Genomic DNA, 433,616 nt, shown 5'->3' with positions numbered 1-433,616 from the left:
ATGAGATAACCAAAAGAGAGGTTCCACAGATAATGATTTTTATAAAGGAGGGTAACGAAATCAATTACCCATTCTATCATCTTGTTCAACAGTCAAAAGCTCCTGACTGTACACCAAGAGTCTCCAATAACATCTTAGTATTTATATTTTACTCTTAAAATTACTGGAAGAATTTTACTTCCTCTCATTTACAAGTGTCTGATATGAGACCCATCATTCTGCATAACCAATTAGAAAAGGATAAAATGTGGGGAACAAGACACAGAAAAGAACTATGGTTCATGAAAAGAGAAACACAAATTAAATGAGTTCTAAAATTGTATCAGAGTTCTAGAGGTAATTTCCCCACTAAAACAAAGGAGGGAAAAACTGAGTAAAGCCAATGACTTCACTGAGATGAGAAAAATTAACAAATCAGAGAGATCAAAATGGACAGGATTTGTAAGGCAGGGAATCATACCAAAAAAAGAGCTCCAGAAATATAACTGGGGTTCTTTGACTGAATTCAATTTTAGGCACATGCTAAGCAGAACTCTAAACAGGGCAGGTAAAGTAAAACAACAGGAAAGCTCAACAGTTCCTAGAGTTTAAAAAAAAAATCTACAAATACACAGGTTAGGAGATACTGGAATTCCTAACAGTCAGAAAGGGGAGAGACTGTTAATCTCACAGGGCATTCAATATACACACAAGAAAAGTTATTTAGTATTAGGGCTAAATAGTTCTAGATTAAAGGCTACAGCACACCCTTCAAACAAAAACTGAAGACAAATTTTTAAAAGATAAAGCTGACCCTCAAGTAACTTAATTATCTACTGAAACAAACTTCAAACTCTTTAAAGGAAGAAAACAAAATTTATACCTTAGCAACATAAAAAGAGCAATGTTCAGCATCTAGAAAAAAATTTCTAGAAATTCAAAAACACAGAACTATTTGATCCATACCAAAGGGTGGAGGGCAATAAACAGATCCTGAAATGCCAGGGACTGTGGAATTATCAGATAAAGACCCTAAAGCAAGTATTATAATTATGCTCAAGAATTTAAAGAAAAAAAATTAGGCATTTAAAAAATAATAAGTGGAAATCATAGCATTAGAAAATGCAATGCCTGAAATAAACAATTCACAGAAATTATATATCAGAAGACTAGAATTTGCAAGAGAAAAATTCATTGAACTTTAACACACAGAAAGAGAAATTATGCAAACCAATGCACGAAATGAAGACTAAAACATGAATGGGCTAATGAACTAAGGCAACATCACACAGTCTAACGTATATGTATTTGGAACAGCAGAAGAGATAATAGAGTAAGAAAAAAACATTTAAATACATCATTGCTAGAATTCAGAATTTGATTCAAATTCTGAACCCACAGATGTGAAAAGCTCAGTAAACTGAAACTAAGCATGTTAATGGAAGTCCTTCAGGCTGAAAGAATTTCCAGCTAGAAATTGGTGCCTACCCAAAGGAATAAAGGGCCTCAGAAATAGTGCAAATATATATAAGATGGTAGATTGTTTGTTTGGATTTTAAATATAGAAGATTTTTTGGCCTTAGAAATTTCTTTAAATAATAACAAAGTAATGTGTCCATATTAAGAGAGGGGATACAGATGGAGAAAGAAATGGAAGTATACTTTTAAAATATTCCTGTGGTATATGTGAAGTGATATAACATTAGAAAGTAGACTGTGATGAATTAATGGTGCATATTGTAAACACTGGAATAAAAACTTAAAAAGTAACAATATGAATCAATAGAATAGAAAAAGTAGAATACTAAAAAATACTCAATCCAAAATAATTAGAAAAAAAGCACAAAGATCAAAATAAGACAAACATAAAAGAAATGACTAAATAGTAGAAATAAATCCAATGATATTTAATGTCAGATTAAATTTTAAAACAGCAAGACACAGTTACATGCTATCTACAAGAAATGCAACAAAATACAAAGACAAACGTAGGTTAAAAGTAAGTAGATGAGAAATTATATTCCAAACAAATATCATAAAACAGATGGAGTGGTTATAGTAGCATTCGACAATGCATACTTCACGAAACAGAATATTAACATATTTCTAAAAGGATATTTTATAATGATAAGATGATCAATTTATCAATAATCTTAGCAAACTTAAATGTGAATATACCTAAAAACAGTTTTAAAACACATAAAGTCAAGCTGATAAAACTAAAAGAAGAAATAGAAAAGTAAACAATTGTAGTTGGACAGTTAAACACTACTCTCTGAGTAACTGGTGTAACAGTTAAACAGAAAATCTGTAATAATATAGATAACTCAGTGCTACAATATAACTTTACATAATTCACATGTACTGAACACTATATTCATCTACCACCTAATATTTTTTCAGGAATTAAGGAAAATCACTAAGATAGATTATATGCCAGGACATAAAATGAATCTGTATAAATTAGCAATGTATATTCCAGGAAAACAGTAGGATTAAGCTGAAAATCAATAGCAAAAATATATCTTGAAAATTATTTGGCCATAAAAGATCTCATTTCTATATGTGCACAGATCGAGAAAATACTATAAAAAATGTTGAGAAATATTTTGAATAAAATTATAAGTAAAACAGTAAAAGGACTCTTAAAGGGAAGTATACAGATTTAAAAGTTTATATTTGATAAGATCTAAAACCAATATACTTACCTTCCAACTTAATTTAGAAATGAAAAGCAATTTAAGTCCAAAATAAGTAGAAAGAAATGAAGAAAACTAAAATGTAATTTTATAAGATAGGTAAAGAAAAACAATAGAAAGATTTGATGAAATTTAAAAATTCTTTCTGTGTTGGTTAAGCTTAATTATCAGCTTGATTGGCTTGGGAGGCACCTAAGGGATTAATAAAGCACACTTCTGGATGTTATTGTTAATATTCAAAGATTAAATATGGCTCATGGAGTTGTGTTTGGGTGTTAAATTGACAAGGGGTGGAATGTAATGATTAAGCTTAATTGTCAACTTGACTCACTTCAGATCCATCACCTAGGGATTAACAAAGCACACTTCTGGGTATGTTGAAGATGGACATAAAGGTGTGACCTTAGGTCTATATTTTGTCCCTGGTGCCTTCTTTTCTTGCCCTGTTCTCCTGTGCTCTGTTTCCCAGGGGCCATGAATTAAGCAGCTTCGTTTCCCCACACCCTGCCACCATGACAGTTGTGCCTTAGAATAGCCAGTCATAGACTGAATCCTCTGAAACCATGAGCCAAATAAACCTCTCTCCCTTTAAGTTGTTGGTGTCAGGTATTTGTTCCAGCAACAGGAAAGCTTACATACTTTGAGATTATGAATAAAATAGATAACACATTCGCTAAGTGATAAGGTAGTTAAAATATTTTATTGTTTTGGTTCATAATTCTGAAATTATTAGGGAGTTGAGCATCTTTAACATATTTATGGCATTTGTTTCCCTCCATGAACTGCTGGTTGGTTCTTTTCCTTATTGATTTATAGAAGCTCTTTTCATTTTCTGGATAATAGGTTTTATTTCATATTTATGTTGCACTTATTTCTTCCCTATATGTCTTTTGTCCCTATATATTAATTTTACTCTGTAGAAGTTTAAAAATTTTTAGTCAAATCTAAGTTTACTTCTGAGTTTTGAATTGCTGCTGTGGACCATTACCACACAAAAATTATTTTTTAAAATTCTTATTGAAGAATGGATTTGACTTTTATATTTTGCTGTAAATGAATTAAAAACTTACCTTTGTAGAGTATGAGATATGAATTGATTTTTATTTATTTCCATGTACATACAGTTGTATCAAAAATATTTATTAAATATAGCATTACATATTTTACACTAATACAAAATGTCAAATATATTATAAACTAAATTTCCATGTATTTAGTTTATTTCTGAACTATATTTTGCTCTATCCAGGTATGTACTTCTATGTCAGTACTACCTAATTTTAATTACTGTTTGGTACATATTTTCTATACCAAGTAGAAAAAATTTCTTCTTATTGACCTTTTTCAAAACAAGTTGTTATGGCTGTGTCTGGATGTCCCCAAAAGCCTCATGCCGTCATAGATGGGGCTTTTGGGAAGTGGCTGGATCTAGGGTGTGTGCTGGGATTAAGGATGTGAGTGCCACTCACCCTAAGGGTGGGTAGCCTGGATAAGATATAATGGACAGAAAGGGGCTTATCACCTATTTCTCGCTGGTTTTCTGCTTGCTGCCTTCTGTCTGCCTGCTCTGCAGTGCCCCTCTGTCATGCCTGCCTTGGACCCACCTAATTATGAAATGAAACCTCTACAGACTGTAAGATAAATAAAGCCGCTCTTCTTTGAGTTTGGGTATTTTGTCTCAGCAACACACTTCTTATTGCCAAATATTATTATTTTTAGTCTCTTTCTCTTCTTTTCTCTTTCCCCCCATTTACAAATTGATAATCCCTATTATCATGTGCAGTCATACTGCAAGCCTATTTGCCTGTACTATTTATCTTTTGAAAGCCATAGAATCCATTCAAAATTTGGTTGAAGTTATATAATTGTTTCATGAATACCATGTATGTATATCCCTTTCCTTGGAAGCTCAAATGTACCAAGAGTTACTAATAATGATTCATTAATTTTCTTTTAGTGTACATTTTTCTAAAACTCTAAATTTCTTAATATGCTTATTCTAAAAATGTGTTGATATGGGGAGAGGGTGACATTAATAAGATGCTGACCAGAGGTGCTTGGCACACTATCCTCTACCACAGGCCCAAACAAGGGGAAAACCAGCTATTTCACTGCAGTGTTTGAGGCAGCACATCAGAATGTAATGCGAATGTCATAGAGACACAGCAGAGCCTGGAGATACATGATGGCCTTCCAAACAAGAGAATTAAATCTACAGGACTCTCATGCTACCTTTTAATATCAACCCTGAACCAAGAGGGACACTGATAGTGAGGAAAAGAGAAGAAGTTCTTGCTAGTCCCTGCTCATGCAAAAGATAATTAAGGCATTTATTGTTAAAGAACCCTGTGCCCCTTGGTATCCTTGAGCCAATTTGGAGAGCTGGTAAGTTACCACCCCTTTACATTGCCCTGGAGAAAGAATCCAGTCCACTTTGTGGACTCCCAAGATCTTGCTGCACAAAGCCATCTTAAGATCTTTTCCACTTGGGATCTTATGAGGATGAGCTGCCCCTCATCTGCAGACACCTATGAACCAGACAAAGGCCCTGCTCAGACTTTGTACTGTCCCCAAAATACCTAGGGTACCCTACCCACCCACCCACCTTTGGCTCACTGAAGCGGCCAGGTGTCTCTGCTCATGTTCTGTCAGCCCATGGAGACTCCAGGAGTCAGAGAAATGGTCATACTCACCCACCGTGAGCCTTGGAAGTAACCAGTCGTTAATCATTAATCATTCTCCTGTGGCCCCAGAAGTAGTTGGATAGCCCAATTTTTGAAGCTGAACCCACTGAGGCTGTGAGGAATAGACACTTAGTCATTCCTACCCAACAAGGATGCACCTGAGGCATACTTCTCTGAGCTGCTCAAATCCCGAAGCCCCCTCCTGGCCTCTTAGTGTAATCCATGCAGCTTCTGGACACTGATGGTCACCTCATGCTATCAAACACACAGTGCTGCACACACTTGGGTTAAAGGCTGTGTCTCCACATTCACATGACCCACAGAAACCAGAGAATGGTCCATACCTGCAGCCAGGCACACCACTAACAATATATTCAAAATACTACCAACAACTGGGGCATGCCTGTAATCATGTGGGACTCTGTGGCAGGACAACTGCAAGTCTGAGTGCAGCTTGGGCCTCCTAGAGACTTAGTGAGACCCTGTCTCAAGGTAAAAATTAATTTAAAAATGAGGCTGGAAACATGGCTTAGTGTGAAGGCCTTTAGTTCAATCCCCAGTATTCCCCCCCTCCACCACCAAAAAAAGATTTCAAATTGTAGGAGACATCCCTGCCCAGTACTAGCAGGCTGTGAGTGGCACATGCTTCTTGCCTTCCATAATTCAACTATATTGTTTTATATTAGGAGTCAGACCAAAGCTCTATGTGACTCAAATGGGCACGTCAGATGGTGGACTGGGCAAGTATAGGCCCTCCCTCAATGGCTGCCACAGAAACCTAGGCCCTGGTCTGTGAAGGGGCAGGGCTCTGCTGAATTACACACAGCTGAGGTCAGCGTGACCACAACTGAAACCCTTTACCCTGAATTATGGCTTCTCAGTGAACTGATGGGTCGTGTGCTAAATGCACCCAGTCCCAGTACCGGTTTGTTCTGTCCAAGCAAGATAAGCAGTGCCGACTCCCTAACAGCCCTGCCTGGCGCCATCATGCCAGGTGTTTGGCAGTATTTCACTAGATGCCTTCAAAGCACACCTCGCTCCCTATTCCTTCTCAAGACTGTATTCAATAAATACTGGATGTGCTTGGGGGGCCTTGTCTTTGCCCCCATCAGCAGCACTGACCAGGACCCAAGACTCAGCTTCTCCATTCTAAGTCTCATTTCTGTCTGTCCTTGAATTTGCCTTGTCCTGTGGTGTCTCATAGGCCTGGACCCACGGCAGAGGTCCTGGTAATGTCCACTTCCCCATTCCCTACATCAAATAAACAACCAAATGATGCAACTGAAGAAACCAGAGAAGTGAGAACAAACCACATCCAAAATTAGTAGAAGGAAAGGAAGAGAAAATAGCAGAACAGAAATAAATGAGACAAAAATTACAAGTATCAAAAAAGTTGTTTTTTTAAAAGATAAAATTGACAAATTTGTAGCTAAACTAACATAAAAAGGGCGGGGGGAGACCTAAATAAAATCAGAGTTGCAAAGGGAGATGTTACAATTGAGCTCATAGACATGAAAAGGATCATAAGGGCCTTTTATGAGAAAATATATGCCAATAAATTGGAAAACTTAGAAGAAATGGATATATTTCTGGACACATATAACCTACCAAAATTGAAACATGAACATATATAAAACCTGAACTGACCAATAACAAGTAACTACATTCAATAAGTAAGAGTCTCCCACCAAAGAAGTCTAGTACTGGATGGTTTCACTTCTGAATTTTACCTAACTCTCAGAAAGTAATGTAAATTCTTCTCAAAGAAACCGAAAGTATTGAAAGGGAGGAAACCATTGCAAACTCATTCTACAGGTCAACATTACCCTGATACCTGAACCAGATGAAGATATAACAACAACAACAACAGAAATCATAGACTGATATTCCTTTTGAAAATAGGTTTAAAAATTAGAGCAAAACACTATCAAATTGAATCCATGATCACATGAAAATAAATTGTACACTAAAATCAAGTGCTATTTATCTCTTCCATCATGATGTTTCTGCCTTGGAAGGAGCCAACCATGAACAGAATCCTGTGAAACTGTGAGGCAAATTAAACTTCTCTTTTTTTTTAACTGTGGGTGTTGGAGCGTTGTGTCTCAGAATAGGAAAGCTGACTAATACACAAAAGTATTCACATGAAAAGGATTCATTTCCAGAATACACAAGGAATTCAAATAACTTACCCACAAAACCCCAAATAATCTAACTAAAAATGAGTGCATGACCCGAGTAGGCATTTCTCAGAGAGGATACAGAAACAGCCAACAAGTATAAGAAAAAATGCTCAGCATCATTAATCATCAAGGAAGTGCATCAAAACCACAATGAGATATAAGTAAGAACAAAGAAAGTGAAATACTGTCAAGGAGGCAGAGAAAGGGGAACTCTCAAACACTGTTAATGGGAACATAAATTAGTACAGTCATTATGGAAAATAGGATGAAGACTCCAGAAACAAGTACAAAATAGTAACATTATATGATCTAGTAATTGCACTACTGTGTATGTATCCAAAGAAATTGAAATTAGACTCTCAAAGAGTGATCTCCACTCCCTTATTCACTGCAGCACTTTAACAACAGCCAAGATATGGAACCAAGCAGGTGTTCATTGAAGGATGAATGGATAAAGAAAATGTGTTCTACACACACAATGGAATATTCTTTAGCTATGAGAAATGATGAAATTTTGTTATTTGCAGAAACATGGATGTAACTGAAGGATGGTTATATTACGTGAGGTAATTCACACACAGAAAGACCAATACCACATGTTCTCACATATATTGAGGCTAAAAAGTTAAATGTAGAGAATAAAATAGTGGAAATCAAAGCCTGGGAAGGGTGTGGGGGAAATATGGATGCAGAAAAGAGGGTACAGGGGTACAGTTGAATAGGAGGAATAAATTTTAATGTTCTATAGCACAGTATGCTAACTATGGTTAACAACAATCGAGTATTTCAAAATAGCTGGTAGAGAGGATTAATTTCCTAAATATGGAACAATGATATATGTATGCTAATTACCCCGATCTGATCATTAAACACTATGTAGATGAATAGTTGTACTGTACTCCACAAATATGTGTAATTACCGTGCCAATTAAAAACAAAAATACGTCTAAAATATGTGTTAACAGCAAGATACAAAAGTATAAGATAAAAAGTATTATTTTCTTCAACATCTTGCATACTACTTCATTCCTTTTGCTCAGAAGTTGGACACTTTTAACAACTCATTTCCTAATGATATTCCAATACATTTAAAATTATAAATGGAGGGCTGGGCAAGGGTGAAAAATAAGAACCAAGAGAGATTATGTAAAGGAGCAAATTTCCAATGATGAATGTCATTATACTGTATACCTAAAATGTACCAATGATTAGAATGAATAATCGATAATGCAAAATAGGAAGAAAAGGTCCAAAGGGGTAGGGGTAGTGGGAGGGGCAGGGGAAAGAAGGGAAAGGAAAAATGATGAGAAATAGAAAAAATGGAAATAAAGTCTTTGTAAGTAGGGAAGGGTGGAGGGGGTGAAGGGAGGGCTAGGAATGGGGAAAAAAATAAGAACCAAGATGCATCATGTAAAGGTACAAGTTCCCAACGAGAAATGTGAATGTGTTGTATACCTAAAAGGTACCAATAAAAGAATTTAAGTAATTAAAAATATAAAACAAAATATCTTTTAGCTCTTAAAAAAATTATAAATGGTATTATTTTGCCATTTGCATTTATAAATTTTACTTTGGTGCTGAAATTTTTCCACTTGAAAGCATATTGATTTATCATATTCTTTTCAACAATTGCTAGTGTGATATATCATAATTTCCATTTTATCTCATCATGTATTAATGTGTGATGTACACTGTCGGGAGCAATTCTCCATTAATTTTAGGGAAAAATCATTTCACAATTATAATTAGGCCTAGTTCTCCTGCCTATAGGTGGGCTATGGCAATTGAGATATAACTCCAGTTTGACCTCCGGTCACAGCTGAAACTTCAATAGTCCAGTGATGCTGTGATGCTTGAGGGCAAGATTACATCAGCCAAAAACATCTTAGGAGGAACAAAATCTTTATCTCCACAGTTCCTCATTGTTCTAGGATTTTCACAGCCTCTGCCCTGAGTCACTTTTTACATTTGTTCCTCTCCTGGACTTTCTTCCCTGAGACACCTGTTACATTTGCTTCTCCCGATGTACTGAATAAAGGTGTGGCAAGCTCAGGGGCTTTCATCATTGCTGACCAGAGTAGCATTGATCAGGCCCAAAGCTCAGCTTTTTCTCTGTTTCATTTTTTTCTATCTAATAAATTAATTGGCCTTGTGCGGTCGTGGCTCACAGAACAGTAGGACTTACTGCAGAGGTTCTAGCAACGTCCCGTTTCTCTGTTCCCTACAATACACGATGTTGCAAATGTTTACTGAATCTGTATTCTGGCTAAAGCATACTTTTTAGCTAGAGAAATAGGAATGAATAACACATATATGGTTGGTACCTTATGATGTGGAAAGTGCTGCCAAACATTACTTGGAATGAATAATTACTGTAGAATATCTGTCTATGAACTGTATGTCAGTTTAAAATAACAATATAGCAGAAATATGCTGTCTTTGTGTGAGCTATCGCAAATCCGTCTGTGTCAACTTGCCCCAGTTTTAAAAAACACCAGGTGGGCCTTTTCCTTAGATGGGGCAGCCTGTTCCCGGAGAGATAAGGAAACAGCCTTGAAATTGTTTATGTAAGCCCCCAACCTTGAAGCTATAGAAAGCCCCTTGCTGTTTTGCCACGCAGCTGTGTGACCACTACTTGAACTTCTTACTCTGTAAAAGGTATATAAAGGAGAAACTTTCTTAACTCGTGGTCAGTCTACAAGGACTCGTTTCCTGGGATTGGCCATTGCCTGGCAATAAACTTCTTTCTTATTTTACCTAACTCTCCTGGTCTCTGTAAGATCATTTCGACTCCCAGATTTGCCACAACAATTATGGACCTAGTGATCTAATAGGGGGTGGTAAATCAAAGGAGAAGGAAAATGAGAGACTGTGATCATAGGTATGTGGGAAATCAATCCTAGGTGAGGTAAAGTATGTGTGTGGGGTTAGTTTTGTGGTGATACTTGATGGGCCAGCTGTGAGAAAAATCCCAGAAGTAGCATTCTAGGTCATTGCCATCTATTTCAGTATAAGCATTCAATAAATACTCACTGATTGCTTTCTCTTTATAACCAGCAGCTGTGTTACAGTGTGATGATCCAAGGGTAAACAATCAAATTATGGTCCTTGTTCTCTTAGAGTATACATTTTAGGTAAACAAAAACACAAAAACTCTCAACAGTTACTGGAACATAGTAATTGCCCAATAAATGTATATTTTTCTTATTGAATGACTTCTTAAAAATATTGTTCGCCATCTGGCAGATAAATTTATCTCATTCATCTGGAAGTCATGTGTATTTGCCATGTGAATATCTTCTATTATTTGTATATTTATACTGTATTCTGGGTCATCAGTTTATCTTTTACTGATACATGGACTTTAGTTATGCGTTGCAGATATAGCAACCAACTGTATGTTACATATACTAATATTTTCCCTGTACCCCAAAATAGTCTTTTAGTCTCAAATGCATCCGTAAATGTAGATTTTTGAAATTCATTGTAGTATCAATCCATACTCATTTAGGTTCGTGGCTTCTTTGGTCAATTTCGTCAAGGAACTTTGACATCTCAGGTTCAGCTAACGCCCAGCCGAAGCTGGAGGAACCTCCACAACATAGGCCAGAAGGAGGTGGCAGCTGAGGGCCCTTCTGCCTCCTGGAAAAGCCGGCTAGTGTGCGGATCTGGCTTGCTGGGAGTTGGACAAGGCTGCGCAGCAACAAAGTGACTCTTCTCAGGAGTCCTCGAGCAGCTCCACAGTCGTTTGTTCTTTTCAAAGCGCACAGGGTGTGGTTTCCACAAAGGGCAGGAAGCAATGACTTTGAAGAAGGGGAGTTTTAGGAAGGACGCCTACGGGTAGCTGCAGATCAGAGAATGTGGACCCACCTGGTTGTGGAAAAGTGGGAGTTTGCTAGCCTCCAAAGCCCCGTGCAAGAGGAATTGCTAGTTAAAGGCGCTGCTGGGTCAGGTGGGGAGGGAGACTGCCGCGCTAACGACTTCCGGAGCGGGCGGAGCTTCTGGGGCCTTAAATCCTGGAGCGAGGGCCGCGCGCCCAGGCTTTTCAGCGGATCGTCGAGCAGTCAAGCGCTCCCCTTTAGCAGCCCGGGCCGCCGCCGCCACTCGGGGCTCCATCTTCCTGAGTAAGTGCGGCTGCGGCGCTGCGCGGGAGGGGGAGCGGGGGCAGTGGGGCGCCCTTGCCTCCCTCGGCGCGCCAGTGGCCGGATGGAGACGGCGCGCAGGAAAACCGGGCTCTCAGTCTGGTTGGCCCGGGGTGCGGGGACTCAGCGCCCCGGGCGGGGCTTCCTCGTGGCGCTTAATTAGATCTCCGAATTCTAACTTTCCTCTCTTTCGTTTTTTAATGCAGAGGTCTCTAACCCGCCATGGAGCGTGAGTTTACCCCGCTGGAGCCCCTGCTGCCCGCTGGTACTGTATTTGTCCCCACGCTGTCCAGCGTCTTCACGTGCCCTCCCCAGAGACCCCAGGAGGCCACCAGGCCTGTCCACAGGCCTAGAAGGTCGCAGTCTGCTGCCTGGTTTCTGGTTTTTTATCTCTGTGCCCCTAGGGGGACTCAGCCTCTCCTGCCTCAGTTTCCTTGTCTGCACCTAGTCATTAATAGGAATCCTGACCATATAGAGACCCAAGACTGGAGTAGTGTGTGTCTTCCACCTGGAGCCTATTAAATATGCCTCAAGTTTTAGTTGGTAACCACTTTAACACAGCGTGAACACATCCACAACAGAGCAGAAATTAGAAGGCCTAAAGGAAAGTTACTGCACCTGTCCGCGATGCCTTTATACACTGACAGTGCCTCACTTTACCCAGTAAAAGATCAGTAAGTGGTTGTATTCAACCATTTAAAGGTATAACACATTTTAAACTTTCAAATTATTCTGTCACATGGATGGAGAAAATGAGTTTTATTAGTAGCATTCTTATGTGTAGTAATTGACTTTTAGATGATAATTCTGTAAGGTTAGATGTTCATTTACTGATTAATTTTTGTATTTCCATGGCTTAGAATTCATAATTCATCGGTTTCATAGAAAGCATCATTTTTAGAGTTTACATTTGTTTTTTGTAAACATGAATTCATGGGTGTCATTTAGGGTATTGAACGTTATTTGAGCTTGTTGATTTCACATACTGCGAGTAGTGACGTAGGTGACATTGACTCCCAACTCTAGGCATTCACCATGCTGAATTCTTTACATGTACAACTGTGCATGTCTTAGGGATGGGGAGCATTCTGACAAATGTGTTAGGTGATTTCCTCCTTGTGTAAACATTAGAGTGACCTTAGGTAGCTCGATGTCACTAGGCTGTTTAATCTGCAGGACCACATGGGGCCTTTTGCTGATGAAAATGTCATTACACAGCACATAACTACATATATATGATATTTCACACATGAAGGAAAACAGTGACAAGGAGAGTCTGAACACATTTTTTTCTTGCTTAGGAGATGCAGTGTTTAATTATTACTGTCAACAGTGTTAAAAGGTTTATAAAAGTCTCAACAAATAACATTTTGTGGGTTAAATCTCATAGTTGCCAGTTAGTCAATAGTAATAGTGGAATCAACAGCATTTCCAAAGCTACACGTTTGTTTCAGGTGGACTGTTGGCTTTCAGATTTATTAACACCTGAGAGCTTTATTGTCTGAAGATTGCTTATGTTTTCTGGGTTTGAAAGTATATCGTAATGATGGTGAGTGTTGCAGAATAAAGATTATATTTGGTCCGGGGATTTAGCTCAGTGGTTTCGCTGCCTGCTATGCAAGCTCAAGGACCGGAGTTCGATCTCCGGTACCCCCCCCCCCCCCAAAAAAAGATTATATTGAGGAATTTCTAGATTTGAATCCTAGGTTTGCCCGATCGTAGTTGTTGGACTTTGTGTTTCAGTTTCTTCATCTGTAAAATAGAAATGTGTCACAAGGTTATTGGAAGTATAAATGAGTTAATACATGTAAAGCCCTACACTTTGATAGGTGTGAACTATTCAGCAGTGAGGCGGAAAAGGAAATCAAAAAAGTACTTGGATCTCAGGGTCAGTGCTGAGGTGGAAAAGGTTTGGAGTAACTTACAAGGAAAGACAGCTCTTCTGGTTTTATCAGAAGCTTATAGGAGAAGGCCTTGACTCCTTAAGTCACATTTCTTTTTTCAGATGCTTATTTTTGTTAGTAGGAGTTTGCAGTACCTAATGAATACATTCATTGAGAGGATCTTAATTTTTTTTATGGTCCCTTCCCTCCCCTCCCTCCCCAGCAAGGCCTTAGGGAGCAGATATTCTGGGTCAGGTGTAGATCCACGGAGACAGAGGCCAATGTGCCCTGTGGTCATTGTCTGCGTTTCTTGTTGTCTCTATTGGTGAAAGTGTAGAAATTTGTTTCATTTCTAGCTTTGACCATAAAACAAGGGCCCCAGGCATGTTTATATTGAGTGTACATTATGTTTAAAATATTTAAAAATGGAACAGCTGCTATGAGGGAGTAATGCAATTCCTGGCCCTTTATAGTAATTCCGTAAATATTTGAGTTTCACTTTTTCGGTAGAGGAATTCTCTTCATCAAGCAGACATTTAAATCTTCTGGAAGAGAAGTGGTTTTTGTATTTATAAATTCTGTGAATTTAATTTGTTGGCATAATTTATTTCTACTACCTGCTTAGATTTAGTATAGTGGGCAATCCATTAATAAAACTGGTTCTCCACAGTTTTAAGAAGTTGCTAGTACTGATTTTTTGGGTTGATCACAATCTTAGAGAAAGATGACACATACTTTTTAAAGCTTCTTTGTTCTTTTGTAACTAAAAAAAGTGTTTACCCGTTTTTAAACAATTGTATAAGCTAGACTGAATGTATCCTATATTCTTTCCAAAAAAAAAAAAAAATCATTACTTGGGCCAGGATTTAGCTCAGTGGTGCCATGCCTGCCTCACAAACAGGAGGTCCTGAGTTCAATCCCTGATACCAAAAAAAAATCATTACATATTTCAAACAATTATATTATAGTTTATATTATTGTTTTGTAAATGACTATTGGGGCATTCGTCAAAATATGTAAATATTTTTTACCTCAGATGTTCTGTGTGCCTTTTTTTCCCCAAACAAAATAGCGTTTCTAAAGTAAAAAGCCCATTGTACTTATTAGAGATTATCATCCTAAAATTCATGTGATGGCTGAGGCTGTACTTCAGTGGTACAGTATGTGCCTAGCATACGTGAGGCCCTGGGTTCAATTCCTAGCAAGAAGAAAAATCAAAACACAAAACAAATCAACAGTAACAACAAAACCCACCAGCAAAACTAAAACCCCCTTAGTGTTGTTCTAAATTATGTGTATGTATGTATGTATAATTAAAATTTAAAAATAAGATCCAATTTGTAACTTTTCTGCAACTCTTCACTGAGTACTTGTGGACCACAGGCAGATATCTCAACTTTTGTGTTTTCTTTTAATGGGCAACATAGACTAGTCTTTCTTAATAGACATTTATTTTATTTCTAAGTTTTTATTCTTACATTCAGTAACATTTGATAGTGTTTATGTGAGTTATATAAGTAGGATAAAGTTCTAAAAATGGAATTGCTGGGTGAAGGGGTATATTTGGATTTCTAGTATCAAGAGCTTTAACCTAACATACACATCCTTGGCAGTGGGTGCTGTGAACTGTACAAAAAATGGAAAGTATGATGCCTTTTATCCAGGAGTACATGGTCTCATTGGACAGTCAGGAACAAAACAAGATGGGTTCCAATTAGATGCATTATGTATTGTAGAGCCCCCAAAGGAACCACAGTGTCTTGAGAGAAGCTAGAACAGGGCAGAGTTAGCAAACAAATCGTGGTTTGAGGAAGTATCAACTGGACCTTCAAAAGAGCACTGGGTTTAATTTGAGAGCAGCACAGGGGACTCAAGAGCGTTGCAGATGACAGGCCATCCTTGAGAGAGCTCAGAGCTGCCTCTGGACATGATGGTGTTCATGTGCTGGCAGTGTGTATAGACAGTCTTATTAGGCTGAAGAGTCTCGATGGAGATTTTGGAATAATTGAGCACTAGGATAAAATTAGAATGTAGAGGATAGGGAAATTTATTGCAAGGGAGAAGAGGAAGTTTTTGAAAATATATTTGTCTTCCTTTGGAATAGTCTGTAAAAATTAGCCTTTTCTTTACCTTAAAAGTCAATTAAAATTATGTCATCCATGTCATGTTTCTGCTTTGCTTAACCTAATATCCAAGGAGTCAATGGTTTGCATAATGACAGATCTCACTTAAGAATGTAGTCCTGATTTTAAAAGAACTGTAAAGTTCCCATTGCCTAGTATTTTATAGTATCTTTTTTGTGTTTAGATATGTTTCAACACACAAATACCATTGTGTTACAGTTGCCTATAGCATTTGGTGCAGTGACAAGCTGCCCAAGTTTGTCACCTAGGAGCAACAGGTGGTGTCACCTCAGTTTGTGTGAGTGTGCTCTGTGCTGTCCACAAAATGATGAAATTGTCTAACAGTGTGTTTCCAAATTCCAAGTCCTTATATTAGCCTGGTAGGCTTTCCAGTATTTTTTCTAACTACCTCTCCAAACTTTTTTTTTTCATTCACTTCTTTGTTACCAGGCAAAGTGGAACTACTCAGTATTTATTTATATGAACACCTGCCCTAACTTTGGTAGTCTTCCTTTAGATCATGGTAAATTTTTTACCTGGAATTCTGTGTACTAGTCCTTGTTATTAAATTTTAGTTCTGATGGGTATGTAGAGGTGTCTGTGTGATTTTAATTTGCCTTTGCTTTATGACGGGTTGCTTATCATATCACATACTTATTGGTCTTTCTGCATATCTTAGGAAGTGTGTCTCATCCATTTTTCTATTCGGGTTGTATTAACACTTTAAAAACAATTATAGGAGTTCTTTCTATATTCTGGGTACAGTTCTTTAACTCTATTTTTTTTCCATCAATAAAACAAGGAGAATGATACTTTCTGAATAGGGTTGTTGTAAAGATTAAGGAAATTTGTAAAGAATTTAACACTGATATATAGTAAGGACTGAAAACATTTTAGCTGTTTTTCTCATTGCCTTTTAAATTTATTTAAAGATTTTTTTTTAAATAGAGTATATACTTGGAGGACATACTATTGCTATTTTAAATTTTATAAATACAGGTGTCTTCATTTAATTCTTACGAATGTCTACTTTTTACCTTGTTCAATGCCTGTGATTATATTTATCATAGAGCTTTATAGACAGAACTGTTTGAAACTTTAAAAAGTGAAAAATTAATTTAAGTACTTAGCTGTCAAAGGTAGAGTCACATCTTCAGGGACATTACTTTCATATGTTCTTCACAAACTCTTAAAACACTCAGCAGTTACAGAGCTTCTTGTCACTGCAACAAAAACCCGACACCAGCTTCTTATAACAAAAGATAGTTCATTGAATGTAATTTTGGAGTTTCAGAGTCCAAGGTTGGGCAGCTCCATTGGTTTGGCCGCCAGTGAAGGCAGAGGATGGCAACACATGGCAGGGCTGCAGGTGGGCTCAAGTAGTCAATCTGGATCAAGAGGCAGAAAGGGTCCCGCCACCCCTGCCTGCTGTCCCTGCTGAGGCACAGTGCAGTGATCCACACCACCTCCCAGTAGATCTACCCTGTGGGCCAAACCTTTGATCACAGTGGACCCTTGTGGGAAACTCAAACCATAGCGCACACATTATCAAAGGTTATCTTTTTATTATCAAACTGTCTCTAGTGCAGACCATCTATGCATTTCAGTCTTTTAAATTCCAGCATTGTTGCTTCTCACATTTGTGATCCCTCTTGACCTTGTTGATATTTTAAATAAAGCCCATGCATCACTCTTAAATGGATCTGATGGAATAAAATAGACGGCAGTTTGATATGTAATATCACTTACTTTAGATATATGATAATTTCTGAGTTAAAAATTCCATTTTCTCCATATAACTTGATCTTCATAAATAAATTTTATGTTGGTGAGACTTATTGATCACTCATTATTTTGTAAAAAGATTATATTCATACATTTAAAATTTTAAAACATTCCTGTGACCATGATGCTCTTGAGAGTTCATCTGAATTGAATTAGTCTTATTGAGGTTTTTTACCATTTTAAGTATTTGTGCACACTTGATCAAGTCAACACAATATTTCACAATTACTATATTGTAATAACTAATATAGCACATGGAACTTTGTACTGGGCATAGTTCTAATGCTTCAACAGGGCATTGGAAACCTTCGGAACTAGAAGACTGACTCAGGTTTTGAGTTTCTCAGTTCTGTTATCTTGGCATGTCTCTTAATTTCTTAGCACCTTAGTAAAATATGAATATATAAGTACTTGGGCAACTTTAAGATATTCAGTATAAAAAGCAAGTTTAAGAAATACAGGCTTTGAGCTGGGTGCAGTGGCTCATGCCTGTAATCCCAGCAGTCAGGAGGCTGAGGCAGAAGGATCCCTAGGAGTTTGAGGCCAGCCTGGACTACATAGCGAGTGAGACCCTGTTGCAATGCGCCCACCCCAGCAAAAAAAAAAAGCTTATTCAAATGTGGTTTAATTAGAGATTTATAAAAGATAAACTATGATATATTAATTATTGAATTCTGAAATCCCTATATTGTTTTTCTGATTTTCAAGGGAAATGTTTTTTACTTGTGTAAATTTTCTTCGTCCAGTTAGGTGAAAGAGTATTTAGATTTAGGTAACAGAACTTTTATTAATCAAATTCTGTATTTTTTCATGCATGCTGAACTTTATTATTTGCAGATGCATGAAATTTTCTTTTTTTTTTCTTTTATTGGTACATTTTAGGTGTACAGTATAATGGCATTCAACATTGGAGATATGCACCTTTACATACTCTCTTGGTTCTTATTTTTTGCCCCTTCCCCTGCCCTCCAACCCCTCCATCCCTCCCTATTTACAAAGACTTTGTTTCCATTTTTTCATTTTCTCCTATTAATTCCATTTCCTTCTTTCCTTTCCCCTACCCCTCCCACTTCCCTCTCCCCTTTGCCCCTTTTCTTCCTATTTCACATTACCTATTATACCTTTTAGCCCTTATTTACACTTTCACTTTCTCACAGTAGAGAAACTCTTTGGTATTTACAAATGTGTGTCCTATTTATTTTGCTTAAGAGTATTGCCTCAATGTGCATTCAATTAGCTATAAATGTCTCTAATTTCTCACTTTTTATGGCTGAGTAGTACTCCATTTTATTAAAAAACCACATTTTCTTTATCCAGTCTCCAGTTGATGGGCATTTGGGCCACTTCCAAGTTTTAGCTATTACAAACTGTGCTGCTATGAACATGGATGCACATATATCACTATGGTATGAGTCTTTTAATTCTTTGGGGAAGATCCCCAGCAGTGGAATAGAAGGGTCAAATGGGACTTCCAGTCCTAGTTCTTTGAGGTATCTCCATACTGATTTCCACAGTGGTTGCACGAGTCTACACTCCCACCAGCAGTGGAGCAGGGTTCCTCTTTCCCCACGGCCCCGCCAGCATTTGTTATTGGTTGATTTCATGATAGCAGCCATTCTTTCTGGAGTGAAGTCGAATCTCAGCATTGTTTTCATTTGCATCTCTCAAATGACCAGTGATGTTGAACATTTTTTCATGTATTTATTTGCTATTTCTACTTCTTTATCTGAGAAATGTCTGTTCATTTCAGCTGCCCATTTTTGGATTGGGTCTTTAAATTTGGGAGGTCTGATCTTTTGAAGTTCTTTATAGATTCGAGATAGTAGACATTTGTCTGAGAAAGAGCAGGTGAAGATTTTTTCCCACATTGTGGGTTGTCTCTTCACACTGCTGGTGGTTTCTCTTGCTGTGCAGAAGCCTTTTAATAAGAAGAGATCCCACTTGTTGATGGTTTGTGCTAGTTCACGGGCAACTGAGGTTTTGTTCATAAAATCTTTTCCTACACCAATGTCTTCAAGGGTTCTACCTAACCTCTGTTCCAACTGGTTCAGAGTTTCTATTTTAATATTTAGATCTTTAATCCATTTGGATTTTAGTTTAGTGCATGGTGAGAGATATAGGTCTAGTTTTCATCTTTGGCAAGGTAAAGCCCAATTTTTCCAGCACCATTAAAGAGGCTATCTTTCCTCCAGTGAGGGTGTTTGGCTCCTTTATCAAAGATGAGATGGCTGAATGTGTCTGGCATTGTTTCTGCATCTTCTAATCTGTTGCACTGGTCCTCAAGTCTGTTTCTTTGCCAGTACCATGCTGTTTTAATCACAGTAGCTTTGTAGTATAGTTTCAAGTTGGGGGTTGTAATACCCCTGGCATGGCTCTGTTACCTAGATTGCTTTTGCTATTCTGGGTCTCTTCTTGTTACAAATGAATTTTCGTATTGTTTTCTCAAGGTCTATGAAGTATGCTGCTAGGATTTCAATTGGGATTGCATTGAATCTATATAGCAATTTTGGAAGTATAGCCATTTTCACTATGTTGATCCTTCCTTCCCAGGAGCAAGTCTCTCCATTTTCTGATAGCCCTTGCAATATCTTTTTTCAAAGTGCTATAGTTTTCAGAGAACAGGTCTTTGATTTCTTTTGTTAGGTTGATTCCTAGGTATTTCAGTTTTTTGGGTGCTATTGTGAAAGGAATTATTTGCCCTATTTCTCTCTCAGTGAGTCTGTTGTTCATGTAGAGGAAAGTTATTGATTTTTGTGTGTTGACCTTGTATCCAGCTACGTTATTGAATTTGGTTGTTAGGTCTAGAAGACTTTTGGTGGAGTTTTTGGGGTCTTCTATATGGAGTATCATGTCATCTGCAAATAATGATGATTTGACTTCTTCATTTCCTATCTTTATTCCTTTTACTTCTTTCTCTTGTCTAATTGCTGTGGCTAATGTTTCCAAAACTATATTGCACAGGACATCCTTGTCTTGTTCCTGATTTTAGTGTGAAGGATTTCAGTTTTTGATCATTTAGTATGATATTGGCTGTTGGTTTGCATAGATGGCTTTTATCAGATTGAGGTAGAGATCGTCTATTCCATTTTTTTGTAGGGTTTTTATCATAAATGCACATTGGATTTTGTCAAATGCTTTTTCTGCATCTATTGAGATGATCATACGTTTTTTTTGTCCCTGGCTCTATTGATATATTGTATTACATTGATTGATTTGCATATGTTGAACCATCCCTGCATCCCTGGGATGAATCCCACTTGGTCAGGTGTATGAACATCTTGATGATCTTCTGCATTCTGTTTGCCAGTATCTTATTAAGGATTTTTTGCATCTATGTTCATTAGTGAGATTGGCCTATAGTTCTCTTTTTTGGTTGGGTCTTTCTCTGCTTTGGGAATCAAGGTGATCCTTGCTTCCAGGAATGAATTTGGGAGTATTGCTTCCCTTTCAATTTCATTGATGAGTTTAAAACAGTAGTGGCAGTAGCTCCTCTCTAAATGTCTCGTAGAATTCAACAGTGAAGCCATCAGGACCTGGGCTTTTCTTGGTTGGTAAGTTTTTAATTACATTTTCAATTTCATTGGTTGATATTGGGTTGCTTAGAATTTTTAGGTCTTCTTCATTCAACTTTGGTAATTCATGTGTGTCTAGCAATCTGTCCATTCTGTGTTTTCCATCTTATTGGCATATAAGTTCTGGAAGTGTAGGTATTGATGATTCTCTGGATTTCTGCTGGGTCTGTTGTAATTTCACCCTTTTCATTCCTAATTGCATGGATTTGGGCCTTTTCTTTCCTTTTTCTGATAAGGTTGGCTAGAGGTTTGTCAATTTTGTTGATTCTTTTGAAGAACCAACTCTTGGCTTCATTGATTTTTTTGTATCATTCTCTTAGTATCCATTGCATTGATTTCTCCTCTGATCTTCATAATTTCCTCCCTTGTATGACCTTTGGGGTTGTCCTGCTCTTTGTAGAAGCTTGAGGTTCAGCATCAGGTTGTTTAATTAGGCTCGCTCTGTTTTCCTAGTATGAGTATTCACTGCTATGAATTTCCCCCATAAGACTGCTTTCATTATGTTTCATAGATTCCGATATGTTGTGTTGTCATTATCATTTAATTGAAGGAATTGTCTGATTTCTTCTTTAATTTCCTCTGTGACCCATTGGTTATTCAGAAGTGTGTTGTTCAATTTCCCTGTGTTTATTAAGTTTTTGCAGTTTCTTTTGCTGTTGATCTCAAATTTCATCACACTGGTCTGATAATATACAGGAGATAACTTCAATTCCTTTGCACTTACTTAAACATGTTCTATGTGTGAGTATGTGGTCTCTTTTGGAGAATGACCTATGTGCAGCTGAAAAGAATGTGTATTCTGATTTTGTGGGGTGAAACACTCTGTAAATATCTGTTATGTTCATTTGTTCAAGAGTTTGATTGAGTTCTAGTATTTCATTGCTTGGTTTTTGTGTAGTTGATCTATCTATTTGTGACAATGTAGGGTATTGAGGTTCCCCACTACTATTATATTAGTGCTTGTAAGGTTTTTCATGTCCATTAGTATTTGTTTTATATAGTTGGGTGCACTAGTGTTTGGTGCATAGATATTTATGATTGTCATCTCTTCCTCTTGGATTGTTCCCTTACAAGTATATAGTTTGTCTGTCTTAATCAGTGTGGGTTTGAAATCCACTTGGTCTGCAAAGAGGATGGCTACTCCTGCTTATTTTCGGGTTCCTGTTGCATGGGGTATTGTTTTCCACCCCTTAACTTGAAGTCTGTGAGTTTCTTTTTTAACTAAATGTGTTTCTTGTATGCAGCATATTGTTGGATTGTGCTTCTTGACCCATTCTGCCAGTCTATTTCTTCTGATTGGTGAGTTGAGACCATTAACATTGATGGTTATAACTGAAATGTATTGACTTATCATTGCCATGACTTTTTCTCTTTGTTTGATCCTCCCCCTTTGCTTTTAATTTCTTGTGCCCGGTGGATTCATTCTGCTGGGTTTCCTGGTGTTGCGATCCTCATTGTCTTCCTAGTATTTTGTCTAAAATTTTTTGGAGTGCTGATTTGGTATTCACGAAGTTTCTAAGGTGCTCTTTGTCATGAAAGTATCTTCTTTCACCATCAATTTTGAAAGAGTTTTGCAGGGTACATCAGTCTGGGTTGGAGGTTGTTTTCCTTTAGGGCTTGAAATACATCACTCCAAGCTCCTCTTGTCTTGAGGGTTTGCATTGAGAAGTCTGCTGTGATTCTGATGGGCTTTCCTTTTTATGTGATTTGTTTCTTTTCTCTAATTACTTGTAGAATTTTGTTCTTCTGTTGGGTTTCTGGAATTTTAACAATTGTATGCCTATGTGTGGATTTTTTTTGATCAAGGCTAGTTGAGTCCTATATGCCTCCCTTATCTATCTGTATGTCAAATTCTTTTCCCCTGTTTGGGAAGTTTTCTGCCATCACTTCTGTAAACAGTTTTTTATGTCATCTGCACTCTCTCCTGTTTCTTCATTGAGCCCAATCAGTCTTACATTATTTTTCTTTGCATCATCTAGCAGCTGCTGGATTGATTTTTTGTGATCCTTTACAATTTTAAAGAATTTTTTCTTTTCCTGGTCACTAATTGCAATCTTATCTTCTATATCTGAAATTCTGTCCTCACATTGGCTCATTCTGCTGCATAGACTTTCAATGGAGTTTTTAATCTCCTGGAAATCTGTTTTATGGATTCAATTTGTTTTCTATGTTGGGATTCTATCATGTTCCTCAGCTCCTCTTTTTTTATCTGTATCCTCTCTAGATTTATTAATCATGTCTTGCACTGTGGGCACAATCTTTGCTGCTATGTGAGAAATCATTTCTGATTTCATTTTTTCCAGATCCTTTTTCATTGCTAGTTCAGGGAGTCCAGGTGGTTGAGTATCAGAGTGTTCCATCTCATTTCCCTTTGGTGTTGCTGTAGGTGATCTGGAAGTCTGGTTCTGAGGCTTGTTTACCTGTCGTCTTATTTTGCTGGAGGTGGGGGAGATGTTCCTGGCGTCCACTCGGCTCACCTCCTCTGTGCTGGAAGCTGCAGCACACCCACCTGGAAGTGTCCTCTAAGCTGGGAGCCATGGTACTCCTACCCAGAATCATCCTCCTGGCTGGAAGCCATGGTGTGCCGACCCCATGAAATTTTTAATTGTAGGTACAATACACTTTTTTGGTGCCTCTTTGTGAAGTGGTAATGAATCTCTCAGTATTGCATAGCAGTGATTCTGTTACTTATATTTCTAGACATTTAATTTCCATTGAAGATTCCTGATTAAAGCTGGATGGTGCACTCATGATACAGAGGCAAGAGGATTATGGATTTGAGGCCAGCCTCATGACGAACAAAATGCATAATAAAACTGAGAATGGGTACTGACCTCCCCCAGTTACCAGTGTTAACTTGGAAAGCTTTAAATAATCTGTTCCTAGAGGTCTGACTCCTTCAAATGGTAACCATGTACCTTTATCTGTTACCTACATGTGTTCTCTGATTTTGTGGCAACAGGACTCTCAAGGACTGTTGGTAATGTTTTTTCATGTGTGAAGACACAGTCTAAACTGTTCTCAGGAAATCGTAGTATGGTGTAAGAGTAGATTTGAGTCCAGTGCATGTGCATTTTTAAAGATTTGTAATGACTCATATGTAGAACTGTATCTCTTGTTCATCTCTCAACTGAGGACATTTGTTAGAAATTTCTGGCTTTTCATTGTCTGGATTTGTGCTGTCCACTAGGTATATATGGCTATTGAACATCTAAGATAAAGCCAGTGTGACTGAGGGATTGAATTTGTAGTTTAATGTAATTTAAGTATAAAGACAAAAATTACATCTTGTTGGAAAGTTTTTAAGCATTTGGAGCAAGGTGTATTAGGTTACTAGGGCTGTCATAATAGTACTACGGACTGTTGCCTTCATCAACAAAACTTTTTTCTTAATTCTGGATGCCGAAAGTCCAAGACCAAGGTGTTTAGATTTGTCTTCTGCCTTTTCCCTGCATCCTCATATTGTTACCCCTTGGTCCATCTGCTTCTCAATCTCCTGTTCTTAAGAGAACACCAGTCATACTGGCTTAGGACCTCATTCTGCTTTACTTTTTTAAAGACCTTACTGCCCAATATAACCACATTCTGAAGTATTGTTGGGAATTACTTTAACATGTGTAATTGTGGGGAACAGAATTCAGCCATACTTCAGAATTTGAATTTTGATCTTTCCTGGGCTAATGATCTGTATGATAACTCTCAACGCTGTGTTCTAGCAGTCAGCAGCAAGTCCCAGTCAGGCACATGATCATGGGATTAAACAGCTGATCCTCTAGTGCATGGAGATCCCATGCTGAGCTATGATTAGTAGGTTAGGTGTATTAAATGCATTTTTGACATGATATTTATAACTTAAATGTTTGTCAGGACATAATCCCATTGCATGTTGAGCACCTTTATTTGCATGATTACCAAATAAAGGAGTTTTTAATGTCATTTCCATAGAATATAGCTGGTATGTGAATAAGTCAGTTTTGGTCTTTAGGTATTATTTTATACTTACCTATAAAGTTTTGTTTGTTCACTCCACACTTCTTGAATATCCACTGGTAAAGAAATTATTCAGTGATCTTAGTCAGAACACGGTAAGGAAGACTCTGTTGGGATGATGGAGGGTAGGTAAAGGGACCACTGCGACCAGGTCTGGCAGTCAGGGTGCCAGATTGAACTCAACTCTGAGTACAACTTGGACAGGTGGGAATTTGTAACAAAGGAACGGGATCCGTGTTGAAAAATTACTAAGAAGAAACATCAGGAGTAAAGGAGATTTTGCCTAACCCTAGTTAAGATGATTCTTGCTGAAAACAGGACATGATGAGCAGACATCAACTAAGGGGCAAGGGGATAGTGGAAGATGAAGAAACTGGTCAGTTACCAAAGGTGATCACATTTAATATGGAGGGTCCTGGCTAAACTAAGTTTAGACCTCTTTTGCCAAAATTGGATTTCATAAGAAAGTGTACAGATGGGCCTGGGAAAAGGTTAAGACTGTGAACAAACTTTAACCAAATAGAATCTTTGACACTATGTGGCCCATGCTTTGGTAAACGTTGTAAGAAAATGAAAAAGGATTGATAGCTTCCTGTATCGTCAGTTGGGTTTCTGTCTCTGATAAGATATTGAAACAATCAAAAGGAGAAAAGATTTATTTTAGCTTACTGTTTCAGAGATTTCAGCCCATGGTTGCTTGGCCCTGTGGCAGGGCAGTACATCTTGGTGAGGATCATATGGTAGAGAGGCTGCTTACCTTATGGAAGCTGGGAAATGGAGGGAGGGAGTGGGTCTCAATATTCCCTTCCCAGGCACATCCCCAAAAACCTAACTGGTTCTACTGAAAGTTCTGCCGCCTCTTAGTCCTGCCACAGGTCAGTAGCCTATCTTTTAGCATATGGGCCTTTGAGAGACATGTAAGAGCCAAACACCATTGAAGAGCACAGTTACAGCAGGGTGTTCAATACAACACAAGAGAACGGTAATTTTATGTGTAATTTAGTATTTTCCAGTATGCTTATTGAGTTTAATTCCACGTTCTATTTAACTGGCTAGATCTAAAATGTTATTTTTGACTTAGTCATTCTAAACAATTACTAATATTATAGTTTACAGGGGTTTTTTTGGTACCAAATCCTCAACTTCAGTGTGTGGTTTACATTTCCAGCACATCTGAAGTTAGATGTAAATTTCTCATTAGACACACTTGATGTATACTTAGTTTGTGATATAATTTGTTAAATTTTTTCAGAAATTTATGTCAGCAAGGGGCAACTGATAGTCTCATAATTTCAGGATGAACTTTGAGATAAAGAAATGAATATTCCTTCTCCAAGAATAGCCCTAGGACAGGCTACTAAAGATAGAACTCTGAATAACACCCGGGTTTTCTGATTATGGATTTCATCTAATATCAACATAGCTTTTTCATTGTTGTTTAAATTGAAAACATATGCCTGCTTTGAAATTTAGGAAACTTGTAGTTTTGGTGCTGACTTTTAAAGAAACTTTCATCTCTTCTTTCATCTCTGTATAAAGCTTCTGCCTAAAGGTTGTGATATTTTTGTTATCAAGGACTAAAATAATCTAAGACAAAGCAGAGGATTTTAAAGTTTGAAGGATTAATCCTATTTTAATCTCTTATCCAATTGGAAATCCATCTGAGGTGGCCTTTAAGTCTCTTGAATGTCCCTGGGAAATTTGCTGTTCTGACTGTCGGTGCATAACTTTTAATTGTTAGGGTTCTTTCCTTTTGTCCCCCTTAAATTTACTTATAATTTGCTAAGCCTTCTATAACTGCCCTTTATTGTATGTGTGTGGTGTGGTTTAACTTTTCCCTGAGTTTTATTTTATTTTTGTATTTGCCTTAGTTTTTGTTGTACTTTTAGTTTCATTATATTTGAGGAGAGCATTTTTGGTTCATCTTCATTGTTAATGGCCAAACTGTTTCCTTTACCTTAAGTAATATCTCATTAACTTTATAAGCCATCTTTTCCACATCATCTAGAGAATCAATTTCCTGTGCTTTAGTGGTATTTAGTCTGTGGCACCCCTGCCCCATCTTTCCATATTAACGTTCTGATAGCTGCATGCCTTTAGAAACTGAAGCTTCTAAAGTGAGTTTAAATATAATATTAAATTTTCTTTAAAAATCTTGTAAATTGATCCTTTGTATTATTATTGGAAAGAATGGTTTTCATTTAGATGAGATAATTGAACATATTAAGTGAATTTATGGGGGTAGTTTTAATATTCATAATGCTAAAATAGGTCTTGATCACACCAAAATAAATAAAAAGCAAAAAAATTATAGTGTATGATACATTAAAACCAGAATTTTTTTGAGGTTTTCTAAGAAATTGAGGTGTGTTTGTACATTATCTTCCCATCAAATGAATTTTATTATCTTTCTTTTTCTTGGTTAGTAACAGAAAGAATTATTCTTTGTAGGTGGCAAACAGATGCTCAAACAATTGGATTTTACTGTGAGTGTTTCCTGTGTCTTTATCAAAGCCTTGCTTTTGAAGGTGCTCATTTTTCATACTGGAAATTGTTTTGTTTTCATGACTTCTAGCAAATTAAGCTTTTGATTTACTCTTAGGCTGTGTGTAGGATTGTGGCTTCTGGACCAAATTGCTGCTGCAAGAATTTCATTTTTCAGCTTAGGAAAACTGGTTTTGGGGTTTCTTCTGTGGCTAAGTACAGATGCTCTGAGTAGAGAAGCCTGTGGATTAGTAGGAGACCTTGGAAGGTCTTACTGGGCCTAGTGTATGTCTTTCTTAGTGTTCCTTGGAGGTGGCTGGCTGGTTGTTCTGCTTCATGTTCAGGTAGTTCAGGTAGTTCTTTTTGAGAAAATATACACCATTGTTGGCAGACAAATGTTTATTAAAAATACGTATTAAAAATAAGATGATATTTACCTTTAGATCTCTTATTTTCCAACTTAGATAGCTTAAAAGTCTTTTGCTTATTTTCTGTTTATGTGTCCTCCAAATATTGAAAATCTTTAACCAGATTTTTTTCATTTTCCAGACTAAGTTTTGTAGTATTCATTGAGTGATTATTTGACTGCCTCTCTGCCATGTACCAGGAACTGTTCTAGGCATTGGAAGAAAATTTTTCTTGGCTTTTAGACTTTCCAGATTCACTATCCCAGTCCAGGCACCAGTAACCTGCTCTTGGAAAATAAGGTGTACTTCTCAGGAATGCTTTCTGGGAACCTAGCTTTCATTATTTTAAGTTGTGGAATCTATAAACTATTGAGAATCTGAAACAGGGTTTTGATTAAACATCAGGGAAATAGTCATTGTTTATGATTGAAGAAAAAACCAATAATAACAAAACCCAGGAAATGGAACTTTGCATGTCTTTTTTTACATTTATAAATTTGTTTGCATGTACTCTGAAAGCTTGTTACTCAACTCTTAAGTCCTGGGTACTTGTAAGAAGACTATCAAGCCCCACCTCTGACTGCCCGAATGCTTCTTAAAATTTAAGAAGCACAGGCCTAGGAGGTACACCAGGTTCTTCTTTTAAAATAATGAAAACAACACTAAAATAAACTCATTATATTTAATGATAGTATTTATCTTTATCCAGAACTTTTCCGCTAGCAGTCCCCAGTGGTTTTCCTTGAGTTTTATTGTTTTCTGTGGAAAAGCACAGCGTGTTGATGCATTTAGAACAAGTACACTGTGGCAGAGGACAGATCGCCTAGTCAGGCCTTTCCCTGTACCAGAGGCATCTCAGGGAATGCCTCCTTTGTTGGTATTTGGTGTGCTTCTCAGGATACAGTAGAACGTATCTCAGTTCATGAATGGTGCTATTCGCGAACAATTCGGTTGGCAAACAGGCGTTTATCAAAATTTTGGTTCCATTGGTGAACTCTGTATTGAATGACAGACACGACTGCAGCCATATTCCCCAGAATCAGGGAACAAATTTAAATTTGTGAACTGTATCTGCAGGTATCTATATTTGCGAGTAATCTTGGTATTCTGTCAGTGTAGTTGGTGGGACTATAACATAGCTTTTCAGATAATTTTGATCTGCAATTAGTTGTATTGAGTTTTAGATAAACAAAGATAATTTTTTTTTAATCTAGTCACTAGTCCAGATATGTTGCATTGTGAGATGCATACACTCTATAAAGTTTGAGGACTAAAGTCAAGAGTAATTCTTTTTGGGAAAATACTAACCAGAGAGAGATTCTGCGTTATTTCAGTTTCTGAATGCTGCTTTACAAAGGAGACGTCTGCGAAAGAGTACCTTTTTCTAGGTGTGGTTCAAAGTCAAAATAGTCACATCACAGTCTTTGCTCTGGAAGACATCATTTTATTGAGTGAACCTTTGGTTTTAATTTTGGGGAGTGTTAGTTGAAGAGTTCTGAACTTTGAAATCAGTGCAACTCTCTGATTTCACTTTATTTCATATGCAGTGAATCAAGAGTCTGAACTGTTACTGTAAGTCAGAATAGATAAAACCATTTAAAAATGGATTCAAAAATTGCCACTTTCTGAAAAATACTTATTAATACTGTATTTGTGATCAGTTTTATTTTTATAGAATATGAGTTTCAGCTGCAAAACATTTTATTAATTGAACCAGTATTTAGAGACCAATTTGCATGTGGTATCATACTAAATTCTTGTTACTGAAATGTGTCATCCAGTCCTTCACATATACTGTAAACTAACAGAGCAAATGAATAGCCAATCAGGAATTACAGTACATTGTGTTAAGAGACATCATAAGAAAACTCTGAATCTCACAGAAAGGAGTTGGGAGCTTATTGAAAGTTTCCAGAAAGAATTATTAAAGTTGGAAAATCTAAATTACTTAAAATATTTTTCAAATCAACACTGCATGATATTTATATATTTTAGTCTGTATCTTGTTATATACTAGTGTATATGTTTGGGAGTTGAATTGAGAAATAAACATATGAGTGTCTTGGGTTTCTAGACCATGTTGCTAGGTGGCTTTCCAGAAAGGCTGAACCAGGTTGTCTGTCCAAGAGCAGAATTGCTAGAGTGTCCCTTTCAATAAGCCCTAGCTGGCAATGGATGCCCTGCAATCTAATCTACCTCTGCTTCCCAATTCCTATCTCATATGACTTTGGCTTTTTTTCAGTTAGTATAGCCATAATCTAAATTGGAAACATTGTCCAGAACTTGAACCTTAGAGATTGCGAAGTATTCTTTCAGTGGAATGAGGGGTTTGTTTTGGAGGACCCTGAAGTGATATATGTGTATATACAAGTGGTACACCTTTTTCTTTCTTTTTTTTTCCTTTTTTTTTTTTTTGGTACCAGCGATTGAACTTCGGGACCTTGTGCTTGTGAGGCAGGTGGCAGAACCACTGAGCTAAATCCCCAGCCCCACTTTTTTCCTTTTTTATTTTTTATTTTGAGAGAGCGTCTGACTAAATTTCCCAGGCTGGGCTCAAACTTGTGGTCTTCTTGACTCATCCTCTGAGTGCTGGCATTACAGATGTGTGCCACCACACATCGAGCTACTTACTGTTTTCTTTTGATTAGACTGTTTTATAACTCTGTTGTAGAAGTTAATAGTCATGCAAATGATTCTTATGCATAATATTGCAAACAAATTTTGTTCAGTGGGGATGATTGATTTCTACCCTGAAGAAGTCTATTCCAAGATACACTTCATTGCATTATAGAAGAGATTATGAAATATTTAGCTTATGGTACTTTAAGTATTTGAGTAATTTTTTTCATATTGACTCTAGGACCAAAAGACAAAAAATAAAAACCCCAAATGAAACAACGAATCCTAAAAATTTATTTCATTAAGCAACTAGGTCCAAACAACATAGTAGTAGTTTGTACAGTGTTCTTGTTAGCGTACTGAGGGTTGAGTACCAATTATGTATCTATTAGCAAATAGTTTGGTAATGCTGGTTGCCTACAAACACACACACAGAAGTTTGTACTCATAACCTCCTTAGTTGATAGATTGAATAAAATCTTACATGTGTCCATTTTATATTTGCATGAAAGCATGCTTTTAACATTTTTTAAAATGACATTTCAGCACCAGGTAAACTCTGCTGATTTTGTTTTTCATTTAAAAGATGAGTATACAAGTTATTTTAAATTCCTTTGAAATCCAAATACATTGAAAAGCATAGCATCATGCTATATAAAGCTTTCATCCTGAGGTACAAAGAAGGCTGGATACATGTGCCTCGTGCTACTTGATACAGCTCTTGATACTGTTTATAGTGTTTACTGAGGAAAATCGCACAGGGAAATAGATAGCATAAGGCTTATGATAAGCTGAGTGTGGTGGTGCCCAGCACTTTGGGAGGCTGAAACAGGACAGTTACAAATTAGGGCTCAGCCTGAGCAATTTAGCCAGACCCTGTCTCAAAATAGAATATAAAAGGAAAACTGGGAATCTAGTTCAGTGTGAAAGTCCTGGGTTCTGTCTCCAGTACTGCAAAATAAAAAGAATAATAAAAAAGGCATGTGATTCTTCAGGTTCTTGTCCCAAGTGGGCACAGTTGCCTGGCATGGTGTCCCCGGAAGTGGCTCCAGAAGGAATCTTGGCCCCACAGTACCTCACAGGTTTGCAGGAGTGTCCAAGTGACCAAGGAACACCTGGAACTTCAGGTTGCTAGATTGAGTACCTGTGTTCCTCAGCAGCAAATCTCAGCCTCTTACTTTGTTAACTCTGACCTGCCGAGCGAGTTCCTGGGAAAGGGCCAGAAATGGAAGCAGGGGAGAAGGTGGAATGAACCTCCAGAGCCCCTTCCCATTTGGACTTGGATTTCCTCCCCTGTTTCCTAAGGCAGTGAAATGGATACAGTAATCAACAATGTCCCATTTAGGCAACAATTTTAGGGTTTTATGCTTTTTAATTTCTCCATGTGCTAAGATTCTTCTAATTATAGAAATGACTTTCCCCTCCATGTCTAGTGAGTGTTGCAGTTAACTCTTACAATTTTTTTCCATTTCCTAAAATTTGAAACTTTAACATTGTCATTGAAATGTGAAAATAGGATGAAATGCTTTTGGGGTTGATGAGGTATTAGAGGAATAGAGATTAGAAGTTAACATAGGTGGAACTGGAAAGCTAGGAACACTGACAGAAACATCAGGTATAGAGGAGGACAAGAAAACGATGATAATGGCAATTTCCAGGTGCCTGATGCTCAAGGGCCTAAAGTCGTTTTCAAAACCCGAGTAATTTGGCCATGGGAAGCCTGATACAAACTGTACAGTTTTTGCTTAAATCTATAAAACAGTTTACTTCTTTAACTTCTGCTATCTCTTTCCAAATTACTATTATCATAGGAACAACTGGTTTCTGAAAGTTCTCTCTTGCCTGTTATCAACTCACCCTAGTTAGTGTTGAGTTTCAGTGGGTCTGTTAGTATATGCCTGTAATAATTACTGTTCATTAAAAGAACTCAATGAAGGGAACCTATGTGCACACTTGTTCATACTAATAACATGAAGAGAAACTAGGGGTCCTGTTGAAGTGTGAATTAAACTGTGACATTAGAAAACTATGAAAGGATTATGCATATAGTAGTAGTATGTACTTGAAGCCTATCATAAATTTAACCTTCTTATTTCTGATAGGCTATGAGTTATTGTTTCCGCTTGCCATGTGAGAACAATAATTGAGGTAAAACTTGACATTATGCTTTTGCCCTTCCACTCTTTCGTAAAGTGCAAATGGCTTATGTTTAGTTAATCTTTTTGTGAAATGGAATCATTTTTATGGCATGTAAGAGTTAGAGCTGCATCACAGACACAGAAGCATTATTCAGTTAAGACAAGAACACTTTAGAGATGGCTGAATTCTGTAGCTTACCAGATGCATGAGGCCCTGAGTTTGACCTTCAGCACTTGAAAATAGCTTTGCTGATTTTTTAATGTTTTATTTTATAGATACAAGAAAGCTTTTTTCGGGGGGAGAATATGCCTTACAGTAATTTGGAAATGAACACATTTTCCCCCCTTTGGTACTGGAGATTCAACCCAGGGCCTTTGCACTGAACAACATTCCCAGCCCCTTTTAAACATTTTTTAAAAATTTTGACACAGGATCTCACTAAATTGCTAAGTTGTGTAGTCCAGGCTTGAATTTATTATCCTCTTGTCTCCTTCTTCCAGAGTGTTGGGATTACAGCCATGTTTCAGACACTAAACTTGATAAAGAATACTTGTAAATAAAATTAAACTACATGTTTACTTTTCTCTCTACTTGATCATCTCTCCAAGATTTTAAAACTATCAATGAATAATCTTATGGTAATATAATTATTTCCTTGGATTCAATAGGAATCTGTTCTTCTTGGGCTAGGGAGTGTAGCTTGGGGGCAGAGGGCATGTGCATGCTTAGCATGAATGAGATGGGTTCACCCCCAGTAAACACCCTACACACAGAAAAGAACATAATTACCAGTATTTACTAAATGCCTACTGTATTCAAAGAGCTATGCTAAGAGTTTTCTATGTATTAACTTGCCTTTTCTCAGTCTTCAGAGGAATGTATTACTCCTATTTTAGAAATGAGAATACTGAGGTACAGAGAAATTGACTGTCTTGCTCAAGGTCACACATCTTAAATGACAGAGTAAAGACTTACACCTATGCATTCTGGCTGTGGAGCCTGATGGGTCCCTGCCATACAATCCTGATTTTTATATGTGTATGTGTGCTGTGGCCAATGTAGTTTTATTTCTCTTCTTTGAAAATCTTTTCCCCAGATCTGCCTCTCTTCCCTCTGATACCACTTTTAGCTCATTTTCATCCTGGTCAGTGAGATCGCTATTGTGTTTAGTTGGGCATATTATATTTGGGAATATATTTGGGGGTAAGATAGAAAAACTCATCTCATAGTAGGTTAAACAATTAGTTTTTTTTTCTAAAATGGTAAGTTTGATAGTGATAGTTAAGAGCTGGTTTAGCTGCTGAATAGGGACAAGGCCTGTTTTTGTGCTCTTATCTTTTTTGTGTTGGTTGTTAGATTTATATTTGTGGTCTCATGGTGGCACAGTGGTTACTGCAATTCTAGGCATCAAGGATGTATCCCAGGCAGTAAAAAGGAATAGAGGGATTTTTAAATGGCCATGCTGGCCTGGTTCATCTGTTTGTATCAGAGAGAAAGATTTTTTAAAAAGCATAAGATCTGTGTAGTTGGCAGTTGTTTCATATGATATTGGCCAGAACAAAATCACATGGACATTTTTAGAGACCAATCACTTGGAGTCATGTTATCATGACTGGTTTGGACCAGTAAAAGTTCATTTCCTGGGACTGGGATAGGGCAAACTATTACCCAGATAAATTGAACTTGTGTTAACAGGAAGTCAGATGGGATGGATATTTTAGAGATAGTGGGTAAAATTGGCCACAGGATGACTTTTAAGAACTCTAGCCCAATATCCAAACTCTGGAATCCCTGTAATCGTCCTTGTAGTCAAGACCTGAGTGCTCTAATCCAGAGGAAAGTTTTTTAGGATATTCTTGCCATCTTTGATCTCAGATGAAGAGGCTCAGTTATTTCTTGTCTTTGAAGCCTCTCCCAACTTTTTGCCATACTCCCAGGAGGCTAATTTCTCTGGATCTGGGAGTTCACCTCACGCTTTGCTTTCTTTCCACTCCAGTGCCTCTCAAATATGAGAGCTATGCTCCTGATCCCAGCTAATGACTGAAGACATGATGCTTCTTGTCAGATTTCTCTGATGCTGTCTTTTGTCCCAAAGTATAATATACTTATTTTTTTTATTCTCTTGCCTGAGCTGCTTAATCTATATTAAACTTTTCCTAATGCAACCACTTTGTTCTTTGTGTTCCTGTCATTGGTCAGGGACTATAATAGACTTGGGGAGCCTGGTTATGTGCTAAAGCATGTAAAAACCTCATCGTGCCTCCACAGCTTTGATAATAGCAGACACATACTTGATCAATGAATTCTCAGGTCGACTGAGAGCAACAGGACTGAGAAATTTGTATTTTTTTTTCCTAAGAGCAGAGACACTATCATTTTATTGGTTAGTATTACCAGTTTTGGCAAATAACATTTAGCAGATGTTGTCTGGAGCATATTTATATGGATACTTATTTGTTACTTAACTGGAATTCAAGTGAAAATGGGTATCTGGACATTTGCATTAAATATTTGGCAAGCATGAGTTGACTTACCAAGGTGATGAGATACATTGTAAATACCTAGAATATAGTTGCAGTGATTTAGAACATGGTATTATTTTTATTTCTCCTATTGATAGGGTTCTTGTTTGTTTGTTTTGATACCCCTACATTCATTATATCTAAGAGAAAGGATTGTCTAATTATAAAGTTTATGAGCAGTAAGAGTCAAAAAAAGACCGTAGATTGTAAATTATAAGAGTATCATTTCCCAAGTGGTACTCTGATGACCTGTATAATGGCAATCTTGGAGGGCAACAGCATGAATTCTTATCCATGTTTATGTCCTGTGCTAAGTGTTCTACTTCATATAAAGAAGGAGGTAGATTGTTTACTGTTGACTTGTGGACTCTGTCCTTGCATTGGCATCAGTAAATTGATTGGTTAAAGCAATCATAAGCCCAAGCTTGGAGCTAGATGTGGAAGGTCTTGGCTGTTAGGGCTATGGTTTATTGGGGATCACCAATGTAATAAAGTGGTTTGCCACTTTACCTGCACATTACTTATAATTTCATGTGATCGATCTTGTGGAGTGGGTTCATTTTATTCCATTTTGTTCACAGTGAATTTTGCTATTAAATATCTTCCTTTTTAAAAAATCGCAACCATGTTTTCAAATTTTTTATTTTGACAGAACATTAGATTTAACAATAGTTGCAAAAATATGATAGTAGGAGGTCCCTTATACTTAACACCTTACTTTTACTATTATTAACTTATTGCGTAATCATTATGTAAAATTAACTTTAGTGAAATACTGCTTATTGAACTATAAGCTTAATTCAATTTTCACCTATTTTCCACTATCATACCTATTTTCAGTTGCAGGATTAATCCAGGATCTGACACTACATTTTGTTATTAATGTCTCCTTAATCTTTACAAGTCCTTTGTGTCTGGAATACTTTTGAAGAGTAGTATCCTGTTAAAGAATGCCCCTCAATTTGAGGTTGTCTGATATTTTCTCATGACTGAAACTAAGTAATGCATTTTTGGGAAAGAATACCACAGAAATGATGGTAGCCCCAGTCCTGGAATTAACCGGTTCAAAGACCATTGGGCCCTAGTGTTGGAGAACAGTATATTGCTGCTGTGTTGTCAGATGCTTCAGTGTCCTCTCAGTGGCTAGAATCAGGAAACAGATCTGTATTTTGGGTATATGACATAATTTCATACCAATGTCTTGAACTACATCCAATACTACAGAGTTTATTTTCATCTTCCCAGTTTCCTTATGTTACTTTCTCTGAATGAGAAACCTAGTTTTCATTATCTATAATATGTTTATTTTTTCAATACTAGTAGCATGAAGTTCAGAATACCATAGAATTCCACAGAATTCCCACAGCTAGTATCTCTGTAAGAGTTACTAACTGCAGTACAAATTTTGTATACAGTTCTTTCTGTCTTTTGTTTTATAGGATTTAGTCAACATACTGCTTTCCATGGTTACTTTTAATATTATTTGACAAACTAGTTGTTATAATTGTGTCAAAAATTGGGAAAAATGAAGGAAAATAGGATAAATAAGTAGTAAGTGAAGGCACTAGAACTATTTTTTAAATTAAGTTTACTGTACATTTTAGTTATACATAATGATCACATTCATCATAGGGAATTTGTACCTGTATATGATATATCTTGATTCTTTTTTTTTTCCATTTCCCTATCCTCCCTTCAAACCCTCTTCTCTTCATTTACAAAAGCTTGTTTCCATTTTTTCCTCCTTTTCTTGATTTTTTTTTTCTTTCCTTTTCCTCTCCCCATTCCCTAGTTCCTCTTCTCATTTGAACATTTTCTTCAAATTTCCCAATATCTATTATAGATTTTGGCCCTTATTTACCTTTTCAGTTTCTCACACCAGAGAATGCAATATTTACACGTGTGTCTTTTTATTTCACTTAAGAGTATTATCTCAAGATGTATCCATTTACCTAGAAATGTCTCAACTTTATCCTTTATGGCAGGATAATACTCCATTGTATATATAAAAAAAAACTTCTTTATCCATTCATGCCAGTAACAGGCATTTGGGCTGTCTCTAAGCTTTAGCTATTACACATTGTGCCATTGTGCCACTATAAACATGGGTGTGCATATCTCGCTATGGTACGATGCTTTTAATTCTTTTGGGAAGATACTAAGAAGGGGAATAGCTGGGTCAAATGGGAAGTAAATACGGAATAATTCATGAATTTGCATGTCATCCTTGCACAGGGGCCATGCTCATCTTCTCTGTATCGTTCCAATTATGGTATATGTGCTGCCAAAGTGAGCATAGGACTTTTTTTTTTTGTTGAGGAAATTATGTGGATGTGTCTTAATTCCTGTGCCTTTGACTTTTGTTACACAGAAATGCTGTAGACACTTTGTTCAACTCTCAGTTCACCAAAGAGGTGAGATAGTATATAACAGTATTAACATTTCTGTAATAATATATATGTATTACTAATGCATTATTAAATAACATTAAAATGTAACAACTAAATTTTTCTTTTGATGTACATACATAAAATTTAGTATTATGGATGAGAATGTACATTGTGTTTTCAGCTGGTGATCCTTGCACTAATCATGAGAAAACATCAGACTACCACAAGTTGAAGAATGTTCTGTAAAACAACAGCACTCTTCAAGATTATCCAGGGCATGAAGACTTGCTAAGATTAAGACTCAGAAAAGAGCACCTCTGGCACTGCTTCAGAATGTGGCAGGAATGATGGGATTAGTGTGTTTGAAGCAAGAGGGAGTATTTTTGAGGGTTTGAGGGCAATGTGCATTTTACTGTTAAGTTTTTCAAAAATTTAAACTGCATATTTATCATACTGTATATATCTTAACTATATCTATTACGCTCTCAAAGTCAGTTCTTAGACAAATTTCTTGTTGTCTAACCCATTAGCTATTTTTTACCCCACCTCATCACAGAATCTAATGAATAGTTTTTTCAAGTACATATAGAAGCTTTTCATTACTTATGCCAGTGTTTCCTCAGTTTTTAACAAAACGAGATGGAGAAAATATAGAAAGCATCCCCAAACCAATCATCATAAAGTCTCCATATAGGGTTGCATAATAATTATGTCATAAATGCTTAATTCTCCCATATAAGAGCAAGAACTGCGGATCACAAGAATTTCTAAGTGGTTCAAAGCAGTTATTGTGAATTTTAAGTCATTTTTTTTGTTTCTGTGGTTAGTTATGATAATTGCTTGTTTTAACAACAACAATAATAATAATAATGCAAAAACAGTTATTGGTGAGTTGTTGAGCCTGGATAGTGTTGAATTAACCTTAGTAAAAGATATATTAGCTGTGCTGATTAGCTCTGATTAGCATTAAGTTTAAATTTGTGTAGAAACCTTTACCCAAAGGCTGTGCATATTTTTTGTGTGTGTGTGCGCAGAGTTTTAATATTAGAGGATATTTTCTAAAGGAAATGAAGTTACAGTGTTGGTTCAGGTCTCAGACAAGCCCATAAAAAACCCGCTTTAATGGATAATGTAGTAGAATTATAATCTTTTCACAAATCAGGGATTGTTCTAAACTTCTGAACTTTTGGCAGGAAGTGTAAGATTTGAACTCTAGATATGCAGTGGTAGCAGGAGGAAGCATTCACAGCTTTGTTGGGCAACATGAGCAGTAGTGGTTTTGGGCCGAGAGTGTAGCTTGGTGATAGAACACTTGAGTACTGCACATATGATGCTGCATTCCATCCTCAGCTTTGCACAAAGAAGAAAAAATGCTGGCCTTTTACTTATATGGGTTCTAAATCCTATTGATTGCCTGTTAAATATTTCAGCTCATTTTTCTTCTTTGGGCTTCATTTTATGTGTTAAATTTCCACTTGCCCAATAAATTATAGGCTGCATTATAATATTTTAAGTTTTTTCCCACTTCACTTAGTCATTCTGCATGAGCAATTGAAACTTTCGATTGTAAAAGCTAATTATAATGTGAAACTGAAATCAAGTGTTCTTGAAGTAGCTTGGAATATATTGTCAGTTTTTTCTTTGAAAATTACTTTAATTTCTTTTATCTTTGTTCAGTACCTTAACGTAAGCTTTTAAAATAAGATCTAATTTTCAGAAGAGCTGTTCTTCTTTTCCATAATGTCAGAATCCCACATAGTGATAGCAAGCTAAATTTTCACTGAAGGATGAAAAGTAATTCTCCTGTTATTAATGGCAACACTGTCAAATCCACAGTAGAATGATGCAAATAATTCTTGTGTGCTGTAACCATTAGTAGCCTACACATGTAGTTTGAGGTGTATGTAATCTTTATGTAAGCTTGTTTTCTAGGCAGCTGATCTGGTATTTTGCATATGCCAAAATTTTAAAGTTATTATATTTTTATTGAAAGTTTCTATGTATACAGTTAGTTTTCTAAAAAATAGAATGTTTTATGTTTTAAAATGTGAATTCCTGCAGAACTGAATTCTGTTCTCTTAAATACCTGTATACTCTTCATAAAATGGTAAAGTTCCTAAGGGATGACAAAATAGGCTGAGTTACTTCAAAATTAAAGGTTTTGATGTTTTCTATCTCTGAGAAGTTTTCTCCTATTCAAAAGAATGGTGGTGAAGAGTTCCTTCAAAGCTATTACCTTCAAATTCCCTTTACCTTTCCCTCCAAATTTTCCTCTGTGTAAGGCTATTTTGATAATGCTGTAGTCAGCTCTTGCGAGCATGATCTTTTCTTGCTATAATGAAAATAATCATCTTGGGATGGGAGTGCTATTTAAAGGAAGCTTTAGTGGAATCTGAAAGTGATTAGAGAGCTACAGTGGTATCTGGTTTATTCTGACTATAACTTTGGCCTGTGTTCTGGATCACATAATATTAGTTTCAGATCATAAGGGTCATCTACATTGGAATTTGGATTCTCTAGACTTTGCTCTGCATATCTTTGTCCTTATAGCAGGGACATTCTTCTGTTGTTGTTCTCCATTTTTATAATTTCTCTATTCTTTAAGCCCAGTCTTCATGTCCTCTTTGAGAGAAACCACGGAGTTGAAATGCATGGGTGGTTGTGTTCGATTATATTGACTTCCAACCCAGGAGCCTGGCTTGTCCCTGCGTGTTGGTACAAAGGGAAGAAACTATGTGCATGTTAGTGAGGTACATAATACTCTTCTGGTAGTGGGAGGCAGTTTAGGGATTCTGGAGAGCTTGGCTGGGGGTTATGAAAATATCAGATTTTTTTCTTCTGATACAGAGCAATGAAGATGAGAACTATGATATAAATTACAGTGTATCATAGTGATTGTTACATAAGGAATTCAAACTTAATCTGAATTGATTATACATCACACAAGCCTTCTGCTATAAGAAGTAGCCAACCTGTTGAAGAAAGTATTTTTTAGTAACAGTGGTGAGCATTTCATTTAACATAATTATAGATGTAGAAGAATATCTTGGCTTTTATCATGGAACCTTTGAATAAGCTTCTTGAACAGTAAGAGAATGTGAAAAGTGACAAAATCTTTGAAATACCATACTAAAAAAGCCATCAAACTCTGAAATTGTATGCAGAGATGTATTATTAAAGGAGAAAACTTAACAGAAGTTGCATGTAGGGCTAGAGATCTTCAGTGATTCAGGATTCAAAGTAAGGTCTTATTTTATAATGTGAAACTTTATGGTAATATACAAGAAGGAGAAGTACTTTTGTACTACTACTGCAGGCTAAATATAGAGGAATTAATGTAATTTGCTTTGAAAATATTTTTATTTGGAACCTCCAGTGAGTATTTGTATATATTTATATATATTTGTGTGGAATCCAGTTTATATTTTGTTACATACTTAACTAAGCAACATAGAAATAAAACTTAAATTGCAAGAGGATAGATTATTTTAATAGAGTGCCATAACCACAAGGGTAAATATCAGCTTACCATTTATCTTTTATAGTCAGAATTTTCATTAGTATAAAATGTCACTTAAAAAAAGAGCATTGCATAAATCTAATTGGCTGTTTATTTAAAAACAAATCCAGAAGCATGAACTTGCATAACTTATAGAGGATATAAAATTTGGGCAGTTACCTATTTCTTGAATTTTATGATGTTAATTTAGGAAAATTATACTGATATTCAAAATATATACTACACATAGTTTCAGAATTACTTTGGAAATATTTTCTTTTTATTATATTAAAATGGAATAATCTTGTTCTTAAAAATGAAGTTTTAAAATTAAAGTCTTTTTCTTTAAATTTTTATTAGAATAGAGGTTTTATGCTGTGCTGTGTTGCAATTTACATAATGCTGATTGGTAGGAGTTGGAGGTAAAAATGTAAATTGGATTTTGCAATCAAAAAGACTGGTATAACTCAGTGCCTTCCCCCCTGAACTTACAAAGATACCATGACCTGTGAAAATTGTGGAAGATGAAAAATATATTAATTTAAGAAAACTGGGATACAACAAGAATAGCATTTTTAAGTACCCTGTAACGTAATATAGTGATTTTCAAATACTATAATTTTGCAGTAATTGTGAAATTAATACAGTAACCAGTGGTATTTTGCAGAGGAGATAATATTTGTGGATACATACTAAACTAAGTAAATTTGGTATCTTTCCTGAAAGATAATGAAAAGGTGATGAAGTTAGCTGTAAGTAGTTCCAGGTAGCTTTAATACTGACAGCAGGAAATTAGCTGTTTGTGAAAAGAGCGTGAAATACAATTCAGAGCAGCTGTCAAGTTTATCAGCCAGAACAAAAACTGCTCATGTTTTAAAGTATACTAATGTTTGCTCAAAACTGGAGGAAAAGTTTGCCACTTCTTAAAAAAAGCAAGCCAAATAAACCTCTTATTTTTCTTTATTCTGTATTTTAGGATTAGTATCCACTTAAAATTTTTAAAATACCCTGAGGCATAATAACTAGAAAGGTGTTTAGCCCAATGGATTTTCACGAATTAAATGAACCCTTTGTGCTAAGCAGCCACATCATTTAAGTGTTTATAGTAAGCTGTGGGCTAGGGAGACCTCCATCCAATATCAACATTGAGTGAAGATGAGATCCCTAGGTGGATTGTCTAAGTCTAGACCTTCTAGTCTGTTCAGTAGCTCATTTATTTGCCAATATATATTGTAAGATACATATTACTGAAGATTCTTGATATAGGGAATCTCACTGTAGCTTAAACACCAACTATTTCTTTTCTAGTGATAATGGAGTGTTGGTAGAATTTGATTATAGTTCTTTGGTTCTTTCTGGATGCTCCCAGGAATTCAGTTTAAACAAATGCCTTTTTTTTTTTTTTAACTCTCTTAACTTTGTACCAGGTGCTATGCTGAGTATTGGATGATTCAGTAATGAATGGACATCTAGCTCTTTCTAATGCAGGGGACAGTAGTCAGTCATTATGATAATTTCTGTAATTTGTTTATGTTATGGAGTATTTTTCAGACACATGTAATAAAAACACTGTTTTCTGCCCCAAATGAGAATTGGTGGGTGGCAACTCTAAACACAGAACAATGAAATGCACTCAAAAATGTTGTAGAAACATGTAGAAACAGGCTTCTGAGTTTTATCTTTATTGTTTTTTGAAATATTGAGTTATTATTTGAAGGACTGGTTGATTTTTACAGAAAATTCCCTGAGAACCAAGGACAGATCTGGGATGCTCTTAGATTAAGACTGGGGAGGAGAGGAGGAACCAGCAAGAGATTGTGAAGGACTCACCAGGGAGAAAGAAGGAAGGTGAAGGAAATGTCAAGTTTTGGGTCCAAATAAAGAAAATGCTTTCGAGGAGAAAGGGGGATGAGAGTCAAATCCTGTTGGTGGGTTAAATGAGATAAGATCTAAAAATCAACCTGCAGTTAGCAATGTGGAGTTACTGGTGATCACTGGATGGGAAACAAAGACTGATTGTGGTAAGTTTACAGTGTGGTGTTAGTGTTTGAGGGAAAAAAAATGAGAATAATTCACAAAAGATTTTTTTGAGGCACTTTTGCTATAATGTACAGCAGAGAAATAGTGAAAAACCCTGCCGGATTAGAAAGCTTGCGTGTGTGTATGCATGCGGATGTGTTTTAAGACATGAAGATTTAACAGCATTATGTGTGCTGATAGGAATGATCCAGCAGAAAGGGAAACAGTTATAGAGGAGAAAAGAGAATGAACTACAGAAATGATGGGGGATAGAGAGGCAATTTAGTGCAAGAGGGGGTCAGATCCAGGCCACAAGAGTATGGCTGGAGCTTAGGAGTATGTTTATATGTGGAGGAAGGAAAGCACAGAATATGAAAGGGATGAAGATATGTGGGTGTGTTTGTATGAATTTGGGGATGTTTTCTGATTGGTTTAATTTTCTCTCTGAAGAAGGATGTAAATTTTAAGGTGATTATAAGGTCACATTGAAAATAGGTTTGAGGGAAAGGAGACAAAATTTAATAAATGCCTTAAAGAGAGCGGGAACGTTCAGACTCTGCTTGGACCTCTGTGTCACTTGATTCAGATTTGGGCATCTCTCTGTCCCTGAGATGTACATCAGTAATTTTTAAATATTTTTCATTTGGTCTGAGCTGGTTATTTCCCTGAATCTATAATTTGGGTATATAATTCACATGTAAAGTATCCCTGACCTCTATAACTTTGCTGTTGTCAAAATTGGAAAAGCGATCTTTCAGTCCACTTCCTCCAAAGGGTTGGGTCTAAGTAATCTGGGTAGGCTGGGCCCAGCTCCATTCTTCCTGTGCTGAAAAGTATGGTGGCCTTTGGTACAGGCTTCTTCCTGTGGTCAGGGGATGCTTATGTGACACACAGACTTCCTGGATGTTTCTTCATGGTGTGTAATCAAATTGGCCGAACATTAAGAACTGTCTAAAGTAGAACTGGCATGAGAGTATGTTTCTCTGGGTAATAATTAAAACACTTCATGAAAGATCTTTCGCTTTTGAGATAAGGCAACAACCAAAAAGGATAGTCTATGTGTTTACTTAAACTGGAACTTCTAAAGTGATGACTTATTCATTTTTAAAGACTTAAAAAGAAGCTATGTGTACTGAGGAAGTATGACCATTTGGGATGTTCATTTATTATTAAAATGTGTTTGATATGCTAGCACCCTAGACAAATTCCAAGATACTAAAGAATTAAAACTGTAATATGTGACGAATCTTCTGCTTTATCGAGAAGAGGAGAGATTTTTTTGGCCTGTTAAAATGATACATTTTTGTAAAGTAGTTCATAATTGAGTTTCAGTGAACCATGAGGCCATGACATGGGAGCTAATAGAAATCTTTTATGAAAGTGATATAGTCATGGAATATTGTGGCCTGATTCTTGGCTGTTTTACTTAACAGGCACTTAACTTATTCATCAGCTGCTGAATACAGAGCCCTGTCTTAGGTGCTGGGAGAGAGGTAGAAACGATGTATGAGACTAGGTTTCTGTCCTTAAAGTGTAGGCTTGAGATGGCATAAAAAACTTTACCAGAGTTGAATTTAGTCTGTTTTCTCCATTTTTAAATCCATGGGGTCAGAGTACACAAATTTAGCATTTTACTTTCTAGTGATTATTAAATGATGCTGTGAATTGTCATTGGATAGAGGGGATTAGAGACAGACATTCGCAGCTCCACGTAACTGCTTATAAAATCACTGTGCTTAACCAGTGTTTAACTGAATGATTACCCAGTAATTACTACACAATTATATTTTCAAGTTACAGAACATTTCATCAGTTGAAAATTTTTATTTTGTGGAGGAGATGTGGTCAATTCAGAAAACGCCATTTACCACCAAGTAGGTTTCAATTTTTTGAGGATTATTCTCCAATTGATACTCATATATATTTTGTGAGTTCTGGAGAGTTTCTTAGTCCCTGTTCTTAAAGTAATATTAGTCATCCTTTTTAGAGCTGCGTTTTTAAAGACTATAATTCCATTCTTGACAAGAACATAAAATTGCAAGTGTTGAATTTTGTGTTTTATACTTATTTGTAAATGAATTTTATTGCTGTAAGAAAATCGATGAGTACTTGAATCAAGATAATGTGTACTTAAAGAATAAATGTGATCTTCTGTAAAATTCCCTTTAGAATGGTATCCTGAATGTATCATCATTTAGTGTGATGAAATGTTGAAATAAGAAATCTTTAGTAACATTTTAATGCTTCATGAAAATGAGTGTAAAATTACTAATGTAGAATATTAATTATATCTGATGTAATGATTATTCAGACTAGTGACTGATGATAATTATAGGATAACAGTGATAGAATATTTAACTATTTTTTGGGAAGACTGATCCTAATAGAAAAAAGTAGCTGGTATGCAGAAAGGCATCATCAAGTTTTAGGGAATTATTAAATATAATGGTTTTAATAATTTTTGTGTCAGATCATCTTTTAAATGAACATTTTTGTTTAAGAATAAAATACGGACTGCTTATGTTTTGAAGGAGAGAGAGATGCTGTATCTGTCTTTGCTTTGGAGCTCAGTGATAAATGTTTAAGCAAGCTGACCCAACATAGCCATCACCTAGAGGTTTGTGTTGTTGGGAAATTCTAGGAGTGCTCCCCATCCATCCATCAGCTACCAGTATTCAAGCACTGAATATTGGTCCCACACCCTAGGAGGCATTGTAAGTTTTATGAAATGTCATGACTACCTGTTATTGGGATATATTTTTTATAATACCCTCTTTTGAAGGATGGTGCCAAGCTGACAAAAGTACATCCTGAAATGAGTCACTTTAACAAGCTAGTTGTGCCGAGGTTATTAATTTAATTGTGTTAACTATCAGTTGGCTAGTATTTTCCTAGACATATATCTTTCTATTTTTATGCTTTCAGACTGTCTGGGTCCTTAACATTGTAGTTATAAGCAGCTAGTAATATTGAGCTGAATTTTAATCTTATATCCATTTGGATAATCCTTATTAATATGTATGTTTTTGTCACTACCATCATATTCAAGATACAGAATTGGGCTCCTCGTGTTACCCCTTCATGGACACATCTACTTTCCTCCTTTTCCTCTCCATCATTTAACTCCTGATGTCCACTCATTTGACCTTTACCTATATAATTCTCTTCTAGGAATTAGATGGAACAAGACCATATAGCATATAAACTTTTGAGATTGTCTTTAGTCTCTCAGCAAGGTGTGGAGTGTGCCATTAGTTCTTTCCTTTTATTGCTGGTTAGTGTTTCTTGATAACAGTGTACCAGTTTATTTAACCAGTCACCCCGTAAAGGACATTCCAGTTTTGGGGCTACTACAAATAAAGCAGCTCTAAAGAGTTATATATTTATGTAAACGTGTCTTCATTTCTCTGGGATAAGTGCCTAAGAATGCAGTTGATGCATGTTTAGTTTATAAAGAAACCACCATACTACAGATTCCCAAAGTGGCTCTTCTCAGTGATATATGAATGATCCAGTTTCTCTGTACCTTCCCAATCATTTGGCATCGCTACTATTTTTATTTTAACCATTATGACAGGTGTGTAATACTAATACATTGTTTTAATTTTCATTTCCTGAATAGCTAATGATAAATATCTTAAGTGCATTCTTGTTATCCATATCCTCTGGTGAAATGTCTGTTCATTTTTTTTTCTATTTTCTAATTAGACTTTTTTCTTTTAACCTGTCAAATTTTGAAAGTTTTTGTCTATATTCTAGATACCAGGCCTTTATCGGGTATGCAGTTTTTAAATATTTTCTTCCATTCTGTTGCTTGCCTATTCACGTTTTTAAACAGGTTCTTTCATAGAGCAAAACATTTAATTTTGACAAGGTTCATTTTACCAAATTATCCTGCTATGTAAAGTGCTTTTGATTTTTTTAAATGTGATTTTTTTTAAACCTCTTTTTTTTATCTCTTTAGGCACTTTGTTGTTGTTATATTTCATTTGTTGCTTTCTTCATTTTATTCCTCTTTACCATGTGGGAAGTTCTATATCTCATATGTATTGTTTTCATACAGTTTCTTAAGTTGTTTTATTAATACAAACTTACAGTACATAATGATTGCATTCATTGTGGGGAGCTGGTGCATGTACATACATGCCTAAATTCTCTTTCCTTCCCCTTTGCCTCTCCTCTCTCCTCCCTCCATCTCTTGGTCTCCTTTCCATTTACTAAAGATCTAAAGATCTATCCTTCTTTCCTACTATCAGCCTTTTATTTTGCTCTTTAAATTATTTATACTTTGGGTTTCTCATATTAAAAAAAAACATGATATTTAAACTTGTGTGTCTGATTTACTTCCATTAACATTATGATCTCAAAATGCACCCATTTTCCTACAGATGGCTCACATTTACCCTTCTTTATGTCATTGTGTGTAAATAACATATTTATCCATTCATCTCTTGATGGACATATGAACCACTTCCAAGATTTTGTGATGAGTTGTACTACTGTAAACGTGGGTGTGTATGTATCGTGTAATGTGTTTTTCACTCTTTGAGGAAGATGCCTGCAAGGGGAATAGCTGGGTCGAATGAAATTCCGAGTTTTATTTTTTTGAGGAATCTTTATACTGATTGCCATAATGGTAGTACTAGTTTACATTCTCATATAATTTCTTTTTATATATATATATATATATATATATATATATTTGGGTTGAAGTATAGTTAATTATTACATGTGTTATATTTATCACTGTAGCAGAATACCTGAAATGATCAACTTCTAGAGAGGAAAGTTTTATTTCAACTCACAGATTTGGAGGATTCAGTTCATGGTTTGGTTATTCCCATGGCCTTAGGACCTGTGATGAGACAGCACATCTTGGTGTGAGCATATGACAGGGCAGGCTGCTCACCTGATGATGGCTGGAGAGAGTGAGAAGAGGAGTCAATGTCCTGATACCACCTTCAGAGCCCAGCCTCCATATGCTGGAAGACTTCCAACCAGGCTCTTTCTCCTGAAGGCTCTACTTCTTCCCAGTAGCACCCGGGGTTGGGGACCAAGCCTTTAACACAACGGCCTTTGGGGATACTTACTGGACCATAGAAATCTATGAAGCATGCTTTTAAAATAAGTGTCCTTTGTGAGTTTGTTCATGAAAAAAACAAAAACCTTTACTCAATGTTGTTCATAATCTTCATGCTATTCATTCTCCTGGATACTGAAGTGTGGATACTATAGTATTCTACTAACATCTGGCTTCCTATGTTGCTGCTGAGAGTCTACTGTCAGTCTGATTGTTATTTCTTATTACATCATCTTTTCTATCTAGATAAAAAAGGAAAAAGCTAGTAGATATGGAAAGAGAACTGGTATTCTTTACGAAGTGTTTATCTGCTATTCTTGTACAAACTAAATATCAAGATAGTTAATCGGTGTGGGGAAGTTTTTCTTTACAGAAAAATTCCAGGTAGAGCTTGGGGTGTAGCTCAGTATCACTTTAGGGCCTGTTTACAAGGCCCTTGATTTAATTTAAGCACCAAAAAGAAAAAATTCCAAATGAATGATGATAAAATTAAAATAGCAACAGAAACAGAACTTTAACTCCTGACAGAAAATTGGGTGTAGGTGGTGAGAATCACAAAAGGAAGATAAACCTGAGTTAGGAAGAAATACTGAGTCTGATTAAGCCTCTACCTTCAACTATGTATTTGTCATGGTTCATATAAAGGATAGAAACAATATAGAGAGTTTAAAATAGGTTTTATCTGAAAAATTATTACTAATTTAAATGGAACAGAATGGACTAGATGATGAATGGAATAGATGGATTGGTTAATAATAGGCCATGAAAATGGAGCAGCCACCACCACCAGGACAAAGTGTCCAAGGAAGGTGCCACCTACTCCCAAGGCTGAGATCCAGACTGTATTGGAGGTTGTGCATCTGTGGTATTACAAGACAAACATTAGAGATTAAATATAGCAGTTTATTTGAGCAAAGAAATGATTCATGAATCAGGTGGCACCCTGAACCACTAGTGGGTCAGAGAACTCCACCCAGGAATAATGGGCAGACACTATTTCTAGATATAAAAAGACAGAAATAGTGGTACACAGAAATCCCCTTGGAGACAGCTCTGTGGATGACGTTTTGGATGTGAGTTAGCAGTTTGCAGCCTGTAATTGCCTGAAGCTCAGATTCTGTGAGTGACCCAGACTCTGCTACTTGTTGCAAGAATATACTGTATTCTCAAGTTAGGTTGCAGTTTATTTGCATATTAAACTTATAGATTCCTACTTACAGAAGCAACTTTAGGCCAAATTTAATCTAACAGGAAGTTGGCTGAGATGCTGTATTGTCTGGAAATGTACATTGTATTCTGACGTGCTGACAGAGAGAGCCACAGCAAGGTGCCATGAGATGGAATTTACTGCAAGCCACCTACTGTTTAGGAGGGTAACATATTTGTCTAATGGAGGTGACTGCTTGGTGGTGCTCTGATTTACACTTGATGATGGAGTGTCAGTGAAAAGCCACTTAGAAGCTCCTGTTCCCTTGTTTTCTGCTGCAGAGCCTCCTGAAATGGGTGTGTTGGTGTGCCCTGTTATGGGCACTCATCTTTGAAGCTCTTAAGAGGGAGGTTTTGGGAGAAACCATCCATGGAGGGTGCTAGTTGCTGCTGGTCTTTAATTTGGCTGGAAAAAACTAAATCCTATGCCTGATCCCAGAGAACAAGTACAGCAGACCCTTTCCTTTGGTAGTGCCCCTGTCTTAGTTACTTTTCTTGTTGCTGAGACTAAATACCTGACAGGAGGAAAGGTTTATTTTGGCTCACAGTTTGTAGAGGTTTCAGGTCATAATTGGCTGCTTCCAAGGCAGGGTGAGATGGCAGAGGGGCATTGCAGAGCAGGCAGGAGGAGTAGAAGACAAGCAGCAAACAAAAAGCGACCCCACCAGGCTGCATGTTCTTAGGACAGGTAGTATTCACCACCCAGGGTTGGGCACCCTTAAATCTTACCTGGAACTCTAGAACTCTGTCAAAAAAATCAGTGGAATAATCTAGTAATCACACACCCTTGATCCTGCATCACATACTTAATCCCAGTATCACATACTGTAGATACAGCCACTTCTGAAAAGCCCCACCTATAACCACATGAGTCTGGGGGGACATCTAGACACAGGGCATACCAACCATTCCACCACCACCTCCTGACAGAAGCTATGACTGGGGCAGCTCTACAGGCAGAAATATTCACTGAGTGCAGTTTCAGTTTCTTTGAGCAGGAAAGGAACAGATTTTACTGGAACCAAAAAACTTGATAACCACCACAAACTGCTACCAGCTTCTAAGAAATTCAGTAGTAGAAGAATATACCAAATGTCACCATTAGATACAATCAGTAAAATGCAGAATATAGGGTAAAGTAGTTTCTTCAACAGATGAATTGCAAGAAAAACAATAAAAAGAAATGAAAGGTAAAGTTGGATCAAAAGAGATTAGAGAGTTGTGTGGGCTTTGTTTGGATTCTTATTTAAAACAGACAAAGAATTTTTTGTAAAATTAGAGAAAATTTGAAAACCGTATTTGTTATTAAGCAATCATTGTTCATTTTTTGCATGTGGTCATATTGTGTTATGTATGAATATATTTTAAAGAACGCGTCTTTTGAGATGTATGCTTAAATGCTTATAGATGAAATGAAACAATAGCTGAGGTTTATTTCAGTAATTCTCACTGCTTGTGTGCTGGAAAAAACAAAGAATGTGAACTTTTTTTGAGTACTAAAGTCATTACTGTGCAATTGTTCCATACCCTCACTGTGTACAGAAGTTACCAGTATGAACAGTGACCTATCTTTAAAATAATGTAATTTCAAGCCTTGTTCCTGTGTTTTGTTTATAATGAGCTGTTAGAAATTTATGATGATGATAACTGGCATTTCCTGAGACATATTCTATGGCAACAATCATATGCACATATTTTGACTTGGTAGTTTATGATGTGAACAGAAGTGTCTTGTGCTTTATGGGGCAGTTGATAGTGTCTTACAGAAGGAAAGAAAATCAGCTGTCATTTTCAGCATTCTTGTTGACATAGACATACATTTTCTGCCCACAAGCCTGAATATGTATTCTCTTGACATGTTTACAGTTTCTATAAACCATGGTATTCTTAAACATTTCAGAAATGTGACGTCTATAGTATTTATCTTCTGGTGCTATATTATTTATAGCATAAACTAGAGTTGTAAATCCTGAGGAAAAAAACCATGTTAAAATACTGTACATTTTCAAGAGAAAATAGTTGAGATATCAGTATTTTTATTAATTTCTAAAATTATTTGAAATAAAATCTTTTATAGCTAATTTTCCAGTGGTCTTAAACTCTGTATGATTTTACTCTAGATAACTTCATAGCTGAAAATAACATTAAAAATTTATAAAGTTCAAATGGCATGACACAGGTCATAAAATTGGATATTTACAAGTATTGACGATACGTGTGGGTGCAGAGAAGGGCTGAACAGAGGCTGAGTGGGGTGCATTCTTTATGTAAGTTAACATTTTTTCTTCACTCTTGTAGAAGTTTCCCTAACTGATTATATGCAGCTCATGCATCTGCCTAAAAGTTTGGGTGGGGTGGGGTGTGTGTTTTGCTATAACTATCAGGAAGTGTGAGCAACCTTAGATCATATTCCCCTTGCACACTAGTGAGTTAGCTGGCCACAGTTTTGGGGACACTTATAGAAGACATGAAACTTCTGAGTCAGACAGGAAGGACATTTTAACACGAAAGTAACAGTAGGCAGAAGATTGCATTTAGGGGGCGCTTTCCTAATGACATTAGGAGGAATGACATTAAAGAGGTCAGATGACATCTGTGGGTTGCATGAAAGAAATCTAGAGCTTATGAATCTCAGTTTTTTCTAAATAATAAGTAAATACTCTGGAATGTAGTACTGTCTTCAGTAAGTTTTTTTGCCTCTCTGTCTTACAAACTATCTTTAAGAAAAGGGTCTGGAATGAAAACTCAGTACCTCAGAAGACCTGTAGAAATAGCACCTCACTTACAGGACATGCAAAAACTTGAGAAACTCATGGAAAATTACCTTCTAATGACCTCTGCACTTGCTTCTGTGCTCTGGTGGCTCCTGATGAAATTTAACTTGAACACCTCAGTCTGATTAATCAGATGGACAGACTCAGAGTTAATCTGTTCAGTTTGTCTTACATGCATTTCATAAACGACATTGTAAGTGATACTCCAGGCAGCAAGATGAGGCTAACCTGAGATAGGACATTGGTAAAAGTCAGAAAATAAAGGCCATCAGGGCAAATACTGGGAGCTATGAATGTGAAGTTTGCCTGCTGAGCAGAAATATCAGGTACATTTCACTTTTACATAGTGCATGAATCTGAGTGGCTAAAGCAGTCCACTGAACATCTGCTTTCAGGTTAACTAAACCCAGCAGTGAACCAGACCCCAATAATCAAGGTGCAGTTCTACAAACTGAGGGCTGTGTGAGCCATTGACTTTTCTTTAGGTGCCAGAGGAGGGATGAAGTTTCCCCCACAGGGAGAGCTGCCACTTTTCATATAAAACAGATTGAGATGCCCCAGGTTTTCAGGCCCACTGGTCTTTGAATGTATTATTTCTATTTGACAAGTTGGCCTATCAGGCTTTTCTTATTGACCAACTCCTCAAAGGAAATATCAGGCCAAAGGGTCACAAGGAAAGTAGTTTCAAGAGCCCCCAAACAAGCTCATAGCTGCTTTTCTTTTTTGGTACCGGGGATCAAACTTGGGACCTTGTGCTTGCCAGGCAGGCTGAGGCGGAAACACTGAGCTAAATCCCAGGCCCACATAGCTGGGTTTTAAAAGGGGTATACCTTATAGCCACATCAGGGAGGTGGCGAGTCCAAAACCCCATTATGCTTCTGGTTGGAGACTACCACCCTTTCAGTGCTCCAGCTGACAGCAGAGATCGTTAGGGTGTGAACCCCAGAGGTTGAGAGAGTGTCACAGCTTGTTGGGTAGTTTCCAGCCAGGTCTCTGTGGGCTGTACTGGAAGGAGACTGGTTTGTAGGTTAACCAACAATAAACTACTGAATAGAAAGCTAAAGTGAGGCACAGGCTGCATCCTGCACTTGAGTCCAGTAAGATCCTGGGCCTCTTTCTCGGTACTTAAGAGACAGCAGATTTCCACTCGATCTAGAGCTGCTGAGCACAGATCTTTCCTAATAGTCCTGTGAACTGTGGCTTGGGAAAGCCATGTAGATTATGAGGGTTTATTGGCCTCCTCTGTAGGCACAGGTGTGGTAACCAGGACTGTTGAGAATAAAGTTTTTGACTTGGGAACCAGTAGCATCTCATCCATGGTGGTGACTTTCAATGTCAGAGGGCTCAAAACCCTGACCTTCTGTGGTAGCACATAGCTTCAGAGACTGTTATGTTCCCCTGTGGGGTTACCTGGAGGCTTTGAACATAAATTGAATTGATTCTGGTCCTCGGGTGCCTGTGGACCGGAAATGAAGGTATTGGTAATGCCAAAGACAGCTCACCAAGGCACCTCAGTCTGTGCAGTGGGCTTAGTCGTAGTCACTGTAGTTGGAGTAGCTGTGGCTCTAGAAGCAGCAATTGAATTCAGTAAAGGATGATTCATTGTAAACCTCTAAATCCTGTTATTTCCTCTGGTCACAGGTGACTTTTGGTTTGTGCTGCTGTTTGTTTCTCTTTAAATTTCTATTAGTGCATGTTTGCAGTACATAATTATTACATTCACTGTGGGGAGTTGGTATATGTAGCCTAACACATCTTGATTCTTTATGTCCCTTTCCCTTTCCCTCCTGCCATCTCTTTGTCCCCTTCCCATTTGTGAAAGATACATATCCCTGGCGCCTTCAGGTCCTGAATCGAGGCTGTGGTTTTCCTTCTGGGATCCTATTTTGTTTCTGCTGAAACATGGGCAGGGAGAAGAATTGGGAAACAATTTACATTTGACTAGTATTTTACATGTATTCTTCCTACACTGGGTAATCCACTCTCAGCAACGGAAGTATGAACACTTCACAGTTAATTCCCACTGCACATTCAGATGTTTCTCCAACTATCACAGTATTAAGAAAAAGTCTCCCAGCATGGTCAACTGCTACTTTGGAAGAACAGTTTTCTTCCAAGTCTCTTTAGTATTCATAGATCTTGAAAAAATAGTTCCAAACAAAGGCAGTCAGTTCCTTCTGCACAAAATGGACAGAAATGGAAGAGATTCATGGAGAATTGTTTCCCAACAATGAATATGCAGATATTCTGTAGTCTTCTGAGGCACTTGTAATTTGTCTTTTTTATCTCTGTTGTATGTTTTATTATGAATACGATTACGTCTGTTTTTATGTCAAGTTTGCCAAAGCCTTAATTCACTAATGCTATTTTCCTTTAAGTGTTCACATGTCAGTATCTGTGCCTCAGGAGATTCCGTAAGAAGCAAGGCAGTTTCATGTGCTCAGCCTGCTGGATGCATCTCAGTTTTCTTCTCCTTTGGCTTTGAGGACTTTCTTGTTTTTTGGTTTGCTTTTTACTCATGATCACTTTTTGATCTTTTTGATCTTCTCTAACTCCTTTTAATTTCTCTTATTATAATTCTAATTTCTGGCTATGGGCTTAAAGCTATTTATTAATTTATCAAATATAATTGAACATGAGGGCTGGGGATTCAGCTCAGTGGTTTCACGGCCTGCTGCGCAAGCAGCACAGAAAATCCACCCCACTCCAACCCATTGAAAAAAAGTCTTTTATCACTAAATATAAACTCAGTGAAGGTCTACAGACACTGAAAGATAAATAAACAGTGAAAAAAAAATTTTATATGAACTAATGGGTATAAAAATACAGATTTTTTTATGGATTCATGTTCTAAGGCTGTGTTCAAAGAACAAAACTAAATCCTCTTTGTTCTAAGATCCTGTAGACACTATAGGTTTCAGTCTCAAGTGCAGTTGTTTAATAAACTTTGGACAAAGTGTAAGTAGAATATAAAAGCAAATTAGGAGCCACATAGTTGTCTGCGAAATAAAACTGGACATAATAACTTGATAATTGAATATATTTGCTTTCAAAAGAGAGATTTTCTGTGTGATTGAATGGGCTTAAATATCCATACAGATTCTTTGCTGAAAGAAATTTTCTCAAATAGTGGCCTTATGATTAGAATGAACACATTTTACAGAAGCTCAATTTTTATTGCTAACAGTCTGATATTTGTGAAGATCCTTTTCTGTTTTTGCACTTTATTAAATTCTTTTATTGGTACATTGTAGGTATACAACACAATTACATTTCTCATTGGGAATTGTACCTTTACATAATGCATCTTGGTTCTTATTTTTTTCCCATTCCTAGCCCTCCTTTCACGCCCTCCACCCTCCCCTATTTACAAAGACTTTATTTCCATTTTTTCCATTTCTCAGCATTTTTCCTTTCCTTTCTTTCCTTTCCCCTGTCCCTCCCACTACCCCTACCCCTTTGGACCTTTTCTTCCTATTTTGCCTTATCTATTATTCATTCCAATCATTGGTACATTTTAGGTATACAATATAATGACATTCATCATTGGGAATTTGCACCTTTACATAATCTCTCTTGGTTCTTATTTTTCACCCTTGCCCAGCCCCTCCTTCAACCCCTCCATTCCTCCCTGCTTACAAAGATTTTGTTCCTATTTTTCCATTTTCTCATATTAATCCCATTCCCTTCTAGCCTTTCCCCTAGCCCTCCCACTTCCTTCCCCTTTGCCCCTTTTCTTCCTATTTCACATTACCTATTATATATTTTAGTCCTTATTTACACTTTCAGTTTCTCACACCAGAGAAACTATTCGGTATTTATACATGTGTGTCCTATTTATTTCACTTAAGAGTATGGCCTCAATGTGCATCCACTTAGCTATAAATGTCTCTAATTTCTCGTTTTTTATGACTGAGTAGTACTCCATTTTATTAAAAAACCACATTTTCTTTATCCAGTCTCCAGTTGATGGGCATTTGGGCTGTTTCCAAGTTTTAGCTATTACAAACTGTGCTGCTATGAACATGGGTGCACATATATCACTGTGGTATGAGTCTTTTAATTCTTTGGGGAAGATCCCCAGCAGTGGAATAGTGGGGTCAAATGGGACTTCCAGTCCTAGTTCTTTGAGGTATCTCCATACTGATTTCCACAGTGCTTGCACCAGTCTACACTCCCACCAGGAGTGGAGCAGGGTTCCTCTTTCCCCACAGCCCCACCAACATTTGTTATTAGTTGATTTCATGATAGCAGCCATTGTTTCTGGAGTGAAGTGGAATCTCAGCGTTGTTTTCATTTGCATCTCTTGAATGACCAGTGATGTTGAACATATTTTCATGTATTTGCTATTTCTACTTCTTTGTCTGAGAAATGTCTTTTCATTTCAGATGGCCATTTTTGGATTGGGTCTTTAAATTTGGGAGGTCTGATCTTTTGAAATTCTTTATAGATTCGAGATAGTAGACTTTTGTCTGAGGAAGAGCAGGTGAAGATTTTTTTCCCACATTGTGGGTTGTCTCTTCACACTGCTGGTGGTTTCTCTTGCTGTGGAGAAGCCTTTTAATAAGAAGAGATCCCACTTGTTGATGGTTTGTGCTAGTTCACGGGCAACTGAGGTTTTGTTCATAAAATCTTTTCCTACACCGATGTCTTCAGGGTTCTACCTAACCTCTGTTCCAACTGGTTCAGAGTTTCTATTTTAATATTTAGATCTTTAATCCATTTTGATTTTAGTTTAGTGCATGGTGAGAGATATAGGACTAGTTTTCATCTTTGGCAAGTTGAAGCCCAATTTTTCCAGCACCATTTATTAAAGAGGCTATCTTTCCTCCAGTGAGGGTGTTTGGCTCCTTTGTCGAAGATGAGATGGCTGAGTGTGTCTGGCATTGTTTCTGCATCTTCTAATCTGTTCCACTGGTCCTCAGGTCTGTTTCTTTGCCAGTACCATGCTGTTTTAATCACAGTAGCTTTGTAGTATAGCTGCAGGTTGGGGATTGTGATACCCCCTGCCATGTCTCTGTTACCTAGAATTGCTTTTGCTGTTCTGGGTCTCTTTTTCCAAATGAATTTTTGGATTGTTTTCTCAAGGTCCATGAAGTATGCTGCTGGGATCTCAATTGGAATTGCATTAAATCTATATAGCAGTTTTGGAAGTATGGCCATTTTCACTATATTAATCCTTCCTACCCAGGAACAGGGGATGTCTGTCCATTTTCTGATATCATCTTCAATCTCTCTTTTTAGAGTGCCATAGTTTTCAGAGAAGAGGTCTTTGATTTCTTTCGTTGGGTTGATTCCTAGGTATTTCAGTGTTTTGGATGCTATTGTGAAAGGAATTATTTGCCCTATTTCTCAGTGAGTCTGTCATTTGTGTAGAGGAAAGCTATTGATTTTTGTGTGTTAACCTTGTAACCAGCTACTTGACTGAATTTGGTTATTAAATCTAGAAGACTTTTGGTGGAGTTCTTGGGGTCTTCTATATAAAGTATCATGTCATCTGCAAATAATGACAATTTGACTTCTTCATTACCTCTCTTTATTCCTTTTATTTCTTTCTCTTGTCTAATTGCCATGGCTAATATTTCCAAAACTATATTGAACAAGAGTGGTGATAGTGGACATCCTTGTCTTGTTCCTGATTTGAGTGTGAAGGGTTTCAGTTTTTGACCATTTAGTATGCTATTGTCTGTTGGTTTTTCATAGATGGCTTCTATCAGTTTGAGACAGAGACCATCTATTCCAATTTTTTGTAGGGTTTTTATCATAAATTCATGTTAGATTTTGTCAAATGCTTTTTCTGTGTCTATGGAGATAATCATATGGTTTTTGTCCCTGGCTCTATTGATATAGTGTATTACATTGATTGATTTGCATATGTTGGACCATCCCTGCATCCCTGGGATGAATCCCACTTGATCAGGGTGTATGATCTTCTTGATGATCTTCTGCATTCTGCTTGCCAGTATCTTATTAAGGACTTTTGCATCTATGTTCATTAGTGAGATTGGCCTATAGTTCTCCTTTTCAGTTGGGTCTTTCTCTGTTTTGGGGATCAAGGTGATGCTTGCTTTCAGGAATGAATTTGGGAGTATTGCTTCCCTTTCAATTTCATTGAAGAGTTTAAACAGTAGTGGCAGCAGTTCCTCTCTAAATGTCTCATAGAATTCAGCAGTGAAGCCATCAGGGCCTGGGCTTTTATTAGTTGATAAGTTTTTAATTACATTTTCAATTTCATTAGTTGATACTGAGTTGTTTAGAATTTTTAGATCTTCTTCATTCAACTTTGGTAATTCATATGTATCTAGGAATCTGTCCATTTCTTCTGTGTTGTCCATCTTATTGGCGTATAGTTTCTGGAAGTAGGTATTGTTGATCCTCTGGATTTCTGCTGGGTCTGTTGTCATTTCACCCTTTTCATTCCTAATTTCATGGATTTGGGCCTATTTTTTCCTTTTTCTGATAAGGTTGGCTAAGGGTTTGTCAATTTTGTTTATTCTTTTGAAGAACCAACTCTTGGCTTCATTGATTTTTTTGTATCATTCTCTTAGTCTCCATTGCATTGATTTCTCCTCTGATCTTTATAATTTCCTCCCTTGTATGAGCTCTGGGGTTGTCCTGTTCTTCTTTTTATAGAAGCTTGAGGTGCAGCATCAGGTTGTTTAATTGGGCTCATTCTGTTTTCCTAATATGAGTATTTACTGCTATGAATTTCCCTCATAAGACTGCTTTCATTGTGTCCCATAGATTCCAATATGTTGTATTGTCATTGTCATTTAATTGAAGGAATGGTCTGATTTCTTCTTTAATTTCCTCTGTGACCCATTGGTTATTCAGAAGTGTGTTGTTCAATTTCCACATGTTTATGAAATTTTTTGAGTTTCTTTTGTTATGGATCTCCAATTTCATTGCACTATGGTCTGATAATGTACAGGGGATGACTTCAATTCTTCTGCACTTAAACATGTTCTGTGTGTGAGTATCTGTCTATTTTGGAGAATGACCCATGTGCAGCTGAGAAGAATGTGTATTGTGATTTTGTGGGGTGGAAGACTCTGTAAACATCTGTTAAGTTCATTTGTTCAAGAGTTTGATTGAGTTCTAGTATTTCATTACTTATTTTTTGTCTGGTTGATCTATCTGTGACAGTGGGGTGTTGAGGTCCCCCACTTCATTTGTATTAGTGCATATATGACTTTTCATGTCCATTAGTATTTGTTTTATATAGTTGGGTGCACTAGTGTTTGGTTCATAGATATTTATAATTGTCATCTCTTCCTCTTGGATTGTTCCCTTTACAAGGATGTAGTGTCCTTCTTCATCTCTCTTAATCAGTTGTAGTTTGAAATCTACTTGATCTGCAAAGAGGATAGTTACTCCTGCTTTTTTTCGGGTTCCTGTCACATGGAGTATTGTTTTCCACCCTTTAACTTTCAGTCTATGAGTTTCCTTTTGAATTAATTGTGTTTCTTGTATGCAGCATATTGTTAGATTTTGCTTCTTGACCCATTCTGCCAGTCTGTTTCTTTTGATTGGTGAATTGAGACCATTAACATTGATGGTTATAACTGAAACATATTGACTTGTCATTGCCATGACTTTTTCTTTTTGTTGGGTTCTCCCCCTTTATATTTAATTTCTTGTCATGCCAGATGGGTTCATTCTGCTTTGCTTCCTGGGGTTGTGATCCTCAATGTCTGTTCCTAGGGTATTGTGTAAAATTCTTTGGAGGGCTGGTTTGGTATTCACAAAGTTCCTAAGGTGCTCTTTGTCATGAAAGTATCTTATTTCTCCATCCATTTTGAAAGCTAGTTTTGCAGGGTACATCAATCTGGGTTGGAGGCTGTTTTCTTTTAGGTCTTGGAATATGTCACTCCAAGCTCTTCTTGCCTTGATGGTTTGTGTTGAGAAGTCTGCTGTGATTCTGATGGGCTTTCCTTTGTATGTGATTTGTTTCTTTACTCTAACTGCTTGTAGAACTTTGTTCTTCTGTTGTGTTTCTGGAATCTTAACTATTATATGCCTATGTGTAGATTTCTTTTGATCAAGGCTATTTGGAGTCCTATATCCCTCACTTATCTATATGTCAAGCTGTTTCCCCTGCTTGGGAAGTTTTCTGCCATTTTTTCTGTGAAGAGATTTTTTATGTCATCTGCACTGTCTCCTGTTTCTTTATTGACTCCAATCAGTCTTATGTTATTCTTCTTTGCATCTTCTAGCTGGATTGATTTCTCATGTTCCCTTATAATTTTGAAGCAATTTTTCTTTTCCTGGTCACTAATTGCAATCTTATCTTCTATATCAGAAGTTCTCTCCTCACATTGGCTCATTCTGCTGCGTAGACTTTGAGTGGAGTTTTTCATATCCTGGAAATCTATTTGCATCTGTCTTATGGATTCCATTTGTTTCTTATGTTAGAATTCCATCATGTTCCTGAGCTCCTCTCTAGATTTATTAATCATGTCTTGCACTAGGAGCACAATTTCTCCTGTTATCTGAACAATTATTTCTGATTTCATTTTTTCCAGATCCCCTTTTGTTGCAAGTTCATTGGGTCCAGGTGGTTGAGTATCAGAGTGTTCTATCTCATTTCCCTTTTGAGTTGCTGTAGGTGATCTGGAAGTCTGGTTTTGAGACTTATTTATGTGTTTTCTCATTTTGACTGGGGGTGGGTGGGGTGTTGGTGCCTGCACAGATTACCTCCTCTGAGCTGGGAGAGGTGGGACAGGGCCCAGGAGCAGTGGTAGGGATGGTGGCCCAAAAGCCCTTTCCTGTTGGCTGGGAGCAGCAGGAGGCATGGTGGCCGGGAAGCCCCTTGCTCTGGACCAGGAGCAGTTGGAATTGAGGCTCAGAAGCCCCTCCCTGTGGGCCGGGAGGGGTGGGAGGGATGGTGGCCGGGAAGCCCCTTCCTCTGGACCAGGAGCAGTGGGATGGCGGCTCAGAAGCCCCTACCTCTGGGCTGGGAGCATCGGGACTCAGTACCGTGGTCTGGTGGTCCAGTGTCCTCTGCGTCTTTGTAGTGTGGAACCAGGTGGCTGTATAGAGGAGCAGGGTGTGGGGGTGTCCAGTGGATTGCTGCCGGAGTGCGGGCATGAAGATCCTTCTTAACAAGAGTCTTGTATATGATTCAAGTACATGGCTATGGCTCTTTTGTTACTTTTCTTTTTCTTTTTTCTTTTAATTTTTTGAGACAGGGTGTCGTTATGTAGTTCAGGCTGCCCTTGAATTCATTGTGCAGTCCAGGCAGGCCTCAAATGCATGGCACTCCTGCCTCAGCCCCCCAAGTGCTAGGATTATAGGCGTGTACCATTATGCCTCCTTTTTTCCTAATCCTTTTTGAGTAATACTTGCATGAAACAATTTTATAATTAGTTATATTCAGATACAGTTTCTAATTTATTCAGGACATTTGGTGGTAGTTATACATTAAGAAATAACTAGGAGTAATTTAAATCATTAGGTTAATATCAATTTTGATGAAAAATTTAAATGTAGACTTGGATAAAGGAATTAGTTTGGCCCTGAAGTCATGGAGGCTTTCTGTTTGTTCTTATAACTTTATGTATTTCTCTCATAAAACTTAATGTTAATGGTCTGTCTCCCACCTGACTCTGAGCTGTCATAGGGCAGACACAGTATTCCTAATTTCAGGGCTCTTATGCCAAACTCATGAAAATGTCAAGCATGATTAAGCAAGGTAGATACACAGGTGGGTGAGAAATTCAAGGACCAGAAAATGACTTTTAAGAAACTGCAGATACATGCTGTTTATTTGTTGAGAGCAACAGCTTTTACAGAGCCAGGGTTCAACTAATTATGGTAGAACTGGAGCTCGATCTAGTTTCATATCTATCTCCATTTCTCTTTTCTCTTCAAAGGGGAGGTAATGAGAAAGTGCAGGTGAGATGAAATAAGGAAACTATTGTGTCAGTTTTCAGTTGGACACCGTTTGTTTGTCCCTTGAGACTTTATTTGGTGGTCTTCCCCAACTTTATTCAAACCTACTTAAGGTTGTGTTTTATAGAATTTTGTCAAAATGTTTTATAGACATTCTCCATTTTTTTCTGTCAAAATTATCTTCCTGAAATTTTTGACCACAAACTTTTGTTTTCGCATTCTTAAATGTGCTATTCTTTTTCTTCTCCTTGTATAAAAGTTGTATAGAAAAGTGAAGTCTTTGCATGTCTAACCAGATACTATATCAAGATTTTCATTTTTTTGCTTGTGCTTAATTTGATCCAGAGATCACTGTTACATCGTTTGTTTTGACAATTGAAAGTTTTTATAGCTCCACTTTATTTTCGTTTGATGAAAAAATACATCCTGTATGTATCTGTATCTATGTGTGTGTATATACATGTACACACACACACTTGAAGAAAACCAGCTTTGACATCAAGCTTGATATCGATGTGTTGTGTTCACTGCTGATTTTAGATTGATACAGTGTGCATTTAGATTAGTTTTATCATGTATGTGCTATAGAACAGAACACATATTAACTATAATAGGCCTATTCATCGTTACAGTAATTAGAATTATTTGCAGATAAGTGTCTATTCCATAGTCTATGGAAGTAAACAATTTTTTTCTTCAAATTTCAGCATTTGTCAGAGTCCCCATATACTGTGTTTTATCTTTGTGTGAATATTGCCCATGATTTTTCTGTTTTATTTTTTTAAAAATCTAAACATGACATGCAGTCTCATGAAATGTCAGTATACTCAAGTGTTTAAAAATTACCCATTTTCCTATTTATCTGGTCCTTTGTTGTTTAAAAAATGTTTTGATATAAAATTCTGTCAAACTTTACCTGAGATACTATTATATATTGATATTTTAAAATGAAGCCTTGTACATGCATGAAATTTTAAAACCACTAATTGTTCCATTTGTTTTCATTTAGTATTTAGTGAGATTCTTTGTGCTCCATTATGTGTATGATTCTTAGAATCAAATGGGCCTTTGTTCTTGAGACATGTTTTTGTTCTGTCTTTTTTTCATGATTCTTAGAGACATAATTTTTGTCACATTTTAATTTTCCCAAAATTGCGATGGTGCCTTGCAATCACTTCCACCCAACTGACAGTTATGACCCAGTTGTGTGAATTTCATTCTTTGAGATGTTCTGGTAAACCGTTTTAGATTTATTGAATACAGTATTTTGAAAAATCAAAAGATGTATGTATTACATATAATTTGGACATGAATTTAAAAGATTAATACAAGTTAAAGAATAGTGTAAAATGAAACATATTAGTAATCAGGGAAATTTAAGTCACTCCAATGATGGACCTTTAAACACCAAATTCTCCACCAATATTGTCCTTTATCTCTAAAGTTTGTAGGGGACCAAAAAAAAAAATCCTTCTTTCTTAGTTCTTAGTTGGAACCCTTGTAACAAAAGACAGATTAACAAGAGAGAAAAGCAAACAGTGTGTATTGACTTGTATGTACCTATCACATGGGAGGAAATGCAAGGAAAGTACCTCGTGCTAGATTTTTTATAGCATCTTTCACAAAGAACAATAAACTTAGAGAAGCAGCAAGACCTTAGGAAAGGGCTTTCAAGTCAATTTCTTGGGGTGAAAATTGTGAGAAGGCCAATCAAGGGGAAAATTACAGTAGGTAAAGGCTGGCTCTAGTTAGTGAGACTTGTTAGGAGATTACTTAGATTTCCTCTCAAGGACTGTAATGGTCTGAAGCCATCTCTGGTATTAATATATTGGTCCTTCTTCATAGAGAAGGAAGGAAGACATCTTCATAAAGTTATGTCCTGCTTTCAGAGAAGTAGGAGAACAGAGACCTTCCTTGAATCTCTTCAGTGGCTCAAACAATCCTTAAACCAAACTGGCCGATTTTGTAGTTCATATTCTGCTACTTCAGGTTCACTTAATTTTCTCATCTATTTTCTCTTCTTCAGAGGCTTGCAGGCAGCATGTTATTCTTCTGGACACTCAATGTTTGCTTATAATTTACTAAGAATATTTCACTTAGCCTTTCCTGATGCTAAGTGAAGTAAATCAGACACAGAAAGTTAAATATCTCATGGTTTCTCTTATTTTCAGAACCTAAACACATAAATAATTTAAAGTATGAAATAAAAGATAGGTGATAGGGGTACAAGGAGATAAACTTGTAGAATCCAAGGAGGATCCAGAGGATACCAAAGGAAGGGAGAGGGTGAAATAAAAAGGATCAAGTTTTGATGTATATGTACCAATTCCCTAAGGTGAATATGTATTGTGTATCCAAAACATATGCTAATAAAAAAAAGAATAAAGAAAACAATGCATGAAGTTAAATTACACATTTTATACAATCCCTATAAAAATACCAATACTTTTTTCAAAAACCACAGACATGGTGGGATTTGCATTAAATGTATTCATAAACAGGGAACCCATACAGATATGGAAGGGAAGTCATCTAGAGTTTTTAAGGACAGAGATTTCAGACTGAAAGAATGGGTTTGTTCTGCAAATTGATAATAGAACCTCAGGGAAGGTACTTTGCTTCTCAAGGCTTGACTTTTCCTTGTGCAGAATGGACAAAGTAGTAAGATTTCCCTTATAGTTTGTTGAAGTTAAATGAAAAAGTACATATACATAGTTTGATTTCTTTTCCTTTTCTTGCATTCACTGTTTACTAATAAGCATCTCCCCGTTCCAAGTACTAGCCATATATAGACAAGCATTCTTTCCCTATCAAGCTTCCTTGTTTATGGGGGGAAATCTTAGGACTTGATAAATAGAAATGCATAAGAAGTTATTCTATAATAGTTTATGTAACAGTGGAACTTACTGTTTAATATAGCTGTAATACTTTATTATTCTCTTAGGGTTGCCAGTACCTGGGGAAATGGGAATTCTAATTATTTCTTCATATTTCCTTACCTATGGCTCTGTTTCATCAGTGCTCAAAGGAAGAAACCGCCAAGAGTTTCAGATGTCAGCTTGCTGTGTTGGCACTTATTATTCAGATGATAATGGAATAAATTTTTTGGCTTTTTTATTCAGCAGATTTAACCTGTCTTCTTCAGATTTCATTAATAATCCTATTCACAAACTCTTTTTAGTTTGTCTGAGGAGTCTGTAATTTTAGAAGCCCTAATGGCTGATTCATAACATGGAGCAACATGAATTGATTAATTGGAAAAAGTTAAGAATGATTTCATTTTAACTCTAGTGTGTCAAATCTAAAGAAGACATTTATAACCTTACAGCTATGTGGAACACCTTGACATTGCTCTGAGCAATAAGACCAGTTATATCCATATCAAAATGGAGATTTGAAACAAAATCAATTATATGAGGCTCTCAACTGACATCAGGGAGGAGAGGAGTCTGGTGATTATTACTTAAAATGAACCAAAGTATATTTCCGAATATGGTTATCACCTTTCTCACTATGTTTTGCTACTGCCATCCCACATTCTCAGCATTGGTCTTTTTGGGTATGTGTGTGACCCTTTGCATATGATGGGTTTTTTTTCTCCTCAGAGTGCTCTAGCCTCTCCACCTGGACATTCACCCATCAAATCTGCTAGAATGAGTCTTCTGTGATACCTACCACCATCTTCCCAGGGAGGCTTATGATTTTCCTTCTGAGTCATCTCACTGTATTTGACACATTGGATACTTTGTTCACTATGTTCTTCCCATGATGTGTTTTGGAGTGTGTATTCTTTATTGGATCCAAACCAAAAGTGGTCACTTTATATTGACATTACAAGGAAATGATGGCTTTTATATTATTAGTATTAGTTTCTGTTTAAAAAGCTGAGAGCATGATTTATCCTGGCATTTTTATTCCACATTGACTTATTTATGCGTTTACAACTCAAAGTATGATTTTGGTATAAAATAATAAGAAATATAGCTTTACATAATGGTTTTAATTGAATTCTCGATGTCACTAATGAATAGATGGACCTTTATTTTATGTGCCATCAAGAAAAAATACTCATTGCCAACTAAATTCCTGCACAGTGCTAAGATACTATTCTCCATTGACTCTAAAATACATTTCAGATGCATCCTACAGAGCATTTTAGAGATGTTTCAAAGTGCAAGAAACGAGTTGGTGTGATGGCACATGCTTGTAATCAAAGCACTGGGGAGGCTGAGGTAGAATCACTATGAGTTAGAGGCTAGCCTGAGCTACATAGCACGATCCTCTCTCAAAATAAAAAAAAAAAAGTTAAAAAATGGGAGAACAATTTCTGGTTTAAAATCTAAGAAATGTAATGTTACGCTTTCTAAAAAAGATATAACAGAAAGAAGCATTCATTTATATTTGTCTTCCTTTTGACTTTTGGTAGTTGTATTAATGAATTAGGAATGTCCTCATATACTGGATAGCAGGGAGATAGAGGACTCCACAGAGGATTTGAATTTGCGGAAAATAACTGCAAATAAAGCAAGAGGATTGTAAGTAGAGAATTAGTCATTATTATTCATAAAAATTGTGGATTAGTGTCTGTCTCATCATGTTCGGAAAACTATTATCTTTGTATGTTCCTTCCCTTTGGCATGGATCATTTGTGTATGTACGTGGTGGATTGGGTTGTATGACACAGTGTAAATGGAAAGGTAGGCATTTGCAATTACAGAATTTTTTATTATTAACTGACCCTAAAGGTTTTAGAGTACTTTATTTCCCTTCTTAAGATAATGTATTTGACTTTATATGAATGTCATGAAAGACAAAATTCAGCTGTTGGTGGATGCAGAATTGGGCTGCATGCTTCATTAAGTGACGGATGCCTGTATGGAACCTCCTCCACCACTATCTGTCTAAGATTGTATTTCCGTTCATCCAGAGCATAACTTCATTAAGACATAAAATTTTACAGGTTAATTGAAAAGGTAAGAGCACTCTAAATGTATGAGAGTTTATTTTGTGTGCACACGTACATGTTTAGTTTTAGTGGTATAGGAAACGGCACCATGAATGGCCTTTTGAGTTCATATTAGAAACAGTTCATTTCACAACTTCTTTTCAGCAGGTCCTAGGCTAAATTTTGCAGATAATAGGAAAAGCCAAATCACATTTTCTACATACTTAATGTTTATAAACTGTTAAATGAAAAGTATATCACTATTATTAATACAAGAATTTAAAATTATTACTCATTAAGGAAAGGGTGGTAAAATGTTTTTTTCCCTAGGTTTTGAAAGATAACTAGACTATTGCTAGGGGCAGAAAATTACAGTTTTTGAAAATTTATTTTGTGCCAGGCACCATAAAGATACTTGTATTAGCTCATTGAATGTTTTACAGTAATCCACACTTTTGCAGCCTCAGAGATGTTAAACACATTTTTTAAGTATCTCAAATTCATGTAGCTAAAAAGTAATAAATCTGGGATTTGAACTACATTTGTCTGATTCCAGGACCCTTATTTTCAATCAGTGTATTGTACGTAAGGGTACTCAGAATAGAGGGAAAACCATGAGAACTACACAAGTGCCTGATGTACTCACAGACAGGTAAGCCTGAAAACCTAGAATCTGACACAGGCCCTGTCAAATAGGATAAGCTCTTCAGCATTTATTTGTTCTTTGATCAATATTATTGAACATCTGTTGTGTGCCAGGCAGGTTGCTTGGTCTGGGGATTCAGAAACAAGCACATCCCCTTGTCTTATAAACTATATATCTAGTAATAATACTAATGTTTTTAGTTATGATTGCTTGCTTTACACATTTGCCTAGGAGACACTTTTTCACTCAGTCTTTACATAAGCTTCTATACTTTTTGACAATCTTCTGGTTTCATAGCTGTATTTAAGTACATACACCCAGGTCTGTATGTAGTTGTTAAAATCTGTGTATTGTAAACCTTATCCCCAGGGTGGTAGTGTTGCGTTGGGAGCTGGGCCCTCTGGGAAGTGTTCAGGTCCTCATGGCTGGGTTAATGCCATTAAAAGGGATTGCAAGAGTGAACTTGCCCTTTTCCGCTACATGAGGACACTGCGATTGTCCCATGTCACCATTTTGCTTTTTGCTGTGTGAGAATGTAGTAGTAAGGTCCTCACCAGATACCAGATGCTGATGTCTTAATCTTGGTCTTTGCAGTTCCACATTCCAATATAAACACTTACTTGATACAAAGGCAAATACAAAAGAAATCAATCATCTCCATTCTTTCTTTTCATTCTCATTGTCCCAACTTACCATTTTAACAAGCTCCACCTATTTAGTGTTCATTGCTGGTAACTCTTGATGAAGAGAAATGTTCTATGTAAAGAGTCATAAAAATGTTAATAGCACTAGGAATTGGAACATGAGTAAATTATTAACTGAAATACTTTTGTAAGAATCTTACCCAGTGCTTTGAGGAACAAGTGTTTTCTGAGTTCTGTACAACACATTGTGTTGGAGAAAACCCTGATAATCTTGTTTTCTAGAGTAGAGTCCTATCTTTTTGTACAATCCAAAGTATTGGTGGCTGTAAGTCACTTTCCCGTCTCTTAAAAATTTAAAATGTACTCACTCTAATTAGCATAAGTTACTTTACAGCTTTTTGTAAGAATTGTAGCTAGTAACTGACAAATTATCTGCTTATAATTTTTACTCTAAAACTCAAATACTCTTATTTTAGCAATCTATTATATTCTGATGTGGTATTAAAGGATTGTTAGACAGTGAAAATTTCTTAGGATTATTGCCTAGGAAATTTTTCTTCCTTTACCATCAACAGAAACTCTTTTATTTTACTTATTTCTAAATTTATATATGTATTATGTAATCAATGTCCATTAAACAAAGCAGCTGAAGATAACTTGTTTTACTTTGTAACTTGAAATAATTATCATTTATTTTCTCTTCTCAAGCCATAGGTCTTCAGGAACATTAGTTTCTTGCTTCAATATGTCCATTAGTTTAATTTGATTATAAATATTGGGATGACATTATAAATATTTGGTCAGAAACTTTAAGGAATATTTAAAAACGAAAATATCTCCATATTCTTGATGGTACTATATGTGAGGTTCTTGAAGCTTGAAAGTCCACCTACCTCTCAAATGGGTTTCACCACACCTAACACAAGTAGCAGCCTAGAAGTGCATTGGAAAGGAGTGTTTACTGTAGTGCTAAATCTGTTTGTCCTTCCTTCTGTTGCTGTTATGAGGGGATTCTGTGCTTTCTGCTGTGGTTAGAAATAGGCTGAAGTTACAAGAGTAGCCTAAGGGTAAAAGTTAGGTACACTCTTTGTTTTAGAAGCATGTTTCAAACATATAGATTCTGCCTTCAGGGCATATTTTGAACTGACTTTTCAAGTGTGAAAACTATTGTGGACCCAGCTGTCAACACATCAAAACTGCAGCCAATGGACTATAATTATTTTAGTACCGTATGACAAACCCTTAGGGTTGTGGTATTGCATCCACAGTTTGCAAGGCAGTGATTGATTTTCTTGATTGACGGGGAAAGCAGTGTATTGTGGGCCAGGTCAGTAGGGCAAGGGACAGTTGATGGAGTGGCTTTGAATTCTGTCAGCAACTCCAGAGTGTTGGTGTACTAAGACAAAGAACTTGGCTTCCTTCGCATGGGTAATAGAATGTGTTCACTGAGAACAAGAATATGGCTAACTTTTGCAAGGGTGAGAAAGAAAATATTTCTTGGTATAGCGTGCTACTTTCTTTTTTTTTGTAATTTAAAGTTTATTCCAGCTATAACACAGGTTATTCTGGTTTTAAGGTAGCATCACATGGCATCCTTCTGAGTCCATTCTCGAGATACTCTGTTGTACTTGTCTCTGTTTTATAGATCCATGCAATCTCTGGCACTAGGGGGTCATCTGGTTTTGGATCACATAGCAGTGAACAAATGGATAAAAGAACTTTAGAATTAGTTAAAGCAGGAGACCACTGTGATCTTAGGATATCGAGACAAATGCTCCCATTACTGTTAATATTTGGGTGATAAATTCTTGTAAATGCAACCTTAGGTGATTTGAAGGAGTAGTCTGTAGGAAAATGAATTGTCAAGAATATACCACCTTGATATGGGCTGGCTGTCATTAGGTCCCATCCATGATTGTGGCTTGCCAATGGAACATGTCATCCCCAATTGGGCCTGCAGAACATTGTGCTGGAGGGTCGTGGGCCAGATCACTAAATTCCTTATTAATCCGCTTCAGCGCTATGGTGTGTGCTGTCCAGGCCCTCGGTGTGCGCGTGTGCTCTGTCCCACTGCATCTGGATGGTTCTTGACTCTTAGCGGCTTAGATTTGGCTCTTCCACTATGCTGGCCTGAGGTCGAGAGGGGCGGGCAGGGGTGCAAGGGTGGGTCATGGGCTGAGGGAGGTTGGCAGCGGAAGCCCAGACTCAGAGAAGTATTGAGAACCAGGAGACCCCAGGAGGAAGGGCCTGGAAGCCGCAGCTGTGCAGAGGCGCCCCACACCCCTCTAGCCATCTACTTTTATGTCAGGAAAGATTCAGGATTTAAAGTCCCCTTCCTCCTTTCCTTGCTTCCTGTACCATAGATGCTAAGTAGTTGTAAAATACAAAGTGTTCCTTTGTCAATTAACATACATTTCTAGCATATGTGGATTCTTGTGAACATTTATTAGGTCATTTTGTTTATAATGCCACAGATTGTGTAGTATCAGGATTATTAAATTCGGACAGTCCCATACTCTGATTTCTCTTCAGATCATATAAATCTTTTGCCCTTTACTAAATTTGGACAGTCCAATTACATTTGCATTATGGGAGGTAATGCTCTCAGATGGAAATTGATTTAGACCATTCAGAATCTGTTTTACACTTTAAATCTGAAAAGTTGAATAATAATAACTAGACACATGCTCAGGTTTATAGGACTCACAGGATATTACATGGATTTCTTTCTTCCCTAAATAGGTCCTAAAGACATTCATTTAGCTTGGAAAGACTTAACCTTCTCTCAAGGAAAATAGCTCCAAGCTCTTTAGAGAGGTTATTGTTCTTCTCTGGGCCATCTCCAGTTTCATTAGATATTTCTTGAGCCATAGTGGTAAAAACAGTATTTAGCTTGTTGTTGCTGTGTTTTTTAGTATCCTTTCTGGAACATTGTATGTGGTAAGATTAGTACTTTAGGGCTCGGGATCTAGAAATGACCATAGGGTTTTAGGATGAAATGATTGCAAGGAATCGTATTGAACAAAGAACCAAGGTGTCTTTACTTATTGCTGAGACAACATGCCCAACACCCATATGTTGATGGAGAAAAGGTTTATTTTGGCTTACAGTTAGTAGAGGTTTCAGTCCGTAGTTGGCTGGCTCCAAAGCAAGGTGACATGGCAGAGGGGCGTTGCAGAAGAGAGACAGTCCATGGCAGGGTAGGCAGGAAGCAGCAAGTCTGCTTCTTTCTGTTCCTTTATATTCCATCCATTCTATAAGCCTATTGATTGGTGCCACCCACACTCGAGGTAAGGCTCCATTATTTGCACCCACAACTATGCTACATCAATTTAGTTATCACACACTCTTAATCTCAGTATCACACCCCCTAAATCCAGTATCACTCATGATCCAGCCACCTCCCAAAAGCCTCACCTATGAGCATGTGATGCTTTGGGTGGTTGGGGGGGGGGTGTCCAGATACAATCTATAACACGATAAGGAAGGTAGATAAAATGAGGGGAGTTGTCAAATAGAGAAAGTAGCTGGAACCAATTCATTATAAATAGACATAAAGTCAGCATTGGAAAAGCTTCTGAACAGATATTTGAGTGGTTTCTGTGTATGTGGCACTGCAGGAGGTAATGGATCCATGAGTTTATGTTCTAGTGCAGGGAGAAAGGCATTAGAAAAAACAGTGAATGGATAAACTGGTGATAAATGTATTAGAAATAAGTCAGATTCAAAGTGTGTAGAAGCATGCAGTATTACTGTCTTCCATGCATTGATCAAAGAAGCTCTTTGGTCTTTTATGTTTTAGGGAGACCCAAGGGATTAGTGTGAAAGACAGAATGGGATACTCACTGACGAATGGCTATCTACAGTAAAGTGTGGATGGTGAAGTTGTATTTAGTATGTTTGAGCAGCAGCAAGGAGGCCAGTGTAGCAAGGAAAGAAAGTGTAGGAAGGAGGGTTACCAGGACTTGAAGGTAAGAAGAGAATATAAGTCAGCCTATATATCAGCTTTTGACTGATTTGTTAGAAATTTGTATTTTATTGTGAAAGAAAGTCAGTAGAGGTTTTCGAACAGGGAAATGACTTTATTTGGCTATGTTGTCACACAAGAATATAAAGGAGGCAAATGTATACCAAGGGAGTCGAGATAAAAAGGGGGCCAAGTTTAAAGAAGAAAAATATTCACATGTAGTAGGCCATTCATGGTAGAGGTGGTCATGGGATGAGCAGCACTGTGTAGATGTTTGATGGAAAGCATAGTTGGGAGTTAGATTTTGGACATGTGAAGTCTGAGATACATGTTAGGTATTCAAGCAGAGTCGTGGAATAAGGAGTTAGAGTTCTAGAGTTTAAGGGAAAATCTCCAGGTTGGAGATGTGAATATTGAAGCCACTTTTGTGAATGATATTTGAAGCTATGAGACTGGAAGGGGATGACTTAGAGAGCGGATGTAGTTGGAGAAAATGCCCAAGGATTGACAACTGACGCACTCCTATGTGGAGGAACTGGGACCAAGGCAACAACATTCAGTGAATATGCACTTATTCAGTGCTTCCTATGCAGATAAGGAGGAAGTAATGAGGCTGAGAAGCAAGAGAGAGGAGGGGAACCAGTACAGTGCTTTCCAAGAAGTCAGGGAGAGGGAGAGCCTGATTCAAGAAGAAAGCATTTATGGAATGATTTTCTCTATCATGATACTGAGATGTGTTGAGCAAGGAAGGTGAAAACAGAATAATTAGCCGTTATATTTTATATAGCAAAGAAGGAGCCACTGATGGTCCGGACAAGCATTTTCCCCCCCAGGATATATTGAGATAAATGCCTTATTGAACTGAGTTTTGCTCGACTGAAACAGAGAGATGGGGTAGGAGCTGAAGTTGATGTAGGGTGGAGAGACAGATAGATAATTTATTATCCCAACCAGGACTCTGGGAATGGAAGAGAACATGCTTTATTATGATGCTGATACAACTAGGGTAAACCATATAGATGCTCTGGGGGTTAGGTAGGAAAGATTTCTCAAGGAAGCACCTGCTTGCTTCCATGCTTGGTTTACTTTCTTTGAAGCAATTTCTTATATATGACTTACCTATTCTTTTTAGTGCATTGGTAATTCAATTATTTTAATAGACTGGTATGCAATATTTGTTCAGAGCTTTTTAATACTTTTGCTTTGTTCATGAACAATTTGTTTCCTTAAAGAGCAAATTGACTTGACAGTCTTGATTTCCCTGTGCACAGTTAAAAACAATTCTGTGCTTAAATATAGAAGTTCATGTAATAGGAATATGGAACTTTGTGCCCTAGAGTTTTCATTGTTTAATTGAAATACTTTTTAAGGATGGAAAGTTCATAATAATGGCTTTTGTTCCTTTGACAAAATACCTACTATATTTATGTAATGACTGGCATGTGTTTTTGGATAATATTGATTTCCTCTATCATTTTTTAAACAATGGAGTGTATATAGAATCCCTCGATAACTTATCAGTGCATTTGAATCATATTTTTTCTATTATAAATTGTGTTTTATTTTAATGTATGTTTATTTAGAATATTGGTCTCTAATATTTTAAATACCATATCAGTTTTTAAAATGGTAATTTATTTATAAAGAATTACAAATAATTTATTATTTGCTATTTTTCCATTCAAGAATTTCATTCCTTATTACCTTCTTTTTTGTTAATTATTGCATATTCATTTTGCAGAAAGCATCATCTAAGAAGGGTGAGATAAAGGTAAAATGAACAGTATTATAAAACACTTGCTATTTATTCGGGCAGGAGACTGCCATTGCCTAATATCTTTAAGCACTGTGCCGGTAGTTCTCAACTTGGTTACCCGCTAGACAATCTCATGGTGCTTGGAAATAACTATGGTACCCAGGTCCTACATTAGGCACGATGAATCAGTATTTCTAGGGGTCAACACTGGCTTTTGTTTTTCTTGTTTTAAGTCTGTGATCCTCATATACAGAGAAATTGAGGCCGGCTTTACCTAAGTATACTTAAGGGTGAAGTTATTGTTTGTGATAATTAATATAAACCCAATGCTTGTGTCTACATCCCCTTCTTCTTCCCTTTCCCGCTAGTTTATGTTAGATTCTATTTGAATCTTTTGAAGTGCTAGTTTGCAGAGGTGGAAGTGATCAGTTCTGCCATTTATTTGTATGATTATGCTTTTGCAGAATTTGTGTTATCTTTGGTATGAGTTGAATATTTCTGAGTTCCTCATTTTGTGAAGGTTGTTTTATGTAAAGTAAATGATATGTGCATTTACTTTGGCAGGTGAATTGCAAGTCTTCTCGTGCACGGCAGCAAAAGTGAGTGAAGTAGCTGCTGTACCTTGTGTGGTGGAGCTCACAGTTTTTCTTAAATCTCATTCATGATACAAAAACTATGACCATCTTCTATAAGGACAGTGAGACCTTCATGTTGGTATACATATTAAATATCATTTCTTTATATTAAAAACTATATAAGCCTTTTTGTCCCAAGTTGCCTGAATGCATTTTTAGGTAATCGATTTAGAGATGAGTAACATCTACCTCTATATATAATTCAAATAATTTTCATTCTCAGAGATCTGAAATAGAAATTGATTTTCTTGAGATCTGCTGTTCTATTGTGCTTTTTTACATTTTTAATTAAAAGAAACTTGATATAATTATGGTTTTCTAGAAATTGAATAGAGTTTTTTTTTCCATGTGGCATAAAGGGATTTTTCCTAGCTTTATTCTTAAAGTCCAGGCATACTTTTGGGCTTTTCTTGTAAGGGTAAACCCACTAAATGAATACCTTATGGAATAGTTTTCATTTTGGTATAATTTGTTCTTGCGTCAAGCCTTTAAAAAACCTAATACACTTAAAATTTTTTAAATAGTTGTAGGTTTTCATAAAAATTGAGAGGGTAGGATAGAGTTCTTAAGTACGTTTTTCACCTACATTAACATCCCATTTCACAGCACATTTGTTATCATTAATGAGCCAATAGTGACACAGTATTATTGGTTCCACAGTTTATTCATATTGCCTCAGTTTTACCTGATTGTTTTTTCTGTCCCAGGATATCCCATTCAGGATACCACTGTACATTTAGTTGTCAGGTTCTTTTAGGTGCCTCTCATGTGTTGCAATTTCTCAGACTTCCTTTGTGTTTGATGACCTTGGCAGTTTTGACGAATATTGGTAAAGCACATAATAAGATGCTCATCTACTGAAATGTACCTGATGTTTTTCCCCAGGCTGAACTACAGTTTGGGCTTGAGGAGGGAGAACTACAAAGATACAGTGGCTATTTAATCATGCCAAATGGGACTACATACTACAATCTTTATGACTGTTGGTGTTGCCCTTCCTCACTATGCTTAAGTACTATGTATCAGATTTCTCCACTGAATTTTCCCCCCTTTTTTAGTGCACTCTTTGGAATAAAGTTACCATGGGTGGTCTATAGCTGTGCACCCTTCTTTAGGGTTGAACATTACCTAATTCACTTGGAATTCTTGTGTCTTGGATGTTTGTTTCTTCTGCTTATCTATTAATTTCAATGTTTTTTGCTATCAGTATGGATTCATGAATACTTATTTTTAATACTTGCATTTCTAATATAATACTGCTTTATTTTTCGGCTTACATTAGTCCAGTATTGATCCTTCAGCCACAGAGAGTTCTTTCAGTTGGCTGTTGTGTTGACATACTTCTGTCAATGGGTGTGTTTTGTTGGTTTTGGGGAACCTTTTTCTCTCTGGCATTTCCTGATGATCTAGCTAGGCTCATCTTGTATATTTCTTTCTTACTCATAGAGCCAGCCATTTCTCCAAAGTGGTTGGATGTTTTTCTTTTCTTTTTCTCTTTTTCATACAGGCAATGGAAGTGGTGAGATACCTACATACAGTAAGGATAGCTGAGTTGCCTCTCTCCCTTTCTTAACATCTGAACTTGCTGGATTTCAGCTAGTCCTTAAACTTCAAAGACTTCCAGTCTTAGTCCAAGGCTGATGATTTGACTTCATTTTTATTTTCATCTCATAAACATGGGTTTTTGTACTTAATTTAGAATTTCCATGTAATTTGAGACATTTTGATTTTCATCATCTGTAATTGAAGCCCCTTTGAGAAAGGAATTCAGGAATTTGTGACTTGATTGAAAAATTAAGAGTAATCTATATTTTTGTTTTTTAAGATAGAATTCATTGTACCTTTTTATCAATAATAAAAAAGTTCTGTTGCCGTTAAACTTGAACTCCTGCCATCTGTGCCTGTATTTGTCTTTGCAGTTGCCTTAGGGGACTTGATTTAAAAATTTCTAGTCTTTATAACATGAGGAAGCACTTCATAGTCTTTTCCTTAAAATTTTTGCACGTCTCGAGAACAGTATCAGTGTAACAACTTGAGAAATGCTTGAAATATGACAATTAATTTCCTTCTTTCCATGGATAGTGCCTCTTTTAAACTTCTTGAATATTTAGAATCAGAAGAATTGTTCCATAATTCGGTATCTGAGAGTAATATGGAGCTACACTGTGGTGAAATGCCTACACTGATATGCCCATACACTGTTTGGGCACCATAGTATTTCCAGACACTATTTTTTTGTGCAATCTGTTATATATTAATGATCATGAGGGCCTTGAGTATCAAAAACATGCCATACTGACTTCATCTAGTTATGATTTCAAAGGAGACTAGATTAGAAAAGTCTATCAGATCCTGTTAGACAACTAAACTAGATTTAAAAAGAAGAGGCTATCAGGTCCTACTACTGAAATAACTTTATGTGTAATAATAGCTTTATGTGAATGTTTTATATATGTATAATATATATTAGGTGAAGTAAATTCTTTATTAGTAAAGTAGTGAAGTAAAGTAGTTAAGTAGTAAAGTAGTCAAGAAGTGAAATAAATTATTTATTATTTATAATGATGTTACTATTAATTACATCACTAGTATATCATAACATTTTATACAGCTTGATTCTTTTCAAAAATGAAGTGTTTTCATGGGCATTGCCCTAATGAAAGTATTGCCTTAGGAGAGCAGTAATGTGGATAATGTTTTCCCACTCCTATCAGATTTCTCTTTGAGCCACAAAAATACCAAGTTGACATATCAGAAAATCAGTAACAGAAAACAGTTTCATTCATTCATTTAAATGGAAATGCCATATTGCTGAATGCCTCTGTTACTGGTATACAACTTGTCAAAGAGAAAAAGACCATTGGTTTATTCAAATGCAGCTTTTTATCTTAAAGTAAGAATGTGGAAACTCAAAATTACATTTAGTTAAATGAAATAGAAGCATGTTTTTATTTCTCCAGCACCTAATTCAGAACTTGACATGTATTCTCTGAAAGAATAAATGAATTGATTCTCAAAATTATGCAACCTGGCACCCCAGTGAGGTGTCCATTTTAAGCCTGGAAAGGCTTAGGATGTCCTATGGAGTTCTGCATCTTTTGAAGTCCTTTGGAGCTTAAAAAAGGAAAAAAACAAAACGAACAACAACAACAAAAACCAAATGTTCACAGACCACCTTGTCAGAGTAATCTGTGAAATACAGATTCGGACTTCTCATGCCCAGAGACACTGTTGATAGGTCTAGGATAAAGGCCACAAATTTTCACATCTCACCGTGTTCCATAATGAATTTGAGAATCACTTTTAAGGAAAGGAAGGTAAGAAAAGGAGAGCAAGAAGCTGATAGTTTCTTGACTTTCTTTTTTTCAGCTTTTTAGAGTATATATTTGCAGTACAAAATGACTACATTTCTTGAGGAGAGTTGGTATGTGAACATAACACATCTTAATTATTTTTCATCCTCTTCCCCTTCATTTTCTTCCTTCACCCTCCATCTCTTGGTCTTGTTACCTTTTTTAAAAGATGTATCATCTCCCCATTTCCTATTATCTATCCTTTATTTTGGTATTTATTTATGCTTTGAGTTTCTCATATATGAGAAATCATACAATATTTAAGCATATGTGTCTGATTTATTTCATTTAACAATATGGTCTCAAAGTATATCCATTTTCCTACAGTGACTCAAGTTTGTCCAACTCAAGTTTGTTCTTCTTTATGGCAGAGTAGTACTCCATTGTATATGAATACCACACTTTCTTTATCCATTCACCTCTTGTTGGACATACAAGCTTTGACATTCTACAAACGCTCATGCTTCCAGGGAACTTGTCAGAATTAAGGGTCAGATTAGGTAAGGGCTTGAAAATTCGATTTTTCCCCACGTGAAAGGAGCCTGGAGGCAGGCAGAAAAGTGCCCAAGTAGAGAGTTTAGGAAGTCATTAGCGATCCTGGATCCTGTTCCTGTGATCCAAGGTGGCTGCTAAACATTCATTCAGTGAATCCATCAGTGCTGGCTCCTCGATGGCTGGAAGGAAGAAGGAAAGGAGCAGAGATAAAAAAGCTTGCATTTTCAACAAAATCCCTAGAAATAACATATAGAGATTCTGTATTATTCTGGCAGTCCTTAGTCCTATGACCATATTTTGCTGCAAGGATCTCTAGAATGTTTTTTTTTTTAACTGAACAGTGATGTGCTCAGTGAAACAAAAACAGAGAACAGAAAAAAGCAAAGAAAACTCAAGATTTTTTTTACTAAGAAGAGACTATCATAAGGCAATTGGTGGTCTCTGTCACAATCATTCATGCTAAAGCTACCCAAACAAATCCCCGAGTTTCTCTTACCTTTTGACAATTAATTAGCCAATTTTCAAGGCTGTCATCACCACCCTGCTTGTTTACACGCAGTCCTACTTCTGCTCCCCAGAATTGGTGCAGAAAAGTCCTAAACTTACAGACAGAGCCAGTGCCATATACCTGTTAGCCCCTGTTGAATTTGTATCTTGAAAATGATGCATTGTGAACTTCTAATATGTTTATTCAAAAGGAGTTTTCACATACCAGTCTAATTGCATACTTTCTCCTCTTTGTTTTTACTTTATTAGAAATAAATCTGCTTTGGTTGCCTCCATGGCATGTTTTCATGTGCCTGAACCGCATCCCCTCTAGTTTTCAGTAGTGGTTGTGCCTCACGTGGGGACTGTGTCTGTTTCTTGCTGGGGGCAGTCTCTGAAAAAGAGAGTTTGTCAGGAGAAGAAATAGACTAATTTCCCTTTTTCTCTTACTTGTGCTTACACAGAATATCTCCATATTTTTATATTTTAAGAAGAGGTGTCTATGCTTCCTTTTTATGTGCTGATTGTTTAGTAACTACAGATAGTTTGGGTTCTACTATCTTGAATTTCTGTCTGAATTTGCAGATTTTACTCCTGGAGTTGGCTTCTCATGGTTCAGTCTCCTAGACTTTTCATTAGCATTATGTGTTTTAGATAGCATATTCTTAGAAATACTACTTTAATTCTTTCACCTTTCTTTTCCTTCCGCAGTGACTTTCTGTTCTGAAATGGTGAGCAAGCCTGTGGTTCTGCCTTCATTTTCAGTTTTTCTCTCTGCCCTTTTTTTTGTGAAATCTCGGCAGCCAGTCTACTCTTACTTTCAACTATTATCTCTGTATGGATGCTTCCGAGGTATCCACAAAGCATATTCACTAGTCATTCCTACATCATTCGGAAGTACGTCCTGAGTGCCTTAACTTAAATTCCTTTGTCATCTTAAAGACTATGTCTAAAACCTGTGATTTTAGTGTGGAAGTCCTCGATTTGTGTCCTTAGAGTCTTCTTAAAGACTCTATGTGGTACTAAACCACATGGGTAAGGATAGCAGTTCCAGTGAGCTGTTTTCTTTGTCTGGAAAACCCCTTTCTTCATTCTTTCCAGTTTCTTTCATCTACCATCAGGTTCAGAAATCTACATTTCATAAAGGTTTCTAGCATGATAGCACACCTTATTGACTTCTGAGACATGGAACTCCTATTGTTCTCATTGACCTGTTATCTTGCCCTCCTTACATACTCATAGAATAAATCATCTTTATTATAAATGCCTCATCTTACATATAGACAATAATCTTTTTGTACTCCCAGGGCCTGGTATATAATTGATAAAATATTGTATTCTATGGATTATGGCTTATCCTTTTCATTTCTTTATCTTGCTTCATTTCTAATACTGAGATTGCTTTTAAAACAATTAAAATGTTTCTTATCACCAAACATTTATTTTCCATAAAAGAAATGAAGAGTTCTTGGCAAGCTGAAGGACAGATTTTCAGTGGCCTGATTACATATTTTCTTTGTACTATTTATTTAAATTTCATTACAAAAGGCATGGAGTAGTTGTTGGAAACACAACATTTCTCCATGTCACTTAGTGTTTGGAGTGTTGTTTAAAAACCTGGAATAGGAAAGTGTTTTAAAAATCTAGTAGGATTTTGTGAAAATGTATAGTGTTTTACATTGGAGAGTTCGAGACCAGGGTAGGGATGGAGGGAGAGACAGCGATACTATCAATGAAGAAGAATGTGTGTGAAAATACAACCAGACCCACACCATTTGATAAATAATGTTAGGATGATATTGAACGAGCCAGATAGAAGGGTGGGTAGTAAGTGTATCAAACTGGTGGGAAAAGAAGTAGACCCAATTGTTTTTATGAGGACTTTTTTCTGGTACTGGAGATTAAACTCAGCCCTTTCTATTTTTATTTTTTTAAATTTTGGGACAGGGTATTGCTAAGTCACTAAATTGCCCAATCTGGACATGACTGTATGATCCTCCTGCCCCAGCCTTCCAGAGTGCTGGGATTATAGGCATGTACAACCATGTCCTGTTCATCAATATTTTTTTTGATAATGGGGATCGAACTCTGAACCTTGTGCTTGGTAGGCAGGCAGCAGAACCACTGAGCTAAGTCCCCAGTCCTAATCAATATTTTTTATAATAAATTCCTTAGCGGCATAGGAGTGTGACAGATCTACCGAGTGAAATAGGTCTTGTTAATGTTTGACATGTTTAAAACATGTTTGACATATAAAAAGGTATAAGAAAGTATCTGTGATTGAAATATAGGCCTGTATGTACTGAAAATATGGACTGGTAGAGTAAAATTCTAGATTTGAATAAGGAGGATAAAAGACTCCGTTCATTTACTTATTTTACCTTTTCTTTTCCAATAGGAAATTTGAAGTACTGCCTTGTGATTCTTAATCAGCCTCTGGACAAGTGTTATCGTCATCTTTGGAAAAAAGGTGATCTTAGCATTCATACTTCTTTGCTTTTTATTCTATTTGAGACTAAATAACATGGGCTTAATGTAACCCAGAACTAAAAGAAGCACCAAACAGTGGAGTTCATAATAAGACAACTCAGTTATTGAGTTATCAGCGGAATTTCATACTACTTCTCTATTAGTCTGTTAATATATGTGATTTTTCACATTATGAACCTTCAAGGACAGAATCATGTATTTCACAACTAGCATGTGGGTATTTATCTCAAATAATCAAGTCCTTGTTCAAGTGTTAATATTTTTAGCATCAGTAATGGCAGAAAGGCCTTCATGTACCTTAATTGTCCTAGCATCTACTAATAGAGTATCTGTATGATGATCACATTAGCAAAATTAAAAATAAGGCATGTTGCAAATATATTAATGTCACTACACATGTTGAAAAACATAGTTACAAATGAAGTAGTTTGACAGAATTAACACTTCTAGGAGGTTTCATGTGAGAAACAGACATTATTAACTATTCATATTTGACTTTATAGGATTAATTATATGTTGGAAAATAACATTAAGTATCACTTGCTGTTTTTAGTCACTACTGTTTCTTCTTCCATGAAATACGGAGGGATTTTTTTCCCCAAGAAATACTTTGCATACTTATCAGTGTTTTTCACTAAAATAGATGGGCAGAACTTGATTCTTGGCTAGATTGATGTATATTTCTGGTGCTGTTCTTGATCTTTTATCATTGCGGCACTTTTTAATATTCTCCACATTAAGGTTATGTACCATGAAATGCAATCCTAATGTGTTAATAAGATCATATCTGTAGACATGTAGTTGTAATACTAGAAGGAATAAATTATTGCAAGTGATGTTATATATTTATTGTCCAGTATGATTGTGAAGAAAAATCTTGATTTTCTACATGTAGCTCTCTTTAAGTTAGCCCACTTACAATTTAACATTATAATTGTACTAACATTGTGCTCAGGGTTTGAAAATTATTTAATAGTCAACTTTCTTAGTACTTACTAATAATTAGATAATTGTTATAGCATAAGGTGGGCCTTAAAGTCTTTTTCTTTTCTTTCTCTTTTTGTCACTTTTTCTCTAGTGCCTAGTCCAGTGTGTGGTACATATTAGTGCTTAGTAATTACAGTAAATTAGTCAATTTAATATTGTCATATTGCCAGCAAATACTAATGAACCAATTAGGCCCACCCTTTCCTTTTTAGCTACCTTATTATAACAGATTTTATTATAGTATTGTTAGAACAGGTGAGAGACTTATTGGAAATACTAGAAATGGACAAAATGATCATTGATACAAACTTTTGGAAGCCTTGCAGGATCTCTATGTGGGGATTAAAGGCCTTATTTTATATGTAGGCTAAATGATACAGATTTTTGAGCCAAAGTTCCCCATTTGATTTTTTTTTTTTTGCAATGACTTAGATTTGAAAATGTCTCATGCCCAATGACATCAGTCATTTGATTTGCATAAAAGTGAAGCTTGTTCAGTCTGTAAATAGCGGACTAAAACTGAAGTGGCAGGTGTCTTGACGTGATTACTTAATTGTCATAACTGAGATAAGTTTTTTTTAGTTTTTAAAATGTTAAGTCCTTTGATATGTATACTTCTAGGGTGATTCTTGTCTTTCTGGAGTCATTAACCATTGTAAGAAGCAAGTATGTTAATATATTTTAGAGAAAGATGGACCAGGATTTTTGAATCTCATAACAAAAGCTATGGTTTTTTCATTTGAGGTGTTCCCTCTTGTGTTCTTTTCTGCAAGTAAAGGCCATAAAATAGGAAAACTCTGAAAAGCTTGAGCTGATGATTTTAATATGTGAGAAAGAAAGCTTAAGAAAAGCACTGAGAGTTGGGAGGGGAAATAGTATCTAGCTTGGGATACCAGGCAGTAAGTAAAGGCCCCAGGCGCTGTCCCTGTTCCCGTTAGCCCATATGCCCAGCATTTTTTGTAACTTCTGTTCCATGATTGCTAAGATTTTTTGAAGTACAAACATGTAGGGATGGAAATTGGGGTGTTAAACTAAAAATTTAAACAGGAAAATTCAAAAGCTGTTTTGTATAAGTCATAAAATTAAAAATTTATCTTTATCCTATGTGTATGATTTGAACTAGATTTTTTCTGAGATTCAGGTGAAAGACTACCTTACTTTGAAGGTTTATTTTTTTAGTTTACTCTTGAAATATTTAGTTGACATTAGTTATGAAATTTGGTTTAAATGCTTAAGGAAAGGGCTCAAGGGCGATTAAAATTTTAGAGGTTTTAAATGTATTTTCCATTTTATATATCATGAAATTTTGATGGTTTTCTTGGTTAGAGGTCTTAGAATATATCTCACCATGTTCCAGCATTTTGTAGATTATATTTAATTTGTACATTATAAAGTACTTAAGTAGACAAGTAGAGGGATGAAGAGCAGTATAATGAGCATCTACCTTTTCTGTAAATAGCAGAGGTTTTTGAATTTTGTAATGGATGTTACTCTCATATTTCTTAAGCATTTTCCAATTAGATTTTCCATTATAGTAAATGTCTATCACTGAGAAAAAAAATGTAATGCATGAAAATCATAGGAATGCTGTGTTTGAAGCACTCTGTTTATTTATTCTTGGAGGTCAGTTATTTTCAATTGGTGTTACCATGGTACAAAGGTTCTCAAAATTAGTGGTAGATGTTTCTGACCTACATAAATTTAAAACTCAGAAAACAAATAGACCCAACAAATGTACATTAATCTGGAATTAAGTTTATATGGATCAACTGTATTTCAAGTTTTTGAGAGTTTGGCATCTTAAAACATATCTTCCATTTTAGCATGAGGTCACAACTATTCTGTCCTTTTTCCATGCCATCCACAGAAGAGTAGTGATCATGTTGTAAAATGATGATGAGGATTTGTTAACATCAAGTGCTTTTCCCTCTAATAGGAGATTATTTTTCTTACCTTGATTTTTTTCTTTTCAGTTCTTTGGTAATCATCCTTAAGATCATTCCAGGGTGTGGACCGCCTGCTTTAATTAATTTTTGTTGTATGAAGTCATTAAATACTTGACTAAGCAGGCATACCTTATAGATAAAAGCAATTACAATTGGCATCTATGAAATGTAAGCAAGATCTTTGGTTTTATGCCATCAATTTGGGGAGAAAAAAGATAGTAAGAGGGTATAACATGCTCTTCACCACTTCACTGGGGGAGGAGATGTTTGATTACAATCTGGTCTCCACTCACTCTATGGTTTGAGTTTGCTTCTGATGTTTGGAACAGACTGAATGGAGGGGACATGAGAAAAAGCAAAGATAGAAACACTTGTTAAAGATGGCAGGAGAGGAGCTAGCAAGGAAGGAAATGGTCTGTGTTTCAACCATGTTCAAGAACTGACCAGTATGAAGTCCTTGACAGAATCTATGGAGGTGCAACAGTGACACCTTCAAATAGGGTGTCATTGTTACCTAAGCATTTGTCATGAGTGTGGCTTTTAGTAATCTGCTAGCTGTGACTATGTGGATAGGTAGAGTATCACTGGAACTTCAGTCATTTAAATGGATTCTGGGAAATACTCAGCAAGTCACTTCAGGTAGGCAATATGAGACTTTAGGATAGCATAGCAGAATTTCAAGTAGGATGATCCAGGAGACATCTGTTCCAGTAATGATCACCTTGGTGTTACAATTAAGAATTCTATAGTAGTTAGGCTTATCATGGTTTTATTGAGCTATGAAATTGACACTATTGTGTCCCCTTCTGTGTTTAGTGTTTCACAGAACTTATCCTTTGAGCACATTTTAGTGAGCATTGAGCCAGAAATCTGATGAGCACTTTGCATACTTGGTTCAGGTCCATTGAACAAAGCAGTTATGTAAAGTCTGTGCTTTCTGTAAATAAGGCTGGCAGACAAGATCTGCCTCGGGCTCACAGAAATGTTCAGGGGACTACAAGAAAGATTTTAATGCAATAATGGTGTAGAGCCCAAGATTTATTCTTTTTTTTTTTTTTTGGTATCAGGGATCGAACTTCAGGGCCTTGCGTTTGCAAGGTAGGCAGCGGCCCTACTGAGCTAAATCCCCAGCCCAGATTTATTCTTTAATAGGTTAGATACATTCTGTTTTTCTCACCAACTCATGATCATCTCATCAAGATGATAGTTCATTTCTGCGAATTAGATCTTTAATCATTTTGGGTATGATAATAAAAATATTGTGAATTTTTTAGAAGTGCTGTGTTATTTCCAAGGATCAACTGAGATGAAGAATGACATAATTTTTGTGTCATTTCTGCTCATGTTCCTTTATCACAATTAAGTAGTAATTCTCCTTTTAAGTGTATTTCATCCACAAATTTCTTCCATTAACTACCACTGTATGCTTTCAATATGTTGTGAACTTAGAATTCTCTTTCAAATAAATGTATTAATTCTTTTAGTCAGCATTTATCACTTAAAGAACAACTGTGGTGCACCTGCTAAATATACCAGCAGCCAACACGTGGACAGTGTTTACCATGTGTACCTACTCTATTCCCATCCAGACATGATTAAGCTGAGATACTGAAAGTTTCAGTGACCTATTCAAGTTCACAATTCTAGTAAAAAGACAAGTTAGGAATTTATACTTGAGTAAGTGATCCAAATAGTCTATCTATGTAGGCTGTGCTGGGTATATATGTTCGGTGACTTTAGCACCTGTGCTAAGACTGATATTGTGAATGTAAGTGGTACATTGATAAGGGGTGGACAGACTTTTCCTGTGAAGGCCAGATAGTTATTTTTGGCTTTTTGGGCCACATGATCTCTGTCACAACTCTTCAGCTTTGCTGTTGTGTAAAGACAGTAATAGAAAATACATTAAAGAGTTGATGTGACTGCATTCCCAAAATACTGAATTTTCAAAATAAATAGAGGATTGGATTTGGACCATAGTAGGTAATTTGCTGACTTTTTTCTCGCTAATCTATTTTAGTTACCGGCTAGTCCTTCCTACTTTGGACTTTCATCTCTTGAAAAACTGTCCCATCTCTAGTGTTCCAAGATTATATGCTCCCTTGTTTAGCTGTTGGGTTTCTTATTATCAGCCTTCACTGATTCTTTTTACTTCTGCCAGTGCATTCAGATATTTTAGCCTGAACCAGTTTTCTTTTTTTATATACATTTAAAAATTTTAATTAAGTTATTTTAAAATTTTATCAGTATATTTTAGATATATATATATAATGATCACATTCATCATAGGGAACTTGTACCTTTACACGATATATTTGGAGTCTTCTTTTTTCCCCAATCCCCTCCCATTGCTTCAATTTCTCTTCCCCTCTTTATTTACAAAATTTTTTTTCCATTTTTTCCCTTTTATTTGCTCTTTCTTTTCTCTTCCTTCCTTTCTCCCCTCTCTCCTCTCTTGTTCCCCTTCCCATTTGAATATTTTCTGCCTATTTCCCAATGTCTATTATAAATTTTGGCCCTTATTTACCCTTTTGTTTTCTCACACCAGAGAAACAATGAGATATTTAATCATGTGTGTCTGATTCATTTCAATTAAGAGTATGGTCTCAAGATGCATTCATTTACCTAGAAATGTCTGAAGTTTATCCTCCCTTATGGTAGAGTAGTACACCATTGTGTAAAAAAACAAAACAAAACATCTTCTTCATCTATTCATCCATTCATGGGCATTTGATGTTTCTAATATTTAGTTATTAAAAACTGTGCTGCTATAAACGTGGTTGTGCATATAATGCTGTGGTATGATGCTTTTAAATCTTTGGGGAAGATACCAGGAAGGGGAATAGCTGGGTCAAATGGAACCTCTAGTTTTGGTTTTTTGAGGAATCTCCATACTGATTGCACCAGTCTACACCCCCATCAATAGTGGAAAAGCACTACTTTTTCCCCATAGCCTTGCCACCACTTGTTATTGGTTGATTTCTTGATAACATCCATTCTTTCTGAAGTGAGATTCCATCTCACTGTTGTTTTAATTTGCATCTCTGGAATGAGAAACCAGTGATGTTGAACATTTTTTCATGTATTTATTTGTTGTTTATATTTCTTTTTTTTCCTTAAATTCTTTTATTGGTACATTTTAGGTATGCAATACATTTACATTTATCATTGGGTAGTTGTACCTGTACATGATGTACCTTGGTTCTTATTTTTTCCCCATTCCCTGTCTCCCTTCACCCCCTCCACCCTTCCCTATTTACAAAGACTTTGTTTCCATTTTTTCCTTTTCTCATAATTTTTCTTTTCCCTTCTTTCCTTCATTTCAGATGCCCATTTTCAGACTGGGTCTTTAAATTTGGGGGGGCTGATTTTTTCAGTTCTTTTATATTCTAGATATTAGTCCTTTGAGGAAAAGCTGGCAATAATTTTTCCCACTCTGTTAGTGCTTTCTTTTGCTGTGCAAAAGCTTTTTAATAAGATGAAATCCCAGTTTTTGATTCTTTGTAATGTTTCCTGTACAATTGGGGTTTTGTTCATAAAGTCTTTGCCTACGCATATGTCTTCAAGAGTTCTACCTACTCTGTATTTCAGCAGATGTAGTGTTTCTGTCTTAATATTTAGATCTTTGATCCATCTCAATTTTAGTTTAATCCACAGAGATATGGGTCTAAGTTTAATCTCCAGCATGTGGAAAGCCAATTTTTCCAGCATCATTTATTAAAGAGGCTTTCTTCCAGTGAAGGTGTTTGATAACTTTTGTTAAAGATAAGGTGGCTGCATGTGTTTGGATTCAATTTGGCATCTTCTAATCTGTTCCGTTGATCCTCAGGTCTTTTTTTTTTTTTCCACTACCATGCTGTTTTTATCACTGTAGATTTGTAATATAATTTCAAGTCAAGGATTGTGATTCCACCTGCCTTGCCTTTGTTGCCCAGAATTGCTTTTGCTATCTCAATCTCTCCTGGTTCCAAATGAATTTTAGTATTGTTTTGTCTAATTCTGTGAAGTATTCTATTGGTATTTTGACTGGGATTGCATTAAATCTGTATAACAATTTTGGAAGTATGGTTATTTTCACTATAACAGGTTCTTCCTTCTCAAAAACGGAATATTTTTCCCTTTCCCTGTTATTGTCTTCAATCTGCTTTTTCAGAGTACTATAATTTTCAATGTAAAGATTTTTTTTACTTCCTTCAGTAGATTGATTCCTAAGGTTTTTTTGTTTTTTTGTGTGTGTGCCTGTCTGGTTTTTTTTTATGCTATTTTGAAAGGTGGTGTTTCCCTAATTTCTTTCTCAGTGAGTTTGTTATTTGTGAACAGGAATGTTAATTTGATTTTTGTTTGTTGATGTATCCAGCTACTCTACTGAATTTGATTATTAAACCTAGAAGTCATTTGATGGAATTTTTGGGGTCTTCTATGTAGAGTATAATGTCATCTACAAGTAATGATAATGTAACTTCTTACTTTCCTGTCCCTGCCCTCTTTCTTCTCTATCTTTTCTAGCATCTGATTAATCTGCCTGAATTATCTCTTCACATTCCTGTCCTCTCTCATTCATAAACAGGGTTATCCCTGCCCTCTATGGTGCCATCTGAGGGTGTTATTTGTTTAATACTTCATGGCAGTTACACCGTCACTGTTACATCATAATTGGTGTCTCTGTTGCTCACTTTTCATAGCAACTGTAATTAGGGTGGACTTGCCTGGTCTGTTTGAAAAAAATCAAGTGTTTTGTTACTGTACAGACTTCCCAAATGTGTGTCTTGCTTTAATGTCTCTAAAGCTGCCTGACATTGCTATTTCACTAAGAGCAGCAGTCAGAGCTTTTCTCCTCATCTGGAAATACCGATCATACTCATTTCATTTTCAGATCTTTTCCTATTTTACCCAACTTCTGCTTCAGTGTGTTCTCTTTCTTCCTTCCTTTCTTTCCTATTCTTTGTCTTCTTCTTGCTTCTGTTTTTATCTTCTTTCCTTCACTTTTTCCTCTGGCAGTAACTATTGACACATACTCTCACATACATGCAAATATTATCATTTGTTCTAGTATTTTTCTTAATTGATATGATTGCATGTTTTTTGACTATTATAAAAATTATCTAAATTGTTCAAGGCTTGTTATCTTTGTTTCTACAAGTATTAATAATTTGTAGCTATTCTAATATACATATTAGTAATAATTTCATTTACATAGCACTCAATAGCCATTCTTGATTTGTTCATAAGTTGAAATGAGTAACAAGATATATATATATATATGATTGCGAAATCACAATTCAGAAATATATGTAAAATGACATCATTAGTTACAGTTATTAATGTAAATATTGCATACTTCTTATGAAATAAGAATTTCTTGCCTCTGTTTTTTAGTTACAGGTATCTATTAACGAATCATGAAACCAGTTTAATGGATTACAGCTAATATCCTCCAACAAGAAGGAAATCAAAGAGCAAAGAGCAATGTTATGCACAGTTAGGATAAATATTATTTTTTGAAACACATGCGCACTTGTGTGTGATGAAAATGTATTTCTGTAGGGCAACATTAATCACATTAATAATGACAGTAGTCATTGTTATATATTGAGTATTTACTACTCTGAAGAAGTTCTCTACATGTCAGTTTGACTTAGCTACTACGAGAGTCCAATGGGATAAGTATTATAACAATGATTCTTATTTTCTAAGTAAGACATCAAGGCACAGACATAACTGAAGCCAGAGCTGTATGCTTCAGAGGTTCAGTTGTTTCTTACCAAGATCCTCTTCACCTCTTCACAGAGGTAAGCGGCTCCCCTAGAACCTGGGAAGCCAAATATGTCCTCATCTGTGTTCTGTTTGGGTCCTCGGTGGATATTTGTTTCAGCAATAACTTTTTAATTAGCTTCAGACTTATTTGTTAAGTAATATTGCAAGGGTTCTAAATCTCTTTTCAATTAAATATTTTGTCATAAGAAATATAAAACCAATATTTGAAAGTATAGTGGTAAAAACATCTGAATGGAAATATTCTTAGCCTCTTATTTCAGCGTAAGTGCAGTGAAAGAATCTTAAATTGGCTGACATTGAACTATCATTTTTCATAGTTGCATATTATATGTATATAAAATCTTTCTTATGAAAATTTATAATCTTATACCTGTCTCTTCAGTAACTACAGTGTCAAAGCACAGTTAAGGAATTTATGCCAAAAATCTCAGGAACTTTACATTTGAAATCCATTTATAAATTATATACATATATATAATATGTGTGTGTATATATATATTTCTTAATTCCTTTATATTTTGTCTGAACTGTTTCACTTGGTGTTCTAAAAATGAAGTCCTTTTTAAATATGTCTGAAGTTTTCCAGAATTACAATTTTTAATATGCTTGCTGCTATTTTTTTCTCAACAATATTGGGGCATCTGCTGTATTAAGCAGGGTCCGCAGTCTGGAGGCAGCTCAGGGAGGAAGGCACAGGCCTTGTTTAAAGGGCTTATAATCCAGTGATTGGACTTGCAGAATCCCACCGTAAACATCACAATGTTCTCTCCAAATCCAAGTATAGCAGCTGCAGCTCATCTACTGTGTTCTCTAGGAAAGAGCATGTTTTCAAAGAGTCATCATTAAGAGTGGTGTAAGGTTTTCTCATAGGCAGTCTCCATCTTGGTACTTTGTAGCTCCAACTAATTACTGGTAGACAGAACTTTCCTTTAGAATCATGTTATAACTTGCAATTGATATTGGTTCTTCTTTGTTTACAAAATATTTCTTTGACTTCAAATGACAGTGGAAATACCTCATACCTTAAACATTAATTTGATAAAATTAGAATTTAGGTAATCAATTTGGAAACCTAAAACAGATATAGAAGCAATAAAGACTAGAGATAAAAGTACACATTTCAATAATTCAACCATCTATAGTTATTTTGTCCATGAATCTGTTATTATTTATATAGATAAGAATTTGCTTCTCTTATGATACACCAAGTAGAAAGATTCATTAAATTATTTTGGTACCATCATGAATTTAGGTCACTTACACTGTTAAGTCTTTTCACAAACGTCACCTCGAATGTGGCCACTTTGCAGTATTCTTGCCAATCCCATTGTTCCAGGTTTGTTCACAGAATGGTAAATAAGATATTAACAAAGGCCATGCTATGATCTCAGTGAAACTGTTCACCCACTAGAGAAAAGGGGTATGTTTTAGATGTGGGAACAGTAGGCTTTACACAGAATTATATGACTTTCTAAATAAAGACTGGTCCTATGCAAGCTATTTTCATAGTTTTTAGTGTTGGGGGGTAGGTATATTATTCCTTAATAAAAATCATTACTTTCTTTTGAATATTTTCATTTGAAAAATAGCTTACCTCCCCCACCCCCAACTCATTCCATGTTACTGAAATATATATATATATATACACACACACATACATATATATATATATATATATATATGTATGTATATATACACACACAAAATACCATGGAATTAAATACATGGATGAGTTTTATGACATGAGTAGACTCATTATTTAATCCCTGGTGGAAATTTAAAAAAAAATTGCCAGCTCAGGTGTGCATGGAGTGGGAGGGCTCTCCTCACAATAGCATCCAAGAAACTGAACTACCTAGAAATCAACCTAACAAAAGAAATCAAAGACCTCTTCTCTGAAAACTATAGCACTCTGAAAAGAGAGATTGGAGATGATATCAGAAAATGGAAAGACCTCCCTTGCTCCTGGATCAACATAGTGAAAATGGCCATACTTCCAAAACTGCTATATAGATTCAGTGCAATCCCAATTGAAATTCTAGCAGCATACTTGACAGACCTTGAGAAAACAATCCAAAAATTCATTTGGAACAAGAAGAGACCCAGAATAGCAAAAGCAATTCTAGGTGACAGAGACATGGCAGAGGGTATCACAATCCTCAACCTGCAACTATACTACAAAGCTACTGTGATAAAAACAGCATGGTACTGGCAAAGAAACAGACCTGAGGACCAGTGGAACAGATTAGAAGATGCAGAGACAACTCCAGGAACACTCAGCCACTTCATCTTCGATAAAGGAGCCAAACACCCTCACTGGAGGAAAGACAGCCTCTTTAATAAATGGTGCTGGAAAAATTGGGTTTCAACTTGCCAAAGATGAAAACTAAACCTATATCTCTCACCATGCACTAAACTAAAATCAAAATGGATTAATGATCTAAGTATTAAAACAGAAAAACTGAGCCATCTGGAGCAGAGGTTAGGTAGAACTGTTGAAGATATTGGTGTAGGAAAAGATTTTATGAACAAAACCTCAGTTGCCCATGAACTAGCACAAACAATCAACAAGTGGGATCTCTTCTTATTAAAAAGCTTCTGCACAGCAAGAGAAATTACCAACAGTGTGAAAAGACAACCCATAATGTGGGAAAAAATCTTCACCTGCATTTCCTCAGACAAAGGTCTACTATCTAGGATCTATAAAGAACTTCAAAAGAATCAGAATTCCCAAATTTAAAGACCCAATCCAAAAATGGGCATCTGAAATGAACAGCCATCTCTCACACAAAGAAGTAGACATGGCAAATAAACATATGAAAAAATGTTCAACATCACTGGTCATTGGAGAGATGCAAATGAAAATAATGCTGAGATTCCACCTCACCCCAGAAAGAATGGCTGCTATCATGAAATCAACCAACAACAAATGCTCGTGGGGCTGTGGGGAAAGAGGAGCCCTGCTCCACTGCTGTTGGGAGTATTGACTGGTGCAACCACTGTGGAAATCAGTATGGAGATAATTCAAAGAACTAGGACTGGAAGTCCCATTTGACCCAACTATTCCCCTGCTGGGTACCTTCCCCAAAGAATTAAAAGAATCAAAAGAATCATACCACAGTGATATATGTGCTCCCATGTTCATAGCAGCACAATTTTTAATAGCTAACACTTGGAAGCAGCCCAATTGCCCATCAACTGGAGACTGGATAAAGAAAATGGTTTTTTAAATAAAATGGAGTACTACTCAGCCATAAAAAATGAGAAATTAGAGACATTTATAGCTAAATGGATGCCCATTGAGGTGATACTCAAGTGAAATAAATTGGACACACGTGTAAATTGGAGACTGGATAAAGAAAATGTGGTTTTTTAATAAAATGAAGTACTACTGAGCCATAAAAAGTGAGAAACTAGAGACATTTATAGCTAAATGGATGTGCATTGAGGCAATACTCTTAAGTGAAATAAATCAGACACACATGTAAATACTGAATAGTTTCTCATGTGAGAAACTGAAAGTGTAAATAAGAACTAAAAGGTATAATAGATAATGTGGAATAGGAAGAAAAGGGGCAAAGGGGAATGGGAAGGGTAGGGGAAAGGATAGAAGGGAATGGAATTAATATAAGAAATTGAAAAAATGGAAGCAATCTTTGTAAATAGGGATGGAGGGGTTGAAAGGGAATGTGGAATGGGGAAAAAATAACCAAGAGAGATTATGTAGAGGTGCAGATTTCCAATGATGAATGTCATTATATTGTATACCTAAAATGTACCAATAAAACTAATAAATTGCCAGACTATTCAAGGATTGTAAATGAAGTGGATCAGTGAAATCTGCGAAGGTATTCTTGCCAAACCTCTTATCTTTTTTTTTCTTTTCTTTTTTTCTTTTTTGATACTGGGGATTGAACTTAGGACCTTGCACTTATGAGGCAGGCGCAGTGCCACTGAGCTAAAACCCTGGCCCTGAACCTTGTATCTCTTTAAAGATATGCTTTCTCGCTCTCTCTCCTTCACTGTGTCTTCGCATACAATTGAGACAGCGAAAAGAGAGTAAATATCAATGGTAATTGTTAGTTCCTCCTCAAGAAGACATTAATTAAAGTTTTTGATCCTAAATTATTTAACAGTAAGACATTAAATTGAATATATCTGTATTAAAGTCTGTGTATTAAAGATCAGTGTATAAAACACATTTCAAGGTTATAGTAACAGAATCATTCAGAAGATTAGTTTTTGAAATTGCGATTCTGCTGCTAAACAGAATTATTTTGTTATTTTTCATTAAAACTCTTTTTCCAAAATGTACCTTCTCCTGTTCTCCTTTTAAGAGAACAAGTGTGTTTTGATTTACTCACCAGTATCATATGCCTTCAAGATGCTTGTGGGAGTTCAAAAGAGGATACAGTAAAGAAAAAAAAAGATATGGGTGTTTAATTGCCAACAACATTTGGTTAAAAAAAGGTGTTTATTACAAGTACTGATATACACAAAACTTTCTCCAAAATAGAAACTGTCTTAGATTATAAAGTGTGCTTACATAAATACAAAATAATTGACATATTTTCATCATATTAATCATAGTGGAAAGACACCAGAAATGAACAGCAAAAGAAACAAAAATATGCACAAGCACATGGAGATTAATCACCCTTAAAAACATAAAATATAAGCAATTTAAAGAGAGATGGTAGAAAACAGGGAGGTAGATTGTGGAAATGGGCAAGGGACCAGGGAAGGGAGGATAAATGGTCTGTGAGGAAGAGGAAGTAAAAATGATGAAGATGTGATATATGCCAGTTCCCTAAGGTGACTATAACATCACAGCGATATACCTACAATAAAAAGAAAAAATGGACAATGTTATATTTACAATATGTTTATTATCAGTCTGGCCCATGCATTAGACAAATATTTATTCATTATATCACAAAACTAGTTACAAGCCCAAGGAATTCTTTTTTATGAGGATTCCTTTATACATATTGTTTATAATGACACATTTAGTAATTTCACTCATTTTCCGTGGTTTTAATGGCAGTTCATCAGGACTCACCACGTTGTGGATTATTCACAATCAGTAGTGTAGAATACTGTGGGAAAAGCAGCAGGGGCATCATCTTGGTACTGCTTGGAAATAGGCTGGATTTTTCATCTTAGAGGAAATAAATGTAACCTGAAATTCAAAGAAGTAAGGATGCGAGTGTTCATCAAAGGCAAATTTAGGATCTGTAAAAATATAAATATGCCAACTTAAAGTCCTTTAATACATTTGGCTTGTTTCATACCCCTATGGTTTATCCATGCCACAGGCTTAATTTGTCAGCTTCTCCTTATCTTTAATTACATAAAGGTACTGTTCATTTTTGATTTGTATTTTGACTATTCGCCATTATTGCTGAAGTCAAGTACTTTGTGTGTAAATGTACGTTCAAGATCAAGGCATTCCATAAAAGCCTCTCAGCCGGGGATTTAGCTCGGTGGTTCTGGCACCTGCCTTGCAAGTCCAAGGTCCCGAGTTTGATCCCCGGTACCAAAACAAAACAAAGGCCTCTGAGTACTACATTCAAAAACTCTTGCTGGTTGCATAAAATATCATTTCCAATTGTTGGAAAGACAATAAGAATCCTTTATAATATCAGAAATGCTGTTTCTAATTTTTATGGGAAATATTAAGCAAACACATTCAAAATAACTTCCCCATGTGAGTGCCCTTTTATATTTTGTATTGCAGAAAAAAGCAAAAAATTAACCCACTAATACCAAAGATTAATATGAAGCTAATATTCCTCCCCCTAATCATAGCAGAATCCTATGAATGTTTTAATAGCTTCCTAACATATTCTTGGAGTGGTGAATTATTAAACGTCTCAAAATATAAAGTCGAATCTAGTTATCTCTTTTTTTTCTCCAGTTTTAAAGAAGCAACAGTTCTTTCCTCCATGGGAAAAAATAAATGGAAAGCATATGTGAATTTTTTAGAAAGTAATCTGTTTCATTCGTCACATAATTAAAGCCTTTGGACACATTACCCTACATATGTTAGGTGAGGCATAGAAGTGGTTTTGAGGTGTTCTCCCTGTAGAAAATGATCGTGTGTGGGCATCTGTTATGTTTCCATAGGGATGCAACTATGATCAGATATGCTACTGAGCTACTTTGCAGCAAAGTAGAATATTAAAGTTTTTCACAGTAATTAGAAGCATTTTCTCTTTTTCTCATTCAATTTAGCAAAAAATTGAGGTCATGATATGAATCTTTGTATTTTTTTCTTTGTTAGGCACACCTGGTGTTTAAATGTCTTATTCCCATGGAAGGAAGACTAGGCTTATACCTGTCTTCCTAGTTATGAGGAGTACTGATTAACTGTGTATCTGCAAAGTAGAATTTTTTCTCCTCACCTTGCTTTTAGAAGTTATAAATCATAAATGTCAAATTCCCAATCGGTTAAGAAACCAAACAAAACTTGGCCAAGAATGAGTACATTCTTTTATATTTATTCTATCTTTTCACTAGTGGGACTTCTTATTCTAAGTGTTTCAAAGCTTTTGCTGATAAGGAGTCTTTTACCTTTATTTTGTATATAAAGATTGTTAGACTCACTATTTTATGAAAATTTTGATACATTTTAAACACTTAAAGTACCTGAAAGTAGTCTTACATTACTTAATATTTGTGTTTCAGTATAGTATCAGAATAACTTAATTATTGAGTAAAATTTACTTTCCTGTTGAGTATTTTGTGGCTGTTTTGAACAATGTTATTATCATAACTGTAGATGATAATTTTCCCTTTTTCTTAGCATTGAAATAATTGTAATCTTACACCTTCATTTCAATTTTTAATTAAAATTAAAGATAGTTGTTAATTGTAATTCATGAATATTGTCACTTTCATAAAATTTTAAATGCCTATCTCAAAAGCTAAAATCATGGTTACTTGAGCTTCTTTCTGTTTAATGAATACTTACATATTCCTATAGTGTAATGAGTGATACCTACATAAGTTCTATTTATACTTATTTTACTTTATTTTATGCTGTTTATACTTTATTTTACTTATACTTATTTTAAGGCAAATTTAGAATAAATATGTTAGCAGAATGAATGAGGAAAATTATAAGGATAAATGGCAAGTTATTTGCTACTACCAACTTAAAATATACTACAAAGCGACTGTGATAAAAACAGCATGATACTGGCAAAAAAACAGAACCAGGGATCAGTGGGGGAGATTAGAAGATGCAAAAACAACTCTAGAAACACTCAGCCACCTCATTTTTGACAAAGGAGCCAAACACCCTTGCTGGAAGAAAGATAGCCTCTTTAATGAATGCTGCTGGAAAAACTGGATTTCAACATGCCAAAGATTAAAACTAGATCCATATCTTTGACCATGCACCAAACTAAAATCAAAATGGATCAAAGATCTAAATATTAAAACAAGTACTAAACTTGTTGGAAAAGAGGTTAGGTAGAACTCTTGAAGACATTAGCATAGGAAAAGACTTTATGAACAAAACCCCAGTAGCACGGAAATTAGCACAAAGAATCAACAACTGGGATCTGATCTTATTAAAAAACTTCTGCACAACAAGAGAAACCACCAACAGAGCTAGGAGACAACCTACGAAGTGGGAAAAAATTTTTACCAGCTGTTCCTCATACAAAGGACTATTATCTAGAATATATAAAGAACATTAAAAAAAACCCAGATTTAAAGACCCGATTAAAAATGGGCATCTGAAATTAACATACATTTCTCAGATGAAGAAGTAGAGCCAGCAAATAAACATATGAAAAATGTTCAACATCACTGGTCATTCGAGAGATGCAGTTGAAAACAGCACTAAGATATTCCATCTTACTTGAAAAAGAATGGCTGCTATCAAGAAATCAACCAATAGCAAATGCTGGTGGGGTTGTTGGTAAAAAGGAGCCCTTCTCCATTGTTGGTTAGGAGTGCAGACTGGTGCAACCTCTGGGGAAATCAGTGTGGAGATACCTCAAAGAACTAGGACTAGAGGTCCCATTTGACCCAGCTATTCCCCTGCTGGGTATCTTCCCAAAAGAATTAAAAGAATCATACCACAGTGATATATGTGCACCCATGTTCATAGCACAGTTTGTAATAGCTAAAACTTGGAAACAGCCCAGATGCCCATCAACTGGAGACTGGATCAAGAAAATGTGCTTTTTAATAAAATGGAGTACTACTCAGCCATAAAGAATGAGAAACTAGAGACATTTATAGATAAGTGGATGCACATTGAGGCCATACTCTTAAGGGAAATAAATGGGATACACATGTGTAAGTACCAGATAGTTTCTTTGGTGTGAAAAACTAAAAATATAAGGATCAAAATGTATAATTGGTATTGTGAAATAGGAAGAAAAGGTCTAAAGGAGTAGGGGAAGTGGGAGGGGTAGGGGAAAGGAAAAGGGAAAATAAAAAATATGAGAAAAGGAAAAAAATGGATACAAATTATTTGTGAATAAGGAAGGCTGGAGGGGGTGAATGGAGGGCTGGAGAATGGGGAAAAAATAACCAAGATACATCATGTAAAGGTAAAAGATCCCAATGATGAATGTAACTATATACCTAAAATGTACCAATACATATACTTCTGCATATGAATTTTTATTAAGTTTATCACTGAACTTTTTGTAATTGCTATGCTCTTTTCTAGTTTTGAATCACAGTTTTTGAAGTGTTTGCAGTGATAGTATTACAGCATATATGCTTATAATGTTCTCACTCATGGAAAAGAGTGTTACACATTTTGACATTTCCCAATAACAGACATTAATATTTCCCTGAGATGTTGGGGAAACACTTTGATGTTTTCAAGAATAGCCATTAGTTTTGATTAAACTTTCCTCATCTGATATGAGAGAAGTGCTCTCAGTTTTACCTTGTGGTTTATTAGAAAACCAATTTCTGATCAAATCAAACTTTACTCTTAGAAGAGTGCTATATGGTTGATACTTTGCTCTGAGTAGCTTGTGACTCTTTAGACACGATAGGTGATCAATGGGGATAAAAGATTCCAGCTGAATTCTGCAAATGTTTATGGATTCAGGGTGTATATTTTTCTTTTTCCATGTGTACTAAGCAAGCTCTATTCATTTCTTTCTCCAGGCAAAATTACACCTGTCTTATGTTACCACATAAACACCCTCCTCCCAAGGGTGGCTGGTACCTTAATTTTATTAAAATGGTCTTAAGATGACACCTGCTTTATATATTGTTGCAGAAGACAAGGTGGCTATTAGATTTGAGTGATTAATTGGGTGCTGTCATTTCATTTGACCCTTCCAAATAGGATCCTTTTTTTTGAGCTGTAGCACTATAGAAAAACTGAGAGAAAATGTTTCTCCATAGTAAGATAATACATATTTACCATGTATTTTCATTTTTATTAAACAAGTATACTATTTTAAATTTATGGAGTGGATTGTTTTTGATTAGTTTCTTCAAAGTTGGCTTGATTGTCCCCTGTTTTATCTACTGGCATTGTTGGACAATTAAGATCTTATTTTGGCAACATAGATGATTAAGTGGATGACGATGGCACTTTTAATTATTAAAGTAGGTATTGGAAACTTTTACATAAAAGAAATAATAAAATAATAACTTACGTTAACACTGACAAAAATTAAAGAATTGGAAAGTTTGCTTTCTTCATGAATATAGAGTATGTTTTTAAGTCTCTAGATATTATAGAAAAAATAGAAATATTTCTCATTATGCCAAAACAACAACATAAACAGAATTTCTTCATTTGGATGGGTTAAGGACAATTTCCTAATTTTTAGAAAAACTTAATTTCTTTTTATTTTCTTGGAGAAATATGATTTTTTCCTTTTTCATCTTATAAAGATTAATCTGATAATGTTCTTTTTGAGCTTTTGGAGATAAGCATTAAATACAGGCAAACAAAATGAAGATTTATATTTCATGAGATTTAAATTCATTAGCACTGTAACAACAGATCATAAACACCGAGGTTTTTAAGTGGGCAAATTTATGTGAGAGGTGGATGCTATATTTTCCCATACAGTTTTTGTCTGTAATACATAGTAGAGATTTTTAATTCTATATCCTCTCTTCCTCACACATCCCTCCAAGTCTACCCACTATTTGCTTTATAACTGTGCTTGGAGAACAGTGATAAATAATTTTAATTAAATGCTATAGAAGTTTTTCATAGGGAACTACATTTTATAGAATGTTTTAGCTGTTTACTTTCAAAACTGAATATTTGGTTGTTTTCAAATTGCTAAACTAATGCCAGCTTTAATATTCTTGGTCTGAAATATGCTCTCTCCATTGGATATTTCTGTGTAATTCTTTAGCCAACACATTTGAGACCATCTTGTCTGTCTCTCAAAATCAGAACTTTGATGGAGTTATCTCCTTTGTAATTCAGTAAGGCTCACTCTTTGGAGCCATGCTTCACCCATTATTTCATTTTTTTGTTTTCCACCTTGTAGGTGTGACAGACTATTGTCAATTTTTCTTTATGGTGTTTGCGTAGTGTTCTTATCCATTTTTCTTTCTTACCTCAAGTGCTCTTTTCTTGGTACTAATCCTGCCTGACTCTCCTGCAGTTGTTCTTTGAATTATCTGTACACCTTTGCTCATTTTCCATGTCTCTTTGTACTGCATACCATCTTTACGGTACTTTATGTGGTTTCTTAGAAGGTTTTCTAGAGGGCGAAGTCCAGATTCCTTAAGCTTTAAGGTGCTTTACAATTGATGGATAATATTTCTTTTCCAACCATGCTGTTATAAATTACCTTTATATCCAGATGCTTAACTTCCTGAAGGTAAGAGCTTTCTTTGGCTTCTCTATCAGGACTTTATATAGCATCTTGTGTGTTGTAGAGACTCAGATTTGTTTTTGAAGGAGAGAATCTGTTTCTTGTCACTTCTGGTTTTCTGCTTTCTTGCCTTTCTGCCAGTTGGCCTACCTGTCTACTTCTGTTTATACCTATTTGTTTACTGTTATATAATACCCTACATGGCCCATTTGAGGAAAATTAGTCTGATGGATGCTGGCTGGGCCCTTTTATTGGTGGACATAATAAATTTCATTATTAACTTTTTTTTAAAGTTTCTATTTGTGTTCTAGAACTCCTAAAGTTTCCATCATTAGTTTTTTCTTTCATGGAGCATCACTACTTTTAATCCTTGCAAGCATGAGAGTGCTGCATATTGTAGCTCAAGGAAAAATATCTTGTAGAGTATACAATATTTTAAAGAATTTTAGTGGAAGGCAGATGAATTCTTCATTTTGTATAATGCCGTATTTCTGATTTCCACCCTTGGAATGGAATTAGTGAATATAAATGATAGCAAGGTATGACCAAACCATTGTTTTCTTTTCATTCAAGTGGCTTATTCCAAATGTTGTGTTGCAGTTAACTGCTACCAAGTGGTGGTCGTATGCCATACCCAACAGCAGGAGCAGCATGTTTCCTTATCAAGTCACAAGTTTCATCTCCTAATATTTGGTATCTTAAACATTATTTAAAACTGATAGTTTTCAGGGAACATTTAAAAATAAATCTTTTGTGCTTCAAAGTGTGCTACCAAGAATGTAAATATTTTCCATAAAATGGGAAGAAACATTTACTAATTATGTATTTGGCAACTGTTTGTATCTAGAGCATATAAAGAACTTATACTACTGTATAAGAAAATGACCAATTGAAAAATCAGCAAGGGACCTGAGTTTGTATTTTCTGAGAAAATTATAAATATAACCACATGTCCATGAAAGGGTGCTCAGTGTCATTAGTCATTAGGGAAAGATGATTCAAAACCACAATGAGACACCACTTTATGCCCATTAAAATAACTGGAGCCAAAAATCAGATAAGAATGAGAATTGCAGAGGGTATGGAAAAAGCAGAACTCTCACACATTGCTGGTGGGAATATGAAGTGGGAGAGTAACATTGGAAACCGTCTGGCAGTTTCTCAGGTAGTTAAATATGGAAGTCACTATGTGATCTATTTCCACTCCTAGGCATATAAACGAGAGAAACCAAAGTATATGTGCACACAAAAATTTGAACACAAATTTCACAGTGGTATTACTCATATAGTCAAATGGTGGAAAAAGCCCAAATGAATAGTAATGGATGAAAAGGTAAAGTAAATGTGGTATATCTACACAGGGAAAACTATTGAGTCATGAAAGAATGAAGGACTAATATATGCTGCCATTTATGAACTTTAAAAATGCTAAGCTAAATGAAAAACTTTAGGCACAAAAGACTGGGTATTATGATGTGACTCACAATAAATGTCCAGAATAGGGAAATCTACAAAGGTAGAAAAATACATTAATGGATTCATAGGGATGGGGAGAGCAACTAAGAGTTACTAAGGGGAGGGATTTTTTATAATGATGGAAGTATTTGAATATTGATTGTAATGATAATTACAAAACTCTAAGTTTATTAAAGGCATGGCACTTTGTATTAATTTTATACATCACTTATATTTTAATGTCATAAAAATACACATTAAGTCCTAATTTAATATCTTTTCATTTTTATTATCCTGTCAATTTAATTTTGTCTTAAGCTGTTTACTTTTCTTAAGAGATTTAACTTCTGTCCACATTTGAATATTCTGTCTTCTCTTCTGGATATATTCATGTAGTGAAGGTCAGTGATTCTTAAATTTTGCATGTACCAGAATTAACTGCCAGACTTTAGCCTACCATTTTATTTTAATCAGGACTCAAGAAGTCACATTTCTAATGGTTTTGTTTTTCGATCAGGAATACCTCTGGCCTTGCTTGACAAATGTGGTTTAGGTCTTAGAGCATTATTTAAAAAGTAAAAACATAAAAAAATAATAGTAGACTTTTATTAGCTTCTGAAATAATGGTCTGGAAGATTTAGATTTTGGCTGTACAGAAATCTCATATAGTCCCTTTTGCCAGTGAGAGCATAGGTTTTTAATATTATGTTTGATATATTGTTTTATTTTATGAACAATTCCCTACCCCTTTGTGCATCCTGAACTTGATGTTTATAAAGTTTTTATTCATCGTCCAACTTTTTAATTACTTTTCTTTAACAATTATAGCAAGTACTTCTTTGCATTTCTGCCTTAGAATACTTAGAAACAGTATGTCTACAGAAAATATTTTTGAACAGAAAAAGAAGACGGCTGGTTTCTTTACAAAGTAATACATTTAGAAAGCTAGGCAGAAAAGTCAGTTGTTACCAAAATTTGATGTACTTCAGTGTTCCTAGTATCTGTCATTTTAATTCCTGGATCAAAGTGTGAGTTTAGTTTATTTTAATTAGAATATTCTTGTTTAAAATACTTTTCTTCAGGATAAGCCTTTTGTGGAAGAATGTGACAGGCATACATTATGAGAATTAAATTCTTAACAAAACTGCTTTCTGAGGAAATTTATCTTCTTGATTTAAAACAAGCAAGAAAAATGTTTTATGGAAAGGAAATATCCTTAGGACCCTGTCAGGATAAAGTCCTTAAGCCTTTTGTTCAATGTTGTGAATTAGTGTTGGTTCAAAATGCTTATTAAATTACTAAATGAGCCACGAGCTAAGGATCTTGTAGATTACTGGGATTGAGGAAGTGCTGGGACAAAACTGTTTCCTGAAGGGATTTATAATCACCTGTGAGGATTAGCAAAACACCTGAGACTTTAATGGTGCACTAGGCAGAAGGCTTGAATGGAGTTTCAAAGGGAGGCAGGAAGTCCTCTGCCTGTGAAAGTTTTGATTCTGTACAGAAAATGAGACACACCATGAGAAGTAACCCCTGTGTGCAAGTAGTACGTTGTGTATAGTCTCTACACACACTGTCAGAATTCAAAAAGGGGCTTTGGGCATTGGGCTGGATATCTGAGTGGATACATTGTACATCAGGAGCTCATTAAAAGCTACTGCAGGCACAGATGCCATCTCTGACAACAAATTGCAAGAGGATCAAAAGTGATGTTTCAAAAAGAAAAGGGTGGAGAATTCTTTAGTTTATTATGCTGATGTGGAAGAGGCAGCTGTTAGCTATCAAACTTAGGAATCCTGGCTGATGCCAGCCCATTTAGTACCCCTCTCTTCTCTGCTACTTTATAGAGGACATTCCTGTTGGACTTTGGCTGGCACCATGGAGTTTGGAGACCCATTTAGAAGAGTGAAAAGGGGCCAGGGATTTAGCTCAGTGGTTTCGCCGCCTGCTGCGCAAGTGCAAGGACCCAACCCGAGTTCGAGTTTGATCCCCAGTACCAAAAAAAAAAAATGGTTCAACTAGAAGAGTGAAAAATCTAAAAGCAACCCCCCCCAAAAAAAAACTCAGCTGGTTTATACTTATGCTTTTTACAGTATTGAAGTAAGTATGTCAATAGGATTAAGAATTCTACTTTGTAAAGAGAGGCAGAAATACAATAAAAATATGTAATATAGAGAATATTAGAAGCAACTACTACCTTGGACTTGCACTCACCTGCCACGTTTGAGGGATAGAATAACCTTGGGTCATAATAACCTTGGCAAATTCCTTTTGAAATATCTGTTCTGAGCCAAAAATTGGATGGTCTTTCCTTTTTAAAACAGTAACAAGAACATAGGAAGATGTGTGTGGAGTATGCTGTTTAGCACAGCTGCTATTATCTGCTGAAAACTCTTCGGATTTAACTTAAAATGTCCATATGCAGTATATGCATTGAGTTGCAGTCAAATGTTTGAGATTACTTTATTCTGTTAACAGGATGGGTGTTGCTTGAAGTTTTTGACTTCATTCATGAGGAGAAGCTTCTTCAGTTTAAGGAGAGATGTTAAAGTGAGTTTATTAATAGTTTGTCAATATAATTTCCACTTTTAACCTCATTTCAAAAATGATTTAATTAGGGAACTTTAATCAAACTTAACTAATTTTCTAACATTGCTGATTTAAAAGCATACAAAAATATTTTCTTTATTTTTAAAGACTTTACATAATATGAACTCTACTATCATGTGTGGAACTATTTCCAAGTGATAAAATACTGAAGTGTTAAAAATAAAAGTCATAAAACTCCTCAAAGACAAAATGTCCATGAATGTAGGATTAGAGAAGACCCTGTCTTCGAGGGTTGAAAACCTGCAAGTTTAAAAGGAAGACAGAAATATTTGTAGAGGACACACAATGTTAACAGAAAGAAAATAGATATGGAATAGTAACTGTAAACAGAGAAAAGGTTATTATCTATGATATAAATATAGATTATTGTGGTTATATAAGAAAAAGCCAAATTCATACACAATTAAACATAGCTGAGGATATAAATAAACATTTTGGAAAATAATTCCAATAAACCCAAATTTATGCTCAATTTCAGTGTTGTCCAAATGCATATTTAACAAACAAATGTTATTTTCCAGCTAACAGACTGACATATATGTGTGTATATATCACACACATTTCTATATATGTACAGACACGCACACACACATATATACCTACACACATTTATTGTAACATTACTAATAGAGGCAGAAAGTTGGAAAAGTAAATGCTTATCCATTATTGAATCATATTATGGCATATTTGTTTCATAGAATAGTGTATCACTTTGGAAAAGGAATTAGAGCTATACCCTTTGCCTTGAAGTTTTGTTATTGAGGGAAAAAAACGTCAGGATGCAACAAAGTTCCAGTTATATGATACATTTTTAAAAATATAAAAATGTTGATATGTACATATTTTAGTACGTATCTGAAAATTTCTATGTCTGCATATAAACAGGCAGAAGCATACATCCTTGTATGTTTGTTGGACAGGGTTTAGGAGAAAGGAATAAAGCATTATTTCAGTGACTCCAAAAGGAATAAAGCATTATTTCAGTGACTCCAAAAGGAATAAAGCATTATTTCAGCATCTCTACATGATGATTGCTTTTTTCTGGAGTGTGTAATACAAGAGACTGAGAAAGATTCTGCAATGCCTTTAATGACCTAGTTTCAGACGTCATATACTGCACCATTTTTTCTACCATCATATTTGTCAGAAGCAAGTCACTAGGCCCACTTTCAAGGGATGAGAAAGGTAGAGAAATCATCTACCTTTAGACACATCAGAGAAGGAACACCGAAGAATGTGTGGGCATATTTGAAACCACAACATCTGGAATCTATAATTGAACCAAATGGTTAATTTTTTTTCCTAAAATTTAGATTCATTATCCTGTTCTCAGTCACTTTGCAGAAGAGTTGATGTTTGTGATATGTTCATGTTTTCCTTCATGATACTGTCTTCTTTGGCTTTGATATTATTGCTGATGAAACATTTCTAAAAAGAGTGAGCCTGACTCCCAGATCATTTTTCAAGTGACTGTCATCAAAAATGCAAGCTTTAGCGCTAGTGGTTTCTTGGTCTTAGCATCAGGTGTCAATGGTGAACATACAGTGAACTACAGTATCAGGTTTTGTTTTCCTTCATAGATACTTCTCAAATGGCTTATTGGTTGAAATAGTAAAGGTTTGTTATCAAGAGGAGCAAACCAAGTTTTTCCATACATAAATAATGCAATTAGATATATTTCAATCTAAGATTGTTGTAAAAAAGATCATGCATTTTATTCAGTGATGTAAATATTGTTCTTTTTATCTTTCATTTATTAGTAAATATTTATGATACATAATAATTACCTACATCTTGGAGAATTGGTACATGTATATGTATATCATCTTTTTTTTTGGTACTGGGAATCGAACTCGGGTCCTTGTGCTTGCGAGGCAGGCAGCAGAACCACTGAGCTAAATCTCCGGCCCTATGTATATCATCTTAATCATTTTTACTTCCTGTTTCCCTTTGGCTACTGGAGCTTGAACCCAGGGCCCCATAAGTGCTAGGCAATTAGTCTACCACTGAGAACTTTTCATTCTATTTTGAAATAAGTTCTCACTAAACCTCACAGGCTGGGCTCTAATTTACAATCTTCCTGCCTTAATCACTGTGCCTGGGTGCTAGTCTTCTTGTTGCCTCCTCCACCCCTGATTTTTGTTATTGTAGTTCTTTTCTTTTGTCACCAGCACTTCACTTTAACTACTTAAATCTGGTGGAAGCTGCCAGTCATCTTACCTTGGCCACTGACTGCAGTGGTGAATCTGCCAAGCTAAGCATGTCCAGGTGGGCAGCACCCTGGTTACTGTGATTGATTCAGGGATGGATACATGACTTGGTCCAATCGGCATTCTTGGCTTATCTTTAAACCAGAGGTATCCAGTCACCCATTTTTCACCATTGTATCCAAGTAGGAAAGACCACAGGGACTTTGGTGTTTTCTTGCTGTGATGTCTTCTTGCTTGGGGTGTCAGGGGCAGAACCTGAAGCAGAAAGCCATAGAGCTAATGAGGAAGTTTGTAAATAAATCTGCCTGTATTGCTCAAGGTATTTCCAGTTGCAATTCTGTTCTGGTGCATTAAAGTTTAAAATACTATAATTTCATCCTCTATCTTTGGTGTTTTATTTTTACAGTGGAACTTAAAAATCACATCAACAATAAAGGCTGATAGGATTTTGTCTTGTAAATTTGATTCTAACCAACTCTTTTTTTCTTTAGCATTTCAGTTTCTTAACTGAAGATTTCCTTTAATGCAGCAGTTTTCAGGAACATTGCACTTTTTGTAGAGAAATAACCTGTTAGATCCATGATAAATGGGTGTTTTGATGCACAGTTGATAAAAAGGGAGATAATTATGAAATTGTAAGTTATCTGAAATTAGTCTACAAGAAAATAATTGAGACTTTAGGGATTGCCTAGCAGTTCATGTCATTTACTTTTAGATTTGACCAAACTTACTTGACTGGAATAAGAAAAATTGAAGCCTGAGAGATACCAGAAATATGAATTAATGAATAATTCAATTTATGTACAGGATATTTGTCATACCAGGCTTTAACTCACGAAAAAAGTTATGTTGCTTAGGGGAATAAGTGGTCAATTTAGATGAAAATTTGAATAGCAGTATTTATAGAAAGTTTAAATTAGATGTTAATTTAAAAGGAGAATTGCATTTTATTTTGTTTTATTTCATCACCATTTTGTAATTTTTACTATATATATCTATACATGTATTTTTTTAGTGTTTGCCTATTTCTTTCTTTGAAATGAATTTAAATGATACTGTGTTTTAGACTGTTTTCCAGACATTTGTTGTTAGCATGTATATATGTGACTGATTTGTGTGTGGGCATGAAGAGCTCCTAATTTGAAAGTTGGCACTATTTGAGCCATAGCTAGTAGAAAACTATACAAAATACTATTCATTAGGTAGTCTTCAATTTGCTTTTGATAGTTTTTTTCTAGGTTTTACATAATGTTCACATACACAAAAATCTTTTAAATATAACTTAAAAAATTTAAGCAAGAAATATATTCATCCAGAGAAAATAATTTCCTAAGGAAATTAGTGGTCCGTGACATATAATGATTTAGGAATTCATTGATAGTATAATGTATGCAGAAGGCATTACTTAAGTTAATTTTTCTCTGCTATTTGTTTAGACAAAATTTGTTTGATTATCTTGCTTGTTTCCAAAAGTCAGCTTGATTAGTTTTGCCTTTAAAAAGTTACTCAGTGTTTCTACTTCTAAGTAGACACATATTTAAGAGAATGATTTGGACATCTAGTTAATGACACTTAAATGAATTATACATATTGATATTGCTTATCTAGTCTTTTCTTTAAAATATATGTGATGTAAATTCAGTAATCAGCATACACAGATTTATATCTGAAATCTTAGAATGTGTATTTTCTCAATAATCTATAATTTTTTATTAATAACCAATAACTTTGTTATTCTCTGATTAAACCTACCTTTATTAGTTACTGTTGACTTTGCTGCTTTCACATAATATTCACGACCACTTCTTACGGGTTGTAGAGTTATGGCTGCCATAAATAAAGCATGAAGATAAGTTAGAGGTAGAATAGACCATTTATTTTCATGTGTTTTTGGCTATCATCTAAATCACAGTTGTCAGAGAAAAGTGGAATTTAATGGTCATTCTTAACAGGATTAGGGAGAAATGTGCATTTTTACTTCCTCCATGTTGTGTTTGGTGGTTGTACCACATTTGGCTCAGAATAATGATGATTCAATAATGACATTTTATTATTCAGCCTTGATGAATTGGACTGGGAAGAGTTATTTGTTTTATCCTTCCAATTCAGTTGTAACTAACAGCTTAACAAGAGAGAGAAACACTGACTGATTCTGTACAGAGACCGTGTTTAATATTTTTTAATGAAGTGCTGCAGTTAAAGTGGAAGCATCTCTAGTTTAATTCAGACCCTGGCAGGTAAGGCTTATAGCTTTCTGTATGTTTACTGGTGCTCTGGCTAGCTTCATTTCACATGGATGTATTGAGGCTGAGAAGTGCAAATGCGTAGGAATGTGAATATATATATATATATCTTTAATAATCTTTTATAGTCCTTTAGTTTTGTTTTATATGCAAAGTTCTCTTCTTCAAGGAAGTGATATGTGAGAAATCCAGGAATTCTGGGACTGATGTGGATAAAGATGGGCGTCTTGCATGGCTCTGGCTACCAGGCCTCCCATCTGCTGAGGCACATCCCCCCACTGACCTGTTGAAACGATGTATATAAGTAGCAAGGATGCTTGCTAATTCCTCCCTTGCTTACACTTATTTGTTTTACATGTAGTGGATAAATCAATGCATATCGTTTAACTATAAAGGTATTTGAAAGTGCTTCAGTGATCTATTTTAACTTGTTTGGTTGCAATAAGTCCATAGCTGCCTCATTTTAATTCATGGACCGATAACCCTGTGGGGGTAGATGACCATTTAGACAGGAAGGGTATTTTTAAAGAAGTGAAAATTTTAACATATTGTAGAAATGTGTCTTTGGAGAAGTGAAAGTTTTAGCTTCCAGTGGAATCTATCTAAAATAAATATACAGAATTCTGTTATGCTTACTGCATTAGTATTTGTTAATCAATTGCCCTATGTTGCTTGTGTAGATAAGGTGAAAAGGAAAATGTTAAATGCTTAACTTAAATTATACTATGAATTTAACAATGTATTGGACACCACTGGGCTAATGACTTTGAAAGGAAATCAAAAGATTGTAAGAATCAAAAATGCAGCACAACCAGAAATACTTTCTTTCAATTACATGAGGGGTGAACCAATATTCTAACATAAAGGTTTTTATATGGATACAATTAAGATTGTAATGATTTGTTCTTTGAAAATTGAAGTAACATGTTTGGCCATTGCAATGGCATACTAATGTTGCATGTCTGTTGGCCAAGGTAGAATATAATCTTCCTTGCTTCAACAAAATGGATAGTTCTGTTGGACTATACAGCTGACTAGTCCAACTGGATTAGTCATCTTTCTGATGAGGCCACTCACAGCATTCTTGGAGCGTGTTCACAGGCAGTGATTTTGATATGTAATTTTAAACCATTTGAAAAAAAATTTTATTCTAGGATCACAAGACTTCTTGCTATCTGTTTAAGTGTTCTGATGTAGAAAATTTAACCATCACTACCCTAATCAAAGTGGAATTTCTAGACACAAATAGTGTGTAACTTGGTTTAAAATTAGTTTATGATGGCAATAAATATACATTAATAGTTGTTCCTCAGAATGTGTGGGATTAGTTCCAGGACCCTTCCTTTCCATGGAATAAAATTTGCAGGAAAGATGCTGAAGTTCTTCATGTAAAATAACACAGTATTTGCATATAACCTATGCATCCTGTCATAAGCTTTAAATAATCTCTGGATTATATATGATACAAGGAGTGATCAAATTGTATGATAAATGTTTAAATTAAAATTATTATAGCAAAATACACATTGCCATTAATCCTCCTCAAAACACTCTCTTTGAACACAGTTATCCCATATTATTGCCACTTTCTAAAGCATTTCTGGAAGTCTTCTTTTGTGAGTGTCTTTGGTTACACTGTTATGGCTTCCTTGATGTCTGAATCAATTCAAAACATTAACCTTTTATGGTCATTTTGATTTTGGAAAGGAGCTAAAAGTCACATGGTACCAGATCTAGTTGAGACGCTGTGATGTTTTTACAAACGTGTCTTTTCTTCAGATGGCTCTCAGGAGTATTCACCATACTTGCAATCACAGCTCTTAAACTGCCTCATGAAAGAGGATTTTTGCAGCTACTTCAGAAAGTGGTAAGAACTGTGGAATAAATGTGTTTAAAGTGAGAGACGGTATTTTGAGGGGGATGAATGTCAGCGTGTCTTCTACTGTAATAAATTTTTAAAAATTTAAACATTCACTGTACATTTTGATTGCTGCTGATAGTTGTTATAATGACAAGAAAAAAAGTTTGGACTTGTTCAGTACAGAGGTAGTAGATTTTTCCAAATATTTTCTGAGGTTCGTTGAACCTGTTGATGTAGAACTGGTAGATAACAAGGGCTGACTATATTGGCAAAGCAGTTAAAAGCTGAAGACGCTAAATAGTAATGAGAGTTTTTGTAATAAAAATTTCAGATGTTTAAAAGGTGGGGTAACATTTACACCAAAAGCATATGGAGTGAATGAGTGTGTTGTTTGTGTTTGAAGCTGCCAGTTGTTTAAGCGGAGTCTTTATATTTCCTTGTGTTATAAATAGAAATAATAAAAGCTAACTTATTAGGTTACTGTGAGAATGAAGTGAGGTTATGTCTAAGTTGGAAGGCAGCCCTCCTTACCAAGCCAATATTCATATTGATACAGATGCCGTCTACAAATTTAGACAAAGCCCAAAAAATCAAGGACAATAATTATATTTACAGTGCTACTTTCCAGAAGTTTTCCTTGTTTCCCTGTGGAGTATTTTTAATTTTGTCTGGGTATGTGATTATATTTACCAAAATAGGATTCATGTTATAAATCTAGTTTAGTTTCCTTTAGAAATATTTGTGATTCTTACTTTCATGCCATGTAATATTCCTTGAAAACTAATTCTCTGCTTTAGTAATAAGCCAGAATTAATTTAACCAGTTCTGTATTGCACTGTTCTGCAGTATCAGTAGGAAGTTACAGGGGTTTTTTTCCCATTTTGTGTCTAATAGAAGCATCACTTTATCAGAGCAGCCATTGCTCAATATCTGCTTCTCTTTTTATCTCTCCTTTGCACTGATTTTTCTTCAAGTTAAGTTTATTAATAGGTTCTGGCTCTGAATTTAGCACACAGAGATATTCAAAGATCATAAGTCTTAATTTCTGCAAGGACAAATTTGACATCTTAAGATGTTGAATCTGAAAATATGTATAAGTAAAAATTGCTTCATGGAATTTAAAAGAAATAGCTGTAAGTATGGCTAGCATGTAGCATCCTTTAACTCATGTGCATTGAAAAGGTTGGGGCAATAAACTTCAACATAAAAGTATTTATAAACATGTAGGTGGATGCTGCTGTGCATGAACCAATTATCTAAACCTCAGGATACACTAATACAAGATGTAATTGAAGCACATGGTGAATATTTAAAGCAAAAAAAATGATTACACTAACGGGCACATTGCCATTAATCCTCTTCAGGATCCTCCCCCTCACTTTGAGCACACTTATTCCATTGTTCTTGCCACATTCTGAAGCAACTTTGGAAGTCTTCATTCATGATGAGTATGTTTAGTTGTGCTGATGTGGTTGTTTTAATGTCCTGAATTAATTCAAAATATTTACTTTTCATGGTCATTTTTACTTTGGGGAAGTGTCAGTCATTGTATGGTGCCAGATCTGATAAATAAGGTAGAGGGAACAGCAGAATATTTTTTTACAAGCCTGCCTGTTCTTTGGATGGCACCAGTATTAATTATGTTTGTGTTCAGGTCTCATACAGTCATGAAAGAGGACTTCCAGAAATGCTTCAGAAAGTGGCAAAATTGATGGTATACATGTAATTGAGGCAAGGAATATTTTGAGGGGATTAATGGCATTGTGTCTTTTACTATAATACTTTAAAAATTGAAACATTCACTATTTTGATCACACTTTGTAGATAAGACATGGTCTGTGCTCTGATGAAACTCACTATTTACTAATGGAGGAGTTAAGACAGGTTAGAAAAAGTAAATAAAAGAACTGAAAGAGCATATTGGGTTGCTGTATAATCAGATCACAAGATAATAAGGAGGTCAGGAAATGTTCTCTAAAGAGGTCACATTTAAGTTGCAAGTTATACCTAAGAGGAAACTACCCAGCTCAGCCCAGAAGGCAAAAGTATTCCTAACATGAGAACAGCAGGTGCAAAGGTCCTGAAAAGGGTGTAACGTTCATGTGCTTGAGACAGAAAGAAAAATGTAGGGTAATGAATGATGGGGATGTGCAATTTTTCCATAAAGCTACAGAAACAAAAATTCTTTGCAAGTTGTTTATTTACTAAAACATTACATAGATTTTGGAAACTTCCCTAGAAATTACATGTATGCACAGTTACTCCTTCAACAAGAACACCAAACCTGAGCTCCTATGCTTTTTAGGGTGTACTCTAGCTGTATTGCATGACTGTTTTCATTGATCAGGGTCAACAAGTATTTTGTGTCCAAAATTCCAGAATTTCCATTATTAAGACTAAAATTTGCAAGAACGCAAATTGCATGTATGCAGGTGATGGCAGTAGTAGTTCAGATGCTCAGTGATGATAGGGGTGGTGCTCATGGCAGCAGTGAGAATAACTAATGACTGCTCATGATTGCCTTGGCCGGTCACTGTTCTGAGACCTTTTCCAAGACTGGCTCATTTAACTCTCAGCCTGAGAAGAAGGTCCTGATCCCCCTCCTGTGGTGGATGAGGAAGTGGGACTCAGATTAAATTACTTGCTCAGCATCACATAGCAAAGCACACTTATTCTAGGTTATACTGAAAATGGCCCATCTGGGACTCGGTCTCTAATTTATATGAATGTGCTCAAAATAAAGCTTTCTGTCAAGTTATTAGCGATTTATTTCCTCTAAGTACATGAAAATTAATGATTACGATGTATAGGAAAGGCTAGTAACTTAGTTGTTGTTGTTTTTTTAATATCCTTCTAAGGTTCTTAGGACATAAATCCTGGTTTCAGACATGTAATAAAGTTTGCTAGGGAAAAAAAGTGAGACTGTACATTTTTGTCTAATTGTTCATTTTAATGTGATAAAATATTTTTTAGACTTTACAATCTTTAGATTCTGTGTTTAAATTTGCAGTGCTTGCAGTCCAACAATTCAGCTTAAATGTCATTCTGTACATTTAAAAACAATTATATAAAGGGAAATGCGTCAAGGATTTATTGTTTCATACTGTGTCAAATTCTCATTTATCCTTATTATGAATAATTTCCTGAATTCATACTACAGTAGCAGATGAATATTTAATACATGATGGTTGTATAATCAATTATGTGCTTCACTAGGAGGATAAAAGCAAATATTTATATCAGTTAATATCTAGAGATATGTTTATGGGTACTCCACCAGTAAACATTGCAAATACATTTTATCCAAAGTACTGTAAAGTACGTGTAGTGTTTGGCTACAACACCAATCTTTACTTTTTATGTGTCCTGTTGATATTAACCTAGACATATTTGAAAACATTAGCTTTTAAATATTTTTTTCTCTTTATTCATTATCAGCTGAAGTTCACATTATAAGAAGATATTATAGAATAAGGCACGATTTTTCAGTTTGTTTTTTGATTTTTTTTATATTCGGCAGTGGTTCTAATGTATTGGCTCTCTATTTAAACTTTATATTGTCAGATTTTATGCTCTTTAGAAGGGAGTGCTCAGCAAACGATTACGTTCATGTAAACAGGTGAAAGTAGTGAGGAGGTATTTATTCTTAAATGGAGAGAGTAATTTATCTTCAACAATTACTAATTCATGGCCACTTTTGCCCCATTTTGACTCTTTCTTACTCAATTATGTAAATGCAAATATGAGATGCCACACCGCTTTTTCATAAACAAGGACCTGTTAAAAATATTTGTAGTCCTTCGTATTTGCAGTTGCACTTGATATTAGCATAGTACACTTAAGCTTTTTCCTTTGAAAGATGCTAGGGAGCCTCATCTGGCATGTGTGAATTAAGCCAGATGCCCAGGAAAGATGTGAAAACAGACTTTTTATGTGTTTTAGATGTCATGATCAAAACGTGGAACCAATCTTTCATTCTGCTTTTCTGGATGGAAACATTGTGTCATCTTTGAAGCTTCTATTTCCTCCTCCTTTTTTCTGATGTCTTCAAACACTATTGATTTTTTTATACTTAAAATCTCTTTTATTCCCCCTTTATCTCTGTGTATCTGCTACTGCCACCTTACTTCAGTGATTATTCTAAGTCTTATAATCTGTTTTCTCTGATTACGTTTTCCTTTCTGTTCAATTCATCTCTTAGACTGCCTTTCTAACTTGCCGTATCTCTTTGCAGTATCTACAGCACCCAGTCCCTCACATTTAAATTTCTTTTTCTGATGCTGTTTTTCCCACAAGCCAACCCTGTCATCATCTCATCTTCTGTTTATCAATAAAAACCTTTCAGCTGCTTTCCTGAACACCCTTCTTGTGTGGTCCGCCGAGCTTGTTCGTGCCCTCTGTTTTGACTTACTCTTTGGCTCAGTTTTTAAATCTGTCCTCCGTTTCTTTGATGTATAGTCCACCTTTCCATCAAAGTCTAGTTTCTTCTTTTCCTCTTCTATCAAGTCATCTTTGATGACTCCAGGCCAACTCTCCTCAGAATTTTCAGAAGTGTGAGTAGTTGATGCTCTGAATGGAGGTCTTTCATCCTGTTTCATTTGTATTATTTTTCTGGATGCCTTACGAACTTTTGTCTCTCAACTGGGTAAACATCTTGGGTATAGAGACTTGCAGACAATGAACATATATTATGTGCTGTACATATATCTGTTGATTCTAATTCTTGGATATGATATTACTTGGACTGTTCTATATCAACCATCTAGGCTAGATTATAACTCACTTTCTTTTCTTCTTTTTTAAAGGACCATTTCCTTCTCCCTGTTATATTTGCTTCTGGTCATCCTGTCAGTTCACAGGCCTTTGGCCTCTCATAAAGGTCAGCCGAGAAGGAGAAGCCACACAACTGCTCACTGCTGTGGTCAGTGTCCTTGTCTTGGTTGTCCTGATCATCGTTGCCACTGTGCCTGCCTGTTGATAAGTGACTGTTTATGATTATTAGTGTTTTAGTAATTAGCTGTCCTTTGAACCTTCACATCCAACTCTCTTCAAAAGCAAGGGAAAAAAAGTTCTGGGATTAATTAAACTCCTCTCAGAATACTTTAAAATACTAAGCTCATTAAATGAAGAAACAAGCTGTAGATATTCCTCCACATGAAAATGTGTCACATTATAAGAGAATGAGAAAGGGAGGAAATGAAAAATGAGACTAGTTCTATAAAGAACCAAGTGAGAAAAAAAGAAACATGAGTATATGAAAATCAGTGCAAAGTGAATATAGGAGTGTTAAGACCAGCTTTAACTAGATAGGCAAAGGCTGAGAGAGTGAAAGATATGAAAAAAAAAATGTGAAAATTTAAAAAGAAAAACAAAAGTAAGAAAGCCCTGAAATTGAAAAGCCAAAGAATGTAACTATTCTTGTTGTTAGCAATGGGTATAATGTTTTAGATGTATTTATAACTTTATTATTTAAAAGAAGGTAATATTAGAAGGGAAAAACCTAATGAAAACCTGAAAAAGATGGTCTCCAGAAGTAATTCTTACAAATTACAAAGAAAAGAACAGAAGAAAGGCTATGGTATTAAATACCTTAAGCTTTTTGGTAGTGGTATTGATTTTTATTTATTTTGCATCAGTTGTTGGCCATGCTATCTAACATATAATTCAGCCCAGTGACATCTCAAAATTAACAATGACCAAAAAACATCTTTTGAATGTGTGACTGCTTCATCTGGAACTTTATTGTGTGGAATATGGTAGCTGCTAGCTGCATTATCCATTTAAGTTTAAATTACTTAAATAAATTTTGAAATTCATTTTCTTAGTTTTCTCAGCCACTTTTTAAGTACTCATTTGCCATATCTTGAGAGAGACACTCATTTTGGACAGCACAAGATAGTGAACACTTACAACACCAAATCTAGAATATGACATATTTTTAAACTTAAGTAGAACAGTTTATAGATTTTCATTTTATTTACTAATACCTTTTGTGATACAAAATGACTACTTTCATGGTATTTGGAACATGTATATTTTATATATGATACTAATGGGGCAAATGTTTTTCTTTCATAATGAATATAAAATGTTCATATTTTAAGCATAAAATTTGTTTTACAATTGAGAAAGACAATGATTTATGATACATGCCAGTTGCAAGAAGTTTGTTGGCCCCTGTGTATGAAATTGTTTTCTTTCTTCCTGTTTTAAGATTTTTTTGTTTTTCTGGCCAGATAGCTTAGGTTCCTCAGAATTATTTAATGGAACCTGAATATTCCTAGAAATCCTCAGGCCTCCTTTGTTTTGGTTTATAACAAAATTTCCGGCATAAGAGATAAAATCCACATTTTATTTTTTAATGAATTTGAAAGCTCTTTTTTGTAACCTTCATAATTAGTGAAATGCTTTCTGAAAGAATATACTTTGAGATTTTTATGTGTTCTACTGTATTGTCTCCTAATTTGTCTACTGATAAGATTCACCTGTGGCATATGATTCGAGGGTTCTCATGCAGTACAATGCATCACCTCCAGGGCCAGCACTGGGAGTTGTCCTTTTTAACTAGTACCCCAGGTGATTCTCACCAGGCAAGTTTGCTGAATCTCCACTCTGACGACTGGTTTACTAAAGATTAACTTTGGCAGGAAAGTGATTACTGACAGACATTACATTTGCTTCACTGAAGTAAACCTCAGTGCTCATCTGACAGTACAATGTGTTTACACTCTTGAAATAGCTTGAATTCTGGCATTATTTTATAATTTAAATGGAGGAAAATATTATTGAACTAGGAATGAAGCAGTATTTTTCTATCTACACATTATCAAGCATTATTAAATCACAAGAAATGTTCTTGACAAATGAAAGTGTTTGGTCATCAGTAGCATTTTTCCTTTTATAAAACTGCAGAACAAGCATATGTAAGCTCTTTTTAAGCATGGAGAAACATAATTGAGACTCTTCGCAAGATTGATGTTGGAAGGGAATTGCCTCCAATATAATAACTTAAGAATTATAAAAATTGTGCTTGTATTTGTGGAGGAAATATTTATTCTTCAGAGAATGACTGACTACAATTCTATATTGTTTTTCAAAGTCTCATCCAATTTGTTTTACTCTCTCATTTGATTAAGGAATATGAGCAATATATAGAAAAATTAGTTTAGAAGACCTTTAAGTATGACAACTTCTTAGTGAAAATAAAACTTATAGTTTAATTACTAGAGCTTTTTCTTTCTCATTGGTGCATATCACAAGGTTTCTTTCTGTTATATTAGCCTAATTGAAGTATTTTTAAAAGTTAATTTTATTGGTACATTTTAGGTATGCAATATAATGACATTCATCATTGAAAATTTATACCTTTACATAATGTATCTTGGTTCTTTTTTTCCCCCCATTCCCCTGCCCTTCAACCCCTCTATGCTTCCCTATTTACAAAGACTTTCTTTCCATTTTTTCATTTTCTCTTATTCCATTTCCTTATATTTGAGCTCAGTAACTTTAGCTGACCATATGAAGAATGTATAATAGATAAACAGAGCCCAGTGGATGCAGTGAGATGTCATGAGGTTTCAATCCCAGCTCTGCTATATCTTAAGTATGTTACACATAGAAAAGTCAGTTTTTTTGAGCTGAAAACATTAGCTGCTATTTTGGTAGGAACTCCAAGTGATTCTTAACTAGAAATGAATATTATCTTGGCCTAGTAAAATTTCTAAACTAAAACCATGCACACTGTACTCTTAAAAATTCTGTGCATTGTGGTTTTAAATTACTTTGTTTTTAAAATGGAGGTAAAATTTCCATATATTGTATTGACATAGTAAGTGTGCAATTTGATGAGTGTTTATAACTTGTATGCACACAACTATCCCCATTCATGTTAAGATAGATATTTTCATCAAACCAGAGAGCGCCCCCTGCTGCTCTTTTTCAGTCAGTTTCATTCCACTCCTGTGATTCCCATTTCCATTGGTTGATTCTGCTGTTTTTGAACTGCTTGTATGTGAATCAGGTAGAATGGACTCCTTTAATTGTGGCTCCTTTTGTTCAACAAAAGGGTTTTGAACCATATCCATGTTACTGCATATATCAGAAGTCTATCTGCTCCCCCTTTAATTTTTCCTTATTCTTGAATAATAGTCCATTAATTGAATATATCACAATTTTTATCTATCCTTCTATTGGAGGGTTGTAGTTGGTGTTTTCAGCTTTTACTTTTATGAATACGCTGATGTAACATTCTCGTAAAAATAATTTTTAGAAAAACTGCACTGATGGATGTATTAGCTTGCTTGAGATAATGATTTCACAGTACATACATATATCAAAGCATCATGTTGCACCTCTTAAACACACACAAATATAAATCAGTAAAGCTGATTTCTTATAGAAATATGTTTTCATTTATATTGGTTAAATTTCATAGAGTAAGTGTGCATTTAACATTATAAGAATTTGTAACAGATTTACTAAATGGTTGAACCATTTTACATTTCTACCGGCCATGTATGAGCTTTCAGTTTCTTCAAACCTTCTCTTAGCGTTTGGTTTTGCTCTTCTTAATTTTAGACATTCTTGTGAAATAAGCACCACTGTGGCTTTAATTTGCATTTCCAGATACAGTATTGTTGAACATCTTCTCATTTGTTTATTTAGCCATTATATATCTTTCTATATGAATTGTTTAAGTCTTTCACTTAATTTTTTATTATGCCCGAAGTCTTTATTATTGATTTGTAGATATTGTGTTATTTGAGATACAAGTTTTTACCACATTGAAAATATAATCTTATCTAGCTCTTTTTGATGAACAAATGTTTTGAATAATTTCAAATTCATTAACATACGGTTTATTAATTTTTAAAATGTTTAAGGCTGCTTGTGTCCTAAGACCATGAAACCTTGCCTTGTCTTGCCTTCCCCAAGACTAATTTCTTCTGTGTTTTCTGTTTTAGAAGCTTTATCATTTTAGATTTTTCCTTTTGTGAGTGGTTTGTAAGAGAGATCTAGTTTTTTTTTCCTCCATTTGTGGAGTTTTACCAGCAACATTTGATGAAAAGACTTTGCTTGTTCTATTTTCACAGTATTCTGTTTTTCTTTATACTTGCATCTTCATCCCAAATATTTATGGGTATATTTGTTTTCCATGCACACCCCCTCTCATTCCATACATACATACCATGTGTATTCTAACCTGTTTCTCAGTGTTCTCTGTGGAGCCTTACTTTTTTATTAATCTGTATTTCTGTCTTTTCTCTGGTTTCTACATTCAGGTTGTCCTTGATTGTGTTTTTATACTGCAAATGAAAAGAATGTGGGGCTGTTTGTATATGGACAGGTTTTTGAACTGGCAGTTTTCATTTACAGGTGAGGGACAGTAGTGTAGGAGCTTAGGTTTTCCCGTGGGTCCCAGAGGTATCCTTTAGATTAATTCATTTTCCTTGGAAAACTGCCTTACAGTTTCCCATTTGGGAGAATTCTTGGCTGCCCTTATTAGACACAAGCCAAGAATTAGGGTGCTACAGCCAGGTTGTTTTTGGTTTTTTTTTCCTTCGGGCATTTTATTTTGTTCTGTTCAGCACTGCATCCTTTAAATGCCTCCTTTTCATGTTCCTGACAGGTGAAGAGCACCCTCCACCCCATAATCTGTTCATTTAATTAGAAGCCCTCTAGTTCATGTTTCTTTCCCTTTTGCCATATGGAATGAAAATTTCCCAGCTGTTGTTATTTGTTTTATAATTAATTCAGTTTTTATTGCATTGTGATCATAGAATACTATCTGGCCCATTTTTTCTATTTGGAATTTGTATGATCTTTTGTGATCTGGATAAACAGATTTTATGACTTTTCAGTACACACTGGAAAAGATGTGTTTTCAGAGTGCAGCATTTGATATGCTTTACTTACTCTTACCTCATGAGTTACTTTTCTTTGTCCTTTATTTTCTTGAATTGAGAAAAGGAAATAAGGTTCTACCCCTAGTAGTATAATGCTCCCTTCTTTGTGTTTTCAGGTACATGTAGGTATATCTTTGTCCACTTTGTACCTTTTATTTCAAGGATATCATTATAGCCTATAATACTTAGATATTTTATTAGAAATACAGAGGAGATACAAGTCCAGAGAAGTGACATCAGAACAGATTTTAAGGAAAATCTGATGCCTGAGTGACGTTCCTATGGAAGATGAGGGAGGAAGTTTTAGAGGGGAAGGAAGGGGCCCAAAATGGCCCTGAGGGAGAGATGAGGTGAGGGGAGAGTGTGGGTGTTAATGAGGTGTGGGGGTGAGAAGGGAGGGAGGTAATGGAGGCGTGGTAGGGGCGGTACTGGGTGCAAAGGAGAGAGGAAGCTCTGGGAAGCCAGAAATGGGGCTTCAGGCGGACGTGGCAGCAAAACCTTTGAAGACAGAGGCAGCCAGTCATAATTTCCATGTTTTTGAGTATTGAGTTTTTTCTTCTGGGAAACTTTGAGTGAAACTCTATGGCAATGAAAATTTGTGGTTTTTAAAAATATACATTTGTTTCTTTTTAAGCTTGGATAAGAGTTTGACTAGATATGCTATCATTTCCTAAGATTCTAAGGAAGGTTTTTAATTCCTTAAACATAATGTGCCTGTGGAGAAGTCCAAGGTTAGCTTGATTGTTTCCTGGTACAGAACACTTCTGGGAGTTCAGTTTGAAGGATCGGTGATGTTAATCCAACATGACTCAGGGTATTCATTCTGTGTCCTGATGTGTGTGACCTCTAAGTCTGTAAGTTCAGATTTACTGCCTGTCCTGAAAACTTTACATTTAATTCTGTGGTGTTCTTAGTAAATCAGTTATATCCATATAATTTAAAGTAAAATTATCATTTCCTTTCGATCTTTTAAAATTCATTTTAATTTCCATTTCTCTTTGTTCATTCATCTTTGCCTTCGATGGCCTTTACTAGATTTTCAGAAATGCTTATTCTGCTTTGAGCAACTTCTTGTACACATTTAATGTCTTTAATGAATTCTGCAAGCTTGGAATTCATCATCTGTGATTTGCTGTATCTTTCAAGAGCTCTTACATCTCTTCTTTAAATGATTTTAATTTTTCATGAAGTTCTTTGAGATTTAGTGACACTTGTAGTCATGGTTTCCATACTCAGTGGCAAAGGTTTTGTGGTCCTTTTTTCATGTTTTTCCTCTTTGCTTTGTGCTATCCTTTCTTCTTGTTTCTCCCCTTTTCTTTTGCTCTTTTCTTTCTCTTTTTCCTTTAGCATCCTGGTTTATTCTAAGTCCTGGGCTAGTACCTTTGTATTGATCTGGGAGTGAATTGAACCCCCCTGGACCACTGGTTTAGAACAGGCTTTTGAGGAGACTGGAAAAGCAGGGGGAACAGGTGTTCTTCCCTGAGACGAAGGGCTGTACACTGGGGAGGATTGGTCTTTGCTGCATACTGCCAGTGGCAGTCCTGTCTCAAATTTCCTACCACTCTGTGGCAGCTGTGTTTCCTGAGTTGATTTTCTATCTGCATCCACACCAAAGACCTCTCTTGGGATCATCTTATATGCTAGTTAAGTTTCATTGCTTTGGCAGCTCTTTCACAAATATTGAGTTTTGCTTAGTTTTATCTAAGATGGAATTTCCTTTTTTTTTGTTTTGTTTTTCATGCAGTTGTTTGGGGTAGAGACAGGACAGAATATTTTCTATACTGTATTAAAATAAGAGTTTTGCTTTCTTTAAATCTCCAGTAAATGTGAACCAGCTAACAAAAAGCATTCTTCAGACTGATATTTAGGATTTGACTGCTTGGTTTTTCCATCCTTTCTGTTTTTATTTGGTAATTTTTCTTCTGATTGTTTTTTAACTTGACTGAATTTCACTATCTATGGTTTGATGAACTAGATGGACTAACTATGAATAAGTATGGCATTGCTGTGCTGTGAGAATTGTTTGTTTGTAGGGCACACATTATTAATGCATTTATTTTTAAAAATTGTAGGGATCAATATTTCCATCTCATTTCATTTCGCTGGGCTATATTGCACTTCTTTGTGCATTTTATGAGGCTGTATATTTTATAAATTATTAATACCAGCTTGAATGCATCTTTAAAAAAGAATAGGAATAAGTTTTACTTACCTGCTATTCCTTCTGGAGACATTGATTTTCTTGTATTACTGAATTGTTAGGATTAGCAACTTATTGTTTATAAGTTCTAAGGTTCAAATATGTGATTAAAAAGTGCATAGTTCTATGGTTTAATAGGGGAGAAAACATCTACTTTTCTTTCAAGGGTCTCTAGACTCTTCTAAAAAAGAAATAAAAGAAAAAAGAAAAACCACTCAGCCTATAAGTGAAAAGGACTAAAATAAGCAGTACTTATAATAGTTTCAAATTTACAAATGCAGCAATTCAAGACACTGTATATAATAAAATATTTTTATCCATCATGAATGCAAGCTGCTTTCCATTCATCTTATTTACAAGCCACAGTGACATTTCTTTAACACGAACCAAGTAAAATTTCCAGCTGCTGAAACTGTTTTTTAAGTCTTAATAAAAACTATATCATCTTTGACAAGTTGAAACTCAATTTTTCCAGCACCATTTATTAAAGAGGCTATCTTTCCTCCAGTGAGGGTGTTTGGCTCCTTTATCGAAGATGAGATGGCTGAGTGTATCTGGAGTTATTTCAGCATCTTCTAATCTGTTCCACTGGTCCTCTGGTCTGTTTCTTTGCCAGTACCGTGCTGTTTTTATCACAGTAGCTTTGTAACATAGTTTCAAGTTGGGGTTTGTGATACACCCTGCCATGTATCTGTTACTTAGAATTACTTTTGCTATTCTGGATCTCTTCTTGTTCCAAATGAATTTTCAGATTGTTTTCTCAAGATCCATGAAGTATGCTGCTGGGATTTCAATTGGAATTGCATTGAATCTATATAGCAGTTTTGGAAGTATGGCCATTTTCATTATGTTGATCCTTCCTACCCGGATGTCTTTCCATTTTCTGATATCATCTTCAATCTCTCTTCAGAGTCCTATAGTTTTCAGGGAAAGGGTCTTTGATTTCTTTCATTAGGTTGATTCCTAGGTATTTCAGTTTTTTGGGTGCTATTGTGAAAGGAATTATTTGCCCTATTTCTCTCTCAGTGAGTCTGTTGTTCATGTAGAGGAAAGCTATTGATTTTTGTGTGTTGACATTGTATCCAGCTACTCTACTGAATTTGGTTATTAAGTCTAGAAGACTTTTGGTGGAGTTCTTGGGGTCTTCTATATAGAGTATCTTGTCATCTGCAAATAATGACCCTTTGACTTCTTCATTTCCTATCTTTATTCCTTTTATTTCTTTCTCTTGTCTAATTGCTGTGGCTAATGTTTCCAAAACTATATTGAACAAGAGTGGTGATAATGGGCATCCTTGTCTTGTTCCTGATTTTAGTGTGAAGGATTTCAGTTTTTGACCATTTAGTATGATACTGGCTGTTGTTTTTTCATAGATGGCTTTTATCAGATTGAGGTAGAGACCGTCTGTTCCAATTTTTTGTAGGGTTTTTTATCATAAATACATGTTGGATTTTGTCACATGCTTTTTCTGCGTCTATGGAGATAATCATATGGTTTTTGTCCTTGACTCTATTGATATAATGTATTACATTGATTGATTTGCGTATGTTGAACGATCCCTGCATCCCTGGGATGAATCCCACTTGGTCAGGGTTTTATGATCTTCTTGATGATCTTCTGCACTAAACTAAAATTGAAGTGGATTAAAGATCTAAATATTAAAATAGAAACACTGAATTGGCTGGAACAGAGGTTAGGTGTAGAACTCTTGAAGACATTGGTATAGGAAAAGATTTTATGAACAAAACCTCAGTTGCCCATGAACTAGCACAAACAATAAACAATTGGTATCCCTTCTTATTAAAAAGCTTCTGCACAGCTAGGGAAACCACCAGCAATGTGAAGAGACAACCCACAATGTGGGAAAAAATCTTCACCTGCTGTTCCTCAGACAAAGGTCTACTATTTCAAATCTATAAAGAACTTAAAAAGATCAGACCTCCCAGATTGAAAGACCCAATCTGAAAATAGGCATTTGAAATGAACAAACATTTCTCAGACAAAGAAGTAGAAATGGCAAGTAAACATATGAAAAAGTGTTAAACACCACTGGTCATTCGAGAGATGCAAATGAAAACAAGGCTGAGATTCCACCTCACCCCAGAAAGAATGGCTGCTATCATGAAATCAACCAGTAACAAATGCTGGCGGGGCTGTGGGGAAAGAGGAACCCTGCTCCACTGCTGGTGGGAGTGTAGACTGGTGCAACCACTGTGGAAATCAGTGTGGAGATACCTCAAAGAACTAGGAGTGAAAGTCCCATTTTACCCAGCTGTTCCCCTGCTGGGTATCTTCCCCAGAGAATTAAAAGACTCATACCACAGTGATATATGTGCACCCATGTTCATTGCAGCCCAGTTTGTAATAGCTAAAACTTGGAAGTGGCCCAAATGCCCATCAACTGGAGACTGGATAAAGAAAATGTGCTTTTCTTTTTAAAATGGAGTACTACTCATTCATAAAAATAAGAAATTTGAGACATTTATTGCTAAATGGATGCACATTGAGGCGATACTCTTAAATAAACAGGACACACACGTGTAAATACCGAATAGTTTCTCTGGTGTGAGAAACTGAAAGTGTAAATAAGGACTAAAAGGTATAATAGATAATGTGAAATAGGAAGAAAAGGGGTGAAGGGGAAGTGGGAGGTGCAGGGGAAAGGAAAGAAGGGAATGGAATTAATATGAGAAAATGAAAAAATGTAAAAGTCTTTGTAAATAGGGATGGAGGGGTTGAAGGGAGGGCTGGGCAAGGGTGAAAAACAAGAACCAAGAGAGATTATGTAAAGGTGCACATTTCCAATGATGAATGTCATTATATTGTATACCTAAAATGTACCAGTGATTAAAATGAATAACTGATAATGCAAAATAGGAAGAAAAGGTCCAAAGAGGTAGGGGAAGCGGGAGGGGTAGGGGAAAGGAAAGAAGGGAAAGGAAAAATTATGAGAAATGCAAAAAAAGGAAACAAAGTCTTTATAAATGGGGAAAGGTGGGCAGGAAATGGGGAAAAAATAACCAAGATACATCATGTAAAGATACAAGTTCCCAATGATAAATGTAAATGTATACCCAAAATGTACCAATAACAGAGTTTAAGGGGGGAAAAAAACTATATCATCTAACAACAAATCCCAGTGATGTCCTTTTTGCTCTTTTACACTGACTCTTGATTTCATTTACCTTCATGAATGCAAGTAACTTTCACTGAGGTTTAGTGCTTGAGGTAGGATTAGAATAAATTAAAGGAATTATCTTTGCATCATTTACTGTACCACACACAAGGTGTTGGTTAAAATTATAATCTTGCATTCTTTAAATTTCACAATTAAAACAAGTCAAAAAGGCTTTGAGCTCTGGAACAGAAAGTCTAGCTCAATGTTACGTCCACTTTTTAAATAAAAATTGAAGATTCCACTATTGTAGATTTGAGTTAAAACTTGTGCAAAAGCCTGGAGAATTTTTAAATACCCATTCAACTTCTTCCTTGGAGTGACAGTACTTGCTGTATACAGTGTCTGCTTTTGTGCAACTGTTTATCTTTTAGCTTTGTTGATTCTGATAATATAGTAAAAAATAGTAAATAGATAAATGGTAATAAATTTCTGCATGTTTGATGTTTTGTTTCAGTTTTGTTTTGTTTAAAGTTTGTTTCTTTAGCAAAGAAATAATACCAAATGATAATTATTGTTATTTTCCCAGGCTTACCAACAGTATTGTGACGAATCTATCCTAGTTTCAGCAAATCTAGCTAGGTTTTGCTGTTATTTATTATTTTTATTTCTGGGCTTCCCCTGGAATAATTTAATTTGTTTTTCTCATCTATCTAATTCATGCTTTTAAAATAATCAAAATAATGTTACTTTTTTATTATTTGTGACCTCCATTTTTTTGGTTCACTTTCTTTTGTGACCCAGCTGAATCTGCTTTTTCCTTTCTGTATGCCCCCTTGGAACTGTTCTTAAAATAAATTTTAATGTGTATATCCAAGGCATATAACATGCTATAGGATTCATTTATAGCATAAAAAGCTTATTTATAGTCAAGCAAATTAACATATCTGTTGGCTCACATAATTACTCATTTTTGTGTGTTTTTGTTTTTGTGGAAATAACAGTGAAAAATCCACTGATTAAGCATGAATTGCAAATACAATGCAATTTGATTATGTATATTGTAGGCCTCATATTGGTACATTAGCTTTCTAGACTTGTTCCATAGAGATTTGAGTGAACTCCACATTAGGAATCATTGTGTGGTATTATTACACATCTCTCATACTGTAGTGGCCACGGTTGCTTAATAAAATATAAGGTGATTTAAATATATATATATTTATATCTTATCTCCATATTTTAGAAAAGTAAAAGACAAAGGAAAATTAATGTTTATCTTGTTCTTTGTTTGTTAAAGTATTTTAAATTCAATTTACAAGCTATATTTTATACATTCAGAAATTTCCTTTGGGGTCTGTATTATGTATATTTGAAAGTAAGTATATGTAAGATTCAAAACACTAGGGATATTTTTCCTTATCAGTTACACTTCATACAAATTATTTCAGTCTTTGCTGATAAAGCATGCACAGATGGAGGTACATCCTTTTGATATACACAGCACAAAAGTACATTTTATAGTTGAATTTACTTTGTATTTCTGGCTAGAATTTTAAACCGATCCTTATGGGAAAATGCCTAATAAACTCATAGTCCCACAGGGCCTTTTGTACTTTCGTGAGTTAAGACAAAAAGTATTTTTTAAAATCTGGAATGGCTCGATCCTTTCAGAGGCATTTAGGCTTGGTGTCTTTTGGTTTAGTTCAACAGGTGCTTTTAGAAGGGTACAAATGTATGCAGAGTGTCCCTTTTAGGCCAGCTGGATCATACCCTCATTCCAACTGCGTACTTCTGCTCCTGCCCTTTCTGGTACTACTGTGTACTTTATTATTTTGTTCATCCATAAAGTATCTGCTGCATCTCATTGCTTACCATCACTTTTGTTCTTACATTATGAGGTGAAGCAATCAGACAGAAGTTGCCACTTCACGCTGTCTGTCTGTGATATCTGGGGGTGGGGGTACTGTCATCCACATGGGAGATGACAGGAACTATCCAGTAGATTCCAGAGGGCAGTCAGAAGGACTTAACTGGACTCTCATCACCAGTGGCAATAATTTAGTAGTAGAGTCCTAAAGAAATAGGAGACAGGAGTAGCAATGTCATGGGATCTTGATAAAAGAGGGACCCAGAATGTCACAATTGTCTAATAGATAGATTGAGTGTTCAGTAAGTCTGAAATTGAAGATGAGTTGATTTGTGTGCATCTGGGATAAACATGAAGGCAATTTAACTAGGATATCAGTTACTTTATTAATTTACTTGAATTTAGTGGGTAGGTCTAATATAGTTTTGGGGTGATGGTCTTGCTTTTAAAATGCAACATTCAGCCAGGCATGGTGCTGCATGCCTGTAATGCCAGCTTTTGAGAGGCTGAGGCAGGAGGATTTCTGTGAGTTCAAGGCCAGTCTGGACTACATAGTGAGACCCTGTCTCGGAAAAAAATTATAAATAAATAAATAAATAAATAAATGTAAAATGTAACATTCAGAGAATAGTAATGAGCAGTCAGCCTTCCAACTAGCTGTTATAGGACTCTGGCAGCCTACTTCCAACTAGCTGTTATAGGATTCTGGCAGCCTACTGAGGAATAAATAGTCTTCCGTTTTGAGTACCAGATCTCAGTTGGGAGAGATTTTGCCTAAAAGGGCACTTTTGTCATTTGCAGATATGTTTGATTGTCACAGATGGGAAATGCTATTGACATGTAATGAGACCGCGCTAAATATCCTAAAATGCTCCAGCCAGCTGCCTATAACAAAGACCCCAAATGTGAACTGTGCCTAAGTTGAAAAATTCTGAATTATAGCAACAAATGTCTCGTTCTCTTTTCTTTTTTAGTGGTGTGAAATACTCATCCCTTTTATGAAAAACTTTTTAAATTTCATAACAAAATAGAGTAAGAATAGTTAATAGACTGTGTATCATAATCTTTAAAAATGGCCAAATTTTACTCAGGTGTAGAAATCATAGATAAAAAAGACCCTGTCTTACAAAGAAGAAACAGATAAAAGCACAAAACTTTCTCTGAACTAAGAGTAAATAGTAGCATAAATGAAAAAAACCATGTATACTAAAATATTTTTGAAACTGTATAAATAATTTTGGGAATTATTTGGACTTCTTTCTACTCGCCCTTTGTCTATCTTCTATTTTGATATACATAATTTGGGGGGAGATTTTCTCATATATGAGAAGCTAGGCAATATTTAAGCTTGTGGCTCTGACTTATTTCATTTAACATTATGTTCTCAAGTTGCATCCATTTGCCTACAAATGCCTCGAGTTTATCTTCCTTTATGACAGAGTAGTACTGTACTCCATTGTGTATGAATGCCACATTTTTCTTATCCATTCATCTGTTGACAGATATACCATATCTGCTCTTTCCAAGATTTAGTTGTTATAAATTTGTGTTGCTACAAATGTGGGAATGCATTTAAGCCTGTAATATGATGACTAACTCTCTGGGGAAGATACCTAGAAGGGAGAAAGCTGGGTTAAGTGGAACTTCCAGTTTTAGTTTTTTGAGGAATCTCCCCACTAATTTTCACAGTGGTTGTACTAGTTAAAATCGTTTATACATTTTTCATTCACTGTAAATTTAGTTGGTTTGTTTGCCACCTCTTCCCTAAAGAATGACCGATCTTTAGTAATGATCAAGAATGTGTGAAAGCCACCTGGACATGGTAGCTCACACCCATAATCCCAGCTACTTGGAAAGCTGAGGCAGGATGATCACAAGTGTGAGGTCATCCTGGGCAGTTTAGCAAGACTCTGTCTCAAAATAACATTAAAAAAATTTTTTTTAAGGGATGAGGAGGTAGCTCAGTGGTAGAATGCTTGTTTAATATTCAAGAGGTCCTAGGTTCAATCTTTAGTTACAATATCATTAAAAAAAGGAAACAGCAACCTTCATTGTTCCTAAGAATCCACTTTTGGAGAAACACTCCTATATCAGCTTCACATAAACAGGACCACTTCTATTTTTCTGTGCTACTTAGCAGTTTTTATATATTATGAGCTTTACCCATCTTTTAGAAAAGTTTCTCTGTATCACATAAGGATGAAAATTTGATATTTTGCTATTTCCTTAAAATTTCTTTGTAATGATTTATTTCATTTCACTGAGTTGTAAAGTATCTGATTGCACTTTATAAATAGGATCAAGGATGACTAAATGTCATACTTTATCTGTACCTTGCATTAGTAGAGGAGGAGGATATGGAAGGTGGCAGAAAGGGTAATAGAACTTAAACAGCAATATTTGCTAAAAGGCAATAAACATTTTCATTACATAGCATGAACCAAATCATTAGGGTTAGCGTAGCATTAAGCATGTACACACTCAGTATAAATATCGCTTGATTTTTATTTGAAATAAGAATACTTCTGTGCTACTGGCTTGATTTAAATTTAGAGAGTCTTTCACCCATTATTTGTGTAATAGTACAAATAATGTGAGCTTTCTTAATAATTGTGCATAAATATACTATAAATAAAATCTTCAATCTAAAACTCAAAGAGTTCTCTAAACAGCAGTTAATTTTATGTGCATTTCAGTATTCCTCTGAGCACAGTAAATTATTTTATCTCTTGAGGAGAACATATATTTCCAAGAAATGCCTTGAATAAAAGTTTTCCATGTAAAATAAAGTCTTGAAAGAGAAAGCTTTCTAATTCATCTCTGTTAATCATGTCCATGAACTAACTGATTTGGAGCATAATCAAGTCTTTACTAGTGATCGTATATACCAATAACAGGCAAGATGTCTCTTCTTAAGGGCTTGCTCTGACTTAGATTTGTGGATTCAATGTATTTAAAGTAGACGTTAGTATTTAGACAAATTAGGGCTCCTTGTTTCTTCAAGTGATAAAACCCAACTCATACTGAGGCCAGAAAGTTTATTAGCTCATATAATTGAAAAGGCTAGTGCCTGGCTTTGTATTCTCTCGTCTTCTAGGTTTATTTTCACTATATCGCCTTCATTCTCAGAACCAACATGATAGCCCATCATAGATCTAAGCTTTCACTCTCACAAGCTGTGTGACAGGAGAGGAAACCTGAAGAGTCTCTTTAGGTCTCATTAAGTCCCAGAATGTCTCACATCTGTCTCTGACTTAGTCACGCTGGCAAGACATTGTAATTACATGGATTGAGCCATATGCTAAACCTGGATTTGATTGTGGTTTAATGCCAATTAGGGGCTTGAGAGTGCAGGGGGAGAGTTGTCTCAAAAATTAACTTATGTACAAAATCACTTTTGCACAAATTTGTCCCTTTTCCAGACATACCACAGTAACCAACTTCTTACACTTATAAAAATATAAATACAAAACATGCCTTATTATAATTAATCATGACCATCTTATATATGTTTTCTCCCTTGCTTTTATCATTGATCAGAATATTTGGCATCTTCCACTTAAGATCTCCAAGGGAGATTCTATAACTTATTTTTAAATAACAGAAATATCCTAGTCATTCTGTTATCAAGTGCTTAGAAAGTACCAACAGTGAACACCCAAATGTTCTTGAGGATATTTCATGAAATGAAGCCTTCCATTAATCTTTATGTAAAATATATTTGCTATTTGTTTTCACTGTATTTGTGGGTTTTTGACATGGGCAGAAAATACCTGTAGGTAACTTATATAAATACTTCTTAAAGACTACATTGTTGATTTTGTCTATTATACTAAAAAAATAAAAAAATGTGGATGAGAAAAAAAATACATAGTTTTAGAGCTTAATTTAAGCATAGAACATGGCTTTGTACCTATATTGTCCCTAGTGATGAAAATTGATTAGACATGTATTTTCAATAAAAAAATAGATTGAAGGCTTACTAAGACATGAAACTCATAAAAAATTGGGGAAGAGCTTTGTTACTTTAGTCTTGACGGTGATTTCAAAAATATCACCTCAAATACAGAGGTAGTAAAAGTAGAAATACAAAAATGGGACCTCGTGAAGTTTAAAAGCTTTTGCGTAGCAAAAGGAGTATCAGTATAAAGGCAGCCTATGGAATGGGAAAAATATTTGTAAGCCATACATCTGATCGAGGGTCATTTTTTAAAACATATAGGGGATTTCTACAACTTAGCTACAGAAAAGTAATAATCCAGTTTCAAAACTGATAAAGGATATTTTATTGTATAAATTTAAGATGTATGCATAGTAGTTTGATGTACCTATAAATTGTAAATGACTACAGATAAGCAGTTTAACATGTTCATCATTTCAGATAGTTAGCCCTTCTTTGATGAGAGAATCTAAAGTCCGTTCTCTTCAAAAGTGGGTAAGGAACTCTAATAGAAATTGAAGAGACATTCCTTCAAAAAAAGACAGGGAAGTGGCTAACTGGAACATTAAAAGATGCTCAGTGCCACAAGACATGAAAGAAATGCAAATCAAAATCGCACTAAGATATCACTACATGTCTTTTTTTTCCCCAAAAGTATATTGTGTATGTATGTGCGTGTGTGTGTGTGTGTGTGTACATATAGCTATTAAGGATTTGAAGAGATTGAAATCCTTGTATACTGTGCAGAGAATGAAAAATTTTAGAGTTGCTATGTATAACAGTATGGAAGTTCCTCAAAACATTAAAAACAGAGCTAGCATCTGATACTGTAACCCCACATTTGGATGTTTATCCAGAAGTATTGAATTCAGGATCATGAGAATGCAGTAGCATTCCCGTTTGCTGCAGCATTGTACAAAATAGCTGAGAGGTGGAAATGACCTAAATGACCTAAATGTCAATCAGCCTATGAGAGAAGAAAATGTGGAATGAATATATGTGTATGTATACACACATATCTATGTGATGAATGTAATTATGCCTTAGAGAAAGAAATCCTGTAATTTGTGACAATGTGGATGAACCTAGAGAATATTTTGCTACGTGAAATAAGCTAGTCCAAGAAAGACAGATACTGCATTCTTCCACTTAGATGACATTTCTCAAATAGCCGCACTCATAGCAATGGAGAATTGAATTGTGTTTGCCTATGCTGTGTTAGGGAGAACAGGGAATTGCTGTTTCAGTGGGTATAAAGCTTCAGTTATGTTGGAAGGGTAAGTTCAAGAGATCTTCCATACTGTGTGACATTGTGATTGTAAGAACAATGCTGTATTGTACACTTGATGTCTTAGAGTAAGTCTGATCTTGTGTTCTTACCACAATAAAAGGTTAAAGACAAGTTCAGGTGATCTGTTGTATAACACGGTGATGATATAGCTAATGATAATATATTGTGTTCTTAAAAGTGCAAAAATTGAATGGTAAGTGTTTTTACCACAAGAATAACTACGTGAAATAATGCATATGTTAATTAACTAGATTTGACCATTTAACAGCATAAGCATATATATATATATATATATATATCCATATATATTTAAAAAGATGTTGTACGTAGTAAATACATACAAGTTGATCTGTTAATTTAAAAGTCTGGTGTATGTGCTGCTGAAGTGAGCACAAATTTAAAATATAAAAAAAAACCAAAAAGTTATCTTCCATAGTGTCTAACAGTGAACCTTCCACTGCCCACTGTGTAGATGTGGATGGACTCACATCTTTAAAACAAGATTATTGCTTCCTTATTAACCTGTAATTATTAGTGGACTGTTCCTGAGGCTCATCAGGGATACAGTGCTTTGCCTACAGTTAGACTAATGTTGGTGCTAGAAGTGGCTAAAGCGTAGAATTTGTAGAGTATATGACTTAATAGTTTTTCTTAGACGTGGTAGAGAATCCTAGCTCTACCTTTGATTACTGAGATACTAGATTTTTTTCCAGAGACTTAAAGATTAGTTAACTCTTGCCCACACTAGAGGAGTGGGACTGTGTTAAGAATAAACCATATTTGAGTAACTGGAGTTATTTAGCTCTTTGGGGCTTCGGTTAGACATCTTTTCAATCAGATTGTGCCCCTTCTGTTCTCCCCATTAACTGTAGGTAACTTTGACTTAATCCTGACCAAGCCTGACAAAATATTTGATTTGTTCCCAAAAATGGTGTTGGGAATTTTCTTGTTAACTTAAGTATATATCTATTTTAGTTATTTCTTTTGGTTGTAAAATTAAACTTATGTCATATTCCTTGTAAAAATATTTTTAAAGAGTGATGAAATGTCTTTTCCAACTGGTGGTGCATACCTTTAATCCTAGAGTTCTGTGAGCCTGAGGCAGGAGGACCACAATTTCGAGCCCAGTCCTGGCAACTTAGTGACTTGGTATGACCATATCTCAAAATAAAAAATAGAACTGGGAATGTAGCTCAGTGTGAAGGCCCTGGGTTCAATCTCCTGTTGTCCTCCCCCCGCCCCGGCCAAATGTTTTCCATGATCCTATCTCTATTTCTTATAAATGATCACTGTTGAATAGTTCCATGTGTGCAAAACAAACACTGGGCCTGTGTTTGAACTACTGAACTGACAAGGCGTGGGTCTTATTCAACACGAAGTTTACTTAGCTTTCAGGGAAGGCTACAAGACAGGTATTCAAGCTTAAATGATGACAAAAATAATGAGGTCTAGTCATCTCCCAGGTGTGGCTTTGAAATGTCTCAGTCACTGCACATTAGCTATGCATATTGCCATGTGAGCCATTGATTCTCAAATGTCTTTAGCATTTATGTCTCAGTAGTTGTCCAAGAGTTCCCTTAGGGTTGTGAGAGTTGTCCTTAGTTCTCAGTGCAGGTGCATCTTATCAATGCTGATTACTTGATCTACAATCTTGGCACAAAAATCTTTCCCTGATTCTTAGTTTTCTTAGATTTGGTTTCCTTCTATACTTTCCCTGAGTTGCTGTTGAAAGAATACCTGACCAAGGGAAATGGAAAATTATTGAATAACAATATCTTACATGATAACAAACTAATACATAAGATCTATTTTATTTTGATGGTCGCATATTAGAATTGTAAGCTAGTGATCAGTATTTACCTGGTGGCCATACAAGTTTGCTCTTATTTTTCATGATTACACATAATGTACATATTCTCTAGTAAACTTGGACAAATATTTATGTAAACTTTGTAGTACTTTTGCATGGAAGAATATATGCATATAAATTTTTTATAAATCTTCCAAACTGTCGTTCAAATTTATAGTCTCATCAAAAACATGAGAATTTCTTTATACATTCCTTCTGTTATCTGTGTTACCTTTATTTAATCATTGAACATTTTTTGTCAGCTTAGTGGACTGTACATAATAATCTTGACTTTTGCCTTAAAGTACTTATGATTGGCTAAAGGTCATAGGACTAACAAATAGCAGACTGAGATTAGAATCAAAATCTACCACTGTTTTCCTTTTAGGCAACTTTTTAGTTTTTCTTGAACCTAAGTACTTGGAACTAATATAACCATCTACTTTTCAGGAAGTCAGATTCTTTCTGTTCAGGTTTATTCAACAGAAATCTTTGAGATAGCTAAGTAACTTGAAATTGTGAATGGAGTTCTTCATTATTTGTCAGTATCATTAAAATTACATTATGCCAAATTGAAAAAATCTTCTTGTTTAAGATATATTTAACATACACTTAAAATATAAAGTTGCTGTAGAGTTTTTTAATATATTTAATCTTCAGCTGTTACATAGTAACTTTTTAACTATTGAAATTACACTATTTGACAAATCTACAAAAACTTTGCTATGTTAGCCAATGGAAATATTACATTAAAAGATAATTTGTGTAGTTAAGCTTGGGATAGTTTAAACAGTGGCAAAGTGAACATATGTTTGAGGCAAATTCATTGGGATTTATCAAACATATACCATTTTAGTGGGCCCTCTTCTTCCAGTACCTTTAGTTGGTCAGATTCATTAACAGTGATATCTGTTTATCTGTTTTTCAAATTGTTATCTGTGAATACAGGCCAGCATTATTACTATATGCTTGAAAGACATTTTTGCAAATTCAGTTTTATTTGTATATGTGGAAAATACTTAAACTTGGTTAAAACAGTTTTATTACTTTAAAATGGGTAAAAAAATGTAATGGGTAGAATACATTTTTCATGATACTTTTTGATAATAAGGTGTAAGCTCAAACTTGTGTTTTCTTTCACATGCATTGAACCCTTACTTTCCTCCTGGATATAATTAGAGAATATAAATTTCATAATGATTTCATCTGTCTTTGCCATTTAAAACAGGAATAAATGGACGAATTCAGTTCCTTTCATTTAGATATTTGTCTTTTCATAAACTGCTCTAAAACTATCAATTTAAATGTAGGGAATAAAAACAATAGGCATCAGCACATTTTTTAATTGCAGTAGTAACAGAGATCTTAAAATGATTTTATTAATAATGTTTACATATGTGTCTATTGAAATTCATCTCTCCTTTTTTTCTCATGGTATTTTGATGCCGTTATTCTAGCACTCATCATAGCACTGTATATTGCATATATTTGCTTCTCTTTCCAGTTTTTCCACTGTAATGTGAGCCTGGAGAGCTGAATCTACTTGTTATTCATCTTTCTTTGTCATTTACAGCCTGAGACATAATAAGCTATAAATGTTATTTGTTTAATGCAATGCTGGGGATCAAACTCAGAGCCTTATGCATGCTGAGCAGGCTGTCTACTACTGAGCTACACCCCCACCCCCAGCCCGCAATAGATTAAAAATGAATTCAGTCTTTGGGAAGTAATGTAGTGAGAAAAATTGACAAGTCTTTCTATTCATCTTTAGCCACTAAAATCTATTTCTTAGATGTTTATATTACTTTAGTGAATCAGTTTTTACATAAAAAAGATTCCATATACTTGTTAATTTTGTTTATAGAGTTGTTTTATATACTCTGAGGATAATTACTGATAGTTTACCATCTGTTTCTATTAATCAGTCTTTTCAATCTCCCTAATCAGTTGTTTTATGCTACAGTTTATATGGGAAATAATCTCTCCCTTTTGCCTTTTTATGGTTTTGATATGTAGGGAATGTATAATACATTCTGTGATCTTCTACAAGTTATGTTTGTGGCATAATTTTGACCTTGAGTATCACTTCTTATAAAGTATTGTAAGTGGTAAAGTGAGATACCCTTGATGGTTGTTTTTATAAAAAGTCTTGGTTTGCACTGTCTGTGAGGCCCTCCACTCCTAACAACACAGATATTTTAATATTTTATTTTCATTCTAATAAAAATGGAAAATTAGTCTTTGTTAAATGCTTATTGTGTTCTAGTATTGTGTTGACCACTATTGTTTATACCTCGAAATTTGGAGATTATAAATACTCTTAAATGTATAACTAGCAAAAAGGTAGGATGTTTTTATAAAATAAAGAAGTTTCTCATCAAAAATGTAGCTTGTTTCTTCTGAAACTGAGTGCCCCTGGCATTTGCTCATTTTTGTGACTTAGGGCTTTGATTTTAACAGCTGTGTGGGGGCAGGAGCAAGGCTTTGGTCTGTTAAATGTAAGGAAATCCCCTAAATATCCCATTAACTCTCCTACTCCATAGGATAAAAAATAATGTTTGATCTGAAAGTAGTCTGATTTTTTGAAAATGCAATTAATATTATAAACATTAGCAAGAAGTCATTAGAAAAGTCTTTTGGATTAAAAAAAGATATAAAACTTCTTTAAAAAGAATGAATAAGACTAAACTTTTCAGAGGTCGGGATTTAGCTCAGTGTTGCTGCCACCTGCCTCGCAAGCCCAAGGCCCTGAGTTCAATCCCTGGTGCCAAAAAAAACAAAAACAAAAAACTAAACTTTTCAAACAGGTGACCAGGTGTCATTGAAGAGAGACTTTATAAACTGAGATATTTAAAGAAATTATCTACACTAACAAAAAGAGATGAAAGAAATTAAACCATTTAAAAAAGTATAAAAGACAGAATGAGACTGTCCAGAAATATGTTTAGTGGAATGCCCAGAAATATATAGAATGAAAGATAGGAAATAATTGAATTAAAATGACAAAAATTATCCAGAACTGAAGAAAGATCCTCAGATTTAGGGTGTCCAGTTAATTCCAAATAAGATATATGGTAATGAAATTTAAAACACCAAAGACAGAAGGAAGATCTTAAAAATAGCCACAAAGAGAAGACAAGTTAGACAACATTAAGAACAGACAGCAACTTTCTAAAAGGATCAGTGTCCCACTGCAAGTCAGAAACTAACGTATTAATGTAGTGAAAGTTACAACCAGTGTACATATAGTATTGTACTCCACTAATCAGTCATTCAAAGGTAAGGTGGTAGTGAGTACCTTTGTAGCCATCTAGAGAAATTTCCTGAGTACTTTAAACTGGCATGGGGATATAGGTGTACAATTTCAAGAAATGGTTAGGTAACTTAATTAGAACTGAGACAGTTTCATTCTTTTTCAAGTACTTAAATATCTCACCCTGGAATGTGGAAAAATTGGGATAAACTTTTTACTGTGGAAATTATGGATTTTCTTCACTGGTTTATATCTTAGTTACTTTTTTCTTTGCTGAGACAAAAGACACAACACACAAAGTTAAAGGAGGAAAGGTTTATTTAGCTCACAGTTTGTAGAGGTTTCAGCCCATAATCAGCTAGCTTCAAGGCAGGGTGGCAGGGCAGAGAACAATTCATGGTGGGCAGAGGGTAGCAAAGCAACTAGGCAAAGGATCAGATAAGCCTCCTTCTGTCCCTTATATCATATCCAAGCTCCTGGGATTAGGGTGGTGCCAACGCCCATCAGTGGACTGACTTAGTAATCACCTACCCTTAATCCTAGTACCTTTAATTGTAGCAGTGCACCATGAATCAGTCACACACTCTAGATCAACCACCTCTGAAAAAGCCCCTCCTATGACTGCATGAAACTGTAGGGGAACATGTAGACAAAAGCCATAATAGTTTATTATTAGCTTGTATAATTTTATCCTTGTAGAACAAAACACATGTCATTAACCTTTTATTTAGTTGTTCTAGTTATCTGAACTATTTTACATTTCAGCCAAGGAATACACAGTACATAAGGGAAAGTGACCATTTCTTTTCTTCTTTCCCAATTTCAGTTCCACATATCATTAATTTTAATTTCACAAAAAGGTAGTTTCTTAGTTCATAAGTTGGATTTTAACTGTCAGATCCTTTAATCAAAGGCTCCAGCCTTTTTTTTTTTGGTACTGATCTGAAGACCCTGTCACATTGTCTTAATAACTTCAGCCAAGTACCTTTTGGTTTGATGGTTTGTAATGTTCACTCTGAAATGTTGCTAAGATTCTTTGTATTTCTGTGAAAAAAAAAAATGAGAGAAATAGTACCAGCATCAAAGGTAGCATTTCAGAAGCCGAAAAATCTTCAAGAAGTCATCATTCATCAGCAGCATCAAATCCCAGAGCAGTAGCAAGAAAGAGAGAAAAGCCTGAGTAGAGAGGAAGCTGGCTTTACTTGATTATTTTAACATTTCTCAAATTTCAATTTGTACCACTTTCACACCTTTTACATTAGTCCCATATTGTCTGGATTGTTTATATTTTAAAATAATCATAGTAATTCTTTATATTTATTTTTATTAGTATATGCTTGCAGTACATAATTATTATATTCATTGTGGTTGATGCATGTATATAACATACCTTTATTCTTTTTACATCTCCTTCCCTTCCTCTCTCTTCCTCTCCAACCCTGTTCCATTTCTTGGTTCCCTTCCTATTTGCAAAAGATCCATCTCCCTTATGATTTATTTTTTTATTTTATGTTTTCATTAAATTGATACATTCTAGCTATACAGTATGATGACATTCATCATTGGGAATTTGTACCTTAGGATTTCTTTTTTAAAGAAAATATTTTCATCAGAATAATGAAATTTCATAATGCCCGGCAAAAAGAAAGTATTTGTAAAAATCTATAAAAAAGGAAAACACAATAGCTGTATCCTATATCCTGTCATTGAGCCCAGGACTACCTTCTCTTACAAAGAAGGAAAAACAAGTGTCAAGAAATATTGCAAACATGCAGGCACCATCTGGAGGCTCCTCTTGTATTGAAACAGAGAGATTGAGGAAGATGCACAAAGGTAATAAACTTGATCTGTAGGTGATTCTATCTTCCTTGTCTTGTGCTATGTAGCATGACTTTTGTTCCAGCAGTGTTACAGATGACTATGAAATGATCCAGGTAGGTTAGAGTGACTATATATGTTTCTGAGTCTCTATCTTCCAGTGTTTATTATTTGGAAGATATTGCTCTTTATTTCCTATATTGAAATGGTTTTAATTTTTTTTATTTGAAGCTCTTTTTAGAGCCTGTGCTGATGGAGGTGCCAACCGTTTATATGATATCACCGAAGGACACAGAGAGAGGTATGCTTTCAGCTAGTGCCCATACATTACTAACTTCTGCTCATCTTTGTTTTATTATCTACTTAGTAAATGGATACTAGTAATTTTCTTTCAGTGTCTTTTACAGAAAAGATCTCAGTGAGAGTGAGTTGCTTAACCATGTTGTATTTCTTTAAATGGAATTTCTTAGGCCCATCTATTCTTTTTAAAAACCCTCCTACTTCAAAGCCTCATTAAGTAGCATTATCAAATATTGGTATTTGTGAGGCTTTTGAACATTGGCTAAAATAAAGCTTCATCTAGCAATTTGAGTTTTATTCAAATACATTAAATGAATACAAACTGATCTCATATAAAAGAAATATATTCTATTATAGATTATGTGAGATTTTATATTAATGTAGGGTAGGGCCCACAATGAGTCACTCTAACTTAATTACTTCTGAGTTATGCTCACATATATATTTAAGGGATAATGTGCTTTATTTCTTAATGATTTGCCATCTGCACTGTCTGCTTTTCTTGATGTGCATGGTGAGCTATTTTTAGCTGAGAATATGTTTAATAGAAACAGATTTTAAATCTTGCACACTGCAAACATGTTTGTAGTCCAACCCCTTGGCAAACCCAAGGATTTATAATGTGCATATAAGTAGACTAGCTATGAAATGTTGTTCCACCTCTGTCATGTGTTATTAAATATATTGAAAGGTTTATAGTTTCCAGAGTCATCTACTTGCTGCAGAAAACAAAATAAAAATATTATGATGCAACGTACCCTAGGTGTGCATTAAATATATATATTTTAAAATGATATTTTTTTCTTTATGGCATCAAAATGTTTGCCTTCAAGTTTCTAATACTAGAACTGCCTTTTGCAAGCAGCTGGTTTCTCACCAGGAGGAAAGGCATGTTTCTTTAGAAATCAGACACGCTAATGCAAATGCCTGGGTGCTGGACATTATCGAAAAAATACTGTAATGGTGACAGACTTAGAGACTTTAAATTCATAACATTTTTTTGCTCCTTTGTTTTGTAATTTTGTAAATTCATATGACAGTATTCTCTAAGACCTGATATGGACAGTGTGTGAAAGAATTCTTTTAAAATGTTATAAAATGTGTTTTAGTCAGTTTAAGCAAGTGCATAATGCTCATGAAGCTTAGGTTATGAGTTGGATATTGTTTACTCCACACCTCTACCCTGCTTACTGGTAAACAGTCTAGTGCTGAGAACTAGTTCCCTAATGGTAGGTGTAGCTTGTCAACATAATTATAGCCAGAACTGTGAAAGAATATTAACCCAGTATTTTCCTTTTACTTGATCATAAGAATCATCTAGAATATTTGTGGAAAAATACAGTTTTTATATTCATTATTTTTATTGGACTGGACCAGACATTAATAGGGACGATAACAGGGAACATGTTTATTCACATTTGAAAGGAAAACAGATTACCACATTGGGAGGACAAGTACCTTTATCTTTGCCATTATCAATTTCACAATGATTATGTTTAACATCTCTCAATGTATTTATAAATAATCTTATAGAAGTCTTCCAAGAAGATTAATGTAATTTTTCCAACAACTGTTTGCCTATGAAGATGTTTAATAAAACAGTGTGGTTTGCATTGATTTTCTTCTTGTTATGATGTGCTTGCAATGATTCATATTCTGATGCCTTGGGACATAGCGGGCCTGGGTAATGGTAGAGTCTTTAATAGGGAGATGAGTGAAACTAACTGCCTCAAGTGGGAATTAAATCTTTGGAATAAATCTCATTAAATCTAAGCCCTAACCAGTTATACTAATTGGATACAGGTGACTAAACATAATTCCACTTAATTGTATTTTTAACAAAAGCCTTCACAATAGAAGAGAAAAGATATTCATGTGTGTCTTAAAGAGGCAATATGTAGTTTCCAGACTGCTTTTCTGTTCTCATTTGTTTATTATTTAACATCCATATATGCATGCATACAAGGCATACATTTTTAAAGAGCTAACCCCATTTGAAGACAAAATGAAATATTTATGCATTTGGAATGAAAGAAAGACTGGTATAGATAGGAGCACAGGTATTGGCTATAGGGCTAGAGCCTAGGGAGTTGTTAGTAATAGACTGGTCTTCCCTCTACTTAGGCTGAGGAAGGGCAAGCCTGAGATACCACGCCTTTCGTCACTCTGCCCGTGGATGCCACTGGACATTCAGGGTTAGGTCTGTTCCTCTTGGAGCTAGGACCTGGTAGAGCTTGAGTAGGACCGAGTAGGTGTGTTCCAAGCCCTGGCTTTGTCTCCCAGCTGCCTCTACTTCTTGACAGACTGAGCAGGAAAGAGAAGGTTGAAATATAACAGGTCATGTGGGACAGAACCCACAGGGAGTGTGGGAAGATCCAGGACTGTATAGCCACAGGAAGAGCACCCCAAACACTGGGACTGTGGGTCAGGCAGAGGAAACTGGAAAAGGTGTCTAAGGATTGAAGGAAAAGAGTTTTCCCGAGAGTGGAGTGCTCACCTGGGTTAGATACCACTGAAAAGCCTTGTGAAGACTAAAGAAGGTATTGGATGTGGCTCTTATCAGTATAAATATAGCACTTACTTTTTATGAAGCCCAAAAAGTCTTAAGAACAGGCCCTTAGAAATATAGTGCCCTAGTCTAAGAACAGGCCCTAAAAAATACAGTTTGAAAAGGAGAAGGGATTAACGTTCTTTTATTACCCACTTTGCACATAATGAATTAGTGGCCCAAAAGCTTCAAAGTTAAATAATTTCTTTAGACTCAAACTCTTGGCTTATACATATTAGATGAGTTTTGCAGATTGCAGGTGTTACTCTTTTTTAATGTTGAAATCATTCCATCTTTGGCCAATGTAAATTAAGTTAGATCCTATGTCCCTTTTCAAAAGTCATACACAATTATAAAGCATGTAAGTTGCAGATATTAGTAACATGCAAGGAAAATGTGTGCATCGTGTATATTTAGACATATTGTTGTTTTATCGTGTTGTTTCAGACATATGTATGATCTCTTACCTACATTCCAAACTAGAGAAACAATATTTCACTAATTCTAGAAAAATCATTCATACTCACTTCCAGACAATTTCTTACCCTCATACAACAATTTTCTTTTCTTACTGTGAAAATAATAACAGTTGAGTATATATTAGTGAACAGGGAGAAATAAAAAGAAAATGAAAATTATGTATTTTTTATTTCTTTGTAAGTAGCAAAGAGCTACATTAATCCTTACTATTGATGCTGTCCTTTGGGACAATAGAAAAAATGACTCCCCTTTCTGTAGTTACTCATTCACGCTCCCCCTTTTTTTTAGAAAATTGTCTGGGAAAATTATATTACAAATATTTACTAATAAATGGTTATATGATTATTCCATTCTCTTAAGGTTTTGAATGACTTTGGTAGATGACCTTCACATTTTAATAGTTTACCTCTGCTCTGAGAGTGACTAGGTCTGTCTTGGGGGTATGTTTGGTTTTTACATTGAGCTAGGGTAGATTGAAGACCCAGTCAGGAAAATACAGAATGGACATTTCCAAGAATACTTCGATCTTCACTTTGAATCTGGACTGAAAAAAAGGAAGAATGAGAAATTTTAGGAGACATCAGTCTTAACCCTTTTCTACACTCGTAATTTACTGTTTTCCCACCAGTGCATGGGAACAGCAAGGTTGAGCATTTTAACAATGTGGAGTAATAAGGTGGAGTATCAGGTATATGAGCTAGCACCTTTTATTCTACAGCTCCAGCTTGAAGCTGACCAAAGTCTCATGTTCACTCTGTGCTAGTCTGATTAGAAAGGCCTCCTCCTGCCTTCTCGCAAGTGTATAAAACCCACCATTGGCCATGGCCAGGAAGGGAAAACAGGTACCCTGCCCTGTTGATTGGAATAACCACAGGTCACAGAGATGAAATACCTACCACAGGAGGGAAGCAGGTGGGTCTTCTGGGGGGATTAATGCGGTGTACTAGGAAAGAGAATATTGCATATAATAAAGGATAAAACATGAAATGAGAATTCTAGTTCGATAAGATAGGCCTTATGATAAAGCAGACATGGAGGAGGACAGACAATTAAACCAGAATTGTGGTATTAGAAAATATTCTGAAGATCTTAATGGTGTTGGAAGGTTAGGACCACAGTGTGTGTGGAGTGTAGACATGTTTGTATGTGTATTCCTGTGTAGTCACTAGTGGTGAGGGAGGGAAATGTTGCTTTGTCTACTGGATAAAATTTAAACTCATTATCTTGAGATAAAAGGTTACTTTTTCAGGCATGTCAAGTTTGTTTGTCTCCCTTGTTTGTCTTCTAGTCACACAATCTGCTCCTGTTCTAAATGCATCACACCATTTATCCTCTGTCATTGCTCAGGCTCTTTTTCATGACTGACCTTGTACACTTGGGTACTGCTTCTCATCCATTCCGATTAGCTGGCCATTCTGATTAATCAGTGCTTATAGATCCTGCCCAGTCTCAATTTGCAGATGGTTTTAAAGGCATACAGGCATTTCTTGCAGCAATACTCTCTATGCATCTGTGCTTAGCTAACATTCTCAAGGTTCCATGAGGTCATCCCTCTACTTCCAGCCTGATATGGCTTGACATCCTTTACACTGAAATAATATTCTTAAATCAAAATGTTACATTCACATTCTACCTTGATTTAAAGGAAAGACTAGCTTTATAACATTAAAGCTTTAAAGACTAGATTATAAATTTCGAGTGATCCATGGCCCTTTAACTTTGCATAATACTTTGTAATTATTTACTTTCTCATTTTATCTTGTGATTTAACTATGTGAGGATATATCTTATATCCTTCACTAGGTGGTGAACTCCTGGAAGGAGGCAATCATAATTAATCATTTTTATATGTCTCATAATATCTAGTACACTAATGAGCATGTGAAAATTTATAGAATTAATGATTTTTCATTGATATGTTAGCAGAGAAGTCATTAAAGCTAAGCTTTATTTCACCCAGGAATTTCTGAGATATATATCAGAAATATCTATTGAAATATCTTGATAATAAAGAAATTTTAGATAATTATGTATCTTGTTAATATGTATAAACCAGAAGTGTTTTATATTTTTTAAAATTATGCATTTTTCCTAAAATCCCTGGTAATTTATGCTCCACTGATTTCCAGAATGTCCTATATTACATTGCATTTTAATGTCTCTCTAAATGAGTCTTTTGTCCTGAAACTAAAGTTCTTGTCTTTGAATTCAGTGGTATTTTGAGAACAACACCTACTATGAACAATGTGTACTATGAGTGCTAAATATGAGATGTTTATCTTTGTTACTTTACTGGAATTAGTGATTCCTAGACTCATTAGCAAAATAGTCTTAAATAGTTAGAAATTTTGGAATTGCATTGGATAATTGAAGTGTGCGAAAGATTGTTTTTAAGTTGTCACAGAATAACTGTTGAATATAGAAACCTGAAGAGGAATTTTCCAGGTTATTTTATATAAACATTGATTTAGATTAGCTCTGATGTTTAGGAATTTATTTTCTGTTTGATTTAAAATATGAAAGTGCCAAAAAGTCCCTGCATTTGTACAAATGATCAGTTAAATATGCATTTAAAATGGTGAGATAAGACCCATTTAAAAAGAAAGGCAAAATGCATTGCAGATCTCTTATTCCTTTCACTGCATTAATTTTCTCAGAGGTAAGACTTCAGACATTCAACTTTATATAGCTGTGCAACTTTTTCATCACTGGATCATATCATTTTTCATTGTGATCAAATGAGAATAGAGGATGCCAGTGGTAACTCCACCTGTAAAATTACCGTGCCCCAGGTTCAATAACTGAATAATGTGGGTAGCTGTCTCTTAAAAATTAGATTCTAAAACTTTTATCAGTATTATTAATCCAGGCATCTGATAGCAAATATCTGAGACACCCTTGAAGGAATTGGTGGCATATCATGAGCAACTTTGAACAGTTTTGTTCTCAGTCTATTTTATCCCAAGTAGCCGCGGTTTTCAGGTTAGGAATTTAGTACTGAGAGAGTTGTTAGGGTTCAAAAGTCAGATTGTGCCACTCTATTACTATGGCACTTTTAGCAAGTATTTTAACTTCCGTAGTCTATAGTTTATCTGACATTTTGTAAGAAGATTGCTGTATTTGGAGTATTCAGAGAAATATTGAGGTAGAAACATATTGGTTTGGCTAATTATAAAAGATTTGGATAAGCAAGAAGATGCAGGATGGCCCTACAGTGCTATGGTGTGATGAATTTTTTTAAGTCCTTGAATGTGCCCCTGATGTATTTTCAGGCAACAGTGTAAATATCCGTATCACAGTTATTCTTATGCCTGTGATAGTTGTACTGCTTTTAGAAAGGTTGTAAGCATTTTTCACATCATGGTTAGAATGAAGGAATATATAGTGTTTGGCTCCTGATTCTTTTATTGTTTTTAATTAGCTTTGTTTAAGTATAATTTCATGCCATAAAATCCATCCATTTTAAGCAGGCAGTCAAATTATTTTTGAAATAGTATACACTTGTGTACTCAGGACCATAGTCAATATTAAAACATATGCATCATTGTCAAAAGTTGCAGTTATTCCCCTCTTCATATATCCTGGCCCCAGAGCCTTCTAGAAAGCTATAGTGGAATTGTGTACTTTGTTGTCTTATGAGTAATTTCTTTCACTAAGCAAATGTTTGAGATTCATGCATGTTATTGTGTGTTACTGTGTTATTCAAACTGAGTAGTATTTTAGTACCTGAGTACACCACAGTTTTATATATTCATTCATCACATTGGATGATCCTTATTCCTAAAACTTGTCTCTCAGTTGGAACTTATTGCCATTTTTTGAAGTGTTTGAGAGGTACTGTATGTTAGTTCTTTTAGTTAAACCCCCCAAAAAAACTTCTTAAAGTTTTCAATAAAACCCTAGATTTTTGATAAGAGTAGAGACGCACAGGTACACATATGACCTACATTCACTGTATCTTAGTGAAAATTCTGAAAAAAAAAGCCTTGTTCAATACTGTTGGGATTTTTATGATTTAAGACAATAAACATATATTTGTTATGGAATAAGTTAGTGTCAGCTGTCTGAGCATAAATTGTTATCTTTATATCCTCAAATATATGTGACAACTAATTTCATTATTTCTGTAATTACAGTTTCTCAGTGGTTGTGATTCAGTTAAACTTTTTAGGGGGAATTCACAACATAATCAAATTATAATTTTACTGTGCTTTAACACACAGGAAGGAAATATGTGCGAGCTTTGCTTAGGGGAAACCAAATGTCCTTGGTTCAACTTCTCATAAACCCAGTCTTAGCAATGATTAGTCATTTGCTTCAGCAAGTTTCTATTAAAAAGTATTTATGCAGTCAAATTACTAAGCTCTGTAAGCATTTCAACATTATTGGATCTTTGAATCAAAATGATGGAAGATAAAAATGATTAGCACATTTAAAAGAATTTACCACAGAAGTCTTGGTATTAAAGAACCTTACACAACAAACTGTGAAGGCATATTTTTCTTGAATTATTGATTAGGTTAGTTTAGTAATATATTTTAGTCTGTTGGTTATCAAAGGCAGTAAATCCGAGATCTCAGAGTTATCCATGCATAGCTATGAATCATTTTGGGGTATTCAAGGAAGGAGGAATGTGTATGCAAAGGTGCTATGTTTGTCAGATCATGCATGAACTCAAAGTAAATTTTCAGAGTGAGATAATTTTTAGCTGCTGCAGGAAGTCGGTTTACGACTAAATTTAATCAAAGGCATTGTTCTTTATGGCTATTCTATTTCATAAAGTATGTTCCTGACAGAACCCTTTTCCCTTCCTGCTCTAGATGGAGTCTTCAGAAATAAATTTTCTCCTGGTGATTTTTCAGAGAAACTGGTATCATTTGTCAAGAGTTTTGAGTAACATGTAGCCTTTTAATTTTACTTTTTTAAAAAAGAATACTGAATCCTCTTAATGTTTGTTAATACATTGTAACCTTATTTTTCAATAGATTTTTAAATCCCTGAACTAGGAAATGATGGCTGAGAATAATCACTTAATACCATGTGGACAAAATTGTTTTTAAAACATTGTAGAATAGTCCCTGCCTGTTTTTTTTCTGTACTTGTGAGTGCTTTTGCACAATGCACACTTAACACTTCCTGGATAGTTTTCTGCTTTTAAAATTGTGAATTTGGACTATTAGACTAAGAGCCAGCAGACTAGCTGGCTTTAACATTTGTTAACACATCATTATAGGACATGAAATTTAAAGTGATGATTGAATTGCACCTGAGGCACCATGATTCCCACTGTTAGGAAATAGAAAGGTGACAGCTGGAATTCTATGTAAGCAAGCCTTGTTAATAAATTTCATGGACAGATGTCCAAGTGGCAGTTACACCAGCATGTTCCCTAGACTGTTGCTTACATCCCAGGGTTATAGATGTGAGAACTTGAGCTATAGTCTTTGAAGACTTCAATTTTGCGTCTATAGCCTTAAAAGTCAAGACTGTGCTGAAGGATTGCAGAAAGGGTATTTAAAATACAACAAAAATGTATTATAGTGCTAAAGAGAAAGATACTGTGTGTTTGTGTGACAGATACCAGAATACAGCTAGATAGGAATAGGAGGAAAAAGTTCTGTAATGTTCTATAATGCAACAGTGACTATAGATTTTAATAATTCAGTATAGATCTCAAAATAACCAGAAGTCAGGAACTCGAAGGTTTCCAGCACAAATAAATGCTGATTACCCTAATTTGATCATTATACAATACATAACTATCCTGAAGTATCACACTGTACCTCTACAATCATGTACAGTTATGTGTCAGTTGAAAATGTTTTTTAAATGTTAAATTACTCTTTCAAGTATGTGACTTTGAATTGCTATGAACACTTTTGTTGGATGAGATTAAAAGTGATTTTGCTTGAACAATAGGAAAGGTAATGTTGTCTTCCTTTACAGGGCTCAGAGTGATGAACAACTTAGTTTTGACCTTCGATATGAGGTTTGATTTCTGCTGGATTTCATGCAGGGTCCTTGACCCCTAGGGTCTGTTATTTGAGGCTAGAGGAGTCAGGAAGAGAGAGGAGGCCTAAACATTAGAGATGCTTATTTTAAAGTCTTACACAATACAAACATTGATTTCCTACTTAGCCTGTTATTTTCAAACCATTAGATTGCACCTTGCGACATCAAGGAACCTGTTTTAGCATTAGAAGGAGATACTTGTTTACAGCACAGCGTTTTATTTCTAAAATCTCTGCCTTCTTCCATTTGTTATACACCGTAGCCTTGTCTTTCAAATCTTGGTTCATGTGTTGTGTCTCCCCAGAAGTCTTTCCTGGCAACTACCAATTTCTGTAACTCAAGTTAGGAAAAAATTATCTTTTTTTTTTTTTTTTTTTTACACAATTACATTTCTCAATAGGAACTTGTACCTTTACATGATGCATCTTGGTTCTTACTTTTTCCCCTCTCCTAGCCCTCCCTTCACCCCCTCCACCCTTCCCTATTTACAAAGACTTTATTTCCATTTTTTCCATTTCTCAGCATTTTTCCTTTCCCTTCTTTCCTTTCCCCTGCCCCTCCCACTACCCCTACCCCTTTGGACCTTTTCTTCGTATTTTACATTATCGATTATTCATTCTAATCATTGGTACATTTTAGATATTACAATATAATGACATTCATCATTGGAAATTTGCACCTTTACATAGTCTCTCTTGGTTCTTATTTTTCGCCCTTGCCCAGCCCTCCCTTCAACCCCTCTAGTCCTCCCTATTTACAAAGATTTTGTTCCTATTTTTCCATTTTCTCATATTAATCCCATTCCCTTCTATCCTTTCCCCTAGCCCTCCCACTTCCTTCCCCTTTGCCCCCTTTCTTCCTATTTCACATTACCTATTATACATTTTAGTCCTTATTTACACTTTCAGTTTCTCACATCAGAGAAACTATTCAGTATTTATACATGTGTGTCCTATTTATTTCACTTAGGAGTATCACCTCAATGTGCATCCACTTAGCTATAAATGTCTCTAATTTCTCATTTTTATGGCTGAGTAGTACTCCATTTTATAAAACCACATTTTCTTTATCCAGTCTCCAGTTGATGGGCATTTGGGCTGTTTCCAAGTTTTAGCTATCACAAACTGTGCTGCTATGAACATGGGCGCACATATATCACTGTGGTATGATTCTTTTAATTCTTTGGGGAAGATCCCCAGCAGTGGAATAGCAGGGTCAAATGGGATTTCCAGTCCTAGTTCTTTGAGGTCTCTCCATACTGATTTCCACAGTGGTTGCACCAGTCTACACTCCCACCAGCAGTGGAGAAGGGTTCCTCTTTCCCCACAGCCCCACCAGCATTTATTATTGGTTGATTTCTTCATAGCAGCCATTCTTTCTGGTGTGAGGTGGAATCTCAGCGTTGTTTTCATTTGCATCTCTCGAATGACCAGTGATGTTGAACATTTTTTCATGTATTTATTTGCTATTTCTACTTCCTTGTTTGAGAAATGTGTGTGCATTTCAGATGCCCATTTTCAGATTGGGTCTTTAAATTTGGGAGGTCTGATCTTTTTAAGTTCTTTATAGATTCGAGATAGTAGACCTTTGTCTGAGGAAGAGCAGGTGAAGATTTTTTCCCACATTGTGGGTTGTCTCTTCACACTGCTGGTGGTTTCTCTTGCTGTGCAGAAGCTTTTTAATAAGAGATCCCACTTGTTGATGGTTTGTGCTAGTTCATGGGCAACTGAGGTTTTGTTCATAAAATCTTTTCCTACACCGATGTCTTGCAAGAGTTGTACCTAACCTCTGTTCCAACTGGTTGAGAGTTTCTATTTTAATATTTAGATCTTTAATCCATTTGGATTTTAGTTTAGTGCATGGTGAGAGATATAAGTCTAGTTTTCATCTTTGGCAAGTTGAAGCCCAATTTTTCCAGCACCATTTATTAAAGAGGCTATCTTTCCTCCAGTGAGGGTGTTTGGCTCCTTTATCAAAGATGAGATGGTTGAGTGTGTCTGGCATTGTTTCTGCATCTTCTAATCTGTTCCACTGGTCCTCAGATCTGTTTTTTTGCCAGTACCATGCTGTTTTTACCACAGAAGCTTTGTAGTAGAGTTGCAGGTTGGGTATTGTGATACCCCCTGCCATGTCTCTGTTACCTAGAATTGCTTTTGCTATTCTGGGTCTCTTCTTGTTCCAGATGAATTTTTGGATTGTTTTCTCAAGGTCCGTGAAGTATGCTGCTCAGATCTCAATTGGAATTGGGTTGAATCTATATAGCAGTTTTGGAAGTATGGCCATTTTCACTATAGTATTCCTTCCTACCCAGGAACAGGGAATGTCTATCCATTTTCTGATATCATCTTCAATCTCTCTTTTCAGAGTGCCATAGTTTTCAGAGAAGAGTTCTTTGATTTCTTTCATTAGGTTGATTCCTAGGCATTTCAGTTTTTTGGATGCTATTGTGAAAGGAATTATGTGCCCTATTTCTCTCTCAGTGAGTCTGTCGTTTGTGTATAGGAAAGCTATTGATTTTTGTATGTTGACTGTATAACCAGCTACTTGACTGAATTTGGTTATTAAGTCTAGAAGACTTTTGGTGAAGTTCTTGGGGTCTTCTATATAGAGTATCTTGTCATCTGCAAATAATGACAATTTGACTTCATTTCCTATCTTTATTCCATTTATTTCTTTCTCTTGTCTAACAGCTGTGGCTAATGTTTCTAAAACTATATTGAACAAGAGTGGTGATAGTGGACATCCTTGTCTTGTTCCTGATTTTAGTGTGAAGGATTTCAGTTTTTGACCATTTAGTATGATATTGGCTGTTGGTTTTTCATAGATGGCTTTTCTAAGTTTGAGGTAGAGACCATCTATTCCAATTTTTTGTAGGGTTTTTTTTTATCATAAATGCATGTTGGATTTTGTCAAATGTTTTTTCTGCATCTATGGAGATAATCATATGATTTTTGTCCTTGGCTCTATTGATATAGTGTATTACATTGATTGATTTGTGTATGTTGAACCATCCCTGCATCCCTGGGATGAATCCCATTTGATCAGGGTGTATGATCTTCTTGATGATCTTCTGCATTCTACTTGCCATTATCTTATTAAGGATTTTTGCATCTATGTTCATTAATGAGATTGGCCTATAGTTCTCCTTTTCCGTTGGGTCTTTCTCTGCTTTGGGGATCAATGTGACACTTGCTTCCAGGAATGAATTTGGGAGTATTGCTTCCCTTTCAATTTCATTGAAGAGTTTAACCAGTAGTGGCAGTAGTTCCTCTCTAAATATCTTGTAGAATTCAGTAATGAAGCCATCAAGGCCCGGTTTTTTCTTAGTTGTTAAGTTTTTAGTTACATTTTCAGTTTTGTTGGTTGATATTGGGTTGTTTAGAATTTTTAGGTCTTCTTCGTTTAACTTTGGTAATTCATATGTATCTAGGAATCTGTCCGTTTCTTCTGTGCTGTCCATCATATTGGCGTATAGGTTCTGGAAGTAGGTATTGATGATCTTCTGGATTTCTGCTGGGTCTGTTGTAATTTCACCCTTTTCATTCCTAATTTCATGGATTTGGGCCTTTTGTTTCCTTTTTCTGGTAAGGTTGGCTAAGGGTTTGTCAATTTTGTTGATTCTTTTGAAGAACCAACTCTGGCTTCATTGATTTTTTTGTATTGTTCTCTTAGTCTCCATTGCATTGATTTCTCCTCTGATCTTTGTAATTTCCTCCCTTGTATGAGTTCTGGGGTTGTCCTCTTCTTTTTCTAGAAGCTTGAGGTTCAATATCAGGTTGTTTAATTGTGCTCGTTCTGTTTTCCTAATATGCGTATTCACTGCTATGAATTTCCCTCATAAGACTGCTTTCATTGTGTCCCATAGATTCTGATATATTGTATTGTCATTGTCATTTAATTGAAGGAACTGTCTGATTTCTTCTTAAATTTCCTCTGTGACCCATTGGTTATTCAGAAGTGTGTTGTTCAATTTCCATGTGTTTATGAAATTTTTTGAGTTTCTTTTGCTATGGATCTCCAATTTCATTGCATTATGGTCTGATAATATACAGGGGATAACTTCACTTCCTTTGCGCTTACATAAACATGTTCTGTGTGTATGTTGTCTCTTTTGGACAATGACCCATGTGCAGCTAAGAAGAATGTGTATTCTGATTTTGTGGAATGGAAGACTCAGTAAACATCTGTTAAGTTCATTTGTTCAAGTTCTAGTATTTTATTACTTATTTTTAGTCTAGTTGATCTATCTATTTGTGACAGTGGGGTGTTGAGGTCCCCCACTACAATTGTATTAGTGCATATATGATTTTTCATGTCCGTATTTGTTTTATATAGTTGCACACACTAGTGTTTGGTGCATAGATATTTATGATTGTCATCTCTTCCTCTTGGATTGTTCCCTTTACAAGGATGTAGTGTCCCTCTTCGTCTCTCTTAATCAGTGTTGGTTTGAAATCTACTTGATCTGCAAAGAGGATAGCTACTCCTGCTTTTTTTCAGGTTCCTGTCACATGCAGTATTGTTTTCCACCCTTTAACTTTCAGTCTATGAGTTTCCTTTTGAATTAAGTGTGTTTCTTGTATGCAGCATATTGTTGGATTTTGCTTCTTGACCCATTCTGCCAGTCTATTTCTTTTGATTGGTGAATTGAGACCATTAACATTGATGGTTTTAACTGAAACATATTGACTTGTCATTGCCATGACTTTTTCTTTTTGTTGGGTTCTCCCCCTTTCCATTTAATTTCTTTTCATGCCAGATGGGTTCATTCTGCTTTGCTTCCTGGGGTTGTGATCCTCAATATCTGTTCCTAGGCTATTGTGTAAAATTCTTTGGAGTGCTGGTTTGGTATTCATGAAGTTCCTAAGGTGCTCTTTGTCATGAAAGTATCTTATTTCTCCATCCATTTTGAAAGATAGCTTTGCAGGGTATATCAATCTGGGTTGGAGGTTGTTTTCTTTTAGGTCTTGGTATATGTCACTCCAAGCTGTTCTTGCCTTGATGGTTTGTGTTGAGAAGTCTGCTGTGATTCTGATGGGCTTTTCTTTGTATGTGATTTGTTTCTTTTCTCTGACTTCTTGTAGAACTTTGTTCTTCTGTTGAGTTTCTGGAATCTTAACAATTATATGCCTATGTGTGGATTTTTTTTTTTTTGATCAAGGCTATTTGGAGTCCTATATGCCTCACTTATCTGTATGTCAAGCTCTTTTCCCCTGCTTGGGAAGTTTTCTGCCATTATTTCTGTGAAGAGATTTTTTATGTCATCTCCACTCTCTCCTGTTTCTTCATTGAGCCCAATCAGTCTTATGTTATTGTTCTTTGCATCATCTAGCCGCTGGTGGATTGATTTCTCATGTTCCCTTATAATTTTGAAGCAATCTTTCTTTTCCTTGTCACTAATTGCAATCTTATCTTCTATATCTGAAATTCTGTCCTCACATTGGCTCATTCTGCTGTGTAGACTTTCAATGGAGTTTTTCATGTCCTGGAAATCTATTTGCATCTGTTTTATGGATTCCATTTGTTTCCTATGTTGGGATTCCATCATGTTCCTGAGCTCCTCTCTAGATTTATTAATCATGTCTTGCACTAGGAGCACAATTTCTCCTATTATCTGAGAAATTATTTCTGATTTCATTTTTTCCAGATCCCCTTTTGTTGCCAGTTCAGTGGGTCCAGGTGGTTGAGTATCAGAGTGTTCCATCTCATTTCCCTTTGGAGTTGCTGTAGGTGATCTGGAAGTCTGGTTTTGAGACTTATTTACGTTTTTTCTCATTTTGACGGCGGGGGGGGTGGGGTGGGGGGGTGGGGGGGGCGGCAGGGTGCTGCTGTTGACGTCCTCGCGACTCACCTCCTCTGAGCTGGGAGAGCCGGACCAAGCGCCAGGAATGGCGGTAGGGATGGTGGCCCGAAAGCCCTTTCCTCTGGGCCGGGAGCAGTGGGACGTTTGGTGGCCTGGAAGCCCCTTCCTCTGGACCAGGAGCAGTGGGACAGTGGCTCAGAAGCCCCTACCTCTGGGCTGGGAGTGGCAGGATGGACGGTAGCCTAAAAACCCTTTCCTCTGGACTGGGAGCGATGGGAGGGATGGTGGCCCGGCAGCCATTTCCTCTGGACCAGGAGCAGTGGGATGGCAGCTCAGAAGCTCCTACCTCTGGCCAGGAATTCTTTAAATGCTGAGAACTTGATTAGCTCCGGTACAGTGGTCTGGTGGTCCGGTGTCCTTTGCGTCTTTGTAGTGTGTAATCAGGTGGCTGTACAGAAAAGAGGCCAAAGGAGCGGGGGGGGGGGGGGTGCATTGGATTGCTATAGGCGCGTGGGCTGATTTGGTGTTTTCATCGCAACGGGTGACCTCAGGACCACATCTGCAGACCTGCCTGTCTGCAGTGGGCTGATTCCGTGTTTTCAGCGCAACTCAAAAAAATTATCTTAATCAACTCTTTACCTTAATGCCATATAATGTTGAAATTATCTATGAGTGCTTCTAGTTCACTGCACAAAATTCCTTTTTAATATTTTATTCATCTTTGCAAATAATCCTAGCAGCTACAACCAGATTTGATAATTGATAAGTGATAAATAAATCATTTTAACTAAGCAATATCACTCCCCTTAGATAGTTCTCCCAGAAAATAATAATTGCCCACAGATTGATTTAAGCCAGTAGACAACAAATCCTAGATGACCTAAGGGTATTTGGTTGCTGGATTTTTTATCTTATCAGGTCTTATGGTTTAGATCTGGGGTGTCCCCCAAAGGCTTATGGACTTTGAAGATGAGTGGATCATGGGGCCCTATTCTTGTCTCTTGAAGAGTTCACTGTTAGAAGAGGGCCCTGGGTCAAGGTGGTCACTGGAGGTGTGATCTGGAAAAGCATTTCTGCCTCCCTGGCTCCTTCCTTCACTCTCTTCTTCCTGGCTGGGATTTGATGAACAGCTTTCTTTTCCCAGGCCCTCCCACCATGCCTTTCCTACTTTGGAGCCAGCTGACTCTGAACTGAATCCTGTAAAATCTTTAAGTTGCAGGCTTCAGGTGTTGTGTGTCAGTGACCAGGAAAGTGACTAAGACACCAGACTGTGATTCATTATTGTCAGGTCTCCTTTGGTTGTTACACAAGTGCTTTTTCCATGTGTTCTCTTATCTGGCACTTCCAGTATTGGAACATCTATCAAAACACCTTGGAATCACCTGTTGGCCTGTTCCTAGCAGCCTGTAAGCTGAATGATGGCTTCCATGTCTCTGATATTTACGTATCACCTCTCCACCAAGTACTCATCCCCACCAAGTAGTTCTCTATGTGCTGAATAGTTATTAAAAATGATTAGGGATAGTCTTAAGTATTCTGCTACCACAGATTGAAAGAGTTTTTCTGACTCGGTAAAGGAACAATTCTCAAGATTGTTTTTACTCAAGAGGAGAATCACAAACCAAAAGCTCTTCTGTTAAATGTTGTTAGGACATTTTATTTAGTGTTTTTTGTATCAGGGTGCACGCTTAGTTGTAAAGAAGAAGGAAAACTCTGGACAGTTTAGTCTACTGAGAGTAGTACAATTATCAATAAGTAGGAAAACTTGAGAATAATAGGCCTGATAAATATGCAAGACTCGAAGCTGGAAGCCAGATCTACAGCCTCATTTACATCCAAAGAATAAGAGAGAAAGGCTTATACTTAGCCCTCCTGAGCTGGCCACTGGGTACAGCAGATGAATTCCCAGCTGTCTCTCCTGTCTCCTGTACAGTTCAGGTGATTCTGAGGGAATATCTACCAATTTTCTTTCTAGGAGCAGTGTTTGTTTCTGGAGAGAGGTATGCACCCCCTTCAAGACTCACCCATTTCTGCACACATAGATAGGGACTGCCAAATGCACATAGAAGCCAAACCTGATACCCTTCCACAACATTTGTATGACTGCCATTGAAGTCTTTCTGCCCTGGGACAGTACAATGGGCTTTACTAACCTTTTATTTTCCTCTCCACCTGCACCTCCCTGCTCCCTGGCTTAATGCAGTACTGTACTTACTGTGATATAAAATACTGTAGGAAAAGTTTCTAATTTCTCACTGTTTTAATAACAAAAGCAATTAAACAGTCACCTGTCATGCACATAACTGATAAAAATACTCATGCATTCTAAGAATGTAATAACATTACTCCCCGTTTTTTAAAAACTATGTTAGATATATATTCTCTTATTCGTACAAAGATTTATTGTTAATCAGAATGCTCTGCAAATTTTCCCTGGCAACATTATTTCATATTTTTCTAAGTAAATGAGTCTCGAATTCTGCTCTTACTATGCATAATTTTCCTAGTGGTTTGCAGATTCTTTTGGATATCTTTTATTTTTCAGAACATTTTTCTCTCAGTAAAATATTACCAAGACAAACTTCTATTGTACAGTGTAATGATTTCTTAACTTGATCTGGAGACAAAGTTAAGAGAATAATCCCATTTAACAGAGTTGTAAAATATTAAAAGGTATCATGACTTTAAGGCAAAGCTTTGCTTTAAAAACCCAATAATTACAAATTTTTATAAATTTTTTAATTTGTCAAGTCGAAAATTTTCAATATTTAGTCCTTTTATTCCAAATCATTAAGGTGAATTCATAGACAAAATAAAAATTTTCTGACTTGTAGCATAATGATTAAAAAGGCAGCTGAAGGTTAGAAGCTTAGAAAGCAGTTTTCTTTGCAGGAGCTATCATCATTTTTTACTTCATGCAAAATTCACTTATTTATCACCAGTGGCCTCTAGTGTGTATTCAATTTTTTCCTGCTTGGCTGTATATTAGTTGGTTATTAGTGACTGGAGAGCAGTTCCACGTGTTAGGAGCAAGAAAAACAACTACAGTTTCTGTCATCTTAGTATTTTGTCAGTCAGTGGAAGGAACATTTTCACATAACAGTGTGGTCTTAAGATTCCTCTTAGCAGTAATGGGGCTTTCCTGGTGAATTTCTTCCACATGGCAGTTGCTGTCCAAAGCTGACTTCTTGTACCATAAGAGAAGTGAGTAGGTGAGTGGCCATCATTAGGCTGATGCCGTCAAAACCTTTTAATAGAATGGAATCAAGTGAGGGTACAAGAGATAAAGATTACCAAAACACGATTTCAGGTAAATCACAGTGACCTAAGTCAGAACTAAACTGTTTTTAAGTATTCAAGTAATTTTAATGCAAATAAAATAATACAAAGATAAATTAGTTTAAATGAATCAAATCTGTATTCATATTTAGTTTTTTAAAAACACTTTAAAATTTATTATAAAGAATACAGGAAAAATAAGAAAATACAAAGATTAAAGGAAATTTGAAATTCTACTAGAAATAACGACTTAATATTTTTACATGAAATTTTTTTAAATTTTGTATTTTTGTGATTCTTTATTGCTGAATATGTACATGTGTTCATATTTAATAAAATAGTAATTTTAATGTATATATTGTTTTTTTACATCATACCTGTTTTCTTAATATTATATTTGAGTATATTACTATTTCATCATATATACCTTTTTTACATTTTTTATCTATTTACCACTTTGTATACATCAGAAATGGATTAGTTTGACGTAAAACTTTGATAAATACAATTTTATAAGTAAGGCTGTAAATTTCATAAATAAGGCTAGGGGTGTGTCTCAGTGGTAGAGTGCTTGCCTAGTATGTTCAAGGCCCTAGGTTTGATTCCTAGCATTGAAAGAAAACATTTTATTGATCAAACTGTGTCTCCAGCACTTAGGGAAATTTCTTAAGAATAAAGATATGGGTCAAAATTTACTGAATTTAAAGATTTTTTTTTCCAGTTTGAGAGCTTACTTTTCAGAATATTTTGCATTCCTCTTTAGTTTCATCAACAGTATAATATACTCTACCATTCATTTCATTGTTGTCCACTTTATTAGTATAATTTTATTGCTAAATCATGTAGAAAATTATATTCCATTGTTATCTTGGCCTACTTTAGATTATGCATATTTTAGATCATTCTATATGACAGCTATTGTTGTAGGCATTTGGGATGCAGCTGGGAAAAATACGCTTGACTTCATTGACCTTTCATAGAGATAAATAAGTTTCAAAATTAAAATGTAAAATGTGTTACTGGGGAAGGGATCAAATGAAGGCACAGCAGGGGTAACACAGTTCATTCTAGATCGGTAGCTATCAGAGGGAGCAGATGCCTCCCCAAGACAGTGAGGTCTGGCAGAGGCAGTGCTGTACCTTAGCTTTTACTGGACAGCAAACTATCCCAGAGTTTAGTGGCTTTAAACAATGACTTGTTTATTTTTTTTTTACAAGTCTGAGAGTCAGCAGGACAGATCTTCTGAGCTTACCATGTGTCAGTCACGTTGTTGATATGGAGCACTATTTGCCTGCTCACCATACTTTCAACAAGGTATGGGCTTTCTACACTAAACAATCCTCCAGTTCTCTGCAGACTTCCAAAAAGGTGTCCTACAATTTAAATAAATTGGATCCTCGCTGCCTGGTGTAAGTACTGAATCCATAGGTTAAGGGCTCCATCCCACAAGAATGCCCCTGTTTTAGATAATCACAGTTGATGAACCCCAAGTTATTCATGCTTCTTTCTGACTTAGCGACAAATTATCTGAATTAGCTCCTCATGTTTGGTAATTTTTTTAAAGGCTCACAGAAGTCAAGGAAGCACTTTATTTCCATTCACCGTTTATCATAACGGATACTATAAAGAATGCAAATGAATAGACTGAGGAAGAGGTACACAGGGAAAGGTCTGGAAAGTTCCCTAATGTGGAACTTCTGCCCTCATAAGTATAGGGGTCACTACCTTCTTGGTAGGAAGATGTGTTCTCCAGCCTGGAAACTCTGAACCCAGCTGTTTACAGTTTCAGAGACGGTCCATTATATGGCCATGATTGATTAAATCACTGTCCACTGCCAGTTATTAACTCAATCTCTATCCTCCATTTTTTGTGGGGGGCTTGGTGTGTAGAGCTGAAAGTTCCAAACCTCTAATCATGTCTTGGTCATTTTGGTGACCAGCCTCCAACCTGAAGCTATCCTGGGGGCCCCCAGCCACCAATCATCTCATTAGCAAAGAGAGAGTCCTCAGACTGGAGATTCCAGAGACAAAGAACAAATACGTGTTACTTATTATATCACAATACCCCCTTGGGTAGACAGTTTAGTGTGTAGAAGGGACTTTCTTACAAGTTTGTCGGTCAACTGACTATACCTGGGCACCTGACTTTTGGTTCTTGTCACTCATCCTCCATCTTTCACACTTTCTAGGCTGTTCTCAGGATGAAAGGGAGGGTTCCATGGGAACAAAAGGGTAGCTGAAACTCCACTTGAGGCCTTGCTTAATTATTTCCACTCCATTTAATTGTTCAAAGCCTGTCCCACGTAGATAGATGCAGATTCCAGTGGTAGGGAAATAGAATCACATTAGTACTCATTGATAGAAGACTCTGGAAAGTCGCATTATAAAAGGGTTAATTGGAGAAGGAAAAATAATTATAACTTTGCAAATGATCTACTGTAAATGGAGAGAATGAGGAGGAACTTACTAGGAAGGAGGATGTTTGGAGAGGTCCCTGAGAGTAGATCTTAAAAGGCCTTTGTAGGTAATATTAATGATTCTGTGTGAGATGGGAGGCCACAGAGTTCTGGGCAGTGGGGTAGCATCAGCTGACTTATCAGAGTTGTAAAATGGAAGGTGGTAAGAAAGAGCCAAATTGGGAGTAGATTTTGAAAGGAGAGCCTGTAGAACTTGCTGACACGTCTGGTATGAAGTTGAGCGAGGGAGAGTCATTGGCAACTGCAAGGAGTTTGGACCCAACAACTGGAAACCATGTGATTTTTCATTCAGTAAGATTGGGAAGACTGTAAGAGGAGCACTTTTGGTGGAGGCAAGAGCAGAGATTCAGTTATACATGTGTGGAGGTTAGTTACTTCTTCGCATAACTTTGAGTAAGTTGCTGGATATGTGAGTCTTGAGGTGAGGGTAGACACGTGGTTCTGAGTTATCAGTATATAAAGGCCACAGAATGCCAGGTGACTTGGTAGGATCACCTAGTAAATGAAAGAAAAAAGAATTCCAGGGCTCAGCTGTGGTGTATTCCAGTGTTTAAAAAAATCAGAGAATTTGAAGATCTAAATAATTATAGATAACTTTGCAAGTAATCTATTATAAGTGGAGAGAAAGAGAGAGAACTTACCAGGAGCACAAGTAACCAGCATATTAGGGGAAGAAAATGTGAAAGTATATTCTTGTCTTTAAATAATACACAGCCATCAATTGTTTTTATTTATCTGATAAGTAAAGTAATATGGAAAAATTGACCATTAGATTTAGTAATATAGAAGTTTTTAGAGGTTTAAAATGCAATATGTATATAAAAGATGTATATATGTAGAAAATGGATTATATTCATATTAGATATTTAAATTTCATGTTCTTGGTGTCTTTTGTGTCCAATTTTTTTTGTATTTGATTTTATTTCAATTTAGGATGTCGAGTATACTTGAATGAGGATATTCACCTTTTGTATTTTGTATATTTAAAAATATTTTCCTGAATATCTCTCAACTTTATTAATCATATTTATCATACAATAATTCTGTGATTTAGAGGAGTCCTGCACCTAAACCACTATCTGATTGAATTCTTTGGGATTCCCATAATACGTAGATCTTTGTTTAGTTCTGTAGAGCACTACATAAGCTCTGATTTCTGTCAATAAGGATCATGGCCCACACATCCATACTGGAAGCGCCAAGATAAAAACAAACTGTTAGTGTTAGAAAATATTTACATTAGCAGAGCAGGACATTCCTTAAGAATTTATTTTCTTAGATCAAGCTTTAGTTCCTGCCATGGAGGAAGCTGTGGGAAAGAAGGGAGAATCAAAATTTAAAGCATTCTAATAGAAGCTATAGTGGGGCAGCTTGTTATGCTTGGATTTAGAAGAATTGGGAGGAGCAGACAACCTATTAGTGACTCTAATGGCATTTATCACTAGCTGTATTTATTGAATTGCATGAATTATGTCTCAGCTGCATCACAGGGAGAAAGCATAAAGCAAATTACACAAAATAATTCATATCAGTGAGCTAGTTTTTTATATTTGTTAAGGTGAAGAATTGACATTAAACTATATATATATATATATATATATATGCTTTGATGTTTATAAATACAATGAGATCTTCCACACTGCACTATATTGAGCTTACTCTGACTTTTCTAAATACACAAGGCATTCTCTGGCACTATCCTGCCCATCTCCACCTCCCCTTCCTTCTAGAAAAATAACCCTGTATCTTACTTTCCCTTCCAATAGCCATTCTCATCCCTTTCCCCACCCCTTCTAGACTCTTTTATGAAACAAATAATTTGGGGAAGTAAAGAAGGGGAAGATATTAAAGAATAAATACTTGTGCACTTTTACTAAGTATAGTATGCAAAATTCTGCTGTGGATCTAAGAGTTGCAAAATAACTCTGACTTTAAACATTGTAATATATAAATAGTGAATGAGAAATCAATTTTATCTTAATCTATTTTGGGCTGTTATTAAAAAAACAACCTGAACAAGGTATCTTATGAACAACAGAAATTTCTCATTTTATTGAATGAGAATGGGAAGTGGAAAACCTAAACTCCAGTAGATTTACATATCTGAGGGATATTTTCTGATTCATAGGACATGTTCTTCTCAAATAGAGGAGCAAACAAACTCCACATTGGTGAGGCTGTGCATATATGATTTAATCACCTCTCAGAGGCCCCTCATACCAAGGCCATCACTTCAGGGGTTAGTTTTCAATTTAGGAATTATGAAAGAGTGTAAATATTCAGACCATAACAAGCTGTTCCCTAAGAAAGTAATAAGTGGCTTTGGCTGAGGTGTAGCACAGTATTTGAGTGCTTGTCTAGCACATGAAAAGCCCTGGGTTCATTGCCAAGCAAAACACACACACACACACACACACACACACACACACACACACACACACAGAGTGGCCTTCGGAGTGGCCTGTTCTTCCTTCATTTCCTATTGTTTCTTTTGTTTCCTGTTTTTCTACTTTTCATTGCTTGAATACAGGTATTTTTAAAATCTCTAATCATTCTGTGACCTCATTTACTTAAACTTCTCACGCACTATTTTAACTTTTCATGATATATCAATTTACGAAGCCATTTTCCTTTTCTCTTAGTAGTTCCCTCAAGCCTAGCTGTTGGCTTTTGTTGCTCTACAGCTTTCTGTAGTTACGGGGTCATTTTTGGAATGGTCTCATTAGTTGTGTACATTCACTATTATACTTCAAATCTTTGGGACTGTGATAACTTGGCACATATATATTAAATAATGATAACGTGATTTTGATATCACAAGTATTTGGTATCCCAAATACACTAGTGTATCATTTTAGCTCTAACCTCCTCACTGCTCTTTCTACATTTTTAATTTTAGCTGTATTTGGCCATTGAAATTCTATAACCTCAAGTTCAGATGTTTAAAATCTGTTATTATTTTAACAGTACTAAGATGAAGTCAATCCATAAGATTTAAGGTCTTGGAGTGTAACTTGCATGTAGGAGACCCTGGGTTTGATAACCAGCACTGGAGGGAAAATAGATGACTTAAGTATTGATCTTAGTCTTGTGAAATTAAGATTACATACTGTTTTTAGAAAACGTTGAGAATACTAGGAAGACTGACTGAACCAATTTATAGAGTATTTTAATGACCAATCTATCTCATGGAACTAGATGGTAGAAATTAGAGAATTTTGCATTAAACCTTTGTACATACCATGAGTGTGGATGAGCAGCAGTAAGCCTTCTTTTTCATACCTACATTTTCAATAAAACTCATTCACATTTAGAAAGCTGACAGTGCTTTTTTAAAAGGGTAGTATCTTGCTGTAATGTTGAAAGAGAATAAAATGACTATAATCTAGGTGTTAAAGTGTAATTTATATTATAAAATTTGTTTTCTGGAAATATACTGTGTGACTCATGTGACAATAAAATCTGTCTTCACACAAACTTTTATTTAAGTTTTAACACATTAACTCAGACAGCTTGCTACTTTGTGTGACATGTAAGAATTTGTTAAATTCATCATTTAAAATATCTGTTATATATTATAGTTTAATATGTACAACTCTCTTTGGTTTCCATATTTGTAATATACATATTCTACAGATATTATTTTTGTTGTCCTATTTTCTTAGCATTTAAAATTATTTCATTCTTTCTAGAACAAAGGAAATAGTATATTATGAGTAAAGAGTTTGATAGTAAATTTTGAAATTGTTTTCTTCTAAGACGTTTTTACCTTAGGTTTTGTGGATGAATTAATGCTTTTTTCTTTATATATCATTCTTTCAAAAAACTACTGGTCATTGTGCAGAGTTGTCTGAGCATTGAAATTCTAGTAAAGCCAGAGGCAGATTCAACATTTCCCTTCAGATATGGAAAATCCAAGCTTGGGTCACAAAGGTCACTGAGAATATATTCCACCACCTGCATGTATAGTAGTAACCTGCCAGCACAGAATCGACATTAATACATTTCTAATGGAGCAGAGTATGATTGCATCTTATCAGATGTTACAATGAATATTAAAATGATTTGATTAAATATGTATTTATAAAATTAATGTTAGATATTTTGAAAGAATAATGTCTTATGTAACATTCTTGGTACCTATTCATATTTGGTATTACAATGTCCACCGTGAGACAGTGATTTTCTAAAGTATATCTATTTTTAAAAGTTTTGATGTACCTGAACTATGAAGTATTTCAAAATTAAATTAGCTATATACAATATTAGGTTAAATAACACAAATAAATATTAAATATAACATAATTAAACTATAATCTAGAGGGGCAATTTAAGTTAGTATATATGACAAATAGATATTTGTAGAAAATTGAAATTCTTAACCTTTAATGATATGGTTGGTTTTTACTAATGTCAATTTGTTAGTTATATAAATGTAAATTTTAAAGTTTCGACTACTTTGCTATCTTTGTAGTCATAGACCAGTGGTGGGGAACCTATGAAAGACATGTTCTTTGTATTTCTTTTAAGGAAAAAGATGTTAATATATGAATTGTTTTTTCTAAACAAAAACCTCAGTGTTCAGGTTTAATTGCAGTGTTGGCACTTTGTGATAAATAAATGGATTTTGGGTTGCAGTTTGGGCACTCATCTCTAAAAGGTTCATCTTCATTGTACCATTCCAAGGAATAAATATTACAATTGCTTATTTTGAAAAATAGAGAAAAGGAAGAAAATATATTATAGAACATGCTCGGTATGATTTTAGTCCTGTCTAATCCACTGAGTCTTACAGCCTAGAACAACGGTTGGCAAACTGTAACATGCAGGCCAGCTGCCTTTGAATAGTTTTATTGGAATGCAACCATGCTCATTATTTTCTCATTTTCTTCTGTTGCTTACTGCTACCATCACAGAGTTGTAGTTGTGACAAAGACCATATAGCCTACAGAGCCTAAAATATTGACTCTCTTACTTTTAAGCAAAATGTTGCTGATCCCTATCCTATATATGATCTATGTTAAGGCTTTTTCTATATGTAATTGAAAAAACACATGTATATCTGCTTCTGGTGGCTGGGGTGATCTATAAATATTAAATATCAGATTTATATCAAATAACAGATGCAGCTTTTCTGATATTTTTGCAATCCTCTCCTTTTAATGACTTGAGGTTTATATTCCTTACCATTTACCCATTTAAGTGTATAATCTTAGAAATGTACACATATGTGCACTTTTCAGTAGTTGTGAGGACATGGAGCAATAACTTTTATTCATTGCTGTCAATTGCAAAACATTTTTATCACCTCAAAAAGAAACTCTACCTCTACCAATGATTCACCCCCATTTCCAACAACCACTAATCTGCTTTTACTCTCTATGAATTTTTATTTTTATAGTTTATTTTTAAGTAGTACATAGTGATTCCATTCGTTGTGGGGATTTGGTACATGTCAATAACACATCTTAATTCTTTTAGTGTCCCTATCCATTTCTATCTCTAGAACTGCTGGTCACATGGTAACTCTGTTTTATCATTTACTTCTTTATTCAGATCCTTTCCCCCCTTTTCAAGAGACTTTACTTTTTAAGAACAGTTTTAGATTCACAGCAAAACTCAGAGGAGCACACAGTGTCATCCAAGATACTCATTGCCTCACGCAGGCTTAGCGTCCATGTTATCAATGTTCCCCACCAGAGGGGTGCATTTGGTAGAAAAGATGAACCTACTGTGACACATCCTTATCTCCTAAATTCCATGGTTTACACTAGAGCTTTGGAGTTGTGGATTCTATGGGTTTGAACCATTGTATAATGGCGTGTGCCCATCGTTATAGAATCAAGCATCACTCACTGCTGTATCCTATTGTGTGAATGCCATTGTTTCATTTATTTTGTCTGGCTTTCTAAGAGAAGATATTTCCCGTGACATGGGAGGAAATAAGTCTGTATAGTTTAATTTCCTACTGATCCATAAAATGTACAATGCTGATGTTGACTGCTCAGTTACAGAATTGAATATTCATTTTTTGTTTATTAGCTAGAATGAAATATATGCTTTCAACAAGCTTCATGTGGTTTTTGCGATTGTACTTCTCTTCCCCACCTCTCCATTCATTAAAATAAACAAACCAAGAGCCTGTGTGGGTAGAGCATGACTAGGGAGTGGTTGTTGATGATGTGGAGTGACTGCATGGTACTCACACTACTGCTTCATAACCATGCAACTCTGGATGGGCATACAGGGGAGAGGTTTCAAATAAGGGCCGGGTTTTTGGAAAAAGTGAAATTTCATTGTGTGAGGGAGATGTACCAAGATTTCTCTATTCCAGTCACTAGCATTTGTTGGTCAATACACGAACAGGAGGAAAAAAATGTTTGAATCTGTGACATTTTTGCAAGTGGCTTTGTATCTCACAGCCTTGGGTTTCTACCATAAAATTAGGGCAAAAAAGTTAACCTCAGAGAAGAGTTAGAGAAATTCACTGAACTTAAACATTAATAAACATAAAATGGATAAATGTTCAAGAAATGTCTTCTGAACAGTTTCCTCCAGGGTGCGAGTCCTTAGTTGGCCTCGTTTTGCAATTTCTTTTGATTTACTTCTATGTCTAAATAAATAGGTGTTATATATATACAAATATATATTTCTTTATTATTGCTCCCTCCTTACTCTCCCCCCAGTCATTTTAACTGTGTGATATGGAGGTGCTGTCTATATTTCCTTTGGTCTAGTTTTGTTACTGATATTTCCTCTTAAGGTTCATTAGCATATAAAGAGATCATTAAATAATTATTTAGGAAACAAAGTTATTTTCTGCCTTGTGGTTTCCTTGTGGTATTGATTTCTTGGCTACTGAGTATGAGACAGTGTCAGGTATCTTAAGAGATGAAAGATTGTCATACACAAATGATTTGACTAGAATCAGTTATTAGAACATTCTGGGCTCTCAAGAACCACTTAGGGTTCTTATAATTAGAGACTGACTTTCCAGTTAATTTTCTCCTCACTTTTTCATTTGCTCTGGCAAGCATCATGTTAATTTATGCTTGTGTATTAATTTATACTTGTGTGTGTTTGTTGTGCTGGTGAATTCTAGCCCAGGGCCTTGTGCATGCTAAGCAAATATGCTACCATTGAGCTACAGTCCCAATCCCCAAGATAAGCTTTATAAATTTTTTCGAAGTCTAATATCATCCCTTGAGCTAATTAGTGTGAACAGCTTGATTCATTTACTTCCATAATTATCTTTGTGCTTATACAAATATTTAGAAATATATTTACAGATATTTTTGTTTCTTTTTATTTTAAACCCATACAGACAAGATAATGGTATGTAGATTTTTCTAGAACTTACCTTTGGCAATAATAAACATGTGGACATTTTATATAATTTTATTTTTGAAATATATCAGCCTCCCCTGTTTGATCATTAAAAGTGATGTATCATCAGCTCATTGACCTTAGACCTTTTTGGTATTTTATTTTGTCAATAAGGATGGCAAGAGTTAAAAAATAATATCAAAGAAGTGTTTGTGGGCCATTTGTGTAGTGTTTGGGACACCATTTAGTACTAATGAGTTGCTTCCCATAGAAAAAATATTTTTAAAAGAGATATATCAGTGTGAATTCTGTCATCAGTGGGAAGAAATGGACAAGTGGCTATACAGGTCCATAAAGCCAGAATGAGTCGCTATATGTAGTTATTTCCAAAGAAGTCTAAAAATAATCTTTGTATAAACTGTCATTTATATCATAACATGGCTCATCCACGTCTGTGAAGTGTCATCCCCAGTAAGTGCCTCCTCAGAATGCCCAGATACCATGGCAACAGGCACCTCACAGAAAGTGAGATGGGCTTTTAATTGCAGCCTCAAAAAGTACATTTCAGGAAGTTTCAAAAACTACTGCATTGTATGAAGAAAAGTTATTATTATTTTAGTCATCGCAGCATGCATACCAGGTATATTTTTGTCATGGTTCTTAGAAGCGTCATGGTTTAATTTGAATGTATGTTACATTGGAGAAAATTATACTAAAAATTAACCAAAGTTATCATTTATCCATATAATTTTATATGGAAACATAAGGGAATTTAGATGATTGCTTTCTTTCATTATTCACAATGTAAGTAAAAAGCAGATTTAATTTGGTATAAGATTTATCCTAAGGGGACAGATGCTTAGCTACCTATGAGTGTATCAATTTTCCTTCTCATTTTTATTTGTTGTCAAAATCAATATACTATTCAGAAACAGCCAAATCGTTTCTAGATAACTGAGGAGCTAAGATTTGTGGAGAAATACAAATGCAATCTTACTAGAAAATTACTTGAACTAAGCTGCATAAAAAAGAGCCCTAAGATGAAATGGGTCTTTTTCATGGTTAGTTTGGATGCTGGCCATACAGACAAATTCACTTGACATCTTTGATCTCAGTCCTTTACAAAGGGTAATGAGAATGTGGGAGGGATGATTCTTTTTATCCCTTCCAGAGCTAATACTCAAGTGATTCAGAAAAAGTATTTACGTGTGGTTAAATGGTATTGTATGGAAGCATTTTAAAGAACCTTTGAAAATGAGTGTATTTAACAAGACAAAAATCAGGAAAAATTAAACAATTTTCATTCCTCAATTTTCATTCCTCATACTAGAAAACTGTGTAATCAAAAATGTGATAAACTTTTAAATAAAAATAGTTATCATAGTAAAAGATACATTGCCATTGTTCCTCAAAATACTCCTCCTCTCTTTGGACACACTTATTTTTCTTGTCACTTTCTAAAGCAGTGTATGTTTATAGCAAATTCTATCAACTAAAAACAGGTGTTTCCTCACATACTTTAGTCACTGGATCTGACATTGCATGACTTCTGGGTTTTCGCCAATGGCAAAATACCAATGAAAGGTGACATTTTGACTAGATTGAGGACATCCAGAGAGCCACAGTAGTGCACCTGAAGAATCTCATGAAAGAGGACCTTCACATCTGCTTCAGAAAGTGGCAAGAATAGCGGGATAAGTATATTCAAAGCAAGGAAGAGTATTTTGAGGGGATATAATGACAATATGTCTTTTACTGTAAGAAATGTCTTTCAGAATTTAAACATTCACTGTATTTGTTGATCACACTTCATATACGGTATAAATAACTATGAAATGAAGTTAAAAATAATAGAATGCTTGGGAAAAAATTTATAGTAAGATGTTGAAATCTGAGAAGTTATCTTAAAAACCTTGGTACTTCTGTTTCCTTCCCAATTCTGCCTTACTTCAAAGTAAATTAAAGTCTTTTCCACATAGTTGTTGTTCACTTAATAGTTGGGGAATGAATAGGTTAGTGAAAAATTAGAGGCCAACTCACCCCAGCAAAGCAGTTTAAGCAGAACACATGTTTGTGGTAGAACTTTCTCTTACTCTGTAGGCCCAGAAAGATGTGTAGCTTAAAGAAGAGTTGGCCAAACAGAGATCAGTCAGATTAGGTTTTATGAAAGAAATATTTCCAAGTGAGAGCCATAAAAAGATGTTGTAAAAACAGGTTATGGTTAGTTTTTTTCATATTTCTCTATCTTAACTTCATCCTAAATGTACACACATGTTGTTCTGATTTCTTCCTGCATCTGTTCTTTGCCTTGGTTTTTACCCCTTGGCTGGTGTGCTGTCAGCCAGATCATTTTCCCTCCGGTGGTAGTTGCACACCCATGGGTGAAAGAGTAGGAAATTTGAGTTTTTTTACAGTTTATTGAATTGATGGTGGCTGTCTTTATTCCTCCCTGTTGGGAAGGTTCACTAGGTAATTTTTTGGACTTTAATCCTCACTATAACCCTTTTGTGGGTTACTAGAATTTCACAGGAGCCAAATAGCTTCCTGTCTTGGCTTTTATGGCCCAGAGTTGTCTCTGAGTTTGCCTCTGTGACATGCACTCTTAACAGCGAAAAGGCCCCAGTCTCCCTTTAACTAGGGACCTACTTCTTTAGATGACAGCTTAGCTCTCTCAAAAAGAGACGATAGAAGTGTTGTTATTCTTTGGAATAAAAGCAATTAATGGCAACTGATCTAACTCGGATGTTACCTTATGAGGGGAACGTTTTGCTGAAAGCAAAAATGAACATTTCTTCTTTATATTACACACGTTTGTCAGGCTCAGAAAGCCAAAGTGTTTTTTGGAGGAATACTGAGAAATCTAGGAATGTTTTATTTCTTTACATTTTAAATGTTTTAAGTGGGCAGAAATAATAACTGATAATTTACAGATTATGGAGTAAAGTAGTTTCTCGAAAATGAGTTGTGAAAAATATACAGCAGGGAAGAGAAATAAGGTCATTGTAATCGTAATATCATGAGAACCACACATATTTGAGAATCCCTTTTATCCTTAGTACCTGGGACTCAGAGTATCTCAAAGCAATCTAGAAGATGTGATTTGAGAACTATATCAGTGTGATATTTAGGATATTTATTTGATTTGATGAGTCACACTTGGCATTGAATACTGCATTCTCATGACCATTTTAAAAATTCTAAACTTGAGGGTAAAATAATGTAAAGTTTGTATATATGCAGATGCTGATAGGCAAAAAGGATGAATGTTGGTGTTAAAATTTTTTCATTGAGGTCTTTTTAAAAAACAATAATATTTAATTATTTACTTGTTTGAAATACAAATATTGACTAACAGTGTTTGAGTTGAAGAATGGGATGGGTATCTGAAGTTTGCCTTAATCGTACTGTATTGAAATCAGGAGTATGTGTTGTGATACCCTGTTCAGTCTGAAAATATTTAATTTCCTTTCTGGTTTGAGCCTTGAGTTTTCTCTCTGATCCTTATAATCACAATTTTAAAGTTTAAAAAATAAATAGACCATTCTATATGACTTACATGGAACTGTTTCTTTCAGCTTTTTGCCTGAATTCATCAATGGGGACTTTGATTCTATTAGGCCTGAAGTCAGAGAGTACTACACTCTTAAGGTAAACTGTAAACACTTACATTCAAGATTTTGCTCATATCATTGCTTTTCTTGTGTCATTCCTGATTTTCTCAGTCCTTAGGTGGGGACCAAGAAAATCTTTGTTTGGTTACTTTTACTTTATTTGTCTTAGAAATTATGCATGCAAATTGGAAATTTTATAATGACATATTGGCATGTAGTCATGGAGAAATTCTATCACCATCAGGTAAACATTATTCAATTCATTAAGTATATGTAGTTTACATAAATTCTTTTTTTTTTTTTTTTTTTTGGTACCGGGGATCAAACTTGGGTCCTTGCGCTTGTGCAGCAGGCGGCGAAACCACTGAGCTAAATCCCTGGCCCCATAAATTCTTTTAATAATATTCTATTCTTGACTATATTATACATTTATACATTACACATTTTTCACAAATAATAAATTTAATGAGTGTGCATAATTGTACTTAACCAATTCCTAATTAATGTACATTTATTTATTTATTTTTTGGCCTTGTAAACTGTGCTAAAAGCATCTTTCTAAGTAAATTTTTCTAGCAGTGCATAATTGTGTGTTCCTAGAATTTTAGAGCCAAAGTTTTTTTTTTCTATAGCAGTTAATTTTCTTGAAACTCTCATTACTCTGTTCTGAATAAAACTATTCATTACAAGGTAAGATTAATAAGAGCCTCCAGCTTATTAAGGTATTCATTGTGTCACTATTGTTGTGCAAATCTTCCAGAGATCCTTGCTTCCTAAAAACATAAAAATGATCTAATTGGGGATTATAGAATCACATAGGAGTGAATTAAAGTAATTAATAATTCAGGGTTTCACTAGTTTTAGAAGACAAAGCAGAGTTTTTAAAGGAAAATTATAGCATTTGTAATTCTTCCAGCCACAACACCATCATCTGTATTATTCTAAATGGCACTGGCAATTCACACATTTTTAAAGCAACAGCAGGTATTGAAATCATAAAACTTTAAATTATTTATAAGCCTGTGGGAGAAATGAGAGATTCAAAAAGAGGAGAAGGAAAATCTTTTTAGAAAAAAAGTTCAGGAGGAAATAAAGAAGGAAAAGGAAAGAAAATAAGAAAGAGAAAGACTGAAGAAAGGAAAACGTTATCCTAAGTGGGAAACGGGTGCCCAGGTTATAAAGCGTAGGCTTTTGTGATGTGCAGATTCTGGCTTTGGCAGCAAATGCAGATCTGTGCACATCCCATCTGCCCACCAGCTGATCAGACTTTCCTTCAGCAAATGAAGACTGTTCCCAAGTCAGTGTTTGATATTCATGCTCAATTACTTTAACATTGGCACGTTCCTGTTCATTCCCCACAGTCTCACTTCTCATTAACTCCATACCTCAACCTCATTGGGATGGAGAGCTTCAGCCTTGCTTACAGTGCAGAGTTTCGCAAATGCATAGATATTAATCATATTTCAGGGAGCTGAAGAAACAGAAGGAGAGGCAGTTATAAGAATACTCATAAACAAGTTGAAGATCTGGCCAGATGTGACTTATCTTCCTGTCTCTTCATGCTGCTGGCTTGCCAAAATTGAGAGTGCCAATCTGATATTCCTGTTGAGGATGAAGAAAGGAGGTGTGAGGCTGTTTGCTTTTTCCTGGATGCAGTAAAATGGGGGTCAGAGGTAAAGCAAAATTTCAAGTTAATACCTCTTGATGAATTTTTCTTATACATACTTTCTATTTTGTTTTTAATCTTAATAACTATATTTACTTGTTAAGGATTAGTGTTTTTTTATTAGTACATGTTTGCAGTACAACCTGTTCACATTCCTTGTGAGGAGTAGGTACATGTACATAACAGATCTTAACTCTTCTGATTCCCTTTTCCAACCCCTCCATCCATCTCTTGATCGTACCCCCCCTTTTTTATTAGTCCGTGTTTCCATTCCTGCGGGGAGTCGGTGCAGGTGCACAACACATCTTCGTTCCTTTTTTCATCCCCTTTATCTCTCCTCCTATCTCTTGATCTCCTTTCCCTTTGAGAAAGCTCTATCTCCCAACTTTCTATTACCTACTTTTTATTTTGCTCTTTATTTATACTTTAGGTTTCACAAATATGAGAAAGCATGTGATATTTAAGCTTGTATGTCTGATTTATTAGTTTTTAAAGTAATATTTAGCCAAATCTTCTAATTTTTAAACTGCAGAGGAACCTGTAGTTTGGTAGAATGTAATTCATGTTTTACAAGTGTCAATGAGTGTTGAACTCAGTGCTCTTGCTCTTTTAGGGCACTTTCCTGAGGGCACAGTGACACCTTTTATATAGTTAATGTGACCTATAGTGTGCTTGCTGAGTGTTTGGCTGTAGTTTCCATAATGATAAGTACAAGTTAATGCAACATTACACACGATTCATATATGCCATTATCTCCAAGTTCAGCAGTCTTTAAGCTTCCCTTTCTCAAATGAAACAAAGTTATCTCTACTTTCAGATACACCCTTCACATGGTCTCTGTTTCTAGGGAAGCTAAAACTAGGGGTCTGGCAGTCTAGTGATGAAAGTAAAGAAGTTCCAAATGGTTAAAGTTTGTTAAAATCATGAAGTGGACTATACATTGAGCAATTAATGATACACAGTGGTGAATTTTGCAACTAGCATACAAACCTTGATTTACTAGAAAAATGCCTTTTCAGCTAGCTGTAAAATTTTTGTGTTCTCTTTTTCACCTATTTATCTTCATTCTTCACTGCCTGGTTCACTAACATTAATTCAGAATGAAGAATATCTCCTATAGATGTTCCCCTTGGTATTTTATTATATTTTTCTCATTTTTCTGGGTCATTCAGTCTTTCTTTGATTCAAGGCTAAAATCATCTATTTCCATCTTTGTAATGATTTCATCCATTATGCCCACATACATTTTAGTTTCCTGAAAATCTTAGGAGAAACTATACTATCCTAATGTTCTAATATCATAATATTCTTTCTTTGCTTGATAGTCTGTGGAATCTTCACTAGATACAGGAAAAGAATTTTTATAGCATGCTTCCTGTGCTGGAGGGGGAGCTGTACACTAGAATACTTTCTTGACACTCACAAGGGTCTGGGTTTGACACTTAGGACTGCAGAAAACAACACAAAACTAAACCAGAACCTCAAAGACTTCACCATGCTTCCTGAGTGTTTAGGAGGTTGAAGAACTCGTTGTGATAAAGTTACAAAATGTCACAAATTTTTCATATGTAGCCATTTAGGATAGGATATAAAAAAATATGTGGTGAGCATAATAAAACATAAGATTCTAAAACTTTACAAAAATTAAATAGTACTTTTAGGACAGTTTTATGCTGGGATCCCAGAAAACTGAAGTGACCAGAACCAAATGGCAGAGCTGTTGGAGACAGCACTGCCATTGTCGTCCATGTTCTCTGTCAAAAAAATTTTGCTGAAACGTGGACTCAGTTGCTACTACTACTTCTCAATAGACAGCATCTTTGGCTTTTGGGGAAAACAGTTGTTCCTCATGCATGATGAGTAGCATCTCTAAGAATGAATGCCAGTATCTTCCAACAACATGGTAAGAATCAGGGTGGTGACCATAAACTCTGCCTTCATGTTTCCAACCTGCTCTTCACCGCCCCTCATTTCTGGGGCAAGAGTAAAGATACAAGAGTTGGGACAGGCCACAAGTGACAAAAACTATGAAACTGATAAACTATTACTTAAAAGCTATTTGTACAGTATAAGCTTGACCGACACAGATCATCAAAGAAGGAAGTTGATTTGCTAATAGGAAATTAGCCAGATTATGGGTGATCATTAAATATGAGAATGTGTTCCTTTATGCTATAAGGGAGTGTTTTTGCTTTTTGGAAAGCTTTATGATCAACACAAGTTTATTTTCTAGACAGTGTGGTAAAACTACATTATATAGTTAAAAGTCAAATAAGACTATATATCTAAACTGTAATTTTTTTCTTCTGTTAATCCTGCCAGTCTGGGAAGAGCATTATATCATATTAAATCAGTGGTCAGGAATACCAGGGCACCCTAAACCCAGGTTGAACTGCAGGTTACAAAGGCCGTATTACCAAGATTACAACAAACCCCAGGATAAATAGTGAATAAGACTGCTAGAACTGTTGATACTGAACCATCAGTTTTCAACTACAGATATAACAATATGGTTGCAGCCCTATAAACTTAGGGAGCAGAAAGAGATTCAATTAGATCTTGTCTCCTTTCATTGTCTCTTTCTCTGAACTGGGAAAGATAAGGGTTTTTTTTAAAGCAAATTACATGAATTGAAGAATATCTTTTATTAAGATACTGTTTCTTAATGCTATTTTCTCATTGTCATTTCATAGTGTTAAAGGCCTTATCCACATTAAAGCCTTTTCTCAATGGACAAAATAAAACAACTTAACTTTTTAAACCAATGTTCTCTTTTGTACATATAAAATGCTAGAAAGAGTATATGTGAAAAAAAGAAGTGGCTCATCATTTTTGTCTCATTACAACAGCTGATCTGTATTTTAGTTACATTGTAGGAAACTGGAGATTTGGGTTTCAGTGTATCTTTTCTCAGAAAAATAATCAAACATTGGCTTCTAAACATTTAACTGGGATGATTTATTTCATAAGTAGACTACTGTTACACAGAGAATGCTTATATTGTAATTCCAATTTAAAGATAGAAACTGATTCTCAGATGGTGAGGATGGGGAATGCAGTTGGATAAAAAAGAATTTGTCAAATAACTAATAACAATCTCGGCTATTAATAGTGTATGTCAAATAACTAATACTTAATCTCATCTATTAATAGTGTACATTTAGTTTTTAGTTTTATGTAAGCAGTGCAGTGGTTTTTCTTGAACTAACTGCATTTGTTTTTTGACTTGTTACTTTACCTATATGGAAGCCTTACTACTACAGTGAAAATAAATCATGTTTTATAGCCTTGACTTTTCTTATCCTTGTTGTTTTACAGCCTTGACTTCTCTTAAATGATCAAACAGTGATATATATGTAGAAGCATTCAAGAAATGCTAACTGGTGTTTTAAGTTGGTAATGTTTTGTTTTACTTTCTAAATGTATTTATGAGCTTTGTAATATCTATTGTTTCTTATTAAATTTACATTTTAAAAATATTTTAATCAGTCTATTTACATAAGTATATAATTTATGAGTGTAACTAAATTCATAATCAGGATCATTTATTCTTTTGAATTGGATAAAGCTTTGTATTCTATTTAAATGTCACAGAATGTCTGCAGTCAAAAACATCTGCATTTTTCTGCCTAATCTCATGAATCTTATTATTTTCGGTTCTTAGCAGTCTTTCTTTCCAGTTGGTCCCAGCCACATGCCAACAACTTTCAGATATGGTAAAATAAATTAATTTAGAGACAATGACACACTGAACTGGTAGAAATTATTTAAAATTAGCAAATTGAACTATTATGCCAACAGAAAAAATTACAAATATAGAAAGTTCAACTCCACTTATTTATATATGTCTTAAAAAACATAAAACAAAAAACTGACTATAATAAATCTTTAGGCTTAAGCATAAAGACTAATTAACCTATGCTGAGGTGTAAAGCTGTTGTTGAGGGAATTATAGACAAGCAGTTTCCACTGACAACTGAGTGACGGATTCTTCACATTATATTCTTCAAACTAGCTGTCTAACCTTTATTAGCATCTCACCAAGGGAATTATGAGACTGCCAGGGGAACATCGTATGAAACTATCTCTTGAATATACCTTAATTCTTACGCTCACCTCAATCATAGCCCTTTCATGTTGACTTGATTACCATCTGCAACTTTTGAAGACTGCGTTGTTTGAATTTATTTAACCTATTTAAGGCATTTAGAAAGGGAGAACCTTTGCCCTTTACATGTGAGAACTCCCATGTGAGGCACACATGTCTCCATGGTGCCTGGATCACCTGGGCTGTGTTATACTCTCTTCTCTGGGGCCTCTGGGTCTCTCTTTCCTCATTCACCGCCACCCCCCGACCATGGGACCCCCTCATCAGTCCTGCCTGTCACAGTGCCCCATCTGAAGGTATTAAATATTTCTTCCTTTGTACTTTTTTTGGAGAGATTTTTGAAAATAATTCTGCCAGTAATTTTCTGTTTATCCCTGTTAACATGTAATCTTCTGGAACCTCTAGACCGTAGCCATTCATCCTGGTATCCTTAGTCCTTAGCAGGTTCTCTCTATGGTTTATATGAAGCAGCATCTAATCCTTTTTTTTTAGAACTAGAGCAGAAAAGCACCAGTCTTTCATGATTCTTCACATAAAAAAGATTTCTGTTATTAAATGAGTTTTTGAAATTCGATATTCCATGTGTCCTTTTTGGAAACCCACTGTGTGTAGTATCAGTTTAAGTCAACCAAAAATAGAATTTACTTTAGTATTTCTAATTTTGCCTAGGAGAGAAAAATAACACACCTTTGAAAATTATTTTTTTAAAAAAGATTGATTTTTTTTGGGGGGGGAACAAGGTCTCGCTATGTAGTTTATGCTGGCCTTAAATTCACTGTGTAGCCCAGTATGTCTTCCTACTCGTGGCAGTCCTCCTGCCTCATCTTCTGGAATGCTGGAATTAATCATAGCACTAAAATATATTATTAAAAGGAGTTTTAGAGCAATGAAAATGCATTGTGTGATGTTATCATAACACATGATTGACGATGTTATGTATTTGTCCAAGCCCACAGAATGTACACTATCCAGAGTGAACCATAGTATAAACTATGAACTTTGATAATGTGTCACCTTGGGTTCATTGGTGATGACAACTGTATCCCTCTAGTGGAGGATACTGAGGCTAAACATGTGGGTGTGGTGAGGATAAGGGATATCTCTCCTTTTTGCTGCAAACATAAAACTGCCCCCAAATGAATAGTCTTAAAAATAATAGATTGAATTGCTCAAGATAATAAATTGATAATTATAACCTTACAAAAAGACAACCACTTTTAAGAGCTTACAAATGGCAGTTTTACGTGTACCTATGTTCATTAATTCAGTTAGTTCTTGCAAGAAATTTTTATTAGATACATCTTACAATTAAATAGAGGTCCAAAGACATTGAGTGACTTGCCCAAGGTTACCCAGCTAGTTTGAAGTGGAATGCCATTTACCCCAGAATCCATATTGTTTCTTAACCATGATACTATGATCCTCTCATGTGATCCAGGGGATTTCTCAAAGATCAGAATTACATGTTCAAGATGTCTTGTGGTTTCTTTTTATCAGTGCACATATGTAACTTTTTATTTCTTAGTTCTTTTTTGATATTACTTAGTTCTAGATAACTGAGTAATAATAATAATACCCACTAACACTACCTTCAGTAGTCTGCCTCCTATCCCACCTTCATTCTAGGCCTTCTTGGCAGACTTAGCAGAGAGCCTTGTTGGGAACTAATTCTGTCCCAGCCATATTGATGGTGGTTTCAAAGGATCAGTATCCATATCAACAGGAATATTATGTAATAGCTTATTGATGCATCCTCTGTGGAAAAAAATTTATCTTCCTCTTTGTTTTGAGGATCTTGTAAACTGCCCCAGGATCAGAGCACTCAGCCTGTAGCAGTATTCATGACTAACTACAACAACAAAAAAGCAAAACATGCACACAAAGTAAAATCAGCAAAGGGAAAGAGTATTATTTGGCTCATGAACTGGAGAAAGCCAATAACTAACTCCAAGAGTCCTCTCTCGGTAGGGTCACAGAGGACCTGCTTAATCAAACTGAGACAGCAATTACGAAGTACTTTCTTCAGGAAGCTCATTGAAGACTCAGTGCCAGAATTTTACCAGAGGCTGGTCAGGTTGACATCAGGATCCTTTCGATAGATTGTTCCCAATATCTGCATTACCAGAAGAAAAGAAAGCGTGTGCTCAACCTGAACCACATTACTTGTAAATTGTAGGCACAGTGAGCCACCATTATTATTCAGGGAAATTTTTATCTGTGTAGGAAGCTTTGCACCATAATGGGGCACCAGATGAGAATCAAGGGCCAGTCATGCATTCAGAACATTTCAGCAAATTTTTGGAAAGGTGCATTATGACAAGTGTATAACACCCATATTTATTTTTTAGAAGTATTTCTATTAATTATTTTAATTTTATAAGTTTTTTACATTAAACAATGTGTAACAGGAAAATAAAATATCAATAAGAAAATATTGAATTTTTAACATACGAGTGTTTAGAATAAACAATATTTTCAACAGCGACTACCTGCTCACAAGATCTAAATAACAGCAGAAATAAATTCCAGTGTGAACCACAATGAAAATACAAACAAAACTCTACCACAGAAATAATCCTAAATGATCACAATCATTATCACAATCATTCTGACAATTAGAATGGTAAAATCCTGCTATGAAAACCTTTAGTTCAGATAGGGTCATGATAAATATATTTTTGAGGATTATAATTGGTGGGGTATAGAATGCTTTGCTTGCATTTCATTATTAGTATATTTCAAGCATCTTGTAGCATATTGTCCTTACAAAAAATTTCCAGCATTGAATCACAGTGCTGGCATTCTGTCCAGTAGGTTTCACCCCTGGCAAGAACCTGATTACATTATCTGACCTAGATCTAATATTGGAATGTTCAGGTAGATGTGACCATTTTGTAGCATTTTGACTAGTTAAATATTTATTTACATTACTGTTTGCTTCCTCATCTGAAACAGTCTTCATTCTGTACATCTTTATCTGTCATATCTTGCTAACTTCTTTGGCTTACATGATCCACGTCATCATTGGTAGCTGAATCAACTGATGACTCACTTTCAGCCTCCTTCCCAAGTTGTAAAATTGGATTTTCATGAGGTATTGTACTAACTGGGCTAAGTCTACAAGAATAATCAAAATAAAACATTTAATAAAAAATTGCAGGGGCTGGGGATTTAGGTCAGTGGCACTGTGCCTGCCTTGCAAACACAAGGTCCTGAGTTCGATCCCTGGTACTGGAAAAAAAAGAAATTATAAATACACAAAAATGTAACCTGGTACATAATGTTGGTAAAACTCACCTGTGCACACTGACACATGTGCATACACCTTGCTGTTCATTATACCAAGTGGGTGAACACAAAGATCACTTCCTGTATTCCCTCAGCACAGCTACTGAGACACACAACTGGTTACCATTATGCTAAAGTACATATTTTCATTAGAAAAATATGGTATGGACATCTGCAACCCTGAGTGAGGAACAGAGATGATAAAGGATAGTGGTCTCAGGCCTTCTGTGTTAACTTTTTATGTAACCTCATCCACTCAGAGCTCAGGCTCAGCTAAAAGAAAAGAAGCCATCATTTAAAACCCTAGCTTTGGGCTGGGGATTTAGCTCAGTGGTGCTGCTGCCTGCTTCTAAAGTGCAAGGTCTGAAGTTCGATCCCTGGTACCAAAAACCAAAAAACCCTAGGGTCTTCTAAGACACTTGATTTTCTGTTAACAGAGAGATGACTTTCTTGTTTGAAATGCTTCAAGTTTTGTCTCCCATCCAAGTAGTAACCAAGCCCGACCCTGCTTAGCTTCCAAGATCAGATGAGATCAGGTGTGTTCAGGGTGGTATGGCTGTAGACTGCTTCAACTTTTGTTCATTGCTTTGTTGAAAGGAAAAATCATCTTGCAACACATAGGCTGGTTAAGATTATATTAGAAGAGAATGTGTTTTATATTTGGGATCCAGTACAAAGTTGCTACAGGGTTAAATTGTATTTCTTTTCTATTAAACACCATTTAGAAAACTGTAAAGTAAATGGTAGATTATTAGATAATTATAACTTATATTTGTTAAGAATGTATCTTGTGACATTCTTGCTGAAGAAATCATATTCGTAGGCTGATGTGGAGCTTTAAAAAGAAAAAGACCAAGACCTTTTGGTTTTTAAAAAGATTTTTATCTAAATGTAATACAAGTAGATATCAATAAAGAAAATATAGTGCTCACTTCGGCAGCACATATACTAAAATAATAAAGAAAATATAAAATGCTTTTATCCTATTAAAATATAAAGCAAAAATTCAGGATGAAACAATTAGAATAACTGCTTACTATACCGTTTATCTTGGTTAATATATGCTGCATCAGTGTTGCTCAGAGTAAAAGTAGAAATGTTTGTATCAGGCTGGTAATTAAAATTAAATGAGAACACAAAGAAGGAGGCTTCTGGGCTGCCATAGCACCCCTCCCAGCACAGAGGAGGTGAGCCATGGGTGCCAGCAGCAGCACACCCTCCTGTTGAAATGAGAAGATGTGTAAACAAGCCTCAAAAACACACTTCCAGATCACTTAAAGCAACGTCAAAGGGAAAAGAGATGGAACACTCTGATACTCAATCACCTGTACTCCCTAAACTGGCAACAAAAGAGGGTATGAAAAAAATGAAACCAGAAATAATTTCACAGATAACAGCAGAGATTGTGCCCATAGTGCAAGACATGAATAATCTAGAAAAGACACAGATAAAAAAAATAGAGGAGCTGAGGAACATAATGGAATCGCAACATAGGAAACAAATGGAATCCATAAAACAGATGGAAACAGATTTCCAGGAGAGTAAAAACTCCATTGAAAGTCTACGCAGCAGAATGAGCCAGCCAATGTGAGGAAAAAATTTGAGATATAGAAGATAATATTGCAATTAGTGACCAGGAAAAAAAATTTCTTTGAAATTCTTGTAAGGGACCACGAGAAATCAATTCAGCAGCTGCTAGACAATGCAAAGAAGAATAACATAAGGCTGATTAGAGTCAGTGAAGAAACGGGAGAATGCAGACAACATGAAAAAAACTGTTCACAGAAGTGATGGCAGAAAACTTCACAAGCAGGGAAAAAGAACTTAACGTACAGATAAGTGAGGCATATAAGACTCCAACTAACCTTGATCAAAAGAAATCTACACATAGGTATATAATAGTTAAGATTCCAGAAACCCAACAGAAGAGAAAAATTCTACAAGCAGTTAAAGAAACAAATCACATACAAAGGAAAGCCTATTAGAATCACAGCAGACTTCTCAACGCAAACCCTCAAGGCAGGAAAAGCTTGGAGTGATGTTTTCCAAGCCCTAAAGAAAAACAGCCTCCAACCCAGACTGATTTACCCTGGAAAACTATCTTTCAAAATGGATGGAGAAATAAGATACTTTCATGATAAAGAGCACCTTAGGAACTACATGAATACCAAACCAGCACTCCAAAAGATTTTAGACAATATCCTAGGAAAAGAAAATGAGGATCACAACCTCAGGAAGCCCAGCAGAATGAATCCATCATGCATGACAAGAAATTAAACCTAAAGAGGGAGAATCCAACAAAGAAAAAGTCATGACAGTGATAAGTCAATACATATCAGTTGTAACCATCAATGTTAATGGGCTCAATTCACCAGTCAAAAGAAATAGACTGGCAGAATGGGTCAAGAAGCAAGATCCAATAATATGCTGCATACAAGAAACACTTAATTCAAAAAGAAACTCATACACTGAAAGTTAAAGGGTGGAAAACAATACTCAATGCAACAGGAACCCGAAAAAGCAGTAGTAGCTATCCTCTTTGCAGATGAAGTGGATTTGAAACCAACCCTGATTGCGACAAAGAAGGACACTACATCCTTGTAAAGGGAAGAATCCAAGAGGAAGAGATGACAGTCATAAATATCTATGCACCAAACACTAGTGCACCCAACTATATAAAACAAATACTAATGGACATGAAAAATCATATAAGCAATAGTAGTGGGGGACTTCAATACCACACTGTCACAAATAGATCAACTAGACAAAAAATAAGCAACAAAATACTAGAACTCAAACTCTTGAACAAATGAACATAACGTGTATACAGAGTGTTCACACCACACACACAAAAAATACACATTCTCTTCAGCTGCACATGGGTCATTCACCAAAGTAGACCACATACTCCCTCATAGAACACATTGAATTACAAAGGATTTGAAGTTAGCCTCTGTATATTATCAGACCAGAGTGCGATGAAATTGGAGATCAAAAGCAAAAGAAACCACATAAATTTCAGAAACGCATGGAAATTGAACAACACACTTCTGAATAACCAATGGGTCACAGAGGAAATTAAAGAAATCAGTTCCTTCAATTAAATGACAATGACAGTACAACATATTGGAACCTATGGAACACAATGAAAGTCTTAAGAGGGAAATTCATAGCAGTGAATACACATATTAGGAAAACAGAGCGAGCCCAATTAAACTGATGCTGAACCTCAAGCTTCTAGAAAAAGAAGAGTAGGACAACCCCAAAGCTCATACAAGGGAGGAAATTACAAAGATCAGACCAAAAAAACACTGAAGCCAAGAGTTGGTTCTTTGAAAGAATAAACAAAATTGACAGACCCTTAGCAAATCTGATCAGGAAAAGGAAAGAAAAGGCCCAAATCTATGCAATTAGGAATGAAAAGCATGAAATTACAATAGACCCAGCAGAAATCCAGAGGATCATCAATACCTACTTCAAGAAAATATGAGCCAATAAGATGGAAAACAGAAGAAATGGACAGATTCCTAGATATGTATGAATTACCAAAGTTGAACAAAGAAGATGTAAAAATTCTAAACAACCAAATATCATCAATACGATTGAAAATTTAATTAAAAACTTACCTATCAAGAAAAGCCCGGGTCCTGATGGTTTCACCACGGAATTCTACAAGACATTTAGGAACTACTGCCACTACTGTTTGAACTCTTCAATGAAATTGAAAGGGAAGCAATACTCCCGAATTCATTCCTGGAAGCAAGCATCACCTTGATCCCCAAAACAGAGAAAGACCCGAAAAAAAAAACTATAGGCCAATCTCACTAATGAACATAGATGCGAAAATCCTTAATAAGATACTGGCAAATAGAATGCAGAAGATTATACATCCTGACCAAGTAGGATTCATCCCAGGGATGCAGGGATGTTTCAACATACACAAATCAATAAATATAATACACTATATCAGTATAGCCAAGGACAAAAACAATATGGTCATCTCAATAGATGCAGAAAAAACATTTATGATAGCCCTATAAAAAATTGGAATAGACAGTCTCTACCTCAATCTGATGAAAGCCATCTATGAAAACCGACAGCCAATATCGTACTAAATGGCCAAAAACTGAAATCCTTCACACTAAAATTAGGAGCAAAACAAGCATGTCCACTATCACCACTCCTGTTTAACTGAGACAGAAATAGGGCAAACAATTCCTTTCACAATAGCATTCAAAAAACTGAAATACCTAGGAATCAACCTGAAAAAAGAAATCAAAGACCTCTTTGAAAACTATAGCCCTCTGGAAAGAGAGATTGAAGATGATATCAGAAAATGGAAAGACATCCTTTGCTCCTGGGTGGGAATGATCAACATAGTGAAAATGGCCATACTTCCAAAATTACTATATAGATTCAGTGCAATTCCAAATGAAGTCCCAGCACCATACATCATGGACCTTGAGAAAACAATCCAAAAATTCATTTGGAACAAGAAGAGACCCAGAATAACGAAAGCTATTCTAGATAACAGAGACGTGGCAGGGAGTATCACAACCCCCAACTTGAAACTATACTACAAAGCGAATGTGAAAAAAACAGCATGGTACTGTCAAAGAAACAAACCTAAGGAGCAGTGGAACAGATTAGATGGTGCAGAAAAAGTTCCAGACACACTCAGCCGTCTCATCTTTGATGAAGGAGCCAAATACCCTCACTGGAGGAAAGATAGCCCCTTTAATAAATGGTGCTGGAAAAATTGGGTTTCAACTTGCCAAAGATTAAAATTAGACCTATATCTCTCTCCATGCACTAAACTAAAATCAAAATGGGTAAAAGATCTAAATATTAAAACAAACACTGAACTGGCTGGAACAGAGGTTAGGTAGAACTCTTGAAGACATTGGTGTAGGAAAAAATTTTATGAACAAAACCTCAGTTGCCCATGAACTAGCACAATCAACAAGTGGGACCTCTTATTAAAGAGCTTATGCACAGGAAGAGAAACCTTCACACCAACAGTGTGAAGAGACAACCCACAATGTGGGAAAAAATCTTCACCTCTTCCTCAGACAAAGGTCTACTATCTGGAATCTATAAAGAACTTAAAAAAATCAGACCTACCAAATTTAAAGACCCAGTCCAAAAGTGGGCATCTGAAATGAACAGACATTTCTCAGACAAAAAATTGGAAATAGCAAAAAAAATTATGAAATGTTAAACATCACATGTCATTTGAGAGATGCAAATGAAAACAACATTGAGATTCCAACTTAGCCAGAAAGAATGGCTGCTATCATGAAATCAACCAATAACAAATCCTGGCAGGGCTGTGGGGAAAGAGGAACCCTGCTCCACTGCTGGTGGGAGTGTAGACTGGTGCAACCACTGTGGAAACCAGTATGGGGATACCTCAAAGAAGTAGGACTGGAAGTCCCATTTGACCCAGCTATTCCCCTGCTGAGTATCTTCCCCAAAGAATTAAAAGAATCATACCACAGAGATATATGTACACCCATACTCATAGCAGTACAGTTTCTAATAGCTAAAACTTGGAATCAGCCCATCAACTGGAGACTGGATAAAGAAAATGTGGGTTTTTTATAAAACAGAGTACTACTTAGCCATTAAAAATGAGAAATTAGAGATATTTATAGCTAAATGGATGCACATTGAGGTGATACTCTTAAGTGAAATAAATAGTACACACATGTGTAAATACCAAATAGTATCTCTACTGTGAGAAAGTAAAAGTATAAATAAGGACTAAAAGGTATGATAGATAATGTGAAATCGGAAGAAAATGTGCAAAGGGGAAGGGGAAGTGGGAGGGATAGGGGAAAGGAAAGAAGGGAATGGAATGAATAGGAGAAAATGAAGAAATGGAAACAAAGTCTTTGTAATTAGGGATGGAGGGGTTGAAGGGAGGGCAGGGGAAGGGGGAAAAAATAGGAACCAAAAGAGATTATGTAATGGTGCAAATTTCCAATGAGGAATGTCATTATATTGTGTACCTAAAATGTACCAATAAAGTTAAATTTTAAAAAAATTAAATGAGCACTCTAACATGTTATGCTTAATACAGTAGAAAAGAAAGAAATTTGTTTTCTTTATATAAGTAGAATATTTTCATATCTGTATGCAGGAACAAAGATTATATTACAAATGAATTTTATCTAATTAGTCCCATTCTTAGCAAATTTGAGGACAACTTTGGGCTATGTAGGTATTTTTGAATATCCAGAATATCTATCATTATGCTGTGCCTTTAATCTGGCAGACTTTCTAATTGCAGAATTCAGGGCAGTTTAACTTACTGAGTTATTATGGAACCTCATTATTAAATATTGAATATATCCAATTTTTCAGAGTCTTGAAAATATCCTCACCCCAAATATTTTAAGAGTTTGTGTTGCATATACATATGCAGAAAGGCAAATTTGGCAATGAATAGAAAAAAATTAAAGTGTTAGAGTATGAACTTTCAAGCTCATTGGATTCTTATTATTGTTTATTTGTTTAAAAATTCTCATCCCTATTCTAATATGAAAGAATAGGAAGTTATGTTTCATGTTTTCTGACCCAGCATTGAAGATGATCATTGATACTGTCTTGGCTCCTCCTCTTTATCTTGCAGATTGAAAATTATTTTTTTTCTCAAGAAGTGTCTGTTTCTTTTATACTGTCCTTTGGCCATTTAGTCAGTAAATTACTTCCAATCTCATCCTTGCCTCATGCTTCAAGATTGTTAACTTTCTCTTTCCTTCCTTTCTGAAGTCATCTTTCCCTTAATGAAATAATTGCTGTTAAGAAACAAGTAAATCAACTAAATTCACAATAAGAATTTCATGATGAATTTGTTTTTTCTGTAGTTACTTTTATCTTAACCTCTTCACCCTTATGTACTTCTAATAGGAATAACATTCTTATGACTTTCCTTTAACAAAGCATTCTGGCACACATTTTGGGGATCTTCAAAGTATTCTTATCATTTTCCTATTTCATTTCTAGAATTTCATTCTAAAAGAAAAAACAATTTTTTTGCATAGGGATGCTGATCATAATGGTATACTTAATAGCAAAAAAATAAAATCACAAGCCAAGAAATGGAAACAACTTCTATGTCCATCACATGATGAATGGATAAGGAAAATGTGGTACACTTAGACAATGAAATTCAGCCATAAAAAACAAAACAGTCTTTTGTGACAGCGTTGATGGAACTTGAGATCATTATTTCAAGTGAAATAAGCCAAATACAGAAAAACAAGTGCTGCATGGGTTCACTCGTACGTTGAATCTAAAAATCTTGGTCCCATCGAAATTTAGAGTAGAAGGGTGGTTTGCCAAAAGCTGAGGACAGTGGAGGTAGGGAGGGCTGGAGAGAGGCTGATCCGTGGTACTGAGTTATAGTTACATAGACACAAAGAGTTTTAAGTTATACAGCACAATGATGATGGCTCACCATAGTATAGCACACATTTCAAACTGCTTTAAGGAAGAATTCTGAAAAGGTTTTACCTTAAGGAAGTGATAAACTAGACATAGTGGTGCATCCTTGTAATCCCAGCACTCTGAGAGGCTGAGATGTTAGGATCACAAGTTCAGGCCCAGCCCGGGCAATTTAGCGACTTAGCGAGACCCTATCTCAAAATTTGTTTTAAAAGAAAGGGTTGGGAATGTAGCTTAGTGCAAAGGTTCAATCCTCATTCCTGTCCCCCTGTAAGAAGGAAAGGGAAGAAAATATCTGAGGAGATCAGTCTGCTTAACTTCATTTCAGCATTTTTCAGTGTGTGCATTGTGGAACATCATGTGTTACTCCATTAATATGTAAAATCTGTCTTTATGTATTAGTTAAAAATAAATAAAAATATGTATGATGATAAACATAATGAGTTAGAAAGCAGAGAGAGCTGTGGATGTAGCTCAGTGGTGCTGTGCCTGCCTGGCAAGCGTAAGGTCCTGAGTTCAATTCCTAGTTCTGGGAAAAAAAGAGAAACTGAGGCAGGGTCATCTAAGCATTCACCATTCACCTTCGTATGGCCACAAGACCCATGGGGGTTCTAAGCTGTTAGTTACATGGAATCAGCTGGGATCAGTCATTTCTGCCCAATGCCTAAAGCATGTTCAGGCGTTTAAAGTGTAGGATCGGGGATTTAGCTCAGTGGTTCTGCTGCCTGCCCCTCAAGTACAAGGTCCCAAGTTCGATCCCTGGTACCAGAAATAAAGTATAAATTATAAAGCATTTATTTTCTGTTTCATCCTGCCAACATACACAAAGTTTAGGTAAGCAGGGTTGAATACAAAGCAGGGCAGGTTGGAAGTATGGACTTCAGTTCATTTCATGTCCTTATCAGCTTTATGAACTTGGGCAAGTTTTTTCATCTCTGTAAACTTCTATGTCTGTGTGACTTGAACTGTGATAATCACATTTACCTTGTAAAGTTATTGTGGAGCTTCAAAAACAATTCATGTTATAATTAATCTCATAACAAGGTGTACTCAGATGTTCTTAATGTTAATTTAGTGATGAAAACAATGATTAGGGTCAGTTTTAAGATTAGATACCTTTTAGATTATCAAACTTTTCAGAGAGAATGTATTTCATTGAAAAATCTTATTTTTATTGAGAAATGTGGATTTAATTAACTACATGCACTTTGTAGTTAGTTACATTAGGTTGGAGGTGATTTACAGGTTACTAGATTTGATCCCTGGTACCAAAAAATAAAAGTTACTAGAAAAATTTTTCAAAGTGAGTGTGCATGGTACCTAAGAGGAAATAGCAGTTCTGAATCTTTAGCCTTATAAACTTAGTTCATAAATGTAAAGTATGTCTTGGTGCCCATAAAATGTTTCCAGGATAAATTGCACAAATTTTTTTTTTTTCGTCCTGGGTAGATGAGTACGTAAGCAATGAGTTGACTTAAAATGAATAAGAACATAGTGATCCTAAGGGTGTTTTCACGAGACTTAACTCATTGCCTCATGTTTGATGAGACCAAGTTTCATTTTTGATACAGTGCACAAAGGAACAATTTTATATGTGTTTTCAAAGGGCCTGCTTCATTTCCAATTAAAGAGTTTTCCTGGAGTCGGCATAGTCTAACCTGATAGGGTCTATGTGTGCAAGATATAAAAACTCATTAACTACATCAGTTAAATTATTGACAAACAGTAAATTAAGTAACTGAGGATGACAATATAATGACTTTTGCATTGGTATTTTGAACTTAGGTTGATTATTGACACTCATTGCATTGTAACTTTGGTTGTCATTAAAATAAAATATTTTTGTACACATACAGTTCTGTGGAGAATATTAACAATGTCTTGGGCATGCTGGAAAACTTTCACGTGTGAAACATTTTATGTTTATACAGATTCTTCCCTGACTCAGATCAGTATTTGCTATGTGTTCATCACTGTGTGTTATCTCATATAGCTTCAACAGAAAAATATTTTGCATATTGCTTTCATTACAGAAGGAACTGTGAGTTTCAGAGAGATTTTCAAAAGGTCGAATCCATTTCCTATTAAATTCCTTGTACATATGTAGGATTTAGTTGTATAATCATAGTAACTAATTGTAGGTCTAGAATGGGTGTCAGTTGGCAAACTGCAACTGACAGGCCAAATCAAGCCTGCTGTTTCTGCACTGCTGGCAAAATAAGAATGGTTTTGACATTTTTTTATTTGTTGAAAAAAACAAAAAGAAGAATATTTTATAACACATAAATTTTATGAAATTCAAATTTCAGTTTTATTGGAGCACAGACATTTCCTTTCATTTATTGTCTGTGGACACTTGAGTGCTACTGTGGCAGAGTCAGATATTTAGGACAGCGGCCTGATGATCTGCAAAGCCTAATAAAATTAATATCTGGCCTTTTACAGAAGAAGTCTGTTGATTCCGAGCCTAGGGGGACAATTAATCTCATGTGTTATGCCTTCACAAGTGACTTTGTTCATTGTTGAATGCTTCCTACCTGCTCCACAGTGTGTTGAGTTTTTGCATTAGACATGCAGAACAAAGTGAACAAACAGAGACAGTGGGTAACTTCATGGAGTTTATAGCTTACAGCTACTATTTTAATTCATATTTAATAATCATAAAGTTACATATATGTGTATATATATCTAGTCCTAGTTCTTTGAGGTCCCATTTTTTGTGTGTGTGTGTGGAAATGAGGATCGAACTCAGGACCTTGTGCTTGCCAGGCAGGTGCTGGTGCCGCTGAGGTAAACCTCCCACCCTTTGTACATTGAGGCCATACTTTTCTTTCAGATAGGGAGAAAAGGTCCAAAGGGGTAGGGGAAGTGAAAAGGAAAGAAGGGAAAGGAGAAATTATGAGAAAAAAAAAATGGAAACAAAGTCTTTGTAAATAGGGAAGGGAGCACAGGGAATGGGATAAAAATGAGAACCAAGATACATCATGTACAGGTCCAAGCACCCAATGATAAATGTAAACATATTGTATACCTAAAATGTACCGATAAAAGAATTTAAGCAAAAAAAAAAAAAAAAAAAAAAAAGGCCGGGGATTTAGTTCAGTGGTTCCACCACCTGCCTAGCAAGCCAAAGGTCCCGAGTTTGATCCTCAGTACCAAAAACAAAACAAAAAAAACACTATGATGCATCTGTCTCCTTGACCCTGCTCAAAGTACTTGGTTTATTTTTTGGCTTGGTCATCTTTTCAGCTACCATACCTTCTTTGGCTCCAAGTATACACTTGGTTGCTTTTGGCCAAAACAAGTTTTTCAAAATTTTCAGGTCTTTTTGTACCCAATTCTCACTATAAATATGGCTGAAAGCAGACAGAAAGACCCATGTCACAGCCTAAATATTGAGCTGCCTTGGAATTTCCTTGGCCAGATCACCTAGTCCACTACCCTTAATCTCGTTCTGCTGCAAAGTCTCAGAAAACGGGAAAAATGTAGACAAATGTTTTGCCGCAGCGCAACACACATTGCCTCTAGACGAGTTGCGAGTGAAATCTGTTCTCCACTGAACCTTCCTGAGCGTGGCCTTTACTGGCTATGTTCCTATCAGCATTCTGGTCTTCTGAGCCTGGGCAGAATCACTGATTAGGGTCAGCTTATAGCATTACAGGATTTCTCAAATGCATGTCTGCAAAAATTTTCCAAACTCCTCAACAAACTAGTTCTAAAGGCTTCTGAAACAATGATGAGGTACAGTCATAGCAACATCCGGAATACTTCCATGGTTTAAATTTTCTGTGTTGGCAGGTCATTCTCCAAAATAGATCACATGCTAGCTCATAGGCTATGTCTAAGTAAATGTAAAACAATTGAAGTTGCCCCCGTATATTTTTTTTGCTTAAATTTTTATTGGTACATTTTAGGTATACAATACATTTACATTTATCATTGGGTGCTTGTACCTGTACATGATGTATCTTGGTTTTCATTTTTTTCACCCCATTACTTGTGTGCCCCTCTCCCCCTTCCCTATTTACGTAGACTTTGTTTCCATTTTTTTTAATTTTCTCATAATTTTTCCTTTCCTTTCTTTCATTTCCCCATCCTCTCCCACAACCCCTACCCATTTGGACCTTTTCCTATTTCAAAGAATCAATTATTCATTATTAATCCTTTTAATCCTCATTTATACCTCCATTTTCTCACACTAGAGAAACTATTCAGTATTTACACATATGTGTCCTATTTATTTCACTTAAGAGTATGGCCTCAATATGCATCCATTTAGCTATAAATGATTCTAGTTTCTCATTCTTTATGGCTGAGTAGTACTCCATTTTCTAAAAAATCCCCACATCTTCTTTATCCAGTTTCCAGTTGATAGGCACTTGGGCTGTTTCCAAGCTTTAGCTATTGCAAACTATGCTGCTATAAATATGGGTGCACATATATCTCTGTGGTATGATTCTTTTAATTCTTTTGGGAAGATCCTCAACAGGGGAATAGCTGGGTGAAATAGGACCTCTAGCACTAGTTCTGTGAGGTATCTCCACACTGATTTCCATAGTGGTCTCAGCAGCCTACACTCCCACCAACAAAGGAGAAGGGTTCCTTTCTTCCCACACCCCCACCAACATTTGTTATTGGTTGATTTCTTGATAGCAGCCATTCTTTCTGGGGTGTGGTGGAATCTCAGTGTTGTTTTCATCTGCATCTCTCGAATTACCAGTGATGTTTAACATTTCTTCATATGTTTATTTGCTGCTTTTACTTCTTTGTCTGAGAAATGTCTGTTCATTTCAGATGCCCATTTTTGAAATGGGTCTTTGAATTTGGGGAGTCTGATTTTTTTCAGTTCTTTATATATTCTAGATAGTAGTCCTTTTTCGAGGTACAGCTGCTAAAATTTTTTTCCCACATTGTAGGTTGTTTCTTAGCTCTGTTGGTGGTTTCTTTTGCAGTGCAGAAGCTTTTTAATAAGATGAAATCCCAGTTGTTGATTTTTTCTCCTAGTTCCCGTGCTACTGAGGTTTTGTTCATAAAGTCTTTTCCTATGCCAATGTCTTCAACAGTTCTACCTAACTATACCTACTTAATTTTCACTAAATTGGTTCTTCCTATCCAGGAACAAGGGATGTCTTTCCATTTTCTAATATCCTCCTTGATCTCCTTTTTCAGGGTGCTGTAGTTTTCAGTATAGAGGTCTTCTGCTTCCTTTGTTAGATTGACTCCTAGATATTTTTTTTTTTTGGATACTATTGTAAAAGGAATTGTTTCCCTAATTTCTGTCAGTGAATCTGCTATTTGTGTATAAGAAGTCTGTTGTTTTTTGAGTGTTGATCTTATATCCAGCTACTCTACTGAATCTGTCAATTAAGTCCAGAAATCTTTTGGCTGAGTTTTTTGGGTCTTCTATGTAAAGTATCATATCATCAGCAAATAATGACAGTTTAACTTCTTCCTTTCCTGTCTTTATTCCTTTTATTTCTTTCTCTTGTCTAATTGCTGTGGCTAATGTTTCCAGAACTATATTGAACAGGAGTGGTGATAGTGGGCATCCCCTTGTCTTGTTCCTGATTTAGCATGAAAGTTTTGAGTTTTTGACCATTTAGTATGATGTTGGCTGTTGGTTTTTCATAGATAGCCTTAATCAGATTGACATAAACACCTTCCATGCCAATTTTCTGTAGGATTTTTATCATGAATGGGTGTTGGGTTTTGTCGAATGCCTTTTCTGAATCTATTGAGATGATCATATGGTTTTTTTCCTTGACTCTGTTAATATAGTGTATTCCATTTATTGATTTATGAATATTGATCCATCCTTGCATCCCTGGGATAAATCTGACTAGGTCAGGGTGTATGATCTTCTTGATGACCCTCCATATTCTGTTTGCCCGTATCTTGTTGAGGATTTTTGCATCTATGTTCATTAGGGAGATTGGCCTGTACTCTTTTTGGGTTGGGTCTTTCCCTGGTTTTGGAATCAAAGTAACACTTACTTCCAGGAATGAATTTGGAAGCCTTGTTTCCCTTTCAATTTCCTTGATGAGTTTAAAGAGTAATGGAGATAGTTCTTCTTTAAATATCTTGTAGAATTCAGCAGTGAAGCCATGGGGACCTGGGCTTTTCTTTGTTGGTAAATATTTTATTGCGTTTTCAATTTCACTCATTGTAATTGTACCCCCTGTATATTATCAGACCATAATGCAATAAAATCAGAGATCAATAACATAAGAAACCACGAAACTCCCACAAACACATGAAAACTGAATAACACCCTCCTGAACAACCAACGGGTAACAGAGGAAATTAAAGAAGAAGTTAGACAGTTTCTACAAGTAAATGATAATGCCAGTACAACATACAGGAATCTATGGGACACAATGAAAGTACTTCTACTCAGGAAATTCATAGCAGTGAATGCCCATATTAGGAAAACAGAGGGAACTCAGATAAATAAACTAATGCACAACCTCAAGCTCCTAGAAAAAGAAGAGCACAACAAACCCAAAGCACATAGAAGAGAGGAAATTATAAGGATCAGAGCAGAAATCAATGCAATGGAGACTAAGAGAATGATACAGAAAATTAATGAATCAGAGTTTTTTAAAAGAATAAATAAAATCAAAAACCTTTAGCCACCCTTATCAAGAAAAAGGTCAAATCCATGCAATGAAGAATGAAAAAGGTGAAGTCACAACAGACCCAGCAGAAATCCAGAGGATCAATACCTACTTCGAGAGCTTGTACTCTAATAAAATGGAAAATACAGAAGAAATGGACAGATTCCTAGATACATATGAATTGCCAAAGTTAAATGAAGAAGATACAGAAATTCTAAACAAATTACAATGAGTGAAATTGAAAATATAATAAAAAATAGAAAAGCCCAGGACCTGATGTCTTCACTGCTGAATTCTACAAGACATTTAAAGAAGAGCTATCACCATTACTCTTTAAAATCATCAAGGAAATTGAAAGGGAAGCAAGGCTTCCAAATTCATTCCTGGAAGCAAGTGTTACTTTGATTCCAAAACCAGGGAAAGACCCAACCCAAAAAGAGAACTACAGGCCAATCTCCCTAATGAACATAGATGCAGAAATCCTCAATGAGATACTGGCCAACAGAATATGGAGGGTCATCAAGAAGATCATACACCCTGACCAAGTTGGATTTATCCCAGGGATGCAAGGATAGTTCAACATTCGTAAATCAATAAATGTAATACACTATATTAACAGAGTGAAGGACAAAAACCATATGATCATCTCAATAGATTCAGAAAAGGCATTGGACAAAATCCAACACCCATTCATGATAAAAACCCTACAGAAAATTGGCATGGAAGGTGTTTATGTCAATCTGATTAAGGCTATCTATGAAAAACCAACAGCCAATATCATACTAAATGGTCAGAAACTCAAAACTTTCATGCTAAAATCAGGAACAAGACAAGGATGCCTACTATCACCACTCCTGTTCAATATAGTTCTGGAAACATTAGCCACAGCAATTAGACAAGAGAAAGAAATAAAAGGAATAAAGATAGGAAAGGAAGAAGTTAAACTGTCATTATTTGCTGATGATATGATACTTTACATAGAAGACCCAAAAAACTGCGCCAAAAGATGTGTACACCTATTTGACAGATTTAATAGAGTAACTGGATATAATGTCAACACTCAAAAAACAATAGCCTTCTTATACACAAATAGACTCACTGAGAGTTAAATTAGGTAATTCCTTTTACAAAAGCATCCAAAAAAATGAAATAACTAGGACACAGTCTAACAAAGGAAGCAAAATATCTCTACATTGAAAACTACAACACTCTAAAAGAGATCGAGGAGGATATTAGAAAATGGAAAGACATCCCTTGTTCCCAGGTAGGAAGAACCAATTTAGTGAAAAAGGCCATACTTCCAAAACTACTATACAGATTCAATTTACTGCCAATTGAAATTCCAACAATATTCTTCACAGAGCTAGAGAAAACAATCCAAAAATTCATTTGGAACCAGAAGAAACCTAGACTAGCAAAAGAAATTCTAGGCAACAGAAACATGGCTGGGGTATCACAATCTCCAACTTGAAACTATACTACAAAGCTACTGTGATAAAAACAGCATGCTACTGGCAAAGAAACAGACCTGATTATCAGTGTAATAGATTAGAAGATGCAGAAACAACTGCAGACATACTCAGCCACCTCATCTTTGACAAAGGAGCCAAACACCCTCATTGGAGGAAAGATAGCCTGTTTAATAAATGGTGTTTGAAAAACTGGATTTCAACCTGCCAAAGATTAAAACTAGACCCATACCTATCACCATGCACTAAACTAAGATCAAAGTGGATTAAAGCTGTAAATATTAAGACAGAAGCACTAAACTTGCTGGAAGATAAGTTAGGTAGAACTGTCGAAGACATTGGCATAGGAAAAGATTTTATGAACAAAACCTCAGTAGCATGGGAACTAGCAGAAGGAATCAACAACTGGGATCTCATCTTATTTAAAAGCTTCTGCAGTGCAAGAGAAACCACCAACAGAGCTAAGAAACAACCTACAATGTGGGAAAAAAATTTTAGTAGCTGTAACTTAGACAAAGGACTACTATCTAGACTATATAAAGAACTGAAAAAAAATCAGACCCCTCCAAATTCAAAGACCCAATTCAAAAATGAGCATCTAGGGCCAAGGATTTAGCTCAGCGGTTCTGTTGCCTGCCTTGCAAGTTTAAGGACCCGAGTTTGATCTCCGGTGCCAAAAAAAAAAAAAAAAAAATGGGCATCTGAAATGAACAGATATTTCTCAAAGAAGTAAAAGCAGCAAATAAACATATGAAGAAATGTTAAACATCACTGGTCATTTGAGAGATACAGATGAAAACAACACTGAGCTTCTACCTCACCCCAGAAAGAATGGCTGCTATTAAGAAATCAACCAATAATATGCTGGCGGGGGTGTGGGAAGAAAGGAACCCTTCTCCTTTGTTGGTGGGAGTGCAGACTGGGGTGACCACCTTGAAAATCAGTGTGGAGAGACCTCAAAGAACTAAAGCTAGAGGTCCCATTTAACCCAGCTATTCCCCTGCTGAGGATCTTCCCAAAAGAATTAAAAGAATCATACCACAGAGATATATGTGCACCCGTGTTTATAGCAGCACAGTTTGTAATAGCTAAAGCTTGGAAACAGCCCAAGTGCCTATCAACTAGAAACTGGATAAAGAAAATGTGTGGTTTTTTTAATAAAATGGAGTACTATTCAGCCATAAAGAATGAGAAACTAGAGTCATTTATAGCTAAATGGATGCATATTGAGGCCATACTCATAAGTGAAATGGATAGGACACACATATGTAAATACGGAATAGGTTCTCTAGTGTGAGAAACTGAAAGTGTAAATAAGGATTAAAATGATTAAAATGAATAATTGATAATTTGAAATAGAAAAGTTCCAAAGGGGTAGGGGTGATGGGAGGGGAACAGTAAAGGAAAGGAGGGAAAGGAAAAATTATGAGAAAAGAAAAAAAATGGAAACAAAGTCTATGTATTAGGGAAGGGTGGAGTGGGTGAAGGGTGCACAGGTAATGGGGAAAAAACCAAGATACATCATGTACAGATACAAGCACGCAATGATAAATATATATGTATTGTTTACCTGAAATGTACCAATAAAAGAATTTAAGGAAAAAAAATTTGCTGTGTTGGTAGCTTTCCCATTGCTGAGCCACAATAACCGACAACTTATAGGAGGGAACGTTTAATTTGGCTCACATTTTAAGGAGATTCATTCCTTTGTTGGCTGGCTCCGTGGCAGAAACATGGTGGGAGTGCATTACAGAGAAAAGATGCTTAGTTCACGGTGGCCAGGAGCCCAGCAGAGAAACAGTGCCAGAGAGGAAAGGGAAAGGGACCAGATGTAGATCCCAAATTCATGACCTGCTCAGAAACACACAGAAGTGTGGTTTACTAATCTACTGGGTAGCTCCCAGGCCAATTTTGTTGACAATTAAGCTTAACCATCTGTGTGTGTATGTATGCAAAACATGCAAATTTAGTCCCCATTTGTTTAGTTTTTACTTGTTTCTACATAACTTCAATCAACTATGCTCTAGGATCTTTTGGGTAACACAATGGATAAAACCCTAAAACGTTAATATTCTATGCTTTATGATACAGTTCCATGTATTATAAGTTCCCGTCTGTGCTTAAATGGCTGAATGAGGTTGACTGCTATTATAACTATAGTATTTTTAAAAAATTATTGTGCTGGGGGTACAACCCAGGGCTTCCTGCATGCTAGGCAGACACATACCACTGAGCCACACCCTTAATGCTATAATCACAATACTTGATTAGTGCAAATTTATTATCCCAATAATAAAAGTTTTGCTAATACCAGGCCAACATATCATGTCTTTAGGGACCCTTTACCTTTTTATTCTGTACCTGTACACTCTAACCAATGTTTATCTTCCCCTGTTCTCCCAATGTATATAATTTATAAATCTTGTATTTTAAATTCCTATATACTGACATATGCATGGTCGATAGAAACCTAAATATTAACCCACCTAGCTCTCATTTCATTTCTAAATGCAGATAAAATATTGAAATGAAGGAATAAGTCATTTTCTAGGTGTCTTATGCTTAAGCCATATAAATTAATATTTTCTCCATCTGTAGGAAGACTGGTGATAAGGATTCTTTATATTGAGAGCAACAGAAAAGAACTGGCTGAAAAACACAAAATAATGCAAAAGGTTATTTATTGTATCCCGTAACTGCAAAGTGCAATGGTGGATTCAGCTTCTGTTGACACTCATTTGGGCTGCTGAACCCCTCTTCATGGGCTTTTTCTAGTCCTTACTCTTCCATCTACTGTGTCAACTTCAGCCTCAGGCACTGCACTGTGGGCCTCTGGCAGTCCAGGCTGCCTTCTCCTTTTGTGGAGTGACTGCATCCTAGCATATTGTTCCGCTAAAGAGCAGACATTTCTTCTCATGGTTCATGAACATAGAAGTTTTTGTGCCTCCTTTGGCCAAAATTGTGGCATATGTTCATCTCTGAACCATCTGCAGTGGTCAGTGAAATAAACTGTGTTGATTGTCTCCTACCACTTCTGGCACTTTTTAGGTATCAAATGGTATATCTGACAAATACAGAGGTAATAGCCAAAGAACAAACAAGTTTTAGTATCTAATAATGGAACTGAAGGTGAGGATGAAATATTTCTTTTAACTAAACCGGCTGTATAGAAGTATTTTGTGCTTACAGAATATGGAAGAAATAAAAAGACCAATATCTTCATATTATTAGGACAAATCATATAATTCAAGGTTTGTTTTTTTTTTTTTGGTACCAGGGATGGAACTTGGGTCCTTGCATTTGTATAAAAATGGCTTGTAGTTGGGTGTGTCATTAGAGTAGGGAAGGTCACTGATCAATTCTAGTAGTCACAGTTTTGCATACAAAAGAATGAAAACACTCAAACAGTACAATGTTAAATATGACCTACTTGATTTTAGATTCAGATTTTTCATTTTGTTGGTTAGTTTTAATCTGTTGCAAAAATATTAAACTGAAAGGCTTATTTAGCTTTCTTTTGAATTAGGAAAACTTCTAATGACTGATTTTTGCTTGTAAAGAGATTGAGATACCGTTCTGAATGAAAATCTTCAACTACCAACTCTGCATCCTTCTGCACATCATAACTTAAGGTCAGCAACATAATTTTAGGAAAGAACAGAATATTTTTATCTTTAGTAGCATTTTCCTGCCTAGTTATAGCATGAGAAATACGCAATGCTGCTTAGATATGAAGAGCTAGACACTGTACCTAAGTTTCCATGTGCATACTGCAGGCTGCTTGGATGGATGCCATGGACAAAACATGTGCATTTCAGCAAAGGTGCCCAGTGTTTACCTCGTGTTGTTCAAGGTGCTTAGGGTACAACTGTGAACACTGGTAAGGTACCTCTCCCATCACAGAACGTACATCCTGGTAAGAAGGGACCAAAATAATGAGTCACGTGTTAGATGATGGTATGTTCTGAGGAGAAAACAGAAGAATTTGAGTAGAATAAGAACAGTCTGGAATGCCAAGATCAAGGCTGCCAGAATGGGTAGAAGGAAGCACATGACAGCACAGTATTGCGCGAAGGGCAGTGTGCACCACATTAAGGTGAAATTTTACCTAAGATTCAAGGAAGGTGATGTAAAGAATTTCCATGCACATGCCTTATTTTACTCCCACAACAAGTTTTTGATTATCAGTGGTTTCTTCAGTGTATTTCATATAATGGTCTTTAGAAGCAATCCAGTATAAAATGAGAGTTGAAAGTTATCTGGTTAGTTTAGACTTTGGAAACAAACATAAAAATAAGTGATAGCTGTCTGATGGGCATATCTGAATACCTAAGAGCTACATTTTCTGTTTAGTGTGTGGCATGTTCAGGAGTGCTCCTGGCAGCTGGGGGGTCTGAGGTTTCTAGGAGGGAGGAGCATCAACAGTTGACTTTGTCTGCAGAGAAGGCACACACAGCATGTACAGGGCAACTCATATACTTTTTTATCCTCCGTGGTGGTGGTGTTGGTGTTCAGGGAGTGGTTATGAGGTGGAAAGCCCCTAAGCATCTCTTAGTTTGTTCTTCTTTAGGCAACTGTTTGATTGTATCAGCAACAAATGCTTTTTCCCCATGTTCTTCCAGTTACTCTTAGCCTGTATTTTAATTTTCATATTTTTGTCATATACTTAGCAACTTATTAATTCAACAGATGTTAGATACTGTACTTGTTCTTAGTATCATTGGAATTTTTTACATTTAATACCTCATAGCATATAGGTATGCAAATATATAATTTTGTGTGAATAATCTCCTTTGACTGTAAAAACCTTCATGAAATATTTATAATCATTTTTGTTGCCATTTTTCTCTTATTGTTTCTCTCTGAATTCCAGTGCATCTCAATCTACAGTTTTCATAGCATGATTTATACATTTCCTAAAACTTCATTACTTCTTTGTAGTATACCATGCACATGAGTATCTTTGAATGTTTCCATATATGATTCTTATGTCACAGTTTTGAGAGCAACTACTTTATTGATGGAACTAGGGCCAATGTGATTTGAATAAAAAATGCAGGAAAATAGTTGTATTTGTAAGTACTTCATCATTTTGACATAAATCATCTTGAGGAATTATTTTCTTATTGCAGAACTCATACTCTTTTATTTGAAACCATTTATAATATATAATGCTTTATGACATTTGCTTAATAAAATGTCTTCCTTTTGCCAAATGTTATTTTCTTTAGATATATGTTCATTTTATCTGTTTTTTTGTTGAGAATGTGCCTGGTGTGTATAGTAGTTCTCTTATCTGTGGTTTCATTTTCCATAGTTTTAGTTACCTAAATTCAATTGTTATTCAAAAATATGACAGAAAATTCCAAAAATAAACAGTTCATAAGTTTTAAACTGGGCCCATTCTTTTTTTATTGAGTTTATTGATACATTTTAGGTATACCTTATGATCACATTCATCACTGAGAATTTGTACCTATGCAATGTACATCTTGATTCTTATTTTTTTCCCATTCCCCTGCCCTCCCTTCAACCTCTCCACCTCTCCCTATGTACATAAGCTTTATTTCCATTTTTTCCTTCTTTAGTGTTTTTTGCTTTCTTCTTTCCTTTCCCCTGTCCTCCCTCTTTAGTTCCCCTTCCCTTTGAGCATTTTCTTCCTATTTTATAATATTTAGTATACATTTTAGTCCTCATTGACACCTTCAGTTTCTCATACCAAAGAAACAATTCAGTATTTACACATATGTGTCCTGCTTATTTCACTTAAAAATATGGCCTCAAGGTGCATCCATTTAGCTATAAATGTCTCGTTTATCTTCTTTATGGCTGAGTAGTGCTCTATTTTATTTTTAAAAACACCCATATCTTCTTTATCCACTCCCCATAAACTGGGCCCATTCTTAGTAGTATATGGACATCTTTTGCCATTGCTCTCTGACCTGTCTAGACGTGATCATCTTTTTGTCCATTATATCCATGTTACATGCATTACCTGCCTGGCCACTTTGTTGTTTTCTCATATTTCAGGTCAGCTGTTGAGGGTTCAGCTAACCTTCATCTGGCGGTATAATGCTACATCACAATGCTTACAACATTTTCCTCACTTTATATTATTATGTAGGTATTGTGACATCTCATTGTCACAAGAAAAGTGACTATAGTACAATAAGATAAAGACCACATTCAAATAAGTTTTGTCCCAGTACATTATTATAGTCTGTTTTATTACTGGTTATTGTTTTTAATCTCTTATCATGCTTAATTTATAAGTTAGGTATATAGAGTAGGAGCAGTGCATATATTGGGTCTCATGTTGTCTTTGATTTCAGGAATCCTCTGGGGGACTTGGAAAAGGGAGAGAGGCTTCAGATATTCTGGACTGAGGGAATGGCTTACTTTATGGTAAAGGGCTCTGGGCTCCCCTGTTCAAGTTAGTGTTGTCCTGAGATGTGGAACACCTGGAAAACACAGCTTTTCATATCTATTGCATGTCGCCTGAAGCTTAGAGGGATACTTCATATTACCTGGTGTGGGTCTGGATCTGTAGAATGGATATGAGAAAATAACATGATAAATATTGGTATTTAAAAGAAATATAAGACATTTTCTATATCTTCCCAGAGAGTACAATTAAGACTGTTATAAGACAATAAAAGGAGATACACTTCAACTTGATATAAAATTTGATAGAATTTTAATAGAATTATTAAGATGTCAAATGAGGTAGTTATAAATTTCCTGTCACTATAGGTTTGTATCAGCTTAGTAGGAAAGGTAGAGAAGGGAATCCATTTGATCATGAACCAAATTTTAATGGATACTTTTAACATTTTCTTGATAGAAGGGTTAAAAAAATGAATTGCCACTATCTCCACTTCTTGATAGCAAGTTGTAGTTGATTTGTTTTTTCAAAATGGTATGAAATATTTAAGATGCACATTGTAAAATAATTATAAAACAAATATTTTATTTCTTTTTTGCCATCTTGGGGATTAAACACAGGCCCTTGTGCATGGTAGGCAAGCCCAGCCCCCACCACTGTGCTACATCCCCACCCAGAACAACTATTTATGTAATTGCCCCTTAGATTAGAAAGTATTACCTGTGCAGTTCTAGATGGCCTGTCTTGAGCCAGGCGTGATGGCACATGCCTGTAATCCCAGCACTTGGGAGGCTGAAGCAGGATGATCACTGTAAGTTTGAGGCCAGTCTGGGCTACATAATGAGTTCAAGACCAGCCTGAACTACATAGTGAGACCCTGTCTTAAAAAAAAAAAACCCTGTCTTAAGTCTGAATATGAAAAATTTTACTGTATTCCCTTTATACTTTAACACAAGCTTTACTGAGTCACATTTAGAGGCAATTAACATGTTTTTAACATTTTATACATGCAGTTGGCTGAGGTATGCACAGGTACCACATCCTAAGATTCAGTCAACCATGGATCAACAACAATTTAGGAAAATTGTAGCGATATTGGACATATATAGAATTTTTTCCTTGGCATTGTTTTTGCCACACAATATAGTATAACTGTTATGTACATGGAATTTACATTGTATTCGGTATCATAAGTAATATAGAGATGATTTCAAGCACATGGAAGTGTAGGGAAAGATTAGACATAAAAGCCCAGGGCAAAACACAGATACTAACATTGTATAATGATCACATGCTTATCTGTGATGGAGGATTATAAAGTTTATCTGTGCCTGACAATTGTAAGATCATTATGTACCCTATTATGTCCTTTATGAAAGTGTTACCCACATTTACTTATGCTGACCTTGCCCTGTTCCCAGAAACAAAGACTAAGACCCTGATTGGCCTAGTCCACACCAATCCACAAAACAGTTTGCCCCTGTAAGTATGGACTCATCTCACACTCACCAGGCCATTCCCAGCAGGATGCACCCTGTCTTGCAGCACCACTCTGCTAAGGTTGCTCTTCTTCTGCCTTCTCTGTATTTGCCACACTTTAAAAAAAAAATCCTTGGTTTCACACTACATTAGTTGTGACTCTCCCAATTTTTGCTAAGAGGCCCACTCCTTCATTCTTTGCTGAAGTGACAGAAAGGACCTGAAGAGAGGCAGAGGCTCACTCAGAGACCCCCCCTGCCCAACGCAACAGGGCAACAGGAAGATAAACATAAGCTGCTTACTAATACCACCACATTTTTTTTTTTGGTACCGGGGATCGAACTCGGGCCCTTGCGCTTGTGCAGCAGGTGGTGAAACCACTGAGCTAAATCCCCGGCCCTAACCACATTTTATCAAGGAGGCTAAAGCATGTATAGATTTTCATATCTTCAGAGGCCCTGGAACCAGTATCTGGGACTCTGTGCCATCATACTACTGGTATGATTTTGTAACTCATGAAGGAACATATCATACATCTATACTGCTTACATGTTTTACTTCTTTATTGATTTTTCTCTGTCAGAATGCTCCAGAGGTTGAGTAGGCCATCATTTTTGTGTTAATGTGAGGTATGTAAAATACATTATCAAGGTAGTTTTTAATTTCCATTTTTTCTGATTACTAGTAAAGAACATTTTTTGTGTTTGTTGGCTTTTTCAGGCTTACTCTTTTTATAGCTTGACTATTCAAATATTGTGTCCTTTTTCATCCACTTGTTTATTCTTTACAGATTCCTAGAAGTTCTTTATGTGTTCTGGGTAGTAATCATTATTAGTTACGTGCAGGAAAGATACCTCCTTCCATTTTGCAGCTCCTTTTTTACTTTATTCATGTTGGTTTTGGTGAATAAAAGTTCTTCATCAAAGAAAGTGAATTTGTCAATTTTTTCAACTTATTTAAAAAAATTACCTGTTCCAAGTTCTGAACATCTTCTACTCTATTTTGTTGTAAATGTTTTTAGACCTTGGCATTGCATTTTCAGATATTCATGCATGTAGGTCTGTTTCTGTCTTTGCAGTTCCGTGCAGCTTTTTATTCAGTGGACATACGTGGAGGCTTTCTGCATGCCAGTCACTGTCTGATCCCTACAAGCCAGATGTGTATCACACAGGCATTTCTGCCTTTGTGGTGCTCATTTTCCAGTGCTGTATTTTGCCAGGATCCTACTTGTTAATTACTGTAACTCTATAAATCTGAATACCCAGAAGAGCAAGTTCAATCGCATTGTTCTTTTCCCGAATTATCAATACTTTTCTTGGTCCTTTATATTTTCACGTATTTTTATGATCTCCTTTTCAAATTTCATGAACGATATTGCTGATAGATGATATTTATTACCTTTCTACCCCCATAAGTTTTTGCTACTATGTATATGTGTAAAATTATATTTTAAGACAAATTAATAGCTAAAAATTAATAACAGGCTCTTTACTGATTTTTGTATGAATTTTAATTATATATGTATGTGAATGAAATATAAAAGTATGATTAAGCCAGAGATGCTTTTCAACAATTTTTTTTCGGAACGCTCTTTGACTTTCTGATCAAGTGATAACCTCTCCCCCTTAGCAGTCTTATACTTGAACACACCTTATGGACAGAACAAGTTTGATAGAATCAAGTCAAGAATTCACTGAGGTTTACTTATTCTCAAGGACAGGGCTTCCTGCTAGATCTCTACTTCAGAAAATAGAGCTTAATCCCAAAGTGCAGAGAGAATTTCAAATGTCCACACTAACCAACAAAAGGAAATAATCTTTTAGTTTAAAACTAAATTAGAATAAGTTTTACATTGACTTATACTGAAAATTTTGACATTAAATCTTTCCAATTCCTTATAAGCTAAGATTAAGAAAATGTAATATTAAGAAATAATAATCCAGCTTGAAAAAGGTATTTTCTTCAAAGCAACTTGTTAAGAATTATTTAAATATATGTATGTAGACAAAAATACATACAAAAAGGTATACTATAAAGAGGTATCTGCTGGTTCACAAAACAAGTGTTTGTATTTAACAAAAACCTCATTTCATTCAACTAACAAAATTCAAAGATTGCAGTAGTTAAAAATTTACACTCAAACCTTGACCTCTTAAGACTATTTTAAAGAGTTTTGCCATTTATGTTTTAGGAAGATTTCTCCATTATTTAAGATAACATGTGAGCCGTTCTGTTAGGAGACTATTATTGTCAACTGATTATTAGAAAGTCTTATACTGTTATCTTCTAGATCCTCAACTACAGAGTATGAAGGATTTCTAGTTTTTGTTATAAAGAAAACATCAAGTCACTGAAAATTTTCAGTGGTTCAGTGAAATTAGGTTTTATTCCACATAAAAAATAATTATAAATATTAATATACAAGATTCAGGTCAGCATTTCATGATACCTTGTAGCATTTCTACACTATTCCTGTAGGACCTTGGTATTTCTCATCTTTAGCTTTCTATTTCTCCTCTCTCAGATCTTGGTATGTTGACATGTGCTGCAGCAGTCAGGGAAACCACCCTGATCAAAGGTCTGTTATATCCTTTTGCCTAGTACTTCACTTTGTACATCTCCTTCTTAAATGCTAAAAAATTTGGAGAGTTGTAAGAGTTTTCCATTTTCATTGAATTCATTCTTAATCTGTGATTAAAATCATTTAAATTTCCTGAGAATTCCAAGAAGCTGTGAATAGCTGTTACATACTTCACCTAGAGTTTGTAGAAGTAGTTAGTTTAGGTATCTGAGTCTGTATCCATCCTGACCTAGATTTTTCTGTGTCAATTTTAAATCATGAAGTAAAGAAAGATACTCTACTCTTGCTCATGTTTTTCTTTTTAATATTCTCTTTTCTTTTTAATGTCATTTTCTTTTTCATATCATTATCTTTTTATTTTCATATCATTCTCAGTGAACCAATTCTAAAGATTTCAGAAGACATTGTTCTATCACATCCTTAAGAATGTGTTCCTACTTCATGGGAGTAAAGCATGTAAGGCTTACAGTCATGGCATTGCTGCTAATTACTGCCTAGCTAGTGAATTGTCAATAAGTCAGTTTTTGTCTCTTGTTTTTAATCAACACAATTTTCCACTGGTATGGATTATTTCTTGTGTTCTGTTCCTCTGTCATTTTCCGTGTGTTTTTGAGTTGATACTGTGAAGACAGACAATGATCTATTAATCATCTATGGTGTTGCTATTTCTATTTGCCTGTCAAGTCTAATTTCCTTTTGTGTGATTGTTTCTATTGTCAGTATTTTAAAACGAAAGACTATTTTCTATGGTTATATCTGTTATCTTTAGCAATAGGATGCTCCACTGTCCTAGCCCAGTGATGGTGAATCTTTTAGAGCTTTCAATGATAACAAAGAGCCAGCAGCAGTATGCATGCCATATGTTTACACCACTGTCCCAGGCCTTTATCAGTATACACTTCCATAAAGATCCATAAATTTTTATATTCAATAAAATACACTTCCATTTCCCAAGAATATTATTTAAATAGGTATTGAACACTATAAGGCAGACTCCTGCCAGGCACTGGAAATAATAATAAATAAAAGAGTTCCTGCCCTCAAGGAACTTACAATATAATGATTTTTGGTTTGGTGACAGTGTTCCAGTCCTGATAATATTTCTATATGATATGGCATATGCTCAGATCTTCTTTCTTGCACATGTTAGCCTGAAGCAAGTCACTTCTTTATGCCCTTGCTTAGTGATTATGTAGTAAATTTCAATCCTCTTTAGGATCAAGAAAGTGTATGTCGACAATCTTGAAAAAATGAGATATATTTCTTTTAGAGCATAATATTTTTCTGAATGATGAGAAGTTAATTTTTCCATTGGTCACTACTACATCATAGGACAGCCATAAATGAATGAAGCACAGGTTGAGCTTGACACAGTTAAAAAGACCTTGAGGTAAAAGAGCCTTTAAATCTACTGAGAATGGTTCTTAGAATAATTTAAGAGGTAGTATGGGTGTTTTGTATCCTTGAAAACTCTTTGAATGGCAACTTTATATAGTAGATTATATTTAACTTTCCCTTACTCAGCTGTTTGTCAGAGTCCAAGAATTGTTTTATTCCTGAATTAAGAAGTCTGAAGTCCCATCATGGTCTGGTTATACGTACCTTTGCCTCTGTATGACATTGGAAGAGAAAGTGTCATTTCAAAAATACAGCTCCCCTAGGCATCTAAGTTCACTGGTGCCAACAAGCTGGCATTTTTGTGGCTTTGTATTTATAAATATGTTTCAGTGTTTTTCAGTAGGTAGGCTATCTTTTGTAGAAAAGATAAAGAACTTATAGATTCTCTTCATGTCAGAAAAATAATATGAGATATTCATGCATGCATAGCTCTGAACTGCTTTTCACATGAGAAGAGGTTATAAGGAAATTTCATAGGACAGCTAGCTTGATTTTACATAAAATGTAAAATTTTATCATTAATTCAATATCAACATTAGCTTTTCTATCCATGTAAGAGAAGTTTGCTTAAGGAACTTAATGTTTTTTAGAAATACTTTCATTGTGATTTCAGATAATTCCATGGTGAATATAATTTATTATAGTCGTACAAGGTCCTTATGTTTATCTTTAATGTCATCACATCAGTGTTTTTTAAACACCATTAATGTATAATCTATATTTCCTTTGGGAAAATGATCGCCATAATCAGCCCATTATTATAATATTCTAACATTGTTCATTAAATGTCCAGTTATGTGAAATAAAAAGACAATGATAATTCTAATGATAGCAGAATCACACAAGCTTAATAAGATATATCTGTTGATAATTTGCCTTTCTTTATATAGCTCTTGATCATGTTCATAAGACTGAAATCTTTATTCGTACTGTTTCTTTTTCTTCAACACATAGGGGTGTGAGCTTATTTCAACTCCTGATCAGGACCACACTGACTTTACCAAGTGCCTTCAAGTGCTTCAGAAAAAGATAGAAGAAAAAGGCCTACAGGTAAGCTATACATTTATTTGGTAGCTAAGGGTCTTTTTACCAAGGTTGTAAAATAGCCTGTTTAAAACTTTGACTTATCTGAAATGTTTATTAATTTTGTAATGTTCCTTTTGGATTTATGTTGTGTTTTTCTATATATGAAATAAAGTTGTATTGGGCTGCTAAAACATTAACAGGTACATGTAAATCGAAGGTCACAAATATAAATATCTTAGGGTGACAAGGTATAAAGTGGGTGAACTGGACCGTGCATGAGATCATCAGAATCAAGAGGTCGTTGTTGTTCATCTCTAGTTTGTTGTTGCTGTGCAGAGGCATATGTGCTTTCTTAATATATCTGTTTAAATATTGTGTTCACACAGCTGTAGAATTTAGTCCAATACTTTTTCTCCAACTACTGACAGGATCATATGGCTTTTTCCTTTCTCTGTTAAAATGATGACTTTTGGGGGTGGATCTTCCAATGCTGAACCAACACTGCCATCCCTATAACAAAACCACTTTCTACATACTGCCAGATCTGACTTCTAATTGTTTTGTTAGACAAATTTCTATCTATGTTCATACTTTTTCTTCTATTATCTTTATCCAGTTTTAGGATTAGCACAGTGTTGATTTCCTAAAATGAGGGGAGAAGTGTTCCTTCTTTTTTCTGCTTTAAATGTTTGATATAATTTGTCAGTTAAAATGTATATGAGCCTATTGTTGTCTTATAGGTAGGTTTTCAAGGTAGGAATATACTTTCTTTAATAGGCACTATTCAAATTTTATATTTCCTCCAGAGTTAGTTTCATTAATTTGTCTTCCAAGTTACTTCTTAGAAGTTGTCAAATTTATCTCAGAAAAGATTTTTGTAATATGCTTTCTATATCCTTTTAAATTCTGTAAAATCTGGGGTAATGCCCTCTAAATTTTGATATTGTAATTAAAACAATGTATAATTGATATTGTGTAATAGGAAGAAAAGGTCTAAAGGAGTAGGGGAAGTAGGAGGGGTAGGGGAAAGGAAATAAGGGAAAAGAAAAAATATGAGAAAAGGAAAAAAATGGAAACAAAGTCTTTGCAAATAGGGAAGGGCGGAGGGGATGAAGGGAGAGCAGGGGAAGGGGAAAAAATAAGAACCAAGATACTCATGTAATGGTACAAGATCCCAATGATGAACGTAACTGTATTTTATACCTAAAATGTACCAATAAACTTAATGGGGAAAAAGTAAAATAAAAAGTAAATATTGTGTTCACAAATCAAATAGACAAATATACCATTTACTTGGCCCATTTTCCATCATTGAAAACTCTTATGGAAATCATAAAATATCACCTTCATTTTTTTAAGTGGGAGAAGAATCTACTACTTTTCATTTGTGTATTCTTTAAGGTATCTAGTAATGATTTTTCATCTATCATCCAAATGTTTAATCACATTCATTAATCAATAACTAAGCATACATATAAATTTTTTTATTACTATTGAAATGATACATGAAATATTTTAGGTTCTTTTTTTTTAATGTGAAGCGAAGAGGTTTATCTTGGTTCATAGTTTCAGTTCATGGTCATCTAGCTTCAAGACATCATGGCAGAAGGGTGTGCTGGAGGAAAGCTGCTCAGCTCACACCACCCAAGAAATACCAGGGGAAGAACACTAAAGACAAAGAGAGCACAGAGAGCCTCCAATATCATTCCCCTATGACTTTTCCAGACATAGCCAAAAGTGTCTTTTGTTAATCTCTGAAGTCAATCAAAATTAACCATCACATCTACCCACGGTCTACTTGACATCCAAACACATCTTCTTAAACTATACATAATCTCGAAATGAAGACAAGGTCATAATTTTACCTAACATTATTCAATTATACTGCCATATAATTATACAACCAGAAATGCTCTATTTCCTTTCCCAAAGTTTCAGTAGTCACAGTAGTGCTCAAAATCCCAAGTTCAGTCTCCTCTGAGATTCACAGCAAACCTTTACCTGTGAACTCCTGTAAAATTCAAAAAACAAGTTATGTAATTCCAAGACACAATGCACCATTGAACCATTAAACATTTCCCTTCCAAAAAAGATTTACAGGAGAACAGAAAGTAATAGGACCAACTCAAGACAGAAAACCAACAGGCAAACATTAAGTCCTGTAGTTCCATGACCAGCATTCAGGGAATGTGGCAACATGATGTGATCTCTACAGGTTATGCCAGCCTCACTCCTATGGCCTTGCTGGTTGCCACTCATATGGCCTCTCTCTTGGGCTGGCTCTGCTCACTACCTACAGCTTTCCTTGGCTCATGTTCCACATCCCTAAAATCTTGACATTCTTGTGATTTCCAGTGCTTTTGCCTCACACCCACAGTGTCACAGATGGCTCTTTCAGGGACACCTGGCAGGGACTTCCACCCTATCACACATTGTTTGGACTTCCAGGCCTTCCTTTAAAATCTCAGTGGAAGGTTCCATGACCCTTTCTGTAATTCTTGCATTCTACATCCCTGCAAAATCAGCATCAGGTGGATGACAACAGTCTGCTGCCAGTTTGAGCAGTAGCCAGGTCCCCTTGGACTATGGTTGCAGTGGCTTCTGAGTACTTGGTTGATTGATCATGAAGAAACACATCCATAGGTAACTCTTGAGTAAGCAGGATCCTGAGGCCTCTCTTCTCAAAGCAAAGGCTTTCAAAAGACTTCACATTTTTAACACTTAGGCCTGTGATACATGGGATCTTGCTGATTCCTGAGACACCTCCAAAGCGTCTTTCTTTTTGTACTGGTGCAAAGTACTTGATTTCTTTTTAATGGCACTAATATCTTAAGCAACCACATATTTTTTGTCCTCAACTTTGCTTGTGCTTCTTTTCTGGCAAAACTGCAAGTTTTTCAAGTTTTTCAGAAGCTCTCTTTTTTGCTTCTGATTCTCATTATAAGTATGGGATTCCATTCCAAGCCTTTAAAGCCTTCTTTCCAATGGATCATCTACCCTGTGCTGCCCCCTCTCTTCAAGGTTCCTTCTTCATGAATAGAAAATTAGAAACAGTTAACACTTAGTTGAGGTAGCTGAAGATCCCTTAACATCTGAGGACACTGCTCATCCAGGCCGGACTCAACTAGGTTCGCTTAGATGCTCTTTGATTCCCATTGGAGCTTCAGCTCCAAGGCTTCTGGCTCCAAGGAGACTAAGGTTGGGATTTCATTGTTGAGTTTGATGAAGTCTTGTCCATCAGAGGTATTGTTCCAGAGTTTGACCCTGTGCAGTTTGTATTTTTCTCTTAGACCTCTCAACCCTACTGTGTTCAGTCAGCTTTTTGTCACTGTGGCAAAATACCTGAAAAAAAAAAAACAATTTAAAGGAGGAAAGATTCATTTTGGCTCATGGCTCATACTTACCTGGTTCCTAAGCAGAAACATCTTGGTAGAAGGGCAAGGTGGAGAAGGCCATTCCCCTTGTGGCAGCCAGGAGGGAGTGAGAAAGAGAGGGAGAGGGAAAAAAGAGAAGAAAGGGCCAGGGTTAGCATATAACTTTCAAAGCCAAGTACCTACACAGTGACTTGAAATTTCTTAAGGTTGTTAAGAAACAACTATAAAAGTAAACAGGAAGCATTGAATGGCAGTTTTTCATAGGAGAAATAAGCTGAAATGCATTATCAGTTGTGTAATTTTATACCAAGAAAACTAGAAAAAAAAGCATTGTATAATAGAATGCATTTGATAACACCAATAACAGGCATGGATTTCAACTTGGCCTCAATAATCCAGTAAAAGAGAGAGGCCTCAGGCACAGCTCATTGGATCTCATGATGTTTCCTTAATCTATTTTATCCCTGCTGTATGGGCTTTGTCTTCTGACTGATTTTTCTGACTGCCTCTAACTCTTACTGGCAGCAACTTTTTACCCTTCACAGTAGAGGGATAAGCATGAGAGAGAAGGGATGTTTGCATCACTTCTGACCATCATTAAATTTAACTCCCAAGATCTCCCTGTTAAGGCACTCCTGGAGTTGGCAAAGGAGGGTGAGAGTATCCTGATTGTCTTAGACTTGACAGAGGGATGGAATCAGTCCGGATGGCTCACATATTCAACCTCCATGGCTAATACATATTTTCCTAGGAGAGGTAGGTGTCAGGGAGGCAACTTCAACAAACACTCACTTCCTAGCAATAAAGTTTATCAGAAATTTACTCTAGCATTTATCTTAGAGGTAGTAAATCTTTTCCACCTTTGGAGAAACACCTTGTTAACTATTATAATTGGCAAGTATAGCCCAATTTGCAAACTCAGCAAAAGTAATTAAGTGAATATTTCTCACTTCTGTTATAGCTTTGCTGAACTGCAGTTAATGTATCATACTATTTCTAGTAATAAATTTTCATAATTAATATTTGCTTAATAACAGAAAATAACCAGTTGTGATTTACCTAATTTATCCAAATATAGCCAGATCTGAGTTACTTAGAAAAAAATTATAAATCTTCACAAGTATGTTTTTATTTCTGCAGCACTTTCACTGAAATTATTAGAAACTAGGAGAGAAGTTATGTGCATCTCATTTGTTATCTCCAATTGATAGTCTCTGTAATACAGTGTGCAGTTACCAAGTCTGAAATAATAGTATCTCAGACTCAATAAGACTGGAGTCCAGAAAGAGCTTCAGACAGAAAGAACAGGGTATGATCGAAAACAAAATCTGAGGGAGATATGGCTGATCCATTGATGGTCCTCAATAAGGGTACCTGATAGACTCACATTGGAAAGAAATAGGACCAACCCTCTAATTCAACTAATTAGTCATAGAGTAAAAGCTGCTCAGGAGGAATGTGAATAAAGCTCACAAGTTATCGTGGGCTTTGTGGCATGAAGTGCTGCACCCTGCAGAATTTGCAGCTGGGTAGTGGCAGCTCACTGCCCTCTCCTTAACCTAATGGTGAGCTCTTGATGGAGAGAAATGTGTTATTGCCCAGCCGTAGTGGGCCCAATCCATTCTCAGGTGTTATCCAGTATTAGTCGTTCTCCTTGTTCCTGAAATATGTGGTATCCCCTGCCCTCTCTTACATCTAGGTGTTTTTCCATGTTTGCCTTTCTTCCTTGTTTTTTCTTCTCTTTCCCTAGACCATATGGGGCAGTATTTGTCTGATTTCCCTTAACTATCACTCACTATCTTCCGCTAGTCCATATTTTTATGCTCCCCTTTGTTTTTCCTTTAGAGCACTCTGAACACTTAGTCATTGTGTTAATTATTTTTGTTTTCTTGGAGTTTTTGTTCCCAGCCTGACTGTGCAGCCCATGAGCTGGGGCCAGGTCTGCTCTTTGGAAATGTAATGGTGGTACTTTGTATAGAAGAGGTGATCTGTGAGTACTTGGCATGTTTTATGCTCTGAAAGGGCACAGAGGAGAGCATAGGATTTCAGAGAAGCTGAAACATAATAAATTGGAGTTTGGCGGCAAGGAGAGAAGAGTGTTACAGGAGGGTCCACAGTGCACAGTGTGAACTGATAGCCTTTGTAGGGGCAGAAGAACTCCTCTTCTGTCTTTGCAGTCTCACCTGAGCCTGAGAATTAAATTGACATAAGACAGATCAATAGGACCAAGGCATATACATTTATTTCATACAAATTTTACATGGCACGGGAGCCATCATAAATGAAGCCCCAAAGAGCACTTAGAATCCGTTACTTATACACTGGGTTGGGTAGAGAATATTGAATTGTGAAGAAGCAACTAAATCATGTGGAGAAGCTTAACAGATAAGCTATTTTAACAGATAAGTTATTTTAAGGAAAGTCAGACAAATACCAGCTCTGTACAAAATTCTTTTGGTCGTGATTTCTCATGCTTGAGGATAAGGGTATTGCCTCTTCCACAGGAGAAATTTATCTCCTCCTCTTGAGAAACAGTATGATAGAGTGATTTTTTTTATACCTGCTGTTTAAGTGCTCTTAACTTAAATATTCAATATGTTACAGTGGTGTGTTTGGTGATGGTGGATTCTGAACTCCCTTAACTACAGGGAGCTGACAGATGATAGTTTGAAGAGATTTATGACGAAAATTATGAGGATTAGTTTGGTGTTTAAAAAGGCACAGCATGAAGGCTACATTACACAATTAAAGCTTTCCAACACAGCTCTCAGTCAGACAAACAAGTGGATATAGTGATTTTTCCCTTATCTATAGTTTCATTTTCTGCAGTTTCAGTTATCTGTGGTGAGCTGCAGATGAAAATATTAAACAGAGAATTCCAGAAATAAACAATTTGCATATTTTAAATTTTGTGCCATTCTGAGTAGCATGTTGAAATTTCACACTGCCCTTCTTGTACTTCTGGAGTATCTGGAATATTTGTCATCCATACATATATGTGTACACACACACACACAAACCAGTGGGACCTCAGTTCACAAACTTAATTTGTTCCCCTATTCTGGGAAAGACGACGGCCGCATTCATGTTGGTGCAGGGAAGATGGCCATGGTCATATTTGTCACCTGAAGCGAAGTACGTGAAAGGAAGTAAAGTTTTGCAGAACACTTCTTTTTTTGTGAACCAAATTATTTGTGAACAGATCTAGTAATTGTCTAGTAATCTAGTAATCTTCATTAATAGATTAACTGTCACATTATCACAAGGCTTGTATTGCAGTAACAGCTTAATGCTCACTATGTCACAGTTACTACATCATTTATTTTTAGCATTGGGTTATTTTACATCCCAAGAAGTAAAAGTATTATTTGATACAATAAGAGAAAGCAGAGTCACATGACTTTTATTCTAGCATATTGTTGTAGTTGCTCTATTTTATTATTATTATTAATCTCTTACTGTAACTAACATAAATTAAACTTTATTATAGGAATGTATGGGGGGGAAATCATAGTATGAATAGGGGTTGATATGATCCATGACTTCCAGCATCCAGCGGAAGCCTTGGAACATATCTCCAAGAATAAGGAAAATAATACTCCAAGAATAATACTATCTATTAAATCTGAAGAAACAGAGTTTCTCTGAGCTCCCATCTGATTTTACGTTTATTCTAGAAATTTAATATTATATTTGATTTCATGTTACAACAAGAGAAACGGGATTATCACATAATGCAAAATTCCCCTCTGTACCTTCTCCTATCTCAATACTAGATCATAAAAATTTTAAATTTCTTCCTGAAATACATAAAAACACTATCAAATAATCTTTATGCTTCTAATAAATCCTATCAAATTATCATATATTTCTGGCTTCCTCCTTACTAAGTTATAAATATGAATTTGTAATGAGAGTGTAATCCAAAAGAAATGATCTTACTATGAAATGAAATTCTGATTATAATATATAAATGGAATGCCAAGCAGTGTTTAATATGCTGAGGTCCTGTTCTGTGATATCATATTAGAACTTCATAGAGGTCAGATTATGTTTTCTCCTTATCATAAAGGAATTTACTATCTAGAACATGAGATTAATTAAAGAAATATTCTCACAAATTATTTCTGTTTATTTATCCATTTTAAACCTAATTTCGCCAACTTTTCTGCAGAAGGGTTCTCTGACCCATGTGACTTTGCAATGCTTTGCTTTCATATTGTTGAATTGTGTATCTGTAACTAAATCTTGAATAATACATTAACAGGGTGCCATTTGATATCAAATTTTCAAAAAATGGATACATTTTCTAATGTATAGAATACAGTTGAGATCTAAACCACCAGATCCAGTGGAAAGCATTCAAAGCTCTTTCTCCAAACATATGAAAATGAAAAGTGCACATTCTTTAGGCTGAAGCAGAAATCTAAGATTATAAGGCTCTAAGAATAAGAAGATCGGGCTCTTCAAGATCTTTAGTAGTATTATATGGTGATAGAATCAGTTACTTAAACTGCTGCTGTTTTAAACTATTTTATTAGACCTAATTTGGGAAGAGATGTTGCCACTAATTTCTGACTACATATTTAGAAATTTAAACTCATACTAGTTTGATTTACTGTAACTCCAATACGTTTTAGCCCCTTATACCATATTGATTTTTAAACACTTTTTAAACCAGATGATGCATAATATCAAACAGTAGAAATGAAAGCAAACTCCTAAATTTTTCTACATACATGTACTAATGACTACATATTAAATACTACATAAATAACATATGTTCATTACTTATACAGTATTTTAAAACTCATTTTAAGCTTTTAATAACTTAGGTAAATATTGCAATATGATTTATGTGTATTAGGATAGTTTCCGTGTTATTTAAGTATTTAGAGTTCTCAACTCTTGATCATGAGGACCTTATTTAAAAATCATACATAGTCTCACTGTTTAATTCCTATATGGCATTTCTCAGGTAGATCCATTACCTTTGCACATCAGCAAATTGCTTGAGTATCAGATTAGTTGAACATTATTTTTTGTAATGCTGTAATGGATTTATGTACATTCTGAAAAATCTGTTTTTTGTCACTTGAAAATTGATTGTAAGAATGACTGTATCTGGGTGCACTAGATGCTCATCAATACAAGAAGAGCTGTCACATAGGGTTGCATGAGGAACCATGGTAGGTCCCCAAGAGATATCTTCTGAGTTGTGCCAGTGTCTCAGCATGGCTTGTTTTCATGAACCAGTTTCTTTGGGGAGATCTAAAGCAAAATGGTGTGTGTGTGTGTGTGTGTGTAAAATAGTATTCTGAAATTGGAATACTATTAGTATGACAAAAGAGAAACTGAAGATAACCGTCTTAGTCAAGTGATCAAAATTAACATCACCATAATAATTCATGTAATAGCATATACCCTGTATACAGATATAGAATGAGAAGAATGGTTGTACAGTCATTTCCTAGAATCCAGAATTCCAGCTTGTTCTTTAAAAAATTCTGAGAACCTCAAATTGAAGGGTATTTTGTAAGTTAATCTGACCAGTGTTTTCAAGGTCATGGCAAAAATTGGTAAATTGTCACAGGTGGTAGGAAAAAAGAAGATGTGCCAACTCAGTCAATGAAGTATTTCAATTCTTATCCTGAAATGGAAAAAGTGCATGGTTGAGCACTGGTGTAATGTGAGTAAATTCTTGTGTGGTAACCAGTATCAATGTTAGTTGTGATCAATGTACCGTGGTTATAAAGATGTTAAAATTGAGATACTAGGTGAAAGGAAAACTCTATACTCTCTTTGAAACTTTTTAGTAAATCTGAAATTATTCTAGAATAAAATTGAACTAGTTTAGTATTTTTATGACAAGACTCATTCATCAATAATAAAGGCAAGTGTGAATCAGCAGTGCCTTTTGTGGACCTTCTAACTCTAAGAAGATGGCTTCAAAAGGTTTCAGATGGTGAGTCTGCTGCATGTTTAGGTGACTGTTTTACATGAAAACCATGCATGCTAGAAAATCTTAGTGACTTGATGGCATTTAAAATGCAGGATGGACTGGGTCCTCTAAACCTTGCCTTTGTCTCTAGGGATAAGTGGCACAATGTGGTAGGACTCAGAGAAAGACAGAGCTGCCCTCAGGAGGTCTTCATCAGAGTGGACTCCAGAAGGTGCAGCTTTCTGCATCTCTGCACTCTCTCCTTTACTAGGAAACTCTTTCACTTCCTCCATCTTCTCTTTGTCTTGTTTTCCTCAGCTTCTGTTACACTTCTCTGCCATTAACTAATTCTTTTTTCATTTTTAATTTTATTGGTACAATTTAGATTTACATAATGATTATGTTCATTATAGGAAATTTGTATATTTACCTGATGTGTCTTGATTCCTTTCTTTCTCATTCCCCTCCTCTCCCTTCAGCCCCTTTTCCTCTTCCATATTTACCAAGGCCCTGTTTCCATTTTTTCTTCTTTTCTCATTTTTTTTTCTTTTTCCTTCCTCCCTTTCCTCCTTCCCTCTCTCTAGTTCCCCCTTCCTTTTGAACAATTTTTTTTCTTATTTCACATTGTCTGTTATACATTTTGGTCCCTATTTACATTTTCAGTTTCTTATACTAGAGAGACAGTGTGATATTTACATATGTGTGTCTGATTTATTTCACTTAGGAGAATAGCTTTAAGGTGCATCCATTTATCTATAAATGCCTCAAGTTTATCCTTCTTTATGGCTGGGTAGTACTCCACATATAGAAAAACCACATCTTCTTTATCCGTTCATCAGTTGAGGGACAATTTGGGTTGTTTCCAAGATTTAGGTACTACACACTGTCACTATAAACATGGTATGGTATATATCGGTGTGGTATGATGCTTTTGATTTTTTGGGGAAGATACCCAGAAGAGGAATAGCTGAGTCTTGTCTTCCTTAGCCTCTGTTACACTTCTGTGCCATTAACTGTCTAATTTTTACCCCTAATCCTAGATTCCAAAGCCAAATTTCTTCCCTCTAAGAAGGCCAGAGGAACATCATTTTAGTGTCCGAAACAAAATTCATCATTTATCTCACAAGATTTTCTTTTTCTTTTTTTTTTTTAAATTTCTGTCTCACTCAGTGACAATTCCATCCATCCACCTGGTAGAAACTTACATTCTACTCTACCAACCTCCACAATGATTCCTCACACAGTTCCTTTAAATCCTGTGCACCTCCCTTTCTTGTGCCCTTTTTCTTTGCAGTCTTACTGCTACTACATTAGTTCATATATTTACCATTTCTTACCTGGCTTATTTTATTACCTTCTCTTTGCTTCCTTCAATCCATCCTCTTAATAAAACTCAGATACTATTTCTTAAAGTTGTATCTCCTTTGAATCTTTCATCTCATTGTTATTTATTCAGTAAATATTTGTTCAGTGAATAAAGGGATTTACAGTAACATCAGTACAAATACCAGAGGACGTTTTGGCAAAACTCAGCAAAAATGTGGAGCTTTCTGTGCCCCTTGTTGGTTAGCATTCATGATTACTGCTCATTGCCAGACAGTCTAGCATTCTCAGCTCTACCAGTTGTGATGATGAACATAGATACTTTTGAAAATAACAATCCTATCTTAAATTTTTCTAAAGTACTACTCTTTAGAGCACTGTAGAAGTCAGGTGTCTAAGTGCTTGGGATAAGTCTGACACTTTTTCTAGCTGTATGAGAAAGTTATTTACCTTAAGTCTCAGTTTCCTCACCTACAGTGTAAGAATACTAACCTCATGATAGTAGAGTTAGGAGATAAAGTACTTACTTCAGTGTCCTATACTGAGTCCCTATTTTAAAAAAGAACTGTAACAGTGGCAGTGGTGGTAACAATTATGTAGTTGTGTACCTTGTAGTGTGATCTTTTGCCATAATAGGTTTCATGGAATAATAAGAGTTTAGAATTAGACTGTTTTATTAGAAATCTCTTAAGCTAGTTATAGTTTATCGAAGAGATTCATTGACTCACTGGAAAATTGCTTCTTTAGAAGCATTCTAATTTTACAAGAATGCTCTCAATATCAAAGACTTGAGTTAAACAGCAAACTCTTCACAGGGTCACATGTTTCCTAAGGACGATCTGAAACTTGTCTTGGTCTCATCAAAGTGGTGAAAATGGTAACTATATTTAACAATGGAATCCAACTGGGATGTAAGTTGTACAAGCCTGCTATCATTTTTTTCTTCATACCTTGCCTCAGCAGGAAGAGAAAATGAGAGATGTGTTCTCCCTTCTCTAATCACCGAGCAGACCTCTTGGCTTCATCTGTTACTCCATGTTAGACAAGAGTTCACTTCAGAGATCCACAGGCACTTTTCCTCCCCTCAGACATGCTGTGGAGGCTACTAGAGATCTTCCAATCAGTCCAGCAGATCTCTGTGTGGAAAGGAACTAATAGAGGAGGCATATATACAGATAACCATGAAACAATTCAGATTATAATTAATGCTATACCTTGCCTTCATAATACATCCAGATTTTCTTTTTGGTCGATTGCTCAGCCACTATTTATTATAACCCTTTTCTGTTTCATAGTTTAGCTTTTCATTTGAGAAAATGGAATATAATTTTTTTCTAACTACATTATAGTTCATACTGGTAAAGGTTCTGTAATCCCCCTAGTGCAGAGACATCCCTCACTTCACCTCTCCAGTCCCGTGGCTCAGTTATTCTTATTTCTTTCCCTGCCTAATTTTCTTCACAGCACTCATCATTACCTGACATACCATGTATTTAGGGTATTTGTGTCTATTACATATTCATACAGGAGAATGCAAGCCTCATGTGGCCAGGGGATTGTGCACATTTGCCCTCTGTTATGTCCCCAGGACCTTAAACAATACCTGAAATATATAGGCACTCTACAGATATTTATTAAATGAATGATTGTGTGCAAATATGAAGACTCTTGTTCTAGCATACTCTTTTTATCAAATGTTAGTACACATTATCTGCTTTAGCTTGCCAAGTCTTATTTCATTGCCTCAGATCTTGTCCTATTATAAATTAAAATATTTCTATAAATAAATGAAAGTATTTCTATTTTAGCAGTACATGAACATATCTGCTAGTATACCCTCTATTATATGAGTATATGATTATATATTATATATTCAATAATTATTATTTGATCATATATAACTAGTTGTGTGTAATTAAAAACTGCAGACTTCATATAGTACCCTCTTTTCATTTTCTTAATTATTGTGTTATAACTTCTGGGAACTGCTGCTTTTAATCTAAGTTACCTGGAAAAGTTAAGAAGTAAAACATGAGAATACAGAGGGATTGTCTCGTAAGCCATCACCATTGCGAACTTGAAAAAAATAAATCTTGCTGACCTCCTTGAAGAAATAATGAAAGGAACACTGTACAATTCCAACATAGGGTCAATAACTGGAGCATGATAAGTCTTTTATGACAAGTTTCACTACCTTTTTGCCTGTGCCTCTGTATCTCAAAAGAATGTTGCAAGCTTAAATATATAATTTTTGTAGAATTCTAGAAAGTAACAAGATACACATATAACATATATACACACATCCAGGTAAGCATAAATATATATACACTATGCCTTTTAGTACATCATTCTCTTTGCCAGGTGCCACTAAATACTTATACATTCAGGTTTTGGAACACATTGTGGGGGCTCAGGATCACCCAAGGAAGCAAGGAGAAGAAAAAGATTTTGGGCACCCAGCATTAGCGGATTGTTTCCTAAATCATTTTGCAGAAGCCTTGAAAAGGAGAAATTCACAACTCTGTTTCTGCTCCTTCTTAGAGACCAGCAATCTTTTTTATAGTGCTGTGCAACAAGAGAAAATAGATAAACCCAGTGCTTTGAAGTGACTCAGGAGATGTTACTATGGTAGTAAAAAGTTTTCTACCTTAGAGGCTGTGGCAGCCTAATCCATCCCTGCCAGAGGAGAAGCATGCTTTTATAGGTCCCAGGACAAGGGTTAAGTTTATCTGGTTACTGGAATCTCAGTTTGATGACTCACTTACCAGACAAAATTTCCTGTTAATGCAGAGAGTTACAGATTTGGTTGGTGTGGGTCTTCGCTGCAGATGACAATGATCTTATGTGAAAAGAATTTTAGCTTCAATTACAATATTGTGATGATGCAGAAACTTCAAGTGGGAAAGAAATTATATCTTGAATACTTTTGTAAAAATTTTGCACATGCACTACAAAATCCTGAAATTTTCTTAGTACATTATAAAATTTCTCTTTCTTATTGTGTTCCCCTTAATAAGACATGTACGTGTGATAATGCCTACATCTGTTGATTTTTATTTTTAATAAAAGTCTCTCTTGAAGGAGACCTGGAACCCCAGAAAGCACTGACTTTTAAAGAAAGAAAAGGAGACAGCCTAGGGGAAGAACAGCAGTTTAATTCCTCTGGCAATATTCCACAATCACAAAGGAAAGAAGCAAAGCTTTTATACATGTAGGAAAGCAGCTTAGTTATTCTGGCTATTGTCTTTCTGATTTTCACCTCTGATGATTACCAGTGACTTTAAATGACTCATAAAAGCTACAGGAGAATTCACAAGTCCCCTGTTTCCATTCAACAATCCTGTACATCAAAGAGCACACCGCAGCCCTCTTCTTATCAGATAGTATCAAGAGAACAGGAAGACTTTAGCTAAAAATCAAGCCCACCAGCCCACCATAAACATCACAGATGTGCATAGTGAGTCTTATCTCTCTTGCCACCCATAGAGTCATTGGGTCGCAGTCCTCTGATCCCGGAAAATGGTAAATAAAACTAGGAAAACCTGTTTTTCTCCTGTGAGACTTTTACAAGGTCTCAAAGTTTTCTGGCATTCTTTTAACAAACAGACTTGTGGAATTTCCCAGAAACGACTTAATTCTCTTAGTTAACAAACTTCTTGTGATCTATTCTTACAACTAGATAGCTGAATTCTACCATTTCCCACATACATCCATAATTATGATCATCTACAATGATAATAGAATCTATAGCTAAGTCATGACTGAAAAAAAAATCTTTAATGGTGTTATTACATAACCTAGAGATATACATATCAGATCGATATACTTTCAGTGGTGATTAATTAGGTAATCAGAAGACTCATATTTCTATGTTTACCTAAGTACATTCTTCTTTGTGTTATGATGAGCCTCAATGTCTCAGAAATTTCCTTTTAAATTCAAAAGGAAGATGAATCCTGTGATATTGACTTTCTAACCTTCTCTTTTAGGAACTGGAAGTAGATGATGTTTGTCTGCTTCTGTAACCCTCTGCTTTCCCAGTAGCAGTTCTACTTACCATTCCTGGTCAATGTGCTGTCCCGTGACATCAAGTGGCATGCTGAATCTACATGCGTGGAGTACAAATCAGACAGTGCCAGCTTCACCCCTGACCCTTTGTACCTTATTCTCTGAATGTACATGTGAATGTGCATGATTCCCAACATGACCAGCTATATCAAGATATTTTGAAATGCATTTGGAAATAAGAATATCTCAATTCAAAATTCATTAATTACATTTTAATTCTATTTCCTTATCCATTTCTACTAGAGATTTTAGATACCTATAAAGTTGTCCTAAGCGATTCTGATTTTTTAAAGCATTCATGTAAACTATTTTGAAAAGGGAGTTATTACTGAACAAATATTTTATCCCAATAACACTTTCATTTGGCATTATAAAATGGTTTAATGCATATGTAGAAAGCAAAGTGTTAATGACCAAATGCAAAATTTGCAATCAGAATATTCTCTATTCCCCTAGAAGATGGAAAGGGGATAATTAACATAAACTATTTTTATTGAAGCAGATTGCAAAACCTAATGATTGTGCTACAGCCAATATGATAGCTACCTATTATAAACTGGACAATAAAAAGTGAAGAGAGTTTTATACTAGGAAACGTTGAGAAAATAATGTACCCAAAAATCTACATATAACCCAATCTAATTGACCTGGACGTGAAAACAAAGACATTCATGTATTGTGTTAGACAAGAATATGCAGCTAAGTGTTATTTTATGACTGAAAAAACCCAAAAAGCAATTGTTGGATAAAAATGAGTCATCATGATATGAGATAGAATAATTGCTATTAAAAACTGATCACGAGTGCACAAATTCTGATCTTCTGGGATCAAGGCATCTCTTTACTGAAGTCAGTGCTTTTGCAAAGTGTTTTGAACAAGTATCTGCCTTTTCTCCACTTGCTCAGAGGTAGAAGTGATGGAAAGAAAAAGCAGGCACTGGTTCCACTTTCTGGGACCTAATATACCAGTTTCCACAAAAGAGAAAGAGTAACTAATATCCTTTCAGATGCTCAACTTAATAGGGCAGCATGTATTTTACAGAATTTTTAACCAGAGTAAACAACACCTTGTACTTTTTGAGTAGGATTTCAACAATGCATTTTTGAATTTTAAAGATATTACTTTTCCCCTCAGATAATTTTCAGCAAAGATAAATTGAATATAATTATGTTTAAAAAAACTGATAACCATGTGTTTTACTTTCTTTTCACCTCCCCTTGCCACTCGCTTCCGGAGAAACCTAAGTACATGCAAGATTTGCTCCTGTTTTTCCGTGGTGTGTTTCCTCAGGCCAAAAAAATAACACATTTCTATTGTTCTGGTTTGTGTATAAAAATATCCCATCTTTAAGGATCTCACTCTATGGATGAGAACTTACAATCTGATTAATCAAATAAATTTTAGTATTCAAGACACTTTTGTGGAAAGGCCAGCATTATTACTACAACCAGACTTTATGTTTAACCAAACATTCAAAGCCTTCCCCAGAGTTAATTTAAAAAACCACTTCACTATTCTGGTAGTGAACTCAGTGCTTATCTTGTACACTGTCACAACCAGCACCTCTGAAATGAATGGTTTTCACAGATGCTTCCAGGCAGTCTGAGGGTAAGCAAACAAAGCATGTTATCGTCTAAACTGTGTGCAAGATGCAATTATAGGAGAAGGGAGGGGTCACAGCAGACCTTTGGATTAGGTCACATGGCGAATCTTTAATCTCTAGCTAAGGGATGTGAATGCTAATCTACATACAATAATCCATTACAGCATGTGGAAAAGAAAAATCACAAGATAATATAGAAAAATAATGTAATAGTTCTCAAACTGAATTGAAGGTTGGAAATTCTAATGGCAGTAATAAAAGAACCAATTATAATATTCTTTGAAGAATAATAATAATGCATTAGTCACTTTCTCCATCAGGAATTGGAGAAAGAAATAAGGATCTTAAAAAGTAGCCTTAAAATGTATAGGTGCCGGTTATTTTTTTTTTTTATAAAGTCAAAGGTTCTGCATTAACTATTTAGCTAATAAACATCTATTTTGTAAGTGCACCCTTTTTGCTAAGTATCGTTGAGAAATACAGAGTGAATGAGATCCAGGTTCTGACTCTTAAGATGTCTTCTAGGGTTTCTCCCCTTTTATTCATATTATTCTGATAATGTGGTGGTGTTTTTTTTCTGTGGTTTTTTTGGTACCCGGGGTCGAACTTGGTTGGCAAGGCAGGCGGCGGAACCACTGAGCTAAATCTCCGGCCCGTATTCTGATAATGTTGTTACTAGTTTTTCAGTAGAAGTCTGAGATGGTGGCCAAGAATCCAATTGGAAGTAGGTAGACCTTCCCCAATCTATAACATTCAAAGCCTCTCTCCTAACGGAAGTGATGACTCAGCTGAGTCCTGAAGATTTGATGAGGCCTATCTAAAATGAGGCAAGTATTTTTCCTGAGTAATAAAAGTTAAATGTAAAACCCTTAGGTTTGGGATGTTTAAGAGTAGGTCATAGTGAATGGAAGTTCTAATCACACATATACCCTTGGTCAGTGCAATGCTAACATTTGGTTTTCTCAACGTGCTAGCAGAGAATGAATTAGAGAGGGGACTGCACACACACCCTTATTGGGATCTACCAATCGCTCCTAGTGTTGTTCGCTGCTGCCTTCTACCCAGTGAGTCAGAGACCTCTGCCAGCGATCTTTCTTCCAATCTGAGCAAAAAGATTAGAGTCCCCTTAGGTGAGCTTTCCAGAGAGGAGCGGGGACATCAGTGCTAGAGGGGTGTGGCAGTTCGGGTGGTGGCTTAACTTGCCTGGCTTTGGGATCCCCATCAGGAGTTGATGGGACATACTTCTGAGTGTGTCTGGGTGAATGGATAATGGAGGCCTGGCCTGAGGATCTAGTCTAGTCTCTAGCCCTTTCCTCTCTCGCACTGTTTCCATGATGTGCTTCCCACTCACAGCCACCATGAACTAAGCATTTTTCCTCTGTCTTGTCCTTCCACCATGATGTTTCTGCCTTGGAGCCAGGCAAGGACTAAATCCTGTGAAACAAGAGCCAAATTAACACATTCATGACTGGGCCCTAATTAGTTTGTCTCATTGCTGAGTGGCTTGAATCATGAGTGGTACATGTATGACTATACTACTTCTACCCATGGTACAAGCCACTTAGTAAGACATTCATGAATGTACCACCTGTGGTTCAAGTCGGCAGGAACTGGTTAAACCCCTCCTCCTTTAACTGCTGGGTATTATATCCAGTAACATGAAAACTGACCAATATAGGGATAATGAGGATTTAGTGTGCCTGAGCTATTACGCTGAAACTGTCACCAGGGGAGTCTGGTTTATAGCAAACAAAAATCTTAGCATAGATCCTTATCATTGTTTCCATAATTGTTCAACTACAGACAAGCTAATGTACACTGCTTTATATCCTCCAATCCTGCTTTAAAAAAAAACAAAACTTTTTTTGAAATACTCTGTTCAGAAAAAAGTTTTGCATAAGCATGTGTTATGAAGTGCACAGTTATTTACCCTGCAAAACTCATGTTGAACTACTGACTTCTGATATGGTATTAGGAGGTGGGGGAATTTGGAAGGTAGACAGGTCATGAGAATGGCTCTTTTCCTTACATTCCTTTCATTATAACAAATACCTTAAGTTAATCAGTTTATAAAGAGGAGATTTATTTTGGCTGCTGTTTTAGAGGTTTTAGTCTGATGGGTTGGCCCTTGTTACTTTGGGTGAGGAAAAACATGACTGCAGAAACATGTGGCAGAGTGGAACCATTCTCCTGCTGTCTGACAAGAAAAAGAGAGAAGGGGGAAGATACCAGGGTCCCACAATCTCATTCAAGGATTTTGGTCTCTCTACTTTCTGCCATGTGAGGATACAATGAATGGATTCGCAAAATCAGAAGTGGGTTCTCAGCAGAACTGACTCAGCTAGCATCTTAATCTTGGATGGCCTTCCCTTCCTGACCTGTGTGAAATAATGTTATTGAAGCTCCCCTGTCTAGGTAAATTGTTATAGCAGCTTGAGCTAAGATAATATGTTTATGACCCTTCTTAATTACTGTGTTCCTAATTTGACAAAATAAGTTGAAAACATTCTGTGCAAACAGGTTCTCTTTTTCTTTTTAGGAAATAGAGAAATGCATCCTTTGGAAATAAATTTAATTGCAGGATTTACAAGGAAAGAAAGGGAAATGGCATAGTCCAAGTACTGAGGTTTGAAATGCTGTGATGTTTTTCTGAGAACTACAGAATTTCTAGAATGTAAATGTAGTGCAGGACTTGAGGATGTAATTTATGCGGTAACATTGGAGAAGACTGATCTGTTTTCTTGTAGATCCTAGAAAGCCAGTGCTTAATTTTAAGTAGAACATTGGCAAGATAGAATTTGAGGTATAGAAAACTTGCTGTCTTTACCTTGTCAAAGATTGCTTGGTTGTTATAGAGACAAAGGTATAGGTAAAAAGCTCCAGGCAGGGAGGAGGGCAGGATTACCCAGGGGAAAATGAAACGCATCAATTAAAGTTGGGACAGGGAGGATGCAGTAAGTATAATTTGAAAAAAATTTTGACTTTTCCTGGATTTCTTATCCATGGATGGAAGCCTCATCATCTTGCCACAATAAAAGCTGTTACTTATTCCTCAGCCAAACATGTAATTTAAACTGAGACTTATGGTAAAATATGGCCTGGTAGAAATTGAAATGGGATACTTATAGTATTGTTTCTACAGGTGCCTGATATTCTGTTTGTCCATGTAGCATAGCCTTATGTCATAAAATCTGAAGTCATTAATTTCTTGATTTCTCATTGAATTTCATATCAATTGCTAGCATTATTTTATTGGTTTAGTAAAATATGTTTTGATGTTGTTGGAGAGGTTTTTACTTTTTACTTTTAAGAATTTTTTTTTTTTTTTACACTGGGGATTGAACTCAGGACCTTGCTCTTGCAAGGCAAGTGGCAGAACCACTGAGTTAAATTCAGCCCACTTTTAAGAATTTTTAATGATATTTTTCTTAATTACCATGTAGTAATTAAACATTGCTGGTTTCTTGTCAATTTATCAGTTTTTGCTCTGACTTGATCTGACTCTGTCCTCCATAATCTGCACTGCATCTTCCTTCTTCAGATTAAGACAGCAAATATAATTGGGCCATAATTATCTTTTTATTTTACTGAAGTCTCTTATTTTACCATAGTATAGTACATTTCTTAAGGATTTAAATCAAGCTTGATACGTGTCATGTCTAATTTGTTTAGAACCTACTGTTTAATTATGTTAACTTGCTACGTTAATATTAATGCTAAGGTTAATTGTAACTTCCCAACACTAGGAAAAATATGTGTCTGGAAAAATATATGCCTGCATTCTTGATATCATTATTTATAATGTTCCCTTTTCATTCCAAAAGTGTTTCACTTTGAACAGTAATTGTATGATCACCCTATCTAACAGGGAAAGCCACAAAGAAATTCTCCCCAGAATTCAATTTATGGAAAGTAAATATAATTAAAATATGCTGACAGCCAGTGTCCCTATTGTAGACCTCATGAATGTTGTATCTAAGTCCTTTTGAGGACAGATAGTGAAAAACTTGTCATTTGGTTGCTGAAAGGTTTTCATTACTTTAATATAAAAATAAATTGGCTTCTTTTGCTGTTATATAGTCCTCAGCTAGTCTTGTCACTATTCTATTAAACTGAATAATGCAAAGCCAAGTTTTTCACTTACTATCCAAACAAAATAGGTGGTTTTTCACTTATTATCCAAACAAAATTATGATGGAAACCAGAAAGCTTTCTGGGTGAAAGGAGTTTTGAAAAATATGTCAGTGAATTTTAGTCCATCCTTTAATTATGAGACTTCTACAGAAGGTCATTACTTGCATGTGGTTACATGGCTGTTTGTAGTACACAGTGCTATATTCAGATCTCCAATGTCTTTATCCAGAACGTTAAGATTGTTTTTTTTTTTTTTGCTAAGTGTGATGGTATAGGAAAGAACAAAATCAACTGTTATTCCCAACCCACTCCCTGCTAACAATGACAGTGGAATATTATGCAGCTGTTAAAAATATGAATCTTCCCAGCACCCAGAAGGAAGCTCCCCCACTGCCATCCCAGGCTCCTAGGGCCAAGGTGAGCCGGTCCCAGCACCTGGAAGGAAGCTCCCCGCCTCCATCGAGGCTCCTAGGGCAGTGAAGCTCAGCCAGTTCCAGCACCTGGAAGGAAGTTCCCCTGCTGCCATCCCAGGGTCCTAGGGCAGAGAAGCTCAGCTGGTCCCAGCACCTGGAAGGAAGCTCCCCGCCTCCATCCCAGGCTCCTAGGGCAGAGAAGGTGAGCCAGTCCCAGCACCCAGAAGGAAGCTCCCTGCCTCCATCCCAGACTCCTAGGGCAGAGAAGCTCAATTGGTCCCAGCACCCTGAAGGAAGCTCTCTGCCTCCATCCCAGGCTCCTAGGGCAGAGAAGGTGAGCTGGTCCCAGCACCCAGAAGGAAGCTCCCCTGCTGCCATCCCAAGCTCCTAGGGCACAGAAGGTGAGCCGCATGGGTGCCAGAAGCACACCGCCCCCATGGAAATGAGAAGACACATAAACAAGCCTCAAAAACAGACTTCCAGATCACCTACAGCAACCCCAAAGGGAAATGAGATGGAACACTCTGATAACCACCTGGACTCTCTGAACTGGCAACAAAAGAGGATCTGGGAAAAATGAAATCACAAATAATTACTCAGAAAACAGCAAAGATTTTGTTCATGGTGTAAGACATGATTAATAAATCTAGAGAGGACACAGATAAAAAAAATAGAGGATCTGAGGAACATGATGGAATCCCAACATAGGAAACAAATGGAATCCAGAAAACAGATACAAACAGATTTCCAAGAGATTAAAAACTCCATCAAAAGTCTGTGCAGCAGAATGAACCAATGTGAGAATAGACTTTCACGTATAGAAGGTAAGATTGCAATTAGTGAGGAGGAAAAGAAAAATTGCTTTAAAATTGTAAGGGAACATGAGAAATCAATCCAGCAGCTGCTTGATGATGCAAAGAAGAATAACATAAGACTGATTGGAGTCAATGAAGAAAGAAGAGAGAGTACAGATGACATAAAAAAACTCTTCACAGAAGTGATGGCAGAAATCTTCCCAAGGAGGGGAAAAGAATTTGACATACAAATAAGTGAGGCATATAGGACTCCAGCTAGCCTTAATAAAAAAAAAATCTACACATAGGCATATAATAGTTAGGACTCCAGAAACCCAACAGAAGAATAAAATTCTACAAGCAGTGAGAGAAAAGAAACAAATCACATACAAAGGAAAGCCCATCAGAATCACAGCAGACTTCTCAATGCAAACCCTCAAGGCAAGAAGAGCTTGGAGTGATGTATTTCAAGCCCTAAAGGAAAACAGCCTCCAACCCAGATTGATGTACCCTGCAAAACTATCTTTCAAAATTGATGGAGAAATAAGATACTTTCATGATAAAGAGCACCTCAGGAACTTCATGAATATCAAACCGGCACTCCAAAAAATTTTAGACAATACTCTAGGAAAACACAGTGAGGATCACAACCCCAGGAAACCCAGCAGAATGAATCCACTGGGCGTGACAAATTAAATGCAAAGGGGGAGAATCCAACAAAAAGAAAAAGTCAAGGCTTTCAAAACTTTGGACTTCATCTCCCTAATGAGTGTATAATTCAATCTTGCTTTTGTACTGATTAGCATTTTTCTGATTCTAGAGTTGGACACCATTCCTTGTGCTGTACTGGCTGTTTATCATCTTCTTATGTCTACATTTTAATTGGGTTGTCTATTAATGAGCTCTAAGAATTCTTTATATATTCTGGTCATAGGTTGTATGCATTGTAAATATGGCCTGTTTAAGGACTACTTTTCATTTTAATGATGTCATTTCAAGTTCTAAATTTTGATGGAATCTCATTTATCAATTTTTTTTCTTTTACACATCATGTTTTTTGTATCCTAGGTAGTTCTTGCCTACCCTGAATTCACAAATATTTTCCCTTATAATTTCTTCTTAAAGTTTTATACTTTTAGGCTTTCTTATTTAGGTTCATAGATCCCTTCAAGTTATTTTCATGTATGGAAATAAAGGGATGAGGTTAATTTTTTATATAGGGATACCAGGTGTTCTAGTGCCATTTGCTGAAGACACTATCTCTTCCTTGGCTCTTGAGTCGAGTTTATATTCTACAAAATGCTAATGTTAAATAATCTTTCAAAACTCAGTGGATCATATATGTGTGGTTCTATTTCTAGATTCTCTGTTTTATTCAAATGATCTATATGTCTTTCCTTACACCAACACTGCCTTGATTACTGTAGCTTTAGAAGAAGTCTTAAAATTAGGTACTAAATGTCTTCCAACACTGTTTTTGTTTTTGTTTTTGGCTTTTCTGGGTCCTTCGTACTCCTACATAACTTTTAAATTTCAATATCCAATTCTTCATTTATAGCAAGTATACACAGACCTGAATTTTTATATATACCTTGTGTTTTCTAATCCTGCTAAATTCAAGTACAAGTTCTAGGGGCTCCTAGAGATTTCTTAGTGTTTTCTCTGTAGATGATCATTTCATCTACATATAAAGATTTTGCTTCTGCCATGCCACTCCTATCCTAGTTGTGTCATTTTATTGCCAGACTATTTTGGTTTAGACCTATGTTTCAAAGTCTAACGGACAGATGAAGAGTAGGCATATATGCCCTTGTTCTCCACTTTAGGGAGAAAGCATTGTACCACCTCCATTCATAGAAGGAGTTTTTGTTGGAAGTATGGAGTACATGTCTTTGATCTGTTGAGAAAGTTCTGTTCTACTTCTAGTCTCCTGATAGCTTTTACCATGAACAGCTGTAGAATTTAGTCCAATACTCTTTCTCCAACTAGTGATAGGATCATATGGCTTTTTCCTTTCCTCTGTTAAAATGATGACTTTTGGGGGTGGATCTTCCAGTGCTGAACCAACAGTGCCATCCCTATAACAAAACCACTTTCTACATCCTGTCAGATCTGACTTCTAAGAGTTTGTTTTGTTAAACAAATTTCTATCTATGTTCATACTTTTTTCTTCTATTATCTTTATCCAGTTTTAGGATTAGCACAATGTTGAGTTCCTAAAATGAGGGGAGAAGTGTTCCTTCTTTTTTCTGCTTTAAATGTTTGCTATAACTTATCAGTTAAAATGTACATGAGCCTGCTGTTGTCATATAGGTAGGTTTTCAAGCTAGGAATATACTTTCTTTAATAGGAGCTATTCAAATTTTATATTTCCTCCAGAGTTAGTTTCATTAATTTGTCTTCTAAATTCTTAGAAGTTGTCAAATTTTTTTCAAAAAAGATTTTTGTGATATGCTTTCTATATCCTTTTAAATTCTGTAAAATCTGTGGTAATGTCTCCTAGATCTTAATATTGTAATTTAAAAAATGTATAACTGATATTGTGTAACAGGAAGAAAAGTTCTAAAAGAGCAGGGGAATTGGGAGGAGTCAGGGAAGGGGAAAAAGGGAAAGGAAAAAATATGAGAAGAGGAAAAAAATGGAAACAAGGTCTTTGCAAATAGGGAAGGGTGGAGGGGGTGAAGGGAGGGCAAGGGAAGGGGAAAAAAAATAAGAACCAAGAGACTCATGTAATGGTACAAGATCCCAATGATGAATGTAACTGTATTTTATACCTAAAATGTACCAATAAAGTTAATGGGAAAAAAATATATGAATCTTGTTATTTACAAAAACACAGATGAACCTAGATGATGGTTTGTTAAGCGAAATAAACTAGGCACAGAAAGACAAATAGTGCAGAATCTTGCTAAATGTAGACTCTTAAAAAAATTGAACTCATAGAAACAGAGAGTAGAATAATGTTTACCAGATGCTGAGGGTAAGGAGACTGGGGGGGACATAAATCAAAGGACCCAAAATTTTAGTTAGGAGTAATAAATTCAGGAGATCTACTGGTAACTGTAGTTAGAAACAACATACTGTATACTTGAAAATGACCGAGAATAGATTTTAAGTGTTCTTAGTACAAAATAGTGTGTGAAGTAAAGCATGTGCAAAATAAATTGATTTAACCATTCCTCTCCCATCCCAGTATATGTGTATATATCATGTTGAACAGCATACATATATAAAAATTTTACTTGTCAATTAAAACAAGTATATTAAAATATACATGTTAGGATAATAGAATTTTAATGATGCTTTTTAAAATTAGAAACAGTTAATCCTTGATCTGTCAACAACCAATAATAAACATGTTGGTCTCTGAGAATAGCTTATATTCTTTAGAGAGTGGTAGGAATATTCTAAACTTGCCCTAGAATATATAACCTCTCATTTAGTGACCTTTGAAATTCATGGTCCACTGTCACCAAAATCTTTATTCCCAATGTCACCAATTTTCTCTTCAGCTGAATATGGGCCCTCACCTAAGGACAGTAATGCTCTGCAGCTGTAGTGGTGCTGGTGTGTGTGTGTGTGTGTGTGTGTGCTCCACTATTTTTTTTAACTTGAGCCCTGGAAGCAGGGGTAGGAGTCTTCACTACCCTTTGCATTTTCTAGACCTGCACTGTTCAAAATGCTAGTAATCAACCAGCTGGGCAGTTAACATGTAGCTAGGCCAAATGGAGATGTGCTTTCATGTAAACTGCACTGAGGATTTTGAAGACCACATGAATAAGCAAGACTGTATTATATTTCAACTTTTAAATACAGATTACATTTTAAAATTATGATGTTAGATATACTGCATTAAAATATATGAAATTAATTTCACCTCTTTCCTATTTCTTCTTTAAATGTAATTATTAGAAAATTTAATATTCCATTTATGACTCTCATTTTATTTCATTTAGACAGTACTCTTTTATTCCATTCTTCATCCCTAAGAATTCCCAGTTCTGAATCTCATGTCATCTGATCATTTCTCTCTTCTTGATTATTGCTATAGTTTTCATTGTTAGTCTTGGCCATTTCCCTTCATAACTTAAAGCAGTTAACTTCTAAGTTACATTTTTTTTTCAACAATATTGTCTTAATTCATGGTCGATTGTGTGAACATTCAAATGTACCTCCCAGTACACCCACTTTTGGTTTCCTTGAACTAATTTCTATTTATTGTCTTGTTTTCATAGCTACCTCAGTTACTTAAATTTATGCATACATCTTAAGCTTGTCTATAAAAAGTTACAAAGCCTTTTTAATCTCACTTATCTGTCTGCCCTGCTCTCATTCACCCTGACTCTGGCAATTCTTCATCTTTCCCAATACTTAGATGTATTGGCCATGATCTGTTTCTGTCCAGCCTTTGTTTCATTCATTAATTTGTTCAAGAGATATGCTCTAGTCTCCTAGCTCCATCCTAAGGACTAGAGATGGGAAATCTCTGTCTCTGTGTAATTTACTAACTAAGCACTGTGACTAATAATAACATGCTAAATAAGTCATTAGTATGGTATTAGATTATGAGAGATGCTAGGGAGAGCATTTAAGGCTGGAAAAGGGAATATGAAGTGTCAGCATGGAAGAGGGGAAGGTTTTTGACAGGTAATCAGTGAAGCAGGAAAAGAAGCCAGCCAAGTGGTTATCATAAAACACAGTCTTTCAAATAGGAAGAACTGGCATATTCAAGAAGTAGGAGATAAACTTTTTACTATAAATGAAAAAAATTAGCATATATATTGAAATATTTTTAAAACAACAGAATATGTAATTTGGGGAAGTATTTGAATTTCTCCCTACTTCCTATTTATCTCTTCTATTTTGCTTTTTGTGTGTATGCATTCATATGTATTTCTTTATTTCACTTTTCATATAAGAGAAACCATGTGATATTTGAGCTTGTGTGTCTGACTTATTTCACTTAGCATTATGTTCTCCATTTACATCCATTTACCTATGAATGGCTCAAGTTTATCTTTATTTATGGCAGCATAGTTCATTGAAAAGAAAGTTTGTGTTACTGTATCTTTTTTGTAAGCAGTTGGACACATGAGCCTGGTGTTCAGGACAGAACTATATGAATCTAGCACTTCCATGGTACTGAGTTTTTATACTGCTCCTACTGATTTCTAATTCACCTTTAGCACTAGCCTCCTACAGCTCTTTGAAAATGCCTGGGGTTGGTAATTTGTATGACTTTGCTCCAGGCTGCTCTCTGAAACAGCCCCCACCAACTTCTGCTGGGGCTTTGGTGTGTGTGGCTTACTCCCTCCACCTCTGTTAGATCTTTGCTGTTTCTCCCTTACTTTCCCAGTGCAGCCTATGGTAACTACCTTATTTAAAGATGAAGCCTGCTCCCAACTATCATGTTTGATCTGCTTTCTCTATTATGTTCTTTTAGCATTAACTGCCTTTTCCACATTCTAGCTAATGTATAGAACTGAAGTTTTATCTAGTGTATGTTATCCTCCATTAGGACATCAGCCCAGTGTAGGAAGAGACATTTGCTTTCTTCAGTGATATATCTTAAATGTTTATAATATTTCCTAGTGCATTATAGATGATCAATAAATATTTATTGATTTGTTGATATTGGTCATTGAGTTAAAAATGAAAGTTATAAATTTTTCAAATGCATATTTGAGATAATAAATGTGATGTTCACTTTTTCTAAATGTGGTAACTTTTGAAACCCTTGCCAAATGAGGAAGTACTATTTTGTAGAAATTAGTTGATGTTATCTCAGTCTAATAATCAGCTTCTTGCCCCTCTGGTTATTATCTTCAGTTTTTATCCTCAGTTTTTATATGCTTAGGGAAAGCTCAGTAAATGCTTGTCTATCTACTCTGTTACGGACACTGCTGGTATCTGTGATTCATGAGCTTCCTTTGGAAGGAAATACACTCAGGCATATCAAAGGTTATAGCAAAGCATGACTAGGTGCACAGGGCTTTGGCTTCACATAGAGAAGTCACTTTGCAGCCCACATATGTTCTGCTTTGCTTGAACACCCTGTCCCAATGAATTACTGTCTCAAAGACAGAACCCTAGCCTTGTAGATCCACGAAGGAGTAACTTCTAATACTTTCATCTCTGAATACCATGTGATAATCACAGCTAAATTGGAGTACTGCAGAAATGACTGGAATCCCATCCTTCACCTACCCCACCTGCAGCTTGAATTCATCTGCTAATATTTTTAATCAGTCTTGCTAAATACTTCCTGTAGGGAAAATGAGTAGTGATGAAAAGTAATCTTGCCATTTCTTTCTTCTGAAAAATTCAGTGACTGATTTCCAGATACTGCTTATTCATCATGGTAACCCATTGTAGAAGATGGGAATTAAATTACAGTCTTAAAGGTTATGAGATCCCTCAAGGCCCAGAATGTAGTAATGAAAAATTGAAAATCTGAAAAAAAAAAATGATTCCAAAATCTGCATAGTGAATAAACTTCTATCAGGTCTTGCTTCTGATGTGAATTAGGATTATGTCAATAGGAATATCTTAATATTCTTTTCACTAGAATCCTAAAATTGTCTCTCTATCTCAAACACAACTTGTTTTATTGTATTTCTCCCCAATTTAAAGCAAATTTTCTTTTTTTTCCTAAAGCCATTTATCCTCTCTAGACCTTTCCCAATTGTAATGGAGTAGGCATCCCAAAGATTTCCTAACACAAACAAGCTATTTACCTAACTTAATACCCCAAATGGAAGCCATCTCTTTGGCAAGTCTAATTGCTTACAAGTTGCCGCTTTCCTCCAAAGAGTAGCAGATGTTTCTGTCTTTACCTATAATTCAGAGTACTATGTGCTTCCTAGGGCAGTAGGTCATTATGGTCTTCAAATCTAAATCTTGGAAGTATCTTATTAAAAGTAAAAATTCTCATTCTCCCTTATATTCTAGTAAGATCAAAAATAGAAAACATTCTCAATTTCTTATTCTTCTGTATAATTTCTTTTTAATGTTTTCATAAAGCCCATTTTGATTTATATATTCCCACAGCATGGCAGTGAATCTGTTAGGCTAATGAGTCTTGCAACATCTTCATGTATTCATTCATAGAACTCTTGAGCATTTATATGTGTTGGGCACTATTCAAAGAAACAGCTGTAACCATTAACCAAAAATTGAAAAGTGAAAACAACCTTTGGATTTTTGAGCTAACACTGCTTCTTTTTACTCTAGGAATTGAATAGGTTCTGTTGGTGGTCATGTAACAGGTTGTTCTAAAATCATGCCATCTTTATGGACATGTTATCTAAGCTTTTTTAATGTGCTTTTTAAATCCTAAAAGTGAAATATTGTCTATTGTTAAACAAGTATACCAAATAGCACAGTTATTACTGTCATTCTTTATATGTATAAGATGTTCTTACAAAGTTAATTTAAGTGTATTCTCCCACCTTCCTCTTTCATCATCAATATACTAGCTTTAGGTGGAAGGTGTAGTTCATTGGTAGAACTAGCATGTGCAAGGCTCTGGGTTCACTCTGAAAAAAAGTGTGTCTGTGTACATACATACCAGCTTTGACTATGAGGAAACATCATACATTAGAGAAGACATCCACGCAAAAGGAACACCTAATGAGTAAAAGGCTGTTTAGAGGGAGAGTTAGCTAGTTTTCTATGTAAATAGGCAAATGGGAAAGACTGAATTTCATCACTAAAGAGTTGATCTTGACACCTCACTCTACTTATATGAATTTGAACTTGAACAGTTATTTAATTTCTACACCCAATCAACAGAAATGGTATCTGTTTTGCTCTTAATCAAATAGAATATAAGATCGGAACCTCTTTTTAGGGGTTTGGTGCTGTTTAGTTAATATAAAATTCTTTAAATGTGTGACTCTCTCGGTTCTACCTGCCTTGCTTAGGTTGATGTAATCGTGACACTGGGAGGCCTGACTGGGCGTTTTGACCAGATCATGGCATCTGTGAATACCCTGTACCAAGCCATTCACATCGTTCCCATGCCAACTATAATAATCCAAGAGGAATCTCTCATCTACCTTCTCCAACCAGTAAGTTAAAAGTAAATATAATTAGCACTTTGCTTCCACAAAACTTCAAGCATTCAAGTAGGTGAGGAGAAAGCATCATCAGCCAGCCTTTCCAGTGTCTTTTGAGTGCGGATGACCATGGTTGCCCACTTACCAGCTTTCATCATCTGTTGCCCCGAGTTGCTGAACAACACAAATGTAGGGAAGCTTCCGAGTTTTCATTTCATTTGCAGCCAGAAGAAAAAGAAAATTTTGTAACTTCTAATTAAATTGACTAAGAATTAAGCCTTTTGCATTTTGAGCACCAGAATGTGAATGACACTTGAGAGAAACTTCAAAAGGGAAACACAAGGGTAGGAAATACTTCGTTGGAATTTTCATGTGTTTGGAGTGTCGCCAGCATAATTGGAAACTGGATTTGATTTTGTTAAGCACCTAAAGGGAAATCTTTAGCTTTTACTATTCATAAGTTGCTTGATTATTAAATTTTACTCCCTCAAGTAAATTTCTAATGATGATGTCATTCATTTCCAATAATAAGCACCAAAGAAAATTCCTACTAATGCAGTGCATAGAATACAATTCTTATTAAATAAACAAATTGTATATGGTCGATTTGTTTATTTCAATTTCAAATAATCATTTGGTAACATTTTTGTAAAGATAGTAGACAATTATTTGCCTTTTTGCCTCATGTTTTACTGTACTACTTACAGTTTTCATCTGTTTCATCTGTTATTTGCCATCTTTACCATCTCATTACTAAAAATTGTTGTTTGGTTAATATTATGGATCTCATGTATGCTCATCACTGTTCAGGAAGTTTGGCATTTTTTCCTGGGTCTTTGCATTGCCTAGCTTTGTGGCTTCCTAGAGTAAATGTAGAAGGGAAGCAGAATTTAGATTTCCAATCCCATGCAATCACTTTACTTAGTAAACAGACAGGTTAACCTCAGGCACTGCATAACTGTTTGCTAAGTAAAGTGATAGAAGCTAAGGATAAAAAGAGGTAGTCCATTTGATCCTTGCTTTCCAGTTCATGTCCAATGAAGGGGACATATGTAAAACTGTAATCCTAATGTGATATTAAAAGATTAGTGCATAAAGATGATCAGAGAGTAAATAATTTGGGTATTGTGCAGTAAGGAAAGTACCTTTACAGATGCACTCACATTTTATTCATTCAGTTCAATACATATTTGTTGAATGTTAGGGTGGTTTCCAGAGATAAAACAGTCTGGAAAGCACACACAAAGTCTTGCTTTCATGGAGCATGCATTTTAATGAGCATGCATTTCAACAGAACCTTCATGGGTGAATAGATGTTTTCTCTGGGAGATGATGAGAAAGTCCAAGCAGCCAGTAAAGGAATAGGGAACTGCAGGATATGTTGTAGGAGGTACTTGTGTACAGCTGGATTATGGCTCGCAGGAGGGAAAAATGCCAGAAGACTCAAAAGATATTTTGGATGCTGACTGAAAAGCATTGAATTCCACACAGTGGAGTGTGAACTTTTGTTAGACGTTGTGGAAAGTCATTAAATGATTTCACTTATTAGAGTGACTTGCACAGACATGTTTTACAGAATTTTTCTTGAATTATGTCTGTTAAATTCCCTTGTTCCCCTACTGTGGTAGTGCATTCCAGTTAGTTTTAGTTGAGCCAGTGTGATAGTGCATGCTTATAATCCCAGCACTAGGCATAGGCAGGAGGTTCACAAGTTCAAGCCCACATTGGGCAATTTAGCAATTTAGCAAGATGCCCTGTCAAAACAAAAACAAAAACAAAAAAGCACAATAAATAAATAATGAATGAATGAATGTCTAAATATTTAGCTCAGTGTGAAGGCCCTGGGTTCAGTCCCCCACATTGCCAAAAATAAATGGATGGATGAACGGATGGGTGGATTGATGAATAGATGGATTGCAAGCAATCACTGGCAGGAGTACAGTTAATTGCCCCCAACCCACTGTAGTGCCACCTAGGGCAGGAAGGCTGTTAGCCAGGAAGACAGGATGCAGTGTGAGTTCAAAGCACTGTCCCTGTCTCAACCACCAGAAACTGACATATGGAACGAAATTCTGGAATCATGGTCCACATAATGTAAAGGGATGCAGGGTTAAGTATTTTATAGCATGGGGCCAGAAGTCATGGAAGACCACGTTCTCTGTTGCTGTCAGGGCAGTCAGTGGCTGGGCACTCGCCTCCACCCATGGGTCAGTAAATTAGCAGTGTAGCTTTGTTCCTTGCCACCCTGGTCTCAGGACATCTCAGTCCTCTGCTGCTCTACCACTTTTCCTAAGAGAATGCAAGACATTCCTAATACAAATGCAAAAGCTAGAGTGATTGTATTTTGGGGTTAATATATGAATAGATCTTATGTAGTCTATCGTATGTTTAAGAAACATGCAAAATGTGATTAATAGTAAAAACCAGTTTAAGGCTATACTAAAATTATTTCACAGAAGCATTCCTCATCTGATACATGGGACTTGTACCAATAGACTGAACTGGCTCTGTCAGGTGTTCTTCATGTGATGTCATATAGCATGTCTTATATGTTAGATACAAATTAGACTGTACATTGCATAGATACTATGCATATTTTGAGGGCCCATATTCAGAATGATGGTTCACAGATTACTGTTAATTGTTACTAAGGATCAGGCTGGGCAGAAAAAACATTATAGATTCAAATTGAAAGCATTTGCAAATATCTTAAGAAGTAGGCTAAAGACAGTCTGTCTCATTTAGCAATAAATAAATAATTTTTAAAAAGATTTTTAAAACATTAACATCTCACTGTTGAGTAGCAAAATAATAATGGTTTTACAAGAATGTTCTTATTTGTGCTCACGATAGTACTGTGAGAAAAGTAGGACAGATAATATAGTCACACATGAAGGGTTTTGACTCAGTACTTTTTCCATTACACTGTATTCCCTCTTTGATGGGGTTAATGCACTAAGGTACAGATGACAAGATCTTAAAACAAGTCATAGCCCATTATCTCATAATTATTCATAATTATTCATGCATAGTATATAACTGAGTGGCCAGTGGGAAGAGATATATATATCTCTATATATCTCTCTATATATCTATATATATATCTCCTCCACAGTATCATTTTCAAATAATATCAATCTTGAGTGCAGTTTAAATATATTCCCAAATAATAAGTGACTTAATTTTTTAAAAACTATAGTAAAATCTAACCATAATAATCATCTTTTCTATATAAGATTATTAAATGTGATTACTATTCAGCTATGCTAAGGTACATTAAAAGTGGTATATTCAATATAAATGTTAAATATGAGATTTAAGCCTAAGAATAATGTCTTTTAGAATTTTTTATACTTATAGATTATACGAAATAAAAGATATTAGCAAGAGGAGTAAGTTCTTTTTGTATTAAATTCTTTTAATGGTACATTGTAGGTATACAACATAATTACATTTATCATTGGGAATTGTACCTTTACATAATGCATCTTGGTTCTTATTTTTTCCCCATTCTTATCCCTCCCTTCATGCCCTCCACCCTTCCCTATTTACAAAGACTTTATTTCCATTTTCTCCATTTCTCATCATTTTTCCTTTCCCATGCCCCTCCCACTACCCCTACCCCTTTGGACCTTTTCTTCCTATTTTGCATTATCGAATATTCATTCTAATCATTGGTACATTTTAGGTATACAATATAATGACATTCATCATTGGAAATTTGCACCTTTACATAATCTCTCTTGGTTCTTATTTCTCACCCTTGCCCAGCCCTCTCTTCAACCCCTCCAGTCCTCCCTATTTACAAAGATTTTGTTCCTATTTTTCCATTTTCTCATATTAATCCCATTCCCTTCTATCCTTTCCCCTAGCCCTCCCACTTCCTTCCCCTTTGCCCCTTTTCTTCCTATTTCACATTACCTATTATACATTTAGTCCTCATTTACACTTTCAGTTTCTCACACTAGAGGAACTATTCAGTATTTACACATTTGTGTCCTATTTATTTCACTTAAGAGTATCGCCTCAATGTGCATCCACTTAGCTATAAATGTCTCTAATTTCTCATTTTTTATGGCTGAGTAGTACTCCATTTTATAAAAAACCCACATTTTCTTTCTCTAGTCTCCAGTTGATGGGCATTGGGGCTGTTTCCAAGTTTTAGCTATTACAAACTGCACTGCTATGAACCTGGGTGCACATATATCACTGTGGTATGATTCTTTTAATTCTTTGGGGAAGATCCCCAGCAGTGGAATAGCGGGGTCAAATGGGACTTCCAGTCCTAGTTCTTTGAGGTACCTCCATACTGATTTCCACAGTGGTTGCACCAGTCTACACTCCCACCAGCAGTGGAGCAGGGTTCCTCTTTCCCCACAGCCCCACCAGCATTTCTTATTGGTTGATTTCATGATAGCAGCCATTCTTTCTGGAGTGAAGTGGAATCTCAGCGTTGTTTTCATTTGCATCTCTCGAATGACTAGTGATGTTGAACATTTTTTCATGTATTTATTTGCTATTTCTACTTCTTTGTCTGAGAAATGTCTTTTCATTTCAGATGGCCATTTTTGGATTGGGTCTTTAAATTTGGGAGGTCTGATCTTTTTAAGTTCTTTATAGATTTGAGATAGTAGACCTTTGTCTTAGGAAGAGCAAATGAAGATTTTTTCCCATATTGTGGGTTGTCTCTTCACACTGCTGGGGGTTTCTCTGGCTGTGCAGAACTCTTTTAATAAGAAAAGATCCCACTTGTTGATTGTTTGTGCTAGTTCACAGGCAACTGAGGTTTTGTTCATAAAATCTTTTCCTACACCAATGTCTTCAAGGGTTCTACCTAACCTCTTTTCCAACTGGTTCAGAGTTTCTACTTTAATATTTAGATCTTTAATCCATTTTGATTTTAGTTTAGTGCATGGTGAGAGATACAGGTCTAGTTTTAATCGTTGGCAAGTTGAAGTCCAATTTTTCCAGCACCATTTATTAAAGAGGCTATCTTTCCTCCAGTGAGGGTATTTGGCTCCTTTGTCGAAGATGAGATGGCTGAGTGTGTCTGGCATTGTTTCTGCATCTTCTAATCTGTTCCACTGGTCTTCAAGTCTGTTTGTTTGTCAGTACCATGCTGTTTTTATCACAGTAGCTTTGTAGTATAGCTGCAGGTTGGGGATTGTGATACCCCTGCCATGTCTCTGTTACCTAGAATTGCTTTTGCTATTCTGGGTCTCTTCTTATTCCAAGTGAATTTTTGGATTGTTTTCTCGAGGTCTATGAAGTATGCTGCTGGGATCTCAATTGGAATTGCATGAAATCTATATAGCAGTTTTGGAAGTATGGCCATTTTCACTATATTAATCCTTCCTACCCAGGAGCAGGGGATGTCTGTCCATTTTCTGATATCATCTTCAATCTCTCTTTTCACAGTGCCATAGTTTTCAGAGAAGAGGTCTTTGATTTCTTTCGTTAGGATGATTCCTAGGTATTTCAGTGTTTTGGATGCTATTGTGAAAGGAATTATTTGCCCTATTTCTCTCTCAGTGAGTCTGTCATTTGTGTAGAGGAAAGCTATTGATTTTTGTGTGTTGACCTTGTAACCAGCTACTTGACTGAATTTGGTTATTAAGTCTAGAAGACTTTTGGTGGAGTTTTTGGGGTCTTCTATATAGAGTATCATGTCATCTGCAAATAATGACAATTTGACTTCTTCATTTCCTATCTTTATTCCTTTTATTTCTTTCTCTTGTCTGATAGCTGTGGCTAATGTTTCCAAAACTATATTGAACAAGAGTGGTGATAGTGGACATCCTTGTCTTGTTCCTGATTTTAGTGTGAAGGATTTCAGTTTTGGACCATTTAGTATGATATTGGCTGTTGGTTTTTCATAGATGGCTTTTCTCAGTTTGAGGTAGAAACCATCTATTCCAATTTTTTGTAGGGTTTTTATCATAAATGCATGTTGGATTTTGTCAGATGCTTTTTCTGCATCTATGGAGATAATCATATGGTTTTTGTCCTTGGCTCCATTGATATAGTGTATTACACCTATTGATTTTCGTATATTGAACCATGCCTGCATCCCTGGGATGAATCCCACTTGATCAGGGTGTATGATCTTCTTGATGATCTTCTGCATTCTGTTTGCCAGTATCTTATTAAGGATTTTTGCATCTAAGTTCATTAGTGAGATTGGCCTATAGTTCTCCTTTTCCGTTCGGTCTTTCTCTGCTTTGGGGATCAAGGTGATGCTTGCTTCCAGGAATGAATTTGGGAGTATTACTTCCCTTTCAATTTCACTGAAGTGTTTAAACAGTAGTGGCAGCAGTTCCTCTCTAAATGTCTTGTAGAATTCAGCAGTGAAGCCCTCAGGGCCCGGGCTTTTCTTAGTTGATAAGTTTTTAATTATGTTTTCAATTTCATTGGTTGATATTGGGTTGTTCAGAATTTTTAGGTCTTCTTCGTTCAACTTTGGTAATTCATATGTATCTAGGAATCTGTCCATTTCTTCTGTGTTGTCCATCTTATTGGCCTATAGGTTCTGGAAGTAGGTATTGATGATCCTCTGGATTTCTGCTGGGTCTGTTGTAATTTCACCCTTTTCATTCCTAATTTCATGGATTTGGGCCTTTTCTTTCCATTTTCTGACAAGGTTGGCTAAAGGTTTGTCAATTTTGTTGATTCTTTTGAAGAACCAACTCTTGGTTTTTTGTATCATTCTCTTAGTCTCCATTGCATTGATTTCTCCTCTGATCTTTATAATTTCCTCCTTTGTATGAGCTTTGGGGTTGTCCTGCTCTTCTTTTTCTAGAAGCTTGAGGTTCAGCATCAGGTTGTTTCATTGGGCTTGTTCTGTTTTCCTAATATGCGTATTCACTGCTGTGAATTTCCCTAGTAAGACTGATTTCATTGTGTCGCATAGATTCTGATATGTTGTATTGTCATTGTCATTTAATTGAAGGAACTGTCTGATTTCTTCTTTAATTTCCTTTGTGACCCATTGGTTATTCAGAAGTGTGTTGTTCAATTTCCACGTGTTTATGAAATTTTTTGAGTTTCTTTTGCTATGGATCCCCAATTTCATTGCACTATGGCCTGATAATATACAGGGGATAACTTCAATTCCTTTGCACTTACTTAAACATGTTCTATGTGTGGGTATGTGGTCTCTTTTGGAGAATGACCCATGTGCAGCTGAGAAGAATGTATATTCTGACTTTGTGGGGTGGAAGACTCTGTAAACATCTGTTAAGTTCATTTGTTCACAAGTTTGATTGTGTTCTAGTGTTTCATTGCTTATTTTTAGTCTAGTTGATCTATCTATTTGTGACAGTGGGGTGTTGAGGTCCCAACTCCAATTGTATTAGTGCATATATGACTTTTCATGTCCGTTAGTATTTGTTTTATATAGTTGGGTGCACTAGTGTTTGGTGCATACATATTTATGATTGTCATCTCTTCCTCTTGGATTGTTCCCTTTACAAGGGTGTAGTGTCCTTCTTCATCTCTCTTAATCAGTGTTGGTTTGAAATCTACTTGATCTGCCAAGAGGATAGCTACTCCTGCTTTTTTTCAGGTTCCTGTCACATGCAGTATTGTTTTCCACCCTTTAACTTTCAGTCTATGAGTTTCCTTTTGAATTAAGTGTGTTTCTTGTATGCAGCATATTGTTGGATTTTGCTTCTTGACCCATTCTGCCAATCTATTTCTTTTGCTTAGTGAATTGAGACCATTAACATTGATGGTTATAACTGAAACATATTGACTTGTCAGTGCCATGACTTTTTCTTTTTGTTGGGTTCTCCCCCTTTACATTTAATTTCTTGTCATGCCAGATGGGTTCATTCCGCTTTGCTTCCTGGGGTTGTAATCCTCAATGTCTGTTCCTAGGCTATTGTGTAAAATTCTTTGGAGTGCTGGTTTGGTATTCACGAAATTCCTAAGGTGCTCTTTGTCATGAAAGTATCTTATTTCTCCATCAATTTTGAATGATAGTTTTTCAGGGTACCTCAATCTGGGTTGGAGGCTGTTTTCTTTTAGGTCTTGGAATATGTCACTCCAAGCTGTTCTTGCCTTGATGGTTTGTGTTGAGAAATCTGCTGTGATTCTGATGGGATTTCCTTTGTATGTGATTTGTTTCTTTTCTCTGACTGCTTGGAGAACTTTGTTCTTCTGTTGTGTTTCTGGAATCTTAACAATTATATGCCTATGTGTAGATTTTTTTTTTTGATCAAGGCTATTTGGAGTCCTATATGCCTCACTTATCTGTATGTCAAGCTCTTTTTCCCTGCTTGGGAAGTTTTCTGCCATTTTTTCTGTGAAGAGATTTTTTATGTCATCTCCACTCTCTCCTGTTTCTTCATTGAGTCCAGTTAGTCTAATTTTATTCTTCTTTGCATCATCTAGCAGCTGCTGGATTGGTTTCTCATGTTCCCTTATAATTTTGAAGCAATTTTTCTTTTCCTGGTCATCAATTGCAATCTTATCTTCTATATCTGAAATTCTGTCCTCACATTGGCTCATTCTGCTGTGTAGACTTTCAATGGAGTTTTTCATGTCCTGGAAATCTATTTGCATCTATTTTATGGATTCCATTTGTTTCCTATGTTGAGATTCCATCATGTTCCTGAGCTCCTCTCTAGATTTATTTATCATGTCTTGCACTAGGGGCAGTATTTCTCCTATTATCTGAGAAATTATTTCTGATTTCATTTTTTCCAGATCCCCTTTTGTTGCCAGTTCAGTGGGTCCAGGTGGTTGAGTATCAGAGTGTTCCATCTCATTTCCCTTTGGGGTTGCTGTAGGTGATCTGGAAGTCTGGTTTTGAGACTTATTTATGTGTTTTCTCATTTCGACTGGGGCGAGGGCTGTTAGCTCCTGCATGGATTACCTCCTCTGAGCTGGGTGAGGTGGGACAGGGGCCGGGAGCAGGGGTAGGGATGGTGACCTAAAAGCCCTTTCCTGTGGGCTGGGAGCAGCGGGAGGGATAGTGGCCGGGAAGCCCCTTCCTCTGGACCAGGAGCAGTGGGATGGTGGCTCAGAAGCCCCTCCCTCTGGGCCGGGAGCGGTAGGAGGGATGGTGGCCTGGAAACCCCTTCCTCTGGGCCAGGAGCAGCGGAACAGAAGGTGGCCCAAAAGCCCTTTCCTCTGGGCGGGGGCAGCGGGAGGTATGGTGACCGGGAAGCCCCTTCCTCTGGACTAGGAGCAGTGGGACGATGGCTCAGAAGCCCCTACCTCTGGGCCTAGAACAGCGGGACTCAGTACCTTGGTCTGGTGGTCTGGTGTCCTCTGCATCTTTGTAGTGTGGAACCAGGTGGCTGCCTGTCTGCAGCGGGGTGATTAGCTGTCTTCCGCGTGACTCAGGACCTCTGTAGGGCGTGCACAGACCTTCCTGTGTGCAGCGGGCTGATTCGGTGTATTCTGCACAACTGGGGACATGGGTAGGGTGTGGGCAGACCTTCCTGTCTGCAGTGGGGTGATTGGGTGTCTTCCATGCAATGGAGTAAGTCTTCTTAATCTTACAGGGTCTATTTGGTAAATTGTTTTGTGCTGTAATGTTTAAGAGTTTAAGAGAACTTATACTGCACCTACAATATGGATGTTGATTGGCCACAACAGTCCTAGACAATGGAACTAAAATGTTATTCTCTTGATCTTTAAAAACAAAGTTCCTACCCTTAATGGTCTTAATGTTTCTGTGACATTTTGTGTTTCTTTTGGAGACTATGCATGTGCCACTCTCATGTGACTAGGTTACATAAATAACTAATCTTTCATTGATTAGTATTATATTACTTATGCAACTCACTTAAAATCACTTAGTGTGTTCCAGTCTAACATTTACATTCTCTTTTCAGTCCCCTTCCTGTCATTTATTTTCGTTAATTATAAATTACATTATAAAACCAAGATACAATAGTGTAATTCCAGGCTATATGAATATGATTGAGCTTTTAGCATATAAGTGTTTTGTATTGTATCTTGGCATATTTCAGTTGCTGTAGGTCAAAATGTCATTATGAATTAAAACCTCAGTAGGTAGTACTTTGGAAGGAAATAGTCAATCTTCCATTTAAAAATGGTTAAATTAAAAATAGTATGCATAGTGACTCCTCCCTAAAAAGTAAACACTCCTCTTTTACTTCCACAAAAGTGTTCTTGTTAAGATATGATTACCTCGCATAAGCAGGAGCCTTTATTTAACAGAGGTGAGACTTTGTGGACACAAAGTGTCACTGATGTCCCTGGCTAGCTGAGCTGTGCTCCTTCTGGGAACGTCTGCTCTCAGGGCTGTGTTTAGCATGCCACCCATGCTGGCTGTGAATGGCTCCAGGTTCCACATACACATTTTCTCATTTTCTGGTCCTGTGCTTCTCAGGAGTGCAGAAACATTAGCTTCTGCACACTGAGCATAAATTATCTTTTATCTCCAAGTTTGATGGCAGTTTGTAATACAAGTTAATAGGATTTATGACCAAGAAATGAGATGTCCAGGATTTAATAAGGCGTGCCTTTTACATTTTCCTAATCCTTGATCAGTGATTCCTACTGAGGATTCCAGTATCGATGTAGGAGACTGGTGTTTCAGGGCAGACTTCTGTCATTTCTAGTCTCACTTGAACACACTTCTAAATGCATTGTACATACGTCTTCCGTGTGATGTTAGTGATGTTTTACTGCTGCCTGTTTTTTCAGCCTAAATTAGATTATTTACTGGATAATTTCTGACATTTTATATATTCTACATTTGTAGTGCTAGTTGTCAATATGATAAAGTATGTCAATAGTCTGATAGAGACAAGCTGAATATTCATAATGTAAATTTGACATGGATGATGCTTTCTGCGGAGACCTGAATTTGGCTCTGTGCATGCATGTGCACACATGTCCAGCACAATCTCATCAGTGACAAAACCAAAACTGAATATCAGCATGGTTGTGTGTAGGGGACATGGAGCTCTCAATTCTAGGCAGCTCTGAAATCTATCTCCTACTTTTTCTTCCTCTCCTTAAAATAATCATTATTGTATTCATCTTCTCAGTCTTCTTGCCATATAAATTTTGTTGTTGCCTGGCCTTTTAAAATCTCTAGTATAAATTATAGAATAATGTAGATCCAGTAGTGTAAATGGTGTTAAATCCTTACAGATCATTTTATAGATGACCAATTGCTGAGTTATTTACATGATTTTCCCAAAATTATTTACAATATTTGTTTGAAAGAATATTTATGCTGATTTCAAAAAGATACACATGTGAATATATTTGTTGCACTATTCACAATAACTAAGATAGGGAATCAGTCTAAATGCCCATCAATCAAAAAGATAAAGAAGAAAATATATATATATGTACATACATATGTATATATACAATAGAATATTATTCTGCCATAAAAAAGAATTATATCCTGATGGATGGGTTTGAAGACATTATGTTAAGTGAAAGAAGCCAGACATAGAAACCCAAATACCATGCCTTCCTTCTCATGTGAATGTTAAAAAAAATCTATCAGAATGTATAATAGTGGGTTTGGGAAGGATTGGGGTATGAGAAAGGATGGCTGGAGGTTAGATAACAGAGATTCAAGCACTTAGATAGAGGTAATAAGTCCTAGCATTTACAGTAAGGAGATACAGTTAACCTATTAATATTATATATATAATATTTTAAATGTAAAATAACCTAAAATTATTACCTATTATATATGTTTCTGAATAACTAAAGAGATGAGCTCAAAGGTCCAAACACAAAGGAATGATAAGGAGATGGAAATGTTAATGGCTTCGGTTAGATCCATATGTATTTTCTACATATATTGTATCATAGTGTATTCAGTAACTATGTACAGTTATTTTATGTTAAAAGTTTGAGACAAAGATGTTAACTTCTGTGACTTGATCATGCACACTGTATACATATATCAGTTTGTCACACTATTATTTGTACAATTAAAATAATTACTTTCTAAAAAAGTAAATTGATGTTGAAAATGAAGTACATCTCATATGATAACACGCTAATAGATTTTTTGGTGTATGATTTATCTATATTTCAACCAGTTTCCCTCAACTGAGAATTGAACTACATGCTCATAAAGTATTTATTTTGTAGGTATTGTTTTGCTTTGATGATTTATAGCATAAAATATTTAAAACACAGACATCCTTTAAACACTGTTATGTTATAGACATTGCTATGGGTATTGAGAATACAAAATTAAGAGACATACCTTTATTCTCCTGCTTACAGCTCAGTGGAAGAGGCAGAAGAGTAATATAAAATCTCAGAAATATGCTATAAGAAAAAAACAGATACTCTTGTGATGGCTTGCAAAATGTCTGTGACTCAAGTTTGGCACAGGTTTGGTAGTGATTCATCGACAGGTTCTCAGGGAACATAGTACCTGACCTCAAGTCCAGCATGGAGTTAGGTTAAGAAAGGAATAAAGACAGTTCATGTGAAAGGAATATAATGTGCCACATCAGTGTGACCTTAGAAAATGGCACATTTGGGGAACAGCAAACTGCATGATCTTGGAAAGTGGAAGAGCATGCAGCTAGAGGCCGGTGTTAGCATGGCCCGGACTCATTTGCTTTCCCAGTGTAATAGTCTTTATACTGAGCTCAAAGGCCAGGTTATAGGCATTTTATCAGAAGATACCATTTTAGATAGTTTATTTTGGTAGCAGTGGAGAATAGAATAATGAGCAAAAAGATGGAGGCTAGTTGACTTCTAGAAATCCAAGAAAGAAATGGTGAATAACTAAACTCTAGAAGAAAATATAATCATAAAGAAGAAATGATGGAGTTATATGGGCCATGTGTTAGAAAGTCTTCATTGTGGTAGGGAAGAGTCAGTATAATGCAGTGTTGGTGAACTTTTTAGAGATGAGTGCCCAAACTGCAACCCAAAATCTACTTATTTATCACAAAGTGCCAACACTGCAATTAATACTGAGGTTTTTGTTTAGAAAAAACAACTCCTATAACTCGTGACATCATCACAGAGAGGGCTCTGTATGCCCACTGTGGCAGCTGTGCCATAGGTTCACCACCACTGGCATAATGCCTAGGCTGTGGATTAGGTTACTGGGTCCTGTTCTTTAAGATAGAGAATGTGAGAACAGATAAGAATTGGAAGATGCCCAGTTGGGTCAAATGTAAAGAACTTGATATCTCCTTGGAACTGAATAGAATTGCCTAAAAGAATATATGATGTGACCTGGAGCTATGCGTTGAGATTCATGTGCTGCACCCTCCTGCATGTGTGTGCACACACATGGTACTTACAACCTACAGAGAGGGCACCTCACTGATATTTCCAAAGTATAGAGTGAAAAAACCAATGGCAGATTGTTGAACCTAGGGAATTTCTTAGGGAGAAATTAGAAATAGAGCTGAAAAAAGAGTAAGATCACTGAAATCAGTGGTTTAGAGTTTTCAAGAAGCAAGGAAATGATTGGTTAGGGTGTTAAGAATAAAAATTATAAATGTTTTGGCACCTGGGATAAAACTTGATAAGGCACAGTTCATGGCACGATTTACTATGAGTTGAATATTAAATGGGAAGGGCTGTGGAAATACATTTTTCTTGTATTATTTCATTGCCTCCTAATAGCGCTCTATTTTTGAAGCTAACCTGGGAACAAATGATGGCTTAGGAAATTACGTTGGTGAGACAATTTAAAACAAACAAAACCACAAGGTATGTGATTGGCATGATGCCTTTATTTCTTCTCAGCATGGCCAGGTGTAGAGCTGCTGTGCTATCATTTTGTAAAATGGCTTGCATATTTATGGAGGCTGATTGTATAGAGAAGTACTTTTCAGACTATTTTTAGTCCATAATTTCTTCCAAAAAAAGACTCTCCTGGCCCACTCCATGCGCCGCAATTCTTAAAGGCCTTCTGCCTGAGCCTGCCTGGCTAGGGATAAACCATGGACCTCAGAGTCAGAGCTTTGAAACTCCCTTTCAGGACTGTATCTCTTGTTTTCCAAAATGACTACCACTGTTCTTTTCTCTGCATGTGTGACTTCACTGTTCTCTAAGTCACTCTTTTAAAACCCTACTTAAATTTTTAGCTGTCTATTCAGCTTTTAAAAACAAACCCCTTGGGGCCAGGGATTTAGCTCAGTGGTTCTGCAGCCTGCCTCGCAAGTGCAAGGACCCAAGTTCAATCCCTGGTACCAAAAAAATTAAAAAAATAAAAATAAAAAACCCCTTGAAAATTCCTCTATCTATATCAGTTTCATTCCTTTTTGGCTAGTTCATTTGAGATAGTATATCAAAATACCATACACTGTATGGCTTATAAACAACAGGAATTTATTTCTTACAGGTTCAAAGGCTGGAGAGTAGAGCACAAGATCAAGGTGCCACCAGATTCAGTTTCTGGGGAGGGCCCATTTCCTGGTAGCTGATAGCTAAGTTTTATGTATGAATTTTGAAGAGGAAAATACTTTCAGAACAAGCACTTTTTAAAGTCTTTTTCTCTACTATGAGTCTCGGTGTAACTATACAACAAAATTTATCAAGTTATAACTTTTCTCATATTCTAAACCTTAAGAAACATACGTTTTTGATCAAAGATAACTAAGAGTTACTGCAGTTCACCTATTTCTTCCCAAAACTAAATAGTAAGTTTTAGATAATCTAGGTGTATTACTCCTATTATCAAAATGTTCATTTTGCCTTATAAAATGATGACTGTTTGGGCACCCCAGGTTGGGAATTAGCCTGTACTTTCTCTATACTTGCTTTTCATTTGACATTTGCTTTCTTCCTAGTTTTTTTTTTTTTTTCGAAGCTCATTTAGGATAGAAGTTGTTCTTTTCAGCAGTTGGAAGTGTGTTGCTACTGAGTAAATACATGCAGATGATGGTGATAATTGTGGTAGGTTTTTAAGCCACCTGGGTCCAAGAATGTCCCAAGGGGAAAAGAGTGAAACACCACCCCGGTGCCTGCCACTCACCCAAGAATATGAGTTTTTTGACCTTAAGTCTTTTACCAAGGGAGGTTTATAAAAAGATGGCCATCAGCAAAAACCTATGGAGATCCCTCAATGATTGCAAAGCAGTAAAGGAGGAAATATAAAATTCGATCTCCATGGAAACTGTTTGAAAACTTATTTGAACATTGGCCTTTCATTTTCAACCATGAGTGACAGAGAAATGGTTTTGGAGACTTGACACAATCCATAAGAATGCATTGTGCAGGTAAAACAATAGAAAAGATGGCATCAGCATTCGTCTGGACTCTGTCATCATAATTGGTCATAATCAAATTCTAGGTAAAGTGATGGAATATTGGATATGGGATGTCATTTTTTTTCCTTTATACTCCCCCTCCCGTAGTCCTTGGCAAGGACACAAGTACACTGTGTCATGTATACTTAGTTCAATTGAGCATTGCTTCAGCATCTCCCTTTGATTGAAAACAAAAGGTTGCCAATGCAGTACCAATGAACTGTGAAGTGATTTGAGTGTTACCAGCAGTGAAGTGAAATGAGCCCCTGGCAGGAAGATTGGCATAAGTGAAAGTTTCCATATAAAGAGCTCCATACAGCTCCAGCTGAGTAGTGCTACTTCTTGGCCAATTAAGAGTTTCTCACCCTGAATTTGGAAGTATTTTGGTTTTATTTGTTCTAAAAATAATCAAAACTAAAAGTAAGGAAAATGTGGAAATGTTTTACAGATAAAGCTAAGCTGAAGTGCATAGGAGGTTGAAGGTATTTATTTAGTCTATACATTTACCTTGCGTATATACAAGCTCTTCCAAGAAATGGTAAAGTGTGCCCTGCCATGCACACACATGTAAGATACGAGTAGACCCCACACACGAGAATCTCAGGTCTTAGAATCCTGGAAAGGGAAAGTAAGTATTCTGGGTCTCAGGTCTATTAGGGGAGGATATTTCTTTTGAAAACTACTATCCTGTATGTCTTTTTAAAGCTCCACATAGTTCTTCATAATTTTTCATATGTGAATTATGATATTTGATGAGATGTATGGGATATGAAATTTTACAAATGAAATTTTTAAAAATGCTTTTGAGTCAGGAAACAAGTTTCAAGGTATAACTCAAGATGATAGACATGTGCACATCTGCAGAAACAAAAGGAAGAAAGAAATATGCTTTGATGTAGAATAAGATTACAGGTGTCCGTACTTCCATATTATTTTCTGAAGCAGTCACAGAACTGCTAATACAATATTAAGGAGACAGGATGGTCTAAATGTTGTACACAGGCTGAATTTAATATAGTACTAAGAGTTCTTGACTGGCAGACAGGATTTATAAAGTGGCCTCTGGATCTAAAAATCTGGAAAATTACCAAAACTAATATTGTTCTTTAGAGTTACAAACCCATTTTAATGTATAAATTTTCTTCATCATTATCTCACTTGATTTTCCTAGCAGCACTTTTAAGCAGGCTCAGTATACACATTTGTCCTAGTCCTTAGATGATAAGACTCTGAGTACAGCAACAGTGTGAGTGCACAGTAAATCTGTCCACAGTGAATGTTGAGAATCCTAGCCCTCTACCCTTTGCTGTGTGGCTATGCATACAAAGGCATGGCTACTCTGTTAAGCTTGACTAGTTAAGAAAAAGTAGCCAGTTTTAAGTATCTTTTATGCACCAAATAGTTCAACTTGGAGTACGCATTGAAATCTCCTGTATAATCACCTATAACCTTTCTAATGAAAAATTACTATATAGGCAGAGAATTCAAAAGAATAGTACAAGGAACAATATCTTCCAAGTGAATGCTTTTAATTTTTAAAAATATTTTATCTCATACAGGTGCTTTTGACCAATAGTCAAGGGGATTAGACTTACAGTAACCCCATTGTAAATTCTTTGAGAATACCTAAGATACTGAGCTCCATAGCTTAGCAACATAGTACAGTTGAATACCGACCATTTGACCTCTTCGTCTCTTGCCTAGTGGGGATCTGGAACCTTGTGCTTCTGACCAGAATTATGAGATAACACCATGCTGGGAACCTGAGAAAAGATAAAATTTATTTTTAACATTCATTTAACATAAGTTTCAGGCATCACATTCCATTATCTTAAATACCACAACATATGGAATGATGTTTAGATCCCAAGATGCCAGCAGTGTGTTCATTTCTAATGTAGTAGCATTGTTTCTAAACTTTCAGTGAATAGAGGTAAAAGAAAACTGTGTGTTTTTGTTCTTTCTTGGCTGTGATATTAATTAAATGTTAGAATCATTTGTTGTGGTTAAAGCTCTAAAGTTTTAATTTTCAATTAATAAAGTAATTACGTAATTGAAAAGGCAAAGCTTGATTTGAAAGATATTTTACAATGGCCTCCTTTCATTCCTATACATATTGGTACCATCTTCTTTGAGAATCTTCCATATTCTTTAAAAACCTATGAACAAGCTAGGCATGGTGCAACATACCGGTACTCTCAGCCCTCTAGTAGGCTGAGGCAGGATGATTGCTACTTAGTGAGACCCTGTCTCAAAGTAAAAATGAAAATATGGCTGTGGATGTAGCTAGTATGATGGCCTTGCATTCAATCCAAGGTACTGCAACAAATAAAATAATAATCATAATCATAATATATACTCATTCCCCCCCTCTTATATAAAATTTAGCATTCTGCCAGGCTTGGTGGTGCTGCTTGTATCCCAATTACTGGGGAGAATAAGGCAAGAGAGCCATAATTTCAGTATTGAGGCCAGCCTGGGCAAATTAGTGAGACCCTGTCTCAAAATTAAAGAAAAAATGTGCTGGGATTGTAGCATGCTTGGGGCCCTGAATTTGATCCCCAGCATCACAACAAATGAAACTTTTACAAATTTATATTAGTATTCTATAATTGTCTGTACTTTCTTTTTTGGAGATCACTCAGTAAGAAAGAGAGCATCCTGAGTTTTAATTATGGCTGCTTAGTAGTCCATAGTATAGAGGTAACTCAACAAACCATAAGTTATCCATGTGTAGCTTTTTGAAATAAACTGGAAGTTTAGACAGGGTAATACTTCAGGTTCTGCATATGCATGCTTTGAAAATGTTTTTCCAGATGAATTTTTATACATTCCTATTACAGAACTATTTTGCTCTCAAAGCAGCCTTAAAAGATGGAGATGATAAGATAATTTTTAAAATGAACAAACCGCATCCTAAAATGGTGAAGTAACTTGCTAAGGATTATTCTGTCAGGAAATCATAAAGGCACACTTCAAAATGTCAAGTTGCCTTTAACTCTCTCCATTCCACCATTCTGACACCAATGGCATAATTCATGAGCTCAATGTGATGCCATTCATTGTGGAAGAAACAACTTAGAAAAATAAGTGAATTAAGCACATACCATCTATAGAGACCAGGAAGTCTTCCGTAAAAGAATTAGTTTCCTTGCTATCTTTGGTAGCATGAAAGTAAGTTTTTAAGTAGAAGAAAATAAATGGATATAATAAATTTTATTATCAAGGAGGAAGAATATTTTACTCTTGCTCATACTATAGTAATAATGAATCAGATTTTGTTCTGGTAAAAGGCATATGGTGATAGAGGAGCCAAATTGATTCATTGCATACACATTGGCTTTTCCAATTGTCTTATGATAGGAAGCCAATTTTAGCCCTACTAGGAGCCCTCAAGGTAAAAGATTCAGAGTATAGTACATTGGTCTTATTTTGCCAGGCAAGATTAATGTAGAAAAATGTTGCTCAAGGGATGGTAGAGAAGGATTGATTTTTCTCCTGAGTGATGCTACCTATTAACAAGTGGGCAGTCATTGAAATTTTGATAATAGTAATTGAAAAGCTATAAATAGAGTTTTATACATTTTTCTGAGCATATTTCACACTGTACAGTATTTCAGGAGCAGAGAAATCTTTATGAAAAAACAGATTTTGAATAATTTTTTCATGTATTCATTCAGTGGACACATTATTAAGGCATTAATATTGTAACAGGCATTTTGCTAAATTGAAGATGGATAAGTGGTACTGAAAGAGCTAACAATCACTTCATTAAATAGATCAATGTTACAGAATAAGATAAAAATAAATTTAGTACTTACAAATATATATAGAATATTTGGGGATTCCAGAGAACCAGCATGTAACATAACACAGAAAGGCATAGGAAGGACTCTTGAAGGGATTGTTCCTGTACAGGGCATTACGGCTTGCATCTAGAAATCCCCTCCAAGCCTTATGAGCTCATAGGAGGGGCTTTTTGGAGGTGGCTGGATCAAGGGTGTGTGATTCAGGGTGTGAAAATTGGATTAGTCCACTCATGGGCTTAGCATGGCTCTGGGTGTGGGTAATGAGAAGCCCCACCCTGGATGTGGTGGCACCAATGAATAGGCTTGTAGACTGGATGGAATACAAAGGAGCAGAAAGAAAGCTGCTTGTTGCTTTCTGCTTGCCCTGCTATGGACTATTTCTCCTCTGCCATGCCACCGTGCCTTGGAGGTTTGAGACCTCTGTGAATTGTGAGCCAAAATAATCCTTTTTCTCTTAACTTGTGGGTATCAAGTATTTTGTCCCAGGCAGAGAGAAAGCAAGACACTGGGCCCCAAAAGTAGGTAGATGAGTGGAAGCTGCTGAGAGTGAAGAGGTCAAAAACAGATTCACAGAGGGGACAGCATTAGTGGAAGTATGGAATAATGCAACAGCTTGATTTTTCTGGGAGAACTGTACAGACCTTGATGTTTCTAGGAGAGAAAAGAACTATACCATCATAGGTGAAGGTAAAGAAAGAAGACAGGGAAGCAAGGAAATATCATCTAGGCCATGAGGAAGTTTAAATTTTTTCTCTATTGGAAGTTAGATGAGAGACCTTTAACTGTTTGAGCGTCATGAGCCTGTTTGAGAATCTGATGGAAATTACTAACATTGTCTCCAAGAAAATGTACATTTTTATATAAACTAAAAATTTGAACTATAATGAGTTTATAGAAGCTCTGAGTGTTATCCATGGACTTCCACTTAGGAACTGGCTCTTTCAGACAAATGATTATTATGTACCTCATAAAGTTTGCATGGAAATAGTTTAGTTATATGCCTAGATACACACTTCATATTGAGTTTTTAATAAAAATTAACAAATAGGGAGGACAGCCAAGTTCTTTAATAATAATGAAAATGATGATGGTGCCTAATGCTAAGTCTCACCATGTACCAGGCACCTTGCTGAGTGATTTGACGTATTAACTTTTTTCTTTGTGTTTTTAAGTTGTATAACAAGTTCATCACAGCTCTGTAAAGTAGATAATCATTACCCCTCCTTCTCAGGTGAGAAAACTGAAGTCCAAGATTATTTATAGCTAGTAAGATGTAGAGTTGAGATTCATCAGTTATCATGGCTGCACGTGTACTGCGCTGTCCTCTTATTACCACATTATCCCCTCTCCCAATAGAACAGAACTGGTTGAAGGTATTTTCAGGGGCAGAAGCCCAACTGATTGGCTAAACACACAACTCAGTGTGAAGATTTTATGTTCTGTTCATTGAACTGACATCTTAGATTAAAAGATTTCTACTCTTCAAAGCACTAGTTCATTGCAACCTTATTCATAATACTGTTTTGAACAGTGTTAAATATACCTAAAGAGTTATTAGCAACAGCACAAAATACTTCCTATCATCTGGTAGGCTGCCATCAAGAATTTCATTTCTATATCCAAGGAATTCATAATTCTTTAAAAATTATCTTATCCTTAATGTACACTTCATTTGAAACAGTTTTGTGAGCCAAATTCTAACTTAGTGCTTGATAAAAATGTTGATGGGGGGCCGGGGATTTAGCTCAATGGTTTCGCTGCCTGCTGCGCAAGTGCAAGGACCCGAGTTAGATCCCCGATACCAAAAAAAAAAAATGTTGATGTACAACATTAAAAATATTAATTCAACAAATTTCCTTTCTTCCTTTTATCAACTTTGGTTTTCACCTAGAAAAGTTGCATTCTTTTCTCAAAGCCACATGAGCTTCTCAACTGATGGAGAAAAAATACTTGTCAAAATTCAACTTTATTCATGTTATAAAGCAAAATGAAATAATCATCAAAGCAAAAAAGTTTTTTGCAATAGGTGCATTGGAAAATAATTACAATCAAAGGACAGAAAAAATTCAGAACTACTAGAGAGGAAATGAGAAGGATGCTATATATCATAGTTAATGACTGCATGGATATTTAATAAGTATGTAGAGAAGGAATGAGATGCTTCTAGTCCTGTAGTTTGTTAGATTTTTAATTTTTTAATTCTTTAGTACAAATGTAGATGCAGCCTTGGCTCTTAATGGGGGGAGGGGGCTTCTGGCTCTCAATGGGAATTTTGATTATTGACCCTGTCTCGATTTCTTCATCTGTAAGCATTGAACTGGTGATGATGCAGATGACTGATACTCCTGAAAATAAAATGAGGTCCCATATATGAAAATATATGTTTATTGTTTTGTTTTTGTTTATTGTTTTGTTTTTGTTTTTTGTTTATTGTTTTATTGTTTTGTTTTTATACTTCTTTATATTAGGCTTAAGTGGAAAGGGTTGAGCTATCCTTTGTATGTACTTTGCAAAGTGTGCATTGGTTTGTGGAGTTTTAAAAGTACTGCATTTTTGTGCCTACATTTAAAGAAAGGGACACTTAAAAACTATAACCACAGCACCATTATCATACCTGAAGTTAAAACTGAGTCCTTAATATAACAAAATATCATGTTATCTCCTGTTTTAAGATGTCTTTTTTCCTGTTTTAAAATGCATTTATATGTAGTTTGTTACTTGAACAAGTATGTAAATAAGGTCTGTGCCTTACAATTGGCTGGTAATTATTTTTTGCCCCATTTAATCTCTTAAATTTCTTTCTTTTCTGTCTCTCTTTTTTCTCTTCTTCTTCTCTGTTGTATTCCTCTTTTCCTCACCATTTTTATTACAGAAACTTTGTGATTTCTTCTGTGGAATTTTCCTCAGCCTAAGCTCTATCCATGGCATCTCTGGGTCACTTAATTTCCATTGCCTTTTTGTTTTTATAAGTTGCAGTTAATTCTAGGGCTGTGATCAGGACAACTAAAAACTTTTGTTTGAGTTGGGGGACTTGTGAGATAGGCAGTGCTTCTTCATGAGATTCATCTTTTCTACTGGGATGTTACTGCCATTGATGATCATCATTCATTTCCATTAACCTGTTAGTGCTGCTCACTGGTAATACGAAAACCATACCAATTCTGTTTCATCCATTGTCTGAACTACATCCATGAGCAAGTGTTTCTCCCCCAGCATATACCCGGTTATCCTAATGAATACTTTATAAAGGAAGGCAGGATATATGCCTAATTTTTATTTTTTCATTTTTTTACTTTTCAGAATATTGGGTTGGTTTCTTTAGCGTATTTCAACATCAATTTTTTTTTAATCTCATGGTTCTAAGCATATTTGATATATATAACCAATTTATTCTTTTCATTGTTGGTCAGACTGCTCCATCTTTGACCAAAGGGGGCATACTTAATGTGGCTCTTGAGACCTTTTAACAGTAACCCTGTGGTCTTGGCTAATTTTCTTCCTTTCTATTTCTGTAAGATGTTCACTGCTTATCTTGTACATTTCCTAGCTCAAGCTTGGAATTTCTCCACGGGGCCTTCTTAGTAAGAAATAGTATTTAGAGCCCATAATCTAAACGATAAGGGAGGTTTTGTTGATACTAACTTGATTTAATATAAAAAACTAGGTTATCTATCTCTTCTACTATGCTTATGATTTTGGTATTATAGCTCAGTGATCTTTATCTAATACAAGGTTACAAAGGCTTCCTCTTATGTTTTCTTTTCAGAGTTTTATACTTATAATTTCTATTCTTTATGTCTGTGATTTGTGATTTTGAGTTAAGTTTTAAAATCCATGTGAGGTATGGATTGGTCATTGATTTTCATGTGTATATGGATGTATTTTATCATTTTTTGAAAAGTATTCTTTCTGTATTGTGTTACTTTTGCAGCCTTGTCAAAAATTATTTATCCAAAAACATGTAGATCTATTTCTGTTCTTCCTAATATATGCTATTGATGACTTAGTCTGTCTTTAAGCCACAGCCATGTGATTACTACTCCAACTGCAAGGAATAGTCTTTTGCATTGTCTTTCTGTATCTTTGCCATGTAATGCACTGATGTGGTTTCCGTAGTTGTAATAGGAATTTGCTCTCAACTCTAGAAGTGTGATTACTTACTTAAAGTTACCACTTCCAGATGCTACTCTACAGGTTTGCACAGTGCAATGACAGTGGAACCTGTTTGTCCTTAGCTTTCCCAGTCTAATAAGTACATGATATCCCAGTGTATCTTTAATTTATATGTCTCCTTATAAATGATATTAAGCATATTTGTGTATTCCTAAAAGCCATGTGGACTTCATTTTCTCTAAACTGTTAGTCTTTTGTATAAAATAGTTGGCCTTCATTCTTCTATATTGTTAGAAGCTCTTTATATATTCTGCTATAATCCCTTTATCTGTAATGTAAGTTGATGTCTTAGGCACTTTCCTAGTCACTGTGACAAAACACATGATACCTGCCACTTAAAGGAGGAGAGTTCTAGGTGACATTTTTGGAGGTTTCAGTCTATAGTCACCTGGCAACAAGGCTAGGTAGAAGGGCCTGGAAGAGGTAAGCTGCTCATGGCATGGTGCCCGGGAAGCAGAAAGAAAAGAGAGGCGCCAGGGAGCTAGATACACCCTTCCAGGTCATGGCCCAATGGAGCCAACTCTAAACAGGCCCCACCTCCTGAGACCAAGCCCACTATAGTGTCCCCAGGATTAATCACCTTCCGAGAGCCCCACCTCTGAGCACATGAGGCTCTCAGGGGATGTTGTTGATCTAAACTATAACAATTGTACATACTTTTACTTGTTTTTATTATTTTCGTTTGTGGGTTGTATATATTCTTTGTATAAAGGATACGGTTTTGTCTTTTCACATTTTCTTGTGTAATTGTATTTTGTTTTGACTAACAGGCTTATTTATAGAGCATTCTCATATATACACAATATATAACATAATATATAACATATATTCCCCATGACCCTACACATAGTTCCTCTATTTTGATTAACACCATACATTAATATGCATTTAACATTAATGAATCAATATTGATTCATCATTATTAACTGAAACTCATAGTTTATTCCTTTTTTAACCTCATCTCCTTTTTATATTCAAAGATCCCATTGAAAATCTCATGTGGCATTTAGTTATTAAGTCTCCTCAGGCTTCTCATAGCTCTGACATCTTAGGCTTTTCATATTTTTTATTTATTTTGACAATTTTGAGAAGTACTGGTTAGATGTGTTGTGTGATGTTCCTTCATTATAATTCATCTGATGTTTTTCTTACGATGAGACCAGAGTTATGGATTTTGGAGAGGGAATTTCTAGAGTTAAAATGTCACTTTTATCACATTATACCGTTAAAATGAGTGGTGATTGTTTTTCCTGAAATTGATCTCTTAGCCCTAAGTTTATTTGTCAGTTTTCTTCATTATAAAGTTCTGTCTCTTCTGTCTTTCCACACTGTACTCTTTGGAAGGAAGTCACTTTGTGCATCTCACTCTTAAGAGATGAGGAGTTACACTGTGCCTCAAAGGATGGAGTTGTTACATACTTTATCCGGGATTCTTCTGCATGGGAATTTATCTGTTTTCCTCATCTAAATATTTAGTCACATATCAGATTGGATGTTGAGATAATCATTTTATACTTTGATTTGTAATCCAATATTACTTTATTTGGTTGTTCAAATTGTTCCAGCTTTTCTCATTGGAATTTCTTCTACATGGTTCCTGAGCCCCATTAACATACCCCACAAGTAAGTCATATATGTGTGTCTCCCTCCGTGTTTGAATGGTTCCTTACATTCTATTACAGGATGTCCAAGATTATCTCATGGATTTCCTGCCCTAGTCTTAGAATCAATCTTTTCTCCATAGAGCTCTGCTGCTTTTTTCCCCCCTTTTGAGAATGATACTAGAAACCAAGTATAGGTATGTTTATTAGGCCCATTCAGAAAAGAAATGCAGATGTGTATACTAGTATGTTTATATACACCTATATAAATATTTCTGTATCAGCCATCTGCCTCTATACTAAGTTAAACTTGACTTTTTATACATCTCCATTTTTTTTTTTTTTGTTACTGGGGATCAAACTCAGGACCTTGCACTTACAAGGCAGTCGCGGTGCCACTGAGCTAAATCCCTGGCCCTACGTCTCGATTGTTATATAGATCATTCTAGCTTGCTGCCCTTTCTTGTCGGTAAGCTCCTACTCCAACAGGGAGAAACTGGGCTTCTACCATCTGCCATCCAATTACTTTATTCCAGTATATATGCATGAGAGTATTAGAACTTTTAACTCAACTCGTGCCTCTTTAGGAAACAATTTTATCAGCTAGAATAAAAACTTACATGCAAATTCTTTCATCTTTAGTTTCTTTTTCTCATTAAGTTTATTGGTACATTTTAGGTATACAGTACAGTTACATTCATCATTGGGATCTTGTACCTTTACATAATGTATCTTGGTTCTTATTTTTTCCCCATTCCCCTGCCCTCCCTTCACCCCCTCCACCCTTCGCTATTTACAAAGACTTTGTTTCCACTTTTTTCCTTTTCTCATATTTTTTTCTTTTCCCTTCTTTCCTTTCCCCTATCCCTCCCACTTCCCCTACTCATTGAGGCCATACTCTTAAGTGAAATAAATAAGACATACATGTGTAAATACCAAATAGATTCTCTGGTGTGAAAAACTAAAAGTGTAAATAAGGATCGAAATGTATAATTGATATTGTGAAATAGGAAGAAAGGGTCTTTTGTCTTTAGTTTTACAGACTTCATTTTCAAAATTAGGTCAGCACCTTTGTTCTTGCCTTTGTCATTGAAGTTTTTCCATGTATTTATAATGCAGTTAGATTGTCTTGCTACAGTCTACTTTCTTCCCGGCAAACCCTTGACTTTCTAACTACTCTTTTACATTTTGTACAATAATATTCATTCTTTGTGTTATAAAATTCTGTAGCTTCTGACAAACCTATACTGTTATGTATCTACATGATGTCATATAATGTAGTTTGAAGAAATCCCTGAAAATCCTGTGAGCTTCACTTATTGATTCATCCCACCTTCTCCCATTTACCAGGACATATAGATCATTCTGTGGTTCCTATACTTTGCCTGTACTTTAAAATACCATATAATAAAAACCATCCAGTATATGGCTTTTTCAGATTGGCTTATTTCATTTAGGAATGTTCACTGAAGCTTCTTCCATTTCTTCTCTGATTTTCTTTTTTACTCAGCATTGTATTTTTAAGATCTATATATGTGGCATCTATTCTACCTAATATGAATATGCATCTTTCTGTTTAACTCTTTCAGACCACTGTGTATCAATGTGTACTACATTTTCCCATCCACTCTCTGATGGACTCTATATTGCTTCCGACCTTGTATTGCTAATGCACTCACCTCTACCATCCAAAATAGCATTGCAATGAACAGCCTCACATATTTATCCTTATGAATTTATATGAGTTTTTTCTTGGACTGTATATATCTAGGAAAAAGCATATAGCTAGGAAAAGAACTGCTAGATCATGGGGTATATGTTTAGTTTATCTGACTAGTGCTGAATTATTCTTTGCAATGGTTTTACCAAGGTAGCAGTATATAAGGGCTGGCTTGCCTTTCTTTGGTCCTTTGAATTATGGTTTTTAAATGATACCTATCTCCTAATGTGTCACATTATACAAAATTCTGCATGTAAATACAGTACTGTACACTATAAGGAAACGTGATATCTAGTTTGTATTTCTGTAATTACTAAAGAGTCAGAACTTCTTATGCTTGTTGGTCTTCATTCATTTTTCTATTGTGGATGAGTTCTTTTTAAGAAATAACTGATTTGTGGATCTTCCCTATATATTTTGAATGTCAGTTCTCTGTCAGTTTTGAAGATTAAAAAATATCTCGTCTCATTCTGTCATCTGTCAGTTACTATTGTTCATGATCCCTTTATAATTTAATCTTTGGCTTGTTGGGTTGTTTACCATTGACAGGGGGTGGATAGGATAGGTGGAAATGGGAATCAGGAGTTTTATTTGACTGTGAATTATATTCGCTTTGGTTCTTGAAAAGACACTTAGATTTTAAACCCTAGAATAAACATTAAGTTTTGTTAATTTTAACTTTTCAAAATTGTTTTTGCTCTTTCATAAAGGTTTTTTGATTTTTTTTAACCTGTAATATTATTGTTTAAAATTGCTGACAAAATTTTTATTTAAGAAATTGAAATCAAAATTACTTTGAATTATATAATATTGGAGTTTTTGTTGCATATGTAATTTTTAATAATTTTTTCTTATTCCCAAATTTTAATCTATATATGGTCATGTTTATCCAAGGAAATTTGAAGTTCATGCCCTACTTGTCCTCCTGTTTTATTCCCTCAGGTTGTTTCAAGGACTTTTTGAGTATACCTCATATGACATTTTACTGTTCCCATTGTACGTGATGATCTTTCTCCGCTTTATGTTTAGAGTCTAAGAAAAAAGGTGACTTACACATTTAAGTTGAATTAAAAATAGAGTTTTGATGCAAATCCATATGTTAATGGATTAAGTTTTCAAGTACTGAATATTAGAGCTCAGAATCATCTTCCTTGAGAAGAAAATGCCCATGGGCATGTAAATGTGTATTCTTTTCAACATGAAAAATATTTGTGCCTTGTGATTATTAATAAAAGTAAACCTTTAATAACTGAGTTTCTTAAATAGAATAAGTCACCTGTATACAGTGTTTCTCAAGTTAATGATATCAGATGTTTATCTTGACAGTGGGGCTTGTAAACAACAGAGAAAATATCCAAATGAAACATTAATATTAATATACATTATCTGTTTTCATTGTTTAAGGCTCACAAAAGATCATTAATTCTTTGTTATTCCCAAGCTGTTCTTACAAGGTTTATTTTCTATTTTCATGCAAATGAAAGATTTATTCATATTATACACAATTGTATGTCCATCTGAAATTTGCCTTTTATAAATGATACACAGTTCATTATCACACAAATATATCCAGTAAGTATAGGTATACTTACTTTTGGGTATTGTAAATGATAATAAATTGCTAATTAGCATATGGTTTTTATCTTAAACTGTTTTGTATTATATAAGAAGACAATGTGATAGCTATTACATTTATAGAGGTGACTTTTCCTATAATAGAAATGATAATCTCAGAGAAGATGAAATGGAAGACAATTTTTCTTTTAGGTATAGAAAAATAAAACCAACTGTCATGCAGAGAACCCAGCACCGCCCCTGGCACCCCAGTGCCTGGCACCATCACATGGAGGGCTGCACCCCAGACCACTCCACTAGCCACGCCAGTATCTGGATCCGCACTACAGAGGTGCCCAAGTCCATAAAGGCCATGGTTATGAGTTCCAGAAGATAGAGCAGAAGTGAACAACAGAGAGGGGGCCTCTGTGAGGTTCCTTGATGAAAATTGAAGCCCACAGGGAAAGTGAAGAAAATCTCAGCAATAAAGGCACACTGGACCACCAGCATTGGTAAGTTGGTGGGATCAGTGCCTCCCATTGGAACCTGGACTCGCTTCAGGGAAGCACAGCTGAAACCTGCAGTAGAACCTTGGAGAGTTCAATCCCACAAGAGGTCAGGGACCTCAACTTGAGCCTTGCAGCCAGAAATCAGCCTGAATCTCAGCAGACTACAGCTGGCTTGGTGAGACTAATTGACTTAGATTTGCACACTGCTGCCCACATTGTCTTGCACAACAGCAGAGACATATACTGAGGAAGAAGGCCCTTTTTTTTTCATCTTTTTCTCCCTCTCTCCCTTCTTGTTCTTCACTTGTCTCCCTTTTTGGTCTTCTTTCTATCCTGTTTTGGATTTTTATTCTCTCTCTTTCCTTCTCTTGATTGTAATTAGGATGAATACAGCTTCTAGATTTCCTATGGCTATTAGTTTGTTCTGTTCTTAACTTTGTTCCTTCACTCTGTCTTTTGTCTTCAACAGTTTCCCAAAGTTTGCATGATCTTCCTGTGTCCTCTAGCCTCACTTCTAACCTTTCCCTCACCTTCTACCTCTCTATCCTTCCCTCCCAACTCCTACATCCTCATGCTGAAGGGTAAATTTGCTATATTGAAGCTTTTATTTACTACAAACATATTTTGGGCTGGTACTCTATTTTGATCAGGTTTACTTGGTTAAAGATGAAAGATTAATAGCTACCACAAATTGTCATTTTCTAAGCTGTATTTGATGCTATTGTTGATGCTCATTGTATCACTTGAGCTAAGGTGTTGTGATTGATCTAACCAATTGTCCTTCCTGGTATACTGAAAATGAGATTGCCTAAGAGTTATTAGTGACTCAAAACCTAAAGACCAGCTTTACCTGGAAGACACTTCTGAGAAGCAATCATTCCATAAGGGTTCTAAATACAAGCAATAAATACAATGAGCAATATTGAAGTATCAACCCAGGAATTAAACCAAAAACAATACCAACAACAAAAATAGGAATGAGAAGACACCTACACAAGGTGCAAGCCCAGAATTCCAGCTCACCAAAGGCAAATTCTGGGGGCATCAAGGTGGAAAAATCTGATAATCGACCACCTGGACACCCTGAACTGATACCATGGGAAGTAACAAAACAGATGAATTAGGCCCTAGAAAAATTCAAAACAGAAATAATTTCCTAGATAACTACAGAGATTATGAAAGATATGATTAGAGACTCTAGAGCAGAAACACATAAAAAATAGATGAGTGCAGGAGCATGATGGAAGCCATGTATGCATAGCATAGGAAAAAAATGGAAACCGTGAATACTCAACATAAGAAAGAAATGGAATCCATGAAACAGATCTGAACAGATATCCAGAAGATTAAACACTGTTGAAAGTATTTACAGCAGAATGAGCCAAAGTGAAGACAGAATATCAGATCTAGAAGACAGGATTGCAGTTAGTGACCATGAAAAGAGAGATTTAAAAAAAAAAAATAGGGACAATGAGAAATTGATCCAGCAGCTGCTAGATGATGCAAAGAAAAATAACATAAGACTTATAGGAGTCCAAGAAAAATCAAGAGAAAGTACAAATGACATAAATACTTCACAGAAGTAATGACAGAAAACTTCCCAACCAGAAGAAAAGAATTTGACGTACAGATAAGTAAGGCATATAGGACTCCAACTAGCCATGATCAAAAAAAAAATCTACACCTAGACATATAATAGTCAAGATCCCAGAAACCCAACTGAAGAACAAAATACTACAAGCAGTTAGAGAAAAGAAACAAATCACATACAAAGGAAACTCCATCAGAGTCACAGCAGATTTCTCAACACAAACCCTTAAGTCAAAGAGAACCTGCAGTGAAGTATTTCAAACCCAACAAGAAAACAACTTCCAACTTAGATTGATGTACCCTGCAAAACTATCTTTCAAAAATGATGGAGAAATAAGATACTTCCATGAAAAAGGACACCTGAGAAACTTCATGAATACCAAACCAGCATTATTCTAAACAATTCCAAAAATATCCTAGAAAAAAACAATGAGGGTCACAACTCCATGAGACCCAACAGAGCAAAGCCATCAGCCAAGGCAAGAAATTAAAAGGAGAGGGAGAAAAATAAAAAATAAAAGAACCAACAACAGGAAAATAACATGACAAGGATAAGTCAGTACATATCACTTATAGTCATCAATGTTAATGGCCTTAATTTACCAATCAAAAGAAATAGACTGATAGAATGGATAAAAAAGCAAAATGCAACAATATACTGTATATTAATCCCAAAAGAAATTCATACACAGAAAGTCAAAGGATAGAAAACAGTTCTCCATGTGATAGGAACCCAGAAAAAAGCAGGGGTAGCTATCTTATTTGCAGACAAAGTATATTTCAAACAAAAACTAAGAGAGACAAAGAAGGTCACTACATCCTTCTAAAGGGAACAATCCAAGAGGAAGAGATGATAGTCATAAATACATAGGAACCAAATATTAGTGCACCCAACTATATAAAAATATTAATGGACATGAAAAACCAAATAATCACCAATACAATTGTAGCAGGGGACCTCAATACACCACTGTCACAAATAGATCATCTAGATGGAAAATCAACAGCAAAGTACTAGAACTGAACCAAACTTTTGAATAAATGGACTTAATAGATGTCTATAAAGTATTCCACCCCACAAAATCAGAATAAATATTCTCTTCAGCTGCACATGGGTCATTCTTGAAAATAAACCACATACTAGCTCATAGAACTTGTTTAAGTAAATGCAAAGGAATTGAAGTTATCCCCTGTGTATTATCAGACCATTGTGCAATTAAATTGGAGATCAATAGCAAAAGAAACCAGAAGAACTTCACAAACACATGGAAATTGAAAAACATTCTCCTAAACAACCAGTGGGTCACAGAGGAAATTAAAGAAGAAATTAGACAATTTCTACAATTAAATGATAATGCAAGTACAACCTACAGGAATTTATGGGGCACAATGAAAGCAGTTCTACAAGGGAAATTCATTGCAGTGAATGCTCATACTAGAAAAACAGGATGAGCACAAATAACCTAATGCTAAACCTCAAGCTCCTACAAAAAGAAGAGCAAGACAATCCCAAGCTTGTACAAGGGAAGAAATTATAAAGATCAGAGCAGAAATCAATGCAGAAACTAAGAGAACAATACAAAAAATCAGTGAATCAAAGAGTTGATTCTTCAAAAGAATAAATAAAATTGTCAAACCTGTAGCCAACCTAATCAAGAAAAGGAAAGAAAAGGCTCAAATCCATGCAATTAGGAACAAAAAGGGTGAAATCCCAACAGATCCAGCAGAAATCCAGGGGATCATCAATACCTGCTTTGATAAGCTGTACTCCAATAAAATGGAAAACACAGAAGAAAGGGACAGATTCCTAGATACATATAAATTACCGAAGTTGAAAGAAGATATAAAAAAATTCTAAACACCCCAATTTCAATCAGTGAAATTGAAAATGCAATTAAAAACTTACCAACAAAGAAAAGCCCAGGTCCTGATGGCTTCACTGCTGAATTCTACAAGACATTTAGGGAAGGCCTAATGCCATTACTTCTCAGTCTGTTTAATGAAATTGAAAGGGAAGCAATACTCCCAAATTCATTCTTATAAGCAAGCATTACTTTCATTCCAAAAGCAGAGAAAAACTCAACCAGAAAAGAGAACTATAGGCCAATCTCCCTAATGAAATTGATGCAGAAATCCTCAATAAGATACTGGCAAACAGAATGCAGAAGATCATAAAAAAGATCATACACCCTGACCAAGAGGGATTCATCACAGGGATGCAAGGATGGTTCAATAAATGTAATACACTATATTAACAGAGTAAAGGATGAAAACCATATGATCATCTCAATAGATGCAGAAAAAGCATTCAACAAACTCCAACACCCATTCATGATAAAAACTCTACAGAAAATTGGAATACATGGTCTTTATTCCAACCTTATAAAGGCTATTAAAAGCCAACAGTCAACATCATCCTAAATGGTCAGAAACTAAAACCTTTCACACTAAAATCAGGAACAAGACAATGATGTTCACTATCACCACTTCTGTACAATATAGTTCTGGAAGCCTTAGCCACAACAATTAGACAAGAGAAAATAATAAAAGGAATAAAGATAGGAAAAGAAACTGTTAAACTGTCATTATTTGCTGAAGACAAGATACTCTATATAGAAGCCAAAAAAACTCTGCTAAAATACTTTTAGATGTAAGTGACAGATTCAGCAAAGTAGCTGGTTACAAGGTCAACACTCAAAAATCAATAGCCTTCTTGTACACAAATAACAGACTCACTGAGAGAGAAGTTGGGGAAACAATTCCTTTCACAATAGCATCCAAAAAAATGAAATATCTAAAAATCAATCTAACAAAGAAAGTAAAAGACCTCTGCCTTGAAAACTGCAGCACTCTGAACAAAAGAGATCAAAGAGGATATAAGAAAATAGAAAGACATCCCTTGCTCCTGGGTGGGAAGAACCAATATAGTAAAAATGGCCATATTTTCAAAATTGCTATATAGATTCAATGCAATCCCAGTTGAAATCCCTACAATATATTTCACAGAACTAGAGAAAACAATCCAAAAATTCATTTGGAACCAGAAGAGACCTAGAATAGCAAAAGCAGTCATAGGCAACGGAGACATGACAGGGGGTATCACAATCCCCAGCTTGAAACTATACTACAAAGCTACTGTGATAAAAACAGCATGCTACTGGCAAAGAAACAGACCTGAGGATCAGTGGAATTGATTAGAAGATGCAGAAACAACTCCAGACATACTCTCAGCCACCTCATCTTTGACAAAGGAGCCAAACACCCTCACTGGAGGAAAGATAGCCTTTTTAATAAATGGTGCTGGAAAAACTGGATTTCAACTTGCCAGTGATTAAAACTAGGCCCTTATCGTTCACCATGCACTACACTAAAACTGATGAGGATCAAAGATCTAAATAGTAAAACAGAAACACTAAACTTGCTGGAAGATATGTTAAGTAGAACTCTTGAAGACATTGGAATAGGAAAATACTTTATGAACAAAACCTCTGTACCATGGGAACTAGCACAAAGAACAACTGAGATCTCATCTTTTTAAAAAGCTTCTGCACTGCAAGAGAAACCACCAACAGAGCTAAGAGACACCCTACAGTGTGGGAAAAAATTTTTGCCAGCTGCTCCTTAGACAAAGGATTAAAATCTAGAATATACAAAAAATTTTTAAAAATCAGGCCCCGAAAATTTAAAGACCCAATTCAAAAATGGGCATCTGAAATGAACAGACATTTCTCAGACAGAGAAGTAAAAGCAGCACATAAACATATGAAAAAATGTTCAACATCACTGGTCGTTCGAGAAATGTGGATGAAAACAACACTGAGATTCCACCTCCAGAAAGAATGGCTACTATCAAGATATCTACCAATAACAATTGCTGGCAGGGTTGTGGAGAGAAAGGAACCTTTCTCTATTGTTGGTGGCAATGCAGACTGTTGCAACCACTGTGGAAATCAACATGGAGATACCTCAAATAAACTAGGATTAGAGGTCCCATTTGACCCAGTTATTCCCCTGTGGAGTATCCTCCCAAAAGAATTAAAAGCATCATACCACAGCAATATATGCACGCCCATGTTTATAGTGGCACAGTTTGTAATAGCTAACACTTGGAAACAGCCCAATTGCCCATCAACTGGAGACTGGATAAAGAAGATGTGTGGTTTTTTTTATAAAATGGAGTACTACTCAGCCATAAAGAATGAGAAACTAGAGACATTTATAGCTAAATGGATGTACATTGAGGCCATACTCTTAAGTGAAATAAATAGGACACATACGTGTCAATATCATATAGTTTCTTTGGTGTGAGAAACTGAAAGTGTAAATAAGGATAAAAAATGTATAATAGATAATGTGAAGTAGGAAGAAAAGGTCTAAAGAGGAAGTGGAAAGGGGTAGTGGGAAAGAAAGGGAAAGGAATATGAGAAAAGGAAAAAATGGAAACAAAGTCTTTGTAAAGAGGGAGGAGTTGGGGAGGTGACTGGAGGGTAGGGGAATGGGGAAAAAAAACCAAGATACGTCATGTGAAGGTACAAATTCCCAATGATGAATGTCATCATAACATATACCTAAAATGTACTAATAAACTTAATGAAAAAAAAATAAAGAAACCACAATGACAACAAACAAGAAGAGCCTTACAATGCTTTGCTGAGGATTCATAAAAATGACTGGTGGTGCTTTTGAGGGTCTTTCATTGGGCTTGCATTTTAGAGGGGGGAAAATCTCATTATCCACTCCATACCCATGTAAGTATAATAGCTTAGAAGACTTATCATAACCTAGACTCAAGCTCTGAAATGATATATCTTGACACATCTCAATTTCAGCAGCTCATCTTGGCACTAGTACTGTGAGTTCTTCTAAGTACAAGTGCTTTGTGTGCTATCCTGCCCTAATTCTTTCAGATTTACCCCATCACTCAGTACTTTGTAATGCTGTGCACTTTTCCACTTTCCTTTATTTTAAAACCAGATTAGTCTATAAGTTTGTTTCTCAGTGAGAAATGCCAGCTGAACTTATAGAGCATGATACACATGCATGAACACAGGAAATATAAGTTGATATACTTTATTGTAATTAATCTGAAGAAATAGATTCCTGTGAAGTCATAAAGCATATTTATCTTGATTTTCTACTCTTTCATACTGCTCTTTGCCATGTCATGCTAATTTCACCTGCAGCAAAAATTCTTTGAATTTTTTAATGTAATCTGTTAGGCTTTAGAACTTTAGGCTAAGGGAGACAGGAGAAAGAGAAAGGAAGAGAGAAAAGGAGAGGGGAGAGTAAGGGATGGGGAGGGGAGAGGAGAGGAGAAGAGAGGGATGAGAGAGAATGAACATGTATACACATGTGCAGGAAGGAATAAGCTGATGGATCAGCATCTAGGGGAAGCTCTGCAGAAACTATGGCTAGCTCTGTGCAGCTATGGCTAGTAGGCAAGGGCTCCAAGGATTGAGGAGGCTACACAGAACTGGTCTCCTTGACGGGAAGTGGGTTAATAGCATCCTAACCTACCAAGTCCATACCAAAAGACAAGGCAAAGAAGTGTCCATAGCACAGTACATATAAAAGCCAGCAAATTTATGGTTGTATCCACTGATACCTGAACTAAAAAATCCTTTCGAAATTGTTACTAATATCCAGTGTTCCTAGGGGTAAGATGAATACATTGCAACAAGTGTATTGCTTCATTTATACAATAAAAAAATCAAATAGAATTTCAATCTCTTGCCCAAGTTCTGCCCAAAACCCAGTTCTTAAACCTGGAAACCAATGCCTGAGAAGAGTCCCCAGGAGAAAGACTTCCACCCTTCCCCAAGTATATAAATCTCTATTCCATCTCAAAAAAATACCTACGGTGTTTACCACAACAATCACAGGAAACCTCTTGGGGAAAGGAGAATATCCAAACATTGCATGGATAGGAACAAGGCCCTGACTGACGTTAATAAGACCAGATACCTGAGGCATCACCTTGGTTCATTGTCAGAAGGTGTGGAGTGGGAGCAAATAGTAAGTGGAGTCTTAGGCCTCATCCAGATTGAGACAGGTCCATGAACCATCTGGTACTGGACAATAGAATTAGAGTGCACCTACTCAATATTTGACAAGATTCCCATATTAGATACTTGACTATGATGTAAAACCTATTATAGTGGGGAAGGCCCATAAAAGTATCTAGAACTGCTACTTCCCTGCTAAGATAGAAATTCAAAACCAATGTTAAATCCATGGAAGAATGGAAGAGATTAGAGTTATTAGAGTTATTCTTAAGGACTCCCTCATATCTACATTTGATTCTTTACCCTGATCCCTACAGAAATCAGGTTTGAAAGAATGAGCGTGAACTACCACAAATGCAACCAATTAGCTCCAATTGTGGCTAATGTGAGAGATGTGATACCTACTAGAAAAGATTAATACAGTCCCCTGATAAAGGAGGCTGATATACATTTCCTGGACTCTCCACCTGTGGCTTATAGTAGCCAGTGGGAAATATGATATATCCAGCACTGCTTCTAGGCCTTCCATGTACTGCCTTCATCTGTCTTTCAGTTTATTTGAACTGGTGACACAGAGGGGATCCCTGGGCAACCTTGGAAACTTTAGGTTGAAAATAGTAGTCTGAAATAGTTTGGGCACCTGAAATAATGTGTGGACAAAAGCTATTCTACAGATTGGTTCAATAATCCAGGCTTGTTCTGTGAAAAAAAAATAAGCTTCTCTGAAACTTTAACAAGCAAAAGAGAGACTTATAAAAATATGCTTCTAGAGAATACAGGGATTACAACATGTTCTACAGAAAAAAAGGTGAAGTTTGGTACTAATCAGTTGCTGAGGGTTGACAATACTGTTTTAATTGCATTCGTTTGACTTGTAACTGTGCAAAGCAGTTGTGACATATGGCCGTGAACCTTTGATGTATTTAATACTTTTGTATGCACCAGTATTTTTAGCTTCTAAAAAGGAAAACAATATGCTTTTTAAAAAATCATGTATTTTCAAAAAAGTAATTATTTTGTGTCGAAGGGGCATGTGTACACACAAGGGCATTGAGACCAGGTTCTAAGCTGCACATTAAGACTTGGAAAACTGTCATATGTGTTACTGTACATTATAAATCAATTTACAGTGATTCTGTATCTTGTCGTAAAAAAGTAACTTTTGTTAAATCTATCTGCTGAGGGGACCAAAGGGTTTTCCACACTATTGAAAGATTTGATTCAAGTTCCAAAGATTGTTTATTTGTAAATTTGAGACCAGAATATGATTTTAGTACAGAAATTATTTTGTAAATCCTAATACTATAACTGTTTCTTATAGGAAGAGAGTTTTAGCCAGAATAAATCCATGTATTGTGATATCGCTCCCCTAATTCTGAATAACCCAACATTTAGAAAAGGACTGCAGAATTCTTGAAAGAGACAAAACTGTATTTCCTCCTTTTAAAGCATATTTTCATGTAGAACAAATAACTTTACAGTGTAAAGCAGAGTCTCAAAACAGATTGATTTTTTTAAAGTTAATGTTACTGAAAAAAATGGAGCTGGTCATCTATGAATATAACTATAAGATTGTAGAATACTAAACTCACACTACAATCATCATTGAACCTTTATTCTCATGTTCTAATCAAAATGCCTTATTGGTAGATCTACCTCAGAGCAAAATAGATTGGAAATGAATAAACAAATTTATTGAGGTAAAGAAAAAACATTAAATACATCATCAATTGCTCTCTAATTATTTTTGTCACATTTTGTGAACTTGTGCTCTGAATATGGTAAAATCATTTGTATAGCCCTTAATGTAACTTATGTTCATATTACATGCAGAAAATAGACAAAACAAAGTCAGTGTCCTCATTGCTGAATTAAAGTATTTAATGAGAGAAACCTAAAGAGCGATATAAATTGAAATGGGTAGAATAATTCTATAATTACCCTGCACAGAAACCTAAGTATGAAAGACATTTGTCAGCTCTTTCTCCCACACCCCATTGGTCACTAAAAACACAATTTGGGGCAGCAAATGGGACTTTCTGTAGCTCTGACTTCAAGTATTTTAACCACTTTAACAAAGTCAGCCTTCTGTGGAGAAGGATAAAAGGTGTGGTAGACAGAAGACCCCATCTGTAAGCACTCCTACCCATGTGCCAGATTGTCCTGGGACAAGAATGAGAGCACCAGTTTATCCTAAAATTCTGTAGGACATTAGTTCCATTTCTCCCCCATCATTCTAATTTCTGCTCAACCATAAGCCTGAATTTATTTGGCTTCTAATATGGTCAGTTTCTTGAAGGAAGAGGGTTAAAAAGAACATTGATTATATGGATGCCTTATTTTCTTGTTGCTGTGACAATTGTGTTCTCATAAACTCCCAAAGCAGCAGGGAGAGGTAGGACTGCACACGATTCCCATTACTACCACAGACATAGTTCTCCTTATAAGGAGTGAAATTAGTTCTATAGGTTTACAGTTTTAGACAGGTACGTTAAAGGAAAAGAGCTTTGTTGTCTTTCATTATTTTCTAATTTTGTTGTATAAGCCCTGGAAAAAATAAGCAGAAGGCAGAGTCAGTGCAGTGCTTTCATACCAAAGACATGAATGGAACCTCATCTCACATTCCCCTGGGCAGCCTCACCCCCATCCCGCACCACTTCGCGCTTGAGTTCCGTCACTTTCCCCAAATTGCAAGATTGTTGGGGAGAGAGATACCAAATAAATATGTAACCTGTATGAAAAAGAATAAGCAAAAAAAAAAAAAAAAACGAGAAAAAGAATAAGCAGAACATCCCACTGTATTGCTCTTTGTCTAAAAATCACCACATTTTGTGGGTGGCGGTGTAGCTCCATGGTAGAGGACTTGCATGACATGTACGAGGCTCTTGGTTTGACTCCTAGCCTCCCCATCCCCACCAAAAAAAAACCTGTGTTATTTTAACTCTTAGCATCTCCATAAATGTCACAATTTATACTGTTGCTGTATTGGGACATTTTGTTCAAGTAGCAGTCAAAAGTTGAATCCTTCTGACTCAATGATATCATAGCTTATATAAGAAGTTATAAAGAAATGTAATTTTGTGATGATTATAAATCCTCAGTAAACTATTTTAAATACTACTCATTTAAAACTTAACCGTTCTGGGCCAGGGATTTAGCTCAGTGGCACTGCACCTGCCTCGCAAGCGCAAGGTCCTGAGTTCAATCTCTGGTATCAAAACAATAAAAAATAAATAAAACTTAGCTGTTCAGTGTTTTTTGTAGGCACTCAACATTGTTAAAACAAGAGCTAAATTGCCAAGTACATGCAGTAGAGTTAAATTAGCATTTATGCTATAGTGACTGGCTTAACCGAGATTTTTTCATTTCCTTAAAATAGTACATCATATTAGAGAGTAAAATGGGATATTTAAAAGAGGCAGTTTTTCCTCCATGTTTTTATTTGTATTTTTTTTTCTAAGAGCTGAAGGATGAAGCCTTATGAGTGTGAGTATTAATAAAGTGCCTCACTCAAGCTTTCTAAAGTAACTTGTGAAAAAAATGCATTCTGAAAGGAAAGCTAAATAATATATATGGTATCTGTGCTTTTAAGGATAGTAGGTAATTTTCATCCACTTTTCAAATATTTATAGTCTCCATAAAAAACTGATGGCCTTTGGTTTTAGGCAGCACATCTACTCACGCAGTTTCTGAGCCTTTGGGTCACTCATAGCTTCGTCGTTTGCCATGGAAATTCTAAAAAATGTAAATTTCATTGACTGGGAGCCATCACGTTTTTGTAAAGTTCCAAGAGCCAATCAGGTAGCTTTTTGTGCCACTTTCTGTGGAAGCTTCACCGAGATGGGACACACTATGTCATGCTAACGTTCTCCAGAGTCTGGGAACTCATATTAGACTCCATCTGTTCTGACCTAGCACCTTTGAGGGCCTGTTGTTTCCATAGACCCGTGGCCCCTGTGGTTACCCGTTGTCTAGGTCCTGCAGCGCCACTGGGATGTGGCCCCTTTATTTCCTCAGCGCTGCTGGCCCTTTGAGGCTGAGATATGATGGACCTTCATTCTTGTTTGTGAACTGTTGGCCAGGAGGGGAGAATAGTGGTAAATGAGACAACATGTTTCCTTACATGGGAGGCTTTAAATAGCCTCAAGGATAGTAAGTGCTTAGCCTTTAACAGGGAAGAAAGAGGCACTTCTGAATGCCTGGATGCTTAAGGTGAATCTAGCTATGCAGAGCGTTTGAGTTTCTTGGCTCAAATGCTTCTATTCTATTTTTTCTGGTTGCTACTCTTTTCAAACAGAACCCAAAGTTAAAGCAGCACACATGTGAGTAGGAGCAAGGCGAAAATCCAGCCTTCATTAGAGCTTTGCTGGATGCTTATAATTAAGATCTGGGACTGATTCTCAGATTTTTCCACCCTCCAGGGGATGGGATCCTTCACGGACTTTTAAGAAGGTCCACTATGATGCTACTATTCATATAGGTTCACTGGGGTACATTACCCTTATAATGGCACTTAAACACTGTTGTATAATGAACCTTCATGCATATGGTATATGACAGCGTTAGCCATGTGACCTGACAGTGTGTTGTTCACATATGAAATCCATTGCTGCCGTGTTTTATTAGGACAAAATAGTGATTATAAAATTGCTAAGATTTATTGGAAATTGTATGAAGTTTCATCTATATAATCACTTCAACAACTCTGTAATGTTATATAATATCACAACTTCCATTTCAAAAATGAGAGAATTGAGAAACAGATTCATTTAATTATCCAAAGTTACACAGCCAATAAGCAACAGAACAGCATTTATTCCCAGGTAGCCAGATACCAGTCACTCTAGCCCTGCTGGTTTTCTTGGTACAGTTTGATAGATAAATAGAAGCTTAAATATATCAACTGTGAAATTGAATCCCAATTGTCTATTATAAAACACTCCTCATAATGATAGTTAATATGATCATACTAATTTGTATTAAACAGCTAAATGGAAAGGCAACATTTAATTCTTCTCACAAATAATATAGAAACATTATGGATTGAAAAACATTGCTTCAGTTTAAATATTCCTTTTTTAAAAAACTTTTTTCACATGGTATAGCTATCACATCATTCCACAGGTGCATTAATATGTCACAGAAGAACTATACAACCACCATGACTGAGATACTAAGTGTGAAATATTTTTACATAATATTACTAATAGCATAAACACTTCCTTGACCTATTTCTTTATGGCCTTTGCAACAAAGAATTACTGACATAGGAAAAACTTCAAAAGACTTTGTCCTTTTAAAATAATTTTTCTCTTTAATTTTATTCATTCTTTGTGAAGTCGTTTGTATCTGTTTCATTTGCCACTATGTCATTGTTTTGTGTCATAGTGTGCTGAAATTATGCACATTTTGCTCATTTTAAGGATGAAACAACTGTGTCATGATAGGACTAATACTAGTAATAAACAGTCACTAAGTATATGATGGTATTACATTTGGCTTTAGGGAATCACAGAGGTTATTAAAGTGCAAGTGATGTTCAAGAGCAAGACCTTTATTTTTTTCTATAATCCCAAAGATTGCTTTTTTTACAGATGACTAGAAATTAAACCCTAAGAACATCCTGGTGCATTGGTTTTTCTAAGTGCCAGCTTCCAACAATGAAAATGCAATGCCTTTCTTGTCCAGGTCTGGAGGAAGAAAAGTGCTATCAGTTATTTAGAATCTGATTTATACCTTAAGAGAGTGGCTGCCACTCTCTGTGATTTCAGGGAAGCTAGGTATCAAGGAGCAATTTTCAAAGAATTGAAAGCTGCTGCAGAGTTATGAATAAACTCTGAGAAGCTCTGACCTTCCCTGTCAAGTGATAAGGCCATAAATATGTTGGTAATTCTGCTTTGTTGTGAGTACCTGTTCTTTTCCATCATAGTCGAATTTCTAGGATACCAAAAATTGGTAGCAGCAAAACTAAAACAAAATTTATTGTATAAAAAAATTAGCAAATACATGGTAGAGAACCCAGGAATCAGGCTCATATGTGTTCACTGTGAAATATGTTTGGAATTAGGGTATCCAATTTTGAAAACTATATAATATCCAAATCAAATTTGAAATAATAAGGTCATATTTTATCATTTATTTAAGACAGCTGAAGTAACTCTTGGATTGAAAGTAAGATAGTTAATAAATATATAGTTAATGTTTTTTCCCACTGTACCAAATTCATTATGAAATATGGCCCATTCTTGCTTTGACATACTTTTATTTTTTTACTAATTACATACAGTATAGTGAGTTTGAGCACTTCTAGTGGTGCTAAGCATCAAATGTTCTGTTTTAATGATTATGTCGTCTATCTTAATTTCATAACTGTTAGGGAATATTTTTCTCTCACTTCATCATTATCTTTCCCAGGTTCATAGCTTAGAAAGAAATTAAAAAGAAAAAAAAAGGAGAGAAAAATCAGTTTAGATAACCTCTAGAGATGAGGAGAAAAATAGTGGTAGTTTGTTTTGTTTTTTCTCTTTAGAAACAACAAATAAAATCTTGTCAGTCTTCCACTTTTTAAAAAGCATCCACATGTTCTTTGAACAAAAGTGTTTTTTTTTTTTTTTTAAGACCTGTTCTTTTCTGTTTTATGGACACCTGAAAAGGCAGAAAGGACATAGAGACTGAGAACAGAGGCAGCAGTGGGGACACAGAGAGGAAAGCATGCAGGGGACACCTGGAGAGGCACCATAGCCCGGAGGGTACGTTGGTTGTCTCCGTGAAGCATTCAGACACCTGGCACTTTAAAGCGACAACCATCGTGTTCCTCTCTCAGAGTCTTTGAATTTTGGATGTGGCTGGACACTTGGAGCAGAGGGCTCAAAAGTCATGTGTTGGCCTGGGGCCTCTGAGTGCTGTGGCCACCCCAGACCTGTCCTGTTGCTGCTGGCTCTTGACAGAGGCAGAAGCCGAAGTGAGCTGGGCCCTGCTCCTCTCACTGTGGGTCTCCTGGGGGCTGCATGGTGTCCCGTGACACTGTGACTGGGTGTTCTGTGACAGAGTGAAGGCTGTTTTCTGTATATCAGCTGTGACTTCTAACTCAGTGCATATCTACTGTGTTTAATTATGCATTCATTACAGCACTCTGCTGACAGGATAGAAATGGAAGCTAAGGCATATTTCACTTCAAAATCTTAACCAAAAATTTTCCCCAAGGTGGCAAAAACTGTATACTCCCCTCCATCACCGCCAAAAAAAAAAAAGCCCCTCCACTAAATACTATAACATGTTTGTGTTTCTCATATCACAGGCTCTTACTTTATCTAGAAGAGGTATGAAATTAAAACTACAATACCAAGATTGTGATGTACCTAACTTGAAAGTTGGGCTTATTCTAACATTTGGCCCAGACACAATAGACCATAATCTATGAAGTGCTCCTTCTCAGAATGTTTTCGAAAGACCCCCTCATCCCTACATTCTTGACTTCAAATATGAGACAGGTGATTTGACTTTTGAAAATGAAAAGTACTCATTATTGTGCTCCCTCCCGCATTAATTATTCACATGATCAGTAATAACACCAAATGCTTATTGCACATCTTCTCTGTGGTGGGCTCCATTCTTAGTGCCTCATTTATGTAACATCATTTCAGCCCCGCAGTAACCCTTTTATCCTGTTTAATAGATAAGATGAAACTCAAACATGGTACAAAGGGGCTCAGATGCATAAGCCTCCCCAGGACCCATGCTCTTAACCACCCAGCTGTACATACACTGACTCAGAGCCGTTCAGAGCAAGGTCAAGAAGAGACAGATTTTCTCTGTTCTGGGCATTTAGGGAAATGGAAAACTCTTAAGAGTTGCATTTCGAATATGGTACAGAGATGAGACCTTGGAAGTTTTTAGAACTCTTCTAAACATGCTAAACAAAGTAAAGGAAATGTGCTCCTACAAAAAATTAATTTGTTAAGTAATAGACCTTCTGTATCACAGAGATGCAGTACTTCTTAAGCTGTCTTAATGTGCATGAAAATGTAGCACAAAATGTTCAGATAACATTTTTTTTCTTTTTCTCTAAACTAATATTTCATGTTACTCTTATAGAAGGATAATTATACATATTTAAGAATAACTGAGACAAAGTAAGTAGGTTTTTAAAAATAGAAAAAATGGGTTAAAAGTAGAACTGTGGTTGACTGAAACCTGACAAAAAGAAAAAGATAGGTAAATTAACATAATATAAAGCCCTATATACTTTGTCATTTAGTCCTGCAAATAATTTAATTAGGTAGTATTATAATTTACATTTTACATAAAAACAAGGGGGAATAAGCATATAAAATTTTAAGTGCATATCAAATTGCATTGTGGGGGTATTTATAAATATTAGTTGGTGTGCAGTTTTGTCCCATTGTAAAATTCAGCAAGCATTATCCAGACAAAAAATATTGGATCTCAGTCATGAGTATTTTCAGCCTGGACCCTCTCTCACCTCAAATTTTTTTTCAAAAAGTTTTTGCAAAGCATACTGACACCACCTTATCAATACTTTCTCCATTCAATTAGATATTTCTTAGACACAGAATGTGTTCTTTCTACTGTGCTATAAATCCAACAAGAAAAAATGCAAGTACTTACCCTGCAAAGAAATTTTATCATTTTTAGAGCTATAGTATGAACCCATCTGGGAGATGCATTACAGTAGCAAAATGCTACATTTTGTAGCACAAATAATTAAAGACTAGCAGTTAGAAGGAAGTCATCTATGCTAGGTGGAGTAAATAGGGAAGTATCGTAATAAAGTAGGTCTTTCCCTATGCCTGATGTTTGTTTAGATTAAAGGTAAAGATGTGGCGGAAGAACAGGCAGAAGAATGTGGGCATCCTGATGTTATGCTATATATACCAAGTGGAAGAGCATTTGTCTGAAGTCCTTTGAAAATTCTGAGATCAATTGTTGACTCAAAAATATATCTTTCAATGTAACCTGTCTGCTGCTAGAAATGCTTGCTTCTGGGATAAATATTGTCTTTAGAAGTCATTGTTCAATAGGTCAGTATCTTTGAAGGGGCTAAGAATAAGTTTTTGACAATTAGAAAAATACCAGCAGATTATTTTCTCTGAGTAGAATAAAAGGAAAACATAAAGATAGGGTAGGACACATGTACACAGTATAAATACAGAGGTGATAAAGGGCAGAGGAGACATTGATTTTATAACTTTTATTAAGAAATAGTCCAGAAAATGCCAAATCAGCCTGCTGCCGACAGGCAGGTCTGCGCACACCCTTCCAAGGTGACGAGTCACAGGGAACACGCCGAATCAGCCCACGCCCTGGCAACAATCCACTGGACACCCCCACCCCCACCCCCCCGCTCCTCTGTACAGCTACCTGGTTCCACACTACAAAGACACGGAGAACACCAGACCATGGTACTGAGTCCCGCCACTCCCGGCCCAGAGGTAGGAGCTTCTGAGCCGCTGTCCCACTGCTCCTGGTCCAGAGGAAGGGGCTTCCAGGCCACCATCCCTCCCACCACTCCCAGCCCAGAGGGAGGGGCTTCTGAGCCACCATCCCACTGCTCCTGGTCCAGAGAAAGGGGCTTCCAGGCCACCATCCCTCCCGCTGCTCCCAGCCCACAGGAAAGAGCTTTTGGGCAACCATCCCTACTGCTGCTGCTGGCCCCTGTCTCACCTCTCCCAGCTCAGAGGAGGTAATCCGTGCAGGCGCCAACATCCACCACCGCCCCCCCCCAGTAAAAATGAGAAAACACATAAATGAGTATCAAAACCAGACTTCCAGATCACCTACAGCAACCCCAAAGAGAAATGAGATGGAACACTCTGATACTCAACCACCTGGACCCACTGAACTGGCAACAAAAGGGGATCTGGAAAAAATGAACTCAAATAATTTCTCAGATAAAAGGAGAAATTGTGCTCCTAGTGCAAGACATGATTAATAAATCTAGAGAGGAGCTCAGGAACGTGATGGAATCCCAACATAGGAAACAAATGGAACCCATAAAACAGATGAAAATAGATTTCCACGAGATGAAAAACTCCATTGTTGAAAGTCTACACAGCAGAATGAGCCAATGTGAGGACAGAATTTCAGATATAGAAGATAAGATTGCAGTTAGTGACCAGGAAAAGAAAAACTGCTTCAAAATTATAAGGGAACATGAGAAATCAATCCAGCAGCTGCTAGATGATGCAAAGAAGACTAACATAAGACTAATTGGAGGTAATGAAGAATCAGAAGACAGTGCAGATGACATAAAAAAAATCTCTTCACAGAAATAATGGCAGAAAACTTCCCAAGCAGGGGAAAAGAGCTTGACATACAGATAAGTGAGGCATATAGGACTCCAAATAGCCTTGATCAAAAAAAATCTACACATAGGCATATAATTATTAAGATTCCAGAAACTCAACAGAAGAACAAAGTTCTACAGTCAGAGAAAAGAAAGAAAACACATACAAAGGAAAGCCCATCAGAATCACAGCAGACTTCTCAACACAAACCATCAAGGCAAGAAGAGCTTGGAGTGACATATTCCAAGACCTAAAAGAAAACAGCCTCCAACCCAGATTGATGTACCCTGCAAAACTATCTTTCAAAATGGATGGAGAAATAAGATACTTTCATGACAAAGAGCACCTTAGGAACTTCGTGAATACCAAACCAGCACTCCAAAGGGTTTTACACAATATCCTAGGAACAGACATTGAGGATCACAACCCCAGGAAGCAAAGCAGAATGAACCCATCTGGCATGACAAGAAATTAAATGTAAAAGGGAAGAACCCAACAAAAAGAAAAAGTCATGGCAATGACAAGTCAATACATTTCAGTTATAACCATCAACACTAATGGTCTCAATTCACCAATCAAAAGAAATAGACTGGCAGAATGGGTCAAGAAGCAAAACCCAACAATATGCTGCATGCAAGAAACACACTTAATTCAAAAGGAAACTCATAGACTGAAAGTTAAAAGGCGGAAAACAATACTGCATGTGACAGGAACCCGAAAAAAAGCAGGAGTAGCTATCCTCTTTGCAGATCAAGTAGATTTCAAACCACTACTGATTAAGAGAGACAAAGAAGGACACTACATCCTTGTAAAGGGAAGAATCCAAGAGGAAGAGATGACAATCATAAATATCTATGCACCAAACACTAGTGCACCCAACTATATAAAACAAATACTAACAGACATGAAAAGTCATATATGCACTAATACAATTGGAGTTGGGACCTCAACACCCCACTGTCACAAATAGATATATCAACTAGACTAAAAATAAGCAATGAAATACTAGAACTCAATCGAACTTGTGAACGAATGAACTTAACAGATGTTTACAGAGTCTTCCACCCCACAAAATCAGAATACACATTCTTCTCAGCTGCACATGGGTCATTCTCCAAAATAGACCACATACTCACACATAGAACATGTTTAAGTAAGTGCAAAGGAATTGAAGTTATCCCTTGTATATTATCAGGCCATAGTGTGATGAAATTGGAGATCCATAGCAAAAGAAACTCAAAAAATTTCATAAACACGTGGAAATTGAACAACACACTTCTGAATAACCAATGGGTCACAGAGGAAATTAAAGAAATCAGACAGTTCCTTCAATTAAATAACAATGACAATACAACATATCAGAATCTATGGGACACAATGAAAGTCTTACCAGGGAAATTCATAGCAGTGAATATGCATATTAGGAAAACAGAATGAGCCCAATTAAACAACCTGATATTGAACCTCAAGCTTCTAGAAAAAGGAGAGCAGGACAACCCCAGAGCTCATACAGGGGAGGAAATTATAAAGATCAGAGGAGAAATCAATGCAATGGAGACTAAGAGAATGATACAAAAAATCAATGAAGCCAAGAGTTGGTTCTTTGAAAGAATCAACAAAATTGACAAACCCTTAGCCAACCTTGTCAGAAAAAGGAAAGAAAAGGCCCAAATCCATGCAATTAGGAATGAAAAGGGTGAAATTACAACAGACCCAGGAGAAATCCAGATGATCATCAATACCTACTTCCAGAACCTGTACGCGAATAAGATGGACAACACAGAAGAAATGGACAGATTCCTAGATACATATGAATTAGCAAAGTTGAACAAAGAAGACCTAAAAATTCTGAACAACCCAATATCAACCAATGAAATTGAAAATGTAATTAAAAACTTATCAACTAAGAAAAGCCTGGGCCCTGATGGCTTCACTGCTGAATTCTACAAGACATTTAGAAAGGAACTGCTGCCACTACTGTTGAAACTCTTCAATGAAATTGAAAGGGAAGCAATTACTCCCAAATTCATTCCTGGAAGCAAGCATCACCTTGATCCCCAAAGCAAAGAAAAACCCAACGGAAAAGGAGAACTATAGGCCAATCTCACTAATGAACATAGATGCAAAAATCCTTAATAGGATACTGGCAAATAGAATGCAGAAGATCATCAAGAAGATCATACATCCTGATCAAGTGGGATTCATCCCAGGGATGCAGGGATGGTTCAATATATGCAAATCAATAGATGTAATACACTATATCAATAGAGCCAAGGACAAAAAATGTATGATTATCTCCATAGATACAGAAAAAGCATTTGACAAAATCCAACATGCATTTATGATAAAAACCCTACAAAAAATTGGAATAGATGGTCTCTACTTCAAACTGATAAAAGCCATCTATGAAAAAGCAACAGCCAATATCATATTAAATGGTCAAAAACTGAAATCCTTCACACTAAAATCAGGAACAAGACAAGGATGTCCACTATCACCACTCTTGTTCAATATACTTCTGGAAACATTAGCCATGGCAATTAGACAAGAGAAAGAAATAAAAGTAATAAAGATAGGAAATGAAGAAGTCAAATTGTCATTTTTTGCAGATGACATAATACTGTATGTAGAAGACCCCAAGAACTCCACCAAAAGTCTTCTAGACTTAATAAACAAATTCAGTAAAGTAGCTAGTTACAAGGTCAACACACAAAAATCAATAGCTTTCCTCTACATGAATGACAGACTCACTGAGAGAGAAATAGGGCAAATAATTCCTTTCACAATAGCATCGAAAAAATTGAAATACTTAGGAATAAACCTAATGAAAGAAATCAAAGAGCTCTTCTCTGAAAACTATAGCACTCTGAAAACAGAGATTGAAGATGATATCAGAAAATGGACAGACATCCCCTGCTCCTGGGTAGGAAGGATTAATATAGTGAAAATGGCCATACTTCCAAAACTGCTATATAGATTTAATGCAATTCCAATTGAGATCCCAGCAGCATACTTCAAGGACCTTGAGAAAACAATCCACAAATTCATTTGGAACAAGAAGAGACCCAGAATAGCAAAAGCAATTCTAGGTAACAGAGACATGGCAGGGGGTATCACAATCCCCAACCTGCAACTCTACTACAAAGCTACTGTGATAAAAACAGCGTGGTACTGGCAAAGAAAAAGATCTGAGGACCAGTGGAACAGATTAGAAGATGCAGAAACAATGCCAGACACACTGAGCCATCTCATCTTCGATAAAGGAGCCAAACACCCTCACTGGAGGAAAGATAGCCTCTTTAATAAATGGTACTGGAAAAATCGGGCTTCACCTTGCCAAAGATTAAAACTAGACCTGTATCTCTCACCATGCACTAAACTAAAATCAAAATGGATGAAAGATCTAAATATTAAAATAGAAACTCTGAACCAGTTGGAACAGAGGTTAGGTAAAACTCTTGCAAGACATTGGTGTAGGAAAAGATTTTATGAACAAAACCTCAGTTGCCCGTGAACTAGCACAAACAATCAACAAGTGGGATCTCTTCTTATTAAAAGGCTTCTCCACAGCAAGAGAAACCCCCAGCAGTGTGAAGAGACAACCCACAATGTGGGAAAAAAATCTTCACTTGCTCTTCCTCAGACAAAGGTCTACTATCTCGAATCTCTAAAGAACTTAAAAAGATCAGACCTCCCCAATTTAAAGACCCAATCCAAAAATGGGCCTCTGAAATGAACAGACATTTCTCAGACAAAGAAGTAGAAATAGCAAATACATGAAAAAATGTTCAACATCGCTGGTCATTTGAGAGATGCAAATGAAAACAAAGCTGAGATTCCACTTCACTCCAGAAAGAATGGCTGCTATCATGAAATCAACCAATAACAAATGCTGGTGGGGCTGTGGGGAAAGAGGAACCCTGCTCCACTGCTGGTGGGAGCGTAAACTGGTGCAAGCACTGTGGAAATCAGTATGGAGATACCTCAAAGAACTAGGACTGGAAGTCCCATTTGACCCCGCTATTCCACTGCTGGGGATCTTCCCCAAAGAATTAAAAGAATCATACCACAGTGATATATGTGCACCCAGGTTCATAGCAGTGCAGTTGGTAATAGCTAAAACTTGGAAACAGCCCAAATGCCCATCAACTGGAGACTGGAGAAAGAAAATGTGGTTTTTTTTTTAAATGGAGTACTACTCAACTATAAAAAATGAGAAATTAGAGACATTTATAGCTAAGTGGCTGCATATTGAGGTGATACTCTTAAGTAAAATAAATAGGACACACATGTATAAACACTGAATAGTTTCTCTGGTGTGAGAAACTGAAAGTGTAAATAAGGACTAAAATGTATAACAGGTAATGTGAAATAGGAAGAAAAGGGGCAAAGGGGAAGGAAGTGGGAAGGCTAGGGGAAAGGATAGATGGGAATGGGATTAATATGAGAAAATGGAAAAATAGGAACAAAATCTTTGTAAATAGGGAGGACTGGAGGGGTTGAAGGGAGGGCTGTGGTATGATTCTTTTAGGAACAATATTCTCACTACTTTATAAAAATAACCACAATGAATTAGTATTTGTGTAATATTTACTCCATCTTCTCATTTCCAGAAACTGTGACAAGCTATAAAGGTATTTCAGTGTTGGTAAGGATATCTTGATTGCTGGTGGTGGAAGTATTAACAGTTTCTATCCCTGAAACAGAACCTTGTTGAATATTTGCAAGGATAAGTGTTGTTCCTCCCGCAATAATCAAAGTATCATCTCACCCAGCTTCCACGGATGTTATCACTGCACTGCTAGAGTGAATAACTTTTTTATTTTGATGTGTTTTAATATGTTTGGCAAGATGGTCACTTCTCATAAAGCGTTTTGAACATTCTGGACAAATTTCTTCTCACCTGTATGTGTTCTTCTGTGCCTCTGTAAGTCATCGCTTCTAGTAAATCTTTTACCACAAAACATCCAGTTCCCAATAAAAGGGCGTTCTCCAGAATGCCAATGCAGATGTGCTGTCAGATGTGAGGTCTTCCCATAGACTTTACTACATCCTGGTATATGACAAATGTGTTGTTTCTTTTTCCCAAGATTGGTACCTCTCCCACCACCTTCTTTACAATTGGGACAGGTGCAAGCTACCCTCTGAAGTCTTTTTCCTTCTTGATGTTGTTGGTCCCCTTCTTCATCTACCATCTGTACACTTAAGTGTGTTAGGTCATTGGTATTCAATGTAGAATCACCACTGAGCTGCCACTCTTCAGGATCAGGTTCTTCTTCCTTGATCCGAATATCTGCAGGACTGTCAGTATTCTCTCCTGGATGTAGCTGTATACCAGCAGAATCTACAGAGTTTACAGTAACTGTCTGTAGATTTGGCAACTGACCAGTGCTTAGACTAACTGGAGTTGGAAGTCAAGGTTCCACCTGCTGCAACTTGACCAAGCGTGAGTGTCTGAACAGGCCTCAAAGTTATTTGTTGGGCAGCAGTGTTCTGTATTTGCAAATTCTGCAAGTTCTGAACCCCTTGTACTTGAAACGTTTGCTTAGTTATCTGTCCAGAAGGGGTCACTGTCTGTGCCTGAATTAAAAAGGTTCCAGGATTCAGCTGCAACTGAAGATTTTGCAAAGCCTGTTGTGATATATTTTGACCACTAGCTTGCACACCATGGATTGTCTGTGGTGTAATACCTTGCACAATTTGGGCTTGACTAGTTGGCTGCTGAGATTCTTGAAGCTGTAGATGGTGTACAACAGGCTGTGCTGTAGAAACCTGAATATTCTGAGCCTGTGTCTCTTCAGAAACAAGCGACTGGATATAATTTCCCTGAAGATCTGAAGAATGAACTTGCCCACTAGAAGTAGTCAAGCTATTTGTCTTTTGTTGGAGTACACCTGTACTACCTATTGTAACAGGCAACTGTGATGACAAGGATGTTGGCACAAATCAATCTGTGTCAGTATTAGTTTCATTAATATCAGGAGAAACCCGCTCACCAGTCCTTTCGGGATTGTCTGAACTATCCATAGCTTGTCCTGTGTTTATCAAATGTCCATCCACATTAATGCCTGCAGTCGTTGTCTGAGAACTGCCCGAAAGTCCCAAAGAATCTAGATCGACACTATTGATTGGTACAAAGATAATATTTCCTGGCAGACCAAGAGGCACATTAGCAACTACCTGGGTTTGGCCAGGAAAAGATGAACCACCAATTGCAACTCCCTGAACCTGAACTTGACCAGTCTGTGGCATGAGATTCTGGCTATTAGCAGGAGGTGTTCCAGAGGCAAGTAAAGTTTGATTAGAGCCAGGAATAATCTGAATTTGACTGCTTTCTTGATTTAAACCCCCATTATCTGAAGAGCCTGTAAAACCAATCTGAACGTGCTGATCATCTGTTGACTGAATTTGTGGTATTACTTGATATTGAATATTGGACACTGTACCATTTGATGAATCTGATCCTGGAGCAACTGAAAATATTTGTTGATTCTGCAAATTCTGAAGGGGAAGGATTTACTGCCCACTCGAAGTAGCAGCACTTGGAATCTGTACTAGATTACCAGCTTCGTCTTTTATAGTTGTAGGTGTGGCTGGCAAAACCTCCTAACTTTGCAGAAGCCAAATCACCTGTCACTCCGGCGGTGGCAGCGCCGGCGGGGGCCCCTGTGGCGGCGGCCGCCTCCTTGTCGTCCTCGCCCGGCGCTGGCGGCCCTATCTTGCTGCAGGTAGCGGCCAGCAGAGGGAGCGGTGACGGCTGGGCTGTGTCCTGGGCCTCCGCGCCGTTTCCGTGCGGCTGCTGCTGCTGCTGCAGATACTCCCCGTGGCCGCCGCCGCTGTCCGTGTCCAAGGCAGCCATTTCCTCCTGCTTCACGGGCTTTTCGGGAGCTGCGGGCACAGCGCGGGGGTGGGGAGGCCGGCAGGTGGGCAGAGGGAGGGGCCTTATTTCTTGCTGCTAGGCTACCTAGAACAGGGAACATGCTGGTGTGCGTTGTTCCTATTGTCAAGAGCATAATCCCAGAAACAATTTTTCTAATCTTACTGGACCTTTTGTGTAGTATTCTGTGGAAAGCACTTTGACAAATGATCTAATGTGATCTGAAACTCTAAAAGCTACATATATATATGTATATTTATATATGTATATACAAACATATATATGTAACATATATATAAAATGGATTCAGTACATCTTTTAAATATATCGCAATACACTACATACTCATGTAATGTTTTATATAGCATTGAGTCATTACATGTATTACAGTACATTAGATATCTGTGTAATATAGATATCTCTGACTCAGTACAAGCTATCACAAATAAACTTTCCATACTTCAATTTGAATTCTATATGTATGGAAGGGAATCAAAATATACAAATCTGTAGCTTTGAGGTTTTACAACTACAGGTTTGCTGGGCAGACAATTTCTCTTGTGACTACTTTCTGTCATGTGAACAATCACAGTTATGAAAATATCCCAGCACAAGTGTGTGTGTGAGAAGTAGTCTCTTCTCCCGGTAAATGTCTCCTGTTAGGTCTTTCTGTCTACTTCTTCGCTTTTCTTCTTACAGGCTATTTAATGTCTTGTAGTATTTGTTGATGAATTTTTAAATACCCAAAGAAATTAACAAAAGACAAGCTACCGGAGGTTAGCCTTGTGTTTATCAGTCTGCAGCTATGCTCCATTTTTACTGGTTCTAACTATGATGTCACTGGCCATGGAGTAAGTTAAACATGAATAGCAATGTGTCGCATGGTGGTCTACTTTTTAAACTATCATTAGCACCTGTTCCTTGAATCTTTCACATAAGCAGAAAGTGCCCTCATGCTTTTCCTGTGTTCACTGCATCATGAATGACTTTATTAATTTCCTGTATACTTTGTGAGATCCACACTAAGATATCTCAGCACAAATGTTAGCATCATTATTTCACTGAAGGATACAGAGATGTTAATCAAATGAAATAAAATGCCTATATGTTTGGAAATTTTCAAAGGCAAAATATAGGATATGCTTTAATCTTTCAGTCATGTCATTGTCTTTGTAAAGAAAAGGAATAACACAAATTAAAGCGACAGTGAATTCTTATACTTTCATAGGTATCTGTTTATATTAATTTTGTTCTAGTTGGGAATTATAGTGTAGGGAAAGTAATCCGTGATGCTGTGATTATCATGACCTTAAGCACAGTATCCAGTATATGTGTGATACAACATTTTTATTACCTTTTACTAAATTATAAGCCCATACTTTATTAAGGTTATTAGATATGATCAAATAACCACAGCCAGAGAAGCAACTGTATGTGACTGATTTTTGTTCCTCCTACTGTATAGAGCTGCCTTTGACTTCAAAGAATTACCTTAGCTCCAGAGGACAAAGCAGGAAGGTGGGCAATGATTCATGAGAGGATATGGAAGTAAATGATTAGTTCATGTGCCTCTAGTCTTCAGTAATGGCATAAATCCTTAGGGAAGTTTTTTAATGTCAGGCTGTATGCCTGCCTGTGTCAAACCACATATAGACTAGGATATATTATAAATTGAGAAATCTAGGGAATGAACAAAACTTCCTCCGCACAGTTCATTTTTTAAAGATGTCATAGAGACTTGAAGATACAAGAGGAAAACATAATGCTACCCTTTTTAACAATAGAAGCTAAATCTGCATATTTATAAACACAAAGGCCATTCGCATATGGCAAAACACCTTTGCCAAACAAGAGAAGAAATGTTAATTGATTGTAAGCTAAGACCTATCTGTGACTTCTGAAGCTCACAAACCAATTTATTCCCAGATTGAAAATTTTAAAGTCTGTTGATTCTTAAAATAATGAGGAAGGCAATGAATACATAGTGAGGCTAGATAAGAAAGCTAACTACTATGCCTTTTAAATCAGTGATTTTGTAACAGCCTTTCCTCTCCCTGGGATAATAAAAGTTTACACATATATGTGCTATTTCCTTTGCATTATATAAGTTGAAAAATCTCTCGGAGAGTTAATATCCACCAGTTGAAAAATAATTTCTCTTTTTCCTCATCATTCTTTACTACAGTTAGCAGGAACACCAAATATGCCAAGCCGTGACTCCCTTTTGCCCTGTGCTTTTGGCCAGCTAGTGCTCAGGAAGTTACAGGTTAATGGGAGGAAGCCCTTCCGATAATCTGGTATTTTCTGATGGGGGCTCTAGGCATACAGCATTCCAACAGGAAACTGGTCCAGGAGCCCCTTCATAGCCAGTCATCCCCAGTGGTTATTGCTTTGCTGATGAAATCGAAATTAACTGTAAGAAAAATCAATTTCTGCAACTCCTCTTCCTCAACTTCTTTAATTACCTAGGAGGCTTCCAGAATTTCAGAATTATTTGAAGTGTCCTATCTTTGGTCATTTGTATTATATGTAGTATTTCTATCTGTAGAGATCATTATTTCTATGGTGGAGAATAGTAAGGAGACACAAAACTCAAGTTTCTGCGGCAGGCTATTCCATCTAAATCGGTTTAGGGGAAAGCTTTATAGAAAGTAATAAAGGCAGCTCATGCTTTAAAATAAAAACTTTTCAGAGGCAATGACAGAATAGGTGTAATGGTTTCTGAGAAGCAGCTCCACGTTCTCCTGGCGTGGCACCATTCGCCTAGTGCAGGCTTCAAACCCACTAGCTCACTGCGGGCAGCCCCACAGACGCATCAGAAAATGAACAATCGCTCTGAGACACATTTCAAATTAATAGACTTTCTTTAGAGCAGTTTGGGGATTATGGAAAATTGAGCATATTAGACAGTTCCTACACCTACCCCCTCCTTACAGTTTGTCCCATTAGCTTGCCTTGATATGGTTCATTTGTTACAGATGATGAACTAATATTGATACATTATTATTAACTAATTTTTATACTGACATTAGGGTTCACTGTCAGTGTTGTGCATTCAGTGGGTTTTGACAAATGCATCGTGTCAGATATTCATCATTTCAGTGCCACAAGGAACAGTTTCACTGCCATAAAAATGCTCTTTATTCCACACATAGATCCCTATCTACTTTGCCCATAAATGGATATCTGATACCACCTAGCATCTCACTGATGGACTGAGGCATAGGCTCCCTTGGCCTGCAGACCCCTCCTTCCTCGTTTCTTCTCAGAGTTGAAGTTTGTTCATCCTCCCATTCCCAGCACAATCTTTGCTCTTCAGGGAGCACCTTGCTCACCCCCTGCCCCAGTTTCCAGCTGTGATGAGGTCTCTGGTGTAGTCTTTCAACTTGTCTTTGCCTTCCATGCACAGATCAGTTTTATGAGTATAGTTGTGTCTCTGACACTAGCATGAAGCTCCATGAATGAGCAAATCATGGTTGGGTGAAAAGAAGGGCTGTTTCACATCTCATTCCACAGCTGCTTATATATATTGTCCCTCTTACAGTCCTTCATGCTTTTAATCCACCAGATTTCTCTGTGTGCATCTAGTCCACTGCTTCACGGATCTGTACCTGTTTCCTGGCTTCTATCCCAAAGATGGCCACCAAGTTCTAAATGTATTTTATATTTTCTTTAAAAATCCCCTGGTATTGATTTGTATTTAGACCCTTTTAATTGAGTACATGACCTTCTGATTAATTGTTCAATTGAAAACATATCCTGTGACTGTGTATGAATTGTATAGTTGGTAAGAATCTGAATGTGTGTTAAAATTCAAGGACTGATACACAGTGCAGAGAATTATTTTCTTAGTAATAAAAGCAATTCTTTGACAAAAGACAAAGCAAGTCCACTTCTATTCTGAGGCTCTATATAGAGCAAAATAAACATGCATGGGAAACTATAACACAGAATACAGAAATAAAATAGAAACAATAAAGTGACTACCAGAGGAGACCTAGTTACTTCATTCTGGTTATATATCATATTTTGAATAGATAAGGTACTATGAATTAAGAAAAACACCTTTCTTCCATTGTTGCATGAATACATGTCTTGGCATTTTCCCATAGAACTTGAGTTATCTTTCTATAAAGTCTATATTCTCCAATAATAATGGAAAGAATAGATAGATGTTCATTACTTCGAGGAAACAAGAGGGTATCCAAATATCTTATTTTAAAAGCAAACATTGTCACCTTGATTGAGTATTCCATTAAGTTTTAACATTCCCATAATCTGAAAAATTGAAAACATAATAAATTTTGTGTTTTTATGATCAGAATGGAAGAAACATACCATTTCTCATGGAACATAAAACTATTTCCTGGTAAAGGTACATTTTTCCTGAACCTTCCTTATGGAGGAAGGGTTGATTTTGAACTCTGAAGTCTAGAAACCCAGTGTTTAGATAAGCGGAAGTTTTCACTTGGGAAACCGCTTTACATGCACTCGGACAAATATTTAAGACCCTAGACTGCTGTGTCACATAGTGGTACATCTTTGCCGTGGATTTGGCAGGTATAAGAATGACTATTCTCTATCTGTGTAGGCCTGGACATGGTTAATGTTTGAAAGCTTCAGTTTTCTCATATGTAAAATTAATAATGAACAGTAGCTACCATGAAACATTATTGTGAGGATCAAGTCAAATGAAAGCTTATAGGATTATCCATCATATACTGAATAAATGTGTTGTTAAGATTAAATGTGATACACTACATGAAGGCCCTAGGCTAGCACTCAGTACACATTACCAAGTGTTCCAGGCACGTTACCATCCTTTCCGTTCTTAATGACATTCCTTCTCCACTTCAGGGAAAGCACAAACTGCACGTAGACACTGGATTGGAAGGAAATTGGTGTGGCCTGGTTCCTGTTGGACAGCCTTGCAATCAGGTTACAACGACAGGCCTGAAGTGGAACCTCAGTGAGTAGACCCTGCCACGAAGGGAGGTTTTTTGTCTTTTCTTTTCTTTTCTTTTTTTCTTTTCTTTTCTTTTCTTTTCTTTTTTAATGTCTCTTTGGCTTATAGTAGAAATGGAGTCACTGGATCATGTGGTAGTACATGTTTCACCTGTGGAAAGAGCTGCCAGACTATTTTCTATGGTGCCTGCACCATTTTACAATCCCACCAGTAATATGAATATCACAGTTTCTCTATAACCTCGCCAGCACTTTTCAATGTTTTGTTTTGTTTTCCTTGTAGCCATCGTAGTGGGTATGAAGGTGGTCTGTGATTTTGATTTGTGTTCTCCTTTTAACTAATGATGTTCTTGTGGAAATTTGTGTATCTTTGTTAAAGAAATTTTTATTTGGGTCTTTTGTTTATGTACTAATTAGCTTATCCTCTTTTTGCACTGAGTTGTAACAGTCCTTCAAATGTTCTAGATGTATATACTTTATCAGATATGACTTGCAAATTTTCTCAGTTCTCAATTTAATTTTAATTTTCTGAAATTAAGTTAACTAAATGAGTTCATTTTAATGAAGCTCACTTTTGGTATCATATCTAGGAACTCTGCCTAACTTTTTCATGACTTTGTATACCTGAAACCTGCATTACATTTTAGAAGTAGAAGTTCTAACTGATGGTATTATTTTCATAGTCAAACCCTTGAGATATCATAGATAAGCTAACCTTATTAAATTTTAAAATGTTTTCCAACAATTACGCATTATATTAGACTTTAGTTTTACAAAAAAACATCTGATTAGAAAAGATCAAAAAGTGAGAGAGATCTGTTTATGAATTAAATACTCATCAAAAAAGAAAAAGAAAACCACCTGGCATTGCAGGTTACTCTAAGAATAACACTAGCTTAATCAAGAAGCTCTGATTGAATGCCAAAGGATTGCGCTCTGATTAATCAGTACCTCTAAGGTTGTATGAATGAAATGTGAAACCATATCATTCTTTTTTCACATGTAAAACTCTTAAATTTCCACAAGAAAAATAAATATATTAAAGATAAAAAGATTATTGAAGTCATTTCTGTGAGCTACTGCTTAAACAATTAGGAAAAACTGCAGCTATTTTGAAGCACATCTACAGAGCTCATCAGAACTTGAAAGGACAGAGAGAGCAGATTTTCTCCAGTGCACTAAAATACGTGAAAGGCTTTGAAGCTGTTGGCTGAAACTGACATGAGCTTCCATTAGAAGCTTTCTGAAAACATTTCAGCCCAAACGGTTTTACTTTCAGAATCCCCTTTATTTCCAAGGACCCAGTCTAGACAGTGGTGGACTTGCTCTTGATAGGATGGTGACCACCCATTCAGAGCTGCTCCAGGACAGCAAGAGCTTGAACAAGGAGCATGGGTGGCTGCTGCACCATCTCATCTTACAGTGACAGGCTGGAAACCATTCCTCTGGGCTCTTCTGGAGGAACAGCATCCTTGCATCCTCTGTTACCACAGTAATATGCACATGCTAATTCTGGTCAGGGAATGTTTCCCTGAAAAAGGGCTTTGGCATGATATGAACAGGGCTCTTAACTTTCCTACCCCAGTAATGTTTTGATCCAGCCTAAATGGAATATGATATCATCCACTTGTACATTACTGATTGCTTTGACTTTTGAAATAATCAATTTTCTCTATATCTTTATGAAAACAAGTAAAAAGCAACTTCATGTGATCAAAAAATATGATGGTTTCTTTTGTTTTATTACAGCAAAAGACAGTGCCATTAATCCCCCTCAAAATACTTCCTCTCACTTAGAACACATTTATCTCATGGTTCTTGATATTTTCTGAAAGAGATCTGGAAGTCCTCTTTCTTTGTGGCTGCATGGATGTTGTGAACTGATTTAGGATGTTTGCCTTTCATGCTGATTTTGACTTTTTGGAAGACCCAAAAGTCTCATGGAGCCAGATCTAGTGAATAAGGTAGATGAGGACACACTGATGTTGTTACAAGCTTGACTTGTCATTGGATGGCACTTGGCAGCAGCATTCACCATACTAATCACATCTAATAAAGATGCTCACAAAAGAGGAATTTCAGAACTGCTTCTTCAATGGACAAAACAATGGGATAAGTGTGTTTAGAACAAGGGGCGGGTATTTTGAAGGAAATTAATGGCAATATCTTTTAAGATAATACTTTTTAAAAAATACTTAAATGTTTATTGTATATTTTGACATACCTGGTATGTCTCATCTCTCAGAAGTGAAGCATTCCATATATGATTGAAGCCACTTATATTTTCAGTACTTTATTGCCTAGTAATATGCTATGAGCATTCATTGATTTGTGTCTTATTCAAGCGGTTCATTAGGATAAAAACACTTGGGAGCTAGTTGCTGCCTCATGCATAACGACATCTTCATCTTTACTAAATATGTCATATTAACATGCACACAGGTATGCCAAGGTACCCTCAGGCATGATGACACCAGGGTTCCCCTGCTCCATATCCTGATCTATTCTTGACGTATTCATTTGTGCGGTCTGAGGGTAAATGATATTTCTCTGTGATCTTTGTCATTTTCTAGTTCTTGTCCATGGCAAGCTCCACTTCTATGGATTGCTCCTTTCTATCTTCTGTCTTTACCTTGGGCTACTGAATCTTAGAAATTCTTTAGACCTTGATTACGTTTTGCCAGGCAATACTTTGTTGATAGCTTTCAATTTCTTTATAATGTTTTTATATGAACAAAGGTTACTGGGTTTTAAACTGAGCCAAATGAGTCAGTATTGTTCTTTTAAAATTTGTAACTTTTATGTCTTAAATCATCCTTCTATCCCTCATGGTCATAAAGATATTCTTTCTCACTTCGGCTTCAGGTTTCATTTTTAGGTCTTTTATTTTCACCCAAAATTTGTTTTTATGTCTGCATGAGAAAGCTTATTTTGTTTATGATGTCCATTTCTTCATTTTTGATAATTTCCTGAGAATCACTTATCATTCCTTTTCCAGTGATTTGCAGTTCACCAACAGGTTTTATACACAAGTATCTTTCTGAGACCACCATTCTGTTCCCTGAGTTTGCATACTTCCTACCTTAACTACCATAGCTTTATAATAAATAGTGAAATTCAGCAAGATGACTCCTCCAATTTTGTTCTTCACATTTTCCATATCCCTGGCTTCTTGTTATTCTTCATAAATTTTAGCATCAACTTAAGTGTCACACACAATTCCATCAAAATTTTTATTGGAGTTATATATAACTTGTTAAACTGCTGAACAGTTTCAGTATTTGTAAAAATACTACTACAGATTCATTTGGATTTCTACACAGAATCATATTTCTGTTAATGTCAAATTTTCTTCTGCATACTGTAACAAGTCGAAGTGACTGAAACAGTAGCTTTAACAAAGCATTCCTAATTTGCTTCTACATGTAAGAAAGTGCAGAAGCAAGCAGTTACAGGGCAAGGTTTCTGATATCCTCCACCTTTGTCTCATAAGATATCTGTTTCTCTTCATCAAATGTAATGTTCATTATCTTTTAAAGAAAAATTAGGATTGCAAAACCTGAGAGTGAATACATTGAGTCTTAAAACACAGAATCAGTAAGTGTTGTAAATACTGAAAGACATTTTGAATGTTCTTCCTCTTGTTACTAATTCATAAAAAAAGGGGGTGACTAACTGATGCATTCAGATTTCACTATTCAGCACTGTATATATCACCCTGTGAGATGGGGCCCCTCGCCTTTCTCTTTTTCTATTATGTCCAATTCTGAAACTGATTGAGTTATGAAAATAACTTTCATGATTTAAAAAAAAATGCCTGTTGCAAATCCTACCATTGTATCCCCAGAGAGCATCTGGAGGCAGAAAAGGGAAGAGAAGAAGTTGGAGGTAGAGCGCTCCATAGAACAGGAATATAAGCCATCACTTTCCCAATATCTCTGGCAATCCCCTGAATATCTTTCAAATATTAGAAGTTAAGATATGTTATGCTTTAGATCTGAAATGTAAGTCTCATGTGGACAGAAGAAGGGGCTTTTTGAAAGTTATTGAATCATGAGGGCTCTCTTCTCATCAGTGGATTAATCCATGCATGGGTTCATATTTGCATGTGCTGTTGGGAAGCGGTGCATGGCTGGAAAAGGTAGATCCCTGGAGGCGTGACTTAAGAGTGTACTAACTACCCCAGCTGCTTTCTGTCTCTCTGGTTCCTGGCTCCATTGGTTGAGCAGCTTTCCCCTGTCTGACCCTTCTGCAGTGCCATTTCTGCTTGGAGTCAGCCAACCATGAACTGAATTGGTAGGATTCTTTCTTAGAAATTGTAGAATTTGCTTATGCTGTAATAAATAATATCTTCTGGTTAGTAGAAGATGATGTGGTGTTTATCTCACTACTGTATTCTAGTTTCTTTGTGTCTTGTGAGCTGCTATTTTTAGGATTTTCTTCTAACTCATGATAGCACTTTTTTTCCTTTGTTTTTTATATTTGATTGTCTTTTGATATTTTGGTTTTTATCTGGAAAAACATTTAGAAGGCTAGGATGAAGGGCCAGGGATTTAGCTCAGTGGCTCCTCGCCTGCCTTGCAAGCACAAGGTCCTGAGTTTGATCTCTGGTACCGAAAAAAAAAAAAAAAGGTTAGGATGAAGATGTCCTTGTAGATCAAGTTTTAAGTTGGCTTCTGCTAAATTCTCTGAGACATAGCAATCCTGGGATACTTTACTGTGTAGGTATTAAGGTTTCCTTGAAGATACTTCCAGTATAAATTCAAACCACAAAGAATTTAAGTATCTTCTTTTGTTGTTGCATCTACCAAAGCCCAGGCAAAGACAGGTAAATTTTCTTAGTCTGAAACTTTCCTGCCCAACTAGTTATTTCCTATTTGCTGTATTCTGAATGTTTGTGTCCTCCAAATTTATCTGCTGAAACATAATCACCACTCACCTCATAGAATTGAGAGGTGGTGCCTTTTGGAATCGATTAGATTTTGAGGACAGAGACTTCATGACTGGGATTAGTGTTCTTATAAATAAGGCCTGAGAGAGACTGAGGAGATGCCATTTGTGAGTCAAAAAATGAGACCTTGGGCGGGGGATTTAGCTCAGTGGTTCCACTGCCTACCTCGCAAGAGCAAGGTCTCAAGTTCAATCCCCAGTGCCAAAAACAAACAAAAAAAATACACAGATCTCTCGTTGGGACCCGGAATGTGGCTCAGTGGCACCGTGCCTGCCTTGCAAGCACAAGGTCTTGAGTTCAATCCCTGGTACAAAAAAAAAAGGGACCTCACCAGACACCAAAACTGCCAGCAAATTGATCTTGGACTTCCCCATCTCCAGAACTTTAGGAAATAAGTTTCTGTTGTATATAAGCTTCCTAGTATATGGGATTGCATTATTGCATCCTTACCAGACTAACACACAGGTCTACCCTTTTTTTTAAGATGTAGCACTGAATTTATGCAAATATTCAGTCTGAACTCTTGCCTTATAGAGGCCCAGTGCCTTGATTTTTCTTCTACTTTATCTGAAAACAAAGAAGCTAACATACTCTATGGTGCTGTCTTGTTTTCCAAATGTTTCTTCACTCTTTGACCACTGAAGCATTTATTTTGTTGTGAGTCTACCATATTAGCTACAGGATATTTGTGATACTTTATCTATAGTGTCTATAAATATTCAGCATCTTCTTAGGTTTTCTAAGTTCAATGAGTAAGACAAGTGTGGCTATAGGATCCCACTTAGTGGGGAAAGCTAACAGCAAATCTATGATGACGTTTTTTATAAGTTACAATTACATTCTAAATTGATTCTAATCAAACTTGGACTCCTAGAAACATAAGTAGAAATTATCTTATTGCAAATATCCCTAAATTCATATTTTCAGTTTTGGAGAGATCTGAAATTCAGATTTATTTATGAAGTTCAAATAAAGACACTACGTATCATGACCATGGGCCCTAGAAGCCTTTCTTGCTTCTTTTAGAAGCAACACATGGGCTTCTGTCTCCTTGCAACTTCCTTAACCCCACCCTATCCAGCCATGTTCTCTGCTACACACATTTCTAAGACATGGATTCTTTTAAGATGTACTAAAACTACCTTTAAAATCTCTTCTCTGCTGCTTTTTTGATTTATGAATTTGTGTTAATGGGTATTAATAACTTAATGTTGGATTTTCTTCATGAATTTAGCACGGGTATACAGGTTGATACTTCAAGTAATTTCTATACAGTTGAGTTTTCTTTTCATGTAAAACGTAATACAAATATTTTTGACTTGTAGACTCAATCCATCATAAGTGGCAAAGTGTTCTAGATCTGTGATATTTCCAGAAGTTCTTGACTTTTGAAAAAGGAACAATTGTAATATTACCGTTCCTATAACATTTTATTTTTGTAAATTCCTTTAAATTTTATAGTAGGTCTGTGAGACAGTCTGGGTTTTCTGCATTTTTCAGATTAAAAAATAATAGTTCATAGATCTAAATTAATAATTTGCCCTAATTTCAACAAGTAGAGATTGAAGTACTAGAAGCTTGAAGTTAAGTATTCAATACAGTTCATCCTTGCTTCCTGTTTGTAAATGAAAGATATTCATGTAAAATGAGTTGATGTTAAAAAAATTTTTTGCTAAAGTTAATTTGAAACAAAGGGAGATGAAAACAAGAAGATAATAATTATTCATAGGAAATAGAAGGCAACCAGAAAGAGGAGATGATGATAAGACAGTGATTAAGAAGAAATAAAATTCTCTGGGGCACATCACTTAAATTTTCTATAGTTTTTCTTTTTTTTTCCTAAATTCTTTCAGGTATACAATACATTTACATTTATCATTGGGTGCTTGTACCTGAACATGATGTACCTTGGTTCTTATTTTTCCCCATTACCTGTGCGCCCTTCACCCCCTCCAACCTTCCCTATATGCATAGACTTCATTTCTATTTTTTTTCTTTTCTCATCATTTTTCCTTTCCCTTCTTTCCTTTCCCCTTCCCCTCCCACCACCCCTACCCCTTCAGACCTTTTCTTCCTATTTCAAATTATCAATTATTCATTTCAATAATTTTAATCCTTATTTACACTTTCAGTTTCTGACATTGGAGAAACTATTCATTATTTACATATGTGTGTCCTATTTATTTCACCTAAGAGTATGGCCTCTATATGCATCCATTTAGCTGTAAGTGTCTCTAGTTTCTCATTCTTTATGGCTGAGTAGTACTTCATTTTATTAAAAAAAAAAAACCCACATCTTCTTTATCCAGTTTCCAGTTGATGGGCACTTGGACTCTTTCCAAGCTTCAGCTATTACAAACTGTGCTGCTATAAACATGGGTGCACATATATCGCTGTGGTATGATTCTTTTAATTCTTTTGGTAAGATACCCAGCAGGGGAATAGCTGGGTCAAATGGGACCTCTAGCCTTAGTTATTTGAGGTATTCATACTGATTTAAACAATGATTGCACCAGTCTGCACTCCCACCAACAATGGAGAAGGGTTCCTTTCTCCTCACACCCCCAACAGCATTTGTTATTGGATGATTTCTTGATAGCAGAAAAGGGTGAGATGGAATCTCAGTGTTGTTTTCATCTGCAACTCTTGAATGACCAATGATGTTGAACATTTTTTCATATATTTATTTGCTGCTTTTACTTCTTTGTCTGAGAAATGTCTGTTCATTTCAGATGCCCATTTTTGAATTGAGTTTTTGACTTTGGGGTGTCTGATTTATTTCAGTTCTTTATATATTCTAGATAGTAGTCCTTTGTCCGAGGTTCAGCTGCTAAAAATTTTTTACCACATTGTCAGTTGTCTGTGAGCTCTGTTGGTGGTTTCTCAAACACTGCAGAAGCTTTTTAATAAGATGAGATCCCAGTTGTTGATTCTTTGTGCTAGTTCCTATGCTACTGAGGTTTTGTTCATAAAGTCTTTCCCTATGCCAATGTCTTTAAGAGTTCTACCAAACTTATCCTCCAGCAAGTTTAGTGTTTCTGTCATAATATTTACATTTTTAATCCACTTCAGTCTTAGTTTAGTGCATGGTGATAGCTATGGGTCTAGTTTTAATCTGTGGCAGGTTAAAATCCAGTTTTTCCAACACCATTTATTAAATAGGCTATCTTTCTTCCAATGAGGGTATTTGGCGCCTTTGTCAAAGATGAGGTGGCCGAGCATATCTGCAGTTGTTTCTGCATCTACTAATCTATTCCACTGATCCTCGGATCTGTTTCTTTGCCAGTACCATGCTGATTTTATCACAGTAGCTTTGTAGTATAGTTTCAAGTTGGGGATTGTAATACCCCCAGTCATGTCTCTGTTGCCTAGAATTTCTTTTGCTATTCTAGATCTCTTCTGGTTCCGAATAAATTTTAGGATTGTTTTCTCTAGTTCTGTGAAGTAAATTGGTGGAGTTTCAATCAGCATTGCATTAAATCTATATAGTAGTTTTGGAAGTATGGTCATTTTCATTGTATTAGTTCTTCCTAACCAGGAACAAGGGATGTCTTTGCATTTTGTTATATCCTCCTCGACCTCCTTTTTCAGAGTGCTGTAGTTTGCAGTGTAGAGGTCTTTTGCTTCCTTTGTTAGATTGATTGCTAGATATTTCTTTTTTAAGATGGTACTGTAAAAGGAACTCTTTCCCTAATTTCTCTCTCAGTGAGTCTGTGATTTCTGTATAAGAAGGCTATTGCTTTTTGAGTGTTGACCTTATATCCAGCTACTCTACTGAATCTGTCAATTAAGTCTAGAAGTCTTTAGGCTGAGTTTTTTGGGATCTTCTATGTAAAGTATCATATCATCAGCAAATAATGACAGTTTAACTTCTTCCTTTCCTATCTTTATTCCTTTTATTTGCTTCTCTTTTCTAATTGCTGTGGCTAATGTTTCCAGAACAATATTGAACAGGAGTGGTGATAGAAGACATCCTTTTCTTGTTCCTGATTTTAGCGTGAAAGTTTTCAGTTTTTGACCATTTAGTATGATCTTGGCTATTGGTTTTTCATAGATAGCTTTAATCAGGTTGAGATAAAGACCTCCTATTCCAATTTTCTGTAGGGTTTTTATCATGAATGGGTGTTGGATTTTGCCCAATGCTTTTTCTGCATCTATTGAGATGATCATATGGATATGGTTTTTGTCCTTGACTCTGTTAATATAGTATATTACATTTTTTGATTTAGGAACGTTGAACCATCCTTGCATCGCTGGGATAAATCCGACTAGGTCAGGGTGTATGATCTTCTTGATGACCCTCCATATTCTGTTTGCCAGTATCTTGTTGAGGAGTTTTGCATCTATGTTCATTAGGAAGATTGGCCTGTAGTTCTGTTTTGGGGTTGGGTCTTTCCCTGGTTTTGGAAGCAAGATAACACTTGCTTCCAGGAATGGATTTGGAAGCCTTGCTTCCCTTTCAATTTCCCTGATGAGTTTAAAGAGTAATGGCAATAGTTCTTCTTTAAATGTCTTGTAGAATTCAGCAGTGAAGCCATCAGGACCTAGGCTTTCCTTTGTTGGTAAATTTTTTATTACATTTTTTATTTCACTCATTGTAATTGGGGTGTTTAGAATTTCTATATCTTCTTCATTTAGCTTTGGCAATTCGTATGTATCTAGGAATCTGTCCATTTCATCTGTTTTTTCCATTTTATTAGAGTACAGGTTCTCAAAGTAGGTATAGATGATGCTCTGGATTTCTGGTGGGTCTGTTGTGACTTCACTTTTCTCATTGTTAATTGCATGGATTTGAGCCTTTTCTTTCCTTTTTTTCATAAGGTCGGCTAAGGGTTTATCGATTTCATTTATTCTTTCAAAAAACCAACTCTTTGATGGACTGATTTTTTGTATCGATCTCTTAGTCTCCATTGCATTGATTTCTGCTCTGATCTTTATAATTTCCTTTCTTGTACGAGCTTTGGGTTGGTTATTCTCTTCTTTTTCTAGGAGTTTGAGGTTCTGCATTAGGTTATTTAACTGAGTTCTCTCTGTTTTCCTAATATGGACATTCACTGCTATGAATTTCCCACGTAGAACTTCTTTCATTGTGTCCCATAGATTCCTGTGTGTTGTACTGGCATTATCATTTACTTGTAGAAACTGTCTAATTTCTTCCTTAATTTCCTCTGTGACACATTGGTTGTTAAAGAGAGTGTTATTCAATTTCCATGTGTTTGTGGGAGTTTTGTGGTTTCTTATGTTATTAACCTCCAATTTTATTGCACTATGGTCTGATAATATACAGGGGGTAACTTCAATTCTTTTACATTTACTTAGACATGTCCTGTGAGCTAGCATGTGGTCTGTTTTGGAGAATGACCTGTGTGCAGCTGAAAAGAATGTGCATTCTGATTTTGTGGGGTGGAACACTCTGTAAATATCTATTAAGTCCATTTGTTCAATAGCTTGGTTCAGTTCTAGAATTTCGTTCTTAATATTTTGTCTAGATGATCTGTCTATTTGTGATACTGGGATATTGAGGTCCCCCACTACAATTGTATTAGTGCTTATTTGGTTTTACATGTCCATTAATATTTGCTTTGTACAGTTGGGGGCTTTCATATTTCATGTATATATATTTATGATTGTCAGCTCTTCCTCTTGGATTGTTCCCTTCACAAGGATGTAGTGACCATCTTTATCTCTATTAACTAGTTTTGGTTTGAAATCTACTTTGTCTACAAAAAAGATTGCTACCCCTGCTTTTTTCTGGGTTCCTGTCACATAGAGAACTGTTTTCCATCCTTTTACTTTCAGTCTATGAATTTCTTTTTGAGTTATATGTGTTTCTTGTATACAGCATAGTGCTGGATTTTGCTTCTTAATGCATCTTGTCAGTCTATTTCTTTTGATTGGTGAATTGAGAGCATTAACATTGATACTTATAATTGATAGATATTGACTCATCCTTGTCATAATATTTTACTGTTGTTGGCTCTTTTCTTTCTTTTTTTTCCCCTCCTTTCCCTTTAGTTTGTTACCTTTCCTGGTGGCTTCCCTCTGTTGAGCCTCACGGAGTTGTGACTTTCATTGTCTTCTTCTAGGATATTTTTTAGAATTCTTTGGAGTGCTGGTTTGGTGTTCATGAAATTTCTCGGGTGTTCTTTGTCATGGAAGTATCTAATTTCCCCATCGATTTTGAAAGATAATTTTGCAGGATACAACAGTCTAAGTTGGAACTTATTTTCTTTTAGGGCTTGAAATACTTCACTCCAGGCTCTCCATGATTTGAGGGTTTGTGTTGAGACATCTGCCATGATTCTGATGGGCTTTCCTTTGTAGGTGATTTGTTTCTTTTCTCTAACTGCCTGTAGGATTTTGTTCTTCTGTTGGGTTTCTGGGATCTTGACAATTATATGTCTAGGTGTAGATTTTTTTTGATCATGCCAGTTGGAGTTCTATATGCCTCACTTATCTGTATGTCCAATTCTCTACCTCCGGGAAGTTTTCCAGTATTACTTCTGTGAACAGTTTTTTATGTCAGTTGTACTTTCTCCTATTTTTTTGTGGAGTCCTATCAGTATTACGTTGTTCTTCTTTGCATCATCTAGCAGCTGCTGGATTGATTTCTCATGGTCCCTTACTATTTTTAAGAAATCTCTGTTTTCATGGTCCTTAACTGCAATCCTGTCTTCTTTATCTGATATTCTATCTTCACATTCCCTTAATCTGCTCTGCATGCTTTCAATGGAGTTTTTCATCTCTTGAATATCTGTTTGAATCTGTTTCATGGATTCCATTTCTTTCTTATGTTGGGTGATCATGGTTTCCATTTCTTTCTTATGTTGGGCATTCATGGCTTCCAGCATATTTCTAAGCTCATCTATTTTTTTATCTGTTTCTGTTCTAGAGCCTCTAATCATGTATTTCACTCTGTTCACCATCTCTATAGTTATCTTGGAGATTATTCCTGTTTTTAATTTTTCTAAAGCCTCATTCATCTGTTTTGCTTCTTCTGATCAGTTTGTTACTATCAGTTCAGGGTGTCCAGGTGGTTGATTATCAGACTTTTCCACCTCATTTCCACCAGAATTTCCCTTTAAGGGGTGGAAGTCTGAGTTTGTGCCTTGCTTAAATGTCTTCTCTTTTTTATTTTTGGTACTGTCCTTGGTTTAGTTCCTGGGTTGATACTTTGAATTTGCTTATTGTAGGTAACTTTGTTGATGTATTAGAACCCTTATGGAATAATTGCTTCTCAGAGGTGTCTTCCAGATATAGCTGGTCTTTAGGTTTTGAGTCTAATGGCTCTGAGGCTATCTCATTTTCATTATACCAGGAAGAACAATGGATTAGATCAGTCACAACACCTTAGCCCAAGTTATACAATCAGCAACACAATAGCTTCTAGTACCTCTTAGAAAATGACAATTTGTGGTAGTTATTAATCTATCACCTTTAACTGTGTGAATTAAATCAAAATCAAGGACCAACCCGTAGTGAATACTGAAGAGTGAATAAACTCTTCAATATAGCAACTTTACCCTTCAGGATGGGGAATTAGAAGGAGTTGGGGAGGGAAGGATAGGTAGGCAGAAGGATATGTGAAGGTTAGCAGTGAGTCCAGAGGACATAGGCGAAAGAAGGAAAGAGAAGAAAAGAAAAATAAAGAAGAAATACAAATTAGGACCAGAACAGGAACATAAATGGAGATGAAGAACATTGTGTGACAGCAAGGGAGTGAGGGAGAGAGAGAGAGAAAAGAAAGAAAAAAGAGAAAAATAAAAATTTTAAAAGAGTAGAAAAAGAAGAAAAAAATTAAAAATAAGAGCAAAAAAATAGTGGTAATTTTTAAAATAACAAATAAAAGATAAAAATGAAGGGCCTCCATCAGGGTATGTCTCTGCTGTCACAATAGACAACATGGGCAGCAGTATGCAGTTATAAGTCAGTGAGTCTTAGTGAGCCAGTCACAGACCTCTGAGATTCAGGCAGATTTCTGGCTGCTAGTCCCAAGTCGAGCTCCCTGACCTCCTGCAGGGTTGAACTCTGTGAGGTTCTACTGCAGGTTCCAACTGCCTTTCCACTGAAGATAGTCCAGGTTCTGATGGGAGGTGATAATCCCTCCAACTTACCAAGTACGGTGGCCTGGTGTGCCTTTATTGCAGAGATTCTCTTTACTTTCCTGTGGGCTTCAGTTTTCATCTGGGAGCCTGAGAGAGGCCCTCTCTCTGTTGTTCACTTCTGCAGCTCAGGTCAATGGCCTTTATGTCCCGCTGTGGCTCTGTAGTGTCAAACCAGGTGGCTGCACAGCCAAGAGGCCAGAGGCTGGGGAGGAGGATGCTGTTGCAGGTGCCCATGCTGGTATGCTGGCAGCTGGTGGGTGTGCCCAGGGGGGTCCTTACCATCTGCTGGTCACAAGTGGGCATGGCGAGCCAGACGGAGTGGGGCTCAGTTGGCCTGGGACTGTTCTGCCTGTGCTGGTACACTGTCGGCTGGTGGGTGTGCCTGGGGAGGTCCTCCTAGTTTTTCTTAAGTGAAGTGTTAAACAGAGTTCCTTTCCACTTTCTCAAGCCATTTATTTATTTATTGTTATTCATTAAAGTTTATTGGTACATTTTAGATATACAATACAGTTACATTCATCATTGGGAGATAGAAATAAATTACAGGAGGAAATAATTTCTTACATTGACTAGTTGAACTCTTGTAAAAAAAATTTTGAAAGAAAACATTATTTAAAACTTTGAAAAGATTTTTCACCTTTCTGAAAAATAAAAATATAGTATGTACTACAGAGACTATGGGTTTCTGCAGTTCTATATGAAAACTTTTAAGTGTCAATTGAAAAAGGGACCATTTCATGCATCTATGAAATTACACTTGCTAATCATGCATTTTCAGTGAGAAATGCTCATAATACCCCATATAACTCACAGAATGATTGTATTTCAGTTGTCATAGTTCAAATGTAGCCATTCACTCATAGGTTGTGACCTCTTGTGAGCTTGTGCCACAAATGTGTGAGTTGCTTTATATTTTCAGAGGTCTTTGCTATTATTTTAATTATTGATTTTCCAGTCCTGTTCTTTAAAAAAAGAAAAACACTTTGAAACTGTGATATCCATGTTTCATACTGATTCAAAGACATTGTCTTTTATTTCTCAAGTCTTCACTAATAAGTGATTCATTCTGAATTGAATTAAAATGGTTGTAAAATTTTTACATAAGTGGATGCTTTAGAGGTCAAAGGTGATCATCTCTGTCCTTCCTAAGGTAAACATTAGCTGAGGTTGTCTATCCCCAAAACCATTCTGAGTTGGCGAGTTGGTGAAATGATTTCATTGCCTCTAAATGCCAGTGATTAAACAACTCATCATTACCTTATTCACACTAAAAATACTACTAAATATAATTTAAGAAATGTAGGGAACTAATAAAATTTGGTAGATCAAGTAATAGAGAAACTTAAATTATCAAACTTATAGGCATAGACATAATCTTCTAACCTATCATGAAAACTTGTAAGTCTTTAAAGTGACCAAGGAATTTCTGAATATCTTTTGATTGATTATTAGGTATGGTCTAGAAAACCTTCCAGAGTTATCTGAATCTATAGGAAATGGAGCCTTTTCATGTCTTTGCTTAATTTGCAACTCTGTGTAGTTTGAAGGTAACTTACTGATCATAAGGTAAATGATTCCTGTTCATGTAAGACAAATCAACTTTTGCTGTGTGGATATACAGATGGATTGTCATCTTATAGAAATGGCCAGGTTTAAGTCCATTTACCAATTTATCCCAGCCTTGCACATATTTGTAGATGTGTCTGTCCTTTGCCATCTTCTTTGAACTAGTTCTTTTACTTATTAATTTTGTCATTAATTAATGGCTTAAATAAAATATTTGACATGTTCTTTTTAGATTTATATGAGTCATTACCCTTTAAAATTATTTTTTAACAAACCATAATGTAATCACCTATGATATTTAAGGATCACAAGTTGTTGCGATCTTTTAAAAAAAAATGTACTGTATTTTATTGTTAAAAAATACCCCTGTTCTTTCAGTTGTATAAAGTAGGTCAGAGGCAGCTCTGAGAACAAAGTTCTGCTGATCTCTCTTCTATATCTTTACACTGGGAAAAGTCTTACAAAGATTGCTTTCTATTGTGTGCTATCTTAAAAAAAAAAACCCATCATGGCCATGACTGTGAGCCATGTTAAGCTAAAGGAATCTGGCCAGTATACTCTTCTCACACTGGCAAACTAAGCTAGAAGGAAAAAGCATTTTCTGACAGTTTTACTGAGATATAATTCAAACAACATAAATTCATTTAAAATGAAAAATTCAGTGATATTTAGTGTGTTCACTAAAAATATGTGCAACTATTATCAGTATAATTTAGAACACAATGATCAATTTAAAAGGAAAGTACATAACTTTTTATAATCACCCTCCTATCACTTCATCCTATCCCCTTCTCCTTCAACTCCAGGTAATTGTTTCTCTAATTTCTCTCTATACATTTTCCTATCCTGTACTTTCAGATGAATGAAACTATAAAATACATGGATTTTTGTGATTGATTTCTTTCACTCAGCATGATTTCAAGGTTCGTCAATTCAGATTTTGTTAGTATTTTTCCTGTATTGTAGCCAAATAATATTCTGCTATATGTCTTGTTCTTTTGTACATTAATGGACATTCAGATTGTCTCTACCTTTTTCTATTTATACAATCCACCATAAACATTTATGTACAGGTTATATGCAGATATATGTTTTCATTTCTTTGGAGTATAAATCTAGGAGTGGAGTTGCTGAGTCATATATTTAATTATTGAAGAACTTCCAGTTTTCTAAAGGTCTTGTACCATTTTATATTCCCATCAGCACCTTGAAAGTTCCAACTTCTCAATGTCCTTGCAAACACTTACATTTATTTGATTTTTTTAATTCTAGCCATTCAAATGTATGTGAAGCAGTATCTCATTGTAGTTTTCATTTATATTTCCCTGATGACTAACAATGTGCATCTTCTTTTTAAATACTTATCGGTGCTTTGTCTCTTTTATGGAGAAGATTCTTTGGCCATTTTTAAATTGGATTATTTGTCTTTTTATTATTGAATGTATATTTGTATATTCTAAACCCAAATCCCTTATCAGATATGAGTTGCAAATATTTTTCCCATTCTGTGAGCTCGTTTTTCTCTTTCTAAATATTATTTTTTGAAGCAAAAAAATTTAATTTTGATGAAGCTGAGATCAACTGTTTTTTATTTTGTCACTTATGCTTTTGGTGTTATATATAAGATTTCTTTGCCAAATCTAGTATCATAAAGATTTACTTTATATTTTTATGAATTTATAATTTTGCTTTTACATTTAGATTTGAGATTTAGTTTTAGTTTTGTATGTGTAATGAGTTAGTGGTCTGCAACCAGTTTATTTCTACACTGAAATCAGCTGCAATTTTTATAGGGATTGTGTGGATTCTGCAGATCATTTTGGATAGTCTAGCCATATGCTTGCATGTTTTATTTCGTGTCCACTTCAGAGTTACCATTCCCAGTCCCTCTGCTTTCTTTTCACCATTGTCCATCTCAGGTTTAGCCAGATGTATATTGCTTGGGAACCGTAAAGGAAATCAAGAGGTTTGTGTAGACTAGACTGAAAGCTTCATTCACCTGTCAGTTGTAACCATTCTCTTAGTCATATTTCTTTTTTCTAACCTTTTTATATTTCATCTTTTTTAGCCTTTAAGGCTATACTTACATGAGAGATTGGTACTTTCTGCCTGTAACAGGCAGCAGTCTGATGTATGATTAAAATACTAAAAAAAAATGAAAGTAGAAAGTTTGACTCTTGCTTGTTGCTTCTATAGCCACATATTATTAGATTTTCAGAAATCAGGTCCTTCAAGTTCAATTTAATGCTCAACAATTACATTACTAAATACATATAAACTATCAAATTATGCCCCTTTCACTTTTACTTCTAGCCCTTCTACATATGCATATATTTGCACTGTGATAGGACATACATTTAGATTTCTCTGTTATGAATAGAGATTTGGTTGTTCAGTGGTTATAGACCACAGTACTGCCCTTCTGATAAATTCTGAATATGAGCACCAAGCAATGATTTTACACATTGATAATCTAGGACCCAAGTTTTTTGAAGTAGACAAAGTTTGGGGGAACTAGGGTTGATAAGCAGTAGCTATCATTTCTCTGGGGAAAAATACAGGAAGAACAATATTATTTCTTAGGTTATGTCATCCTGAAAGATTTCCTAATATTCTTTTTGTAAGCAAATGTTACACTTCCAGGCATCTAAGACTAATGGTATACAAGTGCCTACAAACTTGGATTGAATATATATTTCATTAACTCAACTCCAGTTCTGTTTTCTGTGTTTTAGAATTTGAACCACACATGAATGATTTTTTTCTCTCAAGTCCTTGCCCTTTTGTGATTCTGCTGAGAGCACAAGGAACCAACAATAATTTACTTTATGTCATAGGCATCCTGTTTTGTTTTTAGAAAACTCCCAACAATCTGACAATGTGCATTTGTTATGGTTGGTTCTCAGCATTTAAATATGAGAACAATTAATGTTCATTTGTAGAGAATATGACAAATGAGAGTTTGTGTGCCAGCCAATTTTTCACTGACCTGCATTCTGGAGCACTATTATAATGCAGGCTTGCCTCCCAAGTTGTTTAAATGAGTTGATTTCCCACTATTTGTGTGGGCACATTGACTGATGAGAATGACTTCAGTAGAAGCTCAAGAGTCCCTTTCTATTTTGACTCCTCCAGGTTTCATTTTTGTGCTGATTCAGATGTGGGCTCTGTGCACTCAGCCATCCACTTAATATACCAAAATGACAAAGCAGTCACTTTGTGATGACGTGAATCGTGCAGGAAGATCAGGGTGTTGTGAATAAACTTTTACTGTGAGGACAGCACATGAGATACAATTTTCTTCTGAATCCAGATAATAATTCTTTGTATTTTAAATATCTCTTTCATGTATCCCACAATCCATTGATGGGAAAACTTTTAGAGAACAAGAGATAAGCTATAACCAAAATCCATTTATTTATCTCAACATGCCAACAGCATAATTAAACCTGAATATTGAGATTTTAGTTTAGAAAAGACAACTCTACATTAACATCCTTTGTCATATAAACACAGGAACACATGTGCAATAGGTTCACCATCTCTACCATACCCTGTCTTGTCTCTATTTCCATTCTTATTCATATGACATCAGGCTTTTTATTATGTAGAGTGAGTACTTTGTCCCCATTCTATAGGTAAGAAAACAAGAGACACAAGATACTAAATGAACTGACCAAGTTCCTATTTCCTAATTTAACTCTCTGTATATATAAAATGGACTAATTACTGGTCATTGACATCTATCTCATGGTTCTTTTACACACTGAACTCTTCCCCGAATTGGGCAGGCCAAAATAAAGGAGATAGAGAATAAACACCTTAGCAGTTGCAATCATGTTGTGAGCACCACCTAAGATACTGCTTTGCACTATCTGAACTACAAATGCACAAGCCAGCATCAGTGCAGTTTGTAGAATGTGTACTTTAAGTATGACTTGGGCTCACTGTGATAGCCCATTTCTGGGGTGATTATAAACCAACTGGTTACTCACCATGTTTCTAAAGGAAGTTATGGCACAAATTCAAGAGGGGAAAAGATATATTTAACATTCGTGATGGGGAATAAATGGTTCAAACAGGGTTTTTGAGTACCCAGAGGTTTTAGGGTGAAAAAGAAAAACAGTAATAGAACTGGGATGGTTTGGTTGCAGAGGTTTAAATTATGTGCAGGGTTCTCAGTGGTGAACCAGCACACTGTCCTCTAGGTCAGACTGCAAAAAAAGCTGAAAATATCAAAAAACACTAGGTTTAATTAAAAAAAGAGATCAGACTGGGGAAATGCCTAGTATGCCAACCAATACACAAGTGTCTGCACCAATGATCAATCAGTATCTGGGTACCCCAAATGCAGTTTTTAATGAGTGTGTACACGTCCCCCAAATGAAATGTGTTGTGGAGCATCTATTTGCATACTAACAAAATATATTTTGTTATAATTCAAGAGAAAATCAAGATGCAGATAAACTAGCAAGAAAGGGAAAAGATGCCTGACATGGAGATAACACAGGCAAAAAGAACAAAACACTTCTTTAAACCCCTTGAGAAAATAAATCTCTAGAAATTATTGTATAACATAATTTCTTTCTGTATATGCAATTTCTACTTTGAGTTGTCCTTTAAATGTAGGAGAAGAAAACATGCAGCTGTTTGCTTTAGTTAATGACATGGTGAAAGATGACTACATGGCTTGTTTTCTCTGTAACCACATCATATGGTCCAAGGAAGCCACACGGATTCTCATCCATACAAAGAGATTAGCAGGTGATGTTCAAGGTTTCCTTCCATTTTGAAACTGGCTGCTGAAGACACCAAGAAGTGGATGGATCTGGACTGTAAATCCAAGCAGCTTGGTTTTCTAAGGAGACATCCCTGTCCTCTTTAATTTTCTGTGGTGGCAATGAAAAGCCTCCAAAAGAAACAAACAGTAAGAGGATGAGAACCAGGGCACCTTTTTGCAAGCTGCGTCAGGGCTTGGTGCTGCACTGTGCTCCCCATTCTCTTATGCATTTCACATGTGTAGTTCACTTTGTAACAGTGGCTTTGAATACAGTAGAGGAAAAAAGCTGAAAATACTTTTGTGAAAAAGCTGAAAATACTTGGAGAATACTAGGTCCAAATGAAATGAAAGGGAAATGAGACTGGGAAACTGGACATTATGCAAAGCAAAACAGAGCCCTGCATACTAAAGATCACCTTTTATGTGTATCTCTGTACCCCAGATCAAGTTTGTAGGGAAGTAAGTAAATATTTGCATAATAACATTAAAATATATTTTGTTACATTTCAAGGGAAAATAGACATCGAGATTACATAAAAAGCAGTAATTCTCAAGCTAAGGGACTAGAGCGGAGAATGCAGTGATGTCCACTTCATCACTGTCATCACCTGCCAAAGGCTTGCATTCATCAGAAGTTCTCAGCGTTGCTAGGATTGGGAGATTGGCATTATGACTCACTGACCTCAGGACACAGCAGGGTTGCTGGCTGGAGTCTGTGAGACACCTTGGTGATCCATTAGCAGTGTCAGGTTCCCCACTGTCTCCAGTGACCACATCACACATTGGTCGTCTTCTCAATTTAATCTCAAGGTTCCACTTTTAGGGAGTCACATTGACCTTTTATACTCATGTACTTTCTGAACCACATTTAATTGCTTAACAGCTTGTCTCAACTCTCCCTAAATCTGGTTTTTCTCTTGTGTGTACTTACGTCTTTAAAAACATGCTTAGAAAAATACTATCAAAGAAGGATGTTTTTCCACCAGCTACAACTGATAAACAATTTTTATTTTTAGCCATTTAGAAAGTTACTTATGTGCAGTATACAAGTGGCAATTCTTCCATGAAACAAAAATTACTGTGGGCATTTTAAATTTGACATATAATTAATAAAAGTACAAATTGAAACCTCAGGTGTTTTGATTGACTTGAAGTTACCAAAGGCTGATCTTTCGTAAATAAAAACAAAATAAGTTTTATTTCCTACTCCCTTGCATTATACATGCAAATAACCATGGGCATTAAATAAATGAGGATCACCCCAATAGATAGGTACAGTGCTTGGGCACAGGGTGGGGTGTTGCTTTGAGGTTATAGAGCAGAGTAACTAAGGACAGATGGTGCTGGCAGCTTTCTCATCCTGATTCGCTGCTCCTGCAATTATGGATATAAATATGAATGCAGTTCTTACCTGTCTTAACACTCAGTTCTCTCTCTGTAAAATGAGTGACTTTGAACTAAATTTTTCAAAATCTTTTTCATCTCCTGCATTAGTTTTTCTTCATTCCTAATAGTAGAGTTGTACTAATTTGTTCTATCTCCCTAAGAGCCTGTTAAAAGCATTTGAGATCAAACATACATGCCACTTCCCCCTAACAAAAGATCCCAGTCCTATAATATAGGATATGTTCTCCTGTAAAATACTCCCCTCGCCCCTGCCTCACTGGCCATTTCAAATTGCTCCCTTCATGAAACTTTCCTAACTAAACACCACTTCTCCTTTGCTTCAAGTATACCATGCAACTCTTAGATAGATAGATAGACAATAGATTAATAGATAGAAAAAATATATATGTTAGTATTCTTCATGTATATTTCTTATTCTCTTTGTTATAATGCATTTGTCTTCAGGATTTGACATTTCTCATCTGTGGCTCCTACTACTTGTATAGAATAATATAGTATCTTTTATATATGGAACAATGTTTTTAAATGAGCAAGTACGTTTTACCCACATAAATTCTGGAATGGGACAGAGTCAGCTGCACTATGGTGTAAAAGATAATAAAGCAAGAGCTCTAGCACTAACCTTAAGTAATTAGAATAATGAAGGAAAAGTTGAATTTTAAAAGTAGAAATATTTCCACACCCTGCTGAAGGTTGATATGATTTAATATGATGTGATGTATAATGTGAATATTGTAAGTGTGTGAGTGTGTGTGTGTGCGCGCGTGTGTGTGACTGTGTGTGACTGTGTGTAGACCGGGGCCATGATTGGAGTTTCAAATGAATCCTCTGCTCCCTCAAATGCCTTTTTCTGACTCATTTCTTTATGGCTCAGAACATGAGTCAAACAAAATCTGAAGCATTTCGTTTAGTTTCCCCTTGTCAATGTTGAAAATGGTAACAAAAACATAAAAATCCTCTCCTTTGAGGACATATAAAAACAAAGGCAAATGCAATTTGTTCTCATTAGTGTATCTTTGTTCATGAAACTTGTAATATTTGCTTTTCAAAAAGAAAACAGAAATTTTTCAGTTCAGCTTACAGTTTCCTATGGAGCATTTTTAGCAGTATTATATAAGGGCAAAAAGTGGGTTTATGCTTATTCCAGGCATTTTGTAAATATGTTTTATTTACTTAACTAGGTTGCACACTTGGTTTATGGACCCTTTAGGTTTTGATCCCCTTCCTAATTATCAAAATCCTTAATACTATATGTATAATTGACATTGATTAATAATAGAACTCTTTAATAAAGTTGTTCCTTCCTTTTAGACCTTCTCATTATTTTCAACTAAAGAAAGTGGCTTCTTAGCTTTGAGAAATAGGTCTATTTCTTAGCTTTGAGAAATAGGTCTAGTAGATCCTATAAAAAGGGCAAAGATTGGGCAGAATGTGGGGGAGGAAAGGATTGCACAGGTTTTCCAAGAAGAAAGTCACCACTTCAAAGGGGATTTGTGAGTTGGATCAGATACAGAATTGGGTAAGATGGTTAGATTTTATTGACAAAATATTTTGATCACTCTTGCAAATACAGAAAACCAATAGCACAGTAAGCACAGAAGCCAAATTTCCATTCTTCAAGGTGGTTAAAAGGAATTACGTGGATGTTTAGAGTACAATGACAATGCATTTATTAAGCTTTTAAGGGGAAGTTTGTCAGTGATCCAGGAAGATACATTGATAGGGATGTCTCATTATCAAGGAGGCCCCTATGCCCCAGATAAAAGAAGTCTATTTATTTGGAAAGATCAAAAGGCGCCAAGAAACTCCGGAGACCAGGAGATAGATGGAAAGAATGGGGACAGTCAGGGTAAAATGAGTGTGGGAAGAGGTGCTCCAAGGAGAGGCTGCAAGAGGGGATTCAGAGGGCAGAGGCTGCTTTAAAGGCAGGTGTGCTTAGCTCTACTTTGAAACTGGAAGTCATGAGTGAAATGAGTGATGCCAGGTTAGTTATTAAGGTGAGGACATCTATAGAAGATGGCACTCATGATACATGACCTGTGTCTTTCTCTGTACTCAGATCCCAGCAGCAGTGGATGTGACACTGGGTTAAGAAAGCTTAAAATGCTTATCAAGGGAAGTGGGTTTATAAAGAAGAAAACTTTTGTGTAGATTTTGAACTACAACAAGGACTAATAGTTGAACAAAAAGGATTCTTCGGTTCCACATTTCAACCTGACCACCAAATATGGGCAGGAGGAGCCCCAGTAACAGCTCTCAAGTGCCACAGCCTGACTTAGGTGTAGTAATCTCTAACCAAGTAAAGTACTAATGATTTGGGGATTTTTTTTTAATTCATGAAGGCAGATGGAATTTCACTGTTAAAATAATGTCTCTTTGGGTTGGAAGGAAGCTGTAGGATGAGAGCCAGGATGTTGGAATTCTCACTTCTCATCTATGGGTGGCTTGTTATATATGTGGCCACTGTTTTGATTTGCTCTTAGTTGTTACAGCCATCACAAGTTATTCAATTTTGTAGTCCAAAATATATAGCTAACTGGATTTTCTGTTTAATTTTACCCATGAAGAAATTTTTAATAAGGAAGGAATGAATGGAGAAAGGAAAAGAGAGTAGTTCATTAACAAGGTTAGTGCACTTGCACCTCAACAAGTTCAAAATCAGAAGAGGGGAGGGGAGGTCACTTTGCCATGGTTAGTCAGCAATCTCAAATTTAAGACAGGTCTGTAACCTAGAAATCAATCAATATATTGTGCCTACATCATTTCTCAGTAAGAAAATGTCCTTCTTTATAGGGTAATGGGGTGTGGATATGATCCAAAGATGTTATAATTATGTATGAATACTACATTGAAACCCAATATTTTGTCAAATTAATACATAGTATGAAAATTATATTTTAAAAAACTATTAAAATGAATAACCTTGGTTCAACCTAGTGCTAAATGCCCATGCCAGCAGTCTGGCAGGCTGAGTCAGAAGGATTGCAATTTCTAGCCCAGCCTGGGCAATTTAAGGTATTAGCAAGACCCTGTCTCAAAAAATTAAAATGGCCTGGGTATTTTCTTCACACATCTCAGTGTGAAGACTCTAGGGTCAGTACCCAGTGATGCAAAGGTAATACTAATAGCTGGGTGTGGTGGGCACACCTATAATCCCAGCACTGGGGAGGCTGAGGCAGGAGGATTGCTGTAAGTTTGAGGCTAGTCTAGGCTACGTAGTGAATTTAAGGCCAGGCTGAACTACATAGTGAGATCCTGTCTCACAATATAAAACAATAATGATGATGATGATGATGATGATGATGATGATGAGTTCAAGGCCAGGCTGAACTATGTAGTGAGATCCTGTCTCACAATATAAAACGATGATGATGATGATAATGATAAAACAATAATGATGATGATGATGATGACAATGACGATGACAATGTTGATGATGATGATATAAAAAAAAATGCCCTTTTGCTTGGCCTGTCCTGGACCCCTTTGTTACTTTTACTTGTGAGCTCTGCCAAAATGTTCTTTTTCTTCATTCATGCATATTAACTCTACAGAATAATGGTTTTCCTATATGTGTATAATATCCTTTGATCATTTGATTGTATCAAGACCTGTAACTTTAAGTACATCTAAAGGTCATTGCTGAGAGAACCTGAGCCAGTCCCAGCACCCGGAAGGAAGCTCCACCACTGCCATCCCAAGCTCCTAGGGCAGAGAAGGTGAGCTGCATGGGTGCCAGAAGCACCGCCCCTCCCGTGGAAATAAGAAGACACGTAAACAAGTCTCAAAAACAGACTTCTGGATCACCTAGAGCAACCCCAAAGGGAAACGAGGTGGAACAATCTGATACTCAACCACCTGGACTCTCTGAACTGGCAACAAAAGAGGATCTGGGGAAAATGAAATCAGAAATAATTACTCAGATAACAGCAAAGATTGTGCTCATGGTGCAAGACATGATTAATAAATCTAGAGAGGACACAGATAAAAAAAAATAGAGGATCTGAGGAACATGATGGAATCCCAACATAGGAAACAAATGGAATCCATAAAACAGATGCAAGCAGATTTCCAGGGGATTAAAAACTCCATCGAAACTCTGTGCAGCAGAATGAACCAATGTGAGGACAGAATTTCACATATAGAAGATAAGATTGCAATTAGTGACCAGGAAAAGAAAAATTGCTTTAAAATTGTAAGGAAACACGAGAAATCAATCCAGCAGCTGCTATGCAATGCAAAGAAGAATAACATAAGACTGATTGGAGTCAATGAAGAAAGAGGAGAGAGTGCAGATGATGAAAAAAAACTGTTCACAGAGGTGATGGCAGAAAACTTCCCAAGGAGGGGAAAAGAACTTGACATGCAGTTAAGTGAGGCATATAGGACTCCAGCTAGCCTTGATCAAAAAAAATCTACACATAGGCATATAATAGGATTCCAAAAACCCAACAGAAGAACAAAATTCTACAAGCAGTTAGAGAAAAGAAACAAATCATCACACACAAAGGAAAGCCCATCAGAATCACAGCAGACTTCTCAATGCAAACCCTCAAGGCAAGAAGAGCTTGGAGTGATGTATTTCAAGCCCTAAAGGAAAACAGCCTCCAACCCAGATTGATGTACCCTGCAAAACTATCTTTCAAAATTGATGGGAGAAATAAGATACTTTCATGATAAAGAGCACCTCAGGAACTTCATGAATACCAAACTGGCACTCCAAAAAATTTTAGACAATACCCTAGGAAAAGACAATGAGGATCACAACTCCAGGAAACCCAGCAGAATGAATCCATTGGGCGTGACAAATTAAACGCAAAGGGGGAGAATCCAACAAAAAGAATAAGTCATGACAAGGCTTTTAAAACTTTTAACTTCATCTCCCTAATGAGTGTATAATTCAATCTTGTTATTGTACTGATTAGTATTTTTCTGATTCTAGAGTTGCACACCTTTCCTTGTGCTATACTGGCTATCTTCTTCTGTCTGCTTTTTAATTGGATTGTCTATTAATGAACTCTAAGAATTCTTTATATATTCTGGTTATAGGTTGTATGCATTGTAAATATGGTCTGTTTAAGGACTATGATGTCATTTAAAGTTCTAAATTTTGATGGAATCTCATTTATCAATTTTTTTCTTTTATACATCATGTCTTTTGTATCCTAGGTAGTTCTTGCCCACCCTGAATTCATAAACATTTTCCCTTATAATTTCTTCTTAAAGTTTTATACTTTTTAAGGCTTTCATATTTAGGTTCATAGACCCCTTCAAGTTATTTTCATGTATGGAAATAAAGGGATGAGGTTAATTTTTCATATATGGATACCAGGTGTTCTAGTGCCATTTGCTGAAAACACTATCTCTTCCTTGGCTCTTGAATTGAATTTATATTCTATAAAATGCTAATGTTAAATAATCTTTCAAAACTCAGTGGACCATATATGTGTGGTTCTATTTCTAGATTCTCTGTTTTATTCAAATGATCTATATGTCTTTCCGTACACCAGCACTGCCTTGATTACTATAGCTTTAGAAGAAGTCTTAAAATTAGGTACTTAATGTCTTCCAACACAGTTGGGGTTTTTTTTGTTTTTGTTTTGTTTTTTTAACTTTTCTAGGTCCTTTGTACTCCTACATAACTTTTAAATTTCAATATCCAATTCATTTATAGCAAGTATACACAGACCTGAATTTTTATATATACCTTGTGTTTTCTAATCCTGCTAAATTCAAATACAAGTTCTAGGGGCTCCTAGAGATTTCTTACTGTTTTCTCTGTAGATGATCATTTCATCTACATATAAAGATTTTGCTTCTACCTTGCAAATCCTATCCTAATTGTGTCATTTTATTGCCAGACTATTTTGGTGGGGCCTAGGTTTCAAAGTTTAATGGACAGATAAAGAGTAGGATATCTGCCCTTGTTCCCCACCTTAAGGAGAAAGCATTGTATCTTCTCCATTCATATAAGGCGTTCTCACTGGAAGTATGGAGTACATGTCTTTAATCTGTTGAGAAAGTTCTGTTCTACTTCTACTCTCCTGATAGCTTTTACCATGAACAGCTGTAGAATTTAGTCCAGTACTTTTTCTCCAACTAGTGATAGGATCATATGGCTTTCTCCTTTCCTCTGTTAAAATGATTACTTTTGGGGGTGGATCTTCCAATGCTGAACCAACACTGCCATCCCTATAACAAAACCACTTTCTACATCCTGCCAGATCTGACTTCTAAGAGTTTGTTTTGTTAAACAAATTTCTATCTATGTTCATCCTTTTTTCTTCTATTATCTTTATCCAGTTTTAGGATTAGCTCAATGTTGAGTTCCTAAAATGAGGGGAGAAGTGTTCCTTCTTTTTTCTGCTTTGTTTGATATAATTTATCAGTTAAAATGTATATAAGCCTGCTGTTGCCATATAGGTAGGTTTTCATGCTAGGAATATGCTTTCTTTAATAGGTGCTATTCAAATTTTATATTTCCTCTAGAGTTAATTTCATTAATTTGTCTTCCAAGGTACTTCTTAGAAGTTGTCAAATTTATTTCAAAAAAGATTTTTGTAATATGCTTTCTATATCCTTTTAAATTCTGTAAAATCTGTGGTAATGTCTCCTAGATCTTGATATCGTAATTTTAAAAATGTATAATTGATATTGTATAACAGGAAGAAAAGGTCTAAAGGAGCAGGGGAAGTGGGAAGGGTAGGGGAAAGAAAAAAGGGAAAAGAAAAAATATGAGAAAAGGAGAAAAATGGAAACAAAGTCTTTGCAAATAGGGAAGGGTGGAGGGGGTGAAGGGAGGGCAGTGGAAGGGGAAAAAAAATAAGAACCAAGATACTCATGTAATGGTACAAGATCCCAGTGATGAATGTAACTGTATTTTATACCTAAAATGTACCGATAAACTTAATGGGGAAAAAAATAAAAAATAAAAAAATAAAGGTCATTGCTTCTCTAACATGTATTTCCACCCTGCCCTCTCTGACCGTTCTTCATTTGCACCAAGATTCCAGGAAAGTAATCTGCCTACAGTGTAGAAACTCCATCTGGTTTATGACTTATTCTTATGGCCCAGAAGAGTATCTAGTTAGAACTGTTACTGAGTACATCTTTGTGAGTGAATGTCTTAAGAACCTTGTGTATGTTAACATGAACATCAAATAAACAACCTGATTTCTGCCCGCCCTGGCCTCCTGTCTGTTTCCCTTGTCAACAGACATCATGATCACTGGATCCAAAGGCTGGTGGCTCGCTCTCCCTTCTCCCCATCTCCTCTACCAGGATTTTAGTCTGATCCTAGTCCAGGCCATCTTATCATCTCTCTTAGAATGCTGCAGTGACTTCCTAATGAATCACTTTGTTTATTCATTATACATAAAGCAAGCAGAACAATCCTTTTTATTAGTACATGTTTGCAGTGCATAATGTTTACATTCCTTGTGGGGAGTTGGCACGTGTTCATGACACATCTCACTTTTAGTTTTCTTCTTCCATTCCCCTCTCTTCCCCCTCCCTCCATCTCTTGCTCTCCTTCCCACTACAGTTAAGACCTATCTCCCTACTTCCTACTATCTATCTTTTGTTTTGCTCTTCATATATATTGTGGATTTATCATATAGGCGAAACCATGCAGTATTTAAGATGTGTGTGTTATTTATTTCTCTTGATATTATGGTCTCAAGGTACATGTTTTCCTACAAATGACTCAAGTTTATCCTTTATAGCAGAGTAGTGGTCCATTGATGTAAATACCATGTTTTCTTTATCCATTCATCTGTTGATGCACATATAGGCTGCTTCCAAGATTTAGTTATTATGAATTGTGCTGCTATAAACATGAGTATTCATGTATCACTGTAATATGATGTCTTTAACTCTTTGGGGAAGACACCTAGAAGAGGAATAGCTGGGTCAAATGGAATTTCTACTTTTAGTGTTTTAAGGAATCTCCATATCCTCCAATGGCTCATACTTAGAATAAAAGCCACATTCCTGTCCATGCCTTACTCCCCTTTCTCCAGCCTACAAACCAGTCTTCCCTTCACTTACCTCTAGTCATGCTATCCTTCTAATTCCTATGCTAGGCCTTTGTACGTGCTTTTTCTTCTGCCTGGAATACTACTACTGTATTCTGCATTACCTTCCAATGGATCTCACAGGACATATTGAGGTTCAGCTTAAATGGTATTTTGAGGGAGGCTGTTTCTTTGTGGGGGGGGGCTATTTCTAATAATCAGTGCTAAATTTGCACCATACCCTCCCCTCCCACCAAGCACGCTAGCACAGCATCCTTTTTGTTTTCTTTATTACAATCACTGCTATATAACATCATCTTATTAAATTACTGAGTGTCTGTCTTCCTCTCACTAAAAGTTAAGCTTCTTGAGAATGGCAACATTGCCTATCTAGTCCTCAGCTATATTATGAACCAATAGAGTGATTCCTGCAAGAGTAAGCACTGAGCAAATATTTGGTGAATAAAAGACTCCCCAGAACAAATTCCTATACCAGATTTACTATGCAAACTGTAGAAGATTTTCCCTGAGATAAAAGCCAAAATCTTCCTAATAGGTCAGATGGCAAGCAGTACAATTAGATTATCAGGAAAGAAGGATTAGCTTAAATCTGGGCCTGGTAAACCTCAAACTGCACAAGTGAAATCCTTAGTTACTATCTCCCAGGAAGAAATAGGAAAAACGGATGCTGTGCTGGAACAGGAAGTGGGGATGCAGGAAGTTCAGGGCATGGCTAGGAGAATAAGACAGACCAAAAACATAGACAATATGGATGAGGAAGCACAGAGGACAGAATCAGAGATGGTATGTGAAAAGAATCTAAAATCATAACTTGCTAAAGGAGATTTCCCTTCTATCTAACAATATGATTGAGATGTCATTTTAAAGAACTCAAAACAAGATTAAAGGAACTCTGCTCATCACAGTCATATAATTCTGTAGTGTCCAAAAGTATTTTTCCTTAAATATAGGAATTTTCCATATTGGTGGAAACCAAAAACAGGGAATAGTCACTGAATTTCGTTCCATAATAAAACCAAATCACCTTTGTCTTAGATTCATTATTTTCAAAGCCATGTGTAGTTCAAAGCCAGTGCCCTAGAAAGGATTATTTACCTGATGTCCTGAAATCCATAACTTCAGTTTTCTGAATTCCATTTCAGTTTCTAGATGGGGTCAAAGCAACACATGCATTTTGATTTCCCTTTTACCTGCAATCAGATGTAAGCTTTCCCTTCTCTAAACTTTTGAAGTACTTCTTAGATGTCTCTTTAAGGCACTTGTAGTCTCAAATTGTAATATTTTCTATAATATTCCTAGCCCCTTTCCCTGATTAGATATGAAGTCTGGAAAGAAGAGGGAGGGATGTTTAAATAGCAGTTCGGCTGATTACTAGGTGTATTACCTGGAGATTCACTTCTGTAAGTCTACATTCTTCTCATCTTTAAAGTTCAAATCACGGTAGAAAAACTAATAACTATCTCATAAGACTGTGGAAAGTTTTAAAGGAGATACCATATGTGCAGTGCATGATGCAAAGTATAATAAGTCGTCAGTACTGTTATGGTGACAACTTTTATGGATATCCAAAATGTCAATCCCATGAGAACCAAAGAGTGGTCCATCCTATGTGACTATATAAGATATTGATGATAGTATAAAATGTTGACTGTCATGGAGCCAATGAAGAAATGTAGAACCAAAAGTTTAGCTGTGATTTCAGGCCTACATCCTTAATTAAGAAAAAAGTTAACAGTGGAAAATCACTTCTGAGTCATAAATAGGAAATTAGATTTCCTAATGGGTAATTTAAAATACTTTGGGAGCATAAATACACCTGGAGCACTCAAGCTAGAAGTTGGTGACTCAGAACAAGGGCACAGAATCCTGAAATAAGCAACAGCAAATGGCCACTTAAGCTCTTAAAGAGCAAATTGCAGAAAATAAATTAATTCATTTAAATATTCATGAACCTCCTGAGTGGGAATATGCTGAAATGGTACTGAATGATTTCTTTTGTTCTGTGTGTTCAGAAGTATTAGTAATGCCTCACTTTTTTTTGCCTTATGCCTTTGAGAAGAAAAAAAATCCCAGAATCTTTTGCCTTTGTAATTTTTTTTGAAGTACCTTAGTTTGGACCACAGGAAATTCTAGTCAAAATACACACATTGGTCTCATTGATTTGGTAAAGTGGATAGTAAGTTGATCATGCTTGAATCTCTGAGGGAATGGAAAGTGCTTCCGATTATATTGTTAGAAGAGAGCTTTGCAGAAGATGATATAATTTTGCAGAAACTTCTCACAAGTTAGAAACTTGCTTTTTTCCCTAAAATATGTGCTAAGATTTAACCACCTCCTCCGATACTGTATGACACAGCTATGTGAATTGTAAGAGTCCATATATTTGATTGTAGACTATAGGGTGTATTTGGAATATTTATCAGAGGCAGAGGAGCAAAGGCCCCCAGTGCCCAGCAGCTGAGCCTTTCAGGCTGCCATTCCACCACTCCCAGAGCAGAGGAGCAGAGCCCCGCCCAGTGCTGAGGAGGTGAGCCTTTTGGCCCGCTGTACCAATGCGCCCTGCACAGAGGAGCAGAAGCCCCCAGCACCAAAGAGCTGAGCCTTTCAAGATGTCATACCACTGCCCTCAGTGCAGAGGAGCAGAGCCCCAGCCAGCACCAAGGAGGTGAGCCACTCGAGTGTCAGCAGCACAACCTCCCCCCCACTGAAATGAGAAGATGCATAAACAAGTCTCAAAACCAGACTTCCAGATCACCTAAAGCAACCCCAAAGAGAAACAAGATGGAACAATCTGATACTCATCAACCTGGACTCCCTGAACTACCAATAAAAGAGGATCTGGAAAAAATGAAATCAGAAAATAATTTCTCAGATAATAGCAGAGACTGGGCCCATAGGGCAAGACATGATTAATAAATCAAGAGAGGACACAGATTAAAAAAAATTGAGCTGAGGAACATGAGGAAATCCCAACATAGGAAACAAATGGAATCCATAAAACAGATACAGATTTCCAGGAGAGTAAAAACTCCATTGAAAGTTTACGCAGTACAATGAGCCAATGTGAGGACAGAATTTCAGATATAGAAGATAAGATTGCAGTTAGTGACCAGGAAAAGAAAAATTGCATTAAATTAGTAAGGGACCATGAGAAATCAATCCAGCAGCTGCTATACAATGCAAAGAAGAATAACATAAGACTGATTGGAGTCAAAGAAGAAACAGGAGAGAGTGCAGATGACATTAAAAAAAATACTGTTCACAGAAGTGATGGCAGAAAATTTCCCAAGCAGAGGAACAGATATGACATACAGATAAGTGAGGCATATAGGACTCCAACTAGCCTTGATCAAAAAAACTCTACACATAGGCATATAATAGTTAGGATTCCAGAAACCCAACAGAAGAACAAAATTCTACAAGCAGTGAGAGAAAAACAAATCACATACAAAAGAAAGCCCATCAGAATCACTGCAGACTTCTCAATACAAACACTCAAGGCAAGAAGAGCTTGGAGTGATATATTTCAAGCCCTAAAGGAAAACAGCCTCCAACCCAAATTGATGTACCCTGCAAAATTATCTTTCAAAATTGATGGAGAAATAAGATACTTTCATGACAAAGAGCACCTTAGGAACTTCATGAATACCAAACTAGTACTCCAAAAAGTTTAGACAATATCCTAGGAAAAGACAACAAAGATGACAACTCCAGGAAGCCCAGTGGAATGAATTCCTTGGGCACAACAAGAAATTAAATGCAAAGGGGGAGAATCCAACAAAAAGAAAAAGTCATGACAATGGTAAGTCAATACGTATCAGTTATAAGCATCAATGTTAAAGGGCTCAATTCACCAGTCAAAAGAAATAGACTGTTTGATCCCCAGTACAAAAAAAAAACAAAAAACAGATTGGCAGACGGGTCAAGAACCAAGACCCAACAACATGCTGCATACAAGAAACACACTTAATTAAAAAAGAAACTCATAGACTGAAAGCTAAAGGGTGGTAAACAATACTCCATGCAACAGGAACCCGAAAAAAAGCAGGAGTAGCTATCCTCTTTACATATCAAGTGGATTTCAAACCAACACTGATTAAGAGAGACAAAGAAAGACACTACGTCCTTGTAAAGGGAACAATCCAAGAGGAAGAGATAACAATCATAAATATATATGCACTGAACACTCTGTGCCCAACTATATAAAACAACGGATTTGAAAAATTAAATAAGCACTAATACAATAGTAGTGGGGGACCTCAACACGCCACTGTCACAAATAATAAGCAACAAAATACTAGAAATCAAACTCTTGAACAAATGAACTTAACAGATGTTTACAGAGTGTTCCACCCCACAAAATCAGAATACACTTTCTTTTCAGCTGCACATGCATCATAGACCACATACTCAATCACAGAACATGTTTAAGTGCAAAGGAATTGAAGATATCCCCTATACATTATCAGACAATAGTGCAATGAAATTGGAGATCAATAGCAAAAGAAATCTCAAGAATTCCATAAACACATGAAAATTGATCAACACACTTCTGAATAACCAATGGATCACAGAGGAAATTAAAGAAATCAGACAGTTCCTACAATTAAATGACAATACAACATATTGGAATCTATGGGACACAATGAAAGCAGACTTAAGAGGGAAATTCATAGCGCTGAATACTCATATTAGGAAAACAGAGTGAACTCAATGAAACAACCTGATGCTGAACCTCAAGGTTCTAGATAAAGAAGAACAGGACAACCCCAGAGCTCATGCAAGGGAGGAAATTATAAAGATCAGAAGAGAAATCAATGCAATGGAGACTAAGAGAACAATACAAAAAAATCAAAGAAGCCAAGAGTTGGTTCTTCAAAAGAATCAACAAAATTGACAAACCCTTAGCCAACCTTATCAGAAAAAGGAAAAAATAGGCCCAAATCCATGCAATTAGGAATGAAAAAGGTGAAATTACAACAGACCCAGCAGAAATCCAGAGGATCATCAATACCTACTTCAAGAACCTATACACCAATAAGATCGACAACACAGAAGAAATGGACAGATTCTTAGATACATATGAATTACCAAAGTTGAACGAAGAAGACCTAAAAACTCTGAACAACCCAATATCAACCAATGAAATTGAAAATGTAATTAAAAACTTATCAACTAAGAAAAACCCAGGTGCTGATGGCTTCACAGCCGAATTCTACAGACATTTACAGAGGAACTACTGCCACTACTGTTTAAACTCTTCAATGAAATTGAAAGGGAAGCAATACTCCTAAATTCATCCCTAGAAGCAAACATCACCTTGATCCTGAAAGCAGAGAAAGACTCAACAGAAAAAGAGAACTATAGGCCAATCTCACTAATGAACATAGATGGAAGAATCCTTAATAAGATAATGGCAAATAGAATGCAGAAGATCATATACTCTGACCAAGTGGGATCCATCAGAGGGATGAAGGGATCGTTCAACATACACAAATCAATAAATGTAATACACTATATCAACAGAGCCAAGGAAAAAACCATATGATCATTTCAATAGATGCAGAAAAAGCATTCAACAAAATCCAACATGCATTTATGATAAAAACCCTACAAAAATTCTAATAGATGGTCTCTACCTCAATCTGATAGAAGACATCTATGAAAAACCAACAGCCAATATCATACTAAATGGTCAAAACCTGAAATTCTTCACACTAAAATCAGAAACAAGGATGTCCACTATCACCACTCTTGTTCAATATAGTCTTGGAAACATTAGCCACAGCAATTAGACAAAGAAATAAAAGGAATAAAGATAGGAAATGAAGAAGTCAAATTGTCATTATTTGCAGATGACATGATACTCTATATAGAAGACCCCAAGAACTCCACCAAAAATCTGCTAGACTTAATAATCACATTCAGTAAAGTAGCTGGATACAAGGTCAACACACAAAAATCAATAGCTTTCCTCTACAGGAACAGCAGACTCACTGAGACAGAAATAGGGCAAACAGTTCCTTTCACAATAGCATCCAAGAAACTGGAATACCTAGGAATCAACCGAACAAAAGAAATCAAAGACACTCTGAAAAGACAGATTGAAGCGGATATCAGAAAATAGAAAGACATCCCTTGCTCCTGGGTAAGAAGAATCAACATAGTGAAAATGGCCATACTTCCAAGACTGCAATATAGGTTCAATGCAATCCCAATTGAAATCCCAGCAGCATACTTCATGGACCTTCAGAAAACAATCCAAAAATTCATTTGGAACAAGAAGAGACCAGAATAGCCAAAGCAATTCTAGGCAACAGAGTCATGGCAGGGGGTATCACAATCCCCAACTTGAAACTATACTGCAACTGTGACTGTGATAAAAACAGCATGGTACTGGTAAAGAAACAGACTAGAGGACCAGTGGAACAGATTAGGAGAGGCAGGAACAACCTCAGACACACTCAGCAACCTCATCTTCAACAAAGGTGCCAAACATCCGCACTGGAGGAAAGATAGCCTCTTTAATAAATGGTGCTGGAAAAATTGGGTTTCAACTTGCCAGAGATTAAAACTAGACCTATATCTTTCACCATGCACTAAACTAAAATCAAAATGGATTAAAGATCTAAAGATTAAAACAGAAACGCTGAACCAGCTAGAAGAGAGGTTAGGTAGAACTCTTGAAGACACTGGTGTAGGAAAAGATTTTATAAACAAAACCTCAGTTGACCATGAACTAGCACAAACAATCATCAAGTGGGATCTCTTATTAAAAAGCTTCTTCACAGCAAGAGAAACCACCAGCAGTGTGAAGAGACAACCCACAACAAGGGAAAAAATTTTCACCTGCTATCCCTCAGAAAAAGGTCAACTGTCTAAAATCTGTAAAGAACTTAAAAAGATCAGACCTCCCAAATTTAAAGACCCAATCCAAAAATGGGCATCTGAAATGAATAGACACTTCTCAGACAAGGTAGTAGAAATAGCAAAGAAACATGAAAAAATATTCAGCATCACTGGTCATTCAAGAGATGCAAATGAAAACAACACTGATTCCACTTAACCCCAGAAAGAATGGCTGCTATCATGAAATCAACCAATAACAAATGCTGGTGGGGCTGTGGGGAAAGAGGAAAACTGCTCCACTGCTGGTGGGAGTGTAGACTGGTGCAACCACTGTGGAAATCAGTATGGAGATACCTCAAAGAACTAGGACTGGAAGTCCCATTTGACCTAGCTATTCCCCTGCTGGGGATCTTCCCCAAAGAATTAAAAGAATCATACCAGAGTGATATATGTGCACCCATGTTTATAGCAGCACAATTTGTGATAGCTAAAAGTTGGAAACAACCCAATTGCCCATAAACTGGAGACTGAAAAAAGAAAATGTGTTTTTTTTAATAAAACAGAGTATTACTCGGCCATAAAGAATGAGAAACTAGAGACATTTATAGCTAAATGAATGCACATTGAGGTGATTCTCTTAAGTGAAATAAATAGGACACACATGTGTAAATACCGAATAGTTTCTCTAGTGTGAGAAACTGAAAGTGTAAATAAGGACTAAAAGGTATAATAGATAATGTGAAGTAGGAAGAAAAGGTGCAAAGGGGAGGGGGAAGGGAGGGGTAGGGGAAAGGGATGCAGAGAATGGAATTAATATGAGAAAACGAAAAAATGGAAGCAGTCTTTGTAAACAGGGAGGGAGGGCAGGGGAAGGGGGAAAAAATAAGAACCAAGAGAGATTATGTAAAGGTGCAAATTTCCAATGATGAATGTCATTATATTGTATACCTAAAAGGTACCGATAAAATTAATTTTTAAAACAAGAGTATTTATCAGAATTATTACTCAATTATTTTCCACAGTCATCAGATCTTTTAGAGACCAAGGATTTAGCTCAGCAATTCCAAAAAAAAAAAAAGACTGCTCTTTACCATCATATCTTTTAATTTTCATTATGGGAACAGCTGGCACTAAAATCCTGGTATTTTATGTCCTTCCATACTAAAAGACAAATTTTATGATCATATAATTGAATAAATAAAAGAAACAGGTCCAGGGGAAGGAGGCAGAGATAGCACAAGTAGCAGCACTCTATCAACAAAGGGACTCAAAACTGTCTTTTGTCTGACTTTTCTAAAGAGAGTGGTTTAAGAAAATTACTGTTTTCCTTGCACACCCTAACAATTAGGGCAGCTTTCTTTTACGGCAGCATTTCATTCTGATTCCAGGGTAGTGAGGGGATCCTGGCAGCAGAGCAAGAATTGGAACTGAGGAGACCTGAACTATGGGATGCATAAAGCTTAGAAAAGGTCTTGGCAGCTCTGCCCGAAGACAAAAATAATCAAAAGAATTCCCAAACACCATCAAATGAGAGCAGGCACAGGAACTTGATTTTCTAAGTCTGTTATGATACCCGTGTATTTCTCTGAGTTTCTGTTATTACAGTAATTTCTATTTTGCCTTGAGGCTATGAATAGGATTAAGTCAGATAAGTTTTCTTGTTGTATTTTGAATTTGGAAAAGCACACAGTTGTTCACACGGGCTTTAAATAATTTGTAGCTTATGTATAAATGTATATACCCCTGCAATTACTTATTTTCTTTGATGCCAAAAGCTTGTTATCTGTAAGCTTTTTCTCTACACACCACCCCACCTTGGGAAGCAATGATGTTTCACCATTACCAACAGTCTTTGAAGAGGAGTCTTTTGGAGCAGCTATTTAAAAAGTACATTCCAGGAACTGGGGCCAGCATTTGCAAAAGTATGTTACTATAGGTGAAGAGGTATTTATACCTCTTTATGATGTGTGCAGTGGAGGTGACAGAAAGATGAGAAAAGATGCTAGAACTACAAATGGAATTAAAACCTAAAGGACCTTCAGAACTATAAGAGGAAGTTTGGATTTGTTCTATAGGCAGCGGAGATATTTTTAAACACAAGAGGGAAATGGTCACCATTGTGCTATAACAAAGATGTCTCTGGAATCACTGTGTGGGTTGGATTAGAGAAAGTTAGAATAAATAAATTTATCTTGTTTTTGAACCAGACCATATAGGAAAACTAAAACTTTAATTCAGTTGTCTAGTGAATAACCCCTCAAAGGAAGCGTTTCTCACATCCTAAAAGGATAAGCTCTATTGAGGACTTTTTTCAATGGAGGCTATATTAAATATTTTTTCAATATATACTATTCACCTTTAAAAATCCGGATTCCCCTTCGTGTCTGCTTGTGTCCAAGGATATTCTCTTCTGGATTATGATTTGCAAAATAACTTAGTTCTTCTCAAGAAGCACTAAATTGAGAGAGTGTCTATTCTGTGAGAGCTCTCAAGTTTTCGTTTCTATATTCTGTCCTGTTGTTCAGACCAAACCTGGTGTCCCAAAGGTCTTTTGTTAAAGACAAGCCACTTTGCTTAAGAAGTGATATATAGTCCAAAGCCCATACAAATGAAGCCCTTCAGACATTAGAAATTCATCCCAATTACCTGACACCCTCCTAAGCTTCTGCATTCACACCACTGGATGTTACTGATAGAAGGATTATACTTTCAGGCCGAATCAAATATGGCCTACATGGAATAAATAGGTCAAAATGTCCTTATATAGGTTCTATCACTGGTGCATATTTAAGGGCATGTAACCTATAATACACTGAAAAGCAGAATCTACAAAAACTTCTGGTCTGCAATATTGTTCCATTCATTACTACATTTCTAGTGATTAACTTGCTTTCTTAATAGTTCTGTGAGATGTTTTTCTAATCAATGCATATGAGCTTTCATCAAAACTAGAATTCCTAATTCTAAGCCAAAGCAGTTGGATACCAACCAAATCAGGACCTTTAATAAGGTTTATAAGGAAAAACCATCAATCATGCATTCTCTCTAACTCTGCATACATTATTGAAAATTTCTATCAAAATTTTTATACTAAAAAGCCTTTTAAGAAATCTGAATAGCATACATATTAACTTGTAGTATTATCTAATCAAAATTTGATTTGTGAGGGTGAATCACATAATATATTCACAATTTTAATCTTGTTAACAACTCAAATTGGCTGATAATTACTTTAGAATTAGAGGCTCTAATTTGTATACTGGTACTATGTTTCCAATCACTAGCCAATGTAATAACAATAAATTATATTTCTCTCTGCACTGAAATTATGGTGGACAGCTGAAGGAGGATATTCCCACCAGAATTAAACATCAGATTTTTTCCCTGAATATTAAACCTTGTAAAGTTGCTGAAGATTCAAGGCCATCTTTAGCACCTATGCTAGTCAAGTCCTACCAGTGTTTTATTTCAGTTCAAGTTTGTGACTAAGAAAAGTCTTATCAACATCATTATCACAGTCAACCAAGTTTCCTAAGGACAGTGCCAAATACAAATGCTTTGTGAACTATGTGAAAGCCAAAACCTTGACTATGTATCTTTCTCCATATTTACAATAGGCATCCATCTAATTACCCAACCAGAAAGGCTTCAGACCGAAGATTGTGTTGCCCCATGTATTTTCAATGATGTATTTTTTATTTTTTTATTAATTTTATTGGTAAAATTTAGATATACATTCATCATAGAATGATCACATTCATCATAGGGAATTTGTACCTATACATGGTATATCTTGATTCCTCTTTTATTCCCAATCCCCTCCCCTTCCTTCAACCTCTCTTCCCCTCATTTACAAAAGCTTTGTTTCCATTTTTACCTATTTTTTTCTTTTCCATTCCTTCTTTTCCCCCTTCCCCCTCCCTAGTTCCCCTTTCCTTTTGAACAATTCCTATTTCATATTGCCTATTATACATTTTGGTCCTTATTACACTTTGTTTCTCACATCAAAGAGACAATGTGATATTTATACATGTGTCCAGTTTATTTCACTTAAGAATATAGTCTCAAGGTGTATCCACTTAGCCATAAAAATGTCTCAAATTTATTCTTCTTTATGTCTGAGTAGTACTCCATTGTATTTTTTTAAAAAACAGATCTTTTTTATCTCTTCATCAGACATAGGGAACAGGGCAAGGGGACATTACCAGCACCTCTGCAGTGAGTCCTGGTCTCCTGTGAGCCACGGCAGCACACGGCGAATTACAGGAAAGGTAGAAAAATGAGACTGAGAAGAAGCTGAGCTATGGGTCTGATCAGCGCTGCTCTGGGCAGCAAAGACAAAAGCCCCCAGCTTACACCTTTTATTCGGTACATTGGGAGAAACAAATGTTAACAAATGACTTGCAGAGAGTTCAGTACATCCGTGTAAATAAGATGTAACAATCCAAGAACAAGGAGGAACTGAGTAGATGTTTGTTCCTGCCAGGATGTTTTCAGCTCCCAGGATGTTTCTTGTCCTGGAGAATCCCAGCATCACCTGATCATTGAGGTCTCAGTTGTGACCGAGGCCAAAATGATGTCTCGGAATTTCATAGCTGGGCTGTAGGCAGGAGAACTGGGCTAACCAAATGATTTTTCCCTAAAATTATGTAGCATTGCTCCTGACAATCAGATGATGGGCATTTGGACTGTTTCCAAGATTCCTATTACAAACTGTACCACAATAAACAGGGGTGTGCGTATATCATTGTGGTACAATACTTTTAATTCTTTCAGGAAGATACCCAAAAGGTGAATAGTTAGATCAAATGAGACCTCTAATCCTAGATTTTTGAGGAATCTCTACATTGATTTCCACATTGGTTGCACCAGTCTGTACTCCCACCAACAGTGGGGAAGGGTTCCTTTTTCCCCACAGCACCGCCTGGATTTGTTGTTGGTTGATTTCTTGATAATAAACATGCTTTCTGCAGTGAGATGGAATCTCAGCGTTGTTTTAATTTGCATCTCTCAAATGACCAGTGATGTTGAACATTTTTTCATATACTTATTTGCTGTTTGTACTTCATCTGAGAATTCAGATGCCCATTTTTTTATTTGGTCTTTAAATTTGGGGGTTCTGATTTTTTTTCAATTCTTTGTATGTTCTATATAATAGTCCATTGTCTGAGGAACAACTGGCAAAAAAGTATTCCCACTCTGTGGGTTCACTCTGTTGGTGATTTCTTTTGCTGTGCAAAAGCTTTTTAATAGGCTGCATAGTGCTGGCAAAGAACAGACCTGAGGATCAATGGAACAGACTAGAAAATGCAGAAAGAACCCCAAACACACTCAGCTACCTTATCTTTAACAAGGGGCCAAACACATTCACTGGAAGAAAGATAGCGTCTTTAATAAGTGGTGCTGGAAAGACTGGCTTTCCACATGTCAAAAACTAAAACTAGACCCATGTCTCTCATCAAGGACTAAACTAAAATCAAAATGGATCAAAAATCTAAATATTAAAACAGAAACACTAAATCTGCTGAAAGAGAGAATCAGAACTCTTCAGGACATAGGAATAAGCAAAGACTTTAAGAACAAATCCCAGATCACATGAGAAATAACATATATATATAGTACCTGGGATCGAATTTGGGACCTTGCACTTTCAAGGCAGGTGGCGGCACTGCTGAGCTAAATCCCCGGCCCCTAATGATATATTTTTTAATCTATGGAGTAAAGGTAAATTAGGTTAATACAAGGGATTTTAAGCATTTGAAAATCCCTTTGCTGAAGAAAATTTACCTAGAACCTTAAAGCAAAAAGGTAGATCACTGTTTTGTTTAAAGTAATTATAGTACAAATGTTATCACTTATAAGGATTTAGCACAATTACCAAAGTAAGAGTATACATATATTTCTAACTTAATGTATAGCTCTAGCTTATTTTTTTTTTTACCAAAAAATTGCTAATAAATACCTAGTGAACGCTGAGTGCTACCATATGTGTCAGAAACTCTCTGAGTGCTTTCTGTGAATTGTCTCATGTAAAGTACTATTTTATAGGTGGGCAGGGAACAGGGAAATGCGGTATAAGAATACTAACTTTGGTGGCCTTGTAACAAAGCATACAAGCAATAGAGCTGGGATTTTTTTCAGGCCATCTGACTGCAAAGCCCTTTGCTTACCATGCATGTACGACCTACTACAAAAAAACAAAACAAAAAAACCAAAAAATGCACAAGCAAACAGAAAGCCTTTACCAGGATCTCAGAATTTATAGAGCTACTATGGAAAGTTTTTTTTTTCTTTGTCTAACATACTCAAAGAAATTTTTGCCAGGGAATTAGCCCTCTAATGACTTTATAATAAATTAGTCCACAGCTTTTACTACCTACTTTGCAACCTCTTGACACATGTTTGAAGCAAATGCAGATGTGAGAGCTTGGTTTTCAGCCCTGACTTCCCACTGCAATCACCTGCAATCACTAGTTCCCTGGCACCACCTGCAGAGGGTCAATTTAATTGTCCCAGTGGCAGCCTCAATGCTGAGGTTTTTGAAAGCTCCCAAGGTGTTTCCTGTGCTGCCAAGCTTGAGAAGTGCTGCAGTGAAAGCTAGGCTGCCCTTCTGGTCTAGTCATGGGTCTGAGCACACAGGGCATGCCGGATGAGGCTGTACTTGGCAATTCTTGTCATTCCCACAAACAAGCAATTCCCCAGGAACTCTCCACACAGTCCTAGGAGAGCAGTCCAGGTGTATGTACCCTAGCCTTCCTTATACCTTGGTTGTGATATGAAAAGCAATAAAGTCTTGAAGTTTGGAAAAGAATTGCTTTGGATCATAGAACATGGGACTGACACTGAACAGCTTCTGTGGAAAGGGAGCATCTGTTTATGTTAATGAGCCATCCTGGTAAGAGAAACCCGTTCCTGGTATGGAGCTCCTATTCTTTAGTAAACCAACACTGCTGCTCTCCAACTGGAGGGGTGGCACATGTAACCCCTTTCTTAGGACTTTGATAGAGTGGAATGATTAGTGTCCAGGGAGGAATTCAGCCTTGCCAAATATAAACACGTAAACACAGCAATGATTTATATGTCCATCACTAAATTATTATCTGTCAAGGAGAGGCAAGTGGATTAGCTCTTTTCTGTGATTGCATGTGCATGCAATTATGTTTCCATCTAGCATAATTAAATGTATTCACTTGTTTTCTTGGAAACAAACTCAAATAGATTATATGTCATCAAATGATTTTCATTTCAAAAAACAAATATTCGGTAGCATACCACAGCCCCCTCCACAAAATTCCATAAATTCTTCCTTCCTCAATCCAGTTTTGGTGTCTTGTGATTTTTTTTTAATCATGATTGTAGTAAGTTCAATATGTTGGCATGAGTGTTCTTTTTAAAACTGTAAATTAGAATTTATATTTTGGCTTATTCCTTACTATGTTACCGTACCATATGCAGATTACAATTGTACTTTTTTCTATATAACTTTGTATATGCTGTAGATAACTCTTTTTTTTCCTGAGAATTGTGTGAGAAACATGGATTAACAGAATCCCTGGAAGCATAAAGACAACAGTCACATGTTGAGGAAAATCATAACTGATATGCTTGAGGTAAAAGTTTATTCATAGCAGTAGGATTCCTTTTAGCTGGAGGGCAGGATAGGGTAGTGTGCTGTCTTAGATGGCTCCCCCTCCTCCAGCACCTGCTGACTGTGAATGCATAGACCAATTAGGGTTAAATTAGGGAATCATTAAAAAGCTGTCAATTGGAAATGTTTCCAGTTAAAATATGGCATGTGTGATATTATAGAAATTATTATATTAAATGATACACTGACCTTAGAATCAGTCTAGGGATGTCTTCCAGGCAAAGCTTTCAGCTGTCCCCTCAAACCTGAGACATAGGGAAGAGTAATAGCATTGCTTCCATAGATGAATTGTTGGTTTTCTGATCCAAACTGTTGCCTGACCAGGCTTTGAGAGCTCTGGGTCCTTGTCCCATTCTTTCAGCACCTCAAATCCCAGATAACTGAAAAGTGGAATCAGTGCAGTCAGGTTGAGAACTGTAACCAGGATTGATGTATTACACCCTTCCTTTCTCTCTGTGTCCGAAGTGCCATTCTGCTATCTTTCTAGCACTCTACTGCTTCTGGAACTGAAATATCTGTCTCCGAATTATTCTGCACTCTTGATTTCTGTCACCGTGGTTCAGTTGGCCATGTGATCAGGGAGAATGAGTGGCTGGTTGAAGGGATAAGATCTAAGAAGGGGACATAATGAGAACATCTCATCTCTCCCCCTTCAGCCACTTCAAGTACCTGGCTCAGACAAAGGGCAAGAGGGGTCTGGGTGACCTTCAGCTACAAAGAGTTCAGCAAAGCATCTCCTAAGGTGTAGATCAGTGGTGGCCAACCTATGGCGTGTGTGCCACAGCCAGCTGTTCGTTATCGTTGAAAGCTCCAAAAGGCTCTAAAAGGTTCGCCATCACCAGTATAGAGCCTAAATAGCCAAGAGGGCACAAGACTGCAAGGGGACTGTGGGTTTTTTGTTATCGTTGTTGTTTTGTTTCTTTTTTTTTTTTTTTTTAGCAAATTAGGCCAAGAAAAAATTTTCTTCATTGAGAAACTTCATCTTAAAGTGGCCATAATTTATAATTCATCATTTCAGTAGCCATAATGAACTTCTTGTCTTGCATTCCCAACTGTGTTTTAAGAGAAGGAAAGCCCACTCTAATGAACATGCTGTTGAATATCTATCAACTGTGACTTTTTACTTGGCTAGTACTTTTGCCAGAATTGTTTCTCAACTATATGGGAAAAGATAGTAATCTGGTTCTGTGGTTTGGATTGAACTACTTGTTTCTCCTTCTACAGTTGCATTACATTAGCCATTAGTGACCCCTGAAAAAAAGTTAATAAGTCAATCAATCAGCATGAAAATGAAGTCTGAGTTTCAGGAATAGAAGCCCTGACCTTTATCTTAAATATATTACCTGACCTACAGAGGTTCTTGCTCTGGCTCAGGAAGACAGGCTCGCCCTCCATGGCATTGTGGTCTGACTGCTGCTGTACAAGGCTTCTCTCTTTACCCTTTCATCCTTTACCTTTAGGAGACAGTGAACCTGCCTCCCCATAGAGTTTTACTTACCTTCCTGTGTTAAGAAGTGAAATTTAAATGTCATAGAAATCATTCCATTGGTTGCATCAGACCAAGAACCCCTCAGAAATGATTTATTAGGTGTCATTTTATTAATGAAATATTTTTCCACTTTAGTAACAGACTTTACACTACCTTGGAAACTAAAATAGATACTAGGGAAATAAAGAATTATTTCAGCAATTTACCCCATGAGGGACCTAATATATTGTAAAGAAAATTTTAATTAAGTTACACATTAGAACTGTGTCTTGCAATGAGAAGGTTGCCACTGCGAAGTGATTTTTTAAAATTGATTTTATTGGTACATTTTAGGTATACAATATGACATTCATCATTGGAAATTTGTACCTTTACATGACCTATCTTGGTTCCTATTTTTTCCCCATTCCCCTGCCCTTCTTCCATCCCTCCCTGTTTACAAAGACTTTCTTTCCATTTTTTCATTTTCTCATATTAGTGACTTTTTCCTTTAGAATGAATGTGATTTTCAGAGTCCAGCGTGACACTTAGCTGAGCTAGACAGTGAAGGAAACTGAAGAGCTGAGGATCATTGTTGGATCTGTAGCACCATCTACAGAACAGACGGAGTAATGTAGAATCCATGACTCAAATAATGTGGCCACAAAGGCATTAAAACGTATGTGTGTAGAATTAGCTGTGTGTATATAGTATGGCTTTGGTGCCGCAGTGAAAAATGACTGTATGTTTGCAAAGTATTGTTTTGTCAGACTTAAATCTCATATGCCTAAAGAAATGAAGTGTTGTCCTTATATACCACTTCATTCTATGTTAAATTGGCTAAATGGAGAGCCTATTTGATTCAAAGTTCATTTTATAATTTTTGTAAAATGCAGTATCTGAGTTTCTGGTTACCTTGAGTAGACAGTATTGGGCTGAATGCTAGTTTTATTATTTACTTATTTATCTATTATTAACTCTGCTGCCAATATTTGTCTACCACTACCACAACATAATCAGCATGAGAAAGGGAATTCTATTTTACCTATATATCCAATAATAGTAAACAAAATGTAGAGTACCTGCCACAAAAGCAGGTACTCAAATATTTGTTATGAGAATGAGTAAATATTGCTGTACTTTCCTAGACTGAAAACCAAATGTTCCCAGACATTTATTCTCCTCAAATCTTAAGTTATTGTTTTTAAAATGAAGATATCAACGTCTTCATTTGTTCCAATTGTTCACAATGACCTTCCTATCTTTCTGTTGTTATTAAAAAGTAAATGAGATAATGGATAGCAAAGGGATATAAACTATAAGGAACTAGAAATTTAGAAAGGTTACCCAGAATTTTTTTTTTGTAGAGCTCTAGAAATGTACAAAATGCATGACCCTACATGTATCACCTCATTGTTTTCTGGAGTAATTTTAAAATGGACATATCAGAGCTCTAATCCATATAGACTGGGGTTTGACAATCTTCATTTTTATTAAAAAAACTTATGTGTTATGGGAATGTGCAATCCTATAGCATGTTGAAGTTTGACAAGTTCAGGCATTTTAAAAAAAGAAAGTTGAGTTGACTCCAAAATAAAGGTTACTCAATTTATATAGCCTTCCCCCAATTATCTTCTGGTAAGAACTATTTCTGATTCAATATTTTTCTTTTATACCAGCAAAATACATAAATTTTAATTGATCTATTGTTATTTAAATAAGGGCATTAAGTACTACCTTTTATACAAACTGAGGCTCTAGACGTATGCCAATTTAAATCACCTTAGTATAAGTAAGTTATTTAATTTTAAATAATTATATACATATTTCATAAAGTGAGTATAAATATTACAGAAGACATTTTTTAAAAGAAGCCAAGGAAAAAAGCTCTACTTGTCTAAATGACTGACTTCTGTTAATTGCTACTTATTACCTGTAGACTTAAAATCCTGTATACAACATTAATGTGATTTAACATTATATAAAAATAATGAAACTTTTTTTGTTTTTTGAGACAGGGTCTTGCTATGTAGTTCAGGCCAGCCTTGAACTCACTATATAGCCCAGGCAGGCCTCAAACTTGTGGCAATCCTCTTGCCTCAGCCTCCCAAGTGCTGGGATTACAGGTGTGTGCTGCCATGCTTCGCCAAAAATAGTGAACCTTTTAATATTGAGATTTTTTTTCTGCTATACTCTTTTATTAAGATTTCTCTGAGAACTGGACCCCACCCCCGCTCCTCTATACAGCCACCTGGTTACACACTACAAAGACGCAGAGGAAACCGGACCACCAGACCACGGTACTGAGTCCTGCTGCTCCCAGCCCAGAGGTATGGGCTTCTGAGCCACCGTCGCACTGCTCCTGGTCCAGAAGAAGGGGCTTCCCAGCCACCATCCCCACCCGCTGCTCCCAGACCAGAGGATAGGGCTTTTGGGCCACCTTCTGTCCCGCTGCTCCTGGCCTACAGGAAGGGGCTTCCAGGCCACCATCCCTCCCACCGCTCCCAACCCAGAGGTAGGGCCTTCTGAGCCGCCATCCCACTGCTTCTGGACCAGAGGAAGGGGCTTCCCAGCCACCATCCCTCCTCCTGCTCCCAGCCCACAGGAAAGGACTTTTGGGCCACCATCCCTACCACGGCTCCTGGCCCCTGTCCCACCTCTCCCAGCTCAGAAGAGGTAATCCATGCAGGCGCCAACAGCTGCCCCCCAGTTGAAGTGAGAAAACAAATAAGTCTCAAAACCAGACTTCCAGATCACCTACAGCAACCCCAAAGGAAAATGAGATGGAACACTCTGATACTCAACCACCTGGACCCACTGAACTGGCAACAAGAGGGGATCTGGAAAAAATCAACTCAGAAATAACTTCTCAGATAACAGGAGAAATTGTGCTCCTAGTGCAAGACATGATTAATAAATCTAGAGAGGAGCTCAGGAACATGATGGAATCCCAACATAGGAAGCAAATGGAATCCATAAAACAGATGCAAATAGATTTTCCGGACATGAAAAACTCCACTGAAAGTCTACACAGCAGAATGAGCCAATGTGAGGACAGAATTTCAGATATAGAAGATAAGATTGCAATTAGTGACCAGGAAAAGGAAAATAGCTTCAAAATTATAAGGGAACATGAGAACTCAATCCAGCAGCTGCTAGATGATGCAAAGGAGAATAACATAAGACTGATTGGGCTCAATGAAGAAACAGGAGAGAATGCAGATGACATAAAAAATCTTCACAGAAATAATGGCAGAAAACTTCCCAAGCAGGGGAAAAGAGCTTGACATACAGATAAGTGAGGCATATAGGACTCCAAATAGCCTTGATCAAAACAAACCTATACATAGGCATATAATTGTTAAGATTCCAGAAACACAACAGAAGAACAAAGTTCTCCAAGCAGTCAGAGTAAAGAAACAAATCACATACAAAGGAAAGCCCATCAGAATCACAGCAGACTTCTCAACACAAACCATCAAGGCAAGAAGAGCTTGGAGTGACATATTCCAAGCCCTAAAAGAAAACAGCCTCCAACCCAGATTGATATACCCTGCAAAACTATCTTTCAAAATGGATGGAGAAATAAGATACTTTCATGACAAGGAGCACATTAGGAACTTTGTGAATACCAAACCAGCACTCCAAAGAATTTTACACAATATCCTAGGAACAGACATTGAGGATCACAACCCCAAGAAGCAAAGCAGAATGAACCCATCTGGCATGACAAGAAATTAAATGTAGAGGGGGAGAACCCAACAAAAAGAAAAAGTCATGGCAATGACAAGCCAATACGTTTCAGTTATAACCATCTATGTTAAGGGTCTCAATTCACCAATCAAAAGAAATAGACTGGCAGAATGGGTCAAGAAGCAAAATCCAACAATATGCTGCATACAAGAAACACACTTAATACAAAAGGAAACTCATAGACTGAAAGTTAAAGGGTGGAAAACAATACTTCATGCGACTGGAACCCAAAGAAGTAGGAGGAGTAGCTATCCTCTTCACAGATCAAGTAGATTTCAAACCAACACTGATTAAGAGAGACAAAGAAGGACACTACATCCTTGTAAAGGGAACAATCCAAGAGGAAGAGATGACAATCATAAATATCTATGCACCAAACACTAGTGTGTGCAACTATATAAAACAAATACGGACATGAAAAATCATATATGCACTAATACAATTGTAGTGGGGGACCTCAACACCCCACTGTCACAAATAGAACTCAGTCGAACTCTTGAACAAATGAACTTAACAGATGTTTACAGACTCTTCCACCCCACAAAATCAGAATACACATTCTTCCCAGCTGCACATGGATCATTCTCAAAAATAGACCACATACTCACACATAGAACATGTTTAAGTGAGTGCAAAGGAATTGAAGTTATCCCCTGTATATTATCAGACCATAGTGCGATGAAATTGGAGATCCATAGCAAAAGAAACCCAAAAAATTTCATAAACATGTGGAAATTGATCAACACACTTCTGAATAAACCAATGGGTCACAGAGGAAATTTAAGAAGAAATCAGACAGTTCGTTCAATTAAATGACAATGACAGTACAACATATCAGAATCTATGGGACACAATGAAAGCAGTCTTATGAGGGAAATTCATAGCAGTGAATACACATTTAGGAAAACAGAATGAGCCCAATTAAACAACCTGATGCTGCACCTCAAACTTCTAGAAGAAGAACAGGACAACCCCAGAGCTCATACAAGGGAGGAAATGATAAAGATCAGAGGAGAAATCAATGCAATAGATACTAAGAGAATGATACAAAACATCAATGAAGCCAAGAGTTTGTTCTTCGAAAGAATCAACAAAATTGACAAATCCTTAGCCAACCTTGTCAGAAAAGGGAAAGAAAAGGCCCAAATCCATGCAATTAGGAATGAAAAAGTTGAAATTACAACAGACCCAGCAGAAATCCAGAGGATCATCAATACCTACTTCCAGAACCTATACGCCAATAAGATGGACAACACAGAAGAAATGGACAGATTCCTAGATACATATGAATTACCAAAATTGAACGAAGAAGACCTAAAAATTCTGAACAACCCAATATCAACCAATGAAATTGAAAATGTAATTAAAAACTTAGCAGCTAAGAAAAGCCTGGGCCCTGATGGCTTCACTGCTGAATTCTACAAGACATTTAGAGAGGAACTGCTGCCACTACTGTTTAAACTCTTCAATGAAATTGAAAGGGAAGCAATACTCCCAAATTCATTCCTGGAAGCAAGCATCACCTTGATCCCCAAAGCAGAGAAAGACCCAATGGAAAAGGAGAACTATAGGTCAATCTCACTAATGAACATAGATGCAAAACTCCTTAATAAGGTACTGGCAAACAGAATGCAGAAGATCATCAAGAAGATCATACACCCTGATCAAGTGGGATTCATCCCAGGGATGCAGGGATGGTTTGATATAGGAAAATCAATCAATGTAATACACTTTATCAATAGAGCCAAGGACAAAAACCATATGATTATCTCCATAGATGCAGAAAAAGCATTTGACAAAATCCAACATGGATTTAGGATAAAAACCCTACAAAAAATTGGAATAGATGGTCTCTACCTCAAACTGATAGAAGCCATCTATGAAAAACCAACAGCCAATATCATACAAAATGGTCAAAAACTGAAATCCTTCACACTAAAATCAGGAACAAGACAAGGATGTCTACTATCACCAGTCTTGTTCAATATAGTTCTGGAAACATTAGCCATGGCAATTAGAAAAGAGAAAGAAATAAGAAGAATAAAGATAGGAAATGAAGAAGTCAAATTGTCATTATTTGCAGATGACATGATACTTTATATAGAAGACCCCAAGAACTCCACCAAAAGTCTTCTAGACTTAATAAATTCAGTAGAGTAGCTGAATACAAGGTCAACACACCAAAATCAATAGCTTTCCTCTACACAAATGACAGACTCACTGAGAGAGAAATAGGGCAAATAACTCCTTTCATAATAGCATCCAAAAAACTGAAATACCTAGGAATCAACCTAACAAAAGAAATCAAAGACCTCTTTTCTGAAAACTATGGCACTGTGAAAAGAGAGATTGAAGATGATATCAGAAAATGGACAGACATCCCCTGCTCCTGGGTAGGAAGGATTAATATAGTGAAAATAGCCATACTTCCAAAACTGCTATATAGATTTCATGCAATTCCAATTGAGATCCCAGCAGCATACTTCATAGACCTTGAGAAAACAATCCAAAAATTCATTTGGAGCAAGAAGAGACCCAGAATGGCAAAAGCAATTCTAGGTAACAGAGGCATGGCAGGGGGTATCACAATCCCCAACCTGCAACTGTACTACAAAGCTACTGTGATAAAAATAGCATGGTACTGGCAAAGAAACAGACCTGAGGACCAGTGGAACAGATTAGAAGATGCAGAAACAATGCCAGACACACTCAGCCATCTCATCTTCAATAAAGGAGCCAAACAACCTCAATGGAGGAAAGATAGCCTCTTTAATAAATGGTGCTGGAAAAATTGGATTTCAACTTGCCAAAGATTAAAACTAGACCTATATCTCTCACCATGCACTAAACTAAAATCAAAATGGATTAAAGATCTAAATATTAAAATAGAAACTCTGAACCAGTTGGAACAGAGGTTAGGTAGAACCCTTGAAGACATTGGTGTAGGAAATGATTTTATGATCAAAACCTCAGTTGCCCATGAACTAGCACAAACAATCAACAAGTGGGATCTCTTCTTATTAAAAGGCTTCTGCACAGCAAGAGAAACCACCAGCAGTGTGAAGAGACAACCCACAATGTGGGAAAAAATCTTCACCTGCTCTTCCTCAGACAAAGGTCTACTATCTCGAATCTATAAAGAACTTAAAAATATCAGACCTCCCAAATTTAAAGACCCAATCCGAAAATGGCCATCTGAAATGAACAGACATTTCTCACACAAAGAAGTAGAAACAGCAAATAAATACATGAAAAAATGTTCAACATCACTGGTCATTCGAGAGATGCAAATGAAAACAACGCTGAGATTCCACTTCACTCCAGAAAGAATGGCTGCTATCATGAAATCAACCAATAACAAATGCTGGTGGGGCTGTGGGGAAAGAGGAACCCTGCTCCACTGCTGGTGGTAGTGTAGGCTGGTGCAACCACTGCGGAAATCAGTATGGAGATACCTCAGAGAACTAGGACTGGAAGATCTTCCCCAAAGAATTAAAAGAATCATACCACAGTGATATATATGCGCCCATGTTCATAGCAGCACCATTTGTAATAGCTAAAACTTGGAAACAGCCCAAATGCCCATCAACTGGAGACTGGATAAAGAAAATGTGTTTTTTTAATAAAATGGAGTACTACTCAGCCATAAAAAATGAAAAATTAGAGACATTTATAGCTAGGAGGATGCACATTGAGGCGATACTCTTAAGTGAAATAAATAGGACACACATGTATAAATACCGAATAGTTTCTCTGGTGTGAGAAACTGAAAGTGTAAATAAGGACTAAATGTATAATAGGTAATGTGAAATAGGAAGAAAAGGGGCAAAGGGGAAGGAAGTGGGAGGGCTAGGGGAAAGGATCGAAGGGAATGGGATTAATATGAGAAAATGGAAAAATAGGAACAAAATCTTTGTAAGCAGGGAGGAATGGAGGGGTTGAAGGGAGGGCTGGGCAAGGGTGAAAAATAAGAACCAAGAGAGATTATGTAAAGGTGCAAATTTCCAATGATGAATGTCATTATATTGTATACCTAAAATGTACCAATGATTAGAATGAATTGAATAATTGATAATGCAAAATAGGAAGAAATTGTCCAAAGGGGTAGGGGTAGTGGGAGGGCCAGGGGAAAGGAAAGAAGGGAAAGGTAAAATGCTGAGAAATGGAAAAAATGGAAATAAAGTCTTTTTAAATAGGAAAAGGTTGAGGGGGTGAAGGGAGGGCTAAGAATGGGGAAAAAATAAGAACCAAGATGCATTATGTAAAGGTACAATTCTCAATGAGAAATGTAATTGTGTTGTATACCTACCATGTACCAATAAAAGAATTTAATAAAGTGCAAAAAAAAAGAGAGATTTTTCTGAGAAATAAACTGGGAAACCATATTAAGGTGGACAGATTTGCATGCTCACCATGTAAGACTAGACAGATATATGCTCCCACAATTTGTATCTCTAAGGCCAGGTCAACACATTCTTGCTCATTTTACATTTGGTGTTAAGGACTGTGTCTGTAGTACCTGCCTCCACAATAGGAATGAGTGGATTCTATGTTTACTCGAAAAACAGCAGGAGTACTTTGGATAGTGGGTCAGATTAGAATTTGGAATCAGAGAAATCACAAGCACAAATTCTGGCTTTACTACTGGACTTCTTCCTCTAACTCATCTTCTAAATATACAGTCATATTCATATATGTGTATCTCACACACAAATGTATTTAGGTAGTGTCCACATACCAGGCACTATTATGATATACTGTCAATCATAAACCAAATTCAGGAACTCAGATACTCTGGAGAGGTTAGTAATAACATACCAAGTATAACACAATAAACAATCAAGATAGTGTGAGACATACAATGGGAGAAATTAGCAAGTTAAAAAATAACTGAGCAAATTTATATTAATGATGTTTCTGTGGAAAACCCCTTTGAGGAGGTGAGATCTATAGAATGAGAAAGATGAGAGAGCCTAAGATGAGAAGAATTGAGGGATGGTAACCTGGACAGAGGAGAAAGAAACATGAGACCACAAGGAAAAGTCCTTGGCATTTCTGAAAACCAAGTATGAGGGACAGGAGATGGTGATTAAACTGGGAATGGACATGAAATAAAGAGGTAGACCAGAAAGTGAGTTGTCCATGGCACTATGCATGTACTTTATTTCTAGAGCATTAATGGAAATCATCTAAGGGTTTTAATCGGGGTGGTATATGATTTACATTTGAAAATGATTACTTAGAGCTATCTTGGTAACCGTGCCTCTAAAGTCTTCCCCTCATCTCCAATTCTAATACTTTTGCCCTAATTGAGTCTCTTATGTATAATCCTGTCTACTGGTTTGTTTCCCTTCAACTATGTCCTTGAAAATATGCTAGGTGATCCAAAGCATCCTATTAATCTCCTGTTCAAACACTTCATGGATGCCCATTTTCTCACAGGATGAAGTCCAAACGAATTAGCCCATTTACGTGTCATGATTCATCTTTTGGTACCCATTCCTCACTATTTTGTGCCTAGTACTTTTTGCTGTTGTAGGAGAAAACTGTGTTTAGATCCCTACACTCCCCATCCTGCTCCCACCTCGCCGTGAATATTCCTGCTCTTCCTCTATCTGCCAGTATGTTCTTCCTCTTCTAATCTGACTCTTCATTTCCTAAAAGAACCTTCCTTCCCTGCACTCCTACCTCATCCCTACAATCCAGGACTCATAATGACATATGTGTATTTAAAGCCTTATATGTGTAAGAGTTTCCCTGAGGTCTTGCTGGAAAAAGTGCCAAGGAGCTAAGCAGCTTTCAGTAAACTTCATATGGAGATTTTAGATAAAAGTAGCTGTGTGCATTAGTGAGATCTTGTTCAAGTGCCAAGCTAGCGTGGTGACAGTCTTTAGCAGACACTCAGTGGTAACTAGGTCATCATTCACAATCACATTCATTCTTTTTCTGTTTTGCTAGCTCTTATTCCTGTTTATCAGGTGCATGCACTTTGCTATGGGTATTCTGTTGCTGGGTCTTACAAAAAAAGAAGTCAAAGCCTAGATCTGCCTTCAGAGGCTGGAAGTCTAGTAGAGGAGCTAGGACAGATTTATAACACAATAAGCAACTATACAAATGCATACAATGAAGGATAAATGAGGTGATAGGAAGAGCTAAAGTCTTCGACTGAAAAGAAAGTCTCACCTCATTTATTTCTGAGGGAAAAAAGGCTGGAGAAAAATTTTGCATTACTAAGCCTTCATTACTTTTCCAAAATATCCTAAAGCATGCTTACTAATGTATTATGAAATTCTCATGAATAAATAACTCTAATGTCATGTCTTAAAATATGAGAACAGAGTATTTTTTTCAAGTTTTTTGTGCATATTTAATTTTCTGTGTTACTTCCAAGAAGCCATGTATACACTTAGATATATTTATACAACTGATAGGCCATAAATCCCCTGATATCTTTAGGTAGTCAAATTTAATTGCTGATGAAGGTATTAGCCCATTTTTATGGCTAAAATATCTGTAAATGGATTCTAGTTATAATACATTTTTGGTCAAAGCATTTTAAAATGTGTAAACATAATAGAAAAATTAATTTAAAATTGTACAATAGTAAAATCTATTCAAGTTAGATCCCATACATAGACATTTTAGCTCTACCATTACAGGATGATCATCTACTTTTCTTTTATTTTTTGGTACCAGGGATCGAACTTGGGTCCTTGCGCTTGCGCAGCAGGCGGCGAAACCAATGAGCTAAATCCCTGGTCCCATCATCTACTTTTCTAGCAAACTAAAACTATCTGATTGCTAAACATTCAAATAACAGGGATTGTCTTTCCTTGCCAAGTAAGGAATTTGTAAAAATACAAGTTCTAATAACCATCAGTTTAAATACATATTATTCATCTTATTAAGGTAAACAATAAAACTGATGTGTAGAAAAGGACTGTAGTCACTTGGAAGTGGCAAGATCTTTTACATATATGAGGAAGACTGTAAGTAGTGAGATATTGTCAAAACTTATGCAACAAAAAGTATGTTATGTTCACTGTCGTGCTCTGAGAAAACCTCCCAGTTCTGGTTTGAGTCAAGCCCGGCCTTAAAAATTGGGTAAGAAAAATAGTTTTAAATAAATAAAAAAGAAAGAAAAGGAAGTAGAAGAGAGAAAAATTAGCATCCCTGGTAAGAGGAACAATATAGATGATACACATGTGGAAGCAGGAATAAGCATTTCTGTGGTAACTGAGCAAACCATATTCTCTATCAAAATATGCTGCAACCTAATTATTACATTACTTGAGCTAAAGACAGACCTATCAGACACCCTGGTAATGGCAAATTTTGTACTGTTTCATCTGTAGCCAGCCTGTGCAGAGGACCAGATCTGAGAGCCGGACAGGAAAGGGAAGCAGATAGTGCCCTGAAAATGGCACATTTCAGTCCTGACATTTTCAGTTTCCTTAAGGATGTTTTCAAGAGGGTGCAAATAGCAACTACTTCTCTTATTTGAAAAACAAAAGAAATTAAAGTATGTTATTTGGAATAACTTACAGGGATATATTTTATGCCGCCTCTCTCCCGCCCTATGCCATCCCCGTTTAATGAGTTAAGATTATAAAATTGTAAGGATTCAGTATGACAAGATGCTAAGTTGCTGTGAAGTTTTTATAGCTATGTTAGTGCAGCCCGGTAGCAAGCCAGCCTAGGTGACCTAGGCTTCACTTAACTAGAGACACTGTGCTTCCTTCCTGGGGCTGTTCTACATGATTATGGTGGTAAATTAAATTTAAACCTTGCTAGAATTTTATCCTTCACCAACAAAATAATTTTGCTGTCATCCTGGGTATTGTATAAAGCTTTGAAGTTCTATTTTTGTCCACATGCAAGACAGAAAGAGGAAAAATCTAACCTTTCTCACATGCAGAGTAAATGCTGTGAACAATCCTCAACTCTATATACTCTTCACAAAAACACTTATGAAATACTTATCATTTTTAAGTCAAAAGATTAGAAAATAAAAATGTAAAGAAATTAAAACCTTTAGCCTATGTAATATAGAGTAGAAAATATATGTTTGTTAATAATGCAACAAAAAGTGAAAGCAACCGACTCAGTTATGTGATTCTGAGTGTACACACGTGCATGTGGACAGTTGTGAAAAGGCAGGCATGAGATGCCACTAAGATAAATCCTGGATGGGAAAGAACAGGTGTAGGAAGGTGACTGGGGGCATTGTGCATACAAGAACAGAGAGGAAATGAAGAAAAAGGCAGCTTTGCCTAATTATGCACGTTATGTCATTAAACAAAAAGTATAAACTAAAAGGCCCAAGAATTACCAACTTAAAGGATTCATGCCTTTGCTGGTGTGAAGAAATATGGCATGTGATTACCCATATATTCTACTCATAGCTTGATATTTCTACCCCTTTTACCCCTCTACATGGATGATAAACTATATTATTCATTTAAATGAAACATGGACAAGAACAGCCATATATATTTAATAATGTTAGGGAATTACAATCAACCTCATTGTTAACACTGATTTTGAACTGTTCATGGGTGGTAGTTACTGCAGGCTGTGATTAGATAAATGGATGCAAATGTAATTGTAACTGATGAATGATTGATGATGGCTTTATGTGCTTCATTCTGCACCCTGGGAGAATGCCTCTGGCCCACCAGAAATGTAGGCTCTAAACAGAGAATGAGGATCAGTCTAAAATGTGGTGTAGTACTAGCTTGTTCACTTGGGGTAGTTGGATGAGCTGGGTGGGCAAAGGGCATTTTCCTCTAGCATCTGTCTTCCTCAGTTTATTTTTTTTAACTTTCTGATCACATTTTTGCCAGCTAGAATAAAAGGGCAAGGAAAGGAATCTAGAATCTCAGCATGGAGATTCAGGAAATCTAGATCTAAGTTGTATTCAATACTGATTTCTCTGGAAAAAATGGAAATAAAGTCTTTGTAAATAGGGAAGGGTGGGCTAGGAATGGGGAAAAACTAAGAACCAAGATACATCATGTACAGGTACAAGTTCCCAATGAGAAATGTAATTGTGTTGTATACCTAAAATGTACCAATAAAAGAATTTTTAAAAAATAAAAATAAAAATACTGATTTCTCAAATAAGAACGCACATACTGGAAAGTGAGGGAGCTGTAGTGAGTTTAAGAACCACTGACCTGCATTTTAAAATACTTTAGTGACATTTCCTGAATGTTTTCAGCTGACTAAATATATTATCAGATGCTCTTTATATAACATAGCCTCTCAGCTTCTCTAAAGTTGTGTGTGTGTGTGTGTGTGTGTGTAAGGAAGGCATATTAGTTATGACTATATTGGACTTTCTGGTGAGAATACATGAAATATATATATATATATTTAGAATGAGAAAAAACCAGAAGCATTAGCAGGAAATTTAAAAAGCTTCTGCCCTGTAGATAGTAGTGTGTCAGAAGTTTCACAAATGGATTTGGAGCTTTCTTTTTTCTCTCTGAGCTTACTCCAGTTTATTCCGGCCATCTTGTTAAACATTCCTATATTGGAAATTCTACCTAAAGTGAGATTGTCAAGAAGGCAAACATGGACATAACAAAGGGTTACTTAGAATTCAGGATACTGAGAAACAGGCTTGCTAAGTAAAACTTACTTGGACCTTTTGTGTGTTCCCTGTGTTCTCTGCCAGTACCTAGTGATCATCATTGGCAGAAGAGCGAAGGAAATAAGATTTTGGAGGAATGCATGATAGAGCAGGAATAGACCTGAAATGAGGACCTGAGTTCTAATCACTCCGCCCTCACAGTTAAGACATAGCCTCTGAAACATCTGTTCATTAATGTGACTCCCCACCACTACCACAAACAATCGCGAGCTTTATTTATTTCCTTATTTATCTAAAGTAAAATTCCAAAAGAGAGGAAAAAGTCAAAACCACAGTGAAAAATCTGCCCCAAAATATGTAGGACAGAAAAGAAATAATTTAAACAGCATAGATTATTTTAAAATTCAAAAAGGTAATATATGGAATATACTTTAAAGTCATTTACTGGGTAGTATTTCATATAATTACAGATTCTGTAACAGACCAAATAATTGAAAAATATAGGATAGCAAAATGCCAACCAGGATGTCCATCATCAATGTCTCCACCCTTACGTTTACTGGATATTTTATTGAAATTATATTACCACAGGAAAAAAAGGAAAGGCCAACACAACAGTGTAAATTACTCTGCTCAAAGAAAGACAATAATGCAAAAAAGAATTTGGAAAGAGACCAAATACTACTCTCCAGATTGTAATGTTGCATTGTGTATTGAATGTTTTAAGATATACCTATACCATACATAGAAAAATTATTGAATAAATTAGATGATATTGTCATTTTTATATTTCCTGTTATCATAAAAATTAATGAAAAAATGCAATTTTTGATCATCCTGTATTTAAATAATTGGAATGGTAAGTGGTTAATAGATAAGTGCAGAAACAAAAAGTCAACTGATGGGCAATATTCTTGGCCCCCAGGCTCCTGTTTATGTCCATTTTCATTATACATTTAATTACTTCTCCAAAGGTGCCTTCCCTGAAAGTATATCCATCAAGATTCATTCAAGGAAAGAACAAAGGCCCAGAATTGCAGTAGCCTCGATGTGAGAGATATTTCTTTCTCAGGTGAAAGCCTATTAGAGCCACCATAGGAATGAGCTGGGGCTCTACTCCCACAGTCATCTGGGACACTGCATCCTTCCACCCTGCCACCCCACTACTCCTGGGAGAGGTGGTAGGGCTAGGGGTCAGAGGTGGCAACTGGAGCCCCCTCCTGTTAGTATTCCAGGGAGCTGCATAGAGCTGCAGAAGCATCAGCTCCTTTGAGGAAATTCCCCTAAGCTGTTTCACAAACTGCATGTGTTTTCTTAGCTAGAAATTTCTCTCATGGATTTTCCTGGCTGCAGAGGAGGCTGAGACTGACTTGTCTCTATTCCAGGAGCTATGGATGCAGCTAAAATTCATTGGCTTTATTATTCTGAACAAAAGGAAAAGTGGACATTGAGAGACTACGAGCAGTTTTTGCCACTGACAGTGTCACGGGCGGGGACAAGTGGAGAGTCCTCACAGTTCGGGCCTGACTCACCCCATGATGCAGAAGGTTGTGGAAGAATCAGAGACCAAAAGAGTAGAAGCAAAGTTGTACTTTTATTCACCAAGCATGTAAGAGTGCAGCTGCCTTCTGTCAGAGAGACAGACAGGGGTGCCCGAAATGGAACCTCCATTGAAGGAGGGCTCAAGATGCTGGTATTATAGTCGTTTGGGGGCCTATCCTGCCTCTGGGCTGAGGGTGCCCCTATTTGATTGGTTAATGATTAACTTAGCTGGTTACTAGGGACAACAAAGAAAGGTCTTTTCTGGGGCCTTTTACATCTTAGGGCCAAGGTTCTTTTTCCTTTTGATCTTAGTAAACCAAGCTTTGCAGGGTACAGTGTGAAGAGGAGGTGCAACCTCAGACTGTCAGCTTTACACGGGTGGTTAAGCCTGTTCTGCCAGCTCACTGAACTCCTTGGGGGGGGGGGGCCTCTTCTCTTCCTGCCTACGGATCTCTATCCCTACAACAGTTGTTGTTTTCTTCCCCTCCAATCTCTCAGGACCTAAAGAGCAGGCTGAAAAATGAATAATATGTAAAAGATTATTGAGTATGTTTTGACTTGAACTTCCCAATTTGTGAAGTGTATTTTTCCATCAATAGCAACTTTCTTTATGCCACATAGGCCAGTAATTTCTGAATCTATTCCCTAACTTAAAGTCTGATGGAATTCACAGAGCTTATGTAACTCGCCACCAGACAACTGTTTTGCTCCAGTTTCTGCAGCCCACATCTATAAACACTGGAGCTTATGTTCTGTTCCCTATGAGATCTACTTCCATAAAGTTTGTTTAGAAAGCATTGTGAATTTAAGATAAAAATTCACATGAGATTTTTGTGTATGTAGCACAAACATGTAAAAGCCCTGATTCTGTCTACCCTGAAAGCCACATACAGCTACTTGCTTCAATTAAATTCATGATTTTCAGCACATTGTACACAAAGGTAGATGAAATGAAATTGATCCCCTTGATGTAAAGAGCCTAATAATCTGATTATTTTAAACCACCTGATCATTACTCAAAGACATGAGTCTTTGTCAGATGCCAGTTAACTTTTGTTGCTGTTGTTGTTGCTTTTTTGATTTTGTATACTCCCCTTTCAGTTTGAGATGAAGAACCTAGGAACAGGTTTCTCCTGTCTCCTGAATTGAAATCTCAGTTCTGTCAGAAAGTGAGGACTTTGACAAATGAAATGGAGTTGGTCACCAGTTTCTACACACACACAAGCGTTCCCAGGTACTGCGGCTCTCTCGACCTGTCCAGTAAACCACAGTGAATGGCTCAGCTATTTAACAAGGTGGGAAATTCAACTTTGGGAGGAATGATAAAGAATGTAGAATCCCAAAGTATATAAATGAATTGGAAGCCAAAGGCTATTTTAACACATAAAAACATATTTTAAAAAGATATAAATTTGTTTAGTTTATGTCAAATACATACATGTACAGTATGTTGTGCTAAAGCTCCATATTGCTCAATTTCTTATTTCATAGCTTTTAGAGCAAACTTCACAACTCTGATCAGGTTCTAGAAATAAAGAACAATTCTATCTTCTCCATTTACTTTTAATAAAACCATTTACATGTCTCTATTTTTTTCAGCCATACAGACTACATTCCTCTGTGTTCCCCTTACTACTGCACTTTTCATTTCTATAATTTTTGTTTGGGTTTTTAAAACTTTATGCCTGAGTATCCAAATCCTGATTCAAAAACTATTTCAGAAAACAATGTCATTGATTTGGTCTGCTTTGAAGAAATTACTACAGAGTCCTGTGCTCATGGGACCCATGTTCCATGGCATTTCAAGTTTAGTTCTCTGAAATACTGAAAGAAGACAGGAAGGCCGATATTCCTGGGTTATAGTCTATTCTAAATCTGTATCTGCCTCTGCCTCTCTCTCCCCCCCGACCCCCATTTCTTTCCCTTCACTCCCCACCTCCCTCCTTGTTTCTTCAATTTTTCCAGATACCAAGAACCATGTATTTTCATTCTTATAGTGTCTATCCTGATAATCTGATTAATATTCATTTACACAGCTTTCTCCTGGTCTAGCATTTGGTTTTTATTTAATAGTGATTGGTTTTTTCCACTTTTATCAAGAAGCATAATATACTACTTCATAAATTAGCTTCTAAACTAACATTCCTGTTTTTTAAAAATATGACAAATTGCCCACACACATACCCCATACCCCATTCCTATTAGGATTCTCAAGGAGAAGCTCATCTTACTGTGGGTAGGATAGGTGGACCAACAAACAGACTCTTGAAGTTGCTTTTTAGATTTTTTTTTAAGACTACTCAAGTTTAGTCTAGGAATAAAAATGCAATGACTGCAACCTCTTTCTTTCAAGTTTTGCTCTAAAGAATTCAGAAATATGACTATTAAAGGTTATTTAGAAGACCAACATAACTTAAAGCAAATGAAGAATGATTTTGGAAAGGATGCAGAGATGATACGAACCTTAAGTGAAACAAAAGCAGGGAAAGCCTAACTTTTTCATGCCTCTGCATTGTCTGTGTTCCTTTGAATGTTAAAAGTCTTTGAATTATTCCTTTACTGCTGTTTTCAGCCTTCACATTGATCTAGGAAGAGCAAATGGGACAGTTAAAATCTCATTCCAATTGGAACAGCTTATGGATTGACGGGTTTAATGGCAAGGTGGCTGAAGAAGAAGGGACCATGCTTTATTTCTTATTGACTAGAAGTGTATCTGTCCAATTAGTCCGTGCCAGGTGTGAAACAGCAAGAGCACATTGTCGAGTGATGTCAACACAGAGGTTTGTGTTTCTGTGGAAATGAGAAAACTTCTGCCCCAAGTTTATCACCACTAAATTGTCGATTTTTTTCTGAACTCTACCACTAGACATTCACTCATTCTCCCATTTCAGTTCAAGTCAGAAAGTCAATTCTTATGCACAGGTTGGGCATTGTAAAGGGTTCAAAAATTAATAATGAGCTCTCCAGGAAGTTGTCATGTAGATGACGGACACACATTTTTTGAGTAGAATTACATATTATTTTATGGTTTCTTCAAACCAAACATAAAATAAGAACTAAAACCTAACATATGGATAAAATAAAAGTCATTTAAAAATAAAAAATTGACAAGAAAAAGTCCATATGCTATCCACAAGAGATCCATTTAAAGCAAAATACCAGAAATGTTAAACATACTGGAAACACTAAGAGTAAGCTATTCTTGTGATTTTTATTATACAAAGCAAAATTCATGATAAAACTTGTCAACAGAGATATAAATGAGAAATGTATGCTAAAGAGCATAATGAGTGTATTTATCTAAATATGATTGCACCAAAATCCATAAAGCATAAATTACAGAAAAGTGAAAAACTGACAAAGACAATAGTGATTACAGACTTCAATCTATCATCTTACCACAGATTAAGATATGCAAGATGTGAATTATAATTAGTAATTCTTATTGATTTTCAGCTCTATTGCATTGTGATCAGTAAAGATACCTGATAAGATTTCAGTATTTTTAAATGTGTTGGGACTCTTTTTGTGGCCTATTGCATGATCTATCTCGGAGAATTTTCAATGCGCTATTGAGAAGAATCTGTATGCTGGGTGTTGGATGGAAAATTTGGTGGCTGTCTGTTAGATCTAGTTGATCTAGAGTAGAGTCACCCTGCTTGTTGATCTTTGGAATGGATTATCAGTCCATTATCAAAAAATCTGATCTTAACATCTCCAACTGTTAGAGTCTGTTTCTCCCTTTAGATTTGTTAGTATTTGCTTTATATATTTGATGCCTTGATGTTGGATGCATACACACACACACACACACACACACACACACTTAGAACTGTTCCTCTTACTGAATTGGCCTTTATATTATTATATAATGACCTTCTTTGTCTATTGCTTTTAAATGATTTTATCTGGTATAAATATAGCTACTCCTGCTTTTTTTTTTAATCCCATGTACATGGATATCTTATTCCATCCCTTTGCTTTTAGTCTTTGCTACAGGTAATTTATGTAAGGTCTTTTCTTTTAGTCATTTAGTCACCCTATGTCTTATAATTAGAGAATTTAATCTCAGCATTTAAGATCATTATTAATCGATAGTTTTTCTGCTGCCACTTATTACTTGTTTTCAAATTTTTTAAGTTTCTTTTGTTTTCTCACTTGTTTACAGTCTCCCATTGTAAATTTTTCTCTAGTGTGTTTTGATTCGATGTTGATTATTTTCAGTGTATTATATGTTTTTGCTTTGCAGTTACTATAAAGTTTGAAGAACACCTTTTATTGTAACAACCTATGTTAAAAATGAAAGTAATTTAATATTGAATGTAAAATAAGAAAAATTTTAAAAGAAGAAAAGTATTAAAAGCTCTATACTTGTATTCCATTTCTCTATACATTTTAATTTTTTGATGTAGCATTTTACACGTCACCTTTATCATATTACATTAATATGATTATTTTTAATTGTATTACTCTTTGGTCTTCACACTAAAGATCTTTTTAACATATTACAGCATTCTGAATGTTCCAGTATAGTTTCTGTTCCCAATGAATTTGATAGTCTCTAAAGATATCTTTTTACTCATTACTGTCTTCAGTTGAAGAAATTTCTAGCATTTCTCATAGAACTAGTCCAGCAGTGACATTTCCTCAGCCTTTGTTCTTCCAGGAATATCTTTAAGTCTCCCATTCCTAAAGTACACCTTTACTGGTCCAGTATGATTGCTTGGCTTGCCCCTGCAGCACTGTGAAATCTGTGTCCTCCCTCCTGCCCTGTAATGTTCTGCTGAATGATCTGTAGCCAGGCAAACCTGTGAGCCCTCGTCTGTTACCGCTTCTCTCTTGCTGCTTCCTGTTACTGTCTTCAGCCTTTGGGAATTTCATTGTGAAATATCTTGGGGTAGACTTGGTTGAGCTAAACCCAACTAGTGATCACTGGCCATCCTGCATCTGAATATCTGTATCTTTTTCTAGGTTTGGGGAGTTTTCTGTTATTTTCTCTTTGCATACATTTTCTACCCTTTGGCATTTTCAAGTCCCATTTGAAACCTAGTCATCCAAATATTTGATTTTTTCAGTGCTATCTTAAAGATCCTGTAAGCAGTCTTTATTCTTCCTCTTTTTTTTTTCTCATTTAACTGTATATTTTCAGATAGCCTTTTATTTCACTGCTTCCTTCTTCTGTTTGATCTGTTCTGGTAATGATGTCTTCTAGAATGGATTTTTTTAACTTTTTCAACTCAAGGATTTGATTTTTTTAAATTACTTCAATCTGTTCATTTTTTCTGATTTTTTTATTTTGTACCAGGGATCAAACTCAGGACCTTGCGCTTGTGAGGCAGGCATCGGCACCACTGAGCTAAAACCCCAGCCCTCAATCTGTTAATTTTTTATAACAAAGTATTGAATTGTTTCTCTGAGGGTATTTTTTTTTTCTGTTTTGGTCTTTACGTTTCCCTAAAACAGCTATTTTAAATTATCTGTCCAACATTTCACACATACTCATTGCTATATGGCTTGTTTTTTGGCACCTTATTTTCTTGGTTACTTGAGGTCCTAGTTGCTTAAAACTTGTTGATGCCTGCTGGAGTGTGACATGTGCACACTGAACAATTAAGTGTTTACTCTCATGTTCATAGCCTGCCTTTGTTTCTGCATACTAGAAATTCTAAGGGGGCTGCTAATTTTCTGTAAGCCTGTGGGCATTGCTACTACTTCAGCATTAGATGGCGCACTAAATCCAAGTTTGCTGAGGGTACATAGCTGCTGTATTGCACTTGTTGAAGCACTAGAAGATACCGCTGGCGTTAATTTGTCCCAAATCCACAGATAGTGTGTTATTCAGGATGGATGCAAGATGTCTAGTAAGGATGGTTGGTCCCCACAAGCCTCTCTGGGACCAGGGCAGGCCCAGGTGTGTCAGCCACAGTCAGTTACTCAAGGTGTGTCAGCCTCTGGTGGTTACTCAACGATTCTGCTTGGCACTGTACCACATCATGGAAGATCTGGTCCTATGCAATGACTTGGTGCCTACCTCCCTCTTCTTTCCTCAGTTGAACAGTGACTCCATGATGGGCTGTCTTGAGTTTCAAGAGGGAAGTGATGGTATTACCTTGGCCACCAACACTGCAGGGCTTCATTACCCCAGAGCCTACAGCCTGCCAACACCTTTGCAGCACAGGGGCAGTACTAAGAGCCGTGGTGCTATTATCACCTCTCTGCTTCTCTGGGGTACTCATGGCCTGAGGCCATTGCAGCCAGCTGCAGTTCATGTTGGCAAGAACACATTCCATCTGACTGGGGTCTTGAGTCTCTGCTTGGCACCAGAGTGAGTCCAGAGACTCTGCCGTTGAGGTTCCCTGGTATTGGGTTTGCTTTAGTTGGCACTGAGTTCCAAGGAAGGTCTTGTGCTTATTTCCCTGTTCTACTCTGCAGAAGGTGGAGTCTTTCCCTATGATGTTTTGCCTAAGCTTGGGTAATGGATTGAGACTTCCTCCCTTAGCCCAGACCTCATGGGACTCGCTGCTACTGGGTTTCATTGTGGTGAGCCTATTTTATTCTAAAACTAAAGCCTGGACTTAATTCCTTTTGCCTTCCCCAAGCATAAGACCACTCTTTCCATGATGTGCTGTGTGGAGTTGGAAGAAGTGACACAAGCAACTCTTTTCTTCCTCCAATCTTTAATGGGTCTTTTCTCATTTTGACACTAGAATCAGATACTTTCTTTCTCATGTAGTTTCCTTACCTCTTGTGAAAATAGTTTGGTGCATTAAGAGTTGTGCAAATTTATTTGTACATGGGGAGACAGTTGTTGGAAGGTCTTGGTCCACTGCTATCTTGCTCTATATCTCTGAATTTTTTTTAACTCAAGCTAAAAGTGAAAAAAAGGAGCTAAAAGTGGAATAATATAATGTACTGTGCATTCTCTAGAGGAAAGGGGATTTATTAATCAGACTTACAGAGTCAGAGGCAGGACAGTCCACAGTGGTCTGCACCCTAGAGAGGCAGGGCAAATCCAAGAAGCTAGAAGTCTCAGAACAAGAGAGATCAAGAATGCAATGCAGGTCTGAGGCTAACAGTCTGGAAGCTCCCTGCAGAGTGCCTGATGTGAGTTTGTGTGGAAAGGCTGAAGAAGCTGGGGTATGATGTCCACAGATGATGGCAATAGTAAAAGACACCTGCTCAAATGGACCTAAGTTTGAAAGTGTAGGCCAACTTCCTCCTTTTGTGTGTGTATGTGAGTTAGAGAGAGACAGAGAGTGTGTGTTTCATCCAGACTACAACCCTATTGGATGTTATCACTCATGATTAGTGCAGATACACACACACACACACACACACACACACACAGTTTGCTGGCTTACATGCCAGTCATTTTGTAAATACTCCCACAGACACACTCAGAAGTGTGCTTTAATAATTGCTTTGTGTCTTCATTCAAGTTAAAAATCAAGCTTGACCATCACATATAATATAAAGAAGTCAAGTGAGTAAAGTAAAAATCAAAGGAGAAATTACAAAATTATGAAATTGTCAAGCAGTCAAAATACTAGTTCTTAAAAAAGAGGAGAAAACCCACTCAGCAACAGACCATCAAGACCATCAAGGAAAGGAGGCTACTGTGTCCTTTCACAGTGGTCTGCTCTAATGCAATAGGGTGTATTTCTTTTCCTACTTAGCCCAATTTGTTCTACAGAGCCTGTTTCTTTTCCTGCCTTTAATAAATGTAAAACATCGCTACCAGGAGGAAAGGGATATGATTATTTTATATTAGAAATTAAATGAATAATAAAATTTGCAATCTAACAAATATTTTAAAATGTAAGTACTTCAGCAGGAATATTATACTGTGTCGTAGACTACAGCTCATGGATTTGAATCAGAGTCACTTAATGAGAGCAAAATCAAAACAGACATCTAAAAGATTCATGCCTCTGTTGAGATTCCAGAATATCCTATAAAAATTTAAATATTACAAGCAGTTGATTAGATTACACATATTTTGCTACCCTTCCCTCTTGAAATGGCTGTATCATAATGAAGAAGAAAGTTGCTCTTTGACAAGCAATTTTGTATTTGGAAAATGGATTTAACAATCAGATATAAAAGTATATATGCAATGATTGAATTGTGTCAAAAAAATGTTTATATGCATAATGGCTGGATATATGAAAATATATTAAAGCAATAAGGATATGGGTGGTTTTTCTTATTTTCTAAGCTATCCAGAATAGTGTTTTATAATTATAAATATTCAGAACAAATAAGGTATTTTGTGCAAAAGATCCCAGATTTTTAAACAAGTCTGTTTTATTGCTCCTAGTATGGGACAAGTATATTTTACCTGTTAGAATCAAAATGCAAAATTTTATCAAGTTATTTCTACATAAACCATGAAAAATGAGCTATTCTCTTAGTTGAATACTTACTCTTTTTTTTTGGTTTTGGGGCTTTTTTGGGGGGTACCAGGGATCGAACTTGGGACCTTGTGCTTGTGAGGCAGGTGACAGAACCACTGAGATAAATCCCTGGCCCTGTTATTCTTTAAATGCCAAACACTACAGGAATTCTTAGTCTGACAGGAAGACTATCAGATAAGAAATCTAAGTATAAATTGCTGCTACATTTTGTGAGAAACCAAACACATTTCTTAGGCAATAGAACCCAACTAGTGGAGTAATTCCAACACTGTTTATTGAATTTTCTTAAGCATATGGACCAAGAGAGCATTTAGGGGGTAGTTCACTGAAGAAGACAAATGTTTGAAATGATTCTGACCTTGGACTCTCAGAAAGGAGGAACCACAACACACTACTTGGGATGACTGTAGGACAGCCAAGTCACTCTGACACAGAAAGTAGAGACGTAAACTTTCTACCATGTACCAAAGACTGTCTCTGCCTTTGCATAAATAAAACTGTTTATTTTGGAGCTGGCAACTAAATTGCTCATTTTAAAATATCTTGGGAATTTGTTGAAGTTGGCAGTGGTACCGTTTATCAAGGAGTGTCATGAAAACTTCTTTGTTGCTCCCTACATTGTGTTTCTGTGAGCTAAACTTATCATCTCTTTTACGATAGAAAAGGGAGAAATACTGTTCAAGGTTTTGGTTATATTTAGTGTGTTGTTATAACTTTTGCTCTTATTAATGCTTAGATGATTTTGGATAGAGTACTTCCAGAATTTCTTTGCATATCATTAAAAATTATCTCATGTCAAGAATTGGATGAGTTGATGACAACTTGGATAAAATATGACCTGTTTTGCATATATATAAATATTTCACTTACTGTGTTCATATGGAAAAGTACAGATTTTTTGTTTGTTTCTTTATACTTAATTGTACTTAGGAGGGCAGGCAATAACTTATGCCAACTCTAATTGACATTAGTAATCACCACAAGGTCTGTAAATCAAACTAAAATATTGTATTATTTCCTTAAAGAAATATATGCTGTTCTATTATTTTCTTACTCCTTTTAAATAGTCTTTAGAAATTCTGTTGATTCCAAAGCCACATAAAATCCACAGCTTTGATTTTGAGATTCTTGAAAAATAAATTTTAAAATAAATATAATTTTGTAAAACAGGATGTTTAATATTGTCAAAGTAATAAAACTGTATATATACAAGAAATAAAAAGAAAGAAATGGCCACCGCACCACCCCCTCCCCCAGTGCAGAGGAGATGAGCTGCTCCGAGTGCCCAGGAGGAGGCTTCTGGGCTGCCATACCACTCCCCTCAGTGCACAGGAGGTGAGCCACTCCCAGCACCCAGGAGGAGGCATCCAGGCTGTCATACCACCCCCTCCCCCAGCACAGAGGAGGTGAGCCACTCCCAGTGCCCAGGAGGAGGCTTCCGGGCTGCCGTACCACCCCCCTCAACTCATAGCAAGTGAGCTGCTCCCAGTGCCCAGGAGGAGGCTTCTGGGCCACCATACCACCCCATTCAGTGCACAGAAGGTGAGCCGCATGGGCGTCAGCAACCCCCCCGCCCCCCACCGTCAAAATGAGAAGACACATGAACAACTCTCAAAACTGGAATTCCAGATCACCTAAAGCAACCCCAAAGGGAAACGAGATGGAACACTCTGATATGCAACCACCTGGACTCCCTGAACTGGCAGCAAAAGAGGATCTGGAAAAAATAAAATCAATCAAATATTTTGTCAAATAACAGCAGAGATTGTGCCCATAGCGCAAGACATGATTAATACATCTAGAGAAGACACAGATTAAAAAAATAGAGGAACTGAGGAACATGAAGAAATCCCAACATAGGAAACAAATGGAATCCATAAAACAGATACAAACAGATTTCCAGGAGATTAAAAACTCCATTGAAAGCTTACACAGCAGAATGAGTCAATGTGAGGACAGAATTTCAGATATAGAAGATAAGATTGCAGTTAGTGACCAGGAAAAGGAAAACTGCTTCAAAATTATAAGGGACCATGAGAAATCAATCGAACAGCTGCTAGACGATGCAAAAGAAGAATAACATAAGACTGACTGGAGTCAATGAAAAAACAGGAGAGAGTGCAGATGACATTAAAAAAACTCTTCACAGAAGTAATGGCAGAAAACTTCCCAATCAGGGGAAAAGAATTTGACATACAGATCAGCGAGGCATATAGGACTCCAGCTAGCCTTGATCAAAAAAAATCTACACATGGGGGCCAGGGATTTAGCTCAGTGGTTTTGCCGCCTGCTGCGCAAGCGCAAGGACCCAAGTTTGATCCCCGATACCAAAAAAAAAAATCTACACATAGGCATATAATTGTTAAGATTCCAGAAACACAACAGAAGAACAAAGTTCTACAAGCAGTTAGAGAAAAGAAACAAATCACATACAAAGGAAAACCCATCAGAATCACAGCACACTTCTAATGCAAACCTTCAAGGCAGGAAGAGCTTGGAATGATGTATTTCAAGCCCTAAAGGAAAACAGCCTCCAACCCAGATTGATGTACCCTGCAAAACTATCTTTCAAAATTGATGGGAGAAATAAGATACTTTCATGACAAAGAGCACCTTAGGAACTTCTTGAATACCAAACCAGCACTCCAAAAAATTTTACACAATATCCTAGGAACGGACATTGAGGATCACAAACCCAGGAAGCCCAGCAGAATGAATCCACTGGCCTCAACAAATTAAACACAAAGGGGGACAATCCAACAAAAAGAAAAAGTCATGACAATGAGAAGTCAATACGTATCAGTTATAACCATCAATGTTAATGGTCTCAATTCACCAATCAAAAGAAATAGACTGGCACAATGGATCAAGAAGCAAGATCCAACAATATGTACATACAAGAAAAACACACAATTCAAAAAGAAACTCATAGACTGAAAGTTAAAGGATGGAAAATAATACTCCATGTGACAGGGACCTGAAAAAAAGGAGTAGTTGTCCTCTTTGCAGATCAAGTGGATTTTAAACCAAAATCTGAAACACTTCTGGTCCAAGAATTTCAGATAAGGGACAGTAAACTTGTCTGTACAAATCTATTGTGAACATGTGTTTTCATTCCTCTTGAGTAAAAATAAAACATAAGAACAGAACTGTTCATTCTTAACTGTAATACAAGAAATTTCTATATTGTTTTCCAAAATGGTTTTATTATTTTACATTTACATTAGCAGTATTAGAAAGTTCTAACTGGTTCATACCTAGGCTGACATTTGTTCTTATAAAACTTTTAACTTCATCTCCCTAATGAGTGTATAATATGATCTTGTCATTGTACTGATTAGTATTTTTCTGATTCTAGTGTTGCACACCTTTCCTTGTGCTGTACTGGCTATTTATCTTCTTGTGTCTACTTTTTAATTGTGTTGTTTATTAATGATCTGTAAGTGTTCTTTATATATTCTGGTCATAGGTTATATGTATTATAAATATGGTCTAAGAACTACTTTTCATTCTCTTAATTCATTTAAAGTTTTAAATTTTGATGGAATCTCATTTATCAATTTTTTTCTTTTACACATGTTTTTTGTATTTTAGGAAATTCTTGCCTACCCTAAATTCATGAATATTTTCCCTTATAATTTCTTCTTCAAGTTTCATAGTTTTATTCTTTCATATTTAGGTTCATAGATCCTTTCAAATTATTTTTATGTGTGGAAATAAAGGGTTGAGGTTAATTTTTTACATATGGATAACAGGTGTTCTAGTACCATTTGCTGAAAACACTATCTTTTCCTCTGCTCTTGAGTTTATGTTCTATAAAATGTTAATGTTAAATAATCTTTCAAAACTCAGTGGACCATATATGTATGGTTCTATTTCTAGATACTCTGTTTTATTCCAGTGATCTATATGTCTTTCCTTACACCAACACTGCCTTGATTACTGTAGTTTCAGAGGAAATCTTAAAATTAGGTAATAACTGTTTTCCAACACTTTTTTTCCTTTTTTTTCTCTTTACTTTTCTAGGTCCTTTGTACTCATACGTAACTTTCAAATTTTAATATCCAATTCTTCATTTATAACAAGTATACATAGACCTGAATTTTTATATATACCTTGTGTTTTCTAATCCTGCTAAATTCAGCTACAAGTTCTAGGGGCTCCTAGAGAATTATTAGTGTTTTCTCTGTAGATGATCATTTCATCTACATATAAAGATTTTACTTTTACCTTGCCAATCCTATGCTAATTGTTTCCTTTTTTTGCCAGACTATTTTGGTTTGGGCCTGTGTTTCAAAGTTTAATGGACAGATGAAGAGTAGGCATATCTGCCCTTGTTCCCCACCTTAGGGTGAAAGCATTGTTATCTTTTCCATTCATATAAGGCATTTTTGCTGGAAGTCTGGAGTACATGTCTTATCTGTTGAGAAGGTTCTGTTCTACTTCTAGTCTCCTGATAGCTTTTACCATGAACAGCTGTAGAATTTAGTCCAATACTTTTTCTACAACTAATGACAGGATCATATGGCTTTTTCCTTTTCTCTGTTAAAATGATGACTTATGGGGGTGAATCTTCCAGTGCTGAACCAACACTGCCTTCCCTATAATAAAACCACTTTCTACCTACTGCCAGATCTGACTTCTAATAGTTTGTTTTGTTAAACAAATTTTTATCTATGTTCATACTTTTCTTCTATTATCTTTATCCAGTTTTAGTATTGGCACAATGTTGATTTCCTAAAATGAGGGGAGAAGTGTTCGTTCTTTTTTCTGCTTTAAATGTTTGATATAGTTTATCAGTTAAAATGTATATGAGCCTGCTGTTGTCATATAGGTAGGTTTTCAAGCTAGCAATATACTTTAACAGGTGCTATTCAAATTTTGTATTTCCTCCAGAGTTAGTTTCATTAATTCATCTTCCAAGGTACTTCTTAGAAGTTGTCAAATTTATTTCAAAAAAGATTTTTGTAATATGCTTTCTATATCCTTTTAAATTCTTTGGTAATGTCCTCTAAATTTTGATATTGTAATTAAAACAATGTATAATTGATATTGCATAATAGGAAGAAAAGGTCTAAAGGAGTAAGGGAAGTGTGAGGGGTACGGGAAAGGAAAGAAGGGAAAAGAAAAAATATGAGAAAAGGAAAAAATGGAAACAAAGTCTTTGCAAATAGGGAAGGGTGGAGGGGGTGAAGGGAGGGCAGGAGAAGGGGAAAACATAAGAACCAAGATACACCATATAAAGGTACAAGATCCCAATGAGGAATGTAACTATTTTATACCTAAAGTGTACCAATAAACTTAATGGGAAAAAAAAGAAAGTAATAAAACAGTGTACATGCACAAAAGACAAAAAATGAAAGTTTCACAATGTGTCATGAATAGCCACTATTAAAATTTTGGTATTTAGCATTTCAGAACTTTTTCTATTTCTTTGTATGTATGCTTTTAACCAAAATGTGATAATAATGAGCATACTCTTCTAAAATTGCAATTTCCACATAGAAATATTTTTCACATCATTAAATTCATTACCTTATCTTATAAATATAGATCTAATTCATTTAATATAGAGAATTACGTTATAGAGGCTTAACAGTTCCAAATTAAGATGTATTGTGTCTACATTTTATTATCTTTAAGATATTGCACCAGAATCTTCACACATGTACTTATATGAATAGTCAAGAGGACTCAGCTTCTAGAAGTAGGATGTCTGAATCATGAGAGAGGGACTTAATCACAGATAGTTTTTTAGTTTAGTTGTTTGGTTGGTTGTTTGCAATACTGGGGATTGAACCCATGGACACTCTACTACTGAGCAACATCCCAACTCTTTATTTGTTTACTTTATTTTGAGGTAAAATCTCACTAAGTTTCCCAGGCTGTCCTTGAACTTGCAATCCACCTGCCTCAGCCTAAGTATCTGGAATTACATGCACCACCATGCCCAACTTTCTTATTTATTTATTTTAAATGAATTTTTGTTTTGCCAATCTAATGGGAAATATTGTCTCTCCAATATAATTATTAATGAATTTATTATATAATCATTTAATTATTAGGGAAATAAAGCATCTTTTTATACTTAAAGGCTTAGTAAAGTTTTTTTTTGAAATGTCAGATCTTTCCTTTTGCTTCTTATTCTACTGAATTATTCATCTTCTCACTTCTGTGAACAAACTCTTTTCTGTTTGGGTTATTGAACTTTACGTATTTCAAATTTCAGTGCAGTTTTTCTTCTGACAATAGTACACATGTGCTTAGTTATGACACAGAACTCACAAAAACTGAATTCTTTTGAGAAATTTTTTAAACACACAAATGTAGACAAGTAATATTCTCACCCACGTTTTTTGAGTATAATAGACAAAATCATATCTAAAGTGCACAACATCAAGTTTTCACATACATAAGCATCACCTCACATACTTAGAGCAATTCTTAATTTCCTTCTCTTAGAAACATTTTATAATAGCACAAGTCAAAATGCACTCTTAAAAAGAAAATTGTCCTCAGCATCTCACTCCCAGAGACAGGTTAAAATAATTTAGCTGCATTCCTATTTTTCTATTGTCCACAATTAGTTTTGAGTTTGTTTGGGGGGGGTTGTTTTGTTTTTTTGCTTTTCATTTTCTTTTTCTTTCCATGTAAGACCCAAGACCTTGCACACACTATGGAGGCATTCCACCACTAAACTATACCTCTAGCCATGTATTTAGCAATTATTTGTTTTTGTTTTTAGTTCTCTTTTTAATTTAAAGAGACAAAATAATACATTTATACCAAAGTCAGATAAGGACACTCCAAGAAAAGAAAGGATAAGCCAGTATTCATGATAAATCTAGACACAAAAAATCTTCAACAAATGTAGAAAACTGAATTCAAAAACACATTAAAGTTTTATTTACCATGATGAAATGGGATTTTTCCTGAAAAAGAGGGATGGATGATTTAACATTGAAAAATCAATAAGTATGATATATTACATTAACAGAATGAAGGAAAAAAGCACATGATAACCTTCATATATGTAAAAAAAAAAAAGATTTATACCAAAAAAGACCTCTCAAATAATTAGATATAAAAGGAGTGTTCCTTAGCACATGTATGACAAGCCCACAGCTAACATCATGTTCATTGGAGAAATGGTGAAATCTTTTGTTCTGTGATCACACAGACACACACACACACACAAATCGCAACTCCAACCACTTCTATTCAACATGGTACTGGCAGTCCAAGCCAAAACAGTAAGACAAAAGAAATAAATCACATTTAAATCAGAAAAGAAGGAATTAAATTGTTTTTGTTTGCAGATGACATGATCTTATGTATAGAAAGCCATAGAGTTCACCCAAACCTGTTAGAACAAATTCAGTAAAATTGCAGTATTCAGAATCAAATATGAAACTCAGTATCATTTCTACACACTAACAATGAACTATCCAAAAAGGAAATCAGAAATCCATCCCATTTAGAATAGCTACAGAAATAAATACAGTACTCACTCATAAATAAATTTAACCAGAGAAGCAAAACATCTATGCACTGAAAAATGTAAAACTTTTTAAAATTGAAGACAAATGGAAAGATATCTATGTTCATGGATTGGGAGAACTGATATTGTTAAAATATCCATCCTAATCCAAAGGAGCCTACAGATTCAATGTAGTCCCTATCAAAATCCAATGACAGGCCAGGGATTTAACTCAGTGGTTTCGCTGCCTGCTGTGAAAGTACAAGGACCCAAGTTCAATTCCTAGTGCCAAAAAAAAAAAATCCAATGACATTTTGCATATAAGTAGTAAAAGAATCATAAATTTTATATAGAACTACAAAAGCAAAAGCCATACGCTGTGAATACCAAAAGCAATCTTGAGCAAAAAGAACAGAACTGAAGATGTCAAGTTTGCTGATGTGAAAAGCTATCTGAAAGTTATGGTAATCAAAACATCATAGTGCTAGCATGAATACAGTGCTGTAGTGTCATATTTCTAGATTACTAATAATTGCATATTCTATAATTGAGCCAAATTATTGTTTTCTGTAGTTTTTAGTTGGCTATATAGGTTTGCCTTATTCTCTTGGTAGAGCATTAGGTCAGTAGTTCTTATCTGAGGCAATTCTGCCTCCGTGGGACCTTTAGCAATGTCTCCAGAAATGTTTAGTCACTACTTGGGATCCCTTTAACATCTCTTGGGTCAAAGGGAGGCTACAAAATTAATCTGAATTGTACAGGAGAGACCCCCCTAGTTGAAATCTTTCACCCAAATTTTTATTGAATTGTTGGTCTTACTATATGTAGAACTTACAAATTACTCGATACATTCTGTGTACAAGTCTGTGTGTGTGTGTGTGCATGTGTGTGTATGTGTGTGATTTTTAAATATTTCTAATTGTGGCTAACTTTTCATTTCCTTAATAGTTACTTTTAAAGAGCAACAGTTTTGAATTTCAGTGAAATTCACTTTGATTTGTTTTCTTTTATAATTTATATTCTTTGTTTTACTTACAAAAATCTTTATCTAATCCAAAATTTCTAAAATATCTTCTTATATTTTCTTCTAGAAGTTTTACAAGTTTTGCTCTTATATTTAGAAAATGGACAGACATCCCCTGCTCCTGGGTAGGAAGGATTAATATAGTGAAAATGGTCATACTTCCAAAACTGCTATATAGATTTAATCCAATTCCAATCGAGATCCCAGCAGCATACTTCATAGACCTTGAGAAAACAATTCAAAAATTCATTTGGAACAAGAAGAGACCCAGAATAGCAAAAGCAATTCTAGGTAACAAAGACATGGCAGGGGGTATCACAGTCCCCAACCTGCAACTCTACTACAAAGCTACTGTGATAAAAACAGCATGGTACTGGCAAAGAAACAGACTTGAGGACCAGTGGAACAGATTAGAAGATGCAGAAACAACGCCAGACACACTCAGCCATCTCATCTTCGACAGAGGAGCCAAACACCCTTACTGGAGGAAAGATAGCCTCTTTAATAAATGGTGCTGGAAAAATTGGGCTTCAACATGCCAAAGATTAAAACTAGACCTGTATCTCTCACCATGCACTAAACTAAAATCAAAATGGATTAAAGATCTAAATATTAAAATTTAATATTTTAAATTATTAAATTATTAAACTCTGAACCAGTTGGAACAGAGGTTAGGTAGAACCCTTGAAGACATCGGTGTAGGAAAAGATTTTAGATAGAGGATGTATCTTGACTGTTACAAATGACAAAGGCTTGAGGCATGCATTCTTTGCATATGGCTGTCCTAAGGTTCCAACAGCTTTTGCTGAAGTCAATTGTCCACATGTGTGTCTGTTTCTGAACTTTCCAGTGTGTTCCACTACCCTGCGTGACACACACAATAGATACCATAGCTTTATAATTTTTCAAATCTAGTAGTGAAAATCTTTAATAGAATTAAATATTGTATCCTGTAAACACAATATCTGTGTGTCCCTGGCTCGCCTCACCTCTCAGAGCTTACTGTCGCTGTCACTGTCGCTGTCTCTGTCCTTCTCTTCCTTCCTCCCTCCATCCCTCCCTCTCTCCCAATGCTACTGAAGATTGAACCCAAGGCTTTTTGAATCCAAGGCTTTTATACTAACATATATCCCCAACCCCTTTTTTAATTTTGCATATTGAAGCAGTCTCAGTTACCTGCGAAATTGCTAGGGCTGACCTCAAATTTGTAATTCTTCTGCCTCAGCTTCCCAGAGTGCTGGGATTACAGGCATTTGCCACCACACCAAGCTACAAAATCTTTCCATTTGCCTAGGACTCTGTAATGTTTCTCAACATTGTTTTACAACTTTTAGTTCAAAGTTCCTGTGTATCTTTTGTCAAATTTGAGACTAATTACTTTGGATTTCTTAATGTTATCTTAAATAACTAGATTTCCCCGGTTTTGATCTTAAAGCTGTATTAGCTCACATTAAAAAAAAATAATAGAGCATTTTCTGTGTTTCTGCTCCACTTTTTGAGGATTTGGAAGAATTAACAGATGGAGACTTTGTGTCAAAATACTCCCTTTTTACTTCTTAACCAAAAGTTACTCATCCATTTGAAATGCAGTTTTTACCCATCTTTCTACATGAGCTTTTCTACCGAAGGCCAACAATGAATTTTAAGGCAATTATCCTTTCTATAATTCATCAGACAAATATACTTTGAACATTTCTATATGAACCTTTATTTACTGGATATAGTTAAGATTCCTATGAATTTATGTATCACACCGTTCACACTCCATATATCTTAAAGTTTTTTTCTCTATAGAATTTAACATGATGCCTTATGCATAGAATAAGTAACTCAGTCACTAATTTTGTGTGTTTAAAGATACATTTCCATAACAACCCTTAAAATGTATTTATTTCTGAAGGGAAGAAATTGATTTTTTTAGGATAAAAAATGCTTTTGACTAGCTTATAGACAGCCTGACAATTCATTGATGATTAATTGTAGCATCACTGGGTTTTCTAAAACACCTGTCTGGTAGTCATTTTCTTTGGACAAATGTTAGAAGGAAATAGTGAAGTAATATCAACATGAAAAATCAAAGCCAGACAGACTGTTAACATTCTTTTTTTCAACAGACTAAATATCAAGATACCTAGAATTTATTTTCTAATGCCTTAAACTTACACTGGGTGTGGTGAAACATAAAACATGAATAGACTTCACATAGACAGAGTAGGTACCCTAAAATTGACCCACACAATTAAAATTTTGGGTTCTTTTTTACTGGAATGGTTATTAGTGCTAACATGGTAAGATCTAGGTCTGTACTGAAAAACAGCAGAAAACTGATCAAAGACTGGAGAGAAACTATCTTAACAAAGAGAAACTATATGAACTGCAGACAGGCAGGTCTGCCCACACCCTACCGAGGTACCCAGTTGCGCGGAACACATGCCAAATCAGCCCGCTGCACACAGTCAGGCCTGTGCACGCCCTACCGAGGTCCTGAGTCACACAGAAGACGCCGAGTCACCCCGCTGCAGACAGGCAGCCACCTGATTCCACACTACAAAGACGCAGAGGACACCAGACCACCAGACCAAGGTACTGAGTCCCACTGTTCCTGGCCCAGAGGTAGGGGCTTCTGAGCCATTGTCCCACTGCTCCTGGTCCAGAGGAAGAGACTTCCCAGTCACCATCCCTCCCACTGATCCCAGCCCAGAGGAAAGGACTTTTGGTCTACCTTCTGTCCCGCCACTCCTGGCCCAGAGGAAGGGGCTTCCAGGCCACCATCCTTCCCACCGCTCCCAACCCAGAGGTAGGGGCTTCTGAGCCACCATCCCACTGCTCCTGGTCCAGAGGAAGGGGCTTCCCAGCCACCATCCCTCCGGCTGCTCCCAGTCAACAGGAAAGGGCTTTGGGCCACCATCCCTACCACGGCTCCTGGCCCCTGTCCCACCTCACCCAGCTCAGAGGAGGTAATCCATGCAGGCGGCAACAGCCACCCCCCAGTTGAAATGAGAAAACACATAAATAAGTCTCAAAACGAGACTTCCAGATCACCTACAGCAACCCCAAAGGGAAATGAGATGGAACACTCTGATACTCAACCACCTGGACCCACTGAACTGGCCACAAAAGGGGATCTGGAATAAATGAAATCAGAAATAATTTCTCAGATAACAGGAGAAATCATACTCCTAGGGCAAGACATGATTAATAAATCTAGAGAGGAGCTCAGGAACATGATAGAATCCCAACATAAGAAACAAATGGAATCCGTAAAACAGATGCAAATAGATTTTCCAGACATGAAAAACTCCACTGAAAGTCTACACAGCAGAATGAGCCAATGTGAGGACAGAATTTCAGATATAGAAGATAAGATTGCAATTAGTGACCAGGAAAAGAAAAATTGCTTCAAAATTATAAGGGAACATGAGAAACCAATCCAGCAGCTGCTAGATGATGCAAAGAAGAATAACATAAGACTGATTGGAGTCAATGAAGAAACAGGAGAGAGTGCAGATGACATAAAAAATCTCTTCACAGAAATAATGGCAGAAAACTTCCCAAGCAGGGGAAAAGAGCTTGACATACAGATAAGTGAGGCATATAGGACTCTAAATAGCCTTGATCAAAACAAACCTACACATAGGCATATAATAGTTAAGATTCCAGAAACACAACAGAAGAACAAAGTTCTCCAAGCAGTCAGAGAAAAGAAACAAATCACATACAAAGGAAAGCCCATCAGAATCACAGCAGACTTCTCAACACAAACCATCAAGGCAAGAAGAGCTTGGAGTGACATATTCCAAGCCCTAAAAGAAAACAGCCTCCAACCCAGACTGATGTACCCTGCAAAACTATCTTTCAAAATGGATGGAGAAATAAGATACTTTCATGACAAAGACCACTTTAGGAACTTTGTGAATACCAAACCAGCACTCCAAAGAATTTTACACAATATCCTAGGAACAGACATTGAGGATCACAACCCCAGGAAGCAAAGCAGAATGAACCCATGTGGCATGACAAGAAATTAAATGTAAAGGGGGAGAACCCAACAAAAAGAAAAAGTCATGGCAATGACAAGTCAATATGTTTCAGTTAAAACCATCAATGTTAATGGTCTCAATTCACCAATCAAAAGAAATAGACTGGCAGAATGGGTCAAAAAGCAAAATCCAACAATATGCTGCATATAAGAAACACACTTAATTCAAAAGGAAACTCATAGACTGAAAGTTAAAGGGTGGAAAACAATACTCCATGTGACAGGAACCCAAAAAAAAGCAGGAGTAGCTATCCTCTTGGCAGATCAAGTAGATTTCAAACCAACACTGATTAAGAGAGATGAAGAAGGACACTACATCCTTGTAAAGGGAACAATCCAAGAGGAAGAGATGACAATCATAAATATGTACACACCAAACACTAGTGCACCCAACTATATAAAACAAATACTAACAGACATGAAAAGTCATATATGCACTAATACAATTGTAGTAGGGGAACTCAACACCCCACTGTCACAAATAGATAGATCAACTAGACTAAAAGTAAGTAATAAAATACTAGAACTTGAACAAATGAACTTAACAGATGTTTACAGAGTCTTCCACCCCACAAAATCACAATACACATTCTTCTCAGCTGCACATGAGTCATTCTCAAAAATAGACCACATACTCACACATAGAACATGTTTAAGTAAGTGCAAAGGAATTGAAGTTATCCCCTGTACATTATCAGACCATAGTGTGATGAAATTGGAGATCCATAGCAAAAGAAACTCAAAAAATTTCATAAACACGTGGAAATTGAGCAACACACTTCTGAATAACCAATGGGTCACAGAGGAAATTAAAGAAAAAATCAGACAGTTCCTTCAATTAAATGACAATGACAATACAACATATCGGAATCCATGGGACACAATGAAAGCTGTCTTATGAGGGAAATTCATAGCAGTGAATACACATATTAGGAAAACAGAATGAGCCCAATTAAACAACCTGATGCTGCACCTCAAACTTCTAGAAGAAGAACAGGACAACCCCAGAGCTCATACAAGGGAGGAAATGATAAAGATCAGAGGAGAAATCAATGCAATGGAGACTAAGAGAATGATACAAAAAATCAATGAAGCCAAGAGTTGGTTCTTCAAAAGAATCAACAAAATTGACAAACCTTTAGCCAACCTTGTCAGAAAAAGGAAAGAAAAGGCCCAAATCCATGCAATTAGGAATGAAAAGGGTGAAATGACAACAGACCCAGCAGAAATCCAGAAGATCATCAATACTACTTCCAGAACCTATACACCAATCAGATGGACAACACAGAAGAAATGGACAGATTCCTAGATACATATGAATTACCAAAGTTCAACGAAGAAGACCTAAAAATTCTGAACAACCCAATATCAACCAATGAAATTGAAAAGGTAATTAAAAACTTATCAACTAAGAAAAGCCTGGGCCCTGATGGCTTCACTGCTGAATTCTACAAGACATTTAGAGAGGAACTGCTGCCACTACTGTTGAAACTCTTCAATGAAATTGAAAGGGAAGCAATACTCTCAAATACATTCCTGGAAGCAAGCAACACCTTGATCCCCAAAGCAGAGAAAGACCCAATGGAAAAGGAGAACTATAGGTCAATCTCACTAATGAACATAGATGCAAAACTCCTTAATAAGGTACTGGCAAACAGAATGCAGAAGATCATCAAGAAGATCATACACCCTGATCAAGTGGGATTCATCCCAGGGATGCAGGGATGGTTTGATGTAGGAAAATCAATCAATGTAATACACTGTATCAATAGAGCCAAGGACAAAAACCATATGATTATCTCCATAGATGCAGAAAAAGCATTTGACAAAATCCAACATGCATTTAGGATAAAAACCCTACAAAAAATTGGAATAGATGGTCTCTACCTCAAACTGATAGAAGCCATCTATGAAAAACCAACAGCCAGTATCATACAAAATGGTCAAAAACTGAAATCCTTCACACTAAAATCAGGAACAAGACAAGGATGGCCACTGTCACCACTCTTGTTCAATATAGTTTTGGAAACATTAGCCATGGCAATTAGACAAGAGAAAGAAATAAAAGGAATAAAGATAGGTAATGAAGAAGTCAAATTGTCATTATTTGCAGATGACATGATACTCTATATAGAAGACCCCAAGAACTCCACCAAAAGTTTTCTAGACTTAACAACCAAATTCAGTCAAGTAGCTGGATACAGGTCAACACACAAAAATCAATAGCTTTCCTCTACACCAATGACAGACTCACTGAGAGAGAAATAGGGCAAATAATTCCTTTCATAATAGCATCCAAAAAACTGAAATACCTAGGAATCATTCTAATGAAAGAAATCAAAGACCTCTTTTCTGAAAACTATGGCACTGTGAAAAGAGAGATTGAAGATGATATCAGAAAATGGATAGACATTCCCTGTTCCTGGGTAGGAAGGATTAATATAGTGAAAATAGTCATACTTCCAAAACTGCTGTATAGATTTCATGCAATTCCAATTGAGATCCCAGCAGCATACTTCATAGACCTCGAAAAAACAATCCAAAAATTCATTTGGAGCAAGAAGAGACCCAGAATAGCAAAAGCAATTCTAGGTAACAGAGACATGGCAGGGGGTATCACAGTCCCCAACCTGCAACTACACTACAAAGCTACTGTGATAAAAACATCATGGTACTGGCAAAGAAACAGACCTGAGGACCAGTGGAACAGATTAGAAGATGCAGAAACAATGCCAGACACACTCAGCCATCTCATCTTCAACAAAGAAGCCAAACACCCTCACTGGAGGAAAGATAGCCTCTTTAATGGTGCTGGAAAAATTGGGCTTCAACTTGCCAAAGATTAAAACTAGACCTGTATCTCTCACCATGCACTAAACTAAAATCAAAATGGATTAAAAATCTAAATATTAAAATAGAAACTCTGAACCAGTTGGAACAGAGGTTAGGTAGAACCCTTGAAGACATCGGTGTAGGAAAAGATTTTATGAACAAAACCTCAGTTGACCGTGAACTAGCACAAAAAATCAACAAATGGGATCTCTTCTTATTAAAAAGCTTCTCAGCCAGGGATTTAGCTCAGTGGTTTTGCCGCCTGATGCGCAAGCACAAGGACCCAAGTTCAATCTCCAGTACCAAAAAAAATAAAAAATAAAAATAAAATAAAAATAAAAGCTTCTGCACAGCAAGAGAAACCACCAGCAGTGTAAAGAGACAACCCACAATGTGGGAAAAAATCTTCACCTGCTCTTCCTCAGACAAACGTCTACTATCTCGAATCTATAAAGAACTTAAAAAGATCAGACCTCCCCAATTTAAAGACCCAATCCAAAAATGGCCATCTGAAATGAACAGACATTTCTCAGACAAAGAAGTAGAAATAGCAAATAAATACATGAGAAAATGTTCAACATCACTGGTCATTCAAGAGATGCAAATGAAAACAATGCTGAGATTCCACTTCACCCCAGAAAAAATGGCTGCTATCATAAAATCAACCAATAACAAATGCTGGCGGGGCTGTGGGGAAAGAGGAACCCTGCTCCACTGCTGGTGGGAGTGTAGACTGGTGCAACCACTGTGGAAATCAGTATGGAGATACTTCAAAGAACTAGGACTGCAAGTCCCATTTGACACCGCTATTCCACTGCTGGGTATCTTTCCCAAAGAATTAAAAGAATCATACCACAGTGATATATGTGCACCCATGTTCATAGCAGCACAGTTTGTAATAGCTAAAACTTGGAAATAGCCCAGATGCCCACCAACTGGAGACTGGATAAAGAAAATGTGGGTTTTTTTATAAAATGGAGTACTACTCAGCCATAAAAAATGAGAAATTAGAGACATTTATAGCTAAGTGGATGCACATTGAGGCGATACTCTTAAGTGAAATAAATAGGACACACATGTGTAAATACCGAATAGTTTCTCTGGTGTGAGAAACTGAAAGTGTAAATGAGGACTAAATGTGTAATAGGTAATGTGAAATAGGAAGAAAAGGGGCAAAGGGGAAGGAAGTGGGAGGGCTAGGGGAAAGGCTAGAAGGGAATGGGATTACTATGAGAAAATGGAAAAATAGGAACAAAATCTTTGTAAATAAGGAGGACTGGAGGGGTTGAAGGGAGGGCTGGGCAAGGGTGAAAAATAAGAACCAAGAGAGACTATGTAAAGGTGCAAATTTCCAATGATGAATGTCATTATATTGTATACCTAAAATGTACCAATTATTAGAATGAATAATCAATAATGTAAAATAGGAAGAAAAGGTCCAAAGCTGTGGGGGTAGTGGGAGGGGCAGGGGAAAGGAAAGAAGGGAAAGGAAAAATGCTGAGAAATGGAAAAAATGGAAATAAAGTCTTTGTAAATAGGGAAGGGTGGAGGGCGTGAAGGGAGGGCTAGGAATGGGGAAAAAATAAGAACCAAGATGCATTATATAAAGGTACAATTCCCAGTGAGAAATGTAATTGTGTTGTATACTTACAATGTACCAATAAAAGAATTGAATACAAAAAAAAAAAAAGAAACTATATGGCATTTTTTAACATTCAGATAACAGAACACTTTTAACTAATGACAGGAAATGAACATGATAGGTTAGCTGGCTAGAAAAACATCCCGAAAAGCCTCACTTACTGGGAGTTTCATGCTGGACACACTCCCACCAGCAGAGATGTGCCTCGTGGTGTTTAGGACACAGATGATCCCAGGTCTGGATCAGGAGGCTGGTGTGCAGGGCAGTCACAATCCATACAGGAAAGATTTTTATTTCCAGCTTAGGGATTTCTGTATCGAGTATAAGGGGAAACATGTAATGGCTTATCTTCCTAAACGCTTCTAGTCTTTTCAGCACTTCTCAATGAACCTCTTTTCCTGTCTGTTGAATTGTGCTTCATGCTAGGTTCAATGAGAGGCAGCCCTTGGAATAAAGTCTGCAGGTAGCCCAACATGTGGGTCTCAAGGCCCTACTGGTGGAAAAATGCTGGTCAGAGTCACAAATGACTAGAAGAGTTGTACAGAGGTTGGTTCCACAGGAAGGGAGAAACTAATATGGCCTGAGAACTTACATCATGGGTATTCGTAGTAAACTAGAAAAAGCATAATACAGTACTTCATATTTGAAATAATCTAGGTTTATCAGAATTCCAAAAAGCCCTGAGGTAGCCATTAGATTAGCAGAATATATTATTATAGATGGTATTTTATCAGAGTAAAAATTTAACATCTTTTATTCTTATAAAAGTTAACTACACTTTCTGTACATGGTAGTCTGTGTTACATTTAAAACACGCCTAATGATTTTTAAAATAATATCTAAAAATATGCTGATGTCGTTATAGTTATGATCTATATATTTGCCTTGCCTAATCTCTCTCCTCATGTATAAATCCTTTGGTTCTTTCCTAAGAAACTGTTACTCATCAAGTGGGGAGTTAGTGGAGGGGGTGATAGGGATAAAAATTTATTCCATGTCTCTGAAGTAAAGGCTGGGTCTGACAAAAACTAAAGAGTCGCTCTCAATCCTTGTAATAAATGTGTAATCAACTCAGGAATAATTGTAAGTAAGATACTGTCTTTTAAGTGTTCCCAGTACCTTTCTCCAGGATTACCAACATTTGCTGGCCTTGGGCGTACACTGAAGAAAATTTTTAGATAACAGTTTAAAAATAACTTTTGTGTTCATTCCTACATCATGACACAAAAAATTGGAGCCCATCTTCTTATAGGGAGTTTCAATTACTTTCCCTCAGTGGCATTTATGAATCCGCATTTTATTTTAGTTGACATTTCTCTGGCTGTTTTCACATACTCCTAAACCCTTATTTTCATTTATTCTCATCCATTTAGCAATTTGTGTACTAGTATATAGCAAGTTGTGGCTGTTTCATAGCTCTATAAAGTTGTAGACCTGTTTTCAGATTATTTGTAAAATGAGCCATGATGCTGGAAAAACAACTATTCATGCTTTTTGTCAAAGAATTGATCACTTCTCTCTTCCTTTAGAAGGTTCAAAGCAATTTCCTATTAAAAACAAAAATCTTTATCCCAACCACTCCCTACACTAATGCCCCACTTGGTTATCAATCCATTCCATGGGGGAGCAAAACACTTCACCTGATGAAAAAATAAAAAATACTTTCTTGTAGATCCTTAACAGTGACATTTTGAAAATCAACAGCCCCCACACAACACATACACTCCTCCTGTGGGTTTAGCTGGTTCCCACCCTGTATATCCTTTTTCGAACCCTTGAAGAACTAAGGATTTTAGTCATGTATTTCTGTTTTGAGTCTGATTTATGAACTCTTCCTTGTCTGGCCAGGTGCCGGCCATATTCTACAATTCATAATCTGTCACCAGGAGTAATGGCCCATTTCCAAAGGTGAAGTGGGACACTTCTTTCTGCATGCATCAGGTAAACATATTATGTGGCTGTTCAGTGATCTATCTGAAATGGGCTGAAGAACACATTAACCTTTCAGCACACCCCCATTTTCACTGTGGTTCCTTTCTTTTATGATCTTCATTTTTCTTCATAAGAGGCAGGCCTGATTAATAGCACAACATCCAATCACTGGTGAGCAGATTGCTCAAAATCCATAGTGGTGAATGGGCTGTGGTACCGAGTAAACTGCAAAATATCTCAGCCCTTAAACCTTACTGGATGAAATTCCTTCAGAAAGTCATTGAAATGAAGAGGGAGATTTGGCTTTGCTTTGTTTTCTAGTTCCTTGATGTCATAAGCTTTTCTCTAACATGTGATAGTTAGCTTCAATTGACTGCTTCTTCCTTTCCTTCATTTCTAACAAGGCTGTTGAGGGGCTCTGCATTCTGTGATGTAGCTGATTGAAGGCTCAAAGGCTTCCACATGCTGTGTTTTATTTTCATGAATTCTGTGTCTATGTACATGGGATATTCCTGCAGAGATACCAAATTGTTTCTCATGGTTGGAACAGTGCTCCAGGAGGCACTCAGCGCATTGGCTCGGCATAGGTCAATATGTAACATCTGGGGAGGTTTGTACACCATGCCACACTATGCCACACTGTAAGGTCCAAAAGTGGACACCAAGCCACTGCTCTGCTAGAACACACAGCTCCCAGCAATCCTAAACCCAAAGTCAGTAAAAGAACTGAAGCAGTTTAAAATAAAAGAAGACAATTTACTTGAAGGCGGAGAGAAAGAGGGAAGAGAGAAAACAGACATGGCACACAGATATTCTGGATAAGTAGAGAGTATTCAGAAGTACATAACTCATGGATTTTTTTTGTCCGTAGCTCCTTTTATTGACATCCTTGTCCCACATAGGCTCCTGGAATGTGATTGGCTCCCTGGTTTTTCTTTCATCCTAATTTGAATTTCTTCCAGCCAATCAACCTTTCCCTGTCCTTTGATGGAGGGTAAGCTTATAGATGGGGGCCTTATGGACAGGTAGTTTAGACTAAAGTATTAAAAGAAGGGTAAGTTTGAGTTTCTTATTAATTGCACTACCTAGGAACTTCCTGGTCTTCAGTTGTTTTTGTCTTCCTAATTCTTTGAGTCTAGCTGCCTCTCCCCTTCTAATTGTTGGAGTCTGGCTGCAGAGTTCTGAGCTGTCTATTAGTTTTTAATAAAGCTCAGTGAGGGCTTCATCCTATCTTTTCCCTACCCACAGTGCCCCCATTCCTACAAATACAGCTGCCAAAGCAGGAACATAGATATGTGGATGACCTTGAACTAGATGCATGATAACAGCAGGGGCACAAAAACTGTCAGACACCAAATGCTGCTAAGGGTACTCATTTTCCAACCAAGGTAGGGACTGTGGAAGTTTCAAAAATGGATCCATAATGTTAAGTGAAATAAACCAGACACACAGGCTTAAATATCGCATGGTTTCTCTGACATGAGAAATCCAAAATATAAATAAAGAGCAAAGTAAAAGATAGATAATAGAAAATAGAGAAATAGGTCTTTTGCAAATGGGGAGGGGACCGATAGAGGGAGAGGAGGGGAAGGAGATGAAAACAGGATTAAGATGTGTTATGCACATCTACCAATTTCTTATGAGGAATGTAATGTAATCATTATGTACTACAAACGTGAACTAATAAAACTTTAAAAAGAAAGGTAGATCCAACCTCACTAAAATTACCTATGTACATCTGTGACTGTGCAGAAGTACCCTTTATGTGTTAAAACTACATTGGCAAGGAAGTGAAATTCAGAGTTGTTTTTGTTTTTATGGTATGGGGGATCGAACTCGGGACCTTGTGCTTGCAAAGCAGGCCGCAGCACCACTGAGCTAAACTCCCGGCTGAAATTCAGAGTTTTAAAAAGGAACTAATTGCATTTAAACATAAAGAGAGCAGAGCCTAGAGTTCATTCCAAGAATATAGTAACCAAAGAATCAAAAGGGAGACGTGCATCTCTAGTCAATCAATAGTTGAAAAGGCTATCGGTCACTGAAGGTAGGGAGTGGAGAAAAATTTTTTCTTATTTTGTCTCTTAATATTGAACCCTAGTTTGTTGAGAGAGAGAGAGAGAGTAAAGGGCAATCAAGGGTGCTAGAAATGGAGTGCTTAATTTTTCAAAGAATGGGCCAGAGGTCACTTCACAGGTTGCTGTGTCTTGTTAAATGCAAATTCTGGTTGTGTAGCTGGGTGAGGGTTAGGATCCTGCCTTTCTGAAGAGACCCCATTTGATGCTGATACAGCTGAGTCACAGACCACACTTTGAGTAGTAGGAAAACCCACAAAAAACCAGCAAGGAGAAGCCCTAGAATAAAGGGAGAGAGCTTACCTCTAACTGAGAAACAACACGTCTTCTTCCAATATCTGACAGTTTCAAATATAGTAGTTTGGGCAAGACAGATAATCAATACACTTTTATCTTTTATTCCCAATATTAAATATTGAGGAAGAAAGAAAATTTAGAATGAGAAGTAAATATACTATCTAGGAGATACTCTAGTCCCAAAGAGATAATTATCTCCTGAGTTATTGTTTTCCTTTGTGTAAGTATCATTTAGTCTGAAATTTCACACCTGTATTGCAATTTAACTTTCTACGTCTTTGTATATTGTGTTTCTCTTCTAGTATAAGCACATTAAGAACAAAGTTTTAATATAAAATACTATAAGAGGGTCATTAATAAATATTGGGTTGATTGATTTATTCAGGGACCCCAAATTCTAGCTACAGTTCTACAATTTCCTTACCTCCTACAGTGGTTATCAAAAAAGAAATAAGATCATAATTCCAAAGCTCTTTTGGAAAATTTATTCCAAATATAGGGTGCTCTTCTCGATATTGTGTTTTATTCCCAATGAAGAACTTTATATGTTATCAGAGATTTCATATTTTTTGTAAGATTCTACAGCCAGCCAATGTTCAAAAAAAATTCTTGTTTAAGAACTATCTTTTGAAATCCAATGACATGTAATTTTGATCTGTAGGGGAGAGAATGCAGGAGAGACGTGCCAGCTGCGTAGTTAGCCTTCTCTATAGGCTCAATATTGCCTGAGTACTTTTTTTAATCACAAGGACCTATAATTCTGTTTAATGGTTCATCTTTTCTGAAAATTTTCTGTGGGTAATATACAAAAATGGTTGGTAAATATGTAACTCCCCATGAGCAGGTATATCTTCCTTAACCTCCCTCTGTCATGTACATTAGGCATTGTGTGTGTGTGTGTGTGTGTGTGTGTATGTGTATGCACATGTGTCTCTGGGAAGAGTCCCAATACACTATTCTCATACAAGAATGTAAAAAAGGACCCAAACCTGCCTTGGCTATTTACCAAGTGCCAATTAATGTTAATTGTCAAGTTGACTGGATTAAGTGACTCCAGAAGAGGGGCTGGATCAAGGAGGTACTACACTCCTGAGTGGATCAGTTGACTGATGACATAGCCAAATGTGCTGTTCAGATGCAGGGCCCAGTTAGAGGGAATGGGTGAAGGGTACATGAAGGGTACATCTTTTGTTGGCCATCTTCTCCTGTACTATGCTTCCTGGCCACCGTGAAGCTAGCAGCTTTGCTCTGCCACACCTTTCTGCCATGGTGTTCCTGCCTAGGAGACAGCTGAACATGAGTCCTCTGAAACCGTGAGCCAAATTAAACCTCTCCTAAGTATTGGGTATCAGGTACTTTATCCAATCAATGGGAAAGCTGAAATTCTGTGTGCTCAATGCCAAACCAAAAGTTGTAAGATATTCTAAAAACACGTAATATAAACTTTCTGTCCTCAAAATACTTATACTCTGGCAGTGGATGTAGCTCAGGGGTGCTGTGCCTGCCTGGCAAATGCAACATCATGAGTTCAATTCCTGGTACGAAAAAAACCCTTATATTCTATCTGTGAAACTAAGTAAACGTATCTAAAACTAGTCATGGTTGTTTCTGCATCTACTGTATGTAAGAATAGTGTGATACACAGATACACACAAGAGCCAAATAGGGAGATGCTTACCAATAAATGCAATTAAGAACTCTCAGATGTTAAGGCTTCCATGTATCTTGAGTGAATAAAACACTTACATTTTTTTTTGCACTGAGGAGTGCACTCAGGACCTTGAACTTGCCAGACAGGCACGGTGATACTGAACTAAATCCTCAGCCCTACACTTACAATTTTTTTAGAAGACTGTCAGTTCACACATAACATATAACCAGGAACATAGGCAAACACCATGTAAAATACATTATAAACCAAAATACAAAGTCATTACAACATTTGTAATTTTTAAAACTGCCCCAATTTATATTTCTGACATTTTAATACAAATAGAAGCAGCAAAGAAATGAGGTCTTATTACCTGAATATCCTTGCTTCCTTTCAGAAATCTGAACATGTACTCCAGGATAGCATTTTGATCTGCATATTTCTAAGGCAAAGGAATGGGCCTTTATACTCAGCTGGTTCCACATCCCTCTTTGCTCTACTGCATATATTTCACTTTCCTTTAGTTAAGAAGAGTAACTCTTACGTACTTTAAAGATACAGAACTCGAGAATGACCAGATGAAGTTAAAAACTCCTATGTGAAATACAAACATGAATCCTCTTTGGTCACAAACATATAAAATGATAAATATATTGATCAGATTTTATCTTCACAGAAACTTGGACCTAAGTAGCACAATGTAATATACTGGCATAGGCTTATGTAATGTACTGTTTGATCTTTTCAGTATTTTGATAGAGAAGCAGAGGCCCTTAATCTTTACATTATTTTTAGTAAATATAAAACTAAAATGGTGGATTATTATTTAATAATATTGCCAATGATGATACATTAGAAGATTAAAATATTACAACAGAATTATCTGTGAAACATTTTCTAATAAGGCAAAGTAAAGCTCTTTTATTGAATTTAAAGACTGTTGGTTTAATGTTGATGGTAAAACTTGAATTATCTTTAACCAACTTAAATAACTTTTTAACTTCATTTATAGTGAAATAATTCTGAAATCATCTAGATTCTTCTAAGCTACAAGTGTGTGATACAGTGATTATGTTATTTTCACTGATAGTCTGCATCACATAAAATTCACTACTTTAAAGTATACAATGCAATAATTGTTAGTACATTCACCATGTCATACAACCATTGCCACCTTCTAATTGCAGAATGCTTTTATCACTGCAAAACTAAATCTTGAATCTTTCAGAAGTCAGGCCCAGTTGCCCACTCACTCCTGCCCCTGTTAATCACTAATCCTTTCTTTTTCTGTGGATTTGCCTATTCTGGGTGCTTCATATTAATGGCATATGTGGACTCTGTGTTCACTTTTGTCACTTAACATTTTCAAGGTTCATTCATCTTCTAGCATACAACAATACTACATTCCTTATTATTGCTGTGTAGTAGTCTATAGTGTAGATATACTGTATTTTGTTTATTATATCAGTTCATGGACATTTGGGTTGTTTTCACTTTTATGAAATCTGTCTCTGTTAATATTTGTGTACATGGGTTTTGCCTGAATACGTCTCCACTTTGTAGAATTAGAGTAAGTATGGGCTATGGAGTTAAAGGGAACTGGGAACAGATTTCAACTTTTCTATTAGAAAACTCGGCTGAAATTCAACTGTATGCCACCAAATTAGATTTTTATGAATATGTTCAAAACTTTGTATGGTACTATATCTCAGAATCTCTAAAATGCAGATTGATATTTTTTAAATGAGAAAAGTTAGTGCTTAACGTACATAAAGTAGTATAAAGACACTTAGCCATACTGTTTATCAAAGGATAATGGCTTTAGGAACACATGTTAAATGCACACATTATAAAAATCAGTTTGCTGATGGAATGCTATAGATAAAAGTATTCTTTCTTACCTAATGCTGTTAGAAGCCACCAGAAAGACAGCAAATTCTGTTAGGTCTTTGAGTTAAAGGAAAGTGAGCCAGTAGACAGGATGACTTGTTTACCTCTGCCTCTGACTCTCCTGCTCCCATTTCCTTCCCTAAGTAATCTATTGCCACATCTAGACAGAGGGGAAAAGACTTTAAAGATGAATAAAGTAGTCTGTCAATGCGTCCAGTGATATACATAAAATCTGAATTTTTCTGTCTCTGTGTGCATCAAGGTATCTTTTTTATTCTGGGTTGTCTGGATTGTAAAAACTAAGATAATTATTAAAGAAGGCAGCAGGCAATTTAGGAAGTAACCTGTCTCTCTGTGACAAAAGCTTTGCAGCTAAGCATGGTAATTTATGTTGATAAATTGCAGCTGTCAGAGTGTTCAAAGCACTTCATGGGATATGCCTCTCCCTTTGCATTTCACATTTGTGCATTCTGATGTATGAACTTTAATTTTTAAAAAGTATAGCAAGTCTCTAAGTCTCTGGAGTTATTCTATACATTAGATAAAGTTAAACTAAGGTAAGAATGATAATGATGATTATTACTTGTATTTCCCTTTTTACTCAAAGTATATATAAATCTTAACATGGAATGAAATGTTATAGAAATAGATCATTATTTGAAAGAGTTAAATTTAAAAAAAAATAAAAAGAAAGGAGAGAAAAGAGAAGAAAATGTTAAAAAAAAAAAAAAAAATGTTTCCAAAACACAGGAAACTGCATACTAACAAAAAGGTTGAAAGGCAGTGGGAACCCATGGTAGTGAAGCCAAGAAGTAACTATAGTTACTGAAAAAAACACAGGGAAAAAAGAAGAATCCCAAAGATTAATTTCTACAAGTAACATTGTCATGCCTAGGGTAATAACAACAAAAACTTATAAAACTGCATTATAATAAGAGCCTGAAAACTTTGATTCTGATCCTTATTTTCGTACTGCATTTGTTGCTCTCCCCATGAAGAATTGTGTTTCAAAACTCAGTGGTTTACATAAACACAAAACCCTCTAGTGAACACAAAAATGAAAAAGAGAAAAGAATCAAAGCATGCCACTTCATAACAGCAAATCACAAAGAAAGACAGCAAGATTGGAAGAAAGCAACAAATGAACTACAAAGAAGTCAGGAAGTAATAAACAAAATCCCAGTAGTAAGCCTTTACTTATTAATAGTAACTGTGAAAAAGGAACAGAGTAGCTGAATCAATAAAAGAAAAACCAAGAGCTAATAATATGCTCCCTACAAGAGTCTTACTTTTAGCATTAAAGGACACAATCTAAAAGTGAAAGGATAGAAAAAGTGAAAGGATAGATATTATATTTATGATAAGTTTATAAGGGGTATCTATATTTACATCAGACAGAAAAGGCAAGTCAAAAAGACAAACTCCTTATATCATGATAAAGGGGTCAATTCATCAAGCACATATAACAATTTCAAATATATATAGACCTTACAGCAGATCACTTAAATTCATAAAGTAAATATTAATAGACCTGAGGGACAAAATAAACTGCAATACAATAATAAAAGAATCCAATACTTTTCCTTCAACAATGGATAGATGGTCCAGATAGAAAAATCAATAAAAAAAACAGTGAGCTTGAACAATACTTCAGACCAACTGGACCTAACAGACATGAATAGAACATTCCATCCAACAACACAGAATTCTCCAGGACACATAAGTTTGGTCACAAATCTTTTAAAATGTAAGACTGAAATCATATTAATAGCTCATTTGACCATTGTGGAATGAAACTAGAAATCAGTAAGAGTAGGAACTTTAGAAACTATACAAATAAATGGAAATTAGCATACTCCAAAATAAGCAGTAGATCAAAGAATAAATTAAAAAGGGAAATTTAAAATATCTTGAAACTAGTGAAAATCTAAACACAATGTATGAAAATGTATGAGATGCATCATAAAGCAGTTCTAAGAAGGAAACTTAAAACAATCAATGCCTATGTCCAAAAAGAAGATACATTTCAAATAAGCAGCTTAACAATATACCTCAAAGAATTAGAAAAGGAATGACGAACAAAACTCGAAGTCAGAAGAAAATAGTTAAGTGTCAGAGCAAGAATAAATGAAATAGAGACTCAAGAGACAATAGATCAGTGAATCAGAGGTTTATTTTTGAAAAGATAAATTAATAGCCCTTTAGCCAAATAGAAAAAAAGAGAAGAATAAATAAAATCAAAAATGAAAGAGGAGACATTGCAACTGATACCACAAAAATACAAAGAATTATTAGAGACTACTATGAACAATTTGGATAGCAACCTACTAAGAATGAGTCAAGAAGAAATAGTTAATCTGCACAGCCCAAGCGTATATAAGAAAAGTGGATCTGGAGAGAGAGGGAGGGAGGGAGGGAAGAAAAAAGAGAGAGAGAGAGAGAGAATCTATTTCCCATCAAAGAAAATTGTATGATCAGATGATGTCATAGCAATATTCTGCCCAATACTTAAAGAGAAAATACCAATTCTCAAACTAATTGAAGAGAAAATTTTCTATACTTATTTGAAGAAGTCACCACTAGCATGAAAGTAATGCCAAACAAAGATACTTCGAAACAGAAAATTGCAGGCCAATACATTGATAAACATACATGCAAAAATCCACTACAGAATAGCAAGTTGATTCCAACAGCACCATTTACCATGATTAAGTGGGATTTATCCCTGAGATGCAAGGGTGGTTTGACATATACAACACAATATATGTTACACATCATCTTATGCAAAACCTACATGATCATCTCTATGGCCACAGAAAAGGGATTTGACATAATTCAACATACTTTCATAATTAAAAAGAAAACCTCTGACCAAATTATGCATAGAAAGAATATTCCTTGACAAAACAAAGGCCATATCTGAGAAGCTCATTGCTTCCATCACACTCAGTGGTAAAAATTTAAAGCTTTTTCTCTAAGATCAAGAACAAGCCAAGGATACCTATTCTCAGCAGTTCTATTCAGCTGTAGTACTACAAATCCATGCCAGAGAAAGTATACAAGATAAAGGAAAGCCATCCAAATAAGGGGTGAAATAATATGTTTGATGATGTCCCAATCTTGCATACAGAAAACTGTAAGCACTCCACCTAAAACTGTTAGAACTGATAAGTGAATTCGGTAAAGTTGCAGGATACAAAATCAGCACAAAATAATAAGTAGTGTTTCTTTAAACTAAAAATGAACTCTTTAAAAGAGAAATTAAGAAATTGGTGCCATTCACTATAGCGTTTTTAAATGCTTGAGTAAGTTTAACCAAGGAAGAAAAAGATCTGTACCCTAGATACTGAAAACAGTGTTGAAAGAAAGAGTTGACAATACAAATGAATGGAAAATCCACATGTTCATGGATTTGGAGAATTAATATTATTAAAATATCCATACTACCCAAAGTGACCTGTTGATTCAATGTAACTCCTATTAAATTTCCAAGCATGCCTCCATTTTTTATTTTACAAAATATGAAATTCTGATGGAAGCACAAAACACCATTGAATAATAAAAGTAATCTTGAACAAAAACAACAAAGCAAGAAGTATCACACTATCTGACTTCACACTACTATAGTAGTCACAAGAGCATGGTACTAATGAAAAAACAGACATATAGATCAATGGATATAAAGTGAGCCAAGAAGTAAACCCATGTGTTTACACTCACAGCACCAAGAACACACAATGGTGAAAGGACAGTCTACTTAATAATATGTGCTGTTGGGACAATAGGTTACCCACATATAAAAGAATGAAAGTAGACTCTTATCTCACATCAGAAATCAACTCAAAATGGATTAAATGGAAGACTGGACATTGTAAAACTACTAGAAGAAGACAGAGTGGAAGCTCAGAAGCTATGACTCCCGTGAACCATGCCCTTGGCTGACACTGAGCTCATCTTCAACACAAGTGCTGTCACCATTACCAATTCCACTTTCCCACCACAGGATATTGTTTAGTTTTTTAACCCTAAATGATACTGTACATTTTCCAGTTAAATATTCTCCTGTTGCTTTGCTTTGGTTTTTATGTAGCACTTTATTAAGATATAATTCACATACCTTAAAATTTATACTTTAAAAATGTATGATCCTCCCAGTGGTTTAGGGCTTATCACATTAACTTTTCAGGATCATTGTGAGTCTTGATTCTTTGTTTAGTTTTGCCCTCCCAGTCTTTTGCCATAAGATTAACTTTACTGGTTTTATTCTAATAAGATGATACATTGTTGAATGAGATAGTCCAAGGATGCAATCTTCCAGCATTTAAGGCCTTTTCAAAGAACTGCTAATCAGTGCTCTTTAGAAGAGTATTCCAACATCATTAAATTCATCTACTATGTAATCATTTACCCCATACTTCACCATTATTCTTAATATACAAAACTATGGTCTTTGAAAAGAAAACCATCACACAAAGTTAATCGATGAACTCAAAGATCTGAGTCCGGCAAACAACTCCATTTCACCCCATGCCTTGCTCAGTTTCATAGGTGTGTAACATGGCACCATTTTCCCTGATGGGGAATATGGAGCCAAGTAAGAGTCAAGTACCTGATGCTACATCATCTTCTCCAGGTAGAAATAAATTCTGCTTCTTTTGCTCCAAACAGAGCTTCATAGCCCCTTTTAACTACTGAATTTAGTACTTTTTGGTTTTATGATGTTTAATCTTTAGCTTTCATGTCTTGCAATCTTTTGAAGTATTCATTTAAATAAAGGAAGCATTTCCATTCCAATTTTCTAGTGGTGATCCCATCCTCAGAGTTATGACTATAAAGTAGTAATGTTTAGTCTGCTAAAATATAGTATTCTTTGTATTTTTAAACGTGCTGGCTGTATATTGGTATATAGGACCTGCTCTATGAGGAATGTTCTCAGTAGCTTTTATGAGAAATTTGGACTATTCTCATAACCCCCGTATGAAATCCAGAAAGATATCCAGCTATGATACTTGCTTTTGCTTTTGTTTGAGTGATTCTTTTCCTTCCTCCCTCCAAATTTGATTCTAAGTTCCCTTTTATCTAGTTTATAGGTTGCTTACCAAATACTTTGCTTATAGTGTATTTTGAGCCAGAAACTCAGTAAAATTTGCACTTGATAGTCTGTTTACATCCTATATGCCCTCCTACTCTCACCAGATTCTAGTACAATATTCTTTCCTTAAGGGCAATATCATTAAAGTAATACAGTGTCCATGCATCCCAGCATATCTCTTTGCTCTTGCACTAAGAAAAGATACCTTCCAGTTGGTAAGCAGGTTTTTGTAGGGTATTTTCACAAACTAGCAACTACCTTTGGGGGATGCACCTATGAATATAATAAAATTGAGGCAGAATGATAAATAGATATAAAACCTTTTATTTCTACAGTGTCTCACTTCACTTTTCTCCCTTGGCTCAGTTCCTAAAATTTCAAGGGAGTTCCTTTCCTTATAATTTGTGTTAACAGCCTATTGTTCCTCACCTGTCTTTATTCTCTCTAGCCAACATAAACTGATTCCAATGGAAGGGAAGGCAGAGTAGTAAATCAGTAAATCTATACCCTTATGTCTCCTTTTGTTCTATTCAACTCCGTAATTACCACTTTATTTTCATAGAATAGCAGATTTTTAAATTTAAATTACATGAATTTCAATATTTATGCACATCAATGGGAAAAAAAGACTGAACTGCTCTCCCTCGTAATTCACAGCTACAAACTAATATTTACCTTAATGAGATACTTTCTATAATTTTTCCTTTTTAGAAATGGATGGGTAATTGTGGAGAAGGAAAAAATTAAAACATTTTTAGTATGCTTCCCTGAAGTCAGTGTGACCAGGTGAAACCCTCCCTGGGCCTCTAGGTTATAGAAAAATGGCTCTGCTTGGTTTGAAAGCTTTCACAGGGCACAACTTCCAGCAAAAATAATTATTTGAGCATCACTAATATGACCTCTCTATCACATTTAATCAGTCTGTTTATTAAGTATATTCCATGTGTCAGACACTGTTATGTGATTAGAAAAAAATAATAATACCCAATATATATTGAACTCTTTTTTCCTGTTCCAGGAAATGTGCTAAGAATTATTCAGGGGCATTTTCCTGTTGTTCTTATGGGGAGAACATGATGTTTAAGCTTCAGAAGAAGTTGTATGTCACGCAGGACATGATCTACTCTCCATGAACCCACATTTCTGAAACAGGAATAATAGTTGTTGCAGAATTTAAGAGATCAGAGAGACCAACAGGTGAAACAGAAGGATTTATTTTAGGTGTGCACTGGCTCAGCAGACTTGTATCCAAAGACTGAGCCCAGAACAAAGGAAGGGTTCTAGTTGAATAGATGTTGCAGAGGGATTTGTCTACCTAATGGCATGAAACTTGTGGACAGGGGCCAGGGATTTAGCTCAGCGGTTTCACTGCCTGCTGCGCAAGCACAAAGACCCGAGTTCAATCCCTGGTACCAAAAAACAAACTTGTGGACAGAAGGAGAACAAAGGCAGGCAATCAAGCTTTGACAGTTTTGCAGCTTAGTATATCTTGGATGGCCTTGGTTAGGTAAAAACAGGATCTTATGAGAACAGGCAGTTGTGAAAACTTACAGGGAGAAAGTTACTAGTTTTATTTGTAATAGAACAACAGCCATAGGGAGGGGGAGGTCTAAGGGGGAATTGCTTAGGTATGGGAAACTTGTTTTTCCTTCTTTGTTAAGTCCAGCTTCATAGGAATAATGCTTACTTGATCAGGTTGTTATAAGGATTATATTATTAATTCCAGGAAAGCTGTGTGCCAATATAGCTCAATAATAAAGAGCTATTTTTAAAATTAAAAATCCTGAAATATAAGGGTTTACTGTGTGTGCAGTCACAGTGCTAGGCAATCAATTTGCATTGTGTTTGAGGCAAAGAAAGCAACTGGTACTTTTAGTTCAGTTTAGTGTAGTAACAGAGGGGAGCTTACTTTGCAGCAGGCTGTACAGTGAATAGAAATGGACAAGAAGATATCTCAGTAGTTGGACTTTAAAGTCAAAAAAAGAGATTAATAACTAAAAGGGACTTGGTTTAAGGAAGAAATGGAGAGAGTTTACAGTGGTAGAATCTTGAATGAATCTAAGTGTTTCTAGAAAGCAATGAGAAAATTTGAAGATACAAGAAAGAGAGAGCATGGAAAATAATCTGTAGATCTACATGGAGAAATTTGGGAACAGTGGAATTCTGATCCCTGGACTGAATAGATGTCTACTCTTGGTTGTAACAAGAAGAAAGGAGGAACTTAATGTATGAGGCCATAGGTATTTAGAATGAGACAGATGCTGTGGGACTTTTTGGTCTTATTTCTCCCTGAAAAAGATAGGGTAAATGCACATGCTTAGCACAAATAGGTGTTAAGCATGTGGGAGAGATTAGCAAGTTTTAATGTATAATTAAATAATAGCTACTCAGAACTTTAAAATAATAATTAACCAAGGAGACAGAGGAGGCTTCCGGGTTGGCATGCCATGGCTCCCAGCCCAGAGGAGACTTACAGGTTGGCGTGCCATGGCTCCTAAGCAGGAGGAGGCTTCTGGGTAGGCATGCCGCGGCTCCCAACACAGAGGAGGCTGGCAAGTCGGTGTGCCATGGCTTCCAGCCCAGAGGAGACTTCCAGGTCAGGGTGCCATGGCTCCCAGGCAGGAGGAGGCTTCCAGGTACGTGTGCCATGGCTCACAACATAGAGGAGGCTTCCAGGTAGGTGTGCTGTGGCTCCCAGCACAGAGGAACCTTCCAGGTCTGTGACCCACAGCTCCCAGGCAGGAAGACACTTCCAGGTAGGCGTGCCACAGCTCCCAGCACAGAGTAGGTGAGCTGTGCTGGTGCTGGGAACCCACCCCACGTGAAAATGAGAAGACAGGTAAACAAGCCTCAGAACCAGACTTCCAGATCACCTACAGCAACCACAAAGGGAAACGAGATGGAACAATCTGATACTCAACCACCTGGAGTCCCTGAACTAGCAACAAAAGAGGATCTGGAAAAAATGAAATCAGAAATAATTTCTCACATAACAGCAAAGATTGTGCCCATAGTGCAAGACATGATTAATAAATCTAGAGAGGATATAGATTAAAAAAATAGAGGAGCTGAGGAACATGATGGAATGCCAACATAGGAAACAAATTGAATCCATAAAAACAGATGCAAACAGATTTCCAGGAGATTAAAAACTCCACTGAAAGTCTATGCAGCAGAATGAGCCAATGTGAAGACAGAATTTCAGATATAGAAGATAAGATTGCAATTAGTGACCAGGAAAAGAAAAAATTCTTTAAAATTTTAAGGGATCATGAGAAATTAATCCAGCAGCTGCTAGATGATGCAAAAACAAAAAATAACATAAGACTGATTGGAGTCGATGAAGAAGCAGGAGAGAGTGCAGATGATATAAAAAAAACTGTTTACAGAAGTGATGGCAGAAAACTTCCCAAGCAGGGGGAAAAAATTTGACATACAGATAAGCGAGGCATATAGGACTCCAACTAGCCTTGATCAAAAAATATCTACACATAGGCATATAATTGTTAAGATTCCAGAAACCCAACAGAAGAACAAAATTCTACAAGTAGTTAGAGAAAAAAAACAAATCACATACAAAGGAAAGCCCATCAGAATCACAGCAGACTTCTCAGTCCAAATCCTCAAGGAAAGAAGAGCTTGGAGTGATGTATTTCAAGCCCTAAAGGAAAACAACCTCCAAACCAGATTGATGTACCCTGCAAAACTATCTTTCAAACTTGATGGTGAAATAAGAAATTTTCATGACAAAGAGCATCTTAGGAACTTCATGAATACCAAACCAGTACTCCAAAAAATTTTAGACAATATCCTAGGAAAAGACAACAAAGATCACAACCCCAGGAAGCCCAGTAGAATGAATCCACTGAGCATGACAAGAAATTAAAAGCAAAGGAGGAGGATCAAAAAAAAAGAAAAAGTCATGACAATGATAAGTCAATACGTATCAGTTATAACCATCAATGTTAATGGTCTCAACTCACCAATCAGAAGAAATAGACTGGCAGAATTGGTCAAGAAGCAAGATCCAACAATATGCTGCATACAAGAAACACACTTAATTCAAAAAGAAACTCATAGACTGAAAGTTAAGGGTGGAAAACAATACTCCATGCGACAGGAATCTGAAAAAAAGCAGGAGTAGCTATCCTCTTTGCAGACCAAGTGGATTTCAAACCCATACTGATTAAGAGAGACAAAGAAGGACACTATACACTTGTAAAGGGAATAATCCAAGAGGAAGAGAGGACAATCATAAATATCTATGCACCAAACACTAGTGCACCCAACTATATAAAACAAATACAAAAGGACATGAAAAACCTTATAAGCACTAATATAATAGTAGTGGGGAACCTCAGTACCCCACATTGTCACAGATAGATAGATCAACTAGACAAAAAACAAGCAATGAAATACTAGAACTCAATCAAACTCTTGAACATATGAACTTAACAGATGTTTACAGAGTGTTTCACCCCACAAAATCAGAATACACATTCTTTTCAGCTGCACACAGGTCATTTCCCAAAATAGACCACATACTAGCACATAGAACATATTTAGGTAAGTGCAAAGGAATTGAAGTTATCCCCTGTATATTATCAGACCATAGTGCAATGAAACTGGAGATCAACAGCAAAAGAAACTGCAAAAACTTCATAAACACATGAAAATTGAACAACACACTTCTGAATAACCAATGGGTCACAGAGGAAATTAAAGAAGAAATCAGACAGCTCCTTCAAATAAATGACAATGACAGTACAACATATCGGAATCTATGGGACACAATGAAAGCAGTCTTATGAGGGAAATGCATAGCAGTGAATACTAATATTAGGAAAACAGAGTGAGCCCAATGAAACAACCTGATGCTGAACCTCAAGCTTCTAGAAAGAGAAGAGCAGGACAAACCCAAAGCTCATACAAGGAAGGAAATTATAAAGATCGGGGCAGATATCAATGCAATGGAGACTAAGAAAACAATACAAAAACTCAATGAAACCAAGAGTTGGTTCTTTGAAAGAATAAACAAAATTGACAAACCCTTAGCCAAACTTATCAAAAAAAGGAAAGAAAAGGCCCAAATCCATGCAGTTATTAATGTAAAGGATGAAATTACAATGGACCCAGCAGAAATCCAGAGGATCATCAATACCTACTTCAAGAAAATATGCGCCAATAAGATGGAAAACAGAAGAAATGGACAGATTCCTAGACTCGTATGAATTACCAAAGCTGAACAAAGAAGATGTAAAAATTCTATACAACCAAATATCAATCAATGAAATTGAAAATTTAATTAAAAACTTACCAACCAAGAAAAGCCCAGGTCCCGATGGCTTCACTGCTGAATTCTACAAGACATTTAGAGAGGAACTACTGCTACTACTGTTTAAACTCTTCAACGAAGTTGAAAGGGATGCAATACTCCCAAAATTATTCCTGGATTCAAACATCACCTTGATCCCCAAAGCAGAGAAAGACACAACCGAAAAAGAGAACTATGGGCCAATCACACTAATGAACATAGATGCAAAAATCCTTAATAAGATACTGGCAAACAGAATGCAGAAGATCATCAAGAAGATCATACAGCCTGACCAAGTGGGATTCATCCCAAGGATGCAGGGATGGTTCAACATATGCAAATCAATCAATGTAATACACTATATCAATAGAACCAAAGACAAAATCCGTATGATCATCTCAATAGAAGCAGAAAAAGTATTTGACAAAATCCAACACACATCTATGATAAAAACCCTGCAAAACATCAGAACAGACAGTCTGTACCTCAATCTGATAAAAGCCATCTATGAAAAAACCAACAGCCAATATACTAAATGTTCAAAAACTGAAATCCTTCACACTAAAATCAGAAACAAGATAAGGATGTCCACTATCACCACTCCTGTTCAATATAGTTTTGGAAACATTAGCCACAGCTATTAGACAAGAGAAAGAAAAGGAATAAAGATAGGAAATGAAGAAGTCAAATTGTCATTATTTGCAGATGACATGATACTCTATATAGAAGACCCCAAGAACTCCACCAAAAGTCTTCTAGACTTAATAACCAAATTCAGTAAAGTAGCTGGATACAAGGTCAACACACAAAAATCAATAGCTTTCCTCTACACGAACAACAGACTCACTGAGACAGAAATAGGGGAAACAATTCCTTTCACAATAGCATCCAAAACACTGAAATACCTAGGAATCCACCTAACAAAAGAAATCAAAGACCTCTTCTCTGAAAACTATAGCATTCTGAAAAGAGATATTGAAGGGGATATCAGAAAATGGAAAGACATCCCTTCTCCTGGATAGGAAGGATCAACATAGTGAAAATGGCTATACTTCCAAAATTGCTGTATAGATTCAATGCAATTCCAATTGAAATCCCAGCAGCGTACTTCATAGACCTTGAGAAAACAATCCAAAAATTAATTTGGAACAAGAAGAGACCCAGAATAGCAAAAGCAATTCTAGGTAACAGAGACATGGCAGGGGGTATCACAATCCCCAACCTGCAACGATACTACAAAGCTACTGTGATATAAACAGCATGGTACTGGGAAAGAAACAAACCTGAGGACCAGTGGAACAGATTAGAAGATACAGAAACAACTCCAGACACACTCAGCCACCTCATCTTTGACAAAGGAGCCAAATACCATCACTGGAAGAAAGATAGTCTCTTTAATAAATGGTACTGGAGAAATTGGGTTTCATCTTGCCAAAGACTAAAACTAGACCTGTATCTCTCAACATGCACTAAACTAAAATCAAAATGGATTAAAGATCTAAATATAAAAACAGAAATGCTGAATAGGCTGGAACAGAGGTTAGGTAGAACTCTTGAAGACATTGGGGTAGGAAAAGACTTTATAAACAAAACCTCAGTTGCCTGTGAACTAGCACAAACAATCAACAAGTGGGATCTCTTTTTACTAAAAAGCTTCTGCACAGCAAGAGAAACCACCAGTAGTGTGAAGAGACAACCCACAATGTGGGAAAAAATTTTCACCAGTGGTCCCTCAGGCAAAGGTCTACTATCTCACATCTATAAAGAACTTAAAAAAATCAGACCTCCCAAATTTAAAGACCCAATCCAAAAATGAACATCTGAAATAAACAGACATTTCTCACACAAAAAAGTAGACATATGAAAATAAATATATGAAAAAATGTTCAATATCACTCGTCATTCAAGAGATGCAAATGAAAACAACACTGAGATTCCACCTCACTCCAGAAAGAATGGCTGCTATCATGAAATCAACCAATAACAAATGCTCGCAGGGCTGTGGGGAAAGAGAAACCCTGCTCCACTTCTGGTGGGAGTGTAGACTGGCGCAACCACTGTGGAAATCAGTATGGAGATACCTCAAATAACTAGGACTGGAAGTCCCATTTGACCGCGCTATTCCACTGCTGGAGATCTTCCCCAAAGAATTAAAAGAATCATACCACAGTGATATATGTGCACCCATGTTCATAGCAGCACAGTTTGTAATAGCTAAAACTTGGAAACAGCCCAAATGCCCTTCAACTGGAGCCCGGATCAGGAAAATGGGGTTTTTTTTAATAAAATGGAGTACTACTCAGCTATAAAAAATGAGAAATTAGAGACATTTATTGCAAAATGGTTGCACATTGAGGTGATACTCTTAAGTGAAATAAACAGGACACACATGTGTATATACCGAATAGTTTCACTAGTGTGAGAAACTGAAAGTGTAAATAAGGACTAAAAGGTATAATAGATAATGTGAAATAGGAAGAAAAGGGGCAAGGGAAGGGGAAGTGGGAGGGGTAGGGGAAAGGAAAGGGGAATGGAATTAATATGGGAAAATGAAAAAATGGTAACAAAGTCTTTGTAAATAGGAAAGAAAGGAGGGGTTGGAGGGCAGGGGAAGGGGGAAAAAATAAGAATCAAGAGAGATTATGTAAATGTGCAGTTTCCAATGATGAATGTCATTATATTATATACCTAAAATGTACCAGTAAAAGGATATACAAAATATAATAATTAACCAAGGAAATGTAGAAAGTTTGCCCCAACCTAGCACCTAGTTGAAGCTCCATCCTTTCTCTCTTTTTATTCCCACTGTGAAAATAAATGAAGACCAACCAGAAGAGAATGAGCAAAAGCTGTGTATCCAGAGTCACTTGCAGAATCTACTTTCTGCCAGAGACTCAAAGGAGGAAGACGAATAGGACAGCTTTATAGTCCAAAAAGGATGTTTCAGCTGTGCCCTGATTGGAATCTGTAGCAAGGAGAGTCTGTAAGGAGGTGGGCTAGAGGCAGGGCATCCTCTGTGATGGGTCATAGGAACATATTTAGATTTCTTGAGTTGCTCATACAGTTGAAAGATGGCACAAAAAAATTAGGAAGATGTCTGTTATCTATCAAGTCTTTAGCCATGTTGGACCAATTGTTAGACAAATCCTTTGGCTTCCTGGATTGTTAATAGAAATTGCAGACTCACTTCCAACAAGTCTAACTATAGTGGACCAATTTCCTGGGCTATTTGTGGATAAGGGTTGGTTTCCTGGGCAATTTTCTGTAGGTTCCACTATTTTTCATTATGTATCAGTTTCTTACCACTTCATGTGCAACTTAAATGATCTTCTATTTAGAATCCATTGTGGTTTTATTTAAAAGAATATGGAATCAGAGACAGAAGAGACTCGGGAAGTAGTGAACATGGAGAGTGGAGATAAGAAAATTTGTGGAGATAAGAAAATTTGTGTAAATAACATTTTAAAAATTAACATGGAAATTGATGGTGTACAGTCAAAGCAAAGTTTTAGAACTTGCATCATAGGGGTTAGGTTTATAGCTCAGTGGTAGAACACATGCTTAGCCTGTACAAGGCCCTAGATTTGATCACTATCCCCAAATCAAACATATCTGTACCACATTATTTTGAATCTTGGAAGAAATAGACCCCAGCTGTGAAAGTAGAGCTTCAGACCACTCAATCATACTCTCAGCCTAAAGGATAGAAACTTTGGAAATCACTGGGCACAATTTTCATATTTTGCACTTTTAGAATTCAAACCCAGACAGAATAAATGACTTGCCTAAGCTCTCACAGTTACTTGGGATTGGACTTTAATTCACTGCTCTTTCACAGATCTAAGAAGTAGCCATTATGTCAATCTTGTTGCAGATTTTTTTTCAAATGTGGAATTACAAAGTTGAATACCAGAAAGAAACCTAAACACTAAATGCGATCACAGAACTGCCTAGAACTATAATAAACCTACTGTTATTCATACAAGCTGTTTAGGCTTCAGCAATTTTAAAGAGATTTAACCTTATAAATATATACTCATAAAGCATGATAAATGTTATGATTAATGATGTGTCAGAGTGTGCGTATTTGGAGGGTTATTTTCATGATTCCAGAAATTCCCTTGTTGCTATATTTCAGGGGCAGTTTACCTAGTAAGGGTGTATTACCATTGATTGATTATGTAGTGAACCTTTACTTTGTCTCTCTTCACATAATGAATTTCACTTTCCCTTATGGCCTGATGAGAAAATGTAATGGGATGTTTCCACCAGTAGTAAAACCACTGAGCCATGTAGAAAGTGCTTTTTACATCTAGTGAGAGAAGCACCCTTAATGTCGGCTGAGGAGAGACATGGTGTCTACATTAGTGTGCTGATGTGAGAGCTTACCCACAGTGCCTCCACAATACAGTAGCACTTCTGGCACTGTGTAGCAGTAAGTTCCCATCTGTGGATGTATGTGTGATACCATAAACTTCAAACAAAGGTAATCTGAAGTTTCAAATTATCTGAAGAGGTGAGGAAAGAGGTAAAAAGAGAGAGAATCTGAAGAAAGGATCCATCCCTTGAGCCCAGTATTCCACACCCTATTCCCTGGACTCATTCATGTAAGGTAGCTTCTTTGGTTAAGGTGGAGTGTCAAATTGACTGGCTTTTGGATCCACATGGGGGATTGGTGGAGCATGCTTCTGAGTGCGTCTGGCTGAGCAGTGACCCCTCACCCCTTCCACTCTGGCCTCCTGCCAGCCATTGTGAACTAAGCAGCTCTGGTCCACCACACCCTTCTACCATTATGCCTCTGCCTTGGAGCTAGCAGACTATGGACTGAACTCATCAAAAAATTAACCTGTCTTTCTTTAAATTATGGGTGTTGGCTATTGTGTTTCAGTGACATGAAAACTAATACAGTACCCTAAAAGAAGCATTAAAGAAGTTCTGGAAAACCTGGGACTGGTAAACTTCAGTCAGTAATAATCAGTTTTTAAAAAGGTAGAGTTCTGTGAAAGGGATCTCTTGAAGTCACTCAAAGGCCTTTGACCAGGGAGTTTAGGAAAGTAAATGCCAAAGGAATGTGGTTGTGTGTCTTGGCCCTCTGAATAAATCAGCTGGGAACAAGACTCAGATGTCTGTAGAGCAAACACCTAGGTTCAAAGTTGACTTTTTAAAATAGGTACCAGTCATGCTTAGTCTTTATTTTGGTTGTTTTATTCAGATGTTTATTCATTGAATCCATTCTGTGCTAAGTACACAGGTAGAAAATGGATCAAAATGAAGCCGGTGTCTGCCTGAGCTTATGTGATTCAGAGTAGTGTGTAAACTATAGAACACTACATAAAACTTATTTTAATATTGTTATTTCAGGAGAGACCTTCAGGGATTATCTGGTTTTAATGGAGTCTCTTCAGTTGGCAGACTATACTAATTGAGAATAGCCTGGGCATAAATATAAAAGTCTTCCTTCTTTTTAATAAAAGTCTTTGCTAATAACACCAAGGCCCTAAATTTACTCACACAGCGAACCCTTAATTCTAGCTCAAAGCCCTGTCAACATTTGTGATGGTGTCAGAGCGTTGATCTATGCAGGATGGCAAGTCCATCACCACAGTGAACTGGTAGTACAAGAGCGAGGGGAAGGGGCCCAGGATTTAGCTCAGCGGCGCAGCGCCTGCTTTGCAAGCCCAAGGTCCTGAGTTCAGTCCCCAGTACCAACAAAAAGAATAAGGGGAACACCTTTTAGGGTTCTGTGAGTCCACTTTTTCCAGCATTTCTCCCTTTGATTGAAAACCATGACTTTTTAAAATAACCCTAAGATCAGACATAGTATTTTCACAGTAAATTTTGTACTGAAGAGATTAACAACATTGTAATTTAAGAACTCTTTCCAATTATACATACAATTCCCAATTTAGCCTGAAGAATTATTTTCATAAGGGTCGGGGATGTAGCTCAGTGGCACGGTGCCTGCCTGGCAAGCACAAAGTCCTGAGTTTGTTTCCCAGTACTGGAAAAAAAGAAAAGTAGAATTACTTTCAGATATAATAAAACATAGGAATGTCTGTGCAGATTAGAGCATCATTTTCACCTTTTTCATCATTTTCACAAACTATTAGAAAATCTGAAGGGAACAGAAAGGGACAGAGATTCAAATGACAATTAAATGTGCCCAAAAGAAATTTTCTGTAATATTTTTTAAAGATACAGGACATTACGGTACAATTTTTTCTTTCCCATTTTAGTTATCATTCTGTAAAACCCACATATATCATGAAATAGCTATACTGAAGAAACATGGGTGAGAAGTTAGGTTTTTTTTTCTTGTTATTCACAAGGACCTATTAAGTTTTTAGACTGAGTAAATCCTTTTGTCCTTTGTTTTGTAAATCAAAACAAAGAGTAAATCCTTTTCTTGGCATTTTAGAGACCAGTAATGTATACTACATACTGGAACATGTCTTTTGCAATTTTTCACAAGCACCATTTTTAAAGGTAGAACTACATTCAGCGGCACTGTTAAACACACAAGTCTTTGGTTGCAGAGTGTACCAGATAGCAATTAAGTGGTGCGTTTAAGCTCTGCATTTAAGGGTCATGAGTTTACATAACCAAGCCTGGCAGATATCTAATAAAGTTCAATAGGATTAATATATAAGTGCCGTTTTAAAAAATAAAAATAAGTTTTTTCTTTGACTTTACATTTTTTGTGACTAAAAACATTTTTTTTGTAAACTATATTAATGAATCCAAAAATATACCACTATTCTTGCATGGCATATTACAAGAGCCATACAACACTAACTACTGTTTTCAAAAGCAGTTTGAATTTATGACATTTTTAAACCACATAGGCCTGTTTGACTCAAAACTTTTAAATATGAGGGCAACTTAAACAAAGACTTTAAAGACCAACTGAAATGGTAAATTTGTAAATAAAGTGAAATGTACTTAGAATGACACACCTGAGGCCTGAAATCATGCCTGGCATCTGCAGGAGGGCTGTCCCTGTTCCGGGTAGATGTCTACCCATGCACCTTACATGAGAAGGGATGATTCAATTCATGGAGATGAATTGTTTGTGCCTAGTCAGGGAAAGAGGGCTTAGGGTAGTTGCTTATACCTTTGGATACTTTTTGAAGGAAAACACTCCTATGGAATAAGGGCTAAATCTTGTCAGTCCAATTTAGGCTTACAGCAAAAAATGCCTACAACACCTTGGGTACCACTCTGCAGGTCTGCAGTGCACACTGTAGGGGACGGTCCCTGTAACTCGCAGGACAGGAGACAGACATGGCTTCCACGTCCATCAATTAGATACTGCAGAACTGATATACAAGTGTGTATGCAAATAGTTAAATCAAATAAAAAAGTTTGTGCTGTCATGAGCAAAAGGTCCTTGGTATGAATATTTAAAAATGGATTGAGTATTATAACTCAATCAAGTGGGAAATATATCTATCAATTGCAAATTCAAGTAGCTCGTTTTTAAGGTTGGCTAATATTTTTCAGACTCATTAAGATGTTCATATATAAGAGCCCAGCTATTCCTAATATTATCATTGTGCATCAGTAAGGGGAAATTAAAAATTAAAATAGGTTATGATAAAATATATTAGCAAGCATATATATCTCTAGGTTTTTGGACAAAGTCTAAGACACTGCTTTATTACCTTTAATATAAAAAATGAAATTCATTAATATTAAAACATTTGAACTTATATCACATTTATGTTTCCCTAAAAGACAATGGTCATGCTCTTACAAAATCAAATTCCGTACTTAAAACAACCATATAATTTAATGGATTGTGCTGGATGGTAAACATCCATCTACTATTTCTGTGTTATAAATATTTTTCAGCAGTGCAACAAAAGGCCACTGTGGATTTCATTTTCAAGAGCCTCCCAGAGTTTCAGAAAGATCACCTACCATTAATGTCACACTGATGTCCATGGTTTAGGAGAGGGGTCTCTGGAGGAACTGTGGTTGACAAGTACTCTTTTCAACAGGGAACCCAAGTAAGGTGAGTGAAAGAGCCAGATCGAAATGGGACACACAGGCAGAGGGAAGAGGCCTTCATGAGAGAAGCAGGCATTTCACCAACAAGGAGTCACTGCAGCTGCTGGACAGCCTGAAGTGACTGAAATTGAGCTGCAATCTCAGTGCAATCTAGATAGTAAATCGTTCAGAATCTCAAGGGCTTTTTGTAAACTCAGTGACTCAGAGTCCTCTGATTAATTTCACCAGCTCTTTCCAACCATAAATAAAAAATCAACTTCTATTACTACCTAAATTTTATTCCTGAGATTTCTCAATATATTCAGTGGTTTTTCTAATTCCTCCTAGGTGGTGGAAATAGGAAAGGTTTTTGTTTTTGTTTTCCATATTGGTGTATTTTTCAGTTCTCTTTTAGGCAGAGGGGTATATACATTATAATACAGATTTTTTTTTTAAACATCCTTAATGTAGGCTATATATGAGTATCTTATGTTCAGTATTTGGGAAGTTTTGTCCAAAGTAGTTCTGCTCTTTGCCTTAAGGAGATGTGTTCCTTTTTGCCTTGGTATATGAAAATCCATGTTATTCTATCTTTTTATTTCATTTGTTTAAAAATTGCACTGTAAGAAAATTTGTATATGGTAAGCATATTTACCTAGTTGTGATCAAAGCATTTAGTTCAAATTATTAATTTTTCTCTTTATAAAACTAAGTAAGCCTTTATCTACAGTATATTGCTATGCAGCTTTCAATTCTAATGACTGCCTTGTATATCATCAAGCTTACATCACATACATTTCCTTATGTTAGCCTGGCACTAAAAAGCTGTAGGAAATCTATTTTTCACTATGTAAAAATTTGTGTTTTTGTGTGGCATCAAAAGACAGCAACAGTGGCTTATGAAGTAGATTTACAAGGCGTCCACTCCCTTTTAGAGCCAAATGGCTTTACTGCCATAGATACCCCTTTTTCTTCTGATGTCACAAGCCAAAACGTGACACTGACCTTCTGGATCCACATTTTTACCACTTCTATCTATACCTAGCATGGCAACTTAATCCAGATGTTACCCTTCACAAAGCACAGCCAGTTGAAACCTGTATAGGTAATGGTAAGATTATTAAGTGTCTTCACCAGGTGAGCAGATAGTCTATTGTTACAGATACAACTCATTGCATGCATGAGGCATAATAGGCTGGCTTATAGCTAGCCAGGAAAATAGACTGGTTTAATCCAATCTTAAATGACTAAGGTCCTTCAAAGCAGGGAGACTCTGGGGAAGGAATAGGGTCCCAATAACTTTTCCCTCCCCCTCTCCTTTCATTTTTCTCATCTGAGGAACCAATGCTACATCATATCATAATCTTTTTTCATCCTTTATTCATCCCAAGTCACTTACGCATTTTCTTGACCATAGTGTTTTATATATATATTATATATATTATATATATATTATATTATATATATTATATATTATATTATATATTATATATTATATTATATATATTATATTATATTATATATAATGTTGGTTTTTTTGTTTTTGTTTTTTTTGGTACCGGCCATCGAACTCGGGTCCTTGCATTTGCGCAGCAGGCGGTGAAACCACTGAGCTAAATCCCCAGCCCAGTGTTTATATATTTTTTATTTGCCTGTCTGTTTAGGGTGGTCTGATTTGACTGTTAAATTCTAAAAGAGCATAGATTATCTCTTTTAACGTATTTTGGAGAGAGAGATCACCTGCAAGCTTGAGACTGATGTCAAGTATCACACTGTGCTACCTCCTGTATTCTTCTCCACTCTATTCTGCTATTTCCATTTGTTTGATAAACTTATAATAATCTTTGTTGACATTTGAAGGATAGAGGCAAATACCACTTTAAAGCTTCCTTGGTGCACATGAAATGATGAAAATACCAGAGATTATCAGTGCTTTTCTGGAGAAGTCAAAGCCCTTACAGCCACTGATTCATCCATCTTTACAGTAGCAGTATCAGAAATAACTGAGAACAGAAATTACTGGGCTTTACCAAGTGGATGGTGAAGTTACTTGAGGAACTCTGAGCATCAGGCTTAGAACTTTACAGTGGAAAGGCAATTCTGTTTTCAGGGTGACACAGAGACTGAACCGCACACAGTGACCTGCTCTGTTCTACAGCCAGCAGCAGCACACTGGGATGGAACCTGAATCTGCCATGTTCAGGCCTCTGTTGTCACACATGTGGGTTGTCTAGGCAAGCCGGTGTCCAGGACGCTGAGGCAGGCAGCAACATAACTCAATTGCAAAAGCCCTGGACAGGGTGTCCTCCCATCTTTGCACACACATTTAAATCTAATACTGGAATCTTCACTCTGAAAATTTCATACTTCTACACAGTTCATTCATTTTACCACTAATAATTACTGCAGATAGGTCATATTTTATGGATCTGAACTGTCCATTTTATCTCATAAACTTCTTTTTCCTTTTCAAAAGCAGCTCCATTTCGCTCTTTAGCTGCACCACAGGGCCTATTTTGAGTAGGACATGCTAATGACATAACACATTAGGGAATTCATTTTGACAAAGGAAAATAATAACATTTTTGTTTATTTTAGGAAAGCATAAAGATCTGAAAGTGCTGATCTTGAGAGACATTTTCTAACTGGCATAATTAATTGTTATTCCTCCAAGTAGCAGCACTTTCGTAATGTAATTGTTTTTCGGACAGCTGGCTGAGTCATAACACAGAAAATGTGCAGAAGGAAGAATTAAATATCAGCCTTCCAGCCCTAACTCAACAGCAAGGGAAATGTGTGAATTCTGAGAGAGATGAAGATAAATGTAACCACTTTCAAATGGAATCATAATAAAAGCCTTCGTCAGACCCTTGAGTTCAAGAAAGAATTTGTGTCAGGAGAGAAGAGGTGAGGAAGAGAGAGGTGATGAGCGCTCACCTTGGGAAGTCTCTGGCACATCAGGGTTTGGGGAGATAAAATCCAAAAAGAAAGTGCTGCCAAGGCTTGTTATCAGCAGCATGCATAACAATAAGTTTTGCTCTTAGCATTTCCCAGGCAGGAGAAGTTGGGGTAGATCTGCAGGTTAATTCTCAGGCCCTCCCTCATCCCCGAGTGTACAAAAAGGCTGTCCTTGGACCTGTCAATAAACTGACAAAGGAAGGACTCCTTACTAGGTCCCACTCCGGGTGCCCTGTGTCTCTTAGGAGCTCCTGAAGAGGCTGTGATGCAGACATATTACAGGCTGGATGACTTCTTTCTCAATCTGGCACACATTTTCTTCAGTTCACATTTATTTTGATGTACTGTAAATCAATGAGCATTTCTTAACACCTGGTAATGGCCCTACTTCGGCTCCTGGGGAAATAGATGAACAGGGAAGTACTTCCCTTTGTAAGTTCCCAGCCCCCACCCCCAGCATTTCTCCCCAGATCATAATATTGAATTTTAATATTGAAAAGCTTCAAATGTACCAAAGAACAGAACGAATGGTATAGCAAAATCAGTATACTTTTCACTGAGTTTTACCAACTATTATCATTATTTCTCCATTTGCATTTCTTTCTATTGTATATTTTGTTTCTGAATCATTTGAAAATAACCTGAAGACATAATCATACCAAACTCCTGAAATTCTTCAGTCCACTATCTCCTAAAAACAAAATCATTCTCCTACATAACTAAAGTGCCATTACCTACCTATCAAAAAATATAACATTGATAGCATGGTAGTTAACCATCCATACTTATGTTCATCAGTTGTCCTAGTAATGCTTTTCAAAACATTTTGAAATCTTAGATCTACTAAAAAATACTGTATTATCTTTAGTTGTCATGTCTGTTTACTTTAATATAAAAAAGTTCTTCCATTGATTTGGGTTTTCATAACACTCAAAGTTCTGACAACTAACTTGTCAACTGCCCTGCATTCTGGATGTTTTGTTTTGTTACCAGGGATCAAACTCAGGACCTTGCACTTGCCAGGCAGGTCCTGTGCCACTGAGCTAAATCCCCAGCCCCTGGATTTGTTTTATAATTTTCCCACGATTAGATTCAGGTCAAGCATTTTTGGCAAAACTCATTACATGAGTGATGTTGTATTCTTCCCCCGAGACACATAAAATCAGTTTGTCCTTTCATTGTAATGCTACTTGATTAGTTTGCTAAGACCAAGTCACAGGATCTGTTACTTTTTTTCCTTGGGAATTAAAAGCATTGCATATGGACTGGTGCTTTGATACTGTGTGAATCTCAACAGCATTCTAGCCAGTGGTTTTGGCTGTTCCCAATCCAGCTGTTCTGATGCCTTTCTGTCATTTCTACCTTTAGGATTTAACATTCTTCTATAAAGAAGAGATTTCCCTCTCTCACTTGCCTTGGGGATTCTTTTTATTATTTAGTATATAGTAATGCATTTCTCTCAGCATTCTTTTCTATCTCAAATTGCTCCAAATTTGTCCCAGCTCTGATATCCTTTTGACATGTCTAAATTGACTTTTGAGCACTTTCTTCCTTTTTGGAAAAAGTTATTGAGGCATACTCTGTACTTTGCCTTCCCTACACTGTAAGTCCAAATAGTCAGCTTTTGATGCAAAGTATATTTTAGGGAAGCAACCCAATCACTTGTCAATAGAAAAGAGAATTATAAATTTAGTCTGTGGCAAGTGAAGAATCTGTGATATAGGCTTTTAAAAAATGACATTTTTTTTCCTGAAAAGAAGGATATAACACCCAGAGAAAAGACTGGATTTCTTCCCAAAAGAGGGGACACAAAAATTTTCATGGAACTTCCGTGACCTGTGAAGAGATCTGTGATATATATCACAGGGCATGATGTCATGGTTAGAACTTTAAGTGTCTCCCAGAATGCATATGCTAAAGGCCGAGTTGCCACCTGAGGGGCTTCTGGGGAAGTGATTGAATTAAGGGGACTCTAACTTCATCAAGCAGTACACTGATGAGATCATAGTTTGATTGCATTATCAGGAGGTGATGCAAACAGAAGATATGGCCTAGATGAGGGGAATAGAGCATGGAGCATGACACTGAGGACTGTATCTGGCCCCTAGCAACTCCCTCTCTGGCTATTTCTTGCTTTTTCTTTACTTCCCAGCTGCCATGAGGTGAGCAGCATTGCTCCACCATGCGCATCCACCACGCTTTTCTACCCCACCTCAGGCACACAGCGATGGGAACAGCTGACCATGGACTGAACAATGAGCCAAGATAATGCTTTAATCCTTTAAGCTAATGTTCTCAGGCATTTTGTCACAATGACAAACAGCTGGCTAACACACATGGGGTGGCTGGAAAGTAAGTAGGAAACAGCCAAATGATAAATCTGATTTTTTTGAGTTCTTTATACAGTGGACACTTGACTTATAAACTCAATTCATCTACAAGGGCTGGTTGTAACTGAAGTTGGTCAATTGAAGGCTCAGGCTCCTCTACACAGGCTTCAAAGCCTCTCTCCTGTATGCAGGCAGATCTCAGTGTCCTTAGAGAGACATTGGCCCAGGATTCCTCAACTAACATCACACAGGAAAGGATGTTATAATGTTCCTTCCAGAACTCTTTAAAGGTTAAATCTGTATCTGAGACCATCTGGAAGCACAAGGGACCAGCATTTGGATTGTATCTCAAGAGTGTGGTCATAAGTTAAAACAAATTCTAGTCATGACCCAAGTTGTTTGTATGTCAGGCTGGTTGTAACTTGAGGGTCCACTATACTAGATATTAGTCCTTTGTCTCAGAACAGCTGGCAGAAATTTTTTTCCAACACTGGGATGTCTCTTCACTCTGTTCGTGGTTTCCTTTGCTGTGCAAAAGGTTTTTAGATCCCAATTGTTGATTCTTTATAATATTTCCTATGCAATTGGGGTTTTGTTCATAAAGTCTTTTACTACACCAATTGTCTTCAAGAGTTCTACCTATTCTCTCTTCCAGCAGATACAGTGTTTTAACACTAAGATCTTTGATCCATTTCAATTTTAGTTTAGTGCACGGTGAAAGATATGGGTCTCTTTTTAATCTTTGACATATAGAAAACCAGTTTTTCCAGCACCACTTATTAAAGAGGCTATCTTTTCTTCCAGTGAAGGTGTTGGGCTCCTTTATCAAAGAAAAGGTGGCTAAGTATGCTTGGAGTTGTTTCTGCATCTTCCAGTCAGTTCCAATGATCCTCAGATCTGGTTTTGTTTTGTTTTGGAGTTTTTTGCTGGTACCATACTGTTTTTATCACAGTGGCTTTGTAGTATAATTTCAAGTCAGGCATTATGATGCCCCTCCCTTGCCTTTGTTGCCCAGAATTGCTTTTGCTATTCTAGATCTATTCTGGTTCCAAATGAATTTTAAGATTGTTTACTCTAACTCTGTGAGATATGCTATTGGTATTTTGTTTGGGATTACATTAGATCTGTGTAACAATTTTGGGAGCATGGCCATTTTTACTCTGTTGGTTCTTCTTACCCAAGAACAAGGGATAACTTTCCATTTTCTGATATCCCCTTAGATCTCCTTATTTAGAGTACTGTAGTTTTCAATGTAAACATCTTTTGATTCCTTCTGTAGGTTGATTCCTAAGTATTTCATTTTTGGGGGTGCTATTATGAAAGTTGTAGTTTCTCTAATTTCTCTGTCAGTGAGCTCCCTATTTGTATAGAGGAAAGCTATTGATTTTTGAGTGCTGACTTTGTATCCAGCTACACTGCTGAATTTGGTTATTAAATCTAGGAATTTTTGGTGGAATTTGGGGGGTCTGCTATGTAGAGCATCATGTCATCTGCAAATAATGATAATTTAATTTCTTCCTTTCCTATCCTTATTCTATTTATTTCTTTCTCTTGTCTAATTCCTCTGGCTAAAGTTTCCAGAACTACATTAAGAGTGGCGACAGTGAACATCTTTGTCTTCTTTCTGATTTTAGAGTGAAAGCTTTCTGTTTTTGTCCCTTTAGTATGATGTTGCTGTTAATTTGTCATAGATGGCTTTTATCAGATTGAGATAAAGACCATCTATTCCAATTTTCTGTAGGGTTTTTACTATGAATGGGTGTTGGACTTTGTCAAACAGGTTTTTTGCATCTATAGAGATGATCTTATGGTTTTTGTCCTTGGCTCTGTTAATTTAGTATATTACATTTATTGATTTGCATATGTTGAACCATCCATGCATCCCTGGGATGAATCCTACTTGGTCATGGTGTACAGTCTTCTTGATGATTTGCTGCATTATGTTTGCCAGTATCTTATTGAGGATTTTTGCATCTATGTTCATTAAGGAAATTGCCCTGTAGTGCTCTTTTTTGGTTGGATCCTTCTCTTGTTTTGGTGTCAGGGTAATGCTTACTTCCAGGAATGAATTTGAGAGTATTGCTTCCCTTTCAATTTCATTACAGAGTTTGAGAAGTAACAGCATTAGATCTTCTTTAAATTTCTTGTAGAATTCAGCAGTGAATCCGTCAGGCCCTGGGCTTTTCTTTGTTGGTAGGTTTTTAATTACAAATTCAGTTTTATTGACTGATACTGGTTTATTTAGAATGTTTATATCTTCTTGATTCAGCTTTGGTAATTCATGTGTATCTAGAAATTTGTCCATTTCCTCTGTGTTTTCTATCTTATTAGAATATAGGTTCTTGAGGTAGAGACAGCATAGTTCTCTTTTTTCTGATAATAAAATCTGAGTCATATCTTCTTAATATGTAGCCTTTTCTCCAAATGGGATAAGGATCTTCAGGGAGTAAATCAGGACTATAGAATATACAATGGTACCAATATGCCTTAAATAGTTAATGATGTCCAGTATATCTAAACTTCTAGAACTGAACGTAATGCTCCAGGAGGGTAGGAAACACTAGGATTAATCATAATGGGTGCATTAAACATTTGTCTGGAGGGAGTGTAAAGCATCCTCTAGGTCCAGACTCGCAGTAATGGCAAACCTTTTAGAGTTTTCAATGATACAGACAGCCTACTGCAGCACACCCGCCATAGGTTCACCGCCACTGAAGAGTGAGTGCAGCTCTTTCACTACTCACCTACTTAACTCTGCTCCAGCTGGCTGCCGACAGGTCTGTACTCAGAGCTCCTCAGAGACTGGCCTAGGCCTCCCTCGAACAACTTCCATCATCATCACGGCCTGTGGATTTAACCGCTCTGAGCTTTATCTATTTCAGCAGAAAGCTTGCTTTGCCTTGAGCCCCTAATAGACTAGAAGGACTCAGGTAGTGTCTTGCAGGAATGATGCTCACCTCAGATATCACCTCAGAACAGCATCTCCCAGGCAAAGCTAGTTCATTCCCTTTTTTTTCCATTTTAGAAATGTTTTCATTTCCTATTTTGGAATTTTAATTACTTATTTTTGTAGAAGAGCCAATGTCAGCCCACAGGGGCTGGGCCTCTGCGGTTGCCTGTGGCCCCCATCACCACAGGATTTTCTTTCCACCCGAAGATATGACCCATCCTGACTGCCAGGCAGGAAACCATTTCTGTACTCTTTGGTCGGCCTTGTGCTTCTGTTCTGTCCCTGAGTTTGATTTATATGCAGCTCTCTTTTATACTAAAACATGAGAACCTTGAGGTCAGAGACACTCATCTTTGTACCCTTGGTGCCCAAGTCACAATCGAGCCTTAATAAATGCAGTCATCCCTTGGTGTCCATGCTGGATTCATCCCTGAATCTCCCAGTTACCAAAATCCAGATGCTTGAGTCTCTTCTGTAAAATGGCACAGTATTGCACATGATCTCTGCATATCCTCCACTATACTTTAAATCATCTTAGGTGACTTACAATAACCAATCCAATATAAATGCAGTGTAAGTAGTTGTTACAATGTATTGTGCAGGGAATAATGATGAAACAAAGCAATCTGTATATGTTCCGTACAGACCATTTCTTAAAAATATTTTCAACCCATATGGGTTGAATCTCCATAGATGCAGAACCCACAGATAGAGAGCCAATTGTATCTAAAGAACAATGAACACATACACATATGTTGGCCATTGTGGCACTTGGAATGATTTCTAAGTATTTCACAAAAGCTGGCTTGGCAAATTCTACCTCTCATCTGGATGTAAACTAATCATTTTAATTAAGGCATTTCCTAATTGTTTAAATCATGTTTTTTTATTTTAAAACAAATCTCATCAGTGTGGCTTTCTCTGCAAAAGCACCTGAGTAGAGCAGTCATGCCGGTGCAAATACAAAGGAATGCTTCCCACTCTTGCTTTCCAGTGCTGGAGGCACCAGAAGTCTCCTGAGCACAATCTCAGACCTTGCACCAGCTCAGGAGAGCCACAGTCCATGGGTAAATGTAATGGGCAGAAAACCAGGGACAAATGTCCCCTCTTATCCCAAGCTGACACAGGAAGAGGTGGATAATTGATTCCCATCAGTTTGTCAGCTTTGACTTGTAGTGGTCAGTCTTTCAGGCTTTGGAGAAAAGCTGGTTGGACATCACTGAAAACAGAATATATTAAATGCTTAATGACCATCCTTACCTTTGGGAAAGTTTGAGATAATAGATGAAAACTGTAACATCTGTGTTAATGTTTCTTATATTTTTAGTTTCTGCTCTTTTTGGTAAAATATGAAAACCCCAAAATCAGGCTATCCCTTTGTGTCCCCTAATATGCCATAAGCAGTCCTCACTGGCCAATATTTTTATTGTCATTGCTTCAAGAAAACTTCTCCTCAACACAATTGATGATAATGGCTTGAAACAAATAGAGGAGACACAACTTTTACATGCAGACAGAGCAACCATTACTAGGTTATGTTAGTCACATGTCATACAGTTGCTTATAATTTTACACATTTATCTATAATTCTTTTATTTTTGTCTTTTGTTTAAAAGACAATATGAATGACTGTCTTAGAACAGAAATGGTTAGCTATACTTGCAGCAAATGAGGCGGGGAAATATCTGAGTCTAAATTTTCTATTGTTCAGCAAACCAATGTTTTGGATACGTCCTCTAGGATAAAAAATGAAGAAGTAATTTGCTTACTGTAAAAAGCTGTTTTTCTGCTGGTTTTACATAAGCATTAGGGTAAGCATCTCTAATCCAAAAATCTAAACTGCTCCAAAATCCAGGAACTCTTTAAGTGCCAATATGATAGTACCACAAGCGTGGCAAATTCCATACCTGACGTTATGTGATGGGCAGCACTCAAAATGCAAGCAGGTTAGACATACTGTCTAAAATTATTCTTAGCCTATGTATATACAATGTATGTAAGATATAAATTTTATGTTTAGACTTGATATTATCACCAAGATATCTAATTTTACATATATATATATATATATATATATATATATATATGCAAATATTCCAAAATCTAAAGTCAGAAATACTCTTTTTTGGTCTTAAGCATCTCAGAAATGGATAGATACCCACCCAGTACTTTATTTAGGGATTAAGCCTCAGATATTTAGGGCAAGGAGAGCTCAGTGATAATCCTAAATATTATCATCAATTATTTTTTCTTCTAAGAAAACTAATGTTTTATCCAAAAATCTGATGCTTTGGAATGAAAATATATTCCAAAATAATTGGAATGACATAGTAAATTGTAGTTTATGATTTTGTGTCTCAGGTTCAGCTCTTGGTTTTACTACTTTCTATAAAACTATAGATTATCAAACATATTACTGTAATTCATGGTAACCAAAAACAATATTTAAGTATGGCTAATAGTCATCTGTCTTGCTTAACTGAATGAAGTACTGTTTATTACAAAGAAGATATTGCATCTTTTTATGCCCTAATTGAAGTCTTTCCACAACTGAGAATCAGGATGCTCAATGTCTTAGAAAAACCAACATGTATAACGTGGGTACCTTCTCCTGATGACCTATACACCATGGTCTATAAATCAGAGAGATTTATACACAACTATAAACCAGAGAAACAATTGTATGATTTTATATTTTGAGCCCAAATAGAAACTAGAAATTTAATGTGATTAAATGGCATTCCATCAAACTCAGAAGGATCTGTACCAGGAAGTTTCCACTTTACAGTTGCCAAGCCTTCCACTGCCTTGCTTATGAAATAGTATAAAGGTTTGAAATGCTCCCCACCTCCTTCCCTCTTGGGTGTTGGGGCAACCTTGTGTCCCTGGACCTGGGATGGTCTCAAGCTACTTGGTGGGTACCCTGATGGCAGGGAGGCCACCATTCAGAGGGTCAAGGCTTCTATCACCCACAGAGATGCCAAGTTGACCTTGTGAATCCTGCCACAACCCCCACCCTAACCCACCATCCTTCCATGCAATAGTGTCTAGATCAGTAAACACTGATGTGTAGATCACCACCTTTTAGAAACTCTATGTCCAAAGTCCCACCTTACGTACAAAGGAGGAACTTCTTACACTGAATTATATGTTAGGGAAATATTCACATGAGATTCACTGTGTTCCTGTAACGTTCTACTTTACACCGTGGTGCTTGCAGTAAAGATGCTGACAACTAGAAAACAACCTGTATTTTAATAAATAAATCATGTAAACTGGTAATACTGATTATTCATTATCCTGTAATGCCACTGCTGAATTTTTAAATTGCCTTTTCAGGATTTCATCAGAAAGGTAACAGGCTCCCTCTAGTGGGAAGTGAGCATTGTAGTATCTCTCCCCAGGCAGTGTAACTTCATAGCAGGTTTTATCTGAAGGAAAAGGTGACTCTTGTGACTCAGACAGTTGAGACTCCTTGACATTTATTTTTCTCTTCAAATTTTACCAAAGACTTTAACATCAATTAGCAAGAGATGCTCTTAGGACAGTCCAGAGTCTAGAATCACGTTGGGGAAGGGAACTGCTCCTGTGTGAGCAAAGGAAAGTGAAAGTCCTAATGATCTGCGGCAAGGCCCTGACATGTCAGAAAATACAGGAATATATTGATGTGATCTTTATGAAATTTATAAATACTTTAGAAGCTATATAGAGTTCATGTACTTAATTATCAAAGTAAAAGACTATTTCTCTTCTAGCCCTAATTGTACAAATGAGTTTATGTGACTTGCTCAGTATTACATGTATTTGAAGTCGGCTGTCACCTGAGTTCCTTCGAATTGTATGTCACATAAGTCATATTCACCGTAGCTCTTCTTTATGAGAAAAAATAGCAGCCAAAATCCTATGCATTTTTAAGGTGTTTAGCTTTCTATCCCCATCACTTATATGTGAAGTTAAAATTGTATCTTTACGGGGTTTAATAACATAAAAATGCTTATTTTGAATCAACATTGAAAAATAAAACTAGCCGGGGATTTAGCTCAGTGGTTCCGGTGCCTGCCTTGCAAGCACAAGGTCCCGAGTTCAATCCCCAGTACCAAAAATAAATAAATAATAATAAAATAAAACCATACTCAGGCAGACAAGGAAGTATATGGCACATTATAGATATGGGGTTTTGTTTTACAGTGAGCAAAGAAAAATGAAAGAAATTTTTAAATGAAATTTAGTATTAAAAAGTATAATGATATATAATAATAAATAACAAATAACCAGGAAGAGTAATTGTAGCAAGCTATAGAAATTTTCATTTCTAAAATCCTATACCATTTATTTTTTCTATTCTACTTTTATATATCTTCTATCAAAGTATGTGCCTGTTTTTTTAAAATAACTATTGATAAAGCCAGTTTACACTACAGAAAGGTTGCTTGTCACTAATCTTTATTTTTCTTCCCCCTCCACAGCAAACAATGTGCTTGGTTTTGGAACACTGGTCAGTACTTCTAATACCTACGATGGCTCTGGCATTGTGACTGTGGAGACAGACCACCCGCTCCTCTGGACCATGGCCATCAAAATCTAACCTCCAACCTGGTCTTCATCCTTGTGCCTCTGCCCTGCCTTCCTCGCCAATGGGTTTTATTCCTCAACAGGAATAATTCACCCGAGTTTGCAGGAATGGAAAATCCCTCCTGGGAAGCCTACTAGGTTTAAAGCTGCTGGGAAATGGGGCTGTAGCTCAGTGGCAGAGCGCTTGCCCAGCATGCCTCAGGCCTTGGATTCGATCCACTCAATCACAAAAATATTAAATGTGATGAAAAGATGTTAGAGTTTAGATCGTCCAGGTAACACTAGAAGTGACATCTCCATTTCACAGAGAGGGAAAAATTACATGTTATGAAAGCAAATAAGGTCTGTGACATTCAGTTGGAAAGCCAATGTAGATCATTCCTTTTTAAAGTTCTGTCTTAATTGTTTTATGTAATTAATCATATCTTAGAAAATTGTTTTGAATTTCAAATTAGAAGAAAAATTACTGAGGCTCCTCTTGGAGTCTAGCACATCCTTAAATGCCACGCACACACGCACACACACACACACACACACACACACACGTGTCTTGTTTTAGATCCCTCTGCATAATTTATATTACCTTTGACCTAAAATAGATATTCTTCTACAGTGGTATGTTAGAACTGTACCATTTCATTCTGCCTTATTACTGTCTTTGGCCTGGTCTTTTAAAAATAAGTCAAGAATCATTGAAGTAATTATTATATTTGAAAGTAGTTCCACAGACTGTGTGAAAGATAAATGATAACTTATGATGTCCTACTTATGGTTAACCCCAAACTCAAAACTAAGTGTGCTACACTTTAGTGGGAGTGATCCTCATCTTCACTGTATCCTAAACCAAAACAGTTATGCAGAGGAAATTTAAACATAAAAATTGACCTTGGGCTGAAAAAAATATTGGTTCAGAGACTACAAGTTTATTCTGATAACCAGAAAATGAGTCTGTCTGTTGGGATAAATGAACATTGCATGTGGAGTCCAGGCCTAAAGCCTGTGTTCTTCCTGTCTGAATTCACCTGAGGTCCCTGAACCCCTCTTCTTAGCCGGAAATGGAAGGAGTTGGACTGATTATATCTGAGGCTCCTTCTCACATTCATGTTCTCAATCCTGACACCTAGTAGTTATAAGAGAGATAATGTGCACTCTTACCAGCTTAGCCTGCTAACATGACCAAATGCATAGAAATGTATTTACATTTATTTTTTGAGACCCTCCTTCTTTCTCCCTACCCTTTATGATTGTACCTAACCAAATCTTGGCATAAAAACCATGATATAAGGAGACCCCAGCCAATGTGTTTTATGTAAATACAAGGTCTATGTCATTGTACAGAAAGTGACCAACTCTTTGCTTCTTGGTGCTATAACTGTGTGGGTCAGATTGTAAATAGAGAATGAAAAGGGATCAGCTAAACTAGCATGCAATTCTGAACAGATAATCATTAGAAACAATTTGTAATTATTTCATGCAAATATATGTGAGATTGAAATCCAGATGACATATAAAAATATTTACTTATCAATGTGCACGTCTGTGGTTGGTTTTTAAGAAAATAATTTTTAGATGTATTTCATTTTAGCCATTCTTAATCAGTGCTTCTGTATTAAAAAAAAAGATTTGCTCAAAGGACGTTTAATAGCTCTGTAATTCCTAAGTATGATTATGAATTAAAATCATCTGCATAAACACTGCAATGGTAGAGGGAGCTGAGACTTTTCCACAACACAACCTGTGGTGCATGCCAGAAGGAAGCCTTAGGGGGCCATGGGAAGATTCCTTTAGCACCCAGACAATCATTCCCAATTCCTGCTGGGTACCAGAGAATTAGGTTTCAGTCTTGTTTTTTGACCACTCTCCATTCCTTGAAGCTACCTGGGCAATTTTCTTCTTGAAAATATGTGGACAGATTTGAGACAGGGCCTTGCTATGTAGTTCATCCTGGCCTTGAACTTGCTATGTCACCCAGGGTGGCCTTGAACTCACGGAGGTCCTCCTGCCTCAGCCTCCTGAATGCTGGGATTACAGGCATGCACCACCATGCCCAGCTGACAGTTTTCTCCCTTGTGTACTACTTCAATGTGTCACTTACACAAGTCCTCACATATCATCATTTTTATAGTAACAGTAAGTCTGCAGAGAGTGAGGTCTCAGGTGCCCCAAGGAGCTCTGAGCCTCCAGAAAGTTCATCTTACCTCACCCTTAATCAGCCCTCTCCTGGCCTGTAACTTGTCACTATAAAAGCGAAACAGAAGTCGGGCCCTGCCGTGAAAGTTACCCACGTTCCTTGACCCTTCTGATCTTAGTTTCTTCTTCCTGTGAGATGGGTTCATAGTTTTATACACCTGGTGACTGTCAAAATGGCACTGGACTGCCTAAGTCACCAATTGGTGAACTTGTGCTGTGACCGGCCTTCTCTTTAGGCAGTGGAAAAATCAGGAAATATCTATAGCCCAATGGTTCGAGTCACATGTGACTGTGAAATAAGTTGTGTGTGTGGTCTAAGAAATCAGGGTAGAGCTGAGTGCGGGTCTGGTAGAGAAACACACTTTTATTCCTTAACTTCTGAGAAGCAGACAGAGCAGTTTTCTGTGAGAATGGAAACTAGGGCATTTCACCGGTTACGGAGAATCACAGGGCACCAAGAGGAGGTGGGCCCAGCCTGGGTGCTTGCAAAGTCATCATGCTCTGATCTTTGTGTCATGCTTCTGTGTGCAGAATGCATACTCTATCTTACTTTCATGTGTGTGAAGCCAACCTTGCTTATTACTCCTGCTCGACTCCGTGCCTTTCTAAACTGAACTTGAACTACTGAAATAGAGAAACACATGGATTTGATGTGAGGCGAGACTGAAGTTATATGCCATGTCAACAAAGAGGAAGAAGTGACTCTTCTCTCCCCAAGGCTATGGTTACAAAGAGATAGAATCTGAATGGTGACTTTCAAGTTATATTTACCATGACCCATGAGAAGTACATTTTACTTTATGGCCTTGGTACACACACACACACACACACACACATACACACACACACACACACACACACGAACATGCAGTATGTTCTAATAACTTTACCCTAATTTGAAAAGCCCTCAAAAATGTATATTCTAGGTTAGAAAGCATACGGCAGGGAAGAGTAAAAAGCATAAAGATACTTTAAACAAAAGCATATGTGCTTTGTATACAGAGATCTAAATTAGATATATTCTGCCTATACTAATTTCACACATTTAAAAATTTTTGTTTTTGGTACCAGAGATCGAACTCAGGACTTTGTGCTTTCGAGGCAGGTGGCAGAACCACTGAACTAAATCCCCGTCCCTAGAATATAATGTTTTTAAAAATGTGTCTCTGCGGATATTAACATTAAACCCACAAGGTCAAGGCATTCCTAGGTAGACACTGCATATAGCCTGGAAAATTCCTGGCTTCTACAGTACAAGTCCACCCTCCCTTGCCCACAGCAGATTTAACTTATCAATCATAATTTTCTTTTTGATGAGCCCCAGACTGAGTCTCAGAATCCATCTCAAAACATTTCTCCAGGCAGACATGATCAATTATTCTCCATTGCCTGGGAGCTAATGTGCAATTTCGCCACTGTACACAAAACTGCTCTGCCTTACTACCCAGAAAAGAACTCATGGCAATATTTCTCTGCTTCGCAGATAATGGGTGAATAAATGGATACAAGGACTTGTTCTCCATGTACCAAAAGCAAGGGTCTTGCATGTGGCAAAATAAAGCCTAATTCTATCCCTGAAAATAACTTTAAAAACACTTACAGGGATCTGATATTACCCACAGTTGAAAATAAAATTTTCATAATAGACCCATAGCTGGTCCCTGAGAACCAAGAAATCTAAGATACATAATACACAGTCCAAAGGTTGTGAGGTTTTTATTATTTTTTGTTCATTTGTTTGGAGCTAGGGTTCTGCCCGGCTAGCCTTGAATTCATGATCCTTCTTCCTTAGCTTCCCAAGTGCTGAAATTACAGACACGGTCCTCTGCATCTGGCGTGAGAGGGTTTTAATGTTGGAAGAAATTGATAAAAGATTACAAATCATACCTTAACATGGACTTCTTCTAAAATACCTTTAAAAATAGAGGCAGAGAAAAAAACTTGATAGACTCTGAATACTCTATCGTCAGCTATATTTTTGGAAAATAAATAGGAAATTATGAGTATAACATTCTGTAAATACTGAGCAGAATCCTGTCTAAATGATCTATTTAATTTCATGCTTAATGTTTAGTATAATGAGTCTTCTGCTAGAGTATGAACCCCTCTGTGGCATGCATTGTCCTTCCTGCCCACTGCTCTGTCTCCTGCCCCTAGAATAAGACTGTCTGTGCAGCAAGTGTCCAAGAAAAACATGTGGCTGGCCAGCGGTGCTTCTGGCACCGGTTCTGTGCACTGGTCTGTGTGACTTTCTTGGCCCCTATGAGCTACTGTTCTATTTCTTTGGTCCTTGGCTGTCCAAGCCTTAAAGTAGATACATTGAAGTATTCCTTGAATAGGTTCCCCAATCTGAAAGATAATGTCCTAATGCTAGACTGGCTAGACCTGATCATATCATCGTTCACTGTCATGTCTGAAGAGGGGAGTATCATTAACAAGACCAAGGTCAGGTGTGAAGATATCATCCAGGGCAAGGCCTTCAGCTAGTCACAAAGGGGAACCAAAAGGCTGAGGAGCTTTAAATTGCATCAAACAAATGGAGCAGGAAAAGTAATGACAGAGGTTTGGAACACTGGATTGGGCTGAAAGAATCAGGACAATGTGAAAAGCATGTTTGACGGGCTTGCCCTAAGAGCAAAGATGGAAGAATGAGAGGTAACACAAGCTTTTTAGATCTGAAAATCTTAAAAACTGGAGCGATTTCCAGATATTAAAGTGTAAGGCATGGCCAAGGCTGTCACAAACTGAGCTACAGACAAGAGCTTGGGTTATTTTCAAATACTTTGACAACACACAATTCAATTCTGTTCTCATGGTGTTTAAATATTACTTGTTCCACACATTACACCCATATGAAATTAGCCTGAGGAGTCTAAAGTCATCAAAAGTTGTAGTCTCCAACCAAATTACCCAAAGTATACCTCATTATTTGTGATTCTCTATTGGATAATGTTCTCTGTTGAAAAAATAAATAGCTCTGTCACCTAACTTTGAAAAAGTTACTAATGCCACAAAAGAATGAGTTTGTTATTTTTAAAAACCTATTTTACTCAAAACCCTTAGCTTTATATCACTTTCATCAACACATTCAGCAAATGCATTTAGAATACATGAATGAGATTTCTGTGCACAATTAGGACATTCTACTCACTTATCCCATAGAAATCCCCTCAACTTGTCCTCCTGCATCTCGTTGGGTCACCCTAATACTTTAATATCATCAACTATGAAATTTAAAAATGAATTATCTCACAAATAATGAAGCATTCAGTACTATGGCACTGTGACCAAACAGACAAAGGACAGAGAGTAAGAGATTCCTTAGAATAATACAGAGGTTTTTGCTTTTTTTATTTTGTACTGCAGGAAATACTTAAGTGCCCATAAAACCTCTCCATTGTATCAACTCCATTTAGGAACTACCATTCAATCTAACTTTAGTCCCCTATTCATAACAAAAAAAAAAATGTCCCTGGTACCAATGGCCCACACACATTTTGCTATTTTACTTTCACTCCTTAAAATTCCTGGGAGCTGGCATGAATAATGAAATGAAGAGAAATGGTGCAGAAAGTTGTTGGGATCACTTTTACTCAGTGAATTTATTATGCATATTTTTTAATTGACCTTTTAGGCTAAGTTTTCGATTTCACTGCAAGGAATTGAGCAATAAGGTCAGCTTGAATATTTGTATGCCCGTGGCATTCGACAGTGAAATTCATGATGAAATATTCACAGATTAAACCATGATGAAGCCAATAGCTGCTTTTCAAGGCTGACTGGAGGTAGAATTTTTTTTAAGAAAGAAAGATTTGTACAAAAAGTTACTTTGCCCTAAATTTTAAAAACCAGATATGCAAATCATTTGTATAATTTTGTTGCAAGACTAGGTGTTTCTAGTAATTACGTGCTCATATAATACTTAAGTGGTGTTAGCCACATTAATGCTTTGTTATTCATTCCTATTTTCAGAGATTAATAATAGCCTTCCACAATTTGCTCTAAGGCTTAGCCTTTCTCTTGGGTAGATGTGTAATTTGTTAAGAGGTGAAGCTGCACAGAGCTAACGTCAAATAAATAACGTTAGAATCAAAGGGGATGGGATAAATGGATTGACTGCCACAGATTGGGAGTTACAGATGCCCAGAGTTTCCAATTATTCATATTCTACTCTCTCCAAAAATTCCATATATCCAGAGACTTACATTGCCTTTATGGGAGGCATATTTCATTTTTCAGGAAAGAATCTAATGATTTTGCCATCTGACAATCACAGAAAGGATCCACTCCCTCCCTCGTAGCAAGCTCCCTGGCTGTGAATGTGCCAACCCAGCACTGCACAAACCCCTGAGGGGAGCTGACTTCTACAAGAATCTACAAGAATCTGTGCTGAGCGACTCCCCAGAAAATACAAGATTTATACCAAAATGAAATTTGAGGGAGAGGACACATGTTTAAGCTACCTTCTGGATTTGTACTGCTTGGCTAAAATCATCAGAAGCAACCTGAACTTTGTATTTTTTAAACATTCTTACAGACTAATCAAAAATGTACTGATAGCACATCTGTTGTATTTCTAGGGGGAAGATTTATGCCTGGTAAAGTTTTTGACCTAGGAAAGAATGTAGGTAGAGGTGTGAAGATAAAAGTGGTCCGCAGACTCAGGCAGGACACTACTAGCTAATCCTGCGCCATTTCATTATAAAAATGAATTTACCTTTAATAAAGAAAAAAAGCCACTTCACTGGGGTTTTCTAAATTGACATACTGTTCTTAAACACGAAGTGGAGTGTGTGCTGTAAGCAGACACTGGAGTAGTCCAGTGCCCTCCCTGCACAAGGCTTGTATTGGAATTCAATGAATGAGAAACAAATAAGAGAGAAAGGGCCAAGAGTAAGAGAAAGATGGGAAACAGGAAAAGATGCAGATAAAGAAGACTGCAGAGAGAGAGTAAAACAGAGACATTTGCTTTTGATAAAAAGAGAACAGAAGAAAATGGAGAGGAAAGTTGATTTCCGCATTCGAAACCATTAGGAATGCTAGTTAGCATCACCATAAAATAACCAAAAGTTACCTTGGAAGTAGAAGATAGCCTTCTGTACATCCGGCGAAAAAGGAGGCTTATGAGAAGTTCATAATAATAGATTCTAATATGAGGTTATAATACTATATATTAATTATTGAAATGATAGATTGTTATATTAGGAGCACAAAGAAGGATTACAAACATTTTGATCACAATCATGTAAATATTTCCCAATATTGGAAGAGAATGTATTTAAATTTTTACCATGCTTAACTTTGAACAATAACATTTTAGGTAGTTTTTTCTTCTTTATACTTCTTCCCCCAATAATTTTCATGAAAAATAAATGGTAAATTGATTATAAATCAGTTATTTTAAAATATGACTAAATTATTCTATGTAGAATATTTTCAAATTCTACATGCAGCATAAATCTCTTTCAAATGAAAATCTTTGCCCACATACAAAGGCACTCAGACAGACAGAGAGGCGGGGACCCAGAGTTGGCCCAGGCAGCTCTCCAAGGCACCGGCAGAAGGAAGCGCGCCCAGAGGCAGAGAGAGGAGCAGAGACCACACCAAATGCCACACAGCCACCAGTGTGCAGAGCCCTCTGCATGGCTCTCTCTACAGTTTCTCAAAAGAACATTTGTTTTCTTATCCCAAATCACATATTATTTCCTTTGTTAATGAAGTTTCAGCTTTTCATGACATCATCTATTCATTCAACAAGCCTCACTGAGCATCTCCTCCTGAGATTCCATTTTAGTCATTATAACCCCACCATGTTTAAGCCCTGGACTTTCTCTTCTGCTTACTAGACAAAGTCAAAATCCTATTTGAATCCAACTCTTTGCTTCCCCTGCATTTGAACATTTCTGGAGAGAAACATGGCAACCAGGATGACTGCCCTCACTTAAAATCACATATATGATAGCTGAGAGGAGTGGTGCATGCCTCTAATCCCAGCACTCTGGGAGACTGAGGCAGGAGGATCACAAGTTCAAGCCCAGCCTGGGTAACTTAGTGACTTAAAGAGACCCTGTCTCTGGCTGGGGGTATCACAATCCCCAGCTTGAAACTATACTACAAAGCTACTGTGATAAAAACAGCACGGTACTGGCAAAAGAACAGACCTGAGGATCAGTGGAATAGATTAGAAGATACAGAAGCAACTGCAGACATACTCAGCCACCTCATCTTTGACAAAGGAGCCAACCACCATCATTGGAGGAAAGATAGCCTATTTAATAAATGGTGTTGGAAAAACTGGATTTTAACCTGCCAAAGATTAAAACTAGACCCATGCCTATCACCATGCACTAAACTAAGATCAAAATGGATTAAAAACCTAAATATTAAGACAGAAACACTAAACTTGCTGGAAGATAAGTTAGGTAGAACTCTTGAAGACATTGGCATAGGAAAAGACTTCATGAACAAAACCTCAGTAGCACAGGAACTAGCAGAAAGAATCAACAACTGGGATCTCATCTTATTAAAAAGCTCCTGCACTGCAAAAGAAACCACCAACAGAGCTAACAGACAACTGACAATGTGGGAAAAAATTTTTAGCAGCTGCACCTCAGACAAAGGACTACTATCTGGAATATACAAAGAATTGAAAAAAATCAGACCCCCCCCCAAATTCAAAGACCCAGTTCAAAAATGGGCATCTGAAATGAACAGACATTTCTCAGACAAAGAAGTAAAAGCAGCAAATAAATATATGAAAAAATGTTCAACATCACTCATCATTTGAGAGATGCAGATGAAAACAACACTGAGATTCCACGTAACCCCAGAAAGAATGGCTGCTATCATGAAATCAACCAATAACAAATGCTGGTGGGGGTGTGGAAAGAAAGGAACCCTTCTCCATTGTTGGTGGGAGTGCAGACTGGTGCATCCACTGTGGAAATCAGTGTGGAGATATCTCAAAGAACTAGGGCTGGTGGTCCCATTTGACCCAGCTATTCCCCTGCTGGGTATCTTCCCAAAAGAATTAAAAGAATCATACCACAGCAATAAATGTGCACCTATGTTTATAATGACACAGTTTGTAATAGCTAAAGTTTGGAAGCAGCCCAAGTGCCCATCAATTGGAAACTGGATAAAGAAGATGTGGGTGTTTTATAAAATGGAGTACTACTCAGCCATAAAGAATAAAAACCTAGAGTAATTTATAGCTAAATGGATGCATATAGAGGCCATACTCTTAAGTGAAATAAATAGGATACACATTTGTAAATACTGAATAGTTTCACTAGTGTGAGAAACTGATAGTGTAAATAAGGATTAAAATGATTAAAATGAATAATTGATAATTTGAAATAGGAAAAAAGGTCGAAAGACGAGGGGGTGAAGGGAGGGGAAGGGGAAAGGAAAAGAGGGAAAGGAAAAACTATGAGAAAAGAAAAAAAATGGAAATGAAATCTTTGTAAATAGGGAAGGGTGAAGGGGGTGAAGGGTGCACAGGGAATGGGGAAAAAATAAGAACCAAGATACATCATGTACAGGTACATGCACGCAGTGATAAATGTAAATGAATTGTATACCTAAAATGTACCAGTAAAAGAACTTAGAAAAAAAAAAAAAGAGAGACCCTGTCTCAAAATAAAAACAGGGGCGCTGGGGATGTAGCTTAGTGCAAAGGCCCTGGATTCAGTCCCCAGTACCAAAAAACAATTTACACACGTGCAGCGACAAACATGCACACCTTTTACTGAGCGGGCTGTGAGTGGTCACTGGCAACACCCTATACATCCTTAGTCCATCCTGCCCTGTTCTCCTCGTTTCTTTCACATTTCTTCCTCTCCCCTCAGACCTCCTGTCCTCCCCTTCGTACTCCTTATGTTCATTTGCTAGTCCAGCTTCCTCCTGCACGGAAAAAACTCACAGCATGAAAAAAAGAAAATAACTCCAGTGGTTCCCCAGGTCCTCCCACCGCCCCTACAACCCCTCTTCCCTGCCCTCCGCTTCCCATTGCAGCCACAGATGACACCCAGGCCCCATCAGAAGCCACTCTGCACTGGGACAAGGCTCTCCTGCCCTTCACCATCATCCTGCACCTTACCTGTCTTCTCCTCTGGTTCAGACTCACACAGAAAAAAACCTGCAGTCTTCTGCATGTCTCTCTGTGGGCCCCGGTTCCCCCATCAGCTATCCCCCGAGTTCTCAATTCGCCTTTGCCGTAACTAAGCTTTCAAAAGCCGTTTACGTGTTCTGCAGTCCCAGTTGTCCTCCCCTGTTTCCCCTCACACCCTCTCCAGGGTTTCTGAGCCACGTGGCACCACCCAAACAACTGTTTTTAAGGACACAGGTGGCCCCTCGCTTTGCTAAAGCCAATGATGGGGCTCCAGCCCTGACCAGGTCAACATTTCCTCTGAGTAGTGCTCTCGCAGCTTGCCCAAAGTCACAGTCATTTGGCTGGCTCACCTCTGTAACCTCTCTAGGTTCCTCTTTTCCTCCTGTCTTTTCATGCAGGGCAACTCTGAGGCAAGGCCTCAGTCTTCTTTTTCACCATGTCTGCTCAGTCTCCTAATGATCGCATCTAGTACTTACAGCCTGGAATTGCCCCCTTGCTGTCTTCGGTAGGAATCTCATACACTTTTCACATCAACTCATCAACACCAAACTTCTGCTCTTCCCCCAAAAGCCTACTCCCTCTCTTACCTTTTGTGTCTCACTTGATGCCAATCCTGCCTCTTGGGTTTGGGTTTGGATTGGTTTGCAGTACTAGGGATTGACCCCCAGGCCTCATACACTCAGGACAGGCAATCTATCTCTGAGCTACACACTCAGTCCTTTCTACCCTTTATTTTGAGACAGGATCTCACAGAGTTGCTTAGGTTGTTCTCAAAGTTGCAATCCTCCTGCCTCATTTGCTAAGATTTCAGATGTGTGCCACCATGCCCAGAAAGACCTTTGTCTGTCAGTCTGTCAGTTAGTCTGTCTGCCTGTCTCTTTCTCGCGCATGCACTTTACTTTCAAAATGTCCTGTGTTTGGAATCCAGCCACTTCTCACCATGTCCACTCGGGTCACCCTGACCCCAGGCCCTGTGGTCTCCACTGTGAAATGCTTAACAGCCCGCCATGGTCTCTCCCTTCTACCTTGTCCTCCTCCTGGACTGTTCTCAGCACAGGAACTGTGCCCAGTCATGCCCTTTCTCTATGGAAAACTTGCAATGGCTCCAAAGAAA

The 433,616-nt window shown here is 36.3% G+C and overlaps 1 protein-coding gene, 1 non-coding gene and 2 pseudogenes across 2 annotated transcripts; 1 reads left to right on the top strand and 3 right to left on the bottom strand.

Moving 5' to 3' along the window:
* The first annotated feature begins 10,915 nt into the window (after positions 1 to 10,915).
* Positions 10,916 to 423,723, top strand: Tpk1 (thiamin pyrophosphokinase 1). The gene is made up of 12 exons (XM_087207730.1): positions 10,916 to 10,969; positions 11,057 to 11,203; positions 11,477 to 11,669; positions 11,894 to 11,952; positions 37,583 to 37,625; positions 81,399 to 81,470; positions 140,882 to 140,951; positions 172,451 to 172,523; positions 209,884 to 209,979; positions 239,532 to 239,678; positions 297,905 to 298,016; positions 422,094 to 423,723. The coding sequence occupies exons 1-12, from the start codon at positions 10,916 to 10,918 to the stop codon at positions 422,210 to 422,212; spliced, it is 1,185 nt and encodes a 394-aa protein (XP_087063856.1). The 3' UTR covers positions 422,213 to 423,723.
* LOC147828958 (U6 spliceosomal RNA) lies at positions 37,402 to 37,508 on the bottom strand. Its single transcript, XR_015449979.1, has one exon. It is a non-coding gene; the product is annotated as a U6 spliceosomal RNA (small nuclear RNA).
* On the bottom strand, positions 69,712 to 70,245 carry LOC101705841 (ubiquitin-conjugating enzyme E2 D3 pseudogene; annotated as a pseudogene).
* On the bottom strand, positions 290,761 to 293,081 carry LOC106010706 (transcription factor Sp3 pseudogene; annotated as a pseudogene).
* Positions 423,724 to 433,616: the final 9,893 nt, after the last annotated feature.

This window comes from Heterocephalus glaber, unplaced genomic scaffold, assembly GCF_053883595.1.
Source record: "Heterocephalus glaber isolate CG9 unplaced genomic scaffold, H.glaber_assembly_v1.0 deba00000818, whole genome shotgun sequence".
Lineage (NCBI taxonomy): Eukaryota > Metazoa > Chordata > Mammalia > Rodentia > Bathyergidae > Heterocephalus > Heterocephalus glaber.
Note: the sequence above shows the minus strand (reverse complement) of the source record. Positions and strands in the feature narration are given on the sequence as shown.

What these genes read in the sequence shown, in the direction of transcription:
- Tpk1 (XM_087207730.1), top strand. Translation starts at nt 10,916, where the DNA reads ATGCGTTGCAGATATAGCAACCAACTGTATGTTACATATACTAATATT. An exon ending in TCATCTACCTTCTCCAACCA is followed by an intron (nt 239,679 to 297,904) that starts GTAAGTTAAAAG and finishes TCTCCACTTCAG; the next exon opens with GGAAAGCACAAACTGCACGT. An exon ending in AGGCCTGAAGTGGAACCTCA is followed by an intron (nt 298,017 to 422,093) that starts GTGAGTAGACCC and finishes CCCCCTCCACAG; the next exon opens with CAAACAATGTGCTTGGTTTT.